Genomic DNA, 477,048 nt, shown 5'->3' with positions numbered 1-477,048 from the left:
TGTTGGGCTGCTCAGCCCCACTGGGATGTTGATCCGAGGTGCCTCGTGGAATTTGCTGCAGGATGTCGACTTCATGATGAGGTTTCAAACAAGGCTTTTATGGCAACCAAGGGCTACGTGTCTTCCTCTGGGGTCAGTCACCAGCTGCTGCTTCAGGCTCAGATGTGGCCCTTGCTCAGTCTCCATGGGGGTAACTGGAGTCCCCAAATTCTCTTGCACTGGTCGACAAGAAGCTCAGTGTGACCCAGCAAAGTGAATTGGCAGGTCAGAGACCAACCACGTCCTGGGCTCATCCCCAGCAGGGAAAGGAGGGGATTCTCCCCTCTACTCTGCTTTGGTGAGATCCCACCTGGAGAGCTGCATCCAGCCCTGGGGACCCCAAAATAAGAAGGATGTGGAGCTGTTGGAGTGAGTCCAGAGATCACAAGATAAGGAAGATATTAAGCTCTTAGAGAGTGTCCAAAGGAGGGCAATGAAGATGGTGAAGGGCCCAGAGGCGAAGCCATGTGAGGAGTGGCTGAGGGAACTTGGTGTGCTCAGCTGGAGAAGAGACTGAGGGGAGACCTCACTGCAGTTGCAACTTCCTTGTGAGGGGGGAAGAGGAGGGGCAGGAACTGAGCTGTGCTTTGTAGGGACCAGTGGCAGGACCCCAGGGAATGGTCTGAAGTTGTGCCAGGGGAGGTTTAGGTTGGATATCAGGCAAAAGGTTCTTCCCCCAGAGGGTGGTTGGGCACTGAACAGGCTCCCCAGGGCAGTGGGCACAGCGCCAAGGCTGCCAGAGCTCCAGGAGTGTTTGGACAACAACTCTCAGGCACAGGGTGTGACTCTTGGGGATGGTCCTGTGCAGGCCTAAGGGTTGAACTTGATCCTGATGGGTCCCTTCCAACTCAACATATTCTGTGGTTCTATGAAGATGCTCAGAAGGCTGGAGCACTTCTGCTACAAAGAGATGTTGAGAGAGTTGGGGTTGTTCAGCCTGGAGAAGAGAAGGCTCATGGGAGACCTTAGAGCTCCTTCCAGTGCCTGAAGGGAGCCTATGAGAAAAACTTATTAGCAAAGCCTATTCTTATAGAACAAGGAGTATGGAATATTGCTTTTAAATTAAAGAGGGGAGAAGTAGATCAGATGTAAGGGAGACATCTTTACTGGGAGACTGGTGAAGAATTGGACCAGGTTTCCCAGAGAAGCTGTAGCTGCCCCATCCTTGGAAGGGTTCAAGGCCAGGTTGGACGGGGCTTGGAGCAACCTTGTCTAATAGAAGGTGTCTCTGCCCATGGCAGGGGGTGCAATGAGATGATCTTGAAGGTCCCTTCCAATCCAAACCATTCTATGATTCTATACCCTGCCTTTCCTACTTCTCTTTATTTTATTGTTGTTTCTTGGAGTTTCAGTTCACAGAGATTGTTGTTGACATGTTTTGCTCTCTCCTTCCAGCATATGGATTATCTGATATAGTGTCCCTTTGACTGTTTTCCCTCCACCAGGTTTTTGAAACATGCATTTCCACCTCTTCATTCAGGCTCAAAAAGGCCAATTCCATCTTCTTTTCTTCTGAGTTTTCCAGTATTTACATTACAAAACACCTACTGCCACTTCAGCTCCTGTCTTGACAACCTTTTCAAATGTCAATCTTTTTGTTTTCCATTTTCTCTTCGATTATTTACTTCCCATGACCTATTCTTCATTGAGAGGCACCACATTTGTGTCTTCATCTCGAGAAATGTCATCCCAAACCATATGCTCTTGTGCACTGTTTGGCTCCCCTCACTCCCCACTTTAAAAGCTCCCTCACAACCTCCTTGATTTTAAGTGATAGAGCCTCAGATGAACTCTGTCTCTTCTGTACCATCTTCTGGTGCCCTACATGTGTCAGATGAGCCTGAAATTGTCTTGCACTCATCCTCTACCTCTCCCCTGCTCTCCCTGGACCTGCAGGAGATAAAGAAGCATTTCGGAGAACTTTGCCGTAGAGATCCTTCTCTTTGGTGTCTTTTCCAGGAGCCTAAATTTTGCTTCCACACACAGGACCTCCCTCGCCTGTGTCCCATTTGGGCTGTGACCACAGGCTGCTCATCACCTGCTCCCTCTAATCTTCCATCTACCTTTACATGTTCTAACAGTAAATGGTCTCATTTTGTATTTCCTAATATCTTTAGGAATGATAACTGCTTTCCTGATTGATCCTCCAAGCACCTTAATTTTGCTGTCCTCTTGCAAATGGCCTTAACACCTTATTGATGAGGGTTTCTCCATGATTTCTCTGGAGGAGGTGGGGAAAAAAATATTGCACAGTAATGAAACCAAAACCTTTCAATGTGATTTAAACTTTGTGATGACCTGGAAAGGAGACAAAGTGAGGGAGATTTAAGGATATCCCACTGCGAAGACCATGAGCATATGCCTTAATATTAAATTTAGCAGCCCAGATCAACTCCTCCCCTCCCATCTGAATGGCTGGCAGATTATCTGTGATGGGGGAAATATGCTTCCCTTCACCCTTATTTGCGTTTCTAAATTTCTCCCGAAATTTCTCAGTGTCGTGACTGCGACAGCAACAGTGGGAGCCAGAAATGAGACAACAACTTATCACACAGACTCACTTGAGGCACTTTGGCTAACAAGGTGCTCACACTACAGGTTGCCAATACTGGTTGGATCTCTTGTTACTTCTAGCACTGGAAATGAGACCCAAATTAAGAAATTTTAGCAATTGCGTCCTGTTTCATGAGGACGGTTGGGATGGTTGCTCTGCAAAAGCATCTGGAAAAAGGGTTTCTTAGGGATTTTTAGACATCTGTGTCCATAAATGTCAGTGCTTTTACTGTTAGAATTATAGAATCATGGAATCATGTCATGGTTTGGGTTGGAAGGGACATTAACCATCATCTGAATCCAACACCCCTGCCATGAGCAGGGACACCTCCCACTAGACCAGGTGGTTCAGAGCCCCGTCCAGTCTGGTCTTGAACACTTCCAGGGAGGGGAAGTCCAGGGATAGGGAGTATTAAATGTCAGATATCTAACATTTTCTCCTGTGCATATCCAGAGGTGCTGCTCTCTCAGCTTTCCTTCCCAACATTTGAGGAGATTCATGACACTTTCACTCGTCTCCAACACCGCAGTGAAGTTCGTCTCAAAAGCATGTTCTGAGTGATCCCAAATGACACAGTCCTGACTGTCTGGTAATGCAAAATCTGTCCTTTTTTGTGATATAACAGAGGTTGTCTTCATGGTGTGGGAAGTGGGTGGTTTGGACTCAAGTCTCTCAGGCTGAGAGGTTTCCAAACTCCCATTCCCATGTCCTAGAAAAATGTGCTAATCATGCAGCTGGGTTCAAGCTGCTTTCTATCCTTCTAGGCAAAGCTGTGCTTTTGTGTGGAAAAGAGGCCTTCAAGCTTCATAAAGCCAACGAAGGAACAGCCAAAAAAGCAACATGGCATGAAAGAGGGGATCCCAGGCAACCTCGTGGGGAGAGCATCGAAAGGGTGTAAAAATGGACTGCAGAGGACCTTCAAGGTTAAACAAAATGCTTATGTTTGAAGTGATAAAGAAGAGGGAGCTTGCTTGAATTTCCCTAATCCTCATATGGAAGAGCTATTTCCTAGAGGGTGTCCAGTGAAATAATAGAGGTGACCTCCCTCGGTGGATGCCCTTTGTGAGGTTGTTGTGCTTCATCCTTGCTCTTGAATAGATTGCCTGGGGATTGGAAAATTACTTTGCCTTTCTTCTTAAAAATGAGTTTTCACTAACTACTGCAGTGGGCTACAGCTGTATATTTGAGAGGAGAGGTTTTGTCACTGATTCCTTTCAGGCTGAGCATCCTTTCTCATAAAGGAAATAAATGCTAAATGCAAATAGACCCTGCTCTCATCAGGGCAGCTTTGTTCTTCATGTTGTGGGAGAGATGAGCACAGGTCTGTGCAGTGTGTCTGTACTGGAGAGGACACACAGCAGCACTGAGAGCACTGAGACCTGGCCTTGCAGCCCTGGCACATCACACCTGGATCTGTGCTGCAGTGTCTGGGCAACTTTACTGCCTCATCCCCAGCTCTGATAAATTTACTTCCATAAAATATCCTGGTTATCCAGCCATTTCAAAGCTGTCATTGATGGCAGACCTCCAAGGAAGAGGCTGGATGATGCAAAAGGGGCATCCACAAGGTAAACCTTCCTCTGCCTCAGGACTGAACAGATGTTCCAGTTTGTGGCCAGGAGGATACTGCATCATAGGGAATCCCTCCATCCTGAATCCATTAAAATTATCTAAAGCAGTGTGGGCAGCAGGTCAGGGGAGGTGATTCTCTGCCTCTGCTCTGCTCTGGTGACACCCCACCTGGAGCACTGTGTTGTGGTGAGTTGGCTCTGGCTGGACACCAAAATCACTTTGTCACTCTTCTTCTTCAGGAGTTGAGATAAGGACAGGGAGAAATCACTCACCAATTACTGTCATGTGCAAAACAGACTCAACTTGGCAAAAATTAATTGAATTTATTGCCAATCAAATCAGAGTAAGAGGATGAGAAATAAAACCAAATCTTAAAAGCATTTTCCCCCTACCCATCCTTTCTCAGGATTAGCCTTATTTCTTGTTATTTACCTCCTTCCCACCAGCAGTGCAGGGGAACAGCGCCTGGGGAAAGCATCACAGGCACGGGAAAGGTGTGGACCTGCTGGTGTGTGTTCAGAGGAGGATCACCAAAATGTTCAGAGGACTGGAGCACCTCTCCTGTGAAGACAGGAGGTGAGAGGTGAAGTGTTCAGCCTGGAGAAAAAAAGGTTCCATTGTGACCTTAGAGTACCTCCCAGTGCCTAAAGGTGCCTACAAGAAAGCTGGGCAGGGACTTTGGACAAAGGCATGGAGTGACAGGATGAGGGGGAATGTCTTCACAGTGACAGACAGCAAGTTTAGATTAGATATTTGGAAAGAATTCTTCCCTGTGAGGGTGGAGAGGCCCTGACACAGATTACCCAGAGAAGCTGTGGCTGCCCCATCCCTGGAAGTGTCCAAGGCTGGTTTGGATGCAGCTTGGAGCAACCTGGGATGGTGGAAGGTGTCCCTCCCCATGGCAGGGGAGTTGGAACTGGAAGATCTTGAAGGTCTCTTCCAACCCAAACCGTTCTGTGACTCTGTGATGATTCTATGATGACTCTATGATGACTCTATGATGACTCTATGATTTACACAATTTATAACAAGGGTGAAACACTGGCACAGGCTGCCCACAGAGGTGGTGGATGCCCCATCCCTGGAAACATTTCAGGTCAGGCTGGACAGGGCTTTGAACAACTTTGTCTGGTGGAAAGTGCTCCTGCTCATTGCAGGGTGGTTGGAGGAGGTGACATTTAATAGTCCCTCCCAACCCAAGCCATTCTCTGACTCTCTGATTCAGTTACTCTGTAGCTCACTAAGACAACGTGTCCCAAAGTTTGGCACAGTTATTGGTGCTGATGTGCTGTTGAACAGAATCTCCACCGAGGATCAGAAGTGGCTGCACTCCAGCAGTGAACCAGCTCCACTCCAGTCCCGGCCCACAGTTAATGTGAAGTCAGTGGAAGAAGAACTTCTGGCGAGTCAATAAGCCTTGGATCAATTCCCTATGTCAGTTCCCAAAGTGCTTTTGAATAATGTGTCCTGAAGGCTTTTATATAAAATCGAAATTAGTGTTTTCATTTACTTGCATATCATCAGAATAAAACTTTTTTTGGAGATTGTTTCACCTGGTTATTTATCTGTTTGGAGATTGGAGCTGAAGTCTATTGATCAGCTTGATTAAACAACGTGAAACCAGAGTGAGGCTGGTGCTCCAATTTTAATGAGTTAGTGTTTTCCTTTTATTTTTCTCAGGCAGATTTGATAAAATGAGATACAAATCTCCACACCTGCAGGCCATTGAGATAATACAGTGCTGGGGCAGAGGAATGGAGTGAGGATACTTGCACTCATCTGCATGAGAAATGCAGAAAGGGAGGATGATTAACTTTGGAAAATGTTTTTCCATAGTCCAGCAGCTTGAGATATTAATGAATTGGTGCTTGAATGAGCCAGACCTCTTGATCCTAAAGCGATATAATTTCAAACACAACAGAAGTAAATGTGGGCCAATTGATCCATTTATTTGAAGTATAGAATATCACAGAATCACTGAATATCCTGAGTTGGAAGGCACCCACAAGGATCATCAAGTCCAGCTCCTGACCCTGCACAGGACACCCCAAAAAAATCCCACCATGTGCCCGAGAGTGGTTTAAATGCCCCTAATTCAGTGTTCTGATCTGCATTATACCTGATCTCAGCATGGGTTGCCACCAGAAGTAGAGCTGGTCCTGCTCCTTCCACTTCTCAGCTGATCCTGGCTGCACATTCCTGTGCCTTCCCGCATCTGGAATCCCTGTGGGTCCCTTCCACCTTAGTATATTCTATGATTCTACAATTCTATTTTAAACATTTCTATTAGAGTTTAGTGAAATATGGGAGGTAATATCACAGGAGAGGATTGAGGAGATATGTCCTTTAGGCCAACAATTTCAAGGTTCAGTAAATCTCTGTCTCTTGGCAGTTGAAAAAATACCACCACAGGTGAGAAACCTGTGTTTTGCAAAGATGAGGTTCATTAGGCTCCTCAGAGATGGAACTGCTCCAATTGAAATCACCTGAGTAGAAAAGTGGGACTAAGTAGAGACCTTACAAAGGGGGAAAAGCTGGGTAGAGGAAAATGCATTTAGAGCTCAAAATTTTAGCAGAAGCATTGCTAAAAGTATATTCAAATTAACCCTCACAAAATTAAAATAGAGAGCAAGGATTCTTCGGTACTTAAACATGAAAACAGGAAGAAAATGGTGAATAAGAAATACAGGGCAGACATTAAAGATAATGGAAATATGACCCTGCAGTTAAAGGTCTACTTGAGCTCAGTTTTCTGTGAGGACTCTGCTGTAGAACCTGCTAAGGAAAGACAAGATGATTAATGGGAAGAGGACTTTGGACATGGAAATTTCTATTACCAAAGTGGAAACAAAACTCTCTAAACTAGTTTCATTTAGCTGGGGAGAAGGGAGGAGATATGGAGCTGAATAATCAGCACTCCTGATATCTGAAAGGGCTGGCTCAGGAAATCAGTGCTCCATCTCAAAGCTCTTTAGTAAATGTATGAAGTTGGGGGTGGTTCCATCTGCGTGTCAAATAACAAATACAGTGACCATATATGAGTGCAGGAAAACAACCACCCAGGCCCAGAAATGTGCAAGCTTCAGAATAAATCTTCCTGAAAACAAAAATGGATGAATAATTAAAGAAAAGAAACAACCAAAGGAGGTGAAAATAAATCAAGATGGGAGGAAACACAGATTTATCAAAGGCTGTTTGTGTCTGATATCTTTCCTTAAAAAGGATAACCAATTCTTATGGATGAGAAAAATGCTTTAGACATAATCCACTTAGACTTCAATGAATATCAATATTGTGCCACATGGGATATTATTAACTGGAGAAAATGTGGATCATTTCCAAAATACTAATGTGCTAAGTAACTACTAAAGAGAAATGACCTGGGGTTCTGAAGAGAAGAGAACTTGTAGTTTGCAGGGCAGTTTTTAGTGGAGTTTCACAATGCTCTGTCTTAGGACTAATCTTATTTAATGTTGCCATTGGTGACCCTGCCTTAAAAAATAGAGCTTTACTAATGACTCTTGTAGACAGCACAAAGCTGGGAGGTAGAGGCAATTCAGGGGAGGATTGGTGTGTTAGTGAGGTGAATTGAATGGAGAGCTGAAAAATATAATGGGGACAAATAGTGAGGTCGTGGGGTGGGGGGATTAATAGCAAGAGAATCAGCTCTAAAGATGGAGCTCGGCAGTGGAAAATGAGGGATTAAAAAGGGCAGGTTGTGTTTGCTGATCACAGGGTGAGACAGCCCTGGAAAAGCAAACATCCCAAGGATCCCTGAGGAGTTCTCAGGAGAGGTCTTTGGTGAGATCGATGTGAGGCCTCTTACAAAACAGGGTACAAAATCCTTGGCTCCCACACACAAAAAATGTGACTTCAGGCTGGTGCTGTGAAGTTGATCCAGGACCAACCATCAGTGGCATGGAGAGGTTACCAAACAGCAAACCTGGAAGCTTGGGATAGAGAAAGCTAAGAAGGAATACATTCACTTTAATTCACTTTGTTTCATATATTTAATTTATTTATATATTTAATTATATTCACTTTATTATAAGTGAACTTAAGGACACAGAGGATTCTTTAGGAAGAGGGATAACAGGGATCACAGAACCACAGAATCATAGGAAGGCTTGGGTTGGAAGCAATGTTAAAGATCACCCAGTTCCAACCCCCATCCATGGGAAGAATGCCACCCACTGGATCAGGATGCTCAGAGCACTTATGCAAGAACCAGGCAAGAGGGATGCAGGAATAAATTGTTATATATTGGACATGGGTGAATTTAGTCTGGAAAGTCTTAAGAATTAAGATGGAAGTGTCTGGGACAGTGTCCTAATCTAAATAATGGGAACAAAAGTCCTTCCCTGCAGGTAGATTTATGAGGTAGAGACTGAAAGATATCCCTGGATGTTACTCCAGCTACAGCACAGAGTGGGTTTGGACTGCCCAGAAAGATTCTGGGTACACTGAGCTCAGCTGGGTCACCTTCAGGCCTGAGCTGGGATGTCTGCAGGATGCTGCATTTACAGCTCTGTGGCTCTGGTAGGATCATGGAATCAAAAAATATCCTGAGTTGGAAGAGACCCATAAGGATCATCGAGTCCAACTCCTGGCCCTGCACACCCCCAAAAATCACACCTGAGAGCATTTTCCAAACAGTTCCTGAACTCTGGCAGGGTTGGGGCCTTTCCATTGCTCTCTAATGCATGGTACAAACCTATCTTAGATAAGGCATGAAATGTTCTGCTGACCTTTAGGTGGAGGAGACCACCATGAGGGTGAACAAGCTGGGCCGTGCTCTCAAGGCAACTCTTTTTCTGTGTGGAGAAACTTGGGAGCCCAAGGTGCTCCCTCTTTTAGTTGGAACGCTGCCAGCAGATCGAAAATGAGCAAGGATGAACCAAAGCAACTCAGAGGAGAACAACTTGGGGGTGCTGGCAGATGAGAATCTGATCACGACCTGGCAGTTTTTCACTTGCAGCCCAGAAAATCAACCGTGTCCTGGGCTGCATCCAAGGCAGGGTGGGCAGCAGGTGAGGGAGGGGATTCTCTTCCTCTCCTGTGTTCTCATGAGACCCCACCTGGAGCACTGCATCCAGCTCTGGGGTCCCCAGTAAGGAGGATGTGGATCTGTTGGAGCAAGTCCAAAGGAGAGCACGAGGGCTGGAGAACCTCTTTCCTGAAGACAGGATGAGAGAGCTGCAGCTGTCACAGCCTGGAGAAACCTGGAGAAGAGAAGGATCCAGGAAGAACTTGGAGCACCTTTCAGTACCTAAAGGAACTACAGAAGAGTTTGAGAGAGACTTCGGAAAAGGGGATGGAGACACAGGACAAGAGGGAATGGCTTCAAAGTGAAGGAGGGTAGATTTAGGTTTATGGAATAAATTCTTCCCTGTGAGGGTGGTAAGGCCCTGGCACAGGCTGCCCAGAAAAGCTGTGGCTGCCCCATCCCTGGAATTGTTCAGGACAAGGTTGGATGGGGCTTGGAGCAATTTGGGATAGTGGAAGGTGTCCCTGCCCATGGCAGAGGGGTTGAACTGGATGAGCTTTAATGTCCCTTCCCACCCAAACCATTCTGTGGTTCCACCAGACAAGCTCAATGCAGGGGAGGAGAGAAATCTCTTGTTTGCACTTTGTGTTTCTACCTGCTGGATTGAGACTAAACGTTACAGGCAACTGCAGCAGCAGTCAAAGGACATTTCTGCAGCAAGAGGGAAGGACATGTCCTTATTGAGCTGTCCTTTCGCAGCGTCTCTGAGTAAATGTTTCAGCAGAACAAGGAGTCTCTCAGTACAAGGCAGGGCTGCTGTACTTGCACAAAACGATTTCCACGCTCCCTCACACGATGTATCCAAAGGAAACGTTCAGAGCCAGTCAGGAGACCTTACTCAGCAGTGACATTGCACCTCCTTCTTGTAAAGGATAATTTACTCAGCCCCTTTCTCAGTTTACTGAGTGAGTGAAATACAGTAGAAGGTTAAATGTCTCACCTACAACCAAATATAACCCTCTCATCTCCCTCCTGAAATTACAGAAATCCCCACACTGGGAAGGGGAAAATGCATTTCTTTAAGGCACTGATAGTTTGCTCAGCAGTAAAATAATGAATAATAGCAGAGAATTTTATAAAATAAACTTTTTTTTTCCTTTAGACAGTCTAAATTTGTATCTCCTCACACTGCAGTGTCTTATCCACATCAAATATCTATTCCACAGGTTAAGATCAACATGTTTGTCCTTGCACAGCTCATCCCAGTCAAGGAGTCCTCCTTATGTGGGATTAGCTGCGAGAGAGAAAGGAGAAAGGCTTTTCCCCGTGAATGAGAACAAAATGTCACTTTTTGAATCATTTCAACAACCACTCTGTCGTGTTACCAGGGGCATCTTGAGGGAAATTCTCTTCTCCTGTGGCTTCTGCAACCTGGGAGCCACCAGGTCACTGTGACCCGGCTGGAACAGTCAATGGGGGAGTGAAGGGGGGCACTGACAACACGGGAATCCTGGGAAGAGTTGAGAAAGGTTCATGGAACAGTCATAAAAGCTGGATATATTTTTAACATTGATTGTGAAAAAGAAAATACTAAAGGGAAAAAATAATAAATGTAACTTCTTGTTTAGGTCTGAGTAATGTTTGTCAGAAACCTCCACTCGAGTGACAGTCGGTGATATTAAATTCTACCCCTATTTGGGACATGTCAAATGGAAAGAAGTGATCCACTGAACAGTCAGACTGAAAACAAAATGAGGAATATCAGTCCTTGTTTGGAGAAAAAGGGATGTGGAGGAGAAAACCATCATAACTCCCTTGTATTCCCTTAGTGATGAGAGAGGACAGTCCTTGCCAGTATCCATGGTGTGTAAGCAAGGAATATTCCTGATACAGAAAGGGCCGAGAGCTGCTATCAGAGAGTTTTAGTAGCTTAAAGGGAAAGACAGAAATTCAAAAATAACTCAAAACCAGTCCCCACACCTATATTTGTTCTCATTTTGGTGAGTCAAGCAGAGGGATGCTCTTCGGTGGGAGGACTCGAAGAGCACAACTGTGTTCTCCCCTGGTTCAGCTCCAAGGTGGCACCTGGTTGCAAGCCAAGAATTCCACGCAGAAGAGGAGCAATAAGAGCACAGGGTGGGGAGGGGATTCAAGAGCAACAGAGGACTGAGATTTTTAATGAAGGAACAAAGGGACGTTGTGGAGGAAGGAGGGATTTTGTCATTCATGGAATCAGGTGCAGCTCAAACGTGGTGCTGCAACAGAACTGAGACCAACACAAAACGTGCCTTTGGACTTGCTAACTTTGAGCTGATCCTTGGAAGGCAGTGATGGATTCTTTAATTTAAATCATTAAAATAAAGCCAAATCAAAACACCTTCTGAGAGTGCATTCAGAGAAAGCTCTCTTGTTGTGCCAAGAGTAGCCTGCGTGCCAGAGCTCTAAATAAACAGTCTAAATATACAGGTTCATAAATCTTGTGTGTGAAATTAAAACAAGGCAAAGGACATTGATTTATTATATGTTTGTTGGAAAGCTTAAGACTTCGTCTTTCATTATAATAACAGTGTCCTCCCTGCTCCGTCAGGGGGCACAAGTGCTTGACTTCAATTGTGCTTTTCTTGTTTTTTTGGTAATTAGAAGGTCAGCAGGAAGTGTTCCCACAGCAGCAATCTTCTCAGCTCCACTTTTAGGTTGTTTCTAGATTCCCATTAACAGTTCACAGCTCAGTCCAAGTTCCCCAGAAAGAAACTGACCTTGAGCTTGCAATCCAGCTCTTGTTTCAGGGAAAGGATTTTGTAGGAAATGCCAGAAAAATCAGGAGAAGCGTTTGAGAGCTCTGTGACGTCACCTAACTCTACTTCTTATTAAGGGTTAATCACAGAATCATAGAATGGTTTGGGTTGGAAGGACCTTCAAGATCATCTCATTCCAACCCCCCTGTCATGGGCAGAGACACCTTCCACTATTCCAGGCTCAAAGCCCCGTCCAACCTGGCCTTGAACCCTTCCAGGGATGGGGCAGCCACAGCTTCTCTGGGCAACCTGTGCCAGGGCCTCACCACCCTCACAGAGAAGAATTTCTTCCTAATATCTGCTGTAAAGTTATCCTCTTTCACTTTAAAGCCATTATTGAAGAAACAGTAATTTTACACCAGATGCCCCAGCTTATTCAAAGGACACCTTTTGGATAACTCCTGAAAATGTGGGGTTGTTTTTTTCCTCTCTCTTTGTTTCTTTGTCCCCTACTTGTAGTGCCTCCATAACCTCTAAACCTGGGTGTGTCTCGTGTGGAGAGAAGGGAGTGTGGGCAGGAAGCCTTTTCCTTTTGATACAACCCAAAACAGTGGCCTGAAGGATTGAGAGAGGCTTGAAGGCACCAGCAAGAGTCAGAAATAAGGAAATTAGGAGAGTAGGAAACAGGAATGGAGGGACAGATGGTGAGTGTCACTGAGGGTCAGACTTCCCTACTGGAATGTGCTGATGAGCTCTGTGCTGTTACACACCAGTGACTCTTGTGGAACACACCCTGATTTAACATAGTGCTCATGCACTGTGGAAAGCAGCCTTCATCTGTCCTTCATTTGGGGACCATGTGGCTGCCAGGATTATCTGTGAGATATTCAGAGCCCTGACAAGTCAAGAAAGGCAGGAGTTGACAAACTATTGCCTGATGTTTTGAAAAGTGAGAAGAAGGACCAGTTAATTCACAGCTCTGCCTTAGTCTCATCCTCTCAAGGATTAGACCAGCTCCCTCCATCTCCATGAATCACAGCCTCGCTATCCTCTGCAGTGTCATCTCTGAATTTGGGATGTGCACTTATTTTCGAGCTCTGTCACTCTTCATGATCTTTATCTCCCTAAAACTTTCATGATCCAGATGTTCCCTATTGGCTTGGGTGGCTGTGCTGCAAACCATGCCCTCTTAGTTCTGCCTACTGCCTGTGACACAAGTCTGTGTCCAGTAACCAGAGGAAGTAAATAGTGTCTACAGGGCACAGTTGAATTTAATTAAAATAATAATAATATCTCAGGCTTTGGAACACCACAGCACCCTCCTGGTTCACTGCCTGCACACACAGCTCCACAGAACAGCTCTTCCTTCTCTGATACCTGAGGGCTGAATGGCTTTACCTGGATAATAGTACTCTCTTCTCTCACTTAATAACAGGAAATATTGTGTCAGTTTGGAGGAAGTCAAAGGAAAATTATCTGGGGAAGGAATTTTCTTAATGTGGCTCAGTGTCAGCATCTGAGAAAAGCTTTAGGAGACTGTTTTCACTGCTCCAAATAGCATCACACTGGATTGATACTCTAAAACACCTGGCACACCTGATTTATTTTTTGTTTCCAGATGGCTGAAGAAAATCTTCATGCCATCCATGGTCAGGTTTTTCTGTCAAGTTTTTTTCTTTTTTTTTTTTTTTTTTTCCCCTGAAGGTAGGGACTGCATTTGAAAATTCCCCTTCCTAAACTCACCGCCTCTTACATAAACTGTTATAATGCACAAAAGGCACTGAGAACAAGGAGAAGGTTTGAGCCAGAAACCTGCAAAAGGCATTCAGGGCTTCAACCATCCGCTGGATGGTCATATCCTCCTCCTTTATACCTCTAAGGCAGCACTAAACAGGATGTTCTGAAAAGATAGCTGGGTTTTTTTGGGGGGGGAGAAAAAGTATTCTATTTTTGTCTACAACATTTTCTTCTAAAGCTGGGTTGCTAAAAAGAAACTTTATTTCCCTGCAACACAACTTGCCTGAACTCAACACTGCTCTGAGCACAGTGACACTGAACACAGGTAGACACAGGTGTTTCTGGCTTTGGCAGTGGCAGGATGATGTTGCAGTTGGCTTTTCCCTTTCAAAGTGCCTCAAACGTGCAGGACAACAACCTTTTCTCCCACAGGTCGTGGGCTACCTCCTTGGCCTAGAAGCAGAAGGGCCAAATAACTCTGCTTTCCACCCAAAGTTTGCTGCTGCCAAGCAGGGAACCTTAAGCTTTGGTGCCATGAAGACTGTAGTGGTTTGTCCTGTTCAGGGCCAGGAGTTGGACTTGATGATCCTTGTGGGTCCCTTCCAACTCAATTAAGCCAATGAGATGAAATTTTCTTCTCTTTCCTCAGAGGTTAAACCAACCTCAGGATTCTCTCGAGGTCTGTATCCCTTTTTTCCTTCTTTCTCTGGGTAAGAGAAAGCCACAGGCTCCAGTGCTGTGATGAGTTTCAGCAGTGACAGCTCCCTCCCTGGGAAAAGGCACAGCACAAACACAGAGAGGCCACAGGTACTGAAAAACCCCTGGAGAATAACGGTGAAAATGAGAAGAGGATGTGAAAACAGCATGTGAAGAGAAAGTGAAACAGTTGGATTTGTTTAGCCTAGAAAAGAGAGACCTGAAGGAAGCCGGGTGAGAATTCTTCCAACAAAGCAGAGGGAGGGTGTGGAGATCAATAGTTCTGTGCCCTTGGTGACTAAAACAACACAAAACCTGTTCAACTTCCAGCAAGGAAAAGAAATTAAATGCCATAAAAGAAAATGAAGAGTGAATGTTGTCTGGAGAGGCTGTGAAAACTCCTTGGATGTTTACTAGAAGGCCTGAGGCAAACAAGCTGCAAAGTGGTGTAGGGATCCTTGACTTTGCCTTGGCAAAGAGGAAGGGGATGGGGCACAGGTTCACAATCTGGGGACAAACAATGTACCTGAGAAGGTGAAAAGCAATAAAAAAATTACTTTCAGCCTTGTTGTTTCCCTCTGCCCTTGTTCTTTGCTGCTCCTATCCCCCAAATCCATATTTTTGAAGCTGCATGAAGAAAAGCAAACACACACCAGCACCACCCTCCTTTCTTTGAATCAGTGGAGACAGTAAGATGAGTACAAAATAATTTTCTAAGTAATTGCTGAAGGAGAGTGAACCAGAGAGGTTACTCATCTCTCCTAGAAAAGAAGGGGAACTCAATATTAAAAACCTAAAGTCTTTAGGAGTCCATGACCTTTAGACCCGTTGCATCTCTTGGAAATCCACTTCTAAATAAACATTCCTGGCTGACGTTTGCTCCAATAAAAACAGCATATTGCAGTCATTTGCTGGTTGGGGCAGTGTCTTGTCAGCTCATTCACAGCGCATTTACTGCCAAATCATTCCTTTAATCATAGAACCAGGGATGTTACACACATGAACAAATCTCCCTCATTAACGGTGAGCTGGTTCCCACCTCAGCCTGTGGGACTTCAGCTGCTGTTTTGGGAGGAGGTCCTGTCACCTCTTGTGTGGGTGAGTCACAGCTGGCACCACCAGGGGCAAAACTACAGCCCTGGACTCCAATAATGCTGCTTGCCCACTTCTGAAGGAACCTTCAGTAACTCTGCCCCAGGGAAGAAATACCTGTGCTTCATTTTCACTCCATGCAATGAATGGTGATTTTTGTTCCTAAAAGTCTTATGGAAATAATTAAGTCCCGCTCAGCCTCTGTGTAGTGTTAGGATTTGGCCCTTTATGATGGTCAAAGACTGGGGAAAGTAAAATATGCAAAATAAGAGGTATGGCTGCAAGTGCCCCTTGTGCCCACCATCCTCAGCCTGCTGAGGGACATCAAACTGTTGGAAGCGAGTCCAGAGGAGGCCACCAAGTTGATTAGAGGGATGGAGCACCTCTCCTGTGTGGAAAGGCTGAGAGAATTGGGATTGTTCAGCCTGGAGAAGAGAAGGCTTCAAGGTGACAAAACTGTTGCCTGAAGGAGCTACAAGAAGAATGGGAAGGGAGTATTTACAAGAGTCTGGAGTGACAGGACAAGGGCATGGCTTCAAAATGAAAGAGAGTAGGTTTAGACTGGATATTTGAAAAACATTCATCAGTGTGAGGGTGGGGAGGCCCTGGCACAGGTTGCCCAGAGAAGCTGTGGCTGCCCCATCCCTTGAAGTGTCCAAGGCCAGGCTGGATGAGGCTTGGAGCAACCTGGGCTAGTGGAAGGCGTCCCTGCCCATGGCAGGAGGCTGGAACCAGATGATCTTCAAAGTCCCCTTCAACTCAAACCATTCTATGATTCTCACACCTCAGAGTTTGCTGTCAGCTTTTGTAGGGGGAAAAACAATTCAAGTTGCTGTTACTATGTAAAACAATATTGGGTGAGGCTTAAGGGCTTTAATCTGTGTGAGCCACGGGCTATGTTTCAATGATGCACATATACACAGGCTTTTCTGAAGCAGGACCCCTGCAGATATTTGCAACCAGAGCAGAAATTCCCACTGGCTCCCAGAGACAGAAGCTGCAGATGCAATATGCTCTTTTTTTTTTTTTTTTTTTTTCCTGGGAGACACTGTCTGCACTCGAAAAATTAAATATACTTGGAAAATTTCCTGGGCAGTAAGGGCAACTGGCACATCCCGAGCTGCCTCCGTGCGAGGAGCTCGTTTGGATGCAAACTGCCAGATGGGCAGGAACCTTGGAACACGCTGAGGCCAGAGCTGTGCCTGGGAGGGGGTGGGAGAGCCTCGCTGGCACTCACCAGAGGCACGCCAAGGACCTCTCCAACCTTTTGCTAATATAGATGGATCATGTTCTGCTGCCTGAGGACATTCCCAGACAGTTCAATATATGGCTGGCTACACAGCCATCCAAAAATGCTGTCCCAAACTCATCTTCACCTCCCCAACGCCAGTAATGAGAAAATTGTTTCATGCCAGCACGTGCCATCTCCTGACAATTCAGTCACCACCATCCTCGTTTTGGGGGGCTTTTTTTTAACAGGCCCTCTGTCCTCTGAGGTCACCAAATCAAGGGTCAGTTACTTATTTCATAGAATCACAGAATCCTAGAACGGTTTGGGTTGGAAAGGACCTTAAAGATCATCTATTTCCAGTGTCTCTGCCATAGAAATTTCATGTTTAAACTGTTTGGGGAGAATCAAACCAAGAAAAAACCCCAATAATTTGGAAGTTGCACTGGTGAAATTTGATAAAAGGCAAAGGATTCCTCAGTATAAGGTTATCCCACTGTACCACTGGCCTTGGTTCGTATTGTAATAAGTGTTTTCACACCATTCAGTCACTTTTGACCCTCCAGTCCAGGTTGCCATTTTCCATGTGAGTTAATTAGTTGGCTGGAAATACAGAGGAAATTGAACTTATGCTTGAAATTCCCTTTTCTTGTATTTTTTTTTTAATAGTAGATGATAATCCCTTAGAGGTTTCTAGAACATTTTTATTCTAGAGAGCACAGATAGCACTGATGTAAATCACTGTAATTCAGTGGTAAAATGATGTCAGTTGGGAAAAAACCCCTGTGGAACACATATTTTCATCTTTCTAACTCACACTGTTGCTGTGCCTGTACGGTATTTCCTGATCTTAAATTTTATAATCAAATCATTTCTGTCCAGTACAAGATATTTCAGCACCTGACAGTATTTTTATTTCTCATCATAATTATTTCTTACATGGAAATCAGCTTTATCTGGGGTATGATTGCTGATTTCTACCAGACTTGATGTCTTCCACATTAAACCTTGCATTACGCTGCTTAGACTCCCTCAGAGTCACTTCAGTGACTGTGGAAATCCTGACCCGGGAAAGATCTGCCCAAATCCAGGTCCTGCCACCTCAACACCAACACATATCCATACTGAGGAATTTCCATCCAAATCTGAGATCTGGGAAGACACAGAATGGGACATTCAACCCCCAACCACAAGAAGTCAGACCTTCCTCTTCCTCTTTCTCACTATAAATAAAAGAACTTTGGCCAACATATCTGTTTTACTTTTTTTTTTTTAAATACTCTTTGCTACCTGAATACATTAATTATGATTTTGAACACCTGCAGCTATGTTTGAAGGAGAACTGTGCATTATCTGTGCCTCCAACAGATAAGTTAAAATATAAAAGTATATATCCTTATTTTTTTAATGCACAGGTTAAAGTCCATGCAAGAAGAAGAAAAGATATTTGCATGCTGAGAAATGTTTATATACATGCATACACTTAGAAAATTTTATCTCATTAAAATTAAAACAGAATTCCACTAAAGAGGCATTCAAATGAAACTTTTTAGGTTAGTTAAGTGATCTTTTGCACGTGAGAGGCATTAAAAACCCACAAATGAAAGGTTTTGTTACACGTGTTCAGAACAAGAATAGTGTATGTCAGTGGTGTATTTGCTTCTATTTTAATTTGTTAAAGGGAATCATAGTTGGTATATGAGCTGGTTTGTTGACAGAGGGAGGAAAAAAAACCATGAAGCCAAACCAAACCATTCCACCTACAATATTAATTAACTCCAGTATGAAGAAGTCATTCAGTTTTTATCATTTTGTCAGAAATATATTTATACACTGATAAAAAAACAAGGAAAAAACTACTGTTTCTTAACTCATTTGAGGCAGTTATACCACTAATATATTAAAAGTTTAGATGTCCTGTAATTTGAGTGTTCACGTTTTCCATCCCATTTGTGGATCAGAGCCAAAACCCTCTAAGGATTCCCATAGATCACATGGGCTTTTTTATCAACATGTTGCCAAGTGTCCTGATGAAATCCTACCACTTGTGAGGTTTGAAAGCAAACTGTTACACACAAAAATCAGCTTCAGTTGGGTAAAATAAGAACAAAAATAATAATTCTAGTTTGAGGTGAAAGAGGCTTGAAAGTGGGACCTGAGCTGATGTAAAAGCTGAAAAACAGAAGTTGAAGAAGAATATTTGTTGATTTTTTTTTTTTTTTTTTTTTTTACCACAGGGTTTTAGTCCTGTTGGATGAAAGTCACAAATGCTTCCAGTCATTCCAGTCTTCCTCCTCACCTTCCTCTAGAATCAGTCCCAGGAGGAACTTGGCAAGGACTGGAGGTCCTGCAAGGCCCTCTGGCACATGGCAATGTGCACACAGATGATTTCCTCCCACTACCAGTGGTGCCAGGGACTCCCAAACAGAGCAGGAACTGCTGAGACAGACAGAGCCAGGGCTGCATCTGGGAATTAGTTTCTTCCTGAGAGGCTCCTTGGCTTTGCTGCTGCTGCAAAGTGTACATGGGGAGCTCCTGACGAAGAGGGATGTTAAAGGGTGTCCTGCACAGAGGACAGCACCCTCAAAAGGAGCAGTGAACTGCAATGTTCAGGGCCATGGAGATGATTAGAGGGAACACTTTCCTAAGAGGAAAGGCTGAGGGGTTTGGGATTGTTCAACCTGGAAAAGAGAACAATCCCAGGGAGACCTTAATGCAACCTTTCAGTACGTAAAGGGGCTCCAAGAGAGCCAGAGAGGGACTTTGGACAAGGGCATGGAGTGACAGGACAAGGGGGAATGGCTTTCAGCTAAGAGGGAGTAGTTTTAGTTTAGATGTTGGGTTATCCCTTATTTCCAGAAGACCTAAAGATGCCAAGCCCTCCCATTGTTTAAATAATCAGGGAATCACCAAATGATTTGGGTTGAAAGCAAACTTAGAGATCATTGAGTTCCATCCCCCTGCCAAGGGCAGGGACACCTTCCATTTCATCCATTTCTTCCAGGTAAGTAAAAGATCAGCCTAACCATCAGCCAAACTTGTGCAGGACAGGACTGAAGCAGAGTGGCTTCTTGTGGCACTTTTCAGTGTAAAACCTACCTCGAGAAACCTTTTAGCAAAAGTGAGCCCAAGCCTGTACAAATTACTTCTAAGAGAAGCCCATTCGTGTTGTCCTCAACAGGTGCCAAATTACACTCCTGGAATAAAAATAACGGACTTTGCCTGTCAAAGAGTGCTATTACCCCATAAAAATCTGCCTTTACACTTTTTACTCAAGTTAAAAAAGAGGTTGCATGTGAGGGAGCAGATCTGTGGAAGGCCCATTAACAGCTCAGTGGGCAGCAGATGCTCAGCAGAGATGGAGACCAGAAGGTCTCCTGGCAAAGATACACCAAGACCATTTCTCTGGTAAAACCTCAAGAGGTGATGGCAAGTGAGATCTTTCTGATGGGTCCTGAACAGTGGTGGGGAGGAGCCTCCTCACAGGTCTCTGGGAACATCCTTTCCCAGCCCAGGAGCTTCTGGTTGTTCATTCCAGTTTGGACAAAACAATGAGTGTGAATCCAGCAGGGATGAGCAGGAATGGGTCTGAACTACAAAAAGAAGATATCTTGATTCAAATATCTGAGAAGGTCTCAGCAGAAGCTCTGACATGGACAATTTGAGAAGGGACACGAAGCTTGGGAAGGGTCTGGAGCACAAGTCTGGTGAGAAGTGGCTGAGGGAGCTGGGAGGGCTCAGCCTGGAGAAGAGGAGGCTCAGGGGAGACCTTTTTGCTCTTCTACAGCTCCCTGAAAGGAGGGGGAGCTGAATTATGGTCAGTCTCTTCTCACAGATAACTTGTGATAGGATGAGAGGAAATGGCCTCAAGTTGCTCCAGCAGAGGTTTAGATGGAATATTATGATTTATTTTTCATGGAAAGGGTTGTAAAGCATTGGAACAGGCTGTTCAGGGAAGTGGTGGAATCACCATCACTGGAAGTGTTCCAAAAATATGTGAATGTGGCCCTTGAGGACATGGTTCTGTGGTGAATGTGGTGATGGTGCTGGGCTGACCTGGATGATCTTAAAAATGTTTTCCAACTTTAATGATTCCATGATTCCATGACTTAGAAAATTCTCCTCACTTGGCCATCAGATATAAGGCAACATGCAAAAAAACCCCAACCTATAAACCAATTTTTGTGGAAGGTTTAAACACTTAAAATGTTTTCCCCAATGAAGATGTGAAGAAAATTGCAACATTCTCGCTTTGACAGGAGCAACTTGTGTGCCACAATAATATCTCCAATAATTCCTATGGGTCATTAGGTTGAAAGAACAAATTAAATAGAGTTGTTCTGCAAAATTCACCCATTGTTAAATAATGTATCTTGTTAGAATAAAAGCACTGCATATTTCGGGTGATATCCTCGCTCCATTTTCAATCAAAGGAGTCATTTAAAGGCTTGGTTGAAAGGGGTGTATTTTCCTCTGTGGCCACTGGTGCCTTAAACCATGGAAATGTTATAATGTTCCTGGCAGATGTTCATTCCTATACAGTAGAAAGAGAACTGATCTATTGTCTGCTTAATTATTTCCAATACAAGAGTAAAAATTCATTAGAAATGCTTGATATTGCAAGAAGTGCATTTTAGTCAATTGGCTTCACAACGTGTCATCGTTTGCAGATGACAGAGCTAATTCTGACTTCCATGGACTGATGTTGTTGGTCCTTGGTCACGTGGAAATATGAAGCAAACAAAGTTCTCAGTCAGAGATTGTATTTCTGCTTAGACAACCTGACATTTTTGGGCCCCTCAGAACAAGGATGTGACTGAGGGACGGGGCTGGAGCTTGTCCAGGGAAGGGCAACGGAGCTGGGGAAGGGTCTGGAGCAGCAGGAGCAGCTGAGGGAGCTGGGGGGGCTCAACCTGGAGAAAAGGAGGCTCAGGGGGAGACCTTATTAATCTCTGCAACTCCCTGAAGGGAGGTTGCAGCCAGGTGGGAGTTGGCCTTTTCTATCCTCTGGTTTTATGACGTAACTGAGGGGGGTAAAAAAAACCAAAGAAACAAAAACCCCACGAGCTTTTAGTGCACAAAGGCTTCTTCAAATATAGAGTGGAATCAGCAGCCTGGCAAGATAAATAGAAGAGGGAAATCATCATTCAAAGTGAAACTCATTTATTTTTAACCAGCTAAAGACTTTGGAAGTGCCAGTGGAGCCAGAGTGATGTGGGAAGCAGGACAGAACACAAAGTGCTTGGCATCTTCTGGACACAGGGAAAGGATGTTAATTATTCATGAAAAATACTCAAGGCTGAAATCTAGAAAATTCCTAAAAAGTGAAACTTTTAAACATAGGGACATATTTCATCCTGTGATTCTTGAAACCAGGAAAATGTTTATGCACATCCACTCAATTTGGTTTTCTTCATGACTTTCAATACATTTTAATGTGCTTTCCTGCCCTAAAACCCTTCTTTTGTATGTTAGGGGAAAGCTGCTTGATTTAATTTTCTGAGTTCTTTAAAATAGACAAAAGTGAGAAGGACAGACTTGTTTATAATCACCCTTAATGTGTCTTTTGAAATGTATTAAAGGTCTATCTGGTTTTTATGATTCAGCATTAAAGCTTAGAATAACCTGATCTTACACTGATGTTTAGACATAACACAGGAACTAAAAGAAAATTTGTAAATTATTCTGAAAAATTGCTCATAAATCTTTATCTCACCTCAAAAGACGGTGATAGGAGAACAGGAAATAAATAAATAAATAAATAAGTTTTATTCAGCAACACAAACTACTTCTGAAATACCTGACATTTGGTGGTTTTTTTGTGGAACACAGTGTTCTTAATCTAATTTATCTATGTTGTTTGAAAGCAAAGTTTACTTTTTCAGGATGCCACAAACATTATGAAAGAAGTGGGATCAGCAAAAGGATAGAAGGAAGTGAAAGATCAAGCAGAGTGTGTTTACATGCCTCAAGATACATCCATTCAGAAATCATCACATGTTTCTTCTTCAAAGACCACTTTTTTTTCCCATTTTTTAAAATACTGTGCAATTTGATTTATTCAAGCCAGTTACGAAAATCGTCTTTCCTTTGTTTAAGCAAACAAGTTCCAGAAGCTGATAAATATTTATTCTGTTAAGGTTAAATCCCTCATATCTGTTTTTTTTTTTAAAAATTGTAATAGATTTTCAAACTAATGTTTTATGAAATATCTCAGAGATCTTTTGTTACTTAGAAAAGCAAAGCTCATAATAATTCAGTGGAATATATTTGAGGGCAATATAAGGTTCACTTTAGAGAAAAATACTTGATGTATTAACAGAAACAGTCTTTCCCTGAAACTTGTGATAAAGCATTGTCCTTTATTCTGTGTGCTTTGCCTGAAAGATTGATTAGAATGTGTTATTACAGAAAAGGTCTGCTGAAATCATTAATCACAACAGGCTCTGTAGAAGTTGTCAGCAGTAGATGGGATGTCTACCCACAAATATGGCAAAGAGGATGGGAGGGTGGGACCTGGATGGGCAGCCCTGGAAAATGGTCCAGGTGGGTGCAGTCAGGTCTGGATCTTGCCAGGAGTAGGTAACAAGTGATAGGACAAGAGGAAGTGGCCTCAAGTTGCTCCAGGGGAGAGTCAGATTGGATATCAGGAAAAAATCCTTCCCTGAATGGGTTCTTAGGCATTAGAAGAGGCTGCCCAAGGCAGTGGTGGTGTCCCCATCCCTGGAGGTGTTTAAAAGACAACGATGTGGCTCTTGGAGATGTGGTTTAGTGGTGGCCTTGGCTGTGCTGGACTAACAGTTGGACTCAGTGATCTTAAAGGTCTTTTCCAATGTAAACGATCCTATGATTCTATTTTAGCACTTTGGCTGCTAAATCACTGTTATGATCCACCCCAGAAGGGGAGGGTAACCAAGATTCTTATTAATAAATCCCCTGAGGTGGATTAGAGTGAAACAACACAGGATAATTGATGTTTGTAAATAGATCTGTGTAGGGTTTATTTTAGAACAATTTGGTTTTTAAAGGTAAACAGGTATGTTGCCATTTTGGGTGTTATCAAGTATAGCAATACAACAATATTAAAGCACAAAAATAAGACTCAAGGAAATGTGTAAGGGAAGGAAGAGAAAGAAAGGAGAGATATTTATAATCACCACCCTCTGGATCCAGCATAGAAACTTGGTGGTTGCAGCTTCCGTGTGTGTTGGTTGAAGGGGTGGCCACAGTCCTGTCAAAGGGATGGTCTTTGATCCCCACCAAACTCAGAAATTTCCTGAGTTATTCCACACTCCAAGCTCAGGTGGGGACACCCAGTCCCTGCCCTGGGGTGGGGGGTTTTACACTGGGTGTCAGGGGACATGTCATGAGTCTTTGATGCTCCCCAGAGGGGTTTTCACAGCAGAGCCATCACGTGGGGGAGGACACTGGCACAAGAAGGATTATCCCACCTCCCAGGATTTACCTCTTCCCTTATCTGTCAATCCAGTCTGCAGGTTCAGGTGTGCCCCCCCCCCTTCTGCACCAGGGACAGTTGGACGATGGCACCCCCTGATCTCATCCAGAGGTCCCTTCCCAGTTGGCATGTCCAGTTTGGGGTGGATTTTGCTGGTTGAGCAGCTATTTCTTTGCAGTTTGCTACAGTGGACAAAAGCCTTTTGGTGATCTTACAGTGTTTAAGCCATGAACCATTTCAACCTCTGGCAATCACAACTATAAAGGCCCTTCCTTACAGAGGATTCACTAGGATGAACATCTGACCAGACACATGACAAGGAAGAAGCTGCCAATGTATGTAATTAAATTATTTTTGTTATAGATGGACTTCCCAAGAGTCTTCTCTTCTCTAGGAAGGATTAATGAAGTGTACAACCACACTCCCCATTTCTTCTGTCTATAGCTCTTATCTTGTCCAGAGAAAACTTCCTGCTGTCTCCCCTGCCTGTATCTTTTAATTATTCTGAGTTGTCTCAACGATTTTCAGTCATTTAAGAAATACCTATTTTTTGGAACAGCACACTTTTTAGGTGAGTGATGAGAAGCATCCTAAAGTAATGCTGTTATAGGAAGATGGGACTGCAAAAGTGATTTACATACTTAGCAACTTGCTCCAAATTCTGTTCATTAGCTTGAACTTTTCCATTCTTGACTTATCTTAGTAGATACAAATAAATGCCTTTTTTTTTGTATACAGGCTCAACTATTTTACTGGATGCCAGGGTGTCTGAAACAGCTCATAGAAAGTAACAGCACCTGAGCATCTTTTGGTTTTTTTTAGTGATTAATTAATCTGTCTGTTATCCAGATGTTTTTCTATAAATCAGGTAGATAAGGGATCCCATAAACAAGCAGTGGCATGTTCAAAAAATACAAGAATTTCTCATTTACATGCAGGAGGACAGATTGTAAAGACAGTTGTCAACCAGTCCAGGAGAACAAGGCAGCAGTGCCTTGGCAATGGCATTATCAGAGTAGTTAAGTGGTGCTCACATATAATAGAGCTGAAGTTAAGGAAACTTAATAAAAATTATAATTTCCAAGCCGTGAGTAGTAAATATTATAGTCTCTCTCATTTCCTCCTCCAAGACATGTTATTGTCCTCTAGAGTCAATGTCATCTTCTGCTTCCTGCTTCCCGACTTTCCCCCACCTTCCCAAATGCTGGCACATTGTTTCAGCCAGTATTATCAGAGGTTGTTTTGCATGTTTGTTTTCATAACAGTGAAATGAAAGACTCTGAAATGCCTTTTTTTTTTTCCTGCAGTTGTCGTAACTGCCTTCATTAATGACGCTTCTCTTTGTTGGGATGAGCTGATTTATTTTATTATATTTGCCAAGAAATGTATCTGCAAGAAAAAATAAACTGTGAGAAACAGACCTTGTCATGCCATGCACGCTTGACTTTCAAACTGATCTTACTGGAAGCAACATTATGGGGACAGAGCTGAGGTGACTGCCGTTCTCCTGAACCTCAAAGACACGGGGAGTCTTGACAGTCCTCCAGGAGAAACTCTTGAGCTAGCAGTGTGCCCATTGAAATTCAAGGAAGTGCCTTCCCTTCTCTCTCTGGTTTCAAACTTCTGAGTTCACAGAAATGCAAGGCAAGTCTTCTGCTTTGAAAATGATCTTGCCCTCGTGAAGGTGGGAGTCGCCTTGGGCACTCCAACTCAGGCATTCAGCTTTCTCCTATAGCTACAGGACATCTGTGTTCCAGGAGGAGACCTGAGCAGACTAAGGAAATGAAGGATGGTCTCATCTGCTGTCCGTTTCTACTCATCAGAAGCTGCAAATCCCACTGGAAAACGTCTCTCTTTGCCTTAACTTTAAAAAATACAATAAGGAAGAGTGACTGGTTAAGGATGTAAGGCAGCTTAGAGGAATCCCAGCAAGGGCTGACCCAAAATACGACATAAGCACTGAAAGAATTCCAACCAGAGTGATTCTCATCTGGGTGCAACAGGATTATCTCCAGAATAAGAGTGGAGTTCGAACATCCCAACTTCACTGTCGTGACCAGTGACAGCACCTGAGGGAACGGCAACAAGTGGAGTCAGGGGAGGTTTAGGTTGGATCTCAGGAAAAAGTTCTTCCCCCAGAGGGTGGTTGGGCACTGAACAGGCTCCCCAGGGCAGTGGGCACAGCACCAAGGCTGCCAGAGCTCCAGGAGCATTTGGATGACGCTCTCAGGCACATGGTGGGATTGTTGGGGTGTCTGTGCAGGGCCAGGAGCTGGGCTCGATGATCCCTCTACTCTGTTCTTTTGAGACCCCACCTGGAACTGCATCCAGCTCTGAGGTCCCCAGAATAAGAAAGACTTGGGCCTGTCCAAAGGAGCCACTAAAATTATCATAAAGGCTGATATGAAGACAGGATGGGAAGGTTGTTCAGCCTGGAGAAGAGAAGGCTCCAGGGAGACTTTAGAGCCCCTTCCAGGACTGGAAGGAAGGTTACAGGAAGGGCTGCAGAGGGATTTTTGCAAGGCTATGCAGCAACAGGACAAGGGGAATGGCTTTAAACTGAAGGAAAGTAGATTTAGATTGATTATTAGGGAGAAATTCTTCCCTGTGAGGGTGGTGAGGCCCTGGCACAGGTTGCCCAGAGAAGCTGTGCTGCCCCATCCCTGGAAGTGTCCAAGGCCAGGTTGGATGGGGATTGGAGCAATCTGGGATAGTGGAAGGTGTCCCTGAGGAATGTTTGTTCCTGGTTTTACAAATGGGTCTTCGAGATGAAATTGAAGGCCAAAGAAGGCTGGGTTTGAACTTGTGGTTTGAACCTTTCTAAGGATAAATTTCTATAATTTAGTTCTGGTTTCTAAATCATGTCCCACCAACTTCCTGTTGTTGAATACAACATTAATTAATGCTGCTTTCACATGTTCCTAAGATTACCATGACTTTTATCACTGTCTTAATTAACACTGATATATTTCAAAGTTATCATTCCAAACCAGTTTATACCAAAATTAGTCAGTAAGAGGCTGTACCAAAGCCACGCAAAAAGTGATTCACCTGTTTCACTGTGACTCAAACAAATAATTTGGACTTTTTTTCATGGACAAATAATTTCCAATAACAGTGTTTTATGGCAGAATGATTCTTGACTAACCCTAGTTGTCATGGTGTGTCAGTGATGAAGCAATGACTAAATAATTCAGGTAACATTTTAAACCAATTTCAGCTTCTAGATTCAATATTTGCTCTATTTTCTAACTGACCACCATGCATTCACCATATGGGCTTTATGTTTCTTGCTGGGCCATGTCTACATCCAGCCCAAGAGTTTGAGTAAAGTTGTGGTGAGTCAAATGTCCCCACAGCGAGACCTCAAGGACCTCCCTTTCTCCAAGAGCTGCTGAGCAGAAGATTGAAAGTTCCATTATCTCCTAATTTACTTATTTATTTTACTTAAAACTAACCTGGAACTTTGACCAAGATTTATAAAGATTGTCAGTGTGACCAAAAGTGGAATGGGTAACGTGCGGGGGGTGGGGGGATTAAGAACAAGCAGAAAGTCAGTCAGTGAGTAAAAAACTAAAAATAAATAAATTAATTATAAATAAATTAATAATATTGAATACCAACACCTCTAAGTCTGAACCTCCAGAGATATTAATATTTTGCTAATAATAACCACCCCCAGATCTGTCCCACTCTGTGTATTGTACATATGCTGTAAGATATTCACTGCTAATTTGTCAGCAGGAAGGTCTTGAAATCCTCTCCAAAGACTTAAACGTCTTACAAGTTTTATTTTTGCACTGAAGTTGCCGAAGGTGAGCCCAGTTTCACCACCCACGCTCACAATTGAAAAAAAAAAAGCTTCTACTTTGCAGGGAGAAGGTCCTGAAATCCCCACCCACTGCAGGATGGTATTTTAAACTCTCCCAGAAGAGTCGTTTATGGTGAGACCCTTAAATTACCACCTACATCCACACACCCACATGTGTGTGCACTTGGGTTCTTGCAACGTGGAGCCCCAGAAAATTGACTTTTCCAGGGATCTGGATGCAGGTTCCTACATGTTTGTTGACAGAGGAGAGGTGAGAAGTAGAAATCTGTTTGCAAGCTCTGCACGGGGGAGTTTTCACCACTGGAAAACTCCGTGTCTTAACAGTCTGGAGCTCATCTTCAAGCTTGCACACCTGTAAATGTTTCTTGCTTTGGGTTCAGCCTGGAAATTAGGTTTATTTTCTGTGCTGCTGCTGCTGCTGCTGCCTTATATCAGAGTGGTGTTTCAGCCTGGGTAGAGGTTATGCTTGTCCTTTTAAAAAGAAAAAGAAATCACTCAGAATAATATTGAACCTGTTGATGGACCATTTCATGGGGGGAAGGTGAGCAAACAAAGGTCCCTGTGAGACCAACACCATCCCTGTTTGCCAGGCAGGGAAGCAGAGGCATGGGAGGAGGGAATGCCCTGACTGATTAATGCTCACTGGCTCTTGCCAGGACAGATTTAGGAAGTGATGTTCAATCTCCCAATTAGCACTTTACTGTCTCAAGTACCCAACGGTACCTCTGCATATTTTATCCCCTCCTGTCTCTCTGGGACAATGCAGACACTTTTTACTGAGCTCTGATCTGCTCCCAGGATCTCATCCTGTGATGTCTCTGCACTCCTTCCCAGCCTGGGGTTTAGTTTTGGCCCCAGATCACCTGTCGGGCTTCTTGCTGGAACTCCCCAGTGTCAGAAGGATATAAAGCTGTTGGAAATGGACCAGAGGGGGGCTGTGAGGATGGTGAAGGGTCTGGAGGTGAAGCCATGTGAGGAGGGGCTGAGGTCACTTGGCTTGTTCAGCCTGGAGAAGAGGAGACTGAGGGGAGCTTCCTCGTGGAGAACTGGAGGGGCAGGCACTGATATCTTCTCTCTGGGGACCAGTGACAGGACTGAGAAAACAGCATGAAACTGTGTCAGGGGAGTTTCAGGCTGGATATTGGGAAAAATTTCTTCACCCAGAGGGTGGTTGGGCACTGAGCAGGCTCCCCAGGGCAGTGGTCACAGCACCAAGGCTGACAGAGCTCAAGAAGCGTTTATACAGTGCTCTCAAGTACAGGTGGGATTCTGTTCCTAAAAAAATTCAGCTATTTCTCTCAACATCCTCTCTACATCTCTGAGCAGTATCTGGGAACTTGGCTAGAAAGGCCCACTTTCTAAAAGCAAATAAGGTCATTAACATCCCAGCTGAGATTCTCAATATGCAAAAAGTCAGGGCAATTAGAGATGTTCAGCATCCTCTTAGCAGCTGTGCATTTTGTGTTGGCATTTCGAAATTCATGTTCCAACTTGATGCTCATAAACGGGCATAGCATGATCCAAAAATGTGTTTAAAAAAGCCACAGAATATCCTGAGTTGGAAGGGACCCACGGGGATCATCAAAATCCATCTCCTGTTGTAGGACAACCTGAAGAATCACGCCACGTGCCCTGAGAGCACTGTCCAAATTCTTCTTGGGATGTGGCTGCAGTTCAACGGGAGAGGCCTTGGCTGTATCAGGACTCATTGATTTTCTGTACATATATGACACCTTTTTTTTCCCTCCCCATCTGTTTCAAGTTAGAAGTGAAAAGCTGATTGCAAAAGTAGAGAGAGGGCTATAAAAAAAAAACAATGTCCCCAAGTGCTAGGTCTGAAATTTGTCCTTATGGTGGGATTCTCCACAGCTAAACAGGGTGTTAGAAATGTTGGAGAGTGTTCCCTGTGTTTTCCCAGTGCTGGGTGTGTAAAAGTGCCCAGCTACAGAGAACGTCCATGAATGGAGTTCAACTCCTCTTCTCCACCCCAAGGAGGTCCAGAAAGGCAGTCAGGGATGGATGGAGAGAGGAACTCCTGCCACTGTTGGCAGCAGCTCTGGGCAGAAATCAGCGAGTGGAGGCTGAGCTGTCTTTAGGGCAGCAGGATGCAGCAGCATGAGCCTTAAAACTAGATCTGTGTTGAAAGGTACCTTACACATGCCAGTTCTGACACTTGGGAAGGGGACCCCAACTCCTTGAACAATCACCTCACCTTAATGCATTCAGAATAGTCTGGGGGTTTATGGTTCCATGGCTTGGTTAAAGTTCTGTATCCCAGTGTATCCCTCCCCTAATCCTTGGCAGAACTCAACAGCTTGGCCAGGTCATGCTGGTGAAGGAGATCATGTCCCAGCATCTGTGACACGGTGTCTACAAGAACAAACATCCCCACAAGTGGGAATAATGGAGCTCTTTGCTGTGGAGCTGGTTAATGATCCTCCAGGGATGAGCAGCCCTGGTGCTCAAAGAGTCAGCGAGCTTAGAAAAACCTCAGTGAAGTGCCCAACCTGTTGAATGCTAAACAAAGCAGCATCCATCTGATCTCAAATTCCTTTATGGGGAGGGGAAATTCAGATGAAAAAAGAGGAATTCTGAAATTGGCTGGGAATTAGTAGTTCTGAGTTGTCAGGCTGTGGCTGAGGGACCGCTGGGGAAACACAACCTTTCCTTTGCTCCCTGTTCCTCCACCTCACTCCTACCTTCTCAGAGGCGACATAATAATATCTAACAGCCAGTTTCTCACCTCTGCAGGCTATGACTGACACTGTAACGAACTGAGGGAATACAGCTTGAGGATTTTTTTTCCTCTTTTGACATGGACTAGGAACAGCATGTCCTCCCCAGCACACACGTGACTCAGATTCATGGAAGTCTTTGCTGTACTTATCCCTGCTGTGTTGTCCAGCTGTATGAAATGGCCTCTGGACTAGAAAATGCACAGGGTGGTGGGATTCCTCCCATCTCTTCCATAGCACAGAAAGTGGAAACAGAAGTTCCACCTCTCAGTGAAATCAGCCCAATTGATCAGATTTTGAGTAGGCTTGAAGTGGAAAGGTGCACCTTCTCTTATCTCTGGGGTTTAACTTCAATCAGTGACAGAAAAGAGGATGCACAGAAGTAGCCAGCACATGTCTACCCTTTCAACTGAGCCCACACAATAAACCTGGGAGATCCATTTGGGGCATGAGATCTTCTTTGGGTGAGGACCCAGGTTGTTTGGTGACTCAGAATATTAAGTACGACCCCTCTGAGCCTGAGTTAATGCCAAGGAATAGCCAGGAGGGAAATGAAAAGCTGATAAGTGCATGCACAATAATCTGTTCTAAATTAGCCCTGACCCCCCAGGAAAGAGATGCTGGCGTCACTGCAAACAGTGATTTTGTGTGTCATCTCACTGGTCAGCACAAGCAAAATATGTGAGTAAAATCCTAGAACTTACTAGGAAAGGGATAGAAAACAGAGCCTTTCTTTAAAAGCGTGTGTATTTAAATCCCTGATGACCCTAAATCTGGGACACTGTGTGTACTTCCATTCATGCCATATATATATATATATATAAAAGGGTGTAGTAGAGTTAGAAAAGGTACAAAGAAGGGTGACCAGAGATGTGGAGTAGCTTTAATGTGAGGAATGGCTAAGCTGTAATTCTCATTGCAGCTGGGAGTCATCCTGTGTGTGCCAGCAGACATCGACAGAGGGATGACTGGTCTGAAAAGGGTGAGTAAGGGATGGTTATTCATTATTTCTCATGCCATGACAAACCAGGGGCACCAATGGAACAATCAGATACAGGATTAAAGCAAATATGAAGAACTTCCTTTACACATATCATGAGCAGTTAAAAATATGATGTTTCTCAGACAGGCTTTAGAAAAATCAATGGAGAAAAAGCTCAGGGATAGCAACCTGACTGTGCTGGTTTTGGCTGGGATGCAGCTGATTTTCTTCGTGGTAGCCAAGTATGGGGCTATGGTTTGGATTTGTGATGAAAACAGTGTTGATAAGAGAGATGTTTCAGATGTGGTTGAGCAGTTCCTGTGCAGCATCAAGGCTTGTTCTGCTGGGGAAGAGGAAGGAAGAAGGAGGAGTTTGGAGTGATAGTGTTTGACTTCCCAAGTCACCATTACGTGTGATGGAGCTTTCCTGGGGATGGCTGAACACCTGCCTGCCCACGGGAAGTGGGGAATGAATTCCTTGTTTTCCTTTCCTTGTGTGCACAGCTTTTGCTTTACCTGTTAAACTGTTTTTATCTCAACCCTCTGCTTTTCCCACTTCTACTTTCTCCCACCAGGGGAGAGTGAGTGACTGCCTGGGTGTGGCTCAGTCGCCAGCTTGAGTTAAACCCTGACAGTCCTTTTTGGCACCCAAGGTGGGGCTAGAAGGGATCAAGATAACAGCAGGTTTGGTTGGAATTTGTGGCTGCTATTGCTGTTTAGCTATTAATTGACAGCTCCTGTGCTTGCCATGACTTCCCTGGCTGTGTTTTAGAGCCCAGTGCTTGTTAGTGGCTGCTTTAGGGTGACTGCTCTCCATGGTGCTGCACTGCTCATCACCTGACTGTGCTGTGCCTGGGAACGGTTTGATGACAACAGCAGAGATGTGCCTAGGCTGGCAGATGGCCAGGGAATCTCTGCCCTTCCTGTGCTGCTGTACTGGGCAGGTGGAACTCCAGTGGGAATTCAAGTCAAAGAAACTGTGACGTGTGGATGAGTCCACGAGAGAGCAGGACACCCCAAAACCTCTGTGGCTGGGATTAGGCCACACCAGAGCAGGTTCATCTGGAAGAGTCTGAGCCCACGGCTGTGTCTGTGCTGGACCTCTGAAAGGACCCCAAAATAAGTCCAAGCTGGAGAAAATGCATCTTGAAGCATCAGTGGCTGCGCATGAAGTCACTCTGGACCAGCTCAAAGCATCTGGCTGTGGATAAGCCTGTGGCAGAGCAGGTACACCCATGATTTGAGCTGCATGTTACAGGAATTACTCCAGCAGCAATCACCTGAACCAGTGAAGGACAAGTTTTATTAGCAGCAAAGCAAGTGCAGCAGCAACCTGACCTGAGCTGGCTTTGGTGCCCAAAAACTCCACACCACACACCACCTCTCCTGTCCACCATAACAGTTGGAGCCCAAAGGCATGGACTAAAATGAACTCATTTGAAATTCTAGGGATATTTGTGGACATTTTATGGGTGTTTGATGAACATTTTGGTCCACAGACTGGGTTAGGTCTTGACCATCATAGCAAATTTATAGCAATTAATAGATGTTCCTACACTCACCCTATAACCTGATTTCCTTCTAGCATGGCCTTAGTCAGGGTATCTTAAGGAAGTTCAGCCTCTGTGATTTCCTAAATAATTTCACTGATATGGATACAGAGCTGGAAACAATTGGTCAGACATCAGTTCTCAGAAAAAAAAGAAAGAAAGAAAGAAGGAAAAAAACACAAACCAAACCAAACCAAAACCAAACCAAACCAAACAAAACAAAACAAACAAAAAAAAAAACCAAAAAACAAACAAACAAAAAAACCAACAACAACAAAAAAAACATCCGGAGACTGTAACAAATCACAACCCTGCCCTCAAATCAGTACATGGTGCTGTCATGAAAACTCTGAGCACTGCACTGTGCTGTGTAACCTGCCAGAGGTGCTCTGCTCACCCCCGGGAACACCTCAGTGAGAGGAGATTCTAGAAAGTGGGGCACTCCATTTCCAGAATGATTTGCCCTACTTCAGGAATATCTAGTGGGAGCCACAAGAGTAGCCAACAGGGAAAAAACTACCTGTGGGGAAACACTGAAATCATTATCTCCTTCAGAGGGAAGGGCGCCGAGCAGAATATGGATGTGCTGTTCAAATCCATGAAGAGCTGTTTTGTCATAGGAGAAGAAATCCAAAGGAAAAGTTTAAACTGCTGTGGGGAAGAGGGTTTTCAGGATTTTCAAGCAGCTGAGGGAGCTGGGGGTGTTCAGACTGGAGAAAAGGAGGCTCAAAGGAGACCTTAACACCCTCCCTGACAGGATGTTGTAGACAAGTGGGGTCGTGCTCTTCTCCAGGTAACAAGTAACAGGACAAGAAGAAATGGCCTCAAACTGTGCCAGGAGAGGTTCAGGTTGGACATCAGGAAGAATTTCTTTATGGAAGGGCTAGTCAGGCATTGGAACAGCCTTCCCAGGGAATCGGTGGAGTCCTCATCCCTGGAGGTGCTCAAGGAATGACTGGGTGTGGCACTCACCGCTCTGGACTAGTTGACAAGGTGGTGGTGGGTCAAAGTTTGGACTTGATCTTGGAAGTCTTTTCCAACCTCAATGATTCTCTGATTCTGTGACATCAGGTGAGATTTTCCAATGGTCAGGACATCTAAACACTGGCATGAATTGCCTGCAACATTTCCATTATGAGAGGCCTTGAAAAACCCCCACAATTTAAACAAAGATCCATCAACAGAGACCTAAAAATACTGTGTCTCGCTTCGGGACAGGAAAATAAACTGTGCAACCTCCGGAGTTCTCTCCCAGACCTATGAATTTGTAATGCTGTCACAAACCTCTCCCACAGGCTTCATAATTTGGGTGAAAACACTTTGGGTGTTCTGAATTAATTACAGATCCTTTTCCCGGGCTGTGGATTGAGACTGGCAATGTCATTTCAGCGAGGTCCATGAAACACAGCAATTTCAGCTTTCTATTCCTGTGGAGAGATCTTCATTTCTCTTCCCTGCAGCAGGATTCAAGAAGTATTCAGGCTTTTCTGGGTTTTCAGGGTAGAATATTTGTGGTGTGTGGCTGAGGTGAGCCACTCTTTGTCTTATGACAACTGCAAACACCATGGAGATGCCACCACCCAGCCACACCTCGGGCAGCTTTTGCCTCACAGCTGCTGGGGGGAAGGAGGCACGAGCAAGATCTTCACATTCCTGCCTTACCACGGGGATGAACATCTCCCATATGTCTGCCCTGGCTATGCAGGATGAGAAATGCCAGCCCTGTTCGTGACTGAAATCAGCGAGGAATGACTTGGAGCCGGCTGGCAGGGGGCAGGAAATCTGTGTACTTTGTGTAGCTAATATTGCAGAGCCAGTGCCTTGTACACAACAGCTAAGTGAAAAGAACTGGAAACTGGATGTCTTGTTTATTTATCAGATTATCTCTCAGTGCAGTTGGCAAATATTTACTAGGGCTTGTAAGGAGCAGTCTGTAAAAGTTTCTACCGTCTCTGGAAATTCTCCCTTTCTCAGGCATAAACATCTGGTTGGAGAAAGTGGTTTTTTCCCTTGCTGCTTACATATTTTTTGGTGTGGTTGGTTGGGATGTTCTCTGTGATTTTTTCTTTTTGCCAGATGAGCAGATTGTTTACTCTACTCACTGCCTTCAGCTCGTGCTGTTGGCCAGGGCTGCTGCAATCCCCTTTCCACGTATCTCTGCTGACTCTTCCGTCTTGCATTGGTTTTCTGGCATGACTGCGAGGCAGCAGGGGATTATGTGTGAACAATTCCCTGGGGAGAACTGCCAGAAGGAAGTTCAGGATTCCCTTGGGCTGTGAACATCACCAAAAGACTCTTCTTATGAGGACAGGTGGAGAGAGTTGAACCCCTTCCGCCCTGAGAAGAGACAATTGAGAGGGGACCTTATCAATTCCTAAAGTGTCTTCAGGAAGGATGTCAAGAGGATGGACCAGAGTCTTCTCAGGGGTGCCCAGCAATAGGACAAGAGGCAGTGGGCACAAACTGATGCACAGAAAGTTCCACCTGACCATGAGGAAGAACTTCTTTCCTACGCAGTGACTGAGCACTGAACAGATTGCCCTGAGGGGGTGTGGAGTGTCCCTCACTGGAGATATTCCAGAACCATCTGGACACCATCCTGATCCACGTGCTCTGTGATGACCCTGCTGGAGCAGGGAGGTTTGACCAGGTGACCCACTGTGGGCCCTCCCAGCCCGACCCAATCTGTGATTCTGTGACTCTTTGAAAACCCATCTATGAGCTGCTTGGCTTTGTCCTCCATTTGAGAGGTGGCATAAAACGTCTACAGCCATTCCTCTGTGTCCCTCTCCTTCCTTTCCTCCAGACTGTGCAAAAACACTCCAAAAATGGAACGAGGACCACCCAGATGCTCCGTGCATAAAGTCTGGTGTTGTGACATCAGACACATCCCAAGGCTTCTCCGTGCTGCAGCACCAGGCACAGCAACTTGTGTTTGGAGTCACATTTCCACTGCACAGGAATGGGGAAGGAGATCATTTCAGCCCAGCTGTTGTTGGCTCCGGGTCCCTGACAGCCTGGGATGGGTTCTCATCCAAAATGTACCCCATACTGTATTTTAATTAAACTGAACAAACAAACCAATCTCAAAGCCATCCAGCAGAGCTAACTTTGTGTTGGGGCTGAGCTGGACTGTGCAGCACTATGAGGAGGGAAACTGGATGCTGGCACAGCTTCTGCTGTCTAAACACTCCCAGCCAAGAGCTGGGATGTACTTTCTTACAATAAAAAGTTGCTGGGAAAAAGAAAAAAAAAAGAAAAAAGGAAAAAACAACACAACAATCCACAAAGAAAATGGCTCCGGGACTGTTCCCCTCTCGCCCGTATTTATTCAAGCTGTCTTCCTCTCTCTGCAAATTTGGCAAACAGAGCCTGGCATCCCAGCTCAGGGGACACCTGTTAAATAAATAGGCTCAGTCTCTAACTGCTGCATTCATGGCAGAGTTTCCTGGTTCCCTTAGGCAGCTAATTTTTGTTGATTATCATACAGTACAGAGGGATTGTTTGTGCCTCTGCCTCCCGTCCCGGCTCTGCCGCTGGTACCAGGCGTGTCCGCGTGACTCAGGCCCCGCTGCCTGTGTGGAATAAAGGGTGATTTGATTCTATCAGTCCGTGATTTTTTTTAGTGTGGATCACGAGGCAGGGGGAGGGAAGCAGCCAGGTGGGTTCTTGGGGAGGTGAACTGAGGCCCTGTTGATTTGCTTGGTTTTCCCTCATCGAGGGAGAAACCTGAGAACTGAAGCAAAGCTTAACTGGGAGCTGAACCAAGGCTTAACTGGGAGCAGGAGTTGGTGTTGCCTGAGGCAGAGAGACAAACAAGCTCGCTAAGAGGCAACAAATGGGCTGGAAGGCCCTCAGAGAAGGACTGAGCAACATCAGGCATCAAGGGGCTGGATTTTAGTATTGAGAGCTCCGAGATATGCAGAGGAATTTGAAGTTTTGGTTGCCCTATCCCTGGAATTTTTCGAGGCTGGGCTGGACGGGGATCTGAGCAACCTGGTCTGGTGGAAAATATCCCTGTCTATGGCAGGGGGGTTGGAAGAAGGTGATCTTTAAGGTCCCTTCCAACCGAAACCATTTGACAATTCTATGATTTTGTGAATTGAGCTGTCCCAGGACATGCCTTAACACAGGAGCAGATCTGAACAGTTTCACACAACACACAAGGCAACATGAGGAAGTCCTGGAGCCAGGTCAGTGTGATGCTCTACATCATCTGGGGTCTGTTTCTCCTGAGCTGGGCCTCAAAAGTTGCATAAGGTGCTGGGCTGGGATGTTTTCCAAGGAGAACTTATCCCTCACCACTTTCAAATACAGGCAGAGAGAGCTCATGCTCCATTCCCTGACCATATGGTCTGGCTGTCTGGCACAACCATGTCCAGCAATCCAGAAAGTTGTCTATCCAGAGGTGGTAGGGTTTAAAAGGGAGTTTAGTTTTTGGTGATGATTGGTAATTCACAGAATCACAGGAACATAGAGTGGCTGGAGGTCCCTCAAAGATCATCTAGTTCCAAACCCGTGCCATGGGCAGGGACATCTTCCCTGGAAGAGGTTGTTCAGAGCCCCATCCAACCTGGCCTTGAACACTTCCAGGGATGGGGCAGCCACAGCTTCTCTGGGCAACCTGTGCTAGTGTCTCATCACCCTCACAGGGAAGAATTTCTTCCTAATTTCTAATCTACATCCTCTCTTTTTATTGCTCACCAGCTTGGCAGTGCTGGGTTTGACAACTGGACTCAATAATCTTCAAGGTCTCTTCCAGCCTTAAGTGATTTTATGACTATATTCTGTTTCTTGCTAACTTTAGGAAGTAGATGGAACTGCTCAGTTTGGCTATTTTCTTCTCCCTGTCCTGTAATCTCCACTTCAAATTCAGTCCCTTCCACACCCAAAAGGTGTATCCCAGTGCTACTCTCCACGTTGTGAGCAAGACATAAGTTGCATGTGGAGGTGATATCCTTTGTCAAACCAAGAAATATATGGGAAATATTGGAAAGTCATGTTCACATCCACCCTTTTTGTCAGCCTAGACTGCTCTACCCTCCTGGGAAGGATCTAGGAAGGGGTGGATTCACTGCAAATATCACAGAACTAAGGGTGAGATTTCTGCCAAGGATTGAACTGAGAGGAGCAGCCCATCTATTTCTGTGCATTTTGGACTCCAGTATGGAATTGTACTCTTAAGGGATTCTCCAAACTGACTAGAAAGATTCACAGTTTATTTCTGAGCATGGAATAAACTGAATCTATCTATAGATTTGGCTCAAAACTGGAACTCCCTGGGAATTCCGCTGAAAAATCCCCTCCGTTTTCTTTTCAGAGATAATTATTTTGAGATGGAATGAAACTCTAATCTCCTGTGGAATGGGAACTCTCACACTCAGTTTAGATGAAGTTGTGAAGGGATTCCCTTTAAATCTTTTTCAAGCATGTCTGAAGCTCTCTGAGGAGTCTGAAACCCAATCTGCCAACTCTGGAAAAGATGGGAACCCGAGCAGTCCTGGAAATCCTGAATAAAAGCCAAATATGGTGCTGCAGAAAATTGGGGCAAAATTGATTATTTTTTCCCATAGGAAAACTGTTGATATTCCAGAAGCTCGATTTTCTCAGCTGAAATAATTCTAGTGAAAATATCAGTTATATATTTATAAATTTTAATATCAAAAAATTTAATTTTTTTGTTGTTGTTATTTCTAAGCCAGTGCAGGTTAAATGGCAATGACACTGCTATCTCACATACAGAATCAAAGAACCTCTTGGGTTGGAAGTGACCTCAAAGATCATCTCATTCCAACCTCCCTGCCATGGGCAGGGACACCTTCCACTAGACCAGGTTACTCCCAGACCCATCCAACCTGGCCTGGAACATTTCCAGGGATGGGGAGTCCAAAACCATTCTGGGCAGAGATAAATATGAAAGGTTATGCAATCCCACTCATCATGTGATGGAGTCTAGCCTCCCAAAAAAAACACAAAACTAGTGAAAATTCTTAGCCCTGACATCCATGATTTCACCCAACACACAGAGAAAGAGGAAGAAAACTCACTTTTTATGTCCATGTTGAATGAAAGACATTCACCTGATTCCTGCCATGCCCTTACCAAACCATCCATAAAACAGCTTTACATCTGGAAACAGGTCTTGCTTAAAATGTTTGCCCATAAACTGCCCAAAGAGAACAATTCCTTTATCTTGTCAAAGAGTTCAGGGTGGTCTGCTTGCAACACAGGAACCTGGATGATCCAATTCCCCTCTTCTTTCAATTTCCTTCATCCCTCCAGCTTTCCAGGTCCTGACTGGATATACCTTCTTAGTTTGAGTCCATTCTTATTTATCAGCCCCCCCTACAGTGGGGGACAGCAGAGCAGGCCTGGTGTTGTAGAGATGGTTGCATTAAGAACTCCATCTCCTCTCAGGGTTTCCCTGGCTCGACATCCAACACTGCATTCCCTATCTGAGCTCACCACCCTTCAGCAGGACTCTGCTTGCCTGGCTGGATGGGTTTTGCAAGGCACAATCCCCCTCCCTGTCTGTTATTCCCACTCTTTGTTAAAGCCTGACCCTGCAATGAGACAAATCTAAACACGTTGTGCTGGGATAAACCCTGGCTGTTCAACCTCAGCTGAGAGGAGCTGGAGCAATCTCCTGTTTTCCTCATGCTCAGGTTCGATCAAAAAAAAATAAATTCTTAGCTCTGGCTGCCAGACAGAGTCTTAAAATGCCATTATACCCCGGGTCTTTGCTTTGCTTGAGGTCTATCAGTGGATCAGTTAAGGAGTATCTGAGTAGCAGCTGAAATCCCCTTTATAGAAATATTTGCTGTGCAGCCTCAACAGAAACTCAGGCACCAGGAATTCTTTTCTGTCCAGTTCTCCTTCCCTGCGATTTTGGCTCTTTAATCATTCATTTTCATGGAATCACAGAATCCCAGAATGGTTTGGGTTGGACAGGACCTGAAAGATCACCTGGTTCCAATGCCCCCGCCATGGGCAGGGAAAACTTCCTTTAAATTTTAATGGGCATTGTTTGTTTTTTTCTTTTTATTTCATTCACATTGATTTTATTATCCATATCAACAAGTTACATATGCTTTTGATTCAACACCTAAAAAAATAATATATCCTAATCTGCTTATTTTATTGGTGTCATTTATCTTAATTCTCACAGGGACAATACCTCTTACAAGGATTTTGAAATACAATATATTAATTTTATTTACTGTACACCTGGTAAGTCTGAAGTGTAACCACACTTTTTTTTTTTCATCTTATTAGAAGAATGACACATCTGGAGAACTAGAACTTATTAAGTCATCTCTTCATTTTAATATCTGCCACTTTTGCTGTATAGTATATGCAGAATAATTTAAACAGCAGTAATTACCAAGCAAACATCTTTATGTTGCAATACTTTGCAGCACAGTTTGGCTGCTTCTCCTGAATGAAGAACTGTGGGGTTTGGGGGTGATTAAGTAACTACAGAGAAGCAGAAACCTCATCTTATTACTGGACATGTCCATCATTCAGTAGGGTTGTGTCTCTTTATTGACTTCTTCTGGACCTATTCAGGTTACTCCCAAAGAGTTTCCTGACTCAGGCCTTGGGGTTTTTTGAGCATTATTGAGCAGGAATATCCCTCCTTCAAAGCCTGCAGATGTTTGAGGAGTTTGTTCACCTGACCTTTCTTCCACATCACTACAGGGGTGGATGGAGCACTCCAAGTATGTGCTTTACTTCTTCTTGATACCTTTTGAAGATGGATAGTGAAGGACACTCCATGCATGTGACTGTTGTTAGCACTGGTGTCTTTTCACTGAAGTGGATGATCACTCTGTGGCCCAGCTGCTCCTTCTTCCACCTGGATGAGTCAAGAAGCTGAAAAATAAGTGGATAACCAGCCTGAGATTCTCTCCTTTCAACACTTTCACAGCACTGCCTAATTTTAGCTGCTGCTTCCACACCCAAAAATTTGGGATTTTAGATGCATTGGCTGGTCTGGATCATTTAAATGTGCCCCACAAGGGGAGAGGGGCAGAGGACACACTTTCAAATGGATGGGAGAGGTACCAGCTGGAGTGGGAGTGGGTGTTCGATTCTGAGCATGGAAAAGCTGATATTATGGGGAGGAGAAGGCACAATGGAAACAAAGAGGCCTTCCAGCCTTCCAGCATCTACAGAGAACTACAAGAGAGCTGAAGAGGGACTTTTCACACAGTCATGGAGTGACAGGACATGGGGGAATGGCCTCAAGGTGACAGAGGGCAGGTTTACATTAAATATTAGAAAAATTCTTCCCTGTGAGAGTGGTGAGGCCCTGGCACAGCTTGCCTAGAAAAGTTGTGGGTGCCCCATCCCTGGAAGTGTCCAAAGACACTTTGGTTGGGGCTTGGATCACCCTAGTTTAGTGGAAGGTGTCCCTGCCCGTGGCAGGGGATTGGAATGAGATGATCTTTAAGGTCCCTTCCAAACCAAACCATTCTATGATTGAGTTTGAGCTGCGTGGAGCGAGACCCTGAGGAGTGGGATGTTACATCTAAGCCACTTCCAGGAAATGGGGCATCAACAACTTTCCTGGACAACCCATGCCAGTGCCTCACCGCCCTCACAGGGAAGAATTCCTTCCTAATATCCATGCTCCCTCTTCAAAGTGTTTAGATCTCATTGGGGAAACCCCACAATTGCCCATTTCTGGTCTTGTTCGGGTTTTTCTGTCCACCAAAACTGCCAGAAACCTCACAGAAGTAGAGTGTGTCACCTGAAATCCCTCTTGATCTGTAATGATCTGGCCTTGGGCAGCAGAGGAGGACAAGACAAGCTTCCTTCAGCCCCTCTTTCCTGAGATCATCCCAAGGAGCAGCTCACACGTCAGGAGCGTTTCCATGGTTCCCGTGTCTGGAACAGACTGTGTGTGGTTCCATCCCGTGCATTACTCATGACAGACACTGATGTTGGGGTGATTCAGGTGGGCTTTGGGAACTGGGAGTGATTATCTGAAATTAATTTTTTTTTTTCCCCACTGTTCCAACATACATTTTGAAGTGGAAAGTCACAGGGAGCAGATGAAGCATGAAAGGAAAAAAAAAAGTGTTGTTCTCAAGAGCAGGAAAAAAACAATGGGATGGAGTGAAATACTTGCAATCTGAAGGTTTTTTCATGCTCAGGTGGAAAACTCTGCCTGAAACAAATGGTCAAGATACAATCCTGTGTCCAGGAAGTGTTCTTCATCCTTTGCATGAGTAGATGGAAATGGAGGACAGAAATTACTTTTTAAAATCTGCTGGAAATGCAAAGATTTTTTTTTTCCCCCAGTTAGTTTTTCAAAAATATACATGAACATGCATTACTTCCCTTAAATAAGTAATTTTACAGGTCACCTACTGGTTCGGGGGCTTTTTGGAGGGTTGGGTTTTTTTATTTGTTTGTTTTTTGTTGGTTTGTTTTTGTGTTTTGTTTTGGTTTGGGGTTTTTTGTGGGTTATTTGGTTTGCTTTGGTTGATTGATTGGGGGTTTTTAAACTTTTTTTTGTTTTGCTTTTTTTCTGGAATTGGCTGATATTGCTTCTTTTCCCTCAACAATAAGAACTTTGTCAATAAAAGTTTTTTATAGGACTTGTCAGTGGGTCCAGACTGTGAACTCTTTCCTTCTTTACACATCAGCCCAAAAAAGATCTTTGAAAAAATGTTTTTGAGAGAAAATTTCAAGTAGCTACAATGCTTTTTTTTCCCCCCTTAAAATAAAATCCCAAACATAAAAAAATCAAAAAGGCCTACCTAAAATCCCTCCCCACCTGCTTAAGGGTGTTTTCAGCAAAGGGCCATCATTTGGTTTGGATTGGAAGGGACTTTAAAGACCATCAAGTTCCAACCCCGTGCCATGGGCAGGGACACCTTCCACTAGACCAGGATGCTCCAAGCCTTGTCCAGCCTGGCCTAGAAGACTTCCAGGGATGGGACATCCACAGCTTCTCTGGGAAAGCTGTGCCAGGGCCTCCCCACCCTCACAGGAAAGAATTTCTTCCTAATACCATAATAATTAAATAATATAGTAATATAAATTAATAAAACAATAATAAAATAATCTAAAATATATCCATAAGAGGTGTCTGATTTGCATTTTGAAGGTTCTGATACACGTTGGCATTAAAGATGGATGTGGTTTGTCGATGTTGTTGGGAATGGAGGGTGGCAGGTTGAGATGCAGCTGCAGGTTGCACTTGGAGCACAGAGACCAAACTCCACTTGGTCCTCAGCAATCCAGTATTTCTTTTATGTGCCCTGAGGAGCATCCTCCCTTTCTTCTTCTACTTAGCAGGGAGAAAATACTCTTCTCTGAGTGAGGCTGGAGCTTTATGCACTGATTTTGGTACCATACACCAAACACTGGTGGTGTCACATTTCCTCCCAGTCTGGATGTGGCTGAACACGTGAGTGCATCAAAGCAGAAACCAAGATGGAAAGAGAGCTCCTTTCCTGCTGCATCTCCTGATCTGAGTGGCACCACGTGGTCTGTAATGACCATCTGTTGATTATTTCTCTCCTGAAGATTGATGGATGTGATTCATGGCCCTTTCAAAACCGGGCTGCTCCCTGACAGAACTGCGAGAGCCTCCGTGAGCGCAGCAGGAGGGGGTGACTTTCAAAGCAGGGAATGAGTGACAAATAGATCCAGATCTTCCATATTTTTTTTATATTTTTTTTTCAGAGGCCCTTCGTTCAGTCTTACCAAAAGCCCTGCACTCTTAGTGGGGTCCTGTGGGAGATTCTCCTGTATTTTTTTTTTGAGCTATTCATGTGACAAATAGTTGCACGCCAGTTTTTGCTGCTGGGGTTGGCAGGACTTGTCCAAGACCCTGGGATAAGGGTAGATTTAGATTAAATATTAGGAAGAAATTTATGACTGTGAGGGTGGGGAAGCACTGGAACACTTTGCCAAGAGAAGCTGTGGCTGTCCCATCCCTGGAAGTGTCTAAGCCAAGGTTGGGTGAGGCTCTGAGCAGCCTGGTCTAATGGAAGGTGTCCCTACCCATGGCAAGGTAGTGGAAGTGGACAATCTCTAAGGTCTCTCTCAATGCAAACCATACTCAGGTTCTAAGGAGAAAGAAAGCCAGATTTCCTATAGCAATCCCAGAAGCTTCCTATGCCTGGAATCTTGGTAAGGTGGGAGAAAAATCCCCTCCTGCTGGAATCTGGTCTGAGCCCTTCATTGAGTGCTCTGAGCTGGGACTCCCAGGCAGCAGCTTCCCCTCTGAGACCCCTCAGAGCCTTCCCTTGGGACTTTATGCAAGAGATTTCAACTACGTTTCTCTTCTTTCTAGAACAGAAATAATAGTTTCTTAAATCACTGAAATGTTACAAAGGCAAAATTGCAAAAGAAAATTGAAAGATGAAATTGGAAAGGTAAAACCGAAAAGTAGAGTTGAAGGATTGTCTTCCTTAAGAAAAAACCCACTAAACAACACAAACAAGCAAGCAAACAAACCAAAAAAGAAATCCAGGAAAAAATATCACGAGTTAATTGCTGGTGGAAGTAACTTTTTTGCAGCTCAGGCACATGATGTCTCTGTTTACTCCCAGGATGGGTGGAGGATAAGCAACAGCCGGATAATCTCGAAATTAAAGAAAGAAAAGTCAACAAGTTGAAATGATGTATTGTAGTCATTAGTAACAGCACTGCAACGTCCCAGCTTTCAGCACATTTCCAAATGCCCATTTTCTTATCATAAGGATAATTTTCTTACCTGTTCTCCACAATCCCTTTGAACAGTGATGCTGTTCTACTTCCCCTGGGGTGGCTCTTGCGTTACTGCTGAGGAGGGAACAATATGAAGATAATACAGGTTTTTACAGAAACAAATCTCCCAGGCACGTTTTCCCTGTGGAAGATGCTCCAACCATTATGTGCCTCAGGCAAAGCTTTTCACTGACCTGCTGTGGAGAACTGTTCTGGAATCCCTCCACCAAGGAGGAGAGGGACCCTGCAACACAGAATCACAGGACGGGGCAGGTTGGAAGGGACCACGGTGGGTTGGAAGGGACCACAGTGTGTCCTCTGGTCCAACCTCTCTGCTCAAGCATCCCAGAGCACGTGGCACAGGATCGTGTCCAGACAGTTCTGGAATATTCCCAGTGAGGGAGACTCCACAATCTCTCTGGGCAGGAGGTTTAGGGGCCACTTGAGGGAAAGCTTGGTTGTACCTTGCTTTTGGCGTCCACACTTAGCTGACTTATGAGCTTTGCAGGCAGGTCTGCTACCAGGAGAAGCTTTATCTAAACCTCTGGTGGCATCATCAAGCAGAAGACATGATGCCCATTTCTTCCTTCAAGGATTCCACAGACTGAAAAACCATAACATCACCTACTCAAAGGAGTAAATTTGTAGGGACTAAATTTATATGTAATTTTACCTGGCTACTTGGAAAGATTTTCTCCTTGCCTTGGTTGGAGTTGGGAGCACTCAGATTTTCTCTGTAGCACTCTCTGACATGGAAAGCAAAAAAGACACTTTAGTGGAGACACCCAGTGTGATCTGGTACTTCACACACATTGGAATGAGATGCAAAAAAAAAAAAAATAAAATAAAATAAGAAGGAATGCTTGGACCAGAAAGAATCATATCCTAGCTCTCTGCTCAAGGCAGCTGTGGAGAGGCAGTGAATTTTGTTCACATACAGGGAAAGGACCTCAATTTGCTCCAGGGGAGGTTTAAACTGGATAATAGGCAGAAATTCTTCACTGAAAAGGTGGTCAAGTATTCCAAATACATGTAAATGTGGTGATTAGGGACGTGGTTTAGTGATGGACCTGGCAGTTTTGAGGTAATGGTTGGACCTGACGATCTTGGAGGTCTTTCCCAACCCTAATAATTCTATTAGTCTACAAAATTACCACGCCTTGGTGAAGTCTCTCCCTGCCTTGCTGCTGCCCCTGTGTTTCGCCCCACCTTCCCTTGTGGATGAGCCCCCACCTGCAGCTTCCTGACACCACCCACGAAGAGTTTGGGCATTTTCTCACTGTGCTGGATTGCTGGGCAAGAAAATATTAGGTGGGATTCAGTGGCATCAAATCCAGAGAGCTGCACACAAGGAAAACAACAGTTCCAACCCTGCGTGCGCAGCGATGGGCTCTGAGCTGATTATTGCTATCCAGGAATGGCATTTGGGTCTTGTAATGAACAGTTGAATGAAATTATGAGCTCATTGCTCTGTAGCAATCAGAAGAGGAAATTGAATGTTAAGGATTTATTAAGGAGGGAATAGAAAACCAAACAGAAATCATCGTGATGCCACGGAACAAGCCTGTTTTGGACCCGCGTCTTGAATGCTGTGTGTGGTGCTTGTCCTCCCCTCCCAAAAGGCTCTAAAGGCCTTGGGAAAAGGCTCAGAGAAGATGCCAGAAGGATGGGAAGGAACAGCTGCAGCAGAAGAGAAAAGGATTAAATAGATGTGCGGACTTCAGTCCTCAAAAAGATGTTTTGGGGAGGGGGTTTGCCAGGCTAAAACGGTGATGGGTGTGGAAGGAGGGACAGGGAAAGGAGCAGGTTCTTCCCAGGCAGTGTGTGGTTGAGCTGTGGCATTCCTTGCCATGGGGCAGTGCTGTTTCCAGGGAAAAACTCATGGGAAAAAAAACCTATTGAGGTTTATTAATACACTGTGCAGCAGCAGAGTCTGCCTGCCTCGCTTTTGTGCTCTGTAACCACTCTCAGTCCAGACATGGGCTGAAATTGTTTTTTTGATCAGACACGGTATTTTTATTTTAATGTACTTTTATTTAAGGCTTTCATGCTGAATTCTCAAAGATTTATACAGTCACAGCTGACTTTATTAGGTAGGAAAGGAGAGGAAAGTCTCACTGAAACCACAAAAATTATTTATCTGGTAAACAGCAGGAAACAGAAATCCCACAGAAAAGTGGGAAGACAGAACTGCATAGATAGCTTCTAAAAATGCAGTTATTGCTATGAGAGGACATCATCCAATCTATGGATGATAAATAGGGGAGAGAGGAGTTGATGAGAATGTCAAAGTAAGCTTCTCCCATGAAAAGCTCCAAGGAATCAGTAATGCCTGTAATATGAACTGGTGCCAGGCCTCTGCAGCAGAGCCAGCTGCAGGCAGAATAACCTATTTAAATAAAAAATCCTCTCTTTTCTCACTTTTTGCCCTGTTAATAATAACAATAATCATTCAGGTTGGCTTGGACAGCCTTAGAACCAGTGAAGCAAAGATTTAATAGGGTTCCAACAAGTCTAGATTTTTTCTTTTTTTTAATGTACTTTTTTTCTGCAGTGTGCTCAAGGCTGTGCTGCTTGGCTTGCAATAACATCTTACATATCTGGGAAGGTGGGGGAAGAGGAATTTCCTGGATCACTGTGTCAGCTTCTCACCTTACCCATCACAGCTTAAAAATCAGGCACGTTGTGACCCAAAGGGTCTCCCTTTCCCTTTCTCCCACTTTTACACTTTCACATCTACTCCTGTTGAATGCCTCCTTTTGGGATATGATCCAGCAGAGCTCAAGGACTGGGTGTTTTCCTGAGTTTCTGTGTCTTTCTCTCGCCTGAAATAAAGGTCAGTGAGTCACAGCTTGTCCGGGGAGGTTGTTTAGGACACAAATATGTGCCAGGTTAGTGGCGCTCTGTCCTTACGTGCACTCGCACGGATAACCTGACAGGAACACACATCTGAGTGGTTTCTTGCTAAATTATCCCCTCTTTGATTAGATGATGCTTTTCAGCTTGATTTGCGGTTGCAGATCGGGAGTTTGCAGACAATAAGCATCAAGTGTCAGACAGCGAATTAATCTTGGGCTGAAATATATTGCCAAGTGGAAAACGCTTGTTTTTGCCTCTATTTTGCACTGGTTTTATGTCTCTTGCAATTTGCAGATGGCAGCTCTAGTAGCTTTTCTTGCTCGTGGCTCTAAAACCAAAGAGTTAAAATCATAATCTCCTTTAATTTCATAAACAAATCAACAAGCAGATAAAGTAAAATTAAAAAAAAAAAAAAAGAAGAAAGAGAGAGAGAGAGGAAAACAAGATATGCTTCTGGCGACAGAGTTGTGCTGTGGTGGATTTGAGTTAGATGGAAAAGTCTGCTGGCTTCCTTTGAGCAATGACTTTGCAAACCCTCCTCTTGGGGGAAATAATATCTTTTTGCTCTTTTATGGAGCTTTTCATCCATCAGTTTATGAAGGAATAAGTACAAACTATTGTTAATGAGGATAGCTGGGACTCATTTGTAGACTAGGCATTTAACAGACAAATTAGAGAGCAAGTTCTGTGCTAGGAAGAATTTACAACGTTGAGAGGCAACAAAGATGAGGGATGGGAGGTGACAGAAGCCAGCGGTAGGAAACAAAGAGTGGTGGCATAAATCCTCCCTCCACACAGCAGCAATCACAATCACTTTGGTCATTTATTGACATGCCCACAAGGACTGAGGAGCTTTCCAGTAGGGCCTTAAAAATGCAGGAGCTGGACATTTAGGGAGGAGATCTGCGATGAGACACGGAGGGGAAGTGAAAACCATTTTGCCATTGCAACCACCACCACCTTCAGCCTGAGGTGATGTGCCCCCTGCAGATGTTCCCACTGCCCTCCCAGAAGACAAACTCCTGCTTATTTACCCATTTGCCTGGGTTAAATCAGGCTTACTGAGCTCGGTTCATGCTCACTGGGTCCACACAAGATGGATGTGGATGCAGATTGTGCACGTCAAGCTCTCCCAGGCAGTGTGTTGTCCAAGCTGCTCCACAATAAGCTTAGAAAACACAACCTCAGCTCAGGGGGAGCCCACTAAAGTAGGAAATACCGTGACAGCAGAAGTAGGATTCAGATTTTTTTTCTCCTCTCAATATCTGCGATAAGAACCACGTGAAAATGTGTCCCTCCTGAGAGTGCCGATATCTGAGGCTGTCACTGCTGGCTCCCTTTCAGGTCAAGGAAGAGTGAGTCAGCAGAGCCAGGGCTTCATAGGACATTAGTCATCTCATGTCCATCTCTATTTGATCAGGCACAACCTGTCCCAGGCACCAGGTGAGATGAATCCCATCCCAGGACAAGCCTGCTCTGCTACCTTTGCAGCGGGGTGTGCCTGAGTCACCTGCTCAGGTACAGACACTACAACAGATGCAGTGATAATTCCCCGGAAAACTTCATTATCTTAGGTGATTAAACCCCCACTGCTACCACAAACACACCCCTGGCTGTACCCAAGTGGGATAATTTAATGATATTTTGCAAAAGTCCTCCTGAGCTGCAGTAGAAATGTTTCTTGTCGTGAAACGTGAAACCTGTGCCTAGAAAATCCTCCAATTTTGATGGCACAGGTGCTTTTAACCAGAATTTTCAAGTTGGCAAGGAAACCCAATCACTTGTTTATGCAGGAGAAACCTGTAAATTTAGAATCCACCTTCTCTGTTCCTGGTTTTCTACAACGTACACAAACAATTAACTGAAAAGGTTCGCCTTGCATGGCACATGGGCAGCATTAAGGGCTGGTTGAGTGACCTGGGCATGGCCGTAGGTCTGGGTTTCTCCTTTCCTTGTGACAATACTGTCCTAGATCTTGAAGCTCCTGGAGCCAGCAGTGCTGGAGGGCTTTGGGACCACTTATAGAAGGCTGAGATGGCATTGGGGAATGTGTTAGGAAGGCTGGCAGACCCCTCCTAATGGAGCTTTACTGTTTGTGCCTCTCCATTGGGGTATTTTTTTCCATGCTCTACTGGATGTAGGCTCTGAACCATGTTTACCTTATATCTTGGCACAAGCAACACCTGGAATGACCCATTCCAGTGCCTCTACACCTGGAATTGCATCCTCAACCCTCTGCAGGACCAATGAAGTAAAGGTAATTTCAGTAACATGTGTCAACCAAAGATGCTCAGGAAACCTCTGAGCCACCAAAACTCAGCACTGGTGTCCTGAAATAGTAGGAAGTCCAATCACTCTGACTGGGGGTCTGGTGGTTTCCACCACTCTCCTCTGGAGCTTCCCAGTTCTCTAGTAATGTCATAAACATGAAAAGTTACTGGGTTTGGGTTATGTGAAGATGTTGATTGGATTAATCTAAATATAGATGAATAACTCATGATCCATTATCTCCCAGGCAGCTGTTGAATTATTTATTTACTTTTTTTTCTTTCTTTCTCCAGGTATGAAACTTATTTAATTCAAATGGGCCCTGCTACCCCTGTGTAGCCGAACATCACGAATTTCAAACTAAATGCAGATTAACTTTCCCAAGGCCACTGAGATAATTTTAGGCCAGGAGTGAAATTCAGAATTTCCTACAAACTCAATGGACAGTTATCCGCTGGCCCAACATTTTCTGTGTTTTAATCTTTAAATACAAGTGAGCTCCCTGTTTTGCAGAAGAAAATGTCAAACAAAACCAAACAGGACCAAACTTTATCAGTAAGACAAAACTGCTGACTCACAGGTTTTTCAGTGGAAACTCAGTTTAATCATTTTGTTTTGCAGGAACAGGGTATAATTAGAGAACCAGTGAGCATGTAACTCTGAATTTATTATGCAAGCAGCTATGAAAATGACTGTCTTCAGCACAAAATGATTGAATGTCATTAAGAAGAGTGAATCCAAGGGTGAGACCCCAGTGGGATGCCCTCGCCTGGGAAAGCATAATTGGATAAAGTAGCATGGGGCCATGAAAACCCAATTTGCCTCTCTCTGATGCTTGCATGGACTTCCTCCCCACATCTTCATCAGCCGTGGAGCTGGGAAGTCAAATGAGGCAGATCAATCATTGGGATGAGCTCTGCCATATGTAGGGAAGCTATTTTGGTGCAAAACAAAACAAAAAGCAGTTAGAGCCACATATTGATGTTAATCTGCCCTTCTGCAGCTACCAACTCGCTCGAGCTGCTTGGGCGTTGTTGAACAAATTGAGGGCTGGTGGAGATAAAGGAATCTGCACGCTTGGGGTTTGCTGATTCCTTCACTGAGTCACCTTCCAGCATCTCCTCCACCACTATCTGAGCCTGTACCCACAGAGATAGCAGAGCTCCCCGAACAGGCCTGGTCCCAAGAGCCAGGGGAGCTTTGAGCCTACAAGCTCAGTTGCAGGGACTGGTTTTGAGTGCGCTCTTAGCCCAGTACCTCTGGGATTTACTGGGATTTAGCTTGAGCCACAGTGAACATGGAAAGGATACAGTCTGAGAGCTACCACAGCCCAACTGACAGGTGGGAACACACTGAAAGGGCCACAGAGCTGAACCTTATGCTTCTCAAAATAAGCATCTCTTTCAACCACGTGGGTGGAAGGACTCAGCCTCTGCTGTCCATAGATGAGCATCGACTTGTTTCTGGACTCACAAGTCTAGAATTAACAGACATCAGAAGGAATGAGTCTGAGTAGTTATTAGAGTAAATAAATAATTAATTTATTGAAAGGAACTCTCCTGTGTCTTCATGAACCCCTTAATTTGGGGAAGTCATTGGCTTGGTTATTACCATTAGAAAATGATGTTTCCCACAGCCTTGCAGTTGTTCCAGATTATGCATTGCTGATTTCCATCTTTATCCAGGGATTTATCCTTAACTGTACATGACCTTGTGAATTACAGGACAAGAGGCAATGCCTTTAAATCAAAAGGGTTCAGGTTTAGGTTAAATATTAGGAATAAATTCTTCCCTGTGGGGGTGGTGAGGCCCTGGCACACGCTGTGGCTGCCCCAGCCCTGGAAGGTTCAAGGCCAGGTTGGATGGGGCTTGGAGCAACCTGGTCTAGTGGAAGGTGTCCCTGCCCATGGCAGGGGATTGGAACTAAATGATCTTGAAGGTCCCTCCAACCCAAACCATTCTATGATTCTATTAATGCATTTCTCAGGGCTTATGTATGCTCTTATGCAAACAGCATTAATATGTTTGTACTCTTTCATGTAAGTGTGCACTGATGCTTTTGAGCCAAATTACGTGAGTTCTTAGTCTGCAGAGTTTAATTTACTGCTGAAAATAATAAGGTGCTTTTCACCAGCACATAAATTCCCTGCCTGTTTGTTGCCTCTCCTGCAGAGTGAGGACACAGACACTTGTTAGTTTGAGCTACTGCTCCAAACTGTCAAATTTCTCCCTGGCCAAGCAGAAGGCAAACAAAGCACCTTCTGAAAGTGCTACTTTTTTTTCTGAACCCAGGAAGAATATTTTGGCTGATTTAGGACATTGATTATGCAGGGCTGGGGGCACCTTGTACCTTCATTTTATATCACTGCTGTCTTATCTGCTCTGCTCTACCTGTCCCTGCTTCCTTCTCCTGAAAGTCTTTGCCTGGCCAGGAAACATCAGGTGGAAAAAGCTTTCCTGAAGGGGGATGGGGGAAGAGAAAAGATTCTGTCTGATCCACAAGTTTTGCTGTTATTTCATACTCCTTAAGCCAGATCCCACAAGTGCAAGGTCAGTACTTTCCCAGTCCTGTAATAATCTGGAAACAGATCAGTTTGCTAAAGAATTTTTTTTTTTATTTGAGATATGAAAAAGTTGCCTGAGCCCCCTGTCTGTAAGGAACACAATTATTACCTTTGTGGAGGGAGCAGCTGGAGCATAATTGATGTTGAGCAATGTGATAAAACTGGTACAGTACTAAGCTCTTTGGGGAAGGGTTTGTCCTTTAGCAGTATGTTGATATAGAGTCTGGATGCTACTGCAGTCTGAATGCAATGAATTAATATAATAAAAAGGAGAGGCAATACACTGTTTTTTGGGGTTTTTTCCATGCAGACTGTACTAGAAGAATATTTCTAGATTCCAGTTTGCTCCTGGAATTACTGATTGTAGTTATTCTGGCATGGAATATTGCCTAGTGGAAGATGTCCCTGCCCATGGCAGGAAGATTGGGATTAGATTATCTTTAAGGTCCTTTCCTACAGAAACCATTCCGCAGTTCTGTGATTGATTCCATGAAACTTGCACTTTCAGTACCAAAGTGTAGCTTTATAAAGGTATCAAATGGGCCTGGGAAAGGCTGCCCAGGAAGTTACGATTTCAGCAGAGGGAAAATTGGTTGCAGTGGAGCAATAGAAAAAATAAGCAACGTGGAACATCCTCTGGAGGGGAAACATATCCCAGTAATCAACGAGAATGCATCACAAAGGGCTGTGAGGTGAAGTCCTGCTGGATTTATTTGGATTACCAAAAAAAAAAAAAAAAAAAAAAGGAAAAGAAGCCTTGGGTAGCATCAGGCAGGAGATTATTAAGAATCTGTGTGGCCATGGGAGAAGTGTTGCAGGGCTGCCAGGGGCTGCAGGATGCTTTAGAGATTCTGCTCTGGAGCCAGGCTGGGAGAGCAGGGGCTGTTCAGCCTGAAGAGAAGGCTCTGGGGTGACCTTAGAGCCCCTTCCAGTGCCTAAAGGGACTCCAAGAGAGGTGGAGAGGGACTCTGGAAAATGGCATGGAGATAGAGGATGAGGGGGAATGGCTTTAAGCTGAAAGAGGGCAGGTTTAGATTGGATATGAGGAAGAAATTTTTCCCTGTGAGGGTGGGGAGGCCCTGGCACAGGTTGCCCAGAGAAGCTGTGGCTGCCCCATCCCTGGAAGTGTCCAAGGCCAGGTTGGACAGGGCTTGGAGCAACCTGGGCTAGTGGGAGGTGTCCCTGCCCATGGCAGGGGTTGGAACCCATTGATCCAGGTCTCTTCCAACCCAAACCATTCTATGACTCCATGGTTAATTCTATGAACGTGCAATTGTGATTGCTGTGTTAACAAGGAGAAGGTCTCAAGAAGGAGGATGGATGTGGCCTGGAAAAAATTAGGTAGCAGCAATATAAAAAGATAGGCACCTAATGGGCAGTTGTTCAAGTTTAGTCATGAGGAGAGAACTGCAAAGAACAGCAGAGGTTTGAACGCTTTGCTGAATAAATGCCTGTTCAGTAAAAAAAAAAAAGAGACTTTTCCTCACATATTTTTTGGTAAACAAACAAGCAAATGAGCTCTCACACTTTAAACTACTGAATAGTTCTGCATTCAGATTTATGAAGGATGATCATAGCTGGCAAATATCAACAGATAAAAGTTTGGAATATCTCATATGGGATTGTCTGGAGCAATAATTCTCATTAAACTTGCAGTTAATTTGAAAATTTAGTAGCAACAAATGACATTTTAAAAACTATTTTCTGTCACAGGCACTCTCGCAGGATGGAGGTAATTTAGAAAACAAATTTTATTGGATATTTTTAGTGGGAAACTCTTTATAGGAAAAAAAATAGATCATTTTTAGCAGATAATTATGATATCAGGATATTCAAGTGTTGGTATTCAAGGAAACACATAGACTGGAAGAGATATATCTCCTAGGGAACCCACTAAAAATACCTTTAGGATTATTAATGTTATAGATAAAGAAAATTAAAAGAGCAGTGACAGAATGAGAGCAGATGGTGAAAAAAGAGGCCCCTTCCCAGGTGCCTTCTAGAAAAGGTTGGGAAAATGACTGATTTGCTGTGGTAGATCAGGTGATGTGGGTCTGTCTGGCCCTCCAACGTTCCCCTCCCTCTGATTCCCAGATTGAATTTCTGCCTTGCCTGGCTTCCCACCCCCAGCCAGAGCAGTGATTTCTGCAAAGCAGCCAATTTGGGTGTAAAGTGGCACCTTTCACTGCTTTTTTAAGCTTCACAGGAACTCCCATTCCCATCCTCTTCCCTCTCATTTCATTTTCCAGCCCCTAGACAAGAAGGTAAGGCATCTACAGGATCATCCTTTGTTTATCAGTCTTTCTTTGGCTTAAGCTTTTCCTTGTCCAGGACCAAACCTGAAGAGCAGAGTTTCTGAAAACTTTTCCCCTCCCTCATCTCCTTGATTCTGAAACCATTTCTTTGGGGGCTTCTCTTAGTGATATCCTGTGAGCCACAGATGGAGAACCACCTTCGAAGGCCTCAAAAATACGCCTGGATTAAACTCTTTTTGACATAAAACCTTTCTCCTTAAAGCAGGACTAAGCTCTTTTTGGAAGGGATGGGAACACTGGTGTTTTTGCAATGAGGAAACAGTTAAAAGGCCAAGACATCTTGAAGGCAGCTTTTTGAGGTGTGACACTCAGAACCTCAACTGGGTGAGAGAACTTCCCTGGGCTCAAAGGACTGGACAGGTATCCTTGGGCAAAACTGAGTGTGTGTCTTGTAAGGAGATCTGAGCAGGCTCCTCCTGCAGGTTCCTCTTGGATGCCCACATTCATTTTGACAGGATGACACCCATCACCCCTCTGTAAGTACTCACTCTTCACATCCATCTTCACCAGCCTTCCTTATCTTGCTTAGGGAAATGTCATGTGGAACGCTATCCAGAGCCTTTCTAATGCCAGCACGTAACCTCTGCTGCTTCCCTCCTGCTCCCAGACCCCATTATCCTGTCCTAGGAAAACAATTGTGATTGTCTGGCATAATTGCTTCAGATAAGCTGGAGATCTGGAGCTACCACAGGAACCAAGATAACAACACGAGTCTGGGACGAGAGGAAACAACAGCAAGGGAATTCAAGCAGCAAACATCAGCTGAAAGAGTGGGAATTCTTGGCCAGTTGGAAGGTTACTGCACGTGTTGTCTTACTGAGACCACCACCAGGTCTCATGGGCAGCCATACGTGACACTGCTTTGGCCTAGACGGCTTTTGGGGACTTGTTTTTCTTGTGCTTGTTAAAAAAAATCTCACCTGGGGAAAACTTTGAAGAGAAATCAAGATTAAGCAGGATGGTTACTGAAAGGAGAGCCTAAAATGATTTCTCTGCTCGATCAACCTTACCAGTCCTTCTTCCTCCCTCCTCTGGAGTCAGTTTTACCATAGGGCTGTTATATTTTCACAAGAGATGCCCCTAAATTATTTTCCTTCTGGCCATACCCCCCCCCCGCTACTTTATTTAGAGACAAGAGCCTTGAGTCAGATAATGCCTGACTTTGCCAACTACTCCATCACTCTCCAAACAGCAACACCCAGACACCCCCCCAGCCATCAATCCAACTGCTTCCCCCGTCTCCACCAACCCCGTCCCCTTGCCAAGAGCAAGAAGAGCTTCCCTGTTCCCGAAAGCCTGCCACTCTAATTTAACAGGTTTCTCACAAAGTCTAGACATTTCCTGAATTGCATGCAAAAAGCCCCTGCTCCACTTCCAGCCCCATTAATCCTCCCAGCTCCAGGCCCACCAAGGCTGACGTTCCTCCAGCGGCTCGGGGTGAATTACAGTTTAAGTGACAACCGTGCAACTCCTTGGCAGAGGCTCCGTGCCCTTCGTCCTGTATTTTTCTGGGTGGAAAAGGGAAGGAATGATGAATTCCTTGGAGGTTGCTGCCTGTCCCATTACAGCAGAAATTAACTGGGCCGGGAGAGCTTGGTGCAAATTGGATGGTTTGTAGCACAGCCGGTTGATAGAATCCTCCTGCAAGGGAGTGAAAACTCTTACTCTCAGACTCCCGGAGTGTCTCTGTTGACTGTGTCATAGATGTAGAAGATGAAAGGCTAATGGAGCAGTTAGAAAGCCTTTTGGTGCCTCATTTACTTTCTACAGAGCTTTCCCTGGCATTAAGTTCAGTCTTGCTTCCAGAGTCCTAAATAGAGCCATTTGCAAGATTTTCTTTTAAAGTTTTCTTTTAGATAAAAACGGCTTTTTTTTTTTCCCCCTCAAACAAACAAAAATCAACACTGTTTGTAGTCTTCACATTTTCCTGGTTTCAGTGGTATCTGGAGAAGCCTTTTGAAAAATCCATCAGCACTCAATATGCAATTTTTCCATCCTTTCCTTCTTTCTGCTTTTCTTCATTCCTCTTTGCCTACTGAGAAAAATAAAAAACAAGTAAGAGAGGACCAGGAGACATCAATAAATTCTCACTCATATTCACCACTCTAAAACCAAGGACTGAATTAAGTCTTTTTTGCCATAGCACTGGAGTTCATGGTCAGTGACTCATCCAGTGATGGAGAGAGCAGTGCCTAGGGCTGGGCTGCCCTTCTTCATATACCATGTCACTGAATCATTTTATTTTTATTTATCCATTATTTATCCATTTTTACTCATTCTACTGCTGGTGGTGCACACCCTGTGTAGATCAGGTGTAGAAATCACCCCTCTAGAAACACCTCTTTTCCCCACTGCTGATCAATTATTATTGATTATCTATTTAACCTATTTACCATGTGATATTTACCAATTTACCAATATCTCCAAATGCTGTTTTTGTCATCACTGCTCAACAAAATGCTTTGGGAAGTTTTGCTGCTCTGTAGCAGGATGCACAAGGAGTCTTTGCAACACCAGATCCATTTAACTGCGGTTTATCAGACAGGTGACAGCCACACTCCCACCCTTCCTGCATCTTCTCCCATGTGAGAAGGCTCTTCAAAAACTGACCCCAAATTCAGTGCAACCATTTGCCCTGTCTTTGAGAATTTTGGGGTGTAAATCACTCTGCCTGAGCGTTCAATGCATTTCTCTCAGTAGATGTTCATTACAGTGCTCTTGCTTTCTGAAGGACTGCAGAGGCTTTGACACCCAGGGGTGATGTTAATTTTCCACCATTATTGTCACTCCAAATGTAGAAAAAGAAATAGTCACTGTGCACTTTTTCTTGGGCATCATAAGCCATCTCCATCTATCACTGGGGTCAGATATCACTGCTATTTTTCCTTTCTATCCCAAAGTGCCTGGCCTTTTAATTGATGCCCTCATTTTTTGATTTTTCCTGGATGGCTTGTCAACACTTTGGATATCATTATTCAGCTCAGTTTTCCTCACTTTCCTTTTTCATTAAAAGTTATTACTTTTTTTTTTTTTAATTTTCTAATCAGCATTTTCAGGTTGCTCACAATGTGAGGTACATTGTGTTCTAATGAATACCTTGTGCAGTAGCACCAACTTTTACAACCCTGTGTCAGTGGGAGGAAAAAAAATAGACTGTTACCTCGTCCTGAAGTTGGGATTGATCTGACTCCCAGCTCTGCAGTGTCTCCTTGAGTGCTGCCTCTGCCTCCTGCAAAGAAGTGAGGTCCTGGTGATGTTCTGACAGACCTTCACCACAGGTTTTATTCCACCATAAACTCAACACCTCACCTGTTACATTTGTGCAGAGCACCCAGGACTGGTTTTTCTCACACATTTCTCACACACCATCAGTGCAAGAAAGACATGGACCTGCTGGAATGGCAGGATGAGAGAGCTGGGGTTGTTCAGCTTGGAAAAGAGAAGACTCCTGGAAAACCTTATGGCACCTTCCAGGGTCTAAAGGGGCTTACAAGAAGGATGGAGAGGGATTTTTCCCAAGGGCATGTAGAGATGGGACAAGGTGGAATGGCCTTAAGATGAAGATTTAGATTGGATATTAGGAAGAAATACTTTGCTGTGAGGGTGGGGAGGCCCTGGCACAGGTTGTCCAGAGAAGCTGTGGCTGCCCCATCCCTGGAAGTGTCCAAGGGAGGGTTGGATGAGGCTTGGAGTAACCTAGTCTAGTGGAAGGTTCTCATGGCCTGGGGTTGGAATGAGATGATCCCCTTGTGTGGGATGTCTTGATTCCTGTACCGGTCTCCGGCCCACAGTGGGCATTAGGATTCTCCAGCCTCTTCCTGCCAAACTGCTAATGAGGCTGTTAAGGAGATTGATCCGACACTGATTCCCACTGTGGTCCAGCTGACACCTCCTTGTGACTCACCTTCAATCCCAAAGTAGGACACGCTGCTGTTAAGGCTCTGGGTTTGGGTTCTGGAGAGCTGGCAGTTGTCCATCTCTCATTTATCTTCTTGCTGGTTTTGCACAGGGGATTTATTTCCTCTGAACTTCTTTCTCCCTCGGTACAGGATGGATGGGAACACTGCCCTTCCCCGGGGAAGAATTTTCAGGGCACATTTGTTGAAGTTCACGTGGTCACATGAACATTCCCACACTGAGAAGAGGGGTTTATGGTCTGCTGACCTGCTGGCCAGTCTGGAGTTGCTTCTGTGTATCAAAAAAATGAAGATTTCATTATCCTGTGGTTTCTCAGGAAGTGGCAAATAATAATTTTTCTCATCTCAGGTACTTGTGTGCAGCATCTCATCCACTCACTAGAGCTGAAGGGACCAGAGCTGAGGGTTTTCATGAACTTTCTGCTCTAACTGTTGCCTTATATTACTTTTAATTCCCAGGAGCTTGATTTTCCTATGTATTAGGATTTTTTAAGAAAAATTTAGTGCTTAATTAAAGACATCACTAATGCTTTTTACCAAAACTAAAATTTATTGAGACCACTCTGTGGGGACACAAGAGCCTGGATAAAGGTTATTCTTTGTTTTCCATGCATCCAGCAATTTCAAGCTCAGCAGTCTTATCACAGACAATACCAATTAATATCATGAGCTGTACTTTGTGTGAGACTGTTTCAAATGTCATGTCATTAACTGGCATATTAAATCTGCAAATTTCCCTTCACCCAGTAATTTTATAATTCTGTCAAAGAAAGCAATTTTTCATGCTGTAATTCCTTTCTCCCCCTTTGCATCCATCCCCTGCTGCTCCACACTCACCATGTGGCACATTTTATGGTGTCGTTGCTTCTCCCACCCCACAAATCTGTGCACGGGGCTCTCACCAGAAAAGCTGGACTGGCTGTGGCCACAAAATATTCAGTGTGCCCTGCTGATGAGTGAAACTTCCCCTTTCTTCCTTCCCAGTCCCACACTCCAAGGAGTTTTCTGCTCTGAGCTGTCTCTCTTGCTCTGTGGCTGTTTAGAGGGGGAGGATGTGCCCTGGGAATGAGGAAGACTTTGGAATGATGAGTTGTTGTGACCACTAGAAGATGCACTAAGACCTTTCCAATCCTGCTTGTGTTCAAGACCAAGGTTGGATGGGACCTGGAGAAACCTGGTCTAGGGGAAGGTGTCCCTGCCCACAGGAGGGGGATTGGAATGAGATGATCTTCAAGGTCCCATCCAACCCAAACCACTCTAAGATTCTATAATTCCAAGATTCTACTTTGAAGATCAAAACAAACCTGCAGAGGGATCTGGAAGTGGAGATTCTCACATGGGATCCTTCCCCTAGTAGAAGATCACATCCCTGCTTCCAGCAACTGGCACCTTTAGGCTCAGATTCTCTACAGAGAGTGAGAAACAAACTCCCAGTAGATTTATCCTAATTATAGTAAAGCCTTCCAGGGTAGGTGGCCTTGCTGTGCTTATGCCCTTGGGGAAAAAGCAAGTAAAGATAGTGAATGTGTGATCAGCCCATTAGAAACCTACAGCTACTGATGGGAACTGGTTGGACCTGCTGACCTTGGAGGTCTTTTCCAACCTTAACGATTCTGTGATCCTACAATGATCCCATGAAATGTTTTTGCTAAGGAGTTATGAGCCCAGTACTGGCTTGGATTTGCATTGATGGAGGGCAACTGTGGCAATGGAAACTGGGAGACTTGTCTCTGCTTCTGTGCAGAGCTGGCATTGTCTTTCCTCCAGTCACTCCACTGACTAATGTCAGATTTCCAGCTTCTACTTGTAGAATGACTCGGTGGGGAATCACAGAATCATAAACTGGTTTGGGTTGGAAGGTACCTGAGAGATCACTGAGTTCCAGTCCCCTTGCCATGGTCAGGGAACCTTCCACTTCCCAACAGGGACCACATTACTCAGAATTTGAGCCAGTAACTCAGAAACATCATTTAAAGAGGTCTGTAGGAGCAGCTCTGATGGCTCAGCCTGTCTCCCTTCCAACTCCCCTGTCCGTGACAGCTGGTGCTCATGAACACTTAGGCTGAGAGCACAAAATGGGACGTATAAAGAGGTAATTTCTTACATTTCCTGGCTGGAAGTACATCTGATTAAATAAACATCTTTGTCAAAACAAATGGGGAATAAATTGAGTCAGTAAATGGACAGCCAGTCAACACAGACAGTGGAATTTAGGACATGATTCATTGGATCATGAAGCAGATTTATAAAAAAGGTCAGGTGACTCACTCCTTAAAAATGCCTATATCTCTTCATTAATTATTAAGACAACTTGCTTTGACATGTTCAGTCTCAGTTCTGTAGACATCTACGGCTACATGGCCTGAGCCAGACCCGAGCTGCGTGATAAAATCCTGCAGCAGTGAAGCTGTGGGATAAAATCCCGTCCTGGTGGGCACTTCCCTGAAGGGAATTTCTCCTTTTTTCCTTCCCCTAGAGTCTTTAAAAGTCTATGCTTGCTCACCTCTCCCCACTCATTTCAGAAGCTGAGAAATTCACGTTATCTTTCCACAGACTTTCAAAACGAACAGCGCAAAAGTGTCATTTAATTAACAACTTGCCACCATCAGCAAGAGTTAGTTTGAGCAGAGCCCAATTCATTTTTGGAATTAGATATTCCTGTTGCAAACAAGGCAGCAGCGAGGGTGATCTACAGCCCTTGTAAATTTTACCAGTAATAATTTTTGATATTCTTTGAAAATCAATTGTGAGTTCTATTCGTTTACTCCCCTCGCCCCCACTCAGATTTAGATCGTGGTACTCGGAATAGTTTTAATCCATTACAGGAATAATTCCAATCATCATTCCGTACTGCTTTTATGACCCTTAATTTTACTGCCTTTTTCTTTTTTTTTTTTTTTACCCCCCCAGTGAACAGAGAGAACCATTACCATGGCAAGTAAGCAAAGTAGATGTTTGGGAAGGTTTCAAGCCCACCCAAGTGTGGGCAAACCCAGCTTTTCCAGCTGCCTCTGTTCAGCCACCTCCATCCATCCTTCCAACCTGTCCTTCTGACTATTCCTCTCTCCTGCAGGTGCACAGGGAGTTTGCAGGTGGAGGGGATTGTCTGGAGGAAGGATTTGGGACAGGCGCGGCCCCACCTGCTCTGCTTTCTCACAACCGGAGTCCATCCGTGCGTGAAGAATGGTAATTACCTGTTGTAAATCAAGAATATTCGCTTTGATGCACTGAATTTTTATCACCCCTCTCTCTGCCTCTTCCCCCCCCCCCTTTCTTTTGGTAGGATTAATATTCATACATATCTAAATGGAAACAGGCAGAGGGAGAAAGAAACTTTTCAGTGAGACTGCAAGAAATTGGTTGTGACTGTTAGTTGGAACACGGTGCTTCCAGGACCCCTGATGAGATCAGGACTGGGCTTCTGTACACCCTGGAGTAGCCCAGAGCATTTCTAGTCCGAACAAGCAGGACAAAGGACACACATTACACCGGTTTATCAGTTGGAAACTGAGGCAGAGAGTTTTTAGTAAGTTAAGCTGATGCTACAGAGGGTAGTGGTTCCACAGTCAATAAGTGGATTCTCACCTTTTTTACTCTCAGTCAGGGCCTTCAGTGACAAGAACACTGTTAAAGACTGTTCACAAAACCACTAAAAATAACATAATGGAATTACAGGATGGTTTGGGTTGGAAAGGACCTTAAAAGCTGTCTTGTCCCAACACCCCTTCCACCGGACCAGGTTGCTCCAAACCCCATCCAATCTGGCCTTGAATGCTGTCAGGGATGGGATATAACCAATGACATTCACATTAGGGCCCATTTGAACAAAGTGGCTCTGATAAAATTTGGAAAATCCAGCTCATGTTTGTGGGGAAATTTCCACCTTGTCCTTTGCCTAAGTGCAGAGTCTGGCCCACTTCTAATCAGTGATTTTCAAAAGGTGAGCTACTGAACAGAAGGATGATGCCTGTACCTCACCACACTTTTATTTATTAACTTATTTCAGATATATATTTATGATAACAGATTGAAGGCTTTATTTTATTTGTTCCTCAAAAGGAAAAAGTGCCTCATTCGTTCCCACTCATCTCCAACCTCCTTGATCCTTCATTTTCAAGGTATGGATCTCTTCTCTACCACTTCCACCCCCAAATGTGCATTCCAGTGCCTGCCCAAGCACTGAAATTACTTCCTCAGAAGTCTCCACTGACCTTTCCCAAGGCAAAGCTGAGACTCAGCACTGCACCTCACTCTTCACTCATCGTGGACTCTTCTTGTGCTCTTAGTTTCCATGATTGTTGCCTTCTGCTCCTCCCATGGCTCTTGGGAAGGATTCTCCTTATCCTCCAGCTGCTTGGGGGATTCCCACCAGCTTGTGGCCCTGCAACTGTCCTCTGCCCTTTGGATTGCCATCCCTGTGTAGCTGTCTCAGGAATTTATCTCCCCTCAGATGGTCTCCTGAGGTGGGATTAACGCTGCCTGATTTTATGCAGGTACAAGAGACACTTGTGCATCTGAGCTGCTGATGAAAATTCTTTTTTGTACTTAATGGGAATTAACAGGTACTTTTGGAATATGGTTCTTCAGACCTACTTCAGAGTTCCTCCCTGGGGAGGTGGTGAAAGGTACTGAGAGATACTTGTGTGGCTGTAGGGTTGTCAGTGTTTGACTGAGAGAGGCAGTCTGTAGTGCAGACATCTGCAGTTAAATGAGATGAATGTTGAACCTTCTGCCCAAACAAGGAATAAATGCTGTCTCCCTCTGACATCTCTTTGTGGATAAGCTCAAACTGGTCTAATATGTCCGAAACAAAGCCTTAAATATCCCTCAACCACAACCCTCCTGACTAGCTGGTTTTTAATGACAGATATCGACATCCTGCATATCTTCCAGACCCAAAACATGAGTGTCACCATCAGCTTGGACCCTGCAGGTCCTCACACTGCAAGATCTCAGCTCTCCTATGGAACATCTCTTTTTCATACCCCCCAGAGACTGTGCTGCACGTCCCTGCACGTCCCACCACGTGTCAAAGAACAGGACATGACATTTGACTTACTCCTCTTGCTGGAATAAGAGCAAGATGCTGAAACATGGAGAAGAGGTGTTGAGGAGGCCAAAACACCCTGAGAAGAGTGAGGGGCTGTTAGATGAGGTGCAGCACTGGCCACTTGTGTTAGACCACATCTGGATCCGAGCTGGACGTCTCTGTAGTGCCTTCCCATTATTGTTGTTTCATTTTAGTGCTCTTAAACAGCATTGGATGTGTGACAATTTAATCACAGGGAACACCCATGAATTGTCTTGAGCCCTGATTCAGCCTCCTGTTGCTCATGGAGCAAAATGATTGACAGCACTTTTATGTGCCTCAATCTGTAAACACACATCTCTTCACTGCAGAATTGCTTCCCTTTCCTTTCTGGACACTCTGTGTAAGAAAAAAAAAGTAAGAAAAAGTTATTTAGAAATATAAAAATATCCTTTTCAATCAACACCATGTCCAGTTTTAAAGAGAGGATGTTTGGTATCAAAATAAGAGACTGCATTGCAGACCTGTGATTAGGCCAGAAGAAAACATTATCACCCAATTTTTGGATTAAATTTTAAGCCTCACCTTGGTTTTTGTGTGCTTTTCAGTTGATGAAGACAGACCACAAGGGAATATCTCTACCTTCTGTTGGCAGGTGGAGTGGGTAGAAACCTATTAAGCAACAAGGGGCTTTGTTGCATCAACTGTAATTCCCTCATCGTAGAATCATGGAATGGTTTGGGTTGGAAGTGACCTTGAAGTTCATCTACTTCCAACCCCCCATCATGAACAGGGATGCCTCTCACTATCAGGCTGCTCAAAACCCCATCCAATCAGACCCTTCAGGGATGGGGCATCCACAACTTCTCTGGACAACCTGCACCAGGGGTTCTCCACCCTCTGAGTGAAGAATTTCTTCCTAATATCAAATCTTAACTTGCTTTTCTTTCAGTTTAAAACCATTCCCCCTGGTCCTGTCACTCCAGGCCCTTGTCCAAAGTCCCTCTCCAGCTTTCTTGGAGCCTCTTTAGGCACTGGAAGGGACTCTCAGGTCTCCCTAGAGCCTTCTCTTCTTCAGGTGAACACCCCCAGCTCTCCCAGCCTGGCTCCACAGCAGAGGTGTTCCATTCTTCTGATCATCTTCTCCTCCTCTGGACCCACTCTAACAGGTCCTCATGTGTTCAGGGCTCACACCTGGACTCAGCAGAAATATTTGGAGTAGTAGAATACCTCCACCATGAAGTATTTGTCCAAATGTCCAAAAGAACACACAAACATCAACACAAACCAGCGAAAGGGAGGGAAACCAGGCCCTGGGAGACACAGACCTGCCACTGCATTCTTGGTTCATGAAGCCTCCCCTGTCTCTGAGGTCCCTCCATGCCCTGTTTCACTTTCTTGCACTGAAAAGTCAATCTGTTTCCCCTTCACTCCCTCCTTCAGCTCTGCTGGACATGTGGAATTGCTTGCAGAGCTTGCTGCAGGCTGGAAGTGCTTTGGAGCTTTGTGAAATGGGCAGGCAGCAAAGCACTGAGAGTTTGACAGAACAAAGGAGGAGAACAAACAAACCCATTTTTATATTTGCTGCTAAATGTCTTCCAGCCTCCAGCCTTGTTATTCTTCCCCCAGAATTAGAAAAACCCTGTTAACAGAAAGTGTACTTGCTCTTTGACAGTTAGCAGCATATTATTTAGACTGATATGGCAATTCTCTTCTCCCCTTAATAATACCACTTTGCATTTATATAGTAGCTATATATGTATTTATATATCTAATTCTGCACTAGATAGCTGAGCTGGTGTTTGTAGAAAGCTCTCAAAGAAAGGGAATGTTGTGTTCAAGAGGCTGATATTCAGTGATCAAGCAGATCTCTGATCTCAGACCTACAGTTAACAACTCTGCAAAGAACCATCTATCTGTCAAGACAAACTGGAGGAGCACTTAAGTGCCCCTTCATCTGTAACAGAGTCAATAAAATCTACTTCCCAAGCCAATGATCCACAGGATAAAAACCCATCAAAAATCAAAAGCAAAGCACTCACCTGCCAATTTGTGTTGAAGGATTAAAAAGAGTCCCTCTAGGACTATTTCACTGAATCAGGGAATCACAGAATGGGTTGAGTTGGGTTGGAAGGAACCTTGGAGATCATCAAGTTTTAAACTTCCCTGCCACAGGCAGGGACACCTTTCACTATCCCAGGTTGCCCCAAGCCCCATCCAACCTGAAAACTCCCAGGGGTGGGGCAGCCACAGCTTTTCTGTGCAACCTGTGCCAGGGCCTCCCCACCCTCACAGTAAAGAATTTCTTCCAAGCATTCCATCTAAACCTGCTCTCTGCCAGTTTGAAGCCACTCCCCCTTGTCCTGTCACTACATTCCCTTGTCAAAAGTGATTTGCAAATCTGATATCACGAATTTGGAGAGGTGAGAAAGATGAAAAGGGAAAACACAGGGGTGAACAATGAGTGCCAGGACAGAGAGGGGCAGACAGGACTGAGCACAAAGCTCCCTGAAAACCCAGCCTGGGCTCTCAGGAGTGGAGAAACTACCTCTTCGCTGGGTTTTCCCACATTTGATGCTCTTTAAAATGCTCTTTCACCAAAGAAGACACTGACACTTTTGGGGGATTTGTCACCTTCACAGAAAGTTATCCACGATTTTCATACACTGGTGAGTCGAGTTCCTCCATTCTGCTCTGAACTTTGCAAACACTGGGATGAGGCAGGTGGTGCAGTCTGTGAGTGATACAGCAGTAGAAGCCAGGTGTCCTCAGGCTTTTGTTATCCTGATCTACCCTTAAAAAAAAGAAAATTGGGTGCAGTGGAAAATGAGACTTTAGGATTTTGTAGCTACAATGAGACTTGAGAAAGGTGAAAACATCTGACTGGCAGGTGGATGACACACAAAGCACTGTGGAAGGCCCTGATACTACTTTAATCCAGCTCTTGCCTTACTCCAGGGTCTCTAAGTCTCCTCCACTGACAGCCCAAGCCTCTGCATGGCAATTATTTTCCCCTTCGAAAAATTAATCCCAATGAGTTTTGATTCAGTTGTGACCAAAATATTCCTGTGTTGAATTGTTCAAGGGATAAATGTAAGTCATATGTGTTAAACATGCATAGAAATTACACAGTGACACACATGCAATGGAAATTAAATTCTTTACTGTGAGGCTGGTGAGGCACTGGAAGAGGTTGCTCAGAGAAGCTGTGGCTGCCCCATCCCTGGAATTGTTCCAGGCCAGGTTGGACAGGGCTTGGAGCAACCTGGGCTAATGGAAGGTGTCCCTGCCCATGGCAGGGGGTTGGAATTGATGGTCTTGAAAATCCTTTCCAACCCAAACCATTCTATGATTCTCTGAAAAAGCAGGGATAAGAGGCCAAATCTGAGTTTAAAGTCACCTTCATGTGCAGAGACTCTTCCCTTCTCCATGAGGTCCAGTGGAACTGGGCTGACTGGTTTAGGTTCCCCCCATGCCCTCTTCCCCAGTGATTCTGGGGAACTGCACCCCACAGTAACCAGGACCCCCTTCACATCAGTAAAACTTGTGTGCTTGGGGAACATTTTCAGTGTATTCAGGAGAACATCTTGTTTGCTCAGTAACCAGGAAGAGTTCACAAGGCTGGGGAAGGATTCTTCAGTGTGCTGAGCATCTCTAGTCTCCACCAAGCTGTGAGCACTGTCCATGGTCAACTTTGTCATCTCCTTCTGGGTTTGCTGGGAATTCAACTTGTTCCAAAAATAGCAAAATTTGGCAAGATGCTGCTCTGAAAGCTGCTGGGTTTCTCCTCCCATTGGCTTCCTTGTGACTGCAGCAACCACCTGCACTCCTGCTCTGGTCCCACCCTGAGCATTGTCCAAGGGAAGAGCCTTCAGGTCTGACTTAGTCCTGTTTCACACCCAGGAGCTTCATCACACCTGGCAGGTGCTGGGAATCCGGCCAGGTCAGGAGGTAGCAGGGATGGATCCAGGCTCTCCCAGAAGTGTAATTCTGCAGCTTAAAGAGCTGTGTGAGGCCCTGAGCATCACGGCACTCATGTGTTACCATTAACACTCCCTCCTGTCTGTTTGAGACCGTTTCCCCTTGATTACCTCCTTAAATCAATACTAATGGATTTTCTCGGAGTTAATTTTTTTTTTTTCCTTCCCACTTTAAGTCCTTTTCCCACCACCCCTCCCCAGCACTTTCCATCTCTGGAAGCCCTGCCAGCTCCCCTCCCTTGCATCAAAGCGCTGTCTCATCACAGGACTGTAATTTATACAAGTTCTTCTGCCCGCTTTGCTTAATTGTCTCATTTGTAATGTTCCATCCTCTTTCCTCTTTCAATTCATTCAGAATACCCAGACTGGTTAAAATAAATATGTATTTTTAATTTTAAGCAGCCTAATTTAATTTTTGTAGATGCAGGACGAGTATTAATCAGGATTTCTACTGAATCCAAGGCACACCAAGTCTCAGCCAGCAAAACAGCATGTGTGGCTCACTTTCACACCCCTCCTGCCACTAATTTTTTTTTTTTTTTTTTAGCATGCAAAGCTCTGAAATTCTCTACCTGAGGTGCAGGTATTCAGAGGGCTTCCCAAACCCTCTGTGGGTGGTTAATAATCAAGGAGCAGTGGGAGCAGAGTGGAAGGCAGAGGGCTCTGACAGGCACCTCAAGGTCAAGAAACACCCTGTTTTTAGAGGAGGCTGAAGTATTGCCATTTAATATAAAAGACTTGCTTCCCAAGTGTCTCCCATGGACCATTTGCTGTATCTACCAGTCTTTGGGTCTTGTCTTCATCACTGGCTTTATTCCTCCCACTTGAAATAAAACCCCAAACCACTGTTTTTCTTGCTGTGCCACTACCAGTGAACCAACACCAAAAACCTTCTGGCTGTGGCTGTTTCAATCAGAGAATCACTTAGGTTGGAAAAGACCTCTGAGGTCATCAAGTCATTTCAAGGGACATTCAGTTTACAAGAGGTTCAAAGTTTTATTCCAACTTTGTATCAATACTTATCTTAGGAGTTTCTTCCTGTCTTTCATCTCCTTGTTGAGACTTCAGAGTATCCAAAGCACAGGGGGGGCTTAAACTCTCCTGGCTGTTCTCCTGCTGAATGACACCCACTGTACAAATGCCCCCCAGACCTTCAAATCACATCAGCCCTAGGCCACACACCATCCAAATGTTGTTGTCTTTAGTGGCCAAGTGCATTCCAACCCCATCCTGAAAACTCCCTTTGTAAATGACAGCGATGAAAGAACTGCCCTTTGCAGAAGTCTTGGTGGAAAATTCAGAATAAGAATATGAGGGAACCTAAGGGAACTGCAGTTCCCTCCCCAGAACATCCATTTCTCTGTTCAACAACCCTGAAGGTCACTTTAACCCTTCCCTCATTTCTGCTGATGCAAGAAGGGGGGAAGATGCTTAAGCTGGAGGGCGGGATCAGGTCTCAGGTACCCAAGTGATGATCATGTGATGGCTGTTCCTTCCTTACCGGGATATACTTCCCCCTCTCCCTGCTTCCATGCTTCCCTTGCCTTCCCAGTAGCAAATCCCAGAGCTGAGTTCCCAGCATGCTAAAAAATACACTCTTGAGATGTTTCCAGCTGGTTCCCCAAGGGCTCCCAAAGCTCTCAGTCGTGGTGGCAGGACACCCTGTGGTGTTTGAGAGCACAAGGGCTCGAACAGGGTTTGGGAAGTGTCAGGAGCTGGAATGGTGCTTCTGCATCCAGTTCCTGACCCCTTTAGCAGCTTCAGGTGGGCTTTGCAGCACCCAGGTGGGGGTTGCTTTAAAAGACCTGCCCTGGACACTTGTTCCTGTTGTCCAGGAATTCACACAAAGCTGCTGAGCTGTAATGTCTTGTCTGTGTTTACCCAGCTTTGCCCTAACCTGTAAAATTTCATGTCAGTGCATGATCCACTGAGACAGGAAGGAATTTATTCCAGAAGCAAAAAAAAAAGTTTCTGTTTGCCAGAAAGGGACAAAAGCCTCCAGGACATCCCTGATCCTGACTTGTGCAGGAGTTATCCCTATTTTCTCTTCAGTCTCTGTTCCCCAGGACTCCTCCCAAGCTGTTTTGGTGTGAACTGTGCACCATTCCCTGGAGGGAACAGGAGTAGCCACTGCACAACAAGGCAGATGTAAAACCAAACTCAGGGAACCCCTTCAGTCCACAATAACAGTGCCAATAATTTTTAGGGCTTCACAAGCAGTGCTGCTTTTGGAACATCAGTTGTTCTCTCTGCATTCTATGGATACATTTTGCCTTCCCTCTCTATTTGGTGTTATTTTACTGTGCTGAACACACCTGTAGTTGTTCTATAAGGCAGATGTGAAGGCACCTGAGCACTTTGACTCCCTCCTCTGAAAACAATCCCAAAGCCTGTAGTGGATCTGGGAGAAGTTCCAGGTGTTCCCTCTCTCCTGCTGCAATGAAACAGAGTGAAAAGGCTGTTTTAAAAGCAATTTTTTGCCGCTGTGTTGTTTCATACACCTTAGGAGTGTGGATGAAGATCAACTAAAGGAGCCAGGTTTAAAGGATATTCCAGAGCTCCTGGCTGTGTCAGTGCCCCACTGTGAACACGGTGACCACTGGGCCTCCTGCAGTTGTCCAGGAGATGGTCCTGAGGGGATTTGTTTTAGCTGGATCCCCCGACCTGTGGGCCATGGCACTGGGGCACACCCAAAGATCACACCTAGATATGGGCCTGTAATATCCCACAAGACCTTGTGCCTCAGTTCAGGCTGTTTCTGAGTTGCAGTGACCACTGTGACAGCTGGGGACAAGGGCTGGAGGGTCTAGGCTGGCATGGGTGACATGAAACAGCACTTAGATTAAAAAAAAAAAAAAAAAAGGAACAAAAAAACCAGAAAGGAAGACCTTTTTTTTTTCCCCTCCTCTGAGTATTTTGTGCAGGGCAGAATGACCTTAGTGCCCTATTTTACAGGCTGCAATAATGGGCACATTTTATTGAGTCCATGGGCAACCAGCCATCAGTCTGGGCTGGAGGTCTGGAGTCAAAGGGCAGAGGTGGCAAGTTGGAAAGTATCCCTTGTTTTGTTTACTTCCAGAGACACATCTCAGCACTCCAGGGGCACTATTTATTTCCTCGTGCTCAAGGGGAGCTGAACTAGAACTTGGATTTTTTTTTTTTAATGGCTTTCTCTAAATAAACTTTCCAAAACCCCAGCCCAGAAAAGGCTGTTATGTCCGTGTATTTTGATGAGACTCTCACCAATCCCATACAGCCCTGAGAAGAGAAACCTATTTAAAAACGTTCATTAGGAGAGCTGTGACTAATGTGAGCTGACCTAATTAACCCAAAGTGTCCTGTGTGGAAATTGTTGTGGATACTGAATAAAAGGCCCAGGCTGAATGCACATAAATTTTCTGTCTGCACTTTCATTCCCAGGGAAGCAGTCAGTTTTTTAAGTGTTATTTCTGGATTGGTATTCAGGGCCTACACCTTTCCTGCAAGGAAGCTAAATGCTTTCACCTCAGTGTGGGGAAAAAAAAAAAAGAAAATAGTTGTGCACTTGACAGCAACAAATTCTTTTTACATGTGGTGATATAAGCAGGTTTCATCCACGTGTGATGCCTTCACAGGAAACACTTGCCCTAACAGCTCCACTTTAATTGGGAGAGAAACAGTTCAATATAGTACATGGAGCTTGCAGAGCTGGGTACAATTCCTTTTGCTATTAAGAATAGTCATCCCAAAATAAAGTGGGTCAGTTGGACTCTGGAGTATCTTCCTTTTTTGTTCTCCCACTGACTGTACAGGGAAGCTCTGAGCAATGAGCTCTGGTACAGATGTTTCTGTGATAGGTTTTGTAGGGTGAATGAGAGGAATCCTGCCCTAAATATCAGTTTTCAGTGACTCCTGTGGTTCTCAAGCTGATGCTCACACGGGTAGGGGGGGATCTTTTCATAGAATCCCAGAATCATTTAGGCTGGAAAAGACCTCCAAGATCACCAAGCCCAACCTTTGACCAGTCACCACCTTGCCACCCAGTCCAGAGCACTGAGTGCCATATCCACTCATTTCCTGAACACCTCCAGGCATGGGGACTCCACCACCTCCCTGGGCAGCCCCTCCCATTGTTTAACAACCCTTTCTATGCAGAAATTCTTCCTGATGTACAACCCAAACCTCCCCTGACCATCTTGTCCATGAGGGAGCACCTTGATAGCAGAAGATCAGGGAGGTGAGAAGCAAGATGGAGTTTAACAAAGTGCACGGTACCTTTAGGCACAAAGGGAACTGATGGAGTCAACAGAGATGTGTAAAATAGTGTGAGGAAGTGACTTTCATGATGTTGTGTGTGATGGATACACAGAAAACTGCCCTGGGGATGGTGTAGGAGACCTTGGCCCACTGGTTTAGCAGCAGGGAGCAAAAGGTGAGGTTGGGCAGTTATTAAATAGAAAGTCCTGGGATAAAAGTTAAAATTAGTTTTATTTGAGCAGACAATGGGACATTTATGGGTCAATATCAAGGAGGAAGGATGAGATACCCTTTTGGAATGGAGCTGTTAAAGATGAGTATTTTTACGGGGTCCTTATTTAACCACTGTTGATTAAATCTGTGTCTGCATTTTAATTTTCCCAGGGAAAAGTGGAGAGAAGGGGTCTGGAGACCCACCACCACATAAAAAAACCCCCACAACATTACGATCAGAGCCTAGAAACAGAGAAGAAACAAAATCTTAAAACTAGAAAAGTTCTTAACGCTGTAATAATAAATAGTGCAAGAGAAAGGAAACAGATGAGATAAAGAACAATAAACGCGCAGTCCCAGATCTATCCATTCCAAAAAGATACAGGACATGCTAAGCTTAGAATATGCACATGAGCTTGGGACAGGGAGAAATGATTGACCAGGATTAGTTGACACCACTGCAGTGTGGGCTTTCTGGCACCAAATTCAGGCTGAAATTACTTTCTTTTTTGGTGAGAACTAATAACCCTGTTACTGCAATAACTGACTAGGGGCACTGGCAGTGCTGAGTTGTCCCTCCCTGGTGTAGGACAGCGTGATGAATGAGGCTGGTTGGAGCAGGAAGCAGTGGAGGAGACACTGTGCAGGTATCGGTACATCACTGGTGAAAGCCCTGCAGCCACAGCACCTGAATATTTTGGGACAGACACTCCTGAATCATCAAGTTATCTTGCTCCTCCGGGGTGATGCCTTTACAGGGGCATCACCCAGAGATAAGAGGACTTCAATCCACAGCTAAATCCTTCCTATTTATAGATGAGACTCGATCCCAGTGTGCAGATAGCACTTCACATGTGAGCTGAGCATGTGTGAGTCAGGCTCCCTCGAGTTCATTTTTTCCTTCAGGGACAAAATTGCAGAGGATTCCTGAAAAGAAACCCCATTCCTCATCGTGGAGTGACAGGGATGAGAAGGAGAATTGTGGGTAAATTCTACTATCTTGAATTTATATCAGGTTTTTTTTTTCTCCCCCCAAAGCTGACTAGATAAAAGTACCAAAAAAGGCAGAAGGATGAGATTCTGGGTTAAAAAGTATCACACACCACTGAGTCCAGCTCTGCCTGGAGTCCTGGATGAGACTGGCTGAGTTAAGAGATAAAGCTGAGCACAGTATCAGGTTGAGAAGTAAAGCAGAACTTTAAAAGCTGCCAGTCATGAAGTCCTTCTCCTGTTTTGGTGTGGAAAGAGCATCTGGATGGGCTGGAGGGATATCAGGGGGATCAGGGCAGTCCTTTGTCATGGACCAAAGAGAGGAGGGGACAGAGACAGGCTTGCTCTGTGTTATATCTTTATCCTTTTTGTTTGGCAATAGCTCTTGTAATCTCTGCTTAGGAAAAAAGGATAATAATGCTCGATTTAATCATATTAATAAAATTTATTCCTAGTAATAGTAGTCACAATAATGAAATAATAATAATAATAATAACAATAACAACAACAATGTCACTGTGATAGAATGTGAACTCCCAAGCCAAACTTTCCGTTTCAAAACAAAGAACTCATTTTTCCTCTTTTTCTTTTTTTTCCTTCTTTTCGGCAATTTCTAGATAGCTGTTGTTGGAAAGTACAATCCACTGTGCTACTTTGAGAAGGTGCAGTAGTTGTGGGAATGTCTCACAGTTGTCCAGTGCTCTCCTTCTGGGTGCAAACTGTTATCTTTGCAAAGAGACCTTGATGTAACTGATGACACTTTCATACTGAAGATGCATCAGCCTTTCTTTTAAAGGATTAATAAATGCAGAGTAATGGGTTGTGCATAATCTGTATTTCATCTCTCTGGTCCTTGTTGGCCAGGGACTTCAGCCTGTCAAAAAGCCTAAACACAGCCCAGCATGGACAGCTGAATAATATAAGTGCAACTCCAACAACAATGTCAAGAAGCCTGTAAATGACTCTTCCTGTGTTCATTGTTTGCAAAAACATCTCATCATCCAGATTTTCCCAGGTAACCTGAGGTGGGGATGATGGAAAAAATAAGTATTTTGTGTTTGTCAAAGGAAGGGTAAACTGGAAAGGTTTTTATGCAATCAGATCATGTTTTCCCACTTCTCTTCTCTTCTCTTCTCTTCTCTTCTCTTCTCTTCTCTTCTCTTCTCTTCTCTTCTCTTCTCTTCTCTTCTCTTCTCTTCTCTTCTCTTCTCTTCTCTTCTCTTCTCTCTCTCTTCTCTTCTCTTCTCTTTCTCTTCTCTTCTCTTCTCTTCTCTTCTCTTCTCTTCTCTTCTCTTCTCTTCTCTTCTCTTCTCTTCTCTTCATCTCCTCTCCTCAAATCTCCTCTCCTCGAATCTCCTTGAATCTCCTCTCCTCAAATCTCTCTCCTCAAATCTCCTCTCCTTGAACCTCCTTGAATCTCCTCGAGCCTCCTCAAATCTCCTCGAATCTCCTCAAATCTCCTCTCCTCGAATTTCTTCTCTCTTCTCTCTACCAGGTTCCTGCTCTCTAAGGTCAGTCCTCCACTGACAAGGACCAAAAGAACAAACCATTACACTTGCAGCTTTTTGGGGCAGGAAGTGTTTATTTGGTGTATCCCATAGAGGATGTCACACCGTGAGGCCCTGACCTGGTTGAGGCTGTCATGAGTAATATCTAAATCAGTATTAATCATCGTGAGCATCAGCCACCTTGGGATGAGAAAATGATTCATTACTCCAATCTGCTGAATTATTCACTCTTCTGGTGCAAAAATGGCATGAAATATGAGCTCTGAGGGTGTGGAGGCTTTTATCATGATAGGGATTTTATTCTTGTAACAGAGGTAAACTACAGCTGGCGTAAAAAAGAAAAATTCTATCTGAAATTTGTGATGAAAAATGTGGGAGTATTTTTATGGAATAACGTTATTTTATTAAAAATAACTCTTCCTTTGTCTTCACTTTTGCGTTCTAACACTGAAATAACTTAAGTCTTCTCCATCCAAAATTGTATTTGTCACCATTCAACATAAAAGGAGATAAAATATTGAAAATTTGGAATTTCAATTTTTATAAAGAGTAGATTTAAAAAAAAAAAAAAAGAGGAATAAATATTTACAGAAAATAAGGGTTTCCCTATAAAATAAGAAATATTTTAGTTGACTGTAGAATGAGTATCAGGGATTAAGGGCTTCTTTAAAGGTATTGAGAAATGTGAATAGGAAAATCTGGAAGAAATTCAATAATGAGAATGTCAGGGAGCACATGGGAGAAATTTAATATCTCCTGCACTAATCTCCAAACAGAAGTTCTCCAGAAGACTCTCATTTGGCCAAAAATTAAACTGCACTCAGTGTGATGATCTGGCCACCCTTACCCAAGAGGCCAGCGAGAACCCAAAGCACAGAAATATATTTTGAGGCATTCCTCTTTGAGTTTTAAAAATTCACATTTTTCCATTCAATTTGCCGCTGTGGATCTTCTGGACCGGCTTGGCTCCTGGTGACACCTTCATTTCTGGGATGATTCTTTGCTCTGATATTGTTATTCCCGTCGATCACAATGATTGTACCTTCATGTGTTCCATGAGGCAAAAAAAGGAGAAGTGAGTTCCACACAGTGAGATGTGTAATTTAATGCAAATAAAAGAGACAATCTCGTTCTGAGGGATCAAAACAAACAGTGTGAATACCTTTTTGTGCCAGTCCCCTTTTCAGCGGCTGAGCTGACAGGTGCCAGTGTTATCAGCACTGTTATCTCACACAGAGAGGTTACCAGTGCTCTGAAGACAGATTTATTTTGAGTAAATTATTGCATTTCCATCATCTGATCCTTGGATAATAAAAATCACAGTAATAGTTGTGGACATTTGATATCTACTTCTAATTCTAATATCTTCTTTCTTGAGGGTGCTTTCAACTAAACAATATTGGGTTTACTGCCTGTGTAGGAAATAAAAGCACAGTACACAAAGAGCAATGTAAATTAAATAAACAGAACCAATAAAGTGCCTCAAAACCTTTGCCTTGTTGGAAGTATTTAGGGATGTGGATGAATTAGGATATTGGTTTTCCTCTCCACCCCAGTTTTTCCAAAGGCTGCCAGCAGGGGCTACACCTTCAAGAATGTAAATGGATGCCAGCCTAATGAGATCCCATTAATATTATTAAATTACCCAGAAAACACTATTCATCACTGTAAACTCATTTAGCAGAGAAGAAACTCAACTGAATTACTGTAGGGTCCTTGGCAGTTCCCCAAAACTCATGATGAATAAGGCCAGTTCCTGACAGCTTGTTGACACTGATGCTGCTCCCTGGAGCTCCCCAGCACCCCACCCTCAGACTGGACTTCAGGAGGATGGTTTTGCCTTGAGGAGAAGTTTTATGGAGAGAGCAGATGCACTTTCAAGAGGATGGAGACGAATGGGCATCCTCTGCCCTTTCTGTTCTGCCAGGTAGTCCCTCCTCACCTTTTCCCAGCAGGTGTTGCCCTTCCCACCACCAGATTCCTTCAGATTTCAGGGGTACAGATAGAGCAGAACAACCATCCAGCTCCCTCCTTCCTCTGGAGCCCAGATGATGAATTAGCACAGAGCCAGCAGATTGATTAGCATATAACTCATAAACCCCAGCAAACTCCCAGAGCAGGGCAGGGAGAGGAACCCACAAGGGAGAAAGAGAAACCTTAAATTAAAATCAGGCTGTGGAAGCACAAAGACAAAGTTCACCCTCCAGCCTGGGTGAACACCCCAGCATCAATCAACCTGCTATTGGAGCAGAAAGAATGGCATGAGAGAGAGGGAATGCTGGAGGGTTTTGTAAGTTCTTGTGTTCTATGCAGTTGACTTTTCAGGGAATGTGTTCCCCAGTGCTCTCCCCACTGAATTTCCCTGGCAGTTTTTACATGCCTGGCACTGGTGGTGCCCACCCTTGGCAGCAGGACAGTCCTTTCCAAGACCATTGTAAATTTCTGTCCAGGTAAGGACCAGCAGTCTTCCTTGATGAGATACTGATTGAAATGTTGGGGGATCTGCTTGGAAACCCACTGCTGCTACTTTGGGGAGCCCTAAAAGTTCAACACAACCTCCTGTGCTGTTGAATAGCCAGATCCCTCTTTTCTAGCTTTCTAATTATTCCAAGTTTTTATGGCCTCTGTGCTTTTGAGGATATTTGTTCTCATTGAAGACATGCTCTGGACAGATATAGTATGCAAGTTTTTGCTTGAACTTATTCCCTTTTTGCTTGAACTTATTCCCCTCTAAGCTAAGTCTCTTCTAAAGACTTTTGTGTCTGGAAACCTGACTGGTGATAAAGAACCTGGAGGTGCTTGATTTCACTGAAATCAAGGCTGAGGGGCTAAAATTTGATCCAAAGGGAATTCCAGGGCACAAATCTAGGGAATAAAATTGCCAAAACATACTGTGAGGAAAAGCTGAAGTCTACACAGAGGAGCAAGGGCACCCCCTGAGCGTGGCAAGGGCTGATATGAATCCATATTTAGCACAGCAACAAACCTTTTTCCACCCTTCCTCATGTACTTGCCATCAGTGATATTATGGTGGCCAGCAATTACTGGAGCATTTGCAACAGTCACTTTTTGTACTCACTCCCAGTAATTTCTCTCCCCAGTGAGCCTTTTCTGGAACACTGGGACACAGCAGTGACAAATACAGGTGCTCATCACCAGCACTGGCATTTATTAGGAGCGGTTTGATATCTGGGCACAATTTGATTCAGCTTGGCAAGGGTTTGAGCACCAGCCATCTGAAAATGCCTGTCCAGGCTCTCCTCATCTCCAGCTCGCTAACTAATCATTGTGGGCCAGTGATTTTACACCGAAACACATCTGGTGACATATAGAAATGGCGTGTGTAATTCACAACAAACCATTTGGTCCGTTTATCTGCTTAAAAGTGGCTCGCAAAGAGCTCCCAGTTTTCTGAAGAGCAGCACATTTGCCATACGCTGCCTGCCAATAACTCTGGGTGTGTAGACAGTTCACGAGCTGTTGGCTGTGAGCAGTGAGTGTTTTGGCCTCTGCCCATTTTGGAACAACTGTGCTGCTTTCATCTGTTCTTGGAAATGAACCCGTTCAAAGTCTGGCTGGTATTTAGGTGGGAGGCTGCTTGGGAATCCTGGATGCTTCACTAACAAGCCAAAGAAATGCAGGTAAACAGCAGAAACCGAATCAGAAGGAGGGCACCCAAGCTGTGCTGATGAATGGGAATGGAGTAAATCAGAATCCAGTTGCTCTTAATTAATGCTCCAACCTCCAGGATCATTCTGTTCCCAGCCTGATAGCTTTACCATCATTGTTGTTGCAGGGCAGTGTTCTGGGTGAAGATTAGCTAGTTAAGGGAAGAAAGAGGCTTAAAATGCTAATTTTGGCATTATTTAATAATGTCATATAACAACAATGATGCTATAATTTCTGACTGCAGAGTTCTCTCTGAGATCATGGTAACATAAACCAACCTGTGCACAGACATGGAATGGCAGCCCCTGATATTCGTGCTGCTGTCAAATACCAGTATATGACTCCCTTCATTTAGTCATCTGAATATCCACCACCTTTGGGTGACCATCTGGGACGACTCCTGAGTGATGTTTTTGAGCAGAGTTGAACGCTCAGTCCCACAAATAAATCAGGCATTGCATTCAGCTTCTGCAACAAACAGCCAGCTGAGGAGATCTTGCTTCCATTTGGAGAGATTATTAATTTTTTAAAAGGTTTGCAAGCAAAATGACAGCTGTGGAAACACACACTTGTCTCCCACCAAAGATGTCCAGGTCAGGAGAAACTCCCTGAGACAAAATGAGAACAAAACTTAATGGGACCCAGGGAAAAAAAAAAGCATATTTCCCTCCCCTACCCTTGTCAATTAATGTTCAAGTTTTGCCTGGAAGACTTTTGTGCTTGTTTGGAGGTGTTTTATGCAAATGATCTTGATTCTGATGTAACCAGGGTGTTCTCATTATTTCTGTAATGACTGAATATAGCTAATTAGGTACAATTCATAGACTCATAAAAGCCTTAGAAGAACAGATAAGAGAATAAGACTCATTAAGTCATATTTTTTGAACACTTTCTTAAATTTTACTGGTTCTCCCTGTATCAAGATCAGTAACACATGTTTACTGAAAGCATCTTGCCTGAGAAAGCAAATACATTTGCTCTGGAAGCATCAGGAGATGAGACCCTGCCTCTTCCCTGGATAATTTGTTTCAGTGATTAATCACCGTTAATAATGTGTGCCTTTCCTCCAGTTTGGATCTTTCTGTCTCACTTTTCTGCTCATGGCCTTTGTTTTGCCTTTTTCTGCCAGATTAAAGAAGGTCCAACACCCACAATCTCCTCTGATGCAGGTGCGTCTGTGCCACAACCTGGGCACTGCTTTTATTATATATATATTTTTTTTTTTTTTAATAGACAGCATGACCTCTTTATGTCTCATTTAATAAGGAAACTTTCTCTTCATCTTAACTTCGAGAGCAGTGTTTTCCAGAACCTCCAGTGACCTTTGGAAAAGGATCAGCCACAAAGTGACGCAAATTCAGCGATACCAGCTTGGCCAGCTCTGCCTGTAAATAGAGCATCACTTTTTCACTCCCACTCACTTCTCCCCTGGTCACCCAGCCAAAGGCTGCTCTTGCCACAGCACTGTGCTGGGAGGTCATGGCTGAGTGACATTTGGCTCCCCAAACCCCTGTTTGCAGCCCCTGCAAGCTGGAAAATCACATTCTGCTCCGTAGGCACGGGCCATGCTCCTTGTTCCTGGCATTTTGTTGGATGCAGCTGCGTTTTGCTGGAAGGGGCACAGCTGAGTGACAGGCCCAGGTTATCCTACAAGACTTGCCCAGCCCCATGGCCCATTGCTGTAGCCAGTACTGGCTTCTGCAAGCTCTGAAATGTCTCTGGGATCCCAAGAGATGCCATCCCAGGAGACCTATGGAAACTTGTTGAAGGTTGAACATCTCACCAAGTGTTGAGATGTCCTGAAATAGGACAGAAATGTTTGTTCAAGGCTTCTCCTTCTTATATTGGGCACCACAATGGAAGAAAAATATAAAGCTATTGGAAAATGTTCAAGGAGGGCTATGAAGGTGGTCAAGGGCCTCAAGGGGAAACCCTATCAGAGCAGCTGAGGGCTCTTGGTGTGTCCAGAGGAGGCTGAAGGGAGACCTCCTTGCAGTTCCAACTTCCTCGTAAGGGGAAAAAGGGGGGCAGCAAATGATCCCTGCTCTGTGGTAGTACCCCTGGGAATGGTCTGAAGTTGTTTCAGAGGAGGTTTTGGTTGGATATTAGGAAAAGGTTTTTCACCCAGAGGGTGGTTGGGCACTGAACAGGCTCCCCAGGGCAGTGGGCACAGCACCAAGCCTGACAGAGCTCCAGAGACATTTGGATAATGTTGGCACGTGGTGTGAATCTTGGGGTTGTCCTGTGCAAGGTCAGGGGTTGGACTCGATGATCCTCGTGGGTTCTTTCCAACTCAGGATATTCCATAATGGCATTAGTTGGAAATGGTTAAAATTTTGGCATTCTTGGCTCCATTTGTATTCTGGTGTACTTAAAACCCTTCATTCCACAACCCTTAATTCCTGCCAGTTTGAGATTTCCCCACCTCACTTCATTCTTTCTGAAAACTTTAATTGTCCTTTTCTCTTTGCCCTCCCATCTGGGATTTCTAAGTAAATAAACAAATGCCAAGTAAAGTAATGAACTAAAACAAGAGCACGTAAAAAGGGCAAGTGCAAGGTCCTGCAGCTGTGTCAGAGCAACCCTGGGCATCAGTACAGGCTGGGGGATGAATGGATTGGGAGCAGCCCTGTGGAGAAGGACTTGGGGACACTGGTGGATGAAAATTTGGACACGAGCTGACTATTTAAAGCTCAGAAAGCAAATTGTCTCCTGAGCTGTACCCAAAGAAGAGGAGGTCGAGGGAGGGGCTCCTCCCCTCCTCTCATGAGACTCCACCTCAGGTGTTGTGGGCACATGGACCTGTTAGAACCTGTCCAGAGGGGTGCCAGGAAAATGGTGAGAGGGCTGGAATGTCTGATATGAAGATGGGCTGAGAGAGCTGGGGTTGTTCAGCCTGGAGAAGGCTCTGGGGGCACCTTCTTGTGACCTTTCAACGCATAAAGGGAGCCTGGAAGAAAGAAGAAGAGAGACCTTTTATCAAGCCCTGCAGTGAAAGGACAATGGGGAATGGTTTTAAACTGAAATGATGTAGGTTTAGGTTGGATACAAGGAAGGAATCTATATATATCTATGTATACCTATATATAGATATTTCCACTTGATATTTTCACTTGGTCAGAAAATTCTAATGCTTTTTTATTCAAAATTTTCTTGTCCTGATTGTGGACACTTGGCTTTTGGCCGTCTAATAAATTATTCCTAAAACACTCTCGGTTTTCATTCACTAGTTCCTGTCTACACTTGTGTCAATTTTCTCCCAAAATCTTTCTCAGCTTTGAGAAATGAGCCCTTTCAGCGCACAAAGCACATATTTGGTGTTTCAGAGTGTCCTTTCGATGCCCATAATAAATGTAATCACCACAGGGAAAGTCACACCAAATAGGGAGACAGAAATGATAAATCCACAGTGTGGGGTTTATTCAACTTCGGATGAAATTTTCAAAAGTTTCTAAATCACCCGGAAAAAAAATATCCTGGATCTGTTTCAGGGAGAGGTACAGCACAGTCAAAATTCCTAAAATTCCTAAAATTGTATGGGCAAGAGTGGTTTGCTGGTTCCTCTTTAACCTACTGAGGATAAAATTAAGTTCAAATTTTAGTCGGTTTTGAGGAAAACACAACTGGAGTGTACTTGTCGTGCCTTAAAATGAGGAAATGTGCTTTTTCTGATGTTTAGGAAATTCTAAAACATGCAAGAAATCATCAGGAAAGTGAAAATTGAGTGAAGTTAAGCTCTGAACAGTGAGAAACATTTTTTAAAAGCCCCACTCCCCTTGCCTCTCATTGTTCTTTGGCATTCAAAAAGCCTTGTCACCAATATATTCAGGTATCAGCTAGGGGGGTTCAGTGTAAGAGTCACTCACAGATTAACTTGTCCTGCTTCTCTGTTTGCTGACAAAGAGCTCTGGACAAACTCTCTTGTTTGAACTGACAACATCCTCAGCACTGTATGCAAATGAGTCATTATCATATCATTAATATTTTCCTCAAGGTCATTTGAACAGAAATTATTCATGCAGAGTATCAGCAAATTACACTGAAGATGGGTCTGTGAAGCCTTCTGTGTCTTCCCTCATTTTTTTCCTGTAGCTCTAAATGATTTCTTGGCCCTATCAAGAGATTTGATCATTTGTGACACTGAGTTTTTAGCTGGAGTTGGATAAAGCAGTGCTGTTCCTGCAAGGATGGGGGTTTGTTTGGATTGAAGGCTGTTCCTGCCACCTGGAATACTGGTATGATGGAGCAATCCCCATCTCACAAACCCAGAAAATCATGTCCCAGAGGCACAGGAGCCCCCACAGCAACCAAGTCATCCTTTAGTCTGTATTTATACTTTTATCCAACTAAGAGTTGTACCATTTGTTAAGATAGTCCAGTAGATTTCCCCAGATCTCTTAGAGGTGGAATGTTATCTCCACAGAGTGATTCATCCCACCATCAGCTGGAGGGGGGATCAGATGAGAGGAGAGGAAGATGAGTCACCTCTAGAGGTGCTACCCTTGTTCTCTTGAGTGAGGAAGGAGCCCAGAGCAGCGAGTGGGTCCCCACTTTGTGGTAGATGTGATGAAGCCAGGCCTAATCACAGGTTGACTGCAGGTGCCTGACACCTCTGTTATTAAACTGGTCCCAGCACATTCAGCTTCTGGGCAGACAGAGTTGATTGTGGACAACATGAAAGATTTGGTCTGTTATTTGGAGGCAATTTTAACACCCATAAAGATTCCCAGGAGTTTCTTTCCCCAGTGACACAAAGGGTATCAGCCATTCCTCACAGTTTTGTGTTTCCTTCAAACTTTTACCTCCTTTTCAGTCCTTTCCCTGCACTTCAGCCAACTTTCACAGGTATTTCTGGTCTGATTTCTTCCTCTCCCGAATACAAGCTCTCTCTCAGTGCTTCTTTCTTGTCCTGGCAGCCTCTGCAGCTCTGGGTCAGCTCTAAATCCCCACTGATGGGTTCTAAACCAAATCAGCTGAGACTGCAGTTGTTCCCTTCTCATGGCTTTTGAGTCTGTTTGCCAATACAAGTGAAATCTTAAATAATATTAAGGAAAATATTAAATTCTCCCAAGCTTGGGTAAAAATGGATGGACTTCCAGATAAAGAAGAGAGGCAAAGTAACTGGTTCCAGTGGTCCTGACTATTGTAGACTACAAAGTATGATTTCTGTCCTGTTCCCCTCTGGTGGACATTCAGAAAATCTCTTTTTGTCTGACATCCAATAGGGCTGAATTCAAACTACAATTTTAGCATAATCCTCTTAGACATTGTGAGATGCAGTTTCACAAGAAATTTGGTTTTAACATTTCCCATGTCCCTGGAGGCAGCGACTTCCTCTTCACCCAAAGTTTTGAGCTTGCTAATTTATGAATTCCACTGCTTTCTTGGAGGGACAATCATAGAATTCTTTGAGTTGGAAGGGACCTTAAAGATCATCTACTTCCAACCCTCTGGAATCAAAACTGTGGACCACAGACCATGGAGCTCTACAGGCAAAGCATCGCCCTCTCCTCTCATTCCACAGACAGTCTAATCCAAATCTCTTCAGCTTTGGATCTCACTTCTATGGGTTTGATTCCTTTCTGCTGCTTCAAAATTGAGAATATTTGATGGTGCCCAACCTGAAGTCCTGGTGGCCACTGATTTATTCACATACCTAGTTCATAGTGGGCAATTCACTTGTTTGTTTTCTTATGTGTTTACAGTTTTCTGTTTAATTTCTCTCCTCACAGGAGAGATGAGCAACATTTACTTTCATTGCTGTGTTTAACACTTAAATTTGTGCTAATTCAGCTCTTCCCACCCTGGAGTAGATCAGTCTGGGCTGTAGGTGAACCAGCCAGTTTTAAAAGCCACTGATTCTGTTTTTCTCTCTGAAAGTCTGCTTAAGGGAAATCTGCTATATTCATCTTTTAAGACTTTGTGATCAATCAATATGTTCTAATGCTTTTGAAGAGGAAAAATTAAAATCAATCATTCCATGAAGAGAAGGGAAGGACTAACCATGCTGAGGGGAAAAAAGGTACCTTAACTTAATAGAATTTCTTAATATTCAGGCCATAAATCTAAAAAAAAAAAAAAAAAACCAAGGAATATTTTGAATCAGACATGACTTCTGGATTTATTATAGGGTTTACACGGGGATTATGTCACCTTCATTCAATGTTTTCAGCTCCTGTGGCTGGGGAAGAGTTTAACCCACAAGGGCCAGGATGGGACAAGAACCCAATTTCCTGAATAACCAACATGAGTTGGTAACTGCTTTGTGGAGAGAGAAGAATTTTTCTGCCCTCTGGTGCGCTGGTGTGCTCTGTTCACAGAGTTCACACAATATTCTAATTGTCCAATAGCTCATCTAATATATTAAAAATCATTTACTCCACTGTTATGGAGTGGCCTGATCCCTTGCAGAGCAGGTACAGCCTGGGAACTCTGGGTTTCCAGCTCCTTGCTGATGTTTGAATGTCCATTTTTCTGCCTCCTTCATACAACAGCATCTTTTGCCAGTGTGGGCCTTCTCAAAGGAAAGCTCCCTCCCTTCCACACAGCATTATGGAATAATTAGGTGTTTTCAGCCTCTGCTTACATTCCCTCACAGGTAAGGACCTCTTTAAGGTTTAAGGCAAAGCTTCCCATGGTCTCATGCCCCGAGCTTTGCTGCCTGAGCCTTCTGCTGGCGACATCTCAGATCTGAAAGCATTAAGATCACTTCTCCCCAGATACTCCCTGGCTTCTGGTTTATTTAGTGCGCCTGGATGGTTTTCTAGGACTCCATCCAAGGTAGTCTCTGACCTTGCTGGTCCTTCAGTTCTGTGTGGTGAACACAGAGCCCTTCAGAAGGACGTGGTCAGCTCCCCACACCTCTCTGCAGGATGTGCCAGGGGCACCAAACCCCCCCACCCTCACTCTTTTTTGACAGGGCACTCATAGAGGGATGCAGCAGTGACACATTTTTCACAGATGCCTGTGTAAGGCCAAGAATAGGTTCTCACATTCATAAAATCAGCACAGCCTACCCTCAGGGAGGCGAGGAACTCATTTATTTTGCCTTTTCTTATCATTATTTCATCTGATCTCTCCTTTTTGTCCCTGAGACAGTAATGTGCATTTCAGCCGTGTCTTCCATTCTGGGTATCTCAAAGTACTCCACAACATGAGTGACTTCAGCCTCCTTCCACTCCAGCAAGACTCGTTATTTTTAAATTTCTCTTTCTGTATCACTGAGCCTGCTTGGAGAGCAATACTTTTCTCCACACTCAGAAATAAACCCTGTATGTTTAAGCAGAAAGAAATATGGGCTTAAACAGAAAACAGGCACAGTGGAGGGAGCAGATACCTCAGCTAATACTGAAAATACCAATCCAGTTACTGACAGCACTGCAGCAGCACAAACTCTGCCTGAGCTCATTAAACCTGGGCCCAAATCTTCATAAATTCATGGGGCAATTTGCTCTGCATTTTTCCTGGGTGGGCCTTTGCCCAAGAGCCAAGAACTTGGGAAGGAGAACTCGAGGCTTTCCTGGCAGGTGGCAACTTCCAGAAGTTTCAGAGCTTTGGAGGGTGTCTTGTGGTAAAACTGTAAAAAAACCTCTTCCTCCACCAGTGAATTTTGTGGTGAGAGTGGATCACACCCTGTGCCAGGTGCTGATTATCATGAAGGAGTCATAATTCATGGCATGATCTGCCTCCTATTCTGGATACTAAAGGAGAATTCCACAGAAAAACCCAGGAGAAAATGAGAAATATTAGAAGTCCTAGAGAGCTTCAGTTGTCCTCTACGCCAGGCTACACTTTGATGGGAATAACAAGCATTTCAGAGTTTGTTTTCTGAAATTGCCAGTCAGTGCCTGCACTGGAAATTTTAGGGGTCAAGTGGAAAATAAAAATAAAGATGAGGCAAACTTGAGGTTACTCTAGAATTAGGCCAGAATTAGGTATATTTCCTTACTTTGAAGCTGACTAAAGGTTAACAGTGTGTTGATTATTTTGCATGTGTAACAATATGGCACTGAGAAGCTCCGTCAGGAGCCCATCTGCATAAAGGGTTCACTCCTCACGTCTGACACCTCCAATTTCCTCTTGATGATTTTCACCCGTGGCCCTTCATCGTCTTGACTGTAACTGGAATGACACAACACAAGCCTTACCTGCTGTTTCTATCCCTTTAGATCAAGTACAGGTTTGTGATGGCAGTGAGAGCAACGAGGACTGAAACGAGATCGCTGCGGTGGTCGAAGGGCGTCTGCTGCTGGAGACCCGGCAAAATCCTCTCCCACTGCCAGCAGAGGAGGTTCCCTTCATGCAAGGCTTGTGTGTCACTTCCCTGCCTGTAAGTTACTGTGTAATTACATCATGGCTGGAAGTATTCATTAAAAGGCTGGAACCATTAGCAGAGGGAAGGAGGCCTCCTTTGTTTTGTGCGAAATTAGACGCCAGCGCGAGCCCCGGTTCTTGCTGCATTCATGTCCGTAAATCAAAGTCAAGTATTTCATTAGAGTGTCTGCAGTGTATGTATATAACTCAGCAGCAGAGTGTCTGCTGAGCCCTAATGTGTTGCATTTAATTAACATTTAATTAGAGGGTTTGTTGTGGGAGGTGCCTTAAGTATTTGCCAGGCGGTTCATAAACATGAATCCACATTTTGCTGGCTGGACATCAGCTCTTCTAAATAAAGGCTGCAAGTTGAAATCATCCTCTCAATGCAGGCAGATCTAGTCCCAGGATACCTCAAGATTCGTAAGTGACTTCAGATTTCACAGACTTGAGCTTGGTATTGGATTTCTCCTCTGGTTTTCTTGTACCCATCTACATATGCTGTATTTTAACGATCGTACTTACTCCTCTCTTACTCATTTGGGTGCTGAGTAGCTGGGTCATACTGGAATAAATTATAGGCTTTTTTTTAAAAAAGCAAAAGTTTAATTTCAGGAAGAAAATTCTTGCCTTTCAGATCTGTGAGTCTGGAGGCTTTAAAGGTGCTGTGGCAGATGCCTGACAGTTCAGGCAGCACAGTCATTCCCATGTGCAAGGAGGGAACTGTGATAATTTTTCCCAGTAAAATCACCACTGACAGGTATTTGGTGGCCTTTGTCAGAGCAGATGTCAGAGGGATGAGCTCTGATTTTTAATTGATGTCTGCATGCACAGTTCTGTTTTCAATACAGGAAGACAACGGGTCACCCCACATCTCTGGGGTCACTGGAGTGAACTCAGACTTAGAAAAAGATAAAGTGCATCCAGACCAGACACCTTCTCCAAATAACCTCTCATAAGAGAAAACCATCTGACCTATGATGGATTTCTGCAATATAGGTATCTCCATCTGAGCAAGTCACCCCAGATTCTCTTTACTGAGGGGGTGACTTCTCTGACAAAAGGTAGACATCTGTCCTAGAGTGGACAGACCTACGGCTTTACTTCTATTGACTCTGTTGACTAGACCTCCCCTGTTGTAGGAAGCCAGAAAACCTTCAGGCAAACACATCAAGACAGATAACATGGATCCCATCAGCTGTCATGGGAGATGGTGGAAATGTGTTGACTCAGGTCAATAGAGGGTGGTGAGACACTGAAACAGATTTTCCAAAGAATTTGTGGCTACTCCATCCCTGGAAGTGTCCAAGGTCAGGTTGGGCAGGGCTTGGAGCAACCTGGTCTGGCAGGGCATTGAAATGAGATGATTTTAGAAGGTCTCTTCCAACCCAAGCTATTCTATGATTCCATGATCCAGGTAAATACCCAAAGCTGGGGGATAGGAACACCCTTCCCTCAGATATGATGACACGACCAAAACTAACATAGTGACCATTGCATGGAGAACCTTCCCTCTGAGGACTCTCAATTCTGGGTGACATGTTTCTATCCCAACCTTCTTGCACTTTCACAGGCTGACTGAACATAACTGTGAGCTGTATCTGGGCAGAGAGATGTGCCCAGTGGTGCAATCAGAACAGAGCTGTGAAGTCCTGGGCTCATTGCTGTGCTCATGGCTGCAGACTCCCAGAAAATCACAACCAGCCCACTTCATTTCTCCCACAGCTTCATTTCTGAGTGAGGTTTCACCTCGTCCTTGTCCTAGATGGCTTTTGCCCCACGCTGTTAATCAGCCACCGCTGTGCTCGCCCTGTGGTTGATGGGAGAAGTGACCCATTTGGAGGAGCTCTCCTTTCCAGAGAACTGCTGTGGTGGGGACAGTCTAACCAACATGACAGATCTTCTGGCTAAAAATAAAAGGAGAGAAGGAAGAGGAAGAGGGTTGGTTGGTTATTTCTTTTTCTCCACCTGACCAGCTGCCCAATGCTTTGCATTATGAAAAGCTGTTGAGGAGGGCTCAGCTCATTACTTCTCATTTCTGTGGATGCCTCTGTGAGAAATGAGCTCTCTGATCCTCTGCAGGATGACTGGCTTTTCCTCTTGCATCCTGTTCCTGAATTGGTTGTGCTTCATTCCCAGTTCAGAATGCCAAGATAGTGCTGGGCCTTTGAGGGAAAGAAAAACAGGAGAGAAAACAAATCCTATTTTTCAAGTAGAGAGATGGATTTTTTTTTTTCTCTGTAAATCCAGTGCAACTCCAGCACAGTGGAGGTGGGGTTGTATAAAAGAAGGGCAGAGGAGGAGCGTGGTGATGGTGTGTCTGACGTACAGAGCAGTTTCCTACCTGTGATTGGGGGTCTAATGGACTATTAAAGGCCAGACCTCAGCTGGCACAATTTGTGTAGCTCCCCTGAAGGTAATGGAAGCCAAGGCTAAATCACACCCCTTAGAGACCAGAGGACCACTGAGCTGAAGGGTTTCTAAACGATGCAGTTCAGTGAGGTGAGGCAATGGATGTGTCTGGCAGGAGCGTGTGGAAAGCTGCAAGTTGTAATAAGCTCTCCGTACCCTTCATCAAGGCTTCTCCCTCCCCTCAGGCAGTAAATCCCTGAGCCTTCCCCTCTGCTTGGAGTTTGTGCATCCCAATTTTGTGATGGTGATTCGGGTCAGCTCCCCTAAGACCCCTGGGGTGAATCTGAGTTATACCAGCGGCAGGTAGGGCTCTCCTGGTTTGCCACTGGTGGGGCTTCTCTTGGGAATCAGAAGAGGGAGGAGGAGGAGGAGGAGAAGGAGGTAAAAGTCAAGAAAACAGCAGGAGTTTGATTCGTTTTGGAGATCACTAAGTTGCCACTGATCAAATCCAAGTGCTCTCCTCATGTGTTAAAAAAGATTGCTTCCATCAATCTCCGGGAAGGCTTCAAGTTGAACCTCCCTGTTTCCAGGTGGCTTTATCCTCTCAGAACAGGAACACATGTATTTTTCAAAGTTAGTTTTATACATCTTCCTTCTCCTTTCAGCTTCCTCCCACAATGTGTAGGAGAAGGCCCAGCTACAGGTGCTGAATTAACTTCCACAGCAGGGTTGCCTTTTTGTTCTCTCCTCTTTGTGTCTCCCCGTTTATTTCCTAGATCAATAGAAAGTTATCTTTCTCTTTATTGTTTCATATTAATACCTGACCTACAGATAAGAAGAAAAAACATGACAAGAATGCAAGGGAGGGAAATGTGATGTCAGAAGTGGCATTTGAGGAGTGTTCAGCTCCCACAGCAGCTGCTTTCTCTGGGTTTAGGCATCATCCCTTCCACAAGGAAAATATTAAATATTTCAATTGAGTACAATTTATGGTTGCTGTGGGATCAAGAAGGGGGAAAGGCAGGCTGTCACTGCTTGTTGTGTGATCACTTTTCAGAGCAGCAGGTCTCTACCACACACTCACCATGCTCAACCAGCACGACTTGGCTCCTCATCAGAGTTTACATCCACATCACCATCCACTTCACTGTTCACTGTATTCCCATGGATGTCCTGCGGATTTCCCACTGTGAGCTTGTGGATGACATGGGATTGAGATCTCACAGCTGTAATCATTGCATCAGAATATTTGACACACGTGTGCCCAGAGGTGGAGACATGAGATGGGCTCCAAGTGATGGGACTGTGAATGTGCAGCTGCACTGAGACCCATGTTCACATTTGGCTCCTGCTTCCCCTGTCTCTAAATCTAATTTTTAAATCTAAATCTAATCCCAGCCAATCTTGCAGTTGCCTCTGTCCACGGGAGCAATCAATCCCTGTGATCCATGCAGTGGGGGAAAACCTTATCTGGAATAGTTTTTCCAGAGGAAAATACTAATTTTTTTATTTTCAACATTGAAATTTTTGCGTAACTAATTCTCACACTTATTTTTGCAGCAAATATATTGTTTGTCTATCAGCAAAAATCGAGGTGGTAGTTCCTGCTTGCCAACCTCCACAATCATTGTCATTTAAACCTTTGCCTTCAGGCAGGTTGCTGGGCTCCAGGAGGCAACTTTAGGAGTGGGAGGAGAAGGCAAATAAGCAGGTATTCAACCATGTGGGCAGGCACTGCTGAACTAACGAACCCCCTGCCAAAATGGAACAACTTTGTAAACTCTTAAAGAAGAGGAAAAAAATGGAAAAGAAAGGAAAAAGGGAAAAGAAGAAGAAGATGAAGATGAAGAAGAAGAAGATGATGAAGAAGATGAAAAAGAAGATGATGATGAAGAAGAAGAAGATGAAGAAAAAGAGCAAGAAAAAGATGAAGAAGAAGAATGAGATGAAGAAGAAGATGAAGAAAAAGATAAAGATAAGAAAAAGAAAAAGAAAAAGAAAAAGAAAAAGAAAAAGAAAAAGAAAAAGAAAAAGAAAAAGAAAAAGAAAAAGAAAAAGAAAAAGAAAAAGAAAAAGAAAAAGAAAAAGAAAAAGAAAAAGAAAAAGAAAAAGAAAGAAAAAGGAAAAGGAAAAGAAGGGAAAAGCCAGCTTGGCATAGGGCACGGTTACTTGTTAATCTGCAAGATGAAGGATCTTTCTTGGAGAAGGGATTTCCCACTTTCAGTGGTTCCACCTGCACTATGAGACAACCACTTCTGCCCCATGCATCTGTCTTTATGTCCTCTCCATCCTACAGGGGTTATTCATGACCCCACTTGCACTTCAGCCAGGAATTTAAACCCCTTGATTGATTCCTGACATCAATCCTGTCCCCACAACCCTCTGATGCTGCTTTGGGGCAGACAGAGGTTGTTTTCCAGATTGTGAGCTGGCTCAGAAAAGCACACATTTAATGTGGCTTTCACTTGGCTTTTCAGTTATATTTTCCTTTGGAGCGTGGTCATCCATCCAAAGAAACTGATTTTGCTCCAGTTCTTCAGGACAACATAAAGCAGGAAGGCTACAGAACAACCCAGCGTCGCCCCAGGGAAAGGAGCTGTGTGGAAAGGGATTATTTTTCCCAATTTGGCCTCGGTGATTTACCTGCAAAAGGCTCCGCTTCAATTCCTTTGCCTCATCCTGGAGAAACAGCGAGGTGAAATCTACCCCAGGCTCGTGCTTTGCTTCAGCCACAGATCAGTCTCAATGGCCACTTATTGCTCCACAATTTACCGGGAAAAAAAGGAGCTTTTCTCTTAATTATTTCCTCGTGTGCCTCTGAGAGCTGCAGGAATGAGGCACACAGAGGCCCAGCACAAATAATCAGTGAAATAAAAATTGAAACATCTGTTTTCTCTTCTGTGATCTCGGAACTGAAATACTCTGTCCTCAGTGAAATACTCTGTCATCAGTGAAAAGACGTTTTTAATCCCTACCTTGATACCTCTTTACAGGGCAACTGGGAAGTCACAGCCCCCCAAAAATTTTTAGAAGCACTTTGAATTATTACTGTGAATTTGTCCCAGTGTTCACCAGTTCCAAATTTATTGCCACATGTTGGCCTTTAATGTAACTCCACCTGTTCCCCACGGTGTCAGCAGCCTCAGGTGTGCAGAGTGGCTCCACGAATCCGTGATAAATGTTATCCATTACTGGCAAGATTGTTTCTTGTCTCATTGCAGGTGGTTTCACTACAGAAATGCTTCCAGTAAAACAGGGCTTTTATTTATTCATCTCAGTGATTTCTATATCTTCACAATTTCTCTGGCCAGTGCACTTTTCCCTAATTATTGGTTATTTAAAAAAAAAAAAAAAAAAGTTGCTCAAGAGAAGAAGAGAAGAACAGAAGAGGAGAAGAATAGGAGAAGAAGTGAAGAAAAGGATAAGAGAAGAAGAGGAGAAAAAGAAGGAGGAGGAGAAGGAGAAGGAGAAGGAGAAGGAGAAGGAGAAGGAGAAGGAGAAGGAGACTCATAGAATGGTTTGGGTTGGAAGGGACCTTAAAGATCATCTAGTGCCAGTCCATGGGCAGGGACACCTTTCACTAGACCAGGTTGCTCAGAGCTCCACCCAAGCTGCCCTTAAACAATTCCAGGGATGGGGCATCCACAACTTTTCTGTGCAACCTGTGCCACCCTGACTCTAAAGAATTTATTCCTAATATCTAATCTAAACCTACTCTCCTTCAGTTTGAAGCCATTTCCCCTTGTCCTGTCACTCCAGGCCCTTGTTAAAAGTCTCTCTCCATCTTTCTTGTAGCTTCTCTTCAGGTACTGGAAGGCCTCAGTTAGGTCACCCCTAAACCTTCTCCTTTCCAGATTGAACAAGAAGAGAACAGGGACACCCACAACACTAATTTTGATGCACCCAAGACCTCATTGTGCTCCATGTTTGGCTAGAGAGATTCCTCTAACTGGGAGGGAGCCCATCCAGATAAGGCTTTAAGTTTGACAAAACTTGGAGGAGGAATTCAAACATTAAGTGTGGGGGAAAAACAACAACAACAAAAAAAGGGTTTTTTGTCATTGTGTCCTGGATGGAGTTACACTTTCAGGAACTGGAACCCTGCTCAGCAGCACACCAGTTGTCTTTTGTTCTGTGCAAAATTAGTCATTAGTGAGAAACTAATTTTAGGTGCATTCGTGTTCGTGAATCTCAGTGAGGTATCTCAGCAGTGTCTCCAGTCCACCCTTCAAACTGAGAAGCAGAAGGGTTGTTATGTTGCAGCTAATTAACATCTAATTGGAGGTAACTTGTGGAAGGAGTCCGAATATGCCCCAAAATATCTGCCAAACACTTTCACTAGGTTAGAAGGTCACTTTTGGGGTAAGGTGGAGCAGCCTACTTGGTAAAAGTCCCCATCAAAACCAGCCCTCTGTGCTCTGCAGGTTTCTTCCACCCTTTGTTTGACTTTTAAGCAAGCTTAGTGATATGGTAACTCTTCAAAAGACTTAATGATCTCCCCATGACTACTCTTGCCCTAATCACATTTATTCTGGATTTACACCTACCTGAAATAGCAAAAGCCTGTGTGGGAGAGCTGTGAAGACATTGGTGTCCTATAACGAAAAAGACCTAAGAAGTTTTGGTGAGGAAACTGCTGATGAGCCCATAAATCAGAATCATGGAATGATTTGGGCTGGAAGGGACCTTAATAAGGATAATCTAGTTCCAAAGCCCAAACTTTTAAAGGTCAAGATCCTTCTGCAGGTTCATTCCTGGCTGTCCTAGGTTTAGGGATGGCACATGTTTGCCCCTTCTCCATGGGTTTGCTTGGATCACGTCCACTTAATTTTATCTTAGAAGCTGAAAGAGCCACAGGGTGTCTGCTGTGGTTTGAAAGAATTTATCTCACATTGGTTGGGATACTGTAGGAGCTCACCTGAGCCCTATGTGATGAACTCTGCAAGAAAAAAAAAAAAAAAACAACCAAAAAACTGGGGGTGCTGCTCTAGGACTTGTCTGGCCTTCATGTTATTATTTCCCCTTCAGAGTGTCTGGGAGACACCACAGTGCTGAGGGGGTTCTTGAGTTCAGCAAAGCAGGTGGTGCTTTTACTGGATTAGTGCAGCTCCTGTAGGTGCTGGGATTGCACACAGCTGAGAAATCACATCCTACCTGCTTCAGTTTTCCCAGCCATCTCCTTTCTGTGCAGCATTTCTGCCTAGCACTGGGTTTGGGTGTTGCTCTGTGTTGCTGAACAGCTGGTCTGTCCCACATCTAAGTGGGCCACTCTCCACTCTAGTTAAAAAAACCCACCCTGAATCAGAAGAAGGTGCTGTGTTCACACCTCTGTCCTCATTTCAGTTTGCAGGAGTCACTTGGACAGGTCCCTCTGAAAACGTCTGAACAAATATTGCTCCTTTCTCTCCTCTGTTCCTGGAACAGCAAGGATTCACACCCATTCCCATCACATTTCCTGCCATTCAGTGGGCCCTGTGGCTCTGCCTGCGTGAGTCCTTCTGCAGAGCCATGGAGAGGAAGGGAGAGAAGCTGCTGTGTTTTCTGTCAGATGGAGTTTACTAAATAAGTGTAAATAAGGCTCACAGAGCTGTCCAAAAGTTTAAAAGGATCCAGCCAGAAACAGCAAGCTGGCAGGGAGAGCTCTGCTTAGCAGCATCACCCTGGCCAGCTAGTTTTTATTTGGGTTTTTTTTTGTTGTTCTTTTCTTTTCAGTAGCTGAAGCAAAAGCTGATGGAAGAAAATGTGCATAAAGGTCCAGGAAGTGACCTGGAAGTGACAAAGTAAGAAGAAAGGCTCTGAAGTTGTTGGATCTCATTGATGGGCTGGACTTTCCTTACTCCTACCTTTCCTTTTATCTGTGTGTAAGGTGCTATTATTTTGGTTTGCAGAAGCTCATCTGACACTCAAATCCATTTTGTGACATGTTTTTTCATAAATGAATGTCAGTAGACTTTTTTTTTTTTCTGTTGCCAGAGAGGGCCCCCAGAAATGGCTTGGTGTAAATTCCTCCATCCAAATACCTTTCCACAAAGCCTTTTGGAAGGATGCCAGAGATCACTCCAGACATGTGCTGGAGCAGAGGGGCTTTGATCCGTGATCCCAGATGATTTAAACCTGGAGCCATCCCTGTGGACACAGTGTTATCCACCAGCCAACGTACAGAGACACTTTTATGCAGTGCTTAAATAATAATAATGAAGGACATATTGCAGCCCTCTTAGACCTCTCAATAGGCAGGGGCTTCTTTGAAGAGACCAAATAGTTGTCAGAGAGAGTTTGTATTGAATTGTAGTGTGTCTGATATAGCTGGGACTGCAGAGGTTAACAGATACTCTGATTAAAATTCAGTTCTTTAAACTGAAATATCCTGAAATCTGCTGTGCTTCACACCACATGAAAGTGGGTGTAACAGCAATGAAATAAGTTGGAGTTCTTCTCTGCTTAAAGTGTCAGGCAATTTGCAATGCAACATGCAATATTTTGGTGTGAAGACATCAACTGGCCTTTCCCAATGCAAACTGGGCACAGATTTAAATTTACACTGGCCAAAGACCTGGTCCTGGGAGCTCAATAGTTTGGGGGCAATGCCCAAGAACCCCAGTGCTCCCAAGAGGGACAGAAACCATCAGTCAGGGCAAACCCAAGCTTCGAGCATCCCTTTGCAGCACAGTTGCTTGGTTCTGCCAGCTCCATGCATGTCTATTTATAATTGCAACTTCCCTCAGTTAATCGTGTCAAAAATGGCATTTGTACCTCTGGGAACTGTATCTGATGCAACAATCTCTGCAGAACTGTTAATCCCAGACGTGAATCCCCAAGTAAACTGATTACGCCGCTGGCAACACGAAATAAGCTCAGACCTTCCATTAATCGCTGCACAAACCACAGCAAATTCTGAGCTGAATTTAGATGCATAAGAACATTCCTGGTACTTCAGGGAATAATACACAGACAGCTTCAGACATCATGTGAGTGGGTAGCTGCTGAACACAGAAGACATCCACTAGCTGGTGGTAAATCGTGAACCAGAAGCTCCTCTTCGTTTTCTCATTTGCTCATGTGGAAGCAGTTCATGCAGAAGTAGTGGGGTTGGAAAAGTGGAAGATGTTAAAAGGAAATGGCAGTCAAAGAATATTTTGCTCGTGGTTGTCTTGCCCTTCCCACCCAAAGGCTGCCCAGACAGGTCCTGCTCTCGTGGTGCTGTGGATCGGCACCCATGGGACTCAGAGTTCCCACTGGGGTTTTGTTCAAGGAATAAAAATGATTGGAGATGCCAACTGAAACCACAACCTGACTCAGAAACCCCAGGAATGCAAAGGACCATGTGGAGAAGCTGAAAAGACTGTTAGATATTTCCATTTGCTTGAGCCTTGGCCTTCTCCAGTTCACCTGGGCAGGGAACAAAAGAGTATTTTGTGAGGAAATAAAACCAAAAACCAACAAACAAAAACCCACCAAACAAACAAAAACCAACCAACCAACCAACCAAAAAAACCCCACACAACCCCCCTAAACATACAAAAAACCCACACCAAAAACATCAAAACATGAGCAGCTTCATTTTACATCTCACAGGAATAAGAAAAAACAACAACCCCATCACTAGAAGTGTTCAAGGCCAGGTTGGATGGGGTTTGGAGCAACCTGGGCTAGTGGAAGGTGTCCCTGCCCAGGGGAGTTGGGATGAGATGACCTTTTAAGTCCCTTCCAACCCATTCTCTGATCTTATGACTTTCTTCTTGGGAGACAACCCAGCCGCTGCCTCCCAAAACAAGTCGTGTAGAAGTTCAGGTGATACCTCCCTCCAAGGACTTCTCCCAGTTGACAGTACTGACGGGGCAGTAGTGTGGATCTTTCCCTGGGCATAGTGAACTTGGAGGTGGAAATGTAAGCAGTGAAGCAGCACAAAGGCATCTGGGTGGAGTCATCAGCAACATGCAGGAGTTGCTTTCCATCTGTTCATTTTTCAGGCAACCGTGCTGCATCCTTGAATATCTGTCCCTGCTGGTCCTCATTACATGCTGCTCAATTGCTTTGGAGACGAAACAGCAGTTTCTTAATGCTCCATCTCCCCTCCTCCCCTTTTCTTCTGCATGTTTCTGAAATTAAGTTCAGATTTTAGCTCACAGGATGATTTATTACCGTTTTCCAATGGTCAGCCTCCCCCTCGTTAAGTAGATGATTTACCAGCAGCTTCACCCCTCGGGCAATTAAAGTCTCCTGCGCTGAATGGATGATGTGAGGGTCTTTCTTGGAAGTGAAGTCCCCAGCTCACAGGATTTAAAGCTCAGTATGCACACCACTTAAGAGAATTGTCTCTTTTCACAGAGGAATTATGGACTGTCCTCACCGGTATCCATTTGCTCAGTGGGTTAGGACCTCGCTGTGGTCATTGTGGTCCAGAGACTTGGGTTGAGTCACCATCCCTGGAGGGATTTAAAATGTAGATGTGGCACTTGGAAACATGGTTCGGTGGTGGCCTTGGCAGTGCTGGCTTAATGGTTGGACTCGAGAATCTTAAAGGCCTTTTCCAACCCAAAGGATTCCACGATTTTGCCTTGCTACCAAATCCATCCTCTCTGGAGAAAACGGCATCCAAATTGCACCTGAGGGACCAGGACTGCAAAGCAACCTGAGAGCTCGGAGTGGCTGCATTCTGAGAGCTTCTTTGTCCATGATCCAAACGCTCTCGAAGATGAGGGAAACCAAGGCAAAGGATTTAGGAGACAGTAAAATGGAACACATACACTCAGTGCGATGGAATCATAAAGTCATCGGAAAGGTTGGAAGAGACCTCCAAGATCTCCTCCACCTACCAAATCCAAGGAAATGGGAAGTTATCCCTGTGGTGATTTTAAAAGTGTGCTCCCTATTCCTGTGAAAAAACAGTTCAGGATGATTCAGAGCACACCAGGCGTTTCCACCATCCTGAGGCCAACACAGACATACAGCTCTGTGAGGTGAGGCAGGATTTAAAATCAGTGTTAATGGTTCTGGTCTGTCACAGTCCAGGGCACCAGCTTGGGACCAAAGGGAGCAGTCCCCAAAAAATTAATGCACAGTTCAGTGCTTTTTGTGAGGGCTCCTCCTGGGCCGCTGTGGCTCCAGCTTGTCCTGGGGAAATATTGCCAGGGAGGATCAGATGGAGCAAAGAGCAGCTGGTGTGAAAAGCTTGGCTTTGAGAAATGGAAACAGAAATGTGTCAAACACGTCTGGGAGTTAACTCCCCAGGCTGGAAAACGAGATTGAAAGAGGAGACACAAATAACCTTTGCATTAAGCTGTCCTTGCTGCTGCTGGAATCTCCTGCTGCTTCTATTAGACAGTCTTCGATGAGCCTTGGAGCTGTGGAAAGGTGTTTCCATAGTGGGCACAGCTGGTTCTGTGCAATAAAGCTCCTGCCTTGAGGGTTTGCTGCTTGTTTTTGTGATTTTTGCTGTCTTTCCCCCTTTTCTCTTCGTCTAATATAGAAGAGGCACCTTTCCAAATATCTGCAGGAAGAAATCAAGCAGAATATGGACATTTTTGCAGGTGCATTTGCCTCCTTCACAGCCAGATTTGTGGTGTGGAGGGCTGAGTTGTGTTGGGGAGGTGGAAAAGTCACCTCCAGGTAAACTCTCAGGCATACTTTGGATACATCAGAACCTCCTTCTGCCCTCTCATCCAACCCCTGCTCATCCTCTGAACCAGATAAAGACCCTTTTCCAGAGTGTGGGAATCATGGTGCAGGTGGTGAGGTAGGTCAGGACCATCTCTGCCTGTGACTACTGGCCCAGGTTGGATGGAAAGAGCTCTGCAACTCCAGTGAGAGTTCCTACAAAACATCTGTGCTGGTTGTCTGTCTGTGTCTGTCTGAGATCCTCATGGTAGTGATGCAGGAATGTCTGGATGCTTCCTCCACTCAGCTGTTTGGAGGGAATTTTGAGGGAGGTGGAAGGAAGAAAATAAGGAGAGGATTTGTACGAGAAAGGAGGGAGATCAGGAGAGGCCTCGCAGCAGCCTGTCAGCTGGAAGTGGCTCTCTCTGACATCTTTCTGCATCGATTCTCCGCAGCATTCAACTTTATTGGCCTTTTGATATCTGCATAAAGTTTAGTGTTACATGAAACGATGCTGCAAATCCAGAAAACGAAAGCAAAAAGCAGCCCATCAGCACTGCCCAAGGTAATGAAATCAGACGGGTTTGTTTTCTTGCCTCATGGAATATTTTGAAACAAAAAACCAACAAAACAAAACAACAAACGTTTATATAAACGCCACTAAACTTTCCAAATCTTTAAGGGAAGGGAAACTGATATCAATTATGTGGTTAGTAATCCTCTCAAAAGATAATAACAACAGGCTTAGTGACGTCAGGCCTCTCTGCTGTGGTGAAAAGACATTAAAAAGCAATCATAAACAAGAGCAGATCTCTACCTAATTCTGTGCTCGCTGGGACAGAGGGAGGCAGATTATTGTGCTTCAAGGGTTTGTTCTGAGGATAAACCGGAGAGAAGGTTTACTGCACTAAAACACTGGTGATGTGTGAACCCTGACTCTCACCAGATGCATTTGCCAACCAAATGCTTGTCACAGGCAAAGGAAAACCTTCACTCGACTGTCGGTGCGTGGTTGCTCTCAGAGTTTTATTTCTCCTCCCAAATTTGCCGTGCAGAGTTAATTAGGAAAATTTGCATTGTTCTGCTTCTTCTCCCTCACTGTGAAAATCGATGTTTTCAGCCCGGGGATAAGGAATAGCAAATGCCAGATATGCTTATGCAGGATCCTCTGTGCACTCTTCAGTTCTCCTAACGAGAAGTAGGATGGATCTGGAATCAGATAGAGGAGGATCCAAAACCAGGGAATGTAAACAGGCAACGTCAGACACGCAGGAATAATAATGGTGATGTAACTCCAAAAAACAAAAACAAAAACAAAAACCAAAAAAAAACAATCACAGCAAATGGAGTGTTTATTTCCAGAAGCAAAAATATTTGTAAATCAATTTTTAGTGACATAAGCGATGTCAGTATCAGGAAAGAAATCCTTTCATGTTTGTGTGATCAAATAAATATATCAGCATATATAGTGAGCTGGGAGATTTATTGAGCCTCAGCTTTATGAGAAATTCAGTATTTCCAGTATTTTTTTTTTCCACTGCAATCTGAAATATAAATCTAAGTTTTGATTTTTTGCCTCTCGTGCTTTTAAAAAAAAGCATCACGTTTTTTGGTCAATGAGAATATATCACTAAAACTATTTCAACATTTATTTTTGTTTGACTTTTAGTATTTCATTTTTACCAGATAAAGCCATAGAATATGGAATTAAAATAAGAAAGTGAATATAAAATTAAACGTGAACATAAACGCGAAATAAAAGAGAACATAATAAATAAGCTTCGACCATAAAATAAATCAGAATAAACAATGTATCCTAAATATATATCTCAAATGGAATAACTCTAACAACTAAATGCTAAAATATATTATGCAAAAGCTGTTTTTAAGCAATGTTGAATTGAAAGCCGTGCATTCCTCAGGAAGATTGAGTTTTCGATGACTTCGCAAATCACGATGGAAAATGTTTTGCCAAAACCCTGCAAAACCAAGCTAATACATTTTGAAAAGCATATGTTAAGAAGCAGTTTCAGATGACATACTTGGGCCAAATGGATAACAAGACTATTTCCAGCTAATTTCAGATGGGGAAGCAGATGGGGCTGTTTCTCGCCGTTAGACTTCTGTGGTCACAGTCTCTCAAGGGCAGAACTTGAACATCTGAGCCCTTGTAATTATTATTATTATTATTATTATTATCACGACTGAAAACAATGTGGCCAGGTCACCCACCCTGACTTCTATCCCACTGTTCAAAGTGCAGGAAGGTTTTACTGCTACCTGGAATATCCGTAGCCCGTTAGAACTTCAGGTGAACCGACCACACGCGTGGTGCACCTCACCCAGGTTCAGAGGTGGGGTTCCCTTAGAAGCACCTGGAAGTTTTGCACCCTTTGTCAGAGTCCCCAGGGTGTCCAAGGGATCTGAAGAGGGCTGGCAGAGATGACATAGGGCCTTACAGAAGATCTGAACAGAGTCCCCTACCTTGACCTGCTTTTGATGCAGCCCAGGACACAACTGTCTTTCTGGGCTGAAAGTGCACCTTGCAAACCGTGTCCAGTGCTTCACCCACCAGTGTCCCCAAGCCCTTCTTTGCAGGGCTGTTCTCAAGCAATTCACAGCTTAGTTTGTGTTGATACTGAGAATTCCAGGTACAGGAATTTGTTTGGCCTTGTTGTGTTCCATGAGGCTCATCATGGACCTACCTGTGTCACTGGCCCTGTGTTCAGGGTGACAGCTTTCACCCTGAGGTTTTCTGGAACACTGATCAGATGCTTATCTGGCTCTGGGACCTCAGGGAGATCAGCCATGAGTGTCTCCAAAACAGACAGCACATGATGTCTTGGAGTGGCCTTTTTCTTATGACACCATAAAAAAATGCTAACACTGGGTAACTGGAACCAACCAGTCACCTGAAAGACTTCCAGCTGGGAAATGCTGCCTTTGCTTACACCCTTCCTTTCCCTCAAGAGATGATGAGTTGGAAGCATCCTCCAGCTGGGAGAAAACTGGAGAGAGACCTACAATTGCAGGTATCACATTGCACAATCCCACTGGAAGTTTCACTGATTCAAAACCATTTAACTGCATTTGAAAGGTGGAGTGGCAGGCAGCTAAACTCAGGATACATTTCAGAAATGGGTTTTTTACCTTGATTTTCATTTTTAACATGATCACACTGTAACTGTCCATCTGTCTTAGCCGACTGTCAGTCTTGCTTCTCCCTCCTAAAACTGTTTCTGTCTCCTTGCCACTTTCAATGAGACTGAAAGAGTCGCTCAAATTCCCAAGAATTTGTTCCTAGAAATGAAGAGAGGACTGCATTTGTGGGCCTTCGGCAGGCAGGATTTAGGCATGAAACCCATTGCTCTTGCCCTGGTGGCACATCAGTCAGTGTGTCCACACTGAGGGTTTTGCTGCCTCTCCTGCTTCTTGTTAAGCTGGTAATGAGGGCACATGAGAGGGGCTAGAGACAGTGTGGGTGGGAGCTAAAGGGTTGTCAAGAAGAGCTGGAGTGATCTGGGGGAGTTTCAGTTTGTGGAGGCCTGGAGGTGTTTGGATCTGCAAAGTCAATGAGTTGCCAGACTTGGGACTTGGGAAGGTCCTTCGTGTATCTCAGTAGGTGGAAGTGGTTCTGTAGATGAGAGAGCAGATGAAGCTGCTGTGGTAGGATTGTTTACAAGGTATTGTGCACAAAATTCTGTAGAAAATGTATCTGCTTTTAATCTTGCTGCTTATAGACATTTGGGTGGCTGATAACCAAGAATATTCATTGTTCCCTTCTCAGAATTGAACACTGGTGAGTGTTGCATCCTGGTCCACTGGGCTGTCCATGTTGATTTGCCTGTTGTGTTCATTTGTGCAGCTAATGGGAGTATTTTCCTAATCAATGCTGGTAGATTCCTCTTTAATTAATATCGATGAGTTGGAGAAAGAATAGAAAGGACCACAGGCAACATTTCCCCACTGCTGAGTGTTTGAAGGCAGAAAACCCAGAAATCCTCATCCAGGGACATACAAATGAAGACCTTCAGCTGGACTTCTGTTTCCATACAGAAAAGAGAAGAAACACTCCAAAGTCATCATGTAAAAACAGTAAAGATGCATCAAGAAACTGGGAATGCTGAGAAAAAGAGAGACTTTTACAGCTCAGATGATGTTTCCCTTTATTCCTGACTCTCCCTTGACATGCACTGGCACCAGTAAAAGCTCTGCTGGGTAACTGGGGCTGTGACATATCCCTGGCCCTGGAGGATGGACACCTTTGTAGACCAAGATTCAAGTGACTTCAGCAGACTCCAGTGAGCTGCCCATGGACAGAACTCCTTACAAGCAGAAATAAACACTGTCCAGGGTGTTCTCTGACAGGAAAACTTCGTGTTCACACGTCCCAACCTCTCCACAGCACAGGGCTGGTGAAATAACACTGATTTTCCCTGTTGGCTGCACAAAGAGGAGATCTGGCAAAGTGTCCCAGCCAGAATAGATCTGTTCAAATGAAACCACCCTGACAGACAACATCCTTCTGAAAATTTAAATTAACTGTTTTTCCCCGCCTAATAATACCAATCACTGAGCCAAATTCTAGGCCATGCTTTTCCCTTTGTTTCTTTTGTTTATTTAATCTGATTTAATTTAATCAACCATTTTGTTTTCTGGAGCTGTCTTTATGAATCTGTTTAAAAGCACCGAGTGCTACTTTGGAAACAGAGATTTGCTGTCCTCTTTTGTCTCTTTTTCCTCCTTGCTTTGCACTCCTCCTAATGAGGTGTAAAGATGAGAGCTGAGAAGATTCTGTTTCATGTCTCTTTTAAGAAGACCAGCCCAGTCTGCTTGAATAAAGACTGGTCAAAAATTAGTTGAGGGCTTCAGGATTTGCTTTGATGCAAAGTGAGGCTTGTCCAGTGACCTAAGGCAATGTATTCCCCAGAGAAAAAACTTGGAGGAAGGAAGGGTTCATGTCCTATGCCCAGGAGCTGAGCCACCTTTCCTGGCAGTCAGATTTTCTCTCTAGTTTATCATGGCTACAACACCACTGCAAATAGGGGATGACAGAGACAGCTCTGTTTCAGCACTGTGAGCAAAATCGTAGAATAATCAAATACAAAACAGTGGGGATTGGAAAGATCCTTCAAGATCATCTCATTCCAACCCCCTGCTATGGGCAGGGACACCTTCCAGGTTATCCAGAGGCCCATCCAGGCTGGCCCTGAACACTTCCAGGGATGGGGAGTCCACAGCATCTCTGGAAACCTGTGCCAGGGCCTCACCAAAATCAAAGGTTGTTATCGTGAATGATGATGGGTGAAGGCTGGGAAGGGCTGAAGAGGGGTTTCCACGGGGAGAAACAAGGTTGAAAAGAAGGACAACCATGGACAGAGGGCTGAAGGGACAGCCTTGAAAAGCCAGGGTGGTCTCTGCTGTTTGGGCGGGCAGGAGATGTGAATACAGCAAACACTGCTGCATGGAGGGGCTAAAAGGGAGGACTTTTGGTCAATGTCTTGGATTATCACTCAGCAGTGGCCACTGTGGCTTTTCACAGTTCTGGCACAGAAGGGAAAAAGTGTATGCAGTGATGATCCCAAGACAGGGCACAGCTTCAATGCAGAGAGGGAAGGTTGATCTCAGCAGCACCAGGGAAGGGGAGAACATTCAGAATGACTCTTCTAAGCAGATGTCCTGCCTTGAGACCCTTGTCTCCTGCTCTACATCGTCAGTGGAGGGCTCAGGGTGTCTGCAGTGCAGAGGCAGGACAGTGCTGGGAGTGAGTTTTACACCAGCCAGGCTTTGGGCAACACAAGGTGAGAGTCAGCACAATGAGTCTCTGACTCAATATCTGACTTGACAGGTCTGAGAACCCGGAGTGCTCCCCAGCCACAGACTAACCAGGTCCTGTCAGCTGGCCCAGAGTGAAAAATTAGGGAGGTTTGCCTGGATATCAGTGAAACAAATGGGGCTTATCAGGGACTCAAAGGTCAGAGCTTGTCACTTGGCAAAGTGAGTATCAGATGGGAGTAACTCAACAGAAGCTGTGTGAGGAGATACAAAAGAAATAATTTGCAGTGTTGTTTACAGTGTTTTTCTTGCTTATGTTTTGGCAAATCATCCTCATCCCCCTTTTAAATGTGGGGGGGACACCTAAACAGGACACCCTAAGGGGTTGGTGTAAGTGGTGACTTTATTATACCCATTAATTAACAGTTTCATCTCTTTTGAGCAATTCTAAACCATAACTGATTTAAAACAGCTGCAAACTTCCTTTTCATAGTATTATTTATTACCATTTTCAGACTTGCCCTTATGTTGCTGCCAAGCACACTGAGTGACACAGCAAATTCTCCACAGAAGTCCCCTCTGTGGGCATTTTTCTTCACCTTAGTGCAGAAGTTATCAAGCCATGGAGCTGGACATGTGACCCCATTACCCTCCCCATTGAGTCTGGTAAGAAAGGAGTAGAGGAGCCCCAGGAATAAGAGGAAAAAAAGTGTAAGGGGCAAGGGATCTTTGTGACATGGCTTTCTTCATGCTCTTTCATATCCCTGCTCCCTCCCTGTCTCCCCTGAGAGGCAAAAATCAAAAGAGATGAGATGTCCCTGCTCTATTTTCAAAGCTTTCCACTTCAAAGGTCTCAGGTTGCAGCAGCTGTTGGTCATCCCCAGGCCTTTTAGGCAGGACAAGGACACAGGGAATAGTGTTTAAAGAGGGATGGAGATTGCAAGTACCAGCTGGGGAACTCTGGAGAGGAACAAATCAGGGGGAAGGACGGGCCAGGCGTGGATTTTAAGGTGAAGCCAACAGAAAGAGAAGAGGGGAATTAGTTAGATGGGATAGAGGTCTAAGGAGACCAGATGAGGTAGGGAAAATGGAAGGGAAAGAGGAGAAATTCCAGGGGACAAAGAGAATTGTGGGAGAGGGACTTCTCTTGAACTTCTGTACCCCCAGAGGACCTCAGCATCTCTCCTCATACACTGCGATTTTTCCCTTGAAAATCCTACAGCTCATTCTGAAAGGTTATTCCTCAAGATAAGGGTTCTGGCAGCAAGAAATATTTGTGTGCTTTACTGTTTTGTCTGAGCTTAATCTACATGGATACCGCTCCCTGAAAAAAAAAGGCCTGGAGAACAGGAACTCCAACCAAAATAAGTTTGGGACCACAAATGAGACATGGAGAAAAATGGAGTCAGCATCACCTCTGGGTTCCCCAGCGCAGTCTGACCATCTACCTGTTTGCAAATCATAGAAATCTCTGGAGAATTCCTGAAGTTATGGCTGCCCCATCCCTGGAAGTGTCCAAGGCCAGGTTGGATGGGGCTTGGAGCATCCTGGGACAGTGGAAGGTGTCCTGCCCATGGCAGTGGGTTGGAATGAGATGATCTTTAAGGTCCCTTCCAACCCAAACCACTCTGTGATTCTATGATTCTCTTGCAGATGAGGCTAAAACCAGCTTGCAGCAGAAAGCCAAGCTCACCTTTGAAGGTGTGGAAGGTGCACCAACATTTCCTCCTTGATGTCACCAATTACAGCATAGATGTGGTTCAGGTGGTCCCCAGTGACCAGTCCAAAAGGCCCTTGACAAAAATCACATGCCATATGTGGATGTGGGAGCTAATGAGGCCCAGCTCTGATTAAATGCAGAGCTGGAGAGGAAAGCTCTGTTAATAATGAATTCATTCCTTATCATATGAGAAAAGTACGAATTTATAACACTCGCTCACTATTTTTGGAGGATTTAAAAAAAGTCACAACACTTGAAATGGTCCCAAGTCCTGTTTCAGGAATGTGAATGAAGTATTTCATTTTCCCAAAGCAGGAACATGCAGTACTTAGCATTTCCAATCGGAGTTTATTTTAGCCTAATTTATTTTCAACAGCTTTCCCCTCATCTTGAGTGCTCTGAGAAGAGTTAAAGATAATACATTCCCACTAGAGACAGGGGATAAAACAACATCAGCAAAAAAAAAAAAAAAAAAAAAGAGATGTGTACATTGAATCAGTGCTCTCAGAGCTGAGATTTCAGCCAGAGAAGTGGAAGGAGGAGGGCTGGAGATTCCAGGTGTGTAAGGTGTATTCTCCTTGGCAAAAGGGCTGTGATGGATATGTGGTGAAAACTAAATTTATATTTTGGTGTGATCATAAAACATGACTTTGAAATTGCAGAACTTGAAGACCCTTTCACAAGTGAAGGGCTCAACAGCTCCAGTCAAATCTTTGGTGTTTAGGGCAGCACCGTTTTTATTTGTGTCTGGTTAAAAGGCAAACAAAATAGAGAAAGGAAAAAAGAAAAAGATGTTTTCTATGATTTTTACTTTGTGCCATTTCCTTCAATCAGATGGAGGTGAATTAGAGATTTTCACATAATAATTACCTGTAAGGGACAGGTTAGATCCAGACAGACTTTGGCTAAAAAAATGTTGTGGGTTGTTGGTCACAGTCACAGCTGAGACTTTCTGATAACTTGTAGCCTCTCTGGTTTTGGGAGTCTCTTTTCAGCAGGAGAACTGGAGCTGATATTTGGATCCAATCTCAGTGTTTCTCTGTTTACTTCTGTCTTTGTCTGTTTCTTTTTTCTGGAAATACTTAAAAATCTTAGGCAGCATCCTTCTTTTGTTACTTGCTGCTCCTCCTGGAGGACTGCTCACACTCCACAGCTGATTATGACAAATGTTCCTGGTGGAATTAATTTAACTGTTATGTCTGCAAATTGTCAGCTTCCATCAGCTTGAAATCTAAGTTTGGCCTACTTGTTGTAAAGGTTTGATACTCCTGTGTCTTTATAACTCTTCCAGGATTGCCTGCAAAGCCTGGCAGATGTTGGCAGTGAGAAACACAGAATGGTTTGGGTTGGAAGGGGCTTTAAAGATCCTCTTGTTCCACCCCCTGCACGGGCAGGGACACCTTCCCCATCCAGGAAGACACCTCACAGCTGTCCTTCCTCTAATCTTCTAAGGTTTTGCTTCTGACACAAACCATCCCATGCAATGCTTTGACCACTCACTGGTCACTAATGTTGCCTGATATTATTTCCTTTTTATTACTCTTTTTTTTTTTTTTTTTTGAGATTATTTCTGTTTGTACTTTCTCCTTTCCCATTTGGCTGCGCTCAGCAAAGACTCTTGTAGGAGCTATGACACAAAACCCCTCTCCATTAATTCCATTCTGGAAGCCTTGCTCTGTAAAAACCCTCATCAGGGACCGAAGGCTGCTTACTCACCGTGCTTGTTTGAGATGTTTGAATAGATGCAGCATCTTCTTGTGCTTTGAGGACTCTGCAAGCGAAGCAAAGAACACGCAGTCCAGGGTACATAGTTGGGATAACAACTCCTGGGCTGCCTTAATGTGAGTAATAGAGACAAGGGTTTAAAGCATCAGGAATACATCAAGGTTAAGGACTGTGGAGGAGCTCTTAGAACAAGTTACTTGAGCTCATTTCTGCTTCTCCTGCCCTGTCCCGGGCGTTTCATGCTGTATTACACAAAGTCAAAGGTAGAACAGCATCCAGTGAGTTGGCCTTGATTCAAATCTAAACACAGGGGTAACTGGATGTCCTCAGATGGACTGAATGCTCCCTACCCACCTCCTTAACCTGCTGCCTAAACCACAGCAGTGACCTGCATCTCAAGGTATGACTTCCCTGGACCCCGGGGGGGAGATGAGGATAACCAGGCTCCCAACCTAGAACTGAAATTAATGTACAGCTTTCACCAGAGTTTTCTTTGCAAAGTGACTCAGAGCAGAGAATAGAAACTCTGAAATCATCGCTGTGTAAAAGGCATGGTATGGAAATGCATTCTGAGGCTGCCAAAGTTCCAGCAAACCTCTATATCTCTCAGGAATGGGTGATATTCTAGGCAGGAATTCATGGTATTTGCCAGTGAGCTGTTCATAGGATCCTTGAATCATAGAATAGTGGAATCATAGAATTGTTTAGGTTGGAAAAGATCTCTAATTGAATCATCTAGTCCAATTATTAACCCAGCACTGCCAAGCCCACCACTGAACCATGTCCCCATCTACATGTCTTTTAAATCCTCCCAGGAATGGTGATTCCACCACTTCCCAAGCTTTGCCTGGAAAGCTCTGTGGTTTGTTTTTTTTCTCCAGATTATCTACAGATGGTACAATTTCCCTGGAAAAATGTTCAACACAGAGAAAATCCAAGGTGGACGGGAATGTCACAATTTGGCCTCTGCAATCCTGCCCTTCTATTCCTTGGTGTGGTAAATTGTGGTGTGCTGGAGTTAAACTGGATGGAAGTTCTGTATCAAATCATGGAAGGGATATGAAGTAGAAACTAAACTCAGCACAGAGACCTCTCTCCACACTGCTGGATTCATCTGGAATAAAATACCTCTGCAAGCCATGTGATGCCAACAGGGCAACCTCTTCTGGCACCATTTTTAGGAACCTCCCTTCCTGCCTTTTGGAACTTGGATCTGGGAGTTCCTGAACATCCTGGAAGGTGGGACTGCTGGACATGTCAAAAGCCTGGTCATACAGGTCATATACCCCAAATCTCAGCCCTGTGCTTTAGTCCCACTGCTGGTCCATCCCCCACTGATTTTAAAAGACGAGGGTGAGGTGAACCCCCACTGAGCAGAGTCTGTTGATAGCAGAATTCCTCAATTTAAGGCACGCCCCAAATCTCTCAGGTTGTAGGTTGGTCTCTAACTCCAGGGGTGTTCCCAGTGCTCTCTCCAGGCTGCTTGGAGGTCTCCTGCCTCGCTGCACAGCAGAGCAGGGATTTTGCTGAGCCGTGCCAGGGATTCTTGGGTGGTTTGTCCATCATGGGGACCACCCTGAGGCTGTGCTAACAAGGCCCCCCTTTTCCTGCCATACTGAATCTCCCTCAAAGCCATGCACAGAAAATTTCTCATTCCCACCCCACCTCCCTCTCTCCACCACCTTGGTAACCATCAAAATGCTGTTTTGGTCACCAACCAGCAACCCTTGTTTTGGGCACAATAAAGGATCCAACAAGGGGCTTAAACACTTAAATGCTCCAAACCCCTCCACTCACTGCAAGATGTTTGCGTGTCCTTTATTATTCCAACTCCTTTTTCCCTCTCTTTGGTCCTCCCCCATCCCTTTTCCGCCCAGGCATCTTGGTCCCCTTTGTGCACAACATCCTTTCCCTTTCACAAAACCAGAAAGACCCAGTGGGGAGGCGGATACAGGAAATGCTGCAGGCGGGTAAAATCCATCCCTTCCCTGTAACACTTGAGCTGCTGGGAAGGGGAGCTACTGCCCTTTTTTTATTTTTAATGTATATGGGGTGTGTTTTCTGGCTTTTTCTTCTTTTTTTTTTTTTCTTTCAAATTCCTCTTTTCTGCATTTCCCTTGTTGTTCATTTGAAAACTACTGACAATGAAACACTGAAAGCAGAGCTTCAGGTTTCCTGAAGGTTTCCACTTCCTAAAGTTTTACTTTCACAAGTGTCACACACAAATGTTTGAAGAGGAAGGGGAAGGATTTCATGCTGTTCTGTTTTCTTCATTCACATGATGCCCACCAAGCTCCACACAGAGATCTATCAAGCAGTCCTGCTGTGACTGAAGTCACAGAATCACAGGATGGTTTGGGATGGAAGGAACCTTCAAGATCAGCTCATTCCAACCCCCTGCCATGGACAGGGACACCTTCCACTAGCCCAGGTTGCTCAGAGCCCCATCCAGCCTGGCCTTGGACACTTCCAGGGATGGGGCAGCCACAGCTTCTCTGGACAACCTGTGCCAGGGCCTCCCCACCCTCACGGGGAAGAATTTCTTCTTAAACACACCATTAAATAGTTCAGGTCTTGTCTCTGAAAGGCTGCCCAGGCGTGCTCATTAGCACTGCAGTTGCACTCCTGAGTTATCCCTGTGTGAGCCTTGTACTGACACCTCGGATCAACTTTTCTAACGTTATCCCTGGCAACAGGCAGGGATTTCTGTTTCAGGAGGGTTATGCTCTAAGCTCATAGTTGTTCCCTTTAGGGATGGTTTAGAGAGACAGAGTCTGGGCTGAAGACCAGTCAGAAAGGAAATATTTTTGCTATAGGAAACTTTAAAAAAAAAAAAAAAGCCTCATGCATCATCTCCTTATGGATCTTTCTTGGGTCCAGCAAAACCACGACAGAAGGACAAGCCTTGGTCCAAAATTTTGGCCACCCATGACACCAAAGGGGGTCTGAGCAGCAGCCTGACCTTCTGCAAAGATTAATTCACAAGCCTGAGAGCTGGAAGCATTTCTCAGCCTGGTAAGAAACGTGAGTCAAAGCATTCCTTGTCCGGCACAGACCTGTGTGTAAAATAAAACTAAAAATAAAATAATTCCACCTCCCAATCTCCCAGTCCCAGCTGCTGCCCATATCACAGCAGCCCAGGCCTTATATCTCGGTTCTGATCTCTTCTGGTGGCTTTATTTTCCCCTTCTCCAAGCCTGCATTGTCCTGCACCTCTCCCCAACACTCGGCTTCCAGAGACTTGTGATAACCATTGCCTAGGTAACAGCATCTTGCCTGGTGTGTTTTACTGACTGCAATGGCTGTGGGGGCGTGTGCTGTGCCTGCATTCCCGGTGGGATAAGAAGTGGAGAGCCGAATACGGGTGTGTGGGAGAGGAACTTCTTGCGCTGCTTCTGCCACCAGCAGAGGGAGGAGGAAGGTCAGCTCCTGGCACCCCTCTCGAGCGCTGGGGACATGCTGCCCTGGTGATTAAAGGGGGTTTGTTTACTTCTTGGCGTCCTGGTGAGAGGGCTGGGAAGGGAGACACTTGCAGGACTTTCTGCCCAGGATATCCTTATCTAATGTTAGTTATGCCTGGCTAAAGTTTTGATTATTCAGAAGCCAACTGGTGGGGAAGCTGATTGACACTTTGTCCGTGCCTTGGGCTTCCTCTGGAGCGAGCTCTAAAAGCAGCAGAAAAAAAAATTAAACACCACAAGATCCATCTATCAACAAAAATCAAGAGAAGGATGACCAACAGTCCATCAAACTAATCTAAGAAATGTTTTTTCTGCTGCATTAAGGGTTAATTCAGAGCCAGAGAATGTCAAAAAGTCTGTGTGTCTCACAAAACTTCCTCAAAGCATTAATTTAGGGAAGTTTGAATTTAATTCCACTAATGTGTGGACTGGAAACCAGGCAAAAAAAGGCAAGCAGAAGGTCAGGTGTAGCACAGAGGATGGAACAGAAACAGGTCCCATGGAGGTTTTAATTATCTTACTTATAGAGGCAGCTCCTAACATATTCATGACTTCTTCTTTAAAGGTGCCTGAAGCACTAAGGGTTGAACCAAGGAGCAAAGACAGAAGAGTGGATGGGAAGGCTCAGAATTTAGAAGTGGTAGCAGAAAAGACTAAAATGAGATTGTATGTGGGGACATAAAGAGGAATAAATTCAAACGTGTCTAGGTTATGTCAAAGAGAATTCAAGAAGCAAGTCACACTGAAAGAGATCTGGACTTGCAAAGATAGAAAGTAGGTGGTGATTCAGTCCCACAACTCAGAACTTGGGTCAGGGAAAAGGAGAAGGGAAAGGCACTCACTTTCCTGCCACCTTTCCATGGACCTGCTGCTTGCAGATTCCTTGGAAAGTCTGAGGTCAGTGGGTTTATGTTGCCAGACACCTGAAAAAGGTCATAGAATCATAGATTCATGGAATGGTCTGGCTTGGATGTGACCTTAAAGACTGTGTAGTTCCAGTCTCCTGCCATGGACAAGGACACCTTCCACTAGCCCAGGCTGCTCCAAGCCCTGTCCAACCTGATCTTGGACATTTCCAGGGATGGGGCAGCCACAGCTCCTCTGGGAAACCTGTGCCAGGGCCTCACCACCCTCACAGAGAAGAATTTCTTTCCAATATCTAAACCTGCCCTCCTTCAGCTCAAGGCCATTGCCCCTTTTCCTGTCACTCCAGGCCCTTCTAAAAAGTCTCTCCCCAGCTTTCTTGTAGGATCCCTCCACGTACTGGAAGGGCCACTGAAGCCTTCTCTTTCCCAGGATGAAAAAAAAAAATCAAATTTTGTCAGCCTTTCCTCCCAGCAGAGCTGCTCCATCCCCTCTTGGTGCCTCCTCTGGACTCTCTCCAACAGCCCAGAGCCGCAGAGCCAGGAGGTTGTTCTGCTGCAGCCAAGGTGGGAGCTGTGAGAAGCACTCACCAGGCAGTGGAGGTAAAGCCAGGACTCTCAAAACCAAACTGTTTTTCATCTGCATCACAGCTCCTTCCCGGTGCCACAGCAGGAAAACGCCTGACCTGCGACTCCTTGAAGAAAGTGCAGCTCTGCTTATCAAATTGGGCTGCTGGAGTGAGGAGCTGATCAAAGTGAACTGTTCTGCTACCAGCCAGGGTCTTCCTGCCACTAAAAATAACTTTTCATAGGAGGGAAAGGCTTTAAAATATTGACATGGGGGCTCTGGCCTCTGGTAAGGACTCCTCTCCAGTGTAAAGCATGGAGTTGGCACAGGACAGCATGGGCAGCTCCCACCTCCCTCCATTTGGGAAGGGGAAAAGGGGGCCTGGAGAGGAAAGGATTCAAGACACCAACACTTGTGGAAAATAGCCAGAAAAATAAGAACCAAGGGAAAACCAGCTGAGCTCTGGACACTAAACCACATTTTCCAGCACAAAGCCAGCTCTGTTCTTCTCCCTTTGCCTCATCTTCCCCCCTTCCCTCTTTTTGAAGTTTCCTCTTTACCTTGACTTTTCTCTGAGGTTTTTAATTCCTTTCTCTCCCCTGTGCAGAACTTCCCGGCCAAAACCAGTGTGTCAGAGGTGGTGGGAGAGGGGAAGGGAACATCACCACTCACCAGGAAACAGCACTGAGATGATTTTCCAGTGCAAGCTGGAATAACTCACTGTAGTGTGCACATCCATCCCGTGGAATTATTCCCAGCTGAATATCAATTGGATATGAAAGGAGTACGTAAAGTTCCCAAGCCTTCTGCAAACTTTTGAACTCCTGGGTGGTGTTCCCCTTATTCTTTGCTTTGCTTTTTATTTCCCTCTATTTTTCCCCCTTTTTCTTCCTTTTCCTTTTGCCAGGAGTGGAACAACTGTAAGCTTTCCCTGATCAGACTTGTGCCACTCGAGGCAGCAAAGAAGGCCTCAGGGTATAAATCAACACTGAAGTCCTTTATGTAGGGAGGAAGAAAACAGCTTCACCATGTGCTCACAGTAGTGGAAGGAGAACCAAAAATTCCCTGGAATTAGTGGTTTCTTTCCCTTCCCTCTCATTGCACTTTTGTTTGTGTTGCACAGACGTCCTGTGGTTTGCAGCTTGTACACTATGAGATTTTTTTCTTTGGGGATTTATTGTTCTGAGTAATAATGTTTTGGGGATTCTGGTGCTTTCTGGATTGTATGAAGGCTGGAAATGAAAGAAAGTTTATTAGAGTGCACAATTATCATTTATCTTCTTAATTTTTACTAATCTGGGAGCATTTGGGAGCTGCAAACACGCACAAAAACCTCATTGAGAGGCTCCAGTCTGCAGTCCAAGGGCTCATGGCAGGGGCAAGAGGTGCTTTAACTAGTCAGGTGATGGAATCCAAGAGATCACTCTGGTTATCAACCACATTTTCCTGCTAATTATCTCTTGCCCATCACCCCTCTGCACCTTTGGTGTTCCTTGCTCTGGTCCCAGACCTGGAGGCATTTTACCTCATCCTTCTTTCCTGATTTCTTGATAACCCCATATCAAAGCTCTCCCTTTCCACTCAGTGCTGCATTCACACACCTTCAGAGCAGAGACTGAATCCTTTGAGCATTCCATTAGTGGTGAGGTGAGAGGACTGGGCTCTGAGCAGTGGATAAAGTTTTAATTCAGAAGTTACCTGCTCATGAAATAAAGAGGGGAAAAAGCGTATGGATAATCCCCATTTTTCCCAGTTATTTTCAGATTAGTGGTCAATGCAAAGGGCTGATTTTCAGCTGCCTTTTTTTCACACAACTAACTTGCAAAAACAGTAGGAAGTAGCAAGGATGGGGAGAATAACAAATGAGAATGGGCTAGAGTGGCCATATATGGGATGAAGAATAATAGAGGGAAAAGGAAGGAGGGGTAGGATGGCAGAAAGAGGGAGCAGCACCCAAGGTAGGAAGAAGAACTCTCCTGGTCCTAATTTCCTGAGGAAATTTCCAAAGAAAAAGCAGTTGGAATCACAATGAATGCCCATTTTATCCATAGTGTGCTGGAATCGCTTGTGAACACTGGAAAGGGAGTTTGAGGTTCCTGTAGAAAGAGCCTCAGAGTCTCCTTTTCAGGGCAAAGGACTTCACTGACTCAGAAAATCAGAGCTGTGGGTTCCTGAACAGGTTCCCTCGGCCCCCAAAAAGTGATGTTTCGGTGAAGTGAGGCAGCAGGTGAGGTAGAGCAATTGTCTTTCTCACTTTGGACTCCCTTATGCTCTATTATCCTGTCACAGACGTGGCTGGGGAGCTGAGAGGGGCTGAGCCGAACTTTGTCCTGCTTCCGAACGAGGGAGAGCGAGTGACACCCGAAACGCTGATGTGCATCTGTGGGGTGGAACCGGGTTGGGGGGGGTGTAGGTGGGGGACAGACAACCTCTCTCCTCACGCCTGTGGGGTGTGCATCTCCCTCTCCCACTCCTCCCGAGGTGCCTTTCGGAGCTGCTGCTGTTGTGGCAGGTGAGTCAGTGTGACAGCTCAGACACGGGGCAGCCCCCTCAGCTGCCGAAATGCCAGCCAATCTCCCGGCAGGCTCGGAGCCCACTATTACAAACGCGTTCTTCTCCTCCCTCCCCTCTCCTTCAGCTGGCGATGGTGAGTCAGTAATCAAGGTTCCTTTGTCGTGGGGTGGGCTGTGGGGGAGCTGCTGGTGGGGCCGGTGGGCACAAAGGGCGTGGGGCAGGTTTAGCTGCATCCTCCTGTGGGTTTTTCCCTCTGCCCCTTCCTTGGCTGAGAAAGCCCCACCAGCTGCAGCAAAGGACAAGACCCTTGAAGAAAAGAGTGGGGGAAACATCCCCACTCGGAATTTTAATGTTCTCCATTCTGATTCACAGAGGTCTGAAACAGAGACCAAGATCCTGCCCCTGCTAATGACAGCTGTTCAAAAAACAACCAAACAAACAAACAAACATACAAAAAACCACAAACCAGTGGGGTTTAAAAGGGAATTTAAAAATCCCAGCAGCTGTAAATACCAAAGTCCTGGGAGCACGTGGAGGAGTTGGTGGGCAACAAGAATAACGTCAGTCCCTTTGTTTGGAGCCTCTTTGCTGAGGTGGGCTGGGCTGCACGCTGTGGAAAACACGGCAGCAATAAGGAAAGGAGGGGAGGGGAGGGGAGGACAAGGCAGGGGGTGCAGAGGGGCTGAATTCTCGCTGCTGGCTTGGGAAATGGGAAACAGAGCCCTGGGAAGAGGAGAGAGAGACAGGAGGACTGCCAAGGGGAAGGGAACAGCCTGAAGTGAGTTGGGGGATGACGTGGAGCAGAAAACCAACCAGTTCCTTCTGCGTGATCCCTCAGACACCTGCAAAGAAGCTTTTCCATAGGACAGCCCAACTGCAGTGGTGTGTTGGAGCAAAGGACAGGGCAGCCCTGAGCAGCCAAACAGATGCCAAGGGGAGGGCAAAAGCAGAGGAAATGCACTGGAACACATCCCTGGGTTATTCCACACCTGGCAGAGCTCAGGGACCTTCTGAACAAGAGCTGGTGCAGTGGTACCAAGCAGCACCACATGGTTTCTTCTCTACCAAGTACCAGCAGCAGCATCCAGCAGAGAGCTTCCACAACTTAGCACAAGTTGCACGATAAAGCCCCTCCTTGGTGTCTGTGGCTTTCTCCTCATATCAGAAGGGAGATTAAATGATCATCCCCTTTTTCAGCATCTTTGGGCCCCCCTTGATTTTGTAAGCTGCTCATGTTTGCCCTCAGTCATCACTGTTTTCCAAGCCAACCTTTAACACACGACCGTGGTCTCCCCCACACTGCAGGACACCTCGTGACAACTGAAGCATCAGTGGGGTTCAACAGGGCCTTGAGGTTTTGTAGGTCCCCACAGGGTGGGTGAGCCGGCAGAGACCTTCCCTGTGTGCCAAATCCAGCACGAGGGTGATCTCCCCACAGGAATCAGCATGGGAAAACCGCAGAGAGGGAGCTGTGGGATAGGATGCAGTCAGAGAAGGTGTGGTATGAAACACCACTGGTCCCAAGATCACATTAATGCTCCCTTTTCTGTTCCAGCTCCACCTTCGAGCACTCCTTCCCACGGTTTTCTCCGGGTGCATGCCCATGGCTTCATGTGAAAATCCATGTTTTTAGGGAAAAAGGAGAGCAATAATTGTTCAGAGCTTTCAGGAAACTGTCAGTTTGTGACTTCACATCTGGCTGAAGCTGCTCCTGCCCTGCAGCTGCCAAGGACATGTTGTTCTTCCTGTGGGTGTGAGCAGAGGTGGGATCACCCTTTCCCTCTGACTCTTCTCTTTGAGAATTGGTATTTTTTTCTGCTGGATCAGTGAGTGGAGCAGTCACTGTGTGTGAACACACTTCCTTCCCAGAGCTGCCATGTGGGAGGCTCTCTGAACACACCACCAAGGGCACTGGAGCAAGTGGGACTGTCCCTTTTGGTGGCAACAAAACACCAGTCTCTGATTTCCTTAAGCTGACAACAGTCTGCACCTTCCACCGGTGAGTGATGCTGAAATGCTGGAGGAAGGTATTGCAAGACCAAACCTTTTGATCAGTGAAATCCCCTGGATTTGTCTCTCTTGATTGACCCAGGACCATGATCAAAGCTTTCCTCTCAGTTGTGAGCCTTCATAATACCTTTCTGATTCTACCTCCTCAGACGTGGGCTCCTTATTATCTAATAAAAGCTGACATTCAACAGCCCCTCCTTTGGATGGGAGCACTGAGCCTCCTCCAACTCTGTGTGTTTGCCAAGAGTTACCTGAAATAAAGAATTCAAAATTGATTGGGGAGAGAAAGAGGCCAAAATAACTCCAGTTTTACCAGTTTGAGATGGGTTTTCCTGGGAAGATAAGTGTGAAAACTTTGATTCAGTGTTCAAGGCCAGGTTGGAGGAGACCCTGAGCATCCTGCTCTAGTGGGAGATGTCCCTGCCCATGGTAGAGGATTGGGACTGGGTGATCTTTAAGGTCCCTTCCAACTCAAACCATTCTCTGATTCTGTGATGTTGATGGTGAGAAGGGAATATGGATAGAGAAGAGAACAGTGGAGCTGCTGTAAAGGACAGCAAGGACTACCCAGGACAGTGACCACAGGAAGAGTTCAGAAGGAAGAAGGGAACAATAAAATGGTATTGCTTTTGCTGGCTGGTGTGGAATAAAAGGATTTGAGGACTGCAGGAGGTTTAGTGAGAAGGGATGAGGAATAGCACACCCTCCATAATAAAACTGTTTGCTGGCTGCTAAGAGGTCTTTGACTCTATTCTAGGGGGAAAATTACACTTCCAAGATTTTCTAGCACTGAAAAGAGTATTTTTATTGCAGTATATTTTTAGTTAATTGTCTATTGATTTGCTTTTTCATTCTTGAGAACAAAATTAAGACACAATTGATAGTTTGCTTACTTTACTAACTTCTGCAACTGCTAAATTGTCCAAAGTAAGAGGAAGGCCCTGATGGAACATTGTGTACAGATATGAAGAAAAGGAGGGAGTTTTTTATATCCTCTATCAAATTATTCTAACATATAGCTCACCTAACCTCACTTGTTGATGAGAACAGACCAGTGCACACTTATGCTGAATAATATCATGTTCCAGTGGTTACCAGTGACACCAAGACAATAATGGGATCAGATGTTGAGTGGCACAGCTCAGGGGTGGACCTGGCATTGATTTCGTCTCAGTTTGTTCCTTCAATGAATTGTGTTTTTATAGACCTAGTATGTATTTTTTCCCTCTACTCTTTCATCTCAGATGCACCCACTTGAATTACCTTCTCTGTTATTTCAATGTCATTTTCTGTATGTTACTAAAATGGAGCAATGAATACGCTCTGGAAATTGATATTTGTGTTGGGAGCAGGACTGGGTGAACACACCCTGCTCCCCAGCTTCCCTAAGGCTCACAGGCAGGTTTTTAGGTCCCCTTTCAAGACACAGGAACTATTAAACTTCCAGGGCTTTTGTTGTTGTTTTCCTCATTTATAACATTAGGCAAAATGTGCTTTGCACCACTTGAAAATACTTAGTCAGAGATAATTCCTTCCCAAGCATCCTGCCATCTGAGGAGACAAGATGAACACACACAGAGGCAAGGATGGGAAGATTATTATCCTTTTAGTGACGAGGATTTGAGGATTTTGGTAGGAAAGGTCAGGATCTTTCAGGGGTGACTCAGCCCAGCTTAAATCTGAGTCACTTCTCGTGCCCATCTCTCTTTTTGGAACACCGAATAAGCCAAAGGCAATGCGGTTCCTCCCATAGACATCTCCAGATGCATCTTCAAAGGTTGGGTCCTTAATATTTGTGTGCAACTCGGTTGTGTGAGATGAAAACAGGCCTGAAATTTCCTCCAGGCATCCCTGTGTGTCTTTGGGCACTTGAACACCTTCACAGCTCTGTCCTGAACCACCTCGAAAGATGGTGACAAGAGACTGTATGTTGGAAGCCAGTGTGGAATTCTGATTTTGTGCATAATTTTTACCCATTGAACAGTTTAAAATGTTCAACATTATTCCTTTTTTTTTTTTTTTTATTTTTCTCCCCTTCTTTGGCTGGAATCATCATTTGTGTGTGTTCATCCACGTAACACCCTCAACAGAGCTGCTGAGCTTTTTATGGAGATCAATAAAACTTGAAAGGTGGAACAACTGTGAGTTTCTCAAACCCTTTACAAAAGGTTTGCCTGGGACTGGGGTTGCTGACCCCTTTGGGGTGATTGTTAAGAGAATAAAAGCCCAGGCAAAGATAAAGGCAAGTGAGTTTGGGAGAGAAAAGGGGATTTTGCAACTTCTAAGGCAAGAAAATGCTGCAAATGTTCAAGTCACTGGAAAGGTCAGAGCTGCAAGTGGCATAAACACAGGGGTAAGCCAGGCTGATGAGGAGAAAGGGCATAAATTGATGTATTTTTGTGCAGGGAAGAGAATGAAAGGATTGGGAAAATACTTGGCAAAGCAGCTGATGGGTGGATCCAGAGCTGTATAATAAAGACTCTGTGTGTGTGTGTATGTGAATATTTAAGGCTTCAGTTCCTGATGTACATGGATACTCTAATCCAGGCACTGATTTAGTGAGGGGAGAAAGGGATGTTCCTGGGAGCCCTGATGTGTTTAGCAAAATTGGGAACCAGCACAATTTACAACCATAGGATCACAGAATCCTGGGATGGTTTGGGATTGATTAAGATTGAGATTAAATATCATCTCGTTCCAACCCCGCTGCCACAGGCAGGAACAACCTTCCACTAGACCAGGTTGCTCCAAGCCCCATCCAACCCAAAACCCCAGCCTTGTGTCCCTGCAGCAAGGACTGTGACTGCCCTTTGCTCACCAGATCGCTGCTGAACGATATTTCCAGCTGCATTTTAGGAGCCTTTTCCCTTCTCTTCCTTTCCCTTGGTGGCAGAGGCATGGTCTGCACTCAGATAACTCACCTACTCCTGTGGAGGAGCTCAGGAATCCCCCGTGTGTGCCCGTGGCCAGAAGGTGCTGTGGGAAAATTAGAGCCATCATTACCTAAATAACATTTGGGATCATAACAGTAAAATGTGATTTGAGTCAGCTCTCATAAGCCTGCCCAGAAAATCGCACTGACCCCACCCATCCTCACCACGTTGCTGTGCAGAAGAACTTGGCAGTGCCCACCCAGAGCTCCTGGTGCTGAGGAGAAACAAAGGTCATAACTCCAGACACCCAGACCACGAGTCCTTACACATCATTAAAGGGATGGGGGTGGAGATAATAGACTTACCACAAGGGCAGATGGCAAGAACGTGGCAACCAGAACAGGCAGTTTGATGTTGTGCAGAAAAGCAACTTTGATTAGTTGAGTTCAACTCATCATTCAGTTCCCAGGCCTCAGCAGAACAGGCACCATTCCTTGCCAAATTAAAAATTCTTATGTGGATGGGAGGGAAAGGAGAGTGAACTTCAGGACCTCCAGCGAAGCTGAGATGAATTTCAGGCAGTGGTTCAGACTCTGGGCTATTTTGCCTGAAATATTTCTGCTTCCACAGTGCAGAGCAGGGCTCCTTGGAATGGAGCACAACCTGCCCTGGGCATTGTTTGAGCAGGAAATTCAGGTCACACTCTCTTGAAAAATGTAGACCTTGGTCAGACGTGGAAATGTCAGATCTGGAGCTGAATTCCTCTAAAATCTCAGAGTGCCCAAATTTGGGATTCTTGGTTTGCTCCCTTTTTCAGAGCAGGTAAGGCTGAAGCTTTTGCCTGCTGACTCAATGCATTCATGAAAATTGTTTAATTTTTAGGTTTTCCAAAAAACTACCAAGAGGTTTAATCATAATTTTTACACAGCTGACAATGTCTAAACATTTTAAAGATTCGGTTTATTCTTTTTTTTATTTTTTTTGTTCATGTTGGTAAAAGGAATAGTTTCAAATCTGCTTTGAAATAGGTTCATTTGAAAGTGATAAACATGATGGGTTTTGGAAGAATGTAAGGCAAACATAAGCTCTCATAATCCCCTAATTAGTATCTCTGTATGGAACATTTCTGAGAATACTCTTCATACACTTATTGCCCTTTCACTCCTCTTTCCCAACAGTGAGCTGAGAAGGTGAGTCAACAAAAACACATCCTCCAAAGAGCTGATGACCTGAACACGTGCTGATTTTGATTCTAGAAGGCTTTTTTTTTTTTTTGATTGTTCTAACTTGACCTGGATAACTCATTGTTTTCTTAGGTACCAAATGTCACAGTTACCTGGACACTCATCTGGTGCCTGCAGAGCAATAGAATTACATATTCATGCACTACATGTACCTGATCCACAGGGACTTCCACCACCATTTGGTCTAATGAGGGAACAGCTGGATTGAAGGTGCACTGTGGAACAGAAGAAATACATTAATTATGAAGCATTTTCATCAGCTGAAGTCCTGCTGATGCGCCACGTTCACATTTCCCTGAGAACCTGGAAGCTGCTTCCTCTTCCCCAACTCCATTGAAGACAAAACCTGATATTCTTCCAGTGCTTGATGTAAATTGTCTTCTGGTTTCTGTTCTTCCCCCAAAGTTGCCTTCTGTCATTCCTTTCTTATCCACCAGTACCCCAAAAAGTGTATTTTGTGAGAATAACATTCCAATCTGTCTAATAGCACTCCAAAGCTACAAGGCAAGAGGAGAAAACAAATTAATCTTTGATTTTACCCTTTGACTTCTTTCCTCTGGCACTTGTTCTTTTACTTTATTATACTTATTATATATAATAATAATTTAATATATGTTATATTTATTATGCTTTAAAATATTTCTGTTGATTATGATTACCACCTTCACAGCCTCAGGACTTTCCTGAAGCTCTCCAGATTGAGCCCTGCGTTCAGAATTCAAGCTGAAAAGCCCTCAGTGGAATTTCTTGGGCAGTTACTTACCTGGAGAAAATTTGGATCCTTGCTGGCCTGTGATGTGTGATACAGGCAGCAAAACAAAGTGCTCGGGAGCTTTCTTCAGATCTTACCAACAGTGCAGCTTCCTGCAGTTTCCTCGAGGGCAAACTGTGTTTGCAAAGCTTTCCCCAAACCTTTAAAGCCTTCTCCTGCATATTTTGATTGGAAAAAAGGCCCCAGGACAAGCAGGCTGCCTGTTGCACAAACAAGAGGGATTCCTGTGGCCCCGTGGCCAAGGCAGACTTTTAAAATCTGAGTGACCTTGAGTGGTCCTGGTGTGCTGGGAATAGGCTCAGCTGTGTCTTTATCTCTTAATTTTCACAGTCCCATCACTTATGGGACCTGAGTCACCAGCACATGCATCAAGAGCAAAAGTCTGGCCATGGTGGCCCAGGCATGTCCTACACAATTTACCTGAAACGCTTCTCAGATGACCCCAGGATCTCCTGCAGGCAGTGCAGCCACAGGAGTCCTGCATCCCCAAGACCTACTTTCTCTTGACTGTGTTGGGACTTAATGTTTCTGAAGCAGAAGACCAGGTTCTTAATTTCAGTGCCTAATTTAACTCACCCTGGAGTCCAGGGAAACTACTTGTCTTACAGCCTTCAGGAGGTGAAATACACGGAGTCTCTGCAAACCCTTTTTTTCTCAGGATCTGCACTCTCATTTGTGTTTACTTTTCCATTTTGAGCATTTTTTCCCCTCTTCTTCTCTTTCTTTTTTAATAATTTCTCTGTTATGCTGCAGAAGGGAAGCTTTGAACATCAACCCTATCCTCACTATATAAATTACACATTTTTTTGGCTTAATTGACCCCAACACAATTTCTTCCTATGTCCTTCCCATCAAACCTGGAAGTTGACAGTGCTGTTTTATACAGCCCTTTGGGTTCAGCTGGAAAGGGTTGTCATGGGCTCAAGTGCTAAAGACTGTCTGGAATCATCTGTTTAGGAACTGCTTCTCTGAGGGAAAAGTGGGTTGATTTTTTAAGGGAGGAAGTAGGTGAGTGCCCCTCTAGGCTGTCAGACATTGGATTGATCTGCCCTGGTGTGGGAAATTGTCTGTTTTCCCTCCTGATCATGAACCCCTCACCTGCTTTATAAATGGGATAAAGTTTTCTGCTGTACACCAAAAACCTTAACCACCCTTAGCGTCTCTTCAAGTTTTTAGATTACTTTTGCATTTTAGTTTTGCCACTCACTCAGTCTTCAGTGAGTGCCTTTGCACCATTTGAACTAAAGAAATTAAGCTTCTGTTGGTGTTTTGAAAGGAAGAGGAGGGGTTTGTTGGTGGTAAAAAAACGAGTTCAGTGCTTGGCAAATTTGGCAGAGCTTCCTCTCACAGAAGCACCTCTGCAAGGCTTTAGGGAGCATTTCTATTTAATCTTGACACCCTCTGGGGTTTTGCACCTGTCAGAAAGGTGTTGGGTTATGAAAGCAGGAGAAGAGGCAGCACAGAAAGCTCGTTTGTGCTTGGCCCTTCCCAGCACATCTCTAAGAGGGGATGGGCCAGGCAGGAAAACCTTGTAGTTCCTGCAGGAACGACCTGTAAATATGGAAATGAGTAAGAAAATTTCAGGAGTGTTTGGGGAAACAGGGAAAATAAAGGCACTCCATTTTCCCAGTGTGGTAATTGTTGGCCACTTCTGAAAATGTGTTTTGATGAAGCATTAATTGATTCTCACATTACAGGTCATAGATTCTAACTTGGACACATTATTAACTCCGTGCTAAGTGCAGACAGACAGATCTCCCATGAATAAATGGCTCCTGATGGGTTGATCTCTCTGTGTCATCAGCATTAACCATCTGAGACAATTCATCTCCCTTCAGTCACCTTGTCTGGTGATATTCCCATGACCTGGAAAAGGAGAAACATAACCCACACTTTTTTAAAAAGGGAAAAACAAGACCTGGGGAAGTAAAGCCTTGTCAGACTCACCTCTTTTCCTGGCAAGATCATGGAACAAATCCTCCTGGACACTGTGCTGAGGCACATGGAAAACAAGGAGGTGGTTGGTGACAATAAACATGGCTTCACATGGCTTTAAGATGAAGTAGGACAGGTTTAGATGAGATATTAGGAACAAATTCTTCCCTGTGAGGGTGGGGAGGCCCTGGCACAGGTTGCCCAGAGAAGCTGTGGCTGCTCCATCCCTGGAAGTGTCCAAGGCCAGGTTGACCAGGGCTTGGAGCAACCTGGGCTAGTGGAAGGTGTTCCTGCCCATGGCAGAGGGTTGGAATTAGATGATCTCTAAGGTTCCTTCCAACCCAAACCATTCTGTGATTTTATGATTGAACCTCTTGGCAGTGCACAATCTTTTTGCTAAACCATAAAAAAAAAAAGATTTAAAAAATGCAAATATGCATCAATTCAGTAGAAAACCAACCAGCTGAAAGCACCCACTATGATTTCACATATCACTGAATAGGATAATAGCAAATAGCTTCATTCTTTATTCTGAATGAGAAGCAGGTCTCATGCCACGGCATCTCCCATGAGCTCAGAAGGTGCCCACAGATCAAAAGATAAGTTGAGTGGCAGCTCATGACAACCTCAAGCAAAGCATCTGAATTTTTTTGGAGGTGGAGGAACGTGTCTTTTTTCCAAGCTCTTTGTCACCTGGTTCCTGGCACTCACGGAAGGACTGATCCCATTCACAATCACATCCCACTGTTCCCCTGGTGCAGGTGGACCCAGGGAGGATTTTCAAGCTGTATTTCCATCCCAAGCAGCAGAAGCAAACAGTGTTTAATGCAGAGATGATTGTCCTGGGGCTCATGGAACATGTGTAACTGTCCTTTCTCATTGCACTGATGTGCTTTTTGCAGTCACAAACACACTGTGATAGAAGGAGGGAAGGATCTGTGGTTTCTGATAGAAAACCCCTCTCCCAGTAGATTATTCAGAGGTCTTCTCCTAGGCTGACTGTTCTCCTGCTGAAAAAGTTTTTCATAATATATAAAGATAATTTTTATTGCAGTTTGGGCTTGTTTTCTCTTTCAGACCTCCCTGGCAGGTTCCTGCAGCTATTAGCCATTTGTGGTGGTAACATTGCTGGTGTAGCTTCCAACTAACCTTATCAGTGCTGGGGATGGAGAGAAAATGGAGAGAGACTGCAGGTAGGGACAGAAAAACAGCTCAGTGGAGATGTACTCTGTGTGGGCTGTAGGACTTTACTGAGTTCTGGAACATAAGGAGGAAAAAATACCCTCTTTCCTCTAGCCCAGAGATTCCCAAGCTGTGGGTGTTACGGTACACCTACCTCTGAAAACCTTCCCCAGGCAGCTGTCTGCAGAAATTAGAGCCTGCAGAGAACTGCAAGGAGGAATATCTTGAGCATGGTGGCACCAGATTGTCTCATGACTTCTCGGTGCCGCGTCGTTGGTTTGCATCCATCTGTTGTTTCTTGCCTCATCTTTCATCTTAGGGAAAGGGACTTGGCAACATGGCCCAGGGATTAGACCTTCATCTAGGGAAGAGATGAAAGCAAAGTGTAATGAGAGGCAAAAACAGAAGTTAGGGATGTTGTCAGCCTGGAATGTTATCAGGAGTTAATGTTATCAGCCGAATTAATTCACCCTCTCCCACGTCGCTGTTAAAGGGCAACCAGGGCTTGGGCTCCTTCTCCGTGAACTGTTGGATCTTGCTGGTGATTTCCTCTGATGGCGTCTTTAATTTTGAACAAAACCTGGAAAAATACACCCTGCCTTCGAAGCTTATGTTTCTTTGGTGGAGAAATATGCCTTGATGTTTTCTGGGGTGTCTGTTCGACAACTCCCCGTTGGGCCCTCAAGAGCTACCGGGCACAGCACGGCTGTGAGGAGCTGGGTGCCCAAACCCTGCTCCTCATCCCAAAATCGACCTTGGCCACCTCCAGAGCCCCTAAAAATAACCTTAAACCTAAAAAAATGTCAAGAATCAGAAGAAAAAAAAATCAAAATTGGATCGAATTACACTTTTTTTAGGCAAAAAATCACCCTTTGGTTTTGAGGGAAAATTAGCCCCATTTCTGGTGCTTGGCCCCAAATTACCCTTTTTGGTGGGTATGCCCCCGAATTGACCCTTTTTGTTTAGCCAAAAATTTGCCCCTTTTTTTCGAGCCCCAAAATTGTCTCCTTTTTTACCAAAAAAAATCGTCTGGCTTTTAAGTTGTGTCTTTTTCACCCCCACCCCTAGCAGCTCACACCTGTCTTTAACACCAACTCAGTTGTGGAACCAAGGTGCTTTTTAGCCCCCAAATACCCTGCTTTAGCCCCAAAATTTGGAGGGAGGTTTGCTTAAGCTTTAAAATGGGGTCTTTGCCCTCCAAAACGCAGCAGGTCTGTCCTCTCCTCTGAAACACATCCGTGAGTAACAGAGTGGGAAATCCCTGGAACAGGGTTTTGCTTGTGTGTTCAGTCACTTGCCTGCATGAACCTCACCCAGCAGAGCATTCCTGCCTTTGGGAACAGCAGCCTTTGTGCATCTCAGCACAGGGGAAGGTTGATGGATGGTATTTTAATAATGTCAAATTATATCCCTCTCTTCTGTTATGCTCTCAGGTTGTTTTACATATAATAAATATGAGGCAGGCTGCTGCAATGAGTCTTAGGATGTTTTAATTTTGGCTGATTCGCTGCTTCTGTCATATTTTGTTGTTTTCAGAAGGAGATACTTGGGAGATTAAAACCTGTGGCACTAAATTAGCCTTGGTGGCAATTCCATGGGGAGACCTGGGAATTGTTTTGACACGCTGAGAAGAAAGAAGGTGACCTGCACAATTATGTCTCCTGAGAAATTAAAAAAAAGAAAATAATAATCTGGTTATCATTTTAAGGCAATCAGCCCTCTGTGGTGTTGTCCTATATTTTTTTTTGGTTTCTTGTTCAATCCCAGCCTTTGATCAACCACAAGCCCAGATAATTTCTAACTCAGGGCTGACAGTGGATGATCACAAAGCCCTCACTCAGGGTCATGTCCATGTGTTTACAGTACATGATTCAGCTCCTGCTCTTTGTTCTCCTCTGGAGGAGCCTGACATCTGAATTCCTGGCTGGCAGTTTTAGGAGAAAAAAATAAGAACTGAAAAGGTCACAGAAACTTGACTTCTGCTCCCCAAAAGGTCAAATAGAGTAATGGGACTCTATAAAGAAAAAAAATTACATTTCTCTTGCCTTCCCTACCAGAAATGTGGGAAACTAGAAGATTTGTAGCTTTTGAATGTGTCCTGGGAAGATCCTTCTACAGTAGAATCACAGAATCACAGAATGTTTTGGGTTGGAAGGGGCCTCAAAGACGACCCAGTTCCACTCCCCTACCCTGGGCAGGGACACCTTCCACTGTCCCAGGTCGCTCCAAACCCCATCCAACCTGGCCTTGGACACTTCCAGGGATGGGGCAGCCACAGCTTCCCTGGGCAATGTGTGCCAGGGCCTCCCCACCCTCACAGGGAAGAATTTTTTTCCTAATATCTGATGTTCCAGTTGTGTGGATCTGCTGGAAGTACACGGAGCAGGATGTGTCCAACACGCTGTGGATCCACAGGAAAACACCTGCCAACCAGCAGTGGCAAGGAAGTGGTTCCTGGCCCCTCCAACAGACCCCATGTGTTGTATCAGGTAAATAAGAGTGGCTTCGAAATTCTTTGAATTTATAAAGTGATAAACAGAGAATAAGGGTCAGGTTTTCACAAAGATTTAAAAAAAATATCTTGGTGAGTTTATGAATGAGCAAAACCAGATTATGATCTTTAAAATGTAGTGAAAGCAGAGTTAAACAATAACCCAATTTTGTGTTCATATTTCTATCATGAAGCCCTGTCTTCCAAAGGCATTCAGGTCCAGGAATAGCATCGTGCAGGGGGACGTAAAGCAGTGGGACATCAAAGTTAGAGCACTGACTCTGTGTTTGTCATAGGAATGCAGTTGATTTTGGTGCAAAAGTCACATTCATCAGAGAAGGATGCAAGCCATATCCATCTTTCTTTCCTCTAACTCAACAGGAAAGCTGATTAAAAAAAAAAATAAAAACCAGAATGAGTTAAAGATTTAAATGTGAATTTCCCCCTCCCACTCCGCTCCAGAATTTCCAGAGTACAGAGCTGTGGAGGTTTTACTTTTGCTACCTGTCCAGCTAATTAATACCTGCCAGTTTACTTTTCCCACTCTTGCTAATTTTGGACTGCTATTTTATTTAAAAAAGAAAAAAAAAAAAAGAGAGAGAAAAGGGAAAGAGAGGAGGAGAAGGGTAAAACCAGTTGAATTTCACCTCCTCTGACAAAAAGAATGCAGGTCTGACGTTAATTCAAATATTGAATGTATTTCCAACTTTCCCCACATTTTTCCCCCTGTTTTAAGGATTTTTATGCTTTTTAAGGCATGCTATGCACAATGAGCATTCTATTCATTTTCTCCATAGCAACATGTTTGTATTGGCTCCTTTTTCTCTCCTTTTCCTCCTGCTGACTGAGGGAAGTCTGTCAGTGACCAGCTCGATGAAGTGCCTTTATAGGCAGCGTTAAATCCAGGGGTGAGGCTGTGAATTAGTGTTTGCAGCAAACAGCAGATGCAAACAAGTCCTTGGTGCACAGTGACAAAGCAGATTCCTAAAAAAAAAAAAAAAACCACTGACAAAGGGAGTTCCTCAAGTTTCGGTGTGTTTGTGTCTTTTTTTGAAGTCAGGATGTGCTCATTCTTGCAGGGCTGAGTTTGAGCCAGATGCTGCTCCTTGGAGGCACCCTGACAGATTACAAGAAGGGTTGGAAGCATCAGAGGAAGGCAGTGGAGCTCATCAACATATTGCTGGCAGCAGAACTGGAGTCCTTCTCCATTCCCTCTCCATCCTTCCAACTGATCATCTGTAAACGAACGATAATAACCCGGGGTTGAGTTCACAGTCTGGATTTATGGGCATGAACTAAGAATTCATCACTGCTTGTGTTCTATTTCTCTGCTAGAGAAGAAGTAGCCAAGGCCTGAAAAGAGCAATTAATGTTGATGTATTTGGGTGTGCAGACAGAAATAAACCCCAGCACCTCGCCAATCCACGGGTGACCCTGGAGTAAATCAGAGGAGCAGGAAAACAAGGAACTCAGATGAAAACCCAGCGCCTTGCTGGTGTGCCAGCCCATGTCAAGCTGGACAGCTTTGAGGCAGGTCTGATGGGTCCACAGATGCAAGATAATCCAGGCCACTCAAATGCTGTGCACAGAAGGGAATCTCTGATACCAACCTTCTTCCCTCTTCCAGCTGGATGAGTGTTCAGCTCATGTTCATCCCCCTGTTGTGATGGTGGGCGCGTAAAACATTTCAGGGACCTTTTAGGTCAAGTCAGACCTCTTGATTCTCTTCAGAAGCCAGTGTGGACTCAAGACAGGTCTGAGACATGCTTCAATTTAATTTCTATCCCTATAACTTGACTTCCAAAAGTCCAAGAGATCTGTGGCAGATAAACCACTGCAGATCTTTCCCTCACTGTCAGGGGCATTATTGCCTTTGTAACAGCAGTGCCTTGCAGCTACAGCAGAACAAGTGCTTTGACACAGCTGGTTATCAGATTGGTAACATCCCTGTGGCCAGGCAGTGAGGACTGACCTCATCTCACACAGTCAGGATGGTTTTCATCTGATTTGTCCTTAGGGATGGGATTTGTCCCACCGTCCGTGCATTTCCACAAGGGAAGTGAGCACTGAGCAGTTCAGCCCAGGCTCTCTTTCTTCTCACAGGAGAGTGAATCAGGGGCACTGATGAAGTTCAGGACAAGATTTGGTTTATCCCAAAGTAGCTGCTCCTCTGTAGTTTGATGAATCACATCCCTACCCCCCCAAATGTGCTGACTGATTCTCCATTACTACAGAGCATCTGATGGAAACACTAAATATGGGCAGCTTAAATTAGAAGGGTGGATCCCAGACAAGTTGTCTACAAGCCAGGTAATGGAAACACTTGTAAACAGCTCCTCTATATCTGCACCTCAGAGTGTGATTAAACTCATCCCATGATAAATGTGTAAAGAAGGTGAGCAACCATCTAATGGAAGTGTCCACCTGCCTTAGGACTGGCCAGTGGCTCAGTTTCAGACACCCAGGACCAGCTGAGTTGAACTGGACTCTGAAAGATGTACCTCATCATATCTCTGCCTGGAAAAGTATCTCTTACCTCTGATGGATCCAAAGCCCACTCTGGGAATGTTTCTCCAGAAATTCCTCAACAGAAAAAGGATTCAGCTAGGCTTTTCCAGTATTAAAACTCCACCAGGTGATGGTGCAACAGACCCTCTGGACTTCATGGAGATTCAAAATCACTAGGACCTTGAAAAGATGATGGACAGCAACCATGAACCACTGGCTGCTTGTGGCAAAGCACTGTGCAAATGCCCTTCCACCTGGGTGGAGTTTGTCCTCTCCTTTATTTTCCACAGCCTGCTTTGGAGAAAACCAGAGAAAATTAAAGAAAATAATCCCCCCAAACCTCCATTCTTGTTATTAGAGGCTTCTCTTTTTTTTTTTTTTTTTAACCCCAATGTTCCTATTCCTGCAGCAGGAGCTTAAACCAAAACTCACTGACTTCTGTAGGGCAGAAAACACCTTGTTGTGTTTATTGCCACTTTGCACCAGATTCCTGCCACTGACCTTGATGGGAGAACTCCTTAACCCACTTACTGAATCCCCAGGTCATCCTGGAGCCAGAGAGTAACAGTTAATAAAGTGCCTGCCAGGTTTCAGGGCGTTTTTAGCTGACCTGTATTTCGACTTGTTACATGATTTGCCGTGTAAAACACCCAGGGGTAACACTCCTGATGCTGAGCACGCTGAGCTGGCACTGGAGGACAACACTGAACTGCTGTCCTACCCCTGATCTACACCTGTGAAAATGCAAAGAACACGGGGAGAGGAGAAAGGAAGAGTAAAGAGAGGGAAAATAAAAAAGTAGGTGAGATGGGGTGGAAGGAAAGAAGGGAGAGAGGAAAGAAGGAAGGAAGGGAGAGAGGAAAAAAGGGAGGAAGAGAGAGGAAAGAAGGGAGGAAAGAAGGAAGGAAGGGGACTTAAGGAGAAAATGAGAGAGGGAGGATTCAGATGCTCAAGCAGGGCCACCTACAACCAGTTGTCCATGTCTTTTGAATGTCTCCAAGGATGGAGATTTCACAACCTCTCAGGGCAACTTTTTCCAGTGCTCAGTCATCATCACGATAAAAGTGTTTCCTGAAGTTCAGAAGGAAATTCTCGTGTTTCTGTCTATGTCTGTTGCTTCTTGGCCTGGCACTCAAAAGACCTTGGAAGGGACCTTAAAGACCATCCAGTTCCATCCCCTTGCAATGGGTAGGGACACCTCCCACTAGCCCAGGTTGCTCCAAGCTCCATCCAACCTTGACACTTTCAGGGATAGGCATCCACAGCTTCTCTGGACAACCTGTGCCAAGGCCTCCCCACCCTCACAGGGAAGAATTTCTTCCTAACATCCCATCTAACCCTGCCCTCTGGCACTTCAAAGCCACTTTCCCTTATCCTGTCACTCCAGGCCTTTATCAAAAATCCCTCTCCAGCTCTCTTGGTGCCCCTTTAGGCACCAAAAGAGGCTCTAATGTCTTACCAGAGCTTTCTCTTCTCTAGGATGAACAACCCCAGCTCTCTCAGCCTGCCTCCATAGTACAGTTTTTTAAGTTTCTTTAGACATTTTGCCCAAGCTGAATTCTGCTGTCGGTGTCTCAATCAGCTCCTTCTTCTCGGTGCAGCTGTGAGAGCCCTGCAAGCTTTGCACTTGCAGTGACACAATTGCTGCTGCTGCTACCTGGCATTTCCAAGCCTCCAGGCTCAGCTGAACTGACAGTGTTGGAAAGACAGTGTAAAAGAGAAAGAAGAAAGTTGACAGCTCCTTAAAAGCCTCGTACAAATAGGACAGTGCTTGACATAAGGCTGTTCCAAAATCAGTCACTTGGACTTGATTTGCAAGGCTTGCAAAAAGCTGCTTGTTGCCTGGGTTTTGCTGGGAAAGGTGCTTTGATTTGGTACCTCTGGGTTTAACATCCTGGGCAGATGCCATCAGTAAAAAAACAGCTTCAGCTGAGAGGAATTAGAGCTGAAGAACAGAGAAGTGTCTAAGAGGATCTGGCTGCAGCATTTTCAACTGCAAATACACATAAACAGACACTCAGGGACTGAAAAAAAAACCACTTTCTGGGACTGAAGAGGAGAAGATCACCAGTGATGCATGTCCCAGTGTCCTTCCTTTGTGTAGACCCTTAAAAAAAAAAAAAAAAAACAAAAAGGTATAACTTTGTTATTTCTCTAAAGGCCTCTTGTTTGTCTGTCCTTGTTCCTACCATTTAAGTACCCAGGAATTCAAGATCCTCCTTCCCAGCATCACTTTCTGCTCTGTGGCTGAGCACAGTCTGGTTGCCCCATCACTGAACCACCTGAGCATGAAGACATTTCCCAGCAAGTGTCTACCCCATCAAATAAATCATCATCTGGAAGTTTCTGCTTTCCTTTGTCCACGGTGTGAGGGGCAGAGAGTCCAGCTGGGATGAGACACTTAGGGAAGAACCACAGGTCAGGCGAATCCTACACTGAAATGACCCATCACGGCATCATGTGAATTGGAGGTGCCAGCTCTCTGCAGTGCAGTTGGTGCCTCATCTGAATGCTGATGCTCCCCAAAGGTTGTGTCTCATCAATAAGGGAGGTGCCACATCTTCTTCCTGAGCTGTGCAGAAGAGTAGCCAGTTGTAGCCACTGCCTAAGACAAGTGATGCTACAGAATCACAGAATCATTTGGGTTGCAGAGACCTCTGAGACCCTGATGTGCACCCATTAACCCAGCAGTGCCGAGGCCACCACTAAACCATGTCCCCAGGCACCACAGTCACACGTCCTTTAAATACCTCAGGGGACGGTGACTCCGCCACTTCCCTGGGCAGCCTCTTCCAATGACTGGCAGCACTTCTGGTGAATAATTTTTTCCCAAGATCCAATCTAAACCTCGCCTGGTGCAGCTTGAGGCCGTTTCCCCTCGTCCCATCACTGGTGAGGTGTTCTCAGCAGAGAAGTGGATGCTCTTTGCTGAATATGTTGTTCTTGCTCTGATGTAAACCAAGGCTTCTCCCAGCTTGCAGAGGTAATCCTTCAGGAATGCTTCCCCCTCGGAAGATCGAAATTTTCCATGTTTTTTTTCCAATCTCCTGTTCCCCAGACTGCAGAGATGTCTAAACCAGTGTAGACAGCCAATAAAGGGTTCCTAGAAGAGGTTCCTGGAGTTGGATTTTTGCAGTGGTTTGGGAAACCCTTTTGGTTGCTGTTTTCCAAAGCAGCTCTGCAAGACTGTGAGCTCCTGGGAAGCTTTGGGATTAGTCCAGACATGACTGACAGAGAGACCAAAATGAGCTGAGGGTTCTCATTACCACAACAACAACAACAAAATGATACAAACCTTTAAGTAAGAAGCCCTCAGATCAGAGGAACTTCAAATTAGGAGATAAGACAACAACAGACAGTCAGGGGCACTTCCTACCCTGGAGGCCCTGGCACAGGTTGCTCAGAGAAGCTGTGGCTGCCCCATCCAAAGCCAGGTTGGACGGGGCTTGGAGTGACTTGGGATGATGGAAAGTGTCCCTGCCCATGGCAGGGGGTGGAACTGGATGATCTTGAAGGTCACTTCCAACCCAAAACAGTCTGTTATTTCATGATAAAATATGTTCTAATGTTGACCTGCATCGATTCCTCTAGGCTTGTAATGAGAATGGAAATAGATGCCGAGCATATAGCAGGGGAAGCGTTAAACCAAGGGTGGCTGCATGGAAAATTCATAAATAATGGAGGAAATTTCACAAACAATCAGTGCCAAGCAAGGCAGAGCTGTCTGCTGGCCCCACAGAAAGACAGAGACATGGCCCTGGGCTTGCTCAGGAGGAGGCTGGTGGTCTCCCTGGGCTGTGATGGAAGGACACAAATCCCTCTGGACCATCCCTGTGTCAGCAAGAAGCAATGGGCCCCCTCTGCAGGACTCATCTCCCCCCAGGGTCTCTTCCAGAGGGCGGATTAGATCACCCCTTCATTCCCCAGAGTAGCAACTGCTGATTCAATATTCCAATATTCCCATCCCCTGCCTGTCAGTGTGCAAACATTCCAGCCCTCGGCCGTGCTGAGCAGCGGTAAATCATCCGTGTGGGAGAAGGCTGCGAGGGAAAACCAAACCTTGTGGGGCAGAAGCAGGTGGGCGATGAGGGGAAATTAAAAATACTCCCTGCCATCTTGCTGATGCCTTCACTCTCTTGCAGGGACCTCTCTTCCCTCAGGGCTTCAGCCTCCCCACCTGGGAGATACTGAGGCCAATAACTCATTTGTGTACCTTGACGTGCTAAATAAGCACTTCCAAAACCACGAGTCGATGTCAGGAGCTGGAAACAGGAGGCACAAAAAAACCCAAAATCAACAATAACACTGGGACCTTTAGGCAACTGTCTTCTTCATAGTTCTGGAGGGGATTAAACTGCACATTTAATTGCTTTGATATATATTTGTCTTACATGAATGCAAGACCCAGCTGATCTAATTGGCTTATCCGCTCCGACGTCGCTGACAATGGACCTTAAACCGCGCATAAATGACCGTTAAATTATGAGCTATCAGAGGGAGATCTGCGATTGGATTTGGGATGTGAAATCAAATGAGGGCTGGGAGAGGCAGTTGTTTTTTGGTTTTTTGGTGGTTTTTTTTTTTTTTTTTTTTTTTTTGGTTTTTTTTTTGTATTATTATTATTTTAAGCAGCCTTATTATCTCTAAGAGAGCCTTGCTCGGGAGACGAGCGTTCCCCTTGGAAAATCCATACCAGAGCTGCTGTGACAGCAGCAGAAATCTGCCGAGTTTCAATTAGTGCTTGGGAGAGGCTGATCCCCTTCCCCGGGCCTGTCACTTGCTGAGACCCGGTGAAATCTTTGCACTTATTTATTGTTTGGAGAAATTTGAACTCCTGGCAGCAAAAAATTCGAGGCAGCAGTAAAGGTGGTACAATTTGCAGGCGACCTCCTCGTTGTTATTTTTTTTTTGTCCCTGTTTTCTTGGACTCCTGAAGATCCCTAAGAGTAGGAGAGGTTTTCAAGTGTTTCATGGGAAATGCATCAGTAAGGAGATTGAGGGTTGTAGTTTGCTGCTCTCACAATATGAGACAGTTCCCCCACTGAATCTTGACAGAAGAGTGGTTGATTTTTTTTGAGTTTGTGCTCAGACTTCTAAATTAAATATTTATACAGCACCTAAAACACAGAGGACTTGACATGTGCTGGAAAGCTCGTTTCTACAGTCGAAACACAAAGTATCCTGAGATGTTGTCTTCAGTCTGGGTCACCTTTTAGTTGGCCAGCTTCACCCAGCTTGCCTTCCGGGGCTCAGCTGAGGCTGGAAAGGTCTAGCAGAAAGATCAGAGTGGGAATCCACATTTGTGGACTGTTAAATAAGACCACACAGCAAACAGTAATTGAGAAAGGGAGATAACACCCCTCAGGAGGACACAAGGACAGCCAGGTGTATCACAGACACCATTTTGCAGGACATTAATGTGAATTGTTTGTCTTTTCTCACCTCCTTGACAAAGCTCTGCCACTTTTCCGAGGCTGACTGCCCCTAAGGAAGCCAGATTATCTCGTGTCCTTCATCACCTCAACCATCAACAAGTTGATCCCTGGATACCCCTTATCCTAAATCCTCACTGGTGAAACCCTCAACTGATCCACCTTGCAGCTGTTCTCTTTCCACTGTTTTATGTTCAAATTCTTTTTTGTTTCCTTCCCCAAAGGCCTAGAAAGGGTGTTACAAGCAAAGGGCTCTGTCTGTGCTGTGTGAGAAGATGAGCTTTGCTTTCAAGTCAGGATTGCTCCTCACAGGTCAGCCTTTCAGGTGTCCCTGCTGTGCTGTGGATAATGTCCCCACATGAGCCTGTGACCAGCTCTGCTGGCTCACTTTGCAAAATTCATGGGCAGTGGAAAACACTGCTCATCTGTCCTGTACTCAGTGGAAAGTGGGAGGATTTGGGACTTGTAACAGGACCAGACCTTTGTTTAATCATCAAAGTGCTACCCAGGTAGGAATAGATCCACTGCACAACATGCTGCCTTCTCAGGTGTCTTTTCTTGGCACTTTCATGAAGAAATGAACCCAAAGCAGAACAAGAAACACAACATAAAGGGGGGACAGGATCCATCTCACCTGCCTGACATGACTCTGGGTATAGGCAGGGCCTTGGTCTCAGCTGTTGTGAGATTAACAGAGAAATCAGCTCTTCCTGATGGTGATTCCAGCCAGACCACCAGGGTAGGTGGAACAGTCACCCTCCAGGAGAGGTCAACTTCATCTCTTCTCAGCATGGAGAAGAAAAGCCTCTGAGAAAGCCTCACTGTGACCCTCCAGTACTTACAAAAAAGAGGGATTGTGAGGTTTTACACAGGCAGAAAGTTATAGGACAAGGAGGGATGGTTTTAAACTAAAGGAGGGGAGTTTTAGATCTTCTGTCAGCAAGAAATTCTGTACTTTGAGGGTGATGAGGCCCTGGCACAGGTTGCCCAGAGAAGCTGTGGCTGCCCCATCCCTGGAAGTGTCCAAGGCCAGGTTGGACGGGGCTTGGAGCAGCCTGGGATAGGAAAGGTGTCCCTGCCCATGGCAGGAGGTTGGAACAAAATGTCCCTTCCAACGCAAACCAATCTTCCATGATTCTTCCCACTGACTTGGGAGGGTCTCCCAGTGAGTAGTTCCCATGGGACATCTGGATTTTCAGCTCCTCAAAGTTCAGTAAAGAATTCCATGGTTGGAAACTTGTTCAAAACTCAGTATCTGCATTTCTTTATAGATGAGAAAAATCAAAGCTTACTCTCCCTGTCGTGTGTTTCCACTTGGTGGATGACATGAAAGTTTCTGATCCTCCAGTGCCCCTCACGGAACAGACGTTTGTGAGAAGGGAGTATCCATTTCACAGGAAGTTTATAAGGAGAGTGATGACAAGATTAATTTCCTACTTCACACAATGACTCCTCTATTAGGATCTTCTTGAATATTTAATTATTAATATACATTATTAAAGGACGCTGAGGGATTCATGGACACAGGTGGAGTAAGACACACCCCTGAGGTTACAGCGAGTCTGACAACTGCAGAAATGTGCAATATTTTTCAAAGTGTAGAATTTAGCCCTGAATTTGTAAATGGATGAATTTTTCACCCAGCTACGAGTTACAGAATTTTCTCTGATTTTAGACAATTTTCAGATTAAGTGGCTTCTTTATTCTGTGCCATCTTGCTCCACTAGTGACTTAAAAATTAGGATCATGACCAGGATAAGGGGACTGCTATTCTTAAGTGCAGGTTGGCATTTACAGCTCCACCAACTTGCTATAAGCCAGTCAAAAAAACTCCAGCTGAAAGAATTTTGTTGGGAAAAGGTAGATCCCAAACTGATAGAAACTCCACATGAATTTTTGACAAGGGGGCTGATTTTTCTTTTTCATCTGCAGAAAACCAAAACCAAAACATTTCACTTTGTTCTTCTCCTAAAAATAGACACTTCCTTTATTATTATTATTATTATTTTCTTTTAATTTGAACTGATGTTCCATTTGGATTTTTTTTTTCAGCTGTGCTGAGGAAACACATTATAAAGCTTGAAAACAACATGAAGAAATTCATTGTGGGCGGAAGACAACATTCATTTAAACTCGGATATGCCGGGCTTGCTCCCCTGTTTGTTTGTTTTCCATTTTCAGTTAGCTGCTTTTCTTTTGTTTTTCTTAGCCTCATTTCAGATGTGCCTCCAACTTATTCATTTATTTGCTTACCTTGTGGAATTGGCAGCAAAAAAATGAAAAACCAGTTATTCCCATATCTCTGATTAGGAAACAGCACAGCACGAGCAGTGCCTGGAGGGGTCCAGAAATTGCTGTAGATCTCCAGATAACAGTTTGATATAATTGAGAATAAGTAACAGACATGATAGAAATAACAATAGAACAATAATAATGAAATAATAATAATAGTAATAATAGGGGTGAGAAGTTTGCCCAGAGAAGCTGTGGCTGCCCCATCCCTGGAAGCGTTAAAGGCCAGGATGGGGTTTGGAGCAACCTGGGATAGTGCAAGGTGTCCCTGCCCATGGCAGGGGGGTTGGAACTGGATGATCTTTAAGGTTCTTTCCAACCCAAACCATTCTGTGGTTCCTTGGGATTTGAGCAGTTGGGGATCAGTGGGTGTGAATGAGTGAAACCTCAACTCAACATCTTCCCCGGCCAAACCTCTTCTAAAATTTCCACCCTGGATGAATATCAGGTTTCACTTACTGCTCCCACCTAAGTACCTCTCTGCCCCTCTCAGACTTGGCAGTGGTTGGCCATGTGTTGTTCAGCACTGGCCTGGTCTCTGATGTCATTGCTGTCCCCAGATCTGCAGCAGAGACCATGAGATGCTGCTTTCCCAAGGTCATTCTGCCAGCCAAGAGAGGAGCAGCAGCTGCTGGGCTTGTCTCAGCTGAGGGATCACAGTCCCACCCACCTGACTCGATGCACTGCATCTGATCTCCAGTCTCAGTTACTACTGGGTTGGAACAAGGCCATGATTAACATACATTGGACAGAGATGGTCCTGGTGTAGGAGAAGTTTCATCCACTGCCAGGCAAATGGGCATTGTCCTAAGAGTCTGTAATTCTTGCTTTGATAAAGAGCTGCTTGAGCTTCTACTGCATCATGAGTGTTCATAGAATCATAAAATAATCTTGAAATGGAAGGGATACACAAGGATCATTGAAGTCCCACTCCTGGCTCTGCACAGGACACCCCAAGAATTCCACCATGTGCTTTAGAGTGTTGTCCAAATACTTCTTGAGCTCTGTAAGCCTTGGTGCTGTGCCCACTGCCCTGGGGAGCCTGTTCAGTGCCCAACCACCCTCTGGGAGAAGAACCTTTCCCTGATATCGAACCTAAACCTCCCCTGACACAACTCCAGGCCATTCCCTGGGGTCCTGTCACTGGTCCCCACAGAGCAGAGCTCAGGGCCTGCCCCTCCTCTTCCCCTCACAAGGAAGTTGTAACTGCAGTGAGGTCTCCCCTCAGTCTCCTCCAGGCTGAACAAGCCAAATGACCTCAGCTTTTCCTTGTATATCTTCCCTTCTAGACCCTTCTAGACCCTTCCTTCTTTGTAGCCCTCCTTTGGACACTTTCTAATAGCTTTACATCCTTCTGTCGTATATTTTGGTGTCCAAAACTACACACAGTACTCTGAACTGATATGGTTGACTGATAGACTTCTTGACTGAGCTAAATCTCTGAAATTCAGCCAGAGGATCCTCTGCTCAGAGATGCAAAGCCAGCCCAGGACCAATAAAGACAGATTAGTAGGAGGTCTGGACTTTGCTTTCTGCTGATCCAGTTAGATGGAGTCTGGGGTTTGATTTGAAGCAGGATACTTTGGTAGAATGAACACACTTCTTCTGGAGTGGTGCCCTCAGGGCTGTGGCAGCACCTTCTGCAATTTCCTTTGTCTGTGCTGCCCTGCCTGGCAAACAACAGCTCCTGAACTGAGAAACTCCATCACAGCTCATCTGCCTTCCCCCTTGTCAGACTAACAACAGTTTAAAAAGAGGAACAGTCTATATCTCCTCCTTCCCTTTTCCTTTTCTTTCTTTCTTTCTTTCCTTTCTTTCTTTCTTTCTTTCTTTCTTTCTTTCTTTCTTTCTTTCTTTCTTTCTTTCTTTCTTTCTTTCTTTCTTTCTTTCTTTCTTTCTTTCTTTCTTTCTCTTTCTTTCTTTCTTCCTTCCTTCCTTTCTTTCTTTCTTCCTTTCTTTCTTTCTTTCTTTCTTCCCTTCTTTCTTTCTTTCCTTCTTTCTTTCTTTCTTTCTTTCTTTCTTTCTTTCTTTCTTTCTTTCTTTCTTTCTTTCTTTCTTTCTTTCTTTCTTTCTTTCTTTCTTTCTTTCTTTCTTTCTTTCCTTTCTTTCTTTCTTTCTTTCTTTCTTTTTCTTTCTTTCTTTCTTTCTTTCTTTCTTTCTTTCTTTCTTTCTTTCTTTCTTTCTTTCTTCCTTTCCTTTCTTTTCTTTCTTTCTTTCTTTCTTTCTTTCTTTCTTTCTTTCTTTCTTTCTTTCTTTCTTTCTTTCTTTCTTTCTTTCTTTCTTTCTTTCTTTTTCTTTCCTTTCTTTCTTTCTTTCTTTCTTTCTTCCTTTCTTTCTTCCTTTCTTCCCTTCTTCCCTTCTCTCTCTCTTTCTTTCTCTCTTTCTTTCTCTCTTTCTCTCTCACTTGTCTTTCCTTTTTCTAAACAAGCAGCTGGAGACGGTCAGGACCAGAAGACAGACTGTGACCAGACTCTTGGTCCTTTTCACATCTGCTAATTAGGCAGCCATCACCTTGTCCATAAAATTTCTGGTACAGGATCACATTCTTGCAGGGACTTTTCCAACCATCTGTCCCTATCCCGAGTGCTTCTGGCTCTCTCAGCCTTGGACAGGGAACCAGCTGTGGCCCAGCCAGGGTCTGTATCTAAACCAGCTTTTCACTAACTAGTTTGGCACTTTCCCTTTCGTTTTTTTTCTGCACTGGAGACATTTCCACTGGCTACCCAACACTCTGCATGTGTTTCACAGTTATATTTAGTCTGAAAGTATCTGACTCAACAAGTAAGAAAGATTCATCCTTACAGATATGTATTATTCTGATGAAGGCAGACACTGAAGATTGATATAAAATCTATTGTTCCAAATTCCTTTGGAAATTGCTAAAAAACCCAACACAAACCAAAAAAACCACAGTTTTTTGGCCTAGTGTTGTGCTTGCTTAAAAATTCTGATTTGAGGTCTCATCTGGTTTAGTGATCAGCCCTTCCTTCTAAAAGTCAGCCCCTTGCAAGTAGAAACAGCCACTTGTCCTTTCTGTGCTGGAAGTCACACGTGGGCACCCTTTTAAACATGCATGGGTGAATTTGTTCTTCATGGATTTGTCTAAATCCGTATCAATGGAAAGACATCCACTAGGGAAAACAAGAAAGGTGCATCACCACCACCCACTTACCAGCTGTGCAGAGTTTCTGTGCCAAAAGGAGCGTATTTGCCCAAAAATAAGGTCATGCTCATGTGCACATGTGGGGCCATTGCTACAGCAAGGCTGTTTCTTTGCCAATTGTGATTGTTTGAGGGTTTATTTTCTGACTGTGAAGCACAATCAGGTTCATGCTGCAAAAGGCTGGAACAAAGATATATCTGCTTTGCAGACAAAGGCCCCTGCTCTTCTGTCTTTATCAACATCTCTATCAGTCATCATGACCAGCATTGCACAGGCTCTGAGCCCTCCTGGGGGAGTGTAGGAAACCCAGAAAATAAGTTTGGCATTGGTAAAATTGTGATATATTCTACGAATTTCTGTCCTGCCTGTGCCCTCCTTCAGCAGAGCTTCAAGGAGGGCAGAGCAGAAGGAGGGTCTTTGCCCCAAAACCTTTAAAATGTGCAGTGTCTGGAAGCATTAAATGGCTTCAACACCATCACACATATAAAAACATTAGAGCTGTGCTGTTGGACTAAATATTTTAGGGACTTCCAAGTTTTCCATGCAACTTGAAGTTAACGAGCTAACTAAGGGAAAAGAAAGTGGAGTCAGGGAAGGAATATGCAGCTGTATTGAGTAGGATGTTCTGAGTCTCTTCCAATTATTTCAAGTCATTCCTACACTCCTGTGAAGTTGCTGATCTGGGGAGTTTGAACATCCCTGGAGATCCTTTATTCCCATTTCACCAAACCTTTACAAGCTCCTGGGCTTCCTCTGGCAGGGTTGCACTGGAGTCAGTGATAAAGTCATAGAATCTTAGAATTATTGAGGTTGGGAAAGATCTTCAAGATCATCAAGGAGTTGAAGGAAAACTGGTGTGGTTTCTGGGACAAAACATCCAGAAGTGAGTGTTCTCATGTGCCTACACAGCAGCAAGTGCAGAAAACCAAGGCTGTGCCTGCCAAAGGCACGTGAAAAATTTCTGTGTCCCTTGAAATGGGACACATTTCTCACCCTCTGCTCGAAATTAAAAAAAAATCAAGTGACACGTTTCTCATGTCTCCAGCACCAGTGGATACCTGAGGATGGGCTTCAGCCTGTTCTGTTGATCCCAGACTTACACCTGTGGATCTTATCCCCACCCTCAGGCATTCTCTGTCATCCTGTGAGACTTTTGTGCGGTGAGGAATGGGAAGACCAGGAAGGAAATCAGCAATATTTGTCAGTAAATGTGAGGTTTAATGCAAAAACACTGTTATTAGAAAGAAAACAACCAACCAACAAACAAACCTGGTTCATTGTATTCTAAATGAGCTTTTTAATAGACTGGCTTTCTCCAGAGGAGATGTAAAAAGGAATTTATGAAGGGGGAAAGGACAGATTTAATCAGCACATGGGATTTCAGGTTGTGTTGTCCAGTCTGATCAAAGTGAAGCAGGACTGGGGACACAGCCAGGAGTGGCCCCAGGGTCATTTGCTCCATCACCACACTTCTGGACCATGATTGTTCATCTCCTCAGGTCCATGATTTCCAGAGCAAAGAAACAGCCTTTCCCTACATAAATGGTTCTGATGTGCCTCTTGGATTGCCTTCCAAATTTTCCAGCAGCCTCCAAAGGCTGTGTCTAAACCCAAACCCTCTCTAACCAGGGTGGGAGATGGTTCCTACACTTTGTTGCCTCCCTGGGTATGGTGGAACATGTCCTTGAGTATAAATGGTCTTGCTTTCCATTGAAGTACAGAATGAAAATAATGAGTTAGATTTCACTCGAACTCCACCAATTGCCTTCATTTCTAGCAGTAAAGTGGCCTGTAAATCGTGAGAGTCATTCAGAATAAAAAGGAAAAATTAAAAAACCAAAAGAGAAAAGGCCATACAACAGTTGCATATTGCTTGCATATTTTGAGGTTAACATGACTTGACTGTGTCTCTTAAGCTTATTTAAACATTTAATTTTGTTTTCTTGTTCTTTCCCCGAGTACATATGGATTTCACAGAGGTTTAACAGGACAGAAGAAAGTTCCTCGTAATTGAAACAGGCTTTCTGCATGTCAGGATGTTTTGTTCAACACTCTGAGGGAGAAAAACATGCTCCTTCTGCCTAAAGTGACTTAATTTCAGATTAAAGGGAACAGCTGTGAGGAGGGAGAGAAGTCTTCCTTGGAAGAGCATCACCAACACAACGGTTGCTGAAATCTGTTCGAAGGGAACGACCTTGAAACTTTATGTTTAATAATACAGAGAAAACAGAGGACTTGTGCAGCATAAATCATAAAATCAGAGAATCATAGAATCACAGGATCAGAGAATCAGAGAATCAGGGAATGGTTTGGGTTGGAAGGGACCTTCAAGACCATCTACTTCCATGGGCAGGGACACCTTCCACTATCCCAGGTTGCTCCAAGCCCCGTCCAACCTGGCCTTGGACACTTCCAGGGATGGAGGAATCCACAACCTCTCTGGACAACCTGTTTCAGTGTCTCGACACCCTTCTAGCAAAGAATTTCTTCCTAATATCTAATCTAAGCCTACCCTCCTTCAGTTTAAGACCACTGCTATTGTCTTATCACTCCTTGCCCTTGTCCCAGGTCCCTCTGCTGCTCTCTTGGAGCCCCTTTAGGCCCTGGAAGGGGCTCTCAGGTCTCCCCAGAGCCTCCTCTTCTCCAGTTGAACACCCCCAGATCTCCCAGCCTGGTTCCAGAGCAGAGGGGCTCCAGTGGCCTCCTCTGGACTCTCCCCAACAAGCTGATGCCCCTCCTGTGCTGGGAAGCCCAGAGCTGGATGCAGCTCTGAAGGTGGGACCTCACCAGAGCAGAGCAGAGGGGCAGGACCCTCTCCCTCACCTACTGCCCACTCTGCTTTGGATGCAGCCCAGGACAGGGCTCAGTGTGTTCAGAAATGCCATTGGAGTTGTAGAACTTCTGAACTTTGCTGGAAGCCTTTGCAGAGCCTTTGTGAGCACGGGGAGCGCCGAAGGATGAGCTGAGTGCTGGCACCACGGGGCTCCACAGCCACGCTTGTCCCAGCTGCTCTCAGTGATTTATGGCAGAGGACTTGATAAGCCATCTGATAAATGATTCCTCCATTATCATAAAAAGACGTGGCCCAGCATAGATTATAATTACAGCTGAGAGAAAACAAAACAAAACACAAACAAACAAACAAAAACATAGCAAAACCAACCAACCAAAAAAAAAATCAAGAAAACACCAAAACAACAAAAAAACACATTAAAACCCCAACAAAACCAACAACAACAACAAAAAAACCCAAACAAAAAATCCAAACACCCCAAAACAATGACAACAACAAAACAAAATAAAACAAAACAAACAACAACAAGAAAAATTCACAAAGGTTACAAGGCTGAGTTTGGGTGAATGGTTTATTTAATCCTAATTTTTTTTTTCTTATCTCACTCAGGATTAATCCCACCTTCCACTGAAGGGCTTCCAAGGTAGCTTCAATAAGCTGTCCATTTTGGGATAAATATGATCAGCCTTTGGTTCTCACTTGAATGAAAATCTGTGGCTTTCCAATCACTGTATTTGACCCAAACATCCTGAAATCAAAGGAAGATATCCTGAAAAGGTGCTAAGCACTCACCAACTCCACTGGTTCCTGTGGGAACCTGGTAGCACTTGATCTTCCAAGAGTTAGGCTTGGGAGATGATTTGGAATGTGTCAATCTGAAAAAATGAGATTGTAAACCACTAATGTGTGAAATTTTGGAGTTTTGGCTTGCTTTTGCTGGGTTTTTTTCTGACATCAGTGAAGAGCTGACTTGGATCCGTATGTAAATGAATCAAGTGAAGTTCAGTCCCTGGGTGTTGGGAACATGGGGGCAAGAAGATGACTGCGGTGGATTCACCCTGGATGGGTGGCAGGTGCCCATCAAAGGCACTTTTTCTCTCCCTTCAGCTGGACAGGGGAGAGAAAATATAAGGAAATGCTCATATGTCAGGATAAGGGCAGGGAGAGATCCCTCACCGCTTACTGTCACGGGCAAAACACGCTCAACTTGGGGAAATTATTTTATTGCCAGTTAAACTGGGGTAGGGTAATGAGAAATAAATATAAATCTTCCTAAAAAAATCTTCCCCTTCCCCCTCACTCCTGATTTTCTCTGCTCCACTGTGGGCATCTGTGGGCTCACAGCTGCCTCACCACGGGCTGCAGAATTCCTGCTCCAGCACCTGGAGCACCTCCTGCCCCTCTTTCTTCACTCTCCTGGTTTTTTCAGGGCTGTTTCTCTCCCATCTTCTCTCTTAGATTGGAGTTATACACATCTTTTTTTTGCCCCACCACCTTTTTAAATCTTAAACCCCAGAGGTGCTGCCACAGATGCTGATGGGCTGGGCCTTGCCCAGTGGTGATTCCATCACAGGGGTGGTTGGCACTGACTCTGTCGGACGTGGGAGAAGCTTCTAGAAGCTTCTCATAGAAGCCCACCCCCCCACTGCCAAAAGCTTGCCAGGCAAACCCAACTCAACAACCCACAGATCTGTTCATTTACTGGCTGAGATTATTTTTAAATTCCTGTTGGAGGTGCCACCTTTCAGTGGGCTCGTTGGCTGTGTGGAATTTCAAATGTGGAAGGAGGGAGTGTTCCTGATGAAGACTTTTTTTTTTTTTCCCTCCATTTCAAAGTGTTTTCATTTAACTTCAGGTGTAAGAGTCATTTCTTCTGCTGCAAGAGGGGAGATGTGAGTTGCCCCAGCTCTAGCCAGAAGCATCAGCAGATCTGATGCAACACCAGTACTGCAGTTATTAAGAAGCTTCAATTAATGAAAAGCTTTGATTAATAAAGTCCCTTCACTGTGTTGCCTCAATAAACCAAATATCCAGCAGGAAGAGAAAGAAACTTGCTATCAGTTGCTAATTCCATTGACAGGGTTCTTATTTGTCTTTGGGCACAAGTATAAGTTCATTGATATAAGACATCAGTGTCTATAAGAAGGAGAAAAGAAGGAAAAAAAAATCCCAAAGATTGTTACTTAAGTATTATTTTGAATTTTTAAAGCTAACCTAGTGATACCAAAGCAATAACGAAGGGGGGGATATGTATTGAAATCAAAATCTTTTGACTGGCCTGAACTAAACTCACATTCACACGCTCAGCTGTCACTTTGTGAAAGTGATCCCGGAATTTTGAGCTCATTTCAGGCTTTTGTGACAGTCACTTCTTCGACTTTTTCTTCCAGTATGGAAAATTGTTTTTCTTGTTCAGCTCTCCAGGTATCATCCCTGTGAAAGGGGATAGACAATCCTGTACAACACAGAGGGGATTTTGCATTTCAAGCTCTGTCTGCCAGTGCTTAGGCAAGGAGGCTTTTCTTGCTTCCTCCATTGATTCAGGATTCTCATTCTGAGCGCGTTGTAACTACAAGGAAATGAAATTCTCTCTCTTTCTGCTAAAATAAGAAGATTTACTCGGGGAAACAAGTCTGTAAATACCACGTACTGCCATCTATGGCTCTGCTCGGGAAGCACATTGGCCGGGAGAGCCCTGCAAATGAAGCTGCTTTACATCGGCAAAGAAACCTTTTGTTCTGACCGAGGCTTTAAACAAGTGGCTCGAAGCTTCCAACAGCTGTTGCGGGGAAATGAAGTTCCCAGGGGAGGGGAATCCCAGTCCATCCCGCCCCTACCGGTTTGGTTGCCAGGGTCAGCAAGAGATGCTCTGAGCACAGAGAGGGGTTGCAGGTGGGCAGGAAAGCACCTGAAGAGCAGCACAAAGGAATTCCAGCCGCTCCAGATGGGGAATTGGCTTCCTCAGTGATCCAATTTAAATGCCTCTAACTCTAAAAACCTGCAGGATGGGGAATAAACAAGAGAAGTTAGAGATGTGCACGAGCCTGCAGGGCTGTGATCTCACTGGCATCGTGGAGATGTGGTGGGATGGTTGGTCCCTGTGACGGGATTGGGATGAATGCTGTGACTGGAGTGTTGGAGTGGAAGGACAGAGGCTTTTCAGGAAGGACAGGCATAGGAGATGAGGAGGGGGCATCACCCTGGATGTCAGTGACCAGCTGGAGCTCATGGAGCTCATTTTGTGATGGAAGAGGAGCTGAAGGAGAGCTTATGGGTCAGGATTAAGGGAGGGCAGGTACAGGTGACAGTAGAGTGGGGGTCTGATGCAGGCCACCCAACCAGGAGGATCTATGGGGCTTTGAAAAACCTGGCCTAGTGGAAGGTGTCCCTGCCCACAAGGGGGAGTTGGAACAAGATGATCTCGAAGGTCCCTTCCAACCCAAACCATTCTGTGACTCTGTTACTCATGCTGAGATTATTATTACCATTGCTATTTTTAGAGTGTGTTCAGCACTTTCCCTCTTGTAAATAAAGTTTCTGAACAAGGATGAGGAAGAGCTGAGCACTTTTTAGAGAAATTCTCTTTATGTGGCCAGTGGGTTTTGGCTTCACTGGCAACTTGGTGTCACTCTGGGCCAAAAGTGCACTTTGGTTTTCCCCTCACACTCTTGGTCTTCACCCTCTGGTTCCTGGATCTTCATCAGCTTTTGGCCTTACCAAAAGGAGGAGGAATCCCTCTCCCCCCATAGTCTGGCCAGAAGTGATGTGTAAAGCTCCTGTGTTCCCCACAGGATCAGGGAATGGACACGTGGGAGAGGTGAGGGGGAAGAGGTAGAGGAAGCTGGAGCCACAGTGACTGCAGGTGGTCACTGTGGAATGGGAAGGCAGCAGGAGGATCTCATGAACATCTCCTCCCCATCCCTTCTGTTTCTAGTCAGGGAGCGAGGGAAAGAGAAAAGCTCAGGATCAGTTCAAAGCTCTGGAAAAAGAGAAGAACTGGGAATATATAGACTTGGGGCTCCATCACTCCTTCCTGCTGCCAGAGCTAGCAAGACAAATGCTTTCAGGGTGAGTTCTATCCTCTCCCTTTGATGATCCCAGAGCTTTGGAACTCTGGTGAGTGGCTTCTTCACCAACATTGCAGTCACTCATCCAAGCTCCGTCCACCATCACCAGCCCTGGTTGTGTGTGCTGGTGCTTGTTCCCCCCACTAGGACTCCTCCTTTGGGCCCCATGAGGTTGTCCCCTGACCTTGGTGTGCAAAGCAGGCTGGTTAAGGGAGTGGGCTGGAGTTGGGATTTTCCATGCTGTCACTTGGGAAGCTGGGACTGCTGCCCTGCCTCACTTTACAACTCTGGAAAATGGGCTTAATGCTAAATTCCCATTTTAGGAGAAGCCTCTTTGCAAGTTGTCCAAGAATGGAGGACTTTGAGCCAAGACACTCCTTGAACAGAGACAATTCCTTCACTTAATAAATACAACCCATGTGAGGAGGAACAGGACTTTCCTCCCTTGCCCTTAGGAGAGGCTGTAATTGCTGGATTTGACATGTGATGATGTGAACATTAACACTCCTGAGCAGCTCCTGCCAGCAGAAACCACAGCTGGAAACAGGAATGAAAAGTCATTAGAAATGTGGATAAAAAATTGATGACAACAACAACAACAAGAGCAACAAAAGGGAGGTGGAAATGACAAGCCAGCAGCCACGTGAGAGGAGGGGTAATGGGAAAATCCCTTTCAAGTCCCATGTAAAGCTGATTTATTCCACGTTACCCTTCAGCAGAAGGATGTGGCTGGCTGGAAATTTGAAATGTTTAAGCAGGTCTTTAACCAGACACAATGCAAGGTGCTATAGATGTAAACACAGTGGTATCTGTTGCTGGAGGGGAAGTAAACTGATTACTTACAAGCTGTCCTCCTTTGCAGTTATCCTCTTCAAACACATCCTCTGAGAATCCCAGGCATTCCTTTTTGGGTTTTTTTTTTCTTTCCTTGCCATCCCCATTTAAGCCTCCAATGGCTGGGCCTGCCCCTGGAAGGAGATGGCTCTTCCAACAAGCTGAACTCAGTTTCTCTGCATTGGAATTGTGCTTCCAGCAGATTTTAGGGGCAGATATATCCTTCCAGTGGCACCACAAACCTGCCTTTCCAATGTGGGAGGTGGGAGGACAGAGTTAACAAACCTAAACCAGCTTTGAACAGTTCCCAGCCCAAACAGCCTATTTCCATCTGCATGAGGTGCTTCAAAAGAAGGTGGAAAAACTGGGCAGATAAAAAATGTTTTTCTCTCTCTCTCATGTCTCCCTCAGTTACTTTGTAGTCTGAGACTCACTTAGGCCCCTGAAGGAGCTTAATCCTTCTCCCAAAATCTCTGAGTCCCAGAGGACCTGCATTGATCCATGAATATTCCCATCCCATTTTTTGTTCTTGACCAGTGTTGCCTCTGACAACAAGAGGCATTTTCTTGTGCAATAAGTGTGTTCTAAATTCAAAGTGTTTGTAAGGGTAGAGGGTTTGTTTATCTCTACTGAGTTTGCTGGGGGGGTTTTTTGACAAAGGGAAGTGGAAAATTCCAGCTGGATCCAACTCAAGCTTTTCAATCTCCAAAGCCCAGACAGAAAACAGACCATGGACAGAGGCCACAGAGCAGAGAAGAGAATGATAGCTGTCTCCTTGGTTGTGTTTTTGGACAGCAAAGCCAGTGGTTGTCACAAAACCCACCCAGCACCTCCCCAAATGCTGTCATGGGTGGGTTGGCCTCATAGCACCACCAAGATGGTCTGGGGATGGTGTGTCCCAGAAGATGTTGGGCCTTCTAATCCCTGCTTTTTCTATTCCTCTCTGCTTCTCTTTCCTCTGGGAATGACAATGGAAGGTCCTGGTGGTGCCCTGGGTAACTTCAGGAGCCATCACACCACGTTGTGATGGGACAGAGGTTGCCAGTTTGGGCTGAGCTGAGACCTTTTGGTCATTTTTGCACAGTTTCAAGCAAAACAGGGCAGGGACCTCTGTTCTAAGTCTTTCTGTGTCATGAATAAATCATACAGCCCCAGAGCTGGGCAGGGTGGTCCCAGCAAGGCCCCTCCATGGGGAGCAAGGGGCACAACCACAAAAATAAAGGTGTCCCTGTATGTGTTGTTTTAAGAGTACAGACCATTCTCCCTGTGGATTACACGCTTTGGTTGTGTTGGCAGGATGGAAGGAAGGGTATATGTCTCCCCAAAGGCAGATTTCTGGGAGACCTGATGTTTTGAGAGCATCTCTTGCTCTGTAAACAGACCTCTTTGCTCTCCAAATATCCTACAGGAGTGAATTTCACAGATCCCTGCGCGTTATGGTGAAGTTATTTCCTCTTCCTCACTTCGCAGATGTGAAAAACTGGAGAGAATAGGTGAGTTATTGCATTTGGTTACCTCAGCCCACTGCAGACCCCAAATCCTCACGTGTCCTGTTCAGTGTTGGAGCTCACCCTCAGTTCTCCCCAGAAGGGCACACAGTGAGAAATGAGGAGCTCAGACCTCTCATGTTTCCCCTGTTGTTAAATGAGGGTCTGGGGACTCACAAACTTCTCTACTTAAGGCTGGAAGGAAATGGGCTGCAGGGACATTTTTCAGCATCTTTGGACAACTCTCTCAGGCACGTGGTGGGATTCCTGGGGTTGCCCTGTGCAGGGCCAGGAGCTGCACTCGATGATCCTTGTGGGTCCCTTCCAGCTCAGGATATTCTATGATTTTATGATCCACTGCACTGAGTACAGCTCCCCATTCCCACAAAGATGTGCATTCCATCACTCCCCATCGCAGCAATGGGGACTGAAAACAGGGTTGGGTTTTGTCGGGGCCACTTTCTGGCACTTCTTTACCCTGCAACACAGGACAGATTCCCAGCTGCACCTTGCTCTGTCTGGCCTCCCCAACCACAAGACAGGGAAGGTGAGTGCCCCTCGCTCCCCCCACCATCCCAAAAGGGAGGCAGAGCTGCCCCAGGGGGCTCACAGGGGCAGGACACGCTGCCTGGGCTCCTTTTCCCAAGCACCCCGTGTTTCCCTCTGAAGCTTCCCCCTCTCCTGCTTGCACCTGCCAGGGCTGGAGAGAGAGAGAGAGAGAGGAAGAGAGAGAGAAGCTGGAGAAACAGAAGAAATCCCTGTGGCCCTCGGAGGAGCAGGGAAGCCTTCTTGCAGGAAAACAAACTCCCGAAAGGCTGGAGAGAGAAAGGGAGAGATTTCCATTCGGAGCATGCACGGCGCTAATCCAGCATAGCCGCCTGTCGGCTGAAAACACGCATTTCAGGCCCCAGCTGCCCCTTTGCTCCAGTCCCTGCTTAACTGGAGATGTCACAGATGCCTTTGGCCAGCGATGCTGCAGTGCTGGCTGGGGATGAGGAGAGGCTGGTTCGCTGCGCTCCACCACAGCCAGGGCTTGCTGCTCACCTCCCCTAAAGGAAGGATTTTCCCTCTTTTCTCCTTCCCTGCGAAGTTTTTTGGGGATACAAGAGGTTTGAAGGTGTGCAAACGGGGGTGAAAGGGCTGGATGAGGTGAAGGGAAGGGAGGAAAGGGGAAGAAGGCCGAGGGAAGGGGGCGGAGGTGCCCTGGAGAGTTCCTTGGGGGAGAAAAAGGGTGCTCTTCACCCTCCCTGAGGCAGAGGGATAAAGGTTGATGGCAGATGGGATCTTTACCTGTGCCCCTCGGGCAGGTCTGTGCCCTCCACTGTTGGGGAGCAGCAGCCCCGGGCAGGGAGGGAGGTGATTTTGTCAGGGAAGGGGGTTGGTTTCTCCCTTTTGGAGCAGGAAAGGTTAAAGACAAGGGGCAGGTCCTGAAGTCTGACAAGATTCTGAAGACCCCCAGCTCTTCCCCCCTTCTCGAGCCTTATTCCTCTCCCTCCCACCCCCTTCCCAGACCCCCTCCTCTGCTCGGGAGGCTCCTCATTCCCGGGGAACCTTCCCCGGGCTGCAAAGCCAGAGACAGCACCTTTAGCCCAAAGCTGCTGGGGTGCAGCCTGAGCCTTTCACCCCAGCCCATCTCCTCCTCCTCCATCTACTTAAACTTTCCCTTCCCCCCCAAACTCCTGCTACCCCTGGGGTGTTACATGGATGCGATATCCCCACCACCACCCCGACCCTGTCTCCCCAGTATTTTGGGTTTAACGGAGCAAGGAGCTGGGGAGGATGCCAGGAAAGAGGTAAAAATCAGTTAGAAAAGGGTTAACGGCTGTTGCCATCTCCTGCCCTGGTGCAAAGCCACGGCCAAACCGGGGTGCTGGGGGAGGTCCCCCCAACACCGCCCTCCCCTCCATCACCCCCCCCTCCTCCCCGCCTGCCAGGCTGAGGGGCTGGGGGACCCACCGCCCCGGTGGTCCCCGCAGCCCTGTCCCGTGTCCCGACCCCCTCCGCAGGCTGTGAGCTCCAGGGAGGCTCCGGGGGGACGGTGGAAGAGCCCCCCAGCCCCCCTGTCCCCGCCGGTCCCCAGGCAGCGCCGAGCCGCGTCTCTGCGCATCGCTCTGCGGGCGAGCGGCACCTCTCCGCGCCGAGCCTCCGCAGGTTTTTTGGGGAGCGGGGAGGGGAGCAGAGCCCTCGCCGTCCTCATCACCGCCTTCCCGGCTCCCTCTTCACCTCCTGGCTCCCCGCTTAGGGCTAAGCTGTCCCGGGGAGGCTGCGCTGCCAGGGCTCCAGCGCGCTCCGGCTGTCGCTGGGCTCATCTGCTCCATCCATCCATCTATCCATCCATCCATCCATCCATCCATCCATCCTGTAGGCTAGCGGAGCATGCCCGATGCGATACCGTGTCAGTTCGGGTCCTTGCCTATAGCTGCCTGTTTTACAAAGCTCCGATCCGTGCCTGTGCGTGTGTATGTGTGTGTGCATTTCATCCCTCCCTCCTATCCCTCCCTCCCTCCCTCTCTCTCTCTCCCTCTCTCTCTCTCTCTCTCTCTCACTCTAATGTGTGATCTGGAAAGCTTATAAAAGCCTGATGTAATCCTTAATGCAGCCCCTGGCTACAAAGACTGGATCTAGTTTCACAGAGAGAGATTCAGAAGCAGAATTTAAAAAAAGAAAAAGGAAAAGAAAAAAAAAGAAAAAAAAAGAAAAGTGGGGGGAGAAGAGAGAGAAAGAAGGAAAAGCAGACGAGTGGATTTTAAACAAACATATCTTTCTGAAGAAGACCATTCTCGCTCCTCGCTGCTGGGAAAGCTACTCTGAACCCTGCTGTATTTTTTTTTTTTTTTCCAAAGGAGAAGACTTGATTGTCTGCTTGGATCTAATGATTTACTGGCTTTTAACTGCGTTTTTCCTCTCTCCTAAGGATTCCTCAAAAACCGGCTTAATTATTTTCGGCTTTTCTCTTCTACCTGCCTGTCTGCAGAGACACCAAAGGTTCTCCCTTCCTTTCCCTCCCCACCCCCATTTCTTTTAGGATTTTTCCCCCCCTTTTCCCTTTAATAGATACATATATATATATATATAAATGTGTATGTATATATATATGTAGAGGCGAGAGTGGAGGAAGAGGAGGGAGGGAGAGCTCTGCCATCCTTTGGACTTCACGCGCTGCCCAATGTTGGGCTGGTTACCCCTGGATATGTTGCTGGTTTCCATTTGGAATTTGACAAAGGGAAGAAGGAGGATATAAAACCTGGGGAGCTCGGCAAGGTAAGGGGCTCCCGGCCACCCTTCCTTCTTCCACGGAGGGGAGGGAGAAAGGGAACGCGACTTCTCCGGGCTGCGCTTTGCCTGGAGCGCAGGGCGGGGGGGGATCTGTCTCCATCCCCAGGGGAGGCAGGGATGGGGGCAGCGCTGGGCACCCCCTCCTCTGCTTTTGCCCCTGGAAACATCGCCCGGAGGGTGTTTTCGTCCCCTCAGCTCTGCAATTTGGACGGATGGAGCACAATCATTCCCTGACATGGGAAGTTTTAACTTTTGTGCATGCGGGTCCTGTGGGCAAACATCAAGCGGTGGAGGAAAATATTGATGTCTGCAGGATGCGGAGAGGGAAATGCAGTCGTGTCCTGGGGAAAGCAGCTGGGGATTGGGTTGTTTTGGGGAGCGGGGGGGAGAAGGCAGCCACAGGAGAGGGCTGAGGAGCGGGGAATCGCGGCAGGAGAGCTGCAGAGCCAGCCGGGGCTGAACTGCAAAGTGCTGTGAAGCCGCGGTGCCTTCGCGGGCAGCCCTGGGGTCCGGGACTCCTCAGCCTGCAATGTTGGCAAACAAAGTCTCGGAAGGACAGGCAGCTGCCTGCCCCGGGCGTGAATCTGCCCTTATCCCAGCTCCTTGCCTTCCTCTTTTCCTTTGGAGAGGTGTGTGGGGGTGGAGGGTCTTTTTTTGCTTCGCCGCTTGAGTGGCTCCTATCCAGGGCTGGAGGCAACGACTGGGGAGGGGTGAGCTCCTGATGTGTGTGTCCCCCCCCCAAATGCCATTTATCAGCACTTTGCATCACACTGGAGGAGAAAATGAGCCTTTAGCCTGTGTAGAGCTCGGAGTACGGCACAGACACACAGACACACACGCTGCTCCCGGAGCTGTGCTCCTGGGGGATGCTGGCACCCAGGCACGGCTTAGCTTTTCTCTGAGGATGGGGTGGTGTGTGTGGGGGGGGGGATGGTGGCGAGAGAAGGAGTCTCCATCAGGGATGCGTAATTACAAAGCATCTTGTTCTGAATCACCCTGTGTGGGAATGAATCGCAAAATTCGTCTCTCCCTCTTCCCCCACCGCCCCCTTCCCTTTCACGGCCTGACATTCGCTGATGGAGGGTGGCTGTTGATGCATCTTCAGACTTTCACAGAGAGGTGTTTCAGCCATGGCTCTGCCAAAGCTGGAAGGAAAAGGGGGAAAGCGGGATGGAGGGGATCAGGTGGATGTCTCAAAGGGACTTTTCAGCCTGGCTGTGCCCCCGGTCCTGGCTGAGAGCAGCAGCGCTCCCCGAATCCAAGGCTCGGGTTTTCAGATCAACTCTGCCAGGTACCTTCGGTTGTGACTCACACTCAGGTCCCTGATCCTGCCCTGACCACGGGAACAACCCCTGTGAATCCGCTGCACGGAGAGGAGGTGGTAGGGAAGGGAACATCAAGGCAAGGTCAAAGGGATGGAGGGCAAAAAGACACCCCCCACGCCTCTTCCATCCCTGACTATCCCATCCCTTCGGAGCCGGGGCTTTCCAAGGCTCAGGCTCAGCCCACCTCCAGCACCGGGTCTGGCGAGTGCCAGGGCCAGCTGACAGCTGATGGCTGAGGGAGGAGGAAGAGGAGGAGGGGAAGGAGGGGGCTGAGGAAGAGCGGAGCTACTTTGACAGATGCCCAAACCTGCCTGTGCGGCAGAGCGAGAATCGCAGCGTCTCCAAAGCCTCCCTGGGAGGGAGCCGGGGGTGCTCGGGGCGCAGGGGGCACCTCCCTAGCCCCGTTACCTGTTGATTAGCGATAGGTTTGCTCTCACCTGGCCGTGCAAAGCCTGAGGGAAGCCGGGAGGGATGAGCCCCCGGCACTCGGCGGAGTTGCCTGGTGACCTCCGCGGCGGAGCGGGGAGGGCTCTGGGTGTTAATGATGATGACTCTGCTTTGGCTGGTGCTGAAATATCTGTATTATCTATTATCAGCTGGGAGACGAGGCTGGAGGCTTCGCAGAGCTGGGATCTCATCCAAAGTCCGGGCTGCTAAAGGAAACAAACAACTCCCCGTGCATATTAAGTGGGTCCCTAATTAATTAATGACTCATTAGCCTGGGTCCCACAGTCCTTGCTGTGCGGGGGACCTCGCTGAGGAAGAGGAAGGAGGTCTCAGGGAAGAGCCAGGGAGGTTTTTACCCCGGGAGGGTGCTGAGGAATTGCACCAGCTCTCAGCCAAGCCGCACTGCCAGGGGACAGGGTGGGCACAGCTGAGCCGGGCAGGGCACAGGGGACAGGCAGAGGACTGAGCAGGCAGGACATCCTGTCTGGGGGGGCTCAGAGGGGCATGGGGAGCACGGGGGTGCTGGGCCAGGGGCAGCCAGGGGACCTCCATGCTCTGCTCTGTATGATCTAGAGGGGTCAGGGTGCAGCACCGCTTCTGCTGTGCAGGGAGAACGGGAAGGCCAGGAAGAAACTGGATGGGGTAAAGGCACAGGCAGGGCAGGAGCAGGACCCCTGGTTCTTTCAGCAGCACTTGGGATGGTGTTGCAGAGCACTGGGTGGAGGGATAGGGTCTTGGGCCCCCCCATAACTGACCACTAAAGGTGAAGAGGCTCAGGGAAGGACTGGATGCAATGTGCAGGGGTTTTCTATTTATGAATTTTCTCTTCTCTACCTCTCTTCTCCTTACACGGGGGAAACTGAGGCAGGTCTGTGTGCCAGACCCCATACCCGGGCTGGGAACTGTGTGTGTGGGGAGACACTTCTGATCTCCAGTCAGACCTCAAAGAGCTGCCACAGGCACCCTCCACCGTGGGGGGAGCACCCCCCCATCCCACTGTTTTGGCACCCCAGGGAGACCCGCATCACCCTCTGCCCCACAAGCCCTCAGAGGTGATGTGGGACACTCACACAGCCCTTCTCTCCCTTGCATCACCCCACAGGCCCCTTTTTCAACCACCCTAAACTCAGCGACACCCCCTCCAACACACACGACACACACACACACACACACACTCCACCCTTCCCGCAGCATCGGGACCGCGGGGCGGGAGAGAGGCTGGGAAAGGATGAGGGAGCATCTCAACGTGGTGTCAGGGTCCCCTCCACACCTCCCTTCGGTACCATCCCCGCTACCGGGGGGGCTGTCGGGGGCGGCCGGGGCTTGCGGCGAGCGGCGGGGAGGTGGCGCTCGCAGCCCGGCTATCGCCGCTCGCCGCCCCCGGAGCGCTCGGATGCTCGGCACAGCCCGCGGAGCGCTGCTCCCCCTTAAACCACCCCCCGCCAAAAAAAACCAAAAAAAAACCCAAAAAAAACACACCAACAAAACCAAAAACCAAAAAACAACACCCCACCTGCACGGCTCGCAAGAAGCGCTGCCTCGCACCCCGCACCCGAAACACGCCGCCCGCGGGGTTTGTGTCCCACTCTCCAGCATCATCTTCCCATGGACTTTTAGCCCCCTCCCTACCCTGCGCCCCGTGTTTTGTGTTTTTTACCACACTCCCCCAAGATGTTTCATCCTCCCCCTTCTCCCCAGTTGCAGCGTCGTTGTGAAAACAGAGGCTCGTTGTGCTGCCACGGGCTCTCCATGGGAGTGCAAGTGGTGTGAGCAGCTCCGTTACTCCCGTGCCCAGGATTTGGGGGGAAGGGGGGGGCAGCCCCCAGCTCCAAGGGCCTGCTGGGGGTCTTCACACCATCCCTTGCTCCCTACGAGTGGGGCAAAGGGATGCCCGAGCACTCTGCTCCTGCGAGTCCACCCGTGATGGGATCGTGCCCCATCATCTCTCCCGGGAAGGGGAGATGATAGAAGGGATTCCCGCAGTGCCTGTGCGGCTACAGACGGCTTTTCTTCGCCCCTTTTTTGCGGGGGGAGAGAGAGGAGAGCAGCGTGCTCGTAGATCCAGATTCACCTTCTCCCGTAGCTCGAGTGCAGCACGCAGGAAATCCCCTGTCATCGATACCTGTTGCAGGGGATCAGCTCGGCTCATTAATTAGCTCCCGGAAACCTGCGCTGGTAAACAAATGAGTCAAAGCTTTTCTGCGGGGCTGATCCCGGGCTCGCAGAGCACCGGTTGCCACCTTTCTGGGAGAGGTGCAAAGAGAGAGGAGTATTTTCTTCAAGATGGATGACAGGCTGTCTCTGGAACCAGCTCGCCTCCTCCCCTTGGAGAAAATTCCCATCCCCAAGCGAGCCTTCCAAGGGAAGGGAGCTGGCACCTGGCCTGGGGGTTTGCAGAGGAGTCTTGGTGTCACAGCACATGTCAGAATGGCTTGATGTGGCTGTAGAGAAAGTCCCCATCACACCCCAGTGTTCACCCTTCACAGGATGCTCCCGTGTCCTTCTCATGGTTCCTTCCCCAATTTCCCTGGGCTCTCTGCTTGTCTGAGGTTTGCAGAAGGTGCTGAGATAAAAGAGGGCAGGAGGGTGGTGCTTTTGCTTGGATGAAACTTGGTCAAGAGTTAAACTGCTGGTGGGGGTTGATGTCCATCCATGTATTTGGGATTTGGGGTCTGAAGCATAGGAAGAAAGGGGATGGGGCACCTTTTTCTCAGCCAAGGTGGGGATAGGAGGGATGTCTTCCAGGGAAAACAGCGTTTCAGTGTTCCATCTGCACTGGAGAGGTAGGAGTTCCTTTTGATTTGAGATGCACTCCTTTCCTTTAGATTAGATATTAGGAAGAAATACATCCCTGTGAGAGGGGTGAGGCACTGGCACAGGTTGCCCAGAGAAGCTGTGGCTGTCCCATCCCTGGAAGTGTTCAAGACCAGGTTGGACAGAGCTTGGAGCAGCCTGGGCTAGTGGAAGATGTCCCTGCCCATTGCAGGGGGGGTGGAATGAGATGAGTTTTAAGGTCCTTTCCAACCCAAATCATTCTGTAATTCTGTGATTCATGTATGGCCCCCTAAGATCCCAAATCCACAGGGGACAAGCCCTCTAAGTCCCAAATCACTGTGAGAGGGCCAGCACAGACTTTATCCTGGTCTTCAGTGACCTCCAGCACCCTAGTGTTGGAGGCTCCATCTGCCTTGTAACCCTTCTTAAAGCTCCTTCTGCCCAAAAGGCAGTTCTTCCACAGTCCCACGCCATCCCTGACCCAATATTGGTTGCATTTTATTAGAACATAAGAAACCATCAACTGGAAGCCCAACTTGTCTCTTGCAGAGCAATCTGGCAGGGCAGCCCATGGGGAGAGCGTAATTCCCTCTCTCTTACATGCTCTCCATGTGATATTTGGCTCTTTAATACAGTTTGCAGGGTGCTGAGGCTACAGAACACACCAATAAAAAGGAATAAGGGAAAGGAAAATGAGCAGTAAATGAAGTCCCTTCAGAACATCCATTTGTCGTCACATCTTGGGCTTAGAAATTCCTCGCGGTGCCTCTTGGAGCGAGGGGTTTGTATTAGTCTGATTATGCTGAGATAATCTGTCATGTTGCTCCAGCAAGCTCTGAGGGAAGAGTGGGGAAAAAAAAGAAGGAAAAAAAAAAAAGGAATGGAAAGATAATATTTTAAATCAGAGGGCTGCTGCTAGATTGGTGACTCTGTCTGGCAGACACACATCACTGCCCCCTTTATGAAAATTTAAATTGGTTACCTCTGTCAGGGAAAATGAGAGATTTGCTGATTTTAATTTGTTGGAGCGAAACACCCCCTGCCAACCTTATCAGAACTAAACCAGGGATGGTTTCCTGCTCTCCTGCTCCTACTCCCTCTGCATTTTTTTTTCTGAAATATCCCTTCATAAAACACTGATTAAGGAGTGACCAGCTGGTGACAAATGAGCTGTTGAAAAGGCAGGCTCTGTGTTTTTGGTGCCCTGCCTGATCCCTGGGACAAGGAGGATCAGGGAAAGGAAGTGGGATCTGGAGGAAGAACGGTCAGAGCCCTTGTAAGGAAACCCAGGAAGGAAGGAAAACTACCTGTTTGGAGTAGCTGGGGGTAAAAATGGAAGCAGATGGATGTAATCTTATGTGGTGCACTGTGGGCTGGCTGAAGAGCACACATGCAGCAAGGTATATAAAATATACAAAATCCTCCTTCCAGTGAGCATCAGTTTTAAGTTGTTGGTTTACTCCAGGTAGAGCTGCTGCTCTCTGGCTTGGTTTGTCCTGAGAGAAGGACACAGGAATCCTGCACATATCCAGGGCACCATTTTGTGCATACCATGTGCATGCACCAGTAGATATTACTGCCAGCTCCTTCTCTGAACATCTAGTTTTTTGGTCAGAGGCAGGTCTTGTGATACCTCCTGCTATGATTACAGCACTCCCACCTTGCATGCTCACCTTGTCAGCTGCCTGTTTGCAGGCTGGCTTTGCTAGGTGGAGGTGTTCCCTCAGCTTTTCTGAGCTCAGCTGGCCTGGAGCAAAGTCCTTACTGTTTGCAAAATGGCTCTTTTCTTCCCTCCCTCTGTCAGTTATTAGGAATATCCCATCCCTGGCAGATGTACCTATTCCATATTCATTGAGAGTGAGCAGAGCTCTCTTTCTCTAAATGCTTTTGGGATAGGGGGTCATGATAAATGGATCCTAAAATAGATTTGGAGCTGAAACTCTTTGTCCAATCTGCACTCCTGTCTTCTTGTGGATGATCATTTAATTCTACAGCTCTGTAAACCACTGGAAGTTTGATCTCCCCAACATTAAACCCCATGGCTTGACTTTAAAAGCTGCAATTCCCACTGTGGACCAAGGACATCCTCACAGGGCTGATCTCATCCACTGCCAAACCCTGTGGCCCAGACTGGGGGGGTCAGGTCACAATTAATTAAGACATTGGTCTCTCTACTCTTGGGTGTTCTCATTTGTGAAATGGGCATGACCTGGATCCCTCCTGCCCAGGGGGAATCTGTGCCAGCCTTCAACTGGATGTGGTCAAACAACATTTCCTTTGGAATTCTGAGATGAAGGACACCAGCCAAGCCCCAGGAATGAATTATTCTTCCTGTGCCTCGACTGTGAATGCATGTCCACCTTTAAATCTTCCTCCTGAGTTGTGTTTTCTTGTCCTTTCTCAGTCCTTATTTTCTTGAAGCCTCTCCAGAGCCAAGGCTTTGGATGTCTAAAAATCTCCTGTACCTGCCTTGGATTCCCTCTGGATTAAACACATACTTTTTCCAGGAGACCTTGTGTAATACTGCAAAATGGCCCTTTGTGCAGTCCAGCACACATTGATATGCAAATGGATTAAGCCTGGGGTGGGAGCCTGGCTTAAACTGGATGTTGTTGAGCAGGAATCTAACAATGGCCATCTTCTGGAAACAAACATCTGCTGGTTCCTGCAAATGGAAGTCGATACACCTTCAGCAGGAAATCTGTCCCGGTGGGGTCTTTTGTATTGAGAGCCCTGTTGGTAGATTTATTCATTGTGCAGGTCCCGTTCCCTTAACAAGTCAGTTATTCATTGGCCATTGCTCGAGGGTGTGTGGAATTTATGGTCATAGTCCTGTAATCAGATATTTTGTTATAGAGGGCTTCGCCACCGTGGAAGGTTTGAATAAATCAGTATGCAGCAAAAATTGATCCTCTCACAATCTATTTCTGGACTCAGCTCCTGCTTTAAGAGTGTTTTCTCCCTTCTGGAACCACGTTATTAAAGCCTTTGCACGTCTGTGCTGTGGTCAGCTCTACCAAAGCTATGCCTTAGTGCATGTGTGCAGACAGACTCACACTTAGGTGTGTTTTCTGGGCCTGATTTTTGTTCAAGAGATTTTTGAGATATATGCTGTTGCCATTTTCCAGCCAAAAAAAAAAAGAAAAAAAAAAAAGAGTTTTTCTCAATCACCTGACTTCAGCATCTGCAGGTTGGAAAGAACTGCTTGAAAAGGCTTTAATCAACTGCCAGAGAAGAAAGGGAAATCAGATTTTGAGTAGCTGCACTGGTGCCTTAAGTACCAAAGAGCTTGGCCCTCTAATCTCCACTCCTCAGATGTTGTTCTACAATCTGATCAGCTCTATTGAGCCGAAACAAGGGTTAATTGCTAACAAAATGCTGCTCACCTTTGTGCATACAAAGGAAGGGGCCAGGGTGAGCACCTTGCCCTTTGGAGGTTATTACAATCTTGCTGCCTGCAGGTGAGGGCCAGGGAATTTGGTTCTTGTGTGTGCCCCAAGAATAACTTGGATATGATGATAAAATTCCAGCAGAGACTCTGCTTTTTATGGCAGAAATCAGGGATGGGAGGAGAGGAAAATCTCTGTAACCTAGCAGCCTGTGCAGCTGCTGTCTCTTAGGTCGTTGGTGATGTTAAATGTGTAAATGTCAATGAACCTCTTCCCTGAGCAGGGCTGAGCTGTCTTGGCACTTCCACTCGTGATGGAGCTTGGCAGTGACATGGTTAGTCAGTGGTCAGACACGCTGCCTGCCTTGCAAGTGTTGCCCGAGGCACAGCATCTTTCTAGGGAAACTCTGCTGGCTCCAGGGGTGGGTTTTGATTTAGGGAGGGTGCGTGACAAAGGACATTTGGTGCCTGGTCTGCTCTGGTGAGGGCAGCCAGCCCAGAGGGGTGTGAGGCTGTGACAAGGAGTGTGGAGATTGTGTTCACAGAGCATGTGGGCAGGCAATCCAGCGGGTGCTTGTGGGAGAAGCCATATATGGGATGTACATGGGAGAGGCCCCTGAGCTGCCCTCCCTCAGCAGACTCATGGAATGTCCTGAGTTGGAAGGGACACACAAGGATCGTCAAGTCCAACACACAGGACAACCCCATGAATCCCAGCATGTCCCTGAGGGCGTTGTCCAAACGCTTCTCGAGCTCTGGCAGGCTTGGTGCTGTGCCCACTGCCCTGGGGAGCCTGTTCAGTGCCCAGCCACCCTCTGGGGGAAGAACAATTTCCTAATATCCAACCTAAACCTCTCCTGACACAGCTTCAGGCTGTTCCCTCGGATCCTGTCACTGGACACAGCACTGCCCTTCCAATCACCCCTTTTAGCACTTGCAGGTCAGCCATGAGGGCAAAGGAAGGAATAAGTAAATAGTGAATGCACATTTGCTACATATCCTCAATACTTAAAAAAACAACAGGGACAATGTCAAACACTGTCTGTCCTGTGGGACTTGCTGGTTCCTGCCAGCTTGGGGTTTTTAGGTGTGTTAACAGGGATGGCAGAAGAGCAGCAAGGCTGGGAGGGCAGGGGGGAAGACAGGAGAGATCCCAGCAAAATACAGGAGAGATCCCAGCAAAATACTCATTAGCTGAGGGATCCAGTTAAGTGGAGTGAGCAGAAATGCCAAGGAAAACATCCTTTGCTGTGAGAGCTGACATGTTTGTAGATGTACCCAAGGCATCCCTCAGGGAAATGACAACTGCCTGTCTTTGGGAAGTGCCTGCAGGCATAGAAATGCCATGGGAAGTGGTATTCACTCCAAACATCCTCTACCCCAGACTGTGAGGTGGGTTTGAGGAGTTGATTTCCAGAGGTCCCTTTCAACCTCAAGCATCTGTGATCTTGTGATGAGACACAAGTGCTGCAGATTTTGATGCCCTCAGTGGACACAGCTGCCCTGGAGAGCTGCCTGTATGTGGTGAGTTGGAGGCCTGCAGGGCATTTAAAGGTGATCTGGGGAAAGCACTGGAGGCTCTTTTGCAGGACAAGCTCCCTGGTGGGACTGTGTGACAACACCCTTTGGGGTGCCCTTGTCAGAAAGGAGGAAATCTGGTTGGGATTAGGGGTTGAAATCTAAGGCTGTGATGTCTTTTGAGTGAGAGAAAAACCTTTTGTTACTTCATGAGACAGCCTTACCATCCCTCAGAAATAGAGACTTCCCTTGTGTTGGGAGAAAGCCCTGGTTTGATGTCCTGTTGACTTGATCCCAGTTTTCCAGACAAGGCTCTCCTTGGTAAGTCCATATCCCTGCATCTCCCTGGGGTCTTACACTGATTTTTTGGCAGGGCTGTGGCCAGTGGCAGTGCTGCAGCATTTTTGATCAGAAACATGCACACACCTCTCCCTGAGATGTGATGACAACATTCTTTTGCTCCCATCACTGAAGCCTTTCTGTGAATAATTTCTTCTGTTGTTCTGGGAAAAGCCTTGGTTTGTTCTGCAGTCAGGGGAATTTTTTGGGATGCAGAAAGGAGGGACCTTCCACCACAAGCTGAAACAGCTCCTTCCTTACTCTGTACTACTGATGGCTGGTGGGTCCATCCCTTGCTTGGTCTGGCTTTTGACTTCTCAGTAGTGGCAATGATCTTCACAAAAGGACCTCTGAGACCATCCAGCAGCTTTGGGTGGGATGCGCTGGGCACGAGGGATATGGCTGGGAAATCTGTGATTCCTAACAGCTCCCAGCCAAGTGCAAGGAGTAGTTGTTGGATTGGAGCTCATCTCAAAAAGCTCAGAGAACTGAAACAACTTTCTCTTCCCTCTCTTGAGAAGGTCTTAAATGTGTTTATGGAACTCACCACATTTGTGTGGGGAGGGGAATGTGGGACAAAGCGCTGCTTTTTCTCACCTCCCTTCCCTTGCCCAGCAGGGTGGTTGGATGTAAATAGGACACGACTCTTCCCAAGCCTGGAGCTGGGTCACCAGGCTCTGCCTGTGTGCAGCTGACAGTGCTGGGGCATGACAGGAAAGCTGGTGCTGAATACAACTTCCATGGCCAGCTAAACCCACCCCTCGGATGCTCCACACCTTGGAGCTGCTTTTCACGGGGACCCAAAACTCTCCCTGCAAACCTCCTGTTCCCATAAATGCAATTTTATGAGCTGTGAGGTGCCTGGCCACGTGGTTATTAAAACCCCAGCCTCCCACCTCAAATTACAGCCCGAATGCTGTGTTTGTTTCCCACTTAATGCTGTCCCTCAGAGGGTTTCTTTCAGTGCTAAGCCCTTTTGAAGTTGCTGTTGATTACAGAGCAGGGAGTGTAATCTCCCCATGGAAGTTGTTTGTAGCTGGGGAGTGGGGTGGAGGGAAGGATATCAATCACCCCAGTGCAAATGTCAGAGATGGGGTTGGGAATTAGGGGTGCTGCTCAGCCCTCCCTTCCCCTCGGTGACCCATCCTGCCACTCACATGTCCTGCTCTGAAAGTGTTGGTCTGATGATTGCTGCAGCTCCTCAGGCAGTCAGACAAGGAGGATTTAAAAGGTTTTTTTTTTTAACTGTGCAAGTTGGTTTCTGGTCTGGAAGGTGATTTTGGTGGTGTAATTACCTTGTCCCAGCCTTCATCAAACACTGGCAGCTGGGACTCTGCCCGAACCCTAATTGAGCATTTTTCTGGCTGTTCCCTGGGTTATCAACAGAGCAAACCATGTAAACTTATTATTCTTTATTCCTTCCCAAATTATTGCCTGGTGTCTCTGTGTTTTCCTTGGTGAGCCCTTTTGGGTTCACATCACTCTATCACCATGAGTTACCAGCACTGAATTTGGGCATGGCCAGTGTAGCACAGAGGCAGCTCTTTGGTCTGTGGCTTAGGTGAAAATTTCCATGGATTAGGTGGAAAGTGAATCATTGACAGGCACGAGGGCAACACCTGCTGGTCTTGGGATCTTTGCTCCATCTCCAGCTCAGCCCTTTTCCCCTGTGAAGCTCCCAGACACCTGTTACTCCCTTGAACTGTTTCTTTGAAGCCTTTCCTAGGAATTTTCACCCTCAGGAAAATCCGGATCAGGGATAGGGAAGTTGTTCCTCTTGGATGCAATGGGGTCCAACTCTTAGTTGGTGCCTCCTGGTGTCACTGTGGCAGAAACAGTGAGTGGGGGGGGAGAGCTCTAGGTGACAAAAAGTTGGTGTGCTGACAACAGAATTTTAGAATCATGAGATCATTGAGGTTGGGAAAGACCTTTGAGATCACTAATTCCAACTACATCCGTGGAAGATCCAACTGCAGTTGGATTGAAATTGTTTGGGGAGTTATTTATTCACTAATTTATTTGGAGACGAGGACTCTTGCTGATGGGTCTTGTCCTCCAGATGTTCTTGACTTAAACCCTGATCTTGACTGCAGGTCCTGGATGGCTTCAGTATTGGGATTTTGCCAAATATATAAAATAAATAGCTTTGAAATGGTATCAGCACAAAGCTTGGTGCTTTTGCAGTAGTGTGATAGAGAGAATGAGGAGGTGGAGGACACCAACCCAGCTCAGCTCCTGCTGATTAATGGCTGCTTCCCTTTATTTCATAGGATCTGCAGGGAAGATTCCAAAAGTTACTGAGGCTCCACAAAATATTTACTATTCTCCTTTTAGCTGCTCTCTTGAGTCTGATCTTGCTGTTTCATAGAATTATGGAATCCTTAAGGCTGGAAAACACCTTTAAGATCATCAAGTCCAACCATCAATCCAGCACCACCATCATGTTCACCATTAAACCTTGTGCTCAAGTGCCACATCCATGTGTTTTTTGAACACCTCCAGGAATAGTGAATCCACTCCCTCCCTGGGCAGTCTGTTCCAATGCTTAACAACCTTTACAGTGAAAAAAAAAATTCCTATAATATCAAATCTAAACCTCTAATGGATGTTCATGGCTCGCAGGGCAACACCAGCCCAATGCACACAGAGAAGAGCCAGGCCTGGCAGCACTTTTTTTTGTTTGTTTGTTTGTTTGTTTGTTTTGGTGTTTTGTTTTTGTTGTTTTTTTGTTTGTTTGTTTTTGTTTTTGGTTTGGTTTTTTTTTTGGTCCAAGTTTCAGTGACTTTCAATAGCTGGGAAGTCTCTTGGCTCCTCCTTTGCACCACTTCTCAGTTTGTAATGAGGTAACACTCCACTGACTTCCCTGAGCATCTGTTTCATCCCTGGCATGGGGGAAGTGATTTTCCTCACTGCTGTGCTGACTGGAAGTGGAACAGCTTCAATCCTGGGTTATGATCCTTGGGGCACTGAGTCTCCTGCAGGCTCAGGGAACCTTTATCCATGAACACCAACCTGTAACCCAGCAGCAGCTTCGAAATTGTATTTCCTTCTGAAACAAAACCTGATCATTTCTGGCCATTCAGAAGCATTCAGGGACATCCTAAATTGTGTCCTCTGGGCTGGATTACAATGTCTTTTGTATTTCAGCTTCTGCTGTATTATTATTGGAGCAGAGGGATGGAGGCACTACATGAGTAATCAGGCTCTTCCACCCCTTTTTTCTCCACCATGATGGCATTTTGCTGAACCCCAAGGTACTTTCCAATCCTCTCCCCATCTTGTGCTGGAGTTAGGGCTTGGTAAACCAAACAGGGAGAGGACCCAGACCCAAAAAACCCACAAACCCTGAATTTGTGCAGATAGTTTAATATTTAGAAATGTTTTTAGAACATTTCATTCAGCCCCGCTCTTTCCCATCCCAAGACTGGTCACAGTTCAGAGGAGACCTTGTCCAGGGACTGTTCCCAGCAGGGACATGAGTCTTCTTTTGGCAGGGAAAGGGGTGAAATTCCCAGCTCTCCAGTTACCTGGTGTTAATTTGAAGTCAAACAGCAGCCCCAGGGCTGAGCTGAGTGGAGTTGCCTGTCTGGGGGCTCCTCTCTGTGCTACAACATCCCCCTGCAACCATGCACTTTCATAGCTCCACAGATCACTGGGGAAAAAAAAAACCACCACATTTAATTCTATGGTAAGGTCACTTTTTACTTAAAAGGGACAGAATGGATTTAATTTACAAGCCTCTCCAACTTTATGGCTTGCATTTAGAGTTATATCTATTACGTAGTGCCAAACACGTATTATAAAAATTGATTCCCCCCTTTCTCCTCCCAAGATTTGCTGTGTCAGGAGGATTCTGGTCCCGTTTGCTCCGAGCCAACAGATAGACTGAGGTAGATCTGAACGTCAGGGGTGACATCTGTGACTGCAGAGTGCAGGTTTATAGGGAATGGAACTGGCCCAGATCTATTCCTGGGTGTTTGGGAAGGAACGTGGTTTCTGCCACGACGCAGGAGAGGAGGGCAGGGCTGGAGTCTGCAGGGGAAGATGCAGCTCCGTGCAAGGGGTTAGTGGGTTACCTGATGTCGATGTCTTTGTGTGGGTCCCTCCATGGTAACGTGGTGAAGGCACATCCTCTGCCTTCAAACAGCAAATTTGAGGCAAGAGACTTAATGTTCAGAGGAGAACAAGGAGAAGAATCTGTTTTGTTTTGTTTTTAATTCCAGGAAAGCTTTTAAACACTTTCAAGGCTTTTTGCAGCAATGAGAGTGAAGTTGGAGAGAGACCAGAGAAGGGAAGAGAGGGAACAGGGTGACAGCAAAAGGATTTAGACCAAATTTATCAGCTGATCATCACTCCCAGCACCTCAATAACTGGTGCTGGAGCCGCATTTTGGCCTTTTCTGATTTCAGTGGTCAATTTGCAGAGCAATGAGCACCAGAGAGGGGCAGACCAGGAAAGTCAGTCCTTGTGAGGACAAAAGGAATCCTTAGGATCTGCTGTCTGAGCTCCTGTGGACAGGGATGGCAGGTTCATCCCACAACTGCAAGGATGCTCTTGTGGTGGGAGTTGGGTGAACTGGTTAAAAGGAGGCTTTACCTTGATTTAGAGGCTTATTAGAGGGAGATTTGAGCCTAGAGTCAGGGCTCTGGCAGGAAGAGGGAGCTTGGGAGCATCCCTACATCACAGTCCACTCTCTGGGACAGCAGCAAGGGTGGATGTGCCTCCCTCCCTTGCAGCTTCATGTCTTGAATGACAGTTTTCTATCTCTGTTATTAAGTTGTGCTCATAAAATCCCTCACAAACACCCTGGACAAGCTGTTAACTGCCCTTTAAAGTTGAGCTGGGGAGAAATGAACCACATTTGCCTAAACAGAGCCCTGGCCATGCCTGATGGAGTGACTGCAGTAAAACCAGAGCTATAAATAAAACACATGTGCCTGTGTCCACTACAGTATTTCCTGAGAAGATGTCATCTGCTTCAGGACTTCATGGAAATATCCATATTTTCAGCCTCTGTTTATATTAATTAGTGGATTTTTTTAATTATTGGGGGGGGGGATTATGTTGGGTTTTGGTTTTGGTTGGTTGGTTTGTTTGTTTGTTTATTTGGGTTGGGTTTTTTGTGGTTTTTTTTTGTTTTTGTTGTTTTTGGTTTTTTGTTTGTTTTTTGTTTGTTTTTGTTTGTTTTTTGTTTGTTTTTGTTTGTTTTTTTGTTTGTTTTTGTTTGTTTGTTTGATTTTTGCTTTAGTGTGGGCTCGAGAGTCTTCTCCAAAGCCTGCAGCCAGGGGGGGTTTAACTGTGGACTGTACAATCTTCTTTGAGTTTTGCACGGACCTGAATGGAGAAATCTGTGGCCTCACCTTTGCTCACACAGTTATGAAACACAGCCAAAATGCAAAATCTGGAAATTATGAAACTGGATCCCTTTAGATCATGAGTAGCTTAGAATCTTTCTTTTATTTATTTATTATTTAGTTAATCTGGAATTTGAACTCTGGTCAGCCTCTCCAGCTTGATTCAACAACCACAGCTGGGATTTTTTTTTTTTTTAAATTGTTACTTCTTTTTTAACTTTAACTGTCTTATAATTACATAACTTAAGGAATTCTAATTGTCAGGTATTGCCAGATCCTCCCCAAAAGTATCTGAATCTGAGGGCAGAGGTAAATCAGAAGGGACCAGGAGATTACCAAGCAGTAATAAGGACAGAATCCAGTCTCCATGGGGAGTGAAGTATTTGCCTCTGTATCTTTTCTTTCCGTCTCCAAGGAGCTCTGTCTCTCCAACAGCAGCATCTTAGAAACTGAAAGCAGCAGTTCACGGGGAATGAAGCTCTCCCTGGCACTGTAGCCACATTTATCAGCATCCTGGCTGCAAAGGACATGTAATTTAGGTTCACTGGGCACGTGGAGATCAAAAATGTGATTTTTTTTTTCTTTTACTTATTTTTGGCTAAATTTAGGCGACAGAAATGCATCAACGGGAAGTTTGGGCTTGAAGGTGAGATTTAAACGTGGAATCGAGTCTGAGAGTCACGCCTATGTGGAGTAAAATAATAATAAAAAAACCTCGTCCCTCTGCTGTAAATAAGTGGGTTAATGTTTGAACTCGATAATATTAGAGGCCTTTTCCAGCCTTAATGATTCTTTTATTCTAAATATGCATGTGCTGGAGAGGGTAATGACTGCAGGAGGAACATCATGGGATAATACAGGCAGGAGAGGTTTAAGGGTCACTCTACTCAGAGGGATCATTTCTCTGGGCTCAGATTTGCCCATGCGCAAAGATTTTGGCATTTTAAAGGGAGTAGGAGATGGTTCAGCAAGTTTCTTTCATGTCTCTTAAATATCTTGACTTTGGCATCATGAGGAAAGTAAGGCAGGAGGGAAGGAAGTGCCTGAAGAAGAGGTTTCTGCCCCCAGTTCTGTGGTGTTCAACAACCCCCTAGAGGTTTACCAGGAGACTGAGGCTCAAAGGAGGAGGAGAGGACTCCAAGAAAGCTCGGTAAGGATAGAGCAGAATCATAGGAAGGGGTGGAAAGGACCTGAAAGGTCATTTAGTTCCAGCTTCCCTGCCATGGGCACAGATAAAATCCTAGGATGAGAAGAGCTGCTGGGCTCGTACCAACTAATCTGAATGTGACCTGTCTTGTTAACATCATGCTAAACCTCGTCAGGATGAGGTTTCTCTCTCTGGAATTTGCCCCAGAGCCCTAAAATATCTGTATCCTTGAGGACAAGGCATTAGAGATGGGGGACCTTAAATTAAAAATGAGCAGGCAAATGGAAGCTGAGACAAATGAGAAGACAAATCTCCTGCCTGCAGAAGGCAGATGTCAGGTCTGTAGGACGTCACTGGAGTCCTTGAGCTATTGGAGACTTTAATGTGAGGTTAGACCAGAAAACTTTCCCTTGGCTGCTGATGAGTCACCAAACACCTGAGAGGAAACAGGGAGGATGGGAGGCATCTCACGGGGTGGAGAAACACATTAAAGCAAAGCCCCCCTGCCGTGCTCAGCTCTAAAGCTGGAATCTACAGGGCTGTGGAGATGTTTCCATCTCTCTCCATTTGATGTAGAAGGACAGAACTGGAAGGACACTTCCCAAATCCAGCTGCCTTCCCAGTGAACTCCACCTCCACAGGGAGATTTCCTTGTTAAACACACAAGACTGACAGCCCTGGACAAGAATTTTTCTGGTGGCTAAAGCCTCAACCCAGGTATATATATATATATTTTTTTTTCCAAATCAAGCCTGTTTATTCTCATGGCATCACTGCCATTTAATTTAAAGAATTTTTTTAATTCCCCTGGTGGTCCCTTGGCAGAGTTTTAATTATAGCATTTTAATTTTCTCTTCACCTTCCTCGTACAAAGCCAAGTGCACCCGTGTCTCCTGGTAAGTCTTATCTCCTCCTCCTCATCTTAGTGAGCAACATGTCTCGCTTTCTTAAACCCAAGCACAAAAATACAGGTAATATATTAGATATGGTCAAAGATAGTGTCTTCCCTATATTTGGGAACCTGGAAATATCCCCCCCCAGTGTGTCCTAGATTGATATGTTGCCTCCTTTCACAGCATGTTGTTTGTTTTTATCCAGTCTGTATCTTGGTCTTCCGATTTTTTTTTTTTTTTCCTGCTCCACAGGAGTCACTTCACTCTTTTTTAGCTTTCAGTTTAGGAATGGCCCCATTTTTTAACTGTGACACTTTTACTCTTATGTTACACCTGGGGAAACTAAGGCAGAGGCAGAAAAGCTGCTTGACCTTCACAGAGGAGGAGGTGAGACTTGCCAAAAGCGGTGCTGAGGAGAGAGACTCGTTCAGCCCCGTGAGCCCCAAGGCTTTGTCCTGCCATGACTTCCCTCCAAAGTCCATGGAGTCAAGGTTCAGATGCCTCCCTGTGGGCAGGGGATGCCTCTACCAGGCAGGAATTATTATAAGGAGACTGGTTGTTTTTCCAGCTCCTCAGCCTGCATCCTACATCCCCCCCTCCCTCCTTCGCCGGGACGGGGATGAATGGGAAGAGAGAGAGACTCTGAGTGGACTCTGTTCTCCAACACCAGTCGCTGCTGAATTTCAAATAACTCCCCAAACAAAACCCAAACAAGCAGCCCCTTGTGTTCCTCTATCTCCTCTCTCTTTGGCCTTAGTCACCAGGCTTGGCAGCCCCGCTGCTCCTCTGTGGCTCGTCACATGCAGGGCAGGGGAGGATGGGCCGCTTTGTCATTCTCCTTTCCCTTCAGGGGTCTGAAACAACAGGGCCCTTTGCCTTGTTTGCTTTGCTGGGGCAAAGGGAGCGGGGCTGGAGGAAGGAGGAGGGTGGTGTAACCCCTCTGGAAGGGTTTTTAGTCAGTGGCAAGGTGAAGGTTTGCGTCTTCAAAGAGCGACTGCCACCGCCTGTCCTTGTCCCCTGCTGCCTCCCTCGTGCTGGTGATGCCTGGTCCCCCCTTGTAGAGGGAAGTGGGAAGGGGCTGGATGCTCAGAGATGGAGGGAGAGGAAAAGGTGCTGTCCCATGACTGGGGACAGAAGATCCCTCACGTTCCAGGGGGATTCTCCAGCTGGCAGGGCTGTGTCAGCTGCAGAAATCAGTCCACACAACTGGCTCGGCTTTTGCTTTAAATGCAGGTTGTGGTGAAAAGGAACAGCAGGACAAATCCATCTGGGAGCTGTGACTTGTCTCCAGTGCTCATCTCATCCTGAGATTCCTGGGGTGGACACCGTTCTCCTGGTGCTGATGTGTGTGGTGGAGTAGGGAGAAAAAAATCACAGTTCCTTTGATCACCTCCACATCACTGCTCTCCAAAGCTGCTGGGGCATGGCAGTCCTGGAGAGAAGGCCAGGACAGTCCACGAGATCTGAAGAAAAGGACTTTGAGGGGTCTTGAGACCCCTAAACTGACCGTACTCATTGTCCAAGACGGGACTTGAACTCCTTTGACCTGCAGGGAGAGAACCTCTCAGACAGCACAGCGAGGTCAAAGTTATTGCAGCCTGGGGCAGCTCCTTCTGACCTCTTAATGTTCAGCAGCCAAGCCTGATAGACTGGGACAGTGTAGTCTGTTTTCTGCCAGAAAAAAAAAAAAAAAAAGGATTTAGCACTATTTCTTTCTCTTGTGTCTTAGACCAGAAAGGGCCTCTGTGCAAAGCTCACTCAAGATGCACTGTGAGTATTTGGCAGCATATTGTGGTGTTGTTCACTCTGCTGTGCTCAGGCACAGGTCTCAATTCAGCCCAGCTTTCCCTGGATGCTCGTCCTGGCAGCCCTCTTGGAGTGGGCTGACTTTAAACAGCAGGACACGACCCCTTGCTTGTGATAAGGGATGTTAACTCCTGACCTAAAGAGGGGAAAAAAAGAGACCTGAAGCTTAAGGAAAGCCTGTTCCAGTGGTCTGAGTAAAAGCCAGATGGTTCCTGTCTGTGATCTATTGATGAAGAAAGAGAAAAATCATTAACAGCTGTAGATTGTCTGTGAGGGAAAGCTTAAGTGAGAGCTGGTGCCTTTGCAAAATCGTGGGAAGGGTCAGGAGAAAGGAAGCTGACTCTGTGTTGTGGATAAATGTGAGTCTCCCTTCTGCAAGGCTCCTCACTGCAGCTTTTTTTTTTTTTCTATGGGAAAAACAGCACCCAAGGCATTGTTTGTGCTGTTAGTCACCAGTGCTGAGTGGATCATGGGGAAAATACACAAGTGAGGTGGAACTGTGGGGGGGTTGGGCTAAAATTTGGGCTGAGCATGGGAATTCTTGGGTGAGGTTCAGTGGCCTTGTTCTGCCTGAGACAAACTACATGAGCATAAATGTCTCTTCTGCCATTATACATTCCTATAGATTTATATTGATATATATATATATAAAAACCAACATGCAAGATGTTTTATTAGGAATGACCATGACTAAATACCTTGACTAAGGGAAACACTAAAATTTATATAAGGTGAAGGAATTATCTCAAAAAATTCCTTGAGGATCATGCTTTGGACTAGTTGGTTTTTGCCTCTGTTGCTCTGCATCCAACACTGGTTTGCTGCTCTGAGGTGCTGCCTCTCTGTGATGCTCCACTGCTTTGGCAAGGATTTGGCTTTTTCCAGTTTTACTCAATACTCTGATTTTGACAGGGAGCTCCTATTAATAAATCTTCTGATATATTCCTACATATGATCTTTATGGCTGACTATATATATGAAATAGGGAACACCTCCAACTGGGAGTGGTGGGGAAGGAGTTTTTCACTGCTAGGCAACCACTTGGAATCCAAGGCTGCAAATTGTTACTCAGGCTATGACAGCTCTCTTAACCCCTGAGCTCTTCTGCTGAAACTGGGAAACAAGAGGCACTTGGAAATGAAGGGGAATTTCACTGGTTTCAGAGACAAAATTTAAATCTCTGCAGTGTGGATTCTATCCAAACTGACTGGGGAAAAATAACTGATAACAATTTAATAATACATAGACAATTTAACAATATTAACAATAGTGGTTTCATTACTCTTAATAATAATAACAATAAAACCCCAGCTGGTTTAGTTTCCTTCCTCCCTTCCTTCCTTCCTCCCTCCTTTCCTCCCTTCTTTCCCCTCAGTCCACTGGGGAAAGGTTTTGAATCTTTGGGAACAAATTCTTTTTGTTCAAAACACCTTTAACTCAGAACCAATTTTTAACCACTGATTTTTGCCAAGCTCTCTTTGACTGCCACATATTAATGGCCCCTTCAATTGAGTTCTATATTAAATTATATTAGATAAAGCAGACAACATGAATCATGGTCGTTTCACCCATAAAGTGGTTCAAGCAAGTTCACATATAACACGTAGAGGCAGTTTTCTAAGCTTTTTAAAAGATGATATATGTTGGTTATACATTAACAATTCCAGATACAGATTTGGGGATTTCTGAAGTCTTCTTTCAGCCTTGGGTGAATGTGTTTGTGCATCTCTCTCCACCCATGTGCTTTACACTTACACACATTTGTAATTCAGTTTCTTTTGTGAGCAGCTGATCAGAAGAAAAAGATGCCAAGGGCTGAAGAGCTGATAAAAAATAAGGTGGGTTTTTTCACAGTGGTTCAGGCTCTGGAGAAGTTCTCCATGAAGAATTAATTCTTTAACTGGTGTTTTGAGGGTCTTGCTCCTCCCTCATCACCTCCTGAGCTGCTGAGAGGTTGAGATCCCACAGTCCTTGAGATCCAAGTCCTTGTCACCAGAGGGAGGCCTTGGGAAATGAAACAGTTGAACTTTTGCTGATGAATGTTTTCACCAAAGGTTTCGCTAATTGCTGAAGTATTAATGAGTAATCAACAATATAAGCTGTCAGCAGCAAAGAAGGAAAACAAGAGGCAGTAAATTACTCTTACAGCTGCAAATCTGTTGCCTGCTGCTCCTCCTACCCCCAGCCCAGGCCCACCAGATTTATGAAATCTGGAGACTCTCCATCTGTAGAATAAGTGTGATAAGAGAAATTATCAGATGGTGGTCAGAGGAGAATGACTGGGATAATAATAAGGAACTAGAAGACTTACAGAACATGCTGCTGAAGGCTGCATAAGAATCAATTTCTGAAAATGGGATGGCAAAAAAAAATATCGGATTTTCGAAAAGTAAAATAAAACAAAAGTGTAGTAAGGCACAAGCTGCTGGAATGGCAACAGCATTTGCCATGATTGCTGCATTTTTTATTTTTCCCTACCTGGAAAAGGAGATTTTCTTTCGCTTTAGTGACTTCTCCATTTGCTAAATTACAAATATTAAAAACTAGTTGCTGTTAGCCTAAATAGCCTTAGTGCCACCCTAAACAGCCTTACTGCTAAGGCTGGATGTGTGGAGATTAAAAGAGCTGCTAAAAGGTTACTTACATTACTAATTACTATTTGTCATTAATGGCCAATCAGAGTGTGAAGAATGACTCTGTATCTTTTCCTCCCATGACCTGTACTAGTGAGTCCCACTGGCTCTTTACTCAGATGAAAGATTTTCCTTCAATCCATCTTAAATAACTACCCTGGTAATGTCCTGGAGGATCAGGCAGAGAGATTGAAGTTCTGTGGGTTCCTATTCCTCTCAGTGTGAATTTGTGACAGTTAGAATTTGTCTGCTGTGTTAGAAAAAACACTAAAAACAACAACAACAAAAACAACAAAAAAATACAAACAAAAAAAAACCCTTGATAAGTTTTGATCTTGCTCACTTGGATGGTAAAGCAGCATCTCTTCCCTGCTCATCTAAATAGAGGTTTCCACACCTCACATAAGCAAAATCACAAGAATTCCATATAAAGCATCTGTGGCCAGGAAAAAAAAAAAAGCCCAAATGGAGAAGATTAGTTACCTCATCTTTCATCAGATGATAATGTGCTCCTGCTCCAAGACTTCCAACTCCCACACTTGCAAAAGGTGTTTTGTGGCAGCAAAGATGAGCTGAGGGAATATGAGAACCAAATTTTGATCTGTAAACTCCTTCCAAGGCAAGACTCTCCACGAACCCAAACTGTCTGGAAGGATGACTCAAGGTTGACACTGGCCAACTCTAATTTTATCTGTTTGTCTTGCTTTGTGAGCAGTGTTGGTGCCTGGCTGAAAGCCTGATGAGAAGAGGTGACTTGAGAATTTATAGCAACTTATTTGCACGTCCTTCTGCACTTCTGCTTCCACCTACAGGTGGTCAAAATGAGCCAAAAGCCACACCTGGAGTTCCAATATCTCTAAGTTGCTGTTGATGTTGTTTCAAGTGCCCAGGTAATTCTGGCAGGAGAACTGAAGGCCATAATTTGTCCAGCTGTTGTGTGAGGGCGCATTAATTCAGCCTCTCCATGGAGTCTGTAACTTCATGGAGAAAAGAGGGATTACAGATTGGCTGCCTCTTGTCCATTTTGCCTGGATGTAGTTCCCCATGTACTGAATGGACACCTAAGTGAAGGATTTTGTCACAGTTCCTTTCCCAAAACTCTCATGAGCTCTTGGATGCCTTAAAAACCCTGCAGCCAAAATAAACAAAGCCACAGAGGACTTACCCAATGGAGAAACCACGAATTTTGGGTCTCTGAGTTTGTTCACCAACAGGGACTCCTCAATCCACCTCTTTTCTTTAGGACACACCCTATCTCCTCGTTGCCTCTGCAGAAAGGAGGTCCCTTTAACGCTGATGTTTGCCTTGATCTCTGAAAGCCACTCCAAATCTCCCGTGTCTGCTACCATAGTTATTTCTGTGCTATGAGGTCTCCAAAGATGCTGAGCACCCTTCCAAACATTAAAATCTTCAGTACTGATCACTTGCAGCAAATAGGTGTCCTGGATGAAGGATGGGAGAAGGTTCCACACAGGATGGAGAACAAGGGGTGACACAAATGAGATTTGATCCATCCTTTCTCGTCTACAACTCTCTCGAGGTTTGAGTCCCTCCTGAGAATCCTGAACAGGGAATGAGGGGGAAGAGCTTTTTTAGGTTCCAGTGGTGACAAGGGGAATGGACACTCTCGGAGGTTGGCAGAATGCTGACATTTGATAAGCTGCAGTAGTGGAAAATTACAGATCTTGACTTCCCCTGGCACATCAGAGGACGTACCAGCACAGAACCATCCCAGGGGAGAGGAGCTGTGACTGCACCTGCCTCCAAAGGGCAAGGAGAGGACAAGCCTCATGGGGGGCTGGAATTCCTGGTGCTGCCAGGACAGAGGGTATCCTATTGTCCTTGACTGGGTCACTGGGATGCTCTGCACTGAAGTCTGAATCGCTTGTCCCTTCCGAGGTAAATCCCCTTCTGTGATGACTGTTTGTTGTGGCCCTTCCTATCCAACACGTGATAAATGCCATTTTTGTCCTATTTATTTAATTTTTTTAATCCTCCCCAGTCACTTCAGAATAAGCTGGATGTTTAACCTGGCTCTGTTACATTTTCAGAGAAGTGGAGAATCAAAACTCTCTCTCCTGTGCTCGTGCTGATGGTAGGGCTGTTCCAGTGCTTTCAACAATTTTTGTGAAGACAAAGACCTCTTTACAGCATTTAGGAGAGTGTCCCATTCCTGAATAGCCATTCAGAAACACCTCTCACTGCATAACATCTCTATCCACTTTCATCTCTGATAATGTTTATTTTTGCCTCTAAAATCACAACACATATCCTTATGTTGGTACAGCTTTAGATTTATGCAATTACTGAATGTGGCCATTGATTCAAATGAACCTCTGACCCGCTCCTTCTCACCCTGACTGTGGGCTCTTCTCTGATCTCGGTTTTTCCCTTTGATTACACTCATCAGTGGCCTTTTCGTGACAGTGAAAACAAAAGCTACGTGACAACGAGCCCAGGAAGACAGAAACAAGCTGCTCTGTTCCTCCTAAGCCTCACCCTCACTGCTGAGCAGAAGAAGCAATCAGTGGATTGCCTTCAGCTTGAGGGGTCTGAAACAGAGCATCAGTGGGATTAGAGGGGTTTAGGGGCATTAGGATAATTGGTGGTGCTAATTTCCTATGCTGGAGACATCCAGCTGAGTGAAGATGCTGCAGAGGGAAATGTACTTTAGAACAAAGGAGAAGCAGCAGGATGATGCTCAGGAGGAGTAAAAAGATGCAGGAGTCAGAGTGGCAATATAAAAGGATCCCAGTGAAGCAAGATCTGTAGCTTTGGTGGGAAAAAAAAATGTCCTAGAAAATGCCATGCATAAGGTTTGGTGGAAAGTGGCAACTCGGGGTGGAGGAGGAGGAGGGGAGAGAGGAGCAAGGACTGAAGGTTCCATGAGTAACTTGAATTAAGGAGGGGAAGAGGAGACTTTTCTTGATACCTGGGGAAAGAACAACAAATCTTTGCCCCTTTGTAATGTCTGTGAGGAGGGTCTGTAACCTGCTTGGATTATCTGATATCCCATGTGCACCTTGATCTCACCAAAGACTGAGAGCAGGATCCACAAGTACCTGCCCATCTCCATGCTGGGGCCATCAGAGCTTGAACAAGGTTGGGATTGTGAAGAGAAAACAGGCAGAGACTGGAAAAAAAAGAGCATGGACGAAATATTTGAGGAAAAGTGTTTCTATTGTCCAAGGACAGGATGGATCTGTGATCTTTGGGCGGTTGAAGGTTATGTTGCTGACAGTGAAAAATGAGGGAGGATGCAATGGGCCTCTGAGGGCTCCCCCACTGCCTGAACGTGTGTCAGGGGAGCTCCAGGTTGGATATTAGGAAAAATTCCTTCCCTGAAAGGGTGGTCAGGCACTGGAAGGGGCTGCCTAGGGAAGAGGTGGAGTCACCATCCCTGGAAGTGTTCAAAAAACATGTGGGTGTGGTGCTCAGGGACATGGTTTAGTGGTGGACCTGGCAGTGCTGGGTTAACAGTTGGACTCAATGACCTTAGAGGTATTTTCCAACCTTAGGGGTTCTATGAATCTATGAATTGTTTAGACAGGATGAAATAAATCTTTCCCTGGAGTGGAAGGACATGTTAAATGGGACCTGCAAGTCCTTTCCCACCTCAGTGTTCCAGACTCTGGAACTCATCCTTCCCCTTCCCGTTACATGCAAAGATGACCTTGCACAAAAGGCAGCTCTTCACTGATTTCTTGCCTTCCCACAGGGTTAACATCAGTCCCTAAGTGACATCCTCCACCACTCTGTTCAAAAGCCCCCAGAGTATTTAAAAAATCAGTGATTTGGGGCTTTGGAGATTGGTTATGGGCTAAGCTGCCAACTCTCAGAGTGGTATCAGAACCTTTCTCAGGTGCCTGCTTGGTCAGTCTTGCCCTTGTACAGACAAACTTTATCTCCCCAGGTCAGGTTTTCCTTAGTAGTGTTAAATATGGTCGGTTTAGGGCCACCAAAGCATTTTCTGCTAAAAGAATAACCAATGCTGTGGCCCAATCATTAGATTTTTAAACAGCCCATCTTCCCTCTTGCTGTTTTATTGTAGTTCATTGTAGTTCTGTGGATTGTAGGGGTTTTCCTCAGAGAAAACCTATGGTTTTGGAGGCTTCCTGTGGTGCACAGAACAAATTCTTAGTGGAACCTCCACAGCTGCAGAATTCCAGATATAGATTAGGCCATGAATTTTAACCTTCCAGCCCCCTGAGTGTGTTTTTCCCTTTAATATTAAGAACAGCAGAAACTTCTGAGCCAGCCTTTGTCACTCAGTCCCCCAGGAACGCTTCCGTGAGCTCCTCACAGGAAAGAGTTCAGCAAGCAGCTGGTTAAATCCTGCAGAGGCACGAGAAACTGTCTTAAACAAGAGCCACAGATGCTGAAACTTGGTGAGCAGAACTTCTCTGCCTCCATCTTCAGGGGAGGGAGAAGGATAGGGTATGATTAACTTATGAAGCGCTCACCGAGGCGGCGTCAGGAGCTCCAGCAGGCCCTTGCGAAGATGGGAACTGCCAGGGCATGAATTTTTAACATCTGGGCTGCATTAAGATCTTAAACGTGATGGGGACTAAACTTAGAGCCTGAACTCTGCTGCTATTTGTGGCACAAGCCAGAGATGGGTTTAGAGGGAAGGCAGTGGAGTGATTTTTAAGGAGCTCTTGTGGCAGGGGAAGCTCCGCCGGTTTGGGGTGTCAGTCCAAATTAGACTATTTCTGGGTCTCTGCCTGGGGTCCCCACAAAGCTAATTCTGTTTTTGCCTTTAAATGCTTCCTTTCCATCCATCACTGCCCTCACCTGATGGTCTGTCCTCACCCACCCTCATGAGATCCTTCCTTCTCCCAGGCCACCTCTGCCCATCCTGTGTCGGCTGCTGGTCCCTTCTCTTCCCTGCTCTGCACACACCACACACTCCTCTCTGCCATTCCCAGGAGGAAAACTCCTCTGCTGCGAAACCAGGAGCTGGCACTGGAGGGAAACAGCACTGAGCAACTCGAGTTTTTGTGGGAGATGGCCAGCTGGAGGCTGCCATGGCAACAGCTGGATTTCCTCCATCCCTCTTACCCTGCTTCCCTGCTGGTTATATTAAAACGACAGCAAAAATAACAGTTGCAGGGAATCAAAGGAACCCTCATCCCCCAACAAAATCACCTGGCCTCGTTACGTTTCCCAGTGCAAATCCCTGCCATCCTTGCTGCTGGCACAACAATACTGTGGTTGCTGCTTGTACATGGAGGGCAAAAAAGAGGTTGGTTTGCTTCCCCTTGATGGGCACAACCTTTCTCTGTGCTTCTTCTCCTGTGGTCTTTGAGCTGAGTGACTGAGCTGTGAGCAAAAAGTGTCTTTGGAGATGGCCATGACTTTTGGGGCAGAGTCACCTGGGAAAGGCCTGGGGTTTGGTTCCAGGAGAGGTTCCAGTGGTGCTGTTTCTCCTGTGACAGCTCAGAGGACAAGCCCAACTCTTTGTCACGAGGTTGTTCCATCAGTTGTCATCATCATGTGCACACAGACATGTGAAAGTCCTACTTGGCATCACCCAGCACAGGTGAGAGGTTGACTTGCTGTCTGTCCCAAACTCAGGAAGAATCTGACTGGTTTGCATCTTCCAGGGGTCCTCCTTCATCTCTCCTGTGTTTTTTGTTGTTTGTCTTTTAGGAGAGGGTCCCTTTTTTCTCTCTCTTCCCTTTTTGGCTCTTTGCCTTGGGAAGCACCAACATTTCATGGAACACAGAGTGGAGAAGGAATTCCTCTGGATAAGCAGGAAACTCACTCTAATTGCAAATTGATATTTAACATAGCATCATAGGAGAGTGACTGTCTGGGGATGTTGGAGAAGCACAATCATTCAGGCTGTGCTGCCATACCACGGACCCTTTTATTCCCAGCATTCCCTGCCTGGCACAGCTCCTTTAAGTGGTGGAATGTGCTTCCAGGGTCTGCTCACTACCAAAACTAGAGAGCTGCAGGAACCATTGTCCTCCAGGTCTGGGGGGCCTGCAGATGCCCTCAAAAATCCAGGTGGGCTGGCATCCCACCCCTGACAGTGGCCACAATCTATACCTTCATGGACAGACAACAGATTCTGTCCCAATCTTTAGAACTCAAATGCTGAATTTAATCACTGAAGCACATCGATGGAAATTCCTTCCCTGAGCCTGCCAGCAGTGATAATAAACTTGAGTTTTTTCATTCCCTCATACGTCTCCAAACTCACTCCACACTTAACATATCCCCAGGGACCTTCCTTCAGACTGGAGGCCTTGAATTGTCACAGTAGGTCAGATTTGGGAAGACTTCAACCTTGATTTCTGAATGAAGCAGCATCTAAGAGACAGCTCAGCAGCTGTAGCAGCAGAGTGGCTCTGTCCCAGTCAGTGAACCTCCAGCACTGGATATCATCTGGGAATATAACCCATGGACAGCCAGGCCTGTGATGCAGTCAAAAAAAAGTTCTCCTAGAAGCAAGATGCCCTGGCTCTCCTTGAGTCCCAGCCTGACCAAATTTTGAAGTGGAGGCTGCTGAGATGTTTGATGCTTTAGCTGCTATTAGAGCTGAGTCCTTTTTTGGGGGTGGACAGATAGGTTTGTTCACTCAGAGAAGCAAGGAGTGATAGGCACACACACAGGAGGATGCAGTGAATTTGGGGCAAGGAAGCTGAATTTCAGCTTTATCTTGAGGATATCAGACTGCTGAGCTCCCGTATCCTCACTTAGTTTCACGCTGTTTGTTTTTCTCCACCACCCCCCCTCCTTCTCCTCAACAATTAACTTTGCAATTAGACTTAATTATATTCAGTAGCTACTGAATGTGTCCTGTGCCCCAGTTGCTGCTGATGGAGAAGTGCAGCAGTGGAGGTGAAAGATGCACAGTCAGCTCAGCAGAGCGTTCAGCAGTGATTCACACGGGTGAGAACAGGGATCTCTCCCAAATCCGCGGTCTTGTGATTTACTCATCCTCTTTCTCCCACAGCATTTCACCTTTCTGTCTCATTTTAGGTGTCAAGCAATTGCTCTTAAATGTCAGGGAAACCTGGAAGGATCCCTTGAGGGGTGTTTTCTTTCCCACCATGGGTGGCAGGTCTCAGGACAGCATTATGCAGCCAGCAAGCTGGTTTTGGAATGAATCACAAACCCAAGGTGCAGCCTTTGTTAGGAGAACGTGATGCCCCTGCTCTCTCAGTCTCCAGGGCACACAGAGATCACCTGTGAAACTGGAAGACCTCAAAGCCAAGTTTTGTAAAAGGTCTTTCTGAGCCAAGTATCTTCTGGTATTATTTGACTCCAAAGTGGTCAGAAATCGAGTACCCAGTGACTGCTCTTGGGGTACCAGAGAAGTCCTTCCAGAGAAGGACTTTGGTGGTGCTGGTGGATGAGAGGCTGCACATGACCTGGCAATGTGCACTGGCATCCCAAAAAGCCAAATGTGTCCTGGGCTGCATCCAAAGCAGTGTGGGGAGCAGGTGAGGGGGAGGAATCTCCCCCTTCAGTGTGGTGAGACCCCACCTGCAGAGCTGCCTCCAGCCCTGGGGAACAGCCCAGGAAGGACATGGAGCTGTTGGAGCCAGTCCAGAGGAGACACCAAGGTGATCAGAGGGATGGAGCAGCTCTGCTGGGAGGAAAGGCTGGGAGAGCTGGGACTATTCAGCCTGGAAAAGGCTTCAGGGTGACTTAATTGCAGCCTTCCAGCACCTGAAGGGAGACAGTGAGAAAAGATGGAGAGGGACATTTTCCAAGAGGCAGGGCAAGGGGAAATGCCTTCAAACTGGCAGAGAGTAGGCTTAGATCAGATATCAGGAAAAAATTCTTTACTATTAGGGTGGTGAGGCCCTGGCACAGGTTTCCAAATGTCCCATCCCTGGTGTGTTCAGTGGCAGGCTGGATGAGGTTCTGAGCAACCTGGCCTAGTGGAAGGTGTCCCTGCCCAAGGTTGGGGATTGCAAGGAGATGATTTTCAAAGTCCCTTCCAACCCAAACTATCCTTTGATTCTGTGATTCTGTGATTGGTATTATCAGTGCCCTTCCTGTGCTCTGGGCAAATGGCATTGTATAAAGAATGTACACATGAGTCCATGCTGTCCTTTTGTCCATCATCCACTTTCACACCATGTGTCCGTACCAGAGATATCAACGACTCCATCAACCTCTTAACAACTTCTCTATTAACACAGCACATGTCAGATGGCTTTGTGACTGTTAGATGACTTTAATTTCCTCTGGGGAGATTCATGGCAGTTTCCCTTCAGGGAAGATGGGGTGAGAAGCCTTTTTTCCAGCCTGTGAGGCAAAGTGGGGGTTGCTGCACCTCTGGGAGAGAAGGATTTTGGTTCAGCACAGCTCTGTGTGGAAGCTGCTGTGAGGGGCAAGTGGTTTGTAAAATCTGGGTACAGAGAACCTTTGAAATAGAGGTTCAAGGTCTTGCAGGAAAAATGTATTTGTTGATAGGAAGTTTTTATTGCTGGATGGCTATCTGAAGAAATAAATATGGGTGATTCTTGGTTTTAGATGCCCCAAAATCCCCCAAATTTGTGTGTTGGTGTAGATGACCTTTAAATGTCCCTTCCAACTCAAACCCAAAATGAATCACAGAATAGAATCAGAGAATGGTTTGGGTTAGAAGAGTCCTTAAAGACCATCTCGTTCCAACCCCCCACCATGGGCAGGGATAGCACCCCCTGGGTCAGGTTTTTCAGGGACCCATCCAGCTTGGCCTTGAGCACTTCCAGGGCTAAAATAATTCTAAAATAACAGTGGTCATTGAATAGGAGGAAGGAGGTTTTGCTGTGAACATCAATCTGCTTCAGATGATGTTTGCAAGCTGCTTTGGTTCCTTTATAAGCACAACCTCCTGATTTTGAAGGAGAGTGGAGTTGTTTCTCTGGTTTTCTGGATCAGAGCCTTCATTCCTGGATGACTGATACTTTTCTAGCCCAAAGGCAAGTAGTATTCCCTGCAGTAAGGCAGAGACCTCGTTTTCTCCCAGGAAACAGTCTCCTAAAGACCAGGATGGAAGGTGGAGCAACAGCAAACTGAAGCAGCAGCCCTTGAGTGCCTGGCTGTTCTTGCTCCAAGAACAGAGAACTTCATCATCTTGGGCTGCCAACATGAATTAATTTTTAATGCATAATACCTCCCTCACCACTTTTTCCAGCTGGAACTTAACTAAACAAAGCATCTCTTGAGATAAAAAAAAAAGTCAAAAATCCTAGCCTTTGGGTCAATTTGCTGGGAGCAGAGACATCACTCAGATGCAGAACGTTGACCAAGCAGTTCCTTGGGTACTTTATCTGGGGAACCTCGGGGGAAAGCTGAAACCTTCCATCTGCCTGGAGAGAAATCATGCTCAGAAAGATGAGGAGCCTGATTCTTCCCAAAGAAACAGTCCCTTCTCGCTTCCAATTAGGCAGTTCATGTCCTGCATTGTCAGAAAGACAAGGAATTGATGGAGAACATAGAAATTTCCATCCTCTTGCTCCCTCCTCATCCCTTGCCGTGAGTGAAATCTTGATTCTTGCTGAGAACTTCTCTTTTCTTTCATCTTTTCTGAATCTTATTTACTTATTTATTCAGTGCCTTAGCAATTAAAACATTGTGTCTGGTAAAATCATTAAAAAAAAAAAAAAAAAAAAGAGAAATAGCCAAAATGTAACCACCCCACGTTACCAGAGGAAAAGAAAGTCTGGGATTGCCATAAATAAGGCAGGAGTTCATGAATAATTCAAACCAGAATATACTTGTTATTGTAAAGAGTTATCACAGCTAATTATAGTCTATAGCCATCACTCCCTCCAAAGCCCTGGCATTGATCACTGCAGGACATGCCAAATATTTCACTAAAAACAAAATATTGGGCTCCATAGTTCCCTGATGATCAGCAGGTCTTCCCCTAAGAGATTTTGCTGCTCTTCAGTGGCTTCTGCCCTTCGATCATGGTTGGAAAGAAATTAAAAAGGCCTTTCACTTAACAGATTTGTTCATCTCTATTAGTCCAATTGTTCCCTGCAGACCTTTCCCAGAACTGTTCCAACTCCCCTGGCACGGAAAGGGCTCAGGCTTCCACTGTTCCAAAAAAACAGGGACTATATTTCTAAGGTTATTCCTTTTTTTTTTTTAATTCTGATTTCTTTTTACTATTTTGATTTTTTTAATATATATTTTTTTAAGATCTATCTGTATTCTCTTCAAAAAAGACTCACATCCTGCAATGAAGTGAGGAGTTAAGCACATTGTAGAGCAACATCTTTCAGGGAATGTGCCTTCCCTGTTGGTTTTCCTTTAATATTTCCCTGTGAGCTGCAAGATTTCTGGATTTGGATATGACTTTACTAGTTTCAGGCTATTGGCAAGCGGCAGATGTTGACTAGACATGAGCTTGGAACTGGAGATGTTTAAGGAATGAGCTCCAGAAAATCAGAATACGCCAAAAGAACTGCCTGTAAAAGGAATTTTAATGAGAATATTAATCATGAAACTCAGCAAAGAAAGTAAAATAATGTAATAGAAATATTTCACGAGAAAAATGCAAAGGCAGTATTATTTCTATAAAAATTGACAGACAGGGAGGAAAATTACTGATATCTTTAGAAGTTTGAAGAGACTAAGGAAGGATAACAGATGGCCAGCCTGGTAGGAGTAAATCTTTCCCAAGCTTCAGATATTAAGTTGCAAGGAAATGAGGGTGTTTTTTTACCTGCAAGTGGGAACCTCAGCGTGAACACGAGTCCAGTGCCAGCAAAACTCTGCTCTGGGGAAGAAATCACTTATGGTCCAGTCTCTGACATAAGATTTACAGTGTGTTGTATCACTGCAAATAGCTGTTGTCCTTGGTCAGACTAAATCTAACTTCCAGCCTCCTTTGAAATATGAATCAATCTGATATTGCTGCGTGGAAGAGGTGGGAGGTTGTTTTTTTATTATTTTTCCTTCTACACTCGCCCATATGTTTAATTCCTATTCCCCCTGACATCTCTTTTCGACCTAACTTTGGCTGGAACTATAAGGCATAAGATTTGCATTCCTAAAAATCTATGGAGAGGTCTCCAAAAAAAGCTGGTGTTATTATTTTTGTCGTTCCTGCTTCCACGGAGCGCAATTCCGCATGTGAATTTTCTCGGAGATCTTCAGGTAAAGCCAAGAGTTTTTAAATGCCTGTACAGCCCATTTTATGAGCTTGCTCCATCCACTGGACTCTTGGATCACCCTAAGAGGTCTCCTAAGGGGCAAAGAGTTTCTGAGTCTGTTCCAAGCTCCTCTGAGTGAAAGAAAAGCCCTTGGTGTGCTCCACATCTCACCCTCTTCCACCCTCTTGGGAATTCTTTTGGGTGCTGGAAGGAGCCTCCCCCAGGTGAATTTCTGCTGCACATGGGGCACACAGGTACCTGGAATGACCTAAAAATCTCTACTATTTGACTGAGCTTCCAAGATGACAGGTAGACTGGTGTGGTCCTGAAGGCAAGTTAGCAGCCACCCTTATCTGCAGGAACAGAAATGGACTCTTCACCTTCCCTGACTTAACTCATCAAGCCCTGACTTACATCAGCTGTGATGGGGGAGACATATGAGGTAAATGAAGATTTACCTGATATTAGAGATAAATTTATCATATTATCACATTAGACCCCTTCCAGATTTTAATTCAAATTATTTCACGCTGAGAACTCTGCTTATTTCATAGTTATCTGCCTATTTGGGGAATAAAAAAGAAACAACCTCTAAAATATTTTACAGAGGAGATAATCTGAGCAGTGACTGGCTTTTCTTTTTTTTTTTTTTTTTTTTTTTTTTTTGGGTGGGGAGAAATCACTGTATTGCAGGGAGGAGAGGAAAACTGGGCATGCATTTTACATGACCAGGTTATTTGAGAGCACGACAGCTCTAATGAGAGAGAGAGATCATCTTGCTTGTGGCTGTACAGAGTGGAGGTCAGACAGCTCTGAATTAGCAGAGTCATTAATATTCTACTACAACACAGAGCTGGAAGGGACCTTCTAGGTCATCAAGCCAACCATGTCATATAATCCCATTTGAGAAGAGAGGGTGACATTGGAGGCTGAGGAGGGGAGAAAATGCTTGTGGAGACAAAAAGTGCCAGAGTTGTTAACACGGAGCAGGGACAAGGGATCTGTTTAAAGAGCTTGAGGGAATTACAGACCTGACTGGGATGTCCTGGAAATTTCCAGTGTTTCTGAAGTAACTTCTGTGTTCCTTGCTGTGTTTGGGGAGGAGAAGCCCAATCCTCCACTAAATATCTCCTGTTATCAACCTTCCCAATGCAAGGGCAAAGGTTTTCCTATGTGGATCAGTGCAAGTTTCCAGGTACAGAGCAAAGAGGGGTCCAACCTGCCTGCTCTTGGTACCCTCAGTTCTTCCTGGAGCTCAGGGCGCTCAGCCCTGCCGAGATCATCCCTTTTGGGGTTGAGTTGTGAAGGACACACAGCCCTGACTGTTTCTCAGGTGTGGATGCAGGAGGCAGTGTCCTGGAGCAGGGAATCGAGGTGCCAGCTTTCCTGCCTGGGAATCCCACTTGATTCACGTCTCAGCTTTGCCTGAGCAGAATTTCAATGCCTCTCCCCCTTTGTTCTCATCCATGTAACGTGCTCAGATAATTACATTTCTGTGTCTCACAGGGATGTTGGGAGGTTCCTCTAACATTTACCAAGTGTTTGAAGAAGATCTTATGAAGGTAGAGTGCAAGCACCAGAAGCTCAGAGCAGTCCTGACGAAATCCTTCCTTTGAGCAACGCACACAAATTCAAATTGGAGCAACGACAAACATTTTTTAACAGCAAAAATTAATTAACTGCTATAGCTGCTTCCCAAGGGAAATGGGAGATTTTCCATTGCCCAAAAACCTGTAAGTCAGAGCTGCCTGTCATGTTGAAAGACAGGTTCAACCTTAGATGCAAGTTATTTAGTTCAATGCAGGGATCACTGCAGACAATAGAAATGATGACACTCTGGATTTACAGAAGTTTTATCACTGTATTTATTTGCCTTCACTCTTTTCCCCCTTTTTCTGCATTCTGCCATGCCAACACTGCACAGTTCTGTTTCTATTTATACCTAGACCTCAGACATTAAATAGAAGAGTCTTTAGGGAAATAAGGCTCTCCTTTCTGATCCCTCCTGGGTGCCTTGACCTTCGTGTGTTTATGAAGTTGGAAAGGACACACCAAAACTGTTTTGCTTTCACCTTCCCCTCTTGCCTCCCCATGATATCTGTGTGGGATTTCGTACAGACTTCCATCCCAGGGTCTTCCCTTTGGGGTCTAGATCTAGATTTGGGAAGAAGGGTTTTGGCAATGGATGGTATCCAAGCATCAACCATTCCTGAGCATGGCCAGGTGCTTTGGGCCTGTCTCCCTGTTACCTCCTTGTGGAGGAAGGCAAAGGACCTTGTGACAAAAGTGTCTTGGTCCCATAAGTCACATTTGCCACTCCTGACTACAAAAGACATTGCCAAAATTCACATGGAATTCTCTCTTCTTCTCTCTTGAAGACTTTAGACTGGTTTTTTGTGCCTCAAAACCCAATAATACGTGGGGTTTTTTTCCTATAAACCCCAAATGGTTCTCAGAGACCAAACATGATTTGCTGTTTATGTCAGATTTGCAAAGGTGAGTTCCTCCTACGAAACATTCAAGAGAAGCATCCAAATAACCAACTGGTGGGCAGTGTCTTCTACTGTGATGGATGAATTTTTAGGGGAGGAAAAATGGAATTATGCAAACAATAGACAGGTTTTTCTTATTATTACTTTAAAGGTGGTTATGACACAAACTGTGATAAAACAGATTTCAGAGGTCACCTTTGTGCTTGAAGGTGAGGAGGACAAACAGTTCACCAAAAAGATCCCGTCTGAAAAATTAATTTGACGGTGATGATCCAGTAAGTGCTCCTGTAAATACCATTTTTCTCGATTTTTTAAAGAACCATTTTTGGTTTCCAGACACACAATTCAACACCGCGCCAACTGGCAGCTTTGGTGTTTAAAAATGGATTGTGTCGAGACAAGGTAATACCCAGAGGCAAATGTGCCGTTATGAAAGAGCTGTACAGGTTTATATCAGAGTCAAAAAAAAAAAAAAAAAGGGGTTTGTGACTGTCAGGAGGCAGGCAAAGGGCAAACCTGGATCTCATCAATGCGCTGAGAGTCTGCAGAAGTCAACTTCTGTCTTGTGGCTGCATGGGCTGACTTTCAAAATCGTGTGAGCTCGGAGGATGGACTCCCCTGTTCTTGGTTTCCATTCTGTTCAGGCTGGATGGGGCTTGGAGCAACCTGGGCTGGTAGAAGGTGTCCCTGCCCACAGCAGGGGTTTGGAATGAGATGGCCTTTAAGGTCCCTTCTAACTCAAACCATTCCATGACTCTGTGATCTCTGTTTTGGGAGTGCTCAGCATTCAAACAATTTTGATGAATTTAGGATAGGATAATTTAGGGGGGGGGTGTGTGAAGACATTTCCTAACCTATGTCAGATAAAGGTGTTTTGAAGATGTTTTGTGCTCCTTGCTGCTGGGCAGAGCAGAGAACAGAGGACCTCTGAGGCCTCACTACACAAACCCATTTGAAAGCCAGGAGGGAACATGATGATGTACCATCTGTGTGGAGCAGAGCAGAGAGCAGAGAGCTTCACTCAGCAGTTTCTGAAACAGTCCCCTAACTCAGACTAAGCAGGAGAATCAGACCCAGTCCAATTTAACATTTCCCAGTGACAGAGAAGCATCTGCCCCTCCTGTCATTAGTTACCACAGTTTAGAAGACACACACATACACAAAGAGATTTTATGTCCATTCTGAATTCTTATTTCTGCTCCGTAGCATGAGAGCCCTTCCCCTTCCCCTTCCCCTTCCCCTTCCCCTTCCCTTTCCCCTTATCCTTGTAGCACTGATGGAAAAGGGGGGTAGCTGGTAGATGTGCCAGCCAGGTTGATAGAGAGGCTGGATATAACCTGGTTCCTGGTATCATCTGTTCAAAGCCCATCTATCTTCCTGCTCTTCCTTCAGGGATACTGGAAATATCCATGTTCTCTCTTTTCTTTGTCTATTTTTCTGGTAGAGACAAAGCCACCTTCATCCCTTCTGTCCTTGGCTTCTTTCCAGTTACCTCCAGTTCTTCCTTGCATCTTAGGTCCACTATTCCTTCTCTTGGGCACCAAAAAAAGTCAGGTTTTTTCCCTTTTCAGTGGCATTTTTTTTGCCTCCACAAATGAATATCAGGGAAGAAAAATGGGAGCTTTACCTGCTTCACCTGGGTAGCCAGGCTGTAAGTGTTGGTCAGCCTGTTTCATGGCCTGGGAGGCTGTGAAGAAAGACTTCAGAGAGATTTCTGGATGCGTTGTACAGTCATTTACAATCCCTGAAGGTAAAATTCAATGGTTTAGATGATCTTTACCAGATTTTTGTGCCAGGCTTTACCCTCAGATTTTCCTCTTGAAACAACCTGTCCACTCATCTCCTTCTATATTTGTATATTTTGATAAACTCCAGGGTTCTGTCGCTGTTCTTTGGACTGGCTGCCAGAACCTGCTTTCTGACAGCTGCTTCTTGTGGGGTTTTTTGGTTCCTAAAAGACCATCATCTTCCAGTTGTGCCTTTTCCTGAGAGGGGCCCTCACTGCAATACACAACAGGTCACACCCTCCCCACGTGGCATCGTTGTCATGAAGGGCAGAGAACACCTGATCTCCACCCATTCCAGCAAGGAGAAGCTGTGCAGAGCGCAGACTCGAGGCTGGGAGAATGTGAACCTTGTTAATTAAAATGTCAGTGACTCAAATCCCCTTAAGGTGAGAGAGTGAGAGAGAGAGAGAGAGAGCGCTGCGTTTTTTATTACTATTACTGTTAATGATACAGTCAGCTGGTACCTTGTAAAGGCAGAATGCACTTCATCTACCTTGACAGGCTCTGCCCACTCTGAGAGCTTCCTCTGTGCCTCATGCATGACTCTTCCAGAGAATTGTGGAATAAGGCTAGGAATGGAGAGAAAGTAAAACAATAAAAAGGCAGTGCTTTTATTTTTTCCATCTTGTTTGGCTAAAGGAGAGGACAAGCTGAGCCAGGAGAGGTTCAGTTGGACATCAGGAAGAATTTCTTTGTGGAAAGGGTGTTTAAGTTTTGGAAGGGGCTGCCCAGGAAGGTAGTGGAGTCCCCACCCCTGGCAGTGTTCCAGAATGACTGGGTGTGGCACTCAGTGCCCTGGGCTGGTTGACAAGGTGGGAATGGGTCACAGGGTGGACTGGGTGATCTTGGAGGTCTTTCCCAACCTTAATGATTCTGTGATTATTCTCCAAATCTTGAACACGATATTGGAAGTTAACATCAAGCTCACAGCAGAGGAGGGACAGCCCAGAACAGTGGTACGTGGATAAAGAGGAGGAAAGGGAGTTGGAGCCAAGAAGGAAGAGAAGTAAAGTTGGGGAAAGGCAAAGGTCACTGCCTCAGGATGGGTTCAGAAAGGGTGATCTGTGTCTTATGACTTGAGTGTTCTATTGAAAAACCTTAATCAGCTCTCGCACAATTGGAAGCATCAGCTCCTCTGCCCTATTTCACCCTGTCAACTGGGATATTGTAAACCTGCCCTTCTTCTCTTTTAGAGGGTGGAGAAAAGGACTGTGAAAGGAAGGTCTTTAAAAAGTATAAAAGAAGGGCTTAAAAGACATGGCTAAAACTGTATCCCATGCCCTCATGTACTTTGCAAATAGATAGATAGGGCCACATCCATGGCTTATTTAGTAACAGGCCCAGTGGAGCTAATGAGACTTGAACCCTGGTTTGCCTCTGCTTTGCCAAAGACAAGCAATGAACAGTGTGAACATGGATTTTCTAGGGCAGAAAACACTCAGGCTTTCTCATTCCAGCTTGGTGGCATAACCAGGAGGTGACACTTCTTTCACAGCTACTTAAGCACCTGCAAGATCTCACTGTAGCACTAAGCTCGAACTTCAGGAGCTGCAGGGAATGCAAATGCAGCTCCAAGGTAATGAGCCTGTTCTGGTACCAGAGCTACAAAATATTTCAGCCAGGACAGTGTCCATGAGTCAGGCTCCAGTGGTTCTGATTCCACCTGGGAGCAGTTCCCACAAAGGCCAGCCAAGTCATTAACAGTCTATGGCTAATTGCCTGTTGTAAGAATGGCACAAAGCACCTTTGCTTTGAGATGAGCTCAGCTTGAGCGGTGCTGCTTGGTGCTAAATGTGGTGGATTTAGCTGGGATTTATCTGCTGTCTTGGTGTTGTTATTTGTGGCAATTCTGCTGAAGGTGAACTGGGAAATGCTCTGCTTAAAAACCTCTCCTTTCCTTGACCTGTGCTCCTGGTGAGGAGAGGATGGGATGAGATGCAGAGGTGAAAGTGCCCCAGCAGCCTCTGCACGTGGTTTGCTCCTGCAGCTTTGAACGTGCGAGGTTTCCACGAGCGCCGTCTCCCCTTTCTGGGGGATGAGATTGTCTTTGGCTGTGTCAGATTGTGACTCAGCAGGTTGTAGTAGCACATCTGATTGTTGCAAGAGAGGAGGGATTCAACCCCGAGCTGCAGAGATGAGTCTGAGGAGCAGAGCAAACGCCGCACGGGGAAGGAGAGGTGGAGCAGGAGACGGACCCCGAGGTTGTGTTGAGGAACAAGAGGAAACTTTTAGGGGTTAAAGCAATTTCAGAATCATTTCTATCTAACAAACAATTTCAGAATTGTTTCTGTATAAATCTGTCTAAGAACATTTCTGCACTGGCACAGCTTTAAGGAAACAGTCCTGGACAGATCATGTCACACTTTGGGAGCATCTCAGACGTGTCAGCATGACCTCCCCAAGCAAATATAGACCGATTACAAGGATAAATTATTCCTGGGCTAAGCCAGTTCCCTGCTCTGGGCTGTGTGCATGGACATGTTGGATGTTCAAGGCCAGCTTGGATGGGGCTTTGAGCAACCTGGTCTAATGAAGGTCCCTGTTCATGGCAGAGGGTTTGGAATTAGATGGTCTTTAAGGTCCCTTCCAACCCAAACCATTCTATGGTTCCATGTAGCTTCCACTGAAATTTAGTGGGGTTATTATTAACTCTGGTAATTAGGAGGAAAAGTCTGCATGTTGTATTTATTACATTTTATAGTGAAGAGAACTGCAAGGCTGTGACTTTGTACTCCAAAGAAGAGGTAATCTTGTCAAAACCCTAGTGAATGAATATTTGCTCACATTTAAAAACCAAACCAAACCAAAACGAAACAACCCCCAAAATAAAACAAAACAAAACCCTAGCAGATATCTAATTATTTTGATTTCTTAATCTCTATTATTAACCTCTCACACACCAGACATGCTCAGTGCATGGGACATTAGTCCTTTCTGCTGAGTGACCCACGCTGAGGAAACTGCTGCTGTATGAATAAATAGTTATAAGCCCACTGAATATTTCATTGTCAGGAAGAACAGATCCGGGAAGGGAGGAGAATTAACATGCGCTGGTTTTTACCCTCACACAAGAGTGTTTCTGACAGCAGGACTGTCGTGCACTGCCCAAGAAGGAGCAGGAGCAGCAATTTGTGACTGCTCTGACTGATATCACCAACCAGTGTGGCACCCAAATGGCTCTTCTTGCTTTTTGTAATGAACGTGACATTGAAAAAAATAATTACGTTCACCAAGGAAAAAAGAAGCGAAGGAGTGAAAATAACTAATAATAGTGATGAATTGCTAATCTCTCAGTAGGGAAAAATACAAATTATATTGCATCATTACCTGGAGTGGACCACTCCCTAGGGACTCAAATTAGAGTGTGGACAGTCAAAACACTAAAAAATGAACACTTGGATAGTCTTCCCTGGCCTGGAATGAGTAGAAAAAAATAAGATGTTGCTACAAGTCTTGTCCTTTTGGTGTCCTCTGGTTTATATTGCATGATTTGGTCTGATACCAGGGCATCAACAGGAGTCTCTTCATTAAAAGTTTGTCTAAAAAATGTCTGGAGATGTTCTGAGAGGAGAGAGAGGCAGCCTGTGGCGGCTGCAGTGCTGCTGGGATAACACTCTCCGTGACAGAGTAACAGAGCCTGTTTTCCTGCCCCTGAATCACAGCTTGCTCTGGGAGAGATGCACATTCCCTGCAGCAGCACAGGAACCTCTGTAGAAAGCCACTGCTGTTTCTGGACTGCTGCCTCATCTTCCTGGCCCGTTAAATCGCTGTGCTCTCTGTTCCTCTCCCCATGGGCTGGTTTCTGATGGACAGCACTGACACGTGCATGGATGTGGACTTCTCTCTGAGTTGATGGGTGACAGTTTTGGAGGTTTGGGTTACACCCAGAGAGCTTTGCTTAGGAGGCTGTCAGATGCCAGACAAATGATGGAGCTCTCTGTGTAATGATCCTGACAGCGTTTCTCTGGCTGTCACCACCGAGATGACTCCAGGACATACAAAGCAATCAAATCCCTTGTCTCCATGATATGTGTAAACACCCTCAGCTCTTCCCCTTGTACCAGAAGAACTGAATTAGACCTTTGGACTCTCTGAATTGAGAAGAAAAGTGAAGAAGAACGAGGTCCAAGATCAACCATCTGGAAAGAGGAATAAGAGACCAGAGCGCCACAATAGCTCTGACTTGTACAAATTACTGCTTTATACCTGATACTTCCCTTTTCTGCCCAAGACCTCCTTAAGGGGTGAAATGCCTTATGTGTCTATTGCAGGGCTTTGTTTGGGAAGAATCCTCCTCCCTCCCCAGCCTCCCGAATGACTCAATAATTACTTTAACTGATTCAAGGCTCCCCCTCAACCTCCAACCGCCCCCCTCTCCACCATTCAACTTTAACACAAGACCACACTGTTTCTCAGTTTCCAATGAGCCCAAAGCTATTCAGGCCACTTGTTCCTCTCTGAAAGGAGCTGACAGAGCTGCTTTTGTGCAGAGGCAATTTTGGATTTAATTGGAGACCTACTGGGGGCAGGGCCGGGGGGGTGGGGGAGGGAATGGGGTCACTGGGTCAGTGTTTTGGAAAGATCAACTCAAAGGACAGTAGCCCAAGGAGAAAAATCAGTGGGGTTTAGATGTTCGGAGAGAGGTTTTGCGTGGGGCTGTGTAAGGGCAGTGCTCCCCATCTTCCAGAAATGATCATGGTACCTATGTGGGTGCAGAAAGCAAACAGGGTCAAGCCTGGGGCAGGTGGCTTTTATGGGCATTTTGAATCTGTAGTGACAGATCCCAGGGTGCTTTCTCTGCAGGGATCACAGAATAATCCAAGCCGTGGTTGAAGGGGGTCTGATGTCGCAAAGGTCACTTGCTGCAGTCCATCCCCTTAGGTCAGGCATTCATCATGCACATTAAAGGAGCTCAGCTAAACTCCCTTCTCCAGCTCTGCATCCCTCCCTGGAGATAAGTTCAGCCTTAGCCCTGTCTGTGCCACTTTTGGGGCACAGTTCATGCTGGTACTGTGACTGCACCACGAGAAGGGAAGACCTTTTTTTTCTAGTGAGGCACAAGGAAAGTCACACCAGGCTTTGAACCAGCACAGTCTTGCTGTGTAAAAGGGGCCCACAGATCATCACCCACATGAAAAATGGGCCTCAGTGAGGCAGCATAAAAGCAGTGGGACTCTCCCACTTCACTGCTCATCTTCTTTTTGGATGTCCCCACTTTCTCACCTGACAAAAAATATGTATAAATTAAACTGGAAAGGATTGTATTGATTGCGCTGCAGAAAAGCCAATATAATCCTGGCAGAGCCAGACTACAGTCCAACAGAGATTCAGTAAAGCTATTTATGCAAAAAAAAAAGACCTTTTTTTCTGTCTCGAAAGCCAGAGGGACATGACTTGAGATACAATAGGTAAGGCTGCTTTGAGTGGTTTAAAAAATTCTCCCTCACCACCCCTGTCCACAGCACGCTGAGGTCACCTCTCCTCTTCTCTTACCAGTCCTGGTCCCTGCTTCTCCATCAGAGTGATGGCTCTCCATCTGCTGACCTAACTTTGTTTTTAAAATGACTGGGAGCACCAAGAGTGGTGGGACCATCTCCTATTAAACTGCTCCAGGTTGCTGACAAGCGTGGAGCTGACAGTGCCCTTGTACAGCTCGGAGACAGACACCTGCTGGGAGCGTGTGCTGGAGGGAGGGGTGGGTGATGCATAATTTAGTGGTAAAACAGCAATCTTGCTATTATCCTGATGGTGCACTCCAAATCCTGACATCTCCTGCCAGCTGCTCCAGGGAGGAGCAGGCTGGCACTGCTGAAGGGGGGTGACCAAGAGGAGCTCCTGGTTTTTGTGGGGGCGTGGGGAGGTGACCTCAGCTGAGTGAGCAGAGGCAGAGTGAAAAGCTGTTCAGTCAGGGTTGCTACACCCCTGAGAGTTACGTTTCCACCCGGCATCACGACTTTTCTCTGCTTCTTTCTCTTCAGAGCCTCTGGCTGCACGTCCCTCTGGGATGCCTTTGCTGCCATTTCACATCATCCCTACGGACCACAGATCCAGATTTCCTCTAGGGAAACAGGGAGAGGTGTTTAAAGATGTCAGAGACCCACTGAGTTACATTTTTATCAGCAGTTCACCAACCCTCCTCCGCCAGCATTAGCTGGGTTGAAGCAACACAGAGTGCAAGCAGCTTTTGCTCTATTCCCACTACCTACTTGAAAACAAACAAGGCTGACATTTATATGGCTTTAGACAGCCTGGGTTTAGCACTAGATCTGCCCTCAGATTCCTCTTGTATTCCTCTCCTTGACATCTACTTGGTCTCAAACTGCTTGTTTCCAGGATGGCAGCAGATAGGGGTTGGTGGCCTTCCCAGGCAAGAGACAATGGTGGTTTGGAGGAGGTAGAAAACATCTGAATGGGAGGGTTTTAAAGAGCAACCTGGTCTAGTGGAAGGTGTCCCTGCCCATGGCAGGGGTTGGAAAGAGATGATCTTTAAGGTCTCTTCCAACCCAAACCACTCATTTTATGACTCTGTCCCCCCAAGAGTTTGAAGGAAAACACATTTCTATACAGTTCTGCTCCCAGGGGGTGTAAGGATACTGCCCAAGCCCAGGAAGCTGCAGTATTTTAAGCACCACTCTGTGATGCTGGTTGCAAGAAAACAGGAGTGGCCTTTGTCAGGCATTTCCATGTTGGTATCTTTCCTGAAAATCCCTTTGGAGCACCATTCTGGGCTGGGATTGAAAACAGAACCATGGAATGGTTTGTGTGGGAAGGGACCTGCAAGATCATCTCATTCCAGCCCCCTTCCATGGGCAGGGACACCTTCCACTAGACCAGGTTGCTCAGAGCCTCTTTCAGCCTGGCCTTGAACACTTCCAGGGATGGGGAGTGCACAAGATCTCTGGGCAACCTGCCCACAAAGATGGCAGCAGGAAGGACTTGCCAGACCAGGGATGTTTATGTGGAAACTCCTGCTAATCCATCATGTGTTGGTAGTTGTGAGACTTCCTTGTGCTGCTTGAGGCTGGTGGTGCTGATAGTTATTAGCCCTGTACATGCCACAGCACGTGTGAAGAATTCCATGAGCCTGCTCAAGGCTGGATGCAGCAGAGGAGAGCAAGGAAGTCTGTCCATGTCCATCCCCAGCCCCAGCCCCACTGAGAGAGCAGTTACTGCCAGCTGGGCTCTTCGTGCTTCACAAAAGTCAGTGATGGTCCAGTGGTGCCCAGACTTGAGAAGCTCCGATGTCCAGTGGCTTTGGATGGGGAGCAAGGGAGGAAGGACAGGGTGGCATTCCCTTCTCCAAAACTTCCTCCCCCAAGACCGTCTCTATAAACAAATAAAACTTCACTAGTTACCTGCAAGGGAATGAAGAGAAGCAGCAGTGCTGATCCAAATTATATACTGCATGATCAATTACGTATTGAGCTCGCCTAAAATGGCTTTGTTTCAAGAGAAACAATTCTGCTGTTAATAAACCAAATGATCACCTGGATTTTCAAGGCTAGGATGTACCACCAGCTTATATATCTCTACCAAGACCAGGGACTGCCACAGAAAGTCTAATTAATGTGCCTTTAGCACTGTGAAGGTGTTTGCTGCTCTATATATACACCTCCTAAATACGAGTGCAGGTACACCAAAGCATGACCCCATCATCTCAACTAATATTCTCTCACTCAGATGCCAAGTTCTAATGTCCAGGCGTAAGTGTGAACAATCACCAGGGTTACAACTGCTATTTCCCAGCGCTGCTCCATCAGTATTTAATCTGCTGCTTTATAGAGCACTGTAGGAGATCCCCAGAAAGGAAAACAGCTGCAGCCAAGTTCTGCTCCAAAAAGTATTTTCAATTGAGAGGCCTATTAATCCAGGCAATAGGCATTAAATGACGTAACAGAGAAGCTGGAGGGCTGATATGCCCTTCTACCCAGGGTAGGAAAAGTTCCTTTTTATGCCTGGGATAGTTGCTGTAAAAGGGAGCCCTACAGGAGTCTGAGAAATTTGTTCCAGGATTATTATTTTTCCTTCTTGAAGCAGCAGCTGCTGGCTTTTTTTTTTTTTTTTAAACCCTAAACCAATATAATGCATTTCTATGCATATATAAACATATTTACATATGCATATTTGCATATATATTTACATATAACATGCATACTTCTGTATTTATTAATATATGTATGTAAATATATTTATATCACAATGTATTTAATTTCTTTGGTTGTTGTAATGATTGTTCAGCAATCCATAGGTACATGGAGTGATTCTTGGGGTTGTCCTGTGCAGGGCCAGGAGTTGGACTTTGATGGTCTTTGGGGGTCCCTTTCAACTCAGGATTTCAACTGTGATTCTGTTGTTCTGTGAGATGAGATGGCAGTCAGTGCAAAACAAGCCTGGAGCTGTATTCCCTGAATTTCCACCCATTTCCATTCAGACTCTCTCGTTCTTTGAGCTTGCAAAGAGAGACACATCCTCCAGAGAAGGGTTGGAAGGCTCTGCGAGGAAAATTGTTGGCTTAACCAGCAGGAAGCAACAACTCACTTCAGGGATCCTTGTGAGACCACCCTGAAAAACTTGTTCCCTGTCTCTGTGCCTGAAGTCCGAGTCTGGAACGTGGACAAAACAGCTCTGACTGCTTTCCTGAAGAGGTGGTGAACACTCATTTTTGACTTTCATTTTCTAATCTTATATCCTTGTATACTGGGCTTTTGTTTTTGCACCTCTGCCTCTCCAGCAAGTGAAACCTGAGATGAGGTGTTTGGTGTCTCCCATGATAGTAAGATTTAGAACCCCACTGGGTATGTGATGTACTGATTTTTTCCTGCTTTTTTTTCTTTTTGGTCTTCTCCTGTCTTTGAAGAGACTGGGTGGGTGAGCTGGGATAATATCAGTGTTTGTCAGGTAATAATTATCAGGTGATATCAGAAAGCTGTTCCCACACTTGATGTGTTGGCAGGGGATAAATGGTGATAACACAACCTGTTCACCCGGCTTGGAATCACTCAATAGCTTGGATTGGACTAGATGACCTTTAAAGGTCATGAAAAGCGGTATCTTCAAGCTGATCAGGCTGTTCAGAGCCTCATCAAACCTGGTCCTGAATGTTTCCAGGGATGGGGAATCTACCAGCAATCTCTTGGCAACCTGGTCCAGTGTTTCACCATCCTCACTGTAAAAAAGTGCTTCCTTATGTTTAGTCTGAATCTTCCCTCTTTGAGTTTAAAACCATCACCCCTTGTCCTGCCACTAAAGGCCCTACTAAAAAATATCTCTCCATCTTTCTTAAAAGCCATCTTCAGGTACTGAAAGGCTGCAGTGAGGTCTCCTTGAAGCCTCTTCTCCAGGCTGAACAGCCCCAGCTGTCTCAGCCTGAGAGATCGCCAGAGCAGAGGGGCTCCAGCCTTCTGACCATTTTCTTGGCCTCCTCTGGACCCTTTCCAACGGGTCCATGTCCCTCCAATGCTGAGGATCCCACGGGTGGACACAGTGCTCCAGATGAGGGTCTCATCAGAGTGGAGGAGAGGAGGAGAATCCCAAAAGCCCAGAGTATAGTTGACCTTCAGGACTGCGAGCGCACATTGGTGGGTCCTGTCCCACTTCTCATCCAGCAGTGTCCCTCTGTCCTTCCCCACAGGGCTGCTCTCCAGCCCTCCATCTCCCAGCCTGTATGGATACCAGGAGATGGCCTGACCTCTGTGCAGGACCTTGCACTTGGCCTTGCAAAACACAAAATGTTAGGCCTCAGTCATTGGAGAGCTTGTGTTCATGACCCCATTTTCTTCCGGGATCCCGATCCCTGAGAGCTCTAATGCTGTTAAAGTCCATATGAGCACATTCACTGATTGGGTTTTGGAAAGAGAAGTAGCAGATGAGAAATGTTTCCCTATTTGGCTCCTTGTCCTTCTGCAGTCTATGGCATGGGAGGCTTGGAAAGTTATTTTTGACTCTACATAATGGACACTTCACACAGGAGACTAATTCAGTACTTCTATAAAAAAAGAAGATAAATAACAGCAACAAACACCAGAAAGCTGAAATAATAAACCATCTGACTGGACTGGCTGGTCTGCAACTTGTTTTTCTCTCCTCAGAATGGAAGTACAATCTTGTCTCCTCCATCTCCACATTCCCTTCCCTTTCCTTTCAGACATGTTCATTCTTCTGCATTCAGAAAGAAATTCCTGTTGCCTGAAGTTGTTTTTATTTGTTTGCCTTAAGTGACTGCATCACCTGACAACTTCCTTTCATCACCTGCCAATTCCTTTCACAAACCTGTCCCTTAATTGCTGCTTAGACTTCTGATGAGCTTTTGTGTAACCACTGCTTGGCTCCCAGTCCACCCAAAACCCACGGGCTTTAATAACAGCACAGCATGATAAGAATATTACTTGTAAAAGTGTTTCTTATCCCATGTTATGAATGAACATAATACAAAGAGCTGTGCTCGTTCCCCACCCTGCTGAAAGGAATTAAAACTGCAATTTTTCTAAGGCAACTCCTCCACCTCCCCACTGGTTTGCTCCTTTGAGTTTTTTGTCACTGCAAACAAACTCTGATTTGTGTTTCTGTCGAACATGCTGGCCAGTATCTTCTGAATTGGTCAAATATCAAGCATACGCTGCCTGTTTTCCAGGAAAATGCCTGTTGAAATTACAGTATTATTTCCTTCTGGAGAAATTCTTGGTATTTCTTTCAAATGTCCAGAAATAACACAATTTTTTTGCCAGAGCAGTTGTTGCTGTGATCCATGTGGAGAATCAGAATCCATCTGATTAATCATGTAGACTCTTCATTATCTCTGTTTTCCAGATTACTACTGACTACTTGGGAAGCATAAAAACTTGTTTTTATGGAAGTATCCACCTTGAAAAAAAGGAGATAAAGTTAGGAAATTGGGTGCTTAATGTCTATACCCATTGGTTTCAGACCCTGAGATTTGGAAGCAAGGGCTGAGAGAGATCTATAGCTCTCATATATGCACAGATATTGATATAATCAGACTCTTTAAATCAGCAGTTTTCCAAGATATTAGTGTACCTAGCACTGTGCAGTATCATTAGCTGGGAGATGAAAAGGGGAGATAAGCTCTGTGGCTGTTGGCCAAACCTTAGTCTAAGCTTTAAGGATGTAAACCATAATTGAGAGACATAAAAATAAAGTGAGTATCTGCTGGTGAAACTTGGTCCATCCTGGTTCAGTGTGCTGAGACAAGCAAGAAATGCCTGAAACTCCTCTTCCAAATAAATGTGGAGGTTGGGCTCAGGAATCCTCTCAAAGTAGGTTGGTGGGATGGCTAGGGATGGAGATACTGAAAACATGGCTGTACACACATACCCCTCATGTGTGACTCACCTTGTGCCAACTAACGCTGCTCCACGTCTCTGATATCCTAACACCAGAATATTTTGGTGTTTTGGGACTCACATGGCTCATGGAGTACCATGAAACCCATGGATTTATGAGAAAGTGCTCTACCATTTATTAATCAGCTTGGAAGTTTTGGACAGGGCTTGGAGCAACCTGGTCCACTGGAAGGTAGCCCTGCTCATGGGAGGGAGTTGCAATAAGATCTTTTGGCACTTTTTCCGACTCCTTCCCCCCATAGTCAATATTCTCCCTTCCAGGGCCATGCAGAATTGCTACAGATCCCAGCCCCTGATAAAATCTTAATGGCTGGAAGCTTTGGCCTTTGGGATGAGGCAGGATAACTGCATTTCAGGTGCCTCACTGCTTTCCTGGAATTTCTCTGAGCATGTTTCCTGCCCAGACTCTCCTCTCAGGGCACAGCTTTCAGCTGCCAGTCATGTTAAAAAACCAGTGTCAGTCCAAACTTCTGTGTTCTGGACCAAATTTGAGTATGTAAATTTTATATTTGCCTTGGCTCAGGATCTGAGTCACCTTCCTGAGCTTTGTCCTTCACTGTGCTCGTGTTGAACTGAGTTTTATGTCTGGTTATTACTTGAAGTCAAGATGGAGTTTTGATTGCTGCATCTTTTATTAGCAAGAGATGCAGAGGTGCCGTTGCAGATTCACTCTTCATCTCTAGCATTTTTTTGCTGCTTTGAAAGGGTCCTCTGATTTTACAAGCAGAGCTACATCTCCATCTTAATGCAGTGGATGTGAGGCTAAGAAAGAACCCAACAAGTTTTCCAGTTCAGGAAAGTCAACCAAAAATACAAATAAACCGTAACAGGATTTTTGGGTTTTTTTGGTTTTTTTGGGTTTTTTTTGTGATGGAATGTGGACTAATGACTCAACAATAAAGCTGATCACCCAGGCCCCGTGATTTTCCTTCTATCTCTGCCACTAAGCCATAAGCAAGTCGCCTTGTTCCCTGTGTAATGTTTAATGTAAAGGGTTAATATTCCTGCCTCTTGGATGTGCTGTGATAGAAGAAGTCTCCCTGTAAGTATAATGACTCTTGGTTAAGCCAGGTAGATGCAACCAGAAAACATGGTGTGGGTTTTTAAACAAATTGTAGGATTTGTGTGTGTTCACAGGGACAACTTCATATGAAATCAATAAATAGTGTGTCTGTCCTGTGCAGGTTTTCATACTGTTATGATACTTCTCTCTTACACAACCAGTTTCATTTTTAGTTAAAAATGTCGCACACCAACTGGGAACCCCCAAATTTATGGATAAGGAAGCTGAGATAATGGCAAAAAAAAAAAAAAAGGGGAGATTTGAAATGAGACTCAATGCAAAAAGCTGTCAGAGGTCTCCTGGGGCTTGACTAGCTTTGAACCCCTTGATTTAGTTTGTATTAGTTTTCAAAGACATGCTATGACAGCCAAAAGTTCAGGAACAATGTAATGTCTAAGGCCATCACCATTCAGGAGGTAATAAAGAGGAGGATCCCACCAGCCTTAAAATCCAGGACTCTGCAAATGGCTGATACTTGTGAGTCACTTAAGAATAATGTGTCCTGCAGGAATAGCTCAGATAGACAGGGACACACCAGCAAACCATAGAGCACCTCATGGATGATAAAGTATAATAATTCAAGGCTCATTATGAAAAGAACCTGTATGGAAATAATCTCAGTTAAAAGCAGAATAAAAGAACAAAGGAATCAGCAAGTACCCAGAAGGGTCATGTAGGGCACCCTCCCTTGATATGATTAAATAGACGAATAAGTGAATAAGTAATAATCTAATCATAAAAGGGGCCAGGCAAACTCAGCATTAAACTACCAGACTAGGCAAGTTTTTCATTTGTGACCAAATGACCTCATATTTTTTCCATCTGCTTCTATTAAGCAGAGTCGTTTCTTCCATCAGTGCGGTGGTGGAAAAATTTCTCCAACTCTTCAAGGGAGAGAGGAGTAAATGGTTCCTTCTGGGAAGGAAGAGGGAGAAATTAATTTCCTGACACATTCTTTCCTAAAAGCAGTGAGAATTTTGCTCTTAATTTCAGGGGTCTGTTGGGGGAAGACCGAGGCCTGGCCAGAATAGGGTTGATCTTCCGTGATGGAAAGGAATAGTCATTTTGATGGTGAGTCTTTTGGAATGAGATTGGGGAGCATCTCCTGACTCAGCAGAATAGGCAGAGCCTCAACCAGATGTTCAGGAGGATGACCCAGGATCAAACACGGGCTCATCTGGAGCCCATGTCAACAATGTACCCACCTCAACTCTTCCCTATATCCATGCTCTGGATACAGGTTGCACCACTCCCTTCCTGTGTCCAGCGTTCTGAGCCTGGTCTTGGTGGCACTGGGGACCTCTGGCCAAGTGACTTCTGTGACAGAGCAGAGGGGCACTGTCATGGTGCCACTGAGAGGGCAGATCATAGAGAATGTTTGAACTTCCTGAGGGAGCTGGGGCTGCTCAGCCTCGAGCAGAGACACTGAGAGGGGCCCTCATCCCTGTGTGCACAGCTGCTCATGTGAGACTTTAAAGCATTGCTTAAGATGCTCTGAGGAAGGCTCAGTGTCCCACAGTGCGTTTTTTCATGGACAAAGCAGCCAAGGCACAGAACTGACCTGCCAAAGAGCATCCAGGAAGCCACAGACTTGAGAATCAGGAACAGTCTCTGATCTCCTGTCTCTCAACACAGTTTCCAAACCAGTATCTTTTCTTGAAGAGGAAAAAACCCCATCTTATTCACATTTCTTTGGTCACCCTGTTTCTGCTGGTAGGATTAGGGTTAGGGGTTTGACTCACTGGGTCTGCATGTGTCCAAAATACAAAAGCTGATGGGTACTTATCCCAGATTTTGTGGCACAGCTCCAACAGTTCCCAAAGCTCCTGAGGGATATTTTGACTCTCTTTTGAGCTCACTCCATCAGACTGCAGCAGGATGATGTCCACTGGTGTCCTCAAAACAAGCTATAGGGGGATGCAACCAGGTGGATACTGAAAGGGATGTCTGGCAGAGTCTCCTCCAATGCCTCTGAATCAGCAGTTCTAAATTCTGAAGAGGAGACATGGGCCAAAATTACGTGTTCTCCCCAAATAGTGTGTCCTGTTGGCACTGCTGGAAGCAGAGCATTAGGCTTTTCTGGGAGGGTGTTTTTCTTCTGAGCTCTGTGATGACCTGGTGAGTTCCAAGCTGAGATCAGGACACTGCTGATGTGGAAGAATAAACAAATAAATGAGGGGTTTTTTTCCTTCAGTCTACAGAAAAACTCATAGCACTTCTACAGGTCTCCTCCAAAAGCTGTGGTGGCAGAAAGGTGCCCATGGGAGTGGGAACTTGTGATTTCTTGATCCTCAGAAGATTAATGGCAATGGTGATGCTGCCCCTTGCACTCAAAGAGCTTGAAATGTGTTGTTCAGCACAAAAAGTTTGTCCCAGGGCACAAATTTTGTTCTATCCAAATATCTGTTGCGAATTCTGAGTCTGTGAATTTGGTGCTGTGCCGCTTGGTAGGAGGAAAGTACCACACAGAGGCTGTTCAAACATTCACTTATTTACAGGATAATTGCTGGTTATTAACTGGTTAATTAATAAAGATTAGATGCAGTGGTGGAGGAGAGGAACTTGAGATTAAAAAAAGTGTGGCAGCAGTGGTGAGTGGTGTATTATAAAGGTTTGTAAATGTGTGGAAGAAGAAGAGGAAATTAAGTCAAATTGATCATGGGGGAACAAAGGAGTAAGATAAGTAGGGACAGTCTTAGCAGGACAGCTCAGAGCTTAAAAAAAGGAAACAAGACAATACCTTCTAACCAGCTCCAGCTGGTGAATAAGAGCAGTGCCTCACCTTGCAGATTGCAAGTGGAATGTGGATTGGGTTTCCCATCCCCAGGGCTAATTGTGGGCAAGCAGGTGCTCAGCTGAGTTGAGAGATTAAGTCAGCACGGAGCAATCCACAGGGTGTGGAGGAGAGACTTTCTAGACTGTTCACAATAACTGGACTTTTCTCCCCTAGAGCTCTCCCTGCCCCAGGATCACAAAGCATTACATAAACCACAGTTGGCTAAGTTTTTTGATAAGGTTTTCCTTTCTTATTTGAAGGAGTGGGTAAGGGTTATTAGCTTTGTTCCACCGATGAGGAAACCAAGGCACAGAGAAGTCAATATACCTCTACCCACAAATCCCACTGAGAGCATCCCCTGGCTGCTGAGAGCCGTGCAACGGATTCTGGGAGACCTGCCAAGGCAGCCAAGTGCCAGGATCAGTGACTCACATTGTGGTGGAGGGGGGGAAAAGGGATGATTTACACCAGTGCAGTCCAAGCAATCAGGGCTGGGCTGGGCTCCTGCCATCAATGCAGATGCACCAGTGCCCTGGACCCACTGCTCCTCCCAGAGACAGAGGCTGGGGAGAGAACCAGGCATGAAATCAAACCCAGGCCTTGAAACCACCATCATCCCCCGCCCATAAAGCCAAAGTGATTCGGCTCTTTGGTGAGCTAAATCACTTTTAGGAGGCTGCTATCATTCTCTCCTGACTGCTTGAAGGCTTGCATTCTTGTACCACTCTTCCTTCCTCTGTGCCTCCACTACAGTTGGTATTAAAACCAGTAGTAAATCTTGTGTAAGCGCTGATTGCTGGAGTTAAAGCCCTTCATACTCTTAGCAGGGGCTCACACAAGGCCGAGCAGAATGCAGATGTTTTGTCCCAGGGCAGCATCCAGCTCTGGGGTCCCCAGCACAGGAAGGACATGGACCTGTTGGAGGGAGTCCAGAGGGGGACCAACAGTTCCCAAAGCTCCTGAGGGATATTTTGACTCTCTTTTGAGCTCACTCCAGCAGACTGCAGCAGGATGATGTCCAATGGTGTCCTCAAAAAAAGCTGTCTGGGGATGGAACCAGGTAGATACTGAAAGGGATGTCTGGTAGAGTCTCCTCCAATGCCTCTGAATCAGCAGTTCTAAATTCTGAAGAGGAGACATGGGCCAAAATTACGTGTTCTCCCCAAATAGTGTGTCCTGTTGGCACTGCTGGAAGCAGAGCATTAGGCTTTTCTGGGAGGGTGTTTTTCTTCTGAGCTCTGTGAGGACCTGGTGAGTTCCAAGTTTAGATTGGGACACTGCTGATGTGGAAGAATAAATAAATAAATGGGATTTTTTTTTCCTGTCTACAGAAAAGTACAATTAAGAGAGACAGAACACTTGTTTGCTGTAGGGGTATAGGAGGAACTGTGACAAAGAAAGGAAATAAAATGGTTTTCTGGATTTACAGGACAAAAGAAGACATTGGCTTAGATGGCAGTGCTGGATATCCAAATTTGACATGGCAGAGCTTTTCCTAGAGAGAGGGGTGGCGACACAGTGGGCTGCTGGGGTTGGAAAGCTTCTAAAAGCAAGTTGGAAGGTCATTCTCAGGGATGATTTCTGCAAGGTGAAACACCTCTAGAGGCAGGAAGTTCATGAATTATAGAATCAGAGAATGGTTTGGGTTGGGAGGGACCTCAAGGATCATCTAGTTTGAACCCTCTTACCACAGGCAGGGACACCTTCCACTAACCCAGGTTGTTCTAAGCCCCATCGAACCTGGCCTTGAACATTTTCAGGGATGGGGAAGCCACAGTTTCTTGGGGAAATGTGTTCCAGGGCCTCACCACCCTCATAGGGAACAATTTTTCCCCAATATCTAATCTAAATCTACCCTCTTCTTCAGCTTAAAGCCATTCCCCCTTGTCCTGTCACTGAACACCCTTGTCAGAAGCCTCTCTCCAGATGGTCTAGGTAGGTCTGGAGATGGAGTAGATTTCTTCCTGTGTTGTCAATAATTCAGTCTTCTTCAGCTCTGGGTTGTTTAAGGACCTGGGAAGTTTCTGGCCAACTCTCTAGTTCCTAAAATAACATCCCTACATTATAGATGCTTCTTTTGGACAAACCTTTACTATGCTTCTGTGATTTTATCACAGCCAAGGAGCTCATTTTGGTCAATCAGTCCGTATCATTCCTCAGAAAATGGTTTTCTACTTTCATGTGCTTTCCCCCTGCACTGCAAATTTTTAGCAAGGGTTTTAAACAAATGGGAAAAAAAAAAAGAGTCTCTTGAACAAGCTGTTGAACAGCTGAGTCTGAGGCAATCACATTACATGTTGGGTTCATTTATTTTCTAGGTAAAAATGTTTCTTAGAGGGTTTGTTTTCTGGCATATGCATTTTTCCAGCATAAACTCCAGGTGTTGATTGGTTATTGATTTCCAGGGAGCAAGCAATTTCCTGAAATAGCCCCTTGCTTGTCCTAGACCCTCTACAGAGGGAAGAAAAGACTAATAAAGGTGATTCTTTGGTGGGGGGGAGGGTGTTGATACGGGTTATAATTGGTCTTCATTACCAGTTCATCGACTGGTTTGTTAGATCATTAATCGCCCTTGGCTTTGATCTGGGTCATTAACTAACAAACTTGTCATTAGCTGCTGGAAAATGACCAGCTCCTTTTTTTTTTTAGGATTATTGCATTGAGCAATCGCTGCTGTTGAGTCCCAGAGGGTGGGAGACAGGACTCTCCAGAGCACTCTTTGCCTGGTTCATTGGGGGTGTATGAACCTCCAGCCAGGCTGTTTCTTTGTCAGGGATCAAAAGCTATCTGGGATGCTGGCACAAGGTTTTTTTTGTTTTGTTTTGTTTTGTTTTGCTCTGCTCCTTCACTAGAATCACGGAATTGTTGAGGTTGGAAAAGACCTTTAGGATCATCGAGCCCAAGCCATTAACCCAGCGCTGCCAAGGCCACCTCTAAACCACGTTCCCAAACACCCCATCTACAAATCTTTTAAATCCTTTCAGGGATGGTGACTCAACCACTCTCCTGGGCAGCCTCTTCCAGTGCTTGACAACCCTTTCTGCAAAGAAACTTTTCCTAATATCCAATCTAAACCTCCCCTGGAGTAACTTGTGGCCATTTCCTCTCATCCTGTTGCTCGTTACGTGGAAAAACAGACAAACCTCCACCTCACTGCACCTCCTGTCAGGGAGTTGTAGAGAATGATAAGGTCTCCCCTGAGCCTCCTTTTCTCCAGGCTAAACAATCCCAGTTCCCTCAGGTGCTCCTGATAAAGCTTTTGCTCCAGACCCTTCCCCATCCTCAGTACCCTGAACTGCTAAACAGAGGCATCATCTGACTCTAAGAAAGGAAACTCTCGCTCTCTGCTTCCTTGTTAACAAATAATGAGTCACTTTGAAATCACATTTCTTGGTTGATAGGATTGAGTTTTTCTGGTTTGTACCTGCAGAAGGTCTTTGCTTGGAAGTTTATTTTCGTGCCTGTGGAGGGTGTGGGACTGAAAACTGTGGAGATTAAAACACACAGTAAAAGCAAAAAGAAGCTGGACTCCATCCATCCTTCCTCAGTAGTGTCTCTCAACCCAGATCTCAGATGGCAGAGGAGAAATCTCTCCGTTTTACTGACAAATATCACCAATAGGGTTGTTAGTATAAGTTTCCCTTGGATTTCCTACACCCAAACACCAACCTGGTTAGAAATTCAGGAAGGACCCCAAAATCCACCAAGGAGCCATGAAAAGGAGATTTCCTTTTCTCATGATTGATGCAAACAGAAACTTACTTTTTTTCCTCATTGGTCCAAACAGGAATCAAGCCAGTCCTCTAGAAATGAAACTCCCCATTTTTCATTCCAAGTTGCCCCGAGCCAACTTCCCACCATGGCACTTCTCCAGGACACAGAGGAGTTGAGCTGTTCTATCTTAGCTTTCCCAAGAAAGCAGATCTTGCTGTAAATAGGTTCTCCCAGAATGAAAACCTGGATCTTTCCAGCACTGCACAAGTAACTCCCTTTATTTTTGGTAAAGCTGGGCTCTTGAGGAGAACCTAGTCAACAAGCAAAATTAAATGGAATTCATGCAAGCTCCTGTATTAAAAGTGTCTGTTTCATTTGACAAACACTATTGATGGAAAAATCCTGTTCCAGCCCAAGATCTGGGAATTCAATCCCACTGTCACACTGGACCCACTGCCTGCCCCCATTCCCTGTCCTCACCCCCTTCTTTCCTCCCCAGGAATTCCATCATGTCAACATCCTACTGCCAGCAAGGGAGGCGTGGAGATGAGGGACGCATCATTTTTAAGAGTTTTGTGTCTCCAGGACAAATGGTAATGCTCCAAGTCATGTTATTATGAACTCCATGATAATAATAATAGTAACATCCAGTAGGGAGGGAGGGGAGGGAGGGAGGGCTGTGTCTGCACGCAGCAGACGCCGCAACACAATCCCTTTCCGCAGAGTGTCATCCGTGCTAATGCATCCCAAAAAAAAAAAGTCTTCATATCCGATTACAGGCTGTCAGGAGGAATGCAAGGGAACTCCCTGGAAGAGAAGTGCTCGGGGCTGCAGCCTCTCAGAGTTCATCAGCCAGGCAATGAGTCGAGGCTGATCCGCGGTGCAGCCGGGAGCCCACTGAGGATGGGGGAAAAGCAGGGCCGGTGTTTGGGCAGGTGACGTTCTTTTTTCTTCAGCTTAAAACTCAGTTATTCATAGCTTCATCCCTCTTCCTGATTTCCCAGCCTGCCTTGAGTGTTTTCATATGTAACAGTAAAATCCACGGTCCTTTAGCTCCCTGAAGGTAAGCTGGGTGTTTCAGAAGGGTAATGATGAGCAAACACAGTGGATGCTGTTTCCAGTTTTAGCACCCTTGAGGTCTTACAGGAAGTTTTTAATTGATTTCTTGCCCCAGTTCTTACAAGAAAGTTGGGTCCCTTTAGATCAGCAGGTAATTATCTCACAGATTCCACTTGACCACTTTGCCAGAGATTCAGGGATGTCTCAATAGGAGAAGCCTCAGCTCACCAGAAGACCCAGCTCAGGACACTTGGGAAGGTCTGGCCATCACGGAAGAGCTGAGGTCTCTTCTTCCAGCATCAGCCTTGCTGTGATTTCTGAAATCAACTACCCACATGCTTGGACAAAGCTCACTCCTTGTAGAGGGACTCCAGGAAGGCTCATGGCATTGAGTCCTCAGTGTTAACCATGTGTAGAAGGGAAAGAAATTACACTGATATTTATCAGTGGATCTATTCTCCATCCATTCTCCCAGTCCTTCTTCAAGTGGATCCAACTAAATGACTTTTCCCTCCCAGAGAACAAAATTGCCTTTGGATTTTTTTCTGCAGTTTCAGTGAGCAGTCCTCTCAACTCTCCTCTTTCACACCAGCCAGTCTTTGATTTCCTCTTCTGTAGGTTTGTTTTCAGCCTTTGCCATGTCCTGACAGCATAAATGAGTGCCAGGCATCCACAGGGATCACTCTTTACAGATCTTTCTCCACATAAACGTAGCGTTTGGGATGCAGGATTCCCCCTTCTTTAGCTACCCTAAAATATGGACATTTTCATCTCTGGAGATGGGCCAGTAAGTCCCAGTTTTAACCTGGAGTTTTAGATGTTCCATTCCTTGTTGCTCAGAGAATCCTCTGCCAACAGCAGGCGTTGTATCCGTTCAGCTGCATTTATCTGTATCCACGCACAGGTTTGCGCAGCCACAAATCCCCGGAGTATTAAAGGATCCAGACTTTTCTCAGCTGATAATTTATTGAAGCAGCATCTCAGCGTAACGCCAGGCCTTGTGCAGTTATTGGTTCTGGCAGGGCTTGCTTCGTAATAACTTGATCTGCTTTCTGCTGAACCAGAATGGAATCGACTGGAGGACAGTGGTGTGTTTTCTGGGAGCGCGGTCTCACTCTCCGAGGATCCCAGGGCACTCAATAAAGCAATGAGTTAGGCTGGGGAAGGAAACAGAAGTGCCAGCTCAGCTGGGCTTGTGCTTTACACATTTGGGAGTTTGGGTTTATTTTACTTTAATTCTTTTTTTTTTCACGTTGTGCTGAGGTGCCGTGGGAGCGCAGCCCCCTCGGACAAGGATTCCCACCTGAGGTGGGCAGGATGATCCTGTCCCGTCTGTGCTGGTTTTCCTGCAGGGTGTGCATCAGTCTTCCTCCCTCCCCACTTTTCCCGGTGCTGCAATGCAGTGTCAGCGTTGGTTGCAAGCCCAAGCCCTAGCACAGAGTCTGCCTCTGCCACAGCCTCCTGGCTCTGGGGAGCAGCAGGAAAACACTTGGCCCCTCTCTCGGAGCTGCTGCAGTCTCCCTGCATGCTCCAGGAGGGAAAGGAGGGCCGGAGCTGAAAGGGGGGGTGAAGGACTCTTTTGCATTGTGTGCCCACAGTGTCACTGCTGGGCAAGGTGAGAAAGAGCAAAAGTCAAAGGCAGGCTCTCTGTCAGGGTCTCTTGTGAAGCTTCTTGGCGAAAAACCACCCCAGAAAATAACCCACAGAACAAAACATCTCCAATTCTTTGGCCGGATTTTCCTCATAGTCAAGAGGAATCCTGTTTTTCCAGAGGATCTGGGTGAATCTGGTGCTTGTGGAGCATGGCCTCTCCACCCTGAACTTCTTTTTTGAGCCTTGGCCTGAAATCAGCTCATTTTACAGCAAGAAATTCAAGCAAGACACCAGGTTTGAGCACCTCTGCAGTGGCAGGCATTGAGCCATGACTCTGAGCTCATCCCTGTGCCACTGTGCTTGCTTCCAGGTTTCCCTGGCACGTTGTGAAAATTCCTAAACCATTCCCAACTCAGCGGCTCCAGACTGAGAGAGGCTTTCAGATGAGCAGTCTGTGATCTGCTGCACAGTTTGGAGTTTATCAGACATGGGATCTCACCAGAGATCCTTCCTGAACATGGGGACCAGGCTGGAGACTTTGCCAAATGCTGATCCAGCCTCACTGGCTCAGTCCATCTCTTGGGATCATCCCTTACCTTGCAAAACCTTTGCTCTCCAGCAGAGATGGGAATTTCAAAGGCTGGCTGTGCCTTTGGACCCAAAAACTCCATAACATCCATGCTGGATGAGACCAATGGTCCATGGAGCTCATACCAATAGCACAGAATCGTGGAATCATTTAGGTTGGAGAAGACATCTCAGATCATCAAGTCCAACCATTAACCCAACACTTCCAGGTCCACCACTAAACCACATCCCCAGACAGGTTTTTTAAATACTTCCAGGGATGGTGATTCCACCACTTCCTTGGGCAGATGCCCATGAGAAGGAAAAAAGGAGTTAAGTACAAAGGAATCCCACCTTTGATGCACGCTCCTGACATCCAGCAGTCACTGATTTAAGGATTATTATTTTTGTCTGATTTGGAACTGTCTGAAAAAAACACATTCCATAACCATGGATCGGTTTTGCCTCTGGGAATCTATTTAATCCCTCTTGGGGCCACCAGAACATTTGGTCTCCGGGGTTTGCCGTGGGAATGAGTCACAGTGTTTAACTGGTGTTCCCTCTTCAGGATTTATCTCCAACCCACCTCTCCTATTGGTTTTGGGGGTTTCTTTTTGGGGGGGGTTGTGATAATGGCAGGTAGAACTTGATGGTCAACCTGATTTCACCTGGGCCTGGGCCATGCCCCCATGAAAGTAATGAACAATAGGAAGAACCCTGTGAGAAACTGCACCAAGTGGTTTGATTGACCAGTACAGGAGATGAACTGGCAATGAAAATTCCATTATACCATGTAAACATCAAGACAAAAAAGGAAAAATCAAAGGTAAAGGAGTTCTGTTGAACTGCTTGTTGCCATGGCTACTGTATCACCCAGAATATCCAGGAGCCACACACAGGATTTCACTCCTTTTCCAACTTTTTCATTCAGTTTCATTTTATTTTGTTTTAATGAATAGGAAATAAGAGGGGAAATGCAGGAAGGGAGGACACCAATTGCTCTTCCCAGTGCTTTAAGCACAAAAGTGCTTTGAGGCTGCTGATGAGATAATTGTCTGTTGTCACCTGTGAGGTCTCTCAGACCTCTTTTGTTCCTGATACAAGTAACTTAACCCTCTTTAGAGCTTCTGTGGAACAACATCTTGCATTATCACTGACTTTGGAAGGGCCCAGGGGTGTCCAGGGCATTGCATCTTGAGGAAGGGGGGGATCAGCATGGATAACCCTCTTTCTCGTGCTCTCTGGGTAGACAACTGTCCTGAATCAACTGGTATTTTGGGGACAGAATGTAGAATTAAATAAAATAATATTATTTTCCCACTCTAAACACTGTAGCATTTCCAAATGCGCTCCTTAAAAGCTGACAGGATTCCAAACTGAGGGTAAGGACCCATCTTCTGGCATCTCATCTTTCTATTTTTCACATCCTTTGAGTGCCAGTGATTTTGGAGATACCAGAGCCATGAAGATTTTGGGAGGGCTACTCAGCAATGTTGTGTCTTTATTGTTAATTTTCCAACACTAATCCAGGTTTATGTTGAAATAATTGATCGATGATGAAACCTCTTCTCATGGGAGGCTGTGCAATATTACACAATAATACAATCTTTTAAAATTATGAGAACAGTGTCTCACTAATCTGATTGCTATTGGCCAAGCCAAATAACAGAAAAAGTGTAATTACAGTAGAATTATATTGCAATTAAAATGTAATTACACTGTGGTGCTTTTTTTTTTTTTCCGCAATCAATAATTATTTCTGTTGATATAATAAGAACGGTAACTGCATGAGTGAGTGGTTTGTGTGAGCTCTCTGGTGTCCCTGTGCTACCTGAATTGAATATGCAGCACTGCAGTGACATTTACAGTATTTATTCTCAGCCACACTGTGAACCATCCAGTCCCTTATTTTCCAAAACACGAGGGGGTGTGTGCAGTTGTGTGTCCACATATGTAAAGCACTAACACATGCAATAAGTCCTATAATTACCAATTATATTAATGCATTATCATACAATTAAATTGCAATACTAATATATATTGTAATGGAGTGTAATTATATTACATTTGTATTTGTGGTATTAAAGCGTGTCAGAGAACATACTTATCATAATTACACTGCAATTGCTCTTTTACAAGAGTGGAATTACAGTCACTATATTATGAAATATGACAGTATTATCTTTCTATATTATTTGTATTAAAGTACAACTTAGAGGGCCTTGCAATCAGTGTCTGCTTAAGAAGAGAGTGATTTTCCACCGGTGTCAGGAAACAGACCCACACTGAGCTCTAGTGAAGGACTCTGACTCAACAATAAGATTTTTGGCACACGGTCCTGGTCTGGAGTCTGGATCCCAATTTTGAGATCCAACTTTGGTATCCCCATAAATTGTCTTCAGCTGTCGCTGAATTTGTCCATGGGAGCTCGTGGCTCCTCCCAAAGCCATGGGGACAGCAGTGGTTCTCAAACCTGCCCAGGAAAGCTTGTTTGCTGGTGCAGGACTAACCCAGACACTTTGGGACCACAGTGGCTTCTCCAAAACCATGCCCTGCTGCAGATGCCCATTTCCTTCCGTGGACAGATCAAGGAGCCTTGGGTGGACAGGCTCAGATTTTCATCTTTGTCTTTCAGTCACCCAAGGAGAGTTCAAGGCAACCCTTTGAGTAATCAGTGGAAGGTGTCCCTGCCCATGGCAGGGGGTTGGAACTGGATGATCTTTAGGGACCCTTCCAACCCAAACCATCCAATGATTCTGTGATCTTCCAGGTGGTCCTGCCTACCTCTTAAACATCAAAACCCAGTGGCTGGAGCATTACATCCCCAGACTGAAACACCCATTTTCCCAAGTCTTGCACAACTTGTGCACTTTTCCTTTAAAAAGCTTCAGTCGCTCCATAGATTCAACACATAAGTTCCAGTGGCACAATCTACTTCATCTTCTCTTCCTGGCCCTGGGTTCTTCCTGCATCCTCCACTGGGTCGTTTCTTAGCCTGGAGAGGTCTGCAGATGAGCTGAGGGTGTTGAGCAGAAGGGCAGGGATGCCACACACATTTACTTCACCTGCAGCTCCTACAGCGAGCCTTGGCAGGGAGGAGTTCATGATGTACTGCAGGTTCACCTTCCAAAGTCAAAATGCAGGGCTCTCCTAATGAATATCCATTGCCATCATTGTTTATTTACTGAATTAAAATCCTGGTTCCTTGAGGAATGTCTGTACCCTCAGAGCTTGGGCTGCCAAGGGCGGAAACAAACAACCTGAACCAACATTTACCTTCTGCAGTATTTATGATTCACCAAAACAATTGCTCTTGGCAATTGTGCAAAGCAGGAACTTTATTCCAGTAAAAAATTAGTTGGACAAATATACTGCTCGGGCAAGAATGTGTCTGAGTGTGTGGGCTCCTTCCAGGATATTCAAGGAGCTCCGAGCAGAGGAGGATGAATCAGGATGAATGAGGCAGAGAAAAATCAAGAAGATGCATAAAAGAGGTCTTTACAGCTGCATGAAAACAATATGTAGGCATTCAGCTCAGGAATAAAGAGATGGGTTCCTGGTCCCACTGACGTCAGTGAGGCTTCTTGGATTCAGTGAATAACTTTGGATCTATAATCAAAGACGGGTGGTACTTAGTTCCATAGAAAATGGCTGCAAATTATACAAGTAGGTTCTCACACTGTTTGAGTTCCATCTCCAGATCCATTTATTACCAGAGGCCTCCTGAGACATGATGTCCTCAAGATATCAACTCTGGAGCTGCTGAGCCTCTTCCTTTTCTCATCCTTCACCCGTAGTTTTACCAGTGACAGGTCTTTAAAATTCTGGTCTTATTTTTGCCCTCTTTGTCATCCCTGCTTTTTAACCGGCTTTTGGAGATTTCTGGGTTCACACAGAGAATCATCATTATTTGAGTCACTTGAGAAGTGAATAAAATGCCACAAATTATACATCAGGGCCTTTCCTGTGGGCATGGAGCAATGGAGAAGATAAGCAAAGGAGCCTTCTGCCAGGGGCAGACTGGGCTGGTGAGGAGAGATCTCTATCCTGTCCTAAATATTCTGAGCAATTCAGAGGTGTGGGGTATGTTCAGGGTGATGTGCACAGCTAAATTCAAACTGGGAATACAATGGAGAGAAATTAGATTCCTGTGATGGGTGGGGGAGTTGATGTCTGCAGTTATATTTCAAGCTCAGCTGATCTTCACCGTCTAAAAGTCCCATTTTCCATTCATCCATCTCCCCACAGTGATGCTAAATTCCTTCAGTCAGAGAGCTGGGACACTCTTCCCTTTTGTTTTTTTGGGCTGTCATTTCATTGAGCTTCTCTCTGAGCCTGTGAAGTGAGGCAGCATTTCTGCCTGGTTGGTTTTTAATTGGTATTAGTTTCCAATCGATCAGATCTCCTAAATCATAATCTCAGGAGGTGCTGATGATCCTTAACATCAGTTTGTGTGTCCTTATCCTTACTGGTAACTCATGAAGGAGGATAAGACTCACCTTGCAGAGGGGTTGTGACCTGACCAGTCATTCCAGTTTCCACTTAGAGACCGGCTCTGTATCGTTTTGGTGGGAATAAACCAGCACTACCATCAGTGAAAATGATGGTATGGACCCTCCATCCCTGGGAGTGCTCAAGACCACCAGGTCTGGTGGAAGGTGTCTCTGCACGTGGCACAAGGGGTTGGAACTAGGTGGTCTTTAAGGTCCCTTCTAACCCAAAGCATTCTGTGATTCCATGAAAATAAAAAAAAAAAAAAAAAAGGAAAACATGGAAATTGCAATGACACAGTGAACCTCATGTTCCTGCTGTTCCTTCGTGGTCGATGGTAGAAAGTGTTGCTGAGGATTTTTACAAGTTTTCCAGGGTCTGTGGTTGAACCTCCAAGTTCACTGGTCTTTTCTCCTAAGCAGCACGTGCAGGGAAAGCTCCTGGTAGGGCTGGATTCAATCCAAGTCTGTGAGACCAAAGACATTTCCAATAAAGCACACGGGGGTCACATAACTGCATTTTCTCGCTGAAACTTTGTTCTGCTGGAAAATCTGCTGCTGACTTGCACCTTTATTACCCGAGTTACACAATATCCTCCAGGATCCCCTGGAATGGCAAGGACTGTAGAACAGCAAGGTAGCAGGATTAGCTGTCTGCCACAGCTCCTGTCCAGGACTGCTGTGCTTTCCCTGCGGCAGGTGGGACGCAGGAAACAAACAAGAATTTCACTCGGTGCTGTTAAGAGTGAGTGGGCAGACAGGACCACTTTCACCAGGGTCCCTCTGACTGGTGTGGACCTGAAACAGCACCATTTCTGCTCAAAATAGCCTGCCACAGGCAGAGACATTTTGTTTTTGCTAAAAGCAAGCAGAGTTGCTAAGAAACGAACGTTGCGGAGATGGAAAACCCACAAAAGGTTTGACAGTCGCCGAGCGGAGCAGGAGGGGTGGAGTGGATTGGCAAACGTGGCCACGCAGCTATCCCAGAAGAGCCAGAGGATTCCGTGGTGCTTCCAGCAGGAAATCCATAATCTGCTCCTTACGTCTTGTCTCCATCACGCACGTTGCTGATGGGGACTGAGAAACCAGGGGTGTAAGAGGGACAGGCCTCTGTGATCACAGAATCATGGAACGGTTTGGGTTGGAAGGGACCTGAAAGATCAGCTCATTCCAACCCCCTGCCATGGGCAGGGACACCTTCCACTAAACCAGGTTGCTCCAAGTTCCATCCAACCACGGCCTTGGACACTTCTAGGGGAAGCCACAGCTTCTCTGGGCAACCTGTGCCAGGGCCTCCCCACTCTCATAGTAAAGAATTTCTTCCTAACATCTCATCTAAATCTGTGCTCTTTCAGTTTAAAACCATTTCCCCTTGTCCTGTCACTATCTGCCCATACAAAAAGTCCCTGTCCCTCTCTTTTGTAAGCTCCCTTATGGTACTGGAAGGCCACAGTTGGAGCTCCCTGGAGCTTTCTCTTCTCCAGCTTTCTCAGCCTGCCTTTGAGCAGAGATGCATATCTTTGTGGCTCTTCATGAGGTCATGTCTGTGCCTCCACCAGTGATGGCTCCTCTTCAGACTCTGGTCATGGTGCCCCATCATGATGAGGGGCAGTGACCATGCTGGTACCTGAGGCTACAAAGGAGGCAGCTTTTCCACTTCACTGTGCCCCAAATTTTAGCTCCCTCAGTTTCCTGTGCTGGAGAAGAGATCTTACATAACTTCCTCCCCAGATGACAAATGACAGATTGACTGCACCCTAAAGGTGATGCTCATCACGTTCGTGACTGTGTGCTTGGGGTTTCTCCTTGAATGCTGCTCCCAGAGCAACGTGGATGGAAAAGAGTCCTAAAATATGAGACATTCCAGGGATTGCTGTCCCCTCCTGGGGAAAAGTGAGTGCAAAACCACGCATGATCACTACCTGTAATAACTGAAGAGCCATCCCTGCTCTCCAGTGCATTGCTGTTATTGTTAGGTGTGCTCTTCAGGAAGGTGGGATTAGGGAAAATCACGAAATATTAAAATAGAAGACACAAGCAAAGCAAACTAAGGCTGAGCCAATCCAGCTAATAAAGGATGCCAGGAGTTGGTGTTAATTTGTGTCTGATTTAAAGTGCTTGGTGGGTGGAGAGAGAACAGCCCACAAGAAGCAGCTGGGCTCCTTTTCCATCCCCCAGCCCTGCTGTTGGAGCGGCGTGGTGGGGGAGAAGAGGAGCTCACAATCAGGCGATTCATCCCCACGCTGTCGCACTGTGCAAAGGCAAAGGACAAGGAGGGAAGGAGGGAGAAAAAAAAAAAAACAGAGATCCAGTTCTCATGAAAATCATTGGCAGCAAACGTTGTGCCTCTGCTCATCTAACCAGGATCAACCCACCCTATCCACGTTTACCGGCTTTCTGTGGGATCCCAGTGACAAAAAGGAGATGGATTAATGCTCCTCCTCACCTGGTTGTTCTAGGCAGGCATGCTGAGGGATGAGGGGAGTGCTCTGATCTGCCCTGGTGGGGCTGGCAGGGCTCACAGTCTTCTCTCAAGGCTGAAGTTGGTGATTTATGTGCAGAGATGGGTAAGAGACACAAACTCCCCCTCTGTCGTGGCTCCGATGCAAAGGTTCACCTGAGCCAACAAAGGTGATACCTGGATTTGCTCCCCAGGGGGAGATCAGAGAGTTGAGGCTGCCCAGAGAGGTTGTGGATTCCCCATCCCTGCAGGAATTCAAGACCAGGCTGGATGGGGGCCTGAGTAACCCTGGACTAATGGCAGGGGGGTGGGAACAAAGTGGTCTTTAAGGTCCCTTCCAACCCAAACCATTCTGTGATTTTCTGACTCTCTGATCTCTACCACCCCTCAACTCTTCCACATGAGAAAACACCCCCTTTACTGTTCCTGTCCATTCACTCCCTCTGGGGCTTCATCCATCCTTGTAAATAAATGAGGGATTAAATGCAGGCACGAGTGTGGTCCCGTGATCATCCAGACCGTTTAATTAATTCCACGCTCCCTGGTGAAGTTTTGGCCCAAGACAGTGCCAGGACACAGTGTGGAAGGTGCTGGAGCCAAGGGACTCTCCTGCAGGTCTGTGGGATGAGGCCAGCCCCTTCCAGAGGGGAGGAGGGCTGAGGTGAATGGCCCAAGCTGTGCCATGCCTGGTCCCAGAGTCAAGGAACAGCCCCTGCTCCCCATCCTCCAGTAGCAGAGACGTAGCCCGTGGAGACAGACAGTGAAAGGGCAAATTAGCATTGATTTGGCACATGGATTTCTGTTCTTCAGGAACAAAAGGAGGGCCATCTGCTCATTGTGTCTGGCACGAGGTGGGGGCTTTCATTTCCAACCAACCTGTGCTGGATTCCAGCCTGCAACTCGATTTGGAGGCGCCTCAGGCTCTCCAGGTATTGCCCTGGGAGACTGAGGACTTCCACTGTGCCCCTCTGTGCTGGGTCATCCTTCCCTCTGGGCAAAAAAAGGCAGTGATCCTCATCTCCTGGCACCTTCCTAGAAGGGCTGCTCATCTCCCCTGCATTTCCTGGCTTACTGAGGCAGGTCCCTGGGATGCACAGGTTTGTCACTGCAGGGATATTCAGGAACACCTGGCTCTGTCCATGCTGCTACCTCAAGGTGAGCTTTCCTTAAACAGTGCTGGGCTGGAAGCAGGAGGATGAGGCTCAAAATCTTTCTCTGGAGGAAACTGGAAGCAGAAGAACTGTGGGAACGTGGCTTTGTAGCTGAATTCCCCTCCAAGGTCTTGTGTCTTGGGTAGTCACCTAAATCTAAGCCCTGTTGTCTGTAGACCTCCAGCTCCCCTCCAGCTCTTCACTCCAGTGCTGTCTGCTTGTCCTCCCAGCCAGAAGTAAACACTCAGACAACCGAAGGAGCCTGTGAAAACCACAGGTTCTGCTGTCAACCCTGTGATGAAGCATCAGCAGAGCCCTTCTCAGAATAAATATAAACCATTCTCCTTCAGTCCTTCATCTTCATCAAGGCTGCACACAGACAGCTAACTAAACCCAGCCCCAAACCAGCACACTCTCAGTGCTGCACAAATCACTCCATAACGTCCTCCATCATTTCCTGTGACTGAACAAAGCCAAAGAAAGTGAGAGGAGTGGTTTGCCTCCCCACAACCCCCCTTCTTGCCCCTCACCACTAAGCCATCCTTGCCTCCCATGTCACATTGCCCAAGGGTTCCTGGAGAGAGGACTGAAAAGGGGAAAAATCATACTTCTGTCTCATTTATGCAAATCCTGAACTGCTTGTCATGAGACTGATGGATGAGATGCAGCTTGTTAGAGCCTGTGCTGTGATTGCATCCCTCTGCCAGCCTCTCTGCACTCCAGCATCCTAGGATTTGTTACAGGGGAGACTAGAAGGCGGTTTCTGCCCTGAGGTGTCTGCAAGGAAAAGGGGGCCCTTTTGCTGTTCATCATGTTTAGCTCAGGCACAGCAGTACATGGATGTGGAGACGACACTCCAGAAAAACTGAAGTCAGGGCAGACAGCCATCCATCCCAGGGACTGCTCTCCCAGGCAGGACAGTGGCTCCATGCAGGACACAGCAGGGTGAACAGGAGGACATGGCACAGGTTAACCCATTTAGGTTGGGAAGGTTTAGCAGCGTGGATGTGACTCCTGACACTCCCTTTAGTTCATGGACATGGTTTGTTTGGCAGTGTGGACACACATCTTGTGGCTTTGGGGTGGTTAATGGTATCCCTGTACCTCTCCATAGTAAATGCAAGAATGGTTATTTAGGGAAGGAACAAAGATCATGGAATCATGGAATAACAGGGTGGACTGGTTTGGAAGGGATCTTTAAAGGTCATCTACTCCACTCTCCTGCTTCCATGGGCAGGGACATAGCAGGGCTTGCTTTGAAAGGGACCATCAAGATCGTGTTCCAACCCCCCTGACAGGGGCAGGGACACCTTCCACCAGACCAGGTTGCTCAAAGTCCCATCCAACCCGGCCTGGGACACTTCCAGGGATGGAACAGCCACAGCTTCTCTGGGAAACATGTTCCAGTGCCTCACCACACTAACCATAAAAAAATGTCTTCCTCATATCCAGCCTATCCCCACCCTCCTCCAGTTTAAAACCCTCTCCCCCTGTTGTATCACTGCAGGCCTTGGTAAACAGCCCCTCTCTTTCTTACAAGACCTGTGTGTATATTGAAAGGCTGCCATAAGGTCTCCCTGGAGCCTTCTCCTCTCCAGGCTGAACACCCTCAGCTCTCTCAGCTCTCCAGCCCTCTGGTCACATTCCTGGCCCTCCTCTGGATCCACTCCAGCAGGTCCATGTCTTTCTCGTGCTGGGCACCCCAGAGCTGGATGTACTGCTCCAGCAATGAGGTCTCCCCAAAGAGCAGAGGGGCAGAATCACCTTCCTCAACCTTCTGGCCACTCTTGAGGTTGGTTTCCTGGGCTGCAATCCCACATGGCCAGCTCACGTCCAGCCTCTCATCCATCAGCATCCTCAAACCCTTCTGTTCAGGGCTGCTTTTCATCCATCATCCTCCAGTCTATATATTGATATTGGGGATTATCCTGACCCAGGGCCATCCAAGACCATCTGGATGAAGAAGGAAAGGCCGAGGGAAAGGCAGAGAAGAGGAGACACTCCGAGCCTGCCAGCTGCATCCAAACCATCATGCCCAATAGCAGTGGATTGGCTTGTCCTCTGCAGATCCTCTAATCCATTTTGTCACTCTTTTAGACCTTTAGTCTCCACAGTATCCTGTGGCAACGAGGTCCCCAATTGAATTATGGGCTGTGAAAAACTACTTCCTTTTTTGCTTGTGTTCAGGCTTTGGGGTCAGCGGGGATGGCTCTCTGCGTCACGAGGCTTAATTCACTGCTGCTCCCTACGTCCCTCGAGGGCCTAGGAGACAAGGGGCTGCAGAAATGCACATATTTATCATTCTTTTTCTTTGTAAGTTCAGGTTGAAGGCTTCTGCTGCTTCAAGGTCATGGCTGGATCCAAAAACCATGGGAACTCGGGGCTTTAGGAGGGATTTTCTACATCTGTTTCTCTCCACCTCCAGGGGCTGTGCTCAACTTGGTGGGAAGGTTCCACACTCCACTAAAGCTCAGATATTTCTGCCCTCCCCATGACACTGGGAAGTTCCCATTTGCCCACATTAGTGTGGTATCAGAAGACTCCTAAGTCCCTCATTTCAAACCGTGTGGAAGGAGAAGGAACCTCTCCCATAACTAGAGCAGTCCTGGAGTTCAAGTTCTCTTGTGATCCTCACTCCATGGACAGTGAAAGTAGGTCCAGGGATGGTCACAGTTCCAAAAGGACCTATATTTCAAGTGTCTTTTGCAGCCACAGCCTGAATTTCCATCTTCCTCCTGCTGGAAAATTGCAAATCTGAGCAATAGTGTCTTATGGTCCTTCTGTGTGCAATTTAATGACGTCCTCACTGGGCACTGGGAACTGAAAGCCTAAAATTACGAGCTGAATTCCTGTTGTCAGAAGGGGAAATGTTCCCAATCCAGTTTTAACTTTGCTGAGATGGCAGCATTCAAAAACAGCACGGTGCACCTTCAGGGTTGCTGGAAAATTGGACCCTGATGTAGTTTTTCCTTCTTTTCCCAGCTGCTGCCTGGGAAATCTCTCCCCACCCTTGGAGTAGCATCAACATTGCTTGTCTGATGGGGAAACTGAGGCACAGCCATTGAGGGAGAGCACAAAACCACGGAAGGAGTCAGAAGAAGAGCATTAAATCTTCCATAATAAATCCTCCACACAGCTGGGGCTGGTCCAAGCTTCTGGTTGAGGTCATCTCCTGCTGCTGGTCATGCCCAGCCACTTGAGGAGCTTGGAGAGCAGGAAGGTGGAAATCAACTTTCCTGGTGCTGGGAGAAGCACTGGGGTTTGAGCTTGTGCACATCCAACTCCTGAGCAAAAACAGATACTTGAGTGTTCATCCTCTTTTTTTCCTTTGGGAAGCCCAGCTCCAAGATGCCATGGGACAGGCAAAGTTTCAAATCCAGCAGTTATTTGATCCCAGGGATCTGGGCAGATGGGGCAGGAGCAGAGTTCCAGGTGTCTTGGCCAAAGCACCTGGTTTTCCTTCATCCTTTGTAGCCATATCTGCACCAGTGACTCCAGAGAGCCAGGATACAGAATCAGGAAACACAGAATGACTTGGGTTGGAAGGGACCTTCAAGATCAGCTCATTCCAACCCCCTGCCATGGGCAGGGACACCTTCCACTAGCCCAGGTTGCTCCAAGCCCCATCCAGCCTGGCCTTGGAAACTTCCAGGGATGGGGAAGCCACAGCTTCTCTGGGCAACCTGTACCACGGCCTCCCCACCCTCCAAGGGAAGAATTTCTTCCTGAAATAAGACCTGAAACACTGTCCCCTCACTGCCTACACATCTCAGGACATTTCCTGGCGAGGTTTTGGCCCCAGCCAACAATCACCACCCCAGACCATGCCAGGACACAATTCAGGAGGGAGCATCAAACACCAGGAAAGGCTGTTCTGCTTTGGGGATGTGCAATTTAGCCCCAGGGAACATGAGATATGTCAAAGGCCTTGTCCTCAGGGGCCAAAAAAAAGGAGCCCTGCTGTGTGTGATTTATGTGGGATTCATAAGTGAACACCAGGACGTGCACTGAGCTCTGCCTTCTGCTTGTGCAAGCCTGGGAATCACAAAGCCCAGTTCTGGCTTTGCCAACCATCTCTCTGCCTGTGCAAGCCTGAGCTTCATCAGGCACACGTAGCCCCTCCCTAAACATCCCTTGGCCCCAGGGGGCTCCCACTTAGCTCCCCAGCTAATGCCAGTGCTTTTAACCTCCAGCTGAATTCCCAATCAATTGCATCCCGCTCCCCAGCTCAAATGGAAGTGGTCCTGCCTGGTTTGTGCCACTCATTGGGATGACCTTGCCCTCAAAGGCCCTCTTGTGTAACCCTCACAGCCAGGAGCAGGGTGGGAATGCAGAGAAAGAAACCCCAAAGGGCTGGCTGTGAGCACCAACAGGTAGGATAATAAGGCAACAGGGGAAAATAGGATTTTTCTAGGAGTTGCTGGTGTATTTTTCCAGGATTTTTCCTGGCAATGTGTGGTGCTCCTCGGGTGGTACCACCGATGGGGGTGGATGGGAACTTGGGCAGGCAGAGGGTATGGGTGATGCTGGCATGGGGGAAGGCTGATCCTACCAGGGTCAGAAGGATTGTGAGGGTGAGGAGATGACTGGGAACAGTGTGGAGCAATGACCAGCCTGAACTCACAGCAGGCTGTGCTGCAATCCCACAGTTAACTGGGATTTAAACCTGTTTCCCTTAAACTGAGGGAGAATGAGGCAGAGGAAGAGGTAACATTATGATCTCCATCAACAGCCTTCTGCCAACAACTCTACAGGCCCCTTGACTCCAGCTCATCCCAATGTCATTCAGTCCTTGAGAAACTCCCAATCCTGGTAATCCTCCCAACAGCCCTTGGAAAAAAAAAACAAAACACTGCAATGGTGCAGGGGGAAGCTGAGGACAAACACAGCTGCACAGCAGGGTGAGGTGATACTTAGAAGACACCAAGTGCACAGACAGCATCTGTCTGAGGCTGTGCTGGACCCAGCAGAAGGTGCTGCAGAGCCCTGGGCCCCCTTCCCTGGGGCAGCCACATCTGGGAGCAGATGGAGCACATCTGGCCCTCCTTGTCTGCCAGGCTTTTCTCTCCAGAGGTTTTACTGGATTTTAAGGTCCAGTCTTTGTGCTCAGCTGTCTCCTGATCCCAACTCACTGGGAAAATCACCCAGAGACACGGACTGAGCCTGACCTGCTAAAACCTGGGAGTTTTAGCCTTGAGCCCATCTACAATTAACATCATCTGGAGCAGAGGCCTTGGTCTTTAAGTTAATCTCATTTTGGGATGAAATCCCAGATGGTTGGACATGCATTACCATCTCCAGCACTTTGATGGGGCTTTTCAGATCACAGAGAGCTAGAGAAAAGCAGGGGATGCTTCTTCCATCCATCTTTTCAGGTGGGAAAACTGAAGCAATGGATTGGCAGAGATGCTTAACTCAGAGTGTGCACAAATCCAGGACTCAAATCTGCCCTCTGGATCCCCATGATGGCATCTCCCCTCTGGCCAGTGTTGAAAAAGATCACAAATGGGATGGTCTGGAACTTCCTCATTGTGCTTGAAAGCCTCTTGGGGCATTCCAGTATGATCCATTCCTAGATATCACCTCTCAGCCTGTTCCCCAAATCCCCTCTTCCAGCCTTTAAAAATTGCAGTAGGACTGGGATTCCGCCCCACAAGCCAATCCCCATCACAGAATCAAACATTTCCCACCCTGTTCATGCTGTTCCTGCAGGCTGTTACACATCTGCTGCAGTCTACCCCTAAAGCAGATGCCATTGCAGCTTGGAGTGGAGAGAAATTGGGGATAAAGGGTGCTGCTGTGTATATTTAATTTATGAACAGGGCAGGCAGGTGAGATTCAGGCTTTGTCTGCACTCAGGAGACTCAGGCAGAGCAGAGGGCAGCACATCAGACTCTACAGTGGTGCAGCAAATATTCCAGGATGTGAGAGGTCCAAGCAGAAACGTGTTTTTTTGCAAATGAATCATAGACTAACAGCATTTTTTGAGCTGGAAGGGACCTTAAAGATCATCCAGCCCCACCCCACCTGCCATGGGCAGGGACACCACACATGTCTGAGCCCTCCTCGACTCCTCTGTGTGTTGTCAGTTCACAGATGCCGCTGTGTTTTCCCAGCCATTTCCACTCTGTTTTTTTCCCATCACAGAAATAAAATTTCCAAGCAGTTACAGCATTTTTTTTACCCCCCTTTTAGCAGCTTCTTGTGAATAAGGACAGAGCAAACACTCCTTTCCTGTGTTTTCTCAGGGTGGCAGGGGACTGAGCTTTTCAGGGCCAGGCAGTTTTCTGCCTCTGGCAAAAGGGATATTTTGTTTGATGCCTGGGGACCTTCTTACAGGGAAATGGGAAGCCCCAGGAAAGGAGGATTAGCTTGATGAGAGTGGTTTTCACCCTGCTGGGATGTCAGCCATGTACCAAGGTCAGGAAAAGGAAAAGCAGAGGGAACCATATCTTGGACAGTGGCACATCCAGAGCCAGTGGACAGAGTGAGGAGAGTTGGGACACGGCTGAGACAGCAGGAACAGATCAGGGAGAGAGTGTTGGGAATGGTCCCACAGGCAGCAGTAGGAAAGGATGCCCCTTTCTGCAGTCATTTTGATCTTTTTCCCTCTTTTTCTTTATTTTTTTTTTGCCATGGAGTGGTTGTGCGTGTTTGTGTGCATGTCTAAGAGTGCCCTCCATTGGCCACATCCAGGCTGCTGCTCCAAGGAGCAGGACCGAGGGAGGTGGTGGAGGCTCAGCCGGGGTCGCTGCCCTTCCCGTGTGGGAGGAGTGTGTGTGATGCACAGACTCTGCAGAGCAGGGCACATTCCAGCACTGCCGAGAGCTCCTGGGCTCCTCCTGCTTGGGCAGACCTGAAATCCCCGTGCTGGGCACAGCTGGACACAGCAGTGTCCATCTGGAAGGTCTTGGTGGGACAGGGTGAATTGGAATCTGGGACTATTCAGGCAGAGGGTGAAGGCAGTTTCAGGCAAGATCAGGACGCACCCTGTTCCCTGCTCACACATCCCATGCTGCCTGAATCCCCAGGAAGGGCGTGGGGTGTGCCTGGACCGTGCAAAGTTGTGCAGAATTCAAGCAGAGTGGTGGAAAACCTCCCAGCTTCAGACCTGGATCATCTTGATTTATCATTACTGCAGGAAGATGATGTCCCCCACCAAACAGCCCTCCGTGGTGGTCTTAGGACAAAGGCTGGACTTGATGATCTTGGAGGTTTTTTCCAACCTTAATGATTCCATGGCTTGCAGGCTCCAAAATTCACTGGGACTGGTGCAAACTGGATGCCCAAACCCCTTGGGCAGAGCAGGTGCCAGGTGTGACCTGTGATTTAGTCCTTGCCTGGTTTTGATTGAGGCTGTGAGTGGTCTGTCTCAGGTTGGGTTTCTGATCCAAGCCTGCTCCAGTGGGTGCCAGAGTGGGATGGGAAATGCTCAGAAAGGAGGTAGAAAAAGTTATCAGGGCTTTGTGAAGGTGCAGGAGCTGTGCTGGGGGTTCACAGCTCCTCATGATCCCCTTCTTCGTCACCTCTAACACCTGCTCAAGGAAACCGAGGCAGAAGGACCATTTGGACCTAAATTCTTTCTGTGAGTTCCTTGGGATGACAAAATGCCTCTGCCAGAGTCACAGACACAAAGACAATGATATTTCTGTCCTTTGGTTTGTCCTTGAGAAATGCAGCCAAAGGACAGCCCAAGGTCACCCGCTGTCCCCAAGCTTTACTCTGCCAGACACATCCACCAGGCACAGGACTGGAAGGAAAGGGAAAGGGAGGTGGCATTTCCTCCAAACTGGAGCCAAAGGATGGGACAAAATTCCAGAAATAGCCAGGCTACCTAGGCACTCACTTTGACAACAGCCATGGGAATATGGACAAATTTGACTCTGTGCCATAGGAACGTGAACTCCAACACTGGAATAATCTGTTTTTTCATGCATTTAATATCACTTCCCACTACAGCTGCAGGCTGTAGCCTATGGTTATATGTCCCCCTTGGGATTTTTTTTTTTTGGATTAAAGTGCAGAAGATGGATCTCTGCTGAAATGCAGCAGCCACTCAGGTGCCCATTGCATCTTCCCTCCCTGACAGGTGGGTGTGGAGGGGGGTTTTGCCTCTCCACTTGTGCTCTGAGAAAAGACTCCCACTTGAGCAAGGATTTTAGTTGGAGGAGAAAGAGATATGTTCATGTTCCTTGTGGTGAAACCTTCCAGATGGGGCTGCACTGAGGGGAGATCAGTTCTGAGGTCAAACACCGGGAACTCGGCGTCCCATTATCGGCTCCGCTCAGATAAAGTTTCTTGGCTTTTATGGTGCTTTTCCCAGGGAGGGGCAGTGAGGGGGAGGTGTTCTGTGCTCACCACACCCTCACAGGGGAGCAGGTTGGTCGGTTGGTCGGTGAGAAAAACAAGAGTTTGTGCAGGGCAGGAGCCTTGGGCTGAATCCCAAGTGCTGGAGTTGCAGTAGGGACTGGATTTCAGAGCCAACCCTTCCTCCTGATGATCTTGTTGCTATGGAGGCACTGCTGGCTCCTGCTTCCAACTGGGAAAAGCAGGTTTCTTCACTGCCTGGACCAGAGGTTAAGGTGACAAGGAAGATGGAGTTACTATTTACAAGAGCATGTAGTGGGAGGACAAAGGAGCGATGGTTTCAAACTCACAGACAGCGGGTTTATGTTTGATATTGGAGAGAATTTCTTCCCTGTGAGGGTGGTGAGGCACTGGAACAGTTTCCCCACAGAGAAGCTGTGGCTGCCCCCATTCCTGGAAGTGTGCAAGGCCAGGTTGGATCTGGCTTGGAGCAATCTGGGACAGTGGAAGGTGTCCCATAGCGGGGGGACTACACTAGATGATCCTTCAGGTCCCTTCCAATCCAAACCACTCTATCATTTTATGATCTCCATGTGTCCCTTCTAACTCAGGATATTCCATGATTCCATGATCCCTGCCTGGCTCAGTAGTGTGAAGCCTGTACAGATTTTGGCTTTGCAAAGGCTTGGAAACAGCATGAGCTGCTCCAGCATTGCCCTGCAGAGAGAGAGGACAACCAGTGGCTCCTTGCAGAGTCTCAGACAGAGCAAGAGCTTTTCACTTCACAGATCTGATATTTAAAGCATTCACAGTCATTTTCAGGCAACCCCTCCTGCTAACCAGGATGGCCTCTCTGGAAATTTGTAGGATGTGTGGCTGATGCCTGTTGTTTTCACTGCAAGCAAGACCAGCTTTACATCTACTCTCATCCCTGAAATCTGGCCCTGGAGGCAGGCAGGAGTCTGGCAGGGGGAGATTTGCACTGTGGAGCTTTGTAGGCTGCAAACCAGTCAGGAGTGGGGATCTGACTTGTAAAAAATTTAAGTGCAAATGCATTTGGACTCCATGCTGATTAGTGTCAGGTCTAACACACACTCAGGAATCTGCTGGCAGGGGCTCCAGTGATTTGAAGCTGGGATGAAACACAGTTTGCAAATAGCAGATCTGACTTTCGAGTTACCTAACCCTTTCCTTCCCAAAATAAAAGGATTTTTTTTTTTTTAAGAAAAGGAGAGATACAGAGACAAATCTTTGATACAGAATGAGGAGAGAAACCAAGGGGTGAACGTGGCAATGCATTTGGCTTCTTATCTCTTCCCAGATGCACAAGATGGTCTGTGGGCTTCTCATTTCTGATTTTTCAGTCTCTCCTGGGACTGGATTTAGCTCTGCCTGAGTTGTAGATTTGCTGGGATTTTGTGTGGCTGCTGTGAAAGCTTCCTCTGTTTGCAGTCTGGGGAGGCAGAGCCTGGGGTGGGGTGGGAGATGGCAGGATTGAGGAAGGGTGGTGTGAGAAAGTGCTGCAGAGGCAGGGTAAGCATCACCCAAGGGGAAACTCCTGATTTTCCCTACCTGGGGTGAGCCAAGAGGGCAGGAAAGCAAAAGGCTGGGAAGGTGGGAAGGAAAAGGTACCATGGCTGTGTGTCCATCTGCCCCTCCTGCCTGTCAATCTCTGCAGCTTTTAACAGGCCCCCTCCCCAAACTGGGGGTGGTCACTGCATGGGGAGGGGGTACAAAATGGGGGCAGTCCTGATACTGACTGTGTTTCCCCTTCTTTCTTCTCTCCTGGAAAGAGAGGAGATGGAGGGAAGGGGGCACTGGAGGGTCTTCTTGTTGGGGTAAGAAAGAAGGAGACTTACAGAGGGCTGGAAGAGCCTCTTTCTCATGAAGGGGGCACAGGGGTCTGGGCAGCAGAGCTAAAAAGAGGGATCTTGGCTACGAAGGGTTGCAGGGATTGAGTCCCACAGGTCAGTGGAGGAGGGATGTTACCTTTGCTCAAGGGATTTGGGGGCTGAAGGAGGTCCTGGAGCTGGCAGGGAGGACTTTCACTCTCTGTAGATGCTCCAAGCCTGAATACAGTACCACAGGCTTTGGGGTGTCCTGCACACAGGGGTGAAAGGTGATCAGGCGGCTGCCTGATGTGGGAAGACCTAAAATCTGCCTCTATTGCCTTTTTTTCCTTGTACTGGGTGCACAGCTCCTTCCAGCCTCCTGTCTGGCCTCAGGGCTGGGTTATTAAACAACAAGTCCCTTCCCTGCACTGGTTTGGTGGAGAGGAGAGAGAAAAGGTGACAGAAAAAGCAGCTAAAAACAAGTGCTGAAGGGAGGAAGGGAGGAGGCAGAGCCCAGCTTCCCGTGCTGAGCCCACCCTCTGCCTTGAGCTGGCTCCTGGTGGGATGGAGAGGGCTGGAAACTCCTTAAACCAGAGATCATTGGTGTTTTTGCTTTGGGGGGATGGTTAAAATTCACTGCTTGGCTCAGCAGAGGCGTCTGCACGGGCAGAGGGCACGGAGAAAGCAGGACACAGATATGTTTATACCCAGCACCAGTCACTGTTGGGCCCCCCACGGGGGTTGGGACATCCCAGGGATGGGGACACCCCCAAACTTAGCATGGGGACGGTGATGTGCGACTGCACCTTCTCCCAGCGAGATGTGCTGGGACTGGGGATGCTGCGTGGATTCTCAGCCTTGTAAAGGGTTAATAAAAACAACAACAACAACAGCAAACCACCACCAAAAACCCCAAATCCCAAATCTCTTCTCTTTCTCTCTCCTCCTCCTTCCCTTCCCTGTTGTTGTTGTTTTTTTCCAGGTGTTCTTTATGGCCACAGGAGGGAGCTCAAATCCAGACATGGGAGGATTGGCTTGATTTCGGATCCAGAGCCTCTTAAACTCGCGCTTTTCCTATAAGCTGGTCCCTGTTATGTCCAGGATCTGGCGCCTGCTTGACATTTACTTTGAGTTCCAGAGGACCAGAGACCTAGGATGAGGAGCATTGGATCTGCCCTGAACCTGCTTTTGGTGTCTCCACTCTACTTTGTGTGGACCGTGGTCGCTCTGGACCTGGCACAAACTCCCTGCACCACTTTGGTCCAAGGGAAATTCTTTGGGTACTTCTCCTCCTTCGCCGTCTTCCCGCTGAACTCGTCCCTGTGCTCCTGGATTATCCAGAACCCCGACCCCCGGAGGTACACTTTGTACATGAAGATCCTCAAGCCCGCCGGCGTATGTGACCACCAGCACATCCGCACCTACCAGTTCGACTCCTTCCTGGAGTCCACCCGCACCTACCTGGGCATGGAGAGCTTCGACGACGTGCTGAAGCTCTGCGACGGCTCCACGCGCTTCGCCTTCCTCCAGTCCAACAAGCAGTTCCTGCAGATGAAGCAGACGGCCCCTCCGGGGGTGGAGACCTGGCCCGCCCGGTGGAAGCCCACCAAAGCTCAGGAGAGGGACTTCTCGGTGGAGTACCTGGTGGTGGGCAACAGGAACCCCAGCAAAGCCGCCTGCCAGATGCTCTGCAAGTGGCTGGACGCCTGCCTGGCCATCAGCAGCAGCTCCCACCCCTGCGGCATCATGCAGACCCCGTGCTCCTGCTCGGGAGGGGAGGCCCTGGATCAGGCCAGCGAGGTCCTGGGGTTCACCAGGAAGAAGGAGGATTGCTACAAGGATGGGATTTACTTGGAGAACTGCGTGAGCAGCCCTAAGGACGCCAACGGAGCGGAGTTCCCGGGTGAGTGGAGGGTGGCCGGGGGGTGCTGGGGAGGGAGGGTGGGTTGGGCTCTGCTCTCTCGGGTCTCACACTGTCCCCATCACCTCTGTGTCTGTATCTGTGGATGCCTGGCATGAAAACCTAACTTCCTAATTGACAGGCAGGCCAGGTAACCCTCTTTAGGAGCCTGAGCCTGCAGCTGCAAAACAACTTCCGCTAAACATACCCCAAATTGTTTCATTCATTCATTCCCGGGGCTTGTGCCTTGCTTGTTTTACTCCTGCAGCCTCTGAGATTCTCTCACCTGAGGGTGAGCAGTTTTCCCATGTCCTAGAAAAGGCAGGATCCAAGCTCCCTCCCGAGGCAGGCTGCACTCAGCAGCCCCATCAACCCATTTTAATTCCTAGGGAAAACTCGATTCTGGGGTCTGGTTCAAGGGTGTGGCAACAGAAGGGCACACTCGTTTTGTTCCCAGCTTCATTTCCCTTTCCACCACGATGCTTCCATGGGGTTACTTGGTGTCTCTGCTGGGGCTCATTCCTTGGATGTTTCATTGATGTCCCATCAGTGATCTTGAGTGTGGTGTGGGCTGGAAAGGGGGAGGTGGGAGAGGCATGACAAAAAAGGGCTGTAAATAAAGGTGGGGTGATCCTGAAGTCTGATCTAGGCGTTGGTCTGGGGAGGGAAATGCTCCTTCCACACCTCTGACACGGCCATGGAAAAGCAGAAGGGATTCAGGGGGTCCAAAAGCAAAGCTCTTTGTTCAGTGGCTGTGTCAGGTCTGCCCTGATGTGTTTGTTCTCAGCTCCCACCCCACCTGCCAGCTCACAAGCTATGTAAAGCAGAGGTGTGATGCTAAATAGGAATTGGGGTGGCAGGGAATGGAGCCTCCAACTCAGCAAGGTTCAGGCCCTCACTGGTCCTCACCTCAAGGTCTCATCTCCTTCAGGTGCTGGACTGAAATGCCCTCTGCCACCAGCAGAAAGTTGGCATCTGCCTGGGTATGGAATTCGGGGCTCTTGCCTGACTTTTGCAGCCGCCCCTGTTCAGGGTGGAATTCCTCAGGGTTGAGGGGAAGAGGCTAAATTGGCTTTGCAGCAGGAAGGAGGTGGCCAGGCACAGGTCCAAGCTGTGCAGTGTGACTCTCCTGCAGAACTGCAGCCCGGCATTAGCAGAGAGATTAGTGTGTGATCAGGTACTTGTGCTTCCGTCAGGGTGTTCTGGGGGAGGTTTTGTTTCTCACTGATCTGTGAATCAATACGTGGAGGCAAACGGCCCAGCCATAAATCCTGCAAATTAGTTCTTCAGCCCTGCCTCCCTCCCCTGCTCTGAGCACACAGCTCTCCAGATTTTGGGCTTTTTTATTTTTTTTTTTTTCTTTCACAATGCCCCTTTTCTCCTGTGTGAGCAGCCTGTGAGGAGCAGAACCTCTGCTTCCTCCTCGGAGTGATGAGAGCCCTGTTCAGTCAGATGCCCTGCCTTGGGTTTGCTGATTGGGTGATTTATGCATTCCAACCCAGCAGTGTGACCTTTCTCCCTGCAACCAAAGGTGAAATTTGAAATAAGATTTCCAGCAAATCCTGAAGCATTCAGGCTTAATATTGGCTTTTTGTGAGGATCCCTCCTAGCCCAGCTCGAGTGCCTGAATGTTCCCAGCAAGTAAATATGAAAGAGGCTCAGAGGTGGCCGAATCAAAATCCTTTCTGGGTGTCAAATATTTGTGGAGTGGAGATAATTTTTTTTTTTTTTTTTTTTTGCTGGCTGCTCACATCTGCTCCATGTTGAAGACACAGAATTATCATCTCCACTGGTGGGTTGCCATCCCCACAGAGAGGATGCTTGCAGGGGGCCAGGCCTCTCCATGTGCTGCTCTGTCTGTCACTGTGTCTGTTTTGATTTATGCAAAGGCTTGATCAGGAAGATGGAGGCGAGATCCAATTTGGACAGGGAGTCAGCAATCCCTTAACAGCACTTGGTGGGTGGAATATTTTGATAGGGTTCCTGATTTCCAAGTGCTGATGCTGGTTATTGCAGTCATTGCTGTTCTGATTGTATTTGTAGCTTTTTTTTTTTTTCCCCAACAAGCTTTTTTATTATTTTTTTTTCCCCTCTCCTGCTGCTTTCTGAGTCATTTGTTGTTTCTGGGCCTGTCTTAACGCTTTCATCTTCGAACAAGTGTAGATGTGTGTGAATGTGCTAATCCACTCTGAGGACTCTGAAGGCACATAAGGAATGGGGAAGGTGTCCCTGTCCATGGCAGGGGGTTGGAACTGGATGATCTTTAAGGTCCCTTCCAACCCCAACCCTGATCCTGTGAATTCCCAGATACCACCCTGAAACGTGAAGCCTGACTTTTCCTAATGTGCCTTTTTATTCCTTGGATATTTCCAAAGCAAATGGAGTGGGTGCAAATCTATCCTGGGATGTTGCCTTGGGCACAGCCGTGGTTTGGGTCACAGCCTGGGGGTGAGATCCCTGTGAAAAGCTTTGCTCCAAGGATCCTGTTGCTCCAGAGCCACTGGGACACTCAAAACCCAGTCTGTTTTCAGTCATGGGCAGTGATTTCACACCAGGTTCAGGTTCACAGGGATGCTTGTGCTCACTTATGAGGGACTTCCCAGAGAAACTCTGCCAAAGTGACCCTGTCTTATGTGCAGCATCTATTCTTCCACGTCTGGAGGTTAGGAGAGACTGCTCCAAATTTGCTTTCCTGCGTTTGGTGGGACCCTCTTTGCTCTCTTTGTCCCACACGGATGCTGAAGAGGTTACAGCAGGCAGTGGTGGGTGTGAGAAGAATTCCTCAGGGTGCAGAGGTGGCAGGAGATGTTTTGTTACACTGTGGACCAGCAGAACACGATCGGAAATATATTTGCACCAACAGCCCATCCCTCACATCTTCCCTCCTTGCAGGAGCTTGCAGGAAGGCTTCCTTCTGGAATGCAAGTTGGCTTTCCTGGAATAGCTTTGGGGTAGGAGACCAGGGGACTGAAGGAAGGAAAACTTCCTGAAATGCTGGGCATGGGGACTTCACCAGCCTGAAAGTCCTGGTGACCCTGCCTGATGTGAGCTGGCTCTGCTGTAATCAGAGCTGGAGCTTTAACAGGGCTGGTGATGAGACCCTGTAATGAGAGAAGGTTAAATGTGTGCTTAAGTGCTGTGCTGAGTTAGGCACTTAATGAATGTCTAATTAGTCTTGTCTCCACATAATCTGTTCCTGGAAGGCCCTTGCAGTGCTGTCACATTTTGGTGGCCCAGAGAGATAACCAGCATGCTCTGGTCTTTCTGCTCTTCATCTCCCTGCCTTGGAGGGATCCAAGGTGTTTGCTGCAAAACAGGGCTAAATGTTTTTCCCCAAAATAAAATATTTGCTTCTTGATGAACTAGGTGGGTCCAAGGCTGAAGGGGGTTTTATGATGAATGAATAACTGTATCAAGATACTGCTGGACTGAAATTCTGGGGATTTTCCTGCCTTTTCTGCTATTTTTTCCCATTCTTTTGCTGTCCCCATTGCTCTGAGCAAAATCAAACCCTCTTTCCTCACACATGCTCATCACTTCACTTCTGTTTCATTAGTGATGTTTCACCTTCCAGCCTTTAGACGTTTTTTTCTACCTCTGTCTGATAGATTAAAGTGTCTCATAGCATCTAGAGGAGCATTTATAGACACTTCTTGACCTCTGCTGCATCAAGTAGGCTGGACTCCACGAAATTCTCACTGCAGGACACATCCTCCAGGGTTCAGTCACTGTTGGGAAGCTTTGCCTCATGCTTGGCAAGTTCTGCTGGTCAAAACATGATGTCTCCTCAGCAGGGCTGAGCTCCTGCCTGGACTTGGGGCTGAGTGGCTGCTGAATGGGTTCTGTGGTGTGGGAGAGGAGCCAGAGGCATGGAAACAGATAAATGGACTCCCATCCTCCGTGCTGCAGGAATCCTGTTGTGTGGCACAGCTCCCCTCCCCTTGATCGTCCCCCCAGGGCAGAAACAACTTGCTAAGTCATTTCCTGTGTTCCAGGTGAGCCTTTAGTGGCCCTGAAAGCTCAGAGAGGGATAAAGATCTGTGAGTAATCGCCCAGGGGCAGGCTCTCAAAACTCTTCTCGACATCTTCAGCTCCTTATGACACATGCTCTGCTCCTCCTGGAGGAGTCCCCCGGGCCCAAACAGCAGCTGAGCTTGCAGAGAAAGGTGTTTGGCTTTGGTTTTGCCTCGGTTTTGGGTTTGCCAGCCAAAGGAAAGGGCAAAGGCAGTTGTTTCATGGAAGAGGCAAGTCTGGGTAACTCCTTCCTGGGTGCTGATAAGTGAGTTGTGACTCAGTTTAAACACTTGGATCTCCGTGACCTGTGCAAGCCCTGCCTGTCCCACTGCTTTCCTCTGGGATAGTGAAAGGCCCTACGGTTGGAATGGAATGGAATAGAATTAGAATAGAATACAATAGGATAGAATATTTTCAGTTGAAAAGGACCAGCAGTGATTATCTAGTCCCACTGCCTGACCACTTCAGAGCTGACCAAAAACTTAATTAATGGCGTTGTCCAAGTATTTCCTAAGCACTGACAGCGAGGGGGAATCAACCACATCTCTAAAAAGCCTGTTCCAGTGTTTGACCACTCTCTCAGTAGAGAAACCCCTCCTAATGTCCACCCTACACCCTTCCCTGGTGCAGCTTTGAAGTGTTCCCACACATCCCATCACGGGATCCCAGGAAGAATTAGGGACGAGCACAGGAGCACCGGAGTCTCACAGTGACAGGGCAGGGATTCCCGGTGTCTGTGCCGCTTCCAGCACTAACTCCATTCATGCAAGTGGCTGGATGGAGGTGGGATGGGCTAAATCGAGCAAACTGAAGCGATCGGTTCCATTGTGAACCCCAGCAGCTCGTGGACACGGTCACAATGCAGGAACATCAGCAATTACCATCTCAATGCGCTGTTGTTGTAGCGGGGAGACCAAAGGTGGAATTTACATCCAGTTGCTGAGGGAGTTTCACAGGCAACTACTCCCGTTATTGCAAAGAGGGGACTTTTACGGATAATTTAATGAGTGGCAGCCTAGTGAAAGGCTCAGCTTTCCAGTCTTCCTTTTTCTTTTTTTTTGTCTTTTAATTTTCTCTTGTTTAACATCCTCTCATATTCAGGACCCATAGCAGCTGCTCCAGAAGGTTTTGTGGGGGATACAGGGTGAAATTCAGATGCAGGGAAACACAGACACCAGATTCAGGATCGTCACATCTGTGGTTTTACAGCTATAACCGCTGAATGTGAGGATGGTGCTGCTGAGGTCTCAGAGGGAGGGAGCACAGAGGGATTCCTGCGCACTGTCACCACCCACACTAAATATCTGACCCTTTTCACCGCCCTCCCTGAATATCTGATGTATTTAGGTGATGGGAGTGGGCTGAAAGGTGGAAAACATCTCTAAGAGAAACTGGAGCCATGGTGTTTGATCCACCTTTGCAGTGCCTGAACTCCATGGGTTTCCTTGGCACTGAGCTCTCTGACGTGGTGGATCCCATCTCTCATGGTGGACAAACCTCTCCCAGGTTTCCTTGAAAGGAAGTTGGAGCAACCTGGAATAGTGGAAGTTGTTCCTGCCCATGGCAGGGAGTTGGAACTGATCTTGAAGGTCCCTTCCAACCCAGACCATTCTGTGATTCTCTGATCTTTAACAGGCTGGGAGCAGTGACTTTTCCATGAGTACTCTGGGAGTGGAATTGGGTGCTCAAAGCCACAGAAATCTCCTTCCATGTTGGGCAGAGCAGTAGATTTCACACCTCTTCCAGAGCATGACTAACCCCTCTGCAGCTCATCTCTCTCTTCCCATATCTTCCCATTCTTACAATCAGTGCAATTTTGACAATCTATTTGTGCTGATTCTGTTTGCTGTAAGTCCCACATCCTCCAGGACAGTCCTTGGGATAAATAGATTAGAAAACTGGATTGGGATTCTCAGCCAATATCTTTAACCTGGGGAGGATTCAGCCACTGTGTGTCCCTGGGGTGGCTCTGACAATGTCACCTCGAGTCATTGAATCTCCTTTTGGCACAATCTCTTCCTGCATTTAAAGCAGGCAGGAATCTGATACTGCTATCCTGTGTTTCATCCTTCAGCAGGGTGAGACAACCAGGCTGGGAAAGGAAAGGAAAGGACGTCCTTTAGCACATCAGAACTGCAGATCTGTTGAGTTTAAATATATTTCTTTGTGCTCCCTGGCTGTGGTTTCGATAGAGCAATAATTGCCACACACCTCATTAAGCTGAATGCTCTCAATAGGTCTTGAGTGGTCCGTGTCATTAAACAAACAGTTATTGGCTTGGGATATTCCCGGTGTTTAGAAGCAGGAAGGAAGGGAAGGGAAGGGACCTCGGCGGTGAGGAGGGGGGGAGGTTGAAAGCTGCATCTCCAGCCTCCTGAAGAAAATGAGCTGCCCTGGCAGGGGCTTTGTCTGCTTGGTCCCACTGTTTCTGGGGCAGTTTGAGGTGTCTGATTCCTCCCTGTGTCCTATGGCAGGAACACAATTCTTGGTGCAAGTCCTTGGCTTTGTCACCTTGCCTGGATGAAGTGGGGGATTCCCTGATCTCTGCCAGTCTGGATGTCTGGAGTTGGGGCTCTTTTTCTGGATGGCATTTGTTAGTAACCCCTGTTTGTTAGTTCTGGGACAAGGGTTTGGGCATCTTTGTGTTGAAGGTGCCCAAACCAGAGGAAGACAGTGAAGTTCATCACGTGGTACTGAAAGCAGGAGGAAAAGCCAAGACCATGGGTGCTTTCACTACTCTTACTGGTTCTTCTCCTTAATCTGAGGACTGAAGGACCAAAATGCAGGTTATTGGCCCCTGAACTTTTGCTGAGACCCTGGGACTGGTGCAGAAGAGGAGTTACACAGGGTTTCTGCTCCAGGATCTGCTGGAAGCTGGGATGGGACGTGGACTGTGATGGCTCCACCACATCTCCCTGTTTAATCTGCTCTACCTGATTAATCCCATCCACATGGAAGGTGTTATTCAGAGATCTGTGTGCAGGTCTATATGCCATCCCATGTGCCTGCTGGAGAAACTGAGGGTTAGTTTTGTTTTCCCCTTCCAAAAACTTGACTAAACTTGCTGTTTGTGGCCAAGACCATGAACAGAATCCCATTTCTGCCAGCCCCGTGGTCAGAAGTAGAGGTGTGGAAGAAAGGCACTGCAGGGCACATGCCATGGTGCAGGTTCAGGTTGTCCACTAGAGACATCTTGTTCCAGCCCTCCTGCCCAGGGCAGGGACATCTTCCCCTATCCCAGGTTGCTCAGAGCCCCATCCAACCTGGTCTTGGACACTTCCAGGGATGGGGTGTGAGAGACTGAAATGCATCCACCACCTCTCTGGGCAGTTGTGCTTGATGGTGGCAGTGCTGGATGGCACCAGTTTGCTCTTGGTTTGGACTGGGACTTGGTTGGGATTGGGACTAGGTTATCTCTCTGCAGCTGGACTAAAGAGGCATCTGCACCAGCAAAACCAACAGATGACTACTAATTTCTGTCCAAAATCCTCTCCTCCTCAGACCATTTCTTCCTCCTTTCTTTGTTTTGCTGGCTTTGGCTGTTTATTTATTTTTCATTTTAATGTTCTGAAGGACAAAGCTTCCTGCTGTGCTGTGCATTTTTTGCCAGGCTCCAGAAGAACTTGTCTCAGGGAGCTCTCCTGGGCTTCAAGTGAGTAACTTGTGAGCATCCCCGTGAGGTTGTGGTCCATGGGCAGCCATCCACTCAGTCTGTGGATGCTGCACAACCAAAGCGTGGAGAGCCAGGTTCAGTGCCAGCATCACTGTGCCAGGATGATTCACACTGGAGGGGTTCATGGTGTTTTCATCACAATCCAGCAATGCAGCATCTAAACCCAGCTGACCAGCACCACAGAAATGAGATGTTCAGCCTTGCTGGCCTCCCCAAGCACTCCTCTCCCATGTTTAGGTTTTAAATTCTGGGCTTACCTTCTGTAATTGGCCTGAAATTTAGCTACTTCCCATGCATTAGAGTCATAGACTCACAGAATGGCTTGGGTTGGAAGGGACCTTAAAGGTCATCTCCTTCCAAACTCTGTGAATGGTGGAAAGGATGAAACCAAATTTCCTACCACGTGAAGTCCCATATTCCCCCACTGCAGCCATCCCAGTGAGCTCCTCTCAGTGCTGCTCCTACACAAATCCTTCATAACCCTCATCTTCCACCGATGCCTTTGGGACTTTCCTGCTGCCAGCACCCCCCTGGGTCTCCTAGATATTTTCTGGACAGGTGCATCCACATACACATGTAAATGGGTCTGGAAATGTGGGAAATGTGTTCACGTGCACAGCTACTGCACATCCACACCCCTGCAACCCCCACAGCCACGTGGGGACACTCAGGACACACCTGTGAACGTCTCCAGGAGCTGAGACCCCCATGGGAAGCCCCAACACCAGGCAGAGAGACACAGGCCATGCTGCTCCCCATGCAAGAACATGTCCCTGGAGGCCCACAGAGTGCCAACTCACTGCAGGAGCAGGAGGCTGACTCACACTTCATCCTTTCCTTGTTCCTTCCAAACTGTGCCATGAGGCCTATCTCTGCTTCATGGTGCATTTCAGAAGAAGCTGGCTTTGTTTATACTTGTGGGATCCTTCCCGTGGAAGTAGGACTGCTGTTAATTCCCCCCAGAGCCAAAGCACACTGATGATGGATTCCCCAGAGTGGCTTGATGGCTTGGTGGGAAAGGACAATCTGCATGGCTTGGCATTTTGAGAGGACAAGGCAAGGACTTGCTTTGATCAGACACAGGAACAGGCTCCCCAGGGCAGTGGTCACAGCACCAAGGCTGACAGAGCTCCAGAAGCATTTGGACAACACTCTCAGGCACATGGTGTGACTCCTGGGGGTGGTCCTGTGCAGGGCTAAGGGTTGGGTGTGATGATCCTTGTGGGTTCCCTTCCAACTCAGCGTACTCTGTGATTTGGTGTTTGTGTGACTGGTGGTTTGAACCACTCCCAGGGACCACCAGCTCTTCCTCCAAGCTCTCTCTCTCTCTCCACTGCCTGATGTGTGGCTTATCAACGAGAGATCTTACAGCATCTCCCCCTGCCTGCAGCATTCACACTGGTTTTTGGGGGAGTTTCACTGGAGGCTTGTGGTTTTGGAGCCTGTTGGCTGCTCCAGCTCCTGCCTTCCCCACATCCCAGCCCAGGCATGGGTACCTGTGCACCAGCTCCCCTGCAGCACGTGCAGATTCATTCACAGAATCCCAGGATCAGCTGTGTTGGAAAAGACCTCTGCGATCTTTGCACACTTAGACATCTGCTTCTGGCTCCCACATTTCCCATTCCCCTCTCCAGCTTTCCATCTTCAGGGCTGTTCCTCACCACACCAAGACCCTTTAATAGGCTTTTGATGAGCAAAGTCACTCTGAGGGACGTCGGGATGCTGAGCTGCATCTCCCTGATCCTTCTGAGTGTCAGAGCGGCCTCGGTGCAGAGGAGAATCGTGGCTGTTGTGCTTTCGAGGACCATCCTCACTTCAAAAGGCAACCCTGACAGAAACTACAGCTTTGTCTACCTCACATTTTAATTAAAACTCCACCAGTTCTCCTTCGCCCCCGCTCCCTCCCTCCCTACCTTTCCCCATCCTGATCCTCTCGCTGCGAATGAACATCCAGTGTCACCTGGGGACAAAGCATTAATTCAGCAATTAAATAATTGAATGCTCCTCTGGCAAAATGAACTATCTCCTGCCTTTCTTGTGTTTTACCACTTTTTCTCCCCGTCTTTTCTTTCCCCCCTCTTCTTTCTTCTTCCCTCTGGTGAGATAAGGCTGCCATTCTTGAAAGCCATTTTAAATATTCATGTTTTAATTAATGGACTTTATTGCATTAACTCTATGTAAGGTAATAAAAAAGGCTGCCTGAGGCACAACACACTTTTTTTTTCTTTTTTTTCTTTTTTTTTTTTTTTTGGTTGTTTGTTCTTGAAAGGGGACTGAGAAATAAAAAGCTTAATGTGTTTCTTCAACAAATATTAGAAAGATACACAGAAATGACAGCCATGGGTCATTTAGCCAGCGGGGCCTCCACAACCCTCATGCTCCTCAGTATTGTGGAGCAGGATGTAAATCCATGGGAATCTTGCAGGGACTGGTTCCTTCAGATGAGCACCAGGTTCTGAAACAGGCAGAGGAAGGCAGTGGGTTCATCCAGAAGATTTGTGGGTGGAAATGGAAGCAGAGCTGCAGGGATCCAGTTTATGGGGAGGCTGGAGAGGGACTTTTCAAGGTCATGCAGTGATAGGACAAGGGGGAATGGCCTTAAGCTGAAAGAGGGTAGATTTCGATTAGATATTAGGAAGAAATTCTTTACCATAAGGGTGGTGAGGTACTGGCACAGGTTGCCCAGAGAGGCTGTGGATTCCCCACCTCTGGAAATGTTCAAGGTCAGGTTGATGGGGCTTGGAGCAACCTGGGATAGTGGGAGGTGTCCCTGCCCAGGGCATGGGGATGGAACTGGATGATCTTGAAGGTCCCTCCCAACCCAAACCATTCCATGATTCTCTGATTCTGTGATCAAGGGCCCTTCAGGGCTGTGAGTCTTTAGGGCTGAACAAAATCTTTTGCTGAACCTGGAAACCAAACAGGTTGTTTTTATCTAAGATGATGTTTTCGACAAAGCAGAGGGAAAGTTTGGACCAGTCCCCTTGCCTGGTATTTCTGAGTTGAAAAACCCAAATATTGATTGCACATTTCTGCACTGGATCTTGTTTTTCTCCAAGACAAACAAGCTGATAGAATGTAGGGATCCGTGAAACATCTGGTATTGCCAGTTATGTATTCTTGCCAAAAAAAAAAAAAAGGAAGAAAAATAATGTTAGATGAAACTTCACTCCATGTGGGTGTTTTCTTATGGTGCAGCAAGCTGAAATTAGTTTTATATTCTGAGTGTGTCATCTGTGCTGCGTGACATGGGCCCCTGCACCCAGTTTAGCTCTAGTCTTGTGATGGGAGGGGTCTAAGGGTGCTGGTCCAGAACCTTATAGGGAACCCTATAGGGAAGCTCTGATCCTGCATCTGCCCGTGACCTTGAAGATGCCAAGGCGTTCGTGCACGTGGTTTTTATCGTCCATTTATTCTTTCCTTTGTTTATTCTGACTCAGATCTTGAGAGCAGTTGGCACTTGCTCAGCAAACAGATGTACAGGGCCCAGCACCAGCAACTCCCCGAGCTGTGGTGGTGGCTCTTGGTAGGACTGGAGAGAAATAGTTATAACAGTTAATAAATACTCCAGTGGTTGCCGTGGTTAAACTGGGTCACAGATTTACTCCTCTTTCAGGAAAAGCATCAGCTCACAAAGGGTGACACCCTGGCATTTACACTAGAAAGAGAGGGAGTGTCCAGCACTGAAGGAGACAGGTGGGTGGCACAAAGAAAATATCTTTAGTCACCCAGTGCAGGTTTTCAGTGCTTCAGTGATAAAGTATCTTGTGCCCTGGGGATGTCTCTATCCATCACATTGATTACTCCATTTGCTATCTGCCTAGTGCTGATTTTTTTTTTTTAAATCCTAAATCAAGGAATAGCCAGAGTTCACCCTTAGCTGCCAAGGTGCAAAGTTGGGGTCACTCTGCTGAGAGCTGAAGGGCACTGATTTTACACCAGGGTGAACAAGGTCACAAGTAGGTTGATCTTAGTAATAGGTTGTCTCATGGAGAAGTCTCCATTCCATCTTCTGAGGGTTCTGTAACCTCTGCGTGGCTCCAATTTTGGAGGTGAAAACACTGGGCTGCTCTTTCTTGAGCTCTGCCTGGTCATGGCTGGGCCATCTGAGAGCTGTGAGTGGGCAAGGCAAGGTTATTATCTGATAACAGACCCACACTCCTCCCTCTTCCATCAGCAGAGCTGGAGGGGGTTTAACAAAGTAGCTGGAGAGGCCAGAAAGGGGAGTCCAAGGTGAAAATTCTTGCTCAGAAAATACTTGCAAAACTTCACTGACAGCACTGTAAGGAGAAGGAAAGCTCAGATTTGGGCAGATCATGGAACGACAGGAATTCATTTATGAGCACAGATGTCTTAGGATGTGTCATTCTCCCGGCTCAGTTTGAGCATAACCCTCGTTATTATCCCTGGGACAGCCCCTCCAGTAAATGGTTTGCTGATCTCCTTGAGAGAGGGGTTTTGGCTTTAAATTTCCTCACTGTGAGCAGCAGAGGAGCTCAGCCCTTGTCCCATGTTCCGCAGTGACTAATTCCAGCTGTCCCCAGTGGAGACATTCACATCCCAGCAAGTCACCCCGAGCTCCCTTCTTAGTCAGCAAAGAGCTGCTTGAGGTGGGTGGTGGGTGTGAGGGCAAACTTTGTCCTCTCCCAAAATAGAGGGAAGGAGTCAGGATCTTCAGCAAAGGGACTGATGGGCGATTTGGAGGATCAGTGGTGATAATGGGTGGCATCTCAGCTCAAGTGCAGCCTTGTCCCTGTCTCAAATCTAAGTGTCCTTGGGTATCAAGGTCATCCCTGGTAAAAGCCACCTGACCTTGCTGGCTCCTCTCCATCCCCCTTCCAGGAGAGGTTTTGATGTGAGATCTGTCTCTAAGGGCTGGAGAACAAGATCACTGAAGGCAGGGGGTGTTGGTGTGCATCCCAGAGTATTCCTCCTGCTGAAGCTGTACCTTTCCACAGCACTGAAGCAAACAAAGAAATCAATAATTAAAATTGAAAAAGAGGCCCCCAGTAAGTCTAAACCTTTGGGAGGTTTCCCATTTCGTGGTTGCTGAGATCTGCCTGTTCCACCACGCTCAGCAAGTCTTCAGGTTATTCTCCTGCCTGCCCCATCTTCATGAGCACCCCTCAGTCCCTGCCTGGACGTTGTTTTCCCCACCTTCTGATCACTCCCTTCCTTTCAAACACGACCTCTTATCACAAGGATGCCATGAGGACAGTTCCTTTCCCACCCTTTCCCATGCCTATCCTCATTTGGAGCTGGGCTCTGGCTCACAGAACAGAGGAGATGTTTCTTCATCTGGGTTTTATGAGATCCCTGGGAGAAGGGGGAAGCTCATGCTGACACACCTGGCTCTGCTCACACCCAGTTTGGACCAGCACTGGCAGCACTTTCGGCCTCACTGCGCACGATTTTCGCTCTGCAGGAACATCTGGGACCAGCTCACACAGCCCAGTCCACCAGCCCCCATTGTGCCCCATCCCTGGAAGAGTCCAAGGCCAGGTTGGATCTCTGGGAAAGAAAAAAACAGGGATGAGTTTTAATTTGGATCCACGAGGTGGCCCAAATCATGGTGCAGCCACCCAGCTGTCAGAAAGGAGACACGTGGAAGGTGTCTCCTGGCAACAGCCAGGTTGGGGTCTGGTTAAGCTGCCTGCAAAGCCCCAGCCCTTGGCTCTGCCCCTGCATCTGAGTCACCAGCCATCCCTTTTGTTTGCTTTTCATGTAGATCTTGTTAATTAGCTCTTTCATTCCTCTAATTAAATGTGAATGCAGAGTGGATCATTAAACAGGGGTGCAGGAGCCCTCCCTGAACAAAGCAGGTTTCAGCTGGAGGAAGAGGCACAGGAAGCAGCTTTTCCTCTGCCCTTTTCACTCCAGGTCTCTCTGGTAGAGATGGTTTCAGTCCCAAAGGAGCTTCCCTGCTCTTTTGCTGCTGAAGGCCTCCCCCTGTGGGTGTGAAAGGGATTTCCTGGTGACAAAGGGATGCTCCAAGACCAGAAGCAATGAGCCAAACCTGGCTGCCTTCCCTTTTGCTTTTCCAAGCCAGTGTGTTCCCTGCTTCTCCTGCCTGAATCTTCCAGATGGATTGCATTGATTCCTGCTTGGGTCCAACATCACCAGGGAGGTTGGAAGCGACTTCATCGGGTGCCCTCTTGGCGCTGCCGACCCTACGTTGTGCCAAGTCAGGTGGGATGGTCTTCACGGTTTGGTTCTGCCCTGGAAGCACCATCCTGTCCAGGATTTAGGAGGGTTAAGCCTTGCCTTGCTGGAGCCTGTCTCCAGTGCCTTGTGCTTGGCAGAGCAGTGACGCAGCGTGGCCGGATCTGTGGGCGATGGGAACAGATGGAATGTGCTCCGAGGAAAGCAAAGCTCTCCCTCCTCTCGGGGAGTAAAACGATGTTTTCTTTCCTGCAGGGCTCAAATCTGTCTCTGGTGTGCTGCTCTTGTCCACCTTAGGGCATTAAGCCTGAGATTTTCAGTGATGATCAGTGTTGGACGCCCTGGATCCTGCTGGGGGGTGGGTGGAGTGTGGTGTTTGTCCATGATGCTTTTCTGGGGCTCAGCAGATGTTCTGCATGAGCAGGAATGACCTGGACCTAAAATTTCTTGGGCTTCAAGGAGCTGAACTTGGCTGCTGGCCACTGGGTCTGTGAGCAGCTGGATCTGCTCCTGGTGACCTGGGAGCAGTAGGGATTTGGAGGCCATTTAGAGGTGGACACCTGATTTTCTGTCATTACAAGTGCTCCAGAGGATGAATTTCTTTACTGTGAGGGTCGTGAAGCAACAAAATGCCCAGAGAAGTTGTGGATGTCCCATCCCTGGAAGTGTTCCAGGCCAGGTTGGACAGGGCTTGGAGTAACCTGGTCTAGTGGAAGATGTCCCTGCCCATGAGAGGGGCTTGGAATTAAATGATCTTTAAGGTGTCTTCCAACCCACACCATTCTATGATTCTATGAGCACAGCTCCCCAGAGCATGGACACCCAGGGAAAGGGCAGGTGATGCATGTGCAGCAGTGCAGAGGCAGCCCTGGTGTGCAGAGTGGGGTGATTTGCAGTGGATAAAAAGGGTCTGGGATGTTGGATTAGAGGATTAAAGCAGGTTTGAGGTCGTGTGTTCGCCTTTGAGGTCGCCCCATAAAGCTTGAGGACAACAGGAAGGGACTGAACATCTCCCATTACCAACTCAGGTCAACGTGGCTGTAGGGTCTCACCGGGAGAGACAGCTCTGCCCTCCCAAATGCCACAGCTCTGCCCTCCCAAATGCCACATCTCAGCCTAGGACAGAAGCTGCCATTTGGTTAAATGCTGCAGAAGGAATGAGTTTGTCACATTGAATCAGCGCAGCAGGAAGAACTCCCGGACCCCTCAAAACGACCGGACCTCCGCCGTGTCCCCTTCAGCCCTCAGCATCCCGGGAAGCCACAGCCCCCTCCCTGCAAAGCCTGGGCCTGTGTCACAGCCCATAAGGCTTCCAGGACCGAGGGGTGAGCTCAGGTCACGGGGAAAGGGACTGGCTGGTTGGATTTCTTTTTCTGCAGGACACGGTGGGAGCGGGAGTGGCTTCTCCTGGGCTTTGCTCTCTCCTGCGATGGATGTGCTGGCCCCGGGGGGGGCTGAGCTGTTGTGCTCTCGCATGGCCTGGTGGGATAATTATCAGGGGGGTGATGAGCCCAGGGAGGATCAGCGGTGCTCTCCCTGCTTCCAACCTGGAGGGGAGCAGGGGGAAGCAGTTGACCTTTTTTTCTGCTTGGCTGTGCCGTGACTCTCCGAGCAGATGCTGCTCTGACTCAGGGACACACGATCAACCGGGAGCTGAGCTCTGGAGCCAGGGCTCTGCTAATGCAGCCTCTCCAAGGGCTGATGGGACGTGGCATCCAGCCCCTCCCAGCCAGGGGAATGCTTGGATTTCACCCCCCACACTGCCTCTCCCTGGCCCCACTGCTGTCGCAACAGGAGAGAGAGGATTCAGGTCTCTGCTCGTGGATGCCCAGTGTGTCCCTGGGCAAGAAGTGTAACACTCTCTGTGCCTCAGTTTCCCCACATGAATAGAGGATTTTAAACTTCCCTTCCCCTTCCCTTTCCCTTTCCCCTTTCCCTCCCCACTCCCCTTCCCAAACCTTCCCAAACCTTCCCTTCCCAAACCTTCCCTTCTCAAACCTTCCCTTCCCTTTTTTTCTTTTCTTCTCTCTTTTCTTCCTTTCTTCCATGGTGCCTTTTTCCCTTTCACACAATCATAGAATCATTAGGGTTGGACTTTTTACTGACCCATTCCAAAGGCACCAGGAATCCAGGTGCAAGGATATAAATGTTTCTTTTCTTTCCAGGGTCTCAGATGGATATTGGGAAGAAATTCTTCCCTGGGAGGGCGGGAAGGCCCTGACACAGGTTGCCCAGAAAAGCTGTGGCTGCTCCATCCCTGGAAGTGTCCAAGGCCAGGTTGGATGGGGCTTGGAGCAACCTGGGCTAGTGGAAGGTGTCCCTGCCTATGGCAGGGGGTTGGAACTCCAATTCCTAATTAAACACAGGAAGATTTTTTACACCCACTTGAAAAGTTTTCTCTAGAATTCCCTGACTTTTTATTTTTCTAAACTCACTAAAAATCTCCTCCCAACTCCCCCAGCAGTCACACACTTCCAGTTCCTGTCTTCCTGCTCCCCCTCAAAACGGGTCTAGCAGGAATGTCCCACACAGAACATTAAGTACTAACATTTCCCTCTTTCACTTAAAAATACAGAAAACCCTGGATGGTCTCCTAGAAAATTCATCTTGAGCTCAGGAAACAACTTAAATATTTCAATACAAAGTTTTTTAGGGAACTCTTGCCATCAAATGCCTTGGTGAGACCTCTGTGCTCTGTTATGTTCTTAAGGTACATCCTCTACAAACCAGATGTTCTTGCTAAAAATCTTTATCCACTGAAATCCTTGACGAGGAAAGCTAACCAATATTTCTGGAATTTAGTGCAAAAGGTTCTAAGCTAAAAGTTCTATCCTTAAAGTGCTAAAAAGCTGTATTAAAAATCTACATACTATGGATCTTAAGGCATCGCTGCTCCGTGCTGAGCTCTTAGTTCTGCTTTTTTTGCTGGCACCAAATTTTTAGGGGGTTTTGTTTATTATTTTTAATTAATATTATTTTTTTCTTTTTTTTTCTTTCATTTTTCCTACTTCTGAGCAGGCTCCTAGCACAGAGGCATCTCCAGCCTGGAGATCCTGACTGCCTGGGGTATCAGAGTTGTGGAGCGGTGACCGCTGGAGCGTGGCTGTCCCCACACCCTGCTGTGCAGTTGGCAGCTGGCATGTTCCAGAACCAGCTGCACTTTGGTTCTTGGGTAAAATGAGCTTTCCAGTCCTCCTTCCAGCACAGCTGTGCTGAGTGGCTGCCCTGTGAGCCAGGGAAAGATGCAGTTCAGAAAAAAAAAAAAAAAAAAAAAGAAAAAAAAAGTCATCTTATTCATTACTTTTGAAACTCTTGTTCGTCTTGTAGGGTCTTTGTAGTTCTTCCATGTGCAGGTTTTTAAGCCTAACCCAGGGAGGGTATTGTTTCAGGATATTTGTTTATTTGTTTAAGGTTATGTGGTGATAGGAAAACGGGGAATGGCCTTAAGCTGAAGGAGGGCAGGGTTAGATGGGATATTGGGAAGGAATTCTTCCCTGGGAGGGTGGGGAGGCCCTGGCACAGGCTGCACAGAGAAACTGTGGCTGCCCCATCCCTGGGAGTGTCCAAGGCCAGGTTGGATGAGGCTTGGAGCAACCTGGGATAGTTGAAGGTGTCCCTGCCCATGGCAGGGGGTTCGAACAAGATCATCTTGAAGGTCTCTTCCAACCAAAACCATTGCATGATTCCATGCTTCTGTGTTAGCTGGGGATTTGGGAAATGGTTTGGAACTTCTACCTGAAAAGCAGAGTCCAGATGGAGCCCAGGGAAGGGACTGTGGGTGTTCCAGGCTGGGTGAGTTGGAGGGCTCGCTAGACAGAGAGTGACTTATTCTTCCCACTTGTCCCCAAGCTGAGTGATGTTCCTGTAAACTGATGCACAGAGAAAGAGCACTGATAACAGCTGAAAATGTGCATCATTCCTGCCAGCTCCTGTCGTGACAGCTGCATGCCTGCTTTCCCTGTTCCCTCTTCCCCCTCCAAAGTCAGCTCCTACAGTTCCCAGACAGGGTGGGGATGCAGAAGTCTGGCTGATCAAGTCTGTCCCCCAGACCAGTCTGAAATGTGCTGTAACACTGGGAGCAGCCTTTAATTTGGTATATCAAGACTCAAGAATCAGAACTGCTTTGGGATTACAGAACCCATCCCTAGGGCAGGAGCTACTCAACCCATCCCCAATCCTTTCCCCCAGTCACTCTCTAATAATCTGTTCAAAAGCCACCACATCCTTTCCAGATTTATTCCTATGTCTTGTGGGTGTTTGGGATTATCAAAATTCCTGTGTTGGATGGGGCTGTGAGCACAACCTGGGCTAGTGGAAGGTCTTCCTGCCCATGGCAGGGGATTGGAGTGGGTTGATCTTTAGCTCCCTTCCAACCCAGGTGCTCACTGTGAGGTCGACAACTCTCGAGTGCATCTCTTTTTTTCACAACCTCCTTTGTGCTGAGAACATCTCAAAGGTGGCACAGGAGGATCTTCCCTTCTCTGCCACTGAATGGTTGCTGGAGACTGTCCCTGCTCTGGTGCAGGAGCTGCCAAACTCTCAAAGGAACACAGGAGTTATTTGCAGCATACAAGCTGGGAACAGATTAAACCTGACAACTCAGCCACAGAGCCTTCCCCAGGCGAGGAGAATGAACAGAACTGAGTTATATTTCCCCTCCTCCCCAGCAGCTGGAGGAAGGATCTCCCCCTGAGTTTAACTGATTTTAACCCTGTTCTGCAGCCACTCTCTAAACAACCTCTCTTGCTTGCAAGCAAAGTCCCTCAGCTCTCATCCTTCACGGTGATGACTTGATCATCAGGTGGGGACTGGGAAGAAAAATCCTTTCTGCCTGTTGGAAGGGGCTTTTCCCACTCTCGGTGTTCCAGCAGCAGTGGAGGGAAAGGGATGATGCTGGCTCACCACTTTCCCATGCTTTGCAGCAAGTGATTATCAGCCTCCCAAGACATTTTCCCAAAGTGGAATGAAGTTGAGAGGTTCATCAGGAAGCGGAGGCTGTGTTGCTTTGGAGGTCAGACGACACACATCCCCAAAAACAAAGTTTGTGAAGGATGGAAAAGCCCCTTGGCTGCAGCACTGCAGTTATTCCTGACTCGTCTTAAGCCATCACTTTGCTGCAAAGCTTGTGAAAATACTGAGCCAGCATCATCCCTCTCCCTCCATTGCTGCTGGAACCCTCAGACTGGGAAAGACTCCTTCCAACAGTCAGGAAGGGTTTTTCTTCCCGATCTCCACTGATGGGCCTCGCTAATTAGCAAGAGAGGTTATTTAATGAGGTCCCTTGGTGCTCATCCTTCATGGTCATGATTTGATCACAGGTGGGGACTGGGAAGAAAAACCCTTCCTGCCTGTTGGAAGGAGTCTTTCCCAGTCTGAGGGTTCCAGCACCAAAGGAGGGAGAGGGATGATGCTGGCTCAGGACTTCCCCAGGGTTTGCAGTCAGGAATAACCAGAACTGCTGCCACAGCCAAGGGGTTTTTTTATCCTTCATAAACCTTGTTTTTGGGGATATGTCTCATCTGACCTCCAGAGCAGCACAGCCTCCCCTTCCTGCTGTACCTCCAAACTCCATCTGAGTTTGGGTTATTGTCTTTGGCAGGGTGATAATCCCCTGGTTTCATGGAGGGTGAGGGCAAAGGAAGGCCAGGACACAGGCAGTAGGTTGCCAAATCTTTCTGCCCCACTCCAAAAAAATCTAGCTCTGATTTATGGAAATTATGGCCTTGGAGCCTTGATTCCAGCTCTTTTCAGCTGCTGGAGCTTTAGTGAGGGTGCAGACCCCATGACCCTTATTTTTCCCCCGGGTTCATCGGGATGTAGGGTGATGTTACACAAGGTGACCATTTCTCCTCCCCAGTGTCCCACTTTAATGGTCTAACTGGTGCTAAGGACAGACTTTCAGGACAGACTGACTCTTCCTCATCCCCCTAGACAGGCTGATCTCATTAGAAATGGTGTTTTGGAGCTCCCCTAGGCTGCAGCCTGCCTGGGACAGCTCACATGGAGCAGGGCAAATGCTTCCCTGCTCCTGAGCTCTGGGCCCGGGGCCATCCTCAACCCCTGAGTGATCTGCATCGATTTCCCTCCCCCGGACGCCACAAAGGTTCCCCTTTGCAGATCGTTGTCTCCTTGGCAACTGAACTACATCAAATCACCACGGTCTGAAACTCCTGAGCCTGCGGAGCCCGAGCGGCGGGCTGGGAAGGAGGGGGAAGGCTGTGGGCAGCCCTGGTCCGGCTGGTGATGTGCATCGTGCAGACAGACCCGCCGCCTCCGCTGCCATGTGTTGTGCCCCAGCTTCCAGCTCCTGCTGCAGCAACCCTGTGTGACAGGTCCTGCAGCACATCCACCCCTTCCCAACATCAGGAAAACCGTGGCTGGCTTTTCTTCCCCTCTCCCTGTTTGCTCTAACTTCGGTCTTCTCTCAGCATCACTGGGCTATTTACCTTTCCAAGCCTGCCTGGAAGGTCTGCCCTATTTTGGCTTTAAATCACAATCAGCATTTCAGCAGAGGGAAACGGTACAAAACAAAAGAGCAGAGTGGATTTCCCCAGAGAAAATTAATCACCCTGCTCCAGGCATCTTTTCCCTTTCCTTCTCGCCCACCTCCTGAGTCTGAATGTTCTCTTTACCTTCCCCTGCTGACAACCTTTCTCTTCCAAGTTTGCCCCAAACCAACAGTCCCCTACAGTCCCTGTCACACAGGACACCTGGAACATCTGTCCCCAAGACCAGGGAGAAAAAGGACCCAGTCATCTCGAACTGGAGTGAGCGTAGAGTGGTCCCATCTCCTCCATCTTCAGTGGCCAGGGCAGAGGAAGGAGGAACCTGATCAAAACATTGTATTCCTTTTATTTTAGCATGTGTATATATATATATATATAAAAATATATATGTGGGTTATTTTAATTACTTTTTTTCCTTGCAATGATAGTCTGACTTCAAGGGGTAGAAGACAAAATGGGCAGAGGTGTTTAGGAGTGCAAGGAACCCAAGTCCCAACTCCTGATGCAACTCCTTTACAAACAGCACCAGTTGGAAGGACATCATCAGACAAGTGTTATCCCCTAGCTCTTTGGCCAAAAAAAAAAAATTAAAAAAAACCAAGTCAGCATTTGCATTTAAATAGGGTTTTTTTGCTACAAACAGAGGCATGTTACAGAATAGCTGCACAGAGATAAAGATTCCTTTAAGAGAGAGAGAAGGGGGGAAATCCCAACCTCAGTGAAAGCCCAGCCCATCTCCCTTGTGCTGTCAGCAGAGGAGAGGTTATTTATGCATTTCAGAGGGTGCCTGCTGGGATATAATCTAGTGCTCTCAGGGGCCTCTGCTTGCTGGAGGTGGAATTATAAGAATTAAAAATTACAAGCGTAAAACAAGGCCAGTCTAAAATGAAATATCATCCAGTGGGTGTAAATAATTCATGGGCAAAACAACCCTCCTGGGTCCCCCCATTGATTCATCTTCCTCCACAGACACAAAGAGTAATAATCTGCTGGAAGGGTGTTTGAAAGTCTCCAGAATGATTTCAAGGGTCTGGGGTGGTTTAGGAGTGGCTTTGGGCCCTGAATGGCTCCGTGGGGAAGGATGAGTGATGACACAAAATGGAGTTTCCTCTGATAATAAAACCTTTCTCAGTGCTGACCAAGGGAGAAGAAAACACCATTTGGTGGGGGGAAAAAAAAAATCAAAAATCATGTTTTACTCCTGTGCTCCAAGCAGTGAGCACCAGTAATTTAACCTGCATGTGCAGAGATCCCTGAAGGACTCAGTAAGACCTCCTCTGGCAAATATTTGCCTTTCAACACAGTCAAATCCATTCCCAAAGGGAAGGGCTGGCTCTTAGGAAACGTTTTTCTAGAGCTGCTTTGTGCACAGTGGCCATGCCTGAAATCAGAGGGACTCCTGTGGCTCTCTCCTGCATGGACAAGGGGTGGGAAGGACCTGCCAACCCCACAGGAGCAAAGTTTGGGACCATAATGGAAAATTCAGGAGGAGAGGTGGCTGATTCTTGAGAGGAAAGATGCTCTCAGCTCTGTTCTGAGGGCTTGGGGATGTGGTTTAGTGGTGGACCTGGTTGTGCTGGATTAATGATAGGACTTGGTGATCTTAAGGATTTTCCAGCCTTAGGAACTCCATGATTCTATTCCATGATTCTAAATCCATACCTCAAGGATCACCATGAGAGACAGGACTAAGGCAGGTTTGTCTGGGATAGCTTGGCCACACAGGAGGAAAGCAATGATTGCCCATCATGGATCTGTGGATCCATTTTCTGGAGGACACTGCCAGCACTCAGCTGGCCCAGAAACCAATTCAGCAGATTTAGAGAGTTAAAAGATCTATTCATGGGGATTAAAAAATAAAGCCACAGAATCATTTAGGTTGGCAAAGACCTCCAGGATCATCAAGTCCAACCTTTAACCCATCACCACCTTGTCACCCAGCCCAGAGCACTGAGTGCCATGTCCAGTCATTCCTTGGACACCTCTAGGGATGGAGACTCCAAACCTCCCTGGGCAGCCCTTTCCAATACCTGACCAGCTTTTCCATGAAGAAATTCTTCCTGATGTCCAACCTGACCCTCCCCTGGCACAGCTTGAGGCCATGACTTCTCATCACCACCTCTGAGCAGCAGACACAGCACACATTAGATTTGTCCATCAGTGTTTCCATCCTGCATTCAAATGAGGCTCATTTACCCACAGCCTTTTTTTTTTTTTTTTTTTTTTGTAGCAGAAAATGTAGAACCACAGAATCACAGAGTCATTAATGTTGGAAAAGACTTGTAAGATTATCAAGTCCAACCATTAACCAGCACCACTATGTTCACCACCAAACCATGTCCCCAAGTGCCACACCTACACACTTCTTGAACACTTTCAGGGATGGTGATTCCACCACTTCCCTGACCACCCTCTCAGTGAAGAAATTTTCCCTAACATCTAATCCAGACTCTCTCTGGTTAAGTTAACCCCATCTGATTATTTGTGTTGCTCCTCATCTCTCCAGTTTGTCTCTCTGGTAAAGTTTTTGGTGTTGCTGGAATTTAAGTGCTGGACCAGAGTGTTTTATTCTGGGAGGGCTCCATTTTGGGTGATGTTTTCAACAGCATGAGCAGCTGTGTATGGATGAGAAATGGTGACAAAAGGGGGCTGGTTGGAGCTTGGAGATGAATTTTTGGATGCCTTAAGGAAAAAAATCCTGTCTCCTTCTCCTGGCAGGAAAACCTATTGAATCTGTTGCTTCTTAACCATTGCCCTGTTTGGCTTCTATCTCATGTACACATCACAAAAATTGCAGGGTACTTTCCCATTTTGTTTTCCAGTCAGAATAAATGGAGTGAGGTTGTTTCTACCTGCATTTTGTAGTAGCAAACACTCCCTTGATTTCTGTGGCTCTGCAAAGCTGGTGAACCAGTAAGAAAACACTTCCCTGCAAACTGATTCTTGAGACAAGAAAAGAGGAAAGTGTTGTGTTGTTGGTTTTTTTTTTTCCCCCTCCTCTTCAGGAGGAAGAGAAGAGCCACAGGAAACACTGTTTAGATGCTTAAAGAACTTTGAAAAAGAAAATGAGAAAGGAAATAAGTCAGTGCTTGAAAGGAGGGGACACAGCTCCGGCTACTGGGGTTATTCGTTCTCCCAGGAAACATAAACGAGCTAAACAAGGAAAATGCCATGCAGAGATCACACATTGTTTTTAAGGACAGGCCCCTAGACATGATCCCCTCTGCTGAGCTGTGACCCAGCTCCCAATCAATCTCCCCTTCCTGAAATGTCACTAACCTGAACTTAAGTGCAATAAGACTTCCCAGCCTAATTGAAATTCTGAGCCAGAGTCAGGAGACATTTGCTTCAAGTAGTGTTTTAATTGTCTGCTCCCCAGGCTGGTAACAGAATATTTTGAGCCTTGCATTATTCAGGGAGACACAAGAGCTCAACCTTTCCCTTTAGGTTTGTGCCCCTCCTGTCCTGGGTTTCTGTTCTGTTCTTTATTTGGCCTCTGCTCACGCATTCCCTGCGTGTATCCTCGTATGCCTGCTCCACCAGGGATCAGGAAACCTCATCCAATCCATCTGCTGGGAAGGCAGCTTTTTTGGGTTTAACTTATTATCTAGAAATAGATCATTTCTGGGAGGTATGAGGCCAAAACCAGAGCCCTGGGCCCCTGTAGCCTGGAGTTATCTTTTTCCTTAGCCCTAAGGGAACTCCTTCTTCCCACGTATTTGCCTTTAAAACCTTCCCTGTGCCATTTGCTGTAACCAAGAGATCAGTCTGGCACAGAGTACAGGAAAACACAAACTCTCTGTGGCTTTTCCCTTGAGCTCTGCACTGAAGCCATGTCTAGAAACTTGTGCATGAAACCAGGTGGAACTCATGGAGGTCACCACAAAGCCTTGGATAAGGCAAGGCATTGTCAGAAAGAGGTAAAATGAGACTTAGTGATCATCCTGGTCTCCTGTTGAACCCCTGTCAGCCTTGAGTGCTAACCCCAGGGTGTGCTTGTCTGGGAGGCAGTTTGGAAGGGCTAAGAATTGTTGGCATCCTAAAAATGCCCACAATGGACTCAGCTATGCCATCATCTATGGGCCAGAATCAAGCAGAAGATAAACCTGCTTTACCTGTCTTATGTTGGCAGGTCCAAAGAGGTGGGTTTGGTCACAGTCCCTTTCTGGATAAGTTTGGGACTGAGGGGTCTGGTGGAGTTTGGGCTCCACCAGGTTTACTGAAATACACACACAGGGCTGTTTCCAGCTGGGATCTGTGTCTAGATGGGACAAAAAGAAGAAAACTTGTCCTTCATCTCCCAGTTTCAACACCCTCCTATGTCCTCATATTTCTCATCATTATCAGAGACTCCTCAGCTTAGAAATCTGAGAGAGCAGATGACTCTTCCGAGGTCATGCATTAGATTTCTATCAAGCCTGACCAGAAGTCCTGAGTCCTTTGGAGCTGCTGGTCCCTGCCCCTTTCAGAGGGCACCTCCTCAGATGCCCTGGTTCCAGATTTGTGTGCAAGGAACACCCGGACATCGTGTCCTGAACGGAGACTGCCAGGTGGACAGTTGGATGTGGCTGCGAGTCAGCAGGCAAGGCACCTAAATAGAGCGAGTTCACCACCTGCCTGCAGCAGGAGGGCTTGTTCCTCCTCATTTGATACAGGTTTGGCTTGTGGGTCCTGCTCACTTCAACCACTTATGGTTCTCTGGCACCTCTCAGTTCCCCGTGCAATGATTTCCCTGACCAAAAGACATCCTTGACGTCTGAGGAGGCCTTTCTATAATCAACAGAGAGAAATGGGCATTTCTAGGGGGAGATCCATCCCACTCTAAAGATGGTCAAATAGATAGTCTATACTCTCAAAGTGCTTGTTTTCCTCCTTTAGTCATGAAGTGCCCAGGTGGACACATCTGCACTTCTAAAGCCACCTGAGATGCTGCTCACCCTGGCGATGCTTTAGAGGGGTTGTCTGATCTCTCAGTGAGCTCAGAATATAGATCAAGCTGCATCTCTCTTACTTCCCTCTAAATCTTGCTCTGCAGGGAGAAGTGGCTCTCTGGAGGGTAAGAAATTGTGTTTTATGTGTAATTGATTTGGATTCCTCAGAGCTCTGTTCACCCGTCGATGCCCGAACGGCCCAGTCCTTCAGGCTGCAGAGAAGGAGGCAAGAGCTGTGCCTGTTATTCATGGCTTGTGTACTCACTCTTCCTAATATAATGAACTCACAGTCTTTTTTTTTTCTTTCCTTCTATTTTTTTGGGTGTAGCTTCTCTGATTTCTCTCTCTCATTCCCACACATTCCCACGCTGCCTTTTGGGAAGGGCTGTGAAGAAAAACAAGGGCTGGCAGTGTTGAATTTAACACATCTGGACAGATTCTTCTAGAGGGTGAAACCTCTTCCTATCATCTTTTGTCATAGTCTAATTTTACCATCACCATTTGTTATGCAAAGGCCCTAATTAAAAATACACTTATCTCCCCCCCTTCCCCCCAAAGACACCAGAACAAGCTTAGGCCTCCAAATTTGAACCCTTTATTTTTGATATGTAAAGTTGGACCACTTTAATACTCCCCCCCCCGAAAGTTTCTTGCAGTTTTGGTGGCAGTAAATGGACTGCAACTCACCTTTAGACTGTTTCATCCCAGGAAATCTCTATGGGAAGTGTGAGGAGCACTTTGCTGTGAAGAAGTGGAGATACACAGATACTTCTGTCTGCCAAGGTGTGCTACCCAGGACACAGTGGGATGGAACAGCAGATTGGGGATGGGTATGAGCCAGGTCCAGGTGTGCAGGGCTGAGATATTTGCTTTGGTGGCAAATTCCACATCTGGAAAACGCTGGTGCTGACCCTTGTGCTTGGGAAGGAACTAAAAATATCCCACAGATGTGTTGTGCTCTGTAAAATCCACGGGTTGTGCCAGATCTACACTTGGTCTTGCTTAACAGCTCGGCCAGTAGATGTTGCTCTTGGCTCACATTGACGTGTTCAAAAAAGAAAAAAAAAAAAAAGGGATGTATCCACCCTGAGATGTTTGAGAACCTTCTGAAGCCAAGAAGTGCAGATCCATCCATCCTTCACTCAGCTTTCTGCTTTTGGCCATTGTGGAAAATCCCAATGATCACAGAGAAAAATAAAATATGGCAGCAGTGACTTGTAATTAGTGGGGATAATTGTTAGAGGTTGTTTGTTTTGTGTATAGTGAGAATTGCTGGACAGGCAGGCAGTTTCTCTGGGGGAGGTGCTGGTTGCTCCAAACCCTGTCCAGTGTGGACTTGGACACTTCCCAGGGATGGGGCATCCACAACTTCTCTGAGCAACCTGTACCAGGGCCTCACCACACCCTGAATAAAGAATTTCTTCCCAATCTCACCTAAATCTCTCCTCTATTACTTTAAAGCCATTCCCACTTGTCCTATCCCTATCTGTCCATGCAAAAAAATCACTCTCCCTCCTTTCTAAACACTCTTTTAATTATTGGAGGGCTGCAAGGGGGTTTATCCAAATGGGATTTAGCCTTGTTTCTCATTTCATGGTGTGATATAGGAAAGAGAGTCACCTGGTGTAGTGGTTCTTCATCATCAATGATAATCCAACAAGTCCTGACTCCCCCGAGCACCAAAGATGACAATAAGGGAGAAAAGGTGGCAGTGAAATCTCCCACCATCAGTCTCCATCCTCTGGATCTCCTGTGGATTCATTTCCACTCAATCTGGGGGGGAAAATACCACCCTTGGTCTGTTCAGAACCCGCCCATTTGTGCAGAGAATCTTGCAGCTCAGGGAGGTTTCTCTGCATTTCCTCATAGAAAAAACCAGCAAATGCACATGATGATGTGCAATTAAGTAGGGTCAATAATTTGTAAAGTAGTCTAAATGTCTGTGTCTCTGCTAATAAACCCCCTCTTCTCTTCCCTCTCCACGCACATTTACCTCACTCCTTCTGTAGTGGCAATCACAGCATTAATTAGGCACAGCCCAATGCCAGCTCTCAGGATCAAGGACTGTCTGTCTGTGACTGTTTCACCCACAGAGGGCCAATCCCAGAACAGCTCTCATCTTACTCAGGGCCTCTTAAGAGTGCTGGAAAATAAATGACAAATAGGAATAACAGAAAAAAAAAATCATTTACAAACTGCTGGGTAAATGCTGAGCCTTCGTGGCATCTCCTCCTCATCTGTGCTGATGCAATCTCTCAGTTCTCTGCCTTTCTTTTCTTAAGCAGGGCCTCAGACAAAGGGAATTTCCCATCAGATTTCTCCCTAGAAACAAACGGTTTTAAGCCTTTAAGACCTTGATCTCTCCTGGCTGAAGATTATGGGTCTGGGGGACGGGATCAGCAGGCTCAGGGTTAAAAACTGCCCATGAAAATGCTTTCATCAGGGAAAAGGTTTTCGTTTAGTGGTGACAACAGGAGAAATCAGAGGCAGGCCTCCCCTGGAGCAAGGTAACCTGTCTGCTCTGCATCAAGACATTATAAAGGACAAGAACTCAGCTCCTGTTTAGGATAGAAACACAGGGTTAGACCACAGGTCTGCTGCATGCAGGGCCAGGTGAATTCCATTTGGCATTTCCTGGTGCCACTCTGGGGCTTTGAAGGGACAGAACAGACACATGTGAATAATCCCCTTTCACCACTGACAGAAAAGGTGGTGACTTTGGGAACAGTGGATTACAAATCAGGCTGGGAATTGCTTTATTCATTCTAATCCAGGGTCTCTAAGGGGTCTGGGAGCAGATTGGTGTGCCTGCAGTCTGTGTCATAGAGCCCCAACTTCAGATTCCCAGCAATGCCTCGATGCACACACCACACCTCAGCATCAGTGGAGAGAGATCAATATTAACCTCGTCATTATAACGCTGGAAAAGGTTGATGATATTGATTTCTTGCCCTTGGTGCTAAAGCATGTTGGAGGCCATGTGATCACCATCCCAGATGCAGAACTGCTGCTGCTGGTTCCTTAAATTGTCATTAAGCAACCCAGCAGAGCTTTGGGTGCCTCCAATGGTTTGAATGTATCTCTGCCTTCCTCTGGGACTGAAGAAATTTAGGAGTTTACGAAGAAATTCTACACTGAGAGTGTGGTGAGGCAATGGAACAGGTTGCCCAGAGAAGCTGTGGCTGTCCCAACCCTGGAAGTGTTCAGGGACAGCCTGGACAGGGCTTGGAGCAACCTGGGATAGTGGGAGGTGTCCCCACAGCAGGGGAGTTGGAATGAGCTGATCTTTAAGATCCCTTTCAATGCAAATCATTCAATGAATCTACGGTTTTATGATCCCAAATCTGAAAGGTGTTAAAAGAAAGGATATCTTCAAAGGCATTCATTATTGTAGGATGGAAAATATCGAATTAAGCTGAAATCCTGAAATTTTTACTGAATCTTGCCTTGGCTTGGGCTCTGAGCATCCTGGTCTAGTGGGAGGTGTCCCTGCCCATGGCAGGGGGGTAGCAATGAGGTGATCTTTAAGGTCTCTCCCAACTCAAACCTTTCTATGATACTATGATTTAAATTCCCATGATTTATCACTCCCTTTGCCCAAGTGATCCGTGAGCCAACCGTTCTGCCTGTCCCCCTCTTAATGAGGGGACTCAAAATGAGGCAGAGGCAGAAACTGCACACAGAGACGAGGCTGAAACCTTCTCCCTTCTGCAATGGGAAACGCTGACAACGTGTCAGGGGAAGAGCTCCCAATGACAGCCCGTGCCCAGCAAGGCAGGCTGGATGAGCATCTTCCCGTGCAGGATGAGTGCAAGTGACAGCTCTGAGAAGGAGGGGACACAGACAGGAGAAATTCCTGCTGACAACTTGCTTGTTCTCCAGCCTCCCTCAGAGGTGCACACACACACACACACACACACACACACACACACCCCGAGCCCTTTCATGTGGTTTTCAACTGCCCCCATTCCCCTTCCAGGCAAAATCCACATCCCTGACATCTCTGCGTGGAGAGGGTTTGGCTCCGTGTGTCAAAACATCATTTAAATGTTTGGTTTAGGAAGTGCCAGGGTGGCTGTCTCAGTGTTGTGCCGGAGTTTGTGTTTCTGGCTCTGTCTTGGGAGCAGTTGTTGGAGCCAGGACTGCTGGGAGCCACAAATTACTGTTTGCAGAGCAGCATCTCCTTGGCAGAGCCGCTCTGAGAGGGGGCACTTGACTCCTGGCTTGTCCTGCTGTGTGGTTTTCTCCATGTCCTGCTGTAATGTGCTTACCTTAAGAAAATTCAACTTCTCTCAGTGCTGTGTGGAGATACTGCAGGTGAGACTTTCAGCTTTACAGCCCCTCCCTGGTTCAGAGTAATAGCACAGCCCAGCCTTGCAGTGCTCCTGCGATGAGAAATGTGTAGTAGCTCATGGAGGATTGAGAAACTGTGGTCTTGGGGACCATAGAAACCCTTCAGCTGGAAAGGCTGTTCAGGAAACGGATGTAACGAGCTCCGCGTGTTACAACATTTCACGGCATTTATGGGTTTATGCAGCACTCTGCAAGTGTTTTATGGGGGAAAACTCGAGGCTCTTCGAGCCAGGCAAGGTGGAACATGGAATCATCGAATCGTTTAGGCTGGGAAAGACCTCCAGGATCACCGAGCCCAACCATTCACCCAGCACTGCCAAAGCCACTGCTAAACCACATCCCCAGGTGCCACATCCACACATCTTTTAAAGATGCCAAAGCAAATTTCACAAGTGCCCTACTTTGGTTTCCTTTTCCGAACGGAGCTTTTACGAAAACAGAGAGTGACACACTCAGATCAGGAAAGGTTTCAATCAGCTTGGGCTGCGCACCCGGATTTTAATGTGGTCACGTGTATCTTGAGGTGCAGGGACATGCACATGGTCTGTGCTGATCCGTCCCCTCTGTGCTCTGCACTAGAGAGACGTGGAGAAGCAAACAGTGTGTGAACTCAGCTCTGGTGTGATTTATGCAGCATCAGAGAGGCTGAGGGCGGGCAAGCACTTCGTTCCTCCCCGGTGGTGCGTGGCTTCCTCCTCTCAGGTCTGCTCTCTGATATTTCGCCTGCTCTGCTTTGAAACAAGTTAAGTGATTAGGCCTCCACGGCTTTCTTATGGCAAGATTCGTCCACGGTTTTATTTGATCTCCTGCTCCAGACTAAACATTCCCTTTCTCATTTCCCTGCCCACCTCCCCCACTATTTCCACATAAATAATCTCCCTTTATCCCCAGTGTTTCATTTGCAGGGATTCATGTGATGAGCACGGCTTTATGCTGGGTTTCCTTGAAAGCTGCACACTGGCCCCATTTCCATCCTCCTTAAGTGACTTTCAGAGCAGGGGGAAGATCGAAACTGGTCCTAAATGTTCGTCCAAATTGGTCCTCGTTAACCTTTATTTGTGGGGACTTGTGGATGCTGTGGAAATCAGTGACAGCTTTGGCCACCCGTCAGCTTTGAAAGATCACATCACTTGTTTGGGTGCCCAGAAGTGAGTGGCCTGAGCAGGTTTTGGAAGGGTGATGGGGAATACTGGCTTGACCTTGAGCTGCCTGTGCTCTGAGCACATCTCCATGAAGGAGAATCATAGTAATAAATTTAAGGTAGGAAGAGGCCAAGCAACTTGGAAAGCATCAGAAACCATCTTGTCAGTCAGATCTGGGTGTTTTTGGCCCAATATCCTCTCACTAACAGTGGCTGCCAGGGCAAAACAGCAGAACAAGGTAGACATACAACATCCAGCCAGCCTGAATGGAGGGTGGAGCCAGGTGGGGGATTGGCATCTTCTACCAGTGACAGGACAAGAGGACACGGCCTTCAGCTGTGCCAGGGGGATTCATGCTGGACATCAGCATGAATTTCTTTACTGAAAGGGTCGTTAAGCATTGGAATGGACTGTCCAGGGATGTGGTGACGGATTCACCAATCCTGGAAGTGTTCAAGGAATGACTGGACGTGGCACTCAGTGCTCTGTTCTGGTTGACACGGTGGGAATCAGCCAAAGGTCTTTTCCAACCCTAGTGATTCTGTGACTCAGCAACTTGCAGCTCCGAGATTTCTGAGCAAGAGCTGCTGGCTTTGTATCTCTTAGCGCTTGGTGGCTTTGTCTCTCATGCATTTCCCTGGTTACATTTTGTATTCATAGAAACTTTGGTACCTTTTCATGCCGTGACAGGCATCGCACAGTTTGACATCGCTCTGTGTCTGTGGATTGTGTCCTTGGTTGGTTCTGCCCCTGCCTCCTGCTGCTTTCATTTGACACCCCTCCCTTCCCAATATTGGAAAAGATAATGAGCAGCCAGTTCCCTGGTTACCTTCCCCTGGTCACTCATGAGCTGTTAATGCATGTTTATAATTTTTCCACCCTCACCCATCTCCTTTCCATGGACGAGAGTCAAAAAAATCATAGAATGGTTTGGGCTGGGAGAGGCTTTAAAGATCACCCAGTTCCAGCCCCCTGCCATGGGCAGGGACACCTTCCACTATCCCAGGTTGCTCCAAGCCCTGTCCAAACTGGTCTTGGATACTTCCAGGGATGGGGCAGCCACAGCTTCTCTTGGCAACCTGTGCCAGGGCCTCCCCACCCTCACAGGGAAGAATTTCCTCCTAATATTTAATCTAAATCTACCCTTCTTCAGCTTAAAACCACTCCCCCTTGTCCTGTCACTGCATGCATTGTCATGGATGATTTTGCTTTTTTAAGGAGTGGGGGGTTGTTAATTTTTATATTAATGTGCACAATCTGCAAACCAGCAAAGTGTTACATGGGGTTTATTTAGGAAAGGGCACAGAAGGAGCCACTGGAGCAAATCCCTTTTGCTGCCAGAGACTTTCCACACACGGGGCACGAGGAGAGGACATCCTCCTGGAAGGTTTTCCTCCTTTCTTCCACAGAAGTAGCAAAGTCAGTGTGTGACTCTCCAGGGAAAGATCATGGGCTTGTGTAATAGAAGGCTGTCTTCAAGATAGCCCCTTCTGGACTTGCTCTTTTCCAGCATAGTAGGAAGGAAAGTGATAAAGGAGCAGCTCTCTCACTTCCCCCACTGCAAAACAAATTTAAGTTTCTGATGGTTTAAGACAATCTCACTCTCAGTCTCCTTTCTGTGTCATTTCCCCTATTTGCATAAGAAATAACAATTTTTTTCCCCACTCGTTTGCTAACTGAGGTGATTCTCAGGCCGTCAGACACTGTGATATAAATTCCACTATAAGTACTCCCAGTGGTAGCACACAGAACCGTGGTGATTTCTTTGGAGCCTGGGCATGTTTTTCGGACACAAAACACCTTGACCTGTGGAGCTGGAGAGAGCTGCCAACAAAACGTGTCTTCAGCTGGGGTCAGTGGGAGGCTAAATCTGAAAAATCCAAAATGGGAGGCGGATGGAGCGTGTCAGCAAAGCCCCTTTTGCTCCGTTGACTGTTTTGTGTTGATTCCTTAGTTTTTGCTGTTGTCACTGCCGTCTAATTTAAGGCATTGCTGTTAAATTAAAAGGCATGATTGACTGACTGGCATCTGAGACACACTGCAGCTGTCAGCTGCGAAGATAAACTCCGGATCAGGATGCAAATCTTCCCAAAGATCAGGGGTGTCTGGACGAGGTGTCTAAGTGGAGCCCTCTCAGTTAATCTGTAGGAGGAAAGACCTCCTTCTTTTGGCATCTCTGCTTAAGATTCAGAGCAAGAAATGCCAAATGTGAGCTTGATTCCGACCATCTTGAAATCTTTTCCTTTTAACTGGAGAATTAAAATGCATTGGGTCAGCCTTGCATGAAAACTAATTTGTTTTAGTAGGTGATCATGATAAGAACTGACTGTGGAGGATCAAAAAACTCTTTAGAAACTGGATTAAAGGCCTCCCTGGATGACAGTCTCCGTGGCTCTCGAGCCGGTCCCACGAGCCTCAGGTGCAACAGCAGCTTTTAAAAACTCCTGCCAGGAGCCAGGACTGTTCTCCAAAAATCAAAACCACAAGCTAAAGCTCGCCCTGTGCTTGAGGTGACAGCTGCTGGTTGTGATGGGAACCTCTGGAGCTGGAGGCCACTCCGGTTAAAGGGAATAAAGGGCAAAGCAAGTGGAGCCTGTGGATCTGCGAGGCTGGAGCTGAGCAAGACTTCCCTAAGTGGGAAAGGGCTGGGGGTGTGACCTTCAGAAGAGTCAGTGCCTTAGAAAAGCAAAACCCTTTATAGAGCAGTTGCAGCAGACTCATTATTTCTGGATTAAGGACAGATGGCAACTCAACCCGCATCGATCAGCGGGGTGCAGCAGTTGGCGGAGAGCTGATGAAACAGGAACTCCTGGGGCAGAAGGGACTTGTCTGCAAAGGCCCCATTAACTTCAGTGAGAGCCTGGGCTGTGTTTCATGTGGGTTATTTGCCTCCCAGCACCAGAAGGGTCTCCTCCAATGAAATGTAAGAAGGGGCAGAGCAGGGAGTTGTGTGGTGAGCAAAGGGGGATGAGTTTCCTAGAAGGTGGGGAGTCCATGAGGGTTGTGTCAGCTCAACAGGCAGAGACTGAGGGATGAACTGAGTGATGGGGCTCACACCCCACTTGGTCTCTTCTACAGCATCTGCACTGGGCTGAAAGCATCTGTGGGTTGTGGAGCTCAGCTGCAGATCATTCCCTGCATAGAATCAAAGAATCCTTAAGGTTGGAAAAGACCTTTAAGGTCACCAAGTCCAACAGTCAATGCAGCACCACCCCCATGTCCTCTACTAAACCATGTCCTTAGGGGCATCCATATCCACAAGTTCTTTGAACACTTCCAGGGATGGTGACTCCACCACTTTCCTTGGCAGCCTGTTCCAACGCTTGACAACCCTTTCAGTGAAGACATTTTTCCTAATATATAATCTAAAGCTCACCTTGGCACAACTTGGGGCCATTTCCTCTCGTCATTTGTGACCTGGGAGAAGAGACTGACCCCCCTCATCTGGCTACAACCTCATTTCAGGGAGTTGTAGAGAGTGAAAAGGTCTCCCTTCACCCTCCATGTCTCCAGGCTGAACTCTCCCAGCTCCCTCAGTGACTACCTTGTTGTCCAGCCACCCCTTTCCACCAGCCAGATGCTTTCAGAGTGGGCAGAGGAGGCCAGTGTTGTACTCATGGCACAGCACTTTTCCCCCTGAAAGGTGGCATGGGAATAACTTCATATAATAGACCCTTAACCACTTGTTTACAGCTCCACTAAAAAAGACAAATCACCTGAAACAGTGAATGACTAGACCCAGGAAAAGAAGGAGGATTTCAAAAGGTTTATCTGACAGCCAATAAACAGGATAAATAACATGCAGCATTTAGTTTGTCAGGACCATGGTACAACCTGATGATAAAAAAGGACTGCTCCATAAAGTGGGGAATACCTTTGTCTTGGCTATAAATGCCTGTGTTGATTTAGGAAGTGCTCTGGTACTTCTCTAACTTCTCTTTAATACTCACAAATGGGATGGAAACTGAGGAATAAGGAGAGGAAGGGAGTTATATGTGCTCAACCTCATAAAGAGATCTCATTACAGTTAAAGATTGGAGATCATGATGGTTTTTATCTTATTTTGACTGGTTCTCCCACTGCTGAGGATAAGAAGAGTAAGTGTTACCCCCTTCTACTCCACTCTGGTGAGACACCCCCTGTAGTGCTGATCCAGCTCTGAGATCTCCAGCCCAGGAAGGACATGGAGCTGTTGGAAAGAGTCCAGAGGAGGCACCAAGATGATCAGAGGGATGGAGCAGCTCTGCTGGGAGGAAAGGCTGGGAGGGTTGGGATTGTTCAGCTTGGAGAAGAGAAGACTTTGGGGTGACCTAATTGTGACCATGCAGGACCTGAAGGGGGCTACAAAAAAGATGGAGAGGAACTTTGGAGAAGAGCATGGAGTGACAGGACAAGGGGGAATGGCTTCAAACTGTAACAGGGTAGGTTTAGCTTGGATATTGGGAAGAAATTCTTTATTGTAAGGGTGGTGAGGACCTGGCACAGGTTACCAAGAGAAGCTGTGGCTGCCCCATCTCTGGAAGTGTTCAAGGTCGGGTTGGACGGGACTTGGAGCAACCTGGGCTAGTGGAAGGTGTCCCTGCCCATGGCAGGGGGTTGGAACTGGATGGTCTTGAAGGTCCCTTCCAATCCAAACCATTCTATGATTTAAGAAGTCAAAGACTGGCACCTGCACTATCCCTCACTCTTTGCTGTAGTGAGGCCAGGCAGCACCTCTTTCTATATATTTTAGGAGGTCAGTGTTATCATAATGGTTTCTATCCTGAAATGCTGACCTGTTTGAATAACCCATCATCAAACTGGGGACACTACAACATCCAGTGAATCTGGGTAACCGGTGTGTATTTTACTTACACAATATAAAATAACCTCTGAAGACACTGGAGCAATTGGACATTTTGTCTCAAAAAAGCGTCCCAAGGAAATAAATCCTAACCCCACCCAAGTCTCGAGTGGAGGTGCTTTCTGCCTAAACCTAACCCTAATCTGCCAGGGAGTGAGAGCAAAGAAGGACATCCTGAAAAGGGCAAGCAAAGTGTTGATTATCTCCTAAAGGTGTCTGGTTACAGATATCCTATTGATCAGCTCCAGCCAGGCATCAGGATACCTCCCATTACGCCAATGGCTTCTCCTGTAACTGAAACACAATCTGTGTCCCAGCAGGAAACAGGAGAGACAAGCTTGTTTTCCCAATGCTGTTTAGAAAAGGAATCAGCATAGAAAGTGACTTCTGAGGGAAAGGCACTCCTCTTCAAGGTCAAATGTTCGTTGTGTGCCAATAACAGCTCCATCCTCGTGCTGCTGCCAGGATGTCTGAGCTCCTCACAGGCAGGCTCGCTGCCCTCCATTTCCATCCTGCTCCATTTTCCTATGTTATTTTTATTATTAAGTATCTGAGCAGCTTCCATGACCATCACCAGTGTGAATGTTGCTGAGCATGTGTTGATTTTCACTCTGTCTTGGGAGGAAAAGTCAGAGCATGGTGGTAGCAGAGTGTGAACTCATGGCTTTACACTGTGCAGGTGGATGAATACTGCCCCATCCCTGAGCAAGGGGGTGCTGATAATGTCCCTGTATTTTGATTTGGCACCTAGTTGGGCTTGTTTTTTCCAGAGAGAGCTGGTGTCCTGCCTAGGGGGTGCAGGGAGCAGCTCAGAGCACAGCCACGATCTCCACTGCCTCAGAAATAGCAATACAGGGGGGCTGAGTCAGCTCAAGTGCAAATTTTTATTTAAAAAAGCAGCATTTGTCTTTTTTCCCAGTGTTTCCTGCCTTCAAAAAACTGCATCTTTAGCTCATTATCTTTCTGTGTGCCTGGGCACAGCACACAGCTGAATTTCCTGGACCCGAGGCATCTCCAAGGGTAGCTGTGGGTAATGAGAGAATTCACAGCAGGAAAAGCAGCCATAGGAAAGTGGCCACCTCTGGGATGAAGGGCCACCTCTGCTCCCCCCCATGAGGTGGACAAACAATGGAGCAGAGCAGCCAGGCAGCTGAGGCTTATTTTAGCAGATTTTAGCTTGCTGCACGCGGGCCACGAGGAGCAAACAGACCACTGAGGGATGTGACAGCTTATCCATCACCTGAAGGGCCTGGATGATCCCCTGCTGACTTTTTACAACCCCAGACCCAGCTTTGCTTGGCTCCCTGCAGGTGTTTTAACTGTGGGAGGCAAGCCAGATTCACATGGTCTTCACGGTCCGTCCTGCCATCAACATTTACGGACGTTCCACCAGGGCTGGTTGTTCCTGGCAACAAGCTGGGAGGATGCAGGGTGGAGAAGCTGCAGAGGCTCAGCATTTCCCTTCTGTAAAGTGGCAGGATCATCCCTGCAGCAGGAGTTTGGTGGATACATCCGCTGCCAGGGTGGTGGCTGGTGGTGTGAGGGGGAGAAAGCTGAGTGTTGCTGACACCAGCACTGAGCATGGCTGGGAGGGGAAACCTAAAAAGCATTTTCATCTCATGGTGCTCAGAGGTTGCTCCCCATGGGTTCTGTAGGGGTGCTGGAGGGGGAAATCATTCCCCTCCCAAAGCTGTCCTCGAGAGTGGTGCCTCTCTGTGGCTGGTCAGCACTGTGGGGAAAGGGAGCAGCCTTGGGTGGTAGAATTCCCACCCTTATCCCTTCCCAGCTCCCTGGTCTTCACACAGTGTTTGTTGGGGGGAAGAGGAAGGAGACACAACCTCGCCAGTGCTGGATTTGCATCCTGAAGTGGTTTCTGCTCATGTCTTCTGGGGTTAGAAGACAACAGGACACAAAATGGACAGAAGGTCTTGTGAGAGGGGGCTCCTTTGCCACAGGAGGAGCAGGACTAGTTAAATCATAGAATCATAGAATATCCTGAGTTGGAAGTGACCCATAAGGATCACTGAATTCCGGGACAGCCCCAAGAATCCCACCACGTGCCTGAGAGTGTTATCCAAACGCTTCTTGAGCTCTGGTGGCAGGAATAGGAAATAACTGAAGAGAAGTCGATACAAAGGCAATTCTTTATCTCTAGATTCAACCTCTAATGTCTTGACTTTCAGGTGGTATCAGTCTCTTCTCCCAGGCCACCAGCAGCAGGACATGAGGGCACAGCCCTGAGCTGTGCCAGGGGAGGTTTAGGTTGGACATTGGAAGAAGTTCTTCACAGAGAGAGGGATCAGCCCTTGGGATGGGCTGCCCAGGGAGGTGATAGAGTCCCCGTCCCTGGGGGTGTTGAAGCCGAGCCTGGACGTGGCACTTTGACAAGGTGGGGCAGAGTCACAGGTTGGACTCGATGATCTCAGAGGTCTCTCCCAACCCAGTTGATTCCGTGACTCAGTGACCTTCTGGGCTACTCCGTGGTGTCAAGTCCTACCACTTTCAGAGAACACCCAAGTCCTCAGGGCTCGGCAGCGGGCGCACCGCGGGCTCCGCCGGGCCGGCCTCGCCTCGCCGTCCTCGCCGAAGCTGACGGGGCTTTTCTGGATTTTGCCCAGGTGGTTGGAACTCGTGGTCGGCTTGGGGCGACTGCACCAAGGACTGCGGGGGAGGCCTCCAGACCCGCATGCGCTCCTGCAAACCCCTTCCCAAGGAGGGCCTCGGCTGCGAGGGAGTCCTGGAGGAGGGCCGGCTGTGCAATAGGAAGGCGTGCAATAGTAAGTGCAGGCATGTTCCCCTTCGCATGTTCCTCTCTCTGCCCGGGAGGAGGAGCTTGGCCTCGTCCCTGTAAATGACTTTGGGACGCTCCAGAGGAGCCAGGGAGCTGCTGAAGGGTCGTGCTGGAGCAGCAATCCCAGGGGAGCATGTGGATGCGGCTGTGCATGGCCCTGCCCTGCCCTGCCTGCCTTGCATGCACACCTCGTCCAACACACACTCCTGCAGATCCAGAGCCCTGCAGCCCAAACATCAGGGGTTAATCCATAGGAATCTATAAGCAGGCTTGCATCAGGTTTTCATGTGCTGGTGGTAAATCTGCCTCCCTCCCACAGATTTAAAGCAGGAGGCCAAGAGGGCTTCTCTTCTGCTTCTCTTTTGCTTCTTCTTGGCTTCTTTTTGCTTCAGTTCAAGAGCAGTGATCCCGTCCGTCTCTTTTACAAAATGAAGCCCCACAGATGCCAAGCTGTGGAGACAAAAGGAAGGGACTGAGTAAGGCAAAGGCTTTGGTGGGTGCTCCACTCTCCTCCTGTAATGAATCCTCCTTCCAGGTCCTCTTCTCCAGGGAACAGGGGGACAGATTGTCAACACCAGTCACGTATCAGTGGGTCGAGCTGGTGAAGCTCCAGCACTTTTATCCCCAGTTCTTCTTTTCCATCAGCTGAGTTGGGAGGGGGACGAAGAGGAAAAACCAACAGCAGACTCAGCTCAGCTCAGCAAATGCAAGCAAATGGCTGATTATGATTATTCCCTTCTTTTTATTTCAAATTCATGGTGGAGAATGTTTGAACAACTCCTCTGACTAGTCAAATAACTAGGGAAAGTTCAACTGTCTTCAAAGGCTGGGAAGTATCTCCTGATAAAGGGGAAGTTCAAATAAAGGGACATAAATATATTCCTCTAATAAGGGCTAAAATGATTTCATGCATATTTTAACATTTCCATAAATTTAAAATATGTTGCAATTAGGCTTTCTTTTTTCTTTTTTTTTCTTTAATGAAACCTGGGATACTGAATTTCCTCTCCTTGACTCACAGTGGCTGATTTGCTTCTGAGGTTTGCCCACATAAGGGATATTTAATCCATGTCCCCCATCCTTGCTGGTGACTTTGTCGTTGTAACAGAGCTGTGGATTGAGGTAGTGAGGGTGGGAGTGCAAGGGCGTGGGAACTGGTCCTGAAAGACACTTGTGGGACTGAAAGGAGCTGGAGGAAGGGCCACACCAGTCCTGGTGGGCAATGGTGTGGAGCAGAAGAAGGTGGAGGTGGCACTGTGGGTGGGTAGAGGGGGCTCTGCAGGGGTGGTCATTGTTTGAACGTGGGGCCACAAGGGACAACAGGCAGAAAAGCTCCTTAGACATCCCCTCATGTGCTGGACAAACTAGGGGGGACCCAGGTCCCCAGATTCTCTTTGTAGGACACTCATCCTTATCCTTAACCATCCTCCAAGCCCCTGTTGGATTCTTTCACATCCTTCTTGGACTTTGGCAGAATGGACACTGTTTTCCAGGTCCAGCCTCACCAGAACTGAGCAAGAGGCATAACATCTTCTCTTGATCTTCCCCTGATCTTCCCCAGGGATGAAACTTTGGCCCTTCTTCATGAGAGTTCTCCAGAGGTTGTGGTGGCAAGGAGGGATGGGGTGGGATGGTGGACAGCCATGGAGCCTGGAAGTGTGGGTTGGATTTCCAGCTCCTCTCATTGCAGGGAGTAGAGCAGTGAAGGATAAATCCTTCTTTACTCACTGGTTACTCACTCATTTTTCCAGAACACAACACTGAGTAAAGCCAATCCCAAATGCAGAAAACCCTGATTGTGCCCCAGTGGGGCTCTGATTCAGTAAATTATTTCACTCTTGTTTCCCTGTCCCCTTTCCATTACATTCCCAGTCAACTCCTGCTCCAAATCACAATGAGATGAGTTCAGCTGAGATTATTTGGGAAGAAGGGATCTTGAGCTAAGTGGAAAGCCCTAATTTGGAAAGAGAGGACACTGATTTATTCCTTTGAAATAAATAAGTCAATTCAGATTAATTGTCCCAAGAGCCTCTTTGGAGACAAACTGCTGAGCCCCCTTATGATAATTCCATGCTGGAAAACATTTGAGGGAAGATGTGAGCAGTAAATCTTTCAAGACTTGTCCATGCACATTTGAGGTCTCTGTCCTACCTCAAAACAAACCTGTACCTCTTCAGACCTCCCAAAACTGTGCATTTGCCTCTGAACTCACCTCTCAGTGAACCACCTGTCCCTTGTTGCCTTTGCCCAAGGATTTGCACTTCTGACCCAAGAAGGGTTTCTAATTTTTTTTTTGCACACATCTTTTCCTTCTCTTTTGCTTTGATCTGTGCCAAAACCTAAGAGGATTTAAAAGCAGACTAGAAATCCTGTTTTAAATGTGTCACTGTTATTGTCATATTGACTTTAGCTCGTAGATTTGTTAGGGATGTGTAGGAACTTTGTTCTTCCACTGGAACTGTTATTTTCCTAAGTGTTCACTATATATTGCAGTTTAAATAGGTTCTATTTTGTTTTAATTAAAAAGAAGGAAAAAAAAAAGAAAAGAAAAACTGGCCAGAAGAAGAACTTTATCCTAATTTATTCAGCATTTGAATAGCTTGTAATAATGCCTGAGCAGCTTCTCGGGTATTGTGGAGTAGCTGAGATCTTAATTTTCTAGGAGAAAAACACCACTCTTTACCTTGACCAAAAGGTCCTGACAAAACAAAACAGGGATTAACACTCTGATATTTTCCTCTTTGCTGTGGAGATAAATTGAAACTTGTCCACTGAGAAGCTGCTGACCAAGCAGGTTGTGTCAAATAACACAGATACCACCACAACCTTCAAAACAAGGGCAAACCTATCTCTCTTTTCTTTGACTTCTCCTTTCTTGCTTCTGCCAAAGTGCCTCCCAATCTGATGGATGATTAGCAAGAGGGCTGTAGCTGTTTATTTGGATCTCCAGCACCTGGGGCAGGTTCTCAGTGAAAACAGCTTTGAGTGCTGACACTCAGCTCCCTGGAGCTGCTGAGGTGAACTTTGGTGGAAGATCTTTGAGGGTTTCATTGGTTGTTTTATCTTGCCTGGATGGGGAAAATGCTGTAAAGGGATTTAGTGCTTCTTGTCACTCAGCTCCTCCCCCAGGTGGGCCTTCTCCAGGTCCTGCCATCCTTCCTTTTCCGAAAGGATCTTCAGCAGGTCCTTCTCTGCAGGATTGGGAATGTTTCCAAGAGGTGTCAGTTCTGCCAGTTTGTCACCAAAATATGGGCACAGGCACTTGGTTCTTAGAGGTGACTCTGAACGTATGGTCTGGAGGCTGTGATGGTTGAAATCAGTGCCCAGGGGTGGCTGAATGACTCCACAGGCACCACTTTCATGTGGCCTTTCTGTTTTTCCACTCATTCTGGCCACCACCTCTGCTGTTTCATGTTTTGGAGTGTCTTGCTGGATGTTCTTCTGGTTAAATTTCCCCAGGGATACACCCCCAAGCCCAGTGACAAGTGAGCCAGGTAAGTTTTCCATGGGTAAAACCCGAAAGATGTGACACACTGAGGAAAAACTGTATTCAAGGCTCATCCCAACATGGAAAAGGAACTTTGTCTGGTGACACATCTTGGCTTAGGCAAAACCTTTTTTTTGTGGCAGCTCAAGAGACATAATCTGAAGGACAGCATTCAGTTTTTAATGTAATTCTGATTTTTCCTTGCTAGAAGCAAAGGACCAGAGACTACTGGTCTACTGCAGCAGAAACTCATTTATTCCTTTGTAATAAATAAGTTAATTCTAATGAATTGTCCCAAAAGCCTGCTCTTTGGAGACAAACTACTGAGCCCTGTTTTGATGCTTTCATGCTGGAAAACACTTCTCTCAAGAAGACTCTCCTCCTCTCCAGCACAGACAGGGGAGATTTCCTTCATCTCTTGGATTTGGCCAGGAATTGCTGTTCTAGAGAAGGAAGAAAAAAAATGCCAACCCAAGTGTGGTGGCAAGTGCTTGCAGAGGAGTTTTCCAGGCCCTCCCACTGTGGATGGAAAGGGACACCCACTGTGCTCCAGTGGCCCTTCTTGGCTGCTAATGGCCCTTCAGGTCCTTGAAGCTGTGACTGCTCAGAGGGTTCTCTCAGAGAACCTGGATGGACAAGCTCCAAACAGGAGTGGGAATGTCACAGGCCCGATCCTGGCGTGGGAACTCAGCAGTGCTGGAGAAACCCATGAACAATCAGAGACGTGGGCAGCCTGCACTTATTCCTGGGGAATGAGAATCCAAAGAGGAGCCAGCTGAAATCCTGCCATCCCATCTGGCAGAGGCAGCACAGAACCCATCCCTGACATTTATGAATATGCAGATGGGGAAGATGCATCTCCCCCCACGGCTGGGGAAGGGGTGACCACATCCTGCCATCAGTGTGACACCGGCACAGTCCTGTCATTCCATGCTGGATTTCGGGCACCCAGCAAGTTCAGGATCAAGGCCTGCAGCTGTGGGACTGTTAGTGGTGTGAAGGAATGCATGTTGCACGTGACATCCCAAAGGCTGGGCCTCAGTCTCAGTCTCTGCCACCCCTGATTTCCATTAAAAATAGTCTTTTTGCTGCAGTCACCAAGGTGGAATATCCTGGGCATGTGTAGGAGCATCTGCATTCCCTGCAGGCCAGGCAGGAACTCACTGCAAACTGCAAGAGCTCCTTGTCCTATAGATCCTACAGATACCTGCTGCTGCTGCAGGGACTTCCCCTGTCCCCTCTTTCAATGGTGGTGCAGACATTTCGAATCTGAGAGTCCCAGATCTCACCCAGAGACATTTTCACAAGCCTCAGATGTTCAAATCAAAATGCTTTTGGGTGATTGCTGGTGTGATGATTGCCATATATCCAGTGGCCTCCAAAATGACCCTCTTCTACACCCACTAAGACCTTGGCTTTTAGGGGTTCTTGCTGATTCTGTTGTTCTCTAATTTACTCTTTAGCAGCTGCCAGAGTCCCCAAAAACTCCACAGCCCCCACCTTTCCTTTCAGTTTTACTACCCTGAGATTCATTCACACCATTTGAACGTTTTGGGGATTTTTTTAAATAATCCTTTTCCACTCTTTGCTCTGGTCCATCCTTTCATTCCCACCATCCCACCTTGCCTGGATAATTTTCACGATCCTGCTGTTTGCTTTGCCTCTCCTGTTTGGGGCATGAGCAGAGAGTGTGTGGCTCTTGTGAAAGAGGCTTGGGTGTTAAAACTTTGGCCCACAGCACTTCAAAGTCTCTATTTTTTTCCCTTTGGTTGTGTTGCAAGGTGCTGTCTGTGCCTTCCTCGTGGCATTTATGCAGCTGGGATGTAAATCAGGTCCAGCCTTGCTTTGATGCTGGAATTACTCCTCTCCACTGACCCTGCTGTGGGAAGCAGACTGCTGAAATCCAACCAGTTCCCCACTGCCTTTGTTTTTTTGGCCTCCACACCATAAAGTTCAGGTGCATAAAACCCACAGCAAAGCATCACCTGCATCACCTTCCCCTTGTTCATGAGGGACCTGGCAACTCCCTGCTTGGTTTGGAGTCATGGCTGATTTTTGTTTCTCCTCAAGGAAACCATCCAGCTTAAATCTAAGCCATGTCTGGTGTTAGAGATACATTTTCTTCTCTGCAGCCCCTTTTCCAAGGGGAGACAGGCTGCCTGCAGCAGTGGAGGGACCCTGACATGGGAGGTCTGGAGACTGTTTTTGCTGGGGGAGGCTTGGAAGAAGCTGGAAGGATCATTCATTCAGCCACTAGGCCTGATTGGCTTTAATTTGGATGAGAAATTAACAGTGCAGACTCATCATATCTGTCAGGGAGCAAAGGAAATCATCCAGCTCCTTCAGGACCAGGATCAGTCCTTTGGAGATGTCAGCAGCAAGGGGCCCAAATAACTGGTGAGAGGAGGCTCAAGGTGCCAGGGTGTCTCTTTTGTCTTTCCTTCCTTCTGTCCTGTGTCCTGTCTCTCTGGGCATCCATCCATCCACACTCACTGACTGCTTCTGGGATACTCAATCCCCAGTTTTCTTTGTCACCTTCCTTGCAAGGCCATCCAAGCTCCACATCTCCTCCTTGGTGCCCAGCCCCACTTTCTCCTCCCAGACTAAACAAGTCTCTGGGAAGCCTCTGGGATTTAGTGCACGTGGAGATTTTGTGTGCTCTTGTGGTTTGGGAGATTTCACGAAGAGGATGCAAATCAGAGCAGATGAAGGTGCGTGGGTATAGCCAGGGATGGGTGGTGGGAATGGAGCAGGGTTTGTGAGAAGTCCCAAATATAGGACTAATTTAAGTAGTCTCTGAAGCAAACTCAAAAAAATGGGTACTGGAAAACTAGTTAGAAGTTGGTTGTTGGTTTGTTTTTTTTTTAACTGAATCTCACACAGGAAAGTCCCATGATTTTTAGCTAAAAAAAACATAGTATTTGAGGCATTTCTATTCCAGTTAAAAGCCATATAAAAACAAGGTGTATGCAAATTCCAGGATGCTGGTGGTCCTGATGTCCAACTATCAGTGCCTTTCCCTTCAGGATGGCAGGGGGGTGACTGCCCCATCCCTCCCCTCCAGCCAGCAACCACTCAGTGCTGGGAGGGTTTGGAGGAGTCCGTGTGTCCGGTTCCTTCATTCCTCAAGTCCTGCTTTCAGGCAACAGTGGTGGCAAATAATACAACCTCACAAACTCTTCCATGATCCAAACTGCTGAATATAAAGCTCCTGGCAGGGACTCTCTGAATCATTCCTCTCCCTCCTCTGCTTTCCCTTTTTGGATGGCAATAAAGACTCCTGCCACCACACTGAAGCTTCATTAACCTTTATTAATTTTCTCAGGGTTCCAGGATCAAATTTGTCACCAGTTCATCTCTTGGCAGTTCATACTTCTTGAAAAGATGTCTGATTGTTTTACCTCCTTGGGGGGGAAAAGGTCCTCTGTCTGGTACTTGCTGTTTGGAAACAAATTGGCTGCCAGATCACAGATTACTCGGGCTCAGCTCTGCTCTCTGCTGTTCCATGTGACTCCAGTGGAGTCAGCTGAGCTCTCCTGATTTACAGCAGGCACTGCTGGTGGGTGGGATTTGGTTGTTGTTTCTCTCTTTGCAAGGGAGGGCACGTGTCAGGACTGCAGCACACCCAATAACAAGGAGAATGGGAATTTTAGTTTCCCCCTTGGAAATTGAGGGCTGATCCTCACGGGATGAAAATGGAAGGCTGACAGAGTATGGGTTTGGAAGAACAGGGGTGAGAGCTGTCAGTCAGGAGTTAAATGCTTTTGATTCACAGTGGATGCATTATTTACCTTCTGAACTCAACACCATGGGAGATTTCCAGTTAGGACACAAGGGTCAGGAGTTCCTCTCTTCCACTGAGCTGGAAAGGTTCCCAGCCACAGCTCTGTTGGGACTTTGCTGATGCCAGACTTTCATCTCTCCTTGTTGCTGGTGACAGGGTATAGAATCTGACAAGGAGACATCCTTCTGAGTTATCCCTTTCCTTTTCACCTGCCCTCACCTGCCTGCTCCACTCAGCATTTTCTGGCCCCTCTACAGAGCATTTCTGAGTAGATCTTCGCTGCAAGGCAGAATTTTCCACCAAAAATTACTGCCAGTCACCACCATAAACCTCAGAACGCTACTGGGGATGGCGGTGTTCAGTGCCAGCACTGAATCCTCCACGAGTGCAGCAAGGAGTACAGATACCCTGGAAAATCACTGCAATTAAAGACCAGACATGAGGGATCATACCCTGCGTGGTCCCAAGCCTCACTGAGAAATAAGGGGTGGAGCTGCCACCCAGCCTGAGTCTCTCAGGCTGGCCTGGTGCTAAATTTCGGGAACTACTGGTGGCCAGGGGTGTTGGGGTTGGCAAGCAGGTGGTGGTGGCAGGTGGCTGTTGTTTATGCGTGTAACCTTTGTAGTGAAAGATCTTGCAGAGTGAACCAAGGTGTATTTACATGACCCATTACCTTGCCATAGCCAATGGACGCTATAATTCCAGAAGCCAATCGCTGAGGTCCACAGATAACAGAAAGCGAGAGGACCCTGACGATCTGCAGCACTACGGGTACCCTGCACCTCAAATAGGTAAGCTCTGACCTCCCCCAGCGGCCCCTGGAGCTGGCACTGCCTGCTCCCTGCACTCCCTGGCTCACTCACTCTCTCCACTGTTTCAATGACCCCTCTAACCATCACTTCCCCCCCCCACCCAGGTTACTGCAGGGGAAACTCTCCCCCAAAGGAATGCTCATCACCCAGTTTGTTCCCATTCCATCGCCCTGCAGGGTTTTGTGTTGGTGCCATCGGCCAGAGAAGGCAAAAAGGGTTAGACACGAAGTCCCAGCGAGGCCACACATCTCACAGACCACTCCTCATCCCCCCTGCCTGAGTCACACACATCTGAGCCACTGCTTTGTGTGAACCATCTAAGCAGCCGTGGTTCATGAAGCCAAAGCTGACCTTACTGCAATGCAGTCCCTTTGCTGAGGTCCATGTCATGCCTTCACACCGAGTGTAGGAGAAGGCAAGCAGGGACTTGGTGAGGAGAGAACAGGACTGATCACTGTCACTGGGCCTTTAGTGCTGTGCTTGTAAGTTCTGCAGCAGGACCTTCCACCCTTCTGCAACAGCAGAGGGTGGTGTGGTATGGGAAGATGGGAATGAAGTGGGCCTGGATCCGTGCCAGCTCTAATCTGCCCCAACCCTGGAAGTGTCCAAGGCCTGGTTGGGTGGGGCTTGGAGCAACCTGGTCCAGTGGAAGGTGTCCCTGCCCAGGGCAGGGGGTTTGGAACGGGATGATCTTGAAGGTCCCTTCCAAGCCAAACCATTCAATGATTCTGTGGTTCAGTCTGGAAAGGTTTTGTGCTCTCCCTTCGTGGCTTCGTTCCCTGGCAGGATCTCAGGACATCGTGGGTCTTGGGCAAAGCAAGGTGTACTGAACCTGGCCACAGGTCACAATCATTGCCCAGTGGCCTGGCAAGCATTTTGTGCTCTAGAAAGGCTTCAGAGAAGTGATTCTATTATGAGTGAGACTGGGTCATATTCTGGTGCAGATCAGCTGTGCTCCATCCAAACCATCAGGACTTTGCCATGGTACAGCAGGGACCAGTGTCAGGAGTCTGTGTGGGGTGGAGGCTCTGGGTGTGATCAGGCAATATGGGGGGTTGTGGCTTTCAGCACAAGGCAGGGGATGGTCTGACTTTTCTTGCTACCCTCCACAAAACTGCTCCCTGCAGTGGGAGCAGCTCCACTGTCTGGAGGATCTGTGGCAGCTGGCAAAAGGCTGCAGGAGAGGGAGGACGTTTGCACCTCTGTAATCTGGTGAATCTCAGCTTAACCTCTCAGTTGCACTTGAGGAAGAGAAGGCACTCCAAGGCAGGTCCTGTGATGTCTCCTGTTGTTCCTGCTCTGCCTGGTCTCAGGTGCTTCCTCAGAGCTCTGTTCCAGCCTGTAGCTCAGCCATCAGCTTCATAACTTGGCATTTCTTCCCGCTTTGGAGCTGGATGTTGGATCTGGGCTCAGTGACATCTCTGTTAACTCCCTGCCGTGGTGGGCACTGCTGGAGCATGGCTGGCTTAGGCTGTGCTATCCCTGAATGCAGCATGAGCTGGGAGATGTGCACTGTCCTGCTGCAAAGCTTCCCACATTCCTGTCACTGTCCCAGGAGCACCAGCTACAGCCAAGTTGTTCCAGGAAAGCAGAATGGAGATGTAGAGACCAGTCAGAGGGTACCGTCCAGCAAGGGATTAGATGGAATCTTTAGCTGGGGAAACCAAAGCAAATCCCCCACTTTCCCTGGCTGTGGGCACAGTTTGCTAGGGATAAGCCACGTCACTTCAGCTCAAGGCCTAGAAAAATATGAAATACAAAACTCACGCCATCCAAAAAGGTCTAGGGATGAGGGGACAGCACTGCCCAGCTGAAGAGCAGCATTTTCTCCTGCCAGCCCTTCATCTCCCTGGTGCCCAGGTCCTGCTGGCCCACAGGCTCTGGCACAGCCGTGGTGCTGCTGCTGCCCACGTGTCTCTCCCAGCAATAGCACAGGAGCGAGATCCAGCCCAGCAGGTCCCTGGCACAGGCCCTCCCAGCTCAGACTGCTTCCAGGAGGACTTTGCCAGCAGAAGGATGCGAGCAGAGAGGTGTCTTGCACGGGGAGAGATGTCAGATTGACAGACAAGGCTGTGGCAAAGAGGGCTCCTGGCAGAGGGATGACAGGGATGTGCTGCTCCATTAGCGCCCAGGGAAGGAGTGTCATGGAGAAGCTGCAGGCACTGATGGGGACATGCAGCCAGCTGAGCTCAGTTACTCTCAGGGCTGGCTAGGAACTGGAAAGGATCCTGGATTGCAGTGGTACATCCCTGTGGAGTGATATCCAGCCTGTCTCATTCTGCGGCACCTGCTGGACCCTCTCCAGCGGCTGCAGCTGGATCTGTGGGAGCAACAAGGGCCATCTTCCCGCTTCAGATGGGGTACTGACCCCTGTAAAATCCTTTGGGACACTCCTGGTCATCCCCAAGCTAGTCTGGAGCAGCACAGGACTAATCAAAGGTCAACCATGCAGAGGCAGGCACATCATGATGGAGAGCAGAGCAAGGCCCCTTCTCCTCTGGGGGTGGAGATAAATTTAGTTGAGTGCATCAGGGGTTGGAGCACCTCTGCTCTGGAGACAGGCTGGGAGAGCTGGGACTGTTCAGCCTGGAGAAAAAAAGGCTCTGGAGAGACCTTAGAGCCCCTTCCAGAGTCTAAAGGGGTTCCAGGAGAGCGGGAGAGGGACTTCGGATGAAGGCTTGGGGTGATAGGACAAGGTGCAATGTCTTTAAGCTGAAGAAGGATACATTTAGATTGGATTTTAGCAAAGAAATCTTCACTATGAGGGAGGGTGAAACACTGGAACAGGTTGCCCAGAGAAACTGTGGCTGCCTCAGCCCTGGCAGTGTCCAAGGCCAGACTGGACAGGGCTTGGAGCAACCTGGGATAGTGGAAAGTGTCCCTGCCCATGGCAGGGGGTTGGAATGAGATGGTCCCTGAGGTTCCTTCCAACCAAATCATTCAATCTCTGGCAGGCCTGTTATAACACAGCACTGAGCTGTACTAGGTGGCTTTCAAGACCAATGAGCACGGTAGACTTCTTGCCATTACATCAAAAAAACAGAGCCAGGATCCACTTCTGGGATGAATAATTGGAATATGTTTCATCCAGTAATTTGTACTTGCTGCCATCTGACCCACAGGACGTGCAGAAATTCTTCTCATCCACGGTTTTGATGATGGGCAATATTCTGCTCCTCCTGAGTGGAGAATGAGACAGCTTGTCTCATGCCTGAGAGGGTCCAGAACTGGATCTCACATGGTTTGAAAATTAGTTGAATTTCTGCAAGGCTTGAAACTTAGTCTGGGTGCAATGTCCCAGTAGACTGAGATAAATTGCTTAGTTCAAAATGACACCAAACCCAAGGGAGTAACCGGCACTTAGAAAATAAACTGTACTGTGGGTTTAAAAGCCAGGGATTGGTGCAATGTGAGAGATGATAATTGAGGAGATTTGCTTCTAAGCACAGCTATTTGTGCTGTGAAAGGGCAGAAGCCAGAAGTAATAATGAAGAGAACGAGGCAGGAGAGGTGGAATTTGGTTCAAAGGTGCCATTCACTCATCAGCTGACACAGTTACTCTTGTCTGAATATGGAGATTGCAAAAGCCCACCCGGGTCTGAGGGGGGAGGTGATGGGATGGCTGGGGGAGTGGGCTCTCCAAGCCGTGAGGTGCTGATGGAGGAGGTCCCTGTGTCTCTGCAGGCTCCCTCTGTCCCACCTCTGGCCTCCCAGAAAGACTCTGGGGCACAAAATGGGAGTGTTTCACTGCCAAAATCCCCCAGCTCCTTGTCTTTGAGGGACTGGGTGCTCTGGGTGCAGATGCTGGGGAGGTTCCTCAAGGCTGATGGAGGATATTCAGCAAGAATTGGAAGGACACTGTCAGTCCATCCATGCAGCATCCAGGCAGGCAGGGAAGCAGGAATGGTTGGGATCTGTGGGCTAAAAAGGGATCTCCTGGAGTCTGGGCCACTCTGGATGGGAAATGCTGAAATGATGGTACCACAAAGGAAATTTGCTCCTGGTGAATTTGGAGCATCCCAGGACTGTCTGTCTGACAGAGCCAGTCCAGCTCCTTGCTGGAAAGGCAGGAAAATTACCAGGGAAATGCAGATCTCTGTGTATCAGGAGATCTGAGAGCTGAGACACAGGATATGGGAACAATGTTTTCTTGAAGCCCCAAAGCCTCAAAACACACAGTGCCTCCCACACATCCCAGAGAAAGACCTTGGTCCATGACATCCCTGTAACTTGAAACAACCGGGCAGATTAATGGAACAAGACACAAAAGCAGAACAGTATTGAGCAACTTTGGCTTAATGAACAACAAATCCCATTATTATCATTACAATGGCATAGGTGGGGTAGGGAAAGACTCATCCTCACCTCCGCCTCTTTCTGTGTCCAGCCAATAAATGAAGGAATGAAAACCTGTCCATTTTACAGCAAAGTCAGGTCTTCCTCTACACTTTTCCCCCTCAACAGGCAGGTATTAGTTCCCCAGGCTGCAATTAGTGGGCATATATTTAATTCCCAACAGCCTGAATGGCAGGAGATACTCAAAGCAGGCGTGCTGAAAAACAAACCAAACAATGTATATAACCACCCAAAATCCCAGTGAGTATCTTGATGAGGGACACAAACACTTGAAATCCTTCATAAAATTCCATAGTATGTGGAAAACAATAGTAAATAAAGATGCCACCTCGAGGAAAAAGCCAGACATGCACAGCTTTAGGCAGCACTGGGCAGTTTGGTGGTCTCCAACCCTTACAGTCCCCATCCCAGCTCTGTGCTGACACTGCTTTTCGTGCAGCTGGTTTATAACTCTCCCCGAGATCTCAGGCTGAGATCTCCAACTCTTTCATGCCCCACGTTGCAGCTGGTCAGTTGAACAGAGCATCTGCTGTCCAGCTTTCTTTGGGAACAGGGTGGTGGTGTGGGATAACACATCCAAGTGCTGGGTGCAGCCCAGGCTGTGCTGTCCTGTAACCCCCAAGTCCTGCTTACCTGTCTCACCCAGCTCTGTGATACTTCTTCTATCATCCACAGTCTGCCAGATGCATCTGTTTGGGACGTGACATGGTGTGGTCTGATGCTCTGTAGAACTTGTTGCTAGAAGGGGATGCCCCTCTGTGATGCATCAGAGATGTGCTGGTGTTTATTTGTGCCATATGCCTGTGTACTATGCATACCAAATGCTGCATTCCAGGTTTATCATGTGTAATTATTAGTAATCCATGGAAAAGCTGAGAACCCAAACAATGCATGGCTTAATTAAATGAGACAGAGCCAGCTTTTGTTTTTCATGTGGGGAAGAAAGGCATTTTGTCAAGGGTAGACTCATGCCTATGAAAACTAATGGAAAACTGTCCTTTCCCAGCCCATGTAACACTTATGGTGAATTATCTGGAGGTTGTGGCCTGCTGAAGCACACCCAGCAGGGATATTAATGACAAAAGGACTATATCTCATTGCTTTTCACTCTCATTTTTTGCTCAATGGGGTATTTTTAGTTTCCTTTCCAATGCTGCCCCAGCAGGTAAGAAGTCAGTGGGACTGTGTGATGCCCTGGGAGAGTCAGCCTTGTCCTTTGTCACATGCTCAAAGCAGATCTCCACAGGCAAAGGAGATGTTGAGAACATTCTGTGGGATTCCTTCAGCTGACCCTTCTCAGGAACAGTCATCTTCTCCTTTGTCTGCTCCTCCTCTGCCAATCTGTGCTGGCAGGGGCTGTGAGAAGGCAGGGAAAGGAGTTAAATCCTTAAAACTGATCAATTTATGGACACATTTGCTATATCTGACTAATCACTGGTGCTTAATTAGTGTTCTCTCTGAGTAGGTGTTACATATCCCACATGGTTCTGCAGTGGCTACTCCACCTCGTTATCAGTGGTGGAGCTTGTCCTGTCCTTGATGCTTCCACAACACCCTTCCCTAATTTCTTGTGTGTTTCTGTGCTGTAGCTCTACACAGCACCACCACCCCCTTTAAAAAATCCCTTTAGCCCATTCTCAGCCCTCACCTTTTCTCACCAACCCCCTCACACCCATTTCTCACACCGCCCGTCGGACGCATCGCGCAGCTCCGCAGACCTCCAGCGCCACTTGGGAATCTCTACCCTGGAGATCCGGGTGCCAGAGGTCCTCACCTTCTGCTCCAACCCCAACAGGTGACCCTGCAGCAGAGGAGTGGTCCCCCTGGAGCGTGTGCTCGACCACCTGTGGGGAGGGCTGGCAGACCAGGACCAGGTTCTGCGTGTCGTCTTCCTACAGCACCCAGTGCAGCGGCCCCCTCCGGGAGCAGAGACAGTGCAACAACTCTGCCGTGTGCCCAGGTATCCGTGGGCACCAGGGGAAGGGAGGTGCATGGAGGATTGACTGCCTGTGGTCCTCTCCACTGTGATACTTCTGGAAAACCCCGGCAGGGAAGTTGTGGCTGCCCCGTCCCTGGCCAGGCTTGGATGGGGCTTTGAGCAACCTGGTCCAGTGGGAGGTGTCGCTGCTCATGGCAGAGTGTTGGACTAGATGATCTGTTAGGTCCCTTGCAATGCAAACCATTCTGTGATTCTTGAAGGAAGATGGTTTTTGTTGCCTCTTCCTTCTCTTTTCTTCCTTAAAGCCTCACACAGAGACCCTCGTCAGACCAAGCACCATGGGATAGGCACCTGTTTTGCCTGGTGTGGACAATTCCACGCTGCCTAAAGTCCATAAGCACAGGGCACCTGAAAGGCAGGTGCCCTCTGGGGTATTTCCAATATGAGGCAGACTGTGAAAGATCTTATCCTTAAGAGGGATTACCCACAGGGAACGTGTCTCTCCAACCTTAGATATCAGCTTTTCAGGGAGAGCTTAAAAAACCCAAACAAAATATCAACGAGACCCTTCCCTTGCCTCCATAGTGCTTCAACTTTCCTCCCCATTTATTTTGTTTTGGGAAAGAGAAGCACCAGGTGACTCAGTTGCTCATATTCCAACTGGGCATCAGCAACAACCAGTGCAAAATCAGGGTGAAACACTCAGGATGTTGGTAGGTGATGAACTGAGAAATCCATCACCTCTGTTTTCATACTCCTTCTCCCACAATTTCGATGAAATTGTACATTCTGGGGAGACTGGAGCCTACAAGAAAGATGGAGAGGAACTTTTTACAAGAGCATGTAGTGAGAGGACAAGGGGGAATGACTTCAAACTGAGAGTAGGTTTAGATTGGATATTAGGAAAAAATTCTTCCCTGTGAGGGTGGGGAGGCCCTGGCACAGGTTGCCAGGAGAAGTTGTGGCTGCCCCATCCCTGGGAGTGTTCAAGACCAGACTGGACAGGGCTTGGAGCATCCTGGGTTAGTGAAAGATGTCCCTGCCCATGGCCGGGGGTTGGAGCAAGACGGTTTTTTAAGGTCCCTTCCAAACCAGGCCATTCTACTATTCTATGATTCTATGATTATTTGGAAGATCAATTCTGTTAAATTGTGTTATTCATGTCTCCTGACCAGCAACATCAGTGTCCAAAAGCAATTCTACAATGGTGAAACCACCACCTGTGGTGAAAACACCATCCACGTTCTTTCCTGTATTTCCTTCTCTAATTATGCCTTATCATGCTCAAGGCCTGGTGACAAATAGCTTGGAACACCCTTTCCTGACACTGGGAGATCAGTCACTGTTAGAAACTGATGAAGGACTGGAAGAGTACCTGTTTTTTGGGGGTTTCTTCCTTTCCTGAAATGTTACTGATTTGGCATTTGTTTTTCCAGTAAAGCTGGAAGGGATAAAGTCCCTCCAGAGAGATCAGTGCATTCTTTTGACATTTGGTCTCTAGAGATTACAGTGACTAAACTTCCATAAATATCTTGGCCAGATTAGATTAGATTAGATTGGAGAAGATTAAATTAATATAAATTAGCAGGCTAATTAGATTAGATTAATGTAGGTTAGATTTCTAATTCCAGGAGTTACCAGTGATGCTTTGAGCACTGTTGGAGCTTGTTGCCCATTCTATTTTACTCTTCCAAATCTCCCTGGCTTTGGCCCTGTGGTGCCACTGACCTATGACAGTAATCGAGGCTACAGCTTTCCTTAAAAGATATAAAATGTTGTAGCCTTTGACAATCCAGTGAGAAAATGTGCTGAGGGGCAGAAATAAGGGTAAGAAGTGAAAAAATGAGGGCGATGGTGTTTCCTTAAGTGTGGCGGGGGTTTGTACCTCTCACATTTTACTCAGAAAGTGACGTTTTAGCTCAAAAATCTAAAAAAAAAAAAAACCTCACTCCTTTCTGCCTCCCTGGCAGTTCATGGCACCTGGGATGAGTGGTCTCCGTGGAGCCTGTGCTCCTCCACGTGCGGGAGAGGCTACAGGGACCGGACCCGCACCTGCAAACCCCCCCAGTTCGGCGGCAACCCCTGCGAGGGCCCCGAGAAGCAAACCAAGTTCTGCAACATCGCGCTCTGCCCAGGTAAGGACAGTGACAGATTAAAAACCTCCCCCCCCACCTCCACTCCCAGCAGGTCCCTCCCCACGGCTCTGAAAACGCCCTCACACAGCTCAGCCAGGTCCGTGGGGGACTCCAAAGGAATATTGCACAGCCCGCACCGCCCCGAGGAGGATCCTCTGTAAGGAAAGGGCTCGCTGAAGGAGCAACCTAAAGGTGCTTTCTGGGGTTATTCAGCTCTGAGTTTGCCCTCTGTAATCATCTCCCAGACGACACCTTACACAGGTTGGGTCTATTTCCAAGGCCATCTTAAGCTTCTCACCTGTTCTCTCCATTGAGTGGTTTAAAGTTATTTTGCCTGTGCTTGTTGTTGTGCTGGAATTAATCAATAGTTCTACTTGCTTGTAATATATGTGCATTAATTCACTATATATGCAAGTTTAGTTCACTATGTATGCAAGTTTAATTCACTATATATGGAAGTTTTCTCTGTAGCTGGTCCTGCTTTGGGTGCTGAGATGGACTAAGACTCCTGATGGCCTTCCCTGCCAAATTTTAATACTTTTAAGCACTTCTTCCCTGCCTCTAGGTTTCAATTCCAGATGCCTCCCCCTGAGTTTTGCTTTTAAAACACCAGAAAGAACCTCAAGATGAAATTACTTTTACTACCTGGAAATCCCTTTGTGCTCCTGTGGCTTCCTTCCTCTGAACCAGACTGGCCCAGGATTTACAAGAGAGCATCCCTTAATTTAGCTCTGGTTGTCCTGCTGAACACGAGGGAGCTCCCCAAAATTCCCTCCCTCTCCCAGGGTAATGTCAACTGACATTTTTCCAGTTTAATGAGAATCATTATGAGACATTATTATGTCCCCGGAGGAGGAGAGGGATTGTGGGAGTGATGAGAACTTTGTGAAAACATTAGTGAGAAGCCTCCTGGCATTTCCCATCGAGTTTTTGCTCCAAGTAACTATCCTTGGATTTTTTGGCCGCTGCCCAGAAGACTCTACTTGGAATGAGAACATCCCAGACACCAAATCGACTCTGTCATAAAAGAAGACAAATTGAAGAAGTCAGAGCTGGCACTGCTTGGGCAACAAAGCATACCCTGAGTTAACATTGATCCATAATTAATTTAAATACAAATAAATACGTGGAATGGAACAGCGGTGGAAAAGACAAGCAGCCCAAACTGCGAAGGCTTCAGCTCTAATTAATGCCACAAAAGGCAATCAGGGCCTTGGCAGTGCCAAATGAGAGCGGCGTCGGGGGAATCACTGAAGCACAACAATGGGTGTTTGTCACACCAGGCACTCACAGTGCTCATTACCACCCTGCTCCGAGGGTTTATTGCCACAGCTGATGAAAACGCTCTGCTGCAGGGACAACGGAGCCTTTGTTCCTCAGGAGCAGTGGGAACCACAGGCTGAGCTCCAGGTCCTTCGAGGAGGGAGGAAAGGAGGAAGACAATGCCTGCCTCTGCACAGCCAGAGAAAGTTTCTGGTAGACCCACACCGTGGTGGGAACAGTCTGGGCTGTGGCTGGGGTGGAAAACCCTCAGCATCCTGGCCAAGAGGCGTCTTCCCATCAAGTGCAAGAGGCTGGTGCGGCCACTGCAGTTTCTCCGTTGTTTAAAACATCTCTGAAATTACAGCCTGATTAAATTTAAAAAAAAAAAAAAAAAAAAAAAAAAAAAAAAAAAAAAAAAAAAAAAAAAAAAAAAGAAAGAAATAAAATTACTTGTTCAAGAAGTGTTTGGACAACACCCTCAGGCACATGGCGGGATTCTTGGGGTGACCAGTGCAGGGCCAGTTGGACTCGAAGATCCTGATGGGTTCCTTTAAACTCATCATAATCTACAGTTCTGTGATTGTATCCCTCACTGAATGACCAAATTATGGGTTTAGCTCTTTTATTTTCCTGCTTCCAGTTGCTGACACTTGTGGCAACCAATCACCACTGCCACAGCAGCGGGGAGGTTGTTGGTTAATTCAACTCTTTTTTTTTTGGTAAATGCAACTTTTGTTGGTAAATGCACCTTTTTTCATCAATGAAACTTTTAATGTGATAAATACAATCTCAGTTTTCCAACATAAGGGAAAGGTAATGAGGGGCAGACATCGTCATTATTAGGAAGGAATTCTTCCCTGGGAGGGTGGGGAAGGCACAGGTTACCCAGAGAAGCTGTGGCTGCCCCATCCCTGGAAGTGTCCAAGCCCAGGTTGGATGGAGCTCTGAGCAACCTGGGCTAGTGGAAGGTGTCCCTGCCCATGGCAGGGGGTTGGAATTGGATGATCTTTAAAGGTCCCCTCCAACTCAAACCATTCTAAGATTCCACGATCAGTTCATGGAAAATTAACAGCTCTGCCTTCAGTCAGAAAAGCCAGGTAATTTATACCTGGTAGGACCTTCTTTGTGGAGTTTTGGATCATTTCCAGAGAAGAATCACCTGTCAGACACCTCAGTTTGCATTTCCCCTCTTTGAGATTGATAAGCACTGGCACGGTGCCTTGAATTTGTGCACAATGAAAGTGTCAATCCTGGATTGCTAAAAACCAGCACCTTTTGGAAGTACCTTTCTGCCTGCCTGATTTTTCCCGCCTCCTGAGCCCCTCTGAGTTAACAGTTGTTCGTTTGGATGGCTTTTGACGTTTTTTTTTACTGAGTTTTTGCAAACAAAAAGCTGCTCAGCTGCGATGGGGATTATCCAGGGCTGATGGAGTCCTTGCAGATTTCACGGGGGACCAGTTTGCATATATTTTACTTGGACAGGCAAACAAAGCCAAAAAAAAACCCCAAATGAGCTGCAATCTGCTTTGAGCCGGAATTCAGACTTTTCAGGGATTCAGGTTGTATTTCTGAGTGAGACCTGGCAGCTAATGAGAGCTAAACAGAGCATGATGACCGCTGCTAATGAGCAAAAAGTGCTGCAGGAACAGCAGAGTGGGTGATGGATCTGTCGATCTGGGACCAATTAGGGTGTAACTGCCACACTTGGGAATGCCTCAGCCCTTACCACGTTAATAAGATGTATTCCTGTTTCTCTCCAACCCCGTCCCCATCATAACCTCCCTCCTCTATTAAATTATCAGAGACACTGCTGTGTAGAGACACATCAAACCTGTCAGTGTTAATTCAGCTGTGAGAGAACTACATTGACCACACACACACACAAACACACACACATACACTCTGCTCCTGGTCTCGTGTTGGAGCACGCCTTTGCTCCCACATTTCCTGGCTATCAGCGTGGATTCCTGTGGATGACATTGTGATTGAAGTTTTCTGCACGTGTTTTCATAAAGAACAGAGCACTGGGTTCTTGAGAAAGTTCTTTCCCTGTGGACTCGTCCACTGCTTTGGTGAAAAGTGGGTTCCTTAAAAAAAAAAAACACTGATTGCCCCAAAATGAGAAATGTCCTGGTAATCTACTGATTCCTTCAAAGTGCTCAGTGGGAACATGATCTGTGATCCATGCTTTGATGTTATGTTGGGATCAGTAATATTATTACTTTCAGCTTTTATGCTGGAACGTGTAATATCAATAATTTCAACTTTTCATGTTGGAACGTGTTACATCAATAATTTCAACTTTTATGGTGTTGTGTGGAGTGTGGGACACAAAAATGGGAATGTTGTGGCACTCGCATCCTGTTGAAGCAAAACATTCCAGCTGGAGGCTGCAGAGGGTCCCGACAAACCATGCTGCCAGGTTATCCAAGCTTTTTTTGGGGTGACCTTTGCCCTCTCTCACGCTGACTCTAGTTCGTCCCTCCCCTCCTTGATCCGCTGCAGGCGAAGGCTGGAGTGTCTTGCACATTCCCCTTTCCAGAGGGAGCGATTTTCACATTCTGTTTGTTTTCCTTCTTTGGGCCACTCAGTGGACGGCAACTGGAACGAGTGGTCGAGCTGGAGCTCCTGCTCCGCCTCCTGCTCCAACGGGACCCAGCAGAGGACCAGGGAGTGCAACGGACCCTCCTATGGCGGAGCCGAGTGCCAGGGACACTGGGTGGAGACCAGGGACTGCTTCCTGCGCCAGTGCCCAGGTCGGTCACCAAGGAATTTTCTCTCTTTTTTTTCTCTCTTTCGTGAAGTTTTCCTTCGGGCAAGACTTGCACCATTTGCAGCAGTGGTGCAGGAACAGGGAGGTTTGAGTCGTACCTATGGACCATGGCAGCCTAAAATCCTATTGTAAAAGAAACCTCTAAGATTCAGTTTGTGAGTTTTAGAAACCAGGTATTCCTTGATTCCAACACCCTGGAAGGAGTCCAGGATGCCCAGGGTGCCCTGGGGATCAGCTCACCGAAGTGCACACAGAGGTGTCTCCACTAAAGCTTCTATGTCAACATTACATTGATGCCTTAAACTCTATACTATATAAAACTTTAGTATAGCTCTTTTAGTACCTTTTAATACCTACTTTTTTAGCTCTCTAGTACCTTTTAGCACCTTTGTATGAGATTTCCAAAAATGTTTAACGTTCCTTGCTGAGAATTCCAATGGACAAAGATTTGAGCAAAGATTCTCCAGCTTATCTGAAGAAAATGTTCTTGGAATAAGACATAACAAGGGGCACACCGCTTGATATAACCAAGTCAAAACTACTCTGAAGCCTTGAAGCCATTCCAAGCAGGACAGAGATGATGATGAGGAGGACAGGGATGAAGGGGTGGTTGTTTTGTAACCACCAACTCAAATCTGGGAGGTGTGTCTGAGGGTGGGACAACAGGACAGGCAGTTTTGGTAGTGAGTGTAACCCCTGAGGTAATGTCCAGATATCATAATGAGATGGGATTATAAAAATTGTAAAGGCCTATGCTGTGGGTGTGTGCAATATATAAAGGCACCACAGTTAAGGAGCTGCTTTCTACCTTTCTGTACTCAAAACTGTCCAGAGAATTATTTCTCTGATTTTAGGCACCAACACGATTACTCATTTTCAGTTCCCCGCCTTCCTGTTACATATTCATGACATTTCCCACCACTTATTAACATATGTACAAATCCTTATAAGGTCTTTGGGGGGCTTCATCTGGGGGTCTTTGGTGGTCTTTTCTGTCTGGAGCCCCCAAAGCGACTGCCTGATGACCCTCTTGCAGACAATACACCTGGTTATAGAGTAACTGGGTGTTGCTTGGCTGCTGCCTCAGTTCCCTCCTTTTGTTTCTTTGCTTTGCTTGGTTAGCCCTTTCAAATCACTTGGCTCAGCTACAGGTAGTTTTTGTGGTACATTCTGCTGAAAAATCTATTAGTTCTTGTTACATCTCAAAACTCTGATATCAAAATGCTCCAGGAGACCCCAGAGCAGTGAGTGATTACCCACAGGGAATGTGTCTGTTGTAACCTTGGATATCAGCTTTTCAGGATGACCTTAAAAAACCCAAACAAAATATCAGTGGGACCCTTCCCTCTCTCCCAGAGTGCTTCAGCTTTCCTCCTCTTTTTGTTTCTCTTCTCCCTCCGTTTCAAGGCTCCTGGTTATATTTGAAGCAAACAGGGAAGCATCTCCCATTGTATCTCAACTTTGAACATTATCTGTGACAAGGTCTGGAACAACAAACCTTTAGTTCATGTCTATCTACGACTTGTCACTTTACTCATCTCTCTTTGAGTTAAAATAATAATAATAATGACAGAAATAATAGCAATAATAAGAAGGATAATTATAGTAATAATAATAATAAGGGTGATAATAATAATAAGGGTGATAATAATAATAAGGATAATAATTCCTGCTGTCCCTGCTTCTGTTGTTGGTACCTTACATTTAGAATAATCATCTTGTCTTCATACCATGGACCTTGAGCTCCAGCAGAGCAGTTTCATGCAGGAGAATCAATGAGAATTAAAGCAGAGGCCAGAGCACACCTAACACCAGAAATGTGTGTTTCTCAGACTGGCACCAGCTCTGTGGAGTTGCAGGTGCAGTTTGCTCCTCTTTTTTTTTTTCAGAAATCTTGGGAGAGGCCATTTTAATGGAAACACTTTGGTCAGCTGGTGTGGAAAATATTCTGAGCTGTAAAGAAGGCTTTGAACAACCAGAAACCTTCATTGATCAGGAACTAAATTTTATTGGCGTGGTTCTCCTGGCCTGTTCCCTGCCTGTCACTGAGTACTTCTATCCTGTTAGGCCATGGGTTTGAGAAGGACTGCACTCCTGAGATGGAGAGTCCCTTTCTCTCCTTTCTGAGGGAGCAGGGACAGCCAGAAACAGCTCAGCCTCTTTTATGCACTTCTCATACCTTGCTCAGGTGACAAAATACTGATTTTTCCCACTCCACAAGCATAGAAACCTGTAGCTCTTCATCCTGGTCTACTGTTTCCTCAGGAAAGCCCTGTCCTCTCTGGTACCATCAACATCTGGAGTATTTAGCATAGGTATTGAGCTTTCCTACATGATCTCCAGTGGGTTTTGGTGCTTAGGTACCTCACTCCTTGTTTGAAATTTATGGAGAATTTCAAGGACAAAAGGGATTCACAAGTCTTTTTTTGGACAACTTTGTCCCACTGATTTCAGAGTTATCTCCCAAAGCAATGCAGGTCCTGTTTTCCACTGCACAAAAAAAAATATCACTAAAGAAAGCACCAGAATTCTGTGCTGTCCCTCTTCTTTCATAGTTTTCTTGTACTTCTTGGAGAAGACAGGGATCCCCCACCCTCCCAAAAGGAGTTCCCAGACCCAAGATGATGCAGTAACTCACAATTAAAACCCAAATAGTGAGCAGCAGAATTAGGCCTTGTTCTAGTTGTGCCACTGAGTTGTTGTGATGCAGCAAAGGAGAAGGTTTCCCTACCTTGCAGACTTGTTGTGAGGGCTAATGAACGTTTTTATGGTGCTTTGATAAATGCCATTGTTAATGCAAAAGAAGTAGCACTTGGATAAATGTCACTGTTAACATAAAAGAAGTCACATTTCCACTGAGTCCATAAAGATGTTGGGAGAAGATACAACTGAATGAGACAGAATCCCAAACCTCCTTCCAAGGCACATGAAACATCAGTGCAATGGAAACAGCTGGAGGGAGGTTTATTTGATGTTTCTTCATGGTTTTTTTGCCCAGGGGCTCTGATGGTCTCTCTAAATCCCTCAGCCAGACCTTCTCTGGGAAGGCCTGTATTTACACATACATTGTACATCCCAACTGAACTCCAGCTGTGGACTTTGCTTGGCAGGTGTGGTTGAATCCCTGCCCACCTGGAGAGTGTTCATGAGCACAGCCCCAAATCTGAGCCTGAGGAGAGGGATAGGGCTGCTTTTCCAGGGAGTGAGGATACTGAGGAGGAACACAAAAACACCCTTTGACTATTAAAGAGTTGGTGCAGTGGAAAAGGACACACTTTGATTTAATGTCTGTCGAGAATCAAAGATCCAAGGCAGGAGACCTCCCTTCCCACCAAGCCGTGCCCTGCTCACCCTGCGTTCCACTGCTCACCTTGAGACCTCTCCTCCTTGGGTTACATATTATGTTTGGGACTAAACAGGCTGTTTCTCTCCTGGTTCTTTTTCCTGTCTCCAGTGGATGGGAAGTGGCAGGCCTGGGGAGTGTGGGGCAGCTGCACCGCCACGTGTGGGGGTGGAACTCAGCGACGTGACCGTGTGTGCTACGGACCCTTCTTCGGTGGAGAGACTTGCCAGGGTCCCAAGGAGGAGTACAAGCAGTGCAACGATAGAAAGTGTCCTGGTAGGTACCCCAGAACCCCTCGTGGTTTGCCTTGTGGGAGAGGGAGTTTGGACTGTGGAAGGGCTTCCATACCAGAGAGCCGAATGCTACAGGAGCTGGGAGCCGGTAAGAGCCAACACATAACGCAGGTACAAGATACACCAAGGTCTTGACTTAATTGTTGCAGCATCCAGTGCAACCACGTTGATTTAGTGAATACTTGGTCAGTTCACTTGGTGGTTTTCAGCTTTTCATTGCCGTAAAGTTGTGAGAGGAAACGAGAGGTCGTTTGGTAGCAAACACTGAGAGCAGGGTCTCGAGTCCATGAATTAGTTGAGCACTGAGGATGCTGCAGTGGTTTCCCACCCTTTATCTCTGGGAAACCTGCACACCACGGGAAGTTTGTGTCTAAAACATAAAGACCTCATCTGTCCACATCTGTCTGAGCCTTCCAAATGTCCCGCTCCTCCAGAGCGCAAAAGCTGAATGAAGGGCAGGGGAAAACCTGGGGCTGAATGTGAAAAGCAAGCACAAGTGGGAATGTTTCTATCTGTCTCAGAGACTATCCAGAGACCAAAAAAAGGCCTGTGCACCATTTTGACTTTCTTTCTCAGTCTGAGTTGAAGCTCCTGGTGAAATTGCTGGTGGGGAATCAATGGCCTGTGTGATGTTGGCAGTCAGATTGCATCGATCCTAACAGGCCGTGAGTTTTGACTGAAAGGGTAATTAATTGTCAGAGCAGCTCAGTGAGAGGCAGGAGAGGTTCTCATGGCAGCATCCTGGCACTCCTAGTGAAAGGGGGTGTCTCCCTACAAGACAGGAGGCAGCAGTTTTGATGCAGATGTTTCTGGGGGCAGATGTGACACGTGGAGGATGAGCTGACCCTCAGACTCCCTCACGAACTGCTGAAGACAAAGAGATGAAAGCCAAAGAACTTCAGCATGGAAGTTCCAGCACGTTTAGCTTGGAGATAACAGAGAGAGAGGCTGTGACAGCACAGTCACTCTCTCCAGCTCCGCTCTAATAAAAGACATCACCTCTCCTTACAAGCTGTGCCTCTCAATTAGCAGTGGCGTGTGAGAATCTCTTCTAACTCTGCCACAAAGCTCTCCCACACCACAGAAAATCTTAGCACAGGGTTGTCTGGTGGTGTCTGCAGAGTGATGCAGATTTAGTTCAGCTTCAGTGTGTGCCAGCTGGGGCCCTGACAGAACAAGCCCAATCTTTTCTTCTCTTCCTGCAGGGGTTGATGCCTGTGCAGTGCTCAAAAGGAAAAGGCACATCTCAGGGACTGGGCCCTGCTAAGGGTTCACAACCAGAAGGGTCTCACTGCAGTTGTTAATTTGCAAGGGAAGGAAGAGGTGGGGAAACATCAGAGGCTAAAAATAAACCTGCTCGATTTGTTCTCCAGAAAGTACCAAATGCCGGCATGATTTGATTTGAACAGAAGAATTGAACTTAATTGGGTTAGTTATTAAAATCTCCCAGTGCAAATAGGTTACTCTGGTAAAAAGGATTTTGTTGTGAGGCAACATCAAAAAGAAAAAAAAAAAAAAAAAGGAAGAACAGAGGAAAGGATAAAATGATTCTTTCCTGGCCTGGGAATTGCTCCTGCACTCGCTGGCAAGACACCACCAATCAGTGTATTTTTAAAGAGCATCTCTGATCCACAGCATCCCTCAGCGGTCCCCAGGGACACTGCAGGGGTGAGGAGACCAGCAATGCTTGACAGGTCAGCAGAGGAGAAAGGGGAGGATGGATCTGAACATTCTCTCTCCCTGCTTTTTGATGTGCTCTGCTGTTTTGTAGCCATGGGTGGCAATAGAAGCTCCAACCCCACGCCCCAAACCCTCCTTTGAACCAGGGGAGGACCTGTGACCCTGGTCAAAGCACTGCTCCAGAAGAAAGGGTTTGGAACTCAGCTCCCTGCTCTGCCTCAGGCTCTCTGGGTGACCCTGTGCTGGTCATGGCTGGGGGATTCAACCTCCCTGTCCTACAGGTTGGAGGCAAAGCTGCCTCTTTTCCACCCGTGTTCTGCTCTATCTACAGAAGTCATGAGCTGTTTGCACATGGACTGGTCCTGTGTGTGCAGAGCACAGCTGGGGTCCCTCTTACCCTCCAGGGTTTCATTACAACAGTGATTACCCACAGGGGAACTTTAAAACAGGGGAAGCAGCATCTGTTTCCAAGAGGAGAGTGCAACTTTTTCATTCCCAGTGTCTACTGGGGAGGAATCCATCTCTGATCTGCAGCTGGGGCTGGAGCCACACACTCCTGGAGCCTGGCTGCAGGAGCAGTGATGCTGAGGCAGCTTGTTGGGTCTTGTATGAGTTCTTCAAAGAAGCAGGACTTGCCGTGCCCATAATTTAAGGTTTGAGCCTCGCCCAAAGCCAAGCTGGGCTCTGGGTAGTCGCAGAGCAGGAGTGGGTTAAATCCTGACCAGTTGTTGGCACTCACTCAGCTTCCTTTTTATTGGTAATTTTACTTGCACAATGAATAAAAACGTGATCAAAAACTATTAAATCAAGTTTTTTCTCCTCCCCACCCTCAGGAGTGACAAATAGCTTTAACACCATCCTCGTGGCTCCTTCAGCTTTGCATGCTGTAAGTAATGAGTTTCTCAGCACAAAGATCTCCCGTGGTGAGTGTTTTTCTCCCAGATCCCACCGGTTCTGGGGCCGACTCAGCTCCACCCACAGGCAGAAGCATCTCAAAACTCCCTTCCAAAGAGTTTTTTCTGCGATGTCTCAAAACCCATTTCTGCAGGAGGCTCCTGGACTTTGCAGCAGCGTTTGGAAACGAGCTGCTGATGCAAGTCCAGCTTGTCAGTGGTCAGATCTTCACCCTGTGTCCTTGCACAGGATGGAAGCAGACAGAGGACCTGAATGAAGACCATCCAAGGGATATGTCCATCTGACCATCTCTTTTTTTTATTTCACCTACTTGTTCTTTCCTTCATTCTTACTCCGACTGATTTATGCCAAGCCTTGGTTTAGATACACCCAAGCCTGAAGGATGGAAGAAGTGGAGTCTGGAGCTGTGGGGTTCCCCCAGAAAAGATGGACATCTGCCTGTTGAAGTTAAGAAACAAAACTCCTTAGTAGAGTATTTTAACAGCAGTTTTCTTGCAAAGAGCTGCCACAGGGCAAGGCAGATGAGCGAGTGGACTTTCCCAGGTTGTTCCATGGATATTGGTGAGCTAATCCTCGGAATGGTTGGATGTCCAGTTTTCAGACAGGCAGCGCAAATTCCAGAGGGTTTAAATGGCTTTGCCAGGGCCATGCAGGAGCAGCTGCAGAGCTGGGAGCTCAGCTCCAGATCCCCTGGCTCACACCACGGTGCCCTTCCCTTCAGACTCTGCTCCCATTTCCTCCTTCCATTCCCTTTTCCATGCCCTTGCTGAGGAGGGAGCTTTACCAATGGAGTTTTCTCTCTCCTTGCAGAGCCCCATGAAATCTGTGACGAGGAAACTCTCGGCTCTGTGGTTTGGAAGGAGACTCCAGCTGGGGATGCTGCCGCTGTCCGGTGTCCCCGCAATGCCACTGGTAAGGGCGACTCCGCGACGGTGAGATGGCCCATCCTCAGGATATCCCTCGTCCTTTGTCTCCTGGATGAAGGGAACCTGATTGTGGGAGGACAGGAGAAGCAGATGGGCTTCCCTCACATCATTTGGGACTAAATTAACTCTCTGTGGGTTTCTGTGGCCCTTCGCTGTTTAACGACAACATCTTGGTTCCTACTGGGCAATTTGAGGTGGTTTCCATCCACCTCCTGCCTGGTCCTGGGACAGCTTTGCCAGTTAAGGGTATCTGTGGTTTGTTCTCCCTGGTAACTACAAATATCTTTGCAGAGCAGGTGGGGCTTTGTCAGAGCTCTCTAGACCCGGTGGTTGTGTTTCTCCCCACTGCCCATAAACAAGCTGGTGTTTGAAAGCAGGAAAACCTGAATTTCATGGTCCACTTGTGCTTAGGAAACACAGCACCTGTCTAAACATTTAGTTGGGTGCTCAGGTCGATGGTCTGACTGTTGGGGGTGCGAAGTGATGGGATCTGGACATCCAGGTGCTATCTCTGGTGGCCATGACTTTGTGTTCCCTAAGGACTGGAAAGCAGGGCAGAGCAGGCTCCAGGAGACACTCTGGTGCTGAGATTTGTCCTCAGCTGGATGTTCCTCCCTCCCAGGCAGGAACAGAAATACGGGCTGCAGTGTTAATAATGAATTTAAATGAATAAATAATGAATTAATTATGAATTTAAAGGTTTTATTTTGTTTGAGGGAGGTGGTTGGGTACAGACCAGCCCTGCAACTCTGTTTGAATCAGCTTGGGACAGTTGTGTTGTATCTGTGATAAGGTCACTGAATCCTTTAGCAGACCCAGGCAAACCTGGTCCTCAGAGACTCTCCAAATTGTACCCTGATGGCTTGGGCAGGGAGATCCCCTTCCCTTCTTCCTCTCTGTTAAGTCTGCTTTTTTCCCTCCACAAAGGCATGTGATTATCACTGCAAACCCCCCTGCAGACTGGAGCTGAGGGAAGGCCTGGGGGAGGACTGAAAGCAGCTCTGAGAGTGTTTCAGCTGCCGCAGGGATGGTGTTTATTCTCCTCCAGACCGTGTGGGCAGCAAAAGCCACTCTGCCTGGTTTAGTTGCAAGCACCAGAACAAGCCACCTGGGGAGGCTCGTGGGGCTTCCTAAGCCAGGAATAACGTTGTCCTCTAGGCCAGGATTAAAAAAAAAACAAACCTTCCTTTCACCTTGACTAGCCATGTCCAGCTTGTTCAGTTTTGTTTTCATGCCCAGTTCCTTCTGCTGCCCTGCAATAATAAAGTGCAGGAGGAGGAAAGGTAATAAAAATAATCTCTCCTACATGCTTGCATGGGTTGTTCAGGCACCTGCAGGTGACTCTGGTGTCCTTTGGACTGGTAGCTATGCCTGAATGGATGCACTGACCAGTTCTGGGTGACCTCTATGGAATTGTTAAGGTTGGAAAAGTGCTCTAAAATCACCAAGTCCAACCATTAACCCAGCAATGCCAGGTCCACCACTAAACCACGTCCCCAGGTGCTACATCTACATGCTTTCTGAACATCTCCTGGGACAGTGATCCCACCACTTCTCAGGGCAGCCTGTTCCAATGCTTGACAACCCTTTCCATGAAGAAATTTTCCCTCATACCTCATCTAAACCTGCCCTGGTGAAACTTGAAGCTGTGTCCTCTTGTCCTGTGACTTCCCACCAGGGAGAAAAGACTGACAACCCTCATGAATTCTTGGCTTTTCATCCTGTTTTCCTCACTCCCATATTTGCTTCTTTCGTTTTCCAGGGCTGATCCTTCGAAGGTGCATTTTAGATGAGGAAGGCATCGCTTACTGGGAGCCCCCAACGTACATCAAGTGTGTTTCTATTGATTACAGGAACATACAGATGATGGTAAGGCAGAACAAGTCCTCACTCAGCAGATTTGGGATCCTCCCAAATGTTTGTTACATGGCTCTAGTTACAAAAAGAAGGAAATGGACATTTCCATGTGAAAAGGAGATGCAAGCTCTGCCTTGATTTTTTTCTTATCTCGTGATGCACAGACACTCCATGGATAAAGGATGGTTCCTTTCAGGATGTTTTAATACACATCTTGGCAGAATCCAGGTTCTACCAGGTCTTTCATATCGCATTATCATTAAGTATCACTGTGACAGTATCACTATTTTATTTATAAACAAGCATCTCACTTTTTGTTAGTCTTAAATTCATTGCCGTGATGAATTTCTGCTGGTCTCCTGTGGTTTGCCTTTAGGAGAACTGCCCTCCCCTGTTCAGGGCAAGCCACAGTCTGTCCTAAAATAATTCCAAATTGGTTATAAGAAAAGAGGGTTTGGGAGCAAAAATATTGTTGTTAGCTGGATTGGGTTATGTGCAGAAGACACTCTGTTGTAGGACAATCTCTTCTGAACCTCCACACCACCTTTCCTTCATGGCCAAACAAAAAAATTCAGTTTTCTACCATTTTAGAACAACCTAGAATACACTTCAGAATCTATCACTCTTTCCTATCATTTTAAGAAAACCAGAGGCTCTCAGGCCAGCAGAGATTGTCAGATTGATCTCATCTGCACCCTGAACTAGAAGGAAGGTCAAAAATCTTCCTCCAGCAATTCCTTCACTGAGCTCATTAACTTGACTTTGGCTGTCCCTAAAGTGTTTGTGTCACGTTTCTTCTGTGTTTCTCAGACCAGGGAACATCTTGCCAAGGCTCAGCGTGGGCTGATGGGAGATGGGCTGTCAGATGTGCTCCAGAACCTGGTGGAAATCTCCCAGGACGGGACCAGCTACAGCGGGGACTTGCTGTCCACCATGGACGTACTCAGGAACGTGACAGAGATCTTCCGCAGGGCTTATCACAGCCCGACCTCTGGGGATGTCCAGGTGAGCTGGGAGGCCACATCCCGAAGGCCAAGGCTTGGTTGGAGGTGTGTTTGCATGCCCAGGGCTCCAGGTTTGATCACCTCCTTTTTTGCAGCGCTGATGAAAAGCCACAGCATTTTTTTCTCCGAGTGTCTTCCTGTATGAACAAACTCTCCCTTCGAGGTTGTTGAAAGGTTTAGAAACTGAGAACTTGAAAGCCAAAGTCACTCTGAGCTGTTTCAACCTGACAGCACTTTACTGTGGAGTCTAATTGATACAAGAACATCATTTGGAAGGGATTTCAGTCTTAATGACTAGAGGTAAAATGATCCTGTGGCATCGAGTACCTGAATGTTGATGCAGGGGAGAATGTCCTCAAGCCTTCTCATCCCTGGGTTTTACTTTCAGCAGCTGCACACAGAGCAGCTACAAGATATCCCCTTGGGATGGGTCATCACCCCATGGCTTGAAACATTAAACTGATCCTACAGGATCTGCAAAGAGTGGTAAAAACTAGAGAAAAAAAATCAATAGTCTTAAATTTCCTTCCTTCTCATAGAGTGCTGCAAAGGCCCTGCCATGCAGAGCACCCTCTGGATCAATCTCTGCTTCTCTTGCCTGATAGCAGGTCAAAGAGGATCATAAGAGATATACTGGAAATGACAGAAGCAGTGGAAAATAGGATAGAAAAGAATTTGTGCGAGGGAAGATCATATTTTTCTAATGAGTCCCTGACAGACATGGACCAGTAATAAATACAAGACATATTCCCAAACCAACCCTTTAGGAAATACAGCAGTCAAAGTGAAGGCCTTGGGAAAAAAAAAGCCCTGTTGGCCATTAACATCCTTGGGACCTGTGGAATGCTGTGGGACCCTTTGGGAACGGGACCATGAGAACCCCCTCGGAGCATGGCTGGTTCTCAGATGTTCCTCCCACACCACTGAGTCCTGTCCAACCTGGGCTGTGTTTGACTGACTACCTCTTCTGTCCTCTTTTGTCTCCCTTCTCCAGAACTTTGTCCAGATCCTCAGCAATCTTTTATCGGAGGAAAACCGGGAGAAATGGGAGGAAGCTCAGCTGGTACGAACCTTCAGCACCTTCCCTGAGAGGAAACATGCTTTCAGCACAGGGTTAAGCCATGAGGAGAGGAATTTCCAAGTGTCTACATGACCTCCCAGCTCTTCTTGCCCAGAATTTTTGAATATTAGGAAAAGGTTCTTCCCCCAGAGGGTGGTTGAGCACTGGATCAGGGAAGTGGTCACAGCACTGAGCCTGACAGAGCTCAGGGAATGTTTGGACAATGCCCTGAGACACATGGGGTGATTCTTGGGATGTCCTGTGCAGGAGTTGGACTCAATGATCCTTTTGAGTCCCTTCCAACTCAGGACACTCAATGATTCCATGATTCCAGGACGAGTTGTGTGCAACATGTATCTGTTTCAGCCACAGACCACAAAATGTCCCCATCCACCAATGCTCTTCTCCTTGGGTAAATCCTTATGATGAAAGAGCCAGGTCAGCTTCAGAGTCTCTGCATGAAGAACAGGGGTTGATATGAAATTTTGGATAGTTCTCAGAGGTTGTGTTGGAGCTGATAACCCTGCTGGCTTGCTCTGATTCCACTCTTGCCAAGGTGAAGAAGTGGGATTGAGTTCCTGGGTACATGGTTTTGAGTTCCTGGCTAAAATGCTGCAGGATTTTCAGAGCTGGGGTCTTCCCAGCATGAGCTGGGCATTGTCTCAGTTATGTTTTGTTTTATTTCTCCCCTCTCAAGGTTGGGGATCCTGCTGAATTCCCGAACCCCCATGCCTGGAAGTGTTCAAGGCCAGGCTGGATGGGGCTTTGAGCAAGGTGGTCTAGTAGAAGGTATCCCTGCCCCTGGCAGGGGTTTGGAGCTAAATGATCTTTTAAAATTCCTTCCAACCCAAGCCATCCATGATTCCATAAACAATTCTGCAGCTAAACTCTCATGTGTTAGGGGATGGGTTTTGTAGCTGTGTTTTCTTTGGCTTTTGCCTCTTCTGCCCCAGTTGAACTCTCTGTTGTGGGTTTGTCTCAGACCTATTCCTCACTCCTCCTTTGCCATTCTTTTGACAAGCCCTTGGGCTGCTCAGTGCTGTCATCTCACTGCAGCTTTTGGGCACCACATCAGGGTGAAAAAGCCCTGCCTCAGACCAGCAGCTCTGCTGGAAGGTTCCATGGCAGCTCATTCCTGTCATGTCCATCCCTCAGTATTGCACCTTGGAACACAAACCCTCAACTTGCTCAACTCTCAAACGACCTCAGCTCGCAGAATAACCTGGACAAGGAATATAACTCAGCCTTTGTGAGAGGCCAGTCCTGTGGAAGGTGCTTGGAGAGGTGGCTCAGAACGTGGCAACTCCCTTTTAGACACAGGTTGCTGCTGAAAAATTCCTCAAAGCGATTTGGAAATACCAAACAATCAAGTAAAAATCAGCCCCATAGTCCAGTTATATTCACACCAACCAGGGAAGGCCTCTGGGAAAACTTTCAACAGCAAGTGCTGGCACACTTGATGGCAGCCCAGAATGGGAGACAAGGACCTGAATATATTTCCTTTGTGCAGCAGGAACTCTGTCAGCAGCTGAGCAGCCTTCTCTTCTCCCTGATATCTCGTGTTTTCCCATTCAATTGAACGAGAATGATCTGTCTCCAGGTGGGATAAAGAACCATCTCAAAGTGCTCCTGAGCAACTGGCTCTAAGTGTCCCTGCTTGAGCAAATGTGTTGGACCAGATGACCCCTGAGGTCCCTTCCAAACTAAACTCTACTGAGATTCTGTGATTCTGTGACCAAACCCTTGGTTCCAAGCCTTCAGGTGTGTGTACATATTTCAGCAGAGAGCAGAGGAGACTGTCAAGTTGTCATGACAACAGGGAAACCCTGTTGATGCCCTCAAAACCAGCTGCAGTAACTCTGTGTGGCAGTTCATTCCCACTGGCTGTCCCTGTGCAATCTGCTCTTTGCACCCGTAGACAGACACAGCCCAGCCTGCTGCCACCACCACCAGAACCTACATGTGGATTGGGAATATCATGGGGAGGAGGTTTGTTTAATGGGAATGGAGAGCCCAGCACTTCAGAACAGAGAAATCTTTGTGGACAGGATGTCAGCAGTTTTCCACAGTCCCTTGTTTTTCCCCCTCAAAGCTGCTGGATCAAAATCACTCCCTGCATTTCCCAGGATCAAACAATTCTTTTAAAGCAAAGTCTTTGCCTCCCAGTTTGATCATTAAAAACAAACCAAACTTCATCGTTTCCACATCCCAAAACCCTGTGCCTCCCACTCCCCCAGGCAGAGATGTTGTTCAAGGTAAATATAAACCTAAACAAGCCGTAGAAGTACTCACAGAAGGGATACTGTGCTTTTTGAGGAGATTGTGTTCACCATTACATGATAAAAAACTAAAATGCAATGGCCGGTGTAGCCTGGATTTAGTTTGACCTTGTGATTTCAATCTGCAATGGAATATAAAATATGCAGTCAAAAATAGCTTCCTCACTTACTTCTCCTCCTTGTGTGCACACCTGCTGTACTGGCAGGACTTTTTGATCTCGTCCTGATACAATTTTAGTCTTACCAAGATTCCTTTGGCTCAAGACACACAAGGCCACCCCTGTGCTCCTTGTCCACACACTCGAAGGCTCAGCCTTCCTTCTCCTCCATCCCATCCTGCTTGTCCCCAGCCATCCCTTCAGCTCTGCTCAGCCACCTCAGGAAGGTCTGGACCACAGGTAGGAACTGAAAATGCTGTGAAAGGGGTGGAAGAGGAAAAGAAGGAGCTGAATTCTTCAACCTCTCCTGGTATTTGCTAAGCTCCTGTAGGCAAATGTGAGGAAGAGACAGCACAGCTCGTTTTCAAGTGGATTATCTTTTATGGAATCTGTCACTGGGAAATGAGTTATTGTTGAACAGCCTTCTGTGAGCCTGGCAAAATACAGGTGAAGAAGAAGAGTTATTGCCAATGTCTTTATCAATGGGAAAACACCAGGGAAGAAAGAAGAGACAGCGAAGATCCAAGATGGGTCCGGGACCAAGAATTTAGTTATTGGGAGAGTGAGATCCCGCCAGCAAAACAGGAAAGGAGAAAATCAGCCAGAAAGGAGAAAAATCAGTCCAGAAAGGAGAAAATCAGTCCAAAAAACACTTTTCTGGATGAGATTATGTGGTCTGGTGCCTCGGATTCAACATTAAACCATGGATGTCCTTTGGTGTGGCTGCTGTTTGTGAAATGACAGCAAGATTAACTACCCTGGTGGAGGTAATGCTTTGTGGGCTCCATGTCAGTAGAGAACACACACATTTTATATATATATATATATACACCATTAAAAGTAGAGCAATTACATTTCTCAGGCCAAGTATCACGATACCTGAGTGTCAAGGAAGTCTCAGGCTTGGGAAAGGCTCTCGGAATTTGACAAAGGGCAAAACTTCAGTACATCGACACCAACACATCTTCACTCTCTGGATGTGCAATTCCAAATGCCTCTGGCTTTGGGCCAAATACTCCAGCCAGTGGGCTTGGAAATAAAGTAGATGATTTTTAAGGTCCCTTCCAACTCAAACCATTCCATGATTCTTTGATTCTCTGATTCTATGGAAGTAAATACGTAGTTTTCTTCTGCTCTGGACAATCTCAGATACTTCTGTTTGCTTTAAAACATCGCCCTCCAACCCAAGTTTTACCAATCTGAATGCCACATTATTATTTCTTGCCCCTATTTCTAGGCCTCCTTTTAGGATTTCATACTCCTCATTCTTCCCAGCTCCATGATACTCCCATTATATCCAGCATATGCTTCCAGTTCACGTGTGAGGGCTGGAATCTTTGCCCACAGAGAAACTCCTGCTGTGCTCATTAGTGTCTGATCTACTAAATATTGTCCCTCTCTTTGCAGATAGGGCCAAATGCCAAGGAGCTGTTCAGGCTCGTGGAGGATTTCATTGATGTCATCGGCTTCCGCATGAAGGATTTCCGGGATTCCTACCAAGTGACGGACAATTTGGGTGAGTGGATTTGCACTCCCCACGTCGGATAGAGAGCCCATGGAGCCGTTAATTACTGTGCAACATGTGTGACCTGGGCTGTGGGGAGGGAAAGAGGGGAGGCAGCAGGTGGTGCAGTGCTGAAAGGTCCTGGGAAAGACAGGGAGGGTCGTAAATATGGGGTGGCTTTTCTCCAAATAATTTAGGATATCACCCTGAACAAGAGAGGTCCATGGAGAGATATCCAAGAGGTATCTATAGAGCCATGAATGGAGAACAGGCAAACTGGGCAGAATGAGTCTCTTCCTGTAATTTTTTTGAACACAAGAGCTGCACAGCAGCCAGTGGAGTGATGAGGCAGCAAGCAAACAGCAGGCAGTGTGTGATTTATCCTGTGTGCACAACCCCAGCGTGGAACTTGTTGCCAGAGGATGCTGCAGAAGCCAGAAAGTGCAGATGGGTTCATGATGGGATTAGGAAAGTGCACAAAAGAGAGGCCCATTGGTGGCTGTTAAAGTTGATGATCTGGATACAGCCACTGGCTGAGGAAGTCCTGCTGCTTGCTGGGAGGACAGACCAAGAGATGTCTTGTTCTGTTCTTTCTCACACTTCTTCTTCTTAGCTGCTGTTGGCCACTCCTGGAGACAAGATGCTGGAGCAGCCTGACCTCTCTTCTGCCAGGTTTAGTGGAGGCAGGGCCTTTCCAATGAAGCTCTACCAGGGCCACCTCCTTTCATGCCTGAACACCACCTGAGGAGAGCATCTCTCCTACAGCTCTCAAGATCCAGCCTCTCTGCTATCTGGTTTCCCACAATTGCTTCCAATGATTTTTTTTTCAGCACATGTGAGGTTATTGAAGCTGGTTTGTTGACTGGTTTTATCTCTTGCTCCTCTCTAGTCCTCGGCATCCACAAACTGCCTGCGAACGCAGCGACCGACATCACCTTCCCCATGAAAGGCTGGAGGGGCATGGTGGACTGGGCCAAGAACTCAGAGGACAAGGTCACTGTCTCCAAGAGCATCCTGTCTTCAGGGCTCTCAGGTAGGCAGCACAGCCAGGGCACTCCAAGAGAAAATTCCTTCTTCATTTTCCAAGCGGTTCTTTTCATTCTTCAGATCCTCCTTCCAGCTCAGCTGGATTTGGTCACAAATGCTTGGACATCCAAAGCATTGATGGGTGGAGGCTGGAGACTGGGAGTTGTTGCTACCAGAAAACCTTTGGACTCCTGTTGTCACACCAGGACCTCTTGTCTTGGCCTTCCCTACTGGGAATGGAATCAACCATCATTTCTACTTGGGAAATCTGGGGCCAGGAACAGTGACAGCCCCATAGGTAAACAGTGAGTCACTCTCAGAGCAAGGATCATGTGAAGCTCTCCTTTTGTTTTGCTGTGCCTTGGAGACACCCTGGAGAAGTTGGGGCGTGTTGGAAGGGTTATCACAGCTTGTGTTGTGGTACCTTCACCTTTGGAAAGCTTTGGACAAACTGCTGACACCAGGCACAGACAGAGCTGATCCTGCTCTGAGGCTGAGGGCTGTCCTAAAAGTATCCAGCTCCTCCTGGTGCTGTTTTCCAGGTTTCTATTAGTAGCATCCTCACACAGAGCTGCTCTGGGGCCCCCAAGCAGCAGTGACTGTGCAAACAGAAGGTGACATCCACCCTGAAGAAACAAATTCCCATCAGTGCTCACCTCTCCATGGTTTCCTGAGTACCACCCAGGGCTCTTCTGCCTCTGTTTTGTTCAGTATCGTGTGCTGGTGGTTTATTTGTTCGAGGGTTTCTTTAGTGATTACAGTGGAGATGCACTACTTTTAGCTTTGATCCTCACTTCCCTTTGGCTGCAGGGAGTAGGAGTAACTATCCTGAGCTAAGGGATGGAGACAGGCAGCTTCATGAGACCAGAACCAAACTCCCTCACTACTGGGAGCTGATTTTGGTGGGCCAACACTGATTTGTGCAGCTCGGTGATATAACTGCCCTGTCTGTCAGTCTCTCCCAGTTCTGTGTTCACCAGTTGTCCCCAGTGGGCCCAGTTTGATGATGTGAAAGAGGGACACGCAGAGTTTTGCCTGCCCTGCACTGATGGAGCAAACCCAGCCTCAGTACAAGGCATGGGAGGAGCCTCAGCTCAGGGCCCTTCCCCAGGCTTCCTCAGCATTGCTTTTCACTCATCCACTTGCTTTTTCTCCCCCAAAAAATCAATCTGCAGGGCTGCCTCTGCTGCTTGGGCTTTATCAGGGGAGCTCTTGCTTTTTGCAGCTGGGCCCAGCGAGGCAGCAGAGGAGGAGGAGGAGGAGGAAAAGGGAAAGGAGGAGGAGGTCAAGTGATGTGCCCAGAGGTCACACAGATGATTCAGAGGCTCATCTGGGGACCGTAGTCCTGAGGCAGCACATGAGTTTTGTGGTCAGACGAGGCACATTGGGACAACTCCCCTTCTTGCTGCCCTTGTCGGCCCGAGCGCGGCTCTTCCCTCTGAAGGCTTGATGACTCTGGACGGGTCCAAATGCCTCCAGGTGGCTGCAGGAGACCTTCCCACCCTGCAGAGCCGCCTACTGGGGTGCTGTCAGAGGGATTAGTGGGTTTCTGAGTGGGGGCAAGCACTGGGCTGGCCGTCTGGGATGAGTGAGCCTTGAGTGAGGGTGGATGCCGGGTCACCCCGAAAGGCGCCGGGCCCTCTCTGGGGACTGATGGAGACCCGGTGTGGTGACAGCAGGCACTGCAATCCCACCACAGCCACTCTGGCATTGGCCATGCCCTGACAGAGCCCCAATCCTGCAGCTGGGGGGTCCCATGGGGACAGCTGTCACCCTGATTGTCTCAGTGCCATTGTCTTCTTCCTTTCCCCGCGGTGTCCTGCAGTGTCAGACGACTCCTCCGTCTTCGTGGTGGGGACTGTGCTGTACCGGAACGTGGGCAACATCCTCTCCCTCCAGAGGTAAGAGAGGCTGCCTGAGGAGGGTGGGAGGGCTTTCCTGCTGACCCCTCTGGCCGCAGAGACCCGGTTTTCCAGGGAAAAAGAGAAGGTCACTGGGGGCAACGAGACAGTGAGAATATTTTCACACACACACACACACACACACACACACACACACGGGCTGATGCCTTGCAGGCATCACGTGCTGGAAGAGCCAGGGAGGTTTTCCTCATCCCCACCCATGTGCACCCAGGATAGGAGGGGAGGCACAGAGCTGCTGCCTCATCCCTGCCTGCCACCCTTTGCCCTCCGGGCACGGATTCTCACGCGAGGGATTTTGGAGGGGGGGTGGACAGACGGGGGACGGATGCTCAGCTGCCTCGAGAGCTCCCGGAGAGCTGCCAGACCCGGCTGAGCCCTCGAGAGCATCGCGGCAGAGACAGGCTCGGGAGGAGAGCAGCAGCAGCACGCCTGGCTGCACATGTCTACCCTCTTCCCGGCCGCTGCAAACTGCCTCGGGCACCGAAGCTTTTGTGTTCAGCGCTCCCCTTCCTTCCCTTCCATCCTCTCCCTTTTTTTTCTCGCTCCCTCTTTTTTTTTTTTTTCCCCGAGACCGGTACTGAGGCAGTAAATTAAGCATCCTAAGGCACCTTCTAAATCTGTTCTGCACTGATTAGCGTGAGCCCATTTACCATAAACACCAGGGCATCTCTCCTCGCCGATAATCATTTAAATACCTCCAGATTTAGCGCTGGCAATGGCAAAAGAGCTCCAAGTGAGTGCAGGGAGGAATTAGCAAGTCAGCCAACTGTATTCTGTAATATCTTCCATTACAGCAGTGGGAATTAGATCAGAAGGGCAATAAACATCATTGGCTCAAATGATCCAGCAGTATTTCAGCTTTCTCTGGCCAAGCAGGGAATGAGCTCTGATAACCAGCAGCTGCAGCAGCCACAGCCTCCGAGCAGCATTCCCACAGGAGAGCTGATTTAAGATGTTCCTTAATTAAAGGACAGTCCCTCTTTAAAAAAAAAAAAAAAAAAATCAGGAGTCTTGAATCACCTGTGGAGAGTCAAAGGAAAAAAAGAAAAAAGAAATAAAAGCAGCAGCATTAAAGTACCTCTTACTTCACTGCTGTGCAAATGGACAGAGCATTAAAAAGGAGAATGTCATTAAATAGCCATGTAGCTGCCTATGGGTAAAAAATGATTCTGACCACAGAGGAGAGCTGCTATTCCTGGGTACACATAAGCAACATGGACCCAGATCCCAGGTTTGACCACACTGATTCAATGCAGAGTGATTTTTCCTCAAAGGAAAAAAAAAAAGGAGATTTAACTCAGTGAACAGCACCAGCTGAGCTGTTCCTAATTGTCCCAATTTACCTCCCCCAGGCAGCAGTTCCTTCTCTGACTCACACATTACTCTGTCCCCTCGGATCCAGAGAGCCCCGTGGATCTTGGCAGCTGTGACAGTGGAGATGGGATACACACAAAACCTGACTTTTCAAGGCAGGGAGGTGAGCAGAGCTCAGTCCCGGCTGGACAGTGCTGGACAGAGGACACGGCAGAACCACCAGCCTGGCACCTTCCAGCCCCGTGTGCCCAGCAGGGAGTTTAGAGATGTTTGCACACTCTTTACAGCTGCTCAGGAGCCCTCTGAGCTCTTGTTCCAGCCCCATCTCCATGTGTTTTGTTTTCCTCCCAGAAGCTGGGCTGCAACTGTGCTTTTAGGAATAACGACTCATATTCCTCCTGAAAGATCCCCCGTGATGCTGAGTCCTTCTCCTCCCCCGGAAAGCTGCTCAGATGCTTAATTACCTTCTCTGCTGGGAGCCTGGCTCTCATTTTAAGGCTGAATTTGTCTGACTTTCACTTCCAGGCACTGGGCCTGGTGACTGAGAAGCTCCTCACTCCTCAGACATACCTTTGAACAGGAAACTTTTGTGTGTTTTTCCAGCACGTGGATCAATTTTCTGTCCCTGCTTTGGTCTCCCTGAGCTGTTTCTTCATCTGAAAGTGGAATTGAACCAGACAGTACAGTGGAATCCTGACAAGGGGGGGTTCACAGAGCAGATCTCTGCTTCATCTCAATGGAAGGGACCTAAAAGACCATCTCATTTCAACCCCTGTGCCATGGGCAGGGGCACCTTCCACTAGCCCAGTTTGCTCAGAGCCCATCTGGCCTGGCCTGGAACACACCCAGGGATGGGGCAGCCACAGCTTCTCTGGGCAACCTGTGCCAGGGCCTCACCATCCCCACAGGGAAGAATTTCTTCCTTATATCTAACCTAAATCTCTCCTCTTTTAGTTTAAGACCGTTCCCCCTTGTCCCATCACTATCTGCCCACGTAAAAAGCCATTCTGCAACTTTTCATGAGCCCCCTTCAACTCCTGGTTGAGCTGTGACCACTTGGCCATTAACCAGTCTTCACCACACCAGTGAATTCTGTGTTCCTACAGCTTCCCATGCTGAAAAATCAGATGTTCTTTCTGCTTTTGCTTCACTGCTTGATTCTCACCTGGTCCTCGGCCTTCAAAAGGGTGTTTTGGTGTCATCTGTGTTGCTCATGCAAATATTCAGAAGCACGAGCTGACCGTCACAGACACAGCTACTAATGAAGACATGCACTGGTGGTTACCTTCCAGCAGATCCTGGTTTTAGCTCCTTACAGCTGCTGCTCCCATTGACTTGCTCTTTTACTTTTCTTCTGTAGGCTGATAGCTGTGCTTTATCACTTTTCTTTTTTTTTTTTTTTTTTTTTAAGGAAAATATATTATTATTTTTCTTCTTTACCCAGTGCTATTGTTCCCTCTAGTGTTGTTGGAATGGTGGCTTTCTGAGCATCCACTTACACATCCATGGACAATTCCAAGTGGGGTTTTTTTAAGCCTTTTTTTAAACCTTCTTTTAAACCTTCTTTTTATTGTTATTGCTTTTGAGCAAGTGTGAATCTTTCCCACCTAATTCCTTTGTAAAAAGAAATGTAAAAGCCAGAAAGAAAAGTGTATGATTTTATTAGCAGCTGTCAGTTTGGTGGAGATTTGGATAGGGAAAATGTTCCCTTGCCCATGGGTGCCACGAGGGCTGGGAGCAGCCTGATGCTCTGCCAGCATCAATTCCTTCACGGCAGAGTTTTCAGCTGCTGGTTGTGGGGACCTTTTGCTTATTTAAACACAAATAATCTGCAGAAACAGCAGGAAACACTGAGTATTTACATTTTCAGTGTCCAGGGAAGTGCCTGCAAAGAGTTTGGCTTTCCAGAAAGCAGAAACACAGGCATGGGAGATATCTCCTCACTTACTGCTTCTTCCAACAGCCAAACCTCCTCAGGCTGCCAGATTTAATACAACATTTGCCTGGGCACAGACATTTAGACATTTACTTGAAGGGTCTGGCCTTTTTCCATCTGCTTTGGATCCTCAAGGAATAGGGATATGCATCAGAATCTCCAAACAGGATCATGGAATCAGGGAATGGGCTGGCTTGGAAGGACCTTAAAGTTCATCTCATTTCAACCCCCCTGCCATGGGCAGGGACACCTTCCACTAGCCCAGGTTGCTCAGAGCTCCTTCCAACCTGGCCTTGGACTCTTCCAGGGATGTGGTGCCCCATGGATACGCTGCAAAGGCAAACAAGCCAAACTCTGAGGGGGAAAACAGTGGCTTTGTTTTGAAAGCACATGAGGTAACAGAACATCTTGAGTTGGAAGGGACCCACAAGGATCACTGTAGTCCAAGTGAGCTCTGTTTCCTCATGTGAGGGATAGAAAATGGGTCCAGGACTATTTTATTACTGGGATATATACAGCTTATAATCCCAATGGATTTAGGGAGTCAGTGAGGTTCATGAAGTGACAGATTCTTGGAGGAATAGATGTCAGGTGGCTGTGAGGGGGCTCCAAGGGCTGAGAAGGGGCTCCATCAGCAGCAAGTGTCTTTTCATGGCATTTTAAAGTAATGGGGTCAACTCCCTCTGCACGGTGTACACCAAACCTTGTACCAACAGTGATGGATGTGCTGGGCTTCCCTGCTCCACAAAAAATCCTCTTTAAAACATCTCTTTCCCCTCTTCTCCCCAGGAACAGCACTGTTCTGAACTCCAAGGTCATCTCGGTGACTGTGAAGCCATTTCCTCGCTCCCTCCTCACCCCTTTGGAAATCGAATTCTCCCACCTGTACAACGTAAGTATTTCCTGGGACTGCACCATCCCACAGCTGTGTTTGCTTCTGCAGAGCAGGAATGTGTTGGTGCAAGGAAGGAGGAGGGTTTTTCTGGGCTCCTTCAAGCTCCCTAAACGCTGCTGAGGTCCTCCACTGCCACCCTCTCACTGGTGCACTGCCAGGGATGATTACAGGGATCAGCCTTCCAAACCTGCCCTGCTCTGTGCTCCTTGCTCAGGCACTGCCACAGGGTAGCAGGAGGGTGACAGCACAGCTGGCACAGGGAAGGTGGGCATGCTGGGTCCCAAATTCACGCCATTTCATCATGGGAGATCATGGGAGGATAATTTTGTGCTCCTTATAAAAAAAAAACAGGCTGCAACAATGATCCCCTTTGAGGAGGAAAAGGAGGGGAGAAGGTTTTGTCCATTAATACTGGAGACAGGAATATCACTGTTGTGCTCAGTGCTTCCAAAGGCAGCCTAAAATCCCCTCCAGGCTCCTCTGCTCAACCCTAGGCGTGTGTATGGGATGGACAGTTACACACCCCACGGCCTGTTCCTGCTGGGGGTTTTAGAGGCCCTCCTGAGGCTCTACAACATGGAAATTAGATCAGTCGTGCCTTTGCTTTGGACTCTTCCTGGAAGGGTTTTCCAAAGGGGTCTAAGACAGCTGGAGTCAGTGATAGAACCCCTTCCAGGGGGCTTCAGACACACCTGAGCTGCTCCTGCAGGGCTGTGGTTCTTCCCAGCGCTGTGTCCCACAAAAGCACAGGCTGTATTTGATCCACTTTCCAGAAGGGAGCAGCAAAAGGATTCTGTGCGAGGGGAGGAATGAGGAAGAGCATCAGTAGGGTGAGTCAGGGAAGATGCAGAGTCGAGTCCTCCCGCAGGGGTGGTGATGTGGAACAAACTGAGGCACGTTTTAGCCTCGCTTTTCAAGCCCAGGGTGAAAGGATCTGTTCAGAGGACTGAGATCCACGACTGCCCCATCTGGTGCATCTCAGACACACCAAGCTTAGGGTAGTGGAAGTTGTCCTACGGTGGAATACATCCCACATATTTCATTCTCATCACTTCACATACCCCACAGACAGCATAACACTGATGTGTTTCTTTTTCCCCCCTCTCTTGTCTCCTGGCAGGGAACCACCAACCAGACCTGCATCCTGTGGGATGAAAATGATGGGTGAGTCCTGTGGGCTTCTCTTTGTTCTCATGGGTCTGCTTGATTTTTAGGTGAGATCACCACAATTTTAGCAGTGACGTGTCAGTCTGTCTCAGTCCTTGCTCTCTCCACTCTGTTTTCTCTTTGCCCTGGCAGGGAGGGGAGTGCTTCTTCCTTCTCATTTGCACCACTTCTTACTGACTTCTCTTTTGGTGCCATTTGAGCTGGGTCTTGTATTTAAAGATCTGCAATCAGGTGTTTTCAGAACAGTTCAAGAAGGGCCCTGCGTGCTGAAAGCATCGTGTTCTTGTACCAGGGGAGCCCTCCAGGGTTCAAGCAGAGACGTTCGTGTTCCTGCTCACAGGGAGGAGTGTTTGCAGTTCATTTGATGCTTTGGACCTCTGTCTACATTTTGCAGAAGTGGTCTCTTATATTAACTCTTCCAGAAGTTCGGGATTTTTCCATACAAAGGATGTATGAGTTGAGACCCAGGGCTGTGGGGTTGTTCAGGTTGGGTTTGGCACAGCAGTGCTTGTCTCTCTGCAGGGCTTCACCCTAAATCATACACCATAAGGGCAGTAATGCAAAATCAGAGGCCACTGTTGCAAATCTGGCCTGTGGTGGTAAAGGTCAGGTGATGTGAACTTCGTGTTGTGCTGCTGTGACAGGGTAAATTGATTTTTTCCATGATTTTCCATGATTTCTGTGATGACTGGTGCTGTTTAGGAGGTTTGGAGTGACATGATTGTGGTCAGCAGGGAAAAAAACCAAATAAATCCCAAGTTACCAGAAAGCGTCAGGGCCATAAAATCCTATATTGGAAGTAGTTGTCAAAGAATGTGCATCTGAGAAAAAAAAACCAACCAAACCAAACCCAGCATTCTGGAAGTGAGCTCTTAAATCCTGAGTGAACTTGACAAGGATACAAAGTGTTTGATTTAATGGTGGTTTTACTTCATTGACTTTTGTATCTCAGTTTGAAGACCAGCCTGGCTTCTTCTCTGCCTGCAGTCGCTTTCTCTCCTTGAGATCTCACACATTTGGCACCTACCTCTGCATTTATTATTATTATTTATTATTATTATCCGCAGCACCTGAAAAATGATTCTATTCTTCTCCTTTTATGCTCCATTAAGTAGCATATGCACACATAGGCAGGCAGCATATTTGCAGGCAGCTCACCCTTCCTGATGGTCTGTGATTAATTTTGCACCTATGAGAGGATCCAAACAAAGCTGAAGGACCCAGAGGGTCTCCCTGCTTGTGAAATCACACCCGTGTTGGAGCCTGGGGCAGAACTGGTCCCTCTGGCTTGTAGTGGAAATGATTCCATCATTAGAAGGAGGCTGAGTGCAGGTGAACCTTCAAGAAATTAATTAAATTGTGTTTTATTTTGTCACCTGTGTGCCAAAGAGCTGTGGGTCAGCACAGAGTGTTGTGTGTTTGGTGGGGCAGACTCAGGAGGAGTCGGCCTGCTCTCCTAAATCTGTTATTTCTCCATGCTGGGATGGAATTGAAGCACTTGTATGCAAATCCAATTTTTGGCGAGTAAGGGCAGAATTTGGACTCCTCTGCACAACATCTTGACGGTTTTTGCTCTCTGCATCCCAGAGAGAGGGATGGAGATGTTCCCCTGCCATGCTCAGAGCTGGATCCAGTCTGAGCACGAAGAGAGCAAACTCCAGTTTGCAGGTGGCTGGATCTGAGGGCAGTGATGGCACTCGGGGTGGGCACATATATCTGCCAGAGCTGGCACTGGGAAGTGCCTGGTAGGAGGCAGATGAAGGGATGCCCAGTGCTCATCACGGGTTGAGAGCTTTGAATGCCGTTGATTTGGAGGCAAAACGTTGCCCAGTTCAGCCCAATCACCTCTGCCTTGTGGAACCCCAGAGTGGTTTGGGTTGGAAAGGATCCTGAAGGTCATCCAGTTCTGACCCACTAGACCAGGTCACCCCCTGTCCTGGCAGCTCTGCCTGCTCCATACTCCTGCTCCCGAGGCTTAGCAGCTCAGTTTTCAAGGATGGATTCCAAAATCCCCAGCAGATTGGTTGTGCAAATGTTGCTGCTGAGCCTCCTCTGTGTGTGTCTCTGTGTGTGTGTGTGTTGGGGGGGTATGTGTGCTTTCCTGCAAGTGTTTTCAATCAACATTTACAATCTCAAGCAGTTGAAAAGTCCTAAATGCTGATGTCAGCAGATTTCTGCCAGGGGGGATGTTCCAAAACTAGAGCTGATCCAGTGATCTCTGGCAACAGGAGCTGCCAAGCTGTTTGTGCAGTATTTTAAAGCTGATTTGCACAACGTTCTAAAGCTGATTTGCCACCACTTCTGACTCCTGGGAAAGTCTAATGAAAGGCAAATTATGCAAAGCCTGTTCTCTAGTCCTGAATGCTCACCTCGAACTTGAACAGCACTCTGGGGCTGTCAAGGGCTTTGCAGTTCTGGGTCACAGCTTTGGGTGATTTTTTTTCCTGCTTGGAGCAAGGATTTTTAGGCTTCACCCTGGACCTGCTGCCTGGTATGTGGTAGAGATCAGGACTGGTAACTCCGGGTCAGGAAACCCTGAGGTTCAGCCACGCTTCTGTGTTTGCTGTCTTTGGTCCCATCTTCTCCCTCCTGCTACTCACTTCCTTAAATTAGAGGTTTTCCCACTGATCCAAACCCCACCTGAATCCAGTGGATTTAAACCCTTGGGGCCTGTCACTGAACAGGTACAAAGGCAGGAAACTCCAAGCAATCCTCACGTGAGAGCTCCTGCCTGTTCCTGCAGCCACCTGAGCTTTCAACCCCACCCAAACCACGCCACAGCCACCTAAAATCCACGGGCCGTGAAAGGTTGAACTGTAAAACTGCAATTAGAACAGACAATTAGCAGGTGACCATGTGCTTCCTCAAAGATGGAGATGTCAAACAGAGCACTTGGAAAAAAAAAAACCAGAAAAGAAAGAGGAAGAACCCCTGAGTGTTCATTCATTTGCATTTAGATGGATATTTAAGCTTGTACTATTAACAATGGGTTTTTGATTTATTAATCCCAGCCCCTCTGAGTGACTGTGAGATTTGTGGGTGGCACCTCTCCATCTCTTTTCTCTTCTTCTTGCCCCCAACTCCTCATGTCACGAAACAGGAGGGGAGAAGATCAAGGGACTAATTTCTGTTGTGTTGGGTGCTGCAAGTGTGATTAATGAGCCGAGCACTGGTTGGGTAAATTGAAAGCTGAAATCAGAGAATGATTTGGGATTCTCTGGCCCTACTCCAAGGGTATTATTCATCTGGAGTAATTATTAGCTGCTTAGCCCTGCTGAAGTGAATACCCAGGCAGGATCCAGCCTCCTACTCCTTCTTTCTCCTGCTGGAACAGGACAGAGGGAGTTGATAGATCATCCATGGGCTTTCATGTTCTTGTGCATCACCACACTCGTCTCCAAGTGGATCATTATAATATCTAGGCATTTTAACTGATCTTAAGAGGCCTCCCAAACCTTCAAAAATATTTGCATAGAAGCTTTTTGCTCTTGGAAGAGAAAGTGCCTCAGGAACCTGTGGTTTTAATTCAGGGACACTCTTAACTTCCCTTGGGAAAGATCATCTATTCCAGTAATTCAAGCCTTTAACCTGTCTAGGAAATTCTGACTTCACTGTTTAGGAAGGTGACACAGCACAGCAAGGTTGGGCATGGAGAACAAAGCCAACAGTGCCTCAGCTTGCAGGGCAAGGCTAAACCACTTGGAAACTTAGAGAATCCTAAAATAATTCTGAGAACAGCTCTGCTCATGGGCTCTTTTCAAGCACGGACTGCTTGGGGTGTAGGGTGTGTGTTGGTCCTTCCAGAGGATGGTTTATGGGCTGTGTGGACCAAGGGCTGGCAGGACTGGAGATGGTCACACAGAGAGTTACAACCCACAGGGAATGCTCTGTAGAGTCAGAGCATGGTTGTGTTGGGGTGTTATTGTTTGTTTGGAACAAGTCATAGGAGCCAAAAAACATCCCAGAAGGAGCTATTGCCCATCAGGCACCATCATTTTTCCGTAGGGTAAGTGTGCTCTGCAGGGTGTTCATGGTCCAGCCATCCCATGAGTCTTGCAGTGCAGCTGCTTTGCCTGAAATTCCTGTTTTCAGGATGTCTAATCTGCAGACTCCAAAGCTGTCTGAATTCCTGGCTGCACGTCCTACGTGATCCCAGGAAAGTCACCACAAGGCAGCAGGAGGAGCAGGAAACACTGTGAGCTCCGTGGGCTTCTCCCGAATTGCTGAAAGCCTCTGATGCACTGGGTGAAGAATAAGGCAGGAAGGTTTCTTTCCTGTGTTTTTTGGGGCTTTATTGTGATCCCAGTCCTGCTGGTCTCCACCTGGTTTCCTTTGGAGGGAAATTCTTGTGCAGGTCTTTCTTCCCCTGCCACCAGAAAAGTGTCACACAGGATTTGTCTTATCTACAACATCCCACGGATATGTTTTGCTCATCATGTCAGTTAATTCATCTCTCAGTACCTGTCTTTTGAAGAAAAGCTTTCTAAAGTCAAGGAACAGCTTCCCTTTCCCCCTGTCCATCACCCAGCACATTAATGACCCTGCCAGAACTGTAGATCAGGCAGTAACTCAGCTTGTCTGTGCTGGCAGAGACAAATGAGTCCCCTTAGATACAGACAGGAAGGGGAACACAGAAGCAGAGAATGGTTTGGGTTGGAAGGAACCTGAAAGATCATCTTATTCCACCCCCCTGCCATGGACAGGGACATCCTCCACTAGCCCAGGTTGCTCCAAGCCTCATCCAACCTGATCTTGAACACTTCCAGGGATGGGGCAGCCACAGCTTCTCTGGGAAACCTGTGCCAGGGCCTCCCCACCCTCATAGGGAAGAATTTCTTCCTGATATCTAATCTAAATCTACTCTCTTTCAGTTTGAAGCCATTTCCCCTTGTCCTGTCCCTTCATCCCTTGTCCCCAGTCCCTCTCCATCTCTCCTGGAGCCCCTTTAGGCACTGGAAGGGGCTCTCAAGTCTTCCTGGAGCCTTCTCTTCTCCAGGTGAACCCCCCCCGGCTCTCCCAACCTGGCTCCAGAGCAGAGGGGCTTCAGCCCTGGGATCATCTTCATGGTCACCTCTGGGCTTGCTCCAGCAGCTCCACACCCTTGCTATGTTTTGTGTTCCAGAGCTGGAGGCAGAAGTCCAGGTGTGGTCCCACAGCAGCCGAGTAGAGGGGCAGGATCACTTCCCTGGGCCTGCTGGTCTGTCACAACCCCACAGCCCCAGGAGAAACCAGAGCTCTGCTCCCCCCTTTGGACCTATTAATGCCATGTTATGTATTAATCATATGTTTTTTACTGCAGCTCTGCAGCTGTGGGGGAGCAGCACTGCCGGTGACATGGCCTGCACGTGATCCCTCTCAGGGTGTCTGTGCTGGTGTTTCCCAGTCCCCCTGTTCCAGCTCCATTGCCTTTAACCAGTTTTTATTCCCCACATCTTCAGTTCCAGCTCCAGCTGCAAATCCTGCCTTTCCCAAGTGCTCCTGGGGATGTGCTGAGGGGATGTCTGTGAGAGAGGAAAGGGCTGTGCTTGCACAGCCTGGCTACACAGGGGCATGCAGGGAGGTTAATCTGAATATTCCCATTAGTTCCCCTGTGTTAAACCCAGTTAAAAGTATCCCTCAAATCAGCCTGTCTGACTGCACTCACAGTGTGCAACCAGGCAGATGGAATTATGGTCCCAGGAGTCTTTTTTTTAGCCCTGGATGAGAGCAGACAAGACAGGGCAATGCAGTGAAACCCTGTCACACCTCCAGAGCCTGAGGATTTATCCCCTGCTCAACCTGGGGCTGATGGAAGCACCAAGAAGAACACCTTCCAGAGGGCTGTTTTTTCAGGCATCTGCCTTATTCCAAGGACACTTCTTCCTGGAAATACCTTGCCACCTGGACTTCCAGGTGTTGCAGGGAAGATGTGGTGGATTCTCTTGGCAGAAAAGCAGCTGGCACCAGGTACCAGCAAAGCACAGGGCTGTGTCCATCCCTGTTTGGGAGAGGAGTCAGACTTGCTTGGCCTTCGCTGAGCTGCTCCACAGCATCCAGCCTTGTCCATGGGATTGGGAAAGCAGGTGCTGGCTTATTCTCCTGTGTCTCTCACAGCACAGGATGCAGGAGAAGCTGAACAGCACAAAACAGGGCCAGCAGGGCATGGCTTAATGGCTTTTGACAGAAGGGAGAGGGGAGAGGAGAGAGAGGATTCAGAGGCTCTGAATCAAATGGTCCCTTGGCTCCTTAGTAAAGGGGTCAGGAATATGGAGGGAATACATGAATTCCCTTTGCAGAACTGGCAGGAGCCAGACAGTGACACCTGGAGGATGCTCCCACTGGGAAGGGGCTTTGGGTTCAGTGGTGTGGTTGCCAACCTCAGCTCAGTGCTGAATGTGAGCCGTGAGCTGGAGCCTCGTGGGGTTCAGGATGGTTTGAGTTCACACGTGACTGTGCAATGTATTCCCATTAAAAAAAAAAATATATACGTGCAAGGGTATAAATAGATGAAGGTTTGGGAACAAGTGAGTGCTGGTGGCTGAGTGTGAGAAAGGACATGTGTGACTGTGTTTCTGGGCACAGCCAGGGCTGCAGGGTACTGGTGGGGTGTCAGTGTGGGTGTGAGCTCAGGGGAGGGATGCAGGTATCTGTAGGTGCAAGGCATTATTGGTGTACATGTTTATCTACGTGTATGTGCTTACTTTTGGGCCCCTCGCTACAAGAAAGACATTGAGGGGCTGGATCGTGTCCAGAGAAGGGCAATGGAGCTGGAAAAGGGATCTGGAGTGGCTGAAGGAGCTGTGGGAGTTCTTCCTGGAGAAAAGGAGACTCAGGGAGGAACCTCCTTGCTCTCTAAAAAAACTGCCTGGCAGGAGATTGGAGCCAGGTGGGGGTCGGGCTCTTCTCCCAAGTAGCAAGCGATGGGACAAGAGGAAACAGCCTCCCCTTACACCAGGAGAGGTTTAGATTGGATATTAGGGAAAACTGCTATGGAAAGGGTTGTCAAGCATTGGAACAGGCTGCCCAGGGAGTTGGTTGAGTCTCCATCCCTGAAGGTATTTAAAGGATGTGTAGATGTGGCATTTGGGGACCTGGTTTAGTGGCCTTGGAGATGCTGGGTTAACAGTAGGACTTGATGATCTTAGAGGTCTTTTCCCACCTGAGTGATTCTGTGATCCCATGTTATGTGTACATATTTGTGTGTGAACACCACAGGAGCTCAAGTTCACGTGACAAACCTCTGACTTGTCTTCCCTACATCACTGCCTGCTCTCCTGGAGCCACCTGCCATGGACATGCCAGGCAAGTCCAGCCTGAATTCCCAGCCTGCATGAAGGAACACCAGGCTGAGACTGCAGTGGCTTCTGAACATGCTGGTGGAGAGCTTTGGTTCACAGCTCCAAGCCTTTAAGTGTGGGGATAAAAAAGGAGGTTGGGGAGGTTCGATGCCTACCCTTGGTGTGCTCAAACTCAACAGCCAACAGGGTGCAGCTTTGGGAGAACTTCAAGGCAGGCTCAGGTGCTTGGAGGAGAGACAAAGACTCGCACTGAAGAACACTCAGCACCCTCTGTGTGTTAAATTCAGTGTAGAGTCACTTTATCTCCATGTATTTCTTTGCTGGATTGATTTTATTCTCCCTTTATCAGCACAAGAAGGGCTGTCTGGTGCCAGAGCAGGGGTTCCCAAATGGTTCTGCCTCTAGACCTGCAGATCCTACCAGGTCTGCATCCTCTGGAGCATTGCTTGGCTTTGCTGGAAGCTGCAGAGCAGCCTGTGCCTGATGTGAGGAAGGTGGACCTCAGGTGTCTCAGAGGCAGGGTTGTCCTAAATTACAACCCATCATCAGGTAGATGCTCAAATGCCTAATTTTTGAACAAATCCATCAATTCCACCAGCAGGCAAGCCAGAAACACAGCATTTTCACACTCACCATATGCCCAATATTGCTAAAATTTCATAATAGGATTGTAGAATGGTTTGAGTTGGAAAGGGCCTTCAAGATCATCTCATTCCAACCCCCTGACATAGGCAGGGATATTTTCCTCTATCCCAGGTTGCTCAGAGCTCCATCCAACCTGGCCTTGAGCACTTCCAGGGATGGGGCAGCCACAGCTTCTCTGGGAAACCTGTGCCAGGGCCTCCCCACCCTCACAGGAAGAATTACTTCTTAATATCTAATTTTATGTATTTTTCCCATTCCAGTCCCAGACACCTCACAGAGCTCCCACTCTTATGAGAAGGAGCCCATGGGAGATGGGCAGGGTGCAGAGACAGGTTTATGAGTTCATTCACTGCTGAAAGATGATGGACAAGGTAGGATGGACTGGTAGGATTATGGACAAAGTAGGACTGATGGATGTGGTGGAAAAATGCTGAGAACTGGTTCGCTGTAGATAAGGATGAGGAAAGTTTGCCTGTATTTTTAAAGAGGAGAATTGTGCTCATTTTCACCTGACTGCTTGTGCACTACACAAGAAGATGAAATGTTCTGCTGAAACTGCAGAGAAAAAAGAGGACACAGTGCCTGGGATACAGCCCTTGTCTAATGATGAACTTTCTGTGTGTCTAGGCAAATCAGTGTAAGCTTCGTGCCTCAGTTTTCCCTGAGACTCCTGCACTAATGGCATCAGACAGCTCTTCTAAATGCCATGGAATCCAGGAGCCAGCAGCTCCTTTAAGGGGGAGTAAGAGGCAAAAATAAGTATTCTTATTTGTCACTGAGAACTGGTTACCTAAAGGTGAGCTTGGTGGCTGAACTGGTCACCCAAGACAGAGGAACTCACGTTGTGTCAGCTCTGCCCATCATACCTCAGTCCTGTGAGCAGCAGCAAGTGTTCCCATGGGAATTTCGGTCTTCAGGAGGTGGAATGAGACCAGGAAGACTCAGGACAAAATCACTGTGAGCACTGGGGGCGGGAGACACCAGCCTGTGCATCCCACCCACTGCCTGAGCTCAGGGTGGCCTCTCAGCCATGTGGTAGAGGGGATTAACAAATGCAGGGAGCACCCAGAGGAGGATTAACAAAGGAAAGGAGCACCCAAACAACTCTGGCAGCTGCTGCAGACCCACAGGGCTGAGCCCTCCTGGAAAACCATGGGCAAAGCTCTCCCCCCAGAGAGGACAGATCCTCTGTGCCCTGAACCGTCAGATTTATTTGGATGCATTTGAACCCTCAGCCAGGAGCTGCAGAGAGGAAAACAACTGACACAGCAAGGTCAGGAAGCCAAATTACAAGGCCTGTGACGATTTCCAGACTTGTCAAGGCTCTTTCCAGGGCTTTGCAAATAACTTTAATTCAATTACAGCACTGACCCCCTGGAATGTGTGTGTGTTCATCTCCCAGAGCTGCCCCTGCCTGAGGCCAGAGCTGCCTCTCCAGGGGGTTTAATGCACCTGTGGAATGTTGGTGGGATGGAAAGCCAGGCAGGGGAGTTGCTGCCTGTCTCTAAGGGAACGAATTCACCTGGTGCCATCCCTGGAAGTGTCCAAGGCGAGGCTGGACAGGGCTTGTAGCAACCTGGGATAGTAGAAGGTGTCCCTGCCCACGGCAGGGGGGTTGGAACTGGATGATCTTTCAGGTCATTTCATTCTATCAGGGGTGCCCAAAGCCTGACCCAAAGCAAGAGCCTCCATCTTCCCAGGGGAATTCTGCTGGTTTGAGGAGAGTCTTTCTTGCTGCTGTGGATGGAAACATAGGCAGCAAAGTGGGTGGGAAGGGCATCATTTTCCCCCGTTTTTTGGTGATGGATTCAATCCACCACCAGCCAGCCAGGGAGACAAAAATGGAAAGGGTCATAATTGCACTGATGAGTGATGGGCTGTCCCCAAAAGTGCTGCCATTTGAGGGTGGGGAGGGAGAAACCAAGGCAGTGATTTATCCACTGTCACCAAGGATGAGCAAAGCTGAGCCACAATCAGCTCTTCTGTCCTTTCTTATGGCTGTGCTGGTGGCTCTGAACAAAATGAACTGTGTCCTGTACTGGGAGAACAGGACCCAGAGGAGGTGGTGATGATCCAGGACACTGCTGCACCTTTTTTAGCTGTGGGTATTATTTATTTAATGATGGATAGAGCTCACATGTTGAATCTTAAGGAATGCTGAGCAACCTTCAAACCTCAGCAAGGCTCCTTACAGCTTCAAGGGCGCTCCAGGGGATTTGGCCCAGGGATTATCAATATGCAGATGATTTTTCACCCCTAATCTGAGGCTGGGGACTGAGCAAAGACTATTTTTGCAAAGGGCTGTTTGCTTCTCTTTTAGCTGTCACTGGGGTAATTGTGTCTTTAATCTTCCATGCAAGCCCAAGTGAAAGCTGCAGGAATTTATCACTGCTGTTGGGAAGTTTGCTGTGTTCAGGCAGATCCTTCCCAGTCCCCCTGTGTTTGTCAAAACTGTGCTGGAGAGTTCCCTGACATTTAACAGTATGTTCCAAGGGACTGTTTAGTTACTGGCAATGACGAGTGAGGCAGAATAGTGCAGTGCAAATTCCTAAAATCCAGGCAGCTTCAAGAAAAAAGTGTCTCTGGAGCTGCTGCACCTGGAGCCACACAAGGAGAGCGGAGGGAGCTCCCCTGTGTCAAACATTGCTGCAGGATCTGGGTCCTGGCTGGGAAAATCATCCTTCACCTGCAAAGTTTCCTTGAGGGAAGGATTTTTTGATGCCAGAGGCAGAATTTACACTCACCAGCACGTGGGGAGGCAGCAGGAGTGCAGGGATGGGGAAGGCTGTGACACACACAGGGCTCTGCTGCAGCCCAGGAACCTTTGCAAGTCTTCAGAGTTGCACTGATTGGCCCCAGCAGAGATTTTGCTGCTTGTCCCCAAGAGAAACAGCTCAGAGTGAGTGGGGAGGTGGAAAGTGTTTTGATTGAGACTCCTGGAACAGGGCAGGAAGGGGGGAATCAACCTGCAGTTCAGAACTGGAATTGGCTCAGCACGAGGGTGCAGACACACAGGAGAGACCCCCTGTGCCCACACAAGGAATGGTGTGGAGATGATGGAATGTAGAATAGAATAGAATAGAATAGAATAGAATAGAATAGAATAGAATAGAATAGAATAGAATAGAATAGAATAGAATAGAATTTTCAGTTGGAAGGGACTGACAGGATCATCTACTCCAACTGCCTGATCAACTCAGGGTTGTCCAAAAGTTATTTAGGGCGTTTTCCAAATGCCTCTCAAACACTGACAGGCTTGGGAGGTTTGGCCACCTCTGTGGGAAGCCTGTTCCAGTGTTTGATCACCCTCTGTGTGAAGAAATGCTTCCTAATATCCAATCTGAAGGGATGGCGAGGTGCATTCCATCACAGCGCTCCCAGAACTATCATGTTTGTGGGACAGAAATTGTTTCGATTTTTTTTTTAATTTTTTTTTCCATACAGCTATAAAAAAGAAATCCACTCCCACTCCTGGGAGGCTGCTGTGTTTCTCTCCACTCAGGCACCGGCGTCTCGGAAGTGTTGTTAAGAAATGGTATCATGGCACGGGGCATTTCCCTGCTTCCCAGTTCACTTCCACCCAATTCATTCAGCTTACAAGTGCAAAAGATGCTTTTGCTAATTGCCAGCTCTGCCAGCTCCTCCTGGGAGCTGGGAGGCAGCTGGGATTGTCCCGCCTGTTCCATCTCCAGCAGCAGGAAAGAGCTGCTGCTGCAGTCTGTGAAACAGGACTTACATGACTCCTATTACTGTCATGCCCGAGCATTTCACAGCTTTCAAGGTGCTGTTATTGCAACTGGAGCTGAACAAAAAAAAAAAAGGAAAAAAAAAAATCTCCTTTTCTAGGTCACTTATGGTTCTGAATTTTCTTCTGCGTTTTTGCCTTTACCCAGATGAGTGTTTCTGAGGAGTTTAGGAGGAAGCAGGGCTGGTCAAATGACGAGTGTCACTTCGTTTTTTGAGGCTTTCTTGGGTAAAATGGCTTCAAAACGCAGCAAAGCTGACAGGAACTCTCAGAGCATTTTCCACTGCTCTGAAGCGGGAGCGACATGGGAACCTGCTCTCTGGTCCCCTGAACACAGGGCTTGCAAGGAGCATTTATTTTTGTTCTCCTGCCCTCCCCCCCCCCTCTCTCCCAGGGAAGCTTTCAGAAGAGGTGGCCTGGGAGCCCCCAGCTCGCGAGCAGCGCTCCTTCACTCTGACAAGGCTTGTCATCTCAGGGAAGAAAGGAAGATCAAACAGGAGGATGGAGTGGGAGCTGTCACATCCACTCTGCTTTTCCTGCTCAGTTCAGTTACCCTCGGGCAGGTGAAGGCTGGGACCAGCAGCTCCATCCCCTTGGTCCCAACCTACCTGTCTCCTCGCTGCTCGGTCTGAGGGGCTGATCTTGAGTCACGAGCCAGCAGCCTTGGCAGGGACATTTGGAGGGGCTGGGGAGAAAACAGCCAGACTTTTCACCTCAGCACTGTGGTTTCCAACCCTTTTTTTTTCCCCTTTCAGGACCCTTTAGCATCAGACTGAATGTTCTGATCAACTTAATGCCCTCTACACACACCTGGCCCCCTATGATTTGCAGATTCTCTCTCCACAACTTGTTCTCTTTCCTTGGTGGCCCCAGAAACTTCGCTTTCTGCAAAATATCCACTGTTCATTCCTCAGAGAAAAGACTGAGCAACTCCTATCTCTGATGCTCCTTTGCATTTCTCCACCTTCCCAGCTTGGATAGAGAGAGCTGCAGCTCCTGGAATCCCTCTTTTACACCCTCCTGGCTCCGGGTGCCAGCTTGGCTTTCGGAGAAAGCACCCGGGCAACGTGCAGCTCTGAGCCAAGAGGATAAAAGCTCCCTGCTGGGATTCTGCATCTCGTCTGTGGTGGTGATACCAGCTGGCTTATCCCTGTGCTCCTTCCCTCCCCTGGGCCTTGGGAAAGGCAGTGCCAGGAGGGTTGAGTGCATTTTGTTCTTATCGGCCTAATACAGGAGATCTCAGCGAGTCTCGGGGGGGGACTTTTGAATTCCCCAGCTGGGGAGTTGTAGGGCCAGTCCTGCTCCCTCCAGGCTCCCTGGGAGGATGTAGCACAAGCCTTTGAGTAGCAGCAGCTGGCTCTCACTCTGGGATGTCGCTGGAACATGGAACCAGAGCCCAAGGAATCCATGCAGGGCGACGGGAGGTGCAGGAGCAGGGCTGTGGCCATCCCTCTGCCAAGGGAGGAGGCAGAGATGGATGTGTTTGGCACTGGTGTGTGTGCATTTTATTGCTGGGCACGCCAGGGTGGATGGATGGACAGGAAATAAAGGACATTTCACCCCTAGGACTGTGCCTTCAGCTGCACAGTCAGCAATTCCTACAGTAAAGGCCATTCCCGGTGCTGCAAAACCAGGGACAGGACAGAGGAGACATTCCTCAGTGTAAATTGCTTTAGCCAGCACAGTCATCGCTGGTGCTGCCTCTTAATTGGCAGGTATTTAATTAGCTGAGGAATATTCCGCATCTCCCCTCGAAGCGGGAAGTCGGAAATTCCCTGTGGGATGGATAATTTTCCCTCCCAAACCTGTCACTGCACTTCAGCTGAACCTCAGCTCATAAAACCCAGCAGACAGTGGAGGGTGAGTTGGCACAGATGCTGCAACATCTGTCCAGTTTGGGCAAGGTGGTGGGCTGGGGGTAGGGGTGTCACTGAAAGTGGGAATGGAATGGAATGGATTGGCATGGAATGGAATGGAAAGGAGAAAGGAAAGGAGAAAGAAAAGGAAAGGGAAAAGAAGAGAAGAGAAGAGAAGAGAAGAGAAGAGAAGAGAAGAGAAGAGAAGAGAAGAGAAGAGAAGAGAAGAGAAGAGAAGAGAAGAGAAGAGAAGAGAAGAGAAGAGAAGAGAAGAGAAGAGAAGAGAAGAAGAAAAGAGAAGAGAAGAGAAGAGAAAAGAAAAGAAAAGAAAAGAAAAGAAAAGAAAAGAAAAGAAAAGAAAAGAAAAGAAAAGAAAAGAAAAGAAAAGAAAAGAAAAGAAAAGAAAAGAAAAGAAAAGAAAAAAGAAAAAAAAGTCATATCCACTGCCTGGGTTTCTTGGGGAATACTCTGTCCTTTCTGCTTCCAGGTGTACAGAGATACACTGAGGAGGAGGGAGGAGAAAGCTTAATGTATAAATATTGGTGGAAATAGGTTTCCACCAGTTTGTATCTCTGCAAGGCATTTTAATTAGTACCAAATGGGTTTAAAAGGTTTTTTGATAGCAGTCCCTCTTTGCATGAGCTCCAGAGGGGCTGGCAGAGGGTTTGGTTACCAGCACAGCCTTGGTTAAATACATTTGCAGCAGCAAAGCTGGGAAATGCCTCCCCCTCCTCCCCCGTGACCTGCTTTCCCGAGGAAAGCACAAGCAGATCCGCGTCTCTCCACTCAGCACCTGCTCCTTGTTCCTGCTCCGTGCACGGTGCTGGGGTGCTGTGTCTGCAGGTCAGGCACGTCCTCCCTCCCAGACAGATCCACTGGCAGGGCAGAGCAGGAATCAGAGCAGACCTGACTCCAGTCCTGCTGCCCTCACGGAACCATCTCGGGCTGGCACGGCGGGGAAATCTCCTGGCAGGAAGAAAAACCTCTGCCAGCTTTGCAGCTCTGCGGCTTGGTTTGTGTTTTCGCCTCCTGCCCGTCCTGCCACGTTTTTCCCCAAGGCTGGAGAAGGGAAGCTTGCCCTGCTGCTCTCCAGTTCAACTGCAACCCTGAGCTTTGCTGCATCCCTGCACCCTCCCTGCTGCCGTGCCTGCCAAGCTGTGACAAGGTACCATTCCTGGCAGCGTGGCTTGGATAGAGAGAGCTATCCAGCTTGAATCCAACTGCCTCAGTGCTGCTCTGTTCCCGTCCCTCCTCAGGGATCTCACCCTCTCCCTCTGACTGAGCCGAGGGAGATGTTTACATCGACCACCCCCCGGTGAGAAAACATCTGATCAGCACCCTGGAGGGATGGGAATGGCTTGTTCAAGGAGAGGGGCAGCACGATCTTAAACATCAGCATTTATTTATTAGCTTTTACTCAGCCACGAGTGCTCCAGCCCCCTCACTGCATTAGCATCATCTTGATTTCCCACAGGTTTGTTTCCAACTCTTCTGCTCTGTGTAAATCCAAAGCAAAACCTCCAGATTCTTTCCTACACCCACGTAAGTCAAGGCAGAAATCACACTGGTCCCATCGGAGTGGGATTTTGTGGTTTACTTTGCATTTTATTTAACACCCCCCCCAAAAAAAAAACCCGTAAAGAACCAGCATTTAATGTGACAGGACATTTATAGTGGCCATAGGCACAGCATAGCAATGAGGAGGTGGTGAGCAGTGGTGCAGCATCCCTGATCCAGGATCCAAACGACCTTCAGGAACAGGCAGATGTTGCTTTCCGAAATTGAAGCTGGGAACGAGGGAGGCATTTCCACCCATTCCAGGAGCTGCCAGCTCTGCTTCACTTGGCTGCTCTGCTTCCATGAAATGCTCATTTTGTGGAGTGCAGAGGAAAAGGAGGCCAAAGGGAAAGGAAGGAGTGAAGGAAAGCACCGGCAGAGGAAAAAAAGTGCAGCTGAGCTCACATTAACTAAACCTTCTCGTCCTCAGACCCTCACCCCTATGTGTGTTTGTGTGTGTGTGCACCTGCCTCTTGCTGCTCTCTGAGCTCCAAATCACTCCTTGGGTCTGACTGAGAGCTCTCTGATGTCCAGCTGCAGCCTTGAAGTTCATTTTGGCTTTAATTGTGGTGTTTCCCTGAGGTTCTGATCGTGGGACGACTGTGCCGGTGACAGCAAGGCTCGAAGCTCTGCTGGGTTGGACCGTAACAGACAGGTTAACACAGCCAGGTTGTGGCTGCCCCATCCCTGGGAGGGCTCCTGCTCAGGTTGGATGGGGCTTGGAGCAACCTGGTCCAGCTGAAGACATCTCTACTCCTTGCTTTAAATGTCCCTTCCAACCCAAATCACTCCCTGCTTCTACTGTGGTCATGAACAAGTCTGTATCAGCCAGGAGAGCCTTATCAGAATGTTTGAAACACATGCTGAAAAGGTTTCAAAAAATTAAACCCTGCAACTTCAGGAAGGACATGGAGGGGCTGGAGCAGATCCAGAGAAGAGCAAGGAGGCTGGGGAAGGGACTGGAGCACAATTCCCATGAGGAGAGGCTGAGGGAGCTGGGGTCTCAGCCTGGAGAGGAGGAGGCTCAGAGGACACCTCAGCACTCTCTGCAACTCCCTGACAGGATGGGGGGGCTGAGGAGGGTTTGGGCTCTGCTCCCAGGACAGGGGACACAGCCCTGAGCTGTGCCAGGGCAGGGTTAGGTTGGACATGGTGAAGAAGTTCTTTCCAGAGAGAGGGATCAGCCCTGGGCTGCCCAGGGAGGGGGTGGAGTCCCCATCCCTGGGGGTGCTGAAGCAGATCCTGGACGTGGCACTCGGTGCCATGGGCTGGGTGCCAAGGTGGGGTTGGGGCACGGTTAGATTTGACGACCTCAGGGGTCTTTTTCAACCCAGCTGATTTTGTGACTTTGCGACCCCCATCCAGTCCCTCCACCCCCCACTCCTTGCTCTCACGGGAACGAGGTCTGGGATGCTCCACTGGAAAATGTGAGTGGCTCGTGCTAAAAGGAGGTGGCATCCCATGAGCGACCTTTCTCCCGGCGATCCCGGAGCTGGGATGTGCAGTGGTGCAAACTCCTAATGCGCCTTGATGGGACGAGCATCCTCTGCACCCAGAGCTCGAGCCCAAGGGGGACCTGCTCCACCTGCTGCAGTTTGATGGGGATGTTTGCTGAGCTCTCTTGCTCTGGGCTGGGAAGAGGCAGGTGTTAAAGGTGCACTCTCACTCCCAGCTCACCCACCGTTCCTTTGGAGTCACTCGGCAGGGGGTAAATTAGGAAATGCTCACTGAGCAGACAGCCCCAAAGGGCTCAGCAGCTCCCCTGGCTTCAGAATCGTTTCAAAATACCCCCCAGAATTTGTTTGCACAATGCCAAGCCCTTCTCAAATGACTGCTTGCATCCCCTCTCTTTTACCTTAGCCAACAAAGGACTCGCAGTTTTTTTGGGTGATTGCTTTTCCTCTGCTTTTAATGCCCCTTCTCAGCTGGAAACATCGGGGTATGAGGCCACCCAGAGTTCTTAGGTCCAGATAGAGCTGCTGTGCTCCAGTTGCATCTGTGAATACTCTGTTCTTAGGAGATATGTGTGGGTTTTGTGAAGTGCATTGAAGTAATTTGTACCTTTAAAGGGCTGCCTCTCCCTCTTGGTTACGGTTAATCTTTAATCCAGCATCTTCATCTTTGCCTGCAGCACCTTAATTTGGCTTCTTGATTTAATTTCTTTTACCGTCTGCTACCTCCTCCTATTCCCAGCCCCTCTGTCATCTGCCTGATTTATTTTTCTTTGTCTCTTTATCTGCCAGCCCTGTGCTCAGCCATTAAAATGTTCTGATTTAGGTTTCTGAGAAGCAGCACACCGTGGAGCTGCTGTTTTGGTAGCAGGAGAGCCATCCTTCTTCCCAACCTGCCCCTGGGGCCTCCTGTTCTCTCTGAGACAGGGCTGGGACATTGGCAGCATTTGGGAAGTGCTGCTGCAGGTACACCAAGAGCCAGGTTGGCTGTGTCTCCCTCCCTGACTTTGCCATGCAAAGTTGGGAAGAGCATCAGGATGGATTGGGCCATTTCAGAGAGGGGGAGGCTGAAAAACAGGGAGCACAAAATGAGGAGATCTGAAACCACAGCTGGGATTTGCAGGCTCTTTGTTCAGAGCTAATAACACACTTCTCTCTTCCTCATTCCTTTCAGTCATATGCAACAGCGATTTTGGGTTCAAAATTGCCCAAGATGGGCAGTCCTGCCACTGCTAGGGTTTGGTGTGAGCAAACCCTGACCATCTGCTTCCCTGACCATCTGTCTGTCTTCAGGACAAGAGGGCATGGTCTTAAGCTGTGCTAGGGGAGATTTAGGTTGGATATTGGGAAGAAATTCTATCCAGAGAGAGGGATCAGCCATTGGAATGGGCTGCCCAGGGAGGGGGTGGATTCTCTATCCCTGGAGGTGTTTAAGGACAGACTGGATGAGGCATCAATGCCATGGGCTGGGAACCACGGCGGGGTTGGATCAAGGGTTGGACTTGATGATCTTGGAGATCTTTCCAACCTGGCTCATTCTGTGATTCTCTGATTCTCTGATTCTGCTCCCCTGAGCTCTGGCTCAGGGCTTGTGTGGAGCTCTGAGTCCTTTAAGGCTCTGCTGGGATCATCCAAGAAGCTGGAAGTGCTGCACAGTGAACAGGACACAGATCCTGGGATATCTGAGGCAGTCTGACCATACCCTGAGGAGGAAGTGGGATATCTGTTCCCAGGTGTTTGCGTTGCTCTCCCTGCCTTTAATCCGAGTGCATTTGTACATCCTTGAGGAGCCAAAGGGAGCGTTTCCAGCTTGTTAACTGCTGGTTGCAATGTCCTACATTCCTTTTGGCATCTGGTATATTCAGCAAAAGCACTTACTACCTTGTTTCCCCATTCTTCCCAGGCCTCCCTTCCCGTGGGATTTGAGCATGGAGCTATGATGTCCAGGTGTGGGAAGCAGCGTGTTGTGCTAATGTGCTGGATTCCTGGGGGGATTTTCCCCGAAATGTTTTTGGTACACACGACAGAGCTGCTGCTTCTCACTTTGATGGGTTGGATGTTGTTTGCTGTGTAACCAGGAAGCTTTCCCAGCTTCTCAGAAATGACTGGGGGAATGACTGGCTCCTGTTCAAGGCAGGGAATGAGGATTGCCTGGACCACCTACGGGTTAATGCCCGGCGTGGAACCGCATCCCTTTCTGAACACAAAAACAGAGTCCCATCTTTTGGATCATGATCCAGTTTGAGAGGGAATAACTGAATAACCAGCCATGGCACCTCATGGAAACTGGGAAATTTGGAAAGCTGGGAGAGTGAGCTGAGTACTTTTGTGTCCATCTGGAAAATACACTCTGCTAAAACAGGCACGTCCAGGAGGGTCACGCAGGGTGGTGCAACAAGTTAATGACAACCCCTTGAGCACAGTCCTGGCTCCTGCTCCTGCTCTGCACAACCTGCCACGACATTTCCGTGCCAACTCTCTAGTCAAGGACACCCCAGGAGCTGCCCCTGGAGAAAACCATCCTGCAAAGGCTGGACAAGCAGCTAGGAATGTCAGGTGGGGGTGGGAGGGAGGCAGATCCATCACTCACTGGTTTCACCTTGTCCTCCGCTGGAAAGGAGCCCTTTATGATAATGAGGGCAGCCGTCCTACTGCTCATCCTTCCACTCCCCTTTTAGTCCCAGGGAGACACTTCACTCAGGAAAGTCAGCTTCAGAAGGTCCCAACCCCTGCTTCCAACACTTCCCCAGCAGCTCCTGGTTTCACCTTTTTCCCAAGGTGATCCTGATGCCTCATGAATTTAGGCAACACAGGGTTGAGTCACCATCCCTGCAGGGATTTAACTGATGTGTGGATGTGGCACCTGGGGACATGATGTGGCACTTGGGGACATGGTTTAGTGGTGGATTTGTCAGTTCTGTGTTAACAGCTGCACTCAGAGATCTTAAAGGTCTTTTTCAACCCAAACAATTCAATGATTCTCTGATTTTTATTGTTCTGATACTCCGGTGAATCAGAAAAGATGCAATGGGGTAACTTTGCCCTCAAATAAATCTTGCTTACTAGATTTATCTGTAATCTTATACGATTTTTTACTTTATTTTACTTTTTAATTTTATTTATAAATCTTATTTGTAATCTTATTTATAAGTCCTATTCTACGAGTTATGGCCTGGACTTCTTACACTGGAGGGATCCCAGAAATCCTGTAAAGGTACTTTTAGCTCTGGATAAAAATAACAAATTTAAGAGCAGAGGCCAAAGTCGTGGATGGATAAAATGTTGATCTATTGTGTAAATAAACTATCTGAAAGGAGGTTGTAGTGAGGGGAGGTGTCAGGCTCTTCCTGGGTCATAAATGACAGGACAAGAAGAAAGGGACTCAAGTTGCACCAAGGCAGACTTGAATTCGATATTAGGGGAAAATTCTTCCCAAAAAGGATTGTGAAGTATTGGAACAGGCTGCCCAGGGAAGTGGTGGAGTCACCATCCCTGGGAGTGTTCAAAAACACATCTGGATGTGGCACTTGAGGTCACGGTTTAGTGGTGAACATGGTGGTGGTGCTGGGTGATGGTTGGACCTGATGGTCTTAAAGGTCTTTCCCAACCTTAATTATTCTATGATTTTATGAAAGTAGTTCAAGGTCATCTTCTGCAGTCACCGACAGATGAGCCAACCTGGTGATAGCAGTGTTTGCAGTGTAGATAAATCTGAGAATTCTTTTTCTTTTGTTCCTGAAAGCCATGAAGCCATGGGATTACAAGGAGCTGTAGGCTTTTCTGTTCCTATTTCACAGGGTTCGACAGAGGAGATTGAAAATGCCATCTTTTTAAAGGAAAAAAAAATCCTCAAGAAAAAAAAGGCTTCAAAAAAAAAAAAATTAAAATCTCGTGATACTTCAAATCAAATTCCTGATCCTGAGTCGATGCTGTGGAAGAGACCAGATTTGTAATTATTCAGCAACCTCTAGAATTGGGATAATGGAATCATAGAATGGTTTGGGTTGGAAGGGACCTTAAAGATTACCCACTTCCAACCCCCTGCCATGGGCAGGGACACCTCCCATTATCCCAGGTTGCTCAGACCCCCATCCAAACTGGTTGGACGCTTCTAGGGATGGGTCAGGAGGGAATATTTCCCCAGGTTCAGGGAGCAGGGACTGTTGAACTGGTTTCCTCTGCAACATTTAATATTGTGACACCTCACAGGGGCTTTCACATTTGTCTCTGATTTCAAGACCGAGCACCCAAGACCAAGTGCCTTTGGTTTCTCCCTTTCTCCTCCAGGTAGTCGGTGGTCTCACATCTTCTGGATCAAAATTTTGGCATTTGTGGCTCCTGTTCAGGACTGTTCAGTGGCTCATTGGGCAGGGCTGAGGAGTCCTTGGGGGTCCACCCCAATGAAACATCTGCCCTGTGGCCGCCTTTGGAAAGAAAGTTTGGCAGGGAAGTAGAGGGAATTCTGGCAGGAAAACTGGCATCACAGGGCACGGACCCAGTGGCCAAGTTCTTGTCTCCCATCCCACCTTTCCATGTGCACTGAATCATGGAATGGTTTGGGTTTTAAAGGAACTTAAAGAATATCTTATTTCCACCCCCTGCCATGGGCAGGGACACCTTCCACTATCCCAGGGTGCTCCAAGCCCTGTCCAGTCTGACCTTGGACACTTCCAGGGATGGGGCAGCCACAGCTTCTCTGGGTGACCTGTACCAGGGCCTCCCTACCCTCACAGGGAATAATTTCTTCCCGGTATCCAATCTAAACCTTCTCTCTGTATCTCCCAAGCCCCATCCAACCTGTTCTTGACTGAGTCAAGTCCTTGGAGACCAAGACATGGGGCAAGGTTCCACCTACAAGTGATGTCTGACTCCTGGTCCTCTTCTGGAGCTGTGGAAAACAGGGATGAAAAAAAGGGGGAAAGTCCTCCTTAATTATCAGCCACAGCCTCTGGATTGCAAACTGCAGAGGCCAAAGCCCAGGAGGCTGATGATGGTGGGAAGCTCTGAGCTCCCTCTCTGGTGGGATGGCCTGATGAGAGTCATTAGAGCTCAGCATCAGCTGTACTTCTGGTGCCTGAAAAGATTATCTCCAGAGGATCTTACGGGTATTTAGGCAGCCATATGCTTTATTTCAGTGGTAATATGTATTTCTTTGTGCCTCTTAACATTGTTTATGTTAATTAAGGCTTCAGACTGGATGCTGCATATGGGCTGTTTCTTTTTTTTTTTTTTTTTTTTTTCTGGGGCTAATTTGCAGATAGAAACCAACCTTGTCCCCTGCAAAATGCTCTAATTCAGTTATCTGTAATTATGAATTCACAGCTGGGGAAAGATCTTGCATTTCACCTCCTTATAACTTTGTCTTCCTGTCCCTCTTTCTCCCACGCACAAAAAGAAAATCCCAAACATTTCCCACAGGGCACCAACCTTTTCTTAAGTCACTATTATCTTAATTTTGCTTGTGTCACTTCTAAAGTAAATCACCCCAAACCACCTTGAATTAGGAGTTTCTGAAAAAAAAATAAAATAAAATTAATATTCCTGCTCTGGTTTCATTTTCCTTGCACCAAGCAAATGGATCAATAGCAGGCTTTTCTTTTTTTTTTCCTCCTTTTTTCCACTTTCATTGTTTTTCGTTAATTTAATAATAGTTGTTAATCTGATTATTGATCCTTTCAAACTGACAGAAAATGGTTCTGTTCAGTGCCAGGTCTGTGCTGTTGGGGTAGAGGTGAAAAAAAGGGCATCAGTGCCAAGCAAAGCTCCTGAGATTGAGCCATCTCAGTGAAGTTTTATATTGGCTCAAAAGACCTGGTTTTATTTTCCTTTCTGTGAAGAAACCAGGAAACCCAGCACAGGGTGTAGGGATGTATTTATTGACTCTTTACTCCAAATACCAGAGCTCTATCACTGCCCTCTCTCAGCTCTGCATCCATTTGCATCTCCTCTGTGGGCCTGTCATGGAATGGTTTGGGTTGGAAAGAACCTTAAAGATCATCCAGTTCCAAGGGCAGGGACACTTTCCACTAGCCCAGGTTGCTCCAAGCCACATCCAACCTGGCCTTGGACACTTCCAGGGATGGGGCAGCCCCAGCTGCTCTGGACAATCTTTGGCAGTGTCTCAGCCCCCTCATTGGAAAAAGTTTCTTCCTTGAATGTAGCTTGAATCTCCCTTCTTTTAGTTTAAAATCATTCCCCTTGTCCTGTCCTTCCATCCCTTTTCCAAAGTCCCTCTCCAGCTCTCCTGGAGCCCCTTTAGTCCCTGGAAAGGGCTCCAAGGTCTCCCTGGAGCTTTCCCTTCTCCATGCTGACCATTCCCAGCTCTCCCAGCCTGGCTCCAGAGCAGAGGGGCTCCAGCCCTTGGAGCATCTCCGTGGGCTCCTCTGGACTCATCCCAACAGGTGCATGTTGTTCCTGAGCTGAGGATCCCAGAGCTGGGCACAGCATTCCAGGTGGGATTTCAGCAGAGCACAGCAGAGGGGGAGAATCCTCTCCCCCAACACGCTGGAGATGCAGCCCAGGACAGGTTGGCTTTCTTGCCTTTGAGCTAAATGAGGTTGATAACACTTGATTTCTTTTACTGAGTGTAGGAAAACTGCTGGACAATCAGTTGCTCCACTGGAGCTTCAGATTTCAGGTTGGGTTACGTGGATTTACCAAACTGGTGCTACACTTTGAATTCAGAGATGTGCAAGCTCAAGATTTTTCCAGGAGAATCAGTTTTGCTCCAGTGGCCTGAACTGACTTGCTGGATGTGTGAGATGTCCCACAGGATTTTCAGTGGCATAACTGAGAGTTCAGCCCAGCTTTGAATCAGTGGATTGATCACAGGAAGGGAAAATTATCTCCTGGATAACAGGATGAGCCTTGTGAAATGGTTTTGCTGGTTGTATTTAGTCCTTAGGAAGGTCTAAATTAACCAAAGCATGATCACTGCTTTGGTACTGAGGGTGTCCAAAACATCCTGAGCTGGAGTGTTAAAGATTGATTTAAACCCATATTTAAAATAATATTTAATTAATTTCTGCATTTCCCTCTCTAGCATAGGATGCTTTGTGACTGTTTTAGCAGACAATCAAAGATTTATTTTATATTATTTTATTTTTAATCAGCTTTTTTTTTTTTTTTTTTCCCAAAAGGTACAAACCTTTTCATGTCCCTTTTTTCCTGGGAAACCATCCACTTGTTAATTCAACCCCGAGGTCCTGCAGAGTGACTCCAACACACTTTCTGCAGAGGAATGATTGCAGATCTTTTTGTGTCCTGGGCTATTGTGTGGAGCCAAAGTGTTTGAAAGGAGCTTCGGGGCAGCCTTTGGCTGGAAATGAAAATTGCTTTTGGGAATCCCACAAAAAGGATTAACTTTGACTTCATCTCTGGTTTGTTCTCCAAATTAATAATCAGTCTGCCAGCTGGAGCTGTGCCAAGGACTCACAAGACCTGCCTGGTTAGTGAAGGGGGAATGGCCCATGTGAGGCAAGAGGTGTCAAAGAACCACAGGATGGTTGAGGTTGGAAGAAACTCCTGGAGATCCCTTGTGTTAAATTTGAGTCTCAAATCTCTACCCCCATTTTAAAGCTTCTCTCTCTGACCCAATCCACGCCCCTTCCCACAACAAAAGCTCCCCGTTTGTGCAGATTCCTCCTCAGAGCAGCGTTTCTCTTGGAGAAAAGTCCTTAAGCACGTGCTTAGCTCCTGTTTAAATCCACAAGGCAGTGCTTAATTGCTTTTTCCCATCAAGGGCTCAAATAACGTTGTAACATACGGTGAAACATCTCCTTGTGCAGCGTGGCTGGAATTGCAGCAGAGCTAAATCTCACCACAGACATCAGAGACACAACCAGCTTGTCAGGTTTCCTGCTGAACCCCTCCCCAGTACGATGTTTTTTACTCCTCTCTCACTGGTTGTAATCAGCCTCACTACACCCTGCTCTGATATTCTGCCCACGTTTTCCCTTTAGTAGAGTTTCCTCTTTCTTCCCTCCACCCCTGAGACTGCCTCAGAAATAATTCTGCTTCCTTATTAGTGTACCTGGATTCAATATTTGTGAATAACTCAAATCCTGCTCTTTTTCTTTGCCTCTGAGCTGTGAATGTGGGTTTCCCACTACAAACCCAGTATATTTTTCTGCAGAATCAAAGGCTTTTCTTGTGCTCTACAGATGAAGCCTGAACACACAGGCAGGCACACACACACACAGATGTTCCTCCTCTCATGGACCTGCTCATTAATATCCCATTTTCTTCTGCAGCTTTTAATCAGGTCCATGATGGATGTATTTTACATTCAGATACAAAATGTGACCTTTTAAAATATATCTGGTTTGTCGTTTGAACTTATCCCCGTGAAATCATCTTTATGCTACAAAATTCAGTGTTTAGGATTTCAGGTCTGCCCTGAACTGTGAGGCTTCAGGCAATAATTGGTGGTTGAACCTCACCCTGCCTGGGCAGGATGGGATCTGCATCCAGCAAGGGTGAAACTCCCTTGGGTACATTTCCCTGGACCATGGAGAGATGCCATGAGACCTCTCTCAGCAGCATTCCATGTGTCATCTGCAGCAGATGTTGCTGGACAAGCTCAAACGCTCAGGAACCATGAATGGGACCACTCCAAAAAAATCACAAGACCGACATTATTGTGAGACCCCACCTGGAACTCTGTGTCCAGCCCTGGTGTCTCCAACATCAGGAGGATGTGGAGCTGCTGGATGAGTCCAGAGGAGGCCACAGGGATGCTCCAAGGGCTGGACCCCCAGCTGATGGATCAGGCTGCCCTTGGGATGGGGCAATGCCCAAGAAACCTTTTGCTGAAGACCGATCTTAAGCTGCCCCTTGGCTCAGGGTGGCACACGGGCAGGGAGGAGAGGCTGGTGGCTCTTCTCTTCTCTATCTGGGTTCTCCCAACCCATCTCCCAGCTACAACATCCCAAAAAGGTGCAGAGGTGTTCCTATCAAAGGGAATGCAGGGCAGTTGGGAAGAGGTAATTAGGCAGATTTGCAAAGAGGAAGGGAAGGATCAAAGAAAAGTTATTCTTCTGAGGGGATTAAAACCAGAGGAATGGACATGCTCTTTGGAGCATTTGAGTAGTTTAATGACTGGTAATAACTAATTAATTAATAATCACTGGTAGTAATGAGGGCCAGACTTTCATTTTCTATTAAATGGTGTGGTTGGACTTATTCTGAGGTGATTTACACCAAGTTCCTGACTCAGCACATCCACAGCACCCATCCTGGATGTGATTTATAGCAGCTTCTAAAGTAAAAACTAGATGGCTTTGATCCAATTGATTTCTTTGAGTCCAACTCAGGATAAGTAAGCAGGCACCAGACCAGCTCTTTGAAGAGCAAAGGGTGGTTATTATAATTTTTATTATATTTTTTTTGCCTCGATATCTTTCTGTGCTGTTTCTCTCTGCATCTAGAAATGGATATCAGGCCTGTGCCAAGTGCCAAGTGTGGCTTTGGCCCTGGATAGATTTTATCCTGATCTTGCATTCAGTGCTGTGCTGTCAGCTTTTCTGCCATGGGAGTCTGAGACCAAGAGCAGCATCCAGGGAGAGTTATTTGCTTTCTGATACTTTCCCTGGAGTTTCCTGTTCTTGTCGTCTCTCTGATTTATTTTCCTTTTTTTTTATTATATTTTTTTCCACTTTTTTATTTATTCCTTTGCATGAGGTTTACTTCAGTTGATGTCTGGCCCAGATCTGTCCTGGTCTACTTTGAAAGCTGGGAAATGAGTAAAGCTGGACTTCGGGTTGGGAAGCGATGTTGAGGCAAATGTTTTCACACTTCTGATGACAGCTGAGGTTCCTCGGGGCAGGGGGTGTCCGTGGGTGTGCACAGACCTGATGGCTTCAGCAGCAGAGCTCTGAGCATTTCTGCTTGGTGTGAAAGGCTGCAAAGTTGAGGAGTGAGTTATGGATGAAAGGCCAGGCTGGGAGAGCTGGGCTTGGTCAGTCTAAAGTAAAAAAAAAAAAGGCTCTGGGGAGACCTTAGAGCCTCTTCCAGTGCCTAAAGGGGCTCCAGGAGAGCTGGACAGGGGTTTTGGAAAAGGAATGGAGGGACAGGAGATAGAGGAATGGGTTTAAACTGCCAGAGGGCAGGGTTGGATTAAATATTGGGAAGAAATTATTCCCTGTGAGGGCAGTGAGGCCCTGGCACAGGTTGCCCAGAGAAGCTGTGGCTGCCCCATCCCTGGAAGTGTCCAAGGCCAGGTTGGATGGGGCTTGGAGCAACCTGGGCTAGTGGAAGGTGTCCCTGCCCATGGCAGGAGGGTGGAACTGGATGATCTTGAAGGTCCCATCCTGCCCAAACCATTCTGTGATTCTTTAATACAAATTAAAAGCTTGAAAAATATAAGACAGGGGAAAAAAAAAAAAAAAGGTGTAAGAATTTTATTCTTCAGAATGGTGAAAATTAATAAAAAGGAAAATTTAGAGTCTACTAAAACCAAAATAAATCCTAACAGTATTGGTTTGTTACTAGCTGGAAATGACAGATTTATTTATAATAATGCAGAAATTTCAATAAACTCCTGTATTCTGTAATTGGAAGAGAGCCTGGTTACTTAATCCACATCCCAGGCTAATGAAATACTTGTCATTACAGCAGCAGCTTGAACACATGCTATACATCATCTAATAAAGTGAGATGTGTGGAAGGGAAACAAGACAGAGCAATTTTGTGTGCAAGGATTTTAAAGAGCGGGTTTAAGACTAATTGGGGATCATTGCTCTTCAGGAAAAGAAAGGTGGAAGGATTCCCAAAATCTGGAGAGAGGAGAATGTGCCTGTAAGAGCAGCAGCCTCACATCTGTCTTAGGCACAGTAACACAACATCTGATAGAGGATCCAAAAATTAGGGGATTGTGGGTAATATTATGATTATAATTGAATAATAGCACGCTCATTAAAACAGAGGAATTAATAGCAATCAACTTATGGAAAATAGATTTTGTCAAGCTAAATTAATACTTTCTATGAGAAACACAGAGCTGGTTGGTAGAGTCTGAATATTTGTCATTATTTGTACACATCATAAATAAGGCTTTTTTTTTCTGGGTGACAGTGAATAAACAGAACAACTAAATAATGCAGATCTTGGAAATAGGAACAGCACATATAGGGGAGTTAAGTTCTCCTCTGAGATTGGCCTTGGAGCTCCCAGTCCCTTCCAAGAAGGATGTTGGTGAATGGCAGAAGGTGGATGGAAGAGACCAGAGAACAACACCAGGACTTGGCACCTCCAAGAGATGATGTGACTTAGCTCAGCAGGGATCATGGGAAGAGCTGCCCATCCAGGGGAGACAGATTTATATCCTAGAGATGGGTGGACATGGAACAGGATAATGGAATGGTTTGGGTTGGAAGGGACCTTATCCACTTCCAACCTCCTGCCATGGGCAGGGACACCTTCCACCAGCTCAGGTTGCATCCAACCTGGCCTTGGACACTTCCAGAGATGAGGAGCCCAGACATTTAGTAGGTCCAGACATTTAGAAAGCTCTGGAAGAGCACCAGGAGAAAAAAAAATAATGTTCTGTGTGTTGCTGTCAACTCCTACAGATAAATTAATTTGCCTTTTTTTATTATTTTATTTTTTTTTAACCATGAAAAGTGCTTTAATCCAAGCCAGCAGTAATTCAGGAAGGCTCAGTGCCGTGAGTTAAATAGGATCTGAGTAGATAATCACACCAGGATCGGTGGGACGTGCTGATGTCCCGTTCCCTGTTGGTTCCCAGCCCGTTCTCCCACGGGGAGGTGAAGGGAGGCTCCGTCTCGTTGCGTGAGGAGCAGGTCAGTGTGTGTGTGCACAGAGCCCAGACCTGCCAAAAACTTGTCTGTAAGTCAGGGCAGTCTGCTGGAGTCAGCAGCACTGAGATGTCCAGGCCATCTGTGACACACCTAAGGCTGCTGAGCAGCTTGGCTCCATCTGGAGCTGCCGTGAGCTCGCTGCCGGCACCGCTCCTCTGAGGATGGTCAGCTGTGGAGAGGGGACATCTCTCACCAATGTCCCCTCAGTGAGGGCATATGGCCCTTTTGCTCTGGCCCCACAGCCTGGCCCAGGCTCCCGTGAAGCCCAGGTTATCCACATGGATCCTGAGCTTCTCCCCAGCCCTTTCATTTCTGCACTTTCTGCATTTGCACTCCATACGTGGCCAGGAGAGGAGACTGGACAGGGCACGGGAGCAATGGGTGGAAAGTGACTGTGCTTTTTGGGTGCTGACTGTACTTTTTGGGGGATGGCTGTGCTTTTTGGGGGATGGCTGTACCCCAGCACGTGAGGCAGAGACTGAGATTCCACTTTTCCCTGGCTTAGCCCTTTGTGCTCACTTAAACAGAAAAGGTTGAAGACAAGAGTTAAGAATGAAAGGCTGGGCTGGGAGTGCTGGGCTTGGTCAGTCTGGAGAAGAAAAGAAGGCTCTGGGGAGACCTTGGAGCCCCTTCCAGTCCTTAAGGGGCTGCAAGGGAGCTGGAGAGGGACCTGGGACAAGGGATGGGGGGACAGGACAAGGGGGAATGGGTTCAAACTGTCAGAGGGCAGGGTTGGATTCAGTATGGTGTTCTCACATGGAGATGGGGCTGCAATGACTTTTCCCGATGAAACCATCCCACCTGTGGGATGTGAAGGCAGACTTCACATGGAGACTGTCCCATTCATGACCCCTCCCCTGCTCTGCTGCTCTTCCCCAGCCTGAAAGGATGCCACGAGAAAGCAGGAACTCTGTGCCTTTGACCTCTTGAGGTCCCTGTGGCCACGAGACAGGAGCATCCCTGCCATGCCCAGAGCTCTGGGATGAGGGGGTTCCTGCCCTGGTCTTTGGAGACCCTGGGCAGAGACAACTGGGAGGGAACAAGGGGAAGGGTGGAGTCACATATTGGGGTTCATCCACATCAATATGGGGTGTTGAGCAGAGGTATGGGGAGTGTATGGGATGAGGGACAGGGCTAAGGGGGTGCAAGGAGTATATCAGGTGTGTTGGACAGGCCTGTGGAGTTATGCATCCATATATGGGATATGTGGCACTGGGCCATAGGGATGGGGGTGGCAAGTGCGTTTGGGTTGTGTAGGGCAGAGCTGTAGGATTATTTATCCATTTGTGGCGTGTGTCACAAGGCTGTGGGGTTGTGCATCCACATTATGGGTGCCTGGGAGACAGCCAGAAGGCTGTGCACCCTTGTATGGGGTAAGTGGGAGTGGGCTACAGGGTTAAGGAGGTGTACATGGAATATGTGGGAGAGGGCTACAGGGTTAAGGAGGTGTACATGGAATATGTAGGAAAGGCTATAGGATCATGGAGGTGTATATGGGGTACATGGGAAAGGGCTATAGGATTAGGGAGGTGTATATGGGATATGTGGGGCAAAGCTATAGGATTATGGATCCTTCTGTGGGGCGTCTGCCACAGGGCTGTAGGGTTATGCATCCATGGAGTGGGTGTGTGGGACAAGGCTGTACAATTCTGTGTGCACACATGGGACAGGTGGGATATAGGGTTAGGGAAGTGTATATGGGATATGTGGGAAAGGGCTACAGGGTTAGGGAGGTGTATATGGGATATGTGGGAAAGGGCTGTAGGGTTAAAGTGTATGTGGGATAAGTGAGACAGGGGTATAGGATTAAGGGGGTGTCTATGGGATATATGGGGCAGCATTATAGGTTTAGGGAAGTGTATATGGGATACGTGGGGCAGGGCTGTAGGGTTGGGGAGGTGTATATGGGATACGTGGGGCAGGGTTGTAGGGTTGGGGAGGTGTATATGGGAACAGTGAGACAGGGCAGCCCGGGGGCTGGAGGAGGGGGATATTCACATGGGCAGGCAGTGATGGAGGGGTCAGACCAGGACCAGGACCAGGACCAGGGCAGGACTAGAGCTGCAGGTCCGGTGTGGTGTCGGTGGGATGGGGGTCGATGGGATGGGGGTCCGATATCCCCCCCCCCGCGATCCCCCCGCGGCGCGGTGCCCGCTCCCCGCCCGCCCTGACGGCCGCTCTCTCCCCCTCTCCCCGCTCCGCCGCCCCGTCCCTCCCTCCCTCCCTCCCTCCCCGCTCTCCTCTCCTCTCCTCCCTCCAGCAGAGCCTCCGCCTCCGCCTCCCCGCCCGGCGCCTGGTCCTGGCGCGGCTGCCGAACGGTCCCGCTCGACGCCTCCCGGACCAAGTGCCTGTGTGACCGGCTCTCCGCCTTCGCCATCTTAGCCCAGCTCAGCCCCGACATGGTGAGTCCCGCGAGGGAGGAGCGGAGGGCACGGGGAGGCGGTGGGGGGGACACACGGGGGGACAGGGAAAAGGGAAGCGGGACGCGCGGCCGGGATGCAGCGGAGCATCCCCGGGTACCGGCGGGGACGAGCCCCGAGCGCTGCTGCAGTCCGGGGTCACCGGCACCGTGGCGACACGGCGGGAGGCTTCGCATCGCCCTCCCCCCCTTCCCTGCCCGGCCGCCCTTCCTCTCCCCTTCCCCCCGACCCTGAGCGCGGCTTCGGGGACGCGCACACACAGACACATCGCGGGTGATGTGCCGCGCTGCGCTCCCCGCGCCCTCCCATCCATCCCTCCATCCCCATCCATCCCTCCATCCCCGTGCCGTGCCTTGGGACGCGGATCCCGCTAAATGTGGGGAGTGACCGGCCCCCGCGGGCGCGTTCGCTCCCGTGGGCTCCCCCACGCACGGGATCTTCGCACGTGTCTTTTTTTTTGGCTTTTTTTTTTGGGGGGGGGGGCGTGGGGGTGGGATCGCCCCGCTCCGCCTCCCTCCCCGCCGCAGCCCCCTCGTGTCTCCCCTCCACGCCTCGGGGTCCTTCCCGCCGTCCCGCTCAGTTTTGGGGGGGTGTGTGCGGGGCTGGGGGGGACATCCCCGCTCTGCAATGAGGAGAGCGTGGAAGGGGAGGAGTTGTGAAGTTTTTGGCCGCTGTCGGGGACGCGGAGCCGGTGCCGCGTCTCGGACGGAGCCTCCGGGAAAAAAAAAAAAAAAAAAAGTGCGAGATTCCTAGAAATTAACGCTGGGCGGCTGCACCCTGAGTCAGAGCACGGGGAGGGTGCCAGGGCACTAAAGGCGACACTGGGGTGGCCAAAAGAGGCTGCACAGGGTCCTCTCTTCCACCTTGTGCTTTTTAATTTTTTATTTTTTTCCTTTTTTTTTTTTTTTTAAGTAGTTCATCCTCTTTTTTTGGACAGTTCCCGGGTTCACAGAGCAAAGCCCCCCTCCCCTCCTCCACCTAAAGCTTCTCCATCTGCCTGGGCACTGGGAGTTACTGGGCCCTTGCAATTATTTACTAATTATGGCTTGCTTGTTAAATGCTGGCTTAATTCAGCAAAAGGGGAGGGGAAAAGAAGAAAGGAAGGGTGAGGGTGGTAAAGGAGAGGGGGGATCACATTTTCCAAGATGAAGGTTTGGTTTATTATTAGAAACACTAATGTATTTGGTCCACTAGTTACCATGGAAACAACATCTGCACTGAAGTGGTTTTAAAGACACAGTGTTGGTTGTGTTTGCCCGGGCCCCGTGGAGGCCCAGCCACCACAGGGCTCTCAAATGGGCTCTGGGGTGTCAGGTGGAGCTACTTTTGGGGGCCTGTTGAGAGAGGCACCAAGTTTCTGCTCTTCGTAGAGATGCTCTGGTGGAAGGATGCTCAGAGTTGGGACAGGGAGCGTGTTCCTGCTTGGAAGGGGCCTGGAATGGGCTGGTTGCTTTGAGGTTGGCATCCCTGCACCCATGTTCTTCCATGGGTCTTTGCTTCCTTGTCCTCCCACTGTGAACCAAGTGGCACTGTGAACCAGCCTGCTGGGCTGGTGCTCTCCAGGAGTGGGATCCAGCCTGCTGGAGGTGGACAGGGTGAGCTCAGATGAGCCAGCTGGGAGCCATCCCCTGCCCTGGGAGCTCCCAGGGCTGTGTCCTGCCAGCAGCAAGGCTTCACCCCTCACCCCAGGCTACAGCAGCTCAAGAGTCTGGCTCCAGAGTTTGTGGTGACCCCCACGGTGATGGATTGGATGGCTGAGCCTTGTCCTGCATGGGAAGGGCTCCAAGGTGTCCTGACAAAGTTTAGGGAGACTGCATGGTTGGGGAAAATAAGCTGAGATTTCTGCTGCAGGAGTGCTTCTGAGGCAAAGCCTGGAGTGAAGCGAGCCCAGATGTGCAGCTGAGCTGCTGCTGAAGGTCCCCTGCTGATCCCTCCTCTGGGCAGAGGGTCAGGCAGTGTGGGAAAAGCAAAGGGAATCTTTGCCTTGGCTGAAGCAGAAGTTTCTCTGATGGAGACTTTATGTTCACCCTGTGCTTGGTACTATTTAACTAAGCAGCGTGGGGACAAAATGGTTAATTTGACATGGCCAGACACTGCTGCTCCCTCAGCTCCAGGTGTTTGGAGTGTTATCTGGATAACACAGGGTTGGTGTACGAATTTTTGCATCTGAGAGTGGGTTTGTCTGCAGGAGGATGCAGGTTCCTTCCCCCAGGCATGTTTTATTATATCTGCAACTAAACTCACAGCTCCTCCTTTGGGGTTTAGGCCTAAAATTACTTCCTTCGTCCTCTTTCCAGCTCCACTGGCTGGGTTATGTTTTCACAACTCATTTTTTTCCCTGCCTCACGAGCATCAGGATGAGTCCTTTGGCCATGTCTGGGGGAAAACTGGGGCTTGGATGTCTCCTTGGGTAACCCTGCTAAGCAAAGCCAAGGATTTGATGATGCTGTGGAGCATCATCCAGGCTGAGCTCAGGTGAGCCAGCTGGGCCCCATCTCCTGCCCTGTGAGCTGGAGAGCCCGCGCTCATCCAGGCCCTCATTCCCTCGGTTTCCTCCCCAAATCTCATTCTGAACAAGCCCACGTTGCCTCCCGTCCCCAGAGGTGGCATCTCGTCATCGTTGGTGTCTGCGGTGGTGACATTTATGGTGCTGTTTTTCATGTGCCTTTGGAGCTCTCAGGACAAGAAGCTTCGTCCGCCTGGGTCATTAATATTATTTATTGCTATAAATCTCCCTTCTGGAGTCTTTGGCCCTGGCAGTTTGAAATATTTGTAACCCTGGTATGGGCACAGCTTCTTTGCAAGGGGAAAAAAAAAAAAAGCTGTGAGAGAGGATTTTGGGATGATTGTTGCTGCTGGTTCGGACTTGCCAAGGACAGTTTCCCCGCTGGGACCTGAGAGTTGCTCATGTGGCAGGGAAAGGAAGCGGTTTTTCCTTGATTTCAGTGAAGGTAGAGGCTGAAAATTCTGTGTTTTTGAATCACTTTGGGAGGCAGACATCCCTAAGCCCTGATGGAGCTGTTCAGATCCAGCTCAAAAGCTGGAGTTCAGATTTGTGTTTGATTTCCCTTGGATCCTGCTATTTCCAGAGGCAGCCTCTTGCACTGGTTTGGCACGACTGCTGTTTGACCATCATGAAAGATTAAAACCTTTTAAATTAAGGAACACAGACAAGCATTTTGGGACTGTCTTTTCGTTTAGTTTTATACTCTGCCCAGCCTGGGAGGGCAATGGCATTGACATGCCATGGTGCTACACCTGCATAATAGCAGTGCTAACAGGGAATGAGGGCAAAGGCAAACTGCAGAGCTGCATGCCAGGTTTGTGGTGGCGTTTTCTCGGTGTTTCTGGGCTGTTTCTGGAGGTAGGAAGGGAGTAGAGAAGGAGGCTGAGGATGGGCAGGAGAGACTTTCACTCTTTGGCTGTCTCGTTTGAGTTTGGTGTTCTCTCTGGTGCCCACCTACTTAGGATTGGCCTTTAAAAGGTCAATCAAGCTTTAAAGCTCAGTTCAAGGCCAGGTTGGATGGTGCTTCAAGCAACCTGGTGGAAGGTGTCCCTTGTCCGTGGCAAGAGGGTTCTAATGAGATGATCTTTAAGGTCCCTCCCAGCCCAAACTGCTCAGTGATTTTATTATTCATACAGCACTTAGGACTGTAGTAAGGCTGTACAAAGACATCTCTGCTCTCTCTCCCCCTCCTTACTACCTTGTCTGCAGAGACAAAGCTGATCAGAATGAGCTCTGCTCTCATTTCTGGTGTTAGCAAAGCTTGAGAGCTAATGGTGGCATCAACCCATAGGGGTGTGGAGTTTGTTATGTCTGTGCTGAATTTTTGGAAGGTCTCACCTCTGTGTCAGTGTTTACTGACAGGCAGACCATGATCTGGGAGGGTTGTGGGGCACCTGGACAGTTTTGTGGGGTGTTTTGTAGCAGGACAAACGTGGGTGTGCACTGGCAAGGCAGGTGAGTGCCCGCAATGAGCAGATCTGCGATACGAGAGGAAATGGCCTCAAGTTGTGCCAGGGGAGGTTTAGGTTGGATATCAGGAAAAATTTCTTCATGGAGAGGTTTGTCAAGCACTGAAGAGGCTACCCAGGGAAGTGGTGGAGTCACCATCCCTAGAAGTGCTTAAAAAACATGCGGTTTGGGTCTTTAAAGACATGGTTTAGCAATGCTGAGCTGATGGTTGGACTTAATGATCTCAGAAATCTTTTCCAACCTTAACCGGTCCGTGATTCTGTGATTCTACATCCCAGGATGTTGCAAGAGGGTTTGTTCATTGTCACCTCCAGTTTGCATGACTGGAAGGCACCTTTCATGGGGTGCTCCCTACCCATGGGGACACCACCTTCTGAGCTCCCCCTCAACTCTCAGTTCCTTTGTTCCTTCCTGAAATTGGGCCAACCTCGTGTTTGAAGCAGAGGGTGAGAAATCCCTCTTACCCCTTGAGAAATTGTGAAGCCTGGAGACTCTCAGTGTCCCTCTTGGCTGTGGGAAGGGAATCAACACCTGGGTCTGGTGTGATCATCCCAGAATATTTTGGGTTGGAAGGCACCTTTAGAGTTCTGGCTGTACCTTGAAGATCTTCCCTCTGAAAGGATTGTCCTGTGCCACGGGAGGTCTGTGTACTTCATGGAGAGTGCACAGACACAAGGTGGGTTATTTTAAGCTCCTAAAACTCTGTAGGGCTCTGCTTGATCCAGGTTTTCCAGCAGGAAAGACAAAAAAAAAAAAAGATGTTAATGAATCAAATGTTTTGTAAGGGTGTAGCTCTTCTGACAACATTTTGATGGAAAATTGTAGCAGTTTCACTTAGATAAGACTGGAGAACTTTATTTGGAGGTGAACATTTTTAACATTTGTATTCTTCCAGCATTTATCACGTGAGATTTGGAGTTTGGATATGAACAAAGCCTTTTGCATACCCTGAGAACTGCCAGTTCTCCTGTTTACAGCAGTTTCCAGGTTTAGTTAATAACAGTGCTGCTTTTTCTGCAATATTAACTCTTTGATTCATAAGTTGGACTCCTCTGATGAAGACAAGTCCTCGGTTTTGTTGTTGTCCAGCTGGAAGTCTTGAGGCATCAAAGCACTGCCAGTTTGTGCAGGGGTCTAGGGAAGAGTTTATTAGGCTGGTGTCTCTGGGTGTATTGGACAGGCTACAGCCAGAGCTGTTTTCTGTGGCTGTAAATGAAATTATGACCTTGAGCTAATCACTTCCTTGCTTTCTGCTTCCCTTTCCCCAGCTGCAGCACCCTTGCAGGTGACATCCCAGGCTCTGTGCAGCCACATCTGCACAGTGCCCCGAGCCTGAAGGGTGCTACAGGAAGCACCAAGTGCTGTCATTTCCCTGGCAGAGCGTTAGGAGCCTCCTCTTGCTGGGTTTTAGCAAGAGCCGTGCCAGGGTGAACATTGCTGAGCTGCGAAATATTTGGGCATTTTGAGGTCCAAATCCTGCCCGAGCTCCCGCGCTCGTGCTGTTGGCACCTCTTCCTGCAATCACCCTGTCCTCTCCAGGATGCTGCTGTGTGTAGAGTGTCTCTTAGGAGCTGATTATGCCTCTTGAACTGGAAATACTGCCTAAGATTTCCTGGGGATTTGTGCTGTTACCGCTGAACTCTCTCGGGATGCGAAGATGCCAAAGTGGGAGCGGTGCAGGGACACTCCAGCTGGATTCCTGCTCATCCCAGGAGAGCTCTGTGCTGGGATTGGGGAAGGATATGGTGTAGAGTGCTGCTGGGGATTTCTGGGCTTTGCCCATCTCCTGCTCCACAGCAGGAGCAGCTGCTGTGTTTTCTCAGGGGTGTTTTTCCCCAAGGTCTGTGGCAGTCTGGAGGAGCAGGCTGTGATTCCGTAAATCACAAGCTGGGCTTTGCCTTGCTCAGCAGGGATGCTCCTTTCACTAAATCCAGTTTAGCCCTCCTGAGTTTCAGCAGGCGTGGATGGAATGGAGAAGACAAGGTATGAACCAGCTGGGCAGACAGTTTTCCCCTCCTACTCTCTCCCATAATAAGATTAGGAAGGAGAGAGGATGTGTGATGCCCTTAGGTGGCCAAATGGGCCAGCCCACAGTCTGACTGCCTCTTAAAGGAATTCCATTATTTTTCCAAAGTGGCCTCTTAGCAGAGGGGCTGGAATGCGATCCTACATGCTGGAAATCACCTGCTTTTAAATGTTTGCTCTGTCAGTGGTGTGAAGTCTGTCAGTGTGTGTTGCAGAGTGAATTAAGGCTAAATCTCATTGGAGTTTGGAGAGGACCCAGAGTCAATGTACAGATGATTCATGTCGGGTTTTTAGAGGAAGGGGATTACTGATAGAGCTTGTGGTGTGCTCCAGGTGCCAGAATAACCCTGGGCTTGTAATTTTGGTGGGAGATGTGCCTGCACATTGCCCTTTCTAAATGCTGTTCACAGATGCCTAAGAAGGGATCCCATTAGCAAGGAAGTGATCGGTGTTTGAGCACAGACAGGCAAGGAATGAGAGACGAGCGGGGTAGGAAATCCCTCTCAGTGCTGTGCTTCCAGCAGAGACAACACTTGAATATATTAAAAGAAGACAGGTAGCACAGAAGGTAATAATGGGAGGATTTGGCTCAGCATAATAAGCAGTCACCCAGCATCCCACCTCCTTCTCGGCTGTCTGCGGATTCAGCTGTCGATCCAGCCAGGAATTCGGGAGACATTCCCAGCTGACAGCTTTCCTGTGCCGAGTTCCTCGTGGATTTGCCCAGGTCTTTAACTCCTGACTGAAGTCCAGGTGTTGGGATTGCAGCATTGTGGGGTTGCAGCTCTTCCCTGAGCTCTGCACAGCCCTGGCAGTGACTCTCCTGCAGGCAAATGCTGCATCACCCTGTATCTCTCCATCTGAAGGGGACGTGGGAGAGGAACATGAGCAAGTGGCTGGGAGCTTAGAGGCTCTATGGGATTCAGTGTGAGTAATTCCAAGCCAAATTCACCCTTTGGTGCAAAGGCAGCACTGGCATTAACCAAGTGACCCCAGCAGCAGGGCAGGGCTGAGGTTGGTCCCTTGTCTTCAGTTCAAATTAAAGCCTCCCCGTGAATGTCTGGGATATTGAGTGTCCAGGAATTCCTGAGGGGTTTGGTGCTTATTTTTGAGCTGCAGTGCCTGATGGCTTCTTGCCATGAAGGCAGCTTAGGGAATATGACAGCTGCCCTATTACCCAGCTACAGCATAGTGCTCTGCTAAAGGAGGTGTGGATTTAAGCCAGGACACCAAGGTCTTCCCAATTCCCCCACTTTTCCCTCTGCTGAAAGCTCAGGAAGCAGTGTGTTCAGACTTGAGGGCCAGAAATGTGAACAAAGGGTGGCGAGAGGTACCTGTCTGGGGTGCTGTGTTTTGGGGCCAAGCAGGATGACTGGTGAGCTGTGGGAGGGTGTGTGGGAGAGGACGCGTCAGAGCGTTTGGTGTGGTTCCTCCTCGCTGATGGAGAGCAGGGGTGAGCTCTGCAAGGTGTTTTGACTCCCTTCTGAAGGAGAAAAGGCTGAGGGGAAAGAGGATAATAGTCTTGAAACGGGTGGAAGGTGGCTGTGGAAAGGGAATAATCTGCTTTCTGTGTCTGCTGGGGATTGGGCTCAAATTGCAGAGTGAGAGATTTAATTCAGGCACAAGAGAAAACCTTCTGACTGCAGGGAGAGTCAAGCACTGAGAGCCTCCATCAGCAAAGGTTGCCTTGAAGAGGCTGGGGGTGGATTCAGTGGCTTTGCAGGATGAGCTGGGCTCGTGAGGGCTTTTCCCACCTTTTTACCTGTAATTCTGTGAACCAGATCCCCTTGGTGTCTGCTCCTTGCTGTGTGTACAGAGAGGAATGTGGCAGAGGGGCAGCATGTCTGTGGGAGGTGGAGGCGTGGGATGGAGGCAGATGGGAAAGCCAAAAATCCCACAGTCTGTCCACAACTTCCCATCCTTAACTGTAGCTGTCGATCCATTGTTATTTATATATTTATAACCTGCTGTCTGGAGGTGTCACCTGGGAGGCTTCAGCTGTGGAGCACAACTTCAATCTGCTCCGCGCTGAGTGAGCCACAGAGACACCCTGACCCAAAACAGGTGGAATTGGGCTGAAATTTCCACGTGAAACACAAGGATGCTCGGACAGAGGCGGGTGTGGGGGCCCATGTAAACAGCATGAGGGCATTAGTCATCCTGATCTGCAGATCCTGCCGGAGTCAGGATTGCTCCGTGGGCTTTGCACCAGGCAGGGCTTTACAGAGTGTGTGGGGGGGGGTTGGAGCAAGAGCACTGGGTTTTTTGGGGAGCTTCTCCCAAGGCAGGGGACGGCGTGGGAGCATCACAAAGGGGCTTGTTTGAAAATGGTAACAAGTGGGTGATGGAGGCTGGGCTTCCTGGGCTCCTCAGGGTGGGAGTCACAATTAGTGCTAAATGAGATTATCTTCCTTTCCAAAGCGCTTCAGGGACTAAGCACGTTGTGTCTGGAGAGTCAGTGGAACTGTTGAGTGTTTCTTGTCATTCTGGTGTAATTCTGCACCCATCTCCACGGTACTTTGGCCTGGAAAAGCCCTTCTTTAGGTAATTTTGACAAGCTGCTTCACCACTGAGCCTTTTATGCCCTGCCCAAAGGCTAAGGCTGCCCTTAAATTGCCATGCAGTTAAGGCATGGCTAAGTCATTATTATTATTATTTTACAACAAATGTCTACTCATTTAAACCCAAATTGAAGCCGTTTCTGAAAGGTTTGTGCCCTTCATAGTTTTGCTGTCTGTGAATGACTGAGTGGACAAACCTAATGGCAAGATTTTGGCAATCTTTGAGGCAAAAACGGGCAATACGTGTGGCAAACAAATGTCAGAGTTGTAATTAGGAGTATCTGAGCTTGCAACTTCGCCTCTAAATGGTAGGAGTGTCTAATGAAGAAAGTGGGATTATGCTGGGTGGGATAACTGTCAGTCAAAACTCAGTCTGCAGCTCGAGTGCTCGCTGCCTACCTGCCCTACCAGCCACAAGGATATACAGAATATATTCGAGAAATCTGTGAAAGCAAAATGACTCTGCTCTTTTCCCACAAGTAAGACAAGTGCTTTCATTTTTTCTTGACAAATGGTTCTTTTCCCTCCTTTTAAACATGGCAATCATGCCAGCCGTTCCCCAGACGGGGAATATCCCACTACTGGGGCCACTTTTGGGTTTGTTTATATCAGCTCAGAACAGCTGTAAATCCAGGGGCTGTTACAGCTTTACTTTCCAATCACTCAGCTGTGAATGAGTTGGGTGTCAGGGCTGGGAGCTGATTCCTGGAGTGCTGCTTTGGAGATCACTGCTCATGGAGGGGGAATTGGCCCCAGGGGTTCCCCAGTGACCAGCTGTGTGTCGTGCTGGGTGGGTGGGAACGTGCTGGATCCCACGGGCTCTTCGGATTCCCATGGGAGTCAAGCTGTCATTATCCCCATAAGAGCATGCCAGTCTGCTGCCAACGGGCTAAAATCCCTTCATCTCCTTTTCCAAGGTGAAAAGGAGCCCCTGGAAGGCTCTGAGGACTGGTGATGGTCTGGACTCGTGTTTTACTGCAGGGCTGTTGGTTCAAGCCCAGTTTGGGTCAGGAGCTGTTACCAGTGCAGGGATCTTCAGTGATCAACAGTGAGAGATGGGAGCCTGGGTCCTACAGGAGGGGAATTGCATCTGCAAGGAATAATTGGGGTTTGTTCAGCCTGGAGAAGAGGACCCCGAGGGGAGACCTCATCACAGTCTGCAGCTTCCTCATGAGGGGAGGAGGAGGGGCAGGCACTGATTTCTTCTCTCTGGTGACCAGTAACAGGATCCAAGGGAACTGATAATACGTCAGAGGAGGTTTAGGTTGGATAGGAGGAAAAGTTTTTCACCCAGAGGGTGGTTGGGCACTGGAACAGGCTTCCCAGGGCAGTGGCCACAGCACCAAGGCTGACAGAGCTCAAGAAGTGTTTGAACAACACCGTCAGGGACACGGTGGGATTGTTGGGGTTGTTCTGTGAAGGGCCAGGAGCTGGACTCTGTGATCCTTTTGGGCCCCTTGCAGCTCCAGATATTCCATGATTCTGTGAACTGGATAAAGGCAGAGTTTAAGAGATGCCTTAGGGGTGGCTTGTGCAGTCTTTGCCCAAGTGTTCCCCACCTGTGCTTTGCATGAAGCTTTTTCTTAAGGACTTCAACAGGCAAGGGGAGAGGGAGGGTGGATGTTTGTTCTCCGGTGGATATGAGCATCTTTGGCAGGAATCTTCCTGCAAACCCTGTAGCCTCTGGTGTCTCCCCCGCTCCTCAGCTGGGTCTCTCTGAAGGGCAGGGTGCACAGGAGTGGGGAAGGAATGTTTTGGGGGAGAGCTGCTGGTCTGGCATCACTCACCAGCACCACACTGATAGTAAAACAAACAACGGGCTGTTTTGGAATAATTTGGTGAAATGCTGTCGCCTGGCATGGAACCAAAACACTGCTTAAATCAGGATAAACACAGTCTGGATTCTACTCTCATTTTCCATCCCCAATCTGCCACGGACTTATTTTATTTTAGCTGTGTGTAAATCTTACCACATTTCCCTGCAAGGTGCTCAGAGCTGCTGCTGTGAAGCTACAAGAGAGGAGGGCAACCAGCTTCCAAATCAGCTGCAGGATTTGAATTGGTTATTCTCTGTGTAGTACACAGAAAGGGCAATTCCCAGCAGAAAGGAGCAGGAAAGAAGACTCATTTTTAATGTGCCTAGAGAGGATGTAGAGAGCATACAGAGCATATGTCCCTATGGTAAAATAATGCTAGTAATAGTAATAGTAGTAACAACGATGATGATGATGATAATGGTAACAATAATAATAAATTCCATGGCAGAGGTGTCTCTAGTGCTGTCCTGTAATTGTCCCTAATATTTAATTTTTATAATGCTCCCTGGCTTGTGCCAGCCAGCAATGTCCAGGGCGTGGATTGCTCCATGAATCTTAAAATCATGGAATCATTAAGGGTGGAAAAGATCTCCAAGATCATCAAGTCCAAGCTTCGATCGAATACCACCATGCCCACTAAACCACATCGCAAAGGGCCACGTCTGCTCCTTTTCTGAACCCTTCCAGGGGTGATGAATCCACCACTTCCCTGGGCAGCCTGTTCCAGTGCATAACCACCCTTTCAGTGCAGAAATCTTGCCTAATATCCGATGTGAACCTCCCCTGCTGCAACTTGAGGCCATCTTCCCTTGTCTTGTCATCAGTTGCCTGGGAGAAGAGACCAACCCTCACTTCACCACAACCTCCTTCCAGGGAGTGAATGTTCCACTAAGCAGTTTGGACAGGACCCCTCTGTTTTGAATGTGAGTCTGTATGAACATCTGTATCATACATCCACAACAGAGTGGACTGCTTGATTCTCCTGGACTGACAGAGTGAAATGAGGTTCGCTCTTCACTGCAGTGCTTGTGTCAGTGCTGCTGCACAATGCGATTAAAGTTCACTTCTGCCTCCGTTCTCTCAGAAGCAAAGAGCAGATACCCGCAGAGGAATAGGCCATTTTGGTTATTACCAGCTTTATTGTGGAAAATGGTTTTTATTTTCCTCTTCAGTATGCTTTAAAGGGAAAGGCTGCAACCGAGCAAGCTTTCCATATGCACGAGAAGCAAAGATTTAAAAAGCCAGAAACTCCATCTGGCCAGCTCACAAACAGTTAAGCCTGGAGCTCTCTCCACTCTCTCCTCCATACCTCCCCATGTTAATATTGCACAACAGAGAATGAGATGCTGGTTCTTGATTGTCCTGACGTAGCCCCAGGAACCCTCTGAGGCATTTCCACACCGCAGCGATCCAAGCTGAGTTAAGCTTTGGATGAGAGATGGAGGGCAGTATTATTCTCCTCTGCTTCTAGGGGATCAAAACAGGCCCCTGAGAAGCTAAAACCAGCGTTGCCGTCTAAAGCAGATCAGCTGAGAGGGCTTTGAGAAAGGTTGGCCAAAGTGGTGGAGCCACGTGGCCACAGCTGACCTGCAGGCAAGCTGGGAATAGACCCCCACTCTCCTCCATCTCCACCCCCACGCTCCTCCTTGAGGTCCCAACAGTCTGATTCCCAAACTGCAGCCCACGAAAAGACGCCAAGTGACTCACAGGCTGCTCCTCAGAGCTCCATAAAACGGGGATTTCAGCAGCTTGGCCAAGCAAAGCCTCATTGGAAAGGGGACAGGGAAGGAATAAAGCACGGTGTGTTTCAAGTAATGGCAGTGGGAATGTTTGGGGCAGAAGAAGAGTGGTCCTCAACATTAACATGAGCCTGGCCCATCCCTCCTCCAGGCCGGGACTGGAAATCCGAGGCTCTGGTCGCTCAGGGGTGGCAGCGAGCTGACCGTGGTGCTGATGACTGGCAGGTAGATAATGCGGGCTGTTAACTCCCGTAATTCCCTGCCAGCCCGCAGGAAATTATCCTGACAGTTCCCATTAAAGGGAGGCTGCGTGGCCACTCCTCTGCCCTCAGAGCTTCATCAGGGCTGTTTGCTAAACACAGATTGTGTCTTGAGAGCAGGCTCAATACCCGCCGAGGAGCTGGCAATTGTTAATAAATAGGAGCGCGTTAAGGTGTTCTCTCCGGGTGGTTTTTGTGTTCTGTGATTACCCGGAATTGCCCGTTAGACCGGCCAAATTACAGGAAAGGGGGCCCTGAGCTCCACAAATGCGTTCCTGATAATAGGTGACTATTAGCTCTGATACAGGAAGCCTGTGGTTATGACGCAGGGGGAGCAGAGCAAGGGAGAAACCCTCTGGACCTGCCCTGCAGTGGCAGGGGCTGAGCGCGGCAGGAGCTTTTGCCAGAAAGAAGTTGGGAAAAGGCAATTTATTAAGGATGCCACTGAGTGACACCTTCGTGCAGGTATCTCAAAGCCCTTCTCGGAGGTTGGAGGATGGAGAAGAAAAGGCTCTGAGGGGACCTTGCTGTGGCCTTTCAATAGATAACACTTCGTAAGAAAGATGGACAAATACTTTTTTTTACCGGGTTTTGTTCGAGATGGAGTTAAATTTCTCCAAAGCAGCTTGTGTGGGGCTGCATTTGGATTTGTGTTGAAAACAGTGTTGCTGATAATAATAATTAAAACAGTGATGTTTAATTATTCACCCCACCAATGAAAAGTCTGGAGGTGCAGAAGAATTTGGGAGAGGACACAGCTGGGACAGCTGACCCCAACTGCCCAGAGGGATGTTCCACAACATATTATGTCATGATCAGCCACTAAACTGGGAGGGTTGGAGGTTGTTGGAGGCTGCCATTGCTGACATATAGAGACAGGATGAGGGGAAAAGGCTTTAAACTGAAAGAAGTTAGAATTATATTAGATGTTGGGGAGAAATTCTTCCCTGTGAGGGTGGGGAGGCCCTGGCACAGGTTGCCCAGAGAAGCTGTGGCTGCCCCATCCCTGGAGGTGTTCAAGGCCAGGTTGGGTGGGGCTCTGAGCAAGTGGACCCACACATTGTGAGCTGAGTTGTGTCGTTCTCACCCAGGTGAAGGTATCGTGGCATGGCTCAGTACCAGAGTCCTAAGAGATACTGTTTGTTGCTGTGGATTTCTGCTGACTTTTTTATCGGTGGTTGTCCTGGTCTAGAGTGCAGGTGCTTTACTATCCCAGTGAAGTGTTTATGTGAATGAGAAACCCAGAATCCAACCAAACAGGGACAAAAAAAAATCAGTGTGGGTTTTTTTTGGCAGATGAGAAGAGCTCGTTCACCTCTTGCTCACTCAACCCTCCTGAGTTGTTCTCTTGCAGCACTGACATAGACCCTTTTGTTTAGAAAGCTGTTCATTCTGTGAGTACTGGTAAAAGCGTTATTTTCCAGCAATTTTAACAGCTGTCTCCCTGCTTTGACAAGAGTTGTTCAACCAGCGATGAAATCAATACGATGTGGCTTGAAAAAAGCTTCTCAGGAATCAAGCCTTTGTCCAGTGGCACAGTAAAGTGGTTCCTGAGAATTCTTGGAGTAAATCACACCCACCTGGTCCAGTTCTTTGTCAGAAGAGTGGGATGACTCTCGTTGCTCTGAGCTCATGACCTGTGAGGAGAAGGAGATGGACTTGCTTGGCCTTGCAGAGATGGATGAAGGGGGAAATCTGATCACAACCTGAGGGTATCAGATGGGCAGTTACAAAATTATAAACCCAAATTCCTCTGGCTTGTATCTGGTGGTTTAACAAGGGGAAAAGCCACAAACTGGGGCTTGTGAGGTTCATAGAGCCATAGAATCCTTTAGGCTGGAAAAGACCTCTGAAACCATCAAGTCCAACCCAGCACTGACATGTCCACCACTAAACCATGTCCCTGAGTGCCACATCCACACGTTTTCCTAACACTTCAGGGGTGGTGATTCCACCACTTCCCTGAGCAGCCTGTTCCAATGCCTGACCACCCCTTCAGTGAAGAAATTCCTGATATCTAATTTAAACCTCCCCTGGTCATTTGTGACCTTGGGAAAAACCCTGTCACCAGGAGAGTGGTGTAGCCCTGCAATGGGCACCAATGGGATGGGAGCTCTCCATCTTGGAGAATTCCCAAAGCTTATCCAGAGAAAACCAACACCTGATATTAGGGGTAGCCTTGCTCCAAGCAGTAAATTGGATTGTAAAGCTGAAGTTGTCCCTTGCAACCGGTACTTCTGTAATTCTCTGACTTCATGAATCTTTAATTTCGGATGTGCAGGAAGTCAGGCTCAAGGCAACCATTACAGAGAGCAAACACATTTCTAAAACCAAACAAAGCCCAGCCCCCCCCCCCCGCCAAAATTCCAAACTCATATGCCTGTGTTTAATTTGGGAGCATAATAAAGGGTTTAATTTTTCAGTGACTGTGTCGGTGTGCTGTTGTACCTATAAAGACTTTGTTCAGCTTTTCTCAGGATCAAGGATGGAGAAAGCAGAAAGAACAGCTTGTAAGGTCTGGGGCAAACTGCACAGCATTAAGAAATATTTTGTTCTAATTGGAGCCTGTTTGACCCTGGAGCCAGAGCAGGGTAATGGAACAGGCATGACTCGAATGAAGTCGCTTTTCACCGCGTTCTGCAGAAAGCAAGAGAAGGAAAGAGAGAAACGCAGAGGATTTGAAGGGGGGGAGAGCCAGAGAGATGCATTAAGGGCAAGAAGAAAAGGCAGAATATGCCATGGGAAACAGCCAGAGGAAGGGAGACAAAGAAGGCGAAGAAGAAGAGCAAAAATTAGGGAGAAAGGAGGAGAAAAAGAAACAGAAAAGGAGAAGGAAGCAAGGTGAAATTGCGAAGGAAAGGAAGAGTGTCCTTCTGCCCTGCCAGGCAGAGCGATGAGGTGACAGGACAGGAGCAGCCCCAGGCAGGAACGCTCGTTATTTCCATCCTGGCTGATGTCATTGATTGCTTCTCCCCTCCCTTGTCATGCCTGGTGACAGAATCCCAGGAATTGCGACTCACAGCGACCTGCTCTGTTCCTGATTGGCCCAGGGAAAAGTTTTCTTTCCAGCTCCAAACCGGCACGGCTTCACCTGTGTTTCAAGGTGCTCCTGGAGAAGGTGGGGACCCTTTCCCTGGCCTCTTTTGCAGACAACCAGTTTCTCCTCAGCTGTGGTGCTGGGAAAATCCCATAGGATTTCTTCCTCTCTTACCTTGAGGTCTTTCTGTTGGCAGCATTATTACTTCTTGAATCAACCTTGTTTTCCCCCTCCTTTTCCCCCTTTAAGGAAGTTTCCCTCGCAATTCTACAGCATCCAACCACCTTCTGTCAGGGGGTTTAATTAGTCAGAAGAAATAAAACAAATGAGGATTTGTTTGCCAAAGGGAAGAAGAGGGGGATGGGGAAAGGGAGATGGGCAGGACAGAGAAACCTTGATAATGAAGAAAGAAAGCAGGATCCTAAATTACACAGGTCTGAGGCTTTAGGGTTTATTTAGGATGAGAAGAAATTGCCTCAAGTAGATTAGACATTGGGAAAAATTGCATCATGGAAAGGGTTGTAAAGCATTGGAACAGACTGTCCTGGGAAGTAGTGGAGTCACCCCCCCTGGAAGTGTTCAAAAAACATGTGGGTATGGCATTTGAGGACATGGTTTAGTGGTGAACATGGTGATGGTCTTGGGTTGGTGGTCGGTCTTGCTCTTCTGTAAGGTCTTTTCCATTTTATTATTCCAAAAGGAGCAGCCAGTGTTTTTTGTGGTTATCTACCCTCACGATGCCAACAAGAATCCCATCACCAGCCATCCCTTCTCTGTAGGGTGGAGGGATGAGCTTTATGGCATCTCTTCAGAGGAAGTCCTTCCACTTGGCGTGGCTTTTGTGAAAATTGGGTTGAAAGAGGAGGAAGGAGGGGCAGATCAGGGGCTCTCCTGTGGGAAGGGCTGCAGAGAGACACCAGTTATTGCACCACAGTCTGCCTTCCAACTGGCCACTCCTCATTTGTGTAATGCCTCGTCTATGAGCAAACATCTGACCTAGGAATAGCCCAGCACATGAAATCTCTTCCTTAGCTGATGGAGGATCTAGGAGAGGGTTGTGGGTGATGTGGGAAAGGGGATGAGGAAAGGAGTGAAAGAACCTGAGGGTTTTTTGGGGGTGGAGGGATATCAGAGAAGATATGGAAGGGAGGGGAGTTAGGGTTGCTGTGTTGGGATATAGGGATGGAATCTGCTCGTCCCTTGAAAACCAAACTCCGTTCCTTCAGTTACTGCTGGATGGTTTAGGAATGAGTTATGTGTCGGGCTTTTTTCTTGCTCTACTGGAGCTCCTCCCCCACTTTTATCCAGTTACCCATGAAAAGTCAGTGAAATGAGACCTACTTAAATCAAATGTCACAATCGATGCTCATCCCAGGCCACCGTTTGTGCGATGTGAACTCACATCGCCGTGAGGGAGGAGCAGGGAGAGGAAAAGGGTTGGGAGCAAGCTTGGAGAGAGAGCGCAAGGAGCAATCCATGTCTGATCAGTGCTTTTATCCCAACCAGGCATCTCTGTGGTGGGACAGAGCTGCTGCTCACCTGGGATCTCCATGGGGGAGAAGCAAAGCTGTGGCTTCCTACCCGTCGTTGCATCTGTCTCTCCCATACCCAACCCCTAAATCAGAGTCCCTTCCACATTTCAATTTATAAGGAGCAAGATATGCTACTTCAGCACTCACACTGCCTGGATGATGTCCAATTTCAATTTTGTTTGATGGAAGATGAATCAAAATGTTGATATTTTCAGTGAAATACCTCGTTCCCCCCCAAAAAAATGCTTCTAACCTTCCTATGAATATTTGGCAGGAGCATCAGTTCTCAGGATGGAAAAACACAGTCATATGACTTGATGGTAAAAATTGCAGTGATCTAATCTCTGTAGAAGTTTAGGGGAAGGATCCGCATGTGAGCTGAAAAAACATTTTTTCACAAGCATTTTGGGAATCTCCGAGTGAAGGAAGGTGCAGGATGATGCAGGATTGGTGAGGCTCAGCACCGAGTTACTCCTGCAGTTTCTGCACAACTGTTGTTAATTAAAAGGACTGAGAGATTGTTTTAAAGTTCCATAATTTCTGCAAGATGAATTAGGATTAGAGTCCAAAGCGTTTGTGTGTGTATCTATCGAGGCTGGGTTGGATGGGGCCCTGATCAACCTGGTCTAGTTGAAGGAAGCACCCAAGATCTGTGGTCGAAAGGAATGGGGAAAGTCAGAGGGTCCACAAGGACTTGCAGAGTTTTATTAGTAAATGACACACTTGGCATGGAAATTGGGATAGTTAATCCCTGATCTCCTGGTGTAAGCACAGGGCATTTTGGATAAAGGCGTGGGGTGAAAGGGAAGAGGGAGAAGGTGATGGATTAAAGACTGGGAGAGAGAAAGAAAGGAAGAAACAAGGAAAGGGAGAAAGATCATCATTCCTGGATCCACCATTGATCCAACTCATGGGGTGTCCAGAATCCTGAGGTGCCTGTCCAGGATTCATGGGGGGACCTTTTTATAGATAAGTTTTCCCTGCTAGTTTCTCACTTTCTATGCAAATCAGTTATCATACACAGACCATTCTTCTCAAACTTTCTGGAAATGGCTTGGAGGCTTCAGGTGGTTCTTCATTCTCCCCCCTCAGTGCATACCCCCTTCTCAACCTCATTCCTGGTCTTCTCCTGTGTTGTGCTTATCTCCAGGAGCCAGGGCAAGGATATTTGTCCCCGATGAGTTTCAAAATGTAGGGAGTTAAATCCTCACATTAATTAATTAATTCCCCCTCAGAATGTGTGAGGGACCCTTGGTCAACATAAGCAAGTAAAGAAGATCTTACCAAGGCCTTCAAAACCCAGGGACAATTCAGCTCAGATCCCTCTTCACCGGGGTTGTTCATCTCCTCTGCAGGGTGGGCTCTGTGGAGTAAACCTGTGGTGACTGTGGGCCTTGAGTGAAGGGACACATGTTTGCTTTGCCCATGTGTTGAGCTGGCCAGGCTCCATCTGAGCACAGCTCTGAGCCCTTGCCTGACATATTTTGCCTTGCAGAAGGCTCAGTAGCCTGGAACAGAGCTGCCACAGCCTCGGTCTCGTGGCGTCCCGCTGACTGGAGGTTCAGGTTGAGCAGCCTCCTGCCTGCCAACAAAACAGTGCAGTCAGGTCCTTAGAGGACTGCCTGTTCCATTCCCAAAATTCATGCATAATTGCCTTTATTTGTGGGGTTTTTTCCCCTCGCAAAGCCCCTGCTGCGTCAGGAACCGTCCCGTGTCCAGGAGCGAAGCGATAGGTGTTGGTGCTGTGCCAGTGGAAGGGCAGCCCTGACTGGGCTCCCAACCCTCTGCACGTGAGCTGATCCCTCTGAACAAAGGGTCCTGCAGTGTCTGCTGCACGGTGGGTCTGTGCCTCTCTGCCTCTCCTGCCAGCAGAGATCACTGATGTGGAAATGAGCCTGCAGCAGGGAAAGCCAAGTGGGATCCAGCTCCTCTCTCCGAGCTGAGGACAGGGCGAGTTTAGTGATATCAGGCTGGCAGATGTGGGTTGGCTACACAGTCATAGCCAGGCAGAGAACTCCGTTAAGGGAGGTTACAGCAAGTGTTTGGTTGTGTCTGCAGGTCTTTGGTGTTCAGAACCATTCCAACCAGGTTTTCCAGGCTGTATGATCCCTTTAGATGAGGAGATGCCTCGTGTAGTAGTGTAAAAGTAGAGAAGTGATGGATGGTATGGCTGGATGGCTGGTCCGTGGGGAGGACATACACCTCGTTTTTCCTTTGCTTGGTTCATTTAATCCTTTTCCAGATGAATGTCTGTAGTTGGTGGAAAAGTTTCACCTTCTTTTCATCCTCCACCCTTCATCACCACCATTCCCAGAAGAGCTTGCTGGTAATTGTTCCAATGCAGGCACTGCCTTCTGCTGTTGCCTTGTTAATTGTCTTCCCAGTGTCACACTGGATGGGAAGGGCCTGATCCTCCTCTTGCAACCCACATTTGCCTTCCATGGAAATCAGAGTTGTTACCCAGAGTTGACACTGGGGTGTGTGTGAGTGTGTGTGTGAGCAGAATCAGGTCCAAAAAAAGTCTAGGCCAACCAGAAATAGATCATGGTCTCCTTTCCTCCTTGTTTGTTTGTACAGTGTGATGTGAAGGTCAGGTGAGTTGACACAGTGACAATTAGGAGGAAAGCTCTTGCCATGAAATTTTGCTGGTAGGACTGTTGATTTATTTTTATTTTATTTTTTTCTGAGCTTCTTCTATTTCTTTTATTTTAATGTCTTACTTTCTCTCTTTCAGAACATGGAAAAGGTGCTGGTCCCTTCTGTCACGTTAATTGTAGGCTGTGGAGTATCTTCGCTGACACTTTTGCTGTTGATTATCATTTATGTCTCTGTTTGGAGGTATGGCTTTCATTCTCTTCTCTTCTCTTTTCTTCTTGGGGAAAAGTAACTGGTTTTTGATCTACATGGATCCTGGAGTGTTTGCCCTCTGGTTCTGGGTGTCTGGTGCCTGAGGAAGAGCTGTTTGGTAACGAGTGGGTCGTGCAGAAAGTCATCCTGGTGGCTAAGCTGGCATTGTTCTTTCCTTTCAGTGCCAGAGAAATTAGTAGAGTGAAATCAGTGCCACGACCCCATGTAGTCTCATTGTTCCACTTTCAAAAGCCTCTTACTGGTTTAGATGCCTTTGTAAACCCCAGGAAACCTTGTCTGGGGCGAGGTGGACACACTCTGCCTCTGGGCAGGCCCTTTGCTTCCAGGTATTGCTTTGATAACGTCACAGTTCCCATGACCTGCCAGGAAAACATCTGGCCTGAAGAACTGACAGAAGCTTTTCAGGAGCTTGAGGATGTTAAACCACATCATTAAACCACATCACCTAAATAACTCTCCTACCTCTTAGCTACGTTTTACTTTCATCTTCAGATTCACATGGGAGTCCTCAGTGCATCCCATGGCAGAGAGTTCCTGTACACACATGAGCAGGTCAGGTGGAACCTAAATTTGTGTCATTTATAGAGGCTGAAGTGAATTTGTAGCAAAGTTTTACTGAACAAAGGCCAACATTGGCCCCTGCCCCTGTTAGACATGTTTTGGTGGACTGTGTAAGCCAGAGAACCCGAGGTGTGCAAGGGATTTTCTCCCTGTATTGCCTTGAACAAGGTCTGAGTTTATCCCACGAGACCCATTCCTTTCCTAAATCCATGGCAAACACGCTGAGACCTTCATGGCTCAACACTAATTAAAACAAAGACAATCAGAACCAGGTCAGGTGACTGACTGTGAAATGGAAATGGAGTGGCTACAGAGAATCTAACTGGATGTTACTGGTGATCCTTTTGGGAGAAGGGATCAGTCTGAGGCTCTTATTTTGTTGAGTGACTCTTCTTAGTAAGGAAGGAAAGGGGCAATTCCATTCAGAGGTGTGAATTGAGATAACTTTTTCTACCAAGAAACTAGAGAGTAAAAAAAAAAAAAAAAAAGAGCAAAAATGCATCTTTTTTTTTTTGTTGTTGATACTGTGACAGTGCATAGTGGCTGGTTAATTTTGGCAAGTGCTACGAGCTGAAGACTGATCATGATAACATTTATCTAGAACTCAGGTTTTTCCGTGCCTGGGGTATCATTGGATGTGCTCAAGTCCTTGTCCTCTCCTGCTTTTCCTCAGGCTGGGCAGCACTGAGCAGCGCTGGTAGGTGGCTTACTGGTGTCACTGGTGTCAGGATCAAGTGGAAAGTTAGGATTGGAGAGTAAAGTGCAAGTGTTCGAGCCTCACCCTGTCTTTCCTATCAGAAACAAGTTCAGGATCTGAAACCCAAGCTCAGACATGAGGTTGAATCCGTTTGGAGCGTGTCAAGAGTCATTTGGAGTAACATGGTGTATTTTTTTCCAGGAGTGTGCCCCCTCAATATTTACTGCTATTGAGCACAGTAAATTGCCTGACCTGTTTAAAATATACGCTACTTAATTTCTCATTCCAGCCTTTGCCTTATGCCTGTGCCCAAAATGATCAGCACCAATGGGGGGACACGTTTATGGGAGGCTTGAATGGGTATTTCTGAGCTAGCCAAGGATGGACATGCATTTCCAAGTGATCCTGAGACCAGCTATATCTTGGTTAAAGGGCTCTCTATCCTAAGTCTCTTTGTGTAAATATTTGTAAAGCATGATCGAGTGATCTCTAGAATTTCTCTCTGGTGCGCTGAGTTTGTTCCATTTCTTCTCTGTAGATCATGTTTCCATGTTCTCTGAACTTCACAGCATTCCCGTGGCTGAGCCCTGAGCACTCTGTGTGTCCTTTTTATTTTAGGCATAGCTGCTGGACGTGAATGTGCTGTCCTTTTAATGGGCTCAGGAACCTCATACTCAAGTCAACGTTATCTCCTTGCTCCCACTTTGTTCTGCCCTAAATGTAACATACTCTGATAGGCAACAGGAGGAGTGCTTAGAAATGGAATTAGAAGTATTATTCCACACAGGAGTGGTATCAAAGTGGTTCTTTTTTTCCACCGTGCAGGGGAGAAACTCCTCCTGTCCTGGCTGCCTGATCTTCTGTGGAGAGCTCTCACCCAGAGCTCAGCTGTTTTTGGGAGCTTTGGCCGGGAAATTTCCCATTCAGAACTCTGGACAAAGGCATCTGGAGCGTGCACACATAGACCCAGCTTGAGGATGAAACACTTGTGATGAATAAGCTCACTGAAGCTGACACTCTGGAAGCTTTCCCAGAATTTTGCCCAGCTAGGGTTTGTTTATATGTGTATATATATATATATATGTATATGAGAAGCAGAAAGAAAGGGTGAGAAAGAGGGAGAGGGACACGCTAAAGAAAAGGGGGCAGAGTAGAAGGGAGGCGATCCAAGCTTTGGGGAAGGAATTTACCCTCCACTTCCCACTCAAAGCCCCCAAATAATGGCTGCCCCTCGGTGGCATCTACTCAGCCACTGGCATGAATGGCACGAGCACTTTTGATGCAAGTGATCGCTTCAGACACGGCCAACTTGGCACAGGCTCCTGGAAAACTGGGAGTTGCTTCTGTTTGACGGCTGTTGGTGGCCTGTTGGTGGACTCACTCCAGTTCCCAGTAGACAGATGGTTGCAAAAAATCTCCTCTGCAGATGGTGCATCTCTGGCCTTATTAGCAGGCTCGACAGAGGGGTCAGTGACACAGTGAGCTGTGGAAGGGGAGTGACCTTGTTCCATCTCAGCAGCGCCTGTCCCGGGTCACAGCTGGAGGCACAATGTGTGTGCGGGCCGCACGCTCCACCACCCATGTGGAAAAAGAGGGGCAATTGAAAGGAAAAAAAAAATATATATATATATGTTCCCCCTCAAAAACCGATGTGAAGATGAAAAACCGGGGAGAAAAAAAAAACAAACAACAAACAGCTACTCAAGGGTCAGAACAGGTGAAATGACTTACAGCTGTGTTTCCCTGAGCTCCGGTTTGGGCCAGTCCCTCCGAGCAGCTCCTTGACACGGTGGTGTTTCAGGGTATGTTTTCCATCCCCGAACTCATCGTGGTTCAGCAGCCTCTGGAGTCAGTGACCTTTCCATAGCCTGGAGATCGATGCTGGCTATTGAATGGCTCATCCACCAGCCCATCAGCATGTGGGCCCCTGTTCCCTGGCAGCAGCTGGGGGAGAGCTGGATCACTGGGAGATAACACAGGGAGCTTTTCTCGCTCCCTGCCCAGCAGAGCCTGAGGGTTGATTTAGTGGCTGTCAATGAGCTCTCCAGGGGCTTTTAACACTTGCTTCAAACCCAGGAGCTCTGCCTCTGCTGGAGGTGCTGAGGCACTCGGTGGCCCTGGTGGGAGGCAGCAGGAATGAGTAAGTGACTGCAAGGAGAGGGATGTGTGTACACACAGTGAGAAAGCAGGAGTGACTCAGTGTTTGTGGGAGCAGGGGAGTCTAATGGGGGCAGAGAGACAGACTGCAGGGTTTTCCCACTTTGTCCATCTGCCTCAGCTTGTGCAGGGCTTCCCCACACGGTGCAGGATGTGGGGAGCATCTCTGGTGACCAGGGACAGGACCTGAGGGAATGGGGTGAAACTGTGTCAGGGCAGGGTCAGGTTGGATCTCAGGAAAAGGTTCTTCCCCCAGAGGGTGGTTGGCACTGAACAGGCTCCCCAGGGCAGTGGGCACCGCACCAAGGCTGCCAGAGCTCAAGAAGTGTTTGGACAACACTCTCAGGCACGTGGTGGGATTTTTGGGGTGGTTCTGTGCAGGGTCAGGAGTTGGGCTCACTGATCCTTGTGGATCCCTTCCAACTCAGGATATTCTGTGATTCTAGGACCCAAGCCAGAGCAGAAGTTCCCTAAATTAGCAGTGACTTTTTCCCTGCTTTTGTGGCTGAGTACAGCATATTTTGATAAGTAGACAGAATCCATATATCAGCCAGGGGGTTAGCAAGACAGCACCCTGGAGTAACTCTGTCCTTGCTGGAGATCTGTTTTCTGGCAAAACCTATCAAGTTCTGTGTTTTTTTTCCTCTCTGATATGAGCTTCTGACTTCTTTGGCCAGAGGGGCTGGGTAGTATTGATGATTTCTTTCTGTGGAGCATCCTGTGCTGGGGAAGAGGAAATGGAAGGAGAAAAGCAAGCATGGCAGGAGGTCTCAGCATCCTGATTGAACTGAAACATAGCAAGGAAATGCTTGGAATCCAGGTCAGGCTACCAAGGAGGACTCTGGAAGAACTGCCCAGGAATGCAGGATTGAATTAGAATGGTCAGACCTCAGCTGCCTTTGAAAGTGGTAAGGGATGTGAAAGGCACCAGGAAGGGTTTCTGTGGGTCCATCAGCACCAAAGGATTACCCAGGGAAGTGTTGGCTCTGTGTGGAATGGGGCAAGGAGCCTAATGGAGAAGGAGGTTGAAAAGGTGAAGGTACCCAGTGCCTCCACTGCCTTATTCTACTGGCCAGGGTGGCTCCCAGGCACCTAAATTCCTACACAGAGGAAAAACACAGGGAAGAAAATACTCCCTGCTGCCAAGGAAAAGGGAGACAAGGATTATTTAGGTTATCTGGACATTTGCAAATCCATGGGACAGAATGGGATGCACAGAGGGAGCTCTCTGGTGTAACTGTGGAGAGGCTCTGTCATCTGGGGAGGTTCCTGATGGCTGGAAGAAGGCAAATGTTACACCCACCTTTAAAAAGGGCAAGGAGGAGGATCCAGAAGAACAGCTCACTGGTCAGCCTACACAGCCCCTGGGATGATTAAAGAGCAGGGAGTTAGAAAGGTTATTTCCAGGCAAAATGATGGACAAGGAAGTGACTGGGAACAGACAGCGAGGATTTATTGAGGGCAGGTTGTGCCTGCCTGGCCTGTTTCCCTGTTGTGGTGGGATGGATGGTTACATGGACAGTGGAGAGGAGTGGGTGGTGTGTATTTTGAGATTACCAAGGCCATTAGCACAGTCTCCTTTGTATCCAAACCAGGGAATTGTGCACTGGATTGGTGGTTTAATAGCTGGTTACTTGTTGCTTCTGGTTGCTTTGGCCAGAGATGGTTCTGTGGCCAGTATTGTTTGGTGTCTTCTTTGTCAGCCTGGATGATGTTTGACACTCTTGTGTCCACGTCTGGAACAGTTTGTCCAATGCTGGGCTTCCCCAATACAAGAGATGTTCAGCACACTGGAGCAAATCCAGTGGATGCTTAGGGGGCTGGAGAATGTGATGCCAAAACGTGTCACAAGCTTGGAGCAGGGTTGGCTTGGAGAAGAGGAGGCTGTTAAGGAGTCACAGGAGAGTGGAATAACTTGCAGAAGTAGGCAGGGAAAGGTCTTGAGGCAGCAGCTGCAGCATGAAAAGATCCAGCTGGATATAAAGAAAAATAATCCTTCACCACCAGAGCAGTTAAATGCTGCAATAAGTCATCCAAGAGAGGTGGAAGCATTTCTGTTCTTGGTGTTTTCCAAAACTTGATTGGACAAGACCTTGAGAAGCCTGATCTGACTTTGAAATTAGTGCTTTTATTGCGGGGGGAGGGCATAGAATTGAACTGGGAACTCGAGAGGATTTTCCCCAACCTAAATTACTCTGATTCTGTGATTCTGTTCATTGCCAGCCACGTCTTGTTCTTTGGATGTTCAGGGATCTGGGGAACAGGATGGACTTTCAGTGCATAAAGGGAAGCAGGGAGAAAGGAGAGCTTGGCTTAAGGAGGTTTAAGGGGGAACAGTCTGAAGACAGCTGGATTATCTTCCCTTACATTCACATCCAGACTATACTAATTTCTCACCTCTTTTGACTAGAGGGGGCTTTTGAAGTGCACCAATTGGATCAGAGTGTTGCTCCACAGATTTATCACATCTCATTCCCACCAGGACAGTGTCCACATCTCCTTTCCTACCCCCCAGAAGCTGCTGATTGGAGACTTGATGTTTTACTTCACACAATCAAAGCACAGGTAGACTGATGACTCAGTACCCTCCAGCCACAAATGGAATAGGATCCAGGTGATGCACAGCACTGTATTGAGCCCAAGGAAATCAAGAAATTTGGGATCAGATTGGCCAGGAAAGGAACCAGAAGCAACTTTTGCAAGCAGTCAGCCCAGTTTCTAGCTGAGCTGGGATCCTAAACCTTTTAGCCTGTTCTGGGATTGGGTGAGTTTCAGGGAGAATTACCCCTAAACCAGATTTCCAACAGACTGAGTAGAAGTTCCATTCCCTGCTTTGCACCAGGAAATCATATCCTCACATTCATGTTTGTCTGAAAACAGAACTCAGAGGGAAGTTAAAATCAAAAGTTTTACAGCCTTCCTTAGGTCTAAAGCCCAGATTTACCCTTGGCAGAGCACACACGTGCAGTAAACTCGTCCTGCCCTCCTAATCAGGAACCTAAAACTCTGCAGCCAAGGCACGGCCAACCCACTCTCACTAAAATTAATTAATGAAATTAAATTCCCAGTATAAATAGTTGCTGTGCTGGAATATAGGAAATAATCCTGCATTAGCCTCCAGGGATGAACTGGTTGATTAATACATCTGTTTCTAATTTATATAAGCATCAGCACCTACTCTTCACTCATGTGGTATTCAGGCAGGGCCTTTGCTGCATCACTGGGATAACTCACGTGTGTGAGTGCTGGTGTGGTGAGATCCCAAGTCAATCCTGCAGGACTTGCACTTTTGCAATTCCCTTTTTCTTTTTTTTTTTTTCCCCCCATTTTATTAGGTGCATAAAGGTGCCTTCAAAGAAATTTTTCCTCCACAGCCAGTGGTTTGAATTTAATTGCCGTGCCCACACCTCAGCAGCGAGTCAGGGCCGCGCTGCACGTTGCAAATCAGAAGTGACAAATCTCTTGCTCCTGCAAAAGGTGCTGAAGGCAACAGCTTCCCAACTTACATCCCTCACGTCCCAGACCCACAGCTGCACTTACGTGTTTGGCCTAGTTTTGGAGAAGTGTTTTCAGAAAACAAACAAACAAACAAACAAAAAAACCCAACCAACCAACCAAACAACAAAAGAAAAAGCCAGAAATGCTTCACCCTTCAGGATGCCTTGTTAGGTTCAAGGGAGGGGAATGCTGAACCACGCACACTTTTGTTGTGAAGGTGCATGTGTTTGTGAGCTGCTTCCATGGCCAGCATGCCTGTGGCTCTTCTTATTTGGGAATCTTTCCGTGTGTTGCCTGTATGTTTTTCTTTTAAGCTCCTTTTCAAGCCCCCCTTCCAAGTAGGCAGAGCTGAAGAAGACTTGCAGCACTCTACTGCCTTAGGAGCGGCTCAGACTGGGCTGGCCCCTTGTTTGTTGGCTCCCAACTCCAGCACTGATGGGGGATGGTGGCGAGACCTCCTCCCCCTGCCTGTCCCCCTTGTTCTTGTTTGCTGAGCGCACAAAATCTGCAGGAAATGGGCAACCCCTGGCCATGGCCTCGTGTAAGAGCCTGGCCCAGAGCAGCCTGCACCTGGTTGATGGGTTTTTTTCAGGGGGACTTGGTACCTGTTGTAACAGGGTGGGTCTCCCTCCCCCTCTTCTCTCGCTGCAGGTACATCCGCTCCGAGCGCTCCGTCATCCTCATCAACTTCTGCCTCTCCATCATCTCCTCCAACGCCCTCATCCTGATCGGACAGACCCAGACCCGGAACAAGGTGGGAGATGAGTCAGGCTTTGTTTATTTGTTTGGCTTTCCCCCTGATTTAGCACTGAAATGATCCGTTCAGGCAGCGCTTCCTCGTTTTCCCTCCATCTGTTAATTAGCGACATGTCAAAGGCACGGCTAAATGGCAGATTTCAATTTTCTCTCTCGCTCTCCCTTTGATAATTTGTCAGCATCCTCAGGGCTTTGATTAAAACCAATGTGATATTTTTGAATATCTGCCTAGAGTAGCTGGCACATGGCATGGTGAAGAACCGTGGTGGTTTGCAGGGCTTTAACTATTTTATTTTCAAAACAAAAAAAAATTACAAAGACAGATTGAGAAAAGGCGCGTTTTTTCAAAAAAATAAAAAATAAACCCAAACAAACAACCTCTCAGCTTTACATTTATTTCTCCAGCAGTTTTAATACTCCGAGCTTGAAGCACTTGGCAGATGTTGATGAACACAGACACAAAAACCCCACCTTTTTTGGAACAGGAAGCATTTCCAGACGCCCTGTTCGGGCTGCAGAGCCACGAGGGGCTCAGGGCAGATCCCAGGGTGACTTGAGCAGGACAGACAAGACCTGACGTGGTTTTCCAAGCCATGTGCACTGGTTGCACATCCATGCCCTCCCACGTTGCAGACCCAGCTGGAGGGGCGTGTGTGAAGCGCTTTCACATTCCCTGTTGGCGTCTGGAATGACAAATCACTGCTCATCACCAGTGTTCTCCCGCTGTAAATTTTCCCATCTTCCCGAATGCTCCAACCATCCTAACTGTTCGGCCAAAAAAAAAGTGAGGCAAGAAACCTCCTCCACTCCTTCTGCTGCCAAAATCGCAATCAGAAATCAAAAATCAGTTATTGTTGAACAGTAACCAGTGACCAGCTGGGTTTTTTTTTTTTGAGCCCCTACTTTGGCAGCCAGAACTTGCTGTCACTGTTGGAAGCATATGAGGAATAAATTCTTCACTCTGAGGGTGGTGAGGCATTGGAACAGGTTGCCCAGAGAAGTTGTGGATGCTTCATTTGTGGAAGTGCTCAAGGCCAGGTTGGGTGGGTGCAACCTGGTCTGGTGGAAAGTCTTCCTACCCGAGGCAGAGGGGTTGGAAAGAAATGACCTTTAAGGTCACTCGCAACCCAAACCATTCTGTGATTCTGCAGTTTCTGCAGAGAAGCCAAAGGGTTTAGTGAATCCAAGAGACTCATTTCTGTGGGTTAGGAGTAGGTTGTTTTAGGGAAAGTTCTCCAGCTGCTTGAGTCCTGTGTGTGGAAAGTGTGGAAACAAGCAGCCAGACAACTCTGCTCCTGCCAAAGAGGTGCCCTTCACAAACTTACATCACAAAGCAGAGCTTGTCTCTCGTGGCCCACAGGGTTGGCAAGAGGTGGAGAAAGGGTGACCCAAGCTCCTGCTTTCCCTGGCTTCATTGTCTGCAACCCCAAAGGCGTGCTGGGATCTTCTTTTCCACGGAAAGAAACGCTGAGGGAGGCTGGAGATGACAAAGCGCGGCTTGCACCCATGGTTTGGTTATTCCTCTTCACCTCCTGGAAGGAGGTGGATTCCTTCACCTCTCCCACCTCCTGGAGAGCACAGCCCAGGTTCTCCCTGGTGCTTTTTGCCCCGTTAATCAAGGTGTTCACTGTCAGAGCTGGTTGTGGGAATTCGAAGCTCCCGGCAGCGATCGCATAAGGCAGATTAGCTCGTTGCACATACATATGCATGAAACACCATAAATAGAAAGGTTATTCTTGGATTTCCTCTCAGCCATCTAGTAAACAGTCTCTGGCAGGGAACAGAGAAAGAAAACTATACAGACAAGAAGCGAAGGGATGTAAATTAAGATTTTATTCACATTCAATTATTGATAATAAGAGCGTCTTAAAAGTGCCGGCGATCGATTTATGATTGCGGTCGCTCCGGGGGGATTTCCACGGGATTGGCTTCCCTGGAAGTGTCAAGTTCTCCCTTGATTTCCATCCGTGTAACCTCAAAGGCAAGATTCCACGCCTGGATTTGCTAAGCTTTTTGAAGATGAAAGGCCTGGGAAAAGGCTCAAAAAAAATTACAGTCAGCAATACCACTGATACAAAAGAAATGAGTGCTGTGTGAGCAGGCTGTATCTCAAAGGCATGGCTTGGGTGCTGCAAGGGGACAGATTTCTCCTCTTAAAGCAAAATGAGGGCTAATGGCCTTGACAGACTGACAAGCCCTGCTAGATCTTTTCCCCAGCAGCTTGGGACATCATATCCCTGTGCTCAGCCCTCCATGGACGTTTATTTCTTTGCCTACAAGGAAGGAAAAAACCTGGAGCAGAGGTTTTGCAGGAGCAAATATGTGGCTGCCCATCACTGGCCAAGTTCAGCTGAGGCGATGGGTTTATATTGGTCCAACTGAGATGTGCTTGTTTCTGTCATCCCCCCCTCCTTTCTTCTCCTTCCCTTTCTGTCAAAACTTAAGTGATTAAGAAAAAACACCCAGAAAATGTGTCACTGTCTGGTGTAAAGTTGTAAAGCAAAGTTTTTCTCTCCCCTCTATTAACTGCTGCTAAACTGGGAAGTACCGTGTTGGTTCAACACAAAATCAAAAAGATGGCATGAATATATCTGAGTATATCTGAAGTGCCAGATCTGATATTAGCAAGAAAATAACCCAAAACATTCCAGAAAGCATCCTCTGTTTGTAACTGTCTTATGTACGTTTGTAAGCTGATGAACAGGAACCACCTTTTTAGGATTCTTTTACAATGCGACAATTACTGGAAATTATCATATTGAGCCGTGTTTCTTGTCCTGAGCTGTCATCCAGAATCCATTTATAGGCACAACACCGAGGGTTTTTTTGGTGTCAAATACAAATATGGAACAAAAAAGACAGTTGCTATCTCAAAGAACACACGGCCTTGCTTTTATTCACAAGCTCCGATAACGTGGGCCTGTGCCGGCGTATGAATGGAGAGCAAGCCGATAAAATCAGGATAAAAGCCTCTGTGTGCATGAGAGCCCTGAGTTAAAAGATGCTGGTGGATGAAAAAAGAGAAAGGTTCATTGACCGTAAACCCACAGCCCACATTTCCTGATACAACTCAAAGCAAGAGAGAAATCCTTGCTGATAAACCTCCCCCTCCCCCAAATGCCTTAAGCCATTACTTTATCCAGAGTCACTTCTCAAGTCTCTTCGCTCTCCCTTCTCCTCGGGAGCTGCTGGAGTTTTTTCCCATCTTTTTTCCTCCTCGACTACATCGATTCACAGTTTCCAGCTCACAGATTGGGGGTGTGGGGGGGAACTGGCTGAGTTAAACAGAGCGGCACCAATTTGCACCAGTGAAAGATTTGGCCTTGCTGAGTTAAAACAAAGACGAGCTTGTCAGCTTTCCAGTCCATCTCCCCAGCACTCCGGGATTGTTCTTCATAATGCATTCGCAAGTGCTTTCCCCAGTTTAATTTTAAATGGCTTAAGCTCCCTGCATTTTCCCTTGTGAGATTTCCCCACTGAGTAGCAGAGCTCACCATTATGAAATTCCCATTTATTGTTTGTTTTTTTTTTTTCTCTCCCTTTTTCCCTGGCTGCTGGTAGTTCTGTGCTCTTGGACAAGCCTGCCCTCGTGTTTGCAGCCCTTCACCAGCCCCCTGGCAGCCGTGGTTTCACCCGGCTCTCACGGCTTAACTCTTTCACTCAGCTCTCCTTCCCCTGGCAGGGAAACCATCCAAACTGCCTTCCTCTGATTTCATTTCTGTGGCTCAGCTGCCAATGACGTGGTGCTCTGCAAACCTTTTGAGCTGAGATTAGCTCATGGTTTACTGACTTCTCTGCCCCCTCCCCCAACATTCCCCCCTAAAAAGGATCGTGGCAATGGTTTTGATCTTTTCGAAATTAAGTATGTCTTGCTCAAGCCAAGAAAGCACCAGGATGGAACACAAGCTCAGATTTCTAGTGGAAGGTGTCCCTGCCCATGGTGGGGGTGGGTGGGAGCTAAATGATCTTTAAGATCCCTCCCAACCAAAACCATTCTATAATTCTCTGATTCTATGACTTCAGTGTTAACCATGGGCTCATCTCAGAGCTCATGTTTAAAAGCAGCCAATTTCCATGTAGTACTTAAATTTGCAGCCAATGCTTTGGTCCTTTGCTAGGTCAAAGTCTGTGGGGGAAACTGCCTCCTCCTAAAATGCCTTCTCATGTCCTGACTCCACGATGTTGTCTTCCAGAGCCTGGTTTGGAATCATCTCCCTGCACCTTCCGCTCTCCTACATGCTGCTCTCTCCGCCTGCTGCTCCTCTCACGTGTCCTCCTCTCCTCCTCTCTCTCTCCCCAGGTGATCTGCACGCTGGTGGCGGCTTTCTTGCACTTCTTCTTCCTGTCCTCTTTCTGCTGGGTGCTGACCGAGGCCTGGCAGTCCTACATGGCCGTGACGGGCCGGTTACGGAACCGCATCATCCGCAAGCGCTTCTTGTGCCTCGGATGGGGTGAGGATCCTGGGGCTGAAGGAGTATGGAAGGGTCCAGGCTGCCCTGCTCTGCAGAGGGTGCTTGTGACCCTTTCAGGGGTTTCAAGAGGGGCTGAAGTGGTTACAGGATAGCACAGTCCAGAGCCATAAATTCTAAGCTCCCTCACACGAAATGGATGAGCCGAGTTTCCAAAGGGTGTGCTCCGGGTGGTTTGGCCTGGGTTTGGGTCTCCTTCTTGCTTTCTCCTTCTCTCTCTCTTTTGCTGTCTTTCTTCATGTGGAATATGTCCAGTGGTACATGATACCAAGCCAATGGCATCCTGACAGAGTGTGGCCAGCAGGATCAGGGCGGTGGTGAGGCCACACCTCGAATCCTGGGGTCATATTTGGACCCTTCAAGAAAGACATTGAGGGGCTGGAGCGTGTCCAGAGAAGGGCAATGGAGGTGGGGAAGGGTTTGGAGCACCAGGAGCAGCTGAGGGAGCTGGGGGGGCTCACCCTGGAGAAAAGGAGGCTCAGGGGGAACCTTCTTGCTCTCCACAACTCCCTGAAAGGAGTTTGTAGCCAGATAGGGGTTGGTGTCTTCTCCCAGGAAACAAGTGATAAGACAAGGGTAAGCAGCCTCCAGTTGCACCAGGGGAGGTTTAGGTTGGGTATCAGGAAAAATTTCTTCCCTGAAAGGATGGTCAAGCACTGGAACAGGCTGCCCAGGGAAGTGGTGGAATCACCATCCCTGGCATTGTTCAGAAAAAAACTCGTGGATGTGACATTTAGGGACAGGGTTTAGTGGTGGACCTGGCAGTGCTGGGTTAATGGTTGGACTTGGTGATCTTAAAGGTCCTTTCCAACCTTCCTGATTTCATGATTCTAAGGTTCTACACCCAGCCCAGAGTGGAGGGAGCTCTGAAATCCCATCTCCATGGCAGCGGCGCCTTTTGTAGACAAATAAACTCTGAGACTGGTGCAGACGCTTGTAACTAATTTTTCTCCCTCTGCCTCTGCCGTATGTTTAATTTATTAGCCCTAAATGATGCATTCTGTAGTAGAAAACAAATACAAACCCATAACCTGGGCTTTCAAAGCAATAACAAGTGCGTGTCTGAAAGGAGCAACAGAACAAAAAGTTGCTCAAGAGCAAGGAGGCAAAGGGAATAAAGGGAGGGGGAAAACGTGTCTGAGCTCTGTTAGCGCCTCGTTTTACTACTCAAGTCTTGCAGTTCACCCCAGGCAAGAGATTTCTAATGCTTACCAAGCACCCTGACGTGATTTATTCTGGCACATCAAGAGCCGTCCTCGTTCCCAGCACCTGCATCCCTTTAAGTTTTCACTCCCGAGCTTTTGCTTACCGTGGAAAATAAATTGTGTTATTAAAACGCAGCGTTTGTGCGTGGCAGGAGCAGCATCAGCCACATACCTGCAGAGCACGGGCTGCAATGAGCCTGTATGTGTTCATGCATGTGTTTATACCTCCTCTGTGGCTCAGGGAACATCAGGGATATCAAATGCAGCGGGCTAATAGCTTTTCTAGGTAATAAAAAAGGGATTTTTTTTTTAATTTTTTTTCCCTGATCTGCAAAAGCTGGGACAGATGGGCGTGTTAGCCAAGGGAATTTTGGATGAGCAGCATTTACATTTGTAGTCTATACAGAGTAAAAAAAATATATATATCCCTACATGTGTAGAAGCTTAATTTGCACTGCTAGTAAAATGTAGTCAGCTCTGAGCAAGGATGCACTGCTGATAAATGATGCATAATAACCATTTGGAGTAGGTTAGGACAAGGAATGAAGAACACTCTCACCTATTAAGGCAGCAAGGGAATTTTGGATATTTAGCATCCTGCTAGACTTCAGCTGTAGAGCTGGGATTAATGGCACTTGTAAGAGGGAAGAAGCCGAAAATATGTTTTAAAGAGCATAATCTGAAATAATTAGCACAATTCACTTTGTCATGGGCTCATTCTCCCCCTTTTTCCCCCCCTCTGCATATTAACATTTCTCTGAGCCCTTGTTGGAGATGTCTTTGCCAAGTCCTCAGCTGCTGTCAGCTGGAGCTCATTGAAACTGCAGAGGATTTCATTCCATGGGTTTTTTTGGTTTGTTTTTTGGTCTCCTCTTGGCTGTGCAACTTTGTCTTTCCAGAAAAGACTTTTTAGCAATTAAGACTTTTAAGTTCTCATCGTTATTTTATGTTATTGATAATTCTTGTTTGGACAACACCCTCCGACCCTGGTGAGTCTTTGGGTGATCCCTGTGCAGGGCCAGGAGTTGGACTCCTTGATCCTTGTGTGTCCCTTCCAATTCAGGATATCCTATGATTCTGTGATCTAGAACAGGCAGATAAAGATCCCCTAGAAACAACTCATCATGTTCAGCCCCAGTAAAGAAGAAATATTTTTACCAGTATTTTTATGACCATATCGTAGTTTCTACAGTTGGGTCTTCAGCTGTTTGTAACAATAAAGCCCTTGGTAGTTTTTAGTAAACATCTTTTCCAGTGGAACATGATGAGCACGTGACCTGTTCCCCTGTTACCTGGAAGTACAAAACTCTTTAGAGGAGGTTTCAACCACAGGTATTTGGAATTGTGGATGTAAAATCCACTTTCTGCAGAAAGCCCCCAAAACCTTGGCAGTGACTGCCTCCACCACCCAAGGTGCAGGGAACAGAGCAGTTGGGAAGAAAAGCCTTTAAAATAATCAAAGAAATAGATTAAAAATTTTAATTTTTTTACGTTTTTCACTCTTATCACATCTAACTTTGCTTAGGCAGCTCTCCCCAGGTGAAGGAGCAGAGCACCTCTGATTATGATGCTCTTTGGTGTAACAACCACAGCACAGCCCCTACCTTTAGTAATTGTGACTTGTACAGACCCACTTTCAGCACAAGTTGAGGCTTTTCCCCTTCCTTGGTGAAACCAGTGCCTGGATCTGACGAGTTCACAGCCTGAGCCTGTATTTCTGCATAATTATCACGTCTCAGAGAAGCACTTTGCGAAGAACAAGTTGCTATTTTTGGCGGAGTCTTGGCCAAATTTCCTCTTTCCCAGGGTCTCTTGCATCAAGCTGTGCTCCTGAAAATGTCCTTTCAGGGTTGGGGGGGTTTTCTGGAGACCACTTTGGTGGGACCACAGGAAATGCAGCACGCAGGGCATATCCAGGTGAGGTGTGAAGGAGGGTCAGGGAGAGGAGCAATAGTCAGTTAAGAGAAAAAATGGGAGGAGAGGGAAAGGAGAGGGAAAGGAGAAGGAAGGGAAAGGAGAAGGAAAGGAGAAGGAAAGGAGAAGGAAAGGAGAAGGAAAGGAGAAGGAAAGGAAAGGAAAGGAAAGGAAAGGAAAGGAAAGGAAAGGAAAGGAAAGGAAAGGAAAGGAAAGGAAAGGAAAGGAAAGGAAAGGAAAGGAAAGGAAAGGAAAGGAAAGGAGGAAGGAAAAGGGGAAAGGAAAAGGGAAAGGAAAAGGGAAAGGAAAAGGGGAAAGGAAAAGGGGAAAGGAAAAGGGGAAAGGAAAGGAAGGGAAAGGAAGGAAAGGGAAAGGAAAAGGGAAAGGAAAAGGGAAAGGAAAAGGGGAAAGGAAAAGGGGAAAGGAAAAGGGGAAAGGAAAAGGGGAAAGGAAAAGGGGAAAGGAAAAGGGGAAAGGAAAAGGGGAAAGGAAAAGGAAAGGAAAAGGGAAAGGAAAGGAAAGGAAAAGGAAAGGAAAAGGAAAGGAAAAGGAAAGGAAAAGGAAAGGAAAAGGAAAGGAAAAGGAAAGGAAAAGGAAAGGAAAAGGAAAGGAAAAGGAAAGGAAAAGGGGAAAGGAAAAGGGAAAGGAAAGGGGAAAGGAAAAGGGGAAAGGAAAAGGGGAAAGGAAAGGGAAAGGAAAAGGAAAGGAAAAGGGGAAAGGAAAAGGGGAAAGGAAAAGGGGAAAGGAAAAGGGGAAAGGAAAAGGGGAAAGGAAAAGGGGAAAGGAAAAGGGAAAGGGAAAGGGAAAGGAAAGGAAAGGAAAGGAAAGGAAAGGAAAGGAAAGGAAAGGAAAGGAAAGGAAAGGAAAGGAAAGGAAAGGAAAGGAAAGGGGAAAAAAGGACAGAAAAGGGGAAAGGAAAAAAGGAAAAGGGAAGGGGAAAGGAAAAAAAGGAAAAGGGAAGCAAAAAGAAAGGGAAATGTAAAAGAGACATCTTTTAAACTCACTGCCTGTTGAGTTTGGACTGATGACACATGAGCTGTGCTTGGAAATCTCAATATAGGAAGAGAAGCTCTTCCCTGTAGGATAACTCTCAAATGCTCTAATTGTGGTCAGCTTGGCTCCCAGCTGGCTGCAGAGCCTCACTGCTCATCCATCTGGGGATGGCTTGTGTGCCTGAGTGACCACCCTGCCAGCAGGATTATTGTCTGGACACTGTGTCTGCACATCCCTTCCATCTCCAGGTCTCCTGCAGTCACCTGCTGTGACCTCTGCAGCTCAGGAATTAGGGTCTTGTCGAGGAGCACTAATCCCAGCCGGCTACTGATCCTGCTGATTCCTAATGGGATTTGCCCATCTGTGGCATCGAGACAGCTTAATTCCTCGTGTCACAAGGAGGAGGGATGTAAACAGCCACGTGGAGCCCTCCAGAGCTGAAGGACCAGGTGTTATCAGCCAATATCCAGGCATTCCTTTAGGGAAAAGGGAGAGCTGGGCTGGGGCTGGTGAACCTCCACAGGCCCTTGAGTATGGAGGGATAAGAAGGATCAGAAGATTGTTAGGAAGATGTAGGGGTTTTTGCTGGTTCTCATTGTACCTGCACATCAAGGACTTCACAACCTCACAACATTTTATGAGTTTTAGACCAATAACCAGCAGGTTGCACAATAACCAGCAGGTTTTCTTTGTGCTCCTCCCTCAGATTTTATGGGAGCTTCTGTCAGTAGCATCAAGGCCATAATTGCACCCCTTATGGACCTGAAATACATCCTGTGTTGGCTCTCTTAGTTCATGATGCTCTGAAGAGAAACTGTGGTTTCCCAGCCACAGAATAACTTGCTGTTCCTCTGCCACACTCATGATGAAGTGTGTCTTCCACAGGGAACAGGTTTCTCTTAGTTCATCCCCCTTTTGGACCCAAAATGGAGTGGGTCTCTAGCAAGAGAAGTATCCTGTTTTTCTAAAAGGTCTGATGGTCTGAAGCTCTTTTCCATTGTTGTTCAGAGGAACCTGCTCTGTTACAGATCTTGGGGGACCTGTTTGGGATAGGGGGAACTCAATTTTAGTTTCCTTTTCTCCTTCATCTGGGGCAATATTTAAACCTGGGTTGCTCATCACAGATTAGGTGCAAACACAGCTCCTGATCTTTGGGTTGTGGCTGAATATTCCCTCTTCAGGAGACACCCTGATTTATTCCAGGCCAGCCTGTGTTGTACCTAAGGATAAAATGAGTAGATTTTATGCACCTGGGTGTACTGTGAGTCCCCACACAAGTGCTGAGCCCACAGCAGGGGAGGAGCTGATTGCAGCTGATGGCACTGATTTCATTAACAGGGGTAACGAGGAGGGTTCTGCTTTGGAAGGTCCTCAGTTCAGTCTCTGCCAGAGACCCAGGCTGGGACAGATGGTGCTGGAATAACTCTGGTGGAAGAAAGAGGGATATTGAGTGGGAGAAGAGCTGCACATGTGCTTAAATGACCAATTTCCTCTTGTTTCTTTTCCACAGGGCTCCCTGCCTTGGTGGTTGCCATTTCCGTGGGATTTACTAAAGCCAAGGGATATGGAACCGTCAATTAGTGAGTAAAGGAGCTCTTCCTTTTCTTCCCTTGTTTTATCTTCCATCCTTTTTGTCCCAACCCAGTCACTGACCCACAGGAGCCACACTAGGAGCTAAATTCTCATGTACTCTTGTAAATTCCCCATGGCAAAGGGAAGCAGGGATAATGGGAGAGGAAGGAACATTCCTGCATCCTTGTCTCCCCAACCCATCATCTGGCCAAGCTGGATCATTTATTCCTTCAAAAACAAGTTTATAGGGACTATTAGATTTAACTGTTGTATATTTGACATCACTTCGATCTAAATACCTCTTACTTTGAGGTTTTTTAATGTATTTTTAAGCAAAACATGGAATACCTAAAGTTTAGGATGTTTAAAAATTAAAAAAACCACTGCTTTTGTGTTTAAAAACAGATGTTTAATGGTGTGCTCCACTGGTCCCACATTTTCAAAACAGCTCAGCTCGGTTTTAGGCAGCAGAAGGAGCCTGACTCTCTCAATCCAAGGTTTTGACAGCAACCTCAGTTTGCCTCTTTGACAAATTCTAGAGGATTTGCCTTTGGGAAACTTTTATGTGCATGTAATAGGGGAAGAAAAGCAGGGTAGAAATAATGGAATAAGACTGTGCAGAGTCAAGAAATATATTAAGGCAGGGCTGGGATCACTCAGAGCTGAGCATTAGTGCAACTTTAACTAAAAAAAAAAAAAAGGAGAAAAAGCAAGTGTGTTATTTTTTCACTTTGTTTTGAAAAAGCTTGAAAAAATGTTGTTCAGAGTGACAGTTAAAGGATGATATTTTATGTACAATAAGTCAAACTCTGCCCACGTGGGATGCAGTGGCCAGGAAGGCTCTGGATAAAAGTTGGCTGCAGTAGGGAAGTGTTTGAGACAGGAGCTGTTGATGTGGAGGGCAGCAGATGAGGCCTCAATAGGCCCACAGAGAAGATGTCACGTGGAGCCTCCTGCTCTCCCTCGATTCCCACCACGTTCCTCACACCCACGGCCAAATGGTCCCGGCTTTGCATTTTAATTGCAGGGGAGTATTAGAGCAGCATTTTCCATTTGGTTTGCAGCCTGAATTACTGCAGTTTAAATTACTGCCCAGCTCAGAAGGCTCAGGAACGTGGGGTTCTCCAGCACAAATCCATCCACACGATTCCTGAAACCCGTGCTGGCATCAGGATGTGTCGGATGCTCATTGGATTTACCTGTCCCAGCTCAGGTGTCCTGGTAGGGAGGGATCCACTGCTTTTGTGACTCAGAGAACATCACATAGCCTGGCTTTTGGAAGCATCACTGAGATCCCAAATTCCCTTTAGCTTTCCTGTGCCTCTGCTCTTTCCTTCGTGCACGTCCATGAGAACAACTCCCAGTGAACCAGCATAGGGGGTGGTGGGAGAGAGATCCTGAGTGTTTGCTGAGCCCTGAATTTATACCTCCCAGAGGGAGAATAGGTTCTCTTCAATTCTATGTAGAAAGAAAGGATATGAAACAGAGAAATCTTCCTGAGAAATCCTGTTCAGTTCTCCAAATGTTTTTGTGTACTTTGCCGAATGGAAACATTAGGACTTTCCTGTTATCTTCACTACATGAGGGTTTTTTGACTTATTTACTCTCAGAAAGGACTTGTGATGCAAAAATAAGTTTTCCTGGGAGCAGCTCTTTCCAGCCCTGGTATCCTAAACCCCTTAATTTGGAAGTTTTAGTCACCCAAGGCAACCTCTGCAGTCTATGCAGAGTAAGTAACTGGATTTAGTCACGTTCCCTACAGGAAGAGGAAAAGTCTTACACTCTTCTACCCCCAAAATGTATTTATAGAGCGATGGGAATTGGTGCAAAAAGCTTTGTGGCTCTTTCCCCATCAATGTTTAAGAGCTCCCCCAGAGTTTTGTGGTCAGTGCTGACCACACAAAAGTGCCTGGGCAGGGAGGGAGGAATGTGCAGGGAAGCACATCCAGTTTCCCTGCCCTACCCCACCATGTGCCAGCATCTCCTCAGAGCAATCCCCTCCAGACTGCAGCAAAGAGGGTGACAAAACCTGCTGGATTCCTGCTTTCCTCTGGGATTGGGACAACAGTGAGGCGACCAGCAGGCTGGGCTGACTTTCCAGCATTCCCAGGTTGCTTAACCACTCCTCCTTTTGCTGCTGGTCCTCTGACTCCTTTCAGCCCTAAAGTCTCTGTCGCTCCTTGCATCCAAGGGCTGGATTCCTGGGGGGATGGCAGGGGGTTCCAGGGGATTCCCAGCAGGAGCTGCAGCCCAAGTGACCCCATTTCCTAGCTCTGCTGTCAGGGTGCCTGTCACCAAAATGGCAGAGGGGCTTCACGCCCCAGAAAGCCCAGTTTGGTCTTCAGTGATCAGCTGGACTTCCATGATCTTTGGTGGGGATGGGGGGTCCCTGGAAGTGTCCAAGGCCAGGTTGGATGAGGCAACCTGGGCTGGTGGAAGATGTCCCTGCCCAGGGCAGGGGGTTTGGAATTGGGTGATCTTTGAGGTTCCTTCCAACCCAAGCCTTTCTATGATTCTGTAGTTTAATACTTTGTAATGCTGAAGGCACGTGAACAGAACACAAATTTGGGCCAAAGCTTGTCCCACGATGTCTGTTGGTTCGTGGCCCCTGCAGAGATGTGTGAGGTGCTTGCAAAGCTCAGAGCTGGAGCTCGGGAGCTGTTTTAGTTTTGTCTCTGGTTTGTTTAGGGCACTTCAGATGGGCACTGCAGGCTTTCAAGGCACAACATTTCCATCTTGCAGAGGGAAGGAAAGGCATTAACCACAACACATCCCTCCCTGTGAAACAGGGGGCAAGAGCTGACAGGATAAACCACAAGGGACTTGACAATGTCTTTCAAAGCATCTTCCAACCCTGCAATTTTTGGGTCCTAAGAGCAGTGCATTAGCACTGTGGAGGTGGGCATTAAGTCAGAGCAGGGCTCTGATATTTAGCTGAGCACAGAATTTAACACTCCACAGCGATTTTTTTTCTCTTCCCACTCAGTGGTACAAAAACCCCCTGACATCCATCTATGGGCCATGGTCAGGAGAGCATTTTGTGGACAACTGCAGGTGTTGAAGGCATTGCAGAACTGGTCCTGGTGTTACAGACTCCCAGGGCAAAGCTGGTGGAAGGGACAGCGTGTGAAACGTGTGACGTGTCCTCAGGCTGAAACTGCCTGAATGTGACTGAATCGTCAGGATAAGCCAAGGTGTCCAACCCCAGATTGAGAGAGGAGCCTCCAGCAGGGTGGTCAAAGCAAGATTTCACCCAGTTTTGTCCTGTCTTTTTGTTGTACGTGGGCTGAAGCTGCTCTGTAACAATCCAAACACAGCTGAGCAGCAGGATGGAGGTCTGTCCAGCAAAGGACTGGCCATGTCTCCAAGCTGGAATGCAGAGAGATCAGGGCCAGTCCTGAGCGTGGGGGGGTTGTAGATTATGTTTAATATTTACTCTTTACCCAGCCAGACTGGTCCACCAAGTGGTAAGTTGGGAAGGGAGAGGTTCAAATTAAAAATTGAATGTATCTGCAGGATGTGGAGTGCATGTCTTGTTCTCTGAGTGCTGATTCCCAGCAGCAATTCACTCAGCCTTTATTGCTCAGGACACTTCTGGAGTGCTGTGAACTCTCCATCTGTGATGAGGGGAGGAAGACACAAGGGGGCTTTTTACTTTTTATTATCTGAACAGCATTTGAAAGGGCATTTTGGAGTTGTTTGGAGAGCTGCTGGGGCAGGGGAGAGGCTGCATTTCTAGTCTCAAACCAAGTCTGAGAGGTAATGGAGGTCTAAAGGACTTGCCACTGATCACCTCCTTGTATTAGGCTGAATGCCTGAATAATAACTCTCCTTTTAGCTGCTACTCCAGGGACTGACTCTGGCCCTGTAAAGCTTGACAAACAGCCTTGATAAAGCTCGAACTGAGTAATTGAGGTTGGGGGAACTCACATCCTTCCCCACAAGAGAGCCCGCCAAAAGTTTTCTGAGAGCGTTTCCAGGACACGGCGAATGTCCCGAGCTCCCCGTGTGTCACTGCAGCAGGGACTCGTGTCACCCACGGGCACCTCAGCCTTTTCTGTGTTAATTTCTGTATTGACACTGGTGGGGCCAGCCCTGATTCCCAGCTCTAATCTCAGTTATGCAAATGCGTTGGAGCCGCTGAATGTGACGCGCAGTTTGAGGTGAGACCTGTTGCTGTTGGGTGTGAAAAAGGTCTCAGTGGAGGCCAGCCCTTCACAGGGCCAAGACAAAAGCCACCCACCTCACGTCTGTGCCGCGGCAGAGCCACAAAAGGATCGGATGTTTTGCAAAGAGGTTTTGTTTTGGTTTTTTTTGTGTGTTGAGCACAAGAGCTGCTGTCAGTCAGGGGAAACGCTGCTGCTTCGAAATCATAGTCTGGGGCTGCTGAGCGTTGTTAAAACATCCACTTAACTCGCTTCCAGGGGTGATTTTATTTAAAAGATCAGTGGAGAAATCCCTTAGAAAACGCTCTTAGTGAAATGCAAATATTCCTGTGCCTTGTAGGCTAAAAGCATCTCCTCTGCCCTGATGTGATGCTGGGGTTTGCTGTCAGTGCCCCTGCTCAGATATCCCTTCAGCCTTGCCTTTCCCTTTGGTGTTATCCAGCACCTCTGACAGCCTTGGAAACACTTGGATTGAGCACTGTGGGACAGGGGTTGGGCAGTCAGAAGGGATAAGGACCAGGGGGAAGTCACCTTCCCAAATCCTGGTGTTGAGGGGAGCAGGAGCTGCCACAGGAATGAGAACCCTCCTTGCACAGAGTCCTCATCACTAATTCCAGTGCAGGATGTCACTTCCTTCCTTCACCTAAACCATCAGTTGGAAGAGACCCTGAAAAAAAACCCAAACATCTCAAAATTAGGATGAAACAATGGAGGAAAAGGTGTGGGATTTAGGAGCCCTCTTGTATTTAGGGAGAACTCCAGTAATTGCAGCCCTCCAGAGCTTCATTTTTATTCCCTCTCTCCTCAGCTGGTTATTCATTTTATTATTACAGCGGCTCAGACAGTTTGTGACAGAGCAAGTTGCTATCAGGAAGAAATCAGAACTGATTAAATTAACACATTACAGGTTTAATTTAGACATAAACAAGACACAGAGCACGGTGAAAACCAGAATGTCCTGCTTTCAACTCTCAATTTGAATTTTTTTTTTTTTTAGTGCCTTTTAACAAATTTTCACTGGTTTAGGGTGGAAAAAAAAAAAACCAAACATTTTTTTTTTGCAACTCAGAATTAATTCAAAAAAACATACGAGTCTGATCAACAAAACTGAAATGTTTCCAGCAGGGTTTGTTTTTTTTTTTTCCCCTGGAAGCATCAGTTTGCTCCTGACGCAGAATGAAACCATCTTGCTGAGAGCAGGGGCACATCACTGAATTACTGCAGGGCGAGCTGGGTTAAGAGCTTGGAGAAAGTCCCTTCTCCATTGTGGTTTCCTGCTCCTCTCCTGTGGTAAATCCACGGTGCTTTGCTGCTGAAACAGGATTAGTTTGTCACACATTTTCTCCAGGGTTCTGCCTTGTCAGAGCGTGCAAACTTTCCGTGGGGTTGCTGACACAGTGTAAATTCCCATCCTCTCTCGCCCTGAAGTACCAAGTTGATGTGGCCGTGCCCTGATTTGCTGCATCCACCACAAAAATTGGGAATTTCAGCCCCTGTGTTGCTGTAACTGTGGCTGTTGCAGAGCCACAGGCTTGTTGAGGTGGGTTCTCTGGGGTCTTTTGGCCCAACCAGCTGCTCAGGAGGGGTGACCTGGAGTTGCTGCCCCAGGAATGTGCCCGGATGGCTTTTGAATGTCTCCAAGGATGGAGGCTTCCCGATTGCTCTGCTCATGCTCTGGCAGTGCTCTGTCACTCTCACACTGAAAAAGTGTTTCTTTCCTGACTTTACAGTCAAACCTTAAAAACAAAGGATCAAGGAATGGCTTTGGTTGGAAGGGACTATAAAGATACCCAGTTCTACCCCCCCTGCCATGGGCAGGGACACCTCCCACTAGCCCAGGTTGCTCCAAGCCCCGTCCAACCCGGCCTTGGACACTTCCAGGGATGGGGCAGCCACAGCTTCTCTGGGCAACCTGTGCCAGGACCTCCCCAACCTCAGAGAGAAGAATTTCTTCATGATGTCTTATTTAAATCTACTCTCCTTCAGTTTGAACCCATTCCCCCTTGTCCTAATCCCTGTTGGCTGCCCAGACACTTTGTGATGCTCAGCTTTGGGGATGGGAGGGGGTGAGATTTCTCCTGCTGTTCTTTCACGCCAAGTTTGTCATTTTTGGGATGTCGGTGTGCAGTGAGACCTGTGTGTGATTGAAGGACTCTGTGGGGACACCAGGAGCATATTCATACTGTTTTCCCCAGAGATGGGATTCATCCTGCACCCCAGTTAGTGATGGAGGCTTTAAACTAAAGTTGTTGGAGGAGGGGAACCTCAATCCATCCCACTCCTGCCAGTGCCAGCAATAGATGCTCAGAGCATGAAGAGGGGTTGCAGGTCAACCCTGTTGAGCAAAGGATTTCCAGTAATTGGCTTAATCAGGGACCCATCTTGAATTCCTCCTCATGGCTGCCCACACAATCTGCAGCTGCCCCATCCTGGAAGTCTCCAAGGCCAGGTTGGACGGGGCTTGGAGCAACCTGGCCTAGTGGAAGGTGTCCCTGCCCATGGCAGGGGGATTGGAATGAGATGATCTTTAAGGTCCTTTAAGGTCCCTTCCAACCCAAACCATTCCATGATTCTGTGATCTCCCCAGTGATGTCTCCATATGGGTCAGGTGCATTTGGATGGGGCAGTTCTGGTGCAGACAGTCCACAAAGCTCAGGATGTGATTCACCTGATTGAGTAGAGCTGCTGACTGGAATTGTCACCAAGGGTGCCTGGGTCTGTGCTGGGCAGTTTAGGAGCCTAAATTCCACCCATGGTCACCGGAGAAAGAGGAATCCTCCTCAGGTTATGTGGTTATTTCCAGAGGAGGCACCACCCCCCTCCCACTGAAGTCCTTCCACAGGAGATTCCACTTAAGGAATGCTGTGAATTCCCACCTTGCTGCTGTGTTTGTAGAATTTCCCCCAGCAAGCTCAAGGGGAGAATCCAGAGGAAGAAAATTCCTGCACTCCTGGACCTGAGCTCCCAGCAGAAATAGTGGTTGGCAAAGGAGCAAGGGACAATTCCCACTCTTTCTACTCCTTTGCCTGAGTGAGCAGGACAAGAGCATCATCCTGCCAGCAAAATGATGCAGCTGCTCCCCAGGACCTGACCTGAAACAGAGCACTATCCTTAATTTTTCATGCATTCCCCTGTCAAATGCCATCTGCAGGCAGGTCCTCAGGGAAAATGAGCCTTTGTGCAAGTTGGGGAGAAATGAGAAGCAAAACTTGCTCTTCCCAAAGTCTGAGGTTTGTTTTTTGTTGTTCGTTTTCGGTTTTGTTTTGGTTTTTTTTTTACCACGGGTGGGGGGGATCACCTCCCAGTCTGAACTCTGCCAGCAAAGGGAAGAAGCAAACATGTGCTTGTCAGGGTTGTTTGCCCTGGGGTAATTTCCTTTTCTCTTTTCATTTTCCAGCTGCTGGCTGTCGTTGGAGGGAGGGCTCCTCTATGCCTTCGTGGGACCGGCGGCTGCTGTCGTTTTGGTATTTAAGCTTGGCTGAAAGCTTTTTTTTTTATTTTCCTCTTTTGCCTTATGCCACTCTCCTTGTTCTCTCAGCCCAGGAATGCCCCCCTTTATTTCCACTCACAGAAATGAGGAGCAGAGTGTTAGAAGCCAACAGTTTGGGATGGGTTTGATTCTGGGATATAACATGCCTGAACTCTCAGCCTTCCACCTCTGTCCTCACTGGTCTCCCCCAATACCTCATTAATGCTTTTCCTTGGTTTTCCCCTGTCTGGATGGAAGTGCAGGATGATGGTGGAAAACTCTGACATGAACTCCTTCAAAAACTGCTGTCCCTGGTTGCTCCCAGACCAGGCTGTGCCCTCCCAGCCAGCATTTATTCCTGGTCTGTCTCAGCTGGCCAATGTGTGGGAGCAGCTTCCTTGTTTGCAGGTGAATTGGAGATGCTCAAACCAGTGCTGAGGGGGTTCTTAGTGACCCTAAAAGTGCCATGTTTGCTTGTCATTCAAAAGGAATGGCAGGGTTGAAGTCAACATTCCTAAATTCTGCCCCAGCAGCTCCTGCATGGTGGGAGTGTGTCCTACTGTCCCATCACCCTTGGCTCCAACGCGGCACCAACACCAACCTTGGCCAGTTATTTGGGTTTAAGGTGCCACTCAAGACATGACATTCCTTTCCTCAAACCTTCCTGCTGTTGAAGCCTCACTGGCCACAAGAAATCTTGACTGTCAGGGTTGAAAGGCTCTGAGAACTGCAGGTCCTCCAGGAAATCCCTCCTGCAGCTGTTTCAGATGGGTTTAAATCCCCATTTGAGCCCCCCCCCCACAGGTGACAGCCTGGTTTCTCTCCAGCCAGGTGTTCCAGGCAGTGGAGGAGCTGGATGTCCTCTGAGGCTCAAGTGTCTCACTGGAATGGGGTTGTTGACACTCAAAATTCCTTTTTTGGGTCAGGCTTTTGTTTCCTGCACTACCTGTGGGGGTTAAATGCCTCGAGGCGGGAGCTTACAGGAGAATAACTCCACAAAAGCTCCTGCTGCCTCTATTCTCACTGCTGTCACTGCACATCAAACCACCTTGGTGCCATCCTTTGATCAGGATGACAAAGAGATGAGCCAGTAGCTGCCCCTCCTCTGCAATAAATCAAAACTGGTTTCAGTTGAGGTCTTCCTTTAGTGTAGGATTGTGACACAGTGATTAGGAGGGAGGAAGCTTTGGTAGTGCCCAGAGAAGAGGGAGTCACTCAGCTGCCTCAAGGCATCCTGCTTTTGTTTTGCCAACGACAAGGGAAGTAATCCTTCATTTTTCCTTTGCATTTTTAAAGTGTGAATAAAACACAGGAGCCTCCTTCCCTTTGGCACCTCAGTTTTCACTCACCCCATCAAGCAGGAAACGGAGATGTCCTTAAAGAGGGGTCAACACATGCAAAGGATGGTTCATGCAGCAGGGTATTAGGAAGTGGTGAATCATCTCTGGGGGTGTCTGTCCCTGATCAGCACCGAGACAGAGCCTACACAACTAGTTTAGACCTCCTGACTCACTGCTGGCTGAGGTGATGAATGAGTATTGCCCAAGTGGGGCAGATACCCAGGAGCTTGGGGAAGGAGAGACAGGAAAAGGAGCATTTGAAGCCTTTTTGTAAATGGGAACCTGCAAAGAGATGAGCTCAACTAGCTGCTCAAATTCTCACTGTGACCTTCAGCAGAGCCAGAAGTGGAACACATGGTCCACCAGGCTGGACAGCTGTGTGTATTCCATGAGCCTTTTCCTGAGCTCAGGTTGACCATACCAGTGGTGGAAGGACATCCCAGAATGACCAGGGGCAGCCAGTCCCCCTGGCTCAACAGAAGGACAGTCAGGCTCTTGCAGGGCTGGACAGGGGATGTGCAGCTCTGCTGCTCTAGCGGTGGGTTTGCTCCAGAGAAAATCCAGCTGCTCTTGTGACACCTTGCACAGCTCAAGGTGGAATTTAACTCTGAGCCTGAGCTTTTTCTCACCCAAAATTCAATATATAGATGGCCAAGTGAGTATGCACAGAGCTGACATGGCATGCAGAGACAACTGGGACAGGCTTAGCCCTGCCAGGCTGCTCTTGCTCTCACTCCTCCCAAACCATTCAAGCATCTCTGCACTCAGTTCTCCCAAACAGCACAATTTCTCTATTACCTGTAGTAACACACAGCAACCTTCTTCCTCCTCACCCTCCCTCATTATTCTCCACATTGCAAAAAGGCTTTTGGCTTGGAGAACATCTTTGCTTAAAATTAATGCTCTTAAGATGGTTGGCCTGCAGGGTCAGCAGCGTTCACAACTTGCAGTCAGTCCACTGACACTGAATGGCTGCAGAGATTTGACCTTTATTCTTAAAAATCCCAACAACCCGAAAGGCAGAGCTGTTGGAAGCAGTTTTGCTCACCCAGCTGAGGTGGAGCAACCTGGGGATGATTTTGGGCAGGTTGAAGGCAGGTAGAGGCTCGTGGTGACAGGACAGAGTCAGCAGTGGCCAGATCGTGGTTGTCTCAAGGAATCTCAGACTTGAGCCTTTGCTTCTGGATATTATCTCAGAGATAAAGAGGTAAAGCTACTCTGCATGTTGTTAAGAGTGGCTCTGTTTAGAAGCATATCCCTAACTTAGGAAAGAACTGGAGCCAGGATCAGAGCAGGGTGTTGATCACAACGATCAGTGTGCTAAATGCGTGTGGCTAAAATGGCAGAGTGGCTAAAAATAGCTTTTAATTACTAAAACCATTGCAGAGCTGCTCTTTGTCACCTCCCCTGCTCCACAAGGATGAGGATACACAGCCCCAGGAGAGATCCAGCCACGCTTCAACCCCATCTTTTCCCCTCCCAAGGAAAAGTCTCTCTTGCACTCCGCAGCCTCCAGCACAGCGGAGAAGGATCAGTGAATTCCAAGTGCTCCCTCTGTCTCCAAGCACATCACTGGGGTTTGATTTCCTGCTGATCCTTGGCTGCAGTGCTGTGTGTCTGACTTGCCAGTGCTGTTTCTCTAACTCAGTACTGTGGTGAGCTCCAGAAATGGGCTCACAGCTGTGGGAAGCAGTGCCCTGACCCAGCAGCTGATGCAGAGGAAAATAACTGCTATTTCGGAGCTTTTCCATGGATTCCCAGCTGTGGGCTCCACAGCACTGAGCTGGGCTGTGCCCTGCTCGAACCAGCAACCCAAATGCAGGAATTTTGCTCGTTCTTTTGAGGCTGATTTAGGCAGAGCAGGACATCTCCCTAACTTTGGGCCAGGTGCTGCACGAGGTGCCCCTCAGCACCACCTCTGTTAAACTCACCTCAGTGCACGTGTGACTGTTGCACATCCCCGAATTTGGCCTGAAAACATTTCCCTGCAAGCCTCACATGCAAAACAGCCTCGGCCACGTCGTTCTGCAGCACCAGATGTTTCCCTGACAGCAGAAACCAGGAGAGTGTCATTTTTTTCCACCGTTTTTTTTTGCCTCCGTGAGGAGGGTGGTGCTCACGTGTCACTAATGTTTGGATGAGGTTTGTGGAGCAGATGCAGCTGGCAGCAGTGGATGCAGTTGGAAGGGCACAGTGAGGAGTTTGGGATCACTTTGCAGGACCTCAGCTCTGTATTCGCCTGTGAATATTTATGCCTGGTTGATGCAGACATCCATACTCTCACCCTAAAAAAAAAAAAAATGGGAGCAAAGGACTGCATGGAGTTGTCCTGCCCACTGATTTTTTGGGAAATGATTGGATGGCTGACCTGTGTGCTGTGCCATCTGCAGTTCTTCTTGCTCAGCCTTGTAAATCTGAGCAGTTTACAACTTTATCCTGGTTCCTGGGGACGTGGTTCACCGGTTGGACTCGATGATCTTGGAGATTTTTTCCAACCTTAGTGATTCTGTGATTCCAAGACCTTCTCTTATCTGCTGCCAGCTGCATTCTGCTCTCCTGAACTCACTGCTGCACGGTCAGGGGAGGTGGGACAAGGTGGGGAGGGGGCAGAGGGGGTGGTGGCCTGCAGAAGTATGACCTGATTTGGGGAAAAACGGGAAGAACTTAGTTTGCCATATGTTGGGTTGGTTTTTTTTTTGCCTTCTATGCTACCAAGTTTGAGCTGACCCACTTGAGAACAAAACTGTGTGTTGTTTCTCTTTTGACAGGTGAACATGGTTATTGGCATTCTGGTTTTTAACAAACTTGTATCCAAAGATGGAATAACAGATAAGAAACTGAAGGAACGGGCAGGGTATGCCTTATCAATACGTCTAAGTAAAGAGTGACAATAAAAACCAAAACCACCCAAGGTTGTGATCAATAACCAGGAAAGGAATGCAAAAAAAAAAAAAAAAAAAAGAGAGAGATTGGAGATGCAAACAAAAAGCACAATCAGATTTAAACAAAATGAAACAAAAAAAACCCACACTTGATTTCATCTCTTTGCTTTGTCACTCAGTGCAGCAGGGACAAAAAAATCCAAGGAGCAGCGCTGGGTTGCTGTGGAGGAAGGATAAAAGTTAATCTCTTTTTGTTAAAATGACTTCAGCCCAGGCTGACGCATCCTCCCAAAAATTAGGGAGAGCAAAGTGACTCTTGTCACTGACTCCTAGAGACAGCAGCTGGATCAGAGATGGACTCGTCACTGCTGAGGGTGGCACGGGCTGTGTGGCACACAAGTCACGTCCAGTGGCTGGCAGGGGGCTGAGGGACAGCAAAGGGATGTGATGCTTTGAAGGGAAGGCCTTTGGATGTCTAGCAATGAACAGGTCAGGAGGTGGGTTAAGAACCTCTTTTGCAAGGAAAAAAAAATCTGCTGCCACCCGAGGTCCTGTATCTTCTCCACGGCCTCCACACCAAAGCCTGGGGCTTGTGTTACCTGGGTGTCTTTGTGGTATAAATCCAGGAGCTGCCTCCTCATCCCCCTGGTGCCACTGGGGGTTGGCTGGGGCAAGGCTCTCTGTTGGGTTCCTTCCAAACTCTGTTGACAGTGGATATTTCACCATTACCAACATCCCCAGCAGGGAATGGGAGTGTTGCTTCCCCTTTCATCTTCTTTTCTAGAAAGGAGTCTGTGGCCTGCTCAGACTTTATCGCTGAGCTGTGCTCCAGGCCAGGGACAGAAATGGCACAGTGAGTCACATCCAGTGCTCAGGTCAGCCTGGCTGATGTGTGTTATTTGCCACTGCCTTGCAGAGAATCTGTGTCCTTACCTGCAGCCAGGAAAGGCAGGGATGTGTGATCCCATGCATCCACTGGATTTATCTCTGTGTTCCTTATCGCTTGTGTTCTCGAAGGAAGAAGTTGTTTGCAAAGGGATGAGGAGAGCAAGAGGTGTCATGGTGCCTCTTTACCACAGCTACAGCCAGGATCTAAAGCCTTTGGAGGCTGCAGGAGAAGAGAAAGGATATATCCTGCCTATTAAAGTGGAGGGAGAACGGTCTCCCTCGAGTCTCAGAGGGTGGCAGCAGATAACACAGATGAGGTTCAATATTCTTGTCATTGCACTGTTGAGTAGTTGTGGTGGAAGTGGTTTTTAAATGAGTGGTGGCAGCAAAACTGAGGGTAGAAGCAAACTCCCTTCAGCACCTCAAATCCTGTGTTCAGTTTTGGGCCCCTCACTGCAGGAAAGGTCTCGAGGTGATGGAACATGTCCAGAGATGGGCAATGGGGCAGGTGAGGGGTCTGGAGCACAAGTCCTGTGAGAAACAGTTGAGGGAGCTAGCGGGTGTTTAGTCTGAAAAAAAGGAGGCTCAAGGGGGACCTTATCACTCTTCAACTCCCTGAAAAAAGGGTTGTGGTGAGGTGAGGGTCGATCTCTCATCCCAGGTAACAAGTGGCAGGACAAGGGGAAACGGCCTCAAGTTGTGCCAGAGGATATTCAGGTTGGATATTAGGAAAAAAATTCTTCACTGAGAAGGGTTGTGAATCATTGGAATACGCTGTCCAGGGAAGTGGTGGTGTCACCATCCCTGGGAGGGCTCAAAAAACAAGTGGATGTGGCACTTGGAGTTGTGTGTTAGTGGGAATGGTGGTGGTTGGTTGAAGGTTGGACATGATGATCTTGGAGGACTTAAATGATCTTAAAGTTGGACTTTTCCAACTTTAATGATTTCTGTGATTTCTGGGAGGAACACAGGAACAGTGTTTTGTTATCACAGTTGTGATAATAAGAGGAGATGACAAATTTGGAGGATCAGAGGTATCAGTTGCCCCTGGGTGGAAAAGCATGTGAAGAAGTGACCTTGGTGCTTTGCTTTAAGCAGCTGCAAGACAAGAAGCAAGTGTTTTTTTCTGGGTGATGCCTCCTTCACAAAGAGAGAACTCCAGAAAGTGCCCAGACTGCAGGCAGAGTCTGCAGCAAGGTAATTGCACTTGAAAGTCAGCTCTGCAATAAATGCTTTATTGGATTAGCAAAGCAGAGAGTTGCTGTCGCTCAGCCCCTCCCTCCCTAATCCAAACTGCTCACAGAGTGACCTTATTTAATGCACAGCAGCTGGTTATTGATCACAGAGTTGTTCTTTTAAAAACAAAAGCTACAAAGCAACAACAACAACAACAAAGTCATTTTTTCTGATGTTCTTTGTTTTTTCTTTCTTTTCTCTTTTTTCCCCCCTCTTTCGTGTCCGTGTGTGTGTGTGCAGCACTTTTAAGCCTTCTTTGTGCTCAATGATTTTGTTCTCCTTTCCCAAGTGCACCTGCTGAGAGTGTGGGAGCACTTTTGAGAGCCCTGGTGCCCCTTTTCCCTTTAGTTAACTTCCCAGAAGTTACTCTGCTTCTGGCCTGGGCTTGGGAACCGTGTTGGAAAGGTAGATCTGAAGAGAATCAGAACGAGCAATGGCCTTGGAGATGTTTGGATCTGAGGAGATGGTACAAAGAAACGTTGTGTTTCCTTTAGCAGAGGCAAGAAGTATGGTTCAGTGTTGCCAAAGTGATAAAAAAGGAAAAAACAAAACAAAACAGGGGAAAATAAAGAGCTGCTGGATACTGAGAAGAGCCCAGCACACACAGCACAGATTGGTTGGCACACAAATACCTCAGAACGAGCAGTTCTCATGAAATAATACCTGAGACACGATGGGTTTTGCCCCTGTTCTTAGCAGAGGAAATTGCTGTGATTAGCACTGTCACATCTGTCAGAAAACCTTGACTTCCTAATGGCTGGGACTTTACTGGTAAACCACAAAGCCAGGCTGGGGAGGGTTGGGTGGGATTGCCTGGAGAGCTGGAGGAAAACACACAACTACTCCACCCCCCTGTCCAGGAACAGGAGAAAACCATCCAGGGACCTCCCAGCAGAAGGGTCTCCGTTGGTGGCCGAGGGTTTGAGCCTTGCTGATGGGAGGTGCTACTGAAAATGGTTGTTTTAATGTCAGGAGCCTTCAAAATGAGTTTTAAATTTATTCAGGCAGCGTTTCTTCCAGAAGCATTTGTGTGCTCATGCAGCCAGGGAGGAAGAATGAGACTATAGGGTATATTCACCAGGGCTAATTTTAGCCTGCTGAGTTTAATCTCTCTAGGCTTCCTCTGTAACTGCTGGAGAGAGACAAGAGCCTGGTTTAGTTGTTCCAACTTGCCCCTTGGAGGACCTTCACTTCTTTTATCTTCCTGTTGATTGTAGGAACGACTCAGAAAGTTTGCCCCCGTCCCCTGGTGTGAAATATTCCCTGTACGACTGTCCTGGTGGGGTGTAACAGAGCTGGGCTGTCAGTGCATAGAGGAGGAGTAATTGGAGAGATAATAAGCTCCATTGGAACAGGAAGGGATTTGGGCTGCCCTTCATCTGGGAATGGTTCGTGTTGGAAGCAGCGCTCCTGCTCTTTGGGCTGTGCGTGGTGCGAAGCACTGCTCAATGAAAGGGAGCAAAGTCCAAGCTCCAGTGAACACACCAGATGAGTCTGGGAGCTGGTTGTGGGTATTTAGGAAGCAGCAAAAGCTGAATTAAATGGTTGCCTCGTTCCCTGTGATTATTTCATTAGCTGCCCTCTCATACGTGCAGGCGCCAATACAAACCTGCTACGGAAATTCAATATATTAACAACCTCCTGCCCCCAACCAGAACAAATTAGAATATAAATGTACCCACATCTGTGCCTATTGCTTACAACTTTCTGCATAAATACACCCAACAGCAGCTACAGTTGTGTGTTACAGTTGGTCCTTTGGCCAGTTCTTTGTGGTTCAGTGTCATTCATGTTTTTTCTGGTACAGTTTTCCATCAAATTCTTCAAATCAATCTGCTTTTTCTTTTTGCTGCCTATCTCTGCCTCTCTCTGTCTCTCTGCTTATCTGTTCTTTGTGGCTTATAGATCTGGGGATAAGCTGTGTTTCTGGGGTTTTTTTAAGGGTCGTGCACTTAATGCCTCTCCAGACCCACTTTATCTTTGGTTCAGCCACTGGGTTTACACCATCCTTCCCAGAAGATATTTATCTCTGGACACAGGAGCTAATTTCCTCTGTGTCTGAAGGCTGAAAATTTCTGTGGGATGCCTTAGTCCTTCTTTTGGAAGGGAGTAATGACTTATGTCACTAATTAATTCAAAGACCACTTGATTGTGGGCCACTGGGCCCACTGATGATGCTTTGTTGGTCTTTCATGGGGATGTTTTTTTTTTGCATTGAGACTGAACACAGAGCCATAAAAGTTAAGAGATGATCTGTCAAGTGGCCTGATCTCTCTCCTGGGCAGGGCAGGGCTATGAAACCCCTCGTGGTTGGGGCAAACACGACCCCTCACCAGCTGCACCACCCTCAGCCAAGGGTGACACCCCCACTGTCCTCTGGCACTGATTTCCTGCCTTCCCTGATATCAGGCACTGCAGGGAGGTCTGGGGGATGGTTTGCATGCTCCTTCCCATTTTTTTAAGCCAGGTCTGACGTGGATGTCCACCTGTGCACACAGATCAGAGAGTGCACACATGTAGTAAATTCTGGGAAGAATCAGGGCCAGTGCCAAGCTCATGTGGCTTTCCAGGCTCCTGGAGAAGAGCTGGCTTGTCACCCAGGTGGGTTCACACACATCAGCTCCCCAAAAATCATGAGGTTACTCCCTTTAGCAGATCCCTGCAGCCCCTTATCCCGGCAGCCCACAGTGCCCTGGTTGATCCCACGCAGAAAAAGTGGGAGCAACAGGCGTGGATTAGTCTCAGGGTTCACCCCAAACATGTTCTCATCTGCAGAAGGAGATAAGAGAGAAGAAATGTCTCAGAAGTATTCAGCCAGTCCAGTTCCTTCCAGGGCAGGTTGGTGCTCTTACAAAACACCCAAGCTCGTGTTTAACTCCCAGGACATGAAGAGTCCCATTTGCATGTCCTTCCTCACAGATGGAGCAGCCAGAGAGTGGCCTCTCTCCTGGTGCCATGTGGGGATCCCAACCAGAGAAAATGGGTGATTTATCCCTTACATTGCCTTAGGAAAGAAGATAAGCAGGCACAGTCCCCACAGCCCTACTTCTTGCCTTCTACTGCACAACCCTGCCACCTTTTTTGTTTTGGAGCAAAAAGGCCAGGAGGGAAAAGAGCAATTTCTGAAAAGAAAAAAAATACAAAAATAAAACCCAAACGAAAAGAAGGAGATGGAGACTGGGAGAGCAATACTGGTTTCTCTTCCCTGGGTGCCAGAGAGAGACACCCTGAAACTGGGCAAACATAAACCAACACAGTTCCACCCTCTCCAGTGGCACCAACAGTCTCTGAATTGCACATTTTTCCCCCATTTCCCGCATCTGGAGTGGTACAGATGAGAGAGTTTTATTCCTGCCTGTCTTTCATTTCTCTTCCCGAACTGGGTATGGTTGGTTGGTTCCCTTTTCTCCTTCCTTCCTTCCTTCTTCTCTTTCTTTTGGCTTCTCTTTCCCTTTCCTTTCTACGTTTGTGCTCATGAGCAAAGTGTTTTGTTTTGTTTCAGTCTTTTGGTTTTAATTGCAGTCAGATGGCAGTGCCCCTTTACGGGATGACGCTCAAATGTTCCAAGTGTGGAGTAGTTTCTTCTGCTGAAGTTTCGGCCACAGCCACCAGTAACGCCATGTTAGTTCCTCTAATTTCAACTTCTTTTCTTTCTTTCTTTCCACTTCCTTTGGTTTTGTTTTTTGTTTGGTTGTTTTTTTTCTTTTAATTAATTCTTTTTTTTTTTTTTTTTTTTGCTTTTAGTTGGATTTATTTCCCTCTTCCATTTCCCTGCACTCACCGGCCCTTGTTTGTTTTCTCTCCCTGTGTCCCTGCCCGCCCTCCCCACATTCCCCAGCTCTCCCTGACCTCATTCTGTGGGCCATGAGTAGTGTAGGGCTCCTCCTGCAACATCCCAGCTGGAGCTGATGGGTTGGATCCATGAAAGGCCCTTTATGGCATGCTTAGGTCTGAGCATGTGAGCAGCCCATGGAAGACAAAGGGACTCTGCATTTGTTGCAGGCTGTGTACATGTTCAATCCTTCCACTGAATTCAGTTACAGACCTAAAGATGTGATTCCCAGTAATTTTGGTGCTAGACAGGGACCTCAAAATCCAGCTCTGTCAACCACTTAAGCATCTGCTTGAGTGCTTTAACTCCAGAGGCTGCAGAGCATTGAGAATGGTTTAAGTGAGTTGGTGAATCACTTCTAAATGTTGGTTTGGGTTTTTTTCCCTCTTATAAAATGCTAAAGTTAAGTTTGATACCTCGTAGGGTTGCAGGTCTGATTTGATAAGTGTTGACTGCCTCTTTTGGACCCCTAAAAGCACTTGGAATTAATTCTTAAACTCTTAAAGCGTTTCATAGCTCTGAGTTACAAAAGGCAAAAGATGTTAAATCTCTTCTTAGATGCCTCTGGAGTTAGTTTTTAAAAAAGTAATAATAAAAAAAAAAAAAAAAAAAAAAGGAAAGGAAAAGAGTGCCAGAGCTTTGTTCTGCTGGAGGAATTGTTGCTATTTATATATTTGGCTTTTTCCCAAAGGTTAAGGTTGGAGGGAGGGTGATGAGGGAAGGTTTGTCTTCCTTCCTTCCCTTTTGGAAACTGCATGATCTGCATCATACCCAAGTGATGCTGTTACTTTTGATTTTGATGTCTGAAATAATGTATGTAAAATGTGTGAAAGGAACAGTCTTAGATTACTTGCAGTTTGAAGACTCCTGCTTTTAACTAATCTAAACAAAAAGAGGCAGCTGAGTGTCAAATCTCAAAATGCAGAAAAAGGAAAGAAAATCAAAGCACAAGAGTAACCTGTTCTAGTGGGAGGTGTCCCTGCCCATGGCAGGGGATTGGAATGAGATGATCCTTAAGAGCTCTTCCAACCCACACCATTCCATGACTCTGTGGTTTTCTCTGTAAAATGAAAAACTAAACAGAATCTGATTTATTTTTCATTGCTTAAGTCATTTACTCACCTTTTGCAACAGTGCCCAGCTGGGGTGGGGAGATGGAATTGTTCCAGACACGTGTACCATGAGTCTGGAATTAGCAGATCACTGGATTTTGGATTCCTGAGACTGCAGGGGAGCTAAAGCAGCAGATTTACTATTAATGAATTAGACTGTTAAATAGGAGAGGCTTTCTGTTCATAGTAAATTCATTTTAAAAGTTAAACAGTCTCAAATCCTTCTCCTGCACTGTCTGACATCAGTTTGTGATAAATCACATATTCTGATTCATCTTCAAATCAGACCAAATAAAAAAAAAAGGGATATGAAAGCCAGATCTCCTGTTCATCCTGCTTTTCTGATTTAAGTGGATGGAGAGAAACTGGAGGGCTCTTGGGAGAGGACATGTCTTTTGTTCCCCAGCAGGTAAATCCCTCAGATGACAGGTTTCACTGCTAGTTCTGTGGTCTGTCCTGAAGTGTCCCACGCTCTTGTCCTTGCAAAGGCACCACTGAGCAATCCATGGATTAATTCCTTCATCCTCATCTCCCTTTGTCATCCACTTCATTCTGCAGCTGAACTGTTGCTGGTTTTTTCCTCCCCCAAATCTACTGTTTGTCAGAAAGGCAAAGCCCTGATGATGCTTCATGCCACTGCCCCCATTCTGCTGCCCTTCATCCTTCCAGACCTTGGAGAGCCTTTGCCATTCAGTTTTGGGGTCTTGTCGTGTGGATCACGTGCCAGGAGAATTCCTGGCTCCCCCCTGACCTGGAATGAGCCGTAGTGGTTTGGTGGGGAACACATCAAGGATGTTCCTTCCTGCTTTGTTCCTGCTGGGTTTGCTCATTCCCCCTCCAGTTTACCTCCCACAGCTTCCAGATGCTTTTTCTGGGAGAGCAGGGCTTGAAAAATACACCCTTTAGCCCATTTTTTCTTGGTTTTTGGAAATTGTAGAAGTTTTGAACAACTGTTTGTGCTGATAGATATCTGAGTCTAAGAGAGAAGGGGACAGAGAAGGAGATGTGGAACTGAGGCAAAACAGGGGAAACCACTGAGGGAGAGCAGAAGGGAAGAAAAATTTGCACTGGAAACTGTGCAATTTCTTGACTTGGGGAATGAAAAAGGAAAGTTTTGGATGTCTCTGACTTGTTAAGGGTTAGACAGACTGGACAGGTGTAGGTTAAAAACACCTTTCCCTTTAAGTTGTGCTGAAGGAAATGCTGGGCAAATTTTGCCATTGCAAGACCTCTGTTCCCACATTTCCTTCTGTTCATTGTTGCCCTGTAGGGTTCCCCTCAGCCTGTGAAGTATTGACTTATAATTAATTTGTCTTAGCTACCTGTGAGAATTATTTTCTCTGAGATGGAAAACATATGGCAGGGTTATGGCATGTCTTGGTATTTGCTGTGAATGAGGAGATCCACTGCAGAAAGCAGTAACTGCTGGTGGATGGATGGATGGATGGATGGATGGATGGATGGATGGATGGATGGATGGATGGATGGATGGAAGTTGTTGATGTCCCATCCCTGGAAGTGTCCAAGGCCAGGTTGGATGGGGCTTGTAGCAACCTGGGATAGTGGAAGGTGACCCTGCCCGTGGCAGGGGATTGGAATGAGATGATCTTCAAGGTCCTTTCCAACCCAAACCATTCCATGATTCTGTGAAATGTCTGGACTCTCAAATTCTGACCATAGGGAGGAGACAGGCCCAGAACTAAGGCCCTGGCACAGTGTGTTCTTCTTGCAGGCAACCCACCCAAGAGTCAATGTCAGAGAGTCCTCATGACCCTTCTCATCATCATACCTCTTAAATCATCAGAAATTCCCGTGTCAAATCTCCCATCTGAGGGATTTGCCCTTTTTCTTGGCTCAAAGTCATTTCAGGGCATCTTAGATATCGAGTTTTCCACCTGTATTGTAATTCCAGCACTAATGTGAGTCAGTATGTCCATGCATGGCTGGCTTCATGAAGGAGACTGTTCCTCGGGAGAGTGTTGTCCTCATGGTTCAGGGAATTTGAAATGCCCCCCGCCCTTAACTGGGAATAATACCTGGCCCTTGCTGGGACTGTCAGAGAACACCTTCCCTAATTAGGGAATAATCAAGTGAATAATCCAGCACTTTGTCAGCTGCCTCATCACCTCCCTGTCTCATTTATCACAGATTTCATCATGGAATGGTTTGGGTTGGAAAGGACCTTAAAGATCACCTTTGTTCCAACCCCCTGCCATGGGCAGGGACACCTTCCACTAGACCAGGTGGCTCAGGGCAGTTCAGAGGCATTTAATTTAATTTCCTGGTTATGTGATTTCTACTGCAGCAACTTAGAGAAGAATCATCTTTTGGGGAAAATAGAAATCACATCAGGTGTGGAGAAAGCACATTCTGTGTTGCCTGGACATGAGGAGAACATGCAGAGTGCTCCCTCTTTTGTAGTTACAGGTTTCCTATCTTGGTTTTGTGGGCATTGAGTTAAAGGGAGGTTCTCTGAAAGTGTCCCTAAAATTGGGACAACACTCTTGCTTTCAGGAGGAAATAGTGTTTAAGTGCTGAAAAAGTGTCCAAGGCCAGGTTGGATGGAGCTCTGAGCAACCTGGGCTAGTGGAAGGTGTCCCTGCTCACAGCAGGGGCTTGGAACGAGATGATCTTTAAGGTCCCTTCCAACCCAAACCATTCCACGGTTCTGTGATTCTGTGAATCCAAGTTAGAGGAGGGCTAAAGCACAAGAAAATAAATACAGTACATCCCTGCCCTGTGATTTGCCTGCAGCAGAACTGCTGGCACGTGAAGAACCATCCATTATGTTGAGTCCAACCGACCTTCTCCCTTTCCAGAGCTCCTTCTGGGAGCTGTTTCTGAATTATAAAGCGATTTTTCTTTCTGCTGCTTCTTTAACTTATGTCACTGGTGCTCTGTCAGTGTTTAGTAATGAGAAGAATTGATCACTTCCCTCTTTATAATGGCCCTTCACATCTTTATTGGCATGTCCTGTGTGTCCCCCTGCACTTGCCTGTTCTCAGGGTGCAGCGCTCTTCATCTTTCTTCATGTAGATCTTTTGTCTCCAAACCCATTTATTTGCTCTCTTTCCATTGCTCTCCTCTAAGTGCCATCACTTCATGCTGCTTCTTTTGCAAAGATGAAGACTCTCAAGACTACCAGCTTGTGCTAAAGGACAAAACCAGAGCTAGTTGTTGTCATTTTGGCCAAAGGCTTCATCTGTTTGGGGTCAGAGCTGGGTCTGCTTTGTGCTTTCTTAAGGCTTAGTGGTAGAACTGGTTTCCCATGGCAGAACATCCCATGTTCTAGAGAACAGGAGCAGCTGAGGAAGCTGGGATTGTTTAGCCTTTAGAAAAGGAGGATTTGGAGGATCTTACCTGCAACTACCTCAAAGTAGGTTGTAGCCAGGTGGGAGTCAGTCTCTTCTCCTCAATAACAAGTGGTAGAGCAGGAGGAAATGGCCTCAGGTTGTGCCAGGTTTAGGTTGGATAGTAGGGACAATTTCTTCACCAGAAGGGTTATCAAACATCAGAACAGGCTGCCCAAGGCACCATCCCTGGAGGGGTTTAAAAACCATGTAGTTGTGGCACTTGGGGACATGGTTTAGTGGCAGCCTTGGCAGTTCTGGGTTAATGGTTGCACTCAGTGATCTCAGAGGTCTTTCCCAACCTAAATAGTTCAGGGATGAAGCTGTGGACAAGCCTATGGTGTGGCCATGCTGTCACACGTCCTTGTAATTGTATCTGGGGAGGAACAAGGTGACGTTTCAGCTGTTCTACTGACTGACACCGGCGTGTCAGGGTCACCTCACCATAAACCATCTCCCCTCATCCAGAGTGAATGATCTCCCCCGTCCCCCATCCTGAGGGCTGTCATGAGTGGCACAAAGAAGAGGATGGGCCAGCTGATTCCTTAGTCTCAAGCCATACAAATCCTGGATCCGTTGATTGCAGCTAATCCGTGATGAAAAGCCGTTTAGGTGATCACAGTGTCATTATGGAATGTCAGCATTTCCTATCACGTCACATAACTTGATGTTTCTTAGGCCCTCTGAGTTATTCTGGAGGCTTTTAAGGATGCAAGTGGCTCCTAAAGCAGGGACAGGTGGAAGGGTGGCAGAAGTGTGGGCTCTGCTGTGAATTCAGCTCACAGCAAGTAGAATTCGGGGCAGTCTCACAGAAAAGCCACTTACCTTGCCTTGAGTTTTCTTCTGAAATTTCAATCTTTATAGGACTGTTTTTAATGGAGGGTTTGAGGTTGGGGTTTTTTTGAGTTTAATCTTCCACAAATCTAAGGAGAGCTCTGCCAGTGAAATTGCAGTAAGTTCCATTCCTGTGACCTGTTGCCACCTGCTGCCTGAGAATAAAGATTATGCATTAAGTGTCAAGCAACATTTCCATAACATTTTGTTGTTGAGAAGGTGAATCCCAAAGGGAGCAGAAAGTCATTTTCTTAGCTGGTGTTAAGTCAGCACAACTCAGGAAAATCTTGATTTACTCCAGCCGAACATGTGGTGTAATATTGATTTCATCACCTGAGCTGGAAGGGCAGATGATTTTCCCATCACCTGGTTGGAAAGGCAGAGATTTATGTGGTGATTTAAGGTTGCTCATGTTGGCAGCAGTAGTGAAGTCCATCAGGATGTCTTGACTCAGAGGGAAGTGGAACAGTTTTCCCATATGGAGGCACATGGATCAAGGGGCTGGAAGGACTCTCTGAGCGCACGTGAGGGCAGCAGGAGCTCTGAAAGGAGAGTTCTGGATCATTGCATTGCTCTGGATGGCAAACAGACTCAAGCAGTGCCTCCTTAAAGCAGGTTTTGAAGCCAGTGGATTCAAATCAAACCATTTGCTGAAGAGAAACGTAAATTATGTATAATTCACCTCCCCAGCAGCATCCCTTACAACCCCAAATCCACATCTAAATCTTGGATCCAGATCCATATCATCACCAGTGTGAGTTTGGAGGTCTTTCCAAGAATGGAAAACCCACCCAGGTTCAGCTGATGTGCATTCCCAGGTCAGGTCCATTCTCAGATGTGGTTGCCAGGTCTCTTGTTTGCACTCTGGTGGTAGCAACATCCACATAAGTGTGTACTGAGAGTGTTCTGGAAGACCAGAGGATTCCAGGAAGGAGAGTTGTCTGGTACAGACCTCTCCTAGCAGCTTTTATTGAATTTGGATGGTTTCCCCCTTGCTGCTGGAATTGCTTCATCTACCCAGCCATACTCTGGGAATGTTGTGACTGCTGGTTCTTGCATGGAAGACACATCTAGAGAGGTGCCTTTTGGACCAAACCTTATCTTTCCTTCTGACTTTTCTGCCTCTCTTGAGGTTTTTTCCTCCACTTACTACTCAGCCAGCTTAATAATGCCCCACCACAAATGATAGCAAAGGGAGATTCCAGTGTAATGAGGCAGATTCCAGAGGGCTGAGGGAGAAATGGAATAAGAAACTTCTGTTTGGGTGTTGTTTGGTTGAGGGCTGTCTGACTGCTACCTTTTTTTTATTATTTTTAAATAATCCTTTGAAGTGGTAGTTCATATTGGACATTAAACAGCAGTGTTTTCCATCCTGTATAAAATTACAAGGTATCAGATTATGTAATGGCCTTAATCCAACATGGGGGGCTCATAATGCTTGTTCTAATTAAAAAAAAATTAATAATTCCATTTCCCTGCTCCCTTAGGTAAATTATATTCCTTAATAATACTACTGAGGAACACATCTGAGTCTGGACAGGTTGTAGAGATGCTGCAATCAGGGTATCATTGTGCCTATGAAAATAAACTGTCACTTCAGTGTGTGGTCATTACAGCAGAACTGATGTAGCAACCCTTGCCAAACCCTTAATGAAGCCAGGGGTTTATATCCTGATGTCCATCCCTGTATCCAAGCTCCAGCTTTGTCCAGGTAAAGCTCTCACGGAGCTCTGTGAGAGCAGTACCTGCATAACCAGCAAGTAAACATTAAAAACTTACTCATAGAGCAGAGAATGGTAAGCAAGTCCCATGTAAGTACTGCAAAAAACGTGTGTCCCGGTATCTGTCCTGTAATTTATTGTGTCACCTGTATTTGTTTGTTAGTGTTTAGGTTGAGGTTTGCTTGAAACTCAGCTTTTTATTCAGCCTGTGCCCAGGTCTGCTCTGATTTGTTGGGGAAAACCCCACAGAGAAATTCCCCTTGGTGCACCAGGATGACTGACAGCTTAAAATCTCCCCAGCAAGCTGCTAAAATTGCTTGGGACCCCTTTTTGCTCAGATTGCTGAATGCCCAAATAGTCCATGGGAGCAGAGCTGCTTTCCCATTTCCAGGGCCATGCTTTATAGATAAAGTGGAGATTCATGGGGCAGCACTTGCATTACAGAAACCTACTTTATCCAGTTGGGTGATTTGTGAATTAAGACATGGCTTGAATCTCAAGTTATTTTAACCCAGGATGTCCACCCATGAATAAACTTATTTACAGTAATTCCTGAATATAGGGGAAAAAAAATAAATATTTTGGGCAGATCACAGCAGAAAGCAGAAAAATTTCTGTCCACGGGAAGATTGGGTCAGGAATCAGTTCTCCTGGTGTTCATGGATGCAGCGTCATAGGGACCATCAGCTGGAGAGTAAAGGAGCACCAGCAAAATGTAGCAGCCTCCACATCAGCTCTGAGCTTGTCTGTTCTAGTCACTCAAAGCTGTGACTCACGTCCCAGTGTTGGTGTCTTCCATGTGCTGTGGAAGTCCAAGTGTGTGTCACCCCAAGTACCGACAGCCATCGTGACAGACCAGTCTCTGCTGCAACTGTCCCCCCTTCCCTTTGGCAACCTCCAGTGGTCGTATTTTGTCTCCCTTCCCTCGAGGAACGTCGTGGATTAGTGGCAGAGTGGGAAGGGTGTGAAAGGGGGAGCGAGGTGTCCTCATCCTTCCTCCCCACCTCCGGTTTTCTGCATGTTTGCACCATTGGCAAGTTGCCCCTCCCGCAGAAACGTGTCACCTGTTTTGGGCAGAGTGAGTGTGCAAAGCATCCTCCTGCTTCCCTGGGAGAGGGGCTCAGAAAACATCCCACATCCAGCACAAGCAGATGTTTGCTGGAGGAGTCTTCTGCAGCCCCGTGGGATTGGGGGGGGCTGGAGGAGCATCCCCTGTGGGAGCAGGTGAGGCTAAAGGTGAGTTCTCTTTTCCTCTGCCTTGACAGGGCATCCCTTTGGAGCTCCTGCGTGGTCCTGCCCCTCCTGGCCCTCACCTGGATGTCTGCAGTCCTGGCCATCACAGACAGACGCTCAGCCCTCTTCCAGATCCTCTTTGCTGTCTTTGACTCCTTGGAGGGCTTTGTCATCGTTATGGTCCATTGCATCCTGCGGCGGGAGGTGAGACGAAGGAGTCCTTCTCTTTTAGAGCATCAACACATTTCCCATCATAAAACATCACCTGGAAAATGTCCAGCCAGCCTGGCAACTTCTCTAACCCTGCAAACTTTTCGACTTTGGGAGGATGGGTGACCACAAAAATGACCGTGACAGTGTCGGTCAGAGGACAGGAGGGGTGAATCGGTGCTTGTCATGCTGAGTGTCCTGCAGAGTGGAATTCGGTGGGCAGCCTTAGGTTGGATAACATGCCAGGCTTAGACTGGATAACATGTCAGGCTTGGCTTGCTGAACACCCAAAATTCACGTTTCCAGCGTGTTTCCAACCCCACCTCCAAAAACCGCGACATTAAAAAGGTAATTTGTGATTTCAAGAGAGCCAAGTTGCGCTGAGATTTACAGAATGAAAGGTGTGTTGGCACGAACACCCAGATATTCCAGCAGGAGAGTAAAGCCAGCAATAATCAAGCAAGGAAATTGAGGGAATTCTCTGCAGCCTCCCCATGGAGATTTCAAATGGTAAATTATATCAGGGAAGAAAAGGATGAATCTTTTATGTTTCTTTTATTCTTTTCATCCCACTGAGTGCAAAGACTATTAATAACAGAGACAGGAAGGGGCTTTTTTTTTTTTTTTCAGTATTCATTTCATCTTCTTACAGCTCCTTTAAATTAAGTAAAACAGATTAATTCCTTATGTCAGGCCAATGAAATCAATGGAATTACACCACTGGCTTGGCTGAGACTCCTTCCACTAATTGCATTATGAATATGAGCCTGCATTTAACTTCCACTGCAGTCACTGGGATTGGTTTTTCCACTGATTTCAGTGAGTTTTGGACCAGATATTTATCACAGGATCATAATCAAACTTTGTGTACCCCACTATAATGATTTAGGCAATAGCATAAATTGCAAAAGATATTGCAAGCTGCAAAACAGAAGGCATTTTTATTCTGGATGTAATAAATCAAGCAACTTGAAGCAGTGACCCAGGACAGCTGGAAAACCTCAGAGCTGCTCTTCAGTAGTGAAATATGAAACATATAAACCTGGATGCTGCTAAATCCACGTTCTTTTATCTGCCAAAGACTGTTTGTTTGTTGTTTGGTTGTGTTTTTTTTTTAATTTCAGCAGAATTTAGTGTAGTTTGGTCTGCCTGACTGTGACTTTTGCCAATCCCTTCGTTCCTGCAGGTCCAGGATGCCGTGAAGTGCCGAGTCGTGGATCGTCAGGAGGAGGGAAATGGAGACTCGGGGGGGTCGTTTCAGAACGGACACGCTCAGCTCATGGTAGGGAAAAGCACCACCTGGGCTGTTATTGAGGCACCTCTGGGCATCTTGAACTCAGAACTGATGAGCAGAGGGCTCTGTCCATCGGAGAGTCTTCAATCAGTGTCCTTTTTTACCTTTAAACCGGTGCTTGAGCAAACTTAGCACTTAGAATAGAATCTTTCACACCAAGTCTGGTTGTGGTTTTTTTTATTAAATTGTGATGTCAAGGGGTTTAAACTTACACACCTGCATTTGCAGACATCTTGGCGAGATCCTTTCTTTCCCAGAAAATAAAAAGCCAAAATAACACCTCCCAGGTCTTCCAGACCTTCTCATCCCCACCACGCTGCCCTAACAGGAGTTAGTTTCATACTGTTTTAATCACAGCATGTTGGGCTCTTATTATAAAGATGCTGTCTCAGAGGGATTGGTTTCTCTCCAAAGCACACTTTGCTTCCTTGGGAATATAATTTAAGCTCTGTAAATCCTGGTCCTGTTGTGTAAGTCCCTGTACAAACAGTGTGGATAAGGCCACAGAGGAATAAGCTGTGGGGCTTCATCTCGAGCCTGCCTCACTGTTAGGATGCAGTTGATACAAGAAACATTTAATTTCTGCAGTTAAGGTAAAGGCATCAGGAGAATCACAGGATTTGAACAAAGACACTTGTTAATATTAGAACTCCATCACAACCCAGCAGTGGATTTTCCCCCTCACCCCTGTGCTAAGCAGAGCAGTTTGTGCTTGGGTGCAACAAGATCTGACTTCAAACAGCACAATCTCCAAGTCAGGATGTCAAGAGATGTTCAGTTCCACCACAGCCCGGTGGTGTTTGTTGAAAATATGTTCTCATTTCACAGCATAATCTCCTCCTTCTCAGACAGGTTCTCGCTCTGCCTAATTGTGTGTAATTAGAAAGCCCCCTCGTGTGCCTGGTGCTTTGGCCTCTTCAATAATAGACACCGTAATCACATCCAGCCTCGATCTTCTTTTCAATAAGTTATCACCTTGAGCTTTTTTTATTCTCCCTCTGTAAGATGTGCCTGCAAATTATTTATGTGACCCTTTTCCCACACGCCCTTCACGCTCCCAGCACCCTTTGAAGCTGTGGATGCTCTCTTTGTTATCAGCACCCCAAGTTTCAGCTTTTTGTATCTCTCTAAAATTCCCTGTTTTCATTCATTCATTCATTGCAAAAGTCTGTGTCAGCAACAAGTTTTGTAGAGACATTACATTTATTCTGCGCTGGTGGTGGATGTTTTGAGGAGCTGAGAGCACACAGTCACTTTTTTCACATCCAGGCACAAAAAGCTCTGGGGTCTAGAAGGGAATGATGACTCCTCACTGATATTTCTAGAGGGGTACAATGTTATTTTACAGTGACTGACTTGTAAAATAACCAAAGAAATCAAAAGCTTTGCAGGGTGGCAGTTTTTTGCTGTTACCTTTCCCAGTAATTTCCAAATCTGCCCAAGTGGTGAAAAGGAGCTTAGCTGAGTAGAAATGTTTTCCACAAAGCTTTGTTGACTGGAATTAAATATAAACCTATCTTTTATTTATTTATCAGCAAAACTGGTACAGGCTGTTCAGCTGCATTTTTTTTCCAGAACTCCTATAGGAAAATGAGATTATATTTTTCTGTGTCATCCCATTTGCCCATTTAAATGTTAGTTCAGTGATATTTCTCTTCTGTTCTTTTCAGATTTCTTTGATATCCCAAATAATTTACCAAGGAATTAGCATCAAGAGGGTTGAGATATTTCCTCAACCAGCTTTTCAACCACTCTTGGATGTCAACCTGCAAATATTACAGTGTTTCTCCCAAGGGGAGTGGCGATTTTTTCCCCATATTTTTCTTAGTATTCGACTTCAATCATATTATTACAATTATATGAAGTGTCTTTCTGAAGTTATCCTGGAAACAGTCAGTGAACTCTCTGCCTTTTTCTAGTCTGCAGCTTTTCTGTTGCTCCATGAAAACCCATGGCCTGCTGTGACTCAGTTTATCCAGTTCTTTGAAATGTTATCTGCCAAAAGCTTCAGAAAAAGAGTTTCACTCCTAGTGGGAGAAGAAAGGAGTGTGGTTGGGCTGCACAGACCACTTGAAAAAGTTCCTCAGCCTTTGTGCCTGCAGGAACCATTGATTTTTTTTTTTATGTTAAGAGTTTCAGAGGCAGAGACTTGTTTCCACTTGGTGTGACTCGGTGACAGATCACAGGAAAGCCCAGTGGGGATGGAGCTTTCTCAGCAGCCACCCCAGGTCTCTTTGATGAGTGCAGGGGAATCCACTTAAACTGTGTGTGGAGTGATGTATCCAAGACAGTTCTGGCCAGGAACCCATTCCATGTTTTTTTTAGAAATGTGCACAAACGTGTTCCAGGGAGATAATTTTAACCTGCAGCCCAGAAATCAGTGAATGGATGAGCAGATGAGCCCAGCTGAGGAAAAAAAAAAAAAAAAAAATTAACAGCTTTATCAGTGCTTGAAGTTTAAAAGCCACAGGTGAATAACAATGGTGTGTTGTCCATGTTTCATCTCTCCTGCACTGTTCTGGCAGTGGTTGTGTCCGCCTCACTCATTAAAGTGGGGGTTTGCATTTTACCCCTGGATTTCCTTCCTCCCTCGCCTCCTTTTGACCACGTCCTCTGTGTTCTCTGTCTTTCAGACCGATTTTGAGAAGGATGTGGACATGGCTTGTAGATCAGGTGAGCACATCACAGGTGAGAATCAGCAAGTGACCTGGTTTGGGGATTGAACTAGGCCATTTTTTTTTTCCCCTTTCTGTTTTCTCTCTGTGTGTGTCTTTGTGCCTTGCATGTACCTGTCTGGGTTGTTTGCTCTTATTCTCAACTCTGGCCAAGAGAAAGCAACACCCTTAATTTTCCCTTTGCTTATCCTATTTCCCTGCAGCTCTTTTGGCCCTTTTGACTCAGATTAAGCTGTGCACCCAAGGTGTTATTTTTTGCCATCTAACACAGCAGCAGAGAAGAGTATCAAGGAAGAAGGGGTGGCATCCACCTCTTCCTACTCTGATCCTTCTTTGCTCTAACAACCCCTGCCCAAGGGGATCCCACCAACCTCGGAGAGCTCTGTGCTCAGGAAAGGTGTCTTTGAGAAGGTCTGGAATCTGCACAGCCTTCCCAACGCCCCACCTGGCTCCAGGCACCTCTAGTGCAGTTGGACACTGCCTGTGCATATGGAAGTTGGTCAGGTCTTTCCTTCTCTGCCTGCACCTTTCTGCTGTGTCTTCATTTTGATCCTGAAGAGGTGCATGAGTTGACAGCCCCTTTCCCAAAAATCCTGGGAGCGTCTGGATTCAGACACTCCAGTGCTGCCTGGATTCTCCTTTGCCACCTGTTCACCTCTGCAGGTTTTGTCCTCTCCTGGTCCTGGCATGCCTGACCTCGCGGCTGAGGTGATTTTTCTTACCCTTTGTAGATGTTTAGGCTTTCATTTACCCTCTCAGACTTCCCCCACCTCCCAAGCAAGAGAAATTCCAGCTTGCTTGGCACTTGCATATAATTCATATCCTCCAAACCAGGATCTTCCCAAGTCAAGGACAATACACTGTGTGGGTTCAGTTACCACTATGGGAAAGCTTCTTTTTCTCAATCTCTCTCTCTGTGTCTCTTTAAAAATCTTTCCTTGCTTGCTTCCTTCCTTCCTTCCTTCCCTCCTTCTTCCTTCCTCCCCTCCTCCTTTCCTCTCTTCCTCTCTTCCTTCCTCTCTCCCTCCCTCCCTTCCCTGCCTTTTCTCTCTCTCCTCCTCCCTCTCTCTCTCTAAACATCCACCTGTCCTTTTCATTTATCTTATTCTTTATCTCATCTATCATTTATTTATCTGCTTCTAATGTATTTATCTATAATTTATCACTTTCATTCTATCTTGCAATCACTTCTTTATCTCTGTCCTCAGCTGTCTGTCTTGCTGTACCTGTTATTTATGTATTTCTATCTCTGTCAACATTCATCCCTGTCACGGTGTTTCTGTGCATTGTCTGTCACTGTCACTATCATTTATCTGTCTAATATCTATCCATATCTTATTTATCTTTTCCTGTCCTTCTCTCTTCCTCACTCCCTCTCCCTGTGCTTATCACAGTCACAGTATATTTATCTCACTTATCCTTGTGATATCTTATTTCATGGTCTCTTTCTGTCCATTTATCTCTTTTCAGGGTCTGTCCATTTTTTTTTTCCTTCCTGTTTCTCCGTCTCACACTCTCTAATCTCATTTCTAGCTGTCTGCCTCTTCTCATTTGTCTTCCTCCTTCTCTTTTGACACCAAATACTCAGTTCCAAAAAAAAAAAAAAAAAATCACGTCTGAGAAAGGTGTGTGAGACCTTGTGTCTGACTTGAAGGGATGCTCAAGGCTGATCCAGGCTGGGTGTTGGCACACACACAGCCAGCTGTAAACCACAGCAATCCCTGAGCTCCTGCTTTAAAGGAACCTTTATGGATCTCCTACCAAGTTTTTTGCTCCCAAATCAAGCTTCCCAGGGGAAAGGAAGGAGCTGATTTGTTTCACGTGACTTCAGGGCAGAAGATCCTGGAACAACCCCAGAGCTTCCCTTCCTTTGCCAACACAGAACTTTACACTTTGAGGGTTGATATCTGCCTGGAGAGATTTTCCTCTTCTCAGGAAGTGCTATTGGTTAATAATAATAATAATAATAATAATAATAATAATAATCCCCATTTCAGAGACTCTTCCATATGGTGCATTGAATAATAAAAAAGGGGCATCTGCCCACTGGTTTCTGGCAGCCCTTTCTCCTGGAGGCACCATCTCTCGTGTTATGAAGGGTGGGAGATGTGGTTGATCACTCTCACAACCCCCTCACGTAGATCCACCAGCAGGATGCAGCTGGTAGGAGCATGGAGGGGAGCCTGGATCAATAAACCTTGGTGAAACTCCCAAGGGAAGGCTTTAACCTGCTCTGATTTATCCTCCACCACCACGAAGGTGGTCGTGGCTGCCCTGGTTACACTTATGGTGTTTGGCTTTTAAAAACTCTTTTTATTTTTTAAAAGCTCTTTTTATTCTCCTCGGTGTCCTTGTCATCCTGCTCTGCCTGCTCTTGGAGGGGAGCTCTGATCTCCCAGCACCCCTCACTCCCACCAGGAGTTGGGAGGAAAAAATCAGTGTGTCCTCAGCCAAGTCCCACCTCTGTCCCTGCTGCTGGAGCAGCTCAGTAGTGTCAGGTTCCCACAAAGATCCTTCTCCCTGTCCCAAAAAAAATCTTTTTACCTATTTTTTTTATTTCCTGCTGAACGGGGGGAATGGGGAACATGCATTTATTCCTCCTTTCCTGTGCTGAAATCCCAGGTAAGTAGCCTTCAGTCCCACCCCACGTTGTCCCTGCCCCACGAGCTGATTTCCAGGGTTTTCCTGGTTTTCCATCCATGGTTGACATCATTATCTTCTTTGCTGCAGCCTGAGATCAGCTGAGTGATGGATTCTCATGCCCAGAAGAGGAGCAGATGTTTTGTTGAGTGGGAATGAGTGTCTGTGTGTGTCCGTGGCATGTTCACTTCCTCCTCAGTTTAAAGTTTCCCTGTCTTTTTAAGGGATATTCACGTCACTACTTTCTTACCCGAAGGGAATGAAACAGATTGATTAAATAATTAGGGCTCACGAAGCCTTGCCACGTTTTTACTAGAACATAAGATTTTTGGAGAGCAGTTTGGACTTTATAACCAATTTTGCTGTGTTTCAAAATACCAGTTTATTGACACTGAAGCCGCTCAAGGGAAAAGAACAACCTGAAGTATTTCAGTGAGTTACGAAAAAATAGATTATATTTGAAAGGGGTTGGAACTGGATGATCTTTTAAGGTCCCTTCCAGCCCATTCTGTGATTCTGTGAAATCACTGATAATGCTGCATTTTTTGATTTTCTGAATCAAAATAATTTTATTTACACAAAAGCAACCTTTTATTTTAAAGAATTCTACTCCATAGGCCAGTAATATATATATTTCACATATAGATGCATAAACCACATGTACCAAATATATAAAAATGTTATTCAATATATTGTTATCAACGTGACAGTATTTGTCGCCTGGATGGGAGTTTTGGCAACAATTGGGTAGGAAAATTCCCTTTTTTCTTCCCTGTCTTTAGCTTTGCCTTCAGTATCCTGGATTTAAAATATAAAACATTTCAAAAATACGAAAATACAAATTATATTAGACTTTGTTCTGCTTCCATGGGCTCTTCCTGAGAAGTGCAAGGGAACGTGCTGGTGTGGTGTGACTGTGGTGTTGATGTGCTCACCAAAACCTGGGTGAGGTGCTGAGGGCGCTTCTCTGTCTCCCCAGTGCTGAACAAAGACATCACCACCTGCAGAACCTCAACCATCACAGGAACCCTGAAGCGCCCGTCGCTGCCGGACGAGGAGAAACTGAAGCTCAACCACCAGAAAGTGTCGTCGAACTTCAACAGTCTTCCAGCCAACGTCTCCAAGATGCACCTCCAGGGCTCGCCGCACTACCTGGGGGCCATCAACCTGAACGAGTTCAGCAACCACTCCCTCACCCTGAAGAAGGACAAGAACCAGCCGCCCAAATCCATCTACATCTGCGACGGGGACATCTTCAAGAAGCTGGACTCGGAGCTCTCGCGGGCGCAGGAGCAAACCCTGGACACCAGCTACGTCATCCTGCCCACCAACACGTCCACCCTGAGGGCCAAGCCCAAGGACGAGAGCAAGTACAGCATCAACATCGACCAGATGCCTCAGACGCGGCTCATCCACCTCAGCATGGCCACCGACCCGGGCTTTGTGGTCAAGAGCCCTCCCCGGGAGCCCGTGGCCATGGCGTGCAGCGAGGCCCAAGGCTCCTCCATGATCCAGCAGCAGCAGCAGCTGGCTCCACAGAGTATCTCCAACGAGTCACAGATTCCCAACAGCCTGTGTGACACGGGTGACTCAGGGAACTCGGGCGTGGTGTCCAAGAGCGAGACCGTGTCCACCCTCTCCATGAGCTCCTTGGAGGTGAGCGGGGGAAGTGCTGGGTCGTTCTCAGCCCGGGATGGTGCCCTGCCCTCAAAGGCAGGGGTTCCAAGGGAAGCACCTCAGGGGAGGTGCAGCCCACCGTGCAATGCCAGTGTTGTATTCCCAGGAGGGATCACTGACACGGGGTGCTATTTTGGAATGTAATGTTTAAAATCTCCCACAACTTCCAAAGACAGGTTCCATTTCTGGCTCAACTGCCTCTGGCCCTACAGGTGCTGCAAAGTCAAAGAAAAATAGTAGTTTGTCAAGGGCTTCTCATTTAATGCAAGACACGTGTCTTGCCTTAATTGTTCTCCTTCCATCCTCTGCCTCTGTTTCCCTTTTCGATGACTTCAGTCATGACACAGATGGGAAACTCCTGGTGATCCAGGGGTAAAGTGTCCCTAAGGCACATCCCACAATGCTCTTGGCATCAGGGGGATGTCAGAGGTTTTGCAGAGGTTTTGCATCCCTCTCCTTCTGAGCTTTGATAACTCATTTCTATTTCAAGGCCAGGTTGGATGGGGCTTGGAGCAACCTGGTGTAGTGGAAGGTGTCTCTACCTGTAGCAGGGGGTTTTTAGATGATCCTTAAGGTCCCTTCTAACCCAAACCGTTTGGTGGTTCTATGATTCATTCTAGGACTGATATTAGCAGTTCTCCCTATACTTTAGATCTTACACTGAGTCTGTCCTGGATCATCTGGCTCTGTTGTCAGAGAGCAGGTCTCAATCACTGCTGTCCAAACTTCATCTGGAGACAGCTGACTGGTGCTCAAAAGCTCCAGTAGATCCATTGGCTGATCTTCTGTTCCCTCTCCGCTTCCCATTCTGTGAACAACCTGAAAACTCACAGCCAGGACAGAGCTTGACTTGGGCAAAATCCCATGCTGAGCCCTCCTCAAGGTACAGTAGTTTTGGTAGAGATCCCTCAGGGTGACCTAACTGTGGCCTTCCAGTACCTGAAGGAAGCCTTGCAAGAAAGATGGAGAGGCACTTTCTGCAAGAGCTTGTGGTGACAGGACAAGAGGGAGTGGCTTCAGACTGAAGAGAGTAGGTTTAGGTTAGATATTAGGAAGAAATTCTTCCCTCTGAGAGTGGTGGGGCCCTGGAGAAGGTTGTCCAGAAAAGTTGTGGATGTCCCATTCCCAGAACTGTTTAAGGACAGATTGGGTGAAGCTCAGAGCAACCCGGTCTGGTGGGAAGGTGTCCCTGCCCATGTTGAGGGGCTGGAACTGGATGATCTTTGATGTCCCCTCCAACCCAAACCATTCCGTGATTCTAAATGGTTGGCACTTTCCAACATGAAGTGCCAGAGGAACACGTAGGAAGAAGGAAAAGGAGAAGGACTGTCCCTGTTTTGTCTCCTCTGATTGTGTCAACCCCTTACTAACCTTTACCCTTCTCTTTCTCTCTTGAACACCCAGCGGAGGAAATCCCGGTATGCAGAGCTAGATTTTGAGGTGAGTACATCCCTTCCAGAATGTTCTTTTTGAGGGATAGGATGAGAAATAGAAATGGTGTTTTCTTTTCTTTCTGCAACCTTCTTTTCTGCTTTTACCAAAGAGCTTCTTCTAAGGGTTTAAAAATGGTGGGTTGGAAGAGTTGTGCTGGGGTAACAAGGCTTGGCCTGTGCAGCTAAAAAAATAGGGGATTTTATAATTAATGACCTTCACAGAATGAGCCTGGCTGGAAAAACTGCTGTAGGTAGGGAGATGTCTGTGTCCTCACACCTGAGGCACAGAGTGGAATGTTTTGAAAGAGCCAATCCTTCCCAGAGGGTCTGTGAGTTAGTGCAGTGATCCTGAGTCCATCCTTCCCAGAAGGACTGTTTTTTCCTTGTTTATCCTTGTCCCGTTCTGTGGAGGTCTCATCTGGAGTGCTGTGTCCAATTCTGGGCTCCTCAGGACAAGAGAGACATGGAGCTCCTGGAGAGGGTCCAGTGGAGGGGGACAGAGATGATTAAGGGATCATTTTATGAGGAAGGGCTGAGGGAGCTGGGCCTGACTGAGAGGAGACCTCGTCCCTGTCTGTGAGTGTGTGCAGGGAGGGGGCAGAGGATGGACCAGGCTCTGCTTGAGGGGGCCCAGCAATGGCACAAGAGGAACAGGCAGGAACTGATGCCCAGGGAGTTCCACCTGGACATGAGAAGAACTTCTTTGCTGTGCAGTGACCCAGCCCTGGAACAGATTTCTCAGAGAGGGTGTGGAGTCTCCCTCACTGGGGATATTCCAGACCCACCTGGGCACAATCCTGTGCCACGTGCTCTGGGATGGCCCTGCTGGAGCAGATGACCCACTGTGGTCCCTTCCAAGCTCACCCAGCCTGACTCTGTGATTTCCCCTCACAGCTGCCACTTCTTCCAAAGCAGAGTCACACTGAGGGCCCACGAGCAGCTCCCTTAATGCTGGAACCACTTCAGAGCTCCAGGCTGGGAATTTTGTCTGAAGTTGAGGCCCCGTGGCACATCTAAGCTGCCACCTTCTCCACTTGTCTAGCCCTTGGCAGAGCACAAGGACAAGCACATATGGAAATCCATATTCAGTGTGCTCTCACATGCACGGGGAAGTTCTTACAGCAATCAGTCTGAGCTCCCCTTCTGGGCAGTAGAAGGTAGAAGTGAAATGCAGATGGCTCAAATTTTTAAAAAATTAAAAAAAAAAAAAAGAAATTATGGAACAGTTTCTGGTGGAACTTCCCCAAATTCTACATGTTTGTGTATTTACTGGTGATTTACTGAGAACAGGGTTTTCATGGGGTCAGATAGCAGTTAAAGAAGGTCAGCAAAGCTTCCTAGGACTGTCTAGTAGAACACTACCAGTCAAGCACATGCTGTGCAGCATAAAAGTTGGTTGTTGCAGGTTTAGGGTAATGATAGGGTCAAAAATTAGTAGTTCTTACTTTCTTCCACCATGTCACCGTGAAAATAAAGGCAGTGCTACTCTGGATCCTCGGGAAGTGTTGAAGGTATTTAATGCACAGCAGATTTCACCTGCAGGGAGACAGCTCTTGGATTTTGTAACTGTGTGGGGGGGAGGAAATGCTCCTCCTGAATTGGGTCTTGCTGACCTGTGGCCTTTGTGTTTGCTCCAGAAAATCATGCACACGAGGAAACGTCACCAAGACATGTTCCAAGACCTGAACAGAAAACTCCAGCACGCAGAGAAGGACAAGGAGTCTCCAACAACGGACAGCAAGGTCAGTCAGACACTTCCAGAGCCATCATCTCCAACAGGAGCGTGGGAAGCAGCAGGGAAGTTTAGGAGCACTCACTGAACACTTTCCCTTGTTTTTCTGTCCATGGGTGTTGTGACAAACACCACAAAGGACAGGGAGACTCGCAGAGGTGCCACCAGCTTGTCTCCTGGTCAGCAGCCCAGGAGGAGGATGTCTGTCCTTGTGTCTGTCCGTGGTGTCATCTGCTTTGTGTTTGTGTCTGTTCTTTGCCTTCCCTTTCAGGCCATCTCTCTGTGCCCTGTACATCCATTCACAGCTGGCAACTGGAAATGAGATGAAATCCATGTGGAAAGGGGAGAGAGCAGGAGTGGGGGGACAGCAGGAACCATCTACCTGATGTTATGGGGCTGAGTCAGAGGCCAAGGTGGCAGGGATGGGCCGTTCAGGAAGGCCAAAGCAATGGGATTGAAGCTGTGGTGTTGGCAGCACGTCTTGGGGACTGAACCCTGATTAAATGCAGGTTGTTTGTGGCAGCTGATCACCACATCCTTGTGGTATGAGCATATAGAAGTGGGTGAGTCCAGACGAGGGCTGGAGCACCTTTCCTGTGAGGAAAGGCTGAAAAAATTAGGATTGTTCAGCCTGGAGAAGAGAAGGCTCTGAGCTGACCTCATTGTGGCCTTTCAGTACCTAAAGGAGCTGGAGAGGGACTTTGGGCAAGGGCCTGGAGTGACAGGACTGTGATGATCAACAAAAGGGAAGAGCTTTAACCTGAAAGAGTGAAGGTTTAGATGGGATATTAGGAAGAAATTCTTCCTTGTGAGGGTGGTGAGGCCCTGAAAAAGGTTGCCCAGAAAAGCTGTGGCTGCATGAAAGTGTCCAAGGCCAGGTTGGAGCAACCTGGTCTAGTGAAAGGTGTCCCTGCCCATGGCAGGAGGCTGGAACTTGATGAGCTTTATGAGCCCTTACAACACAAACCATTCTAGGATTCCATAATATACATGGTTTTCCCTCGATAGGAGCAAACTTTCAAGGAAAAGGAGACTTTAAGGAAGGCAGTTTGAGGGAAGCAGCTTTTAAGAGGGGCAGAGATGTATGAGTAGAACCAGATATCAGAAGCCTGTGTAGTAAGTGCTGGAGATGATACAAATAGGTGAGGGCAGGCTGGTGGCACCTTCCACGTGTCTCAGCCAGCTGGGCAAGGACTGAAAGGATGCAGGGAAGTCTGTTGGCTCCAGCTGAAGGGAAAAACAGGTGCCAGAGCCAGATTGGCAGTACGAATTAAATTTGGGGGTTGCTTGCACTCAGAAGAGGGGCAAAGTGAGCTAATTATGACATTCTTGGTCATTTATAATCAAAGTCCCTCACGACAAGAAAGACATGTGAGGGGCTGGAGGGAGAAAGGGGCTGGAGCATAATTCTGATGGGGAGAAGCTGAGGGAGCTGAGGGGGTCTCAGCCTGGAGAAAAGGAGGCTCAGGGAGGACCTTTTTGCTCTCTGCAGCTCCCTGAAAGGAGGTTGGAGCCAGGTGGGGGTCGTTCTCTTCTCCCAGCCGCAATGATTCCATGATTTTCAGTCAGATCCAGGATGCAGCACGGCCAAGGTGGGGCTTATTTTGATGGCACTCCCTTAGGGGCAAGACCAGAGCTGAGAGGGTGATTGAACACAAGGTTTAGTTTGGGTTTTGATGGGAGCAGAGCCCTGCAGAGCCTTTGGTCTGTGTTCAGATCTCCCAGCCTCGCTGTGCTGAGCTCCAGAGGTGTGATCCCAGCAAATCCCACTTTTATTGCCCGTGGCAATGGGCAGCAGAATGGGTGGGATAGTGGATCCAGCAGGCAGGTCCAGATCAAAGGAGCCTGTGATGGTCCAGAATGCCAGTGTTTCCCTGGGCATCAACTCTCTGCTTTATTTTTTCTGTTATTTAGGATGGATGCAGCTGTAAACCCCAAAATGCTTACACACCATGTACAAGCTAATCCATGGGATGTTTGCAGGAGGGTTTTATAGATTCAGGTGTCTTTAGCATTTCAGAGATGCATCTGTGTAGAATTAAAGTTGCCACTGTCAGCATCAAAGGGCTTTGAGCTGCTGAGGGGAGCTCTGAAGGTGGCCTTTGCATATTGACTGAGCCTTTTTTCAAGTTGGGATTTTCCCTGGGATCTAACCCAGGAGGGGGAGCTTGTGAAGATCATTATTGACAAGACAGAAGCGGGTATTGGTTTAAAAACCTGCAAAGCAGCACAAAGCAAAATAAATAGCTTTTTTTTTTTTTTTCCACCCCTTTTTCTACCATTTGCTGCTGAGGAAGCTGCTGGAACCTCCTGCCCCATCTCCAGCTTGCCCTGGGGAGGCAAACTGCAGATGCCAGGGACTAAAGTAACAACAAAAGAACGGTTTTCTCTTTTATGCATGTTTAGGTTATAAAAAGCTGGAGCGTTTCTTCTGGTGGGAGTGATAAAACAAACCTTAGCGTAAGTCTGGCTTTCACTTTTGCATCAAAGAGCATTCCAGACCTATCCCCAACCCCTTCCATGATGTGAATCCAAACTCACCCCCTTCACCAGCAGGAAATTCCTTGCCTTGTGGGCATGAACAAGGTCGGAAGGATCCTGGGATACCCTTGGCCCCTTCCTCACCACGGAGCAGAAGGGATGTTTTACAGGTCTGCTCCATCTGCCTGCACTGCTGTTATCATTGATTTCTCTTTTAAATAAGCAACCACAAAGTCAAGCTCCCAAGTGTCTCTCCAGCCCTGGCAGATTCCCAGCCTCTCCTGGCAGCATGTCCCATTATCCTTAGTCCTTTCCAAGTTATGGTGCTTTTTCCTAATTTTCTCGCTCTTCCTCTCTCTTCCTTCCACTCCAAGGTCAGGAAGGTGCTGCTGAGACTTGAACTAAATAAAGTGTTGTCTGCACAACACAGACATCCTTTGGGAATTCCTAGGAAGGATGCTGATCCTTTATAGGGATTTGGTTTTGTTATAAATGCCAGTCCTCTGTACTCCAGCGCACCGGCCAAATCTGATTATCCTGTCACAATAAATACCTTAATTCATATCATATGAACTCAAAATTACTGGATTTTAAGGAAACACCAACAAATTAATGGGACAAAGAAACAGCTTTTCTGTCTCTTTAGGAAAAGGGGTTGAAAATTCAACCACCATATGTGTTTACTGCTGAGAATTTCTCCAGGTTCATTGGTGAAACATGAATTGTAAGGGGTCTTCAGCAAAGACCCAAAGGTGTGTCCCAGCACATGTATTCCTGCTCTCCAGGTATCCCAACACGTGGAAACTTGGGAGAAGTGTTACCTCTGTGTACATTTGAAGGATAAAGAGGAATGTCCTTTGCTCACTGTCCCAGAGTCGTTCCTGCAGAGCTGGAGACTTAATCAGGGACTCAGAGGATCATTAATCAGTTGAAAAAGATCTCTCAGATCAACCATGATCATGTCCCCAAGTGCCACATCTACATGGCTTTTAAATCCCTCCAGGGATGGGGACTCCACCACTGCCCTGGGCAGCTGGGCCAGGGCTGGGAAACCCTTTCAGTGAAGAAATTTTCCCAAATATCCAATTGAAACCCCCTTCTGGCACAATCTGAAGACATTTTCTCTTGTTCTGTCGCTTGTTACTTGGGAAAAGAGACTGACCCTTACCTGGCTGCAGCCTCCTGTCAGGAGTTGTAGAGAGTCAGAAGGTGGAGACAGATTTGGAGATGGATTCTGCTTTCCCATCACCCAATGCCCAAGGGGTCCTAATCCACATCCCACTGAGATTGGGGTGTCCTTTCTTAGGCAATAAACCACATTTTTTTTTCAGTTTATTACATGAAATCTATTCTACGTGACATTGAGGTTTTAAAATCTCTACCTCAACTATAAAATGCTACAATTGGGAGCACCCTCAGCTATTCCTGGTTAAAATCACATGGACCAGAGCACACAGGATCCCACATCCACCTGCACATTCCCCTGCAGCAGAGTGCAGGGGTCTCACTCATAACAGCTTTAAGCTGAAAGAATGTGATTTAGGTTGGATGTAGGGAAGAAATCCTTCCCTGGGAGGGGGGGAGGCCCTGGCACAGGTTCCCCAGAGAAGCTGTGGCTACCCCATCCCTGGAAGTGTCCAAGGCCTGATTGGAACAATCTGAGCTAGTGGAAGTTGTCCCTGCCCATGGCAGGGAACTGGAACTAAATGGTTTTTAAAGTCCCTTCCAACCCAAACCATTCTGTGATTCTGTGATTTGTGGCTTCATGGACTAGTCAGGGATGTGGACACTGTTACCCAAAGCTCATTTTTCAGTGCTAGAATTAAGATATGAGCAGCAAGATCTGATGGCTGCAAGTTGAAAAATCCATATTTTAATGCATCCAATAGATCTCTGTATGACCCTACCATGACCCTTCCAATTCAGGACATTCTATGATTCTGTGGTAATTTTTTTCTCCCTTAAAGTCTTCAACTTCACAGAAAGCAAGAAAGGTGGAGATGGTTTTTTTTTTTCCTTACTCAAAAGGAAGTTACAGGAAGTTGTAGGCAAGACTTCTTGGCTCCTGTTATGCTGGAATTTGGGACAGATTGTGTCTGTCCACCCGAAGAAATGTGAAATCTGAAAACAGCATCTCAGGAGCAAGTGGTTTGCTTTGCTCACCCTCCTCCCAGAGGACTCACAGCCAGGCTGTCTGTGGGTTTTTCACACTATTGCCCTTCCATTTTATCCCAGACCAAACTGGGAGCTGGTGCAGACCCTGAGCAGAAAACTGGGGTGAGCTTTTTGTGTTAAATATTTATCCCCTGGGCAGCTTCTTGGCAACCCAGGAAGCATGAAAGGAACCAAAGGCTTGCAGACAACCAGTGCAGGATTTGCATCAGAATACCCACCCATCCACACCAGGCGTCCTGAGGAAAATTTAAAGCTCTCCCCGTGCCTGGGATCCACCAAACCCTCCTTTTGAAGGTTGCAGTAAGCAGTGAGTGGCTTCCACCTGGACCATGAATATCTCTTAGTAGTTTTAAGGCATATTCTGCTGCCCAAATGGATGGATATTGGAATGTGAGCTTGGTAGTGACTCACACAGCAGATTTCTTCCTTCCTAATCACTCCCATCGCTTTGAGTTGTTCTTTACCTCCCCTATTGCTACCAGAAAAGAAAAGAAAAAAAAAAATCCCATTGTTGGAAACCTCTCTTCAAGTTTGTTTCCGTGTTTAAAAGCCTGACCTTTGCCTGGCAGACTGCAGGCTCCAACATGCTATTTCTTTCCCTCTTTCCTCCTAAATACACACAGTTCCCAGGGTTTAAATTCTTGTAGCTGGGAGCTCTTCACATTAAAGCAGAGTAGTGGCTGTTTTCAAGCTGCTTTGTACTACACAGGAAATGTTTTCCCATGTTCTCAGGCTAAAGCATCTGCAACGCTGCTGCTCCCTGGGAGTTAATTGCTAAAGAAATTCCAGGGCTTGGGCTGGACATCCAGAGGGGTTCACATGCCCTGCGACAGCTTGGTATGAAAGTGGAGCCTTTGCAGGCTTTAAAAAAAAAAAAAAAAAAAAAAAAAAAAGCCAAGTTTTTGCTTCTGCTGCACTTTGAAAGGAATGGAAGTGACACTCCTGCCTTCCCCCTCTGCTGGAGCCCTTTGATTCAGCTCTATTAGGGAAGTTTGAATCACATACATATTCCCCTTTTCCTGCCATCATCTAGCTTTGCATTCATTTTAACCAGCAGCTCTGTGCTGGTGCTGAGGTCAGAGCAGAGCTCCCAAATTCCTCTGGTTTGCTCCTTCTTGCTTATTAGCTCCTTGCTGCGTCCTGCTCCCTGCAGCTGGAATGGCTTTTGCTTTGGGCTGGAGCCCTGTCCTGGAGCTCACAAACAGGATCTGGACTCGTGGAATCATGGAATGGTTCAGGTTGGACTGGATTTTAAGGACCATTTTGTTCCAAGCCCCTGCTATGGGCAGGGACACCTTCCACTAGCCCAGGTTGCTCCAAGCCCTGTCCAACTTGGCCTTGGACACTTCCAGGGATGGATCCACAACTTTTGTGGGCAAAAAACAGCTCTCAAATCCACCTCCATCTCTCTGTTGGTCCTGGGGGGGGGGGGGGGTGGGGAAGGCAACTGCTCCAAAATCCAGCATAAAAAGATACAAAGAGGTTTTTTGCCTTTCTATGACTTTTTCCTATTTTCTTCTGGGCAGTGTTTCTGTCTTGATTCCTCCCTTTTTCTTCTCACATAGAGAGTTTTCTTAGCTTTCCTCTTTGGACACCTGGAGATGTTCCCATTCCACTTGCTTTGACATCTGACAGAGTGGTGAGAGAAAAGGGAGCATGGAGTGACAGGACAAGTGGGAATGGCTTTAACCTGCCAGAGGGCAGGGTTAGATGGGATATTGGGAAGAAATTCCTCCCTGTGAGGGTGGGGAGGCCCTGGTACAGGTTGCCCAGAGAAGCTGTGGCTGCCTCATCCCTGGAAGTGTCCAAGGCCAGCTTGGAGCAACCTGGGCTAGTGGAAGGTGTCCCTGCCCATGGCAGGGGGTTGGAATGAGGTCTTTAAGGTCCCTTCCAACCCAAACCATTCTGTGATTCTGTAAATATTGACCATTATTGCAGCTCATCCCCACTCAAAGCTCTGTGTCTCCCTGGTGTTCCCTGCTCCACGACAGGATTAATCCTTTGTTTTCTGGCCTGTCCTTTCCCTGGCTGATGGGAAACCCTGCTCCCAGGTGGGAACACTTGGCTCCCATCCACGGGAACCTCTTTGTCTGGGCTGAGGCTGGGGGTGGAGGAGCTCAGGTGGTGGTGGTTGTGTCACTCAGGGTCATTCCTCGCTGAGGAGTCAGAAAATCGGGAAGCTTTGCTGCTCCTGCTGCTGCCTGGGTGTCCCTCTGCAAGGGAGGCTCCACTTCTGTGCACAGTGTCTCTGTGCCACATCTTTAATCCTCTTTGCACTTCTTAAAGGCTTTAGTAGCTGGCAAATTTTAAAGCCAATTAGGGCAGTTTTTACAAGGAGGAGCTCTTCATAAAGTCCAGTAATTACTGCAATAAATTCTGTTATGAAAATGACGTCAAAGCTTAATTCCTTCAGCCATAAACCATCTGTCAGCTCCTGGGTAGCCAAATATACCATCAATCAGAAGTTCACCTCCTTCTGTACATCATCTGACACCTCCTGTCCCAAGAATTAGGCATCAGTTGCTCTGTGTTGCTCAAAGAAACATCCTATTCCCTGTAACCCCTGCTCCAACACCAGGAAGGGGCCACCAGCAGATTGAACTCCTGGTTGTTTAAACTCTAAAATCTAAATTATTCTTTATAGTGCCTAAATAAAAGATTCTATAAAAAAACCCAACAACATGCTTAGGGTGCTCCTGGTCCCCTTCTGGGTCCCTGGGTGCCCCCATAAGGCAACCTTGAGTGTTTTCAGCATTTTGGGGAATTCATTCCTCCATACCTACCCTGCGGGCTCTTCAGCAGACCAGAAGAGTTGTCCCAAAAATGGATGGGATGTAAACCAGCAGGATTAACAGCAAGAACGCTCTGGAAAATAGCCTGTTCCTGGTGCTGGTGGGACCACAGGCTTTCTCTGCAACCTTCAGGATGTTTAGGAGTCAATGCAAAGAGCCCCTGAGGGTCTAAAGACCTCCTTCATCCAGTCCATCTTCACCTTCAGCTGTGTGTGGCCTCAGTGGATTTTGGCTCACAGAAGCCCCTTCAGGTTGGATGAGCTTCTGAAAACATAGAAGCAGAAAACATATTTTAATACCCCTGCACGTGCTGAGTATTTCAAGTTGCCTGACTGATTTCCAAGTTAAAACCACAAATTGGATCTCCTCTTTCTTTCTTTTTAATGTAATGAAATTCTTACCAAAGTCAGCCCCTTCCTCTTATTTTGCTTTTCTCCTAAATGCAGAATAAAAGGAAAAGGACAATCTTTGTGGTTCAACAGCATAAAATGAAAGAACTGCAGCTACTTGTTTCCAAGAAGGAAAGGAAAATTTATCATTCTCCAAAGAAATAAGGCAGCTTTCCCATTTTCTAATCACTTTTCATCGACACTGATCCAAAGATGGATTAGACAGTGTGGGCCACATTTATCTTCCAAATTCCCTGCTCTGGGCTCTGAGTAACTTCATTCTGGTCCTAAAGTTATCAGTGTCATGGGGAGAGACCATTTGGGTCATGAAATACCCTTCAAGTTGACACCAGGGGTGAGGAAAGCAGCGTGGGAGGAGCTGCTTCCAGGGGAGTGACCACTGTGGAAAGCACCGAGTTGCTCTGCAGGTTGTTCAGGGTAAACATAAAAATCAGGTATTAAAAAAATGGAAACCAACAAAACCCCAAAACCCCACGAAACAAACCCAGGGAGATACAGCTGAGCAGTTCACACATTTCGGTGGTTTTGGCTGAAGGGTGAAACCAAAGCTGTGTCTCAGAGCAGCCAGTCGGGCTCCTGGGCCCTATTTCTGCAATACAAGGATGCTGCTCCCAAGAAAAAGAGTTGCACAGGGATGCAGGTGCTCTGGATGAAGCCAGGCTGGATCCCTGGAGGCAGAATAATGGGCAGGAAAGTGTGGAGGTCGAGGGAGGTGATTCTGCCCCTCTGCTCCACTCTGGGGTCCGAAGCACAGGAAGGACGTGGAGCTGCTGGAGCGAGTCCAGAGGAGGCACCAACATGATTAGAGGGATAGAGCACCTTCCCTCTGAGGAAATGCTGGGACAATTTGGATTGTTCAGCCTAGGGAAGAGGTGGCTTCAGGGAGACCTTAGAGCCCCTTCCAGTGCATAGAGGGGCTCCAAAAGAGGTAGGGAGGGAATTTCTACAGGTACCTGGAGTGACAGGATGAGGGGGAACAGCTTCAAACTGACAGAGAGCAGGGTTAGATGGGATATTGGGAAGAAATTATTCCCTGTGAGGGTGGGGAGGCCCTGGCACAGGTTGCCCAGAGAAGCTGTGGCTGCCCCATCCCTGGAAGTGTCCAAGGCCAGGTTGGGCTGTGCTTGGAGCAACCTGGGCTAGTGTGTGGCATCCCTGCCTGTGGCAGAGGGGTGGAAAGAGTTAATGTTTAAGGTCCCTTCCAACCCAAACCATTCTGTGATTCTGGGATGATTCTCTGAAGACCCCAGGGTAGGAAAGTACCTGCTCCACCACCAAGACCTTTCCATAACCACCAGGTGACTCGTTGGGGAGTCTGCCAGGACCAGCTTTAGAAGGAGAGGGCTGTGTGGATTATCCCAGTGCACTTTGCCTCTGTCTTTCTTAGGGATTTGGGTTTTTTTGTTGCCACTGCATCTTAAGTGCCTTTTATCTTGAATCTTCTCCCTCCACCTTAAAGATTTGCAGCCAAAATTAAATCACAAAATTAAATCAGCGAAGGAGACTCTGAGTTCCCCTGGGGGGCTGAAGACCTCCAGCCTGCCCTGTGCAGCAGGTTTCATCCCACCTTGGAGTCTCGGGTGCTCCCTCCTTTCCCACCCCTCCAACAAAGCCTTCTGCTCCGCCATCCTGGCACCAGGCAGGAACTGATAAACATCCCCCCACTTCCCAGTGTCCAGGGGCTGCTGGGCTGTGTCAGGGCAGAGTAATGGCTCTGTCTCTGTCCCCGTGAGTTACTGGCAGAGCAGCCCCTGCTGCTTTCAGCCCCTGGCCGGGGCCATTCCTGGCCGGGGCCATTCCTGGCTGGCTCGGAGGCGCCAGGCCCTGCGCCAGCCCCGGCGCCTTTTCCAGCCGGATTACACAACCCTCTCTCTCTCTCTCTCTCCAGGTTTTTTCTTCTTCTTTTCTGGGCATAGCTAAGTTTTCCCTCCTGTCTGCAAGGATTGCTAAGACCCCACAGTGGAGCTGGAGGAAAATGCCAGAGTTGAGGCGTGAGCCCCAGGGGCTGTTTCTCGGTGCTGTTCGAGTGGCCAAGGCCCCATAAAAACCTTTTCCATATGGAGGGAAAGAAAAGGGGAGCTGTTCCCAGGAGCCTGCTACCAATTCCCAGGGTGCCTGGTGCCAAGAGGAGATTTTCCTTTGTCCCCCAGCATCCTTGGCAGAGCTCAGCCAGGCTGATTATCCTGAGTGGGCACCGAGTCCTTCTGCACCCACCCCTGAGGTGGCACCTCCACTCACATCACTGTGGGGGTCTAATTCTTTTCTGAAGAGTGGGAAGCTAAAAGCAAGGCCCCCTTCTCCATTTCCTCATTTCCCAGAGCTCTTTTTCATCTTTTAACTGTAAATAGACATCTTTGGGGTCGCTCAGCCTGCTGCAGTCACAGCCAGGTAACACATCACGCTGATGAGGTGGGTGGAAAACCACCACGTGGGGTTGGACCCATGGCCAGTCTCTCTGGCTCCTTTCCATGGCAGGGGAAAGAGAAGCTTGGAAGAATAAAAGAGCTGGGCAAGCACATGGCAGTGCCTCTTCAAGTGGTCCCCAAGACTCCAGAGATTCGTGCTCAGAGAGCCCCCCCCGATGCAGAACTGTGTCACTTCACTTTGTGGTACTGAGGGAATTTGGCTTTTGTGAATGTTTCCACCTGTTTTTTAATAAGTTTGGAAGTTTTCAGCGTGAACAGAGAGCTGTGGAAGGGTGGTCTGGAGTTTGGCTGGGCCCTATGTGCAGGCCCAGCTCCTGGGGTTCACTCCTTGGCACCCTGTCCTGCTCTGCAGTTCTCATGTTGGAAGAGATGATCCCTCCACTGATGGGAGGGATCATCTTCCTGCATCCAAAAACCACTCAGAATTTCACAGACCTCTTGGACAATCCATCCACAGTCCCTTTTAAGGATGAAGGACTGTAGTCTGTGAGATTTTCCTCCTCCATAACTTGTTCCTGGCTGGAAACTGGCCACCTTTATCACTTCCCTTGTATCCTTCTCTCAGGAGGGCCATGAAGTGCACATAATATTCAGGATGCAGGTGCACTGCTAATAAAATATTTGCTGTTTCATTCTCTCTTCCTTTCTTCATTTTTCTCTCTGTAATAACTCCCAACATTTAATGTCTGGCTTCTATCACCATGGAATAATTATTGTAGCCCTTTGGTGTTGTTCCCCAGTGACAGGTCTGATCAGGGGCCGCTGATGGAGATGTGAACTTAAAATTGGTTTTATTGGAGTTGTTATTCCCACAATTCCTGTTCCCTGTGTGGATTTGCAGCTGCTCTGGCTCAGTAATCTGTGACAAGGAGGGCTCTGAGGTTTGCTGATCACGTCCAGTGCCTGATCAGATCTGGGTGCACCCTCCCAGCGTGAAGGGGAGGCTGAAGGTCAGGAATGTGGCAGATGGAGAGACTGTGAAAACAGGGATTGGCTGGGAATAGAAGAACCTGCTGCTGAAGGTGGCTGTGAATAGTGCCAGCAAAGAAGGGCTTTCATCTGAGGGGGAAAAAATGGAATTATTTATGAACTTCATGCATAAGATCCCTTGTGCTGCTCTGTTAAATAATACAGCTGTGGACAGTGGTAAATTTAAAAACTTGTGGCAATTCAGCAGTGCTGGGAAAAAAACAAATGTTTTTCATGGAAAACTCTGTCCTGACCAAGGTTGTTTTTCTTCACCTCTCGGGAAACTTTAATTTCATTCCATTTTTTGCTCTCTGTGTGCTTTTTGTCTCTTTGTTTCCCTTCTCGTTGCATCTTTTCAGGCATTCAGTGGTCTGCAAAAAACACTGTAGGTAGAAATTTCCCCTCAGGAAGCCTCAGATTTGGCCCATTAAGACACACACAGAGATAAATAGCTTCAGCTTTTAGTAGCAGTGGTTCTAAAATAAGTTCAGAGAAAAAAAAAAAAAAATAATGGAATAAGTCAAGAATTTTATCACCTTTTCTGTCCTGTGAGTATTAATCACTGTTGTGGCAAATCATGGGATAAAGTAAGAGTAACACCAGCAACATTAGCAAATTCTGTACTGGAGAGTACAGAATGAAAACCTCAGGTGAGGATTTCCAGAGATGGAGTGGTTTACATTCTTCTGAGCAATACTTTTACAAAACTTTAGTAAAAAAAAAAAAGAAAACCAACAACAAAGCAGCAGCTCTCAAAGGACTTTAAAAATGTGATTTTTCTCTCTTTGAATTAAAGATAAAATCCTATTTATTGAGATGTTATTTAGGTATTTAATAAACAAATAATTATTTATTCTGACTTAAAATGAATATAATTTCAGGTTTCACTTCCCATTGAGATGGTTTGTGCATTAACCACTCTCTGACCACCAGATGTTCTCACCCAGAACCTTCTCCCTGGGAGTGGGGAGGAATCAGGACCAACTTCAAGCACGTTATATTTTTATGCTAAAAGCTAAAGTTTGGAAAAGCAGAGATTTGTGGCTTGGGTGATGCAGCGAAAGCTGCCCCTGTAGGGATGATCCCACAGCACCTTTCCTGTCAGCACTGCAGTGTGGAGGCAGGAAAAACACCCAGCCTTCCAAAAACGTCCTAGGAAAGGACGAAACGAGGAGCTGAGGCAGCTGCATGAGCGTGTGGCAGATGGGCTTTTAGCTTTCCTGCAGGGCTGCAACGATCCCTGCAGCCTCCTGCAGCACAGGCATGACCCCACAGTCCCTGTGTGGCTTCATCTCCCCTCAATCAATCCATTTTGGTGGCAGCATCGAGCTGTGACGTGTCCTGGGCTTGCACATCACCGTGTCTGTGTCCTCCCCTTCTCCCCACGCTTCTCCTCTCCTTGTTGAATCCTCCCTGGAGCTGCTTTCCTCCCACCCCTTCCCACTTGCTGCTGCTTCCCCCTTGGCAGGAAAAGGGCTCTGTGCCCCTGTCCCAGGCAGGGGAGCCTTTCCCTACCCAGAGCTGGAGTGTTTTTTGGTGGATGATGAACTGTGGAAAAGCGTCACTCGTGGCTGGAGGGGTTGAAACGCAGTGGAACAACTCATTTCAAATCTTTCCATGGGCACCCCTTCATGTACACACACGTCTTACAGGACCTCCCCAGAGCCTTGTCCTGGTGCAGGTCAGCAGAAACACTGGAATGCATTCCCTGGATCGATATCCATGGTGGGATGCTGTGGGAGACTTGGCAGACAGAAGTCAATAAAGCTTGGGAGGCTTGGGGGGGAGTTGATGGAAGTGTTTTCGGTTCCAGAGCTCGTCAAACAGCAGGGCCTCGCTGGTGAAAACACTGAGCAGGTTCTGCTGCAGTTAAATAGCCTAAAAATAGCTGTGCTGCAGCAGGAATGTGCATCCACATCAGATGCAATGTTAGGTACAAAAAGGCCTCGTTGCAATCTGGATTTCATGGCATGGTTTGGTCTGGAAGGGACCTTAAAGCTCATCTTGTTCCCTGCCACGGGCAAGGACACCTTCCACTAGCCCAGGTTGCTCCAAATCCCATCCAGCCTGTCCTTGGACACTTCCAGGGATGGGACAGCCACAGCTTCTCTGGGAATTCTATTCCAGGGCCTCTCCACTCTCCCAAGGAAGAATTTCTTCCCAATATCCCATCTAAACCCTGCTCTCTGTCATTTTTAAGCCATTCCCCCTTGTCCTGTCACTACGTGCCCTTGTAAAAGCAGGAAAACAATTTAAATTTTCAAAACCATCCTCAGTTTTTCAGTGGAAATGCAAGTGGCAAAAGCTGGAGCTGTAATTCAAAATATCTAGGCATTAGTTGACAGAGATAGCAGTGGACAAAAACCCAACATTTTCTTCCTGAAAATGGGCAATTTGCACACCAAGTGTCAGTTTTGTTGCGACTCCACTTTATTTTGGATCAGGAGCTATAGAGAAAAAAAATTGTCTTTGATGCAGGAGGAGGTAAAAGCGTGGTATTTGTGGCACTGCTACTAACCTTCCTTTCTTTCTCTCTCTCCTTTCTTACACTTCCCTCCTCTTGCAGCAAGAAAAACAGCAGACACCAAACAAGAGACCCTGGGAAGGCATCAGGAAAGTCCAGTCCCCACCATCATGGGTTAAAAAGGACATGGAACCCGTGGCACAGTCTCCCCTAGAACTCAAAACTGTAGAGTGGGAGAAAACAGGGGCCACCATCCCCTTGGTGGGACAAGACATTATTGACCTTCAGACAGAGGTCTGAGCAGAAAGGGAAGAAAAAAAGACTTTTCTGTTTTTCTGGAAGACAAACGAAACAAACAAAAAAAGAAAAAAAAAAAAAGAAAAAAAGAAACACAAACAAACAAACAAACAAAAACCACGTTTTAAAGAAATGATTAAATTAAATCGGAACCGAGCAAGAGAAGTGTTTGGTTTCTTTTGAAACCTTTGGGTAAGATGGAGTAACTTTTGTATTGTTTCTCAGCAGAGAGGGGGAAATATTACTTTATAGAGTATAGTAGCTGTAGGTTCAGGACAACACAAGCTTTCCCAGGTAGGACTGGAGAAGAAGAGCCTGGAGGAGAGCGAGGAGGAGGAGGAGGAAGAGGGTGGGGAGGGGCTGCAGGGGACGAGCCCTGCCGAGATGCTCTCGGGTTCTGCACACACCAGGAGCCTTCCTGCTCTGCCACGGGGAGGTGTGGAAGGACCAGCAGCCCCCACAGCCACCACGGAGGGCCAAGAAGATGGGGCTTGTTTGGGGACCATGAAACGTGGCCTGGCCGGGGCGGACCCAGCCTTGGGGGGGCCGGTCCTTGTCCTCCAGCTCTCCTTCAGCAGCTCATCCAAGGAGGAAGGAGATGGGACGCTCCACAAAGACATTCCCACCACCACCTCGAGCGGTGGCACGTCCTCACGGAGCCTGGAGGAGGGGATTGGTGGCTGGGGCTTCCTCCTCCCATCCCTGCACGGCGGAGCTCCTTGGAGTCGTGTCCCTCGGGAGCGGGACAGGCACAGGAGCGCAGGAGCGGCTCCAAATCCTCGCCCCATCTCCAGGGAGAGGGTGGAAGGTGTTGGAAAACAGACCAACCAGAGGAATGTAGGTCGTTTCAGTGACTGTTAAATAGATAAACTCAGCACCGGGGCCTTGCAAAGGGTCCTTTGGCCTCATCCTTTTATTTTATTTTTTTTTTAATTTTATTTTTGGTTTTGTTTTGTTTGATTTTCTGTTATTTTTCCTTGCTTTGGGACTCTTTAAAAGATTTATTCCAAGCTGCCCCTCCCTCCCTGGAAGGCAGAGAGAGAAAGAGGGAAAGACAGACCTGCCAATGTACCTGGAGATATTGGAATACAGAGACGTTGCCTTAGGACATTGAGACAAACTGACAACACGAATAAACGTCCACTTGGAAACAAAACAAACAAAATGAAAAAAAAAAACAAACAAAATAATCTATTTTTTTCCTTCTTCTTTTCTTTTCTTCAATAAAAAGACAACTTGAAACCCGAGACCTTTCTTTTCTTTGGCTCTTGTCATTTCAAATGCCTTTCTGTGCCAGGCACGGGGTGAGGATGCCACCTGCTGAAGGTGGAAGGCAAGTTGCTCCGTGGAAAGTTTGGGATGGTGGGAACACAGGATGTTTTGCTTTGTTTTATTCAGTTTGGGCTGCGGTTATTTTCCCCTGGCTGCCTCTTCTCCTCCCTCCCCACTGCCCAGAGCCAGCAGGTTTGTGGTCCTGCAAGAAGGAAGAGGTGCAGCTGATCAGGAGAGCAGAACACCCTTCATCATAAAATCCTGTATTTTCGTTCCACCGTGAAAACAAAGCAACGATTTTAAATTTTTTTTTCATTAAACATTTCTCAAGGCTATTAAAAAAAAAAACAAACCTACGTTTCACCCCAAAAAGTGCGTTGTGCAGGATTTTTATCATTAAACAATATCCCTCTGAGATTACACGCAGACTTCATTTTTGAAATTATTTTTATCATTCCCAGCACTGTCTGTCTGATGTTTGGAACAACTCTCCCAGTTTTGGAGGTGGGTGGTGACAAACCTCTCTGGTTGTGAGTGCCAGAAAACAGTAAAACCTTAACAGGGTTCTGAGTTAATTACTCTGTGCTTGGGTCTCTTTTTAATTAAAAAAAAAAAAAAAAAAAAAAAGAACAAGCCTCACATTTTTTTTTTAGGGAAAAACTACCACTGGATACAAGATGCAAACCAATCACTGCCCCCAGTTGTGCTTCCCCCCACGGGCAGATGTTGCTTTGAGTGCCAACATCTGCTTCGACTTTCCTTTGGGCCCCCTGGGCGCTTCCTGTGCCATCAGCTGCTGTACAGTGTGAAGGATGCAAAGGAAAACCTAAAATAAATCCAAATAGTTCAAAAAGAGGGAAAGTGGTTACTTTTAAAACTGTGATATTATTGTTCCGTTTTAGATTATTCTCTGCAACAGGAAAGCACAAAGGCCTCCCTCAGATGCTGGGTTGTATGATATTGTAATTATTCTAATTACACACTATGAATTTTAGCATACAGATATCTTTCTACTGTGTTTTAATTCTTTTCTCTCTTTTTTTCTCCCCCTACCCCCCACACCCAACCCACCCCTCCCTCTTCACTCCAGCCTTCCCCATCCACCCATTCACTCCTTTGCAGGACATTAAGGATGTGATGTAACTACAGAGATAAATGTTTGTTTAAAAACTGTTGGTATTCAACTTTCTCTGCTCAGCTCCTCTGGTTAATTCTGTTTTCCTGTGCCCTGCCCCCTCCCACCCCCAACTCCACCATTCCTTCCTTTCCTTCCTCTCCATGTTGGTCAAATTTTTATTTTTATTTTTTTTTCCTGTACAGTTTTCAGAGCACAAAATGAATGTGTCTGATTTCTAATAAAAGAGGTGGAAACTCCAGGCCTGTCTGCTTTTTAAAAAGCGCCCCACGTGTGGTTTCATCGCTCCTTGGGGGCTGGGAAACACCTCTCCTGACCCCACAAGCTGCACCTACTCTGGCAGAGTCCTAGGGCTAAAGTTACCCCATCTTCAGCTTTGTATCTTCTGGACACCCCTAAAACTACATATTTAGCTTTGTATCTTCTGGACACCCCTAAAACTACATCCCCCTGTCATGAGTGTTTCCAGGACATGAGGAATTCCCTTTTCTGTGCAGCACAGCCTGTTCTTCTGCAGGTTTCTCAAACCCACGACCCCGGTGCCTCCTTCCCAATATCATCTGATGATTTTGCAGAGGTCTGGCAGCATTCCTGGCACAAGGATGTTGGGTTCTGGTTTCCAGCAGGGCCAGGGTAGTGCTGATGCTGCCCTGCAAAGCCAATCATAGAATTATGAAGTGATCTGGGTAGGAAGGGATCTTAAAGATCATCCAGTTCCAAACCCCTGCCGTGGAGAGGGACACCTTGCACTAGCCCAGGTTGCTCCAAGCTGGCCTTGGACACTTCCAGGGATGGGGCAGCCACAGCTTCTCTGGGCAACCTGTGCCAGGGCCTCCCCAACCCTCACAAGGAAGAATTTCTTCCCAATATCCAACCTAAACCTTCCCTCCTGCAGCTTGAAACCATTCCCTGTTGTCCTATCGCTACATGTCCCTGTAAGAGGTCCCTCTTCAGCCTTTCTGTTGGACCTCTTCAGGTTCTGGAAGACTCAACCTCACCTGCATGGCCGGGCAGGCTCTGAGCAGGAGCAGAGCTCAGGGTGGGGGGTTGAGGATTTCACTCACGAAAGGGGACAAGACATTAACTGAGTGACAAATTATTCACTTCCTCAGTGCTCACCCTTGAAGGCCTGAGATCCTCCAGGAAGAAAACGTTTCCTTGTCTCCCTGACTCTGCTCCATCAGCTGTTTGGCAGATTTTAGGTTTTCTAGGCAGGACCACAGGGGGCTCGGGGTTTGTCAAGTGGGATTCGGGACTGGTGCTTTCTGGAGCCTTCACCCAAAGTCACCACGACCCAGTAGGTCCCCCAGATGTCCTGGCTTGTCTTGCACTGGCTGAAATAATTGGGATGTCCTGAAACATCTGGAATGACTGCAGGGGTGTGGGCTGCCTGGAGGCTCTTCCCTGAGCCCTGATCCAACACTCCTTCACAGGGCTGGGTTAATGGTTGGACTCGATCTTGAAGGTGTGTTCCAGCATGAATGACGTGATGATTTTGTAGCATTAACAGGCAGAGGGGAAATACAACCAGGCATCACATGAGGTGATGGGCTGGGAGGGCAGCAGAGCCCAAATCCTGGATCACAGCCTGAGGGATGGATCAGGAGGTCCAGCTGCTTCTCACCAGGGGGAGAAGGACTCGCAAAAGTCCTCCTAAGGGTCCATCTGAACTGTCCCATGTCCCTGTGATCCTGCCTTGCAGTCACCCAGGCTACAGCCAGGAGACAAAGAGAGAACATCTAGGGAGGCCTCACTGGAGCCCTCCAGTACTTAAAGGGGATTTACAAAAACAGGGAGAAGAAGTTTTCCATGGAGAGGCAGTGATAAGACAAGTGGGAATGGCTTTAAACTGAAAGAAGAAGAGATTTAGATTAAATATTGGGAGGAAATTCTTGACTCAGAGGTTGGAGAGGCCCTGGCACAGGTTGCCCAGAGAAGCTGTGGCTGCCCCATCCCTGGAAGTGTCCAAGGCCAGGTTGGACAAGGCTTTGAGAAACTTGTTCTGGTGGAAGGTGTCCCTGCCCATGGCAGTGTTTGGAATGAAATGCTCTTTAAGGTTCCTTCCAACCCAAACCATTCCAGGACTCTTCATACACCGTGATCTCACAAGCCCAGCAATGCTGTGGAGGTGGACAAAAATGTTGCACATGTAAAAAAAAAAAAAAAAAAAAAAAAATCCTATGTCTTGGTTGCTACACTGGGAAAACGTGGCTGTGCTGGAAAATTGGGAAGAACCTGAAAACTGAAGACAATGCAAAGTGTTTTCCCTGGTCTGCTGTGACAGATGCATTTCACCCCATAACCACAGCAGCAGGAGTTTGGTACAGGATCCAAGGGAGGTGGAAGCTTGAGCTGTATCCAGTCCAAGAACTCCTCCAGGAAAGCCACAAAGGAGCAGTGACACAGCAAGCATCGATGCCCAGGGGTTTGGAACACTGACTGTGTGGCCAGCACGTGGATGGAGGAGGCTTTTCCAGGACTTATTTATCAAGGAACGAGGCAAGCTGTGTGCACAAGGGGTTTCATTTACACCTTTTCTGCAATTTGACTCTCAGCCAACTGCTTTACTCCATAACTGCCAGCCTGAGTGAGCCTTCTCTGAGCTCTTACCTGGTGTGATGGGGACACCTCTCAGTCTTGCTCCTCGAGGCAAAGAGACCTTTCATCCACACTGGATCTTTGGATGAGTCCAATTTGAGTTGTCCCTGCATTGCAACAGGACTGTGTGCCAGGTAAGTCTCTTCTTGAGCAGGGACACCTCTCAAGATTTGAGATTCTTCACCTGAGACTGATATTCCTCACCTGAGACTGATATTCCTCACCTGAGACCGAGATTCCTCTTTGCCCCAGGTGGAGGAATCCCTTACTCCTGGCAGATCCTCATTAAGTTGCTGATAACAGGCTGATTTAACAGGGATGTAAAATTACCAACCCAGTACTAATTCTTATCAACTTTATGGTGGAGATGATCCTATTGGACATAAAGCATTGTCCAAACCTGAGACTAAAACTGGATTTTAGCTGCACTTTGGCTCCATCAGGGGTTCAGGAAGCAAGGGGGTACATTCTGAACCTCATGACTCAATGGGAGGCTCTCAGATCTCTGCATAAATCCTTCCAGCTCAATTCTAACTCAGTGTTCTTTGGGTTTTTCTCCCATATATTAAAAAATGGAGAAACTTGACACTGAATTTTGTTAAGTCTCATTTTTGCAACATCATGTTGAACCCACTTCTGTTAATATGTTTTACAATGGAAATCTCTTTCATTGATCTAAATCACCCACTCGTGGCAGCTGCCCACACAGGAAAAGGCCCATATGGAGCAAGACAACACTCCTGGAAGATTTGGGATCAGGGCAGGGGGTGACTCTCTGCAGTCTCTCTCTCTTTTGTGGTTGAAGGATGTGCTTGGGCTCACTATGGTCCTGTCTGAGCTGTCCCTGAGCTCCTGTTGGGAAAAAAAGAAGAAAAAGGAAAAAAAAAAAAAAAAAAATTAAAAAAAAAAAAAAAAAAAAAAAAAAAAAAAGGGAAAGGAGAAGAAGAAGGGGAAGGGAAACTGTTGGTTTTTGTTATTTTTTTTTTTCCTTCATGCTTTCCTCAACCCCCTCCCACCAGGAAGAAGTCAGAGTCCTCAAGGCATCCACGTGGACCTCTCCAGGTTCTTTCTCGCTTGGAGCAATTTTCATCCATGGTTTTCCAAAACAAGCTTTGATGTAGCTGAGGCTGAAACTCCCTCAGGCCCTTTGGGTGGTCCAATTTCCTGCCAAGCCTTGGAGGTGGCAGCGTGGAACGCAAGCACAGGCCCTGAGCTGGGGCCATGCAGGACTTCATGCTGGATTGTTAAAACCATTCCTTCCTGGAATTTAAAAACCTGAGGATCCTTTTAGGACGTGATGTGGGCCTTGCTCATCTTCTGTGTCCCAGGAACCACCCAAAAAAATGTGGTTTGGCACATTAGGGAGGAGTAACATGGATTCTGAGCCTCCACAATAACCAGGGGAGCTGTGGCAATGTGGCAGATGAAGTCCCAAGAGCTCTTCCCTGAATAAATTCCCTCCCATCCAACTGCTTCACAGCTGTTTGCTGCTTTGAAAAGCTACATTTCTTTGCTCCTGAGGAGGCTGCAAGAGCCCTTTGAACTTCTAAACTGAGAAAGGAAGGGCAGATGTTGTGTTTTGGAGGGAAAGAGAGCACAGATGATCCTGATGATCAGCTCTAAGGGGAGACTTCCAGTACCTAAAGGGGCACCAGGAGAGCTAGAGAGGGACTTTGGATAAGGGATGGAGTGACAGGACAAGTGGGAGGATCTTTAAACTAAGAGAGGGCAGGGATAGATGGGAAATTAGGAAGAAATTCTTCCCTGTGGGGGTGAGGAGGCCCTGGCACAGGTTGCCCAGAGAAGCTGTGGCTGCCAATCCCTGCAAGTGTCCAAGGCCAGGGTGGAGCTCTGAGCAACCTGGGATAGTGGAAAATGTCCTGGTTGGAATGAGATGATCTCGAAGGTCCTTTCCAACCCAAACCCTTCTGTCATTCTTGGCATGAAGCAGCTGAGGGCACTGACGGCCTCCAGCTGCAGGAGGTTGCTGTGGAGGGAGCTCAGGATGCTCCAGCCCTTTTCTCCATCTCCATGGTTCCTCTGGAGCTTTGCAAAACCCTGGAATAAGCTTAGGGAACCCTTGTGGTGGCTCTGCTTTCCTTCTGAGCTGAGGGAAGCCAAGTACAGCCACAGGGTGTCCCATCTTGGTGATGCCCATTGCCTGCATCCCCAGACCCCTCCTCACTCTGCAGCCAGCATGGAATTTTTGGAGTGCTGTGGATGAGGACCCTCTGAAATCCCCTGCACAGGGAGGCTGCTCATGAAGCTGGAGCTGGATCACCAAACAGCAACATCACCAAACAACACACACCTCGTTCTCTCCACTTTGGGGGACTGGGATTAAAAGTCAAGCTGTTAAACAACAACATTCAGATTTGGGAATTGATGCTTTTTATTTTTGTTTTTGTTCCTAAACCCTTTACATTTAAGCACAAAGATTTACCCCCCAGTCATTCTCAGCTGCCTTTCTTTTTGAAACACTGGAAGACAGAGAAAATTATGTGTGACTGGGTGAATACTGGGGAACATAACTCTTATTTATTTAACAGGCAGAGATGAATCCAAGGTCAAGCTGGAACAACCTGGTCTAGTGGAAAGTGTCCCTGCCCATGGCAGGAGGATGAAACTGGGTGATCTTTAAGGTCCCTTCCCCAAACCATTGACAATGTCAATGTGTGACAGTGCCATGATTTATGCAGCACACAGCAGGATGGAGGCTGCTGTTTTGCTTCCCCCTAATGGAAAACCTGAGCTTCAAAGCCAGGGAAATTCCAAATTAAAATACAACTCTCTGCAGCAGCACTTTGACAAGTGGCCCCTCCAAAGGTGGAGCACAACGAGCAAAGGAAATCATGCAAATGTTGGGAACGATTTGAAAGCGGGAGAGAAAGAAGGAGGCAAAATCTGCAGGAAGGAAGAGAAGTTCAGGGCTGGGGGGTTCTGTTCAGCAGAAACGATTAAATGAAAAGGCAAATCGTCCTCTCCTGGTCTGTGTGGGCCGATGGTTTTCGGGGAATGGACAATCAAAGAGTAGCTTAATGTGTTCCAGGAGTTTCTGGGCTTTGATCAATTGTCTGAAATAATTGGCAGCTTCTTTCCATTATCTCATGTTTGGCCCCATGATTAATATTGTAACCCAAGCTTTGAGGCTTTGGCCAGCACAGGCTTCCATCACTTGTAGGTGTTTGGCATTTACAGGGGGAATAAGAGGCCGTGTCCTTTGCAAAGGGCTGGAAACCTCTTGGAAGTGCAGGAGCACAGAGGAAAGGCAGAGGCTGGAACACAGAAAATTCAGCTTCAGAGGGAAGGACTAAACACTGAGCATCTGGTTCCTCCACAGAAACCCTTTGGGCCAAGCCCTGGTACCATTGGAGGGGTAAAATCCTCTCAGTTTTGCTGAGTTTTTTCTGGAAGAGGACGAAGGCACAGAAGGAATTTCTGGGTCTCAGTTGCTGGCCAGGAAATAAAATCCCTTCTGAGCTGAGAGCATGGGATCATAAAATGGCCTGGGTTGGAAGGCACCTCAAAAAACAGACAGTTCCAACCTCCCTGCTGTGGACAGGGACACCTGAGATGGGCAAGGGTTGGTATTTCAGGGTTGACAATTGATGTTGGTTATCAAAAAAAAGTGATTTAAAAGCTTGACCTCACTGAGCCTCTCAGTGAAGCTCTGCCAGGGCAGTGCAAATCAACTGGTACAGAAAAGCTCAGCCCTGTTCAGTCCCAGACAGGGCTTTGGACCCATTACAAGAATCACTAAAGACAAAAATAAATAGAAAATAGATCAGACTGCACAGATAGTCAGCCAAAGAGTCCTTTTCCACAGTAATTAATTGTCTTCCTTAAATAAAGCAGCTGATTTCTCTGAGCTTAGGTCTGTGATCTGAATAATTTCTCAACAAAGCATTTCCTAGACTTGTTGCACTGTGGTGTTGGTGGAGAAAATGGGAATTCTTGTGAGTGGTGGATAAAAAAAGGTGCCTGGGAGTAGAAAACTATGATGGGAGTGGGGCACAAGTCAATAATAATGTTCCTTAGTTAACCTGAAGATTTATTTAATAATTTTATTTGAAACCTTGCAACAACAACAACAACAACAACAACGAAAATTGTCTTTGCCAATAAAAGATTTGGAGGCAAAACTTTGAAGGACATTGTCAATACAGAGAAGGATTGAGACATCAGACATCAACCAAGGAGAACTGGATTCCTGGGGAGAGCAGGGAGAGGAACAGATTAACATTTCCTAGCACAAAGCTCACAGTGCAGCTGCAGCCTGGGAGGCTCAACAGATGGGAGGGAGAAGGGAGAGAGGCTTGGATGCATCCAGGACAATCACCAAGCAGAGACAATGAAAATCTCAAGCTTGAGGTGCCCCAGGAAATACCTTTCCAGCAGCAGCAAAGAAGAGGAGATGATATTTTGCAAGGATGTGGTGAAATTCCTTTGGAACGCTTTGTGTGTCCAGGCACTGAGGGGTCCTGGGGTTGCCCAAACTCCTGAGTCCTCCTGGATGGTAAGAGCAGCACAAGCAGTCACTCGTGGTCAGAGAAGAAGGCTTCCAACTAGGAAGGGATATTTGAAGTGCCAGAGGAACCACCACGTGGTTCAGGATCAGGAAATCTGGTTCCTTTGGTCCGTTTAATCCGTGTCAAGAGGATCACAAGTGTTGCTGATGAAGGGGAAAAAAACAGCAAGAGAGGACAAGGATTCTTTAACCTGAAGGATGCTGCTGATGGTGAAAGAGCCCCTGATTATAAAGATAGGAATGAAAAAAAAATAAGTTGGGAAGTTGGGATGTGGTTTTTAGCTGGCAGTGTGGTAATTCCAACCTGAGGGAGAGCTGGGGAGACAAAAACATGGTTGGTTCAGGAGAGGGACACAACAAAAAGGTGGGAGAGAAACCACACTCAGTGGGATACAGGATACCCCAGATCCATGTTCCCACAGTCTGGACATCCATGGAGGGGGGGCACGAATTCCCAGCAGGCACAGTCAGACACATGGAATGTTCAGACACAGCCAGGCACACCCTCAGCATGGAGAGCAGTGCCTTTACCAGCACCCCAAAACCACACACAGCACCCACATAAACAGGGGTGCAGCAGGGATGGCTCCATCCTCTTCCTCTTTTCCACCTCACCAGAATGGAAAATGTGGGATATTCACACCCAACATGGGTCTCTCCAGCAGCTGGGCTTGCTCTGTTCACAAGTTGTCCCCAGCTCTCATTCCTCCCTCCCCAGTGTCTGGCATGAAGATCCTTCAGCTCCCAAGGCTGGTGGCCCCAGATGTCCTGCCCTGCCCACAGCCAGCCTGACTGGCAGCAAATTTCGTGAACACAAAGCTCAAGATAGAAATAATAAAGCAAATCAGTGCAGAAAATAATTAGGAATAACATCCAACATGTGTGAGATGAGGGGCAGGGCTGGACAACAGCACCCTGAGCTGCACCATGGGAGATGGGAGTGTCCTTTGCTATTTATTAATCGTTACTTCCACTACTGTTAACACAGGATTTCTTAAAATTACTGTGTTCAAACTGGTCAAAATTCACCCAAAGAGCATCTTCAGAAGCCGTGGGTCCAGCCTGGACTCAGCAGTGGGTTTCTCCTGTCTCTGCAGGGGTAGCTCATATTGGGGAGCCCTCTAGGGACCATAAACCACAACATCTGGCAGTAAGAAAGAATCCTGGGCAAAAATGTATCGAAGGAAGAGCTTCCCCAAAGCTGGGCCTGCCTTTAAACGGTAAAAGTGCTTGACTGCTCTGTAATTTGCTTTTTTTTTTTTTTGGTATTGATTGCTAGAAAGTTGTGTAGGAGTCTTGGAGTGTTAAGGACCGGTGTTAATTACTCCAAGTAACAACCTCTGCATACCAAACTAAGCTGTTTTCACAGGCCCTTGGAAATCCAAGGATTTGTCAAAGATTGTCTGGCAGGTAGAGGAGAGACTTTCTGTTCAAAGGAACTGAGGTTATGTGTCCCCTGCAGAGTATCTGGAGCAGGAGACCCAAATTCATGTCTCAATTCATGATCTCAATTCCCAATCCCAGTGGCTGCTTGGAGCAGCACAGGCTGGAATTACCACTCTGCCATTTAGAAACCACATCCTAAATTCCACCCTTAATTTTCACCTTTCTGTCTTTATAATAAGGGACTTTTACACCATCAGCATCCTGTTAAGGTGGTTAATCAGGTTAAGAATTCAAGTTAATTTCTGGTTAAGAATTCTTGTTCTCTCTTGCTGTTCCCTCCCTCCCTTCAACAGCCATCACTGGAAGGGATTGGAAGGGATCAAAATTATTTTAACCTGGCAATGAATTAAGCACAATAACTCTGTTAAAAAAACAGACTTCTTGTTCTTTCTAAGCTTTCCAGAGACATCTTTCCCTTGGGAGATGATCAGGATGATTTTTCCTCTTTGGTCCCCTCAGGAATCCTCCATCAAGAGACTGGAAACAACCCAGGAGCTGAAGAGTTCCACTTGATTCCCAACCTGTCCTCTGGATATGGGCAGGCTTGTGCAAGACTTACTTCATCCAGGTCCTCACAGACTCCTTGAAAAGGGGAAAGGGGGTCTAAGTGGTGCCATTTCCTTGTCCCATCTTGTCCCCTCCAAGAAGACCTATGAAGAAGGAAATCAGGGAACACCGGAGGACAGAGAGAGGAAAAGAAGGAGGGAACTTATTTTTGCCTTTCCCAGGCTTGACTAATTATAAAACTTCTTAGAAAAGGCTCCAACCGAGCAGGTGATGGGGCTGAGATGAAACAGCAACTTAATCCGTGGGGACGAACTCCATCAATGATCCAATTATTTAGGATTTGATGTTTTCTCGAGCCGGCAATTCCCAGCCCAGCTCGACGGAGACGGGATAGCATTTTTACACCAGTGGATTTGGGATGGGGAGGGAGGGCGGGGAGGCGCTGGAGGAGCCTGCCTTGATTTACAAAGGCAAACCATTAGCATATAAATTGGTACCATAGGTTAGCGAGCAGCCGGGCTGGATGAATCAGGGGGCCGAGGCTGCGGGGAGGAGGCAAATTAAAGTCCCTGCTCGAAGGGGCTCACTTTGGAGCGCCTGCAAGAGAAAATGAGAGTCGTGTTTTTTGTGTCGACTTTATTTATCTTTGATTACTTTTCGCTTGCCGCTGCTTTAATTTCCCCCTCCTCCTCTCTTGGCCTGTCACCCTTCCCTCCCCGTCTCAATCACTTGCTCTCTGATGGGTCTTAACACCCACCCAGCCCTGGTTATTCCTCCTGTAACACCGACTGGTGAAATCAGGGCACATCTCCCTTCTTCTTTTTCCCTGGATGTTTTGTCTTTGTGTCCCATTCTCCTTTATTTATTTTTTTTTCTTGACCTTTCATCCACCGTGTCTTTTATTTGTTTTCCTGCTGCACCTCTCACTCCCTCTTCCTTTTCTCATGAGGAAAACAAGCCAAATTCCAGGTGTAAAATGACAGTAAGAGCTGAGGTTGTTAGTTTTCCTGTGCTGCTCCATTCACATTCCTCTCTCTGTGCTTGGAAATGACTCCAACAACAGCACTCTTTCTTTTTGAGCCCTGGGGGATACATCCTGTACTTTGGGGTGTGAAGAGTGTCCCTCGGATGGAGACAGACACACTATTTATCCCAAACTGCAGGATGCAGCAGTGCCTTTCCTGTTTTCCAGCTTCCCTTTGCACACATGGTGTGATCCAACCCCCCTCCCAGGACACTGCTGAGATCAAGGAATCACTTTCTCATGGTCCCATCCTGTTCCAGGTTCTCTCCATTTTCACCCATTCCTTTATTTCCCATTCCCTACTCACTCTCCCTCGAAGCAAAATCTTCTAGTGGTGCCTTTCTTTGATGAGAAAAATCATCCCTAGCAGCGATTTTTCTGAGTAGAAATGCAGATTCCTAGCCATGACAGCTGGAGGGGACCTCTGGAAATGCCAGGTCTGACATCTCTGCCTTTTCTGTCCCACCATGTCCCCATTATTTCAGGGATTCTCTGCAGAAGATATCTCTCTCTTCTTGTTCTCCAAACATTTGAAGACAAACATGGGAAGATGATGATTTTCTGACCTATTTTGATCCTTCCTGAGGCCTTTCTCTCCCCCATCCCCTTCCCCTAAGTAGTTACTCAGGGGAACCCCAATTCTCTTGACTATCAGCTGACACCACCATCCTCTGAAATACCTAATTTAAAGCCTAATTTAATATCTAATTCCCACATTGGCAAGATTATTGACAAAGATGCTTTATCAAGTGGGTCCACCCCTATTTCTGGTCCTACCACCAATTTTTGATCCTGGTTCCTGCCTGTGTTTTAAGAGCCAAAGGCTCACAAAGGCCCCTTTTCAGCAACCAACCTCCCAGGAAAAGGCACAAAGATGCTTTTGACTCCAGTGACCCCAAAAAGATCCCAAAACAGCTCATTTTCCAACTCACTACAGGGTACAGACAAGGCAAATGTCCCAGGGCTTGCTCACATCTCTTTTCTGGTTCAATCAAAATGATGTCATTTAGGTTGTCCCTTAAAAGTTACAGATCCAGATGCACTTGAGCCCCCAGCCATGCTTGGGTTTTTCGGGAGGAGTTTGCTTGTTGGGCTCCACACACTGCCTTGCTCCAGGAGTTTTAATTCCATACACACTGATCCAGGAGGAACTTAGGCCAAGAAACAAGCAGCTCCTCCTGCATTCCTGTACATTGATATTGAGTCAGTGTGAGCACCAGAACAGAGCAGGTAACATCTCCAGGCTGGGCCACGAGAGCATCTTCCTTCTCTTCCAGCTCCCTCTGGAGGAATGGGATTTAAAAAAAAAAAAAAAGAGAAATAGCTTTAATAAAGAGCTGTGTGAGGCACCAGCCCTGGGGTTCCTGGACATTTATCTGCACACATTATGGGTTTAATTTGGGCCATGCAAAAACCTGGAGAAACACGATTTTAAAAATCACAGAATCGTAGAGTGGTTTGGGTTGGAAGGAAACTTTAAGATCCTTTCTTTCCAACCCTCTTGCCACGGGCAGGGACCCTTCCACTAGTCTAGGTTGCTCCAAGCCCTGTCCAGCACTTCCAGGGATGGGGAATCCCCAGCTTCTCTGTGGATGGGAGTGGAAGAATCCATTAAAGAGGGCTGGCTGGGAATGATCTGCCCCTCCAAAGCTGAACTGCAGCTGCCCTTGCCAGAGGCATCACCTTCACAACACCAGGACGAGCTTCAAACAGGATTTTTTGTGCTTTATCAGGGCAGGTGGGATTTTTTTTTTTTTTTCTGTTGTTTATTCATCCTGCAGGTCCCACTCAGGTGCACGAGGATACAATTCCTTTCTAAACTACCCCTGGGAATCTTGTTGAGCTACGATGAGTCTTCTGGATGAAGAGAGACTGAGCCTCAGCTGCCAATAAAAATGGTGGTAAAACATCAGGTCCTTCTCTTCCCTGTCAATTGTCATCACTTTCCTGTAATTTAGCACTCACTTGCCCGACCCCTTTTCCCACTATTCCCTAAGGAAATTCCAGGAACACACCAAGACCTAGAACAAAATATCCGCATTTTCTGAATTCCAGTGTCGAGGTTCTTAATAAAAAAAATCAACCTGACAGAATCTTTTAGTCTTTCTCTCTCTTTTTTTTTTTTCTTGTTCTTTTTAAATCCCTTTGTCCAGCCAGGGCCCCATTTCTTTCCAGATGCATTAAGTTTGACCAGCTCTTTATTTTAGCAGTTTATTGCCAGGTTACACGTGGGAGAAGATTATTTTGACAAGCAAAGAGTTCTGCTGGTGATGTGGCAAGAAAGAGCCTTAAAAGAAACTCCCCTAAAAACCCAGAAAAGTTTAATGTGCGTGGAAATTTAAAGAGGGGGAAAAAAAGTTGTTTAAAAATTTGGTTTATAGAGTGAGAGGGACAGGATAAAACACAACAAGCTCCGGTGGCTTTCAAGTGTTGGAGAAACTGATTTTATTATCGGGTTTTTTTGTCCATATAAAAACATATTTTGTGCAGAAAATGGTGATTCCCTTCTTGGCATGTGTAAGAAGGAAGTTCATCCACCTAAGGAGGAGCTCAAAGGAGGGTTTTTCCTTTTTTTTATCAAATCTTTTTATCAATTCTCTTAATCTGCCTCATTAAGGTGAGACTTAATTTGGTCCTGTGGAAGGAATGTTGCAAAGGACCAGCCTTAGCGGGTCTAAAAAGGTTTTGAAGTTGCTCTGGGGAGTTTCAGTTGTTTTTATTGAAGCTTTTTTTGGCAAGATGACCCGTCAAAGCCTTTATTTCAACACATCTCTTGGTTAAACTCTTCCTGGCTGGATCTGAATGGACTTTTGGGGTGGTTGTTTGGTTTGGAGTTTTTTGTGGTTTTTTCCCCTAATTTTTTAACTATATAAAAAAAAAAAAAAAAAAGGTCCTCCAAAGGGATCAAAATGATTCTTTAAATGGTTTCAATTGGGCTGAATTGGGTCATTCCCTTCAATCAGTAAATACATTAAGTTATGCCCTGTGTGCTATAAATTTGCCATTGAAACATTTGGAAAATATCTAATAAAACCTTGGGGAAGAAAAATGCTTTTTGACTTCTCTCTAAAAAAAAATACAGGGTTGTGGTTTTTTTGGGGGTTTTTTTTGGTTTTTTTTTTTAATTTTTAGCCTCCAGCTGAAAAAGGCTTTTCTGAAACACTGTAACAACCTGAAAATCAAGCAAAACATTCAATTATAAGTGAAAAAAACCCACGAAAGTAAATCCCCAAACTGAACCAACTCAACTTTCAGTTCTGTACCAATCAAGCTGAAAACCACCCACTCCTTTTTTTTTTTTCTTGTTCTTTTAAATCCTTTGTTCAGCCAGGGCCCCATTTCTTTCCAGATGCATTAAGTTTGACCAGCTCTTTATTTTAGCAGTTTATTGCCAGGTTACACGTGGGAGAAGATTATTTTGACAAGCAAAGAGTTCTGCTGGTGATGTGGCAAGAAAGAGCCTTAAAGAAACTCCCCTAAAAACCCAGAAAAGTTTAATGTGCGTGGAAATTTAAAGAGGGGGAAAAAAAGTTGTTTAAAAATTTGGTTTATAGAGTGAGAGGGACAGGATAAAACACAACAAGCTCTGGTGGCTTTCAAATGTTGGAGAAACTGATTTTATTATCGGGTTTTTTTGTCCATATAAAAACATATTTTGTGCAGAAAATGGTGATTCCCTTCTTGGCATGTGTAAGAAGGAAGTTCATCCACCTAAGGAGGAGCTCAAAGGAGGGTTTTTCCTTTTTTTTATCAAATCTTTTTGGATCACATCTTTTTTATCAATTCTCTTAATCTGCCTCATTAAGGTGAGACTTAATTTGGTCCCGTGGAAGGAATGTTGCAAAGGACCAGCCTTAGCGGGTCTAAAAAGGTTTTGAAGTTGCTCTGGGGAGTTTCAGTTGTTTTTATTGAAGCTTTTTTTGGCAAGATGACCCGTCAAAGCCTTTATTTCAACACATCTCTTGGTTAAACTCTTCCTGGCTGGATCTGAATGGACTTTTGGGGTGGTTGTTTGGTTTGGAGTTTTTTATGTTTTTTTTTTTATTATTTTTTAACTACATTAAAAAAAAAAAAAAAAAGGTCCTCCAAAGGGATCAAAATGATTCTTTAAATGGTTTCAATTGGGCTGAATTGGGTCATTCCCTTCAATCAGTAAATACATTAAGTTATGCCCTCTGTGCTATAAATTTGCCATTGAAACATTTGGAAAATATCTAATAAAACCTTGGGGAAGAAAAATGCTTTTTGACTTCTCTCTAAAAAAAAATACAGGGTTGTGGGGGTTTTTTTGTGGTTTTTTTTTGTGTTTTTTTTTTTAATTTTTAGCCTCCAGCTGAAAAAGGCTTTTCTGAAACACTGTAACAACCTGAAAATGAAGTAAAACATTCAATTATAAGTGAAAAAACCCCACGAAAGTAAATCCCCAAACTGAACCAACTCAACTTTCAGTTCTGTACCAATCAAGCTGAAAACCACCCACTCCTTTTTTTTTTTGTTTTTTTTCCTATTCAGATTCTCACTGTGTATAATTCCAAGCTTCTGCTTCCTAGAAAACCTACCCCTGGGAGACAGTGGATGCTTAGGAGACATCAGGATCAAGGCACATCTGTTTATGCTTTATTTTTAGGGATCTTGTAGCACAACAACCTTGAAAGGGGTGCCCTGTGTCCATCATGTGCAGCAGAAATGTCTTACACACAGAGCTGAGGTACTTGCTGATGAAAAGCTCGGCCTGTGGCATTCTAGGGATAATTCCCAGAAAAATAAAGCCCTGTTTTGACTCAGTGTCCAGACAGGGCTTTGTCATAGGAGCAGCTGCTGAATCACAGCAAGGAGGAGAATTTCAGATTTTAATGGGCAACATTTGTTTTCTTTATTTCAGCAGGATCAGAGAATCATGGAATGGTTTGGGTTTGAAGTGACCTGAAAGATCATCCACGTCCAACCTCCTGCCATGGGCAGGGACACCTTCCACTAGACCAGGTTGCTCCAAGCCCCATCCAGCCTTGCCTTGGACACTTCCAGGTATGGGGCAGCCACAGCTTCTCTGGGAATTCCATTCCAGCCCCTCACCACCCTCCCAGGGAAGAATTCCTTCCCAGTATCCCATCTAAACCTGCCCTCTGGCAGCTTAAAGCCATTTCCCCCCTGTCCTGTCCCTCCATCCCTTGTCCCCAGTCCCTCTCCAGCTCTCCTGGAGCCCCTTTAGGCGCTGGAAGGGGCTCCAAGGTCTCCCTGGAGTCTTCTCCTCTCCAGGCTGGACATTCCCAGCTCTCCCAGCCTGAGCCAGAGCAGAGAGGGTCCAGCCCTCGGAGCACCTTCATGGACACCTCTGAACTCACTCCAACACTCTCTCTTTGATCTGCCCAGGGAATCCTGTTTTTCAGTTGTGGAATCCCAGAATGCCGGGTTGGAAGGAACCTGGAGGATTATCTGGTTTAACCTTTCTTGGCAAAAGCAGGATCTGGACAGAATGGCCCAGCACCCCATCCAGCTGAATCCTAAACTCATCCAATGTTGGGGAACTCACCCCTTCCCTGGGGACATCATTCCATGGCTCATTTGTCTCACTGTGAGAAATTCTTCTCCTGTGTCTGATCAGAACCTCCCCAGCAATAACCTGTACTCATTACCCCTCATCTTCTCCAGGTGAACACTCATAAAATGGGAGTCTCCATCTTTCAGCCACCCTTAAAACACTGGGACAAGCTGATAAGGTCTCTCCCCTGAGCCTTCTTTTCTTAAGAATGAACAGACCCAGTTTGTCTCAGTCTTCCCTCACGTGTTCAGTTTCCCAGACCTTGGATCATCTTTGTGGCCCTTCTGTGGACCCTTCCCAGTCTGTCCATGACTTGTTTTGTACAACATGGACCAAAACTAATCCCAGCATTGCAGGTGTGGCCTGAGAAGAGCTGAGTAGAGCGGGACAATGTTTTTTTATCTCTGCTGGTTGATGCAACCCAGAATCCCTCTGAGTTTTTTGTGGCACCAAGAGTTCATTCACACGGAGTTTACTGTCCACCAGATCCCTTTCCAGAGAGTTGGGTACATCTCAGCCTGTGCTGCACTCCTGGATCATGTTTTTCCAGGTGCAAGACCCTATATATATATATATATATATACATATATATATATTTATTGAACTTCATCAGGTTCTTCTTAGCCCACCTTTCCAGCCCTTCCAGCTCTTTTTGCAGGGCATTTCTCCATTCTGGAGCGTCCACTTTCCAACTCAGCTTTGTATAATCAACCTTTTCACTCACAACCAGCTCAGAAGGTCGAAGAGATGTTTCAGATGTATCCAAACAGCCCTCAGTGAGACAGGATTAGCCTTTTCTCTTGCATTTCTGTACCTCAGATGGGGCAGGTTGACTGAAGAGCCATAAATCCATAAATCCATGCTTGTTGTTGCAGTCCGTGGGCAGGAGGTTGGAACTAAACGACCTTTAAGGTCCTTCCAACGCAAACCATTCTATGATTTGATGATTCCATGATTCATAACTGTGCAGATCACACAAAACTGTGGCACAACCAGGACAATCTGCCCAGCTGAGCTCCCCAGAAGCAGCACTGTGTTGCTACTTGTTTGTAGCGAGCCAAGCAATCAAGAATCACCTCAGGTATCGACGACTTGACTTGTCTATTCTTATTCTTCTCCCCTTATTTACAACTCCACTCAGGCTCTGTGTGAAATGTGTTGTATCTCAGGCTCATTAACACCACACAGGAACACGTGGCTGGGAAGATAAGACCCTCCAAGCAGAGGAGGAGTTGCTGAGAGGGCAGCCTGCCCCTCTCCCAGGAAAAAAAAAAAAAAATCCAGCACAAGGAGATTCTTCCATCATCTTCCCCAATAACCCGTTCCCCTCCCTGAAGCTGCCCCTCTGAGTCTCTTGGGTTTGGCATTTTGGAAAGCAACAGCAAATGATGAATTCCCAGCGAGATTATTGAGCTGTTCACGCCGAGTCCAGGAGGGCTGGGGAATCTTCCTTTTATTCCCTCTTGCATTAAGTATAAGCTCTACAAACATTGCAAATAGGGCAAGACTCTGCATTCACAAATCAGTGAATTATTCCATCTCCTGCACTGCACAGTATCTCCCTCTTCCCTAAGTTTTCAGATGCTGAATTCCTGCATTCAAAATAATAAATAAAAAATAAAATAAAATAAAAATGAATGCTGGCATTTCTTCTGCGAGCTCAGAAAGATGTTCTTAAGAAGCTGCACTTTTCATTTCAGCAAGTTGATAAGACCTTTATCTTCTGCCAGGATATTTCAGGCAAGGAACCAGGAGTTCTGGCTTTTAGAGCCTGGGTTAGAGCTGCATCCACATCCTTTGAGGTGATTGATTTTCCTGCCCGTAATTTCCTGGCACGTGTTGTGCTGCATCTTTATAAGCAATATTTGTTGGTGAATGCTCGTTATCTCCGGGAGCTGAGGGACTGGAGCAGAGTTTAATGTGCCACTTATCATTTTCCAAGTGTTATTCTTGCCTTTCTGTCAGTGCCTTCACATGAGGCTGCAGTAGCAAAACTGCGGTGGGACTTCACAGCAGTCAGCACTGATTCCAAGGAAATATGAACTTCCATCCCATGCCAGGCTGGGGTGCTTCCAAACAATATTTACTCTGTTGAACTGGGAACCCCTCAATGATACTGGGAATGGACAGGCCATTGGTGGATGAGAATAGACCCTGAGATATTGGGTTCTCAAACGTGCCAAAGCTCCTCGTATTTTCTTGTCAAGATTCGTTCTTAAACTTCTGGTCAATTTCCTGGGGTTTGTAAATGAACAAAGGGCCTGAACAGTGTTTGAGGTTTCAATGCAGAGGGAACTGAAAAGGTAGGATAACAATTTTCTCATTTTTCCCTGCACAAAACATAGATATTTAGCATTTGAAACAGACTCTCAATTTCTAAATTTTCTTCATTTCACAAAAAGGAAAAAAAGCATCATTGAAGCATTTCCCCAATTCAAAGCACTGAGAGATTTGAAGCATTTCCTGTGGATCTGAGAGGTTGTTTGGTTTTTTTGTTTGTTTGTTTGTTTTCTTCTAGCCAACAACAAAACTATTCTCTTTAAGAAAGCGTCAGTGAAGCCACAAGCAGTTTTTCATGATGGGGGTGAGCAGGGACGTGAATGTGCTGCCTTCCCAGCTGCTTCGTCTCTCCCTGACAATAAAACCCATCTCAACCCCAAAGAGACCCCTCTCACCCCTCAGGTCTCTCCAAACAGTATTTTGGTGTTGAACACGCCTGAAGCTGCACAGAACAGCAGGAATGTGGATTTGGGAGATCTTGTGCACTGCAATTGTCCTTCCATGGCTTGGAAAAGGGACCAAGTGTATTGTCAGGCCCTTTCTCAGAGCACAGATTTTTCATCCTGAGTTTCCTGCCCACTACAAACCCAAGATATCAAACAACACCTCCTGTACCCCTGCCCCGGGCTCAGAAGGGAGCAGAGGCACAGCTGAGCCCAGATTTGGGATTACAAGGACAAGGAAGTAATTTAAAAATCACTGAATCATTAAGGTTGGAAAAGATCTTCAAGGTCATCAAGTCCATCCTTTGACCCAACACTACCATTCCCACAAAGACATCTCATGAAGTGCCACATCTGCTCGTTCTTTGAGCCCTCCCAGGGGTGGTGACTCCACCACCTCCCTGGACAGCCTGTCCCAAAACTGAATCCCTCTTTCCCTGAAGAAAATTTTCCTAATATTGAATGTGATCCTCCCCTGGCACAGCTTAAAGGCGTTTCCCCGTGTCCTGTCCATGTGAGGGGGAAGAAGAATGTTTTTGCCTCGCAACCTGAAGTGCAAACTCAGATGAAAATCAACAGCACAACCTCTGTTGATGTCAAGGGCTTTCCCCACTGGATTTTCCACTTTTGGGAAACCCCTCAGGAAGGGTTTGGGGTGAGAGAATGCCTGAAAATGAGGGTGACTGTGACTGCCCCATCCCTGGAAGTGTCCAAGGCCAGGCTGGATGGGGCTCTGAGCAACCTGGGATAGTGGAAGGTGTCCCTGCCCACAGCAAGGGGTTGGAATGAGATGATCTTGAATGTCCCTTCCAACCCCCACCAATCTATGATTCCATGATTCTATAACTGAGGATCAGTTATACACAATTATTCACACATCAACACATGAGAAGCAGAGTATTTTATAAATAGACAAGTAAAAGAGTAATTTCTCGAGAACTTCCTGTTAAAATGTGGAATATGTGGTGTTACCTCCTCCATCAGTGAGACTGAGATCACCTTTGTTGTATGAGTGGAGGTGTCTCAGCAGCTTCTCTTCAGGAGTGTTAAGGAAGACTCACATGGAAAATATAAGAGCCTGAACGTCCCTTTTGGATGGACTGGTGTGTTCTGTAGGAGCAAAACACATCACCATTTAACAATAAATAAGAAAAGGAAGGAAGAAAGCTCTGCTTGGTCCTCCAGAACGACCCAGGGAAGGGTTTGCCTTGGCCAAAATCCCTTCTTTGGATCAAGCAAAGACTTCAGGCTTTGCTGGAAGTGGCTTTCCCTTCTCAGCCAAAGAGAAGGAGTTTGTTTTTTCTCACTCAAGAGCACAGGAATTCCTGGGAAGGACAGGAGGGTTTGGAGACAGGCTGTTAACACCTTCCCACCAGGGGAAAACCATTTGGCATTTGGTTGTAATTGGGAATTAATGACTCTTAAATGACTGTGCTCATCCTCGTCCCTCAGCACAGCTTCCAGAGCTGTGGGAAAACAGGAATTGTGACCTCTAGGACAAAAAAAAAAACCAAAACTTAACTGTGCCTTCACACTCAGAACAGTGAGGTCTTACCATGAGAAACACCAAATCCAGCCAAACATTATTTCATTGTGACTGAAGAAGGGAAGAGCATTTCCCGCTAAATCATCTTCTCCACAGAGCCCTTTGGGAAGAAATTCCCCATGAAAACACAAGGTTCTTCACTGCCAAACACTGAGCAGACCAGTTATGGCTGATATTTCAACAGATGAGCTGTTGCATTCGTTCATTCTTCCTCCTGCAGTGCCCAAAACGCCGTGCTGGGGTTTATTCCTCAGCTCTGACTTTCAGGGACACGACGGTGCAGCACAGTGAGAAAGCTGGATGAGAAATGAAAAGAAAGATTTGGGGGAGGAGTCTCCAGAGGGATATAAAAGCCTAAATAATAAATGTCATCTAAAATGTCCTCTTGGGCTGAGTCATTTGCACAAAGAGGAGCCGGGTCACACAAGAAGCAGTCAGAATAATCCCCTGGGAATCAAAGAATTAAAATCAGTGGCCTTGCTGTGACCATTCTTGGCTCTAATTCCTAGTATTTATGGATGGTTGTTCCCATGTCCCTCCATTATTTTTTAGCTGCTGGAACAAGGTGAGAAGAGGAAGCTTTTAGCTGCCCTTTTACCTGCAGGATTCACTGGAATGAGCAGCTGTTAAAAGCAGGGGAAATCTTGAATTTAATTGGCCTCTAAATTAAGTTTATCCCTACAATCTGCATCTGAATCTCCCCCACTAAGTCTCACATATTTTGGTGCCCTTTTAGCTTTTACATAGAATTTAAGACAGAGATTTCTTGATATATTAAATCCCTTTACACAGGCAAGGATAATTCCCATTATCCCGTCAGCTCTGCAACAGGCAACAACATTGGGATTCTTGAGATGCAGCTGCTACAGGTCCCAGAGTTCACAGCTCACAGATCCTCAGTTCACAGCCTGGTTCAATAAGCTGATGTTCATACAGAAAATGAGTCTCTCCATAGCAGAGGATGCTCTGCATCCACAGATATTTTTGTCTGCCTCCAAAAAGCCTCAAAATGGGAAGGAACACCTTAAATACTTTCATTTCCTCTCTTATTCTGAACCAGACAGATATTGTGCATTTTGCCCTTATGTTTTAGTCCTCTGTGACTGTGCCCATTTTTGACCATGATAGTTCAAACTTCACCTAAAAAAACTGGCAGGTGTGATGGAAAAACCACAGCCCAACCTTGCAAAGGTGCACCCTAAGCCTGTAATTCTTTTTTTTTGGAACTGAATGATCTTTTAGGTCCCTTCCAACCCAAACCATTCTATGATTCTATGATTCTATATTTTGAGGTCCTCAATCCTCTACTCCTGGATCTGCTCAGTTATGCCCAAATCTAGGCTTCTACAAAGAGTTTAATAAGCTCAGCTTATTAAATTCCTCATTTAAAGAGCTCCAGGTTTTGTGCTGTTGTTGCGTTGGCTTCGATGTTTATAAAGGAAATTATAGATCCAGCTTGAAGGATGGACTTAATTTATCACCATCTCCAGGACAGGGGATCTGCTTGTCCTTCCTTCATTTCAGAGAATCAGAAAATGGCTTGGTTTCAGTTGGGAAGGGACCTTAAAAATCCTGTATTTCCAACCCCACTTCCACGGGTGGGATGTCCCCCTCTCAACCAGGTTGCTCAGGAAAACGAGTGTTTCTCCATGGCCACATCTGCCCACAAATCAGGCTTTTCAAAAGGCAGCAAACTGCAGCCACAGGAGTTGTGTCCAACACCTTCATGATTCCCTTAGGTAATTTGGTAATAAGATGTTTTAGAAAGTTCCTGGTTCAAGGGAATGCCTGAGACCTTCAGGAATGTCATTTCATTTTGCAGGTTTTCTGCAGTCAGCAGCTTCAGATGGGGAACAGGAGCATTTCTGTGTTGCTTTGGCTCTTTCTCTTGCAACCACTAATGAGAAATATCAAATTATTTGTTCGTGGTCTGAGGGCAGAATTTAAAAGTTGGCCTGACATGACCACACACTTCTGAGCCAGGATAGAGATGAAGATAAATCAGCAGTAACTCCTGATGGAACAGACTGGAATAAATTTGCTGATCATCCTAAAGTTGATGCTCCATGGACAAGAGCTTGAGACCCGAAAGGAATCACATTCAGTGTATCCAATAACTCCAATTTCATGATCTCAGTTCCTGGCTCTCACAGAAACCATTTAAATGATCCTGGTTTGGATGGCAGACATGTCTGGATTTTGGAGTAGACTCAGACCAAGCTTTAGGCAACTTCCCTGCAAAGCTCCTGCTGCTATTTTGGGTGAAGCTTCTGTGAAGCTTCACTCTGACATTCAGCCTTAGCAATTAATTGCTCCCAAATTTCCCTTTATTCTGGCTTTTTCCATATGGATAATGCTGGTTTCCTCCTATGGTGCTGAGGTCCATCAGCTATGACAGAGATGTCATTGCTTTAGGAACCCCAAAAACAGGAGACTTCTCTTGCTCTCTCAGCAGGTGAAAGGCTGAGACAGAACATCCTCTCTGGGCATAAAGTTTTATTATTGCCTGAGGGATTCACAGGTATCAGCAAAATGGGGACAAAAAGAGAGGTGAATTCAAGGAGTCCATTAGTTTGATTAGTTACATTGGGTGTGATTATGTGAGACACAGTTATGGCTCTTTTATTTCTGCATGTTGGATGGACAGGTCAAAGTGCAGGTGCCGAGTTCTGGAGCTCCACTGAGGAGCAGAGGTGTCAGAATTAGGGGAAATTTAGAGGAATGAAAGCTGCAAATGCAATTTCTGAACGTTTTAGACCTGAAATCTGCTGTCATTATCCTTGTGTGACTTGATCAGACTCCGAAGTCCGGAGCTGGTCTCGGGAAATGGTCGGTGTGAGATGGTTTTCTCACACACTTCTTGTTTGCACTGTCATGGTCAGACTGTATTTGTACCTCAGACTCTTAAAATCCACATTCCTCTGAGTAAATTGCTAAATTAAACCTCCAGAGGAGACTAGAGAACATCATCAGAGTCTCCAGAGGAAGCTGCAGGACTGTCCCACTGCTTCTTGCATTTGTTTTTTCCATTTTCTTTTGCTTAAATATTTATTTTTGTGAGTGTTTGCTGTTTATTTCTTGAATCTTTGTCTACACTCACATATACACGTGCACACACACACACTCCTCATTTTAACTGTTTGTTCACATATTTATTTATCCCATATTATTTTTTTTTTTTAAATTTTATTTTACCAGAGAGGATTCTGCAGAAACCAAAACATGGCTGCATTTCAAGGATCAATCCCTTCACTGAAACCTAATTCCCGTTCTCTCTCTGCATGTTGTCAGGTCCACCCTTGTGTGCTTGAGTTGCAGCTAAAGGTCAGTGCTGTCAGTAACCAGCTCTGGGAGAAAGGGCTGAAAAGGGTAAGATGACACACAGGTATAGGGGAGGATGTGAATAAAAAAAAAAGCTGTGTCTTAGCAGGACAGAAAATCAAATAATCTCCTACATAAGCCTGCACATCTTGTCATCTACACGATTCTGTACGAGGCATCTCCACAAAATGTTTGCTGAGATATCCTTCACTACAGCCCTTAGAAATGTAGGCACTAACTCCACTCAGTGTAGCTTTATTCCTCACTCTGAATTCAAAATTCCAGTCCCAGGTTTAAGAGGAATCTCTTGCCTTTGCACTTCTCTACCAGCAAAGTTTCCTTGGATATTTTAGACCTGCTTGTGCCATGTAAACCCAGAGAGCTTTGTGTGGTTGGATTGTATCATGCAGAGTTTTAATATTTCTGGTTTCTGGTAGGAAAAGAAATAATGGTCTCTTCTCCCAGGTGTATATTTGTGGTTTTATAATTCTCTTCTCCCAGGTAACAAGCGACAGGACAAGAGGACCTTTGCATTCCATCATCCATCTCCCCCTCTCTGCAGCACCTGATGCTTGTGGCTGCATCCCCAGTCCCTGGCCACTAAAACTGAGCTGCCCAAACTGCTCTGCTCTGTGAATTCCTGACTGTGACCGCTCCCCATCCCGAGAGGATTCCTGAATCGCAGCCACACAGCTGCCTGTGGATAACAAAGCAGCACATTCCATTCACGTCCCCCAGTGCCTGCACTATTGTTTCCCAGGAGCTGCCAGAGGGTTTGGCAGCCCAGATCCGATCAAGATTGGGGTCGGTCTGCTCAGCCACGGCACGAGGAATGTCCTGCTGTGCTTGGAGCACCATCTCCCCGAAGATTGTCAGGATATGCATCCCTGAGGGGACTTAGTTCACATCTGATGCTCCGTTGCTCATCACCGGGCTTTGACCCCACAAAATATCTGTCTTTTGGGATCTGCCTTCATTGGAAGAAACTGGGAAGGTTGGAATTGCAACTGAGACTGGATCCTTGATTATGATTGTGATTATTATTATTATTATTATGAGATATTGGGAAGAAATTCTTCCTTGGGAGGGTGGGGAGGCCCTGGCACAGGTTGCCCAGAGAAGCTGTGGATACCCCATCCCTGGAAATGTCCAAGGCCAGGTTGGATGGGGCTTGGAGCAACCTGGGCTAGTGGAAGGTGTCCCTGCCCATGGCAGGGGGTTGTAACCAGACGATCTTTAAGGTCCCTAAATTTACCCCCTTTCAGTTTAAAGCCATTCCCCCTTGTTCCTCAACAGGAAAGTCCCTAAGTCAGCCCCCAAGAGGGAATATTTAGGGAAATACCATTAAATAACCCTCTGAAGGGTTATTTAATGCCTCTACTTTCATGAGGGACAGGTTGTCTCACCAGGAGATACCTTTGGTGTGACCCAGGAGGACCACTGTTAAAGGCATCTACAACCACAAGAACTTTCTGGTTCCCAAGGGCTCCCTGAGGGCTGTGTTGTCCCATTATTCCCCAGTTCCCCTCTAAATGGAGCAAATTCCTCTTTGATCACCAACTCTCCAGCCACCTCTGCAGGGTGCAGTCCAGCCTGAATCCACACGTGATCTCCCAGCTCCTCCAGCTGCATCCTGGCACAATTCCTCACAATGCAAATACATTTGTTTGCCTTCAGTGGCAGTTTGGAACAGAGATCATCTCATTTTTAGCCAATTACCCAGCAGTTGCTTTGCCCAATTTGCACGAAGAGCAGCCCATTATTGCTCTCAATCTGGGGGGAATTGTTTGCCTTTTGCAGCCTCACAAGCTGCAGATGGATCCTAGTTTGTGTTTTTTTTTTTTTTTTAATAAATATGAAAAAAATATGGAGGAAATAATTTATGTGTGAGTGTTCAGCAGGGAGAGAGTAGGAAGCACCTCAAAACTGAAAATTATGGCATTGATTATTGCTTATTAACTATGATAAAGACTGAGCCAGTGGCATCAAATCCCCTGCAATACCCATTACAGGGCAGTATTTTAATAAACCTGTCTCTACAATTTAAGGAATCTCAAAATCAGTGATTTTAGTATTTAGTACCCTATTTTTTTTAACATCAAAATGATGCACAGTCCTAAACAGCTTCTCCTCAAAACCTTCTGAACATCCGCACTCACCTTAATCAGATATATTAGATTTTGATTTCTTTTTATCTCCTTTCAAAGGGGATATTCCAGACCCACCTGGACACAATCCTGTGCCCTGTGCTCTGGGAGGAGCTGGAACAGGAGGACCCACTGGGGTCACTTCCACCTTTACCCATTCTGGGATCCTGTGATAGAATTTCAAAAGAGCTTTGAAAAATGTCTTTTAAAACAACCTCCCCAAGTGTACAACCACATCCATTTAGTCATTTATATCCACAAAGTTGTTTAGATGCCAAACTCCCATTTATTTCAGCAGAGATTAAAACACCTCCGTGGGTCTGATTTCCAAAACCTTTGTCCATTCTCCATTTCTAGGAGAGAAATTCTCCATTTCTTGGCTTTGTTTTTACAGCCAAGGAGCAATTTGTCTTTGATTAGACAGTTAAAAATTAGAGATAAGCCACTTCCTGAGTTCTGATTTGCTTGTTCCTGAGTGTTGTCTGCAGGAGGACCTTAATCCAGCTAAATAAATTGCACTTTTATAGCCAAGGAATAACAGTGATTCGAAGCGAGCAGGATTCTAATTCCAGTGGCCCGCTGAAGGTGAGGAGGAACTACAAGTGGGTTTTTTAGTGCAAAAATAACTCCCAGAGCTGTGGGACACAGTCCTGCTCCTGTTGAATCCATACAAGAAGTGCCATGGATAAATCTCATTACCCAAGAATAAAATGACATAAATGTGAGGAGAAGTAAAAACAGGATTGAAGATTTTTCTGTGAAGTAAAAACTCATTGCTTGTAGATCACTAAAATGAGGTCTGTGGTGATCACAGATAAGATCAGCACAAGCATTGGACACAGAGAGGGAAGAGGCACTCAAGAGAAAATCAGTACAGGAAGAAGAAGAAGATCTGTGCTGGCCAGAAAAAAAAACTTTGGCTGGAAATTGGAAGGTGGTTCCTGCCTGTCAGGGGAGAGAAACGCTGGAATAGATCCCAGGCACAACAAAAATTCTGAATGCTCAGAAGGCAAAACGTGACAAGACAGGAGGAAACGGCCTCAGGTTGTGTCAGGGGAGGTTTAGTTGGATATTGGGAAAAATATTTCCTTGAAAGGGTGGCCAAGCACTGGAAGAGGCTGCTCAGGGGAGTGGTGGTGTCACCATCCCTGGAGGGATTTAGGGGACATAGAGATGTGGCACTTGGGGACATGATTTAGTGGTGGCCTTGGCCATGCTGGACTTGATGATCTTGGAGGTCTTTTCCAACCTGAAGAATTCTGTGATTCCAAGATGAGGTTAAATAATTGGGAGCTGGTGCCCCAGGAACTGGAGATCACGGCCCGGGTTGTCCCTTCCAAAAATAACCCTCCCAGCTGAAGCAGAAACAACAATCCAGCAGAGAAACTTTGAAACACAAGACTCTGGGAAGTGCAGAGTCAGCCCTCTGGGTGCTGTGAGCATCTGCTTTTCTTTGCCTCCCTGCACATTTGTTCTGTACCTGCCAGACCGGAATGTCACCTGTCAATTTACGGCTTTTCTTTTTCTTCTCTCCCAGCGACAGGAGGGAACTTTGTGGTCCCCAAGAGAAGCAGAACATAAAAACCCTGGACAGAGAGTATGAAACTGTGTTGTTTGTTTGGTTTTTTTTTCACTGCCTCCAACACACATGTCACTTAATTTGATGGTTGGGAGCTCTGGGCAATCTGTGTTTAAACACCACCAAAAAAATCACCAAAAAAACCCTCTCTCTGCAGGTCTCATTAGTGAAGGAAGCTCTGGACACAATTTCCTCTCTGAGAAGGAAGCCTGGCTTTGAAAGATCAGCAGAAATCTGCCAGTGGGCAGTTGGAAAAGGAAATAGAGTCCAGGGGTTCCAGCAGGAAAAAGGAATTTTGTGTTTGGACCTGGGTGTGCTCTGAGGAACATTTTCCTGCATGGCTGCCAGTTCACAATACACCTTTTTCCTATTATTATAAATATATTATAAATACAACTTAAAGGTTTGTAATTTAAATACATATTTCAGCAGGGTACAAAGAGCCCTTGGGATCTTTTAAGTTTCTAGTGGAAGGTGTCCCAGTCCACCACAGGAAGATTGGAACTGGATGATCTTTAAGGCCCCTTCCAACCCAAACCATCCTGTGATTCTATGGAAAGACAGTGTTGGAAGCAAGTGAGGTTAATTAATTCTCACTATTCAGAAAGAAAACGTCTCCACATGCTCCAAACTACAAACCAAGGGATAAAGCAGAAAGTAGCAGGGAAAAAATTCCAGTTCTTTACAGGGGGCGTTAATTTAGCACTGCCCACCAGGACAACCCTTGATGGCTTTTCTCTGCATCGCAGAGAAGATGGCACAGAGATATTTTGCAGAAATAAGAACCATCCCATCAGTAGTGACTCGGATAGGGGATTTTTAGAGGCTGGGAACACTTTGCTGAGTGAGTGCCTGGAGTCAGGAGCTGCAGCAGGCAATTCTTAATGGATCAGCCGAGCCTTGTGAGAAGTTGGGAATGTGACAAATGGATCTTTGCTGCTAAAAGGGCCCCTCAGAAGAGTCCCAGAATTATCTCCTGAGAGCCACCAGAAAACTGGAGCTGTCAGCACCTCAGAGGGGATGTCCCCGTGATAAGATCTGATCTGATTTCCACTCAGGAGGTGAAACAGGTAGACATCCATTTGCATTAATCTATTAATATCCAGAGGAGCAGGATGGATTCGTCCTACAACCCATTTCCAGGAGGAGTTTTACACTTCTAAGGGTTAGGAAAACACCCTGAAACTAAAATTATCCACACACCAGGAGAACCACGAGCGTGTCATCTTCTCCTCTCATGATAAACATCTGTTGTGTCCTGTAACACACTCAACACCCATCTCAGCTGGGCATTGAAAAGGGGGAAGAATCTGCATTTTCACAGGGGTTCTTCCTGCTTTTAGGTCAGAACTATCAAAATAATAGGTAATAGAACATCAATAATAGATCAGGGAGGGGTTGCAACTGCTGCAAATTATGCAGCATCCAAAGATCTTGGACTCATTCAGTCTTTCAAACCTGGGGTTGCACTTTTATAGTATAAATATCTCCCTTAAGAGGAGCTGCTCAGTTCATAGCCTGACACTGATGACTTACAGCTGGTAAATAAACCATCCATAATACCCTGGGTGAGGTTAAAAATGACACAAACAGCTCTTTAATAAGTAATTAATAATGGGGAGTAGAATGCATTAGCAGGGAAGGGTTGTGATTTCAGATTATTTGTGGGCAGCAGTAAATCTTGCAGGTCTTCGGAGCGAATCCTTACAAATATATTAATTCCTAAAGGCTGTCAGCTTTGGTTCAGTTTAATTAAAAAAAAAAAAATAAAAAGCAAACACAGAATTAAAATGTTGGGGTTTAAAGTAATAATAAACCTTTACTTACATGTTCCTTTTCAAAGCATTAAACAGCCTGCTACCCTTTAGCAATGTGAGGCAGAATAAAATCAGAATGTTTAATAGATAGGTCATAACTATTGAGAAGACAGAAGGATGCTTTTATAAGTAGAGGAGGGTGATGCCTTGTGATTTTTAAGTTTTCCATTAAAATGGTTTTATTTTATACTTTGTTTCACTTCTGTTTCTGAGATCTGCTCATATTTTGTAAATGGATTCTTACTTTTTATCCTCCCTTTCACTTCTTTGTATCTTTCATTTCCTTCTGTAGTAATTTCTCATTATTTTTTTAATTTTTTCCCCTGAGAGCTGGGGAGATAAATATTTATTTTTATTTCTTTCTTTTTTATAATGCCTTATTTTTCAGGCATAAAGCAACTCACATACCTTTGTCTGGGGAGATTCTCTCCCTCTTTTTCTGGTATGCTCCATCACTCATTAATTGATATGTTGGTTGTCCCCACGAAGGTCACACAACTTTTACAGCCCTTTTAGGCAGAACTTCATCAGCAAACCTGGGCTGGGCTCATTTTGGAAAGATTTAACTGTCCAGGGAGGTGATGGAGTCCCCATCCCTGGAGGGGTTTGAAAGCCACGTGGCCCCTGGGGACACAGTTTAGTGGTGGCCTTGGTAGTTCTGAGTTAATGGTTGGACCTGAAGATCTGAGATGGTTTTTCCAACCTAAATGCTGTGATGAGTCCATGATTCTATCGTTGGATAAACCCAGAAGCCCCTCCAAGCTGGGATCTGGAGCCCCTGCAGTGACCCCAAGCACACCCACACTGTTGTCTTTGGCCACGAGGCACAGGCTGAGTGACTTCCCATTGCCTGAGGAATCTGCTGTTGGAATCTGCATGTATGGAAAACACTGTTCAACAGCAGATGGCAAGGGGAGAGTGAAAGGCCAGAGAGGAACCCTGCAACATCCTACTCCACCCTGTAATTACCTGGAGTTGAAAGTGTTGTTCTTGTATTTGATCATCAGTTGATTGACTTTTTCCCCATTAATTTGCCTAATATATTTTGAAGAAGTGTAAATATTTAGCTACTATTCTGTCCTAAACTGAGAAATCCTGGAGCTTTTTTTTCTTTTTTTTCTTTTTGCTGTGTGAATGATTTCATTTTGCTCATTTCGAGCTGCCACCTGCTATTCCTATTTCAGAACTCCCAGGACCTCTTTCTTTGTTTTGTTTGCTCTGTTCTGATTCAAACAGAAGATGGTGAATAGGGAGTCACTCCCTTTCTGAGACCACTCGAGCCCCTCTGGCAGTTCCCAACAGCCTCGTTGTCTGCAATGGTGAAACCCAATTTATTTAGTCATTCTTTGCAAGGAGGTTGTTCCACTCCTGTGATAATCCCAGCCACCTTTTCCTGCATCTTTTCCAATTCCTTTCAGTCCTGTTGGAAACAGGGGGATTGGGAAGGCAAACAGTAATTAGTGAGTGCATAATGGATGTGTACCATGGCTTAACTAGGAAAACAAACCCCTGGAGTTGCCAACACACATCACAATGCCCACTTTTTCTTTTATTCCTTTCATATCTAGTGGGGGCCTCTTGTAAATGGACAGGGAATGTCCTGAAGACAAAAGCCATCATTTAGCTTCCTCCTCAGTGCCTGGCACTGTTGGGTCTGGCTTTGGGTTAAACCTGAGACCAAGCAGCAAGTGCTGTATAAACAACAGTACCAAAGGATTTTCATGGAATCAAACAATCCCAGAGTGTCTTGTGTTGGAAGGGACCTTAAAGGTTATCCAGTCCAACCCCTGCCAAGGGCAGGGACACCTTCCACTAGTCCAGGTTGCTCCAAGTCCTGTCCAACCTGGCCTAGGACACTTCCAGGGATGGGGCAGCCATAGCTTCTCTGGGCAACCTGTGCCAGGGCCTCCCCACCCTCCCAGGGAAGGATTCCTTCCTAATATCCAAACTAAACCTTCCCTCTTTCAACTTAAAATGATTCCTTCTTCATCCTGTCCCTCCATCCCTTGTCCCCAGTCCCTCTCCAGCTCTCCTGGATCTCCTTTAGGCCCTGGAAGGGGCTCTCAGGTCTCCCTGGAGCCTTCCCTTCTCCAGGTGAACACCCCCAGCTCTCCCAGCCTGGCTCCAGAGCAGAGGGGCTCCAGCCCTTGGAGCATCTCCGTGGCCTCCTCTGGACTCTTTCCAACAGGTTCATGTAATTTTTCCCCAGAGCTGGATGCAGTTCTCCAGGATTCTTTTCCCACATTTCCTAGATCAGTTCTAGGTCACTGTAAAGATTCAGCTCCTGAAATTCAGTGTCACACTCAACGGTGTCCTCCCCTCCCCATCCACTGGAAGGCCTCTCCTTTATTTCTCATTGGAATCTGCCTGAATTCAGCTTCAAATAATCAGTTCTGGGTCCATCTTTCTCTGCCAGATTAAACAAACTTTTATTACCTGTTTTTTTCTCCCTGTGAAAGTCTTGATTCCCTCTAATGAACATTCTTTTTATAAGTTAAGCAGGTTGAGTTCATTGAAACAATTTTTTTGCCCCCACAATGCAGCCTTTTCCCAGCTGTCAAATCATTTTTGCAGCTCTTTCTGTGCATGCTCCGGATTTTTTTATCAGCATCTTGTTTGGAGCAGTTGACAGCAGAACTGGACTCAGCAGTGATGGATCAAGCTGTGACTGTTATTTCTGGATCAATGTCTTCTTGGAACTCATTCCAGGCCACATGTGATTTGGAACTAGAGATGAGAGCACGGAGATTGTGATGGTTTTGGGCTTTGGGAAGACTGGCAGTATCTGACCCAGCATGAAGCTCAAGTGACATGGAGAGATGGCCCTTCTGCTCCCCAAAATCCAGCCCCAATACAGCCCATCAGCAGTGACCATTGGATCAGTGTTTTATATCCTATGGAAGTTGGTTTTGGCCTAATATTGCAAAATTCCAGGTGTGGTGCATCTCAGACTTCACATCTCTTTTCACACTCCAGGCTCCATCAGGAGATGAAATCACCCCTCAGGTCCTGGGATCTCCTGTACAGAGCCAGGGGATCCCTGGAAATATGTTTCCCCTCTATTTAAATACTCCTTTTATGCCAGAATAGGGACATGCCACCACTGGTTCTGCCAAGCACCTCTGGGGTGGGATCCAGTGCCTTCCACTTGGATCCCCAGTCTCTTTGGGAATGCCACTGAGACAGGACATGCCAGAAACTCCTCCTTAGGTTTTCATAAGGAAATCAGTCCTTGCTCAGCAAATGAAGGCAATGACTCCACCTCAGAACAATCTTAGAATTTAGATTTACAAACTCAGATGCCAAATAACCAGGAAATAACAAACACATGTGCCCTTCCAAACAATCCTTTATCTGGAAAGGGCAACTGTTGAGCTGATGTTGAGATATAATTGGCTGGCTTTGCTTGGTCTCTGGTTCAATATATTTAAACATTATTTAATAATAAACATATTTAAACAAAAGTTGATTTTTGGCTTGGGGAACAAAAAACCAGTTCCAGTTGAGCTTATTCCATTTGTCCCTACGAGATCTCCTGTTTAACAAACAGTTCTGCTGGAAGGGCTTGGATGCACTCAGCTCTGTGGGGGGTGATTTAAAAAGTCCTGTATTGTCCAATATTTGAGTGTTTTGCTTGTTTTGATGGCTGAGTAATTCGGGATCCCCAAGAGCAGTGTCAGGACACCCCCATTCAGTGCTGTGAGTTAACAGAAGTTCCCTGGCACTGGGGTATTTTTTTTTTTTAATGTATTTTAGGTTGATCATTTTTAGCTGTAATTATTAAACACATTATTTTAATTTATTAGGAGACCTTTAGGAAATGCAGTGCAAAGAGCTTTGCCATCTCTGCCTGTGTGTTCCCCGAGGCAGGAGAGTTTTGGGAGGGGCAATGCAGAGGAAACACGGCTGGAAGAGTCGTAGGATCATTAAGGTTGGAAAAGACATCCAAGATCATCCAGCCCAACCTTCATGATGAAGATCCAGCCTTCAAGATCATCAGCCTCCAGCCTGTTATGCCAGAAAGAAAAGTTTTTAAGTATTATACTCATGGAATTGTTTGGGTTGGAAGGGACATTGAAGATCATCCAGTTCCAAACCCCTGCCATGGGCAGGGACACCTTGCACTAGACCAGGTTGTTCAGAGCCCCCTCCAGCCTGGTCTTTGATACTTCTAGGGATGAAGAGTCCACAATCTGTGTGGGAAAATTTATTCCAGGGCCTCACCACTCTCACAGGGAAGAATTTCTTCCTAAAATTTAATTTAAATCAACCCTCCATCAGATTAAGGCCATTCCCCCACATCCTATCACTACATGCCTGTGTGAAAAGTCACTCTCTAAATCTCTTGTAGCCTCTTCCAGGCACTGTAAGGGGCTCTGAAATCTCCCTGGGGCCTTCCCATCTCCAGCTGAGCAGCCCAAACTCTCCCAGCCTGTCTCCAGAGATGTTCCAGCCCCTCTGATAACTCGGTGGCCCACTCTGGACTTGTTCCAGCAGGTCAACACCTTTCTTGTGTTGGGAGCCCCAATGAAATAGGAAATCTGCTTTCAGTGTTCACCCTTCAGTGACCACCATATCCATGGGTGGAAAAATGTCCAAATTAGGGGTTTTTTTTGCCCCTGCAGAGAAAGAGGAATCGCTCTCAGTGAGTGGAGTTGATGATCTGTGGTGCACGGATCTCACTCTTGTGCCCAGGGTATCTAAGTGGGAAGTGGCTTTGTCCTCACCCTCCAGGCAAAGCCCTTTTGAGGGAAATCACTCGTGTGAACAGCTGGATTCAAAACCTCTGTGACAGAGAAGAAGTGCCTCTCTCTTATCTTGTCATCAAAAGGCTGAAAGGCATCTGCAAATATCACTCATTATCATTTATTATTCCAAATTATGCTGAAGGGGAAATAGCTCTCCTTGGCTTCAGTCCTGCTCCTCTAAGTTTACCCTGCCAGGGTGGAGAAGTGTCTTCCTTGATGTGATACTTGAGCAATATTGAAATGTGTTTTGGGAGAACAAAACTGCAGGGAGAATAAGGAAGCACTCTGGCCCTCATGAGTGGAGTTCAAGCAGCTGCCAACATTTCTGAGCGGAAAATCTGGTGTTAAAAAAAAAAAAAAAAAAAAAAAAAGAACACATTCAAATGGATCTGTTCTTCTCTTCTCTCCTGAACTGATATTTTTAAAAATCTGTTTTTAAAAAGTTTCCAAGAACATAGCTCACACTGAGTCTTCTCCAGATTAAAATGAAGCTCTGCCACATCCAGGGACAGCTGGCCCATGGAAAAGACATGGGAAGATGGGAAGAGAAGAAGAGAAGAGCTTAGTTGCAACAGCAATCACAGGTTTAATGCTTCACTCAGTGTCCATCCAATCTAGAAGCCTGGCCTGGCCAGATCAACCATTAAAAATACCTGATTGAAGATGGAAACACCAGCCAGATAAAAACTGGAAAGGGAATAAAGCTGCCCTTAAGGAGGAACAGTCTTCATCTTGATGCACTGCCTGAAAACCTGCTCAGCTGTAGCAGAATGCACCCTGAAAAGCAAGCAGAGAGCCCTGAAGTGCCTGAAACATCATGGCCCTCACTCAGAAATTTATTTAGGTTGCTGATTTTTACAGTTTCATGAATTGAAATTCAATGCACCCAAAAAGCAGTGCTGTTCAGGTTAAAAGGAAGGAATACTTCAATGCAAGTGTCAATGGCAGAGCTCCCAGAAGGGTTTGGGGAATGCCCTCACACACATGGTGGGATTCCTGGGGTTGTTCTGTGCAGGGACAGGAGTTGGACTTGTTGATCCTTGTGGGTCCCTTCCAGCTGAGCATATTCTGTGATTCCAAGCAGCTTCCACGTGTGCATCGGTGTCTGAGCTTGCTGTGAGTCAAGAGCTGATCAATGTGTTCAGCAGGTTGGCTTTGGTCAGCACAGATGGATGGAGATGTCACAAATGCCACACATATCTGTGTTTGGGCAACTGGGTCTTGTCTGTGATGTCTGTGACATAACTGAAATTAAATTAATATTCACAGCTGAGCTGTGGTCTGGGTTTCTCCTGACTATTTTGATCAGGTCTGCCTTGACTGGGTCTTGGATGCCTGACATGGATATTGATAATAAAATATAGAAACTTATAAAGCAGGGCTGGTCCTAGAGCTGAGCCCACTGAGCCAGCACCTGCAGGGGCTCCAGGAGAGCTGGAGAAGGACTTTTAGGACAAGGACAAGGCATAATGGCTTTAGACTGAAAGAAGGAAGGGTTAGATGGGATATTGGGAAGAAATTCCTCCCTGTGAGGGTGGGGAGGCCCTGGCACAGGTTGCCCAGAGAAGCTGTGGCTGCCCCATCCCTGGAAGTGTCCCAGGCCAGGTTGGACGGGGCTTGGATCAACCTGGGCTGGTGGAAGGCATCCCTGCCCATGGCAGGGGGTTGGAATGAGATGATCCTTTAAATCCCTTCCAACCCCAACCATTCCATGATTCTATGAAAACACCAGCATTGTTTTCCTCTGCTGTAGCATTTAAAAGATTATAGAAAAATATTCAAGCAGCACCTTTACCCCTGTCTCTCAGCACTTCTTGGATACTGAACCACAGGCACTTTTCCAAGGACAAGATTTTCCAGCCCTCTCTTCTTAATATCCAAGTCAGGTCTCAGAAAGAACAACACCACAGTATCTTGATATTTTTCTGGTTGCACTCCTTGTATGTTAATGACTGAAAGTGGCACACGTTTAAAGCACTGGGAACTGGGATTGCTGGGTTTACCTCCCAGCAACGGCACAAACGCCCTGGGTGGGTTTTGACAGGTCCTTTAACTTCCTTGTCCCTTAAATATTAATAGATGAAATGAAGGCTATTTTTCCTAAGGCACTTGAGCTCAGCACAGTAATGACTGTGAGGTGCTGCAGTAATGGAGGCGTTTGACAAATGTAAAGAATGATGTTGCTGTTACTGGTGTGATGGATCAAAACTTTACTTCGGCTTCATTAACTTCAGCTTTTCTCCTTGCCAGTGTATAAACACACTTATTTTTGGCAGCCCAGATCCCAAAGAACTCGTTATTAGTTCTACACTAATAATGTCAGCCTGAAATTAAAAGTGTGGGGGAGTGCAGGGGAGGTTTTTTTCTTGCTTTCTGTAAAATCTGATTGTGAAAATTATGTCTCTTGGCACCACTGGATAAAGGAAACACAGAAATTCCCCTCAGTGACAGGAAAAGGAAAGGCTGTTGAGGGCTGCAGCAGAATTTAAGAATTAATGTGAATTATTGCAAAACATCCCTGACAGAATTGGATTTGGGATGAGACGTGGCTGGAACTGAACAGGAGCTGATAAAGTTGGCCAACCCAAGGTGATCCTGCTCAGAATGAAGCACCTCCTGGATAAGTTTTTAGCACAAATCCCATGAAGTGTAACCCACAGCCATTGCTGGGAGTGATGATGGATTAAGGTGCTCCAAGGGAACCACTCTGGTAACCTCAGCAAGCCTGGCTTCTCCTTGGTTGTGCTGCAAGAAAACTCCTGGCTCGTGTTTTAGGAGATACAGAATATTTTTTGAATTTGTATGAATCATTAGACCTTGGAAATCCAACCTAGGGGGAACCCCCAGCAAGGTGAGTTGTACCCTGCTGGTCACCTTCCAGCTTCTTCTCTGAAGATGGAATAGAATCATTAAGGCTGGAAAAGACCTCCAAGATCATAAAGCCCAACCTTCAACCAAACACCATAATGCCCAATAAACCACACCATAAAGTGCCACAGCTTCTCTGGTTTTGAACACTGAGAGGGATGGTGACTTCATAACTTCCCTGGGCAGCCTGTTCCAATGCTTAACCACTGTTTCAGTGAAGAAATCTTTCCTAATATCCAACCTGAACTTCCCCTGGTGCAACTTGAGGCCATTTCCCCTCGTCCTGTCACTTGTTGCCTGGGAGAAGCAACAGAATCGCTTCTTGGTGATTTCCTGTCCATCTCCTTTATTCAATAATGTCTTGTTTTAGATTTAGTCTCCCATTTCTAGACATTCAGCAGCAGTTCTTTAACCTGTTTCTGTGACCACTGTAGCAAAAAAAAAATCAGGGAACAGGGATCCTGGAATTTTTCTGGTAGTAAGGAAGGATATTTGTCCTTGAGCTTCATCCCAGTGGAGGAGAACAGAGAGGGACAATGCACACTCCAGCTCCCCTGGCAGAGAGGAGAATTCACTGCTGGATGTTTGAGCTCTTGGTGAGATGTTTCATTAGTTTAGGTGGCATCAGCAGCGTGGCAGGGCTGGGGGAGATCAAGATGGAGGTGGGTGGTTGACCCTGCAACTTCCTTTCCTCCATCACTTTTACAACTTGCCAGAGACAAAAATGCTGTTATCAACCCCAAAAATTACTCCACGTTACTGTGCTGACCCACATAAGCCTTAAAAGTGCTGAATATTCACTTGTCTTGCAGTGATTTGGGTAATTATGACATGGATGGTCATAATTCAGTGTCAAGCACTGGGTTGTTTGTTTTTTTTCACTCAACCTCTCTGGGCTTTTAGGGAGAGACATTGTCTGGGCTGCTTTTCTCCCCAGAAGCCTTGCAGGGTGACTTTCCCACCGGACTAATTACCGTGAGTTGTGGTGCTGCCACTGACTCCCCGTAAATCGTCCTGATAACGAGGCAGGTGAGCGCAGATTCCAAACCTTGGGCTCCTGCAGGTTCCAGGAGGACAAACCCATCAAAGGATTGTGAAACAACATGAAACTTGCTGTTACAAAGCTGCTGTGGAAGAAGCACATAATTAAAAACCTCCCCTGGAGAGCACATCGTTTAATCTTCTTCACACAACCCGCCACTAGGACAGAAAACACAACAAAAGATCTGAATCCCCGGGAAAACAATGTCATTTTTTTTTTTTTGCTGTGGTGTGATTTGCTGGAATCCCTTGTATTAATTTTACACTTGCTCTTGAATTTAAGGTCAATCAATATTGAGTTTCAGGTCAATCACTGAGGCTTGTAAGTGAAAATTGCCAAGTTGCATTTCAGCAAACATGACATTTCTGTTGGGCACACAAACCTCTTGGACTTTCTGGTTTCCAATCTGCCTCGCCAGTCTCAAAAGCACAGCGTGGTCTCAGAGAAACAACAGGGGACTAAAAGCATGATATTTTATTGAGGAATGCAGGATTTATTAGACTCAATTAGACTGGGGTCCATTTGTTCCTGTTTCTCGCCTCGAGCAATGAGTGAATTCCAGCATTTCAAAGGCAGGAGAAATTATAGTGAAGGAGGAGACGTGAAATTTGAAGGGTTTTTTTAGTGACCTAAAACTCAGCTCCTGTTAAATGGAAACTCCAGAGTGAGCTGTGAGTCCTACAACGAAATTTGGGTCAGGTTTTGATTAATGTCAGGATGAAAATTTCAGCTCTATTCAGGCTAAAATGAAGGGACAACTGTCTCTGGCTTTTAGGGATGTGATATTAGTAACATTTATTAAACACATGATAACAGTGTCTTGAGGCACAAGCCTTGGCCAAAACCTCCTTGCTCTCCACACTGTCTACAATAAAACAGCTTCCCTTCTGGGTTCCCCTGTTCCATCATATTTTCAGCAAAGAAGAGGAGAAGAGTCAACAAAAGGAAATATTGTTTTCATCAAATATTTGTTGCTTCTTGGCCCTGACTCCCTCAAAAAAAAACCCCACAACCAACCAACCTACCAAACAAAAATAATTTTAAAGGGTGGACTCTTTTAAACTTTGTATTTTAGTGTCCATTTCTCTGCTGCAAGTTGTAGATCCCCCAGCAGGGTGGGATGGTTACTCAGTCCCATCCTCAGCAGAGTCCCTGCATAAGATCAGTTTGTCTTTGCTAATCCCAGAATTATGGAATGGTTTGGGTTGGAAGGGACCTTCAAGATCATCAGGTTCCACCCCCTGCCATGGGCAGGGACACCTTCCACTAGCCCAGGTTGCTCCAAGCCCTGTCCAACCTGGCCTTGAACACTTCCAGGGATGGGGCAGCCACAGCTTCTCTAGGAATTCTATTCCAGGGCCTCCCCACCCTCTCAGGGAAGAATTTCTTCCTAATATCTGATTTAAATCTCTCCTGTTTTTGTTTAAAACCATTCCCCATGTCCTGTCACTGTCTGTCCATGCAAAAAGTCACTCTCCCTCTTTTTAGAATCCCCCTTTAGATACTGCAAAGCCACAGTTGTGCTCACACCGATGGCAGACAGGAGTTTGATCAGTTTATACCCACCAGTCCTTTATAGAAGATGAAGAAGATGCCAGGTGGCTGGATGTTTGTGGGATTAGGAATCTCTTGTTTGAGTCACTCACTCATGCAAAGCTAGAAAAAGTAAAAGTTTAAATCTCCCTCCAAATTCCTGTTGATCCATGGGAGAATTTTCCATGCTGCCTGAGCTACAATTTTACAAGATGTGGTTGAAGTTGCACAGAATTAGGGTGGTAAACAGTTACGTTTTCCCACTGTTTTATTCTG

The 477,048-nt window shown here is 46.7% G+C and overlaps 1 protein-coding gene across 15 annotated transcripts; it reads left to right on the top strand.

Annotated features, from left to right (window-relative positions):
- The first annotated feature begins 152,987 nt into the window (after window positions 1-152,987).
- On the top strand, window positions 152,988-438,047 carry ADGRB1 (adhesion G protein-coupled receptor B1). 15 transcript variants are annotated; one of them, XM_050313255.1, is made up of 34 exons: window positions 152,989-153,429; window positions 153,545-153,705; window positions 232,094-233,014; window positions 271,254-271,412; window positions 279,381-279,488; window positions 285,661-285,825; window positions 287,775-287,940; window positions 291,786-291,958; window positions 295,430-295,594; window positions 299,017-299,118; window positions 300,895-301,001; window positions 301,800-301,994; window positions 302,988-303,056; window positions 306,898-307,006; window positions 307,884-308,027; window positions 309,846-309,921; window positions 313,982-314,084; window positions 315,208-315,251; window positions 345,865-346,006; window positions 365,706-365,809; window positions 367,002-367,097; window positions 373,404-373,506; window positions 377,809-377,959; window positions 383,600-383,669; window positions 391,225-391,291; window positions 395,405-395,490; window positions 401,165-401,263; window positions 409,757-409,928; window positions 411,121-411,216; window positions 413,862-413,916; window positions 417,523-418,199; window positions 419,625-419,660; window positions 421,291-421,395; window positions 435,205-438,047. In XM_050313255.1, the coding sequence occupies exons 3-34, from the start codon at window positions 232,267-232,269 to the stop codon at window positions 435,400-435,402; spliced, it is 4,890 nt and encodes a 1,629-aa protein (XP_050169212.1). In that variant the 5' UTR covers window positions 152,989-153,429; window positions 153,545-153,705; window positions 232,094-232,266; the 3' UTR covers window positions 435,403-438,047. The 15 variants fall into 15 exon arrangements, with proteins under 15 accessions (XP_050169222.1, XP_050169212.1, XP_050169229.1 ...); XM_050313265.1 differs by having other exon boundaries at window positions 152,988-153,705; window positions 345,868-346,006; XM_050313272.1 differs by having other exon boundaries at window positions 152,989-153,705; window positions 287,775-287,939; window positions 291,794-291,958.
- The last annotated feature ends 39,001 nt before the right edge of the window (window positions 438,048-477,048 follow it).

Source organism: Myiozetetes cayanensis, unplaced genomic scaffold (genome assembly GCF_022539395.1).
Source record: "Myiozetetes cayanensis isolate MyiCay16 unplaced genomic scaffold, myiCay2020 scf1, whole genome shotgun sequence".
Classification (NCBI taxonomy): domain Eukaryota; kingdom Metazoa; phylum Chordata; class Aves; order Passeriformes; family Tyrannidae; genus Myiozetetes; species Myiozetetes cayanensis.
Note: the sequence above shows the minus strand (reverse complement) of the source record. Positions and strands in the feature narration are given on the sequence as shown.

What these genes read in the sequence shown, in the direction of transcription:
- ADGRB1 (XM_050313255.1), top strand. Translation starts at nt 232,267, where the DNA reads ATGAGGAGCATTGGATCTGCCCTGAACCTGCTTTTGGTGTCTCCACTC. An exon ending in GTACCCTGCACCTCAAATAG is followed by an intron (nt 279,489 to 285,660) that starts GTAAGCTCTGAC and finishes CAACCCCAACAG; the next exon opens with GTGACCCTGCAGCAGAGGAG. An exon ending in AATGGGAGGAAGCTCAGCTG is followed by an intron (nt 303,057 to 306,897) that starts GTACGAACCTTC and finishes CTCTCTTTGCAG; the next exon opens with ATAGGGCCAAATGCCAAGGA.